The sequence below is a fragment of the Sorex fumeus genome, unplaced genomic scaffold (genome assembly GCF_029834395.1).
Source record: "Sorex fumeus unplaced genomic scaffold, SorFum_2.1 ptg000078l, whole genome shotgun sequence".
Classification (NCBI taxonomy): domain Eukaryota; kingdom Metazoa; phylum Chordata; class Mammalia; order Eulipotyphla; family Soricidae; genus Sorex; species Sorex fumeus.
Window position 1 is genome coordinate 10767161 of NW_026606135.1, and position 499621 is coordinate 11266781.

A 499621-nucleotide genomic window follows, 5' to 3' on the forward strand; every position below is an offset into this window, starting at 1 on the left:
ACTAACTTAGACATTTCCTCAGTAGGTCTTAATATCTGGTCTTGAGGGCATTTCATTTTGTCAGAGCAGTAAAAACTCTATTTTTTTTTTCAGAGAGGAAAGCTTTGTTTAAGTTGGCGATGTTACCAGTTAATAATTGACATACACCTAGCCCACAAATTGGAAAGACTGTGCCTGAGAAAGAGTTTGGTTACTATGGGTAACTTGCTGTTTGGTTTGGTAGTCTGAATTTGCCTCTCTCTATTTAAAGCAAATAATAAGCCACATCTTTCATTTCATGGAAACTGTATTACTCAAAATCCTTTTAAAATACTTTTAAAGTGCATTAAAAATAAAATGTTCTAAATGCAAGTGGAGATTCTAGAAAGATTCTATTTAGTAAAATGTTTGGGATAATAGATATGTAACTGAGAATAGATAACCCTAAACAAGTGTTACCTTGTCATGTCCCCCAATTCCTGGAAAGTCCCAATCCCAGTGAGGACAACAGTACTGGGTTTCCTGTAGCCAACTGGCTTCCTTTCGACATGAAGCAACAAAAGAGTGAATGTATGTATGTGTGTCAGAAGGGAGATGATGATCAAATACTGTCTTCTGAAGCATTCACTAAAAAATAAAATGCAACATATGTTCCAGGATGTTTATTTACTTTAACGCTTCTTTAGAATCTGAAGTTTGCACCCCCAAAATGCTAAAACTTAAAAAAAGGGGCGGGGAGGATTCTATTCTAAATAATCAGGAATGTACAGCTCAAATATTCTAGAAGGCTGTATTTCATCCCCAGTGGTAAGAGGAAATGTATACTCCAGTTCCTGAAGGCAAGATAGGTGGAAGGAACACACTGGATCATCTCAGTGAGTGATGGGAAGGTAGTCAGTGAGGAGTGCTAGATTTAACACAGCTCATCCTTTATTCATCTATTGATTGATTGATTGATTAATTTTAGTTTTTGCACTGCTGGGGATCAATCCCAGGATTTCACACATGCAAGGCAAATGCTCCACCACTGAGCTACGTCCCCATCCATAGTTTGTCTGTAGATGAGAATGCTTATATCGAATGAGTCTCATTGACCAAAATGCAAATTATTCACTAAATCATCTTCAGAATTTAATATCAAAATAAAGGCTCATGGAATGAAATACTCACTGTTTCTGATCTGTATTGACAAGATAATCTGGCCAGCTTTAAATTGTGTATATATTTTTCTGACTACTTTGATCTACTTAAGCTTATCTCTGGGTTTTGGCCACAGTATGAGGCTGAGCCACTGAAATAAAAAAAAAAGGCCCTTGCTGAAAGACACTCACATCCCACTTCTATGAGTATCATCACCAAAAACAAGCAAACAAACAAACAAACAAAATTCCTTAACAGGCCAAGAATGTTCCTTTTGAAAAGCACGAGGAAAAGAAGCAGGTAAATGAAACCAAACAAAAGCAAAAGGCCATAAACTACAGCAACAAAACCTCAACTACATTAGACAGTCAGGAAGATGGGCCAAGGGACTGCTGTGCCTTGGCTAGAGTGACTTCCAATCAAAGTCAGTACCCAGCATTACTAGAGTCACTCAATCATGCACTGTCTATTGATTACTAACCGGTCTGTATTGGCCTTTACAGATGAAGTCAAGAGGACACGTATAAGCAATCAAACTTACCTGTTTGATTAGTTTTTATTTATTTTTATTTAAAAACCTTTTTAATTGAATCACCGTGAGATACAGTGACAAGTTTTTCATGTTTGAGCTACAATTACTCAATGATCTAACACCCATCCCTCCACCAGTGCACATTCCCTACCACCAACCTTCCCAGTATACCCCCCTTTCCCACCCTCCCCCTGCCTCCATGGCAGACAATTTCCCCCATACTCTCTCTCTACTTTTGGGCATTAGGCACATAGTTTTTAAATGTTTCTAATGTCATTGTTGCTAATCAGTGCAATTATCAATACAATTTCAAATACCTTAAAAGAAGGAAAAGTGGGTTTTTGTTGTACATGCTGAAGAGGGGTAAGAGTATTTAACTTAATTTGGGATAAGTAATAGTCTTAGCAGAACTATGGTTCAAATTTGTTATCTTAAACTGTACTGTGTAATCTCCTGGCGGCTAGGGAAAGACCCGGCTCTATCTGGCTGCCTGTGTTCAGTGATCTCCAGCCACTCCCTCACCTGTGACAGCTGATGCATGGGCGGACGAAGGAAAAAACAAGGGCCAAGCTGGTTGGTGATCAGTTGCCGTTTATTCCATTCTTCCCATGTGCCTGTTCCAATCTCACTGAGCCCCTCATTCTAGTCTCACACTGCCCCTCATTCCCATCTCTTTCTCTCTCTCCCACTTATCTCTCCACTCTCCATCTCACAGCCTGGTCTCTCTCTAGTGTTTCCATGCACCTGTTCCTGCATTCTTCCCCTACAGTCTTCTCCCTCTGCCCCCCTTGCTAGTCTCTCTGTGCCCAATCTTGCTGCCCTGGTCTCTCTCTAGTCTCTCTCCAACTCCCTGCATGGGGGGTGGGGTGGGGGTAGACACCACATCCCATCCAGTAGCACAATCAACATATCAAAAGCCCTTCCTGATCAAGGGCAGAAATACCACCTAGGGGTGTTTCTCCTCTCCTAAGTCCAGTAACTTAATTAACATCTTAATTCTACTTCTTAATATTAGTTATTTTGTATGGACACAGAAAGAGATACATTCAGCTTGTAGGGTGGCCCTCCTGGGGACCTCTCGCTATAGATCTTAGACTACAGTCTTATACTCTCCATGTCTATCCACTTATAAGCAAACAACTGGTTAAAGAAACTTTGGTACATCTACACAATTAAAAACTATGCAGCTGTTAGAAGACTACAGTCTTCTTAACCCTAGCAGGGTCCGAATCTAGTTATCACTTTTTGGATCATGACAGAATTTGTCCATGACTATGCTCTTAACTTATCGTTCAGTATTCTGGTACTTTGGCCTGGCCCATTTTGATGCCAGGGTAGCTCACAGCTTGCCCTGGGTCCATCCAGTCCCTCATTGGGACTCTGCTTTTGGGGGTCTAGGAAGTGAGGACAACTGAGGCTTAAGTCAAGAGAACAGATGCCCAGGAGTGAATATTATTCTGTGTCAATTAACTCTCAAGTTACAAAAGCATAGCATTAACTGTCTTCCTGTGTCTATACAAAAAAGGACATTGCCCTGAATTAACTATGCAAAGGACTTAAGGAGAAGAGAAAAGCACTATTTACAAGTTAACAGAGTCTGACTAGGAGATAAATGTGTTTCACCAGTTGGGGAAGTAGAAAGAGGTTACAAGTAAACACAGAGGAATGGGAGCACTGTGATGGGAATAACCCAATAAACCTAAGCTCCCTCTGGCAAGACAGAAAGGACAAACCAATCTTATCCTACACTGTACTTACTGTCATATGTAAACATAATATGTTGTCTTGAATATAGCTCCCATATGACCCCACAAAACCACTTCTGGGAATATATCCTGAGGGTGCAAAAAAGCACAGTAGAAATGACATCTATACCTATATGTTCATTGCAACACTTTTCACAATAAACAACCTGAGTGCCCGAGAACAGACAACTGGTTAAAGAAACTTTGGCACATCTACACAATGAAAAACTATGCAGCTGTTAGAAAAGATGAAGTCATGAAATTTGCTTATAAGTGGATAGACATGGAGAGGAGTATCACGCTAAGTGAAATGAGTCAGAAAGAGAGAGACAGATATAGAAGCACTGCACTCATTTATGGAATATTAAATAACATAACATGAGAGACTGACACCCAAGGATAGTAGACACAAGGGCCAGGAAGATTGCTCCATAGTTGGAAATTGCCTCATGAGCAGTGGGGTGGGGCGGGGAGGGGGGCGGGGAAGCATAGAGAAGGGATCACTAAGCAAATGAAGGTTGGAGGGATCAGTTGGGATGGGAGATATGTCCTGAAAGTAGATAAAAGACCAAACACGATCACCTCTCAGTATCTGTATTACAAACTATAATGCCCAAAAGTAGAGAGAGAGTATGGGGGAAATTATCTGCCATGGAGGCAGGGTAGGGTGGGAAAGGTGGGGTGTACTGGGGAGATTGGTGGTGGGGAATGTACACTGGTGAAGGGATTGGTGTTTGACCATTGTGTGACTGTAACTCAAACATGGAAACTTGTAACTGTATCTCATGGTGATTTAATAAAATTAAATTAAATTAAAAAATAAAAATGCATTACGAGGACAGGAGAAATGCCTCAAATGGCTGGATCATATGCTTTGCATAGAGTCCTGGATTCCATACTTGAATAACCCCCTAAGCACTGAGCTGGGAGTACCCCTAAGTGTGCTCCCAAGCCCCCAAAGTGCATTGTGAGTATTATCATTAATAAAATTATTAATTCCAGTCTTGGAAATAAGAAAAATAGTATAACATTGAATTGAAAGTAATTATTAAAAAATGAGATATGTGAGAAATCACAGATATACCAGTTAGTATGTTAAAAAATTAATGAAATAAGACAGGAAAATATGGTAGCAGAGGAAATTTTTCAGCAAAGAGATTGAAATGATTAGAAAATTCCAGTGATGCTAGATATAAAAAGTACAATTAAAGAACCACAGAAAGCTTAACAAACAGGCTCAACTTCATGGGGGGGGGGGGGTTGGGGGGGTGAAGACATTCAAATGGAAAAGAACAGAAAATGAAAACTTAAGGGAAATGAGGGCTATAAGACTCTACTCGAAGATAAAACAGAAGCATAACAGGCATACCAGAAGGTGAAGAGAGAGAGAAAAGGAAGCAAAGTGTATCCTCAAAGAAATAACAACTGAGAACACAAAATGAAGGAAAGAACTAAACATAAAAATTCAGAAAGCTGACTGAACACCTGAATTTCTGAATGCAGAAAGATATATAAGACACATAAATTATCAAAGGTCAATGGAAATTAAAAAATATTAAAGGCTGTCAGGGTTAAAAGATTGTAACATATAAAGGCACCCCAATAAGGATATCATCTGATTTCTTAGCATGTAGATTATGGTTAGGAGGCATGGAATAATATAGTCACAGTGTTAAAAGGCAAAAGCTTACAACCAATAATACTAAACCTTGAAAAGTTATTATTCAGATGTATTGTAGAATCACAAGCATTCCAAGATAATCAAAAGATAATATATTTTACCACCACCAAACTGCACTACAAAAAATGTTGAACAATTATTTTACAGGAAAAGAAAAAACAAAAGAAAAGGAAACTCTGATATATGCACTACATATGGTAATACTGAATTAGAAAGATTAAACACAAATAAAATGAGACAAGAATGCATCAAGGGAAAGGACAGAACAGAATCTTTTTAGTCGAAAGATTAGGAGTTAATATCATCATAAAAAAAAGACTCTCTTTGAAACAGAAATACTGATTATAAACCATAAACTGAAAATCTGGAACAGAGATAATCAGAAGAAAAATGGAAGAAATTGAACTATCAAGGGAAACTATTGAAGGAAAAAAGAGGTAGAAACTCATTGGGGAAAAGGTACCAAAATTACAAAATAATCACAAGACAAAAGATAGAGTGACAACAATTAAGCCCAATGATATATCAACCATGACCCTAAATATGAATGACCTAAACTCAATAATCAAGTGACATAGAGTAACTGTATGGATAAAATAGCAGGATCCTTCTAACTAAGAAGTCTTATTAGGTTTTAAAATAAACAGCTTCATAGTGAAAAATTGGATTAAGGCATGTAAATCCAGAAATACAGAAAAAGGAAAGAACAATTATAGTGGATAATGTTGTTACCACAAATATTAAGTAAGTTAATTGTGCCCTTTGAGACAGCTTGGATGAAACTTGAGGTACTTATGTTAAACGAAATGTCAAGAAGTGAAAGACAATTAATTGCTAGATGTTTTAAATTATATCTAAATATAACCAAAGCAGATAAACTGATAAAACACAATAAAAATACCTTATAGTGTATAAACAACAGTGGTCATGAGAGAGGAAGTGGAAGGGGGCAGGCAGAATGGATAGAGGTGTCCATTTTGATAGGTGTCCATCGAAACTTTAGTGTTAAGTGCAATGAGCTTTATGCAGATGCATTAAAGCTATATTCCTGAATTCTTATAGGATTTTAAATCAAAAATAAGTTCAATAGCATTTTATTCTAAAAAATAATAACACTTTAAATGTTAATTTTATAAAGCTTTAAAATTCAGCTCTATAATTTAAAAAGACCATGTGAAGCAAAGAGAAACTTAAATCAATACAAATGTGTAAAAAGTGAAACTTCTATCAATCATGATCCTAACAGTGTCAGTAAAACTGCCATGGACAGTGAAACTGCTACCACTTGATAAAAACTCGTGCTGTTTTAAGATTAAGTTGTGCTCCCCAAGAAGTCATGGATATGTATGTGTGCATTTGTGTGTGCATGTGTGTGGATGTGTTTATCTGCTTGTCTGTGAAGCAAAGAATACTTTAAAATTTAATATTGAAATTTTCTTTTCATTGAAACTTTGCTTTTGTCTTCTTTCTTATGAAGATTTTGTATCACTAAAAAATTATTATCTTCCCTTTCTGGCAGAATTAATAGTTGGAAGAACTATTAATGGGCAGTAATGAGCATAGAGAAATGGAGCAGAGAGCAAAACGAGAGAGAGAGAGAGAGAGAGAGAGAGAGAGAAGGAAAACGAGAGTGCCAAAGCAGAAGGGACTACAATCAGGTGTGAATTATTCATGGGCAGTGTTTGGTACCATCTGGTACTTATTTATTCTTTGAAAATTGCCTATGAACTCTTCCTATCTCATGGGTTCTAAGGAAGACCCCAGTTTTGGACAATGGAAGTGACTTAGAAAGAAACGGGACTATGTAACATGATTGCCACTCAATGACTCTTTTGCAAGCCACAGCACCCAAGAGGAGAGAGAGAACAGAGGGGAATGCCCTGCCACAGAGGCAGGGTGGGATGGGGGGGATGGGGATGGGAGGGATACTGGGATCCATGGTGGTGGGAAATGGGCACTGGTGGAGGGATGGGTATTTGATCATTGTATAATTGAAATCCAAGCACAAAATTTGTAAGTCTACAACTGTACCTCATGGTGTCTCACTAATAAAAATTTAAAAAAAAAAAAGAAACTTGACTATGGTCACTAGAAGGGTGTGACTCTTCCCATAGGCTCCTCATAGATGAGAAAATAGGCTGATTTCTATTAATATCATCATAAAAGTTAATTTGATTTTGAAATTCATACTGTTTTCTTTTAAAAAATGTTATGCTATAGAGAGACGTTGTTAGCCTATAAACTATACAGTATACCTATAGTGCAGTTGTGAAGATCACCAGAGTATTGGCTGGAAGACCCAAGCTAGGATATACATTAGAGAAGTGCTCTACCAAGGGTCTCTTAGAAGCAAACAATTTTCATAGTGAAGCCCTATGGATAAGCAGAGCTTTTGTGGCTGGGAATGTGGCTCAATGGTAGAGTCCATGTCTTGTATTGTAAAGCCATAGTTTCATTTCTGTTACAAGAGTGGGTGGGAGTTTGAATTGTACACTTCTGACAGACCTGAGTTCTAATCCTACCTCTGACCTTCCCTAACAGCATGAATTTATTATGTTGTTTAATATCTCTGGGCTTCCATGAATTTTGTGTTTGTTGGGTGCCACACTCGGTGGTACTCAAGGAACTGTATGAGGTGCCAGTTATTAAACTTAGGGGCAGTTGTATACAAGGCACCTTAGTCCTGTGTTAATCTCTCCAGAACAGCTTCTAGATTCTTGTCTATAAAATGAGCAAATAAGTGTGTAATTTTAAAGAGTATTATCTTCTATTTAACATGTGTTATTGAATTTCATTCTCACAACAGTTAGAAACTATCTTAGATGTGGAAACAGAGCTCAGAGAGGGTCAGTCACTTTCCTGAGGTCACAAGGCTGGTAAATAAGGCAGCCAGAAGGGTACCAGACTGTTTAACTCTGGAGTCCTACTTTTACCCCTGTGCTAAACTGTCTGCAAAAATTCATGTGATAGTGAAATGATATAATGCATTTAATAAAGTATTTGACTTGCTTGAGCATTTAAGAGAAAGCGGTTATTAAAATAAGACCTGGGTGGAAATCCAAATCTCAGAAAACAACAAATTGGGGGTTAGGGTGGATTATGTTGAACTTTTATTACCGAGAGCGAAGAGTAAAACTTAGGAATCCTTACTCACAGAGAATCTAGAAGATGGCAAGTTTCCACAGGTTCTTGTGGGTACCAGAAAAATAATTTACAAGGGAGGTATTTTGTAGAAGGTAGGAAGGGTTGAGAACAGGAAAGCAAGGAATCCTAAAAGAAAGTCTTGACCTTGTTAAGGCCCATAGGGCTCTCCTTCTCTCAAGTGGACTAGGAATCCAGCCCGGTGTCTTCTCAGCTGGAGGTGAGAGGGTTGAGCTGATTCATCATGAACTGTATACACACACAGAACCCAGTCTCCTGGCTCCCAGGCCAAGGTTTGGCGTAACACTCTGCTCTGACCTGTTTGAGTCATTTTTCACTCTCCTGCATCCACGCCCAACCCCTGAGGGCTGCAGCCTGATCTTGGTTCCCCGCTCCATCCCTGCTAAGATTTGTACATGGCAGCTTAGTAAGATGGCTCAAAGGGCTGAAAAACATGCAGAGCTCTGTTTGGTTCCTAGCACCCCTTGGAGTGGTGCTGAGCAACTGGGTGTGCCCCCTAAAATGGGAAAAATATATATGATTTAGAATAGTTACACATACAACATTAGTTGATTGAATTACATAAAAGTTATATTAAATTATAAACATATCTTAGGGATATAATAGAATACAACTTTTGTTGTTGTTGTTTTGGTGCTACACACAGCCGTGCTCAGGATTTACTCCTGGCTCTGTGTTTAGGGATCAATCCTGATGGGGTTCAGTGGGATCACTCCTAGTGCTTTACCCACTGTACTATCTCTATAAAGGTAAAGGTAAAGGCCCTCCCGTTGATCGTCGATTTGCTCGAGCGGGCCCAGTAACGTCTCCACTGGAGACTTTGTTGTTACTGTGTTTGGCATATCGAATACTCTCGGTAGCTTGCCGGGCTCTCCGAGAGGGGTGGAGGAATCGAACTCGAGTCGCCCATCTTGGCCGCTTGTAAGGCGAACGCCCTACCCGCTGTGCTATCGCTCCAGCCCTCTATAGCCTTGGAATATGACAAATTTTTAGGATAGGACATGGGACACCCATGAAACTCTCCATAAGGATTCCATAAATTGTCATTCAGAATTTCAAGTCATATCATTTAGCTCCGGAGGAATGGAAAAGTTTCAGAAGTCTGAAACATGCTATGCAATTCTACCTCTTTTCCTCTTCTCTTTTTAAGGCATCATTATCATCATTCATAACTATGAGCCTCATAACTTGAAGAAGATGGTTGGCCAATATTGGGAAGCACAATGCATGCTCCAGTTTATACTCATATTCAAGTTTATTTCAACTTTAGATCTACTAGCTGTTATATTTAGTATCTAATAAACACTCAGAAGAGGTTTATCTATTATTTGAAAAATAAATTGTGAGGGGTATGGTGCCGCCAGCAGGTCAATCTGTGCCTGTGAGGCGAGTGCATCAGCAGCCTGATGGCTCCTTTCAGACTTCCAGATACCCCAAAATTGCTGCTGTGATTTTGGCCAGACCCCAAAATCTTGGGGCAAAATTTACCAAGAAAGTAAACGGCTGAAAGTTAGGTATGTGGGAGACACACCCACAAACCACCTCTGGATCAGCTATATAATTGGAGGCAAGGCCTCTCTGGTTCCTGATTGAACTGCTTAACGGCCATAATCCCTGAGACTCAGAAACAAATCTCGAAACCCAGCGGCTTTTGGCAGAAATGCGTCCAGTCCCTGCAGTAGGTTGCCAGAGCCGGGCAACCCCAGGTGGGAATAGGTTTCGTGCCTTAGTCTGTTCCCCCTGGTGGCCTTGTGGCCGCCATCCTCCAGAGGACACTGGACAGTCAGGTTTGGGCTCACAGTGAGGAGATACGTGGGGCCTCACAGGATGTGGGTGGAGCCGGCCATTTCCTCCCTGTCCCAACAGACCCTGAGTCACCGCCCACGAACGGCCTCTCTGGCACCTGATCAAGCTGCTTAATGGTCATGATCCCAGAGACTCAGGAACAAATCTCGGAACTCAGCAGGTTTTGGCAGAAATCCCTCCAGATTTAAGTGTTAAAATTTCGGAATTTCAAAATCGTGCGGCCACTACTGCAGTTGTGTGACATCATATGTTATTCATAACCAGCAATATAAAACAAATTGTCTACTGTTGCCTTTTCAGCAGATCTGAGTGTCGGGGTAAAATCCTAAATAATAATGGTGGGTCTGGTGTCAAACAATTGAATGTGATCAAAGTAGAGAGAGAGTAATGTGGAAATCATCTGCCCACAGGTAGGGGGATGATGTGGGATGGGGGTATACTGGCTTTTTTAGGTGTGGAGAATGGGCACTGGTGAAGGTATGGGTGTTTCATTGTATGACTGAGACTTAGACCTGAAAGCTTTGTAACTGCTCTCAATAAATAAAATTCAATAAATAAAATTATAAAAAATTCAATAAATAAAATTATAAAAAATGAAAAAAATGATGTAAGGTGGAGTTCATGCCCAATTCAATCAACCTAATCAGTGGCTGAATAAATAGCAGTACTCCTACATTTAAAGAAAGAAAAATAAATTATGGTTATATTTATACACATATTTATGATTCAGCATTTTTTGTGTTCAACAGAATTAAGTGACTTTAGAATGGCATCTAATAGTCACCAATATCAAACCACAGAAACCTTTCATCATCTCACATAGACAATTCACACCCATTGAACAATAACTACCCATAATCTTCTCCTTTCATTTCCTGGCAAATACTGTTCTACTTTGTCCCTATGAATGGAATCACAGTATTTGCCCTTTAGGTTAGGCATATTTTTCTTAGTATAATGTTTTCAAGGTTTATCCTGGTGTATCATGTGTCAGAATTTTTTCCCAAGGGTTACAAAATAGTCGTTTCACATCGTACCCATTCATATGTCAGTGGTTATTTGGACTATTTTCACTTTCGGTTACTACGAATAATGATATGAACATTGCTCTACAATTATGCTTGGCTTCCTGCTTCTAATTCTTTGTGGTATAAACCCAGAAACAGCTGCCTCATAGTATCATACGGTGGAATTTTTGTCTCCTATGGTGATTCTAGAGTTGTTTATATTTTTGAGGAACTAAACCCGACATTTTCCCCCTATTATATTTAGTCATTTCTTACCCATTTGAGCAGTTTGTTTGGTCTTCCTTATGATTATGTGCAAGGACCCTTCTATTGTTCCCTTTCATTTGTCAAGATATTGTCAATAATAACCTTATGTTTCACAGTTACTGAATTTACCCCCAAACACAAATATTGAAATCCTGAGAACAAAAGGCCATTTTTCCAAATGACAAAGTACTTTAAAAGGATGAAAAAACTGAATTTTGGAGGTGGATTGGGGAGAGCGAAGCACTACCAAGATGCAGACCTGGTATGAGTCAGGTAGACCAGGAAAAACACAATTCCTGGTTTACAAGTCTCATGTAGGAATATCACTGACATGCAAACAGTAGTGGAAATTAGGTGTCAATCTCCTTCTGGAGATCTCTGCTGACAATGGACTGATGAGGATACTGTACTTGCTTTTTTAGTGAGACAGATAAACCTATTGTACTTCTACTTTCATCTTCCTTCTTGACATTGAACTTGAAAGTGTCAGCCTCACAGTAGTTGCCTATGTGAGTGCTTCTGCTGTGCCTGCTGAGGGACTGAATTCCTCCAGAAGCAAAAGAATTTCTGTGGGAACACTGTGGGTTTTTTTTTTTTTTTGCCAGTTGACAGAGATCCTCTCCTGCCTCTTCTCCCTTAGATCAGAATGTCATCCAGACCACTGCAATTGGTTCTGAATTGATCTCATCCAACTCATATCATCCAGTCAAGATTTCCATCTTCCCATCCCCCTCGTCCGTCCTGAGGGAAATCCACCTCTCACCAAGTCAGTGGCATTGTCAGCAAGGCTTTGGAATAAATAACAATGAACAAAGAGCTTGACCTTTGCTGGATGAAACTGCAAGAGTCATGTTTGGTCCATAGGTTTCTTACTTGGGTTATACTTTCAGGCTATTTGCTAAGATGAAAGAAGAATCACGACTGACATTAAGACCAGGAGAAGAGAGGAAGGACATTAAAGAGAACACATTCAATTAAATAAGGGAAGACAAAAATCATTTCCTTGCCCTGTAGTCACCTCAATAAGCACCGGCATGGCATTCATCTCCCCCCTCTTTGCTTTTTTCCTCTTTCTTTATTCCTCCCCCACAACACCCATTTGGGGGCCACATGTGGTGGTGACTAGAACTATTTATTCCCAACTTGATGCTAGGAAATTACTCCTGCGGGTCCTCCAGGGACATGCAGATAGTCAAATAAAACAGGATCTCACACAAGCAAGGCAAGTGGTCTTCAACTGAGCCACACCTCCGCATTCTGCTCTCTTTTTAAGAATGGAGTTAAACGTCAAAGTATTCCTTGCTCAAATCTTCCCAGTTCTTTCTTAAACTTCCTAGTCACCATTTTCACCCTTTGAAGCCAGGACTCTTCAAACATGCAGCACATCTAAATCTTATAACGCAGTTGTGAAACTAGATCCTTAGAAAAGCTTTTTGGTTCTTGTTTCATAATCGTGATCTAACGCTCCCTACAATCTCCATAATTTTGGTAATCTGCTTGCTTTTGAACCTCGAATAGTTCAACAGGTTCACCCTCGCCCAGCGACTGTCTTCTCATATTTAACGCCGGTGAAAGATGAAGCAACTCGGTGAACATACACATGCTATTACTGAATCCTGGGGCCCAATGACATGTATGTTTGGGTTTCGCGGGTATAATTACATCAGATCATTGAACTCCGACATCCAGCCAAATTGGGATGCTTCAGTGAGCAACCAGAACAAATCCAAAGCAAAGATCATCCACAAGGAATGCCTATGTGTTACAAGAAACCTCCAAACGAATCATACATCCCGTTGGACAGATCTATTCATTGGACAGATCTATTTCATATGAGCGAACCTGGCCCCTCTTCGCCCCCTTTAAGCCCCCAAGCAGTTAAGACGCTCCTTTCCCTGCATAAGTGGCATCGAGACAACAGAAAGCCGTCATTCTTGAAGCCAGAGCTCGCGGCGAGCCCCCAGGTGCGGAAACACGGGCCCGGCCACGCGCTCTCCCCCTTAGCAGACGGCCTGCCACGGGAGAAGGCCACAGGTCCCACGGGCGTCCTGCCTTCGCGGGGGGAGAAAGGCAGGTCTGGGGTGCCCGGCGCCGCCCGCCGCGACCGCGCGTCCGCCCTCGGTCTGCAGGCCCTCCGCATCCCCGCTGCCCACCGCGGCGAGGGGAGAGGGCAGCGGAGGACAGGCGCTCCCACGGGAGTTGGGGAGCCGGGGTGGGGAGGAGGCGGCCGCGCGCGCATGCGCCCGGCAGGCGCCGGCGGCCGGAAGAGCCCGGGCAGCGGAGCGGCTGCGGCGGGCGCCAGATGCCCGGCGGCCGCGGGGAGGGCGCCGGCCGTGCCATGCGGCCCCTGGACAGCGCCGGGGCCGCCGAGCCCGAGGAGCCCGGGCTGCCGCTGGCCGTCGGGGAGCCGCCGGGCGCGGGCGAGGAGCCGGCGGCCGCCGAGCCGGCGGGGACGGCCGGCCGCGGCAGGTGCGGGCTGTGCCTCCCGGCGCCGTGCAGCTCGTGCGCGCAGCCGGGTGAGTGCGGGGTCCGCGGCCCCGGAGCGGGGGTCCGGGGAGGGTGGGGGTGGTCGGCGCCCGCGGCCGGCGGCGTGTGCCCTGAAGCCGGCGATCGTGCTCGCCTCCGCCCGCCCGGAGCTCGGGGAGACCCTCGAGCTGTCACCTGGGGGCGGGAGGGGGTGCTGCGGAGCCGAAGCCCCCTCCCCGCGGCCGCCCCCCCCACCCCGGCTCCCTTCCACCCTCCTCTCCCCACCCCCCCCTCCCCACGTCCCTGCGTGTCCGCCAGCGCGACAGCGGGTAAAGTTTCTGGTTTTGTCTTGAACCTTTGCTAAAAGGTTCTAAAACGAGTTTTGTGATGAACGTCTTTGCGGGCTGGGAGCGTGGAGTCCGTGGGCTGCTCCAGGGGTCCCGGTCCGAGGGTGCGAGGGGTTGGGGGCGTGTGCGAGAGAGGGAGCACACCCGGGAAACGGAGCCAGCTAGGTGCAAACGGGCCGCAAGCATCACGTCTAGAAAATGTTTGCCTCCGAGGCTCAGCATCTCGTGAAGACAGAATGGAGTGGGGCCGCAGGTATCTTAACCTTTGGGGGGCCACAAGGACTTTTTTGGTTACTCCCATTTGACTTTATTTTATAAAAAAAAAAAAGTATGCAAAATGAGACAGAGACACAGTGATACGCGAAGAGGTTTACAGACTCTGTTTCCCAAAGCCAGGGATTCCACGCCGGGGGAAACCCTGCAGTAGTTTTATTCTGTTGAGGTAACGGTTTACAAAACTACCTGTTTCAGGGTGCAGTGCAACCACCACAGCACGCCCACCACCCGAGAGCCAATATTCCTCCACCACAGCCCCCTTCCACCCTATCAACCCGCTTTCCTCCCCGCTGCCATCCCCCCTTCCCTTTTTTGTGGTCAGAGTCTAAGGGAAAAAATTTCTTTTAAACTATTGCTCAACCCTTTCTTTAGACAGATGAAGAAAGTGAGGCCCAGGAAAGAGAGGACTTGGGGGTCAGGCGTTTTTTTGGTTTTGTTTTGTTTTAAGATCTGACCTGTGTGGGCAAGATAAGCACAGGTCTGGGCAGCATCCACGACAGGTCTTGCCAGTTTACCAGAGAGCTAGCTCAGGGTCCTTTCCAAAGATCACAGCACTGCTCAAAGCTCGTGCCGCCTTGAATTCCACCACCCGCGGTCTTGGAGCAGTTTCCTGGAAGAAATAAGCAGATCTCCTTTCATGAGCAAGTTACACAGTCCATATCACTCCTGGGTCACCACCCTTCAGTGTCATCCAGGATTTCAGTCCTCTTACCTCACCCTACTTTCCCCTCCTCCTCCTCTTCCTTTCCCACAGTTTAGAGAGACAGACCTCGGGAAGATGATTCATGCACAGTTTTTGTCCCTAAATGCCAACAGAAACGATCAGAATTCTCATTGTTTCTGCTTGGCCTGCTTTCTCTAGAGCTGACCTTACCCACTCTGGATTGACCAGATGCCCTCCCTGTTAGCTGGTCAGTTTTATTCTAGTGGGAGAGTGAAATTAGTCCTTGCAAACTCTTAAACAGTAGTGGGGAAGTGGAATTAGTCTTTGCAGACTCTTAAACATTTCCCATTTGTGAACTAAAAAAAGCCTGTACACACAGGTAGCACTTGACAAGTGACACTTGTGACGCTTATATAAGTGATCGAATCTAAGCTGGTAGTGCTGTCTTTTAACTTCAAAGAAATTTGCTAACAATAAAACCTGGTTTGGGAAAGGTGACTAGACAATATTCTGGAGCTGCCATAGAAAAATGTTAAACGACTGTACTGTTGGCCCTGAAATTACATTATTTTAGCTGCCTCTAATTGGTTATCTCAACAGAGCTTATTTTCAAGTGAAGACTGGAACCATTACTCATTTTCTTAAATTGTATAAAGTTTATAGGCCCTGTAAACAGTCCAATCCAGACATCTATTGATTCTTTTCAGGAAAAGTGAAGAATTGATACTGAAAGGAGGAGAAGTTGTCTAAGATCTGTACATTGTATTCCCCTGGTAGGAATTTTCTAGCATAGCCCTGGTTCTCAAACTAGAGGAGATTTTTAAAGTTAGATAGATTCTGTTTCAAAGGGTTTGGTGCAGGACTTGGAAAACAATTTTTACAAGTTACTCAGGTGTTTTTCATTCCCAACCAGGTCTGTGACTAACCCCCCCTTAAGGCAAATGAGAGAAAACCTGAGAAAGTTTTCAGTTTCTTAAGTCACCAAAAAACACTGTGGCTACTTATTTTGAATTAACTGCCAACTTCTGAGATAATTGTAGTTTGTAGTGATATATGAACACGGAAACTCATTACAGAAACAAATATCCCTTTGTACCATGCTATTGTCTTGCTCATTTCCATTTACAGAGAGAACCTTTAGTAAGAGACCAAGATTTGCCTGAGTAGAACAACTTCTGACTCTCAATAAGATATCAAGTTTTGGGCCACAGAAAGAGTAGGGGGTCAGGTATTTGCTTTGCACTTTGCATGTGGCCAACCCGGTTCCATCTCCAGCACTGCATATGGTCCTCCAAGTTGCTCCAGGAGTGACCCCTGAGCACTGGCCAGGTGTAGCTCTAGAACCTCTGAAAAGAAAAAAAATTAATAATAAAACATCCAGATCTGGTAGGCCTTCTAATAGCTGTTCCGCTCTAATCAGAAAGCATGGACATTAAGTATTTATAGGTGGGAAATATGTGTATGTGTGTGTTCTAAGGGAAAAAAATAATTCAAAGGCAAAAGTGTAAAATTAAGTTTTAAAAGAGTTAAAATATCATGTTAAGTTAAAATATCCCTGGAGTTTAGATTGGAAAATATCCTTGAACTAGTTCAGAGAGATGTTTTCTGTCCTTGATCTTCTTGTTCTGTTCTCTTCAAGGGTGTAGGTTCTAAGTATGGGTAGGGTTTCTTTTAAGAAAAATAATTTTATTTGTGCCTGAATTCTGAAATTTCAGAAGCCGAACTAAAACTAACCACAGTCAAGATAATGTATTTAGTGATGCTTAGCTGAGAAGTTTTCTAAGGTTTCCTTCTCATAGACTAAATGGGTGTGTGCAGTTTATTTCTGCAATCACATAGGTGTAGGGAAAAATCTGGAAGATTGAGTCTGAGAACATAAAAACTTTAGGAAGTTTCATGAAATTTACATACAAGTGGTACTACATGGAAAGTATCATGTTAAGCGAAATGAGTCAGAAAGAGCAGGATAGACATAGAAAGATTGCATTCATCTGGGAACATAAAGTAACAAAATGGGAGACTAACACCCAGGAGTGGCCGAGACTAGTACCAGTAATTTTGCTCCATGACTTGGAGGCCAGCCACACGTGCTAGGGGAAAAGGAAGCACAGATAGAGAAGGGAGCACCAAATAAAGGGTGTTGGGAGGATCCTCCCAGAATGGGAGAAGCATGCTGAAAGTAGACTATAGACCAAGCATGATTGCCACTCAATGCCTCTCTTGCAAACCACAGAACCCAAAAGGAGAGAGAGAGAATAAAAGGGAATGCCGTGCCACAGAGGCATGGTGGGATGGGGGGATGAGGGGTGGGAGGGATGCTGGGACCTGTGGTGGTGGAGGATGGGTGCTGGTGGAGGGATGGGTACTTGTATAACTGAAACCCAAGCACAAAAATTTGTAAGTCTATAACTGTACCTCGTGGTGTTTCAAAAATAAATAAATAAATAAAAAGGAAAAAAAAAAACCTTAGGACAACAGTTAGCTCCAGAATCTTCTTTGCAGTTGTGCATCTAAAATAGAAAGAGGTAGTGTCTCTCACCAAAATGACGTTTTACTAGAAAAACTGCTATAAAGTTCAAGCTGCAGAAAGTCCCAGTCATCATTGTTTGGTTCTGATTTGCAAAATATTTGTCATTTAGGAGTACATCTTATGACTTTTCCACTGCTGAGAAACAAATTGTAAATTCCTAGATTGAATGACTGTTCCAGTTTTATGTAAATTGCTTGTGTCCAAACAACTTCAACTCAATTTTCTACCTGATGAGAGAGTCATTGTGTCCATATCAGTCTCTTCTTGTTTGTATGTTAGTTTCAAAGGAAGAAAGAGTATATTTCTCCATAAGTGACCGCTCTTTTGGAGTTCTCTGCTCACCTGTTCAATTTTGCTCTTTAAATTAGATCGGAAGCAGGTTCTACTTGTATCCTAGAGGCAGTAAATAAACATGAATTTAATATTCTTACTGCCATTAATAGATTGAATAGAGCCTGGAGGAAGCAGAAATTTTCTGCTTCGTATAAAACCTTAAGAGTTGGTATTAAATAGCAGTTACAGTTTTTTTTTTAAGTGGAATCGGACCAGAGGGTTACATTAGCAGTCCTTGTCCCCCAAAATTTATGTTCTAAATGGAAGGAAAGTCATGAAACATGAAATGTTTGATTAACTATTCAGAATAACAAACAGAAGGCAGTGGTATAAAACTCCATCTTTCTATGAAATTTTCTCTTTTCACTCAGTATATTTTTATTCAGCGTTTTGTATATGGTAGCCATGAACAAAGCACCCAAGATCCTAACCCTGGAAGAGTTCGTAGGCTTATTAGAGGAATCAGACATTTAAAAGATATTTTAAATATTTAATGGAGGTATATGCTGTTTTTGTAGAAGAGGTATATGTGTTTTTGTAGAAGAGAACACTTGTTTCTAAAGCTCAGTTAACGAATGAGATAGTATAAAATGTTATCCTTTGACGTGTTTTTCTCTAGCCATCTTGACAAGTATTTTTTAGAGGTTTGTCTCTATCTTGCCAAGCTTTTTCCTTCCTTTGACTTGTAAGTGAGGAATCATTCCTTAGTGAGCCAAAGGGAATCCATTTTGTAGAGCGAAACTGAAGTTTTTTAAAGCCAGGTTGAAATTATTGCCTTCTTCTGTGGTTTTTCATTCTTGGTCAAGGGGGGAAAAAAAGCTCAGATTTTGAGAATGGACATGACTAGGAGGTAAGATGTTAGCCATTAACATGGTTTCATTATTTTTTTTCTCGATTTCTAAGTGAAAATGATAAAGCGTGCGCTTGGAAAAAAGGACTAACCAGAATTTAATCTTTTTCAGAAGCCAAGAAGAAACCCTGTCCCGGACTTGGCTTAGTTTACACATTATTGTCTGCCTTCCTTTTCTCAGTGGGCTCTGTGTTTGTTAAAAAAGTACAAGATGTCCATGCTGTAGAAATTAGTGGATTTCGATGTGTGTTCCAAATGCTAGTCATTATTCCTTGCTTAATATACAGAAAGTAAGTATTTCTTAACAAGCTATCAATAAACATTAGTAAATATTTTGACCTGCTTAATTATTTTTTCTATAATATCTGTCTCTCATAGACTTATCAGTTTGTACATCCCTTGACTGATTAGGAAAAAACACAAGGATCCACCCACAGAAGATTCTCTCATAAGCATAAACCACATGCTTAACAAAGGGGGAAAAACAGATTCAGTTATTCACAACCCCTACTTTGGAGAACAAAGTTTTTCCTGTATAATCCCATTTTCTACCACCCTGACCTTTTTTTTGGCATAAGTAGTATTTGGACGAAAAAATAAATAAAGAAGAGAAAGTAGTGGTGTCTCCTAATGTCCTAGATTTCATTGCATAGAACAGACTGCTCTCTTACCAGGGTAGACAGTAGGTTAGAGTATTAATAACTGAATTTTCCCTAGGATAATAGGGGGCATGGAAAGGTAATGCTGAGCAAGACCCTACTTTCATATTCAGGTTCCTCACCTTTGAACTGGAAGAAATTACACTCTCTGTTTTCTGCCTTGCAAGGTGATTGCAGGGGTCAAATAATATTTATTATCGATTAGAGCACTTTATGTGGAATGTAACAATATATGAAACTGCCTTCATTCCCCACCCTTTCTGTTCACCCAACTAGCCCCTCTTTCCAGTCCATATGGATCCTCCACATGGCCTCCCAGGTTTAGATTATGCCTCCTCTCCCTGTGTCATTAGACGCCATGGAAGAGAGACCAATTGGATCCCTAGTAGCTGCCAGGTCTTCCTCTTTCAAAAAAAAAAGATGCTCAAACTCCAAATAAAAAAAACCCTCAGTTGCTTGCCACCCAAATCTCCTGGTGTCTGCAGCAAAGTGCAGATTCACTTAAATTAGTTTTACCCTGAATCCCAGGGATTTTCTGAGGAGTGTCAGAAATTCCTGTGTAAGAATTGATAAACCACAAAACTTTAGAAAATGATGACGAGACTTTAGAAGTTTCTAAGGGTGGCAGCAGACCAATGAGGTTTGGATAATCATCTTCCCCCTCTCAGAATAAATTGTATTGTCAGAGGAAGATTCTGAAAGAATTTTCTTAAATGTCTGATATTAATCTGTTTTGACCTATTTTTGGTTTGACTCTCATAGAAGACTTAGCTTCTCCAAGAATGGACCACACTTTGTTCCAAGATTTTGGGTTCTTCATGCCATGCCTTGATGTGCCCTAAAGATGTCCCACTTTTGCACAGATCCAGCCAGGAGTCTATATTCTGCTTAGTAATTATTCAGCATGGGGGAATGGAGTAGTAGTTATTGTAGTAATTATTATGCTTATGTCCTTTATTAGTTTTTAAAAATTTTTTCCTAATAAAAAGCTATCTCAGATTCAATAACTGAAACAAATTTTGTATCACTTAAACTTCTACAGAAAAACAAATAGAAATGGAGAAAATTCATACTAGTCAGGACGAAGTTTTCTCAAGTAGAGCAACTTAATCTTAAAATTATTTATATTATGAAATGGCATTTTTATTGTAGAAAACAGGAGAAATTAAGGAAAGGAAAACAAATAGAAGAAAAATAGGTATAGCCAGAGTAAGATTTTCAATATATTTTGTCCTGTTTTTTGCAAACTTGTATAGAGGCAGTACCTATGTTTACTGACTTTAAGCAGTTCTCATGCCATTTTTTTGCTCGTATTATGAACACTAATGCCATTTCATATACTTAGAAAAAATAATTTTTAGGTAACATTGCATTATGATCATTTACTATTCCCTTATCTTTTGATACATGGGACCTTGAAAATAGCATTTGCTCTAAAATTACAACTTGAAATAACAAGCGCCAGCTTCCATTAATATTACCTTCCTTCATTTGAATTTATAGAACTGGATTTATAGGCCCTAAGGGTCAGCGGATCTTACTCATTTTCAGAGGCATCCTCGGTTCTACTGCCATGGTCCTTTTCTACTACGCTCTGCAGGCAACATCCCTCGCGGACACCACGGTCATCACGTTCAGCAGCCCTGTGTTCACGTCTCTGTTTGCTTGGATATTCCTCAAGGAGAAGTACAGCCCTTGGGATGCTCTCTTCACCGTATTCGCAATCACGGGCGTGATCCTCATCGTCAGGCCACCGTTTCTGTTTGGGTCCAGCAGCGCAGAGACGGGCCAGCGCTATACAGTCCACCTGAAGGGCACGTTTGCTGCAGTGGGACATGCCGTCTTCGGTGCCGGGACGCTTGTCATCCTCAGGAAGATGGGGGTGTCCGTGGACTACTTCCTGAGCATTTGGTATTACGTGGTCCTTGGGCTCATGGAGTGCATCGCCATCCTCTTCGTCTTGGGAGCGTGGAGTCTGCCAAACTGTGGGCTGGACAGACTGTTTCTTGTCCTCATTGGACTCTTTGGCCTGGGGGGTCAAGTGTTTCTCACCAAAGCCCTTCAGATAGAAAAAGCAGGACTCGTTTCCATAATGAAGACCATGGACGTGGTCTTCGCTTTCATCTTTCAGATTCTGTTCTTTAATGATATACCAACCTGGTGGACAGTGGGTGGTGCTCTGTGCGTGGTAGCCAGCAGCACTGGAGCTGCTATTCGGAAATGGTGCCAGGGTTCCAAGTGAAGCAACAACTGACCCTGTGTGTCAGTATTTTGGGGCGCTCCCACCCGCTTCAGGCACCACGTTTGCACACCAACTTGGAGAATGTGCATTTCCTGCCCCCTTGGTACTGAACAGATTTCATCGGGTACCATTTTGAATCTGGTATGTCTCAAGTCATAGAGTATTCAGTTGGATTGGGATAGCAATTCTTTTTTCCCTCTGTCAGGTTTGTTGTTATTGTTCTTTTTTGATTCTTTCCCCCTTCTTGTTGTTGGGGTGACATTAGAAAAAGGACTAGCTCACTAGGCCTTTTTATAAACAAAATTTATAACTATTATGAATAGGTGTATTTTTTTAAAATTGTATTTTTGGTACTGCAGACCACGTGGAAGGAGGAAATTTCCAGACATTCTTTTAGGAGTGTAGAAGAAAATTATTGATAATGATGCTGCTATAATAAATACGTTTGATAATTCATTTGAAACATAATTCCATTTAGAAGGCCAAAGCTAACACTTGGGCAAGGTGCCTACTTAATGATGTTGACAGTATGACTGAATTGGCCTTATTTTCAAGGCTTTATGATTTATCATTTTTCAATCCATATCTGTGCCTTTTTGTTTCAATGCTGGAATTTTTATATGTAAACTTTTTCAAGTTTTAAAATAACCAAATTTAGCTAATAGTTTTCTGTTTTGTTGGCTTTAGTACTGGCTGTTATCATTCGATGATTTTGTCTTTTTTTTTCTGAAACTGCACAAAATTTTTCTTAACTTTTGAAGATTTCTGGTTTATCAATTACACAGGAGGAAACTTGGCATGGGCCTTGTGCACATTTCCATCCTGGTGTGTTTTCCACACATTAGAAATGTGATTTTTCTAGAGATTCTTTTGAATTTATAGTGTGATGCCAACCAAATAAAATTTTCTCAGGATTTCATTAGGTGGAACCATCTAAAATGGTTGGGATTTTTACCTTTTTAACATTGCAAAAACCATAATTTCCTATGGTTCCCTCTAATAGATACCTCTCTTACCCTCCAAACCAAATATTAGAGGAAGTTGGAATATATATTTTTCAAGTAACTTTTTAAAAGTACATCAACCCTATTAAACTTATTTTTATAGATTTTTTCTTTATGAAATTACATGTAATAGTAATGCTTCATGTTATGTTAAATGTAAAGTCCATGGTTGTTGACTTTTTTGTAATTTTTTGAATGGAAAAAATTACTGTGTCAGTATGATATTAAATGTCAATGCTGCACCATGATACTAACATCATGAACTTGAGCAACACATATTTATATCTGGAACTTCAACAGACTAACACTGTATAGTTAAAAAGAGAACTTAGGGTCTGGAGAGATAGCACAGTGGGTAGGGTGTTTGCCTTGCTGTCCTGGGTTCCATCTCTGGCATCCCATATGGTCCCCCAAGCAGGCCAGGAACGATCCCTTAGTGCAAAGTCAGGAGTAAGCCCTTAGCATCCCTTGTATAGCCCCCAAACAAAACAAAACAAAAAAAGAAAGAAAAGAGAGAGAATTTAGTATCTAGGAAAGCTTGGGATATTAAATGAGGAAGTAGAGAGTACATGCAACAAATTTTTTGAACCCTTTAATGGTTAGGCTGTAACGGCCTCCAACTCTTAAAGTGCAAGACCAGCATCTATTATTTTCCTAAACCTCCACATTTGAAAGATTATAGGTTCTTTCCCATTCTCTAATCACAACTCTTCCAAAGTTAGAAGGAAGTTGGCTTCTAAGAGTTATGCCCTGGTGAGAAAGACGTATTTCCAGTAATATCAGAAAAGAATTTTGGCACTGATTTTTTCAAATGTTTTCAACCTTACAAATCCTAAATGAAGCCTGATTAAGAGAGTCACCTCTATCATTATAATCTTCGCCTAATCTTCAGTACTGGCATTTAGAGTTACAAACACATCATTTGCAAGTACCTTAGATAATTTTAGAATTGGAGCATTTTAGAACTCAGAGGCTGAAATTCTCCAATAGAAGCCTTGCTTCTATATGCTTGGAATGCTAGGGAGGAAAATTACCCGGGATGGGTTTCTGTGGCCTTTTCCCCCTCCCTTCGTCCCATGATAAAATACGGAAAATAAACCGTTATTTGAGCTACCTAAGGTCAATTAACTCTCAGGGAACCTCTCCTAATTCTTTTACTTCGCACAGTAAAAGAATTTATGGGACCTTGAAAGTTAAATCCCTTTGGGCCTATACATCAGAGAAATGTTTTATTTCAGCTGTGTAGGTTAAGTGCTTGAATGTCACAAAATGTTTCTTCTCCCAAATTTTTTTTTTCGCAGGGGGTAATTCTTCAACACTTTTATAATGCCCAAGATACATACATGGACATGTATTATAACAATTATGTATATGTATATTTTGCAGACTGTAGTTTGTGTTGAAAAGGAAAGTATTTTCATAAATTGTTTTTATTTTATAAGCACTAATAAAATTAATATGAAAAGGTATTATGTTGGTTTTTATAATTTTAGCAGATGTATTAGATAACATTTTCATTTTATCCACGTTTTAAAATTTATTTTATAAAGGAGATTGACCTTCAGCCATTCAGCACTAGTATAATCTTAAATTTGAACTACCTTTCCTTCTAATTCTATCTCTTAAATTTCTGGATTACAAATTTCGCTTGCCTCCTCCTTGTTAACAGAGAATTCCTCTATAGGAAGGACAGCTTCCATTTCTAGATCTATCTGCCCATGTAGAACTGCACCAATCTTTTTAAAAAAATCTTATATAGGTGTTGCTTCCTTTCCATTTCTGGCTTTAGCTTTGATTCTTTCTGACTTTGATTCTGACTAGGGGAATGAGCCTGGTTCTCTATTTCCCATACACTATTCTGGACCGATAGCACAGCGGCAGGGCGTTCGCCTTACAAGCGGCCAACATGGCCGACCCGAGTTCGATTCCTCCACCCCCTTGGAGAGCCCGGCAAGCTACTGAGAGTATTCGATATGCCAAACACAGTAACAACAAAGTCTCCAATCGAGACGTTCCTGGGCCCGCTGGAGCAAATCGACGATCAACGGGAGAGCCTTACCTATTCTGTATACTCAACATGGCTCTTCTGGCCTCTTACCTGTTCATATGTTAAGTATATTTAGTCTCTTTTTCTTTTCTTTTTCTTTTTTTGTGGGGGTTCACACCTGGTGATGCACAGGGGTTACTCTTGGCTCTGCACTCAGGAATTACTCCTAGCAGTGCTCAGGGGACCGCATGGGAAGCTGGGAATCGAACCCCGGTCAGCCGCGTGCAAGGCAAACGCCCTACCCACTGTGCTATTGCCCCAATCCCTTAGTCTCTTTAGGATAACCTAGCGCCTAGCTTCTTAAACTGTATAGCATGACTCCATATGGATTATGCAACTGAATATGGTGTTCTCCACCCGCCCCCCCCACCGCCAAATTTGACAAGAGTTAAAGCTTCCTGAATATGCAGTGATTAAAAACTAATTCAATGTCTAATGTGTAATGAATCCAAGGTGATTGGCAGTGTTCACCCATGTTGAACTTCTCGGGTATGACCCTTTAAGTCATGAGTTCATCAATTTGCTGGAGCGGGCCCAGTAATGTCGTCATCATGAGACTTGTTACTGTGTTTGGCATATCAAATACGTCATGGGTAGCTTGCCAGACTCTACCCTGCGGGCGAGATACTCTCAGTAGCTTGCCAGGCTCTCCAAGAGGGGGGGAGGAATCAAACTCGGGTTGGCCATGTTGGCCGCTTGTAAGGCAAATGCCCTACCGCTGTGCTATCGCTCCAGCCCAGTCATGAGTAGAAAAAAAAAATTTAAGAAGCTCTGCTCGAGCGGGCCCAGTAATGTCTCCATTGGAGACTTTGTTGTTACTGTGTTTGGCATATTGAATAAGTCACGGGTGGCTTGCCAGGCTCTCTCTCAGCAGCCTGCTGGGCTCTCTGAGAGGGGCGGAGGAATCGAACTCGGGTGGGCCATGTTGGCTGTGTGCAAGGCAAATGCCCTACCGCTGTGCTATCACTCCAGCCCTGAACTAGTGGGAAAAAAGCCAGATATCCTTGATAACAGAGTGGCTCTGCTTCAAGTATATGAAGCCATGGTTAGTACTTGGCACTAGAACTTGGTTATTAGGATATGGGTTGAACAAGTGAAGTCTGGGTACTAAAAGTCCCAAGAATTCTATTAAATAATTCTTTTAGTCCCTTGAAGAAAATTAAATATTACTACTATAACCTCAGAATTCTATAAGATTTTAGGATTCACAGGGACTGTTTGTGATCCAAGTTTTAACCTATCGAATCCTTGTGGAACAATTCTAATGGTCTGAAATTCAGCTAAGTAATAATTTATAAATTAAAAACATTGATGTGATTTTCCATTTTAAAGCTATGAAGCTTAACTCTAAATTTACATGCAATACAAATTTTCTACCCAAGAAAGTAAAGGAATAAAAAGCAATCCAATTGACTCATGTCATAGTATTACATACATTTCTCAATTAATATGTATGAATGTGCTTTGTTTCTCTTTATGTGTATTTTAAGACTTTGATACTCTGCAATTAAGTACATGCATTTGGTAGAACATGTAAAGGGCAATTTGGCAACCTTTATCAGTTTGCAAATGTACACACTCTGGCTGGGTGGGGGTTGCTGGGGCTTGGGGTGACACCCAGCAGTGCTCAGTGCTTACTCCTGGCTCGACACACAGGGATCATTCCTAAAAGGGCTTGGAGGACTATACAGGGGTGCCTGGGATTAAACTTGGGTTGGCTGCTTGTATTGCAAGTCCTCTACCGTCTGTACCTGTACAATCACTCTGGCCTTGCAGTTGTATACACTTTCTTCACCCTCACTAGTAAAAATGTCCACTATCTCGCTTCACAGACCTTGACCTTTCCAACATCTTTCCCATGTTGTCATTTTAGCAAATGAAATGCAAACTTGGAAGTCACTGTGGAGCCTACCACTCAAGTGAAAGCACAGTTTCTTGATCTTGTGATTTTGAGACATATATGCCCTCATCTTTTCCCTTCCCCCTCATGTAGCATATATTTCATACATTCCATTTCAGGAATTAGTCTTACAGATATACTTGCTCATTGCAAAAATAACATGTATATGAGTATTCATTATGGTATTATTTGTACTTGACAAAAATAGAACTAGCCTTAACATTCCTGAATTGAGTACCAGTTAAATAACATTTTCATATAAAATATAACACAACTTAAGAGCAAGGGAGCTTTCCATGTTAGTATGGAATAATCTTCATTATTATAAGTGAAAAGAGCAAGTTTTAGATAGTAGTACAGTACAATATGTTATTATGTGTGTAAGGAGAGGGGAAGCAAACGAGGAGGGTACACAAGAAATGGTTAACAACAATTGCCTGCCTTTAAGGATAAGATTTTGGCAGTAATAGGTCAGTGTGAAAAGGGAATATTTTCCCTTTAACACCTTTAACATTTTGAGTCACATGTATATATATCCTAGTTCAAAAGTAAACAAAACTAGTGAAACAAAAGCAAGAAGAAAACTTCACACAAAGGAATAGATTAGATAGATAAACTACAGAGAAATATCTACTGCTTTCATCAGAGCTAACAGCCTGTTTCAACATTAATGACTTCTTTTTGTTTTCTCTTTTGGTTTATACAGCACACAAATCAGATTTAATGACCACATGTTTCACAATTAAAGAAAATATAAAAACTTGAATTTCTATTTTATTAAATAAAGATGTCCTCTAAATTCCTTAAAATACATCGCCTAGCCCTGAGTCAAGTGTCTGCCACTGCATAAGGTAAGGTAAGGTAAAGGCCCTCCCGTTGATCATCGATTTGCTCGAGCGGGCCCAGTAACGTCTCCATTGGAGACTTTGTTGTTACTGTGTCTGGCATATCGAATACGTCATGGGGAGCTTGCCAGAGCGATAGCACAGCAGTAGGGCGTTTGCCCGACCCGAGTTCAATTCCTCCGCCCCTCTCGGAGAGCCCGGCAAGCTACCGAGAGTATCTCGCCCGCCACTGCATAAAATACTACCAAAACCCCAGAAAGAGAATTGATATTTATTATGTCCCACTCAGTTCAGTGTTGGATATTAACACTAAGTATTTTATGCTTCATCAGTAAATTAGAATCTTATTATTTTCTTGTTAGCATCTCTAATTTAGTTAAAGTTTATCTTTAACCTTTCCTTTGTAGTTTACCTCTCATTGTCACAGTTCCCCAAGTCAGACTTGATTAGTTACAAGCCAAAACTTTCTCATAATTCTGTGCTTTGTATTTGGGTACTTGCTTTTCTATTTCCCCTATAGCCTTTTTATATTTTACTATAGAGTAATGTTCTTTGGTTAAACACAAAAAGATCATTTAATGCTACGATCTTAATATTTGGGAATTGATTGACTCTGAAATATATCTACTCCTGGGCATAATTACTTGTTCATAATCACTTGACTCGGGCTTCAGCTCCTAACACCCCAAAAGCGAGGTCCCACCGTGGAACTGGGATGGACCCAGGCTGAGTGGCAGAGCTATCCCGGCGTTGAAATGGAACAGTCTAGAAAACGTAAATGCATGGTCTTGATGCAAACTGTTATGACTTAAGAGACAGGACCCCCATGGGGAAGGACAAGCTGAACTTGCCTGAGGACTTAGTCTGGGATTTATGGTAAAAGCTTAGCTTGCTCTTAGAGCACAGAGAACTATGTGTTGGGATCTATGTCTCTTACTGAGTTCATTCAAACAACTGTAAGTATTGATAACTTATCAATATAACAAGAGGGAAAGATAAAAGCAATGTAGATGTCCCTGAGAGACAAAAGTGTCTCGTGTTAATCTTCTCAAAAGAGAATTTCCTACATTTTATCTGTGTAAATGATCTATGTAAATTTGCATAGGTCTTACCTATGTAAATGATCAATCACACCTATGTATGTCCTTACCTCACCCCCCTTAGATGTCTTATAAGTGTGCTAGCAGCTCTGCACTAAACAGGCCATTTTCACCATTAGTCTGTGGTCCCCCTTCTCTCTGTCTCTCTGTCTCTCTGCTGGGAAGCCTGGGGAGTTCTGAAGGCAGCTCTAGACCACCAAACGTGTGTCACAGCAGCTGAAACCACGCATTGTTTTGTGAATTCACAGTCCAGGAGTTTCTTTATTTCTTTATCACAGTCCTTTGCAAACACTACGGGTGAGTTAATAGGAATTTGAGGTTCAAAGAAATTGAATGGGATAAACTGCTTTGAAAATCCCAGTACCCTCGCTAGTAAATGTGAGCACTATCTCACTTCAAAGACCTTGAACTTTTCAATATCTCTCCCATGTTGTTATTTTACCAAGTAAAATGCAAACTTGGAAGTCACTGTGGAGCCTACCAGTCAACTGAAAGCACAGTTTCTTGATCATGTGATTTGGAGACATATGCTCTCATCCTTTTCCTTCCCTCTCATGTAGTTAGATGTAGAAGTATAAAATGTGATATGTAGTTTAGATATTTTTCTTTCTATCTATTAACCATTGTTTTCTTGAGCCTTATACAATGACAATCACTGCAAGAAATCATCATATCATTGTTAAGTCTTCAAAATGGTCGAAACGAGATGTGAACATGACATATGAACAATATAATCAGTATGTACAGGTCATAAGAATATTGCAAAGAGATAATCTATAGAAGTGTCAGATCAGCAAAGAACAGGATAATGCTGTATTGCTAAAATATACATAGATTAATTCAGTCTAAACTTCTCTAGATGTTCCAAGAGCATTTCTAAGTATGTGATTCACCAATTAAAAGAAGGGCTAGCCAACCTCAGAAGCAGGAAAGGAGTATAACTATAGCAGACTTGTTCTCATTGTAGAGGTAGAATATATCAAGATTATGAGTAGCCATATTTTTTCCCTAAAATCTCTCTAATAGTGAGGACTCTACAGGCAAAATCATAGAGGTACAACCATAAGCTAGAGTATAATCATAGAGTATAAGCAACAATAAACCATTACTCTACTGTGTCATCTGCTATCCGGAACTTTTCTTGTGCTCTGGCTCATTGAGTCCTTGCAACTGTTTAATTTATAAGGAAGTCTTCTATTGACTTCATTTCACTGTTGAAGAAATAGAGGCTAAGAGAACTTAAGTGACTCATCCAAGATATTGCAGCCAGAGCCTGTATCTTAAAACACTGGCCTGTCAAATTAGTCTGCACTTTTGACTCTGTTACCCCATTGCTTGCCCAAATCCTGAAGCTACCAATTTCAAGCTTATAAACCTCTTTGAGGGGTATGGTGCTGCCAGCAGGTGAATCTGTACCTGTGAGGCAAGTACATTAGCAGCCTGATGGCACTTTCAGACTTCCAGATACCCCAAAATTGCTGCTGTGCCTTTTGCCATAACCCAAACACTTGGGGCAAAGTTTACCAAGAAAGTAAATGGCCGAAAGTTAGGTATGTGGGAGACAAACCCACAAATCAGCTCCGGCTCAGCTATATACTTGGAGGGATGGCTTCTCTGGTTCCTGAATTAAACTGCTTAACAGCCATGATCCCAGAGACTCAGACAGAAACAAATCTCGAAACCCAACGGCTTTTGACAGAAATGCGTCCAGTTCCTGCAGTAGGTTACCGGCGCTGGGCCACCCCAGGTAAGAATAGGTTTCGTGCCTTGGCCTGTTCCCCCTGGTGGCCCAGTGGCCGAATCCTCCAGAGGCCACTGGACAGTCAGGTTTGGGCCCATAGAGACAAGACACGTGGGGCCTCACGGGATGGGGGTGGAGTCGGCCCTTTCCTTCCTGTCTCAATGAGACCCCGAGTCACCACCCACAAGCAGCCTTTCTGGCTCCTGATCAAGCAGCATAACAGCCATGATCCAAAAGACTCAGGAACAAATCTTGGAACTCAGTGGCTTTGGGCAGAAATCCCTCCAGATTTAAGTGTTAAAATTTCAGAATTTCAAAATCACGCGGCCACTACTGCAGCCACGCGACATCATATGTTATTCATAACCAGCAATAGAAAACAAATTGTCTACTGTTGCCTTTTCAGCAGATCTGAGTGTTGGGGTAAAATCCCAAATAATAATGGTGCGTCTGGTGTCAAAATATTGAATGTAATCAAAGTAGAGAGAGAGCAATGTGGAAATCATCTGCCCCACGGGTAGGGGGAGAGTGTGGGACGGGGGTATACTGGGGTTGTTGGGGGTGGAGAATGGGCACTGGTGAAGGTACGGGTGTTTCATTGTATGACCGAGACTTAAACCTGAAGGCTTTGTAACTGCTCTCACGGTGATTCAATAAAGAAAATTATATAAAAAAAAATGAAAAAAAAGAAACTTCTTCGAGGTTTTATGCTTTTAAAATAATTCTTGCATTTTTATCCTAATTAATAATGTCTGTGTTTTAGTGTAAATATATTATTTTAAATCACTAATTCAGACAGAGAAAAAAGGCCGCGGGGGAGGGGGGCTTCACAGCTCCCGGAGAATGCTCCAGGTCCCAAAGAGAGCCGAGATCACTGGGAAATCCCAGATGGGGTAGGTGCCGCATCCCACCTCCTCCAGATGGAACCCCAGTGACCATGAGCCTCTACAAGCATAGCTCGGTTATGCAGGAACCAGGACTTTTACTTCAAACCGCGCGGCCGCTTATGCGGCCGTGCGACATCTCCTTATACATAAAGTGATCAATGGAAAGTAAATTATCCAACGTTTTTCCCTGAAAATGAGGCTTAACTCTTTTACAAACCACAACACCCAATAGGAAAAAGAGAACAAAAGGGAATGCCCTGCCACAGAGGCAGGGTGGGATGGGGGGGATGGGGGTAGGAGGGTTACTGGGATCCATGGTGGTGGGAAATGGTTACTGGTGGAGGGATGGGTATTCAAAGTAAATAAATTAATTAAAAAATAAAGTAAACAGAAGAGTATTCTGATACCCTCCTACCAAAAAAAAATCACTAATTCAGTTACTTGATTTTTTGTTCCTTAAAACATTGGTTGATAATAGTATATGTCATTGATTATCTTGGGTTTTGTGTACCCCCTTGTATACTGCAGTATATAGCCCAAAGGTCTCTTGAACCCCATTTTAATAAACATGACCTAATAAAATAGTCAAGTCCTCAGGTTATTGAACACTATAGTTATAAAATCAATACCCATTGTTCTTTATTTATCCTTGTTATCAAGTATCTGTGTGATTCTTATTTGGCTTCTTGATATACTTTCATTAAGAAGATAATGGACAAAGCAAAAGATTATGCATGTGGTTCCCTAAGTTATTATATTCATCACTGTCACCGTCACTGTCTCCTGCTATTCATCAATTTGCTCGAGCAGGCCCAGTAACGTATCCATTTTGAGACTTGTTGTTACTGTGTTTGGCAACACATAACGTGTTTGGCAACACATATTGAATACGTTATGGGTAGCTTGCCAGGCTTTTTGCCATGTGGGCGAGATACTCTCGGTAGCTTGCCGGGCTCTCTGAGAGGGGCGGAGGAATCGAACCTGGCTTGGCTGGGCTGGCTGTGCGCAAGGCAAACGCCCTACCGTTGTGCTATCACTCCAGCCCAATTATATTCATCATTGAATATTAATGAAATTGCTATTGTTACACCTATCAGTCTCCATGTATTTGGTTAATGTGAGGTCTCCCAGAGGGATAAATGGTTATCTCAGTGTTTGTCCTTCTAAGATACTCTTCAAATATTACTCAGGACTATTAGTCCAGCTTCTATAAATAACCCCAAATCTCAGGGATCTACCAATATAGTTTTATTATTGATTATATCACATTCTGATTAGGTTTCAAGTTGTGAGCCCTTTGTGACCACTCCCTAAGTGGCGACTTGGATTTCTAGACTCCTTCCATACTATTATCCTGACCTCTTAAACACGTAGCTCCCAACTTGCTACAGATACAGTCTACACAGGCTTTGACATAAAGAACATCACCTATAAAGATATATATATATATATATACACACATATATTATTAACCTTAACTTAACTGAAAGGGATAGAAAAGAATGTTTTCTTTTGTGTCCAGGAAGAGAAAAATAATACAAAGTGAGCCAAACTTTGTTTTTCCATCACTATCTCCTTTTGGAGAATGATGAAACTTAATTTCCTCTGGTTTTGGTTGAACTGGGCTGGAGTGATAGCACAGCAGGTAGGGTGATTGCCTTGCATTGCCGACCTGGCCGACCCGAGTTTAATTCCTCCGCCCCTCTCGGAGAGCCTGGCAAGCTACCGCGAGTATCTCGTCCTCGCAGCAAAGTCTGGCAAGCTCCCCATGACGTATTCGATATGCCAAACACAGTAACAACAAGTCTCACAATGGAGACGCTGCTGGGCCCTCTTGAGCAAATCGATGAACAACGGGAGGATAGTGATAGTGATAGTGCTTGGTAGAACTACCGAAACAGAATCTCATCCCCAGTGGCATAAAGAGTATATCATAACTTCAGCTCAACAAAGTCAAGTTTTTCTCTCAAGGTCATTTGAACAATGAATAGAACTACAGGAACAGAGGACATAATTGAGGGAGAATGTTACTATGTTTTACAGCCTAGTTCTAGAAAGTACTAGATAGGAAAAAGGTTACAATAGCAGCCACTATTTCTTGAGCTCTGCCACATGTCAGCACTTGTCAAAGCTCCTTACACATTGCTCTCTTCTTCCATGTAATAACCTTATGAGACTAAAGTTACTTTCCCCAATGAGAAAGATAAGATATATTTTAAGATGTGTAAAGTCACATAACCGGCAAGGTTCTGAGGAAAGAGCAAGCCATATGTGGGTCTGTTTGACCCCAAGCACTTTCTAATCAGTATCATGCTTCCCAATCACAGATATGAAGAAGTAAACTGTGCTGGACTTCACCCCAAAGGGAAGCAGGGACGGACCCATGCAGAGTTCAGAATATTAGCACTAACTTTACCAGGAAAGTAAGGTGTGCATCTGAACACTTTGTTCCTTATGAAGCAGAAGGCCTCTACTATGGGAATTAGAGAATAAGGAGATAAGTTTCCCCTAGCAGCGGGAGGCATGGGGGACAGGATGAACAAGATGAAAACAAATGGAAAATTGCACTAAGGACAGATAAATGAGTTTGAACATTAACAAAGGGTAGGTGATATAAAATAATAATAATCTTGACGATAAGATGCTATTTCAATAAAGTGGCTGCCATAGGTTCTGCCTGTTCCTGGGGAGAACAGAGACTGGTGCCAAGACAGGAGTTACCTGGATAGACTATGGGGCAAAGAGAAGTGAGTCAGAGGAAGAGCAAAGGTCATGATAGGAGACAGAGGGCTGTGAACCCCTCTGCCAGTTCAGGTGGGTTGTCAGGGCAGGCGCATGTGCCTACCTTTGCTCAGCTGGGACTAACCCCCACAGTTAATATCCATTGAACAAACCTTAATGAAATGAGAACATCATGATAAATGTATTCAAGACTTACATTATGCCTTTTAGATAAAGGCATTAGAGCTTAAGTACCTCCTAGAGGGGAAAATCATGTCATATAGTGAAATTAGAATAACTAGGGATGGGAGAAAAAAAAAACAGGGAAAATTAGAGAGAGAATTTTTTTGTCCTGAGAATAAGGATGAGTAAAATGTGGCCGGACCAGACTGGATAATGGTCAGAGCGAGAGCCCCATCTAAAGAGCCTGCCTGGCTCAATTTAACATTCTCTAGGCCTTTTAACATCCTCTAGGCCGCAAGCACAACAATGAACAAAGTATACCCAGGACATAAAAGGCATGACTGCGGTATGCCTCTTCTCGCTAAAATCATCCTCTAGCATCCAGGCTTACAAGCAAGGTGAAAAGTATGCCTCTTTTCTCTGATTACAAAAATATAAAAGAGAATAGTTGCCCTTCTTCACTGGCAGCTCACTCTGGGACCCTCCTGCTTGCTCGCACGCTTTCTCCTGCTGCTTCCTCCGTTTCTAATCCCTTTGAAATGAAATTGCCTTGGCCTACCTAACTATTGCTCTTCTCATTTCCAATCTTCGCTTCCCAGAAACAAAAACAGCAAACAAACAAACAAACAAAAAACCCTGCTACAACAGTAGTGGATAGGCCTTGTTTGGATGGTTTTGTCTGTCTTTTAAATCTTCCTTAGCAAATAAAGTTCACATCATTATATTGATCATTCAGTTATATTTTTTTTTAAAGTGTGGTATAAGTTGAAAAAAAACAACAACTTCTTAAGTTTCCATCTTTTCTCATACATACTGGATTTTCTTATGTCCAAATTTGGACATATTTTAGAAAAACAGAAACAATGTAAGAATTGAGCAAATCCCTTTTCACCATTTTCACACTATTTGCCTTATTATTCAGAGTTTTCAAGAAAAACAAACAAATCAGGATATGTGTATGCATTTCTTTTGCATATCATATCTACTGCTACCCCCTGAATAACTGGGGGTTAGGCTGGTCAGCCTGTCAACTTCCTTCCATACAGCCAAAAATCTGTATGTAACTTTTTTTTACTTTCCCAACAGCTCACTAAAATCATCCTCTAGCATCCAAAATCCATAGATTTAAAAACTCAAGTTTTTAAGCTTCACCAACTACTTCCACACACAGGGATTCAACCAACCTCAGATACCACTTAGCTGAATCTGAGATATGAAACTTGTAAAGAGAAAAAAGTTCCTCATAGGATGTTCAAAATTTAAAGTCCAGGGGTCAACTGTGTGTGTATCTTCAGAAGTTATTTAAAAAATTGGCTTCAACTGTGGAACTGGTAAATTTCAACTTTGTAGGGCAGGCTAGCAGGCTGAGAGTCAGTTCATCTAGTCATTACCAGATGAACTCAGGTAAAAATTCATCTTATAGTACTGAAACTTATTTTGGTACCTGACATAACAGTTGGCTGGAAATGTAGACGACCTTCTGTGTTGTAGTTTATTTTTTTTTTGGTGTATGTGAGTGGGAGCGGGGCGGGGTGTAGACATTCAGTCGTGCTCAGAGCTTACTCCTGGCTCTGCACTCAGCTATCACCCCTGTGATGCCAGGGTACCACCATTCATGGTGCTGAGAATTCGATCTGGGTTGTCTGTGTGCAATACAAGCACCTTAACCACAGTGCTATCTTTTTTTTGTCCTATATGTTGCATTAATGAAGGGATTTTATTCTTGGGGAAATATTAAATAACTCTTTGCTCTTTGGGCTCTCAACTGACTGGATAACAATCCATCTACACTATGAAGTATAATCTGGTTTACTTAACGCCTACTGACTTAAAATTTAATCACATATTTAAAATAAGTTCATATCAAATAAACGAGTTAATCAAGCAACTAAATACCAAAGTCCAGCCACGCTGGCACACACATTTAACAATCACACCTAACATTTTATGATGTCATGCTACTCTCTAATACACTCATTCAGATCTTTCCAATTTTCTTTCCAAAAAAAAAATTATACAGTTGTACAGAGCCAGAGAAGTGTTTAAAAATCAGAAAATACCATGAAGAAGTTTTTAAATTAAGAGGCAGATGGAGTTTTTAATGATTCTAATTGAGGCAACATAAAGTTGATAATTGTCTGATAAACTTGTCTATTAAAATTATTTTTTTGATCTTCAAAATTCCAAAATCTAAAAATTCCATCATTCTCATATGCATCAAGAAGTTGTTTTCCACCTCCAGAACTTAATCTCTGCCATGCCCTCGGCCACGCTCCACAGGCTCGGATGAGTCTCACCCATGAGTGAATCTATTCCTGGACTGCATGGCCACATTTGCTGCCGTGGAACATCTCATACTTTACACCACTGGTATACCAAGAGTAGCACACCACATTTGATGGTTTTAAGTAGAAGGCAACCAACCTTGGGAGCAAATATATAGATATAGATATAGAGATATAGAGATATAGATATATGTATATACATACATATAGATATATACATATATGTGTTTAAAGACATAAGCACACAAAACTCAACCTCTAACATGTTACTAATCTCTTATAGAAGGGCTTAATGACTCCTGAGTAAAATACATCTATTTTCACACACTTTCTTCTAAGAAAACTCTTTTGGATCATTTTTTAGTGGATTATTCATAACAAGCAATACAAAATAAATTATTTTGGTTCTGCTTTGGGGACAGGTTTTGGGGTTCAGGATAGAAACATTCGAAATATGATGGTGGGAAGGTGTAATGGTAGGACTGGTGTTCAAATATTTAATGTAATCAATTACTGTGAAGAACTTTATAAAAATAAAATAAAATATTTTAAAAAGAAGTTGTTTTCCTTTCTTGAGCGGTGGAGTGTTGGGCCATGTGCTAGGTGTACGGGTAGTCCCCTGAGGCTATTCCTGATGCTGTGTTTAGAAATCATTCTTGGCAGTGTTCAGGGGACCATAGGCAGTGCTAGAAATTGAAGTGGAATCAGCTGTATGCAATGCAAATACCTTAACCCCTGTACAATATCTATAAGAATCTGTTTTCCCTGTTTCTTCCAACTCTCTATGTTCAGGTTTCTCTCAAATTGAAGCAAAATATCACCCCTAAAGAACTGATTTTCCTTCTCTATTTACTCCTCAATTACTGTAGACACTACCAAAATCCATCTGCCTTTTTTTCCTCATTGACTGACTATCCCAAATTTTGTTTAGTTTCTCAGGGAAAATGACCCCAACTTACTCTAATGAGAGGGAATATGTGGGAATTAATTTTAATTATCATGATTCTAATCCAATTGCCAGTGATTGACACAGAAAGGGACAAAGACAATAACTCTAGTTAATGAGATGAAAAGGGAAATCTACAGATAACACTTCTGAGAACAAATTTTCAGGTTCTTACACTGAAGCTTCTTTATTCTCACAAAGGACATTTTTAGCTTTTTAAGGAAGTGATGTTTAGAGCTGCCCTAACTTCTTGTAACCAGGAAGACACCTATCCAAGGCACTCCAGGAGACAGTTAACATTTTGCAAGCTAACAACCATTTATTGGATAACTACACAGTTATTTCTCTACTAGGACTCAAAGAACTTTTTTTAAACAGGGATCGACTATTTTTATTTATATTTTTAAAAATTAGTGAAGAAATTTTGATTTGATAATTAAAGTCACACACAATGTACCATCGTCTAACTAGAAATCAATCACAGAGGAAAATTTAAAAAATTCACAAATATATTAAAATTAAACAATATACAGCTGTAGCCTGTAGCTATAATATAGCCTATGTTATAGCATAATTAAACATATTATGGATAAATGCAGCCTATCACTGAGAGACAAAATCACAAAGAAAATTAGAAAAAAATGTTAAGCAAATGAAAGTGAAACCCCAGAAAATGGCATTTCATGGGATGCAATGAAAGCAGAAGCACAGATATGCATTTAAAAAGAAGAGCCATCTCAAATCAATGAACTGACTTTGAGACATGGCACCAAAACTATAGCTAGAAGAAGGAAGGAATAATGAGGTTGAGAGGGAAAACATGGAGGGGAGGATAAAAAATAAGAGAATCAATTCATGAAGCCAAAACTTGCAGAACTCACAGAACTTAAAAATCCATTATTTAAAAGCTTTGTCTTTCACAGTCTCCATTTTTTCCCCAAAGCATAATTTGTCAATTATGCTGTATAATGTTATTTTTTTAAATTGTTTTTTAGTTGAGTCACTGGGTTGGAGCAATAGCGTAACGAGTAGGGCATTTGCCTTGCACGCGGCGGACCTGGGTTTGATTCCTCTGCCCCTCTCGGAGAGCCCGGCAAGCTATCGAGAGTATTCTGCCTGCACGGCAAAGCCTGGCAAGCTACTGGTGAGTATTCGATATGCCAAAAACAGTAACAAGAAGTCTCACAATGGAGATGTTTCTGGTGCCCACTCGAGCAAATCGATGAACAAGGGGAGCACAGTGACAGTGTTTTCTTGAAAAAACAAATACAAATGACCAAAAGGTATGTGAAAAATGCTCTACATTGCTAATCCTCAGGGAAATGCAAATCAAAACAACCATGATATATCATCTCACACCACAGAGACTGGCATATATCAAAAAGAACAACAACAATGAAAAAAAACAATGCTGGAGTGGATTCAGAGAGAAAGGAACTCTCACTCATTATTGATGTGAATGCCGAGTAGTCTAGCCTTTCTGAAAAACCATATGGGCATTCCCCAAACCCTAGAAATTGAATTTCCATATGACCAAGCAGTACCACTCCTGGAAATATATACCAGGAACATAAAAATACATCATGTTATTATTGAATATTTTGAGAATTTAAATGAATAGGCACCATATGACAAAATTTTATACAAATTTGATTTTAAGTAAGAATTCATTTGTAAGCTGGACTACATAGGTTAATGACAATGCTCTGTTAGTGGTGGCTCCCAGCCTCTCCATTCCACTGAGTTACTTTAATGCAATATTTTTCTATGGTGTTGTGTACTTACAATGTTCTGTTCAAAAGACTGCCTTATAGCTCCAACTAAGATAAGGTAGTATTTCAAACAAAAAGTTTTTAAGATTCATAAATCATTTACAGAAAAGTGATTTTAATGAAGTGGTTTAGTCATTCTCATTGTCAAGTAACACTGATTCGAACATCTGCCTGGCCGATATACTTTAAGGAAAAAAGAACTGTCAAAATACCTTCGAGGTTGTATACATACTATGTATTACATGTACTATATCACACTATATATATACTATATAGAATATATTCTCTCTCTTCTCTCTCTCTCTCTCTCTCTCTCTCTCTCTCTCTCTCTCTCTCTCTCTCACACACACACACACACACACACACATATATTTTCACAATTCCTTTGGCTTGATGGCTCAATTTTACCAGTAGATGTCACTATAGACAAGCATTAGGATAGAACAACTTTAATGGAAGAAGCAAATAGGTTCTTCAATATCTCTAATCATTAAGTCCTCTTCTAAAAAAACCTAATTAAAGGGATGGTCCTGTTCTAAAGAAAACCTAATTTAAGCGATGAGTGTTAGAAGATTTTATGACTGAACCCCTATTGTGAAAGTTTTGTAACTGATTCTCACAGTGATTCAATATATATAAAGAAAACCCAATAGACATCTAATATATTGCTAACAAGTATATTAATAAACAATGCATTTTTGCCTTTAAATCATTGTGACTGAGAATCATTGATATCCCAAAATTCAGGTGGTAGGAACTATCACCCCCTGATCAAGTGGGTGTCAAGTACAGCTTGACAGTTGCCCTCGGGAGACTGGCAGGACTTGAATGCTCATGCCTCGCAGATGCTCCTGCAGACTTTTCTCAGTTCTGATTTTCCCAGGGAAGCATAAATCACATCTCAGCATATAAATAAATCAACCTCATCTCATGCTGGTGATTCCACCTGAAAGCAGTTCTAAGGAGTGGGGGAGGGTGGAATCAGTACAACCTTGACAGTCAGGTTAATAGTAGTTGACATTCGATGCAACAGCAAAAGGGATCTGGGCTGGGTTGCACCAAGCCACAGAGCTCCTGTGAAGACTAAATGAGGTCACTGTAGTAACTTCATGAGGATCAGTAACTTACATTAAAAAAAAAGTTAACTTAATTTTTAAAGACCCCCCTCCCCCATTAAAAAGATATAAATCCGTCTCTTCAAATGGGGATTTGGCTATGGTGCACAAGTTCACCTCAGAAAGTGTCTTCCCTTCTGGACCAATATCAACCAATGTTACTAAAGACTTTGGTCACCTGAAGTCCTTACTGACTGCAAATTAATATAGAATGCCAGGAGTGAGGAAACAGGGATGATGTCTTCCTAACACAGTGAGTAAACAGGGAGGACGCCTACTTACCGGTTTAGTAGTCTCAGTAATTCTGGGTTATATTTTCTTCCTGGTTATGAGTCACTATCACTATCACTATCACCCCATTGTTCATTGATTTGCTTGAGCGGGCGCCAGTAATGTCTCCATTTGTCCCTGTCACGTGCTAGTGTCGCCCGCTGGCATATTGGGGGCTCTTTCAGGGTCAGGGGAATGAGGCCCATCATTGTTACTGTTTTTGAGTATGCCATGGGTAGCTTGCCAGGCTCTGCCGTGCAGGTGGGATACTCTTAGTAGCTTGCCAGGCTCTCTGAGAGGGATGGAGGCTCTTGGGGCAGCCTCTAATCACCTTTACAGGTGTTCCCAGTCAGGCATATATGCAGGCAGGATACTCTCAGTAGAGTGAGAACTAGAGAATAACAGGTCTACAAGCGCTTCTGGGAGCTTGGTTTTATAGTCTCTGGTCCAGGCTGTTGATGGGGTTACAAGGCAGTTGGTGGGTGTAACTGTCTAGCTACTGGAAGATGGGGGATCTGGGTGGAGGAGTCCAGTCCCGAACTGAGCAGGCTTGGAGATCTCAGCCCCGGGTCCCGCACACCTGGGTTCCTCTGCTGGTTCCTTCATGCGTGAGGCTCGTCTCAGCATGTGGAGAGTGATCTCAGCATGCCTGGGTCCCAGAGGTCTTCAGCTGCCAGGGTTCTGCTAGGAGCAGAGAGGGAAACTCAACCCGCCTGGCCCGGCGAAGACAGCCGGGTGCAGGGGTTATGAGTGACTAAACTAAATCAATAAAGGATCTTTGCTCTGGGCTGGAACTCTCCAGAAATTCAGTTAAAATTTCAGCCTCCCATCTAGTTTTTGGCATGAAGTACATAATGTTAGTGAGATTCATTCAAGAGAGGGTGATCCAAGAGAGCTGACTTCTGAATCTCCTTTTGCTTCAGCATTCTACTCGTGTGAGATGAGACAAGTTGAAGGAAGAAATCATGCATTGGATTCTTTGTTCCTGTTTCATAAACATTTTTCTTTAGAAGAATATCTGAACCTGGACCTTTTCTCAATCCTATTAAGATTTATAAAAATTAAAGGCAGGCTTAGAGGAAACACAAATAATTTTAAGATAGCATCTCTGTGCTGTGTATTGGGTATTACCATTACTTTACAGAGGAATTCAGGCTGTGGATTGACTCATTCAGAGTCCAGCTGCACCCCCTAGTGGTTTGGGTCGAGATGGTCGACTTGTAGGTTTTCATGTTCTGGAGAGTGTATTTTAGGTGATTTTTTTTCCTTATAAACGTATAATCTGCTCGCTTTAAAATTTTATACTTAAAAAATTAAACAATACAGAAATGTATAAAGTAGAAATGGAAGACTCGTTTCTCTACATACAGAGAGAATTGTTTGACTTTTAACAAAAATGGAATCACAATAGACAGTTTGTCCTGCAACTTCTGTCAGACATTGTACCATGAGAAATGCCCATGTCAGACTATAAATATGTACCTCATTCATTTTAAAACTATAATGAGTGGGGAGCTCATTGAAGTGGTAAAAGAATGTATCTAGCATGTGTGAGATCCTGAGTTTAACTCAAGCACCACATGCTATCCCCTTCATGGCTGGGTGTGGCCCTTATTTAAAAAGTAACAAACATATATTAAAGACCAATAATATATTAATTTGAAACTTATGGTTAAGTTATTTGTGCAATTGTGTGAATATCATGGAAGTAAAATTCTGTCAAACTTGGAGCAATTTCTAATTTATTATAAACTAGTTTATAGTTTATAAACTAGGCTGGAGCGATAGCACAGCGGGTAGGGCGTTCGCCTTACAAGCGGCCAACATGGCCGACCCGAGTTCGATTCCTCCGCCCCTCTCGGAGAGCCCGGCAAGCTACCGAGAGTATTCGATATGCCAGACACAGTAACAACAAAGTCTCCAATGGAGACGTTACTGGGCCCGCTCGAGCAGTATAAACTAGTTATGTAAACTAGTCTCATCTCACATGATTAGATAATACTGAAATGGAGATTCAGAAGTCAGTTGAAATTATGCATGTTAAAATGTGAAAAACTATTCAGGACTACTCACATGAAATTGCTCAAGTAAGAATACTACATAAGCCCAGAAAGGGCTGTCATTAAATATGAGGCAAGGGCCAGAGAGATAGTACAAGAGGTAGGGCATTTGTTTTGCATGTGGTCAACCCAAAGGCATGCGGGTCCCGGGGCTGAGATCTCCAAGCCTGCTTGGATTGATGCTGAGCATCCTCCACCCAGATCCTCCAAATTTCAGTAGGCAGGAATCACACCCACCAACTGGCCCCCTGGCGCTGTGTAATCCCATCAATGGCCAAGACCCAGAGACTATAAAACCCAGTTCCTGGACATCTTATTATCTCATTCCTACTTTGGACAAACTGGCAGGCTACCGAATGTAACCTGCCCACATGGCAGAGTCTGGAAAACTCCCCGTGGCGTACCCAATATGCCAAATACCAGTAACAATGATGGGTCTCATTCTCCTAACTCTGAGAGAGCCTTGAATATGGCACTTTTTAAAAAAAAATCTCAGGGCTAGGATGAAGGAGACGTTACTGGGGCCTGCTCGAGGCAATCAACAAATAACAGGATGGTCATGATTCGTGGTCAACCCAGGTTCAATCCCCAGTATCACAGGTGGTCCCCTGAGCACCATCAGGAGTGATCTCTGAGTACAGAGCCAAGGGTAAGTCTTGAGTACTGTCCAGGTATGGTCCAAAACCAAAAAAGGACAAAATGTCAGGCAAGTTGCAGTCATATATTTTATATTATAGGTGCTTATCAAATTTAAGTATAAACTGTACAATAATAAGAAAACGTATCAGCTGACTAATCGTGATTATCTTATATACCCTGCCTGTCCAATATATTCTTATGACATTACTTTTTATCTTGGAGATTTGATAACAATACACTGTATCACTGTCATCCTATTAATCACCAATTGCCTCGAGCAGGCCCCAGTAATGTCTCCTTCATCCTAGCCCCAATCCAAGCAGGCTTGGAGATCTCAGCCCCGGGACCCGCATGCCTTTGGGTTGACCACATGCAAGACAAATGCCCTTTAAAAAGTGACACATTGGAGGCTCTTTCAGGGTCAGGAGAATGAGACCCATCCTTGTTACTGGTTTTTGGCATATTGAATACGCCACGGGGAGTTTGCCAGACTCTGTCGTGTGGGCAGGATAGTTTGGGTAGCCTGCCAGGTTCTCCAGAGTAAGACCTAGATAATAAAATGTCCCGCGACCGCAAATGCAGCCCCGTGCTTCCGGGAGCAGGGTTTTATAGTCTCTGGGTGTTGGCTGTTGATGGGATTACACATCGCCAGGGGCAGTTGGTGGGTATAACACCTACAAACTGGAAGATGGGGGCTCTGGGTGGAGGAGGCCCCAGTCCCAATGCGAGCAGGCTTGGAGATCTATGCCCTGGGTCCCGCACACCTGGGTTCCTCTGCCGGTTCCTTCATGCGTTTGGCTCGTCCGAATGTGTGGAGAGTGGTCTTAAGCATGGCTGTGGTTGGAACCGGAGGTCTTCAGCTGCCGGGGCTCTGCTCAGGGTGGGGAGGGAAACTCAACCCACCCTCCTCCAAGGGGCCCTGGTGAGGACAGCCAGGCGCGGAGGCAGGAGAGATAATAGTACAGTGGAGAGATAAAACAGCAGATAAGGTGTGTGCCTGCCTTGTACTTAGAGTTCAGTCCTTATCACCACATACAGTCCCCCCAAGCTCCACTAGGAGTGATCCTTGAGCGCAGAGCCAGGATTAAGCACTGAGCTCTATCATTTGTGCCCTGTGTGCCACCACCCCTCTCCCCACCTCAAAAAAAAAGAGTTTTTTGCCTCATCTTGCCTAATCCTACATAATGTGTTCCTAGCCAGTGTTTTCCTAGGTGGGTGATACACCTGAGCAGAACTAGAACAGTTCTCAGGGTATTTGGACAAATAAGGTTGAGAACTCCCACCTGGACACTTCCACAGCATGGAAATTCCATGCAGACTGGATCTATTTCTAGCAAAGAGATACCTTCCTTCATAAACTGTCACTGTCACTGTCCTCCCGTTGTTCACCGATTTGCTCGAGTGGGCCCAGTAATGTCTCCATTTTGATACTTGTTGTTACTGTGATTGTCATATTGAATACATTACGGAGAGCTTGTCAGGCTTTGCCATGCGGGTGAGATACTCTCGGTAGCTTGCCAGGCTCTCCAAGAGGGGTGGAGGAATTGAACCCGGCTTGGCTGGACTGGCTGCATGCAAGGCAAACACCCTACCACTGTGCTATCACTCCAGCCCCCTTGCTTCATATATATATATAGGAGCGATAGCACAGCGGTAGGGCGTTTGCCTTGCATGCAGCCAACATGGCCAACCCGAGTTCGATTCCTCCGCCCCTCTCGGAGAGCCCGGCAAGCTACCGAGAGTATCTCGCCCGCACGGCAGAGCTTGGCAAGCTCCCCGTGACGTATTCGATATGCCAGACACAGTAACAACAAAAGTCTCCAATGGAGACGTTACTGGGCCCGCTCAACCAAATCGATAAATATATATATAAAGGTAAAGGTAATGGCCCTCCTGTTGATCATCGATTTGCTCGAGCGGGCCTAGTAACGTCTTCATTGGAGACTTTGTTGTTACTGTGTTTGGCATATCGAGTACTTCATGGGTAGCTTGCCAGGCTCTGCCGTGCGGGCGAGATACTCTTGGTAGCTTGCCAGGCTCTCCGAGAGGGGCGGAGGAATCAAACTCAGGTCGGCCATGTTGGCTGCGTGCAAGGCAAACGCCCTACCGCTGTGCTATATATATATATGTAATATATATTACTTCTTTTCTAATATCTACATAGAACAAAGAAAGAAGGCCTTAAAGTCAGGTACAAGAAAGATCAGCAGCAGCAGAGGAAAGGTAGCAGTATCAGGCCTCTAGGAAAGTCTGTCACAGGGGCTTGGATGCTAACCTAAAACTGAATGAAGAGTTTCCTTTCCAGGCTATAATTCAATGGATTTATTTTACCTTTTTTCATGAAATTTATATATTTTATTTGTAAAAAAATATGTACCAGAAAATGGAAGTAAAATATTATGTTTTTTTGTCCCCAAATAACTCCAACCAAGTCCCTCATTCTATTTTAATTTTTTGGTTTAGCGGTCTTTTGGAGTCATATCTAATGAAAATAGATTTGAACAGATCAATCTCATCTAAGTACTTGCAAGAAATTTTGAACCAAAGAGAACAAAGAGTTCCATGACCTTCTGTTTAAAACCAGTGTCAAGACTGGGAATCACCAGACATCATCTAAGCAGAATTTGAAAATAGAATTCTGGTGTTAATGAGAAAAATAACAGGGCCCATAAAATCATTGTGACTGGGGTTGAGTTTTCTCTTTACTTATATATTTTTTGCTTGTTTTTGTTTTTTATCTTTGAATCACTGTGAGATATAGTTACAAAGCTTTCATAATTGAGTTTCAGACATACAATGATCAAACACCCATTCCTGCACCAGTGCACAATTTCCATCACCAAAAACCCCAGTATCCCCTCCATCACATCCCACCCCTCACCTTGCCTTTTTTTTAATAATTTATTTCTTTATTGAATCACTGTGGGAAAAGTTACAGAGCTTTCGGGCTTAGGTCTCAGTCATGTAAGTATCAAACACATTTCCCTTTACCAATACTTAACCATGAACCCCAATAGAACCCCACCTCCCACCCCTCCCAATTCCTGTGAGGCAGATGAGTTCTAGTTAATACTCTATCTACTTTGACTAGATACATTGTTTCGATAGAAGATGCACCATTATTGTTTAGAGTTTACGACCCCCCCCCCCCAAATCAGACATGCTGAAACAGCGTTGTGAAATGATTTGCTTTCTACAGCTGGGTTTAAGAATAAAATGATGTCGCGCGGCCGCGCGGTTTTGGATTTCTGCTATTTTACTTATTAACCCTGGAAGTATTTCTATTGAAAGTTAGATAGTTAAGAGATTGGTTTCTGTGCTCTGGAGTCGTGGCCGTGCCGGAGAGCCGCTCCTGGAGGGCAGCTGGTGACCTCGGTTGGGCGTGAAGGACGGCCCAGAACGCCCCCCTTCCCATGAGGTCCCTGCCGCCCCCACCCCCGGCTCAAATCTGCTGTCCACAAGGCTCCCGTGTGGCTGCCATCTTTCTTTCCAGAGAGGATTGGGCGAATGGGGCAACACCCTTTCCCCTCCAGGCAGGCATGCTGGCGCGGTTTAACACATGGTCCATTTGCTTTTCTGCTCCAAGCTCACCTTGCCTTTAAGGCAGACAATTTCCCCCATACTCTCTCTCTACTTTGGGCATTATGGTTTGGACTTCTGTTTACTTCTTACCTCACCTACCTATGCCCAGAGTGCCTGGGTGATGGGGCCAAGCATAAGACTATCACAAACTAGACAAAGGCCCAGAGCTTACCCAAGGAGCAAGGCTTGGAAAGCATATCTCTTTCATCATAGCCAAGTACCTGGGCTTAGGGATGAATGCCCAAGAACTATCCAGGATTATCCTTTGAGAAGAATGATAGGGGAGAATCCACCAGATGAAAGGTAAGATGCCCCAGCCAGCTAGTCACATAAAACTGGGAATAAATCAAGATTATACTCTTCTTCCCATTGACAAACCAGTCAACTTGTGACCTACCTATAAGGAATTTGGAAGCTTACTAAGGAAATTAAAGAAATCCAAGTTTTTTCTTCACAGAAGTCAGAAAAATAAATCTAGATTATAATTATGCATTTATACCCACAAAGGAAAAAACTTGGCATGAATTGTGAAGTATTTAATTTATAATTTAGACATAGTATGGAATTCAGTGTTTTGTCTCATTATACTTTCATACTGGCATGCCAATATGACCACAGAAAATTCAAGGTCCTTGCCAGTCCTTTATTGACTCCCTATATTGTTAAGAAAAGTAAAAATTAGTTATACAAGAAAAAAAATTCACTTACCTAAGTATCTTACGTGTGAAATTTAAAGAAGAGTGAAACTAGAGAGGAAATGATGTTATCTCCATAAGTACACAAAGCCTAAAATTTATCTTTTCAGTGGCTTGTCTCCCGCTTTAAGCTCCCCTTCCAGGGCCAACCATCTTTCAAGCCGTTCATTTCCCTCTTAGAATGAGTTTCACTCCCTTTTCCTGTATCTGGAATGCTTTATTCTTGCTAGCTTATAATTTAATATACCGTCTCTCCTACTGATCAATGAGATCCCTGGAGAGTAAAAGTTGCCAAGAATTTTTTTTACTTATTATGATGCATCTACCTAGAGAGCTTTCTATTGCCAAATAAGCATTATCAGGAATCAAAGAATATAAAAATCAAAGCCACATTACTACTTTATACCCACTAGGATGTGTATAATAAAAAATGTAAGATAATAACAAGTATTGGCAAGAAAATATGGAGCAAATGAAAACCTCATACATTATTGGTGGGGCTAGAAAATGCTGAGTTACTATGGAAATTTTGATTTAAAAAATTAAACAGAAATTTAATAAGTTAAGCAATTTCACTAGTTAATATTTAGGCAAATTAACTGAAAAGACACTTTTTTATATTAAAATTTGTACCAAGCATTTTCCTAGCCATAAGTAAACACAAGCAAAATGCCCATTATCTATAAAGTGAGGTGATAAAATGTGGCATATTTACACAAATCAGAGTCCCTTAACTGTTTAATTTGATAAAAAGAGTATCAAAATAATTGATCCACAAAGCTGAGTTTGGGATGGAGGTTGAAAGGAAGGAACACTGGGGTCCTTGAGTGGGGTGGGGAGGTGGGTACACTGGTGATGGGTATGGTGTTGGAACTGTGTACATGTGAAACCATCATTAACATTATTGTAAATAATAGTACTCAATCAATAAGATATTATAAAACATGCAAAATACTCTAGGTTCCATTACATTGTGCCATGGAAATATTTACATACTCTACTTAATTTCATGGCAAAGCCTGGCAAGCTACCCGTGACGCATTTGATATGCTAAACACAGTAACAACAAGTCTCACAAGAGAGACGTTACTGGGCCCACTGAGCAAATCGATGAACAATGGGAGGACAGTGCTACAGTGCTACTTAATTAGTATACCAAGTTGAAGATGTATGCTGTGTATGTGTAATCTAAATTTTCTCACTTTCATTCATTTTTTTATTGGTAAGATGCACATTGCTCAGTATCTTTACTTATCAGGCCCCAGAATTCTCTCTTACTTCTTTTTCCCTTTTTCATTTTTTATTAACTCACTGTGAGATACAGTAACAAAAATTTCACGTTTGAACTTTGATCATACAGTTATCAAACACCCATCCCTTCACCATTATACATTTTCCACCACCAAAATCCCCAGTATCCACCCCCCGCCCCACCTCATTCCTCCTCCTGCCTGTGTGGCAGACAATTTGCAAAATAGTCTTTCTCTACTTTAGTTACCTTCAATATTTCGAGACCAGTCCTACCTCCCCTCATACCTGCTGAAAATACAATTGCTAGACAATGTGTTATATACTGCTTGTTATGGATACAATGTAAAGTTGTGTGGCGGCACTAGTGGCCATGCACTCTAGGAATTCTAAGATTTTAATAATTAGGATCTGAAGAAATCCCTGTTGAGGTTGCTCAGGTACGAGATTCCTGTGTGTGTCTCTGGATCGTGGCCACGTGGGAGCTGGTGCTTCTTGTTGGCTTCTAGAACATGGTGACTGCTGGAGCTCTTACAGGGCAGGCGGTGGGATAGTGCCTGACCCCGTCTGGAGTGGCCCAGCAGAGAAGACCTATTGCAAAGTCCCGGGCCATCTCTGCTGCAAGTTGCTCGGGTCCAAGATTTCTGTGTGTGTCCTCATTTTTATTCTTATTAAAATAACAAAATTAAATAGTAGAAGTGCAGACAAAAAAGGAAAAAAATATTTGTGTACCTGCATGCATACAATAATATCAAATTACTAGCAAGAAGTTGAAGTTTTCAAAATTTTAAAAATACTGATCAATGTATCTGCGACTTTTGATCTTCTTTCAATCACATAGGAGAAGAGGAGAGTAAGTTTAGCTCTCAAGGAAAATAGGAGTGCTGTTCTAAAAGATGAGGGACTTCAAGTTGGACCAGAAAATGCACCATGCGACTAAAATGTAAGAAACTAAACACACTTCCTCATCTTCTATACTGTATTGGGCCAGGGCCAAACGCTTCATCAAAAGTGAACAATCCCTGGGGCTGGAGCAATAGCACAGCGGGTAGGGCGTTTGCCTGGCACGCGGCCAACCCAGGTTCAATTCCCAGCATCCCATATGGTCCCCCGAGCACTGCCAGGGGTAATTCCTGAGTAAAGAGCCAGGAGTAACCCCTGTGCATCGCCGGATGTGACCCAACAATCAAAAAAAAAAAAGTGAACAATCCCTAACTTTCAGACCACATCTGCTCTCTATTTCATTCTCAAGGAATCAAGTAAGTCCTAGAGGACAGTGTTCTCAAGTATATGCCTTATTATATGCCTCGTGGAATGAGTAGCCTTTCAAATTTCAAAGACATAAAGAAAAATTGATGAAGAAAATTAGAATACCATTATTATGAGTATCACCACCAGGTTCTCCCTTCTCTCTTGTCTCCTTTGATTTGATTTTCTATTATTCTTCTGGCATAAAATTTACAACCAAAGTCTTCCACATCAATTTCTAAAATCCAAGCCATTTATTCTCTAAGATCAATTGATCTGCACTTTAAATAAAATATTTCTATTTGAAAATCAAATAAAGTTTCCTTATAATCACCTTTTTTTCAAGAACAGTGGTGATTACTATGTTTTACCCACTAATTATGACAAAATCAGCTCAGTTGATCAAACAGATAACACTTTTAGATACTCGGTCAAACATGATCTGGGGACAAATATTAAAAAATTCAAAGAAATAGAAAACGTTCTCTCCTGCTACAAAGCTATAGTTTTAAATTAGTTTTAAACTGATACACTAGAGTCTGATGTCCCTACATTTACAAGCCCACTTAGTGTCCCTTCCTAGACCCCTTTTTTCCAAATTTTTTTTATTGAATCACCATGAGCTACAGTTACATAGCTTTCATGTTCGAGTTTCAGTCATACAATGATCGAACACCCATCCCTCCACCAGTGAACATTTTCCACCACCGATGTCCCCAATATCCCTCCCACCCCACCTCACCCCTCCTTCTACCTCTATGGCAGACAATTTCCCTCTTACTCACTCTACTTATGGGCATTATAATTTGTAATACAGATAATGTCCAGTGGTCATCTCCAAATCGCATTATGTGTCCAGCTCATCTGATTTTTCAATGCCTTGGCAAATGAGGCAGAGCTGGACTAGAGCCATTACTGACTAGATTCCATGGGATGTCAAAAGAATGCTTGGATGCCTACCTATGAGATGGTTGGACTTCTTTCTCAAGACCCTGAATGAACGGTTTGATGCTTTTCATGTTCCTGGAACGAGCAGACACCATTGGGCTACACTAGCACGCTATAGGAACGAATGGAGACATTACTGGCGCTCACTTGAGCAAATCAATGAGCAACAGGATGACTAGTGATACAAGTAAATACACATAATGAGAAGCCATTATGTTTTTTTAATCTATTTTCAGCACACATCTACTATACTGAACGATTGCTCCAACCATCATTGACTTAGTGATCCCTTGTCTATCCCAGCTGCCTTCTCCCCCAGCACGCAAGGCAGGCTTCCAACCGTGGGGCAATCTTCCTGGTCTCTGTCCTTGGGTGTTAGTCTCATATTATAGTATTTTATATTCCACAACCTAGACCCCTCCTGACTGCTTTTCTTGGCTCTTGCACCTTTCTGCATCGCATTCTATTCTCAGCAAAACTGTATACAAAAATTGATTAAAATAAAAACTATAAGAGGCTGGAGCGATACTACAGTAGGTAGGGCATTTATCATGCGTGTGGTCGACCTGGGTTCAATCCCCGACATCCCATATAGTTCCCTGAGCACCGTCAGGAGTAACTCCTGAGTGCAGAGCCAGGAGTGACCCCTGAGCATCACTGGGTGTGACCCTCCCCCACAAAAAAAAATAAAATAAAAAAAAACTATAAAGGACTCCAAAGTTTGAAAAACTAAGCTTATGTTTGTATACTATAAAATAAAAGGAGGGAACATATTTTACCACAATTTTCCCTAAAGAATTCCATAATGCTGCATTAATTAAAGGCTTTAGAAACGAAGATTATCGACTATTCCCACTTCCTTCTCTTTCACTCCTACCCAAAGTATTCTAGAACTATATAGTCTCTTTAAGGACTTTGGTATGAATACTTGTGCCATCTTCCTTCTCTAGTATTTTCAGAAACTTAACACATGCTGGATGTGGCAGGTGTGATTCTAATTTTAATATGGGTGGAAGTCAGCCAGACAACTATTCCAGAAGTGCTTTGGGGATTGTATCAGAGCATCAAGTGAGTTGAAGTGACTGAACAGTAGCCATTTGGGTATAATTCTACTGAGTGTGGACCTCCTCCTTCTAGCCAGTTAAAACCCCGTGAGCTATGAGTGATGAAAAACAACAAAAAAAGTCAGCACCTGTTCCAGCTTTAGCAAGAACCCTAAAATAGTGCAACCATTTCTTATGAAAGCTGAACTCCACCATTAGCAACTGTTGACTTCCTTATCAAACATCAATTTCTGTATATTATATAGCAGACATAAATAGGATGACCTTTCCTCCCCTCTAACTCATCACTTTTCATAACCAATGCAATCTTTTTTAGATCCTTTGTGTAGATTTTGAATAAATAGGGAAGAATTTTTTTCCTATGGAAAAATCCACTGAAATGGAGAAATTACTTAAACATGTAAGTTGCCCATGTTTCAGAAGAGCATAACGATACTGTCCCTTCTTTTGTTTTGTTAGGTGATCTTCAATAGAATAAATAAAAAACTAAATGCTGGGATAAAAATAAATACATCAATAAAAATGATTCATTTTACTATAATAAATATGCCAACAGGCAAAGAAAATTAGATGACAGGAAAAGGGGAAGAGAGAAGAAAGAAGGAATAGAACTAAGTACAGCAAACATAGGGAGAGAAAAGCTTAAGTTGACTTTTTGATCAAACCTCTCCCCAGAATGTTGGTCCCTAAACTCATCTGCACTCTAACTGTGCAAATACCACATCACCATGGGCCTCTAGCACAAGTATCCATCCTGTTTGGTACCTGATGCAGTGGGTACCATTCCCGGGAAACTCTAACTAGACCAGTCACAGAATTTTCTTTCCCTAAACTTATCTTAATTCCTTCAATAACAAAAATTATACCAGATATCTCCTTTACAGTAAATTATTTGTCTTAATTTCAAATATTTTTCTAGAGTGTAAATGATTTTATTGATTGAAATGGTATAGTTCATTTTTAGGAGCAGGGCAAAAGTACACACCCAGTGTTTTATAAATACATGTCATTCACACATATTCACATAATTTCCTGATATTCTTTGAAAATTAATCTGAGATTGTGAAATAATTTGTTTGAAGGACATTTATCACCCCTTACACAGTTTTATAGTATCCAGGCTAACAGTCAATTTCTAAAAATTTCCTCCCTCCCTCCCTCCCTCCCTCCCTCCCTTCCTTCCTTCCTTCCTTCCTTCCTTCCTTCCTTGCATCCTTTCTCTCTCCCAAGCTGTCAATAGTGAAGTTAATTGAATAGATAAAATCTTATGAGTTCAAATGTATTCTTTAAACTTCATCCACAAAACCAGAATGCTCTAAGACATTAGCAATTCTGGAGTTAGGTGGAAGAATATTGATCCCCCATGGACCCCAAAGTACTGCTAAGTGTAGCTCTGTTGGTCCCCCAGCACCACCAGGTCATCACAGTACCACATCACTGGAATTAAGTTTTGACCATCTCCCTGCACAACCCAGCTGAGTTTCACCAGAAGTAGCTCCTGAGACTCCTAAGAACTGAAAGGAAGGGAACCAAAATTTTTATTTGAAATGTAAAAAAGGAATTTTTTTTTCTTTTTGGGTCACACCCAGTGACACACAGGGGCTACTCCTGGCTTTACACTCGGGAATTAGTCCTGTCGGTGCTTGGGGGACCATATGGATGCTGGGAATCAAACCCAGGTTGGCCGCGTGCAAGGCAAATGCCCTATCCACTATACTATCACTCCAGTCCCAAGAAAAAATACTAAATTAATTTTTACAAAACAGTAGGTGATTACATAATCATTAATATCTATAATCCTCATTTGCTTCCTCCCACCATCCCTGCTTGCTCTCAGCAATTGTAGTTCCTCTTGTTTAAAAGTACAGAGAGAGAGCACAGAAGTTAAGGACAAAGAAATGTATCCTAAATTCATCAAGTTATCTTCTCTTCTCCATCCTTTGAATTAGGCAGGGACTCATAAGTGTGTTCTTACTGCCCATCTCTGTCACTGGTCTTCCAGGTACATCAAATAACCCTTTTATGGCCTGATGTTTGTTGCTTTTATATGATGTTTCTAAAACTCAGGTTACATTGTGTCAGAACCTAGTGTCAGAGCTCCAGGCTCCTTCTTATTTAGGGAACAGTCACAGTTCTGCAGGAACTACATGTGCAGGCAACAAATCTCCATCTCACTATCTATCTCATCTCCCTCCTCCTCCCCCTTGCTCCCTGCATCAGCTACATTGTTTTCTTGCTGCTCCATCAAACAAGTTACTGTCTTTCTGAATCTCAGTGCTTCATTTACCACAGGACCATTCTATTTGCATGGCTTGACATTCTGCCTAGAATGCTCTTCCCTCAGATTCACAGGCCCACTCTCTCAAGTCTTTGAGATTTCTGTTCCACGATCACCTTACCAGTGAGACCTTGACGACCCTTTCTAAAGTAGCAGTGGACCCCCATCCCCAAACTCCCTGCCACACTGTAAAACTCCACTTCATGAAGTTGCAATGCACATATCACATATTTCACCCATCTAAAGTATACAAGTCAATGATTTTTAATATATTCATAGTGTTACGTACTCATCACCACTAACAGTCCTAGAGCATCTTTATCACCCCAAAAACAAATTATGTGCTGCTACCCATCCCTTCCCAATCATGCCAACTTCTAAATTCCAGACAACCACTGCCACATTTTCTTTCTCTGTATATTTCTGTCCTTATATATTTTGCTTATATTAAACTTTTCACATAACTGGAATTAGATAATATATAGTGCATCACGACTGGCTTCTTAGTTTATGTCTTCAAGATTCCTTCTCAAAAACTTTATTTCTGATTATCAATACTTCATTCTTCATTATTGTTAAATAATATTCAATTGTATGGTTAGACTACATTTTATTCCTCTACTCGGCAGTTTATGGGTACTCAGTTTTCAGTTCTTCGTTATTATGAGCGATACTATTAAGAACATTTGACCACAGGTCTTTGTTTTGATATACATTATAATTTCTTGGGTACGTTATTCATAGGAGTAGTGCCCCATCATTTTTATACTGCACTATTACCACCTGATAAATTATATATTTACTTACTTTATTATTCCTACACTACTAATTGAATATATATTCCTTGAAGGCAGGGTGTGGGTTATCTTTGTTACTGCTTAGAATGGTGCTGGTACATCACAGTATATAATAAATAGTGCATGAATGAGAGAATGCTAAAATTACTTAGAAAACCCTGGGGGGAACATATTAACTCTATAACTCATTGTGCATGTCTTAAAAGTTAATTCCTGGGGATAGGTTTTGCATAAAATCCTGATGGGTAGCAATAAAACACCAAACTTGACACTGGCCTAAGCTAAAAAAAGTCTCTCTTCACCTCAGTATAATTTCTTCCAGGTTAAACTTACTGATCTGGAGTGGGAGAGCATTCAAAAGTAAAGAAGAAACCAAACTAAAGAAAGATCCTATTGAACAAAGGTCTTGTTTTAGCTGTGCACATACATTTGCAAAATTACTGGCTTTTCCAGGACCAAATATTCCAAATATACATTGTTCAGTATGGATTTGCTTTTATGATTAGGTCCCAGATAAAGCCATACCACTTGTTTACTACATAATTTAAAAAAATATTTTGAAAGAGTAACTTGAACTGGAAAGCAAATGCACAAATATCCCATTCAATAAACATTTGCTCACCTATCATGTGCCAGACTGCCCTAAGAGAAGATTAACACTTTCTGCTTCAACCTCAACTGGTTCTTAATGAAAGAGGTATCACCATTCACTGTTTCATAAAGCAGGAAACTGCATAAAAGAACATAAAATAATGACCTTGGCTAGGAATATATAGGTCATAGGCAAAGTCACTGCCTCTTCCCAAACTTGACCTGCTTTTTCCCTTGCAATAACCACTCCAATTGCACCTTTTACATAATGATGGATCTATTATGTTATCTTGCATATGGAGCATAACATGTACTTAAGATGCACTGCACTGTAGCACTGTCCTCCCATTGTTCATCGATTTGCTCAAGCGGGCCCAGTAGCATTGTGAGACTTGTGTTACTGTGTTTGGCATATTGAATACGCCACAGGGAGCTTGCTAGGCGTTGCCGTGCAGACGAGATACTCTCGGTAGTTTGCCCAGCTCTCCGAGAGGGACGGAGAAATAGAACTCGGGTCAGCCCGGTCAGCTACGTGCAAGGCAAACACCCTAACTGCTGTGTTATCACTCCAGCCCATGCACTAAACATGCTAGTAATAATTACAACAGTTCCTTTAGGGACCAAAAGAGAGGATATTTTATCCCCTTGTAACTAAAGAACTTTGTGGAAAATTTAAAAACCTATCTCAAGGTCCTTTATTTTCAATTACAAATATAAATTAGGAAGCATCCTTTAATAGAAAAAACTAATGAGGTTTAGAAGCTCTGAGATACTGTTTCCAAGAAAATTTGGGTGACTCAATTCACATTTGGTAGGAAATTCTTCATACTCCCCCTTCTTCATTCAGAAGTGATTAATAGACTGTTCTCCTATAAACAAACAAATGACCAGGGTGCTGCATATACCTCAATATCTCAGATCTTAGTTTCCTTCTGCCCACAATGTAAGAGCTGTATGGGAACATCTGCAGCACGGCTCTGCTCTACTGACCTCTATGTGACCCTGAGATATAAATCTCCCTCTCAAAATAATGTTTTAAAACTGTAGGAAAACAACAAAAGATTGCTGCTAACTGGTTGCAACTACTGCTCACAGAGTAGACTCACGAGACCTCACCAGAGACTGCTGTTGTTAAAAAATAAAATAAAATGAACTCTGAGAATTGAAGAATAGGCCACAGAACAAGTTTAGAAAAGAGCAGGAATTAGGGAATTAAGAGGCTATAGACCAAGAATGGGGAATATTTTTTTTTCATGCCAAGGACCATTTGTTTATAATATCATTCACAGGTCATACAAAATGATCAATTTAAGATTATAATTCACTTGCTGGAGCGGGCCCAGTAACGTCTCCATTGGAGACTTTGTTGTTACTGTGTCCGGCATATCGAATATGTCACGGGGAGCTTGCCAGGCTCTGCCGTGCGGGCGAGATACTCTCGGTAGCTTGCCGGGCTCTCCGAGAGGGGCGGAGGAATCGAACTCGGGTCAGCCATGTTGGCTGCGTGCAAGGCAAACCGCCCTACCGCTGTGCTATACATTTATACTGCCATGAAGCAAGCTCCTAAACTGAATTTTGAGTCCCACTTCTGGGCCATATACAGCTCTCAGGCTGACTGTTCCTCACTCCTGCTCTAGATAATAGCAATAAAAAGCATTATATTTAAGTTAAGTTGATTTGACTACTTGGAGTTATCATAAAATTTCTGCAGATCTACTCAGAGAGAGAGAGAGAGAGAGAGAGAGAGAGAGAGCACTTCTACCTGAATAATTTAGTTTAGGATTTATGCTCATTTATTGGCCAATGGAGGTAGATTTCATATGCACATAGATCTGTTATTTCTAACTGAAGGGTCCCCACTCCCTCATCCCTTAACTTCCCCTCCCCCCTCCACACAATACCTCCAAACAAGTTTTAGGTCTTTTTATCAGATGGGAATAGAAGCTCTGCAGGCAAAAGCAACACCTGTCCTTGAACCTGATGTCAAGAATCTGGCCTCTCTATCCCCTTGGACGGGTCTATGACATGAGTTTAAGCTAGAAACAGACACAAACTATGAATAGACATGAAGATAAACCCTGGATCAAAGCAACGGCCCAAACAGAGAAGAGGCAGGCAGGAGCCAGGGAAGGCACTTGGAGCTCTGAGGGGTGAGCAGCTGTATTTCCTTCATCCAGCCGACTGCACGGAGAATGTACCACATGGTCAGTGGAATGGAATGCAGGGCAGACACCAGCCATTTCAGAAGCGCACAGAAACTTGAGACAATGGCTGTAGTCAAATACACATCAGGACATTTTCTCTAATTTAATTCCAGTTCTATGTGATGTCTGACAGATTAAAGATGCTGGCTCAGAGGGGGGCACATCAACTAATTCATAGTCTTGAGCCCAAATCACACATTTAGGTGAGCCCAGGAAAGTTATCTGAGACAGGCAAAAACTGTCTTGTTCCCCTTAGTGAGTTTGGGCTCATCCAGATGGCTCAGAAAGTGTCTGATTTGGCTTGTACCAAGAAAGGTAGAGGAGTGTACTCTGAAGATGCATAGGATGCAGCTGAATTTGGAGCCCAGCACTGGAGTCAAAGGAGCAGTGTTAACTGTCAAATCTAAGATGTCACTTTAAGACTGTGGTCCAGAATTAACATGAGACCAGAAACTGAGTTGAGAAACTGGTCTGGAAACACATTGGGAAGTGGGAGGCTTGAGAAAGCTCAAAAGATAGACTAAACAGACTAAATATTCAAAGCCTCATCCTCACAGAATGCTGGTCCACGTCAAAAACCAAGAATTATGCGCTGGGCTAGAAGAGAGAGAGGCAAATATCAAGCTGACTCTAGATTAGGACAGACAGAATTGACGCCTTGGAAGGGTAGAATTTGAGTCTCAGAGGGAAGAGTAGCAGTCAGGTGAACCTCTTAAATATGAGCTGCTATCTAACTGAGCAGGAACTACTTTTAACAGAAGCACTGTTTCCCCAAGACAGTGGTACCTAATCACAGCAGCACACCGGAACCATGCAGAATCTTGAATAAGTTGACACTGGTTTTTCACCATGGAGACTAATTTCTCTATTGAATTATATCTTTGACACTTCTTGATGATTTATTTATTTTCACCAAGATTTATTTTTAAAATCTAACTGATTGTGGTTGATATGAAACAATACCTTGTTGTGGTTTTTATTTGCATTTCTTTGATGACTAATGAGGACAAGCACCTTTGCATCTGCCTATAAACCATTTATGGTTTTTCTTTTTAAAGTATTTCTGCAAGACTTTTATCTAATCATTTAAATTTTTGCTCTCTTCCTTATTGATATTCCATATTTTTATATTCTATCCAGTCCTTTGTTAGACTACAAATATTTTTGCCCAGTCTAAAATTTTTTCACATTATTGTTTCTTTTATTTTGTTTTTGGGTCATATCTGACTGAGCACAGGCTTGCTCCTGGTTCTGTGCTCAGGGATCACACCCAGTGGGTTGGGAGATCATATGGGGTGTTGTTCTGTGCCAGTTGGATGAGCCCAAACTCACACCCAAGTAAGCTGAGAGCAAGGCCTGAGACCTTGCCTGCTGTACAATCTCTTCAGCCCCTTTTTACTCATTCTTAAGTAATTTTTATTTATTTTTCTTTTTATATTGAGGTTCCATGAATTACAATATTGTTAATAATAGCTTCTCACACATATAGTTCTAACACCCCATCCACATCTAGATTGCTCACTTTCCACCACCAATGTGCCTTGGGACCCCTTCAATTCCCTCCTCCAGTAGATAAGCTCAGTTCTATAGACAGATTTTCCAATCCTATTGCCTTTGGCCATTTGTTGCTTCTTTACTGTTTTTCTTATTTTTTGTTTTTTTTCCTTATAAATTCTACAGATAAGAGAGATCATTCTATTTGTCTCTCTCCTTCTGACTGACTTCACTCAGCAGAATATCCTCTAATTTCTTCTGACTAACTTCACTCTGCATGATATCTCTAGCTCCATCCATGCAGTAGTATGTTGCATGATTTCATCTTTTCTTGTAGTTAAGTCATATTCCATTGTGTATGTATACCACGGATTTTTTTTAATCCAGTCATTTGCTTTTGGGCATATGCATGGGCAATTTTCCAAATATTGGCTACTGTGGATAGTGCTGCAATGAACATATGAACACAAAGGACTTTTCAAAATAATGGTTCTGAATCCTTGAGGTAGATGCTGAGAAGTGAAATTGGTAGGCTATATAAAAGTTCAGTTCTTAGTTTTTTGAGAAGTGTCCATATAGTTTCTCAAAGAGGTTGACTCAGCCAACATTTTTTTTTTTTTGCTTTTTGGGTCACACCCGGCGATGCACAGGAGTTACTCCTGGTTCATGAACTCAGGAATGGCTCCTGGTGGTGCTCGGGGGACCATATGGGATGCTGGGAATCGAACTTAGGTCAGCTGCGTGCAAGGAAAATGCCCTACCCGCTGTGCTATTGCTCCAGCCCCTCAGCCAACATTTTTACCAACAGTGGATAAGGGTTCCTTTTTTGCCACGTCAACACCAGCAATAGTTGTTTCTGTTCTTTTTCTATGATTTCCAATCTCACTGATGTGAGTGTAATTTTTCATTGATATTTTGCTTTGTATTGCCCTGATTATAAGTCACAGAGAGCATCCCTCGCCACTCCACCACACCAATACCTTTGGTTATCTATATGTCTTCTTCAGGGAAGTATCCTTCTTTTACATTTTTTATATATATTTTTGGTCATAAATCTATTTCTATACAAGATAGCTATATATACTCCAAAAATCCAATGTAAAACACAGTGAAAATGGATATTCCACACAGCAATCAGTACAACAAACCAAACTGATGATCATATCTAGATATATCAAATCCATGCCAAACACAGTAACAACAAAGTCTCCAATGGAGATGTTACTGGGCCCGCTCGAGCAAATCGAGGATCAACGGGAGGACCTTTACCTTAGTACAATCAAAGCCAAATAAATATATACAAGACAATAAGTTAAAATATAGTTGCAGTTGACCTGAAGAGGTTGTAAAAGACCTTAACACAGCTGAGATAGAACTTTTAGGACTTTAAATATTCAGTATGTGTGAAAATACTAAATGTCAATTAATCCTCTGCCAATAATCTAGCTTCTGGTCAATAATTCGAATATTCTCTATGTGAGTCTTTGGGGAACTGCCTCATTCATTAATTTTTTCAGCACTTCCAAAATAGTTCTTAATTCATACTGAACTTAATTCAATTAAAATGTGATTTTCTTATAGAGCATACAATTAAAAGTTAAGTTGCTCTTTGGTGACAAGACTAGTTTCATTTTGTCTTCATGTTAAAAAATGTTTTTTTTTTATTTTTCAATTGTGAACATAAACTGCTTTTAAAATAAAAAATAAAACACTTTTAAGTACCTATTGGAAGGAGGAACTATTAAGTCTGTATTAGAAGAGAACTGGGAATGCTTAATCGAGTCATTGCTTAACTATTTCCCAACAAGGTTATTTATTATAACATTAACACAAGGCTGGAAGGTTCTGCTTCAGTTTGAGAGACTAATAATTTATGTTGTTAAGTAGATCAGGATGAGTTGTGTACTTTTTGCAAATGTTTGCTGGCAACAACAGTAATAAGGAAATAAACAACTGAATGCTCTACAAAATGGACCCGAGTTTCAGGGAGTATTTGACCATCTGGTCTCCTGCTTTATATTTAACTTCCCTTTAAATAGCACATACCCAGGTCAAAGTGATAGCACAGTAGATAAGGAATTTGCCTTGCACGCAATTAACCAGGGTTTGATCCCTGGTTTCTCATATGCTCACCCAAGCTGTGCCAGGCGTGATCCTGAGCATAGACCAGGATAAATCCTATAGGCTGCTAGGTGTTTTGACCCAAAAACAAAAAAACAAAAACATCAAGTAGCAAGTACTCAGCTACCAAGTTGATGATTATAGAATATTAATAGAGAGATAACGCTGAGATTATTCTATATCAAAGAATACCTTGAAAATGCTGGGTTATTTTGTTTTTGTCTTTTAATAATCTGTAGAAGCTCTAATTATGGTTAAAAGTCTTGTTTCAGTGCAATCACTTTGTTTAGTCTGTCAGTGAAACAGTTGTATATTTGAAACCAAAAATTTGTTTCCCTTAACACATGGTACACCTGGATCATGTATCAGTCTTATTATAAATATTGATATATATGTGTATTATATTTAACAGTTTTCATTTGTACTTCATTGGTCCATAAAATATTTTCTCTTATTTTCACTGCTCCTCAGGTGTAAAATGGTTGAAAACCATCATTTTGAATGGTCTCAAATACTACTAGTTTTTCATTTGCCTTTTTAAAAAGCCATTTCATACTCATACAACTACAAATCTGCAATTCTAGATGGTAGAATTTAGAGACAGTACCCGTCAGGAAATCTTGATTAATAAGATTGTTACCCTACAGAACAATTCATTTTGACTAATAACAATTATACTGTCATGTTTAAGTTTTTCACTCAGAATAAAAAGCAGTTTTTCCTACTTATTTTCCTATAAACAAAACATTATTTATAACTTTTTTTAAAAAAAACGAGGTGATACAGAATGTTGTGAATTAACCTGCATCTGTTATATTTTTGTAAACTATATTTGGTGTAATTATTGTTAAGAATCTGGGTAGAATCTGGAATCTGGGTAGTTACTGATTTTTTATATGAAAAATGTAGAGGGAAGACTTGTAGATTTGAAAGATGTACTGAAGCCAACATGGACGACCCGAGTTCGATTCGTCCGCCCCTCTCGGAGAGCCTGGCAAGCTACCGAAAGTATCTCGCCCACATGGCAGAGCCTGGCAAGCTCCCCGTGATGTATTTGATATGCCAAACAGAGTAACAACAAAGTCTCCAATGGAGACGTTACTGCGCCCGCTTGAGCAAATCGATGAACAACGGGAGGACAGTGACAGTGACTGTGACTGAAGATGACGGATGTCAGAAATTGCTAATGCAGGCTGAAAATGATTCAGTTGACAGGAAGAATATGGAGTAACCTGACTATTTTGTTCATGAAATTCACTAGACTGGAGGTGAAGTAACTGGGATCTGATTAGAAGAGCAGGAGAATTAAGCTCCTTACTAGCTATGATCCAGAGACACATGAAAGAATCTCGGAAGCGAGCAGCGGGCTGCAGAGATTCCTCCAGACCCTAATTATCAAAAATTTTAGAATTCTAGGAGCATGTGGCCACTCTTGTGGCCATGCAACATCTTATGCTATTCATAACAAGCAATACAAAATAAATTATCTAGCATCTGCCTTTTTGGCAGGATTGAGTGGTGGTGGAAAAATTCAAAATAATGGTAGTGGGAATGTGTAATGGTAATGCGACTAGTGTTGAAATGTTGAATGTAATCCATTGTTGAGAACAACTTTATAAAAATAAATTTAAAACACTTAAATTTTAAAAAATGAGAAATCATGCACACACACATATGCACACACACACGCACACGCACACGCACACAGAGCAGCACTTGGCTGAACTTGGCTTGTGACTTTCGACTAGACACAACAGCCTACACACACCTGGAGTGCCACTGTGGAATCAGACCCTGTCCCTTGGTCAAGGTTATCAGAAAATGTAACTGAAAGTAGTTGCAATATTACTGTCACTGATAAGGAGGAGAACCTCCTAGCCTGGGATTTTGGGTGTAGAGAGACAATAATGTTCTTGTCAAAATCCCAGCTAGGATCCTTTCAAATTTCATTTTTGTTAATGCTCTATATTTAGCCTGAATTTCATACTTCCATCCAGTAGAGTGGGTAATGGAAAGCTGATCAGGAAGAAAACAAACGAAAGACTTGGAGAGGGAAGAGGATTTCATTTCTCTGGATGCCAGATGAGTTTTCAATGGGGTTCAACTAACCTGAGGAATCATATTTTCTTATTTATTATATTCAAATTACGGAAGATTTATGTTTGTAGAAGCTATAGCTACATTTTTAGAAATATCCAAGTCTAATCAAATGGGGCCAAAAATAACTTACTTTTGGATAGTGCGGCACGGAGTTATAACAATGACTTTTTCAAATAATTTTCAGGAACAGCCTGTGGTGTTCTTTTATTCTCGAACTGCAGAGGAGGGAAATGAAGTTACGAGAAATTAAAATAGAGGCAGTTATAAAAGTATTAGATGAGAGGTTGAACTTTATTCCAGATTTTCTGATTTCAAGGAATTACAGTTTTTGTTCTATTCCAGAGGTTCTATTTGTAATTTTAAGCTATGAAGTTATAAAATGGGGTGACCTAAATGATCCATACCTCATAATCTTGTGCTAAAGATAGTTGTGAAAGAATTTAAAAAATGTTTTTGGGGGTATGTTGCCGCCAGCAGGTCAGTCTGTACCTGTGAGGGCGAGTGCATCAGCAGCCTGATGGCATCTTCAGACTTCCACATACCCCAAAATTGCTGCTGTGCCTTTGGCCAGACCCCAAAAACTTGGGGCAAAGTTTGCCAAGAAAGTAAATGGCCAAAAGTTAGGTATGTGGGAGACACACCCACAAGCCACCTCCGGCTCAGCTATATAATTGGAGGCATAGCTCTCTGGTTCCTGATTGAACTGCTTAATGGCCATGATCCCAGAGACTCAGAAACAAATCTCGAAACCCAACGGCTTTTGGCAGAAATGCGTCTGGTCCCTGCAGTAGGTTACCGGTGCTGGGCCACCCCAGATGGGAATAAGTTTTGTGCCTTGGCCTGTTCCCCCTGGCAGCCTGGTGGCCATCATCCTCCAGAGGCCACTGGACAGTCAGGTTTGGGCCCACAGTGATGAGACACGTGGGGCCTCACAGAATGGGGGTGGAGCTGGCCCTTTGCTCCCCACCCCAACGAGATCCCAAGTCACCATCCATGAATGGCCTCTCTGGCTCCTGATCAAACTGCTTAATGGCGATGATCCCAGAAACTCAGAAACGAATCTTGAAGCCAATGCTTTTGGCAGAAATGTGTCCGGATCCCGTAGTAGGTTATTATCACCGGGCCACCCTATGCGGGAAATGGTGTTGTCCTTCCACCTGCTCCCCCTAGGTGGCTTGGTGGCTGCCAGCCTCCAGAGGCCATTGGGCAGTCAGGTTTGGGCCCTCAGAGACGAGACACATGGGTCCTCAAGGATGGGGGGTGGAGCCGGCCCTTTCCTCCCAGTCCCAATGAGACCCCGAGTCATCGCCCATGAACGACCTTTCTGGCTCCTGATCAAGCTTCTTAACGGCCATGATCCAAGAGAGTCAGGAACAAATCTTGGAACCCAGCAGGCTTTGGCAGAAATCCCTCCAGATTTAAGTGTTAAAATTTTGGAATTTCAAAATTGTGTGTTCACTACTGCAGTCACGCAACATCATATGTTGTTCATAACCAGCAATAGAAAACAATTTGTCTACTGTTGCCTTTTCAGCAGATCTGAGTGTTGCATAAAATCCCAAATAATAATGGTGGGTCTGGTGTCAAACTATTGAATGTGATCAAAGTAGAGAGAGAGTAATGTGGAGATCATCTACCCCACAGGTAGGGGTAGGGTGTGGAATGGGGTTATATTGGGGCTTTTGGTGGTGGAGAATGGGCACTGGTGAAGGGACGGGTGTTTCATTGTATGACCAAGACTTAAGCCCAAAAGCTTTGTAACTGCTCTCATGGTAATTCAATAAATAAAATTATAAAAAAAAGAAAAAACATTTTGAGCAATGTTATATCCAGAATAAATGTGTTAAATAATAAATAATAAATGCATAGATTTCATATCTTTCTAACTACATGGTTGGATTTTTAAAATTCCATTTTTATTATTATAAAAATTAATACTACATTAAAACACTACATTAGATTTCATAAAATAATTATGTAGGAAGAAAAATTGGAGAGTTGATTTGTTAAACAGTTGTGAAAGAGAAAAGAGCTTCTAATACACTTAGAACCAAAGGGTTATTTCATTTTATCAGGAAAATTAGTATAATAGCACACTAATTAGTAATAATTAGTATAATAGTATACCTCAAACATACAGAAGACCATTATGATAATTGAAGTTGTATCCTAGAAATTCCAAGAGAGTAAATAGGTATCATATTTTCCTAACAACTTTTCCTTTGATCATTTATATTCCATCATAGCCACTTTTTAAACAGGTATTTGACTATATGTAAGAAATCAGTCTGATGAAATTTATGAATAAAAAGTATCAACTGGTGCCAAAATTAATCACTATAAATATTTCTGTGTATAGGAGTTCAGTGTTTACTGTTAAAAATTTAGTAATTTTCTGGACCATTTTCTAAACTATTGATATTTGAAACCTTCATCCACCATCTGAGAAGATTCTGTACCATGAAAATCATTAAAGTTACAAATTAAAGCAATTTCCTCGAGAGAGAACAAAAGGGAATGCCCTGCCACAGAAGCAGGGTGGGATGAGGGGAAGGGGGGGGGGTGGGAGGGATACTGGGAACCGTGATGGTGGAAAATGGGCACTGGTGGAGGGATGGGTACTTGATCATTGTATAACTGAAACCCAAGCACAAAAATTTGTAAGGCTACAACTGTACCTCATGGTGTTTCACTAATAAAAATTAAAAAAAAAAAGCTATCTCCTCACCACAACCCATAACCAGTAAACCAGCATATTGTTGACCAGAGTTGTAGGGATTAGGAAGAAGGATTGCCACAAATGATGGAAATTACAAACTGAGTCTTTTATATGCCTATAATGAAGAGCAAAGACTCTGTCAACTTGTTCAGTGGCCTTGACTTTAAGTTACAGTAAGTAAGTAAGTAAGTAAAAGCCCTCCCGTTGATCGTCGATTTGCTCGAGCGGGCCCAGTAACGTCTCCATTGGAGACGTTGTTGTTACTGTGTCTGGCATATCGAATACGTCACGGGTAGCTTGCCAGGCTCTGCCGGGCGGGCGAGATACCCTCGGTAGCTTGCCGGGCTAAACCAGTAATATTTAAAGGCTTCGTTTAAGAATTTTTCTCTAATTAAAAACAAATATTTGAAGCTATAAAAGCAATTCAGTGCATTTATGATGAATTAAATGCTTACCAGACACATATCTCAATTATAACACCTTCCTGCCTATGAAAGGCAGGCAGGAAAATCTGAATCAATGATTCTCAACATCAACTACAAATCAGATTATCTGACGAGATTTTGAAAAATAACAGTGACCCGAGACTTTGACAAATAAAATTACAATGTACCTAGGTTGTCCTGGGTTTTGGAATGATAACTAAGTTTGCGAAATTATTCTAATGACCAATAAAATAGTGACCACTATTTTAACTAGTGATTCTCAACTTTACTGCAGAGCAGATATTCTCTCCCACAGTTCAGATAAAGTGATAACATGATGAGGATCTAAGTATGAGAATTTCTTATCTAAGTGATGAAGCCTCAATATTAGAATCACTTCAGAATGCTGAATTACAAATTGAGTTCAGCAGTCTGTCCGATACAATTAAACATTGCAACTGCTGCCAGACGATGGTAAGTGCAAATCTCCAGGCAGTGATAAAGGTCAGCTCACTGAACAGCTCTTATTCGGTACATGTGACCATAATCATCCATTGCTGCTCAGTCTGACTGGACTTTGACACCATATTTGCTATCAGACACTGGCAAAGTGAGCCCTGGATCCGAGCCCACATCTACCAGACCTTAGAGTTATACTGGTTACTTGTGACCACAAATTGGTGTGTTCACACAAACTTTGAACCATAGTCACTGTTTCAAGTTTACACCCATGAACCCCAATTACTCCCAGACCAGTTTGGATTTAGATAATCATCCATAGCATGTGCATATCGCAAAAAAATTAAGATATGGAAACAAAGCCTTGGAAGATCCTATTAAAGCTCATTGAAATGAAGAAATCAATAGACAGGAACTTTAATAAAAACAAAAAAGATTCGAAAGCATGAAGAGAAACTTAAAATAGAAATTACTGCTAAATTATATAGTAATTGAACTTAAAAACACAATTTGGGTTCAACAGCAAAGATGAAAAAGCCAGCTACTGAATCTGTAATCTCTAGAATAAGGTAAAGGAAACTATCTAAAGAAAAGAGAAAACAGAAGTTAATTTAAAGAAAAATATCCAGGGTTCTCCAACCCCTAAAAACTAAATACACATTCTTCTTTGGTATACTTGGAACATTATCCAGTATAGACCACATGCTGTGACAAAAAAGTAAATGCCAATAAAATCACAAAGATTAAAAGCATACCAGGTATCTTTTTGAATAACAATAAACTCCTCAAAATAGACATAAAACAAAACTAGAAAAACTCAAAATTTGTAGACTGCACAACGTATTATTGAATAACTTCTGGATTAATGAGGAAATTAAAAAATTCTTGGACACAAATAAACCTGCTACCAGAACATATGCATTGTAATAAAACTTTTGATACTAGTTACCACATGGGACATAATAAAAGCAATAAAACATCAGGAAACAAAATAAAATACTTAAATGAACAATCTAGACTTCACATCTTAAGGAACTAGAACAAGAACAAATGAAGTCAAAAGTCAGTACAAGGAAAAAAAAACAGAAAAATCAGAGCAGAAGATGAGGCAATGACTACAACAAAAGAAATGGCCAGACCTGCAAGGTGAGGAGAGTCTATATGCAAAAACATTTCACCCACTTTCAGAATGAGTTTGCCTGGCTTCATGAACTGAATAAGACAAAGGGGAGAACCATTCCCTTGCTTACATCCTTGGGTTATATGTATCTGTTATGAAGTATTATTTGTCATCTCATAGTTATATTTTTTATTTTAATTGAGATAATCATTAATGATTTTATCTTACTACTTTATTAATGGCAGTACAATAATACATTCCTATTAATTTCTGGTTATTTTTAATTATGTGTATGATTAATAGTCATATTTATTAAATAGCTACCTTAATGTCCAACTTAATTACTTAGTTACATTTATTTCCAAGTATAATGTTTAAATCTATTAATATTGGATGATGTATTCAAAAACTTTATTTCATGATTAAATTTATAAAACGGGGTAAAAATATTAGAACAGAAATAAAATAAAACTCCAAAAGACAAGACAATGCAAAACTGCATGTCACTAGTTTCGAGAATTTAGAAAAAATTATGGATTATTAAAATCATACTAACTTTGATGACTGAATCAGGAAGAAATAGGTAAATTACAAACCAGGAAATTGAAGCACAATAAAAGTTTCTCCTCTCTGGAAAGAAAGATGGCGGCCGCACGGGAGCCTTGTGGAAAGCAGGTTTGAGCCGGGCTCGGGGGGGGGGGGGAGCGACGGGGACCTCATGGGAAGGGGGGCTCTGTGGGCCGTCCCCCACGCCCCACCGAGGTCGCCAGCTGCCCCCCACGAGCGGCTCTCCGGCACGGCCACGGCCCCGGAGGCACAAGGACTTAGCACAGAGAACCAGCTGCTTGGAGCAGAAAAGCAAATGGACTTGTGTTGATCCGCGCCACCAAGCCTGCCCGGAGGGGGAAGGGCGTTGACCAGCCCGCCCGCTCCTCTCTGGAAAGAAAGATGGCGGCCGCACGGGAGCCTTGTGGAAAGCAGGTTTGAGCCGGGCTCGGGGGGGGGGGGGAGCGACGGGGACCTCATGGGAAGGGGGGCTCTGTGGGCCGTCCCCCACGCCCCACCGAGGTCGCCAGCTGCCCCCCACGAGCGGCTCTCCGGCACGGCCACGGCCCCGGAGGCACAAGGACTTAGCACAGAGAACCAGCTGCTTGGAGCAGAAAAGCAAATGGACTTGTGTTGATCCGCGCCACCAAGCCTGCCCGGAGGGGGAAGGGCGTTGACCAGCCCGCCCGCTCCTCTCTGGAAAGAAAGATGGCGGCCGCACGGGAGCCTTGTGGAAAGCAGGTTTGAGCCGGGCTCGGGGGGGGGGAGCGACGGGGACCTCATGGGATGGGGGGCTCTGTGGGCCGTCCCCCACGCCCCACCGAGGTCGCCAGCTGCCCCCCACGAGCGGCTCTCCGGCACGGCCACGACTCCAGGGCACAGAAACCAATCTCTTAACTAGCTAACTTTTAATAGAAATTCTTCCAGGGTCAATAAGTAAAATAGCAGAAATTCAAAACCGCGCGGCCGCTATTGTGGCCGCGCGACATCATTTTATTCTTAAACCAAGTTGTAGAAAGCAAATCATTTCACAACGCTGTTTCAGCATGTCTGATTGGGGGGTGGGTGGGTCGTAAACTCTAAACAATAATTGTGCATCTTCTATCGAAATAATCTATCTAGTCAAAGTAGATAGAGTATTAACTAGAACTCATCTGCCTCACAAGAATTGGGAGGGGTGGGAGGTGGGGGTCTATTGGGGTTCGGGGTTAAAAATGAGTATTGGTAAAGGGAAATGTGTTCGGTATCTACATGACTGAGACCTAAACCCGAAAGCTCTGTAACTTTTCCCACAGTGATTCAATAAATAAATAAATTATTTAAAAAAAAAAAAAAGTTTCTCCAAAACAAAAGCCCAGGTCTAGATGATTTTACAAGTGAGATTACCAAACCTTCATAGATGACTTAAATTTATCATTCCCAAGATCTTTTTTCCAAAAAATAAAATTAAAAATCTTAAGAAAAGGGTATGCTTCCAACTTTTTATGCAACTATCATTACTTTGATATTATAAGTAGAGACAAAGATATCACATTAAAAAGAAAATTACAGACCAATGAACATAGGTGTAAAAAATTCTGATCAAAATATTAATAAACTAAATTCAACAATACATTAAAATAATCCCATATAAATGATAACTGAGATTTATTTGAGGGGTGTGTGGTTGGTTCAACATACGCAAATCAAATCATTTATTAACACAACATCAACAAAAGGATATAAACTCACATTATAATATTAATAGATGCAGAGAAACTTTGAGATGAGTCAATAGTCATTGTTATTTTTAAAAAAAATCAAAAATTAGGTATAGAAGGAATTTATCTCTGTAGTAAAGACCATATTAAAAAAAAACCCACAGTTAACATCATACAATGAAAATAAACTTAAAGTCATTCCTACATATCAGGAACAAAGAAAGAATGTCCATTCTCATCACTATTATTCAATTGAGTATTATTAATCCTACCCACAGTAATTGGGCAAGATAAAGAAATAAAAGTTATGTGAATTTTAAAAGAAATAAAACTATATTTGCAAGTAAGATAATAACCTAGTGAATAAAACAATGATATACATAGAAAACTAAAAAGCCACCCCAAAATACTAGAAACAATAATCCAGAACACTAAAGTGTCAGGTTATAAAATCTAGATAAAAATTTGCTGCATTTCTGCTGTAAGTAAAAACAAAATCCTGAAGTCTGCAGCATTGTCTATGGAACTAGAGGATACAATATCAAGCAAAATGAATCAGAAGGAGAGGGCAGAGCAATAGTACAGCAGGTAAGGCCTTGCAGATGTCTAGCCTGGAGTTGATCCTTGGGACCATATATGGTCTCCTGAGCCCCAAAAGGAGTGACCCCTGAGCACATTATGAATAAGTCCTTGCACTCTGTGTGTGGCCACAAAGTGAAGAGAGAGAGAGAGAGAGAGAGAGAGAGAGAGAGAGAGAGAGAGAGAGAGAGATCAGAGGGAGAAGGACAAATACCAGATAATTTCACTTATCTGTCTGGTTCGATTCCTTCTCCCCTTTCGGAGAGCACAGCAAGCTACCAAGAGTATCTCGCCCACAAGGCAAAGCCTGGCAAGCTACCTGTGACGTATTAAATATGCCAAAACAGTAACAACGAGTTCCACAATGGAGACATTACTGGGCCTGCTTGAGCAAATCGATGAACAGGAGGACAGTACTACAGTGGAATATAGACAAAAAAGGAGTAGATAGTGTTGTTATTACACAATGACAAATGCTTGACATTGGATTATAAAATTGATTTTCCAAGAACTGAATGCTGAAAGTAGGTTAAGGAATATACATGAAAACCTTTCAGTACCTGTATTACAAACATAATGAGAGAGAGAGAGAGAGAGAGAGAGAGAGAGAGAGAGAGAGAGAGAGAAGAAAAATGTCGGCCACGGAGGCAGGCAGGAGCAGGGGTTGGCAGGAGGGAAACTGGGGACATTGGTGTTGGTGGTGGGAAATGCACACTGGTGATGGGATGGGTGTTGGAACATTGTATGCCTTCCTAGTATCACATATGGTTGGTTCCCTGAACACTACTAGAGGTCACTCTTGAGCACTGAGCCAAGAATAACACCATTTGAGCACTGGGTGTGTCCCAACCACCACCCACGAAATAAAATCAATTTAAAAGACACCCAATAGGGGCTGGAGCAATAGAACAGTGGGTAGCGCATTTGTCTCGCAAGAGGCCAACAAGGGCTCGATTTCCAGCATCCCATATGGTCCCCTGAGCACTGCCAGACATAACCCCTGTGCATTGCCATGTGTGACCCAAAAAGCAAAATAAAATAAAATAAATAAATAAATAAAAGACACCCTATAGAATGGGGGAAGAAATATTTGCACACAATGCAACTAACAAAGGATTAATATCTAGGATATAGAAAGAACTCATAAAAATACAATAATAAGAACAAAAGCAACCTCATCAAGAAATGGAAAGAAAAGCTGAACACTTTGCCAAAGACACACAAACTCCCAAAAGGCATTTGAAAAGGTGTTTGTCATCACCAATTATCCAGAAAATAAATAAAAATGAAAATGAGATATTACCTTCTGTGATAATGACCTACATCAAGGAGGCTATAAAAATGTCCAGTGCTGGTAGGCACTTGGTGAAAAAGAACCCCTGATTCATTCTTGGTTGGACTGAAAATTCTTTCAGACTCCATGGAAAACAGTTGTAGAGACTTTTCCAAAAGTTCAAAATAAAACCACAAATGGTCTAACAATTCCGCTCCTAGGTATCTATCTCAAGGACAAAACAATAACATGAATTTGGAAAGACATATGCACACTTACGTTCACTGCGGTGCCATTGACAATAGCCAAGATGCAGAAACAATGCAAGCTCCTAATGACAGACAACTGGATAAGAAATATGAAATACTGTATTTTGGTACAATAAAAAATGGACCTACTTCGTATGTTTGGCAAAATGAGTCAGAAAAAGAAAGAGAAATATGTTAAAATATTTAAAAAATTGGAGGGCCACACGCAAAGTCTCTCTGTAGTTATTCTTGGCTCTATGTTCTAGAGTGATCCTTGGCAGCTCTTGGGAGACCATAAACAATGCATAGGATCGAACAGGGGTTGACTTCATAAAGGGCAAGCACCTTAATCCCTGTGCCATCTCTCCAGCCCCATGTGCTTCTATGTTTTATATAAAGAAACAAAGCAAGGTACAAGGCAATGTTTCAATGGAATATTGACTTAGATTCTGACAAAATGCAAGTTATCAAGTGGGTCAGGTAAGTCGATGTGAGGGGTCCTATAGGCAGTGGGAGAGGGATATTGACACCTTTGTGGTGGGTGTAGCTAACACTGTACCCCTAAAACATAAATATTTATGCCCTTGTAAGCCACTGTTTCTTCAACTGAAAAGGGGCTGGAGAGATAGTGGGCAGGGCGTTTGCCTCGTATGCAGCTGACCCATGGTTGATCTCCAGCATTCCTTATGATCCCCAAGCCCTGCTAGCAATGTTCCCTGAGCAAAACCAGAAGTAAGCCCTAAGCATCACCATGGCTGACCCAAAAGAAAGCAGAAAGAAATGAATCAGCTGGGGCACTTATGATGAATCTAGACCCACAAGCCTTAGTTCTTTACATCTTGAGAGAGAATCTTGAGTCAGTATTTTTAACAAGCTTCCCATTTTATACTATAGTGTGGATTTGGAATTCACCAAACTATGCTCACAAGATCAGAGATCTAGTCTTGTGTCTGCTAACTAGTTCTCTGAACACCACTCTTTCATTTGTGAAATACGGGTGGACTAAAAGCTCTTTGAACTATCTAAATTCCTCTCTAATTCCAATAGAAGGATATTCAGAATATTAGTTTATGATAGGAAGGTCTGTTTTGTCTGCTTGAAGGCAGCATACTGACAGGTGTTGGCAGTGTTACTTTCATCCATGTGTTACCAATAGAGTTAACCAGTCTTTGTACAGAAGTCACCTCCCATCAGTTCATACCTTAGGCAAACTACATCAACTGGAGTCATTCCACAATAGTTTTGAAGCCAGACAACCAAAGGCCGATCCTTGTCTGATTACAACATGGAAGCTGTTTGTTTGGTGAGCACATCAGGTGATCAGCACACTGTCCCTACTGTCTCTCCACTATAATGTCCATACCTCTCTTCACTGATTTCTGTGAAGAGTTATGAACTTCTTGTCTGACCTATCTAATTCAGCTTGTTCTGCCATGCTTATTCTTCTAACAAAACCGAGGGAAGGAGGTTATATTAAGACAAAACAAAATAAAAAAAACATAAAAGTGTGAGGTGAAGAGAATGTAGCCCAGGTGAAATGTCTAGCTTCAGGGTCCATGGTAACCTGTATTTTTATTATGTGAAATAGTAAAGTCTCATTAGGTTTCTGTCATTTATCCAACCAAAATAAAACAAAAACCTTCCCAGTTAACTGAAAATTATTGCTTGTTCTCAATTAAATTTTTTTCCTTCTTAGGTCACACCTTGCACAGGGGTTACTCCTGTCTCATGCACTCAGGAATTACTCCTGGCGGTGCTCAGGGGGCCGTGTGGTATGCTGGGACTCAAACCCCAGTTGACCACGTGCAAGGCAAATGCCCTACCCACTGTGCTATCACTCCAGCTCCTCAATTAAAAATTATTGTTAAAATTATAGTTTTATAAAAAATATTATGTGTATAATAATCATAGTCCTGTTTAGTAATTCACATATCTTGTTTTAAAATTGATATACAACTCAGTTTACGTATCTTAAAATATACTATTTTGGGTGGAATGAAAAAAAGGACTAGAAGTAACAGAAGGGCAGTAATGGAGGGCCTAGGGCACTTTGGTGGTGCTGAGGTTTAATAACTATAGCAAAACTGTTAATGTTAACAATATTATAACCACTTTACTTAACCTATAATAATAACAAATAATTTCAAACAAAGAATCCACCATTTTAAGGTGTACATTTTTTTTTATATTTACAAAGTGTGCTCAATTTCTCATCTACAGGTGAGAAAAGGAAAAGGAGACTTAGTGTAATGGCTTCTGAAGATGGTTTTCTGAAAGAAACTGAAACTAGGATTAGAACCTGCTAAACCATTCCCTTTATTAACATAGTTACAGTTTCTATTTTTTGCTTCAATATATGGTGGTCAAAAGTAAGGCAACCCAGTTGAAAAATGTTGTACTCATGTGAAAATACTGCTGCTTTATTTGAGAGGTCAGTTTATGTAGATATGGCTAGCTTTCTTTTTGTTAATGGTAAGATTTCTTTTCTTTCCTTTTTCTTTTTCTTGGTGCTGGGATTCAAAACCAAGATCTTACACATGCAAGGAAAGCACTTACTACTGAACTATATTCCATCCCAACATTAAGCTTTCTTAGTAACAAACATCACTTTTGCTTATTTCTCTACCACTGAAATTCACTTAACATACCCAGGTAAAAAGTGTCTGTTTAAAAATGTATATTAAAGCTGCAGATGATTTTCTTATAAATCTAAGGAAGAAAATAAGTCTTAATCCCTTTCAGAATCATCTAATTAAGTTTCTGATCAAGAATAATAAAATGTATACACGTTTCAGACAGTTTAATAGGATTAGAAAAGGAATGTCAGAGAGAAAATGCAGATTTATTTTGAACCATTTGTAGTTCGAGCCAACTTGGAGTCTTTCTTTCTGGGCAGATATTGTTTTAATAAGAGGCATTGCTTACCAGCTGCTTTAATCTAATTCTAGAAACCAATAAATTGTCATCTAATTGTTAAATGATAAAAGACAGTGATTTGGAGGAATTACTTTGTTTTGCAGTTTGGTCCAGTTCAGACTATGAAAGGGAGTCAGAAATATTCCATTTCTACTTAAGGGGTAAAAATGCATCCGAGGGCATACACCCATCTATCTGGGTGTGTGTCTCTATCTGGGTGTGTGTCTCCCTTTGTGAGTCTGGTTTTCCACTCCAAGGACTCTATTTCTGTCAGTGAAGATAATACCAGGCCCTCGCAGTCCCCCTCCAGGGTCCCTCAGGGTAAAAGGCTGGACAACAGTGAGGGCCTAGAACAATTGGGGATCCTGTTCACAGTTTTGGCTGCCTGTGTCGCTGCTCTGCCAGTCTGTCTGAAATATTTGGGAAACACCCAGTTTTTGCTGAAGCTTGAACTTGGCACTAGGGAATAAGAATGAACAAAAAAATAAATAAAATTTCCTTTTTTGAATCTTGCAATTCTTTTTTCTTTCTAATTATCTAAAAATCCATTAAAACATACTCCTCTAAAACAAGTTTTCTTTAATTATTGTACACTAAAAATACATTTATGTATTTGGTGTTCCCCTTCATATTATAAGAATTTTATTTTATTTTTTTTCTTTTCACTTCAGGATTCATTTCATTTTCTAACTTTTTTTTTTGATTGAGGTTCTGTGACTTATGATACTATTGGTGATAGTTTCCCATGCACATATCCAACACTGTATCTATCACCAGGGTCCTGAACTTCCTCCCCAAGTATCCCCCCAAAGACCCCAAGATACTCCCTATTACTTTTTCTTCTTCGCCCCCCCACAACCAACCAACTTAGTTTTGTGGATCAGTTCCCCCATTGTGTTGCCTTTGACCCTTTGTTACTACCCTGCTTTTATTTCTCTGCAGCCGAGAACAGAGGCCTCACGGTCCTGCCACCCAGACAGGTCTGAGCAGAAGAGTCAGCACAGGTCAGCAGTAAGAGGAGGGAGCACTGGACTCCTCATTTGCCTGGGTGTCTGTCTCTAACATCATTCTCTCTTGTGACCAACATCTCTGAAGGCCAAAGTAATCAGCACTTTGTCCCTACTATCTCTCCACTATAAAATCCATGCCTCTCTTTACTTCAAGACAGGTTTCTTGTTGGATCTTCCCAACGCAGCTTGTGCTGTCCTGTTTGAAATACCTTTCTAGTTCCCCTCATCTGTCCCTGTTTGGTGCTCCACATTATCATAATGGATTTGTAGTAGACATTACATTCATTCATAAATTCATTGAGCACCTTCAGCATGCTCAGTACTGAGTAGGGTGATGTAGCTAATCAGCACATAGTCTTGCTAAGTGAGTAGTTTCCCATCCCTTAGAGATTTTTTAAAATATGAAAATTGATAAATATTATTGATTCTGGTGCTCAATTCCCTAAATATAACAAGGTTACTGTTCTCCTTGAACCTCTTTGCATTCATCAGATAAGGTGATGGTATCTTTTCAAACTATTCCATGGTATGTGATATGCAGAAAAATAGTATCCCAAATACATGTCAGTGTAATCTGTAGAACCTATAAATTTGTTAGTTTTCACAGTATAAGAGACTTTGCACATGTGATTAAATGAGGAATTTTACCACAAGGATATACTAGATTACCCAAGTAAGCCCCCCCCCCCCAAAAAAAACCACAAGTGTCCATATTGATAAAGAAGGAGAGAGGAGGGTCATAGAAGCAATGTGAGACAGGATCAGAGAAATAACACTGCCAGCTTTGAGGATGGAAGGAGGGGCCACCTAGAAAACAAAACAGGAGGTTTCTAGGATCTGGAAAGGGTATATATTCTTCCCCAGAAGAATGCAATATGGCCGACACCTACTGTTTTAGCTCAGTGAGACATTTTTTGGACATTTGACCTTTAGAACTATAAATAATAAAAATTATGTTATTTTACACCACTAAATTTGTGACAATTAATAATAAAAACAATGGGAAACTAATATGTGGCAGTAACTAGCTGATTCAGGGTATTGTTACTCACAACAAATAAACACTTTAGCCACATCAGCTCTGAAGTGGAAGAGTCACTGGAAGAAGGACACACCTCAGTGATTCTCCAGTTCTTTATGTGTCTAAGCTGACTTTACTTATATGCCTGGAACTTTAGTAGTGACAGCTGGAAGGACAGGCCTTTCTCATTCTCAACTTAGTCTCAAGGGTTCTTCATATGTTCTTCCTAGTGGATAAGTACACTGTACACATGTCATTTTCAAGCTTCAAGAGAGTGTTTTAAGAGAACAAGGCAAAAGCTGTAAAATTTCTTGTCAGCCGGAGTTAGAAGTCCCGGAAAGCCTTTTCCATAACATTTTATTGAATAAAGAACAGTATATGGAGTAAACTAGAAAAAAAATCACGAGACTTATGGGATCTATTGGGGAAGGAATGATTTACTGAAACCAAGATTGGAGATACTATTACAAGAGGAAGGAGAAAAGATCTATGACTAAACAACAAAATTTTCCTAATGAAGGTATGGAAGTTAGCCAGTTGAGAGATAAAAGAAAAGTAACCCCCACAATCAATATTCTTTAAAGGTCAGACTTTAAAGAGAGGATCTTTAACTTAAGACAAAATATGAGAAGTAGGGGTGTTGAATAGATGATTGTGGGGTCCATTCTTGAAGCTAATGTTTAATATTTACATAATTTACATTCTGATGTCAGAACAGTTTCCAAAAACTAACCCCTATTGTTAGACAGTCAAATCACAAATCACAAATCATCCTGTTAATCGTCGATTGCCTCGAGCAGGCCCCAGTAACGCCTCCTTCATCCTAGCCCTGAGATTATATTCAAAGCTCTTTAGGAGAATGAGACCCAATTAGACAGTCAGATTGTTTTTATTTTCCGTATTTAGTGTGTGTGTGTGTGTGTGTGTGTGTGTGTGTGTGTGTGTGCATTGGGGGTGGGGGGAACTATTTCCTGGTAAAGAATTCTGAGGGTATTGATGGCCTCAACCAGCATGAATCTATTCCTATTTTTGATAAGCCTAGCTGGTTCAGTCCACAGAGGTTGATCCTATGTTTCACCACTGGCATTTCCACTGTAATAGCTTCTAACAATTTTAGAAACACTGGATGTTGGAGTGTTTGAATGGAAGAGTGATGACATTTTGTCACAAAATGTGAGTAGCTCTCACTTTGAATGAGTGACTGTGGCATAGAGAACAGGAGGGGGTAGCATGGTTGGAGGCACAGTAGAAGCAGATACATCAGTTAGAAGGCTGTTGGTATAAGTGTAGGGAAGCCAATGGTGCTGTAGCCAGTGGAGTTTCTAAGAAATGAATGCTGCATTTAAGGCAGATCACAGTTTCACTACTATTTTCCTAGTGGTTCTTGACACCTGCACTGACCAATAAGTGCAATCACCAACTTCCTGAAACCTATCTGCACTCTTCCCAAGTGCCCATGGCCTTCGGTCAGAAACTCGTGGGTTAAGGTAAGAACCCAAACAGAGAAGCAACCCGGTGTTGGCTCACTAAACAGATGCATTCAGCTTACTTTCAATTAAAAAATTAAAAATTTTAATGTACTATGGCATAGTGTCTACCCTTGAGCAAGTCTAAGCATGACTACTCTTTTTTTTAGTCAAAATATTTCCTTTTATTCACAGAAATCAAAGTATGGATATCAGCATATTTTTGTCAATTAATCCCAAGGTTCCCTAGGGTGATACCAGTGGAGCTTTGTTGGTTGCTGTATTCATAGTATACCTGTATTATAACTGAGAAAGGCTGACTTTCAGTATTCTACCACTTGGAAAATAAGCAGAATGCTGCAAAATTTCCTGTGTCAGGACAGGAGTGAGAAATTTACTCTTCAAATAATAGAATGGTGTTCAGAGTTCAAAACAAATTACATTAATTTCCACTGCCATATACTCAATAAAATATAGACGCATGAATCACAGTCCAATTTCAAAAAGTAGTAAAACACACAGGAATATGTATCTCAAGGGTGGACCTCAAGGACTGACTCCATGTGAAGTTACTATTGTAAAGAGCTGCTATACTTGCCTTTGAAGCACCAGATTTTAATTTGGTTGTTGATTCTAAGCTGCTCAGAGACTGAAGGAGGCTCCTGTCCTGATGAAGGTGTTTACGGCTCAAGCAGAGGCCATGTTAGTATACCTCTATGGATACCAGAGTGTGAGGAGAAGATCGTTGGCTTAACTGATTTTCCACACTCAGAACCAGGGAGTTTAGGAGGAAATGAGATCATCAAAGATTAACTTTAGGACCTGGGAGATGGCTCAGCAGTCACAGGACTGGAGTTAAAACCCAGATACCCATGCTGAATGAAATGAGTCAGAGGGAGGGGAGACAGACATAGCATGATCACACTCATTTGCAGGATATTAAAAAATAAACATAATATGAGAATAATACCCAAAACCCACAGAAACAAGGGCCAAGAGGACTGGTCCATGGTAGAAACCTTGCTCCAAGTTGAGTGGGGGAGCGAAGTTAGGACAGAGAAGGGACCATTATGACAATGATAGTTGGAAATGATCACTTTGGATAAGAACTGAGTGCTGAAAGGAGGTAAAAGGCTGTATTTTACCTCCTTTCAGTTACTATATTGAGAACAACAGTGCTTAAAGGAGAGAGAGGTAGAGAGAGAAAGAGAGAAGGAGGGGAGTTAGTGTTTGCTATAAAATCAGGTTGAGGGGTGCAAGAGGAAAACTTGGGACAGAGAAAGTGGGAGAGGGTAGAGTAACACACTCAAGAGAGAGCTCGGGCTTTCCCAAAGAGGGAAATTGATGGAAGAAAATGTACACTGATGAAGAGTTGGGTGTTAGAACATTATGTGGTTGAAACCCTATCATGAACAACTTTGTAACTGTATCTTTTGATGATTTAATTAAAAAAAAACAGATGCCACATGATCTGTGGAGCACTGCCAGTAGTAGCCCTGAAGCCCCCATGTACGCCAAATGTGGCCTTAGTGGCCCCCAAGCACCTCGAGTTTGGTAGGACCTCAACAGGTTCATACCTTGGGATACTAAATTTGAAGTGCCTGGCACAGTTGCATGAATATCACCGGGAATGGTCTGGGGTTTCCTGAGCACCTTTTGGGAGCCACCCCCTTCCCAAAAAGATGGATTTCAGCTCAATGAGATTGAACTTAGACTTCTAACTTCTTGAATTATGATAGCAAATTTGTGCTAAGTCACCAAATGTATTATTCTGGGGCTGGAGCGATAGCACAGTGGTGGGGCATTTGCCTTGCATGCAGCCAACATGGCCGACCCGAGTTCAATTCCTCCGCCCCTCTCGGAGAGCCCGGCAAGCTACCGAGAGTATTCGATATGCCAGACACAGTAACAACAAAGTCTCCAATGGAGACGTTACTGGGCCCGCTCGAGCAAATCGACGATCAACGGGAGGGCCTTTACCTTTACCTTTACTAAATACGATAGCACAGCGGTAGGTAGGGCATTTGCCTTGGACGCAGCCGACCTGGTCAGCCCAGGTTCGATTCCTCCGCCCCTCTCGGAGAGCCCGGCAAGCTACCAAGAGTATCTCGCCCACAGGGCAGAGCCTGGCAAGCCACCCGTGATGTGTTCAATATGCCAAACACAGTAACAAAAAATTCTCCAATGGAGACGTTACTGGGCCCGCTCGAGCAAATCGATGAACAACGGGAGGACAGTGACAGTGACACCAAATGTATGACAATTATTTATACTGGTAATGGGAAGTTAATGCATTCCTCATAACAAAGGGGGTATCAGTGCTTTCATTTATTTTGGGAGGTTATGCCCCTTATAAGAGACAGATCACAAACCTCTCCAGTAATTCCTGTCCAAGAACATGATCCGATGAATCTGTCTTGGAGTTCGCTACAAGTAGCTATTGTAATAACTAGTACATGTCTGGTCCCTTCAATCACTGTAAATGGTGATAATTTTGATTTATGTATGAATTGAATCATAGGGAAAGGGATTTTGATAGAGAAAGGAAGGCAGGCAGGTAGGGAAGGACCCCTTCCAAGGCACTGTAGCACTGTAGTACTGTCCTCCCCTTGTTCATAGATTTTCTCTAGCAGGCACCAGTAATGTCTCCATTGTGAGGCTTGTTACTGTTTTTGGCATATCGAATATGCCACAGGGAGCTTGCCAGGCTCTGCCATGTGAGCAGGATACTCTTGGTAGCTTGCCAGGCTCTCTGAGAGAGATGGAGGAATCAAATTCGGGTCAGCCACGTGCAAGGCAAATACCCTACCCTCTGTGCTATCACTCCAGCCCAAGGCAATGGCAGTAAATTTCCTTGGGAAGTAATAGCCTTGAAATTGCAAAAGCCAACCTTGCAGAAAACAGGAACTGACCAGCAACAGACCCAGAGAAGGGTGGACACCCCCCCCCCAGAAGATCCAGCAGAACAAAAGGCTAGAAAAGGAATTTCAAAGAAGACCATCACCACTTCCGCTTAGCAAAGGGTATTTACCTAGGTAGAAGCCTTCTGTGGAGGGAGGTTGGAAAAACCCTATAAAGCCCACCTTGAAGAAAGGAAGGATGCGCATATGCTGCCAGAGTCCATTAGCAGCGAGCACATGTGGAACCCTCGTCTCCTCTCTTGAGATGTGTACTTTCCTATCTAATGCTGGGAAGAGTATAGGGGCTTCTCCAACTTTGGGGCAGCCCGCACTCTCTCTTGAGTTACTCTACCCTCTTCCACTTTCTCTCCCTCCTCCAGCTTCAAAACCTCCAAATAAAATCTGTTTTACTTCACTGCTTGTCTACTGAATTTTTTTTTCTGCGAGGCGAGATAAGAACCCTGAGACCCTAGGTAAATTCTGAAATTGACTTTTCCTTTCCTGCAAAGAGCAAATCCTCGCCTCAACCCGAGTCCGGGGCTCCCCGAGAAATCGGGTCTTGGAGATCAACTCCCTTGCCTAGAAGACTAAGTGGATGTCAGGTGTGGCTTGACGGGCACCTGGTGGAGCTGGCAGGGCTGGGTGTGTGCCCAGCAGAGGCCCATCACAGACCTTATCAGTCCTAGTTCTTCCCAGCAGATCCTAGGGTAGCAGAAGTGAAAGAGAAAGTGACTCTCCTTCCCGCCTCACCAGGCAGACCCACTGACATTAGTTTGAAGCACTGGTCCAAAAAAAACCCTAATTAAGCAAAGGAGACTACGTTAATAATATACAACAACAATAATGTACAACTACACAACATAATAAAATAGTATTACTGTAGTACTATAGCACTGTCCTCCTGTCATTCATTGATTTGCTCGAGCGGGCACCAGTAACGTCTCCATTGTGAGACTTGTTGTTACTGTTTTTGGCATACTGAATACGTCACGGGTAGCTTGCCAGGCTTTGTAGTGCCGGTGGGATTCTCTTGGTAGCTTGCTGGGCTCTCTGAGAGGCACAGAGGAATCGAACCCGGGTCGGCCGTGCGCAAGGCAAATGCCCTACCCACTATGCTAACGCTATGGCCTAGTATTTTATTATAACTAAAATAAGAAGTAGTTAGATTTCGTGATGAAAACTATATGTCACATTTTATGAAAAGTCATGTTTTTTGCACTTGTCATGTTTTTAGGGCTGGAGCGATAGCAGAGCAGTAGGGCATTTGCCTTACAAGCGGCCAACATGGCTGACCCGAGTTCGATTCTTCCGCCCCTCTCGGAGAGCCCGGCAAGCTACCGAGAGTATCTCGCCCCCACGGCAAAGCCTGGCAAACTACCCATGATGTATTCGATACGCCAAACACAGTAACAACAAGTCTCATGATGAAGACGTTACTGGGCCGCTCGAGCAAATCGATGAACAACGGGAGGGCCTTCTTCTTGTTTTTAGGTATGAGTTTGTTTACAAATATCTAAATCACTATCACTATCACTATCACCACGTTGTTCATCGATTCACTCGAGCGAGCCCAGTAATGTCTCCATTTGTCCCTGTCACGTGCTAGTGTAGCCTGATGACATATTGGGGGCTCCTTCAGGATCAGAGGAATGAGGACCATTCATTGTTACTGTTTTTGGCATATCAAGTATGCCACGGTTAACTTGTCAGGCTCTGCTGAAATATCTAAATAAATCTTTCAAAAATGACTATTCAATTGTGGGAATATATGTACTGAGTTTTATTTTTCTAATGTAGATTTTACTTCTGTTTGCCCTTCATATACACATTATGATGATGATGTGGTAAATGGAAAAGTACAACTTATTACTGATCACCCTGTGATGATCCATGACGGAAAAATATTTTGAGAAATCCCTTTTCATCTATGAGGACTTGGAATAGCTCAGAGACTACAGCTTGAGAATTTGCTCCAGCCATAACTTTACAGTTATGGCTTTATTTATTGATTTTTCTAGGTCGAAAAAGGAGAACAATATGGACAGCTACTACTACTTATTTATCAATGCCCAGTCCATACTGGTATTCTAAGATCACTGGTTAGTGGTGTTACAAATACACAGCAATTACTCACTTTCCATTACAATGTCTGTTCCAAATACTCATGGTTAAACGATGGATAATTGCAAAAGTCATCTAAGTCCTATGTGGAGGCGCACTGAAATGACAAATGTCTGTAGTCCTTTTTCAGTCTTGTCTGGCCTCAGGCTATCTGCTTGGTACCTTTGGGAGTGCAAATCTGCATACTTGACAGATAAGGCAGGAATCAGCAGGAAATCAAATGTTCATTTCAAAAGGTAGAGGAAGCCAGGACTAGTCCCTTGAGCAGATAGGAGTAGCCCCAGAATATTATCCTGTGTGGTCTAAACACACTGAAGGAAAAAAGAAAAAACAGGCATCCCACAGGAAGTGGGCTATCAAAAATGGAACAACTTCAAGTTTTTGCAGTTAGCAGTTCCCTCCTTTAGGTACTCTCCCAAAGTCCTCTTGACTCTAGTATGTCAATTAACAAAACAAAAGAATCCTAACAATCCCTTAGGTTCTCAGGGAAACGTTCAGTCATTTAAGACAAAGAAATAAATTAAGAAGGGCTTCAGACCTTTCTGAAATACTGAACAAATGATTCCAACTACAGTGAAGGCTAAACAGGTGTGAAAGTTCCCTAAGGAAGGCACCTAAGGCTGTGAACATCCCACAGGCAAAGAGCCAAAGAAAGTGACACACCCTCATGGGAAATCCAAAACCCGCAGGCTGCAAGTGCCTCATCGAGTTTGAAAAGTTCTTTGTTGGAGGCAGTGGGAAAACAACCAGTGCTAATCAAACTAAATTATTATAACATCCACCATCAAAGTCAGCCTGGCCATAGTTTTTAAACTTAAAATTTGTGAATCTCAACATTTCTACTTCTAACATTTTATTCTACAGAAATGTTTGTTACATGTGGGTAAATGATGTAAATTCATTGTTGTTCTTTCTGTAATAGAAAAAGGTTGGAAACAATTTAGATGTTCATTCATGGAGAACTGGATATGTGAATTATGGGAGGTTACATACTAGAGTGCAACTGTTAATGGATGTGATAGCATTGTACTATTTGTGTACTATTACAGGAAAATCTACCAAAGACAATACCAAGTGAAAAGGTACATATAACATGGCAGGTTTTTAACATATTTTTTAGAAAAAAGTACAAATAAATGCTTGACTGTGAATAGAATAGACCTGGGAGAACAGTATGGCGCTTAAGTCAGGGAAAAGGGTAATTGAAGAATGAGGAAGAAACTCACATTTTGAATTTTTCACCATGTCTCTTGATCTCAAACTTGAATACAAACAAATTTATGTGGATATTTACTTTTGACATGTAAAGTAAAGGCTCTCCCGTTGATCATCGATTTGCTTGAGCGGGCCCAGTAATGTCTCCATTGGAGACTTTGTTGTTACTGTGTTTGGCATATCGAATACATCACGGGGAGCTTGCCAGGCTCTGTCGTGCAGGTGAGATACTCTCGGTAGCTTGCCGGGTTCTCCGAGAGGGGCGGAGGAATCGAACTCGGGTTGGCCATGTTGGCTGCGTGCAAGGCAAACGCCCTACCGCTGTGCTATCGCTCCAGCCCATGATCCTTATCAAAACCTAGCTGCCACAGAAACTGGTAAGCTAATACTACAATTCATATCAAAATGCAAGGGGCCAAGATAACCTGATAAACAGTCAGAGGATTCATGCTGCCTATGGTAGCCGGTGACTAAATTTGTCTTTAAAATGAGGGGAAAAAACCTTAAAATTGTCAAAAAATAAAATAAAATAGCCCATTTTATCTCTTTTCAAAATTTGTGGTTTGATCATTTTGACAGAACTGTCGTATAGACCATAACTCCTTAGGCCCACTTCCTCTAGCTTAATAGCAAAGACTACAGACTCCAAAATCTAGTCTTTTACAACTTGATCATGAAACTTCCAAAATTACTGAACATCTTTCCCTCTGTTTCCTATTGTAGATAGGCATTACATAGCATTGATTTAATAGCTTTGAGAGGATGAAATGAGTCATTCCAAACTTTAGATCTTAATCTGGAATTATTGCCTTACAATAAATATTTAACTCTAATTTCTATGCTCAATATTTGCCTTTTTTACCTTAATTATTCTTTGTTGAAGTTTTCCTAGTTTGTTAGTCTTTTTAAAAATGTCAACTGGGAGCTAGAGCGATAGCACAGCGGGTTGGGCATTTGCCTTGCATGCCGCAAACCCAGGTTCAATTCCCAGCATCCCATATGGTCCCCTGAGCACTGACTGGAGTAAATCCTGAGCACATGAGCCAGGAGTAACCTCTGTGCAACGCCTGGGTGACCCAAAAAGCAAAAAAAAAAAAAGAAAAAAGAAAAAATTTCAACTTCTTTTTTGTTTTCTACTGAAAGAATTCCTTTGATATCTTATTTTTTCTTGGGGTTTCCGTATTTTCCAAATAGATTCTTGGGCTGACTTTTGTGAGGGGTGGGTTACACTGAGCAATGCTTAGGGGTTACTCCTGGCTCTGCGCCCAGAAATTACTCCTGGAAGTGCTCAGAGGATCATATGAGATACCAGGGATTGAACCCACATCAGCATCTGGGCAAGGCAAAATGTCCTACCTGCCGTATTATCACTCTGGCACCTTGGACTGACTTTTTAAGTACCACATACACCTTTCTCAATGCATTTCAAAGCTATAAATTTGTGTTTAGTGTTGCTTTATTATAGTCAACAAGTTTTGATATGTGATTTGTTGTAGCTTATATTGTCATTTGGTTCTAATTATTTCTGAATTACCTTTAGGATTCTTTGCTTTAACCTATGAATTATTTAGAAATGTGCCTTTTGGGCTCGAGCAATAGCACAGCGGGTTGGGCGTTTGCTTTGCATGTGGCCAACCCGGGTTCAATTCCCAGCATCCCCTATGGTTCCCTGAGCACCGCCAGAAGTAATTCCTGAATGCAGAGTCAGGAGTAACCCAGGTGCATCACTGGGTGTGACCCAAGAAGAAAAAAAAGAGAAATGTGCTTTTTCCTAAACTTTTCCAGTCATGTTTCTTGGTTGCCAAATCAACCCTAGCTAGGCTAAACAGAAAACGAAGGCGTATATCAGAATCACTGGAGAGGCTGATCAACCATGTTCAGAAACCAGGTGAAGCAAAACACAATCAAACTCTAATGACAGAACAGTCAGTTTAGGTCAGGCTACTGAAACTTCTCTACTGGACACACCTGATACTACATAGTCATCACTGCTGGTGCTAGAATGCTACCTCTGGGGCCAGGGAGATAGATCAGCAGGTAGAGCACTTGCCTTGCATGCAGCTGATGTGGATTTGAGCATCAACACCCATATGGTTCCCCAAGTCTGTTAGGAGTGATCCTTGAATACAGCATCAAGAATAAGTCCTGAAGGATGGACCCAAACCAAAAATAAAATAAAATTCTACTTCTGCTCCCACCTATTGCCTTTCTTTTACCATGTTCTTTCAGCTAATCATTAAAACATTTTGTAACATTTTCAAATATTTAAAGATAAAATGGTAGACTCTCATAATAAAATTCAGTGAAAGTATCACTTGTTTCATCCTTTGTTGGCACTTTCTAGCAAGTACCTAATACATCTATCTAGCAATTTGGAATTTGACTGTGTTAAAGTGAACTTGCTAAAAATTATCATTTTCAAATCTTTAAGTCTCTAATGAAGGGCTATTTTGCCTCTCTCTACTTATTCACCACTGTCAAGTTTCTCTAAAACAGTAGTGTACACATGTAAATACATTTATGAATAGCTTATGATTACTCTTAATTTCCATTTCTTTATGTTTCTGTTGCTATAATGAATAAGATCATCACACATATTTCTGAGAGATTATTTTGTAGCTGATTATCTTGGAAAATATAAGTACATAATCATATTTTATGCAGTATCACAATCACAAATCATCCTGTTATTCATCGATTGCCTCGAGCAGGCCCCAGTAACGTCTCTTTCATCCTAGCCCTGAGATTATATTCAAGGCTCTTTAGGAGAATGAGACCCATCATTGATACTGGTATTTGGCATATTAGGTACGACACGGGGAGTTTGCCAGACTCTGCCACGTGGGCAGGCTACATTCGGTAGCCCGCCAGTTTGTCCAAAGTCGGAGTGAGATAATAAGATGTCATAATAAGATGTCGCACGGCCGCAAATGCGGCCGTGCTGTTCCAGGAGCTGGTTTTTATAGTCTCTGAGTCTTGGCCACTGATGGGATTACATGGCGCCAGGGGGCCAGTTGGTGGGTGTGACCCCTGCCTACTGGAATTTGGAGGATCTGGGTGGAGGATGCTCAGCCCCAGTCTGAGTAGGCTTGGAGATCTCGGCCCCGGAACCCACGTGGCTTTGTCCCTCTGCCAGTACCTTCATGTGTGCGGAGAGTGGTCTCAGCATGGTGGTGGCTGGTCCTGGAGGTCTTCGGCTGCCGGAGCCCTGGTCGGGGCGGGGAGGAAAGCTCAACCCGCTCTCCTCCAAGGGGCCCTGGTGAGGACAGCCAGGCGACTGCACTGTTCTCTTCCAGGAGCCGGTTTATGCAGTATATTAAAATTAAAATCATAATTTTAATCTCATCCATTTTTAGGAGGAATAGTTCCATTTTCTGTTTGATATTTTCTCTCTTGACTAGAATATCCAGACTACATTTGTAAGTAGACTTTCTTTAGCTCTTAGCAAAACACGATTTTTATGATTTCTATGATTTTTTTTAAGAGTAGAAACTTTCTTCGTAGTAATCCAGAACTCTAAACAACCAAAATGTCCATCAATCGGTAGAAGGATAAATAAACTATTACATAAACTCACAATGGAATTCTTTTTGTGGGGTGAGCCACACCTGATGGCTGCTCAAGGGAGCCTGCGATGTCCAAGATTGAACCATGGTTGGCCACAGAGCAAGGCAAACACTTTAACCCTTGTACCGTTTCTCAGGCCTCACAATGGAATTCTATTCATTTATACAAGGGAACAACAAACAACCTGAATGAATTTCAAGTTTCCCAAGCCAAAGTTGCCAAACATAAAATATGACATACTTTTGGATTCCATTTATGTGAAGTTCTAGAAAGGACTAGCCCAATCTTGTGATTCTGTTGTTGCTTTTGTTTTGAGGCCACACCCTGCTGTGCCCAGAACTTACTCCTTACTTTGTGCTCAAGGATCACTCCTCACAGTGCTTGGGGGACCATATGTGGTGCTGGGGATCAAACTAAGATTTGAGCATGCAAAACAGTAGCATTAACTCCTGTGCTATCTCTCCAGTCCAAGCCCAATCTGAAGTCTACAGAATACATGAGCGGCTTGGTTGACTGTGGTGAAGAAGGAAGTAACTGACTTTCAAATAATAATAATGAACTTTCATGAGTGATAGAATATATCAAGATATATACAATATAATAATAATTTATATAGATATCTTGTTTGTAATGATGACTGCACAGGTATATATACTTATCAAAATGGAACTATACAATTAAAATGCGTGCATTTTCTAGTCTATAAATTAAACTGAATGTTAAAACTTACATAAAGTAGATGCTTCACACCATTTATGGCACATGACAGTTGTTATTGCTTATCTCTTCAATACCCCTACCCCACCCTCACCCTCCCAGCTTCAATTTCTCTCTCTACTCTTCTCTTTATAACACTCTGACTGTTGCTTTTTATACCCTCTTCTTTCTCTGGATTCCACCTAATAGTCAAGGTATATCTTAAATCCTTACACTCTGAGGGCTAGCATACTGATTATTTTTAAAAAGTTTATTTAAATCAGGAAGAAAGTGGTTTGTAATTTTAAGAACTATCTTTGGTTATTTGTTAAAATGATTTCATTTCTCTGATTTATTGATCTAAATTTTGTAACAAAAGAATAATTAATATGCAAATATCTTAAAAACCTGTAATAAATACTCATTCATCAGAGTAGATAAATTTATAATATACTAAGTAAGTAAGTAAAGGCCCTCCCGTTGATCATCGATTTGCTCGAGCGGGCCCAGTAACGTCTCCATTGGAGACTTTGTTGTTACTGTGTTTGGCATATTGCACACATCACAGGGAGCTTGCCAAGCTCTGTCGTGCGGGCGAGATACTCTCGGAAGCTTGCCAGGCTCTCCGAGAGGGGCGGAGGAATCGAACTCGGGTTGGCCATGTTGGCTGCGTGCAAGGCAAACGCCCTACCGCTGTGCTATTGCTCCAGCCGATAATATACTACTGAATTTTATTATATTATACACAAGGTTTTAATGTTTAGAGTAATAAATAATTATATTATTGCACTTAATTTGGAAAATATTTTCTAAGCAGTGATTTATAGCTATTAAAGAGTTGGATAAAACAAATGGTAAAATTAGGTGGTTAGGCTTAAGCAGAGTTAAATAATTTTTTACTTAAGACTTCCATTGCCTTAAATATACCAATGTGTGCTTCAAACAGTCAACTTTATTTGGCCATAAAATAAATAGTATTGAATGAAAAACACCTTGAAAACATCATATTGCTCCTCCTCCTCCTCCTCCTCCTCCTCTTCTTCCTTCTCCTCTGCCTCTCCCTCCTCTTCCCAAGCAGGGTTCCAGGAGTGTGGTGATCACTCCTGGCAATTCTCATCCAACTGGGCTGGCAGTTCAATGGATAGCCTAGAGATATCAGTGCAGATTGGGTAAGCCCTGTGGTTCAAGGCCTTAGCAGGGTCACCTGGGTGGTGTTCATTGACTTCCAGAGCCATACCCAGTGATGCTCAGCAGTCTGCAAGGACTGCACTAGGTGATGCTCAGGACACCTGGTGCTTTAGGGATCCAATTCTTTGGTGCTAATCAATCTTGTTAGTAAAATTTCTTAGAAAGTTATTTCATCCAGATGTTTAAAACTTGATTAACTTAGACTTCATCATAGTATTTTTTTGGGTTTTTTTATCATAGTATTTTTTTATCAATAAAAATGGTATATACACTTACACACATACATACTTATAGTATTAATTTCCCCCTTTAAAATTATTTTCATATTCCTGAGGAAATTTTCCAGAAGGTACTTTTAAAAATATCCCTCGCATATTAAACGCACAAAAAAAAATCGTATATTTTTGAAAAAGCCTACTTTGGATTTATATTTTAGTTGGGTAAGGCATTTATGCTGTTATCTTTTTTCATTTACTTAACATTATCTTTGTGTCTTTTATTTTAACTTCAATTATTAGTTCATATGTTTTATTATTTTTGTTTGTTCAATAATAGTAAACATTTGAAGACACACACTTGCCTTTATTTATACAAATCACATAAATGTAGATGTTATAATATCATTTACAGAATGTCCAAAATATAGCCACCCTTTTTATTTCTTTGGTGACCTAACTATTGTTTAAGAGATTTTGTTGGTGGTGGTAATTTTAAGTGTGTGTGTGTACTCATGTATGTGTGTGTGTGTGTGCGCGCGTGCACGCGCGCGTGTGTAGCATGATAGTTTTTATTGAATGAAATTTACTTAGAATGATGTGGGACAGAGAAGGACAGGGATTCATGTTTGGGAAAGAAAATGGGCTTCTCCAGAATGAAAAAAGCAGAAAAGAGAGTGAGAGATATTCAACAGAGAGCACGAGCTTGAAAGATCTAGCAAGTTTAAGAGACTTTTTTTTTTTCGCTTTTTGGGTCACACCTGGCAATGCTCAGGGTTTACTCCTGGCTCTGCACTCAGGAATTGCCCCTGGCGGTGCTCAGGGGACCATATGGGATGCTGGGATTCGAACCCGGGTTGGCCGAGTGCAAGGCAAACGCCCTACCCGCTGTGCTATCTCTCCAGTCCCAAGAGATTACTTTTTAACTGCTGAGTGGTAGGTGCTTTTCAGTTAAAAATATTTAACAACCATTTTGTTTTCTTATATTTTTATAAGAACATAAGTTTGAATATTTCCCTGATTTTTTTTAGATTTTCTTGAACTATTTTTGCAATTTTCCAAAGAATTCTGAAGAGAAGTTACCTTCTCTAAGTATAGAATGTAAAATCTGTAGAGTACCTCAGAAATTTTTTTTACTTTTTCTCATATTAGCAAAAGTTTATACAAAATGAATAAAACTAGACTGAGTATTGTCATAAAAACAACTCACATGCACAAACCATATTGTAACAATCTTTTGGCCTAATTCTTTCTCTATTAGCAACACTAGTTAAACGAATTCACTTTTCTTCTCTTATGTACCCACAAAGCTAATCTTTTCTGAAGAATAAATGTACAATCATAAGAACTAGGCTCACTTCATAATTACGAGAAATGAACATCTGATTATTGGCATTATGGGTTTCTATTAACCTGCCCTCCAACTTTCCTAAATGAATATTATTTCATTTCCTGTTTCAAACCTTTTGTACCCTCACACAATCTTTGACTTTTCCTTATTCAGTGCTTACCAGTTCACTGAAAAAACATGAGTAAAAGAAAACTTACACAAGTTTTTACCAATCCATATGTATTGCTGTTATCAAAGTTATATAATAAAGTGCCCCAAAATGTATGACTTAAATGAAAACGTTTATATCACTCATACCCCTGCAATTTGAGCATGACTTGGGAATCATGTTTGTCTTATCTACTTGCTATTGCTGGGAAGGCATTAAGACTATGCCCTCTCTATAATACCAAAAGGAAACAAAGACACCACAAGAAAAGAAAACTACAGGCCGATATCCCTGATGAACACAGATGCGAAGATTCTCAACAAAATACTAGCAAATAGAATTCAACAACTCATTAAAAAAATCATACACCATGACTAAGTGGGATTCATCCCTGGGATGCAAGAATGGTTTAACATTCGGAAATCGCTCAACATAATCCATTATATCAACAAAAGAAAAGATAAAATCATATGATCATATAAATAGATGCAGAGAAAGCATTTGACAAGATCCAGCACCCGTTTAGGATGAAAATCCTTGCCAAAAGGGGTATAGAGGGGACTTTCCTCAACATAGTTAAAGCCATCTACCACAAGCCCACGGCAAGCATCATCCTCAATGGGGAAAAACTAAGAGCCTTCCCTCTAAGATCAGGGACGTGGCAAGGACGCCATCTCTCTCCACTGCTGTTCAGTATAGTACTGGAAGTACTTGCAATAGCGGTTAGGCAAGAAAAAGATATTAAGGGCGTTCAGGTAGGAAAGAAGAAATCAAGCTCCACTATTCGCAGATATATGATACTAAGAGAAACCTAAAACCTCTACCAAGAAACTCCTAGAAACAATAGACTTATATAGTAAAGTTGCAGGCTAAAAAATCAATACCCAAAACTCCATGGCTTTTCTATATGCAAATACTGAGAGAGAAGAAAGTGACTTGGAAAAAAATCCTGTTCACAATTGTGCCCCAGAAAATCAAGTATCTAGGAATCAGATTAACTAAGGACATAAAAGATCTGTAGAAAGAAAACTACAAAACGCTATTTCAGGAAATAAAAGAGGACATGAGAAAATGGAAAGCTATACCCTGCTCATGGATCAGGAGAATTAACATTGTCAAAATGGCAATACTCCCCAAAGCATTGTACAAATTCAATGCGATCCCTATAACAAAACCCATGACGTTCTTCAAAAAAATGGATCAAGCACTCCTGAAATTCATATGGAATAATAAGCACCCATGAATAGCTAAAGCAATTCTTGGGAAAAAGAAAATGGGAGGAATTAACCTCCGCAACTTCAAACTCTACTACAAAGCAGTAATAGTTAAAACAGCATGGTACTGGAACAAAGGCAGAGCTTCAAACCAATGGAACAGGGTTGAATATACTGACATCTCCCTTCAAATATATGATCATCTAATCTTTGATAAGGGAGCAAGAAATGTGAAGTGGAGCAAAAAAAGCCTCTTTAACAAATTTTGCTGGCAAAACTGGACAGTTATATGCAAAAAAGTGGGCTCAGATCTCTACTTAACACCATGTACAAAAGTAAGATCAAAATGGATTAAAAACCTCAACATCAGACCAGAATCCATAAGGTACATTGAAGACAAGGTTGGCAAAACCCACCACGACATTGAAGCGAACAGTATCTTCAAAGATGACACACCACTGGCCAAGCAAGTGAAAACAGAGATAGACAAATGGGACTATCTTAAACTAAGAAGTTTCTGCACCTCAAAAGAAACAGTGACCAAAATGCAAAGACAGTCTACAGAATGGGAAAGGATATTCACCCAATACCCATCTGACAAGGGGTTGATATCAAGGATATACAAAGCACTGGTTGAACTCCACAAGAAGAAAACATCCAAGCCCATCAAAAAATGGGGCCATGAAATGAACAGAAACTTTGCCAAAGAAGAAATCTGAATGGCTAAAAGGCACATAAGAAAATGCTCTACATCAATAATCATCGGGGAATGCAGATCAAAACAACAATGAAATACCATCTCACACCACAGAGACTGGCCCACATCCAAAAGAACAAAAGCAACCAGTGTTGGCATGGATATGGTGAGAAAGGGACCCTCCTTGCTGCACTGTTCACAATAGCCAAAATTTGGGAAAAAACCGAGTTCCCAAGAACAGATGACTAGTTAAAGAAACTTTGGTACATCTACACAATGGAATACTACACAGCTGTTAGAAAAGATGAAGTCATGAAATTTACATACAAGTGGTACTACATGGAAAATATCACGCTGAGTGAAATGAGTCAAAGGAACAGACATAGAAATATTGCATTCATCTGGGGAATATAAAGTAACAAAATAGGAGACTAACATCCAAACATCCAAGAATAGTTGAGATAAGTACCAGGAGGTTCACTCTATTGCTTGAAGACCAGCCGCACATGCTAGAGGTAAATGTAGCTCAGACAGAGAAGGGAACACCAAGTAAACGGTGTTGGGAGAATCTTCCCAGGATGGGAGATGCGTGCTGAAAGTAGACTATAGAACGAACATGATTGCCACTCAGTGCCTCTTTTGCAAACCTCAGCACCCAAAAGGAGAGAGAGAACCAAAGGAGGGAATGCCCTGCCACAGAGGCTGGATGGGATTGGGATGATGGGTGGGGGGAGGGATACTGGGATCAGTGGTGGTGGAAAATGGGCACTGGTGGAAGGATAGGTACTCGATCATTGTATAACTGAAACCTAAGCACAAAAACTTGTAAGTCTACAGCTTTACCTCATGGTGTTTCACTAATAAAAATTTTAAAAAAAGAGTATGTCCTGATAGCCTGTCCAAGGTCAATGTTGGGAATCATCTGAGTCCACAGGTGGGACCAGAGGGCAATAGTACATATGGCCTCTCAATGTGGCCTGAGCTTCCTCACAACATAGAATCTATGTCCCAGGATCAGAGAGTTCTGAAGAGAGATAATTGAGCAGAATCTGTCTCCATGCTCATAATATAGTCACCCCTGAAAAACAATCCATTCACTGCAGTCTCTGAGGCTGCTCCACATTCAGTAGGTGGGGAATTAGAGTCCTCCCCCAACCCTACCTTGGCACCAGTGGCAAAGTTCTGCAAAAGCATGTGGGACCAGAAATATGCTGTGGTCAGATTTGGAAAATACATTCTGTCTTCTCTGTTGTTTAAGTGAACTGTCTGTGCTCCTGTCTCAGGCCAGCCCTTCCACTTGAATACTAGGCTCTACTTTCTCTCGATTTACTCAACAACATTTTTAAGAAACTCATGCCTCTTTCTTCTGCATTATCCATTTTTCTCACTCTATCTGCGTCAGTCCTATCAAAATAACAATATGCTATAATTTCTCCCATCTGGATGGGGAGAACATCTCTCAACTTCCCACTTTATGACAGTCCTTAAGGGAGTGGTTGGAGATTGATTCAACTGCTCTGCTTTCTCTACATGGAGCTTCGCTCTCTCTTTGAGCAAGCTGGGTCTTGCCAATCTCAGATAATTGTAAGGGAGAAGGGAAATCCAAGGCAAGCAATTCAATCTTAAAGACATTACTGGGATGCTGCATACTTGCCAGTTATTTGTATATCATTGGTTGGGATTTAGCCATGTCCAGAAAAATCAGAGACTCAGAAAGGAGTAGGAAATTTCACAGAGGTTCAGTTTTGTAATTTAATGAAACAAAAAGAGGATGGAGAGCAGAGGAAAATAACAGCACTTTAACCTGCCCTCACCGCCTGCAAATCTCTTCTTAAATGTACTTTCTCATTGAAGTCTCATATGACCATTTTACTTAAAACTGTGATTTTCAGCTATAAGAAAAGATGAAATGGGACCAGAGAAAATACAGGGGTTGGGGTTCATGTCTTGTATGCAGCCAACCTGGGTTCGATCTCTAGAATTGGATATTGTCTCCCTCGCATTTTCAGGAGGGATCTCTGACCACAGAGTCAGGAGTAAGTCCTATGTATTATGGTGTGTAGCACCATCCCCCTGGTCAAAAAAGTTGAAATTATGCAATTTACCAGTATAATGAAGGAACCAAAGGGTATCATGGTGAGCGAAATTAGTCAGGAGAGAGGGACAACTGCGTACTGGTGCTCTTAATATGTGTGGAGTATAAAGAAACATAGTAAAGGAATAGCACATGACCCATGGTAACAGATCCTGAGGGATGAGTTTGCCACAGAAGTGGGGTGGCAATGGGAGGAGGCCTTGAGAACATGGCGGAGGCTGCTGCTATTAGCTGAGATCCTAACTGATACAGATGATATTTCTGAGTTTCCCTCAGGGCTCCACCAAATCCCTTCTACTCTCACTCCTAACCACCTCACAGAAGTGCTACCTACTGCTTTAACACACTGACGATTATTCACTAACCTCAAACAGCCTTAAATTCTTCTACCTCCTCCTCCCCCCCCGGATAACTCTGGAAAGCTTATTTTTGGCTCTCTTCCCACTGATGAACACACGTGCCTACTCCAGACAGCTGGCAAACGGGTACAATCTGATGTAGCTACTTGAAATGAGAGGAAATGGCAACTCATAAACTAAGGGGTAGCTTGTTCCTTCCTTGGCTTTCAGGCTACCCAGATGTCTGTTAGCAAATGCTTCTGCTTGGCAATTAACTTATACTGAACAAAGATCAATACATTTGTCAATGATGCTTGTGCCTACTATTCAGTTCCTATCTTTCAGGTCTGTATATAAATAAATAGGTTAACTGATGGCTGGCTTGTTGAGAATGGCAAAGAACCAATTTTTTTCCTGTGATAAGTATACTAGGGGGGTGAGGGACCTTTTGTTGGCTGCTGCCCATGGAGTCAAGGACCATCCCCCATCTGAAAAATTACAGGATAGAAGAGAAAGAAAGTAGAGAGGAAAAAAATCCATTTTTCAATGATTTTACAACTGAAATTTCTTTGTCCCAATATTTATCACTTAAATCAATTTTCATCAAATGGAGAACATACATAATGGAAAATCTCCAGTTTGAAAGGGATGCCAGCTTCTAAAATTTGAAACAGAGATGCCCAGTGTTTAAATAAAGTTTCCATCATATTATATCGTAGGTCTTTTGTTTTTATTTTTATTTAAAATCATTACTATTATTGTGTATAATGGTCTTGTACACAAAGATGCAAAACTTAGCTTATTGATGCTGAATTTTTCCATGAAAATAGTGTAGTGTTCCCTCAATTTGCAACACTTTATCTGAAGGTCTTTCTCCCTCCAGATAATGCCTGGCAGCAACCCACAGCATGGAGTTTATATGCTGCACTTCTGAAAAAGTCTTGAATGGCACCATTGTTTCCCTGTGATGGACTGTGTGTTTCACTGAACAGCAAGCAGGGTGTAAAAAGGCACCTTGTGTGCAACTGTTGGCGAGGTTGGGGAGTGAATTAAAATCTCCAGAAAGTCTGGGCAGTGCTGTTCAGAGGAGCAATGAACCCTCTGGAAGCACTGTTAGCTCAGACATTCCAATGCGGTGAGGCAGTTTCAGGGACATGGCTCCCTTCAGTCTCATTTAGAGGGGGATGAGGGGGGCAAGCAGAGGACATGGACTGGAACCTGCTCTTGCAAAGAATCGAGGAAGGTGCGCTTTTCCTGAGATGGGACAGTGTCGATTATTACACCAATAACTTTCCTGTTGAGCAGACCGACACTTGCCTTGGATACTAGCTCACTGAGGGAATTCAATCAACATTAACTACTTGCACATCTACTAGTTTGCAGCAATCTAATTTTATGTGCCTTATAATAATAGAAAATACAAGTCTATAGGCAGTACCAGGTGATTGATGATATTTGGTATTACAGATTTATTAAACTGATTATAAAACCGTAACACAGAACCAGGTATTAGACAAATGGCTTGTTTATTGTCACTTGAGGTCTCCCTTTTCCTGACTCTTACCTGCTCAGGACATTGCAGTGTCAGAACTACAGTAAATGACCACTGACTCTTGCTCCAGTGCAAAATTTCTGAGTCCTTAATGAATAGTTTTCTCAGAGTCCTCTGCACATACTTTTCCAATATCAGCTCACAAGACAGGAGGTAATGTTGACTTTTCATTAAAATCCTAGCGGTGAGAAAACAGCAAAATCAGTCTAAGAAGCAGACTGGTAGATTTTTTTTCTGTTAGGCAACGTTCTTTGGTGCCCTCCTTTCATTCTTTCTTCAACCTCTCCAGTGACCTGGAGGCTACAAGTTGAAGAGAGAGGTCACTTTCTTTCTTTCTTTCTTTCTTTCTTTCTTTCTTTCTTTCTTTCTTTTTTCTTTTTTGGTAGGAGTGTGGTGGGGCAGACAGTGGGGAGTGGAGTGATGAGGTGAGGGGCACACCTAATTGTTCAGGGCTAAGGGCTTATGCCTGACTTGGTGCTCAGGGAACTCTATGGGGCGCTGGGGATCAAACCTGGGTTGGCTTCTTGCAGGGCACATACACCCTTACCCACCATATTGTCTCTCCAGCTCAGAGAGGTCACTTAGAAGAGGGACTTGAAAGATAGAGTGAAACTCGATTGGACTGGAATGGTGATACTTCATGTTGAAGTTCAGTCTGAAGTACAGATACAGATCTGGAGTGATGAACAACCCTTTAGGTGATCCATATTCATCAGGTCCCACAGTCACGGGGTGGTGGGGTGTGTGGGTGTTGCTTTGCTAGGCAGTAAGAAGTTTCTGAAAATCCCTGCACAGATTCAAGGCAGAGAAGAGAAAGAATGACTGGGCAGTAAGCAAATATTTAGGCCAAGGAGAGGTTAGGTAGGAGAGGATGAGGGCCACAGGAACCCGTCCTTATTGAACATGGGAGGGAGACCCATTGAAAAGTGTCACTTGTCTGTTTAATGGATGAAGAGAAAAGAGGAACGAGATTGGAGCGGGTGGGGATGGGGACTGAAAGGCAAGGAAGAAAGTGATAGAATTTTCTCCAGTTCCCTGGCATGTCAGATTGCCAAGTGGCTTTAGAAACTTCACTCCAGCAATCATGAGCCTCTCCAGTTTGCATCCTCAGAGAAAGCAAGCGCACTGGAGCTGGGACCCGCAAACACCAGATGGAGGTTACTCTTAGCAGCAAGAATGGTGTCCCTCAAGAAAGGCCGAGATGAGTACCAGGAATTTTGCTCCATGGCTTGGAGGTCAGCCACACATGCTAGGAGAAAAGGCAGCTCAGAAAGAGAAGGGAGCTCCAAATAAAGGGTGTTGGGAGGATCCTCCCAAGATGGGAGAAGCGTGCTGAAAGTAGACTACAGACCAAACATGATTGCCACTCAATGCCTCTTTTGCAAACCATAACACCCAAAAGGAGAGAGAGAGAACAGAGGGGAATGCCCTGCCACAGAGGCAGAGTGGGATAGGGGGATGGGGGGGTGGGAGGGATACTGGGACTGGTGGTGGTGGGAAATGGGCACTGGTGGAGGGATGGGTATTTGACCATTGCATAATTGAAACCTAAGCACAAAATCTGTAAGTCTGCAACTGTACCTCATGGTGTCTCACTAATAAAACTTAAAAAAGAAGAAGAAGAAGAAGAAGAAGGTGTCCCTAGCACCTGCAGCTGAATAGTTTTTGGTTCAAAGGAAAAAAATGACTGAAGGGACTTAAGATCCGGTGCTGCCATTTGAACAAGTCTTCCAGCTCCCACAAGCGATGGAATCTCAGTTTCCACATCTGTTAGGGGCCCCGGTCCTTGGGGGTGGGTGGGTGTGAAGTTTTTCCCCTGTGCCCAGCTGGAGGGGGTCGAGAAGTCCGGCCCCCGCCCGAGCCGGGGACGGCAACGCTCTGAGCAGACCCCCAGGCCAGAGAGGAGGCCTGGGGTCGCGCCCCGCCCCCGCTTTCCCCCCGCGCGGCCCGGGCCGGGGGCGGGCCCGGCTCTGGCCGCCTCCCCCGGCGCCCCGCGGCCCGCGGCGGCGCTCGCGGCCTCTCACCGGGGCGGGCGAGTTCTGGGAAAGCCCAGCCCAGGGCGGGGGCCCCGCTGCCGCCCGCGCCGCGCTCCGGGCAGCGCGCAGAGCGCGGCGGGCGCGGACAGAGCGAGCGCGGCCCGCGCGGGCGCAGCGGGCAGGCGGGCAGGCGGGCAGGCGGGCAGGCGGGCAGGCGGGGCCGGCGCCCCTCCCCCGGCTCTGCCGCTTCCCCCGCACTTGCCTGCTCGGGGCGCGCGCCCGGCACCCCGCCCGGTCGGTGGCGGACACCGGGAGCAGGGACGCCCGACGCCACTCGCCACCGGCGCGTCCCCCAGGGACGGTGCCCTTGGGGCCTCGGACGCGACGGGCCGGACGAGCAAAGGTGAGGCAGCGGCTCTGGAACTCGGGCCCCAGGCGTCGAGGACGGGAGATGCGGGCGTAAGTGTCGGGGTGCCCCGCCGCGCCGCCGAGCAGAGGGGCTCCAAGTGCGCCACCCCGGCCGCAGCCGCCCCCCGATTCAGGGGGCGTCGGGGCAGGCGACTCCCGGGAGAAGCAGGCCGGACACCACCCGGGCCGGAGAAGGTCCCAAGCGCTTTCCTCCACTCCCGTTTCCCTGCTCCTTACCGCGCGTGGAGCGGGCCAGTGCAAAGCAGAAAATAGCAGCTCTTTATGTGGCTGGTACCTAGCAACAGAATTTCAAGGAAAGTGCCCCAGCGATTGTTCCTGGAGGAATTTATCTCCCCCGAGTCCTAGTAAATACAGCTTTGGACCTGATCCCAATTGAACTTGTTAACTAGAAGAATGGCTCCGTCCTTTTTTTTTTTTTTCCCCTTAAAGTCCTCGAATGAATAACCTAGCATAGCAAGGCCTCCACTCTGGACACTAGAGCACGTTTATGGGTCCATTTATGGTGGCCCCTCCAACCCGTATGCCTGGTCTTGAAACACTGATATGTATTTTGTGCAACGAATGCAACCAATGAATTCTGCCTAAAAAAAAAAAAGTTATCGTTTAAACATTTATCCTTGTTCTGTTAAAGAGTGAACTCCCTGACTAGATGTTAAAGTAGGGTTTACTTTATGGAAAAGTTTTTTTGTGTGTGTGTCTCATAATTTTACCTGCACTCTCAAAATTTTGCCCATCGGTCAAATATGTCTCTGCAAGATGGGCACATTTCCATATGGTACTTGTAGGAGTTTTTAGTCCCAGTGGCCCCTAGTATGGAATGAGGCAAGGCATAAAAAAGCAAGAGGGAATGAAATTTTAAATTTTTTAACTGGGTCGCCATGAGATACACAATTACAAAGGCGTTTATGATTGAGTTTTAGTCATACAATGTTCCAACACCCATCCTTCCACCAATGTCCATTTCCTACCACCAGTGATCCCTGTTTCCCTCCCACCACCCCTGCTTCCCAGCCTATCTCTGTGACAGCCACTTTTCCTCTCTCTCTCTCTCTCTCTCTCTCTCTCTCTCTCTCTCTCTCTCTCTCTGTGAATTTTTCAGAGCCTGTCTGGGAGATGGGTACAGGTGACCCCACAGACGTCTGTAGAGAGACCCAGCTGTCATTGGTGGAGATGGTCTGTGGGGGTCTGTCTGGTTGCTGTTTGCAACCATGTCTTGGAAAATACTTTCTAAAACATGCTTGTCAACCTTTTCATCTGGAGGACCTTTTCCTCTTTCTGATGGCCTTCCTCCCCAGCTCTTAATACTCTAAAACCTAACTGTCCTTCCATCTGAGTCTTTCGTGAGACTGTCAGTGTGTCCAGCCCCAAATAATCAACTGTCGCTTCCTCTGATTTGATTCCTATATTACCTGTAGGATTTTCTCTCCCTACTTCCTTCTCTGAGAGGTATTTGTCTTCATATCTCATTTCTTGGCACAGTGCTTATATCTAGAAGATCTTCTAGAAATAATGAAGGTTGACTTTGGTTCTTCACAAATCTCTGCTCTGAAAAGGGACATATAATTGCAAAGATTTAGAGAAAAGTACAATATTTACCGTTCCCCTTGTCCTCTATTTATAATCCCACAGGGGAAATTTCCTTTATGCCCAGAAATCAACTTGTTAATCATTTTTGGTCCATGTCTTAGGACCACATAAGAGGTGTCAGCTGAAGGGACTTTCTTCCAGTCCTTCTAGTAACATAAGCTCCTTGGATATGTTCCAAGGTTGACCTGTGTCATTAAAAATTCCATGCTCAAGTGGGTTGTGGTGAAGCTAGATTCCAGTGAAGGTGGTTGGCTTTCTTTTTCTGTTTGCAACTGTTCTTAGTTATTTTCTTCTTTGGGGTTTTATCAAAATTTAAAACCATTCATTTGATGTGCAATTTGTTAGCTACAAATTTCTGGATGTATAAAGGAAGATTTAGAAAAACCTGTGCACAAGGGCTCAATTTTCTCGTGCAGAGACCAGAGAATGTTTCCCATGCCTGGCAGGGGGGTGATGTTAGCATTGAGCCAGGCTTCTCTGTTCAGCTGACAAGTAGTGACTATAGGACACCACCTGCTTCAATTGGGTTCCTTTTTTATCTACCTGGACTACATCTACTGAGCGAGAGGGAAGAGTCAAAAGAACAAAACGGTATCAGACTTTTGGGTACAGAGGAGAACAGTGAAGAAGCTAGAAAATGCAACAATATTTTGCTCGAGCGGGCCCAGTAACGTCTCCATTGGAGACTTTGTTGTTACTGTGTCTGGCATATCGAATACTCTCAGTAGCTTGCCAGGCTCTCCGAGAGGGGCGGAGGAATCGAACTCGGGTCGGCCATGTTGGCCGCGTGTAAGGCAGACGCCCTACCCGCTGTGCTAGCAACAATATTTTAGAGTATGAATATTTGTGACCAAGTTAACTTTCTTCCCAATCTGGTTGAAGTCTTAGCAATAAAGAAGCTAGTGGAACTTTGGTAGAAGAAAGGAAAGGCTGGGAATTGGGGAACCCAGTTCTTCTAGATAAGGACTTGGGGAGTCTTTGTTGAGGCTTAGTGTAGCATGTGACCCAGGACTGTGAAACTACCAAGAGGAGAGTGGCATGGGGCATTGATGAATAAAGAAGAAACCAAAATGCCCTTTGCGAGGGACCAACCACTGTGCCTAGAAACAATGAGAACATTCTCTGGCTTTATGTGGACCTCTCTATTCCCAGGGTGCAGAACTCAGTTCTTTTTTTTCCTTTTGGGTCACACCCAGCCTGGCTCTGCACTCAGGAATTACTCCTGGCGGTGTGATCGGGGAACCATATGGGATGCTGGAAATTGAATGGATTGGTCGCATGCAAGGCAGTCGCCCTACCCACTGTGCTATTGCTCCAGCCCCAGAACTCAGTTTTATTTTTAATAATGCTAAAATCCATCTGTCATCAGTCTACATAGTCCATACATACTCCTACTGGGAACCTACTGTAGCTGTGCTATTCTAATAGCTACAAGCCATGTTTAAATCTACTTCAATTGAAATGGAATCAGTCAGACACATTTTAAGTGCTCAAAACTACATTGGATAGTGACCAATTGCTATCGTACTGAACCATAAAGATGTAGAACATTTCTACTCAGAAATTTACCCTGGAATATTGTTCTAAAGAACTAGTGCCTATGAATCTCTAAGGTATTGCTTTCTAAACCATATTTAGTCATCAATTTAAAATTTCCTGTTTATAGTCTCCTAGAAAGTCTATTTATATAAAAATCATGCTGTAGTTAACCAGTGAACAACTCAGGGGTTGCTGACTCTCAGAGTGGCCAAAAATCTAAGTTGGCTTGTAGTATTCTGGGGTGGAGTGGGTGGGAGGAAGGGGTTTCAAGACCATGCTTCTCTGAGATACCATAATCAGGACTGCTCAGTTCCTTTATATCTGTGGTTAGTTGAGTCCATGAATGCAAAATTGTCAACAGAAAAAAAAAAACTTGTATGTGGATCTGCCAGTTCAAACCCAATGCTGTTCAAGGGTTAACTGTGGCTGTTATTGGTAACACTTATACATTGTGCTTATTACCTGTCAGGTAATATTCTAAGCACTGCGTAATTATGAACTCATTTAATTATTACAATGACATAAGCAGTTAAGTGTTGGAGATTACTTTCCTGCAAGTACAAAATCAAAAAGCTCTGAAAACCGTGATTCTATAAATTTGACGACAGAATTTGGTCTAAGCCTCAGGAGATTATTGTATACTTTATTTCTAGTCCCCTGGTGAGAACCATATTATTCCCATTTTGAAGAGGGGAAAACTGAGGAACAAAAAATTAAGTAACTTTCATAAAGGTACAACAAAGAGGTGCCCATAAGTAAGAAAGAGAAAGTAGAGGGAAAAAAAGAAACAGTGCTAGGGCCAGGATTCAGTCAAAGCAGGTTGGTATAGAGTTCATTTATTGACCTCTGTGCTACATCTGCCTTATGGCTCATCAGCCGAAACAAGTACTCGCAACTTGCTTTTGACTGAATGACAACAAATTTATTTAACTCCATTTATTAGAAATTCAGCTAGAACTCTTGCTAAATTGGATTCAGGTTTTGTCAGATTAGGGTAAAAACATTATTCAGAACGCCAAGGCCTAGCAGAGAGACCCAAGTCTTCATTCATGGAACCTGTAAATATACTAGTTTTTATGGGCAAAGGGAATTTTTAGATATGATTTAAGAAATTTTGACATGAATAAAATTGTCCTGGATTGCCTGGATGGACTTATAGAATCATTTTTCAAGGGAAACAAGTTGATCATCAATTGGAAGTTAGGATAATGTGAAGAAGGACCCAAAAACCAGGAATGCAGGCCACCTCTTAACAGCTAGCAAAGGAAAACAAGAACTTCCAGAAGGCATGCAGCCAGTTTTTTTCAGAATTCTGTATCCCAGACTATAAGATAGCAAGTTTGTATTGGTTAACCCACTGCAATGTATGGTAATTTGTCACTATAGTAATAGGAAACTAATACTTATGGAAGAGAAAAAAAGAAACAAAGAAAAATAAAAGTGGTCTGGAGTGAAACAAGAACTCTAAAAGAAAAAGAGTAGTCAGCAGTAATAGTGAACTTAGCTAGGTAGCATTCTGAGTCTTTGAGTTTCCAAAGTAAGTTTCCAGACAAGTTTCCAAGGTAAGTACTTTAATTATCGACATATCACTGAAGAGGAAAGTTATGTACCAAGAGATTAAATAACTTGTCAAAGTTCACACCACTGGAGTATGTCAAGCTAGGATTTGAACCCAAGCAGTCTGCTCACCTTCCCTGTTACACATTCTAATGCTGGTTTCAGGCACTTCCCTCTGCTTTGTCTGACAGTACCAGTCACTGAATGGGAAGTTAATGGATATAAGAAAAAGATGCAGTCTTCCAGTGGGAGAGAAGTGGGAGAGAAGCGAGGACTTTTGTTGTCTGTAATTTTTGAAGAACTTTTAAAAAGTCCTTGCTAAGATTGTGCTGTTGCTATCGTATAATATGTGTGACAGCTTGAAGACGGGACACTGGCTCCCCTTGCAGTTCCTGTGCGGGCTCCTGTTGATGCCCCACCTCTGTTCCTTTAGCTGGCTCGCTTGCTTACCGCAGACTGCTGGCCCTGGCGCCCACTTGGCTCTGCTTCTTACCTCTGCCTGTTTATTGGATTTGCTTCATTCCTGACTCTGCTTCAGCTCTGATTTCTTCCTCCTTCTGGCCCCTCATGTACTCAAAATTGTCATAATATCAGGACCCAGGTTGCCAGGTACCTCTGAGATGACTGTGCGGGACTCTTGCTTCCTTGCTCTGATTTACCTGCTGCGGTTGCTTTTCTAGCCCTGTTTCTTTTGTCTTTCGGTGCTACGGGTTTGGGGTTTGGATCAGTGGTGTTCAAACTTTGTAACAGGAGAACTTGGGACCTCTTCTGGGTAAGGAAAATAATGGTCAGTGAGGATGCAGTCCTTCACCTGTTTCTGGAGTTCTGCTTTCACTCATTGGCTATGCTGAAGTTCTGCTTTAGATTTGGTATAAAGAGGATGGAGGATCCAGTTGTTGGAGAGATGAAGAGACTTTGAAAGGAACTGATCCTAAAGTTAAGACGCTGTATGTGAGATGTTTAGCCCAAAGATTTAGATGAAAAAGAACTCCAACTGTATTTTCTCTAGTTGTGTTTACAAGTTTGGGTTCTGGAGTCAGGTTGCTTCGCTTTGTTAACATGTGGGCCTCTTTGCTACTACCACAGTCTCACAGTCGGCCTGACCTTTTGCAAACACTTGGCCTCATGGTGTCTAAACTTCCATGTAATAGGATGGGAATTACTAGTATTTGTCTAGTAAGTGAGATAATTCAAGCAAATTATTTAAAATAGTGCATAAAATAGGGCTAGAAAACTAAGATACTAGCTACCCCCAACCCCCCACTCCCCATGGTAGGAATTGAACCCAGGGCTTTATACATGCAAGTGGTACTCTGCCACTGAGTCACATCCCCAACTCTTATGATCTTTGTCTCCCAGTGCAATGGGAAGAACCAAGATGCTTCTTTTTTACTCTATAGGGGTACTGTGTCAGGGAATCTTTTGTTATTCCTCTCTGCCCCACTGCTGGAGATGACTTCAGGTGGGGGAGATGCACTGCTTCTTATACATACAATAGCAGCACCACCCCAGCGGTCTCATCTTTCTGCCAGGAAACAGCCTTAAGGTCCTGCATTCCTCTCCTTTTCTGTCTTGCTCACCAACTGGGGGGACCGGGAAAGGCAGTAAACTGCTGTTTCCTCCCAGATCCTTCTGCAAGATATTTGGCCGACAACACAGACTTAATACTCTTGAATTCTTGTCCCTTTATGCCTAAAAGCTTTACTTTTGGGGGAAAAAGCCAAACATAAACAGAGTGGCTAAATTTGACAGGACTGTCCATCAGACAGTGCTGGCTAGTGTCACTATCACTTAGTGGCATTGCTACTTGCTCTGTGGGATGGACGAGCTGCTATGGGGTGGCCCCAAGGCTGCCTATTCCAGTTAGACTTGAAGGCCTCCTTCAGAGGGACTGATTTTATGTGCAACAAATCAAAAGCTATAACACAGTGTAGCCAGAATTGATAAATTTTGCTGCTCTCTGGATGTAGTTACATAATAATAGTGAAACAGTAAGGCTGTTGTAGTCAGAATTAAGGAAGAGGCTGAAGCAAGGGAGAAATTCTGTTTTGATGACTTCATTTTAGGTTTAAGTTATATAGTATCACTGACTATGGAAAATCCGGGGAATGGAAAAAAATCATTGGGAAAAGCACATGTGACTTGAGTGCTTATATATTATACACATCTGGGATTAAAATATCATATAACACAGTTTAATTTGGACATCACTGGAGTTGGTTCAAGTTACAGTCATTTCCAAAGAAAGTTTCGATTCGTTTGTTGTTATTAATAAAAGGCACTCAGATTTCATTGATGAACCCACCTATTTTCCACCTAGAGAGATTGCCTGAAAGAATCAAGACACTCTCCTCACAAGAGAAGTGTATAAAATTCATAGAAGTTTAATACTCTTGGCATGAAATTGTATTCCTTCCCTCTCCTCTCTCCTCTTAACGGCAGAATGGATTTGGATGAGAAGGCAGAATGAGCTGTGTTCTCACTTAGTCTGCAGCTCTGGTCGGAGTCCATTCTCTTTTTCTGCCACTCAGTTTGTCACCAACTCAGTCAGGCTTCCTGGGCTTCAGCTTTAATGTCCCTCCCTTGATCAGCATGGTTTTCAAATCCGCAGTAAAATGAACTGGTAAAGCTAGAGGCGGTTGTGGAAAAAAAATGCCCAATTTTTATTAGAATTTAAGACAGAAGGCAGAAACTTCTTGAGAGATGCATAGAAGTAATGTTAACTGCAAAATTTTGAGCTCCCGAAAGTGGCTTTCCCGCACTGTCAGCACCGCAGAGCGGCCAGCCAGCCTTGTGTGTTCTCCGGTGTCACCTCTCTCGGATCTTGGTTTCTGATTGCTCTTTGCTGACTGAGAATGGGGCCAGGCTCCACCAATGCCAAGTCATGGGATGGTTGACAACAGGTGAAATGTGCCCCCTGCTCAGGCTGGCAAGCCCAGATCAAATTAGCTACAGGGGATAAGAGGTTATGCTTCTTTCTCGCCAGGCAGTGAATTCTAATGAATTCTCACACTGTAAGATCTAGAGTATGTAAGTCAGATCTAGAGTATTCACCTATTTAGGAGATTGTTAGTTTTACTTAAAAAAAATCTTTAGCCCAAACAATTTTATTTTGATCGTTAAAATTGCCTTTTAAATATTAATAGACATTATATTCATCTAGATCCATTCATGGATTTTTAAAATTAATCTTTTTATTTATTTTATTAAAGACCTGTGATTTCCCAAAAGGAGAGAGAGAACAAACAGGAATGCCCTGCCACAGAGGCAGGGTGGGATGGGGTGGATGGGGGTGGGAGGGATACTGGATCTGTGGTGGTGGAAAATGGGCACTGGTGGAGGGATGGGTATTTGATCATTGAATGATCGAAACCCAAGCACAAAAATTTACAAGTCTACCACTGTACCTCATGGTGTTTCACTAATAAAAATTTTAAAAAAAGATCTGTGATTTACAAAGCTATTGATAATTGAGTTTTAGGCATGTAATATTTATCATCCAGTAATTAAAAGCTGAAGACTTGGGAAAGAGGGAGCCTACCTCCTATACACTGTTAGCCCACTGTTTTTAGAGTTAAGGGAATTTAATGATTTAACCAAAGTCATTGAGCAGCACAACAGGACGGGTTTTTTTTTTTGTTTGATTCAAATAAAATTAAGGTTATACTGTAAATAAGTTATATAAGTTAAAAAACCTGATTCATAGCTTAGCATAAGATGCTATGCTATTGAATGTTTTTATATGCAGACTTCGGTGGAGGGTAGCATTCTATTCTGGGGTCCTGTAAGGTGATTACTCTTTCATCTGCTATTGTGCCTTCATCTTTCCACATTTAAGTCACAATTGTTTAGGCCTCTAATCCAATCTTTAGGACCGAGTGCTAAAAGTGAAATGATTAGGTCAAAGTGGAGAATTTTTTAAAGGTTCCAAATGTATATTATCAAAATGCTCTCTGATAAGGTTGCACCAACTTGCCTTTTTACTAGTGAGGTACTGGCGTGGCGTGTCATTGAGAGAAACAACTTTGTGGTAACTCTCTCTTTTATAGAAATAAAATCTTATTTTACTTTAGACAAGCGCCAAATGTTGATACAATTTTAGAGTTGAAATTGATTAGATAACAAAGCTGCAGTAATGAAATCATGAGGTTTAAAAAACTTGTTTTAAACAAAGTTTAAACAAAATTGTTAAATCTCACCAAAGGGTTGTTAAGTCTGTTTGTTGCTACTTGAGCCTTCTGCGGTTCTGTTTTTGTTTGTTGAGCTTAATTGGTTTCTGTGTTACTTTCCCATCTAATTTGGTGTGCTCTGGAATTTCTGAGTTGAGGAATTTTGAGGTCCCGGGGTCCCGAGACTAAGGGATCAATGGTCTGGTACCCAGGAGTGGCTGTGGGAGGTGGGTGCCACTGCTGGTTTGGAAAATAAAAGGGATAGCGAAAGGCTGCCTGCCTCCATTTCTAGACGACCCCAGAGCTCTCAGCCTGGACACAGGGCACCTGAAAGTTTTCCCAGTTTTGCCTGCCCTCCTTCCCAGCGCGCCCCAGCCAGCTGGACCCTGTGTTCATGAATTTTAACTGCTTGGCTTGCCTCTCCTCAGAGATTTATTACTGTGCTTGTAGAGCAGGGCAGGTGGGTGAGCCAACGTGGCAATGGAGGTCGGCCTTTCTCTTTTATCATTTATACTTTTTGACAGTTTAATAAGCAAAACCAGTTTTGTTTTATTTGTATTATTTCTATGATTTCCTTGAACAATGATTTTGTTGTATAAACCTAGATAATTTGAAATGTTTGAAAACTAGTTTTAGACCTAAAATATCTACCTGTGAAGTTTTGTTTCTTTAGTTTTTGTTTTGGGGCCATACCCAGAGATGCTCTTGGCTTACTCCTGGCTGTGCACTCTGGGATGACTCCTGGTGAGCTCAGTGGATCATATAGTGTACTGGTAATAGAACACGGGTCAGTCACATGCAAGACAAGTGCCCGTGGTGTTGTACTATCTCTCTGGCCCCTATCTGTGAATTTTTGATGAGTACCACATTGTTAGTTATGCTTACCTTATATTAATGCTGCATAGAGCAAGTTCTCACTTACTGTATTTGTTCATATTTTCCTTTTATTATTCTTGAAAATGAAATTTCAGACATTTTGCTAAAAATATCAAGCTCCTTTATCTAGTCATTTGTTCTTGGACACTTGGGTTGTTTTCAGATTTTGGTTATTATGAATAGTGCTACAGTGAACATAGAGTGTGGATATCTTTCTAAATAAAGTTTTTGGACCTTTGGATGAATACCAAGAAGTAGAATTACTAGATAATATAAGAGATCAGTTTCTGGTTTTTAGAAAAGTGTTAATACTGTTTTCCCAAAAGGCTGGACCAGTCATCATTTCCACCAGCAGTCTGTGAGGATTCATTTCCTGCCACATCCTAGGCAACACTAATTATTTTTAATCTTTGTGATGTATTATGGTGTGAGGTGATATCTCATTATCATCAATATTATAAATCATAATGCCTAAAATAATCAATTTTTTAAAATCTCAAAATCATTGAGAGTCTGAGTGGGGGTATCATAAGCCTATATATTATTCAAGGAAGAATTATGCTTATAGGTTTTTGTCTTTTTATAGTGGCATATTTATTAATTATTAAAAATTAAATATATTTGGATTATTTTCTTTTTTGCTTTTTGGGTCACACCTGGCAATGCACAGGGGTTACTCCTGGATCTGCACTCAGGAATTACTCCTGGCAGTGCTCAGAGGACCATATGGAATGCTGGTAATCAAACCTGGGTTGAGTGCGTGCAATGCAAAAGCCCTACCCTCTGTACTATTGCTCCAGTCCCTGGATAAATATTTTTTGGTCTTAATACTAATAATATTTTTTACTAATTAAAAAATTAATTTACTGAGCTTAATTTTAACCCTAACCTCCTGAGCTTTCCAGAAATTTTATGGTCCACAATGAATGATAATCTTTTTACACCAAAGTTCCAAAATATTAATAGCCAAGAATGAGAATAAAATGAAAGTGCTTTTCATGGTCCCTAGTAAAAGTGATGTGGTTTTGATTTTAGAGTAGATTATCACTTTGAGAAGTAGTTTATATCCCTAATTTAAAAAAAACACAAGGGATATTAATTTTATCAACTGAAATTAATTTTGTCAAGTGCTGAAAATGTAATCTTTAATATTATTACATGTGATCCAATGACATGCCAAATTATGTTAGCTTTTTTATATCCTTAGACTATGTTGCAATATTATTACCTTTTTGTTAATGAATTATATCTTAAAATATGTATTGACCTAGAATCCATTGAGAGCTTACTTGGATCTTTTTTAGCCCCGGTCATCAAAGTATGATATGAAATTAGCTCGCTAATTTGAGCTAATTTGAGTAACTAAGTATGATATGAAATTAGTTCTTTGGTATGACATGGATGAAAGTCCCGGAGACCCCGTGTCCCTACCACTATCCCTGTTCCCCTGCTTTCCTGAGAATGATGGGCCAGGAACACTGTTAGTATGATAGACAGCAAGGAGACAAAGTATATACTGTTTGTAACTCTTCTTTTAGTGAAAATGCAATTATCATTATTATTCGTTTCCTTATTTCCTTTCCTAAGGTAGGTAGAACCAGAACTTTCCTATTGGAGAGCTGGATGTCATCCCTTGAGGATTCCAGACACTGAGCATGAACCTCCTTTTCTGGAGTGATGGGATGTTAAATAGCAGGGTAGCAAATCCGAAAGCCAAACTTTGGGCCACATAATAGCCTTAAACTTAATAGTGGTTAAATTCAATGTCAAATCTTAGTTTGAATGAAAAAAAATGTTTTAAAAATTGTTCGTTAGTAATGAATAGAAAGAACTTAAAAGTGATGCAGAATTGTGTGTGTGGATTTAACAGCAATTGGACTCAGAAAGTTTTAGCTTTGTGTGGATATCTTTATAGCTGAAAAGAGGAAAGTCTGAATCTGTGATGTAGGAGGTGGTATGTTGGTTGTCTCTTCACTGCAGCCTTCTTCCAATTCTTGCTACTTATATGCTGCAAGGAGTAGCAATCTCTGTCTCTCCAATTTTACCCTAACTCCCTCTTCTCATCCATTCAACACTCATCCATTTAACAGTGATTTTTAACTTTTTAAAAATCTATTTGGGGGGCTGGAGCGGTAGCACAGCGGGTAGGGCATTTGCCTTGCACGAGGCCAACCTGGGTTCGGTTCCCAGCATTCCATATGGTCCCCCAAGGAGTAATCCCTGTGCATCTCTGGGTGTGACCCCAAAAAAGTAAAAAAAATGTATTTGGAGCCAATTTAGTGTTGCTCAGGGGATAATCCAAATTCTTTGCTCAGGGGGTCTCTCCTCCTGCTGTTTTGATGACCATGTGGCTTAGAATTCAACTCACATCTCCCACATGCAAAGCGTGCACTCTACCCTTTGAGATACCTCTCTAGCTCTCAACTAAGATTTTGAGTTATTCCTTGTACCAGGCACTCTACTTGCTGAAGATACTGATTACCTTTCTGAGCTTCCCTGGGTCAGATGCTAATTCAGTTGAAAACCCGACAAGTTCTGTCATATGTGAAATTAAATGTTACTAACTCTTTCCCCCTCTTTCTTAGAATTTACTTTATTTATTTATTTATTTATGGAAGGGTTATGGAAGGGTAAAGCATCCTAAATGAAACATTATTTTTTAAGTTGTAATATTTAACGGTACTCTGTTTAAGGGGTTTGATTGAAACTGTGATTTGGCCCCTGGAAAAGAAGCTGCTATTGCCTCTACTTGGCATTTTATCAAGTAAAAGTTGGGGGGAGTGGGGCCACGCCCATAGGTTCTCAGGGCTTATTCCTGGCTCAGTGCTCTGGGATCACTCCTGGTGGTGCTCAGGGATTCATATGCAGCATGAGGGATCAAACATCAAACCTGGGTCAACCACATGCAAGGCGAGCAGCATAACTCCTGTACTCTCTCTCCAGCTCTCAAAATATATTTTTAAAATTAACTAAAAAATTTATTTTGACTGTTTCAATAGAATTAATGCTTATAGTATTGATATACAAAGTTACTGCTTCCTATCACCATAGTGCACTGTAGTGCACCATGTTCCTATGTCACCTCTAGTCTCATCTTTTCTTCCCACTCTCGTCCCTCAAGTAAAACATTTTCATCTTTGTTTTCCTTTTTTTAAGGTCTTTCTTTTCAATTTGGGAATTCTGGAAGCATGAGTTGCTGGCACTGGAGGCAGGAAAGGCAGTGAATGCTCACCTTGTGACCAGCTCTATTCAGTCCAGAGGCTCAGGGGGAAACTTGGGAGAAAGCCCAGGACATTGGTTACTGTTGTATTGAGGAAAACTTTCAGGTTCATTTGGAGTAACTAGTTCATAGACTGCTCGGCTCTTGGTTTATCATTTCTGAAACAGGATACTTCTGGTTGCTTCTATAAAGAGGATGTTTACTGAGTTCCTATTGTACATCCGGGATTTGCTACCAAAAATCTTTCTGTCCAGCTAGGAATACAGAACCAAATATCTGACATTTCAGTGTATTAACCAAGAGACAGCTGAGTTTCTAGCCAGCTGTTAAATGGCTTGAGTCCAGGAGAGGGAGCTCTGGGTTTGGGTGTTCTGATGCAGAGAGAGGATGGTGTGGTTTGATGCAAAGGATGAAAAGGTACTCCTGCTTGGGAGAGGTGAGCAACCTGTCTGTGGAAGGCTTGCTCACAGAAGACCACGAGCTGGCCAAGCGGACAGATCTCTTGTGAAGCCTTCTCTTTCCTTATTTTCTTCACAGTTGTGTTACGGCTCTTTAAAGTTTTGATGTTCATCTCCATGGGTTGCTATCGTCTTGGATGGCACAAGATCTTTCCTTCCACAGCTCACTTCTCAGTCCTGACCTCCCGATTTGCAAATCCTATGTGACATTCCTGAAAAAAGTCACCTCTCCCATTGAACTCAGTCTCTTCGCATTATTTCCCTCCTGCGTTCTCCATCACAGGGAACGGAAGCTTGCTTGGCTTGCATGACGTGCTTGCCAAGACCAGAAACCTCAGCACGCCCAGGCCGTCCTTTCTGACTCCAAAGTTCTTAGCACTGGGAACTTCTCCCCCTCAGTTTTCACATCTACTTTCTGTTCCTTTCCATTACAGTGTCTTTCTTCTCCTATGTGCTCCATGAAGTCACTGACAAGGTTTATTTCTGGCATTTATTTCTGTTGTCTCTAGCCCCTGCATGGGCTGGAGCGATAGCACAGTGGGTAGGGCGTTCGCCTTACAAGCGGCCAACATGGCCGACCCGAGTTCGATTCCTCCGCCCCTCTCGGAGAGCCCCACAAGCTACCGAGAGTATTCGATATGCCAGACACAGTAACAACAAGGTCTCCAATGGAGACGTTACTGGGCCCGCTCGAGCAAATCGACGATCAACGGGAGGGCCTAGCGCCTGCACAATAGTGAACCTATAACAAAGATGCTCAATAAATGCATGTTAATTACCTGAATGAATTAAACTTCCCATCTGTGTTGCCTGCTAAAAAACATCTCTAGTTTAGACCCCTATTTTAAAATTTATTTTGAATAGATACTACCACATGCCCCAAAAAAGAGAAAACCAGGGAGATAGCTTCAAGGGCTGTAGTACATGACTTTCATGTGGGCACCCCAATTTTCACCCCCCAGTACTGCATGGCCTTCAAACACTGCTGAGGGTGGTCCCGGTGGCCCCTAACACTGCCAAGGCCCAGCCTCAAACTACCAGGTTTGTATGACCAGGCCAAATGTCACTGAGAATGACCTCTAGTCCCTGAGCACTCCTAGTGATGCCCCCACTGAAAAAAAGTGGAGAAAAATTGTTTTAAGATTATTTTTGATTCATAGATTAAACTGCTTAAAGTTACACTATGCAGCAGTTTCTGGGACTCATAAAAAGAACACAATTACAGCATATATCACGTAGATTTGTAATGAGGAGTAAATGAAATAAAACATGCAAATCACTATTGCTGTGTTTGACATGTGACCCAGTCTCTGCTATTACAAAGGCAGGTTTGAAAGTTTAAAAGGCCTCAGTGTAGACTGAGATATGTGTGCTTTATTTTGTTGGTGAGGGCCTTTAAAAACATTAGCTGAGTGGTGGCAATTCTATGTGCTCTGGAATCAGTTGACATGGATTCAAAGAAAAATTCTATAACTTAACAACTATAAGACATCTCAGTCTCAGTTTTAAAACTTTTAAAATTAGGGTATTTATACCTCCTATCAGTATGGATAAATGAGATGGCATGTGAAAAGCACTGGACACTTATATTTTTCTTATTTTTAAATAATTTTCTTTTGGGAACTTCCCAAGTAGTGCTCAGGAGTCCCAGGGAACCTTACCTGGCTATTTTCAGTGGTACTCAGTAGCCTCCAGGGATCAACTAGCTACCCTGGAGGGACCACGTAGTATGAGGATAGATCTTGCAAGGCTTCAAGGCTTGTACCTTAACCTCCGTAGTGTCTCTCTAGGCCCCTAATACACTTTTTAAACAGAGTTCTATAGCCCAGAAACTTGCCATTGGCTAAATTCAATTGAACATTTTTGTTAGGTACTCTGACAAAGGGTTAAAGTCATATCCCCCAATTTTTCAGATGACTCAAATCTGTAACACAACAGGCTAAAATGTTGGGCCTTGACCAAAGAAAATTGAGGCATCTCTCACGCAGATCAAAGCAAGGCAGTTAGGGGCAAGGAGATCATTTATTAAATGGTCATTACATTGGTTCAGGTGATGGATGTATAGGATCTGATCTGAATGGGAATGCATCAGTAGCAATGAAAGAAAATTGATGCGTAGTATTTTTAGAAAGGTCACTTTTTAGTAGAAGAATATGACAGCCAATGGGGTGATGTGCAGGGAAGAGAGCTAAGGATGACTGGGGAATTTTCTTTCTGGACTCCTGGGGAAAAGGATATATCAGTGAAAGGCAGGCAGAAGTTAGGCAGAAATGCTGAATTAGGGAGAAAAGGGAGGATAGGAGTCTGGCTCTCTACACGGGGGTTGTTGGCTCTGCCCAGCAGGAAATTGGAAAGCCAGAACTGTAGCTTGTGGGAGAGGCTATGTCTGGAAAGAGGCATTTGGGAGTCATCCACAGAGAGGTGATAGTTGAAGCTGTGGGTGGAGGGGATGGGATGGCCAAGGAGTGGCCAGTGCTATTCCGAATCATTAGCATTGTTGGCTCTAACTTGAGATAAGCAGGATAAACAAACCCTTGCCCAAGTGGGAACTAGTTCTGCAGCCTTTCTTGGACTTTTTTGCTCGTTAAAGCAAAGTTTTACAACATGAAAAAAATCTCACATAATTATTTCAGATATTTAAAAATAATTTTGATTTATAAAATTATATAATAATTAAATATATTCTTGGGTATAAAAACTGAAAATAAAATAAAAGCCCTCACAAATCCCCCTTAAATTCTGCTTTCCCCCACCCCCCAGCAATAACGATTGTTACTAGTTTGGTAGGATGTTTACAAATATTTTTCTGTGCATTAATACACTTGCACAAGCATACTCACATAAAGACATTTTTCATTTTGTATTTGTGACTCAGTTTTGTTTTATAAAATGAAATTGTTCTATAGTTTGCTTATTTTTATTTATCTATATCTAAGTCATAGAAACTACTTTCCAGGGTATGACTATCATATTTATTTCTTAACTCTTATGTATTTATTTGCTTGTTTATTTAATTTATGCAGTGCTGAGGATGGAACCCAGGTCCCCTGCATGTATGGCATGTGCTTTCCCAGTGAGCCACATCCCTGGCCATGTTTACATCGCTCTATCTTGCAGATATTCGTTTATTGCCATGTGTAGGAGACTGCCTAGCAAAAACTAGGATAAGTTGATAAATAGTAAGCTAGGAATTTACCAGCTACCGGGGGAAAGGAGAAGCACAGAAGAAGAAAAAAATCAGAGAGAAACTGCTTTGTCTTTCTCTCTGTCATCTCACAGCAAATTTGGGACCAACCCAAGTAATTTTTTATAAAATACTAGAGTTCTTCTAATTTCCTTCTTTTTATTTTATCTACCTTTACAGAGGACGCAGAAGAGGCTGTACTTTGAACATGCAGGGACATGTGTGGGGAGTCATGCTGGTTGCCCCCTGACCCCATCCCACCTCTTGTTTCCTCTGACTCAGCAGCCATCCCGCTTTGCTGACTCCCCATTAGGAAGCTGCACTATCCCAGGGCAAGTTGGCCAGGTGCATGGATGTCCCTCTAGCATGTGTGACATGTATGGGTGAGATAGCTTTTCCTTAAAATGCCTTTTAAGTTCCTTTTGGCCAGTACCTCTCTTCTCAAGCTCTCTGCTTGCTTTGCAGGTCAGTCTGGGTCACTTTTTTCCTTTTGTCTGTTTCCTCTCCCCACCAAGCTACAGTAGGGCTCTTGAACAACTGGACCAAGTTGTGAACTCAGCTCCCCATGGCCCAGGGACAAACATGAAACAGCCACTGGGCCGCTGGGGGAAACAGGCCAAGGCATGAAACTTATTCCCACTTGGGTTGGCCCAGCACCGGTAACCTACTGCAGGGACCGGACGCATTTCTGCCGAAAGCCGTTGGGTTTCGAGATTTGTTTCTGAGTCTCTGGGATCATGGCCATTAAGCAGTTCAATCAGGAACCAGAGAGGCCATGCCTCCAATTATATAGCTGAGCTGGAGGTGGTTTGTGGGTATATTTCCCACATACCTGACTTTTGGCTGTTTACTTTCTTGGTAAACTTTGTCCCAAGTTTTTTGGGTCTGGCCAGAGGCACAGCAACAATTTTGGGGTATCTGGAAGTCTGAAGGTGCCATCAGGCTGCTGATGCACTCGCCTCACAGGTACAGATTTACCTGCTGGCGGCACCATACCCCCAAGCTTTTAATTTTAATTATAAATTTTGATTGGTGTGTAGTACTCTAGAAAGCCCTCCCTAATTACTCCTTCCTGGACGGAATCTTGTTGGATTTGAGATTTTTTCTTTTAATATCTGTCTTGCGTGCTCCCTATGACAGACCCAGTCTCTTTTCTCCTGTAGCCAATCCCAAGACCTGGAATGTCCGAGCCCTCGGTGTGTGCTTATTGAAATAGACTGGCTTGGACAGGGATCATTACTGAGGTTCTCCGAGGTTTGCTGTCCTGGCACATACCTAGTTTCCTATATGGCCTGTTTGTTATTGGAGCCCCATTAGTGAGAATTGCTGAGAGACTGCTCCTTTGGTGGGTACTGCTTGATATGGGTGCTCTGTGGAGTGAAACAGCCACACTGGTAGTTTTGAGGCATGTCTTGGTCTGTGAGGGGCTTTATTTCTGTGCCCAGGTCACAGAGGAGTCCACTGAAGATGCACAGGGTTTCAGGAATCCTTTGACCCCATGAAAGACAATCTCACCGTGTGTGTGCATATGTGTGTGTGCGCGCACGCATGTGCACATGCACATGTGTGAATAGAGTCTTGTATCACAGAACACCTTGGCATTCTCCATCTCATATGACCTTTCCTCCAAATTACTCTAGGACATGGAATGAATTGATCCTATACAACAAAACAAATGCGATTGATTAATTCATTTATGTATTTTGCAGATTTTTTTTGCATTCCTATTATGTCTCTGGTAAACCACGGGAATATATTGATGAGTTTGCACATTCCCACCTCTAGGAAAGTTCCTGTGCTGGCTAGCGCGGCCCACGAGTAACTCATGTACAAGTAACTAAGAAATAAAATGTCTAGTGGTATAAAGACAATCAGATGGGGTCATATTGCTGTGAGTGATGGGTGGGAGGAGAGGAGCAGTTACTTTAGAGGAGGTCTGCCTTTCTGAGATGACATTTGAGCTTAAATTTGAAAGGTGAGAAGAAACTAGGTAAAGCTGAGGGAAATTGGTCGATTTGATGAAGGCCTGAGGGTGGAGCTGACACTGTGGCCTGGGAGCAATCTTTCCTTGGTGTTCCTTGGACATTCTCTTTCTGCTCTGTTATGTTCACTGACATCCATGAGATCTGTCAGGGACAAGCTGTGAGCCAGCACAGGATGAGGCGTGCTGAAGTATGAGGGTAGCTCTCAGTATGGATGGGAACAGTTGGGCCAGAGCTCCAGAACAACCACCTGGGCTCCATTTTCTTTTCACCTTTTGTCTCTTAGTAGTACCTTTCTCAATGGACCTTTTGAGAGGTGTCAGTCAGGGTTGAAACTCTCCCGGAGAAATTAATACTACAGTGTCTTCTTGAGAAAGTCTTTTCAGTGATGAGTTCTGTAGCACTGCTCTGTCCTCCCGTTGTTCATCAATTCGCTAGAGCAGGCACCAGTAACGTCTCCATTGTGAGACTTGTTACTGTTTTGGGCATATTGAGTACACCATGGGGAGCTTGCCAGGCTCTGCTGTGTGGGCTGGATACTCTTGGTAGCTTGCTGGGCTCTCTGAGAGGGATGGAGGAATTGAACCCGGGTTGGCCACTTGCAAGGCAAACGCCCTACCTGCTGTGCTATTGCTCCAGCCCAGTGATGAGTTCTTTATGGATAAATACCTGAGAGGAATGAATAGAAACATAGTCCTTCACTGTGGGGAAATAGTAAAGGAAAAGACTATATTTCCTGTCTGCAGTACTTTACAGTTCGATAATTAGAGCAGTTGGGAATTAGAGCAGTTAGGGCTGTCTAAAGAATGTACTGGATATTTGGTAGTTGTTTAAGAGTAAGACTTCGTAGTTACTGCTTAGAAAAGCTTCCTGAACAGAACAGGGTTCCACAGAAAGAAGGGTAGATTGGGCAGGAGTGGTAAACAGGATCAGGGGAGAATAAACCACCCAATTTAAGGTGGGTGTTAAATTGATGGATTGGAGAGGCTCATTTTGATCAAATCACCTCTAGTGCTATTCCCTTTTGCCTGCTTTGAAGTACCACTTAATCTAGCACATTCACTTAGACCTGGTTGTTTAGACCAAGACATGGACTTCTTATACTCAACAGCCATCACAGTGTCTGACATATAAAAGATGTTATTCAACAAAAATAAAGTTACTGAAAAAGGTGGATGATTGAGTCCTAGGTTTTGGTTGTCAAAGTCTTTGAATAAAGATTGAACAGTTTTAAAGCTGTTATACTACAGGGATGGAGCAGTATTTACAAATACATAAAACAGATGAGATGATGCATGATATATCTTTTTTTTGGTGATTGCTTTCCTTTTGAAATAATACTTAGAAAGTTATAAAAGGTATCACTGATGATTATGTACATTTGTTTTGTTTTGGGGCAACACCTAGAGCTTACTCTTGGTTCTGCTCTCAGAGATCACTCCTGGTGGCCTCGAAAGACCATATGGGATGCTGAGGAGCAAACCCCGACTGGCCACGTGCTAAGTAAATTCCCTTCCCACTGTGCGATCACTCTGTCCCCTGATGCTTATATACATTTTATTATGTCCTGCTGTACTATTGCGCTGTCCCATCACAGTCACAGCCATAGTCACAGTTCTCCCGTTATTCATTGATTTGCTTGAGCGGGCCCAGTAACGTCTCCATCGTGAGACTTGTTGTTACTGTGTTTGCCATATTGAATACGTCATGGGTAGCTTGCCAGGCTTTGCCGAGTGGGCGAGATACTCTCGGTAGCTTGCCGGGCTCTCCGAGAGGGGTGGAGGAATCGAACCCGGCTCGGCTGGGCTGGCTGCATGCAAGGCATATGCCCTACCGCTGTGTTATCACTCCAGCCCACTCTGTCCCCTAATGTTGTTTATAGATTTTATTGTGTCCAACATTTATTTCTACTGATAATGTCATATTACACCAAGAAATAGGATAATAATGAATACACACCTGGGCTGGAACAATAGTACAATGGGTAGGGCACTTGCCTTGCTTGTGGCCAATTTGGGTTTGACCTCTGGCACTACAAATTTTCGAGCCCACCAGGAGTAAGGAGTAAATCCTGAACACTGCCAGGTGCGGTAAAAAAATGAAAACAATAATGAATATACACCATAATTTCAGTTCTGTAGAAGATATACACATGAATGGGGCAAAAATTAAAAATAAATTTAAACAAAACTAGGGCTTACCTAATTATCTTACCTTTTCTATCTTATACTTAGTATTCTTTAAAAAGTGTTCTTTAGTTAATGCATATTGTTTTTATGTAAAAATAATATTTTTAGAATATTGCCTAACACTTCTGCTAAATTTTGTTTTTTAAAGAAAATTCCTGGCATTTATCATAAAAACATAACTGTCATTTAAAATAATACTGAAAAATGAACTACAATAATTATAATTATTGCATGATATAGTTAGCTTATGAAGAACTCTTCATCATCTACATCCTGACATTGGCTATAGTGCGCTTCTGTCTAAGCTGGTTGTGCAAGTCAAAGCCACTCCATTCTTGGATTGATAACTCAGCAAGCCTCAGCAAACTGCTCTGTGACTTTGAGTTACACCACCCTGAAAAAATAGCAAAGGAGCCAAGACATTGACCTACAGATTTAAAAACAACAATAGCAAAATCATGGGAAACTGGCTATTAATTTATTCTGTCACATAAGCCAGTATGAATAATATTGATTATGTGATGAATTCCCAGGGGTAAAATCAGAGATGTAGCTAAAATGAACTTTGAGTTTTAGCTAGGTGTTGAATTTGCGTTTTTAACTCTACCCCAAACATGCTACTCGAATGACATCAGCGGTTTGAGTCAGCTGTTGGTCAGGGCTTCCACCCAGAATTTGATGTCATTGATGGGTAACCATGAGCAACAGGAATACTTTTCTGTAAGCTTGCTGACCAGAGACCTCTGAAAACTCTTATAGGTGCCAGTGTCAAATATAATATAAACATACAGAATTAAATGGCTAGATAAGGGCATTTTAAGGACATTTTATGTATTAGGTATGCGTATTTCAAATGTTTTCCATTGGCATAGCTGGAGAAATAGCACAGTGGGTAGGGTGCTTGCTTTGCAGGTGGCCATCCTGTGTTCTATCCCTGACGTCTGACATCATCCTCAGAGCACTGCCAGAAGTAATTCCTGAGTGCAGAACCAGGTAAACCCCTGAGCATAGTTGGATGTAGCCCAAAATTAAGAAAAAGAGTTTCTCATTGGATAGGAGTATATGAGAATAGAGTTGTTTAGGCAGGAAGATATATTCCTATGTCTAATGATGAAATTAGGTAAACTAGGTGTTAGGTATGGGGAACCACATGGAAAAGAGTGTAAGAAACATGACTGTAAAGGAAAGAATTTTCGGGAGCTGAATCATATCTTATTTTGATTACATCAGCATCATTTTACCAAGAGCCTGTAATACGAGAATGTGTTAGAATAGTAGAGTGGCTCTATTATGTTTATCTCATCCAAAGTGAGTTAGTTTTCATCACATGTATTTTTAATTCTTTGGAAATACAATTACATTAATTGAAGAATGGCTTATAGAATACCAGCTTAAAAAACAAATATTTATTCAGCAAATGGCATTGTTGGTGTTTTCTGTTAATGGAAATTCACTGTAGCTTGAGGTGTGGGTAAATGGCAAGATAAATGGTAGATTTTTGTCTGCTTGGGAATCCCACTGTATTTTTGAGACATATAATGCGTAATACAAGATCTTCTGGATCCTTTCCGATTTTCTTTCCCTTCTTTGATAGACTTTCAAGATGTGTTGCCTTGACCTGGTGTGAGAATTTTCTAGCTATCCATAATGGATATAAAACTTCTGAAAAATTATCCTTAGAATGTTAGTGTAGCCTTCACTTTTTAACTAGCTCAGCTTTAAATAAAAGTATCCAAGTAGCTCTTTCTACTTTATTTTATCCCTGGTCACTTTCCAGAAAAGAATCTTCTTTTATAGACTGTGACTTTCATTGTTGATGGAAGACTTGAGTTCATGCTGATTTCTGCCCTCCCCTTTTATTTTTATAAACCTGCTGCACTGTTAGTACACAATCTGATTGATCTCCCACATTTTACTACTTAGACTATACGTTAAGCATTGTATGGCTCTAATAAGGAGTGATTTCCCTATAAGCAGGAATTGTATTCTCAAGTGGTACCTTGCATATGTGCTTAGTATTCAGCAACCTTGTACTACTTTAGAAATCGCTTAACTACATCTGCTGGGTAAGGTAAGACACATTGTTGCATGCTGATATACAAGTAATATCCTACACAAAGCAATAAATGAAGCGAGTATTTGTTGTCTCCTTAATTATAGTACTGAAAGGTTATTAGAAATACAGACCAAGGGCATGGTCTGTATCAGGAAGATTTTATGATAACTCTGGAGAGATTTTTATAATGAGAATTAAGTATGTTTTTATTGATTATTACTTCATAGGATGATTATGAGAATTACATGGGTGAACTCGTCCCCAATTTTCACCTTGACTCTTAAAGAAAACTTCCAAATATTCTGAATCTCATTCATAAAGTGGGATGATAGCAGTATGTTACCATTCTTAGTTAGGAAGACATTTGAATGCAAGAAAATGTCAAAATCTAAAATAGTTGTCACTATTGATAAGACTGTGTTGTCTTTTCTGCTCCTGCAGGGAGCTTAAGGGTTTTTGAGCCACTCCTACAAAGAGTGCAACTGAGGCACAACTAATAATCCTATATTGGTTTTCTCTTTCCTTTATATCATTTGTATGGTTTATTCAGCAGTATCCTTTTTGTACAGACACAGGAAGACAATGCTATGCTATGTAACATGGGAGTTAATTGACTCCAAAATATTATTTACTGATAGTATTCATATTTATTTGACTTAAGCTTCAGTTGCCCTTAGTTCCTAGCACTCCAAGAGCAGGGTGCAGATGAGGGACAAATGGCCCCAGGGCAAGCTGTGAGCTACCCTGGCATTGAAATGGGCCAGGCCAAGAGCCATTGTACTTAACTATAAGTTTAGAGCACAGTCATGGACAGTAGGCCATATAAAAGTTTGTTTTTTTTCTCCTCCAGATTTGGAAAAGAGTCTCCCTTGGTATCATGTTTCTTTGGCATATAAGGTATCCATTCTCACATTCAACTCATAGTCATTATGCATTTCCTTTAGTTGGTAGACGGAACAAAGGGAAGAGAAGAGCATCCCTCTCCTTTGAGGGACATTTATCAGAAATTACAAACCACTTTGGTGACTTTTTTTGGGGGGGGAGGTCACACTCGGTGATACACAGGGGTTTCTCTTGGCTCTGCACTCAGGAATTACCCCTGGCTGTGCTCAGGGGACCATATGGGATGCTGGGAATTGAACCCGGGTTGGCTGCGTGCAAGGCAAACGCACTACCCACTGTGCTATCGCTCCAGCCCCTGCAAACCACTTTGACTGATAATGCAGTATCAGTAATTTGACGACATCTAGCCAGAAAGAAGATTGATAAAATAGTGCCAGATGCTTGGCTAAAATTCAGAGGTTCTATTATTCAGGAAAATGAGAATGGATTTCAAGGATCAATTGATAGTCTCTGTCACTCTAATATTATTATTATTATACATGTTAACTGAAGTAATAAATTCAGTATGCTTAGAACATATCTGATATATACTCTGTAAGCATTAACTATTCTTTATATAATTAAGAAATATGGGCAACCATTAGTTCACTCTGTTATTTGTTCAATACATATTGAACATCAGCTGTGCTGTTTAAATCCCTTTATCAACAATCAAAAGATTCCCATCCAAGATTGCTTCTCCTTTAAACATCTCAAATGGGAAATTCTTTATCAGATTGAACCAAAACATGCCTCCCTCATTATTCATTTGTCTTGGCTTTGCTCCTACCTTTTAAAACAATTTGAACAAACCTATTTTCTCATTTCAGTTTTTCATATATATGAAGATTACAATTAAGCCTTTCACTTAGATTTTCTGCTCTAAACAATTATTTCACTAACTCATTTATCTAGAATGTTGTTTGGCAACCATTTTTTTTTAACTGAAAAGCCAGATTTTTGGTTTTGTGAACCACATGGTTTCTCTCACAACTTCTCAACTCCACCAAAAGAAGCCCTAGAAATTCCATAAACAAATGGCTGAGTTCCAATAACATTTTTATTTACAAGTATACATAGTAGACCAGCTTTGGACTCTGGGCTATAGTTTATCAGCTCCTGAGTCATCCCATGGAAATTCGTGATTTCTAGTCTCCTCTCCTGAAGCTAAATTTTACTCTGTCATTTCTGGTTCTTTTTATACCTTCATTTCTTTTCCTACCTACTTTATAGGACTTCTCACACCCCATAACTTCTACTTTCTGGTCATATTAACCATCTCAATTTGTCTCTAGTTTAGAAAAGCTACCTTTCTTGCTTTGTCCTAGTCTCAGTCTTCCTATTTTTTTGACCTCTCCCAAGATGAACCTTTCCAATTTTCTCCAAAACTATGTCCACATTTGAAAAAAAGTATAAGTTTTTCCTTCTCTTTCTTGTTCAAATCTATTTGGCTATATTTTTCATTCATAGCTTTAGGCTTTGTTTCAGTCAAACTGTCTCATGCTGACTATAACCAATTTTCCTTAAAGAGAACCTAGGGTTATCTGAAGAGGTAGGTAGGAAATTTTCAGCACTTTCAAATATATCTCATATATAAAATAATTGTGCTTTATCCCCATTTTGTAGATGAATAATTTTTTATCAGTAATTTAGCTCAAGCCCACAAAGCTGAAATTTAAGGAGTTGATTCTACTCATAAAACCAAAATTCAAATTTGAGAGGACCTGATGAGTAGAATATATAATCTGGTAAAACTGAATTCAGCATTCCATCACAGTAGCACCGCATTGTAGCACTGTCCTCCCGTTGTTCATCGATTTGCTAGAGCGGGTCCAGTAATGTCTCCATTGTGAGACTTGTTATTACTGTGTTTGGCATATTGAAAACATCACGGGTAGCTTGCCAGGTTTTGTCGTGTGGGTGAGATACTCTTGGTAGCTTGCTGGGCTCTTCGAGAGGGGCGGAGGAATCGAATCCGTTTCGGCCGGGTCAGTTGCATGCAAGGCAGACACCCTACCCGCTGTGCTATCGCTCCAGACCACCTCAAATAGTGTCTTTTAAAAATAATTATTTATTTATTTATTTTTGTTTTGTTTGTGAGTCACACCCAGTGATGCTCAGAGCTCACTCCTGGCTTTGTGCTCAGTAGTTACTTCTGATGGTACTTGGGGGAACATTTGGGACACCAGAAACTGAATCCAGCTTGGCCACATGCAAGGCAGGCCCCTATCCCCTGTATTATTGCTTCTATCCTGAAAACAACTTTTTAATAAATCAAGAACATAAATAAATAAATGATGGAACAGGTGACATACTAAATACATACTAAATCCCTCTCTGGTGGTCCAGTAAAAGTACTGCAGAATAATTAAATTCTGGTTGTACTTTCTCATTAGGACATTTATAAGGTATAGGAATAGCTAAAGTAGTCCTAGGAATTTTGATTTTCAAAGAATTTTCTTTATATTCTGATGGAGCAGTTAATTTTATGTCTCTTTTATAGGAGAAAAACAAATCAAGGCTTAAAGTGGTGAAATATTTGCCCGAGTTATCAGGTCCCGTGTCTATTTTTCTTGTTTACACTTTGTATTTTCTAAAATTCACCTCATTTATTCTTTTTTTTAATTAAAAAAATTGGTCATGGGCTGGGGCACATCAGGATTAGTCCTGAATTTTTGCATGGAATAACTCCTGGCAGTACTCGGGGGATTATGTGGTATCACATCCAAGTCCATTATGTGCAAGGCAAGTGCCCTACCCACAATATTATCTTCCAGCCCTACCACCACTTCATCTCACTATATTACCCCTTATATTTCAGAAAAAAGATAGATTATCATCTTTTCTGATTAACTCCCTTGGAATCACCCCCATCTGTATCCACCATCTGATTTAGATGCTGTTTCTTTTCCTCTTTATTTACCCAGACATTAGCTCTATCTGCACCTTGACTCATGATTTATTAACTTGTAAAACAGTCAAAGGCAAGATCTCTGCTTCATTTAAATATTTATTGGATAAAGTAATAATATGAGAGAGAGCCGAGTCAGTATTCTAGGGAGCCAGCTTCCAGTGATGTTGCTAATTCCTGATAATAGGTGCAGGCAAAACAAAAACTTCAGTCTTTCAGGGACAAACTCAAAACAGTATCATGCCATCAGGAGTGATTCCTGAGATCCAAGTCAGGAGTAGGTCCTGAGCATCACCTGTGTGGCCCCAAAACCAAGCCAAAAAAATTCCCCCAATAATCCTAGTATCATTTCAGAAATCATAGATCTCTCAGCCAGGGAACATAAAAAACTAGGAGCTCAAACCCATGAAATATCAGACTAGAAAGAAGTAAAGAATGCCGCCTCAACTCTCTCTGGTGAAAAACACAGATTCTCAATTTGGGCATGTATCTTCAGTGTGATCTTTTGGGGTTTGGGGTTTGAATCCTTCACTTTCGAATTGACTTCGCCTTTCTCCTCTTTGATTTCTAATCTCTCAAATGTAGATAAAGATAAAAATGAAAGGGAAAAAAGGCAGCTCAGATAGAGAAGGGAGCTCCAAATAAAGAATGTTGGGAGGATCCTCCCAGGATGGGAGAAGCATGCTGAAAGTAGACTATAGACCAAACATGATTGCCACTCAGTGCCTCTCTTGCAAACCACAGAACCCAAAAGGAGGGAGGGAGGGTGGGAGGGAGAGAGAGAGAGAGAGAGAGAGAGAGAGAGAGAGAGAGAGAGAGAGAGAACAAGAACAAAAGGGAATGCCCTGCCACAGAGGCAGGGTGGGATGGGGGGAGATGGAGGGTGGGAGGGATGCTGGGGTCCGTGGTGGTGGAGGATGGGTGCTGGTGGAGGGATGGGTACTTGATCATTGTATAACTGAAATCCAGACAAAAAATTTGTAAGTCTTTAACTGTACCTCATGGTGTTTCACTAATAATAAATAAATAAATAAATAAGAAAAAAGATATAATATAAAAAATGATCTGCATTAGTATCTATTTCTGTACAACCAATTACCCCAAAACTTAGTACTGCAAACCAAACAAATACACAAAAACAACGTACGGTTTCTGTGTGTCAGGAAATTGGGAGGGAGTAGTGCTTTGGTCTCAGTTGCTCACAAAGTTACTGTTAAGATGAAGACCATCACTGTAGTCATTGGAGACCTTAATTGAAGGTGAAGGATCTGTTTCTGAGATAGCTCCCTCACAGGGATTTTGGCAAAAGGTCTTAGATCTTGCACGAAAAGCTTCTTAAATTATGATAGTTAATTCACATACCCATCACCTCCCTCCACAACAAGTAAGAGAGAAAAAGTAGGAGGAAACCTTAATCACTTTTATGATCTACTCTCATATATTACAGACTGTTATTTCTACTACATCCCATATGTTAGAAGGACATCACCAAGTACAGACCACATTTAAGCGAGGATAAATTAAATTCCATCTTCTGAAAGGAGGAGTGTCAAAGAATTTGTGGTGTATTTAAAATCGTCATTTGATCTTAGAGGGTTGAGTGAGAATATTAGATAATTGTTTTAAATTGCTTAGAATAGGACTTAAGTAGGAGCTATTTTGAATTATATTCTCTGTGTATTGAAGAAAGAATGCGTTGTCAATCAATCTGAAAGCTTGAAATTTCTCGAAAAATAGAATACAGGTATTAAAGCCAATTTAGCCCATTAGCTATTAATGTTGTCTGTATAGTACTTAACAGAAAAAGTTGTCCATAGCATTTCAAAAAGCAAGTCCAAGACAAATATATATAGGCCAGAGATGAACCTCAATGGCAGATCAGTATTCTTATATATGTGAGGCCCTGGAGTCAATCCCCAGCTCTGTCAAAAATACAAGCTGTGGCATTAAAATAATGTTGTATATACAAGCACGGCAGAGCCTGGAAAGCTACGTGTGGCATATTTGATACGCCAAAAACAGTAACAATAATGGGCCTAATTCCCCTGATCCTGAAAGAACCCCCAGTACGCCATTGGGCTATGCTAGCATGTGACAGGAACGAACGAGATATTACTGGCACTCGCTCGAGCAAATTGATGATCAATGGGAAGACAAGTGATACATGTGATACAAGTGATACAAACACATGTACATTGATACATCAGGAATATTCTAGAAGAACTTTCCTCAAAATATTGATAATGATTGCCTCTGGGAAGTAGGATCTATATTTAGTTAAAAGTTTTTTACCCTTTCTATTTTCTGCATTGTTTGTATAGTTTTACACCCAGGCTATATGCTTAAAAACAATAAAGGAATTTTAAAGAAAAGTAAAAGAAAAACCAAGTTGAGAGGAAGACATGAATGGTGAAAAGTATTAGAAAGTTGAACCAAGGAATTGCCATTCGGTGTGGCATATTATTTTTTTGTTGTGGTTGTTAAAGTAAAGTAAATAGGCGGGGGTCACACCCACCAACTGGCCCCCTGGCGTCGTGTAATCCCATCAACGGCCAAGACTCAGAGACTATAAAAACCAGCTCCCGGAAGTGCGCGGCCACATTTGCAGCCGTGCAACATCTTATCATCTCATTCCTACTTTGGACAAACTGGCAGGCTACCGAATATTACCTGCCCACACGGCAGAGTCTGGCAAACTCCCCATGGCGTACCCAATACGCCAAATACCAGTAACAATGAAGGGTCTCATTCTCCTAACTCTGAAAGAGCCTTGAATATGGCACTTTTTTAAAAAAAAAATCTCAGGGCTAGGACGAAGGAGACGTTACTGGGGCCTGCTTGAGGCAATCGAAGAATAACAGGATGGTTGTGATTGTAATTGAGTGATTGTTGTTGTTGAAATAGCTAGAATATTTTATTTTATTTTATTTTTTATTTTTATTAGTGAAACACCATGAGGTACAGTTGTAGACTTACAAATTTTTGTGCTTGGGTTTCAGTTATACAATGATCAAGTACTCATCCCTCCACCAGTGCCCATCCTCCACCACCACAGGTCCCAGTATCCTTCCCACTCCCCATCCCCCCATCCCACCCTGCCTCTGTGGCAGGGCATTCCCTTTTGTTCTCTCTCTCCTTTTGGGTGCTGTGGTTTGCAAAAGAGGCATTGAGTGGCAATCATGTTTGGTCTATAGTCTACTTTCAGTTATTTTTACCAATGAAGTGCCTTAAGTGATAGATCCTTTGATCCTTCCAGGTATTTGTGAAGACCAGACTGTACTGGGTTCATGTAGAAGTCTGTGATTGTGCCTTGAGGGGAATGCATAGGCAGGGGAAGAAGAGGTGGTTGATGACAACCCTTTAGGTAAAGAGGAAAAGGGTGAGGCGAGAGGAAGAGAGGTGTCTGCTTGGGACAAGGAAAAGACAGGGCAAATCTAATCTTTTTTTTTTTAATTAGTGAAACACCATGAGTTACAGTTGTAGACTTACAAATTTTTGTGCTTGGGTTTTGATTATACAATGATCAAATACCCATCCCTCCACCAGTGCCTATTTTCCACCACCATGGATCCCAGTATCCCTCCTACCCCCATCCCACCCATCCCACCCTGCCTCTGTGGCAGGGCATTCCCTTTCGTTTTCTCTCTCCTTTTGGGTGTTGTGGACTGCAAAAGAGGCATTGAGTGGCAATCATATTCGGTCCATAGTCTACTTTCAACATGCATCTCCCATCCTGGGAGGATCCTCCAAACACCCTTTATTTGGTGCTCCCTTCTCTATCTGAGCTCCCTTTTCCTTAGAATGCCCAGCTGGCCTCTAAGCCATGGAGTAATTTTCCTGGTACTGATCTCGGCTATTCTTGGGTATTAATCTCCTATTTTGTTACTTTATGTCCCCCAGATGATTGCAATCTTTCTATGTCTATCCCTCTCTTTCTGACTCATTTCGCTTAGCATGATACTTTCCATATTGTACCACTTGTATGTAAATTTCATGATTTTATCTTTTCTAACAGCTACATAGTACTCTATTATGTAGATGTACCAAAGTTTCTTTAACCAGTCATCTGTTCTTGGGCACTCAGGTTTTTCTAGATTCTGGCTATTGTAAAGAGTGCTGGAATGAATAAACAAGTGCAGATGTCACTTCAACTATACATTTGGCAAATCTAATCTTGATGGCAGAGCTTGTATCTGTGTTTGTTGTCTTGAGACGAATACTTATACTTTCAAAGGAACAATAGCATCTGTTATGCATCTCTTTTTCTCCCTTATTGCTGTATATATACTTTGTAATTACATTATCAGAATTAGATGGAAATTGGTTCCGTTTTCTTTCTCTTGCCAGTATCCTGCTATCTACTCCATGAAACAGTTCTCAAGATAGACCGGGATTCAATAATTTTGAGAATAAGACTAAATTATTATTCTAAAAATTAAGCCTTTTGTAAATTGGATTTTTTGTCTATCATCATTCAAATAAGTATTTTCTTAATAAAATAAAGCACAGTTGAACATTTTATATTTGGAGACATGGAGAGTATGGAAGCACTGCCTGGAGATGGTTTTTGAATGGTGTAAATCTACTGTTTGCTTCCCGGTGGTCACATTTGTTGTTTACCTTTTCCTTATTTTTGTCTTTTATTTTAGCATTTGAGTTTTTATAATTTTAATATCTTGAATTGTTTTCCTCATATTTTAAAAAGTGACTACAAGGGCTTATAGTATGTACCTTTTGCTTATGACTTCTATCCTTAAATAATGCTGTGTCAATTCACATAGAAAAGAATCTCGCAAGAATATTCTTCAGTTTCCCTTCTCTTGACCTTTGGACTTTTGTGCTATAATTGTCATATATTTTGCTACCACATTTCTAATAAAATTTTGTGGTAGAAAAAATTCACTGTCATAAATTTTTCTTTAAAATGGTCACTTACCTAAAGTGATTTTAAAAGAGAGACTACTGATTCACATATTTTCCATGCTTTTTATTTCTTTGTGTTGATACAGAAAATATTTTGGTGGTGGTGAGGGTACAAGCTGCTGTGCTCAGAGCTTACTCTTGGCTCTGTGCTCAGGGATCATTCTGCCCTTTTGCCTAAAGGACTTCCTTTACACAGGATTTTCAGTGATGATTTCTTTCAGTTTTCTAAATTCTAAAAGGTATGCCAACTTAGTTTAAATAAATATTTTTGCTGGGTATAGAGTTCCACACTGGTTATATTTTTTCTTTAGTCCTCCCGTGGCTCATCGATTTGCTCGAGCGGGCCCAGTAACGTCTCCATTTTGAGACTTGTTGTTACTGTGTTTGGCATATTTGAATACTCTTGGTAGCTTTTTGGGCTCACCGAGAGGGGTGGAGGAATCAAACCCCGCTGGCTGGCTGAGTGCAAGGCAAACGCCCTACTGCTGTGCTATCGCTGTGTGTACTTTGATGATTTTACTCCACTCTTATAATTTGAACTGTTTCTAGTGAGAAGTCTTAACCTTAACTCCTTAATGTCTCATTTTTTCTGTATCACCATGGTCTTATTGAACTTTCAGCTTTTCCTCTGAACAGGGAATATCATTGTGTCTTGTCTAGATTCCTTTTTTTCATTTTAGTCTAGAATGTCTCTATGCTATGAACTAGGCCAAAGAGCCTCAAATTTATTTGGCCTACCCCCCTTTTTTTAGAAAAAATATTCACTCAAAACTCCCCTTGAAAGATACTCTTTTTCCTGGTTTGTTTGTTTTGGGGGCTACACCCAGTGGTGCTCAGGGCTTAATCCAGGTTCTGCACTGAGAGATCACTCATGGCTGGCTCAGGGGACAGTATGGGGTGCCAGGGATTGAAAAAGTTGGTCATGTGCAAGGCAAATGCCCTATCTGTTGCACTATTATTCTTTTTTTAATTGAATCACTGTGAAATACAGCTACAAAGCTTTCATAATTGAGTTTTAATCATAGAATTTTCAAACACCTATCCCTCCACCAGTGTACATTTTCAACCACTAATGTCCCCAGTATCCCTCCTGCTCTACCCTCCCAACCCCACTTCTTGCCTCTATGGCAAATAACTTCCTTCTTACTCTCAGAGAGCCTGGCAAGCTACCAAGAGTATCCCACCTGCAAAGCAAAGCCTGGCAAACTCCCCGTGACATATTCGATATGCCAAAAACAGTCACAAGAAGTCTCACAATGGAGACATCACTGGTCCCGCTCAAGCAAATCGATGAACAATGGGAGGACAATGCTACAGTGCTACTCTCTCTCTACTTCTGGGCATTATGGTTTGCAATATAGATCCTGAGAGGTTATCACATTTTCTCCTGTATCTACTTTCAGCACACATCTCCCAGCCTGAGTGATCCCTCCAACAATCATTGACATAGTGATCCCTTCTCTATTCCGGCTGCCTTCTCCTCCGGATCCTGAGGCAGGCTTCCAATATGGAGAAATCATCCTGGCTTTTGTCTTTACTTGGGTGTTAGTCTCATATTATGTTGTTTTTATATTCTACAAATGAGTGCAGTCATTCTATGTCTGTCCCTCTCTGACTCATTTCACTGATCTTGATATTCTTTATGATCATCCACTCATAAGCAAATATCATGACTTCATCTTTCCTAACAGCTGCATAGTATTCCATTTTGTAGACGTACCAAAGTTTCTTTAACCAGCCGTCTGTTCTTGGTCATTCGGGTTGTTTCCAGATTCTGACTATTGTGAACAGTGCTGCAATGAATATACAGGTGCAGATGTCATTTTTACTGTGCTTTTTTGCACCTTCGAGATCTATTCCCAGAAGTGGTATTGCTGGGTCAGATGGAAGCTCAATTTCTAGTGTTTTGATGAATGCCCATATTGTTTTCCAGAAAGTTTTGACCAGTCAGCATTTACACCAACATGAAAGAGAGTCACTTTCTCCTCACATCCGTGTCAGCACTGGTTGTTCTTGTTCTTGTTTTTTTTTTTTTTATGTGTGCCAGTCTCTGTGGTGTAAGATGATATCTCATTATTTTTATTTGCATCTCCCTGATGATTAGTGATGTAGTACATTTTCTCACGTGCTTTTAGCTATTGGTATTTCTTTTTTGAGGAAGTTTCTGTTCATTTCTTCTCCCCATTTTTTGATGGGGTTGGAGGTATTTTTCTTGTACAGTTCTACTAATGTCTTGTATATCCTGAATATTAACCCCTTATTTGAAGGGTATTGGGTAAATGATTTTTTCCATTCAGCGGACTCTCTCTGTATTTTGGTCACTGTTTCTTTTGAGGTGCAGAAGATTCTTAGTTTAATGTAGACCCATTTGTTTATATTTGTTTCCACTTGCTTGGTCAGTGGTGTTTCATCCTAAAAGATGCCTTTAGCTTCAAATATCATCCAGGGTTCTGACTAAATTTTCCTCCATGTATCTTATGGATTCAGGTCTGATATTGAGTCTTTAATCCACTTTGATATGGCTTTTGTGCCTGGTGTTAGATAGAGATCTATTTTTGCAATTAGCTGATCCGTTTTTCCAGCACAACTTGTTGAAGAGGCTTTCTTTGCTCCACTTCACATTTCTTGCTCCTTTATCAAAAATTAAGTGATCATATATTTGAGAGTCTATGACAGAATATTCAACTCTGTTCCATTGATCTGCGAGTCTGTTTCTATTCCAACACCATGTTGTTTTAATTACTACTGCTTTGTAGTACAGTTTGAAGTCAGGGAAGGTGATGCCATCCATCTTGTTTTTCCCAAGAATTGCTTTAGCTATTCGTGGGGGTTTATTGTTGCATGTGAATTTCAGGAGTGTTTTGTCTATTTCTTTGAAGAATGTCATGGGTATCCTTATAAAGACCACGTTGAATCTGTGCAATGCTTTGGGAAATATTGCCATTTTTGACAATGTTAATCCTCCCATCCATGAGCAGGAGATGTGTCTCCATTTTCTAGTGCCTTCTTTTACTTCTCGAAGTAATGTTCTGTAATTTTCTTTGTATTACCTCTTTAGTTGATTCCAAGCTACTTGATTTTCTGAGGCACATTGTGAACGAGATTGTTTTTTTTAAATATCTCTTTCTTTTCTTTTATTATTTGTATATAGCAAAGCCATGAATTTTTGGGTGTTGATTTTGTAGCCTGTCACTTTACTATATAGACCTATTGTTTCTAGGAGCGTTTGTGTAGAGTCTTTAGGATTTTCTAAGTATAATATTATATCATCCACAAATAGTGATAGCTTGACCTCTTCCTTTCTTATCTGGATGCCCTTGATATCTTTTTCTTGCCTAGCTGCTATGGCAAGAACTTCCAATACTATATTGAATAGAAGTGGTGAGTGTGGGTGACCTTGTCTTGTCCCCAATCTTAGGGAAAGGCTTTTAATTTTTCCCCATTGAGAATGATACTTGCTGTGGGCTTGTGTTAGATGGCTTTGACTAAACTGAGGCAAGCTCCTTGAATTCCTAGTTTGTTGAGTTTTTAATCATGCATGGGTGCTGGATCTTGCTTTCTTTGCTTTCTCTGCATCTGCTGATATGATTATATATTTTTTATCTTTTCTTTTATTGGTATGTTGAATTATGCTGATTGACTTGTGAGTGTTAAACCATCCTTGCATCCCAGAATGAATCCCATTTGGTCAGGTGTATGATCTTTTTGATGAGTTGTTAGATTCTGTTTGCTAAGATTTTGTGTTGGATTCTGTTTGCTAGGATCTTGTTGAAGATCTTTACACCTGTGTTCATCAGGGATATTGATCTGTAATTCTCTTTCTTTGTGCTATCTCTCTCTGCTTTTGGTATCAGTGTTTCTGATTCTTCTATTTCCTGGAAAGGCTTGAAAAAGATTGGAGTAAGTCTTCTTTAAAGATTTGGAAGAATTTACTAGTGAATCCATCTGGGCCAGGACTTTTGCTTTTGGGGAGACTTTTGTTTTTATTACCGTTTCAATGTACTATTACTCTTGCCCCTGGAAATTATGTTTTTAAAATGAACAAATAGGAAGTGTCCCCCAATTATACCCAAGAATTCTACTGTACCCATCGTTATACCAGTACCTTTCACAAAGCAGTATTATCCACTTGGGAAACACTACATTAGAATATTTATAACTCACCCAATTTGTTTCTGTTGTTGTTTTTCCAGGATCACTGTTCTGTTTCTTGTTATTCAGTGTTTGAAAAACCATTATTTCTGTTTTATTTCTGTTTTTTTCTTTAACTTTTTAAAGCAGGAGGATAAATCCCTTTCTATGGAAATAGAAGTTCTTAAATATTCAATCAGAAAAATAAGTATCTAAAATTAAAAAATAATTTATCTCAAATCTTTTCTAATCAAAATTAGTTTTATTTTTGTATGTTTAGGAAATTATTTTATTTGAAAATGACTTTTTGTACAGCACTTGACATGATCACTCTCCACCTCTCCCCCTTTTTTCACAGGAAACATTCAAACTGGAATTTTGTCATTGCATGTTAATGATGGATCAGAAGTTGCAGAATGCGATTTGCTTCAGGTAACAGAGATAGGATAATGGATAGACCACCATAAGACTCTGATTTAGAAGAACATATTGCATATGATAAGATATAACTGGAGAAATTTACTTGGCTCTTAATGTACCTGAAGAGAAGAAATTGACTTTTTTTCTCATATATCTGAGATTTATTTTGTCTGTTATTTGAATAAAATCTTGAAATGTTCACAAGTCAAGATAAACTGAGCAAGAACTGAAACCTGTGTGTGGGTCAAGATGACTTCTGAAGAAATGACAGCTTCTGTTCTTATACCTGTGTCTCAGAGAAAAGTGGTATCTTCTCAGTCTGCTGTAGATGAAAATAGTGAAAAGGATTCAGACATTAGGGTTCCAAAGCAACACACTGTCAATCAGAGCAGGCCAACTTCTCATACCATCTTACAGCTGAACAAGCTTAAAAAAGAATCTTCTGGAAGCAACTTGCCCCAAATTCTCTCACTGGCAGAAGAGAAAATAATGAGTGATGAAAACAGTAATGAAAACTGCTGGGATCAAAGCATGCCAGATTCTGTGAAAAACCTTAATATTAACTGCAATAATATATTGAAAAACCATCAGTGTGGCCTTCCTCAGAGCCAGTTTTATGAAAGGTGTGAGCCTATCCCAGAGGAGGGCATGTGTTTAGAAACTGGAATTCCTTCTTCCCTGGAAAGAAAGGTGTTCCCTGGAATTCCACTGGAAATTGATGGACCTCCACTGGGCATTAGTTCCTTAGGAAATCAGTCATCGATTATAAAGTCCAGTAGGACACACCCTGGCAGTGACAGGGCGGTCTTTCACTTTCATTATGAAGTGGACAGAAGAATGTCAGACTCTTTCTGTGCACTTTCAGATAACCTGATTTTGGATGATTGTGGAAACTGTGTCCCACTGCCTGGTGTTACAGGGGAGCAAAAGAATAAGCATATAGCATACACTTGTGAATTGATGGAACTGGAAGATAACTGTGACAATAAAAATGGGCAGCTGCATTGTGACCATTGTGACACCTCGACTGATAAATGTTTGTGCTGTGAAGGTTCCTGTGGCAAGACCCACATCATATGTCCAAATGACAACTTTTGCAGGCAGGACTTCCCTGATGTTCCATCTGCCAAAACCTTTATAAACCATCTTGAGGACTTCCCTGATAATTGCGAAGATACAGAAGAAGACTTTTTTAAAAGCAAAAAGGAGCGTTCCACCTTGTTAGTGAGGAGATTTTGTAAAAATGACAGGGAAGTTAAGAAATCTGTGTATACTGGCACCAGGGCAATTGTAAGGACCCTACCTTCTGGTCACATTGGACTGGAAGCTTGGAGTTACATTGATCAGAAGAGAAAAGGCCTCTTATTGCCTGGTAGGAGAATAATGGAACTTCTATCAGCAGTGCTGATTAGGCAAGATGGAAGCCAGAGTCCATCAGAAGCCCGTTGGTATCCGGTAAGTATTAAAGTTTCTTTTGATGACTCTTTTGAACTTGGACTTTTAAAATACAAATTACCATTGTCTTAATTTATGAAATAAATTGTGTTCTTTCAACTTACAGTTATTGGCGAAGTCAGTTATAGATATTGGAAACTAGTAGATCTAACAGTACTCCACTGAAAGAAGGTTGAGGTAATTCTGAAATGATGCAAGTGACAAAGTACACATACATGCATGTGTTATCAGGAGTAGAGATTAGAATAAATCCCTGGGTGCTAAAGATGACACTACAAGGCAGATATTCCTGATCCATTTTTCTAGTCAATATTTTCAACTCACTTTTTCAGTGTGTCATCTGGATTCCTTTAACAATTTGATGAAGCTTAAAGACCCAAAGGAAGTTTTTGTTCATTTATCTTGACAGTCTTCTCAAGGGATGCTTGGGATGGGGAAGTGGGCGCTACTGGCAATGCTTAGCCAATCGGGTCAATAGTTCATTGTTAAGGCCCAAGGATGCAATGCTGCTCAGACCTTCAGGTGTCAAAGACCACCTGGGTCACCCCAGCAGTGTTCACAGGCCTCCAAGTCCACACTTAGTGATGTTCAGAATGCCATGTGGCGCCAGAGAATTAAAGTGGGTCAGAGACATGTCTAGATGTTCAGATTCCCTGAACCACTTACTTGCCATGTGACTTTAGGAAAGGTCTACCCTCTTAATCCCTAAATTACCTTAAACATATATGAGAATAATGGGGCTCTGGGGAATTAATTTAAATGCCACCAAAAGTTGTGCTTATTGCTTGGTATGAAGTATCACTCTTCACTCAGGCCATTTCTATAATGATTTTTGTCATTAGCACAGCTATTCAGTTTATTAGGTAAAAGGTAAAGGTAAAGGCCCTCCCGTTGATCGTCGATTTGCTCAAGCGGGCCCAGTAACGTCTCCATTGGAGACTTTGTTGTTACTGTGTCTGGCATATCCAATACTCTCGGTAGCTTGCCGGGCTTTCTGAGAGGGGCGGAGGAATCGAACTCGGGTCGGCCATGTTGGCCGCTTGTAAGGCGAACGCCCTACCCGCTGTGCTATCGCTCCACATCAGCAGGGTTTCTCATACTATAAAGTTTAGAGCTGTTCAAATCTGAATGTAGGCCCCTCAACACATGATGTAGCAATTTGTGCAAGCCTTCCCACACGTGTTATTTATCTAGTTAGTTTCTTTGACTCCTTTTTTTTCTTGAATGCCTCTATCAAACCAATCCAATTAATTTATATTTGCACAGCTGCATAGAGAAGAATGGACTTGAATGGGAGGCATTAATGAGGATTAATGCTTGATGACTGATGAACCATATTGGTGTCCTCCTCCACCCTGCATATAAAAAAACTAAAACGTGACCTCTTATCCAGTTACAGCCACACTCCCTTCTCCTGTTTTTAATTTATTTCCTCAACAAGAAGGCATATTTTGGCAAGTGGCCAAGTTCCAGGTTAAATATTGGTTAAGCGTGTTTTTCTTTTCAAAAATTCTCTTTCTGATTGCATTTTGGGGAGTTTAGATACCTGGAATTATTCTGAATATGAAATGCAAGTAGTCCCAGCCTCCGTTGGAACCATTTGAAGGATGGAACATGGAAAAAGTGAGAGGCAAAAGCAGAAAGTTCATCAACTCCTGTGATATTTCTTTATTTGTTTCCCTGACTGCTCCACAAAAGGATTAACTGGGCAAGAATATGTATGATAACATAGAAAAACCAACATTTTATTTTTTTAAAATACAAAAATCATAATTTTAAAAGGAAAGCAATACTAATTTCAAAACTAAAGCAAAGCTTATTTATTGGTGGTTTTGATTGTGTAGTCCATCTTCCTGCTAGAATGCATTGTTCAACTTCACACTTAGTTTTATTTTTTAGCAAGAAATATTAAAACAGATATATAAAAAAGAGAAAATATGGGGCTGAAGCGATAGCACAGTGGGTAGGGTATTTGCCTTGCATGTGGCCGACCCGGGTTCGATTCCCTGCATCTCATGGTCCCTGAGCACTGCCAGGAGTAGTTCCTGAGTGCATGAGCCAGGAGTAACCCCTGTTCAAAGCTATGTGTGACCCAAAATGCAAAAAAACAAAAGAGACAATGGGAAAAAACTACCTTTGATGATGATGATGATGATCTTCTTCCTCCTCCTCCTCTTCTTCTTCTTCTTCTTCTTCTTCTTCTTCTTCTTCTTCTTCTTCTTCTTCTTCTTCTTCTTCTTCCTTCCTCCTTTTCCTCTTCGTCCTCTTCCTCCTCCTCCTCATTCTTCCTTCTTCCTTCTTCTGTCTCCCTGCAGCTTTATACAATTTGGACCTTAAAATAATTTAAATTTCACAAGGTGCTATGATGAAAGCCTGTACTAGTTAATATTCCAGGTTCCTCTTCCCTTATAAGGTGTTATTAGATATAGGGTGATTCCTGTCCCTTCCTAGGCATAGTGAACTGGAGTCAGCTCCAGGTCAGCACCATGCAGTTCAGTGGAAATGTGTTGAGCTGTTATAAGGCCAAGTCTGTGGTAATTGGATCACATTCCTATATTAATTATATTGGAGAGGCTTAGGATAAATATACTTCCACATCTCTGTAGTTACACTAGCATTATGGCTAGGATTTGACAAGAAATACAAAGGGCTTTCATTTAAGACAAATCTATTCCTAATCACTGTTATTCTCTTAGTACCTGTGGGAATATCTCAGAATTAGTATTCCTTCTTCCTCACCCTCACTACAAAATGGCCTACTTAATAGTAATTAGCAGTTGGAAAGACTCCATCCCATGTTAGAATGGAGCCTGGAAAGAATCAGCTCCAGTGAGAAACGATGAAACCATCATCTAAAATCTAATCTAATCCACACCCTGCATCTCCACAGAGAAGGGACTCAGGCTGCCCTTGGAATGACCTCCCCATAACCATGACTGGCAAGAATGTTCCTCTCTCCTTCATTCTCCTTCTCTCTACTTGTTCAAGTTTAGCAATTTACTCTGTCCTGAGTAGTATAGTGATCTCATGATTCAACATCAAGGACTGAAACATTCTTGGAGGAAGGGCAATCACCCCCTGACCTTAACATAACTAGATGAACTCTTCACTGAGGTAGGATTTCCGTACCCCCATTTCTTTTCTTTTTCTTTCTTTCTTTTCTTTTCTTTCTTTCTCTTTTTTTCTTAAATCAAATCCCTATGAGATACAGTTGCATGATCTTTTGTCAAGAGCTGTTCTTAGGGAATAAACACCACTCATTCACACTTTTGGCCCAGAAGAATCCCACGATACAAAAAAAAATGGTGTCACTGCAATATTAGAATATTCTAATCACCTCAGAAGTAATCCCTATACCCTTTAGCTTTTACTCTCCTTACCCCCTCCCCGACCTCTCCATTTCCATACTTCCATACTTCTCAACAAGTATGAGAAATAAATAAGCATCAACTAATCTTTCTAAATTAATAGATAGGCCTGTTTTAAAAACTTTTTTTTGGGGGGGGGGGAAATCACACCAGGTGATGCACAGGTTTTACTCCTGGCTTTGCACTCAGGAATTACTCCTGGTGGTGCTCAGGGGACCATTTGGGATGCTGGGAATCAAGCCCGGGTTGGCGACGTGCAAGGCAAACACCCTACCCGCTCCAGTCCCTGTTCTGGAATCTTGTATTCATGAACTCATACAGTATGTTTTCTTTTGTGACTGGCTTCTTTTAGTGAGAATAACCATTTCCAGGATCAAGGTTCTTCTATTGTAGCATGTATAAGTACTTCAGTATTTCTTTTTCTGCTGCATAAGATTTTACTATTGGAATTACCACATTTTAGTTATCCATCATCTAGTGTTGGACATTGAGTCATTCTCACTTTTTGGCTATTGTGAATAATAGTACTCTCATGAAAATTCATGCAAAAGTTTTTGTCAGACATATGTTTGCAGTTTTCCTGAGGGCAAATAAAGAGAATTACTGGGTCATATATTTCTGTATTTAATTTTAGATGAACTCGCAGTTGGTTTTTCAAAAAAGTTGTTGCATTTTAAATTCCCATGAACAATATTTGAAGGTTCTGAATTTTCATACCCTAATGACCATTTTTTGTCCATCATTTTGGTTATAGCTCTCAAAGTGGTATGAAGTAAAATGTCATTGTAATTTTTATTTGCACTTAACTGATCACCAATATTGTTGAACGTCTTTTCATATGCTTCTTGGCTATCTTCATATACTTAGAGAAAAGGCTATCCAAATCCTTTCCCATTTTATTTTATTTTGTGGAGCGATAGCACAGTGGTAGGGCCTTTGCCTTGTGCGCAGCCAGCCCCGCAGAGCGGGGTTCGATTCCTTTGCCCTTCTTGGAGAGCTCGGCAAGCTACCGAGAGTATTCAGTATGCCAAATATAGTGACAAGAAGTCTCACAATGGAGACGTTACTGAGCCTGCTCGAGCAAATCAATGAACAAAGGGAGGACAGTTTGTTTTGACAGTTTTTGTGCCACACCCAGCAGTGGTTGGGACTTACTCCTGGCTCTGCACTAAAGGATCACTCCTGGTGGGGGCTCAGGGCACAATATGTCTGCTGAGGATGGAACCCAGGTGAGCCATGTGCAAGCCAAGTGTCCTACTTGCTGTACTGTTGCTCTGGTCCTAACTTTGCCCATTTTTTAATTGGGCTGTTGTATTATTAAGATCCTTACCTGTTATAAATGTGTACATTATCAGAAGTATCACTTGGAATATATATATAGGCATAATTACAAAAATAATGAAAGTCAAGGAAGCAAAGAAATATTATAATTTTGATTCACAGTAAAACTTAGGCCTTTTCTTTGGTTATTGATCTTATTCTCTACAAAGTTCAGTTATTTTCTCCTAATCAAGTCTGTATATTTTTCATATTTATCCCTCTACTGGTACCTAAGTTCTTAATTATGTAGCACATTTTTCTTATTATCCAAATTCTGTATCCCAGAGCTTTGGCTTTGTACTATATTGTCATGTGCAAACTTGTGCATTTCAAGAAAATCATCCACACAATGATGTCATGCAGTGGTGGTTGAAGAGGAAGCAAATACTTCCACAGTAATATACTCCTTATGCAGACAGCAAAGAGCAAGGTATAGGGAGAGACAAAGGAGCTGCTAGGATGTAAAATTTAAGGAAGTACTCTAGATGTCTCACAAACGAGAAATCTCTACCTGTTAGTCTATGCAGCATCAAATGATAACCCCTAGGTAGCTCACCTTTCTCATTTAAGTCCAATCTCCTTGGTACCTAGTCAAAGAGAATCTGTGTTTTGAAATGTGTAAAGGCTATATTTTGCTTCTATTTATTTTATTTCATTATTTCATGCAATTAGTTGTAGACTCACCTTCTAATATTCTATATTTTCTCATTTATTCTCTTCTAGAGATTTTCGAATTTGCCTTGTGATTGTGTCTTAAAAGTGTATTGTTTAGTCACAGACTTTAATATCAAATAGGTGCTTATTTCTGAAAGGTTAAAAATAAAAATAGGAATATTATAATTTGAAAATTATGGAAATTTACATATTATTGTTCACAAGTAAAAATGATTGAAACATAGGACGGTGGTAAGGCACTTGACTTGCATGTGGCCAACTCTGGTTCAACCCTCCAGCAGCACATCGGGTCCCCTAAGATTAGCCAGGTGTAAGCCCAGAGCCCAGAGACAGTAGTAGGCTCTGAACACCATTGGGTGTAACCTGACGATCCCCCCTCAAATATTTTTGGAACATAGCCATATCGTTCCTTTTAAATTTTAGACAGCTATTTCTGTTGTGCAAGGATTGTAGAGTAGCTACATATAGAGATGTTCTTTATCCTTTCATTTTTGTTTCACAGCAACTTCTATGGTTCATACTTTGACATCTACATTGCATGTTCATTATATAAGCAATGTAAGAAAAGGTCACACAGTGTTAGGACTTGAACCTGGATCTGGCTTTCTCCAGAATTCATGCTTATTACCACTTCTCAGAAGCTTCTCTGGAAGAGTCTGATGTAATTCACCCCTGTAACTTGGCAGAGGTTGTGTTCTCTTATTAAATGTGCAAACACTGAATTGGATGAATTGTTGAGCTATTTCTTTCTTCAGATATGAGCTGGGTGTGACCACTGGATGAAGTGGGAGACATGGGGAACAATACTAATTCTTAATGTGAGGGGTGTGCTGACTATTGAGATGGCTGAAATTCATTTTTATGACTCAGTTGGCTACGGGGAGGAAACAAGCCCGAAGGTTTGAATTTTTACTGAATTGCTATAATTTAGAAGTGCATTTGAAAAGTTTTATAAGTAACCTAGAACAGGTCCAAAGCAAACTACACACATCTGACTCAAAATCTATAGACTATTCATAATAATGCTGAAATAACCAGAACTCATGGGAACATGATTTAGTATTTTTCCATTTCAATTTAAAGTTTTCTGTGATACTCGAGGCTTCTGACCAGCTGACCTGAGTATGAAAAACATTATTTAGTAATATTTTTTCCATACTCATACCATTAAATGAAGTTTTCACCTACTTCATAAGGCTGTAAGACTGCAGGGAAAAAATTGAGCTGGCTGTGTATTTAAGCACTTGGCAAACATAAAATGTCTCTGTAAATCTGACTTCTAAACTCTTGCTCCTTTCTCCAAGGGATCAGGGTGAGAATTCTGTGGGGGAGGGGGAAGAAGACTCAAAAGATGACTACAGAGGCAGCAAAACAAATCTAGAATCAGTCTGCTTCCTGTCACAAATGTTGCAAGACAGGAGTCAAACTTGCTTACTGAAACCAGACTTGGATTTCCCTTTCATGTTGCTAGTCTAGTTTTAATAACTTCATGTACAATTTGAGATTTGGCTAACTTTTCTTATTTTGTCTTAGCCCTATGTTTTAACAGAATAAGAAATTAATTTGTTGTTATACCATGTTGAATAACTTAGCTTCAGAAAGATTTAACACAAAATTATAGCGGGTGACACTTTAATAGGGAGTGTGGATGTGTCTCGAGAGCCAGTGTGTGGGAGTTTGGCAGCAGGAAAGGCCTGTGGCTTCAATTTTTCCAGATTGTGTGCCCTTCCATCAAATAGTAATTTCTTAGTCTTGAAAAACTCTCTTCTAGAATAAGGGATGAGTTCATTTGAGCTCCAAATTGGTGAATCTAAAACTTGTTTAGTAGCAAATGCATTATTTTCCTCTATCTTAAATTTTTTGGTGTTGTTGTTTGGGGGGGTGGGACATACCCAACAATGCTCAGGGGTATTCCTGGCTTTTCATTCAGCTGTAACTCCTGATAGTAGGAGGATTGGTCCATGATTGGAAGCATGCCTCAAGTGCTGGGAAGAAGGCAGTTGGAATAGAGAAGGACCTCTCTGACAAAGATAGTTGGAATAGCTGGAAGGGATCATCTGGATACGAACCGTGTGCTGAAATAGGTAAAGGAACAAACACGATAACCCTGAAGTGAGAGAGAGAGAGTCAGAGACAGACAGAGACAGACAGAGGCAGACAGAGAGAAGGAAAGTGCCTGCCTTAGAGACATTGGTGGTAGGAAATGTGCCCTGGTGAAGGGATGGGTGTGGGAATATTGCACGACAGAAATCCAACCATGAACAGTTTTGTAACTGTGTATCTGGCTGTGTGCAAGGTAAATGTCCCACCCACTGTACTATGACTCCAGCCCCCTATTTTCCTCTTCAGCGAGACCAAGAAAATGATCTGAGGCTCTGGATTGACAAGCCAGTTCTTATTTTTGATAGCCACTATTTAAGAACAATGTGTTAGAAGGGTAGTGTTGGGATTAGGTACACATCATTAACAGTATTAAAGTCAAAGTGCCTCAATTAATTTTTAAACATATTTTTGAAAACTCTAGAAAGTAGCTTAATAAAAATATTAATACTGTGATGATAGTATGACTGCATTATGACTGAGATTTTGTAAGATTAATGTAATTCTTGTAGTTACTGATCTTTTCACACAAAGCATAGATGACATTTTAATTGAGGGGAGGGAACAGGACATTTGAAATTGAGATGGGCTCACTAAATCCAGAAAGAATAAATCTTGAGGGCTAATGATTTTGACTAAAGAAAAAGGGATGTGGGTGAGGGTATAAATCGAGTTTGTAACTAGAAAAATAAGGAGCCTCAATATGAATGACTCAATAGTGGTGGCAAAGAACCATTGTCTGCATATAAAGAAAACACGTTAGAAGCTCGAGAACTAGGTGAAAGTTTTTCTCAGCGATATTTTTTCTTCGTATTTTTGCTAAACATTTGTAGCTGCTAGGCTTCTATGCTTTGGAAATATGAAGTCAATGAAATACATGTTTCTGAAGTAAAAAATTATTAAAATGGAAAGAAAAGAAAACATGTTTATCAGAGAATTCAGACTTCATAGAAAAGAAAACCTCTTGTGCTAGGATTCTAACCCCCAGTGCCCTATGAATGAAAAGAACCACACATTCCTAAAACAGATTATGTAACTAATTCATTTGGGCTGTGGGGTGGGGGTGGGGAAGTCCTCATAAGCATACTCAAGAGATCCAGGAGCTCTTCTGGTGATTCTTAGCCTATGGGTGCTGGTGGTTCAATGCAAGAACCCAAAGATATGATGCTGCTTGAGCCCTATGGTGCTGGGGAGCGAGCACCAGGGACACACCTCGAAGTGCTTGGGATCTCTATGGCTAGACCCAGTGATTCTCAGAGGACGATGTGGTTTGAGAGGTTGAACTGAGGTGACCCACATGCAAGGCGTGTGCTTTAATTGCTGTACTTCTCTCTGATCCCTGAAATAAATTACTTAAACAACATTTTGCTTGGATAAATAAAGGTTTCCATTTTGAAGGAATCACCTTGAAATACTGTCCCCAGATTTCTGTTTATGTTGCTATTATGCAGAGTTCCTGAATTCTTGGATGAATTCTTGGAACTTGGGCTGGGATTTTAGAAAAAATTTATCCAAGTATCAAGGTGAATTTTGGTTTGGGTCAATACATATAAATATGTGATTATGAGGATCGGATTGTTACTGTTAGTCTTAAACACTGGCTGTAGGAGAGAGAACTTATCTGGAAATGTTTTGAGCTAGGGTAAAAATATTCTGCAAAGAGAATAATTCTGTATCCAACACAAATTGAACCCAAAATAATAATTAACACTTTTACTCAATACTTTTCTTCAATGTCAGTGACTGGTTCAGAGGATCCGTTGGTTTGGAGTCAGCCTTGTACAACCCTCAGCCTTTCAACTCTCCCTCTGTTGGCTCCGAGCTTAATGTTGAAATTTAGCCCCATCATCTCTGTCTATACAGGGCAGAGCATCACTGATTGTTTGTGGTGATTCTAGATAGTACCATGTGGGAAAAAAAACAGAGGACTACTGCTGTATTCTAAAACTGTAACTGATATTTCTCTATGATTAATTTATTGTACATATATATTTGTGTGTATCTGTATATATGTGTGTATATGTATATATTGAGCAATATAGCCCATTGAGTTCCACTGTTCTGACATTTAAACAAATTTGTTTTTATCCACTCCAACATGAGTGATTTTATAGCTCACAATAAAATAAGTGTTTGATAACTTAATGAATTACAGAAATTTTGAGCTGGAAGATCTACTTTTCCATAAGGTTATTCAGACCTTTATTTTATGGATAAAATAGAAAAGTCATTTGATAGATCAGTTATGGCTCACAAAGTTGATGTTGGAAAACATAGAACTAGAATTAGGATCTCTGTAGACTCTGTCTTCATCAATAAAACAAGATTAAAATATATGAAGAAACCTGTTACATAGTAGGTGCTTTGATAATGGCAACTGTTTCTGAATCTTAAAATTTAGGTTCTTGGCAGAGCATCTTCCCTAGAAGATATCCATTGGGGATAATACAGGCAGATATGTCTATTATATCTTGCATGCCTTCTGTTGTTTTCCTACATTGTAAATAACCTTGATTGGTGAATAATTTATTAAGTTATTTCTGTGTTCTTCGGTTCATTCCAGTTTTCACAGCTTTCCTGTCTTTGGTTCTTAAAGAAACTGGCTCATTTTGTTGAAATAACATTGTCAGTTCTTTAAGTACTTAGAGTTGCCCTTTTAGTTTGAATGTAGCCAAGTTTTATGAGTTTATTTCTCCCCTTAATCTAGTTTCTTTCCATCTTTCTCATAGCAGGGAACTATTCTGGTTAATGACTTTAAGTCCTTAAGTCTACAAAGCAACCATGGGGTACCTCCAAGTCCCTCAAGGGGATATTTTTCCTCTTTTCTTCCCCCCCCCACCTTCTTATTTATGGGAAGCAGAGCCAAATGTAAGACATTGAGCCCAGTAGGAGGGGCAGATCTGGCCCAGGAAGAGTCTTTATAGCCTGAGTTCCAAGGAGTTGGGCCAGAAATTTCAGGCTCATAAAACATTGGCACCAGAAGAATATGGAGATGGTCAAGTCCAACACTTCATTTTATGGAGAAGGAAACTGAGGCTCAAAGAAAGGTAGTGTCCTTGCCCAGGATTGTTCAGGATTGCTTACTTCTCTTTGAAGAAGGCTATTAACAATGTGTAGGTGGGAGGATGGTAGAAATGAGGTCCAGGAGGATTGATCCACGGTTAGAAGCTTGCCACAAGTCGGGGGGCGGGGAGAGGACCACTAGGATAGAGAAGTGACCACTATGACAATTATAGTTGGAAATGATCACTCTGGGGAAGAAATGAATGCTGACAGTAGATAAAGGGATATGCATGATGACCTTCCAGTACTGTACTGCAAGCCATAATGCCCAAAAGAGAAGTGGGGGGGGGGGAAGAGAGGGAGAGAGAGACACAGAGAGAGAGAGAGAGAGAGAGAGGAGAGAAGGAGACTGCCTGCTGTAAAGGCAGACTGAGTGTGGGGGTGGAAGGAAGGAAACTGGAAACACTGGTGATGGAATTTGTACACTGGTGAAGGGATAGATGTTGGAACATTGTAAGATGGAAACCCAATCATGAACAACTTTGTAACTCTGTATCTCAATGTGGTTCAATTAAAAAAAAAAGCCCAATATGTTGTTCGGAAACAACAAATTTAATTAGCTTATAATTCTCTGTAATTAAATAAATACCTTAATATTATCATCCCAAATTAAAGAACCTTAAAAAACTCATCATCTTCTGCCCTCCTCCCTCTGGAAAGAAGGATGGCGGCCGCATGGGAGCCTTGTGGACAGCGGGTATGGGCCAGGGGTGTGGGGGCGACTAAAGCCTCATGGGAGGGGGGGCGTTCCAGTCCATCCTTCACGCCCTACCGAGGTCACCGGTTGCCCCTCACGAGCGGCTCTCCAGCACGGCCACAGCCCCAGAAGCACAAGGACTTAATGCAGAACCCAGCAGCTTGGAGCAGAAAAGTGAAAGGACTATGCGTTGATCCAGGCCATCATTTCTGCCCAGAGGGGAAAGGGTGTTGCTCCCTTCCGCCCTCCTCCCTCTGGAAGGAGGGATGGCGGCCACATGGGAGCCTTGTGGACAGCAGGTATGAGCCGGGGGTGTGGGGGCGACTGGGGCCTCATGGGAGGGGGGGCGTTCCGGTCCATCCTTCGCGCCCTACCGGGGTCACCGGTCGCCCCCCACGAGCGGCTCTCCAGCACGGCCACGGCCCCAGGGGCACAAGGACTTAATGCAGAACCCAGCAGCTTGGAGCAGAAAAGTGAACGGACTATGCGTTGATCCAGGCCATCAAGTCTGCCGAGGGGAAAGGGTGTTGCCCCATTCGCCCTCTCCTCTCTGGAAAGAAGGATGGCGGCCGCATGGGAGCCTTGTGGACAGCAGGTGTGAGCCGGGAGTGTGGGGGCAACTAGAACCTCATGGAAAGGGGGGCGTTTCGCTCCGCCCTTCACGCCCTACCGAGGCCACCGGTTGCCCCCCGCGGGCGGCTCTCCAGCACGGCCACGACTCCAGAACACAGAAACCAATTTCTTAACTATCTGACTTTCAGTAGAAATACTTCCAGGGTCAATAGGTAAAATAGCAGAAATCCAAAACCAGCATTTAATTCTTGAACCCAGCTGTAGAAAGCAAATCACTTCACAATGCTTTTTCAGCATGTCTGAGTTGGGGGGGGGGGGTAAACTCTAAATAATAGTGGTGAATCTTTTATTGAAACAATGAATCTAATCAAAGCGGATAGAGTGTTAACTAGAATTCATCTGCCTCACAGGGACGGGGAGGGGTGGGGGGTGGGGTTTTATTGGGGTTCTTCATGGTAAAGGGTAAGTGTTGGTGAAGGGAGATGTGTTTGATATTTGCATGACTGAGACATAAACCTGGAAGCTTTGTAGCCTTTCCCACAATGATTCAATAAAAAAAAAAAAAAACTCATCATCTAACCACATAAACGCCCTCTTTTGGCCATTCCAAAAGAATGGAATGGCCATTCCATTCCATTAACCTACAGTTCCCCTAGATGCCAACCTGAATTGCTCCCATATTTACCTTATTTCCCTTCATGTTGCTACATCTACACATCTACATATGTGTTTACTAAATGTTAATGAATTATACCATTTTAAAATGCTTAATTAATTGTATGTTTTAGGACTTTTTTTTTCAGTCACACCTGGTATTGTTCAATGCTTACTTATGGTTCTATGCTCAGGGAACCACAAGAGATGCCAGGAATTGTGTGAATGCAAGACAAGTATCTTATTGGCTATACTATCTCTTTAACCTCTCTGTTGCATTATATTGTTGTAAATCATTAATGCTCTGATTTTAAACCTTCAAAACATCCTCTGCTTTACATTTTTAAGTTGTTTTGAACTTTACATAAAGACTCTGTGTAATCTTTGGGGACTTTCTTGTACACAGTATATTTTCTCTCTTTTTTAAAAAATTTTATTGAATCACCATGAGATAGTTACAAGCTTTCATATTTGGATTATAGTCACACAATGATCTAACACCCATCCCTCCACCATTGCACATTCCCCACCACCAATATCCCTGGTATACCCCCCTTTTCCCACCCTCCCTCTGCCTCCATGGCAGACATAATTCCCCATAATCTCTCTCTACTTTTGGGCATTATGGTTTGCAGTACAGATCCTGAGAGGTTATCATGTTGGTCCTTTATCTACTTTCTGCACACATCTCCCTTCCCAACCGGTTCTTCCAGCCATCTTTTTCTTAGTGATCCCTTTTCTATTCCAGCTGCCTTCTCCCCTTTGTTCATGAGGCAGGCGTCCAGCCATGGAGCAATGTATCTGTCCCGGTACACAGTATATTTTATAAGCTGTAGTTCTTTTATTTGTATGACAGATAGATTGCTCCATGGCTGGACGCCTGCCTCATGAGCAAAGGGGAGAAGGCAGCTGGAATAGAGAAGGGATCACTAAGAAAAAGATGGCTGGAGGAATCGGTGACAGTATCATGGTTTACTCCAATGTTCATTACTCAATGGAGATTTTGATTGTTTTCATGTGTTTGCTGTTCAAACCATGCTTCTTAACTATTTTTGTATGTGTTGCTTTTGTAAACTAAGGAACTGAGATCTGATCAAGTTATTTATGCAAATGTGTTATAACACAGTTCTTACAGCAATCGTTGTTCTGGGTTTCTGAACTGTTTCAAGACCCAAGAATGTCATGAGCCATGTGTTTTAGTTGTCCTAAGCAGGGATCACCTATAATATACACAGAAAAGCAGGTGTATTACACATGTAGTTCTCCTTTTTAAATTAAAAAAATTTTTAATTGAATCACCATGAGAAATGGTTACAGAGCTTTCATGTTTGAGTTTCAGTCATATAATGATTGAACACCCATCCCTCCACCAATTCATATTTTTCACCAACAATGTCCCCAATATCAACCCCTTCCCCAACCCTCACCCTGCCTCTATGGAAGACATTTCCCCCATACTCTCTCTCTACTTTTGGGCTTTATGGTTTGCAATATAGATACTGAGAGGTTATCATGTTTGGTTATTTATCTACTTTCACCATACATCTCCCATCCCAAACGTTTCCTCCAACCTCATTGTCTTAGTGATCCCCTTTCTCTTCCAGCTGCCTTCTCCTCCAGCTCATGAGGCAGGCTTCCAACTATGGAGAAATCTTCCTAACCCTCGTGCCTACTGTTATTGGGTGTCAGTCTCATATTATGTTGTTTATATTCCACAAATGAGTGCAGTCATTCTATGCCTGTCCCTCTCTTTCTGACTCATTTCACTTAGGATATGCTCTTTATGACCATCCATTTATAAGCAAATTTCATGACTTTATCTTTCCTAACAGCTGCATAGTATTCCATTGTGTAGTTGTACCAAAGTTTCTTTAACCAGTTGTCTGTTCTCAGGCACTCCGGTTGTTTTCAGATTCTGGCTATTGTGAACAGTGCCGCAATGAACATACATATGCAGATGTCATTTCTGCTGTGCTTTTTTGCACCCTCGGGATCTATTTGCAGAAGTGGTATTGCTGGGTCATATGGAAGCTCAATTTATAGTTTTTGAAGTAACGCCCATATTGTTTTCCAAAAAGGCTGGACCAGTCAGCATTTCCACCAACAATCAGAGAGAGTCCCATTCTCCCCACATCCGTGCCAGCATTGGTTGTTCTTGTTCTTTTTAACGTATGCCGGTCAATCTGGTGTGAGGTGATATCTCATTGTTGTTTAGATTTGCATCTCCCTGATGATTAGTGATATAGAGCATTTTTTCATGTGCCTTTTGGTCATTTGTATTTTTTTTTTTGAGGAAGCTTCTGTCCATTTATTCTCCCCATTTTTTGATGGGGTTGGAGGTTTTTTCTTGTACAATTCTATTAGTGTCTTGTATATCCTGGATATTAACCCTTATCAGGTGGGTATTGGGTAAATATTCTTTCCATTCCGTAGACTCTCTCTGTATTTTGATCAGTATTTCTTTTGAGGACACGCAGATTTTCACTGTGGGAAAGAAAGGACCGGGGGATTAAATAATTGCTATTCTGATTTGGTAGGAAATTGTCACATAATTATTGAAAGTTTTCAATGCTGAGAAATCATTAACTTGCCTACATTATTTCATTGTTTTCTTGTTGGACATGTCTGGTAATTCTGTATGTGCTTGGTACTCAATTTGCAACAGTCTCCAACTCTATTTAGTTATTACTCAGATGATTCTCTGGATCAACAGTCTCTATCAATGTTTTTTCTTGTTATTTTTTGCCAGACAAGCCTAAAGTATTTCTCTTTAGTTAATTTGTGTTTTGTTGATAATTAATGGTGTTATATTGTCATAATCATAATCATAATATTATATTGTCATTGACCATGTAATATTCTTTTCATTTTCCATGATATGTCTCAGATTTTTGTGCCCTTTCTATTGGGTTGCTTTTTATTGAATTTATGTTTTCCTGGTAGTATCCTCTTTGGGTATGTGTATGAGTAATATTTTATTATACCTTTAAGTTGTCTCTTAATTTTTGTGAGGTTTCTTACAAAGAGAAATTCTTATTGCCAGCTTTATTGAACTTTTATTTTTTACTTCATTTTCCAACACATTTAAATTCTTGATTTTGTATATGATGTGTGGTAGATATGTTTTTATCTATTCCCATGTTGATATCCATTTTCAGCTCTAATCAGTATGCTACTCTTACCACAAAACAAAATTTTATACATGCATAGGTCTTCTTTGAACCTTGGTTTTTCATTGATTTATTTATCCGTCACTTTATCTGTAACATTAGAAGTGTTGTTATATACAATATACAATGGAATACTATGCAGCAGTTAGGAAAAATGTCACGGTCCTCCCGTTGTTCATTGATTTGCTCGAGCAGGCCCAGTAACGTCTCTATCATCAGACTTGTTGTTACTGTGTTTGGCATATCGAATACATCACGGGGAGCTTGCCAGGCTCTGCCGTGAGGGCGAGATACTCTCAGTAGCTTGCCGGGCTCTCCGAGAGGGGCGGAGGAATCGAACTCGCGTTGGCCATGCTGGCTGCGTGCAAGGCAAATGCCCTACCCTCTGTGCTATCGCTCCAGCCCTAGGAAAAATGAAGTCATGAAATTCACTTATAACAGTATCATACTGAATGAAATGAGTCAGGAGGTGAGGGACAGACATTGAATGATTTCACTCTTTTGTGGTATGTAATAAATAATAAAGGCCCTCCCGTTGATCGTCGATTTGCTCGAGCGGGCCCAGTAACGTCTCCATTGGAGACTTTGGTGTTACTGTGTCTGGCATATCGAATACTCTCGGTAGCTTGCCGGGCTCTCCGAGAGGGGCGGAGGAATCGAACTCGGGTCGGCCATGTTGGCCGCTTGTAAGGCGAATGCCCTACCCGCTGTGCTATCGCTCCAGCCCTGTGTGGTATGTAAATAAACATAATGTGAGACTAATACTGAAGGACAGTAGTAACAAGGACCAGAAGGATTGGTCCACTGTTGGAAGCCTATTTCAAGTGCTTGGGGAAAAGTCATTTGGAATAGAGAAGGAATCACTATGACGAAGATTGTTGGAAATTAGTACTCTGGATAAGAACTGCATGCTGAAAGTAGGTAAAGAAACAAACATGTTAAATAACCCCTCAGTATCTTTATTGCACACCATGACACCCTAAATAGGAGGGAGGGAGGGAGAGAGAGAGAGAGAAAGAGATAGAGAGACAGAGAAAAGAAAAGTGCCTGTCATTTGCCATTGAGGTAGGCTGGGGGAAGTGAGGTGGCGGGAGGTAAACTGGTGTCATTGGTGGTGGAAAATACACGAGTGGAGGCATGGATATTGAAGCATTGAACGACTGAAATCCCGTCATAAACTACTTTGTAACTGTGTGTCTCATGATGACTTAATAAAAAAGAAAAGAAAAGAAAAATTAAAAAGAAGTGTTGTAATAGTTTTCAATAAGTTTTCTTACTAGCCATGTTTATTTACCTCTAACGTTGTATTTTTGTTAAAAAAGTATAATCTGCCTACAGAGAAATACGCGAACTCTACAAAGTGTAGAGTTCAATGTATTTTACAAGATGAGCAGAGTGATATAACCGGAGTGATTCTCAACAGCAGATTAATGGCAGCCCATAAACCTTCCTTGTATTTTCTTTTCTGCTTTTTATCTCTGTCTCTCTGAGCCATACCAATTTTATCTTCTAACACTATAGATTCATTTCACTTGCCTTTTAACTGTCTCTATATAAACTCAGCAGGTAATGTTTTGTCTTCTGTTACGTTTTATCTGTGAGCTTAATCCACATTATTGCTCATAGTTGTAATTTACACATTATCATTACTATTCTAGTTCACAGCGATTCATTTCTACTCTTTCATTCCACTGTTAGCGGTTCATTTGAGCTGTTCTCAGTTTGAAGCGATTGTTAATAGTAATATTCTGATCTCTAACACCCTCTATGCTGGTTCCTGTTTCAGACATGCCTTCATTAACTTTACTCCTTTACTCTTTAAATAAAATTCTGACAATTTTATAAAGACTTGGTGAGTATATTCTCTTTTGTGATCTTTCTAAGGCTGCCCCCAATATGCCAGCTTATTCTATTTCAGGGTACCTAATCTAGGTAGCCCATGGGTTTAACCCTTAGTGCACTACTGGAAAGATATTTTTTGCAAAATAAATAAAATTACAAGACAAATATCACATAGAAAACTGAATAAAATCTTGCTTTGTCAAAAAAAGTAGTTTTCCCTAAAATTGTAAATACTAAGTTCACATGTCATAAGCAAGGAAAACAGAGTATGGGCATCTAAGAATTTGTGTAAGGGATGATTGTGATAACAGACCTTCATTTAAGTTTTCAAGAGGAAGTATAGGTAAGGCTCATACCATGATGTGATGGAGAAAATGATTAGGTTGTTAATTGCAAGCTTGTTCCCTTAGCTAACTGGTTTATGGATGGGATACTTGGAAAAAGTTGAAGCAGAGTATTAATATTCAGTTTATTTTTGTGGTAGACAGTGGAAACTTGTTGAAAAAAATCTCTCAATGTGTTCTTCAGAATGAGAAATTTTGGGGACCAAAAGAATTAGTAGCTGTTTGAAATGCATCATTTCCTTACAAAATATCTGAATACACTGGATTAGATAATGTTAAGATAAAAGCAAAACTCAAATCAATCAAGCAAAAATAATTATAATGCTGACTCACTTAATGAAGTAAAAATATTCAGATTCAAACAAGGTATTACATTTATTAACTAATTCAATAAATATCAAGGACCCACAGTTATCTTCCAGCTACTATTAAGGAGCTATTAAAAAAGTTCTAAACAAAACAGAAATATACTTGCCCACTTGAAGATTTTTTTGTTGGGATATAGGTTCTGTTGTAATAGTGACTGAAATAAAGTGACGTAAGTAATGTATGAATTTATTTCTTTATCACACAGTTTTCTATGATTATTTATAAATTCAACCTTACATCACAACCTCACTTGATATATTGCCCTCATTCATGTAGTTTAAGGTTGATCAATACTATATCCATGTTCTCAAGGACAATATAAAGAAAAGATGGAAAGAAATGGCATGCCCATGCCCATTACTTTAAAAGATATAATCCAGGAATTGTTCCTTCACTTTCTAGAATATTTTATTGACCAGAAAATATTACATAATCAGTACAAATTGCAAGGGAAGCTATGAAATAGAGTCTTAACCTTAAGAGATCATCTGTATAGCTCTTGAACTCAAAAGCTTCATTTCCTTGGGAGGATGAATAGTAGAGGACATCCAATAGTCTTCTGTAATTTATCATTTCATGAATTTTGGAGATAAGAATATGTATTTCAGAATTAGCCAGAAATTTCTGATTATGTTGTCAATTAATTTGCAGTGTTGGAGACCATTATGAAGGTATACCCTTCATCATGAGAGTACTAACATTGAAACTCAAAATTACTATTTGTATAATAAACCTTGATTCAGAATTGAAATGTATTAGTACTGAATGGTCAAGTATGGCAAAAATTGATATTTTTGTGACCTTATGAACATTTGTCTAGCTTACATTATTCATATAAAGAGATACTTAAATGTCAATTTCTCTTTTCTCTTCAGCTCCCAAGTTAAAGATAACCTATTTTGAGAGCACTAAAGAATTTTTTTAAAAAAATGTACATTTAAAAATAAAAAAGTGAACAGTAGCAAACCACCTACCAACATTCATGTAGGCTTAGAGTCGTCTGACCCATGTCTTAGATGCCTTTGAATTTTTATACCTCTAGCTCAAACTAGGGTTTAATTTAAGACATTACGAAAGTAATACGTGTTTCTTGTAATTAAAAAAAGGAGAATAAAGTTTTTATGCATTTGGCAGCAGCCAGAGTGCCAAATAGAAATAGGGTGAACTTGTCTTTATCTCCACTTACAATCAAATTAATCTGTACTAAAACCTGTATTAATCTATAAATACAGAAACCAACCTGAAACCCAATGAACAGTTTGTATAGCAAGGGATAAATAGACAAAACTGAGAAAGATCAGACAAATATCTTTGCCAAAAAGAAACTGAACCATTGCTAAGGAATAGAAATTTAACCTAGGGAATGGGAGAGCCCATGCCAATCCTATAATCTGAATTCTATAACCCTGAATCCTTTATCCCTATAGATACACCAGAACATGAGGGGAAAACCATAGGGCATAAAAAGGGATTGGAGTTACTGGAAAGTTCCATTTTGGGATACCTTTCTTAAGCCTGCTGATAGCAGTGCTGTTGGAAACCATATTGGATCTATTCCTATTAGTCACAGACCTGTAAAGCCAAATTCCTGAGGATAACCCCACCCATCCCTAGAAAATAGGCTGCTGGGATCAGAGAGACAGTTACAAGAGCCTTTACTCCTGAAAACCAGTATAAATTCTTGCTATTGATAAGAAAGTCATTTCCCTTCAGACAGAAAGTGCCCTAGAACTTACCAGACATTAGCAGGTAGTAAGATAGGGAAGGGTACTACACTCTGGTGAGCCTAGGGCCCATCACACTTGCTCCCTGCTAACCCTGGGCTGCCCCTTCTGTCACCATTTGGGACTGAGGCTGCAGCCTTCTTAAACCTGCTCTGACTTGGGTTCCCTAGCTACAGCCCAGCACTGCATGATTGAGGTAGTCTGGTGACTTCTGGGCACTGATGCTGCTACCCAGACTACACCTATGAGTATTCACAGTTGTCCTGGGCACTTACATTCTCAACCTCCTGGTCACTGACCAAGCCCATTCAAACTCAGTGTCACAGCAAGGTCAAGCACCGAAGACTGAATCTCTGCGTTATCCACAAGCACACCGTACCTGGGTGCAAATCAAATGTCTAGGACTCTCTGCCAGAAATTCCTGGTCATCATCCAGGCCCACTCAGTCTAAGAGCCACAGCCACAACCATGTAACTATGACCACAGATTTCCTGGTTGCTACTCAGATCTGATTCCACTCTCAGCCAAGACCCTCATGGAGCATCAGATGTAATAGATTGATAGTGGAACTCACCTCTTATATTAGTGGATTAAGGTGGATGCTGAAAGGAACTTCTAATATGACAGAACTATGTAAACTCTCTTCAAAGCAAGAATTCAAATCCTTCTCAATGAGGTAAAAATCAGTGGAAGAGAAATTTAAGAAAGACAGAGAAAAATATAAAAGAAAGCTTAGGAAAAGTTCAAACAAAAATCATAGAATTAGTAAATATAGTAAACTAAAATTTAATATATAAATAAATAGAAGCAGCAGCAGAATAGAAAGCAAAACTTGAGTCCGTGATCTTGAAGGCAAAGAAGTGAAAGCCATATAAAAAGAACAGCAAAAACAATAAAGAATCAAAACCAATAATGATAAAACATGAGCTGTATGGGACAGTATCAAAAAGAACAGCATTCACATCATAGAGGTCCCAGAAGGAAAAGAGAACACTTCAGATTTTTTATTTGAGGAAATAATAGTTGAGAACTTTGCCAAGCTGAGAAAGAAATTAGACATATATTGAGAAATATTAGAGTTTCAAACAAAATAAACCCAAACAGATGCTCAATAAGACACACTGAATAAACACCACGTTGTAATTAAATTGTCAAAAAAAAGATAAAATCCTAAAAAGGGCAAGATAAAAATAGAAAAAAATTAAGGATCCCTCACAAGACTAGGAGCAGATTTCTCCACAGACACTCTGCAGGCCAAAGGGAATTGTGTGATGTACACAAATCACCAAATAGAAAAGGTCTGCCACAAAGAATAGTCTATCCAGCTAGGTTATTGCTCACATTCAAAAGAAGACTAAAGAACTTTTCAGATAAACAACAGATACAAGAATCATTGCTGCCAAGTCATTAAAAAATCTTCTATAAAGAAACTCCACTTGGAAATAGTAAGATATCTAAATAAACATAAACTATGGGAGACAAGGAGAATAATGGGGACCTATATATGTATTTTCAAGTTTACTGATTTCTTTTTATCTCCATTATTTAATTTTAGGTAATTTTTATTTCAAATATTATCTTTATCAGTTCTAAAATTTTATGTGGCTCTTTTAAAATTGATCTTATTTATTCATTTAAAAAATTAAGGGCCCTCCAGGTTATCTATTTTATTTTTGGTAATTCTTGGTCATTTATAATTTTTAAGGAATGGATTATTTTCTTTCAAGTTTTTTAGTATGCTCAGAGTAGTCCTTATACTTCTGTTATCTGTGCAAGGTCTATAATGAGATCGAATTTCATTTATCATACTGATATCTTGTCTCATTTTTCTTTTTTAATTTTTCAGTTTTTCTTGAGGTCTACCCATTTATTTTCTTTTAAAAAATCTTTTGGTTTCATTGATTTTCCTTGATTTTTTCCTTTTTCCAAATTTAAAATTGCTGCTCTGAAATTTTCAATTTTTTTTTATTAGTGAAACACCATGAGGTACAGTTGTAGATTTACAATTTTTTGTGCTTGGGTTTGATTATATAATGATCAGATACCCATCCCTCCACCAGTGCCCATTTTCCACCACCATGAATAATATTCCCCCCACCCCCATTCCCCCATCCCCCCCCTGCCTCTGTGGCAGGGCAATCCCCTGTGTTCTCTCTCTCCTTTTGGGTGTTGTGGTCTGCAAAAGAGGATTGAGTGGCAAACATGTTCAGTCCATAGTCTACTTTCAACATGCATCTCCCCTCCTGGGAGGATCCTCCAAACACCCTTTATTTGGTGTTCCCTTCTCTATCTGAGCTGCCCTTTCCTCTAGAATGCCCGACTGGCCACTAAGCTATGGAGTAATCCTCCTGGTGCTGATCTCAGCTATTCTTGGGTATTAATCTCATATTTTGTTACTTTATATCCCCCAGATGAATTCAATCTTTCTATGTCTATCCCTTTCTTTCTGACTCATTTCGCTTAGTATGATACTTTCCATGTTGTACCACTTGTATGTAAATTTCATGACTTCATCTTTTCTAACAGCTACGTAGTACTCCATTGTGTAGATGTACCAAAGTTTCTTTAACCAGTCATCTGTTCTTGGGCATTCAGGTTTCTTCCAGTTTCTGGCTATTGCAAAGAGTGCTGCAATGAACAAACAAGTGCAGATGTCACTTCGACTATACATTTTTGCCTCTCTGGGATATATTCCCAGGAGTGGTATTGCTGGGTCAAATGGGAGCTCAATTTCTAATTTTTTGAGAATCGTCCATACTGTTTTCCAGAGGGGCTGAACCAGTCGACATTCCCACCAACAGTGAAGGAGTGTCCCTTTCTTGCCACATCCGCGCCAGCATCGGTTGCTTTTGTTCTTTTGAATGTGGGCCAATCTCTGAGGTGTGATATGGTATCTCATTGTGGTTTTGATCTGCATCTCCCTGATGATTAATGATGTAGAGCATTTTCTCATGTGCTTTTTTGCCATTCGGATTTGTTCTTTGAGAAAGTTTCTGTTCATTTCATTGCCCCATTTTTGGATGGGGTTGGATGTTTTCTTCTTGTGGAGTTTAACCAGTATTTTGTATATCCTGGATATCAACCCCTTGTCAGATGTGTATTCGGCGAATATCCTTTCCCATTCTGTAGACTGTCTTTGTATTTTGGTCACTGTTTCTTGGAGGTGCAGAAGCTTCTTAGTTTAAGATAGTCCCATTTATCTATCTCTGTTTTCACTTGCTCGGCCAGTGGCGTAGCATCTTTGAAGATACCATTAGCTTCAATGTAATGGAGGGTTTTGCCAACTTTGTCTTCAATGTACCTTATGGTTTCTGGTCTGATGTTGAGGTCTTTAATCCATTTTGATCTTACTTTTGTACATGGTGTTAGGCAGAGTTTTGAGCCCATTTATTTTGCATGTAGCCGTCCAGTGATGCCAGCACAATTTGTTAAAGAGGCTTTCCTTACTCCATTCACATTACTTGCACCTTTATCAAAGATTAGATGATCATATGATTGAGGGGAGATGTCAGTGTATTCAACCCTGTTCCATTGGTCTGCAGTGCTGCCTTTGTTCCAGTACCATGCTGTTTTGATTATTACTGCTTTGTAGTACAGTTTGAAGTTCGGGAGGTTGATTCCTCCCATTTTCTTTTTCCCAAGAATTGCTTTAGCTATTCTTGGGGGCTTATTGTTCCATATAAATTTCAGGAGTGTTTGCTCCATTTCTTTGAAGAATGTCATGGGTATCCTTATAGGGATTGCATTGAATTTATACAATGCTTTCGGTAGTATTGCCATTTTGACAATGTTAAGTCTCCCGACCCATGAGCAGGGGATATCTTTCCATTTCCTCATGTCCTCTTTTATTTCCTGAAGTAGCGTTTTGTAGTTTTCTTTGTACAGGTCCTTTACTTCCTTAGTTAAGCTGATTCCTAAGTACTTGATTTTCTGGGGCACAATTGTGAACGGGATTGTTTTTTTCATGTTGCTTTCTTCTCTCTCACTGTTTGCATATAGGAAAGCCATGGACTTTTGGGTATTGATTTTATAGCCTGCAACTTTACTATACGAGTCTATTGTTTCTAGGAGTTTTTTGGTGGAGGTTATTGGGTTCTCTAAGTATAGTATCATATCATCTGCGAATAGTGAGAGCTTGATTTCTTCCTTTCCTACCTGAATGCCCTTAATATCTTTTTCTTGCCTAATCGCTATTGCAAGTACTTCCAGTACTATATTGAACAGCAGTGGAGATAGTGGGCATCCTTGTCTCGTCCCTGATCTTAGAGGTAAGGCTCTCAGTTTTTCCCCATTGAGGATGATGCTTGCTGTAGGCTTGTGGTAGATGGCTTTAATTATGTTGAGGAAGGTCCCCTCTATACCCATTTTGGCTAGGGTTTTCATCATAAAGGGGTGCTGGATCTTGTCAAATGCTTTCTCTGCATCTATTGATATAATCATATGCTTTTTATCTTTTCTTTTGTTGATAAGATGGATTATGTTGATTGATTTCCGAATGTTAAACCATCCTTGCATCCCTGGGATGAATCCACTTGGTCATGGTGTATGATCTTTTTGATGAGTAGTTGGATTCTATTTGCTAGTAGTTTGTTGAGGATCTTTGCATCTGTGTTCATCAGGGATATCGGTCTGTAATTCTCTTTCTTTGTGGTATCTCTGTCTGCTTTTGGTTATCAGTGTGATATTTGCTTCGTAGAAACTGTTCGGAAGTGTTTTTGATATTTCAATTTCGTGGAAAAGCTTACAGAGGATTGGGAGTAAGTCCTCTTTAAAGATTTGGAAGAATTCACTAGTGAATCCATCCGGGCCAGGACTTTTGTGCTTGGGGAGACTTTTTATTACCATTTCAATGAAATTTTCAATTTTTTAAATGTTTAAGCAGACTTACCCTTTTGTAGATTCTTAAGTGGAAATAGTTGTGAATTATCCTTTAAAATATATAAGTATTTAATATAACAAATTTATCACTAAAAATTTCTTCAAATATTTAAAATATATATATTTCCTAATTTTTTTCCTTTATTTGCCTTTTGCTTTTTGGGTCACATCTGGCGATGCATAGGGGTTACTCCTGGCTCCTGCACTCAGAAATTACTCCTGGCGGTGCTCAGGGGACCACATGGGATGCTGGGAATCAAACCCCGGTCAGTCGTATGCAGGGCAAATGCCTACCTTCTGTGCTATCACTCCAACCCCTTCCTAATTCTTAATAAACTCTTTTTCTCTTTTGCCCATGAAAGAGAGGTATGTTGTTTTAATGTGATGGGTATATTCTATAGTATTTTCTGTTTTAAACCTGAGTTTGATTCTATTATAATTTAATTTACTTGGCAGAAAATATATTTCATAACCTTTGGGGATTTCTTCATTTTTCTTTTCTCTTTTTCATCTTTTTTCCTCCTCCCCAATACTAAATCAGGAAGAGATCATTAAACTCTGAGAAAAGGTACATGTGATTCATTCTTTCACCTCACTCTTGAGGTGAAAGGCATGTAAAAGAGAGTGAGGAGAACAGTAAACGACCTAGCAGTAGATAAATCTGTTTACATTGCGTGGCACCAAAATTTACTGCAGAGTATTTGTATATTGATAATTTCTTTTACAGATGTGTTAGGTGAAAGTTGAAATTATGCTGATAAAAATACATCTAGATTCTGCATTGCAATCTAAACATACTGCGTTTTATTTCCTTAAGCACAAAATCACGGAATTTTTATTTTTCTCATTGCTTTTTCTCTCTCCTTTTAATTCTAAAAAGGAAACAAAGAAAGTCCAAAGTGCCCTTTTCTACTTGGACTGAAATCCAATTATTGTTTTGGGAATAAGGATAGTATTATGTCTCATTTCCAGTTAATTTTGCCTTGAAATATAAAGAACGATGACTTTGGGAGACTGAAAAAATCATAGTCTTAAGGTGTGATTCATATTATTCCCTCAAGGTTTCATTTTTATTTTATTATTCTCCAACTCCGTGACTAAAAGTTTATTTGGTGTTTGGAAATTGAAACAGTCTGGGCTGCACAAAACCATTTGGCATTCCCAATTAATTGCCAGGGATACACTTTTAAATCCTCCCAGTGAACCTGAAGTATACTATCCCAAAGAATACTTTCTGAAAGGGAAATTTCTGGAAGGACCCCCATTTTTTTGAGTTTTCATAACAATGGAATGTGTTATATGGGCAAGCTAGCAAGTTGTTAAAAATTGGGCTCTGGAAGGAGTTTTGGCTCCACTATTAACTTGAAATGGAACCTCAGCAATTCACTTGATCTCAGTAAGTCTCCATTTTTCTCACCTGTAAAATGTGAATAATGAAAATAACACCTAATAGAGTCATGAGGATCAAATATCTGAAAAAGCACTAAACATGGCATATAAAGATTATTTCAACTAATTTTAGCCACTGTGGTTGGTATCTCGACGGCTTTTATTACTGATAATAGCAATTTATAAAGTCCTGTAATAGAAGAATGTGCTCTCTCTAAAAAATATTGTACACATCACCAGTATTTTTAGTACACATGGTGTTTTTACTCCGCTCAATGGTAGTTGTCTAATATATTGCCCCTCCTACAAAGCACAACTCCTCATTGTACTCAAACATTAGCCTTTACTTTGACCTCAGGGTGACTGTCGTTTAGCAGGACCTCGAGAAAGGTTTAATGAATTGCATTAGGAAGGTAAGGGGGGAATAACTATTCTAGCTTTTAAAATATCCTCATAGTTTTTGAATGAAAGCTTGGGATAGGGATTTGGGATATCCCATTTCAACCAGGAACTGGAGCTGCCAAGGTGCTAGTCACTGTAGTCAAAGCCAGCCTTCCAGTCTCTGAATGAAATTGAAAATTAGAGTAGATTTGAAAACCAGAAGTCAGTCCATTTTACAGGGTGGCCAGATATTTTTTCCCGAGTACAAACTTTAAATTATAGAAAGTAAATTGTCAGAAGTTGAGATTTGCACATTTTCAGGATTGGAAAAATAGACAATGATAGTGTCAATACAAATATAAATCACCAAGGGAAAAAATTTCAAGTCTGAATGTCTTGGGACACAATTAAGACATTGTTATAGCATGAGGGTGGGGGCAGTCAACCCCCTGAGCTTCAGCTGTCCAACAATCAGAAGTTGGCCTTGCTGATTTTTCCGGCTGAGTATGAAATCAAACCCAAGCAAGCTGCAAAATGCAGCTTCTCTATACAGTTCCAGAAATGAGGTGGTGACAGATGAACTTTAGTAAGCTCTTGGACCTAGAAATGGAAAGGGGAGAGACCGATGTTAGCTCCAACTCCACCACTGTTTCCTTTCTGAAGGATAATGTATTTACCCCATCTCATCTTCGTGAGACCTTCAGTTTCCTTCTTCCATTCTGATTTCCTGGGATTTCAGAGTCTGAAATATCCGTTTTTTTCTTCTTAGCCATAATAGTGTTTGATAGTGGCGCCTAAATACTTTCTTTGTGCCTTTGTGCCTAGGAGGGTTATATGCTCCTTGATGCACAATTTTTATTCACTCTTTCTTGTACCATGTAATATTTTTTGAAAAGTTTTTGGGCCACCGGCAGTGCTTGAAGCTTACTTCTGGCTCTGAACTCAGGAATCACTCCTATTAGATCTAGGGGAAACGTATATGGTGCTGGGCATTGAATGCAGGTCTACCATGTGCAAGGCATATGCCCACCTGCTGTACTGCTCCAGGCCCCCAACTATTAAAAATATAACTACTTGTTGTTTTTAAAGACATTTTGTAATATCAAATTTTTTAAGTGATCAGTTTTTTGTTTTTGTTTTTTGTGATTCCAACTAATATGTTGTTACCTTTGGAGGAAATTTTAATTCTTAATCTTGATATTGTGTTCTTTGATATGTTATACTTAAACCAAAAGATTCTTTAAGATTCTTTATTTGTTTCTTATGTACCCTTAAAATTGTACCTCTGGATGTACTATGAAGCAAAAGAAAACAAAACAGAGTTTCTGTTGTGGACTTTGTGGTCTAAAGTGACTTTCTTATGTCATGAAAATCAAATCACACCAAAAGATCCAGACCAGGGGAATCCCTCATTTCTGCATGGTTCTTAAACTGTTAGATATAGAAAGGTACAAGTGTGGTTGTATGTTTTATAAAGGAGACTCATTTTGATGATTGAAAATATTTTTTTTGAAAAATTTTTTTGAAAATTAATTTTTTCAGATTTTTTCCTTTTTTCAATTTATTTTTAAAATTTATTTATTTATTTTAATTTTATTGAATTACCGTGAGATAGTTACAAGCTTTCATGTTTGGGTTACAGTCACACAATGATCAAACACCATCCCTCCACCAGTGCACATTCTCTACCACCAATCTCCCCAGTATACCCCCCTTTCTCACCCATCCCCTGCCTCCATGGCAGACAATATTCCCCATACTCTCTCTCTACTTTTGTTTTTTTTTCCTAATAAATTTCTTTTTTTTTATTTATTTTTTTATCATTTTTTTTATTAGTGAAACACCATGAAGTACACTTATAGACTTATAAATTTTTGTGCTTGGGTTTCAGTTATACAATGATCAAGTACCCATCCCTCCACCAGTGCCCATCCTCCCCCACCACGGGTCCTAGCATCCCTCCCCCCCATCCCCCCCCCCCCCCGTCCCACCCTGCCGCTGTGGCAGGGCATTCCTCCCTGTTCTCTCTCTCTTCTTTTGGGTACTGTGTTTTGCCAGAGAGGCATTGAGTGGCAGTCATGTTTGGTCTATAGACCACTTTTAGCATGTCTCTCCCACCCTGGGAGGGTCAGCCACATGTGCTAGGTGAGAAGGAAGCTCAGATAGAGAAGAGAGCACCAAATAAAGGGTGTTGTGAAGAGTCTCTCTACTTTTGGGCATTATAGTTTGCAATACAGACCCTGAGAGGTTATCATGTTTGGTCCTTTTATGTCCTTTCAGCACACATCTCCCATCCCAACCGGTTTCTCAAGCTATCATTTTGTTAGTGATCCCTTCTCTATTCCAGCTGCCTTCTCCCTTTGCTCAAGAGGCAGACTTCCAGCTACGGAGCAATCTTCCTGTCCCGTGTATCTGCTAGGAGTAGAGTCAGTCTCATGCTATGTTTTATACTCCACAAATGAGTGCAGTACTTCTTTGTCCCTCTGTTTCTGACTCATTTCATTTAGCATGATACTCTCCATGTCTACCCATTTACAATCAAATTTCATGACTTGTTCTCTTCTAACAGCTGCATAGTATTCTATTGTGTAGATGTACCAAGTTTCTTTAGCCAGTCGTCTGTTCTAGGGTACTTGGGTTGTTTCCACATTTTAGCTATTGTGAACAGTGCTGCAATGAACATATAGGTACAGATATCATTTCTAGTTTTTGAAGGACTGTCCATATTGTTTTACAGAAAGGTTGGACTAGTGGGCATTCAAACCAACAGTGAAATACTGTTCCTTTTTCCCCACATCCACGCCAGCCCTGGTTGCTTTTGTTCTTTTGAATGTGTGCCAGTCTCTGTGGTGTGAGATGATATCTCATTGTTGTTTTGATTTGCATCTCCCTGATGGCTAGCGATGTGGAGCACTTTTTCATGTGTCTTTTGACCATTAGTATTTTGTTTTTGAGGAAACTTCTGTTCATTTATTCTCCCCATTTTTTGATGGGGTTGGAGGTTTTTTTCTTGTACAATTCTACTAGTGTCTTATATATTCTGGATATTAATCCCTTATCAGATGGGTATTGGGTAGATATTCTTTCTCATTCTATGGGCTCTTTCTGTATTTTGGTCACTGTTTCTTTTGAAGTGTAGAAGCTTCTTAGCTTTTTGACATTTTTCAAAGAAATAGACAAAACACTCCTGAAATTCATATGGAACAATAAACCCCCCACAAATAGCTAAAACAATCCTTGGGAAAAAGAAGATGGGTGGCATCGCCCTCCCCAACTTCAAACTGTACTACAAAGCAGTAGTAATTAAAACAGCATGGTACTGGGCTATAAACAGACCTGCAGACCAATGGAACAGAGTTGAATATTCTGTCACAGACCCCCAAGTATATGACCACTTAATCTTTGACAAAGGAGCAAGAAATGTGAAGTGGAAAAAGGAAAGCCTCTTTAACAAGTGGTGCTGGGAAAACTGGATAGCTACCTGCAAAAAAATGAACTCTGACCTCTGTCTGACACCAGGCACAAAGTCAGATCCAAGTGGATTAAAGACCTCAGTATCAGACATGAATCCATAAGGTACATAGAGAAAAATGTAGGCAGAACTCTCCACGACATTGAAGCTAAAAGCATCTTTAAGGATGAAACAGCACTGACCATGTAAGTGGAAGAAAACATAAACAAATGGGATTTTTTCAGATATTTTTAGGAAATATCTAAAAAACTCACTTTGAAAATACCAAATGTATTTTTCTTTCTCCAGCACCCACCTGGACCATGTTCCCAGACACCCTCACAATTAAATGTGTCCATGTGCCTAAGTTTGGAACACTCTAATGTAGTCAGAGGTGAAACACACCCCCATACAGGTGTGACTTATTAATAGAACCTTTAGTCCATCCTCTACTCTTCCTCTTTTCCCATCCATCTGCTGGAGGTGAAGAGCTGGAAGCAGATAGAGGGCAAGATGCAAGGAGACTGACTCCAAAATCACCGTGTAGAAATCTTGTTGAATGCACTTGTTTGAACTCTGTGAATGTGAAATGAGATGCTCTGGAAAGCCTATGAGAATTCAGGTGTATCTCTTACAGTAGACAGAATTACCTTAATCATGAATAACATCCTTATAGTGACTATGAACAGACAAAAGTATCTGACCACAAATATTCGAGTGAAATAAAAATGCTCTCTTAGTCACAGAATATGAGGATAAGCCTAAATAAATTACCCTGATTAAGTTATATCTGAAGAGCCGAAATTTTAAGAGTATATCTGAAGAACTGAAATTTATATCTGTGATCTGAAAGATGAATATGAATCATTTTATTGTAAAAGGAAGAAGTACAGTACTAGTAATGATCATTGATACTATTACAGAGGGTACATGATAGGGATACTCTATGATACCTACTCATAGAGACTTTATTGTAATTTAGGAAGATAGACTTTCACACAAGACTTAATAGCCATTCAAGGCATTCAATAGTTTCATGTTAATATGCATGATTGTGTCATTGTTGCAGCCACGTATCCGTTTGAATGATCAAAATCCACTCTGAGGCATAACTCACCTGAATACTTCATCAGTGATTTCTATAGCTTACTTGACTGTTCTATGGATATTTGTAGAGCAAGATTATATTGTTGAATAATTTTGTCCTACTTCAGTATCTATGAATTTTTTGAAAGCTAAAAACTAATTCCTTTAGTTTTGTTTTGAAAAGTCAGCACAGTGCATTTAAATTTATACTGATGTTTAGATTTTACCAGTATTAAAATGAGAGTGTTGAAAGAAAGTGAAGGAAGCAGTGTTAGACTAGATAAGTTTTTTAAATGTATTTTTAAGATCTCCCAGAATGTATGGTTTACTTTCTCAAACACCACATATATCTGTTTTGTGAAACAAAATAACTAGGAATATTATTTTGTAAAGAAACTTATTTTTTAAATGTTATTTATAGATGTTCTATGAAACTGGGAATATAAAGAAGAGAAAATTATAAATATCTGTAATTCATCCCCCCAAAGTATGACAATTATGAGAATCTGGTGAATTTCCTTCCAATTTTACACATGTTTTAAATTTTTTTTATTGAATCATTGTAAGATAGGCCCTTAAAAAACTGCTTGTGATTAGGTTTCAGTCATACGGTGTTCTAATACTTATCCCTGTACAAGTGTACATTTCCCAACACCAGTGTCCCCAGTTTCTCTCCCATCACCCCCAGCCTGCTTTTCTTCTCTCTCTCTCTCTCTCTCTCTCTCTCTCTCTCTCTCTCTCTCTCTCCTCTCTCTCTCTTTCCTTTTGGGCATTGTGGTTTGCAGTACAGATACTGAAAAGCTATCAGGAATATCCCTTTACCTACTTTTAACACTAATTTTATGCGTTTTTCAGAGTCTTTTAAAAGTTGGGAGGATCCTCCCAGGATGGGAGAAGCATGCTGAAAGTAGACTATAGACAAACATGATTGCCACTCAATGCTTCTTTTGCAAACCACAACACCCTAAAGGAGAGAGAGAACAAAAGGGAATATCCTGCCACAGAGGCAGGGTGGGATGGGAAGATGGGGGGATGGGAGGGATACTGGGATCCGTGGTAGTGGGAAATGGGCACTGGTGGAGGGATGGGTATTTGATGTATAATTGAAACCCAAGCACAAAAATTTGTATGTCTACAACTGTACCTCATGATGTTTCACTAATAAAAATTTAAAAAAAAATTGTAAGTCTACAACTGTACCTCATGGTGCCTCACTAATAAATAAATACATAAATAAAAGCCCTAACTCTCAAAAAAAACTTTTTATATTGCTCATTAAGCTAAATGGCTAATGAAATTATCCAAAAAATACTTCAGTAAAATAAAATTTGTGAAAATTGTTATATCTCACCATGCAGTTATTACGTCTTTGAGGGTTTACTAAGCTGTTTCTTGGTAATTGAGCCACTGATGTTATTGTTTTTGTTTATTGAGCTTAGTTGGCTTCTATGTTACTTTCCTATCTTATTTGGTGTATTCTTACTAGGATGACGGTATTACTGAATTTGGAGGTGTAGCTCTAGGAATTCCAGGATTTGTAAGACTGGGCCAGGGACTTTACATAACAGTGACTGTGGGATGTGGGTTTGGCTTCTGGGGTTTCCAGAAGTATGGGGAATGAGGGGAGGCTGCCTGGCCCCACTCCAAGAAAACCCCAGCGTTTCCAGCCTGAAAAATTGATGTACCTGGGAATTTTCATCAGTTTGGCATCTCTGCAAAGATTAATCATGAAGCAGTGAAGTTGGACCTATAAAACTAGGAAAAATTTGTGTCTTAGGCTGGAGCAATAGCACAGTGGTAGGGTGTTTGCCTTGCACGCAGCCAACATGGCTGACCCGAGTTCGATTCCTCCGCCCCTCTCGGAGAGCCTGGCAAGCTACCGAAAGTATCTCGCCCGCACGGCAGAGCCTGGCAAGCTCCCCGTGACGTATTTGATATGCCAGACACAGTAACAACAAAGTCTCCAATGGAGAGGTTACTGGGCCCGCTCGAGCAAATCAATGATCAACGGGAGGGCCTTTACCTTTACCTTTATATTTCTTCTTAGTTTTTTTGTGTGTATATGTGTTTGTGTGTGTGTTATGACTTTATTTTTCTTTGAATTAAGAAAGAGCCAGCAGTAGCCTCTGCGTACTGCTGAGTGTGGCCCCCAAAAGGCTCCAATATAACTAACTGGAATGACATAAAACTGCCTGCTCAGTACTAATGACATTTTAAAGGAAGAGTTAATGCTTTTTATTTGTTACACTATGTTGAAATGCCTATTAAAATTGTTAAGTTCTACAATATGTACCTGTTATGGCACATGAATTTTGACAGAGCTGGCTGGACACAGTGTCTCAACTCTGTTTAGAATTGTGCCTGTCTCTGGAATCATAAACATAAATGGCAGAGGAGTCAACAACTATAAAAACCCTTTCACAAGTAGGCTGTATGAAACTCAATCTCTGCAAAATATTTTTTCTTAACTTAAGCATTCTATAAAATCCATGTAGAGAAAACATTGCATTTCTTATACCTAACCTTTATTTGCTGTTCTACCAGAGTCATGGTACACATGGATGGTTTTTAAAATTAAAGAACTGTGATTCATAATGTTATTGGTAGTTGAGTTTTAGGCATGTATTTCAACACCAATCCCACCACTAGTGTTCCCATATTCACTCCTTCTTCCCGACCCCTGTCCTATACACATCTGTCAACTTGGCAGGTAGACAAAGATCCAGTGGATGCAGTTGATATCTCAGATTATCAGTGTATTGAATCTGAGGACACATGAACTTTCATACAGTTCTTCAATGAAGAATTTGCTTTAATTAATATATTTTTGCCCCTAGGTTAAAGAATGAGTGTTTTGGGAAATCCTGATTTATGCCTCTCCATTAAGAAGGGCAAGCAGAGTTGAGTGGGCCATCAAAACCGTGGGTGATTGATGACCAGTAAACTGAAGTAAATTTGGGGATCTAGGAAAAATTTCCTAACCCATTTAGGATACTTTTTCCTCCTTGGTAAAATGAGGGTGGGGAATCAATTACACTTTGGAGTCTTAGTTCTAATGTTCTGGGATACTGTCATTTGATTTTATAAAGGAAAGCTTTCTCATAAACATGGAATTACCAAAAGTTAAATAATAGCAGAAGTTTCACCAAAAATATTCAAGTCATCTGTGGGAAGTCTGAGAAATGAGTGGCTCATAGGAAACTTTCCTTGTGAGTTTTTTGGTTTTGGCTTTCTTTTGGGGGGTATCACCTGGCAGTATTCAGGGTTTATTCCTGGTTCTACACTCAGGAATCACTGGCAGGGCTCAGGAACCATATGGGGTGCTGGGAATTTATTCCAGATAGGTGGCCTTCAGGGCAAGCATTATACCCACTCTGTAATTTCTCTAATCCCTTCGTGTGAGTTTTATAATTCCATAGTATGAGCATGTGCACTTATCAATATATAACTTGATATTGTTGCTTTGTCTAAATGGCAGTTTCTAGTGCATGCAGTTTTAAACTTTTTTTAATAGTTACAAAGCTTTCACGATTGAATTTCAGTCGTACAATGATTGAACATCCATCCTTCCACCAGTGTACATTTTCCATCACCAGTGTCCCCGGTATCCTTCCTGCCACCCCACCCCACCCCACCCCACCCCCTGCCTCTATGGCAGACAATATCCTTCTTGCTCTCTCTCTACTTTTGCTTTTATGGAACAGACCCACAGGCCAATGATGATACTGAAGAAAATGGAAGAAAAGAAGTTTGACTAAACAGATACCATCATGAACAAGAAAAGTAGATTGTGAAAAAGAATGTATTGAATAACATGAGGCTGAATGGCTGACCCCAGTTGTTCCTGAAGATAGAGTTAATATGAGAGGTGTGGTTTAGACCAGGAGGCCATGGCAGCAGCGTAGTAGGTAGAGATGGGAATGTGTCAGGTTGATGACTGAGACCATGTAGAAAGGTTTTGGAAAAGTGGGATTTCTAGAGGCCTGATTGTTAAAGGAGAAGGAAGAAACAAACTCCTGGTAGAGATCTCAAGAAAAAGTGGTAATAGGTAGTGGGGGAAGCTGGACATAAATAATTATTTAAAGGCAAAATGATGTTCTTCTAAGGAAGTTGAGATCTGAAGAAGTAGTGAGGTGAGCTAGAGGAGCCAACTGGTATGCAGAGCAGGCCAACACATTAGGAAGTAGGCAAGAGGAAAAATAACTCAATGCTTTACTTATCAGAAATATTTGTTATGTGCTAATCTTATTTACTCATATACTACTGGCCTGGGCAGTAGTACCTTGCTCTCCATTTAAATCTTCTTCTACGAACACCCAAGAATAATTGAGATCAGTACCAGGAGGTCTGCTCCATGGCTTGGAAGCCAGCAGCACATGCTGGGGGAAAAAGCAGCTCAGATAGAGAAGGGAACATCAAATTAAGGGTGTTTGGAGGATTCGCTCGGGATGCGAGATGCATGCTGAAAGTAGACTATAGACCAAACATGATGGCCACTCAATACCTCTATTGCAAACCACAACACCCCAAAGGAAAGAGAGAGCAAAAGCGAATGCCCTGCAACAGAGGTGAGGTGGAGTGGGAGGAGAGGGGTGACAGGGCTACTGGGATCAGTGGTGGTGGAGAATGAGCACTGGTGGAGGGATGGGTACTCGATCATTGTATAACTGAAACCCAAGCATGAAAGTTTGTAAGTCTACAACTCTACCTCATGGTGTTTCACTAATAATAAATAAATAAATAAATAATTTTAAAAAATCATCTTCTACCATGTTTGAAGGTGATTTATGGCAGTGCTTCTAAACATTTGACATTTTAACTGCTTTTCAAAGTCTATTTTTTTTCTTTATGTTTTAGTGAATGTAGTGAGTGGGCCCTGTTTCTACTCAGGCACTCGTTCAGCATTCTCTTTCTGCTCTGAATGGCTTATTTTTTCTGTTTCCATTGTGGCTTTTGAAGAAGTGCCTGGGTTTGATTAAACTTGGCATGCTGTTCAGTTACATCAGGTATAATGGAAGCATTATTTGTGTTTTTTTTGCTTCCTTCCTTAAAACAAAATGGCAGTTAAAAACAATATCCACATGGGCACCTCTTTAATTTTCACGATTTTAATGGCATCTAGTATGTAGGTCAGGGTTCTGGGTGGTGTACAAGGCAGAGTGGCTTAGAATTGAAGGTTAATTATGTGCCCGGTCTTGGACAAGTTATTCTTCCTCTCTAAGCTTCAGCTTTCTTAGCTGTAAAATATAGTGATCGAGTGAGTTCATATGTATAAAGGCTTAAACAAATGCCTAGCACCTAGTAAATAATTAATAGGTATGATTACTATTTATTATTGTTGTTGTTGATGATGTTGATGTTAGCAATGGCACACTGAGGTTTTAGCTGATAGAAGTGGTTAGAAATTTTATTATATAGAAAGAATAAAGGCATGTAAAAATCGTAATATGAGAAATAAGATCAGCTTATACTACATGTCTGTTTCTTAGTTTTCTGTGTTTGGCAAGACTTTGCTTCTCTGTGCCTTGAAGGAATGAGTACTCTTGTGGCTTGCCTACAAGAAAATTACAAGGATTAGTGCTTTTATATTGAACTCCCGGACTCTGATTGCTAAGTAGGAAATATTTTTTGCAGCTGTGATGCATTAGGGTCTGTATGGACCCAAGCAAAAATACTGGACTTTTTGTTTTTTTCTGCCCTTTTTCAACTTTCATAAAATCTTTCTGTGTTTCTCTGTGAAACTCAAGAAATGGCAGGGAGCATGCTTCTTGAAGGGTCAGCAAAGAGCAAGTTGTGGGACAAGGGACTTGGATGCTCAGCATGGCAAGTTTCAAGTTAAACTCGTTTTGTTTTTTCCTGGCCTGAGAAAAATTTCTGCAAAATGTGTTTCTCGCTGAGATAAGCTGGAGAAACCAGTTGTGTAGGAAGATTATAACAGGTTTCTGGTAAAAATGAAGCTCTTTTCTCGAAGATCAAAAGATTGGCTGGAGCAGGTGATCTCTAACTAGTTCCCCAGGAGTTCACAGAAATAGAATAGAGCCTCATAAAGCAGTCTCATATGTCTGTGAATGGGGACTGAAGTGTATCCTTCAGCAAGGCACCCAGGAACAAAGGAAGGACAGTGGCTCACATCTCACAGAATGAAGCTGGACTTCTCAGACTGTACATACCTTTTATACTTATGAGATCAAGAAATATTCTCCAGGATTTTCTGTTTATTCTCTTTTAAAGAAAGTGAGAAAGTGAAGGTTTAACCAGTAATATCTAAATATCTAAATTGTAGTTCCAATGCAAGCTTCAATACAATATATGTGTGTATACATACATATATACATATATACATGGGCCCCTCCCGTTGATCGTCGATTTGCTCGAGCGGGCCCAGTAACGTCTCCATTGGAGACTTTGTTGTTACTGTGTCTGGCATATCGAATACTCTCGGTAGCTTGCCGGGCTCTCCGAGGGGGCGGAGGAATTGAACTCGGGTCGGCCATGTTGGCCGCTTGTAAGGCGAACGCCCTACCCACTGTGCTATCGCTCCAGCCCACATATATACATACATATATATATTTGTTTTGCCATTTGGAGGGAGGAGCTAGTGGAGTGATGGTGAACAAACTCAAGCCAGACTGCCTGAGATTGAATCCAGGTGCCACCTCCAGCTGTGTGCCTTTGGGCAAGTTTCTTGGCCTTTTTGGGGGCCACAGTTTCCTCAAATTTAAAATGGCAGAGTATCAATATCTGACTCAGGATGTAAGGAGTAGTGTAAATGTGTGATGTTAGAACAGTACCTGATGGAGTAAACATTATGTATGGATTAGTAATTATTTTGAGAATTGGTTAATTGTATGGGTCTTGGACTCATATTGCCTGCTTTTGTTCTCAGCTTCTGTACTTGTAAGTTCACCTTCGACAAAATTTCTTAGCTTGCTATAGCTTTTACATTCGTTAAATAATTATACATCCTGCATAAGACTGATGGAGCAATTACATTTACAAAGAACTTTATAATTTTCACAGAGAACACGCTCAGTAAGTGATGGCCATTGGTTCTTTTTTTTTTTTGAGGGAGTCTTAAGATTGCAAAGACAATGTTTTTAACCCTCAGCAGAAAATTGAAAAATCTGATCTTGACAGCAATGGGGGCTCATCTGCACCTCCCATTACTGGAAGATCCTTTCCAAGTTTTGTGTTGGCCCAAAAAACAACATAGTCAATTGCTGTCTTTCTGAATTTACTTTTCAGATCACTTTGTTTTATAGCCAATCTGGCAACACACAAGGTTCCAAGAAAGTACACGAATCACCACGGGACTCTGTACTTCTGAACATCATAAAAACATGTGATTCTTCTGGCAGATCTTCTATGTGTTGTTCTTCCCTGAGATTCTCACTTATATTTATCTAGTCATGTTTCTCATCACTATTTTCTTTCATGTATTTCTCATCCCATATTTCATATAACCACTCCATGCTCTCTTCCATTCTGCTTCCATTGACCAAATCACCAAAACCTACCCAACCCTCTCTTACCTGTACTCTATTCTCTCCTAGTCTATTCCTGTTGTCTTCAGAACACCTGGTCTGCTCTGAGGTAACCCTGACCTCTGCCTTGTTCACCTCTCCTCCTGTTATGTCCTTTTTATCTGTTGTTCTCTCTCTCTCTCTTTTGAATTCTTAGATTTCCCATTTTTTAATTCTTAGATTTACCAATTTTTAAAAAAAAATTTTATTAGTGAATCACCATGAGGTACAGTTACAGTCTTACAAACTTTCGTTCTGGTGTTTCAGTCATACAATGGTCGAACACCCATCCTTCCACCAGTGCCCATTTTCTACCACTAATAGTCCCAGCATCCCTCTCACCACCCCCACCCCATCCCGTCCATCCCACATTGACATATTTACCCTTGAGTTAACATGTGGAAGTCTTACCTGCTTTTGTGTGGAAGGAAAGGATTTGGTTTTCTCATTGCCTTGTGTTGGAAGTAGACAATTGACCTATGAACTCCTTGCAAACTTTCACAGGATGTTCATGCTGTGAGTGAGTTCCTTAGCAAATCTTATATTCATATTTCTAGATTCAGCATTTATAACAGAATCTACTGCATGGTTAGCATTCTACTGAGTGAACCATGGTTAGCATTCTACTGAGTGAACTGAATGAATGAATGATTGATTCTTCCTAAGATAGTTCATCAACTGAAAAGATTTTTTTCTATCCTGATTCAATGTTCTTATCATTATTTATTAAAATAAAATATATTTACAAGAATACTTGGGAAGGTTCATCACCTGGAGTATGATAGTGAACAGGATTTTCTCTTCTTCAAGACATGCCATTTATTTATTTATTTATTTATTTATTTATTTATTTAAATTCTACTGAATCACCGTGAGACAGTTACAAGCTTTCATGTTTGGGTTACAATCACACAATGATCAAACACCCATCCCTCCACCAGTGCATATCCCCCCACCACCAGTATCTCCGGTATGCCCCCCCTTTCCACCCTCCACCTTCTTCCATGGCAGACATGATTCCCCATAATCTCTCTCTACTTTTGGGCATTATGGTTTGCAATACAGACCCTGAGAGGTTATCATGTTTGGTCCTTTATCTACTTTCTGCCCACATCTCCCATCCCGACCAATTCCTCCAGCCATCTTTTTCTTAGTGCACTGTGGCACTGTCCTCCCATTGTTCATGGATTTGCTTGAGCGGGCCCAGTAACATCCCAATTTTGAGACTTGTTGTTACTGTGTTTGGCATATTGAATACGTCATGGGGAGCTTGCCAGGCTTTGCTGTGTGGGCGAGATACTCTCACGAGATACTCTCAGTAGCTTGCAGGGCTCTCGGAGAGGGGTGGAGGAATCGAACTGAGCTAGGCTGGGCTGGCTGCGTGCAAGGCAAATGCCCTACCCCTGTGCTATCACTCTCTTCTCTATTCCAGCTGCCTTCTCCCCTTTGCTCATGCAGCAGGCTTCCAGCTAGAGACATGCCCTTTAGTGAGAGGAGATATGATGTTTAAATAAATTAGGGTGGTTATGTAGAAGAAGATATTTAGGATTAAATGAGAAATAGGGGTGTTGATTGAGGTATTTCATAAGCAATGGGATTCAATTCTGTACAGAGCAGTATAATAGCACTGAATTTAGGTCAGTGTGATATGAAGAGGAGGAGAGTATAGCATCTGCAAATACTCTACAGAAAAAGAAGCACACAGTAATGGAAGTGGAAACTAAAAATTTTAGGTGGTGGTTAAGGGCTAGAGTTGGGATCTTGGCATTCATTTGGGTGAATCTTGCTATTTCTCTCCCCCCACTATCTAGTAGATTTTTTAAAAATTATTTTAGGCATACTCTTAATGATAGGGTTTCATGCACAATACATCTCCACACCATACCATTGAACAGAGTGTCTACTTCCTTCCACCATTGTTTCAGTGTTGCCTCCTCACGTCCTCTGCCCCCACTTTTCCCCCTATGGTAAGCTTTATACTAAATACCAGATCTCAGGTTCTTTTGTCTTTGGGTATTTGGTATATCTCTACACTTTTTTTATATGCCACTTATGAAAAGAGAACACTCTGTGTGTGTCTCTCTCACCTTCTGCCTGACTTTACTCAGTGTGATACTTTCCATATCCATCCACCTCATAGCAAATTTCATGATTTTAAGTTTTTTTTAAAGTTGAGTAGTATTGCATTGTAATTTGCACTGTAGCTTTTTTTTTTTTAATCCAGTCATCTGTTCTGGGCACGTGGGTTGTTTCCAGAGTTTGGCTACTGTGAATAGTGTGGCAGCGAACACAAGAGTGAAGATATCTTTTATGAATAGGGTTTCTGGATCCTTGGGACAGATGTGAAGTTGTGGAATTGCTGGGTCATATGAAAGCTTGAATCCTAGCTTTTTGGGAAGTGTCCATATTGTTTTCCAAAAGTACTGAACAAGTCAGCATTCCCTCTGGCAGTGAATGAGGACAATCCTTTCCCCATATCCAGTCAGGGCTGTTATTCATTTGTTTGTTTTTATGATGTGGGTCAGACTCACTGGTATGAGATGATATACATCATTTAAAAAATTTTAATTTCTCTGATGATAAATTATGTAGAGTGTTTTAGTCATTTGTAGGTCTACTTTTAGGAAGCTTCTGTTCATCTCTTTATGTCATTTTAGCTGGAGTTGGATTTTTTTTTTTTTGTAAAGCTCTACCCGTGCTTTACACATCTTGGTTATTAACCTTTTATCGGATGAGTGGTGAGCAAATACTTTCTCTCCATTTGTAAGTTGTCTTTTTATTCTGGTCATCATATACTTTTAGGTGCAGAAGCTTCTTAATATTATATAATCCTGTTTGTTCATCTTTGCTTCTGTTTTCCTGGCCAATGACATTGAATCCTTGAAGGTACCACTAGATTCATTGTCATGGAGTGTTCTGCGTATGTTTTCTCAGTGTAGCTTACGAATTCAGGCTTGATATTGATATTAAATCTATTGTTATTTGATTTTTTTGTGCATGGTGTTACGAAAGGTCTGAATTTATGGTTTTTTTTGTATGTGATCAACCAGTTATTCCAGTACCACTTGTTGAAGATGCATTTCTTGCAACACTATATTATTGTTCCTTTATCAAAGATTACCTGATTTTCTTAGTTTTATTATAATAAGTTGTATGCTCCCTTGTCTACATGTTTCTACACATCTTACATTGTTATCTCCTTAAAAAACTCCTCCTTTAAATTTTTTTTAAATTATAGAACTGTGATTTACAAAGTTATTGATAATTGAGTTTTAGGCATATAATATTACAATATTTTAATAGAAATCCCACCACCACTGTCAACTTCCCTCTACCAGTGTTCCCATATTCCATTTCCCACCCCAGTCCCTGCCTTATCTCCTCACTGTCAACTTGAACTTGACAGGCACATTACAAAGTCTCCGTGGTTCCGCCAGGAGTAATTCCTGAGTGCAGAACCAGGAGTAAGCCCTGTGCATCACTAAGTGTGACCACCCCCGCCCCCAAAAAAAAAACCGAAGTCCCAGTGGTTGCAGTCAAGGTCTTGGAGTTTTAGTGTTGTCGAGTCTGTGTAAAAATCCCCTTTTTTGCCTGATCTTCAGTTCAGAGTGATCACAGTGACCAGACACAAACAGTCATGATGAAATGGACTAGCTGACTTATTAAAAAGAATCATCTTCACTTAATTATCTTTCTTACCTTCTTTCCTACCATTCTTACCTCACTTTCTTACTAATTAAAAAACATGAGTCTAACTTCTATGCCTTCTAACTGGATGATCTTGGGCAAAGTAAATATCTATGAGCTCCAGTTTCTGCATGTGAAACCATGTGCGTTTGGTTAAGATTCAATAAAAGCAGTAAAATTGCTGAATTACTATAATTTAGATTAGCAGCGAATACACCCTGAGTTGTATTGATTTCTCACTACATAATCGTTCTTAGTAAAGGTGGAGGAACATTTTAGCCCTTTGCACATAGGAAAATAGTAACTCATCCCTGTTTCTGTTGCTCCTTGACCATTATCAGTGGAATCTGAGTAATATTTGGGATGATGACTTGGGATTTCTATTACTTTGTTCTGCAGTTGCTTACCTTCATATGTGAAGATTTTTTTTTTTGCTTTTTCTGGTTTTAGTCCTGGCCTCTGTTTCTTGTTCATCATTCTTCAAGGAAACTACCTGTTATTACATCTTCTATCAGCTTGTCTCTGACTTCCGTTTCCCAAATTTTCATTTTCTTCCCTAACTTTCACTAAATCCCTGCCTCTACCTGTCTGTGGTATGGACCTTTGTCTCTTCTGACAATAAGATCTGGTTGTCTTGGTTTTAAATACCCATTAATCTGGTCTCAGGTTCTTGAATTGCTCTGTACAGGTGATACTGTGTATTTCTTTCCCTCTCTTTGACCCACTGTCTTTGCAGCCAAGACTTGCCACTGATACCTGCTACACAGGGAACTTACACCCTGTTTTCCAGTCCTACCCTCTTCTCACCTGCAGCCTTTTCTTGGCCTTAATTTCAACATATGTAAAACCTCATGATTTGACCTTTATTTATCCTAGATAAGAGACATTATCTTTGAATTCCTACCACTAATTCAGAGTCAGCATACTGAAAACAGAATTCACCCTTAAATAGCTCATTTTCTCTGTGCTTTGATCAGGTTACAGGCATAGAACATATTGCATCATATTTGCCTACATGAACTAAATTAGAAAATCTCTAAGGATAACTATTGATCTTAATTATCTCTAGTTCCATAATTTAGTTTAGGTCTTGGAAAATAAAAGAAGGCTTTTAATTAAATTCAATGAAATTAATTGAAAATTGTTGCCCTCCTAGAAAAGTTAGGGTCAACAAGCACCATATATGAAGAACAGGACCATTGAATGTTAGAAGATAGTAGGAATCTTAGTGTAGTTCAAAACCTGTATTGTTGGCTTCTAATTATTTGGAAGAAGATTCTATACTTAACCTTTAAGTATAGGTGAGGTGGCTTCTGTCTTTGTTCTAAGACTGTCTGATACCAATATAGCACACAATTAGTGTATTGAGGTTTATAACCTTCCCTCCCAGTGTGCTATAAGAAAGACTTTGTTTGCTTTTTCACCCTTTTATTTCCTCTCACTTCCAAAAGTGATCTGGCTGACTGAAAGAAAAACTAAGTTCATATGTAGAATAATAAATATCCAATGAGAAGAAGAAGAGAACAGAAGTCACAAACGCATACAAATATGCACTTTGGGGAGGTCATTTTTGTAGAGAGTACTCTGAATTGCTGAAAGGCAAAAAGGAGCAAGGGAGGATAGGGAAAGTGGGGGTGAATAGGCCTCTCTGATGTTCTTTCAGAAAACAAATTAAAGATTTATCTTGGGGATAAACTTTCTTTGAATTTCTTCATTAATCTAATTCTTTTACTCATGCAATGTCATTCACATGAAAATTCTTCAAAATTCACTTGTTAGATCAAGTCCTTAAGTATTGTTACTGGGTCTCTGACAATAATGGAACCAGAGTATAGATTGCATTCACATCACTAACAATAGTATGGTGTGGAAGTCACAGTCATTTAGATATCAGTGGTCTTGTATGGTAGGCTGTGTTACAGATATCCATGGGAACACTTACCAACTTATCCACACCTATACATCATGGTGATATGACCATGCCCTAGTATATGCATTGCTGGTTCAGGACCAGGGACAGCAACCTTTGACTGCACCCCCTTATAGTTTAGTACTTCTCAAGATTATGTGTGACCTCAGCATCCTAGGTGCCATGGCTTCCAATGTCCACTCTGCAGTCCTCCCAAATGGGATCAGTCTAAGTCCTGCCTTCTCCCTACCTGAGAAAAGAGAGATCCCTAAGAATGGTCCCACGTCCATTTCTAAATGTGGCTTACCAAGTGCTGAAAAGAGAAATCACAAAACTAAGCTCTTGGGTAACACATAGTCATGATCACTTGTCTTGGCTGTACCAGAAAGACCTAAAATATTTCTTGCTGTGCTGGGAGAGAGCTCAAGGTACTGGAGCATATTCTTTTTATGCAGGAGACCTGGATTTTGTATCTTAAACATTTGGGGGAGGGAGTATCCGACCACATCTGGCACTGCTCAGGGCTTACTCCTGACTTTACTCTCAGGGATCTCTCCTGGTGGAGTTCAGGGGACAATATTGGGTGCCAGGGATTGAAGATGGGTCAGCCACTTTCAAGGCAGATGCCCTACCTCCTGTGCTCTCTCTGGACCTGAGATATACATTTTCTTTTTGCTAAATGATCAATACTTTTCCTTTCTCCAATAAATAAATATGTGATGGACTTCAGTGAAAGAGGTACCTAGATGTCTGATGTTTCTCTTCTGAAGCCAAACTCATTGTTAATGTTGAAGAGTGGTTAGATCAATCCCTTTATATCAGTTTTCTTCCTTGTCTATTTATTACTATCTTTTTCCTGCTCCCCACCCCCTTCATCCAAAAGAGAAAGAGCTGGGCTTTCCTTCCTTTCACACAGCTCCACCTTGTTTCCCTCACTTAGGCCATGCCAGTTTGTTCTTCCATTTGCTTTCCATTCCATTCTTACATTGCTTCACAGTCTTCCCCTTCTTTCCCACCTCCCAGAAATTAGTTCAGGCTCCAGTTGCCTAATGACAAAGTTGCTTTCAAGTCTTTTCAAGAGGTTAAAGGCCCTCCTGTTGATCGTCAATTTGCTCGAGCAGGCCCAGTAACGTCTCCATTGGAGACTTTGTTGTTACTGTGTCTGGCATATCAAATACTCTCGGTAGCTTGCCGGGCTCTCCGAGAGGGGTGGAGGAATCGAACTTGGGTCGGCCATGTTGGCCGCTTGTAAGGCGAACGCCCTACCAGCTGTGCTATCTTTACTCCTGGGCAAAACCTCCATGCCTTTCCACAACTCAATGTCACTATCAAACTCCCTTACTATTTCCTTATTATTTCCTTCTACATTTTTGTTGCTATTTGTTTGTTTGGGGGCAACGCATGGTGGTACTCAGGCCTTACTCCTGTCTGTGAGCTGAAATCGAAGTTAGGTCGACTGCATGCAAGGAAAGTGTTATACCATCTCTCTCCAACCTCTCTCTCCTAATTTAACTAGGAATGTCTTAACCCAAACTCTCATAAAGAATCTGTGCTCACTGTTGCTTCCGTATCTTCACGCACTGCTTTCAGAATTCCCATCCATAGCACCCCAACTTCAATTTCCTTTGTTCTCATTTTTCTTTCAATCTTACCCATTTCTTTAAATCACTGTTCTAGAACACCTTCCTTGACTGTATTAGTCCTTTACTTCTGGTAGTGACCTTGTCCATACTGTGTGGCAGGCAATATGCTAAACACTTCACCTAGTGATACAGTTAATCTTGCCTACAAATCTGGGAGGAGACATTTCAGATAGGAACTAAGCAAAGTTCAGGCAGGTTCAGCAGCATGCTAAAGATTAGCCAGCTAGGAAGGACTAGAATTGAAATCCAAGCCCCAGTATTGAGTTTACTTTTGGTTCTGTGAAATTAACTCTGTGAAATTAACATCTCTTCTCCAGGACAAGGTGGAAATATTGGTGACCTCTGTGCCCCCTTGCAAAGATCAAGGGCTCCAGGGTTTCTGGTGCTCATGTCCTGTTTCCCTGCTCTTCTAATAATGTGAGGCCACCCTGGCTTAGGATATATCTCCTCTGTGCCAGTGGTACCACCCTAAACTAGCTCCTGGAGCTCCTTCTTTCTTCCTTCTCTGGGAAAAGATATGCATTACACACTTCTCTCTTACTACCTTCCATTCCACCTCATCAGTCTTTTCCTAGCAATGTAAATATCTTCCTAAACCTTCCCCCTTCTCTCTCTTTGATCATTTGTTTGGTTTTATTACCTCTTTTCATCCCATTATTTCCCTGCCTATCTGTTACCACTTTTCCCCCCTACTCATTTATATTAACAATCATCTTCATAAATATATCAGTGCTAATGAAGTCCTATCCTGGACTTTTCTTCCCCCTGCCCCATCTTCAAATTAAGGAGCTGAAAGATGCCTGGATTATATTAGGTGGGGCATACTCTGGGGCACAGTTTGTAGTAATGGGAGTCTTTCCCCCTGAATTCTCCCAGTTCTCCCAGTTCCCAGTTCTCCTATTTTACATTGGACAAATGATAGAATCTCTTCTTCAATTTCCATCTGTAAAATGGACACACAAAAAGTTTCTGTGACTGCAGTGTGATACTCCTTTAACATTTGGGCATTGCTGTTATTATTATCATCACTATTTTAGTTTGAATTTGAGTGTTCTTACCACAGAGTTATATATTTTGCTTTCCTTTTTTCTATCATTTTGTCCACATTATTCATTTCACTCATCAGCTTGGCTCCTATAGATGTTGGAGTTTGTGACTAATAGAAATCAACATTTGGAAACAACTTACCATGTCTCCCCTTATATATTTATTTCCCATTACTTATTTATTCCAAACTTTTCATGCACATAGATACAAGGATATTTCTCAGCTATAATGTATGTGTGTAATGTTTGTGTAACTTATATGCCTGCAGCCCTGTGTTCAGTCTCTAGAGCCAATAATAAGCAAAATAAACAATAAATTATTCACTTATTTCTAAATTTTATTTAGGCAGTATTTATAATGGCAGGATTTCAAGCATGAAACATTCCAAAATGACACCTCCCACCATTGTCCCAGCATCACTATACTCATCCCCCATCCCTCTTTCAATGATATAATCATGTACTATTTTTTTACTCTCTTACAAATAAACATTCTTTTCCCCTCTAAAAAATCATATGAGACACATAAATAAATCTCAGAAGATCAGCAAGCTTCAGATAAGCCTCCAAACCCTGCTCAATTCTCATATCTGGGACACCCCAGACAGGGACAGGTGAACCCTCCACCTGCCCAAACAGACCCCTGGCAGCTGAAAAACTTCCAGAATCCAATTGCCACCATGCTCTTGGCCACACACCACAGACTCAGACAAGCCTCATCCATGAATGATCCATTGAAAAACTCAGTTATGTGGGTTTTGTGATCAAAATCTCCAGGCTCTCACAGAGTCGAGGATGGGCGACCTCCCCGCATCCCCCTGTTATTTCTGGAGCCTGATAGTCATGCCCATGAACTATCCCTGGCACCATATAAGCTAATTAACTGGCCAAATTCAGAGTCTCATAAATGAGATCAGCAAGCAGCAGAGATATTTCCTGACCCCAAAGTCACCATCAGTTAAAAATTTAACTCTTGCTGTATCACCCCATTTAAAAATTCCTGCATTGATATCTCATACTCTACACCACTGATGTACCAGGAGTAGCATACCACATTGCATCGGACGTAAAGTAGAAGGCAAACAATCTCAATTAAGAAAACATTAACATATAAGGCTTCATCTGTAAGAACAGATTAGTAATCTCATATGCAAGGGTTTAATAATTCCAGTTGAGATACAACAATCTTCACACACTTTCTTCTGGGGAAATATTTTTTGATCATTTTTTGCAAATTAATCATAACACATAATACAAAATAAATCATTTAGGATCTGCTACTGGGGCCGGCTTGGGTGGTTGTTTTGAAAATTGGAAATAACGGTGGAGGTAAGGTGTAATGGTAGTGGGATGGTGTTGAAATACTGAATGTAATAAATCATGGTGAACAACTTTATAAAAATAAAAAACAAGAATCATTTGACACATGATATTTATTTTAATTTTCATTAAAGAACCATGATGTACAAAGTGACTGATAGTTGCATTTTAGGCAAACAATTTAACAATAATCCCTCCACCAGTGTCAACTTCCCTCCACCAGTGTTCTCAGATTCCCTTCACATTCCAACTCCCACTCCACTCCAACCTGTTCCTTTGACAAGCACATTACAAAGTTTCAGTACTTGCCACTTAGATCTCATGTTTTCTGTTCTGTTGAATATGTGTTTTGGGCATATGGCTATATCACTCCATGATCCCAGAGACTCAGAAACGAATACCCCAAAATTGCTGATGTGCCTTTGGCCAGACCCCAAAAACTTGGGGCAAAGTTTACCAAGAAAGTAAACAGCCAAAAGTTAGGTATGTGGGAGACACACCCACAAACCACCTCCGGCTCAGCTATATATTTGGAGGCATGGCCTCTCTGGTTCCTGATTAAACTGCTTAATGGCCATGATCCCAGAGACTCAGAAACGAATCTTGGAACCCAAAGGATTTTGGCAGAATTGCGTCCCGTTCCTGCAGTAGGTTACTGGTGCTGGGCCACTCCAGGTGGGAATAGGTTTCTTGCCTTGGCCTGTTCTCCCTGGCAGCCCAGTGGCCATCATCCCCCAGAGGCCACTGGACAGTCAGGTTTGGGGCTGCAGTGACAAGACACACAGGGCCTCACTGGATGAGAGTGGAACCGGCCTTTCCTCCCCATCCCAACAAGACCCCGAGTTGCCGCCTACAAATGGCCTCTCTGGCTCCTGATCAAGCTGATTAACGGCCATGATCCCAGAGACTCAGAAACAAATCTCGAAACCCAGCGTTTTTTGGCAGAAATACATCTGGACCGCATACAAGGTGGTTGCCGACACAGAGCTTATAGGAAAGCCAGGTATGAGCCGGTGGTGACAGGGCAACTGCAGTCTTATGGGATGGGGGATGGTACCGGCTCGTCCTTCACGCCCTACCGAGGCCACGAGTTGTCCCCCATGAGCGGCTTTCTGGCATGTCCATGGCTCCAGAGGCAAAAAGACTTCATCCAGAGCCCGGCAGTTTGCGGCAAAAAAGTGAATGATCCATGTGTTAAACTACGGAGCCACGTCTCCCCAGGAGGGAAAGGGTGTTGCTTCCTTCCGCCTTTTCCTTCCCCGGCAGCAAAGTGGCTGCAGCCTCAGAGCTTATTGGAAAGCCAGGTATGAGCTGGCAGTGATGGGGCAACTGCAGTCTCATGGGAAGTGGGATGGTACCGGCTCATCCTTCATGCCCTACCGAGGTCACGAGTTGCCCCTCACAAGTGGCTCTCCGGGACGGCCATGGCTCCAGAGGCAAAAGGACTTAATCCAGAGCCTGGCAGCTTGCGGCAGAAAAGTGAATCGACCATGCATTAAACTACGGCGCCATGCCTCCCCGGGAGCAAAAGGGTGTTGCTCCATTCCGCCTCCCCCCCCCCCCAACCCCTGGCAGCAAGGTGGCTGCCACCTCAGAGCTTATTGGAAAGCCAGGTAGGCACTGGCAGTGACGGGGCAACTGCATTCTCGTGGGAAGGGGGCAGTACCAGCTCGTCCTTCACGCCCTACTGAGGTCACGAGTTGCCCCCAACGAGCGGCTCTCCGGCACAACCATAACACTAGATGCACAGAAATCAATCTCTTAATTATCTGGCTCTTTGCAGAAATCCAAAATCGCAGCTGTGTGACATATGATTCTCATAACAAGCTATAGGAAACAAGTATTTCACAATGCCTTTTCAGCAATTCTGATTTTTTTTGGGGGGGGGGAATTCTAAACAATAATGGTGCCTCTTTTGTCACAATCATGAATGTAATCAATGTAGAGAAGAGTTAAGTAGAAATCATCTGCCTCACAGGCATTGGGAGGGGTGAGAGGGGGTATATTGGGGTTCTTGGTGGTGAAAGATGGGTACCGGTGAAGGGAAAGGTGTTTGATCATTGTATGACTGAGACAAACCTGAAAGCTTAGTAACTTTTCCCACAGTGATTCAATAAATAAATATAAAAAGAAAAATAAATAAATAAATAAATAAATGAAATTATGGGAAAAAAAAAGAATGACAAATCCTTGCCTTGAATACAGAACTGACTACAAAATATTGGGATCAGAGGGAGAGGAATGAGGATCAGACCAGAGATGAATAATAATTATGGTGGAGAGACATCGGCAATTCAGTGGTGATAGGATGCAGTGAGGAAAAAAATTGCTGTGGGACTAGGGATTCAGTTGTGAGTCATGTATCTCACATATATAAGACCTTTGTTTTCCAGCACCCAATACTTTTTTTCCACATCATAATATGTTTTTATGAACTGGTCATAATGCAAATCAACATTTATATTATTCTTTTCATGGGTAAACATGTTCTAAATTCTAAATGACTGGCTTACAAACTTATAACTGGCATATCTAAAGTCATATAGAAAGACTTTATGGAAAGTGATTTTAGGATTAGACCTTTGATATGGGTATAGGAAATGTTCAGAGAAGAAGGGATTTTTCCAGAAGGAGGAGGGAAGAAACAGAACCAGAACTGAGATGGAACAGTAAAGGTAAAAGGTAAAGGCCCTCCCGTTGATCGTCGATTTGCTCGAGCGGGCCCAGTAACGTCTCCATTGGAGACTTTGTTGTTACTGTGTTTGGCATATCGAATACTCTCAGTAGCTTGCCAGGCTCTCCGAGAAGGGCGGAGGAATCGAACTCGGGTCAGCCATGTTGGCCGCTTGGAACAGTATTGAGAGTAAAAAGAAGGAAACATATTGGAAGCTCTATATACTCAATAAATAGAAGCCAATCAAATGACTTGATTTGCTATTTCTCTCCTCCAGCTTTCTTTAATGTTTCAAGTCAGGAATGGCAATACTGAAATACTTACATTGCCATCAACCACTGCACACAACAGACATTACTAATCCTCAGGCACTGAAAAATCACATTTTTCTTTGGTGAGCCCAGGTTCGGCCTAAAAATTCTTCCTAATAAACTATTCCAAGCACTTACATAACCAGATTAGAGTTGGTACACATTATTTTATCCATTTCCTAGGATTTTACCTTTTAATAAGACTGTTTTATGAGTAACTTTATTAAATGAGAATCATTAATATCAATTTAGAGTAGTATCAATAGGATTGTTTGAATACAATGTGATGTTGTCTTACTAGGATATAAATTTCATAAAGATATATCAAAGTCCTTTTAACTGAAGCTGAAAAATTCGTTTGATTTCAAAGGTAACATTAGTTCATGCACTGGCACTAATAACTTTACTTTCTTAGACTTCAGCTTTGTACAATTCCATTTTTAGGGCCTGGTGTTGATATTTTTAAGGATAATTGTATAATTCCAGCTGAAGCTGCTGTCTCAATACTCTTATCCAATAGACAACTTATGCCTCAACAATATATGTCTTCACATTTTCAATAAAGACAGTAGGATTCTGAGTGTTGGAATAGACTCTCTGGATTTCCTTTATTACCTGATTTCTTCCTCACTTCTCTCCAGTTGAGATCTTTCCCAAGCTACCACATTAACCATCAGAATCAGCCTCTCTTCTCTATGCTGGAGCAATTTGTTTTGGCATCCTGAGCAGAATGGCTCAGCTATTTTATAGCAGACATGCCTACCTTTCCAGCTGGAAGTAAGGGCAGCTACGAATCTCACATTTCATCTCCCAATCACTTAACACAACCAAGTCGCAGTAGAAAATCATTTGAGAGTACTATGCTAGTATATTTATAAAATGAAAATTCTATATAAATTTATATTTATGCTTATGATCATTTACTTGAGAAAGAAAACAGTATAAAATTAATTGTCAAATGCATAAATAGGGGGGCTGGAGCAATATCACAGCGGGTAGGGCATTTGCCTTGCACGCAGCCGACCCGGGTTTGATTCCCAGCATCCCATATGGTCCCCTGAGCACCGCCAAAAGTAATTCCTGAGTGCAGAGCTAGGAGTAACCCCTGAGCATCGCCGGGTGTTACCCAAAAAGAAAAAAATGCATTAATATGAATTTGTGGAATTTTTCATCTTAGAAGACTGAATACTCTTTCCACTGATTAAATTGTTGCCATTATGCTTTTTACAATAAAAGTGCCACGGGGAAAAGCACTGATATTGGTATTGGACCAACTATCTCAGGCTGAACCCACCTTGGTTTAGTGGAGGGAATGCATTTGGATTATCTGACTGGAAACACCCATCTCATGAGACAAATATGCAAGCATTTCTGTTGTAACAACAGATGATATCCTCTTCCTGAGTGAAATGGGAAAAGCAGGAGAGTCAAGCCTGCAGCATGACCTGAGTAAGGGAGTAACTTTCAGAATGTGTCTGGCTGTCAGAAATCTCTTCCTCCTGAACATCACTCTTAGTTTACCTTAGTTTTCCATATGGGAAATGGGTTCATGGAATTTTCATGTATTAATATACATATTTTAAAAGCTGACATTTATTTCCTGTGAGTGAAATACAAGTACACATTTGATCATAGCAGCAGCTCTGTCAGGGTTACATTAGGACTCCCACCTGACTGGGGAGGAGACAGTGACTTGGAGAGGTGAAGCGATTTTTTCAAAGCTGACTTCTAATAAAATGAAGTCTCTGTCTCAAATCCAGGTTTTTGTGATCATAGAGACTTTTTTTTTTTTGCCCCAAAGAAGTTGCTGTGATGGGAGCTCTGGAAAGCCCCATAAAAGAATGAAATATCTAGAATATCTAGAATGAAAATTTGTTCTGAGTTTGGGGATTCATCATTAGGAAGTTTAATGAAGGTGCCACTCAGTGTTTTATTGAGAGATCTCTTGGACTCTATAGAAATTGTAAGTGGACAGTCCCTTCAGTGGCTCAGTCCTTTGGATCCCCTTACACTTACATCAGGTGACTCTGACACTTTAGTCTTTTGTAGCAGGGGTTTGGAGGACAGGGGTTTCATGAAGACTAGAGGGAATCAATATGCATGTGTGTGTGTGCGCGTGTGTGTGCGTGTGCATGCGTGAGTGTGTGGGGGGGGGGGCGGGGGGGAGTGAGTGAGGGGAAGGCGCGTTGTGCTGCCTTTTCTGAACTAGGCGTTGCTGTCTTTTTTTCTACCAGTAGGTGGAAATAGAACTGAATCTTTCAGCACTTGCCGTGCCTTTTCAGCAGAATCCTGGAAAAGTCCTTTTCATTTCTGTCTGAAACACACACAAACACACACACACACATGCACGCATGCACGCACACACAAGAAAAGAAAAAAAGAAAAGAAAGAAAGAAAAATAAAGAGGGAAGAAAAAAATCTCTTTAATTTCTGCTTCACAAGAACAAGCCCCTGCCCCTTACCTCCCCTACCCCGCCTAAAAGCAAAACAAACAAATAAGAACCCCAGAACCCGCGAGAGCAGTTTGGAGTTTATAAAAGGTTGTTCTTCTGCACTTTCTGTGCCCAGACTGGAATGTGCCCAGTCTGATGGTCAGAAAATGGTTCTCACCTCTGACGGGGTCAGCAGCCAGTAGCAATCATGGGGCTCCTATGAGCCCCACTGGACACCACTTTGACGGGGGGCTTTTCTCTGGCCTAATTCCATGTCCTTTCTCAAGACTTTTATCCCAGATTCTAAACTTTTGTAGTTACGATAGGTAAAGGTAAAAGGTAAAGGCCCTCCCGTTGATCGTCGATTTGCTCGAGCGGGCCCAGTAACGTCTCCATTGGAGACTTTGTTGTTACTGTGTCTGGCATATCGAATACTCTCGGTAGCTTGCCGGGCTCTCCGAGAGGGGCGGAGGAATCGAACTCGGGTCAGCCATGTTGGCCGCTTGTAAGGCGAACGCCCTACCCGCTGTGCTATCGCTCCAGCGATAGTTACGATAGGCTTGACTATTACGATTTCTTTTCAAAAACTATATTTCTAAAGTAAAAATTTACCCAGTTGAAACAGTGTCCAGATGGATAAAGCAGGAAGTTTCTGACTCATGCTGGTTCCTCCACCTCCCCAGTTCTTCATGAGTAGATTGTTACATAGTTACCCAGATATTATAACCATTACATATCGTCATTTCAATAACACTGGAATTGTGTGGTAAGTCTTAGCCTTCATTTTACTTTTTTTTTCACTTTCATTTTCACAAATCCACCCATAAGGTTTGGTTCTCAAACCGGGAAGTCAATTTTTTTTTCACCTAATTGACACCTACCTGACAATGACAAAAGGCATATTCCAGTTGTCACATCTGGAATACGGATCCCTACAATCCTCATGCTTTGGCTTGGACAGATAGTGCTAACCTCAGTGAATTTGCTTCAAACATGTAAACCTTTAATTTTAAAGAGGATTTTGGTACAGTAAAGAAAGTTGCATGGGGGAGGGGGGGGAACGTAACAGAGGTTTTTTTTTAAAAATTTTTTTTATTAGTGAAACACCATGAGGTACAGTTATAGACTTACAAATTTTTGTGTTTGGGTTTCAGTTATACAATGATCAAGTACCCATCCCTCCACCAGTGCCCATCCTCCACCACCACAGGTCCCAGTATCCCTCCAACCCCCATCCACCCCATCCCACCCTGCCTCTGTGGCAGGGCATTCCCCCTTGTTCTCTCTCTCTTCTTTTGGGTCCTGTGTTTTGCAAGAGAGGCATTGAGTGGCAATCATGTGTAGTCTATAGTCTACTTTCAGCATGCTTCTCCCACGCTGGGAGGATCCTCCCAATACCCTTTATTTGGTGCTCTCTTCTCTGTCTGAGCTTTCTTTTCCCCTAGCACGTGTAGCTGGCCTCCAAGTCATGGAGCAAAATTCCTGGTACTAATCTAGGCCACTCCTGGGTGTTATTCTCCCATTTTGTTGCTTTATGTTCCCGTGTGTAAATTTCATGACTTCATGAAAGTTGCATATTTTTAAGCAATAGTTCTTTCCTTGACAGTATCTTGTGCTTTCTCACACAAATTAGCCCCTCAGAAAATACAAAGTATGTCCTTGAGAAACATTTTGCCTCAATAGTTATGAATATAATTGAAAATATTCACAATAGTTACAATAAATGATTATAAACATTACCGAATCTGATTTTTATAACCATATCTCTAGAAACTAAACTTTTTGGAAGGTGGAGGTGGGGCCCTCCTCAGCAGTACTCCGGAGTCTGGAGGCCACTCCCAGTGATACATGACCAACCGGACTTCTGGTTCAGTACTTGGGCCCTGCTGTGCTGGGACCCACTAGGAACCACTGCAGCAATACTCAGTGGTCACTGGAACCACCCCTGACCATGCTGGCGTGGGTATACATAAGGTGCTGGAGACTGAACATTAACCAGGTGCCTGTAGGTCATGCACTCTAACCCCTGTGCTATCTCCCTGGGCTGAAACTGAAACTATCTCTAGTCAGTGTTCAGAGATTGGTTTTTAGAAAGTTGATGACTTGGGCAAAGTAGCAAATTTGGAGGGAAACCCCCCTACCTCCGTGCCTACAGTATGTGTGATTATGTCTTTTCCTAAGTGTTATTTCAGTTTGTTTTTCCACATGTTGACAGAGTATTAATATATCTATGTTGGTTGACTTTAAAATTGTCTGAAGAGGGGGGCTGGAGTGATAGCACAGCAGGTGGGCCAACCTGGGTTCGATTCCCAGGATCCCATATGGTCTCCCCCAGCACCGCCAGGAGTGATTCCTGAGTACAGAGTCAGGAGTAACCCCTGTGCATCGCCAGGTGTGACCCAAAAAGAAAAAACTTTAAAAAATAAAATTGTCTGAAGAGAGAAAAAATATTCCATGTTGTCGTTTTTCCTCATGAACTGCACTTGGACTTGAGGGCAAATATGCAGGTGGCACTCTAGTCAGTGGATATTTTCATTGCAACATCAAGAGAAAGTTGCCAGAGAAAATCCGAGGTCATAAGCTCTCCAACCAAAGATCGCCAGAAAGAGATTTTAAAAGAGTTGTTTTAAATAAGAAGATGTAAGGTCCTTTTTGGAATCTGGTTTTGATATGATATTAAATAAAAGATTTCAGTTATATTTATTTCTTTGGATTTAATCCCAGGAAGATGTCAGTTTCCATTATGAAAATTGCAGGTGTAAAAAATATTATCTTCTGTTCTTTATAGCCGAGCCAATCCTTCAAGCCAACTAAAATTTTTGAGTCCTGATTTTTGTGTAAGATCAGCTTAGGCTGAGGTTGCATCCAAAAAAGAGAATCCTAGTTTGTTTTGTTGATTTGTTTGGTTTTAAACTTTTTTTTCCCTGCCGCCTATGTGATCCACTTTGTTGCTTCCTGGTTCCAGGAGTTTCAAAAATATATATACTTGCAGGAAAGTTTAGAAAGTACCCATTTCTTTTTTTGTTCTAAAATGTCTTATTAGTACTTTTTTAAAAAAAATCACCGTGATAATATTTTTGAATCACACCATTACCAAGTTGTGCATGATTGAGTTTCAGTCATACAGTGTTCCAACATCTATTCCTTCACCAGTGTACATTTCCCACCGCCAATGTCCCCAATTTCCCTTTTACACACCCCCACCTCTGGCAGACTCTCTTTCTCTCTCTCTCTCTCTCTCTCTCTCTCTCTCTCTCTCTCTCTCTCTCTCTCTGTATCTGTGTTTCTGACTCCGTCTGTCTGTGTCTGTGTTTCTCTCTCTCTCTCTCTCTCTCTCTCTCTCTCTCTCTCTCTCTCTCTCTCTCTCCTGGCACTATGGTTCACAATACAAGTATTTAAAGATCATGGTGTCCATCCCTTTACCTCCTTTCAGCACTCAGTTCTTGTCCAGAGTGATGATTTCTAACTAGCATTATCATAGTCGTTACTTTTCTGTCCTAACTTCCCTTTCCCCACCACTTATGGCAAGCCTTGAAACCATGGGCAAATCCACCTGGCCCTCGTTTCTACTGTCCTTGTGTACCCATTTCTTCAGAGAGTCTCCAGTGAGCCTTTCCCATTGTGTTCTCTGCAGCTTAAATAACTGACTTGCTTTAGTTTCAAGTTTATAACTGATTTTTCCTTCAGGGAAGTGGAATATCAGGGTGTGAACTGTAAAAAGACAAGTTAAGAACACCTGTGACTATTCTTCCCAGATTTTGTTCCTTTTTCATGAATCTAAGGACTATACCCCTGGACCTTCATGAGTTCTCTCTGGTTCTTTTCATTCTTAAAGAAGACATAGTCTAACTCCCATTGATCTCTCATTGCAATGCCTTTCCTCTCAGCACCCAAAGCCTTTCACGGAGGATTATTTATAGTCTTCAGTAACACTTCACAAACCCAGACTCTGTCAGGCTGAAGGGCCTTTCCCCTGAGAAGGCCCATGCTGGTCCTTCTCCCCAGGCCACACTCATCCTGCCCTCCCATCTTTGTATCTGATGAATGACTTTATCTCCTCCAAGTAGTCTTCCCAGACCAACACACCTTTTCCCATAGCCTGGATAGTAGTGTGTATAATTATTTCCTGAGAAGCACGTGGTATAAGGGTAGGACTGGGCAAGAAAGTCCAGTGCAATAAATATTTGTGCAGTGAGTGATCATGCAAGATTTTTATGTCCCTGGATCCCCAGAGAAGAACTTTCTCTTCTTTTGGACTTTCTGGACCAACATTTCTCTAAATTGTGTGAAATTCTTTATATCACTCACCGGTCCCTTCATCTTCCCCATCTGATGGTCTTTGCTGTTTCTTCATAAGAATTCTGTGTTCTTATCCTGGGTTCAGACCCTCCACTCACCCCTCAAACTAATTTGCTTTATCACGTTTCTATCTGTTGTTCCTCTTGAGTGTCAGCAGGTTGTTTTGGATATAGGTTGTTTCTTGCTGTTGATTACAGATATTTCAAGTATAGATATTTATCAAGTTTATGATAAATATTTTAAGTATAGCTCTTTCTCAAGAAAACTTGAAAAAAACTTATTAGAAATAACTATGTACCCACCGCCCAGAGTTTCAGGTTGTAAACATTTGTCATATTTGCCTCAGATTTATTTTTGAAAGGGAAATAAAATGTTGCAGAGCCTATTGTGAACCACATTCCATTTGCTCCTCTTCCCTCCAAGATAACCCAGTATGGACAATTACCAAACCAGTAATTGAAAATGTGTAAGTGAAAAAAATTAATAAACCCACATGTTAGCTGGACTAATGAGTAGTGCATATTATCTTGTTCTTATTTTCATTTACATTTTCCTGATCACTACATAAATTGGATATTTTTTATGTTTATTGGCTCTTTAGGATGCTTCTGTGAGCTGCCTGTTTATATATTTTGTCATCTGTGTTTTTAATATTGATTTATAAGCTTCCCTGTAGATTGGGATTATTCCTATGTTGAAAATGCTTCAAATAGTTTAAGGCTCATCTTTTTATTTCATTTTGTGTTCTAAGAAATCTTCAATTTTTATGTTACCCAGTTACCATATGCTCTTATGATTTCTGCTTTTAATACAATCATTAAAAATCTCATCTCTCTAGAGAAGGGAGCACCAAATAAAGGGTGTTGGGAGGATCCTCCCAAGATGGGAGAAGCATGCTGAAAGTAGACTATAGACCAAACATGATTGCCACTCAATGCCTCTCTTGTAAACCGCAGGACCCGAAAGGAGAGAGAGAGAACAAAAGCGAATGCTGTGCCACCGAGGCAGGGAGGGATGGGGGGACGGGCGGTGGGAGGGACGCTGGACCCGTGGTGATGGAGGATGGGCACTGGTGGAGGGATGGGTACGTGATCATTGTGTAACTAAAACCCAAGCACAAAAATTTGTAAGTCTATAACTGTACCTCATGGTGTTTCACTAATAAAAAAAATTTTTTAAAAACTATCTCTTGTGAGAATAAAGATAAAATAAATTTTCAAATATTTTTCACTATTATATTTTATATTAATATTATATATTAATAATATTAGATATTATTTTCACTATTATATTGTTATATTCACTATTATAATATTTTTCAATATTATTTTTTAAATTTTTCATCTCTTTGGAACTTACTTTTTTTTTATTAGGCAAATATCTCATTTGTTGGTGCCAAGGATCTTTCTCAGTGATACCATGTGTGAGACTATGAATTTGAACCTTAGGGCCAAAACAGCAATGATAAATCTAATTCTATTTAGGCTACCAATGCAGTTGGTGATTTTCTTCTTTTAACAGCTTTTTTACTTATTGTTTATTATTTCTATCTTATTACATAAGTGACAGACTTTTGGTACTATATCAAATAGTGTCCATACTGTATCACAAGTCTGATTTAATTTGAATATACTAAAATATAATGCAGGTGTAATGTGAACTTTATAGAAGAAATAACTGAAACTTGGAGAGATAAATAATTTTAGAATCACATTGTTAGTAGATGACAGAATTCAGCATGCAAGTGCAGGTAATTTTAAACTTGATCTGTGTATATAGCCTCTTAATCACAAAGAACTTGAATAAAAGATATTCTTTTACCTTTTAACTTGCTTGCTTTTGACCAGATCCTCTATGTCAAATGAGAAAATAATCTTACTGAAGTGATGCCAGAAAAGCACTTCCAGTGTGCCTGACCAAAACTAATAGGCTTTGTCTAATTTAAATCCACCAAAGTAGATTAAAGAACTTTATAAGTAAGAAATAGCTCTTCTTCCAGATAGTATAAGCATTCACTAAACTAAATTTATAAAGCAATGTCTTGGTGAAAATTTTATTTTTTAGGAATGAGAGAAATCTTCACAGTAAGTTACCATTCTGTAGAAAATTAACAAGTAACTAAAGTTTCCTTCCTTCCAGCTTTTCTACCTATAAAATATCTGAGAGAGACTGCAAAGTTCTATCTAAAACAATAAAAAAAGAATATAAGAAAATCAGGATAAAAAGTAAATATAGGAAAATTAAAATTATTGCCTTAGTGTCATTTTCTGGATTTTGGCCACAACATAGTCCAAAGTTTCCTAGCATTTGAATCAAGGAAAACCTGTCCAGCTACATGATTTGAAGTTGGCGTGGGATGAAAATAAGATCTTTGCTAAAGGGATACACAGCCTTTTCTAATTCAGAGACAGAGAAGTTTATGTCATGGTCTTTGTACATGAAACTGCAGAATCAAGAGGTCAGAGCTCATCACATCTTCTTAGTAGTGAAAGGGCAGCTCCCTTGAACTTGCCTCCCTTACTCCACTTCAAGTTTCTTTAAGGACCCAAGCACCATGTTTATTTTCTTTTTCATCTTGTGCCAGTTCCTGGCATATATTAGGCTCATATATTAAATCACAATGTATTTCTGAATGAATGAATAAATGAATATATTTGTAGCATCCATCTATAAAAGGCAATGGCTCAATACATAATTAACATACAAAACTCAGTCGTTTTTATTTACACTAACAATGAATAATACCAGAGTGAAAATAAGAAACAATTCCATTTAGTTATTATCAAAAAAGAATAAAAACCTTTAGGAACAAAGAGTGGCACAAGACTTATGCACTAAAAACTATAAAATACCTTTTTAAGAAACAACAACATTTATTAAAATCCAATTTGTATGAAGTAAAAATTTTGTTATTTCTGGTTTTCTGACTCTTTGATTTGATCAAATGTAAGGATGAATCACCTGAATCTATTTTTATCTTTTTTACTATTGCAAAGATTTTGGTTCTAGTTAAGAATAAGTAGCATACTGGGCTGGAGTGATAGCACAGCAGGTAGGACATTTGCCTTGCATACAGCCGACCTGGGTTCAATTCCCAGCATTCCATATGGTCCCCCAATCACTACCAGTAGTAATTCCTGAGTGCATGAGCCAGGAGTAACTCCTGTGCGTTGCTGGGTGTGACCCAAAAAAAGCAAAAAAAAAAAGCAGGAGGAGGAGGAGGAAGGAGGAGGAGGAGGAGGAGGAGGAAGGAGGAGGAGGAGGAGAAGAAGAAGAAGAAATAGCATAGAATTAGAGTTGCATTATTGGTCAAGAATCTGAAATGTATGGAGTTTGAGTGATAGTACAGTGGGTGGGATACTTGCCTTGCACACAGCCTACCTGGGTTCAATCCAGATCCCTGGAACACTGCCAAGAATGATCCCTGAGTACAGAGTATTTCCAGGTGTAGCTCAAAAACAAACAAAAAAAAAAGCAAAAAAGGAATCTGAAACATAGATATTATAATTATTGCTAGAAAGAGGAACTGAGATTGCACAGTAAGCATGTTACCATAACTGTTTTGTGAACTGAAAAGGTTATTAGCTAAAACAAAGTCAGGATATAGGTGGGAAATGAAAACTTCCCTAAGTAGGGGCTGGAGAGATAGCACAGTGGGTAGGGCATTTGCCTTGCATGCGGCCGACCCGGGTTCAATTCCCAGAACCCCATATGGTCCCCTGAGCACCACCAGGAGTAAGTCCTGAGTGCAGAGCCAGGAGTAACCCCTGTGCATTGCCAGGTGTGACCCAAAAAGAAAAAAAAACTGCCCTAAGTATTTCTCTGAGTGAATATTTAAGACCTTTGCTGTACTGATTTTTAGTCATTAATCTGTATTCTAGTATCTGTCTTAAAATAATTGTCAAGTGTCATTGATATTTTGTGCTTTGGCACTGAGACTGGAACCCAGGGCTTCAAGCAGGTGATGAATGTGAAGCAGTAAGTCCCATCCTGGCCTTTTATTTTTTAACTGAAACCCCAAGGTGTACCAGCCATATTTCTAAACAATACTACAGATATTATCTTGCATAATTTTCACAACTCTATGGTAGAGATACTGCTTTTATTGGGATTTTTGTAACAGAAGAGAATATCGAGGTCGATAAGGTAAGCCACTTCCCTGGGGGGTCACACCTGAGCATGTGGCGAATTAAGAAATCACACCCAGGCCAGGGAACACTGCAGCCTGTGTACCCAACCAACTTGCTCTGTGACCCTCTAGTGTTTCTAGCCCAATGCTACAAGATTCCAGTTTTCTCTAATTGGCTTACTTCCTCTTAGGGATAGTATACAGATACTCATTGAAGATCTTGATTCTCTGTTGTCCTCAGAACACCACGGGTAGAGAATTATCCTGACTTAAGCCATCCTTTGAGAGATTCTCCTACAGCTGCAGAAACACCAACTACCATTTGCCAGGTGTTGTCCTTGAAAATGTACTGCTTGACAGGGGCTTGGACACAAGCGTGATTGCCAAACTGTTTCTGCCTCCCAGAGATTCTCACTCTGCAAAAGTGGCTGAGAGTTTGTACTTAAGGCCGTGGGCTCTGGAGTCAGTTCTTGGTTAATAATAGAACCTTTCTCATGGTGTTGTTGGAAGAATTAAATGGGGCTATCACTTAGTGTACTAAGCACACCAGGGGACACTTAAGAAACTTTTAAGAATGGTAGCTGCTAATGCACACAACCTTTTAAAACGGGATCTTGGAGTAAGGAATACATCTTGACAACCAGCAGATGCGGCCAACAATTGAGAGCAGCTTTGAATGCTGCAGACTTCTGAGGCTGCCTGGAAGTTCTCCAGCCTGGACTTTGAAAATTCATACTCTTTCAGACTTATTTTTAAGCAAATTTAAAGAGAAGGGATTCTCAGAGGGTAAAGAAGATTCTGCAACTTTGCCATTTCCCACAGGGAGAGGGACTGGGAGAAGTTTCTTTCAGTTGGAGGAAGAAATGAGGGAAAGGACAAGAGTGGGGGCTGAGTGAGGGAGCTTCAGGCTAGAAGCTGTGAGTCTGGGTCCTCTGCCAACTGTCCCTTCAGCTCCCAGGCACTCCATCTACTTCTCTACAACCAGGGGGCATGACAACAGACTCTGCCAGCGCTGACATTCTGTGAAGCCATAAACGCCTCCGTCTAGCTAAAGTTTAATGTGAGCCTTTGCTTTTATGGAGGGGCCCTGTAAGTCCAGGCCCTTGGAAAGATGTCCTTGTAACTTTTATGTCTCCAGAAGGCATTTCCCGGTGCCCCTATATCCCAGTTTATGAATTCCTCTTTAAATGTGGAGCCAGGAAAAAGCTTGTGTCTCAGCTTGACCCTTACGTTTTTTTTTCTCCCTGATGGAACAGCATCTGTAAGACACCCCTCAGTGAGTTTCTCTCATGACCCCACTTGCCAGAAGCTCAGATTACATTCAGTGGTTAGCCAGGGTGACTTCCCTCAGACAATGCAGATCTCTAAATCCTTCTGAGAACTGGATTGTATTGTTTTATCTAATTATTTATTCTTATGATCCCAGATATTGAACACAGAGCCTATGAGCTCTGTTTCTCTGACATCAATGATTGATTGAACTTTTCAAAAATATGCATATATTTTTGTCTTTCTTTGAATTTATTTTAGTGTTCTTTTATTTATACTCAAGAAATATTTGTATTTGAAAGAATTTATTTCAAGAGTCAGTCAAGAAGGAACACAATTATGGGGATTAATATAAAGTCAGACAAAATCCTTTTGTGATATTACGCAAGTATAAATCATGTAGGCAGAGTAACATAAAAAATAGATGCAGAAATGCACAAATACTCTTCTCACTGTTAATTTATCTTTTTCTCCTTCTTTATTCTCAATGAGTCTCAAGTGAGAGCAAATCTGTGGTAAGGACCCAATCTATACCTGACACAGTTCTAAGTATCTTATATGCATTACCTCATTTGACAGCCTTGGCTTGGGGGTGAGGGGTGGTCACGGTTGTGATTTATATTGAAATGAGGAAAGTGGGGCTAGAGAAATAGCACAGCAGGTAGGGTGCTTGCCTTACATGCAGCTGACTCAGGTTCAGTTCCCCAGCACCTCATATGAACCCCTGAGCCCCACAGAAGTCATCTTCGAGTATAGAACCAGGAGTAGGCCCTGAACACTGCCGCATGTGACCCCGAAACAAACACAAACAAAAGATGAACAGAGTGAGACATGAAAGGTCAAGTGGCTTGACAAGATCTCACAGCCAATGAGAGACCACCCATAATTCACCATGAATAAAGTGGTGGACAGGTAGGCCAGGGGAAACCACATTAGACCAAATTTATTCCTTTGGAGTTTTAGATGCAGAGAGCCTTTGGGTCTGTTCATATTGATTGTTTGTGTCAATAACTACTAAGCCAAAGAAACAGAAACTAAGAATAAAATCAGGAGAGGAAGGAAAACTGGTCACTACAAAAGACTGGAGGAACTCTGACTGCCCTCAGATCTATTCTGAACTGGGATTAGTTCTACTGATTTGGCAAACCCGTGGAGTCCATTTTCTGGAATTGGGGATAATTGTTGATGGGCAGGAATTGGGTAAGCCTAGGTTCCCCCAGACTCAGTCTGTTAGGAGAATACTGTGACTTCAGAGTGCTCCACCTGGAGCCTCGCCCACCACCCCTGACAGAGTTGTGGAAGAACTCTTCAGACACTGCCTGGCCTCTGCAGCTGATTGGTTACAAACACCAAGCAGGTCCTGCATGGTGGCATCTCTAGTACTCACTCCACTCCACCCTGAATATAATAACAGCTATAGGGAGCAGCATGGTGGGAAACATCATGGCCATCTGTTTCCGGGCAGATACCCATGATCTGGGCTGGAGCGATAGTACAGCCGGTGGGTGATGGGTGATCACCTTGCATGCAACCAACATGGCCAACCCGAGTTCAATTCCTCTGCCCCTCTCGGAGAGCCCGGCAAACTACCGAGAGTATCTTGCCCGCTTGGCAAAGCTTGGCAAGCTACCTGTGATGTATTCAATATGCCAAACACAGTAACAAGTCTCACAATGTTACTGGGCCCGCTCGAGCAAATTGATGAACAACAGGAGGACAGTGACAGTGACCCATGACCTGGCATTGATGGCAGACTGAAGCAGTTTTTATGAAACCACTTGGGTTCAGCTGGGAATGTGCCTACAGTCTATATGCAATCGAGGTGTCAAAATATAAACAAGTAGTAAGAACAAATAGCCTAGAATTTTCACATTCATTCAACAAGCATTGAGTCTCCTCCATGGTGCTGTGCTTATTGCCATACCAGATGCTAGGGGCTTAGCATCAGGCTGTATGATCACTGCTGGGCCTTCCAGCCATGATCTTATAGTAAAATATTCTCTTAGCAATTGTCTCTGGTGTGGGTAAGCCTTTTCTTCTGGAATCACTTTGGGTGGCTCAGTCTTTAATATGAAGATTGTATCACTGCTCAAAGAGCCCTTGGAATTGCCCTTTAGGAATTGCCTTCAGAGTATGTCTGGGCCACACAGGAAAATCCTTCTCACTATTTTATAGCCATACCTAGACTGTAACCAAAAATGGTATTACCCAGAGCTTGATGACCCGCTTTATTCCCCAGACTTGGCTCTGGTTGACTTGTCTGTAAGCCAAAATCATATCCACCCCCTAAGAATGGATATTAATCACTGAGAATATTAGAAGTAATTTAGATAATTTTGAAATAATTTTTCACTTGCCCAACCTCCCCTCATTCTTTTAATGATGCTTTACCCTTGTAGCAGAATAACTTTCTTCTGCCTCAATTTCCCCTGCCAGGTGGGAGTCTTTGGAAAGCGTAAATCATATGTTGGGGTCCTTCTGAAGTTCACTGTATGGAGCAGATGTAGATTTACTAAAATGTGTATTTACCAAAGTTGAGCATATTGAATAAGAAGGATGGTTCCAAAGAGGCTTTCAGGAATTACTTGGACCCATTTAAGTATCATCAGAACAATATTATCATTGTGTTGACATGTACCTGTGGGCTCTGAAAGCTGTTTGGCCTGGCTCCAGTCCCTACTCATTCCCTTTTCCAGCTGAGTGTCTGGCCTTACACAAATTACTCATTTTCTCTGAGACTCCATTTCCATATCTGTGGAATGGGAATAATAATGCTGCCTCATGCATGATTTTATTTAATTATTTTTGTTGAGATAATGGATTACTCCGCTGTATGTTTTAGAGGTACATTTCAACTCTTCAAATATGTATTATTATACCATATCTACTACCAAACTATCAATATATCTTGAGGTATTTTATAAAGACAAGTGAGAATTTTCAAGTAACACCCTATGCAGAGTGCCTAATTCAAAATACAGTAAACAGAAAGTGGTGATGATGATGCATTTGAGGTGGGGAATTTATAAGCACAATATTCCCACACTTTTGCTTAGTAACACTGTCACTTTGCAAAGTACAGAACATGGTCATGGTGATGTGGTTTGGACAGTTGGCAAAGCAGCAATAGACTGTTATAGAGGAAACCAGGACAGCCTTCTTACTGGTTTACCACAATTTAACATCTCAGTGTTGTTTTCTTTATCTGAGACAACAAACTGTTTAATATTTACAATCTAGGGTCATTGTAAGGATTCAATGAGGCTTGCCAGTAAAGTGCTTAGTATAGTTCCTGGCAAATAGTAAATACCTTTCAAATATTTCTGCTATGAAATTATACATTATAACAGAAACGAAATCTTAGGCTGCTTCTGACATCCCTCAAGTCTTAGCTCAGTGTCTGATTGGTTGTGAAACTTCATCTCTCTCCTGAACAAATGCTACTGACAAGCCCTTTCCCCCACCCCTTCAGGTCCTTCTTATCCAGCAGCAACATGGCTTCCTGGTTTTCTTGTTCCGCTCCAATCAGAACTATGAGACTCTGAAGTAATTAGTAGCAGTTGTCCCTCAGAAACAGTGTGGGAAATCCCTCGGTTTTCTAATTCATCCGAAGTTATAGAAAGGAAATCATTGTTAAGAATTTCCCAGAGTTGAGGAATATAGGCAGCCAAATACAAGAGGCCCGGAGGGTCTCAGCAAAAATAGATTCAACTAGGAAAACCCCAAGACACATTGTGCTGAGAATCACAAAAAACAAAGAAAGAGACAGAACATTGAAGACAGCAAGATCAAAAAAAAAAATTTACAGAGTTACAAAAGTGGTGGGGGGAGGGGGAGGCGGGAAAGATGTTTGGCTTAAAGAAACACAGCTTTTTTTCTGGGAGTTGCCTTTACTCTGAATACATTTGCACCTTTGATGGGATCTGATGTCTTATAACATGGAAGGCGCCATATATTTGGGCTAGTGTCTTCCATCATTATTTGCTTCCTATAGATTCTTTGCACATGATTATACTTTGGGTTCTATTTGCAACACCTCCATCCCCATAGAATATATAATGGTAATTAAAAAGTTCTGAAGTTTTGTTTGGAAATACAATTCTCTGGATGAGACAAGAACAATCCAGATAAGAACAATGCAGATAATGCTTATGGTGACCAGAGTAATAAGACCTAAGGGTGATTTTTTTTCTGTGTATCTAGAAAAGAAGTGTTTCACAGCAGTTCTTTCAAAGCACCGAGTCTGAATCAGGGTCCTCCCTTAATTCTGGATATTACATCATTTCATTTCAGCTAATGTAAACACTCCTCACCCTGCGTGTTGTAGGATTTTTCAGTATGACCGGAGATTGGTCTTTACTCGGTGGATCATAGCTGTGATTAATGGTTTCAGTAGGAAGTGCAGAAGGAAGCAGCTTTGCGGGAATGGAAGAGGTGAGGCAGCTCCATGTGAGAGATTCTGCTAAGGGATTAAGATTTGGCACAGAACTGGGTTTCTGTGCTGCCTCTTAGGCAGAAAGCCTCAGGAGAGGGAAGCAGGCTGTCAGCTGTGGCTTTGCATGATCTCAGCCTGCCTTGAGGAGTGGTTGGCTCTTGCCTTCTCTGCGGTACCCATTTTTACCTTATTACAGGATGGATACGGATGCTGGGGACTCCAAGAAGATCAGGTAAGAGTTCCCATTTGTCCAAGAAGTTTCCTAAGTTCTTAATGCATGGAATCCTGGGGACGGTTCCTTTGCTTACACTGCTATTCAGTGTTAGCCAAAATACAATTCCTCTGAGACTGTGGATCAGGAAAGTTTCTTTCTTTGCTGAAAGTTTTCTAAAATGTTTTAACCCAAAATACTTAATGATGGAAATGCAGATTTTTTTCTCTTTGAACTTATAGCTGTGAAATTATTTCTCTTCATTTTTAATCAAGATTTTGAAAAGAATTCTAAGAATTCTTAGAACCCTAATGTTTGCTTATTAGAATTACTAATTCTAATTAGTAATTCTAAAGAATTACTACTGTTTACTTTCCTTCCTTTTCTAATGACCTGTGTATTATCTGTACACATCTTGTTTAATAAAAACTTCTGTCATATTATTCAGAATAATAGCTTTAAAATAAGTTCATCTTTTATATAGGCTTGATTTGTTCTTTTTTTTGTCTTTGACTTGTACATGTGATACCAGTAAATACACTATTTTAAGTAAAACCAATTTTTTAGAGGAAAAACCCATGCTTAAAATTTTAAGGGAAACTATATTTGATAGCACCCTGATTGATTATGTTTTTGTTGCTCGAATATGTTTTATTAGATAAAATTATCAGTGCAAATGTCCGTGGACTATGGGAAAGTTAATGCAGCTTTTCTCTGTGGTTACACTATTTATTCACAACATTAAAAAGCAAGTGAGTCCTTTGATAAGATTAGCTCAAGAAGAAATAATTGGAAGAGTAGTTTTCTGTTCACCCACTCAATTCTGAATTCTGTTCCTTTTCTTTAAAAAAAATCTGTAGTTAAAAATAACCCTGGATAAAACTTGAAAACTGTTTTGTTTCTCTGTATTTGGCTAACTTCTTTTCAAAGTACTATGTTTAAGGAATTCAAACTATGAAAACTACTCTAGAAGTGGCTTACACAGTTCTATCTGCAAATTTCTATAAGCCTTTTGCAGAACATTTAATGTTTCGTGAGGATTAAGATTAATATTTTCACTCCAGCATTTATTCCCTTTATAATCTTAGGAGATGGATAACAATGCTACGAAAACAACATGGTAAATTATGTGAGATTCTTGAAAAAGCTCTTTTCTCCTTTGTAGTATGAAGAAGTAAAAGTGGTTGTGGGGTAATATCTGGCATAATACATCACAGCAAGATTTGGGTGTCTTGTTTGGAGTAGATGCCCATGAGACAGAGATGTGGCTACGGAGCTCTTGGTTTCTATTGTTCACTAAAATCAGAACATTTTTGTTAAAGGTTGAGGATTCCAGTCCTAGAACTTTGGTTGTGTGAGAGGTCTTTGCATCTAGTGTTCTTACTAATTTTTTGGGTAAGACTTTTTTTTAGTTCATACAGTCCTCTGTTTTTCTTTGAGAAAAAGTGAGAAAAAGACTGCAAATGGGGGGGGGGGTTGCATTTTGATTACATTGATTTAGCATTTTAGTCACTGTTTTCTTTTAGTACAAAAAGGCAGGCTCAGGACTCAGTTTGAGAAGGTATAAGAGCAGCTATGCCCTCCCGTTGATCGTCGATTTGCTCGAGCGGGCCCAGTAACGTCTCCATTGGAGACTTTGTTGTTACTGTGTCTGGCATATCGAATACTCTCGGTAGCTTGCCGGGCTCTCCGAGAGGGGCGGAGGAATCGAACTCGGGTCGGCCATGTTGGCTGCGTGCAAGGCAAACGCCCTACCCACTGTGCTATTGCGCAGCTATAAACTTGGGAAAAGAAAAATCACCTAGAGGGTTAAAGCATGCAAACTCTAAATTATCCCATGTTCATTCCCTTTCAATTATTGAAGAATGTAAACTACACTTTTGTTATAAGTGCTTTCCATAATGTAAAGCCTGTGTATAATGTAGAAATGGTAAATTCTGAGATCCTCACTTTACTCATTGTCATACTGATATCTTCTTTAAAGATGTCTTTAGTCTTCCAATAATTTAGATCTAGGCAAACCTTCTTTGTTTGGTATTACCTTAATTCTTATTTTTACCTTCTTATCTGTCATTTTATAAATGGGGGTGGAACTGTCCAGATAAAAAGTTAACAGCAATTGTCAGAAATAACCAGGAACAAGGGGATGCTTAGATCACCCTTAGCCCCAGAGTATAAGGAAAAGAAGCACAGAAAAAGAAAATAAATTGAGGGGAGAAGAGAAAGATGGAAAGCAGTGGAAAGCAGGGGTCAAAGAGATCTGATTACATTGGTGGTGTAAAGGATGGTATAGCTAAATATCCAAACCACACACAGAGTTTGCAACACTGAAAACAAGCGATTCAAACTTCAACAACTAAATGTTTAAATGTGGGTGGGAGGGAACCTGGGAACCCTGGCGGAGGAAAGAAGACACTGGCGGTGGAATTGGTGCTGAAACATAGTAAGTCTAATACCCAACTATGAATAACTTTGTAAGTCATGGCGCTTTAATGAAGCTTTAAACAAATATCCAGGAACAATGTCCAGAAGTTATTCTTTCCTGGATATACTTAATGTGCTCTTGATAAAGGTTCTATTGACTTGCTTGAATTTATTTTGAAAAAAAAATACCTGTGGGTGCTTGAAAAGAAATATTCTAGCAGTACTAACAGGTACATAATGAAATGCCTCTCTGGGTTCCAGGCCAGCTCTCACTTAGGCGAAAGCTGTGAGAATATTAAAAAGAAATAGACAGTGCTTTATAATTGTGTTTCTCAAACTTCAACATTTATAGAAAACACCTGCCAAGTTAGTTAAAATATAACTTACTGGACTTTATCCCCACTCCCCCCGCAAATTCTTATTTTTAGGGACTAGAGGTGAGTTCTCAAAGTTTTAATTCTAGAAGTTTCTAGAGGGTGTGGGACGTCTGTCAGGAGCACATTCTGAATGGTGCTTGTCTAATTAGAAGATCTCCCTTTTCTGCATCCATTTTTCATTTTACCATCTCCAGTTTTCAATGGCTTTTGTTAAATGAATATCCATAGAAACCCAGTGGGAGAAAACTGTAGCAGCAAATTATTCACATGTCTATAATCAGAATTTGGAGAGAGCGAGCTAGAGGTAATTATAGGGAAAGACATCCCATGCGGAAAATTGTGATGTGTGATGTCCATATACTGAGTGGAGGGGATTGTCTTATGGCTAGTTTACTGTAAGTTTCATCCTAGTTTGTCATCTGAAATAGTGCCATAACTTTTTGTCACACATATTAGTTTTTTTCTGTTGTTGAATCACCATGAAATACAAAGTTACAAGTTACAAAGTTGCTCATGACTGGGTTTCAGTTATGCAATGTTCCAACACCCATCCCTTCACCAATATACATTTACCAACACTAGTGTCCCCAGTTTCCCTCCTGCCATACTCACCAGACTGCCTTTACAGCAGATTCTCTCTCTCTCTCTCTCTCTCTCTCTCTCTCTCTCTCTCTCTCTCTCTCTCTCTCCCCCCCACCCTTTTGGGTATTATTGTTTGCGGTACTGAAAGGTTATCATGTATATTTCTTTACCTACTTTCAGCACTCAGTTCTTGTCCATAGGGATCATTTCTAACCTCCATTGTCTTTGTGGTCCCTTCTCTGTTCTAACTGCCTACTCCTCACTTGTGACAAGCTTCCAACCATGGACCAGTCCACCTTAAAAGATGCCATATTTTTTTTTCCCTTTATTTTATTTTATTTTTTTTAAAGTTGTAGATTTACAATTTTTTGTGCTTTGGTTTCAATTATACAATGATCAGATACCCATCCCTCCACCAGTGCCCATTTTCCACCACCATGGATAATATCCCTCCCACCCCCATCCCCCCATCCCCCCTGTCTCTGTGGCAGGGAAGTCCCCTGTGTTCTCTCTCTCCTTTTGGGTGTTGTGGTCTGCAAAAGAGGCATTGAGTGGCAAACATGTTCAGTCCATAGTCTACTTTCGACATGCATCTCCCCTCCTGGGAGGATCCTCCAAACATCCTTTATTTGGTGCTCCCTTCTCTATCTGAACAGCCCTTTCCTCTAGGATACCCGGCTGGCCTCTAAGTTATGGAGTAATCCTCCTGGTGCTGATCTCAGCTATTCTTGGGTGTTAATCTCATACTTTGTTACTTTATATCCCCCAGATGAATGCAATCTTTCTATGTCTATCCCTCTCTTTCTGACTCATTTCGCTTAGCATGATACTTTCCATATTGTACCACTTGTATGTAAATTTCATGACTTCATCTTTTCTAAGAGCTACATAGTACTCCATTGTGTAGATGTACCAAAGTTTCTTTAACCAGTCATCTGTTCTTGGGCATTCAGGTTTCTTCCAGTTTCTGGCTATTGTAAAGAGTGCTGCAATGAACAAACAAGTGCAGATGTCACTTCGACTATACATTTTTGCCTCTCTGGGATATATTCCCAGGAGTGGTATTGCTGGGTCAAATGGGAGCTCAATTTCTAATTTTTTGAGAATTGTCCATACTGTTTTCCAGAAGGGCTGAACCAGTGGACATTCCCACCAACAGTGAAGGAGTGTCCCTTTCTCGCCACATCCACGCCAGCATCGGTTGCTTTTGTTCTTTTGAATGTGGGCCAGTCTCTGAGGTGTGAGATGGTATCTCATTGTAGTTTTGATCTGCATCTCCCTGATGATTAATGATGTAGAGCATTTTCTCATGTGCTTTTTTGCCATTCGGATTTCTTCTTTGAGAAAGTTTCTGTTCATTTCATTGCCCCATTTTTGGATGGGGTTGGATGTTTTCTTCTTGTGGAGTTTAACCAGTATTTTGTATATCCTGGATATCAACCCCTTGTCAGATGTGTATTCGGTGAATATCCTTTCCCATTCTGTAGACTGTCTTTGTATTTTGGTCACTGTTTCTTTGGAGGTGCAGAAGCTTCTTAGTTTAAGATAGTCCCATTTATCTATCTCTGTTTTCACTTGCTCGGCCAGTGGCATGGCATCTTTGAAGATACCATTAGCTTCAATGTCATGGAGGGTTTTGCCAACTTTATCTTCAATGTACCTTATGGTTTCTGGTCTGATGTTGAGGTCTTTAATCCATTTTGATCTTACTTTTGTACATGGTGTTAGGCAGAGTTCTGAGCCTATTTTTTTGCATGTAGCCGTCCAGTGATACCAACACAATTTATTAAAGAGGCTTTCCTTACTCCACTTCACATTACTTGCACAAAAGATGCCATATTTTTAAAGTGAGCTCAACCTAAAAAAAAATGAATCCTCTTTAAAAAGGTTGTGATTTGGAAAATAATTTACATCAATTACTTATACATATAGAGAGATAGAAAAATGACCCTGTCTCTCTCCGCCTTGCCTCTGTTTCTCCATAAGCATCTTCATATTTGCATGCACCTGCCTGGTACTGGACAACATGTTCTCCAAGGGATGGTCCCAAGTTATAAATGAGTTTGCTCTCATTGATTTTTTTGCTCAATAAATACTTATTGGTTCCTTATATGCCAGACACTTCCAAACCCTGAGATGGGTAGGCATGATCTCAGCCCTTTAAAGGTACATTGAGTATTCCGAAGGAGGCAAGAGATACCCACATGGTGAAGGAGAAGGAAGAGAAGGGGAGGAATCTCTTATAGGACATAGGTGGAAGGTTCCCAGGAAATGGTTGAAGGTTTAGATTCCTCCTAGTTTGTGTTTAGTTAAATTAAAAACTCATTGTGTATCATAATACTGGGAAATATAGGGGATACCCTGGAGAACAAACTGTAAAGCACAGTTCTTTATGTGAATGAGTGTGCCTTTAGAAAGAGAGAATACAGTTGTAACAGTCAGAACTTTGCCATTCACAACTCATTGATTGTCGTATCCCGTCCACTCAGTGACTGTGTGATGTAGCTTACATATTGGCTGCTGGTATCAAGAACCAAAAGATGAAACTGCTACTGTGTATTTTTTTTTCCTTAACATTCACTTCATACTCCTTGACTAGAGGGTGCAAGTTGAATTCAAACTTTTCTAAGACATCAATTATTAGTAATTTCCATGTTATCCCCTGAAACATGGGGACAGAAAAGCAGCAAGGGGAAAGGAGGGGCAGAGAGGCTTTTTTTTCTCAAGGCTTTTTGTGTTTCTCCATTGTGATCAGTTCAGTATAGGGAGCCGATGTGTTCAGAAAATCATACCCTTGAGTATATTAGTGTGTCGACCTCTGTAGAAGGAAGAAGCTGAAGAACACAGGAAAGTCTTAGGTCCAACCAGAGCAGTGGCTCCTTTTTGCGTAGTTGGTAGAGGGATCATCACAGGTACTGATTGGGTAGAGACCATATCTGATAAAGAGAGGTAGGAAATCAATTGTATGGCAGCTCTCAAGTGTACATCTATGGAATTATCACTTGTGGGGGGTTCTGAAAGCTAATTTGAGAGTCTGACAAAGAAGCTGAAGCTCAAAGACCTTTTGTGGTCATTGTTGAGCTTTAGTTCATTTTGGTTTTCTGGCTATAAACCATGAAGGGAGAATGCCGTAGTGAGAACAGAGATGGGACTATAAAGTTTTTTCTAGGAATCTAAAGTTTTCATTTGACAAAGAAATGAGGGACCTGAAGCAAACCATCGGTAGTAAAGAAATCCAAAGAGCTTCAGTGTAAAATTGCCAACAGGCCAGTGCTCAGTGGATGGAAATGCCCCATAGTGAAAATATTGCAGTAGTACGGGGTTAGGGGCCACATGACAAGGATAATGAGATTAAGCTGAAAACTGCAATAGGACTGACAGAGCTAAGAAATTGGGTCAATTAGTAATAATGAGGGTGTTTACTCACTTGAAGATTGGCAAAATACTTTCCTGGTATGAATTAGGACAAATGATCATTTCCTGTGCTAATGTTTTAACAGAAGGAGAGGAAGAGAAGCACCATAGGAGGTGGGGGGGGGGGGGATATCTGTGTGGGATCACTAATATAATGACTCTAATAAGGCTAAAAGTCTTGTGCAACAATAGATACCCAAGATAATGTATATGTAATAGGAAAACTAAGAAAAATTTAAACAGTCATGAAAAAAATTGTCAATAGATCTCAAGTCTTGCCAACTAATATTTAGAAGACATAACCACTTTTCACAAAGTATGACAAGATTCAAAGAACCATTCTGAATGGGTAAGTTTGGGAAATGGGTAGGTTTGCCTTTTAACTTACCCCCCCTTTTTTTTTTACTGAATTGATAAAAGTGTGTAACCACCTGCCAGACACTTTGTACCAAGTATTGGACAGAACCTTCTCTGTACTATATTTCATTGTATACCCCTTGCCTAGATTTTGGGTTAGCAGTCATTGTTTATAGAAGCAGCTGAAAGAGAATTGCCTGGAGCTAAGACATAGGAGCAAGAAATAGACATTTTTGGGAAAAATAGAAAATAGTTGGAAAAACAGAGAAATTCACCTAGGAAGCCCACAGAAGTGATCCACAAATATTTTAAGAGGCACCCTATAACACACTTCTCAAAGAAATGTCACAAGAAAATAGAATAGGACCTTTAAAAGTAATTGGAATGAGAAGACCAGTCAAATAAAAGTAATTGGAATTAGAAGACCAGTCAAAAACTCGTAGAATCTTTGTAGACACTCAGCACATGCCTTTGAATATATGAAAGGGAAATCAGATAGAAAAATTATTTGCCTTGATCTCAGAAAAATATGAAAATAAACCATCTCTCAAATTATCTTTAAAAAGCAAAGGTACTAGATCAACTAATAGTAGATGAACTGAATGTTCTAGACCTAACTGACAAACAAGATATGGATAAATCATGCCAGCGTCTTGGCATTAGGCCGAGTTCTAAAGGAATTTAAAAAGTAAAATTGTGTGACTGTTGGTTAAAGTGACTAAGTTTTAGTTTCAAAAATCCAGCAATTCCTTCAACTTCGGAACTATTTGATTTATGTAAAGTTGCCTGGCACCATCTCTCCACATTCATTATTTTAACATAAATGGTACTATATATGTAAGGCATGAAAGAATAAATCAAATAAGAAATATGTTTTAGACAGCAGTAATTTTGAATTCCCAAGCCATGTTGTGACATGGCTTTGAAAGTCTTTGTAAATGCTTCATTCTTGAAATTGTTAAGTATTATCCAGTTCCTTATGATCATGCAAAATAAACTTATAGTCATGCAAACCCAGTAGCAAAAGCTCGATGGAACAAATGGGCGGTGACGAGAAAATATTCATCACTCAGTGCTGCTGCACTTGATGAGGGAAGATTCCTGCAGCCACGGAAACAGACACTGACTGTCCAGTAATTAAATAAAACACATGGGGGGGATTTGAAAACTAATCAGCTTTCGAGCCCTCACTGCCCAGCCCAGCTGCCCAATTAGCCTGGTGGTCTGGCCCTGCTCCCAGCTGTCTCAGGCCTCCTTCTCTTTCTCAGTCTTGACTTTGGTCACTCTGCTCCCTCTAGGGGTCCAGATGCCCTGTTCCCAGTGTTGCTGCAAGTAACTCTGGTTCGCAAAGCATAGGAAAAGGAGAGTAGGGTCAGAGGCAGAAGAGAATCGGTGTGAGACCCCACAAAGAGGCCAGTTCAGAAAGTTGGTGGTGGTCAAAGTAAACCAGAGTAAAAAAAGAGATGGAAACTTAGGTGACCAGTCCATTGTTTTAACAGATATTAGGGGTTCCTATTACGGCTAGAGCGATAGCACAGCGGGTAGGGCGTTCGCCTTACAAGCAACCAACATGGCCGACCCGAGTTCGATTCCTCCGCCCCTCTCGGAGAGCCCGGCAAGCTACCGAGAGTATTCGATATGCCAGACACAGTAACAACAAAGTCTCCAATGGAGACGTTACTGGGCCCGCTCGAGCAAATCGACGATCAACGGGAGGGCCTTTACTTTACTTTAGGGGTGCCTAGAATGTGCAAGACATTGTACCAGGGATACACATTTGAATAACACAGACACTGAAGTATAATTACACAGGATTAGGATTTTCAGCCCAAGCAAATGATCTTTGAGCTTAATGTTTTGTTGGGGGACTCTCCAATGTATTGCAGTGTGTTTAGCCTCATCCCTGATCTCTACCCAAAAGATTCCAGTGACCTCCTCACAAGGGAGGAAGGGAGGAAAGAGGAAGGGTGGAAAGAGGGAGGGAGGGAGGAAGGGAGGAAAGAAGGAAGGAAGGAAGAAAAGAAGGAAGGAAGGAAGGAAGGAAGGAAGGAAGGAAGGAAGGAAGGAAGGAAGGAAGGAGAAGGGGAAGGGAGAGGGAACTCCCTGTGGGTCTTAACACACATCTGGTAGGGAAGGGAAGCTTCCTGGAGGAAGTGACATTTAGTATCAGAAACACTGACACTACAAAATAAGAGGAAGAGGGAGAAGAAGAAGCAGAAGCAGAGCAGAAGAAGCAGAGGCAAAAGCAGAAGCAGAAGATGAAGAAGAAGAAGTTTAAGGTGAAGGAGGAGGAGGAAAAGAAGCAGAAGCAGGAGCAGAAGATGAAGAAGAAGATGGATAAGGAGAAGGAGAAGAAGCAGAAGCAGAAGCAACAACAGAAGAAAGTACAGGTGTTGGAACATTGTACGACTTAAATCTAATCTTGAACAATTTGGTGACTGTGTATCTCATGGTTAGTCACTTTGATCATTGTATAATTGAAACCCAAGCACAAAAATTTGTAAGTCTACAACTGTCCCTCATGGTGTCTCACTAATAAAAATTAAAAAAGAAAGAAAGAAAGAAAGAAAGAAAGGAAGGAAAGAAAGAAAGAAAGAAAGAAAGAAAAAAAGAAAGAAAGAAAGAAAGAAAGGAGGTCACATTTAAGACCTGCTGGGGAGTATCCCTTCAGTTACAGTTTGGAGGAGGAAAATAGATGAAGGAAGGTCTTAGAGCCCATGGCCAGCAGGGAGGTCGCTTTGGGTAGTGGACATCCTTTATGAGTTTCCAAGAGGCAAACTGGAGTTGCCAGCAGTTAACATCTAGTGGAAATGTGCAAGTCCCTTAGAGAAGGAGTGACCTTGGTTTAGAGATGCCTAATTTTGTGGGCTCAGGGAGAAGAAGTGAGCATGTTATCCTTTTCTTGGCCAATTTTTCATGGAGTTATATTCTTACTGGCCCTTTCTACTCAAATATTTATTTTTTAAATTAATCTAACTAGACTCAAGAAAGATCCAAGACTTGTTAAAAAAATTGTCTCTCATGCAGTCCATAAAATGATGTAGCACTTTTTAAAAGGTATGAGAATTGGCTTTGGGGCCCGAGTGTGCAGTGGGTAGGGCATTTGCCCTGCACAGGGCCAACCTGGGTCAGATTCCAGGCACCCCATATGGTCCCCCAAGAGCCGCTGCCAGTGTGGTCCAAAAAATTCTTTTAAAGGGGGAGGGCAGCTTTTGTTTTACTCTGTAACTGACAAAATCACAATAGACTGTTTTTTACAACCTACTCTCATATCTCTTATAATCATCAAATTAAAATTTATGCTTGGTTCTTTTGTTATAAAAAATTGTCTCTCTTTTAATTTTCACATGACTTCCCAAGAATCACTTCCAATTGATAGTAAGAACAGACTGTTCAGGGAACTAACACAAAGAATAGTCTTCAGTCAGCTTTCCAAAGCCCTTTGCTTTACTCCCTCAATAACTACTCTTTTCTGGAACTTTTATATCTGCTATGGAATGCCTTAGTGGCACATGCCTCAGAACTCAAGCACTGATGTACAACATTTGGAGAAGGCACCTCTGTTAACTCTGCAGTGACGGCAGCCCCTCCACAACACGTTTCCCCCTGTGGTCTTCTCTTGGGTCATCATCATTCTTTAGTAATAATAATCCACACTGGTGCTTGCTATTTGCAGGTTGCTGCAGGAGAGAGGGAGGGAGAGAGAGAGAGATTCAGAGATGGTAGGGAGTGAGGAGTAAGTGGGAGAAAGAGGGAGACAGAGACAGAGATCAGTTCTTTTAGCATTAAGGTGATATCTGCCTAATGTTACAGATGAGTAATATATACCATTTGATTTCACAGTTGCCAAGGAATATAGGCCCACTCTTTTGTGGGCTCACTGCAGACTCCACTCCAGTATCTTCCACTCATGTATCTAGAGTATCCTCCCAAGTGGGTGGAACTTGTGTGTGACCCAGGTCTCAGGCCATTAGAATAGGCTGATCTGGGTCTTCTCTGCCTGAAATGTAGATCTGGACTTGAGTGATGACTTCCAGGTCTAAAAGTGTAAGATACCTTTCTCTTTTTTTAATAATTAAAAAAAAGTATTGAATCACTGTGAGGTAGTTACAAGCTTTCGTGTTTGGGTTACAATCACACAATAATCAAACACCCATCCCTCTACCAGTGCACATTCCCCACCACCAATATCTCACGTATATCCCCCCCTTTCCCACCCTCCCCCTGCCTCCATGACAGATGATATTCTCCATACTCTCTCTCTCTCTCTACTTTTGGGCATTATGGTTTGCAATGCAGATACTGAGAGGTTATTGTGTTTGGTCCATTATCTACTTTCACAGTCATCATTAGGGGATTCTTGTGCCCCATCCTCATCCTTTTAAAAAATATTCTCCCCAGTAATTTTTAGGCTATTACAATAGTATTAAATTTTATGATATATTTGTATAAAATTACTGCACCCACCACTCTGACTTTCTCTGTGTCACCCCCAATAGAGTCTGCACCCTTTTCCCTCTACTGTTTAGGTTTTGAAGGATTTGGGGTTTGGGGCCATCCCTGGTGATACCAGGGGCTACTTCAGGATCGTGGTGTACACTTGATATTCCAGGGATCTAACCTAAATCAGCTGTGTGCAAGGCAAGCACCTTGACAGTGTACTATCACTCCAGCCTCTCTACTGTTTATTCATAGGTTTTGTTCTTCAAGGTCAAGGACTTATCACAACTCAAGATGCCTATTCCGTTGTTTTGTCACTCTGTATTCCACAGATGTGTGAGATCATGTGGTATTTGTTCTTCTCCCTCTGATTTATTTTTTTATAATGTGATGCCCCAATCCAAATTCCATCCATGTTACAGCAAACTGCATCACTGAATCATTTCCTACAGCTGCATAGTATTTTATTGTGTGTGTGTGTTTATATGTATGTGTGTATCAGCCACAGTTTCTTTGTCCATTCACCTGTTGTTGTTGTTGGGTATTTAGGACTTTTATATCCTGCTATTGTACTAATCATAATGAATACAGAAATGCATACATATCTTAGAATTAAATTTTTCTATTTTAAAGATTGATGCCAAGAAGTGAAATCACTTGTTTGGAATTGTTTGGGAATTCTAAACTTTTCTGAGAAGTCTCTGGACTGACTTTCCATAGAGATTTAATCAGATAATGTTCCCACTAGCAGTGAGTGAGGGTTCCTTTTTCATCACACCCCCATCAGCACTAGTTATTTCCTGTCTTTTAGATATATGTCATTCTCATTGGTGTTAGATGATATCTCATTGTTGATTTTATTTGCATTTACCTAATAAGTGATGATGATTCTTTTTTCATATGCCTACCCAGCTTCATGATTAATTGTTCCATCTCTCACTGTATCACTCCTAGACCCTAACATGACTTCATAAAAAGGGTCCCTTGTTCACTTTCTCCTACCCACTGTCCTATTAACTACTCCTATCGGAAGTCCAGAATGATATTGAAGAATGCAGGACCAGGACTTAGGGGACATAGGTTTTAGGTATCCCTGACTCTCTCTTGCCTTGAGAGAGAGTCTTGTTTGGCCTTGAACTTTTTCAACTGACTCATCTGCAAAGTGGTTGCCTCCATTGGTTGCTCTGGGTATGGAATCATAAAATGGTCATAAAAGTATAAAAGATGTGTAACATATCATTGTAAGGAGGCACTGTGTCGGTAATAGAAGGGTCAAATATCATAGAATTAGTTCTTACTGGAAACTTAACACATGTTTGCTAATCAGAGGAATGAAACTAACTATCAGGAGGTGAATTTTAAAGGGAAACTTTAAAACAGCACGTCTAATTTTCTGGTCAGACAAGTATCTATTATTTACTCAGCCAGTGTATTAAGTACTCTGTTATGTGCCAAGCACTGAGCTAAGAGCTGGGATAGAGTAGAAAGATAAGTCCTTGCTTCAGGGAACTCCCAGTCTAGTCTAATACGATTTTTCCAAAAAGTCTTATTCTAAAATAATTGGAGAAGGTTTACAGTGAATTACTAAATGTAATAATATGAAACTCACTTGCAAGAATCTCTGAGAAGGCTCTGTAAGTAAACAGGAATGTGACAGGCTGGATTTCCAAAAAACCATCTTCCAGTGAAGAAAGCATCACACTTGACAGTCTGGAGTTTTTTAAGATTTGAGTGTTTGCACACGAAGGAGAAAGGTCAAAGGGGAAAGACCTGCTGAGAAGCTGCTGCAGCATCCTAGGGTGACGGAGGCTGAGAGCAATAAGACTAATAAGGGAGGGTGTCCACTTGAGTCATGTTCTCAAGTACCATCAGCTACCTGGACTAGAGACTGAAGCTATGGAAAGAGACAAAAGTGCTGATATCCATAAATGCTTCATCATACCGTTTTTAATAGTTTCTTTTGAAAAACCTTAGTATTATTATACCTAAACAAATTATAAATCACTCCAAGTTACTTAACAAACCTATATTCAAATTATTGTTTGTACTCAAAATGACTTTTAATTTTTGGTTTTTAGCATCTAGTTGGAATATTACATTTGACTGCTGTATCTCTTGAATCTTTTCATATCCTTCTATTTTTCAACCAATTCATTTTGAAGAAGCTATGATGCTAATCCTATGTAATACTTGGTCAAATTTTAAAAGGGTCCTTCTGTTTTAGAAGTCTCCATAATTAGGACTGATACAACTCATAGACTCCAAGAGAGAGCCGAGTGCCAGGCTGAGCAAGGTAACACGTATTCTCTTCGCCAATCTGTGTGACACTGTGCTAGGCTCTGTGGGGAAAGTGAACATGGAAAGTAAACATGTTGTCACTTGGCTCTGAGGAGCTCAACACCTGGTTGGGGAAAGGAAAATTATATAAAAACTAGTAGGAATCAAGTTAAAGAAAGCTTCACTTGGCTCAGATGCCACCCTGATACTTGACAGCTTTATGATAGTAAACAAACCTTACCTTTCTGAATCTCATTCACCCTTTAAAAAGGATAATAGACTGTGCCTATGTTGGGATTGCCTTAAAAGCAGGCAGCACTAAGTAAGAAATCGATTTTAAACTCTGCTTCTTCCTAATAACATTATATACTCATAGTCCCTGGGCATTTACCTCTGCAGTTCATTCATACATAGGACCTTGCTTTAATCTCTTGTCAATGCCACTTTAAGATCATAAAAAGGTGATTTTGAGGGGCAGTTTCTGTGCATTTGCTTCCTCAGTAAATGGGGGTTCAATCCAGGTAGACTAATACAAAGCTCACTTGAAATTGCCATTTGCATTACTTTTCTCAGACAGACTCATCAAAGCTAAATGTTCTTGTTTTTAAGGACATTTAATTTTATGGAATTATCATGAAAATTATATCTTAAAAATATAGCCATCATGTAGCAAATGCTAAAAGGTTTATTTTTATTGCTACTCTGGAATATTTCATTGTATTTTATATGGATTATTGATTGGACAGTTCTGTGAAATGTGACTTTCTTAAGAGCTATCCATAACCATCCTAGACATATAGAAAATGGAGGCATTAGCTGGGATTGAAGCTTTTATGGCAGAGAGGAGGCAAGTTTGACAGGAATATTAAACCAGCCCAAAGGTCCACGTGTGTTCCAGGAAGGGAAACTTCCAAAAACAGGGAGATTTTACAGAAAAGAGAGTTTTAAATACCTCATTGTCCATTTAGTACAACTGACCTAGGCAAAGTTGTACTAAAGTATGTGCCCTCCTAGCCTCTTTAAAAAGTCTCTGTGGAAATTTTTTTTAAGGCATTGAATTTAGGGTCCTGGAAAGTCGCAGCTCAACCAGTGGCCTGTTTGTTTGTCAGTGGTCTCAGCATTATTAAACTTTGTGTACTGTTGTTTCTTCCCAGATGAAATGGAGACCCTAAAGAACTCACATCTTAGTGTTGGGTGGAGGATTATATGAGACAATGCAGAGAAAGGATCAGCAGAGCTGAGGCTCAGAGTTCTTTCATTCTTCACTCCTTATCATCCTTTCTTTCTCAGCTGAACTTCAGTCTTGCCCTCCTCTCACTCATCCTGAAATGCATCCAGGCCACTGAATTTATCCGGGTATAAATCCTGGCTCTCAAAGGCTCATTTTACCCCTGCAAAATCAGGATTTAAGGTAATACAATGTGTGAATGAAGATGACAGGACTTGGGTGTGCTCATCTGGGTCTGGTTCACTGCCTTGCCTCTCTTATTTGCTTGAGTAGAACTGCTTGAGTTTAAATTGAGTTAAATTCATTTTTCTCTGAAAGTAATGCTCTTCTCTCCCTGCTTACATCTTTGCTCTTCTTGTTGTTGCCATATCTGGGGGGCACATACTTGACTGGTGATAGTAATAGGTGGAATACTTGGTAGCAGTACTTGCACACACTTGTTTGTGATGCACCAAAGATTACACACTTGTACCATTGGGTATCCCAACAATAGAGCCACCAGGGATCCCACTCAGTAATGTTATGGGTTATGTTCTCACTGTAGGGGAATTAAATTCACAAAACAGATGTTTTACCATTAAACCACATCCCCAGACTCTCTCTCCTCGTAGTTTTTTGTTATTGTGAGATTCATAGTCAGTAGTGCCCAGGGGCCATGGAAACTACAAGCTGTAGTGCCTAAGAAGTGGTGAGGTCCCCTGGTTAGAATCCAGGATCTCACACATGCCAGACATGCACTCTATCTCTTCATCCACAACCCCCGTACCCTATTTCCAATTTATTGAGGGCAACCACTCAGTCTTAAATTGTGAAGTTTTTTGTCCTTGGTTACAGACTTCATTTGGAACTTTTTATTCTTCAAGACCTTAGAGCCTGGGTCTCTATAGGTCAAAGAGATTTTAAAGGCCACTAATACCTAAATAATAAATTGTGTCTTCTCTGCCCTTATACTGCAAACAGACGTCTAGGAAAGTTGTAAACAAATAATAATCTGATAAAGCAATATGTCTCAGAGAAGTATAGATGGCACTGCTAGTAGCCTATGAAAGGTTTTTCAGCCTGGAGTTGGAGGTTTGGATGGTTTCCTGGAGAAAGCACCTGAAGAACAAATGTGGAAGGATTATATTTACCAAGAAGAAGAAGTAGTGTTTATGAAAACCTGGAGTGAAAAACAGAAACAAGTTCTCCACAGACTGAGAATACATTAGGGGAGGTAATTTCTTCAGATGCCAGGCCCCTCACATCTCTTTATAGAGAGAAATACAGACATTGTCAGAGGCCTCACCATGGAGAGCCTGGGCCTGCCCTTGCATGAAAATGGAGTAACTGGTAGGCTGGGGGTTAGAAGGAGCACTTCCGAGGAGTCTGTGGTCTGCTTTCTGTCTGCTGAAAACTTCTTCAGTGTTTGACCACCACAGAGCACAACCTGGTCTCCATTTATTTTTATGAATGAAAACATAACTCCACAAGCCTCCCTCCATTCCACAGCTCTCTGAAATGATTTTTAAAGCTGAAGGGAAAAAAATCAAGTAACTACTGAAAACAGAGTTCAGTCCTTATTAGGTTGCAGAATGGGAACAGAAACAGAACCTGGTATTGAGAAAGAATTCAAAGAAACATTCACGAGGAAACATCTTTGATATTGAATAGATAAAGACCCCATGGCAATTCAAGTCAAAGCTGGACTTACAACACCAAACAGTAAGAGACCAGTCATGGGAGAACTTGAGGAAGAAGAGAAAAACCTTTCTCAGAAGGAAAGGGATATTTGAAAACAAGTGAGTCCCCATGGTAAAGTGACTTACTTGGTGATCATTGTCTTGATATATTCAGGACAATGGTTCAGGGAACATAATGTGTCTGAGAACATAAATACTTTGTTGGGGGAGAGTGAGGGGCTTGTGTCTGCTCGGATGGAGATACAGGAGGCCATGTGGGGCTTCTGGAGATGGGCACTTGCTGCTCTCTGTGCACTCCCTGCAGAGGCCCTGACACTGAGAAATGCTTCGTATGAGGTTCTACAGGTGTGTGTATGTGTTTGTGTGTATGTGTGTGTGTATGTACTTGAAGTAGGAGATGCTTGTACAGGACATGGGTTTGAGATTTGCCTGGGACTCTCAGAGGCCCTGGGTCAGAATGTCTGGGGAAGAAGGGTGAATTGGACCACAGCAAAGAAGTTATCTGCATTGCCTGCCAAGGCATCTGATTCTGCCAAAAAATTCAAAGGAGAGAAGTGTTGGCTTTGTGGTGTTACAGAGCCTGGCAAAAAAAAAAACCATCATCTGCTTCTTTGTTTTTATCTTCATCTTCACAACACCAGTATGCAAGTCTAAATCTTAGGTTAGGTTCATTATCTCGTTTATTTATAAATTCTACAATAAGCCTTCAAGTGGGCATTATTTTTATGATCCCCATTTTACCCATCCTTCTTTCAATAAGAAAGGAAGTCTCAAAATTCTCGAGCCTTGAGGCTAGCAAGTTGCATAGCTGAAGTTTCCTGCCCAGGTTTACCTCCTTGTCTTTCAGGAGACATACTAGAAATTGTTTTCCAGTCCCAAGCAATTGTGTGAATTTGCCATGCATATAAAAATGTAAAATATAAGCTGTATCATTGTAACTTTTTATTTTGAAATGCATAAAAATGTTTTTGTATGCCTGTAATTTGGATGTCCTTGATAACTAATGAAGGAACAGTACATTTACTGCTGGGCATATCTTCCTGGATTTTGTCCATTGCTATCTCTCTTACGCCATTGATGGAGGCAGTGTGGTGAGGTTAGCTTAAGGGACCTGTCTCAGGTCACACAAGCTGGTTATATTGCAAAGACAAAGTCCAGAACTACCCCACCAGCTCTCTGACTCATTCTTACTACCTACTACCCTGAACTGAGGTCAAAGCACCCCAATCCAGCCACACCCACCTAAATGGAAAGTACTAGAATACTATTTGTTTCATGGCTAGTCCAAAGGGAAGAAAAAACAGGACAGACAGTTCCTTGACCACATGAAATTCGCCCACATGAAATTCTTCCAACCAAAAGTCATGGAGGACTGGAGAGATAGTACAACAAGTAGGGTGCTTTTCTTGATTGCGACTGACCCAGTTCATTCCTGGCATCCTATGTGGTCCTCCAAGCACCTCCAGGAGTGATTCCTGAACTCACAGTTAGGAGTTAGTCCTGAGCACTGCCGGCTATGACCACACACACACACACACACACACACACACACACACACACAATCATGGAATCTCTTCTGATGAATAATAGGCAAAAAAATCACACTTTAAAATAACTAGTTTGTTTTAAAATTAAAAAGAAGAATAATCAATGGAGGAGGCAGATGGCATGGTTTAAAAGAGTTTCCACGGGGAACTTTGAAAACTTACATAAAAACCAGCTAATAAACTGTCCATTATACCTACTATCTCACTGGATCAACTGGGGACAAGAACAACTATTTTAAAATTTCCTGCTTAAGGAACACTGTCAGGCAACATCCTAACTACCTCATGAGTAAAGCAATCACTTCTCAGCATTTTACAGACAGATAAACTGAGGCTTAGAAAGGTTAAGATAGTTTTTGAAGGTCACAAGATAATAAATGGAAAAGTTGGGACTTAAATTAGGTCTTGAATACAATGTCGGTGCTCAAAATTATTTTTGCTATCAGCCACCCTGAGGTCAGGTCTTAGACAGCTCAGGGCAGCATCCCTCTGTCTTTCTTGTAGTAAGTCAGTTATTATAAAACCGAACCATTCTAGCCACTTTGAATAAGAGATAGTGGTTCAGAAGAGAGCATTCAAAAAGACCACTTGTCTAGAAATTGTTTTCTAGGCCATTTTTTCCATTATAATTACAAAAATTGAAAAGTTAGGTGCTTTTATCTAGGCAACAAGTCTAAGTATTGAAGTAAAAGACCCAAACTCAAATTTTTCAATGTTCTTGACTCACGGATTACACTCTTTTCTTTGTCAAACTTGTACATGTGTGCACACATACATGCATGCACGTGTGCGCATGTGTGCATCTACACTTGTGCACACACGTGTGCATGCTTGCACACACATCTAATTCAATCACAGGTCAGGACAACTAAGAATAAAATGGATTCAAATAGCTTGAGCAAACAGTTGGTTGAAATTACAGGCTCTGAAGCTGGTGGGCACCATGCCAGGGCATTCCAATTTCATCTCTACCAACAAATTTCTATCTCCTTTTTAAAGAAAACGTTTGTTTTGATTTCAGCAGTCCTAGCAGGAAGTATTTCAGTATAAATTCTTCCTAATACCTTCCTCAATAAAAATGAAAAGCAGATGAACCTTGACTAGTCTAATGTATGAATGTATGGTTTTCTGTAGTACTTCTGGAGTAGGATGAGCAGAAAGGAAGTATCTTTTAAGGGAGTCAGTCCGCAACTGCTTTTAGCTGCATCTGACAATTAAGATATATACAGCCACAGTGCTTACTCTACAGCAGCTATTGTTCAAGTCAGTGTAGAAATACTAATATCAACAACTCAATAACGAGGAAAATGAGACCGAAAAGACCTAAATCACTTGCCTGGGTTCACTTATCCAGGGAATAGCATGTCTAAATTAGGCCTTAGGTAGCCTGGCTTAGTGATTTGATAGCAGAAAGTTACAGTTTCTTCTCACATACAGATCATTGACTTTATTCAGGGTTTTTCTCACAGAGAGTAATCCTGAAGATCAAATATTCCATGACCCTTGAGGGGACAAAGAGCCGTACTCCAATAAGCAATGGGAAATGAGTCAGAGCCTGTTTATTTTGGTGATTTGCTTTGTGAGAGTGATTTGTTAAGCAAAAGAATAAATGAAACGAGCCCTTTTTGCAGCTGCTGTTTGCCACTTGATATTCTATGATTCTTTTGATCTTTTAAGTAATCTAATTTAAATTCCAACAAATTTAGATATTATGATTTGTAATGGCCTACAACCCCTTATCTGCCTCTGGTACAATAGACTCCATTGCATTTCAACCCTGTACATTTGACCCCCTTTTCCAAAAATAAGGGACCATTGAATGCTCATATTCTTGATAGAACGGATGAAGGTTTTACTGGATGGGAGTGGTTAATGCTCTAGAATAGCTTTACATATGGAAAGAAATTATTTGAGTAGCCCATTTTCAGCTAGTTACACAGACTTTGACTTAAAATTCAATATGCACCTTTGCAAAAAGGAAATGAATGTTAGCAGTATTTTCATGTGCTACTTCTGAATGCTGTGTCTTAATGATTTCTCTTTTGACTTCGTTATGTAAAACATTGGTAATGGAAAAGAAATCTTGTCCATTCCTCTCTTTGTGGTGAATCTTAGAGTGTAGAGCCAGCAGGGCTCCTGGAGGTCGTCAAGGGGATGCCTCCCATAATAAGAGAATTCTGAGGCCCAGAGGAGTTCCATTCTTCAGATCCATAGTGGCTAGTTTTGAACTGTGTTGCCTTTGAGATGAACTAAAAAAAATATATAGCCTTGACATTGAGGTAGGAGTGGGGTAGGGAGGGAAAAAGTTAGGGAAGGGAACAGTAGAACAATCAGAGAGGGAACACACCTGCCACAGATGGGGGCAGGAGGGAAACTGAGGACACTGGTGGAGCTAGGGGTCACTCCTAAGTACAGAGCCAGGAATAGCACTTGAGTAATATCAGGGGTGGCCCAAATTCCCTTTAAAAATAAACATTTGTTGAATGAATAACAGGTCCTCATTTTGTACTAACTTCTGACTCCTTAGCCTAAAGTTCAAGGCCCTTGATATCTTGCACTAAACGTTTTCCACTGTTCTCTTTCTGTTCTCTGGTCAATTTTAAGGCTAAAAATTTATTCAGTAAATTTCAGGACTTTTCTAACCTCTCTTATAATTACTCATTTAATTGGCGCAGCAACCCTAAAAGGTTGATATTATTGTTATTAACATTTTTCAGATAAGGAAACTGAGTCATAGAGAGTCCCTGGTGGTCTGGTATTTCTAAGTTACCTATCATTTAAAGGACAAGGTGATGGAATTCAAACTCAAGTAGCGTGGCTCTATAGTATGTATATAACCACTGGTATAGCTAACTTCGAGTACAGCAAGACAATTCTCTTCTTCTCAAAATAAACAGAGGTAATCCCTGTTTATCATTTCAAATTATTTTCCTAAGTTAATGTGAATATTTTCATAGTTTTAAAACTAGAATTGGCTCATAACAAACGTATTACAACTTGTCCTTCTCACTTAATATTTTTTTTAAGGGCATGGGCGTGCACCCCCAGTGGTGCTTAAGGTTATTCCTGAATCTGGACTCAGGAATGGCCATTACCGGTGGACTCAAGAAACCATATTTAATGTATATTTGTTATGATTGAGGTTCTGTGATTGTGCTCAGCAATTTGGGATATTACTGGGAACCCAGAACCCGGAACCTCACATATGCAAGCCATGTGCTCTACAATTGAACCACATGTTCAGGTTCCTATATTTTTTCTATCATTTGGGGGCAGAGGTTTGAGCAAATTATTTCCTTCAATTCTGTCTAGTATTCCATTGTGTGGATACACCATAATTTATTTACTTGGTCTGTGTTAATGAAAACTTAGACTAGTTCCAGTATTTCTCCCTTCAGAAAATTCTGAAATGAATACCATTGCTTTCTTTTTTCTTTTTGGGTTACACCCAGTGATATTCAAGGATTACTCCTGGCTCTGTACTCAGGAATTACTTCTGGTGGTGCTTGGGAGACCATGTGGGATGCTGGAAATCAAACCCAGGTCAGCCACATACAAGGCAAAGGCCCTCCCTTCTGGACTATTTGTCCGGCCCCACCATTGTATATTTATCTGTGTAATGTTAATCTTCCCATTAGTTTAAATTCCAAAGTAGGTGGTTTTGGAATTTTAAAGTTTGCACACTTAAAATTGTGATAGGTGTTGATAAGTAAGGTAAAGGTAAAGGTAAAGGCCCTCCCGCTGTTCATCGATTTGCTCGAACGGGCCCAGTAACATCTCCATCATGAGACTTTGTTGTTACTGTGTCTGGCATATCGAATACGTCACGGGGAGCTTGCCAGGCTCTGCCGTGCAGGCGAGATGCTCTCGGTAGCTTGCCGGGCTCTCCGAGAGGGGTGGAGGAATCGAACTCGGGTCGGCCATGTTGGCTGCGTGCCAGGCAAACGCCCTGCCGCTGTGCTATTGCTCCAGTAGTCATTTAATAACTTGTGCAGATTTCCTCCTCCCATCAGTATATTGGTTCCCTTTCTAGCCCAGGGTTGGTTCCTGCTTTGCACTATGAGCTGCCAGGATAAACCTCAAACATCTCCAACCCTAAACTGGCTAAACTGGAGTAAGGACCAATTGTTTGAGGTCTTCATTGATGATTTTTGTCACCAGAAATAATATATAGGAACTCAGCTTTTGTGTCTGTCAGTTTGCTTATGGTGATAAAATGGGCTTCATTTCATTTAGAGTTGTGGTTTCCAAGAATCTATCAACAGCATTAGGTGAAGATTGACCGTATTCAATTTCCCTGGTCACTCACTTGTATCCCTCTCCCTTTCTCTTTGCTCCCTCTCCTCCCTCCCTCAGGCCCTTGGTCTCACTCAGGCCAAGGCCAAGGTTCCTTTGCTACATTTTTCTGATCAAGGAAACTTCAGGGTCACTTAAATAACAGTGAACTTTGTTCTGACCCTGCAGACATTTTACTTGGTGTTAGGTAAGAATGATGCCGAAGTTTGAAAGTATCTTTATTCTCTGTGTGGGCAATGATAACCTCAAACTCTTGTGTCCTTATATGGCGCACAGCAATGAGGATGATTGAGAAAGACACAGAGAATCACAATGGCCGGCAGAACTAGAGAAGAGCCCTTGAAATGAGGAGAATGAGATGGATCAGGAAGAGGAAAGGCATTGTGCTTGCTGATTCCACCTTGGCCACTTCCCTCATGTGGTGCTTTACATGCATTATTGCATTTGATTTTCTACTGAGAACACATAAACAGATTAGGAATGTTCTGTCTAGGAGAATATGAACAAATTTCCTCAGGTCATGAATAAATTCAGGAATTAGCTACTAGGAAGAAAAGACACTCCTTGAAGCTTAAACACAGCAAGTCTAGGACAAGAGACAGTCAGTCATTCTTCTGTTAGTGACTGGAAAATTGTGGGCTTGTGATACAGATGGGATACCTGTGGTACAGATGGGATACCTTGCTTTTTTTTTCAATGTTTTGTAAAACAGCCTTGTAATGGTTGGCTACTGAGCTTTTGAGGAAGGTTAGAATACCTGAGGTTGTTAGCCATTTATGTTAATGTCAGGAGGTTCAACTCTACTTACAGCACTGGTGTCCAGGAAAGTATTTAGGTTGGTGTGAGTGAGAAGAGGATCTTTATTAACATTAAAATTTATTTATCCCATGTTTGAAGATGGATTTCTTTGTTTCTTTCCTTGGCCACACTTGGTGGTGCTCAGGGCTTACTCTTGACTCTGTGTTCAGAGAGAACAGCTGGCTGGGATCAGAGGACAATATGGCTTACAGGCGCCCTACCCGCTGTACTATCTCTCCAGCCCCATCGTTCATCTTTCTTTAAGCCAATGTATCCCACTTTCTAACTTTCTAAATACAGGAATTTACTTTGAAAATTACTGTTCCTTGAAAGAGAGATAGAGTATGTGAAAGGGTAGGTGGGGAGGGAGGGAGGAAGGGAGTGAAGGAGAGAAGAGGGAGAGAGAGAGAGAGCACCAAGGATATGACTCAAGTGGTGGGACACATGCAGTGCATATGTGAGGCCCTGGATTTCATCCCTGGCACTGCGTGAACCTTCTATTTTTCCTGCCCCCATGATACACCAAATATCTGCCAACACTGCCAGGTATGGCCCTGGTGACACCAACAGCTCCAGATGTGCTGGGACTCCATACTGCCAGGTATGACTCCTACAGCAACAACAACCAAAAAAATAAAATTTAAAGACACCATTGTGTTAGTTGTTCAGTTTCACTGTTGGTACCAAGCCTTGGGCTAAATGACCAGGTCTCATGCCTCGAACCAGAGACCTTTATTACATTCCTCCCTTTCAGAGTACGAATTAGAACCCAGCAGCCTCCAACTCTGTTCCTGAGCCTAGTAGTAGGAGTGTGCAGAGGAAAGAATGCCAAGGATTGCTGCTGGTCCCTACTTCTGGAACAAACATTTGTTCTAGTCTATTTATAAGACCTTCTGACCTTCATCTTACCCTTCCCCCAGCAGGGCTTGGTCCTATCTGTAGCCAAGGGATCTCTAGGAGATTTACCTGTTGTGTCCCCTAGGACCTCAGCCTCAGTCCTAACCTTATGACAGGTCCCAGTTCCTTTTGTACTGTCATCTGTTCTAAATTAATACTTCCCCCTCTTCTACAGGGACTCTAGTCAGAAGACAAGATTTAAATCTCTGCTTGAACATTTTGCAGCTGTAAGATTTTCTTGACTCTGAACGTCTTGTTAAACCTCAGTTTCTGACAAATCCTATCAAGTGATTAGGAGGAGTGACTAATAAAATGGAAGGAAAATAGACTGCCTACAGTAAAATAAGTGGTGGCACCCTTGGCCATTGTTGGTCTGGTATTATGTAATTTTTATGCCTTTCACCATCATTATTAATATTCATGACCTGTGACTTTGAAGAACCTTTTGATACCTTGCACGATGCATGCTGAATCCTGACTTACCCACCCAAATTTCTAATTCTTTCTCAACCATTGGCTCTCATGTTCAGTTCTAATTTTTGGTTCTAGACTTCTTACTTTTTTTCTTCCGTCATCTGAGTTTCCACATCAAGACATATTGTCTTGGGGCTGGAGCGATAGCATAGTGGGGAAGGGTGTTTGTCTTGCACACGGTCAGGCCGGGTTTGATTCCCAGCATCCCATATGCTCCCCCAAACACCTCCAGGTGTAATTCCAGAGTGCAGAGCCAGGAGTAACCCCTGAGCATCACTGGGTGGGACTCATAAAAGCAAAAGCAAAAAAAAAAAAGACATATTGTCTTACTTGATTTACATATACTAATAGTTTCACTCTGGGAACAGGAAGGAAGTGAGAATTTATCTTTGATTTCTTCATACTCGTTTTGGAATCAACTGCCTAAGTTTAGGAAAATTGGGTTTAATAAGAAAAGTTTCTGTCTTTGGTCTATACTTATTTTAGAATGTTTTCAATCAATTCCAACAAATAGCTGTGAAGATGTGTTAAAATTATTGTATTTTCAAGGACCTAAATAAATATGTGATAAAGGGGAAATATAAATAATAATAAAATAGTTACACTACTATGATGAACATAAAATGCCTTTTTTGCTTGTAAGAAAGACATCCTAAATAAAATCATTTTGCAACTCTAGCCAGAAAATCCTGCATATCAAGAATATGTTCATTATGTCTCACTGTGCCAAAAAAATTTCATTTTTGTTCTCATGATCCAGTTCATCCCAGAAAGTTCTGGGATGGAATTTTTCTGACTCCTTTGATGTTTCTCAAATGGAGACACTTTATATTTCAAGTTTGGGGTATATTTTAAAACCAGAGTAGAACTGGGGCCCAGGGGGACATTTTACATAGCTTTTGTTTGGTTTGGTTTTGTTGTTGTTTTTGGTTTCATTTTTTTCCCAGTTGAGTCAATAGTGGTTTACAAAAATGTAAAATGATGAAAGTCTTCACATATTTTTAAGTTATTCTTGTGCAGTGCCCATGCTAATTTTCTCTGTATCATTCTAATTTTAGTATGTGTGCTGCTGAAATGAACACTTTACACAGCTTTTGATATTTGACAAATCCTGTTTTCCTTTCAGAAATAATCTGTCATGAATATGAACCTATTTATAAAGACCAACTGAGAAATAGTCACCTTTGTAGAAAAATATTTAAGCAAAAATATGCATATCATGATTATTTTTAAAGTAGTGAAAACTTGGAAACAAAAATATACTGTAATAGTCACACTAATTAGAAAAAGGTAAATTGCAGTGTGGTTTGATCATGGGGCAGAATTATTAAAAACCAGAATGGAAGTCTTTCAATAATATGGACAAAATTTTACCATGGTAATGCAGTAAAATCAGAATATAAAATCATATGTAATTAACTACAACTATAAGAATATTCAATGATAGTTGTATCACATGCAATGTTTGGCTTTTCTTTGTTTTTCTAACTTGTCTATAGAGCATGGATCATAATAATTGGAGGGAAAATGTTTTTTATTGACAACAGAAACATTATCCTTCTCTTGGTAATTTCCAGTTTGATTTGGTTTACAGTGCTACTGAAGGTTTCTGTGTTTTCTCTGAAACAGTATTTCTTGTCCTCAGCCAGCTTGGGACCGAATAATAATTCTCCATTATGTGAAGAACCTAATGCATCATCAGATATTTTGGTACCGTCATTGACTTCTACACAGTATCTAACAATCAAAAACACTTCCACACATTGCAAGTTTCCTCTAGAAGGCAAAATTGCTGCAGGTTGAAAGTAACTACTATTTTCCTCAGATTCCCCTGTACAGTGTGTGAGAGACCTAGACAAGAGAAGGGAAGAGAAAGAATATCTAACTCTTTGAGTTGAAAGAATTATGTCAGGTCTTGTTGATTACAGTATGGTTACATAGAAGTAAAAGTTAAATTCTCACTTTCCTTTAGGCCCCAGACTCAAAAGAAAAGACAAAATAATGTAATCAAAGCCATGTCTTGATGTATAAACTCAGATAACAGTATGGTAAGATGAAAGGACAGGAAGAGTTATGTGGTAAAAAAAGTGAGAGAGAAGAGAGAAAGTCCTGGGGACCTCTTTAAAAGTGGGCACTGGCTGGGTCCATCTGGAAAGGCTGGGCTGGTATATGATTTTCACAGTCCATGAGAACCAGCAGCCCAAGGGCTGACTGGCTCAGGGAAACCCACCACAAGGTGATAGTAGCTGTTAATTTGTGCACAGTAGTGGAATGATGGAACACTTACTTGACAGAGATGTCTGAAGCAATATATAGCTTATAAAAGTGAAGCAATATATAGCTCTCTCTATATATAAGTATATATATGTGTGTATATATATATATCAATAAACACTTGAAAGATGGAATTCAAGGGGAGGACATCATCCCTTCGTAGGCACAGGTGAGTTTAAAGGGAAATGTGAAGCAGTCAGGCTCAGAAGAACTGAGTTGTGAGTAGTTTTGGTCACAGGAAGAAGGTCAAAGCTCCTCCTCTTAACTGAAATGGTCATGAAAGCAGAAATGCATTTGACTACAGTGTGGAGCCTGCACCAAGAGCTAACGCTCCTTAAATTCCTTCTGGCTGGAAGCAGGTCTGTCCTCAGGAACTGGAGCAGACGGAGCAGCATGCAATGTGAGGGTAGGGGGAATAGTCCCTCAGCTGGTGGACCAGGGGGCTTGTGATTCTAAGGGCATTGTCAGGTCATCACACAGGCTCTCAAATTCAGATTTTATTCTTCATTCTGTAAGGGAAGAAAAAGTTGAAACCAGTTTCTCTATAGTCTAAATCTCTAGAATTGAATCAACTAATGTAAATGTTTTGAATTTTGATAGATAAAATTAAATTACCTTTCCAAAAGACAGTGTAGCTATCAATGGATAAAATAGAATTTTATGGCATTTGAATAATAGTTACTCTTAATTTTTATGGAAGTTTATAACTTTGCAGCTTTTCTTTTATGATCTGTTGTTGTTGAGCATATCTCTGATTTATATGATGTCAGGAGCATAACCCCTAATCATAAAAATTTTTCCTATGGGAAAATATAACTTGCTTTATAACAGCCTGCTTTATGGTATGCTTTCAAGAAATAATATGGGAGCAAAGGTGATGGTGTCTATAAATTTTGTTTTTATCTCTTTGTGAATTGTAATGTTTTTATCTTTCTTACTGGCTAATTTATTTTCCTTCCTTGCTGAAATATACATTTAATAAAGCATGAAATGCTCTTTCTTTTAAAGATGGCAAAGCATAAGAAACATGGTTTATAAAATGGCGAGTCATATTAAGAATAAAATGCATCTTTTATTTAGTGAAATAAATTTCTTCTGTTAGGTTAAATGTAATGAAATTTCTATTTGGGGGGCTCCGCAACATTTCTCAGGGGCCTGGAGTCCACTTTTATGCTATTCATGTTCAGTGACTTTGGAGGCAAAGAGGGTTACCCCAGATGCTCTGAGAAGCCCACCACTGGTCCTTGGGGCCATGCTGCATAGGACCTGACTCAGACCCTTCACATGCAAGCTGCGTACTTCAGCCCCTTTGAGCTATTTCCCTGGCCCAAAAATTCCATTTTATAGTTCAAAAATGTCAGAAATTGATGATTTCATGCAGTTAAGTAATAACTAGCTATGAAGAAAACATTTTTGAAATTATGATTCTGGATTTTATTGCTTTCTTAAAGAATAAATGATTGCATTTCCCTGGTCACAAAGTTGAAGGTCTTGGCCATGTAACATTTGGACATTTTAGAGTTCAGAAAATTATTTTATTTTATTGGGGTGGAAGGCTCTCAAGAAGTGCTTAGGAGATCCAGGGATCCCTCTCTGCAATTCTCAGTCAGCTGGGCCTGCAGTTCAATGCAAGGACTCAAGGACATGGTGCAGCTAAGACCTATAGTGCTGGGGATTAGCAGGATCAGTGGGCAGTGTACAGGGGCCTCCTATATCCATAAGTGCTGGGGGACCTTCAAGGATGCACCAAGTGATGCTTAGGGGGACCTGTGGTGCCAAATATTGAGCAAGGGTCAGCTACTTGCAAGACATACAACCTTAACCCTTAGTATTTCTTTGACCACTAAACAAATTATTCATAAGTTGAATTATTGTTTCCATTGGAACAAAATTTTTTGGATCCTGGCTATTTATAGCGTCGTATTTTAAATTAGGGAACATTTTGAAAAATGTAAGCCCTATCCAGAACTGATAAGTCACAAGTTTGAGGGTGGTGTAGAACAGGAAAAGCCTTCTGCCTCATGAATTTTTCCCTAAGGTGATAGGAAGGTTTGAGAATAGCTGCCTTAGAATTTCAGTTTAAGGAGTATCAAAAAAACTTTTCCATGACTTTGAAAAGCAAAAACACAATTTTGTTCCTGACTGATTTTCTGATTTTGCTTTGTACCAACAAATCTAAAAGAAAAAGTTTTAACACTGCTGAACTCATGTTTTGGGTTTTCGTTCACCAGAACATTATTGGATGCCTGATAAATCCTTGTTTTATGGTGGCATTTTAGAAAAATATGTTAACGACAAGTGAAAGAAAAATTTGGCTCCTTTAAATAGTTGGGGGATTACATTAAATCTTCAGAATAGGCAAATATATGGGAATAAAAAATAGTTTTTTTGTTTTCTAGGCTTGGGAAGGTTGTGGGGAAGTTAGGCATGGCATAGAATGTTTGTGGGAGTAATTATAGTGACCTAATATTAATTGTGATGATGATTGAAAAACCGTGAATATGCCAAAAATCAATTAATTGTATATAATTGAATACTTTGTGCAATATATATTAATTAAGTGCTATTGAAGAAAATAGAGAAGTCAAGGGTATACTCTGGGAGGACATGTAATAACTGAGTTAGAAAGAGCAGTGAGGAAATGTAAGTGCTATATACCTATTCCTTCCACATTGAATGGCTTTAAAATGAGAAACATTGAGTGCAAAATGCATTCAAACCTGCTGGGGAAAATTAGTTGCCTGCTTGTTGTCCTGAGACATAGAATGGGCGAGACAAAGAGCTTTTCTAAAACTCAACATGTCTTCAGCACTGGTCTAAATGCTTTATATGAATTTGTTCATTTAATCCATAAAATAGTGATTCTCATATTACCAGAGTAATTTTGACGCCCAGAGAAGGTAATTGCATCAAAGTCCTGCCATCTCGACTGCCTTCGTGAGAGGGTAAGACTCTGGTAGGTATGTGAAGACAAAGGCATGCAGGTAACCCTCAGGCATGGAAGCTTGGGTTTGCTAAAGGAATCAACAGTAGACAGTTTGGTTTGGCAGAAGCAATGGGCTCATGCAGAGTAAAAGCAGAGAATGGTGCTAGAAGAATGGACAGGGAAAAATAGTGGGGAACTCTCATGCCCATGCGAATGCATCAAGATACATCAGGGTGGACTCCACTGAAGACGATTGGATCAAAGCGAGACTTAAGAAGCCTGTGTTAAGTCTTATGAGAATTCAGATCTATGTGTTTATCTCAACTGGTTTATTGCTGGATCTAAAGTGAGTGATCACAGTATGTCTGGAACAGCACCCGTCCTCCTTGTCTCAACTGGTAGGTAGGTCAAAAACTCCACAGAACCTGTCAATATTACGCAGTCACAAAAAATTAATAATGGCTTGGGGTTCTGAAATGTTTACTGAAGCCCCTTTAAAACTGTAAATTATTTTCTGTGATAATAAAAGCCCAACCCAGAGGGACTCCCCAAACACTGAATACTTAAGACATGTGTCATCAAGTCTCTTGAACTGAAAACTGAACTATCTAAAGGCAAAAGCATTGTTACAATGGAATGCCTCTTTGATTTAAAGATAATGATGATAAAGAGGAAGAAAAAGCCTTTCCTGCATGGGACTCTATCTTTCAACTCACTCTGATCTCTATTCCAAATCTGCACATCATAGTCATAAATATTTTGTCCCCATGAATATCATCCCCTCAACCACCCAATATTTATTTCTTTTTTTTTCTTTGGTTTCTCCATGTTCTCACTTCCTGTCATGCTTGGCTTTTTATGCCATGTTTCATAGCCCTATGCTTACAGGTAGCTTTGCTCTGTATTATCATTTCCACATTGTCTTGATTACCACCGGTTCACAGAGTGGCTGTTTTCTGCTTATTTCTTCATATCCTCCCCATCACCAGACCTTACAATAGACTCACTATGTTATTCCTTGTCTAATTTTTGGCCTTTGCATGATTCTAGGTATATGGTAATTATCTCCTGGTGAAATTAGCTAGTTCCCAGTTGTCTGGCCTAATCCTATCTGTCTCCTGGCTGGACCAATTAGCTAACATGCCCTGATTTCTCAGCCATTGCTGGTCATGTGAAAGACAGTAGATGAAGCAAAAGTGAGTCATTGATTAATCAGCAAGCACTTCCTAGGGTAGGAATAAAGGGTGATAATTGTTCTGATGGATGGATCCAGAGTGAACAGCAGGTGTCTCTGGAGCACACTCATCTCAGACATGCTGTCCTCATTTCTTGTCCTTATGCCTCACCTCCCCATGTCCATCCTTACCTTCCAGTGTTGATGTTACTGTGATTCCTTCCAAATTCTTCTCCTACCCCTGAATATTGCAGTTTCTTAACTATTCATCATGTATATCTCATTTGCTATACATACAGTAGTTCTCCTACTTCCTGTGTATCCTGTGTATTGTGTTTGAATGTGATTTTTACCTTTTTTATGACCTCTGATTGATTAGGAAGTGGGAAAGGATATGTAAGGATATGTGGCTTTGAAACTCAAAGGTTGCCAGATCTGTTTCAAGAATTCCTAGTAATGTGTATAGGGGCATATCTGGGAAGAACTGATAAAGAAACTGGGTGCTGGAAACAGATGAAAACAAAAATGGGCTGAGCCAGGGGAAGCTATCCCCTACTTGAGCGCACATAGTATGTTCTCCCTCCTAAGAGAGATTACCATTGCTCCTCCATGACTGCAAGGTGAAGAACTGAAAAAGATCAATTTGAAAGAGGGCATCTGAAGAAAAGAAAGAGCTCCAGATATCATGCTCTTCCTAGAATCTTATTTTGGCTGCTCTCTCTCTAGCCCCAGTACCCCTGCCTCGAATTACTACTGGATCACAAGTTAAACAAGACTTAAGAGCTTCATCTGTGGTCTATATACCAGACCCCCTAGTGTGATCCTTCCCCTTCCACTGTGAAAGCCCAAAATAGAGCTCCCTTCCTTTTCCCTGTGGGCACTGCAGTAAACAATAATGTTGCCCATGTGTCATAAGGGCACAAGGTTTTGAGAGAAGCACCACAGAGAATACATATCTTTAAAAACAAAAGTTGGCTGACTTTCGGCTACCAATGATAGGACCTTTCAGTGAATCCTTATCTGTTCCTGAAAAGGTGCATGTTGATGTCCAGGCAGCTGCAGAAATGACTGCGGTTTACACAAGAGGTTTGGCCCTATCAGAAGGCCTCTTCTTGTAACTCAGCACCCCCACCACTGTGTCTTTTTTGGTTCTTTTATTATCTACTAGGAATGAACCTGAGTAACCCCATGACTCCCTTCCTCCCCCCCCCCCACCCCCCTCCCCTGCCATGGACTCATATGACACTTGCTGGTTACATAGCACCTGATGGTAGCATCTTTGTCCCCTGGTAATGCTGATGCTAAGGCCAACTGAAATAAATTCAAAGAATAGTTTAGATTCCTGGACCATGGAGGGTACAAGTAAGAAAGAAGACTTGCAACACCCACCAGTGGCTGATCCCAGTGGGGTTGCTTATGGCTGTAGTTAGTATATATAGTTGACATTGCCTTTAATTATATCACATCTGCATAGTGTCTTTTGTAAGCTCATAGAGAATAATGACTGTGCCCCGTTGTTTAAGCTTCCCACAAAGTGAAGAACAACAACAGTATTTTAGATTGTTGCAAGAAAGTCAGGGACTCTGGAGACAGGGAAAGCTCTTAAGTCTACTTTTTGTACAATAGAGCTTCATACAATTATTCTGTATGTAATCTTTTCACCAAAACACTGTCTCCTGTTTCTGTCAACAAAAGACCTCTTTGTTTTGAAAGCCAAGAAAAACCTTAAGCCTGGTAGAGACAACAGAACAGGCTTTTTAAATGATAAAATGTGAATGCTAAAATTTCTTATTTTTGGAATGTAAATTACAAGTTTGTTTCAAATGATTTAGTTGTTTACCTTCAGGGTTCTTTGTGGGGGGAGGGGAGAGGAACACCCTGCAAGACTCCAGGGTTATTCCTGGCTCTCCACTCAGGAATCATTCCTGGCAGTTCCGGGGACACCATTTGTGATGCTAGACTCAAACCCGAGTCAGTGGTATACAAGACAAGCACTGTCCACTCTCTCTCTGGCCCTGGCCTCAGTTTTAATCAACATTGGGGTCATTTAAATTTATATCTATGGAATTTTGTAGTATTATTCAGAATGACTATATCATTCTTTTTTTTAAATTTTTATTAGTGAGACATCATGAGGTAAAGTTCTAGACTTACACATTTTTGTGCTTGGGTTTCAATTATACAATGATCAAATACCCATCCCTCTACCAGAGCCCATTTCCCACTACCACAGATCCCAGTGTCCCTCCTACCCCCCCATCCCTCCCATCCCACCTTGCCTCTGTGGCAGGGCATTCCCTTTTGTTCTCTCTCTCTTATTGGGTGTTGTGCTTTTCAAAAGAGGCAGTGGGTGACAATCATATTTGGTCTATAGTCTACTTTCAGCATGCTTCTCCCATCCTGGGAGGATCCTCCCAACACCCTTTATTTGGTGTTCCCTTCTCTATCTGAGCTCCCTTTTCCCCTAGCATGTGACTATATCATTCTTATCTGACTATAAGGTAGACACAAACGAGACATGATTATCTCTTTTCTGTTGGTGCCTTTAGAGTGGAACGAGCCTTTTTTAAAAAATGTCTTTTATTAGTGAATTACCGTGAGGTACAGTTGCAAACTTATGAACTTTTGTATTTCAATCATACAATAATCATTTACCTATCCCTCCACCAGTGCCCATTCTCCTCCACCAATGTTCCCAATATCCTTCCCACCATCCCCAACCCACTCCCCCACCCCATCCCGCCTCGCCTCTGTGGCAGGGCATTTCTTTTTGTTCTCTCTCCTTTTGGGTGTTGTAGTTTGCAATAGAGGTACTGAGTGGCCATCATGTTCAGTCTATAGTCTACTTTCAGCACGCATCTTTCAACCCTAATGGATCCTCCCAACATCCTTTACTTGGTGTTCCCTTCTCTATCTGAGCTGCCTTTTCCCCCAGCATGTGAGGCCAGTTTCCAAGCTGTAGAGCAGACCTCCTGGTCCTTATCTCTACTACTCTTGGGTGTTGGTCTCCCATTCTATTACTTTATATTCCACAGATGCGTGCAATCTTTCTATGCCTGTCCCTCTCTTTCTGACTCGTTTCACTTAACATGATACTTTTCATGTATATCCACTTGTCTGCAAATTTCATGACTTCATCTTTTCTAACAGCTGCATAGTATTCCATTGTGTAGATGTACCAAAGTTTCTTTAACCAGCCATCTGTTCTCGGGAACTCAGGTTTTTTCCAGATTTTGGCTATTGTAAACAGGGCAGTAATGAACATACATGTGCAGATGTCATTTCTACTTTACTTTTTTGCCGCTCAAGGAATATTCCCAGGAGTGGTATTGATGGGTCAAATGGGAGCTCAATTTCTAATTTTTTGAGAATCGTCCATACTGTTTTCCAAAAGTGAACCCGTCGGCATTCCCACCAGCAGTGAAGGAGAGTCCCTTTCTCTCCACATCCATGCCAACACCAGTTGCTTATGTTCTTTGGATGTGGGCCAGTCTCTGTGGTGTGAGATGATATCTCATTGTTGTTTTGATCTGTATCTCCCTGATGATTAGTGATGTAGAGTATTTTCTCATGTGCCTTTCAGCCATTCGGATTTGTTCTTTGAGAAAGTTTCTGTGGAATGAGTCTTATATGATGTTCCATCTGCAGTGGGTCATGATACTCTGAGAAGGACAGTGGATACCTCCAGGTATAGGAGATGTATACTCCAACTATAAATTGTTCTTGTTGTATGTATATATGTGTGTATTTTTTGTTGCCAATGAAAGAATAGTTCTTTGACAGTTTACTTAAAAAGTATTTCTAAGAGGAAACAGCTCTAAAGGACAGTCACATTCATGAAGACTCAGAGTATCTCCTCCAGATATGTTGCTCCCAGATTCTCTTAGCTCCAACCATATGGGTCACATTGAGATCCTGTTCTATATGTCTAGAACTTGCTCTTCTCTATTTCACTCTATCCTCATTTGCCTGACTCTTACTCTCGTCATTACGTGAAGAGGAACCTCTTCCCAGGCCTGACATAGAGCTCTTTGTCTAAAAGATTATTTTGACAAATCTGAATAAAAATTATTGATTCTCACTTTGCATACTGACAAAGCAAGAGACTTTCTGGGGAAGGGTGTTCTTAGAGTAACAGGACAAGGTAGCCCAGGAGAAAGCCCACTCTCTCCATTATCTGCAACCTTGGGATTTTAGGGGATCAGCTTTTGGATTAGCGCAATTCCAGTCAGCTTGATTTGTACCCATATTTGGTCTTCTTTCTGAGGTGCTCGTATCCTCAGTCAACATCGAACTCTTCGATGGTGTTTCCGGAAGACTCATGGAAACCTTGAACCTCTGCTGGGTCCTTGGGTGTGGAGCAGTGTTGTGGGAATTTCCAGAAACCTGTTGGTCTGTAACCTCTCAATCTCCATGGTCAGGGCACCCTGTCCTGCTGTTAACTCAAAGTCCTCTTCACTCCACAGGCTCTGAAAGGGCAGAAAGGGTGAGTGTGGGGGCATGGACTGCCGGCAGGAAAAGGCCTTACTTTCAGTTAGTGGCCCCATAGTATCTTTAGGTTTATTGTTTTACCTCCTAGGAGAAACTTTCTATGGCCTCCCAAGCCACATTTCTCTGTTTCCAAAGCACTCACCACTGCAGGATCACTAGCTATAAAAACAGCTCATTTTCTTGCTTACTTTCTCTCTTACTTGGTCACTTTCTTTTTTTAAAATTTTTTTTAATTTCATACCTGGCGACGCTCAGAGGTTACTCCTGGCTCTGCACTCAGGAATTAGCCGTGACAGTGCTCAGGGGACCATATGGGATGTGGGGAATCGAACCTGGGTCGGCCGCATGCAAGGCAAACGCCCTACCCGCTGTGCTATCACTCCAGCCCTACTTGGTCACTTTCGTAAGAACAGAAAACTGTATTGTCCTGATTTTGTCTCAAGCTCCTGACAGGCTATTTGACACAAAGTAAATATTTGTTGAACAAATGAAGTTCAAGCAGAGGAAGGCATTTATGAATGTTCTTCATAAATTAAATTGAGGTTGGTGAATGCACAAGATGACAGACAAGACTTCTCTGAGGATTTCCCTGCTCCTGTTGGGGACCTGCCATTACTCAGGCATCCCTGTAATGACAAGGGCAATGATTCCTGTGAACCAGATAATTTTTCACTCACTTCATTCATCATGAACCTCCATCTTTCTTCCAAGTAGATAGGATCAGTGTGCGTATATCCACGTGGCTCTCAGAGAACCCTTTCTGCCCGTGTCATCACTTCTGGACCATTAGTTCCTTTTCTCTCTCTCTCTCTCTCTCTCTCTCTCTCTCTCTCTCTCTCTCTCTCTCTCTCTCTCTTTTGCTTTTTGGGTCACACCCAGCAGTGCACAGGGGATTCTCATCACTCATGGCTCTGCACTCAGGAATCACTCATGGCTGTGCTCGGGGGACCATACATGATGCTGGGAATCGAACCCGGGTCAGCTGCATGCAAGGCACTCTCCCCGCTGTATTATTGCTCCAGCCCCCTCCCTTTTCTCTTAATGTATATTTTGCCTGAAAATGATCTAAGGATAATAGATTAACTTAGAAAGTTAATTATACTCTTATTTTTAAGAGCAATTTTTCAAATTGCTAATGAATGCATTTATTTTTACAGAATCAAGATTTGCCTATTAATTGAGGCTCACTGGATATAGTAATTATTTCCCACCTCCAGCTTTAATGAGGCATAATAGTTTATAGTAGTATTGATATTCTGGTTTTATTTTGCAATGCTGCTACACCATCCTCATCACTAGAGTCAAGTTCCCTCCACCATTCTCCCACAGTCTTTCCCCCTCTATCCTTTCCCCTTAGTACTCTCAATCCACAGTGCTGTTGACCCTCTCTTAGGGTTTCTTTTCATTAGGGGTTGTCTAATTTCTTGTTTTGTTTCTTACATTCTCTGTATGAGCAAGATCACATACTATTTGTCTTTTTCTTTCTGACTCATTCAGTCTGACACCCTCCAGTCCCATCCAAGTTGAAGCAAAGTGCAAGATTTCATCTTTTCTCATAACTGTATGCTCCTTTTCTACAACAACCCTTCCTCAACCCTCTCCTGCCAAGACACTCACTGGCTTTTCTCTGTAAGACTCAGTAGCAGTCCCTCTCCTAGACTCTTTGTCCTCCTAACAGTCTGACCCTGGAAGCTTCCCAAGCTCCTGCAAACATCACTTGATCACTTGGCATCCTGCTACTCATCAGTCTGCTTGAGCGGGTGCCAGTAATGTCCCTGTCGCGTGCTACTGTAAACATAGCAAGCATAATTGTCTATATTTACCCACTGCTCACTATTCCATGCTCTCTGAATTATGTTTTTGAACTGGTTGTTAGGCTGGTTTTACCCTTGTATGAAACTCTGGACTCAGTATTCCTTATTTAAATGACTCTCAAGCCCTGTTCATGGGCATGAGGCACCAAACTGGACGCCTCCTTCATTCCTGCAGCAACTCACATGGTAAAAGTCATAAGCCATCTTGCATTGGGTCCAGTTATACAGTGTCCATTTGGGTGGGTCCAGGGTTGGCTCCATCACTGAGTTCCTATTCCTTGGGGATTAGGGAAGGAATGTTCCTCTTGTGGCCATTCATTTGGCTCCATCAGCGGAGAAACTTTTAAGAATTAAATCATTGTGATTTTCCATAGAAGACATAGCAGTGCCTTAGATAGTGATAAATAACTCTCCAGTAACTATGAGAGAAGGATCCATTATGCAAACCCTACTAGTCAACATTCTTCCCTTATTCCCATCTTTATTCTTAGAATTGAAGCTCAAAATATCCAGGGACTGGGAAATAAAAGGTGCAGGAGAGTGATAGACAACGGTAATAAAGGGAAGGCATGGAAATATAGTAAGGAAGATACTCAATCAGGACAGGTCAAGGAAAAAGTATGAGTAAAATTAAAGGAAAATATGGGAATATAGGAGTAGGGAGGCCTAAAAATTTTTGAGAATGAAAATCCATGATATTAAAAAGAAAATTAGAGGAAACACCTCCAAGAGAATCTAGAGCAGGACTCTTTCATCTTACTTTTAACCCAGGAAATACAGCTTGGATAAGCACTTCCAGAAGCTCCTTGAATTCATTATGCATTTGATTCTGAATTAATTAATTGTGGTTGTGCATTCAGAAGACTCATTGTTGCAAACATTTTCCCAGCCCCTATATTTCATTTAAGAAGTTAGTACTTGAGTGGAAAAAGATAGAGAAATAGGAAAAAGAGGGAAAATCCTGGGTGAGTGAGGATTCATACTTAAGCTCCCATATTAACTAAAAGATAAGAGCTGAAAAGTTCCTATGGATTGAATGCCACAGAGGCACCAGAACCATGGAAAGGCTTTGCATTTGGAGCATAATGAGTACCCTAGTCTCATACTGAATCCAGAGAGCAGCTGTTTGTTGAACTATGGACGAGAAAACACCATGAGTTTATGTATAGGAGGCTGGGAGAGCCGGTCTCCCTCCCATCCCAGTCCTGTAAGCCAGAGCCCGACCAACCACAGAGGCCAATTCAGCCATCACATCTAAGGAAGCTGAGTGGAAGAATAGAAACAAACTTATTCCTGAGCAGAGAGGTTCTACTACCCTAGAAACAAAGACGTACCTGTAAGCAGGCATAACCTTAGAACAAGCTCTAAATAAAGGTTCAGGTACTGTGCTATAATGACTGATTGGATTTTTCTGGGAGGCGAAGAATTCACAGCAATGTTATCTCATCCTGACTTAGAATGGCCTGTGATACTCAGCAGTGATGATACCAGTGACTTCCTGACTGTTGCTGGGTAGCCCAGCAAGATCAGGAACAAAACCAAACACAGATTCTCTCCTTCCCACTGAGAAGCTTTCCTCTGCTGCTCAACAATATATTGTAGAAGATCAACCTCAGGCGGTTGTTAGGCAAATGAAATCTTGAGACTAGAGAAAGGATATTGTCCATAAGTGATGCCTCAGAGAGAAAGAGGCCTCTAAGAGCCACAAATATATAAGGCCACACTGATCCTTTCCAGCTGGGCAGCGGGGAGGAGGTTAGAAGCTGGGATGAAGTGAATGGTGATTCCACCAGCGTACAGACAGCAAATAGCATGTCCTTCCCTATACGTCCTCCACAATGTTATGCACATCCAGCACCCTGGGACCACAGAAATGCTGAAAATTTGTGTTCCCCACAGTTTATATGGGCACAGCTTAGTTAACAAAAATACCACCCTGCTCTCAAAGCTAGGATATCACAGTCCACAGATTGTGAATGCTTCAGTCTAGCCAGGGCTTTGTCCCTCATGTGATTCATTAATTGACCCTCCTCTTAGAACTGCCAGGAGCCTGGTAGTACAGTTTATTAAGTCCTTTCTGTCAGCCTCATTCATGATCTGACCTCACAAGCCTAGCAATGTAATTCATTTGTTCTAATTTGATTTTTTTTCTTTTCAAGAGGCTTCCTTGGCAGTCAGGTTTTCTGGTTATGATAAGATTCATCTGTGAGGTGATTCCTATTAGAATTAGCATCTGAGATGTGATTCATCTTGGCAAATATTAAACTGGTAGTGTCATTAAGAGGAAGGTCTGTTCCACTCACAGAGGCAGGGAATTTCTGTGAGAGATGCCCATCATTCATTAGGATTTGGCGAGGTTGCCCGGTACTAGATTTTAAGTGAAGGGCTTGGGGGTAAAGACAAGGAGGAAGTGGCTTGGTTCGCCCATGGGAGCTCCCACCTAGAAGGAATACACTGGGGACAGCAGTGCTTCTGGAATAGAGAATGGGAGGTAGGAGATGCAATCAGATGAAAAGGAGTACTCGCTCCTTAATGTCTAAGGTGAGAATTTTCAAACTTGAGCAGGAATCAGGGTCACCAGGAAGACATGTCACAACGCAGATTGCTTGGCCCGAACTCCAGCCCAGAGTTTTTGATTTAGTAAGTCTGGGAAGGGGCCCAAGAATTTGCATTGCTAGCAAATTTCTCATGTGATGCGGCTGCTGGTATGGGAACCATATTTTTGCGAATCTGACTCTAAAGCTTCAATCATTTCTGATTCCCCCTTTCTCTGTTGTCTGTAGCATACTGAATAGTGTGCAGTGCTACGCTAGAAACAAAAAGTGAATGAGATATTATCTCTGTTCCCTGGGAACTGTTCATCTAATTAACAGTGACTATCAAACTTCAAAGAAAGTGCCTCTACAATTAGGACAGAGAAGAAACCAGTAAGGCAATGATAGTTGGAAATGATCACTATGGACAATAACACTGTTGAACAATGGTAAAGGGATATATGTGATAATGTTTAAGTACCTGTATTGGTGAAGGATGGGTGTTGGAACATTGTATGACTGAAACCCAGTCATGACCAACTTTATGACTATGTATCTCACAGTGATTCCATTAAAAAATTTTTAAAATGAAAAAAAGTGCCTCTAAAGAGCTTCTTTAGGAGAAGTTGGAACACAGAAAAGATAATGCTTAAAATGAGTCTGGAGGAAGAAAATAATTTTTTTTGGTTGCCGCAGTTGTTTGTTGTTTCATTTTGTTTGCCATGGATTAAACATGGCTTGAAAGAAGTTGTGTGGAAGATATTTCTCATTGTTAAATTCCCAGACTTCCAAATATCCTGGGACATCCTCTCACACTCATTTTTAGATGTTTTCCACAGTAATCAAGTTTCAGCTTACTTCTTACTTTTTACTAAAAGGTAGCTAGCGGCACAATTCTGGTTAACTGGACTAGCATTAGTGAAGCCTTTATTTTTGTCTTTCTGGAGATCAGTTGGTTAATGTTTCGTGCATGATGAGAATAGTCTCAGTAGAATGGAATTCTCAGCACAGGCACATGAATGGAATGTGGAGTTAAGAGTAGGGGAAGCAAGACTAGAAGAATAGCGTAGAGGTTAAAGCACATACCTTGCATGTGGCTCACCCTGGTTTAATCCCCATGAGTTAAGGGGTCTCCAGTTCCCCTGGCGGAAGGAAGGAAGGAAGGAAGGAAGGAAGGAAGGAAGGAAGGAAGGAAGGAAGGAAGGGAGGGAGGGAGGGAGGGAGGGAGGGAGGGAGGGAGGGAGGGAGGAAGGAAGGAAGGGAAGACTGGAGGAAGGGAAAGAAATTAACAAGGAAGGAAAGAAGGGAGGAAAGGAGGGAGGGAGGGAGGGAGGGAAGGAGGATGGGGAAGAAGAAAGAAAAGAGAAAGAAAGAAAGAAAGAAAGAAAGAAAGAAAGAAAGAAAGAAAGAAAGAAAGAAAGAAAGAGGGAACGATCTGATAGGTACCAAAATCCTACTGTCCATCCCTGCTCCTCAGGTCTCTAAGGTACCTTAACAAACACCCCCCTCAACAGACAAACTGTTTTTGTTGACTTCCAGAAATTTAGTAGTTTTTATAGCATTTATTTTTGTTTATACACACACACACACACACACACACACACACACTCACACACACCAATCAGCAGTTAAGCCTTCAATATCTTCCATCTTCTAGGACACCATCTTTATATGCCAGAATTTAGGAAAGGGGCACTTGAGACCTGTAAGAGTAGTTTCCAAATGTAGTTAAAATAAATGTGCTAAATTGTTTTTCTCACTTGAGCGTATTCTAAGAATCTGTTGTGAAAAAGAGAAAGGGACTATTAGAAGTAAATACATAATCACTAGTCATGAATGTAGTATATTAATGAATACTGAGAAAAAGAATGCATTCAGAAGACCCTAACTATGTTCATCCATGTTGATGATAAAATTATCATCAAAATAAATAAAACTGGGATGTGTAAGTCATATCAGTAAAAATAAAAGGAGATAATTTTGGCTGACCCTTCGACATTAAAGATTTTTAAAACATACCTGAGAAACAGGGTGGGTTTCAGTCACAGGGAAAGCTATTGATTTTTTAAAATCATTGCTCTCAAGCATCTACTATATGACTATAGAAGTTATGACTTAGAGTCCTAATGTAGGACCTCGCAATATTTGTTTCTTATTTTTTTAGTATTTGTTCCTTATTTTTAGTGTCAATAGGAAGACCTCTTAAAAAAATGTCCTGAGAATTTCAAGATTTTAGTAAACTCATGTTTCAATGCTCAGTACCTAGCTCATTTTAAATACTGGGCTGGAGCGATAGCACAGCGGGTAGGGCGTTTGCCTTGCACGCAGCCAACATGGCCGACCCGAGTTCGATTCCTCCGCCCCTCTCGGAGAGCCCGGCAAGCTACTGAGAGTATCTCGCCCGCGCGGCAGAGCCTGGCAAGCTCCCCGTATTTGGTATGCCAGACACAGTAACAACAAAGTCTCCAATGGAGACGTTACTGGGCCCGCTCGAGCAAATTGATGATCAACGGGAGGGCCTTTACTTACTTTACTCGAGGAAATTATACAAATATTACAAGTATTAAATTTAATAACGACCTAAATAAGAAATTTTCTTCTTAAAGAAAAATTTCAGAAAATATGTTGTAGGATCTTGGAATATCATAATTTTCTATGACTCTGACCCCCATAAAAATATCTTTTTAAATAGAGGAAGTGAAAAATTGCCTCCCCTTGAAATATACCTCCTTTGACTCCATCAGAAGTCAAGTTAAGGCCCCAAAGCAGAAAGAGAGTATGTGGGAAATTGTCTGCCAGGGAGCAGGGGAAGGGTGGGAAAGGGGAGGTATACTGGGGAGACTGGTGATGGGGAATGTGCACTGGTGGAGGGATGGGTGTTTGAACACAGCAGGTAGGGCGTTCGCCTTACAAGCGGCCAACATGGCCGACCCAAGTTCGATTCCTCCGCCCCTCTCGGAGAGCCCGGCAAGCTACCGAGAGTATTCCATATGCCAGACACAGTAACAACAAAGTCTCCAATGGAGACGTTACTGGGCCCGCTCAAACAAATCGACGATCAACGGGAGGGCCTCGAGCAAATGATTGTAACTCAAACATGAAAGCTTGTAACTGTATCTCAAGGTGATTCAATAAAATAAAATTTTAAAAAAAAAACAGACAGAACTCTTTCTGGTTGTTTAGAGGAAGGAGTTTTTCTCCTGGCTGAGTGCTGTGACCTTGGTATGTCTGGCTGCTCCATGCCTTTCAGCCCACTGAAGTCCCTGGCTTTGTCTCCTCAACATTTTCAGCCTTAATATGTTTATTTTACTTTGTTTTGTATCTGAACTCCCTGTCCCAGAGCAGGTTTCTACAAGGCATCTCTCTTTTGAGTCACCAGAAATGCAAATACTTTCTTAAAAATTGTCTAAGCCTTGTTTGCTTTTCTGCGAGTAATTTCATAGTATCAAGGTCATTTTGTTCAAAGGTAGTACCTGCTGTAAATAGAGCAATAAAGTTCCATGGAGAGGGTTCCTTCACAGTTTACATTGATTGTTAAACACAGCAGCTATGAGGGACACGGTTTGCAACGTTGATCTTAAATCTCTATTAAACTAAAGATGTCCAAATATAAAAACCTTGACTCCTTTCCTCTTCTCAGAAACTAGCAAGTACAGTATATATTAAAAATACATCTTAAATGCGTATAATATTATGTCTCAACAGATTTTATTAACTCGGTCACTGTCTATCTTCTTTTTTAAATTGAGCTTTTCAATTTCTAAAAAAATATGGAATGCTTCACGAATTTGCGTGTCATCCTTATGCAGGGGCCATGCTAATCTTCTCTGTATCGTTCCAATTTTAGTATATGTGCTGCCGAAGCAAGCACGGTCATTATCTATCTTCCTATTAAAATGAAATTCTTGTTCACTATTAGATCCCTAGCCATTGAGCCTGGATCATCATAGCTGCTCAATTAATATGGATCATTTCTTTTTCTGCCTTGTAATTTTCTGTGGTGGGAATATCTAGTGGTACTCAGGAACTACTTCCAGCTCTGTGCCTATGGGTCACTCTGGGTGGTGCTCAGGGAGCCATGAGGTGCTAGTGACTAAACCCAGGCCTCCTGCATACACCCAACCATGAAACTATCTTTCCAGTCCCTCCATTTGTAATTTAGGAAAATAAACCTCATTGTAAAGGAAACCTGCTTTCCCACTCACTACTCATAACTTGACTGTTTTAAAAAGTAATCTCAAATTCCCAGGCAGTCACTTATCATGAATAAAACCTTAACAATAGCACTGCAAACATCATTTAAAACCTTTGCCAAATAGCAGTATTTTCTTGAAGCCCACTCTTTGTACTTTTTTGGAGAAGCTGGACTACAGAGTTGAATAAACCCATATTACAGTCCGGGCTCAGCCTCTTAGTAGTTGTGAAAATAAACTTCAATTCTCTAATTTTCTAGGATCGCCTTACAAGCGGCCAACATGGCCGACCCGAGTTCGATTCCTCCGCCCCTCTCGGAGAGCCCGGCAAGCTACCGAGAGAGAGTATTCGATATGCCAGACACAGTAACAACAAAGTCTCCAATGGAGACGTTACTGGGCCCGCTCGAGCAAATCGACGATCAACGGGAGGGCCACCGTCCGCATCTATAAAATGAATCCGCCTCTGAGGGCTAATGGGTGAATTAAAATATTACTCAGGTACATTCTTATCATTGTGCCAGTGATTCTGGCATCTCATCATTTCATCAATTGAGATTTTCTTTGAAAAGCAAAATAAAGCACTTGAACAAAACACTCCCAAAACTCCAAAACATATTCCTTTTTTTTTTAACAGCAGGTCATTTGTCTAAATCATAATTCTGCAAATTGACTGAATTGTTCTTTGTGTGGATCAACTGATTCCTTCTGCTGGGCTCTATGTATCTGTGGTGGCAGTTGGATTGTAACTAGGTGATCTAATATCTATGATGATATTGTTATTAATCTAGCTGTTGGCAGATATCAGCTCAGATAACAGGGCTATAACCTTTCATTTTCCAGAAAACTAGTACTGGCTTCTCCACATGGTTGTTGTTTCAATTCCCAAAAGCAGCAAGAGAGAGCAAGTTTCCGAACACAAGTTTTGTCTGAGGAAAATATACTTATTGTTATTTTAAAAATGACTCTTTGTATAAAAAGTAATATTTGAGGACTAAAGCTTGCATCATGCTAAATTCTCATTGGTTACGTAAATCACACCCAGAATCAATGAAGAAATAATATATGAACACATTTTTAACTTTACTTAAACACCATGGTTTACAAAATTGTTATTATACAGTTGTTATGGGTTTTTTAATTCTATTTAATTTTTATAAAGTTGTTCACAATAATTACATTCAAAATTCCAACACCTTTGCACCAATATTATCTCAAATTTTCCCACCACTACCCAAGTCTACCCCAAAGCAAGTCCTAAATAATTTATTTTGTATTGTTTGTTATGAATAATCTGCTAAAAATTATCCAAAAATTTTTCCTTAGAGGAAAGTGTATGAAGATTGTAATGACTGTCTACATTTCCCACTCTTTATAGGTGGGATTTCCCAATTTTTTTCTTTTAACACAGATGACCTAATAAGAGATCATGCCTTTAATATATTTAACATATTTTATTTATTTTTTTGACGATTGTAAAATGATTGTTATATATTTTTAAAAATTTTTATTAGTAAAACACTATGAGGTACAGTTGTAGACTTACAAATTTTTGTGCTTGGGTTTCAGTTATACGATGATCAAGTACCCATCCCTCCACCAGCATCCATTCATATTTCCTGAGCACTGCCTTCTCTACCACCACTATATCAACATTTCAGTATTTCTTCAAGCACCTTTAATTCAGCTCTTTCAGCATTGCTGTATCTGGCATGTCTTGTGTTCGAATCTTCAGGGAAACAGTTGATCTCTTCCTACTTCTTTGTAAATATTGTGTTACCAGTGGTAGATGGCAACCCAGAGATTTATTCTTATTCACCTTCCTTCCTTATTTCACCTTATTTCTTCAGAAAATTTTTAAGACTTGGACATAAGTGACTGATAGCAATGCATATGTACATAGCATTTATGTATGTTAGAGATGCACCTCAATATCCTTTACAAATAAATATCATAAAGTAACAAAGTATGAGATTAATACCCAAGAATAGCTGAGATCAGCGCCAGGACGATTACTCCATAACTTAGAGGCCAGCGGGTATCCTAGAGGAAAGGGCAGTTCAGATAGAGAAGGGAGCACCAAATAAAGGATGTTTGGAGGATCCTCCCAGGAGGGGAGATGCATGTCGAAAGTAGACTATGGACTGAACATGTTTGCCACTCAATGCCTCTTTTGCAGACCACAACACCCAAAAGGAGAGAGAGAACACAGGGGATTGCCCTGCCACAGAGGCAGGGGGGGATGGGGGGATAGGGGTGAGGGGGATATTATCCATGGTGGTGGGAAAAGGGCACTGGTGGAGGGATGGGTATCTGATCATTGTATAATTGAAACCAAAGCACAAAAAATTGCAAATCTACAACTGTAAAAAAAAATAAAATAAAATAAAGGGAAAAAAAACAAATAAATATCAGATCTTTCTCTTCGCCACTAGTGTAGAAAAGTGTAGACAGAGTATCTGCTGGAGCAATTTGTATTTTAATGCATGTTTATTGTATATATCTACATTCATTCCATATATCACTAAGGCAAGGATCACAGATATGTATACTTATGGTAACCTCTCTGTTGGTCACTAGAGAGTTGTGTGGATTGGCACCAACTGGAGAATTCATGCCCCATCCAAAAGGAGAAGATTGAACCATTTGGCACCACATACCAATGTTCAGGGTTGTCAGTGTATGCTATTTTTCAGGAGATGATATATCTTTATGTGTGCATGTAAACTTTCCTAATTTTAATTCAGTATCAGATGAAGCTTGTCTTTAAGGGGAGTCTGACCTATTCTGAGTAATTTGGAACTGCTCCTACATTAGATGGTTATTCACAACTATTTTATTGTGATTTTCCTGAGGGCCCCAAGAAGGAAGAAGGGAAGTCACATTATAAAGCAGAAATGAAGTAATAGGAAGATACAAGGGGAAGACTTAAAGATGGGTGATTATTCCAGAGATTCCATAAAGGTCAAGGAAATAATACTAAGAAACTCATTAAATCCATACAAATTATTTGGTACAACACTACATTCACAGGTTGTTTTCCTTTAAAAGAAAAGAAAAAAGGAGTTAGCAATGAAGAGAAAGTGGGAAGGAAGGAAGGAAGGAAGGAAGGAAGGAAGGAAGGAAGGAAGGAAAGAAGGAAGGAGCGATGGATCTATGGTCAGTTGTGTGAAAAAATACTCAGATAATGAAACAAAATGAAAGAGTTACTCACTCCGGTCTTTTAATTGTCTTTAATATTCTAATGTGCAAGGATATCTTTCAAAGGAAAAAATAAGTGCTGCATTTTTCAAACTTTTGTGATCAAGGAGACCTTATTTTATAGGCTCCCTTTAGATTTATTGATTTGTGTAAAATGCTTGGGAAAACTGAATTTAAGAGTAATGAGACATTGGGGATCTCAAGGCATGATATGAAAATCAGAATGCAAAAGGCAATGACTGAAGGTGTGATCACTTGCATTGCTTAGCAGGTAAAGAAAATAGGTCAACCATTAGCAGCTATGAGCTTGCCAGCATATTAATATTTTAAAATAAATGCAGTTTTATCCTTTTCTATTCTGGCAACAATAAACCAACACCACCAACACCACCCAACAAAACAGACCTGGGTTCCTCACCTCTGATAAATTAAATCTCTTCGTAGTGTTCAGTGCTCTCCTTATCAGGTCAGCTAACCTTTATGACTTCTTAGCTATGCCCACACCCACTGTATGCTCTAAGCCACCCTGTCCTACTCACTGTCCTCTATACACATTTACTATTTTGTACCCTCTTCATCTTTTAAGACCATGTGATCTGGCTTACCCCAGCTACTCCAGTTAGAACCAGGCACTCTTTCCAAGGCACAGCTCAAATACACATCCACCCTGAATTTGCCTTTTAGCTATTAAATCTCATCAGAATTTATGTTTTCTGAACTTCTAGGACCTTTACTTCTTAAGGTTGGGACTTCTTGCTTGAGACTTCTTGGTTTATACATTGCCCAAGTGATTTGGAGATTAGAGAAAAGAAAGTGTGTCTGAGCTCTGCAGCTCTCTACCCCCTATTTACCCTCACATACACCCAAATAAGGTTAGGATGATATCTATCAGCACATAATGAAAAGGGTATAACCCCATCATGCCAAATTAAATAGACTCTGGGTTGTTATATGCAACCACATGTTGTTCCTTGAAGATAAAGGAGTTTTTCTTTCTCTTCTACTCTATTTGTAATTGGCACCATTTATTTCTTTTCTTTTTAAAAACTTTTGGTTTGGACAGACAAATAAACAAAAACAATATGAAACTAATACCCAAGGCCAGGGAAAATGTGCCAGGAGGACTGGTCAATGGTGGTTAGTGGTGTGAGAGATGGAGGGTAGTTAAGATAGAAGAGGGTCCATCATGACAATACTAGTTGGAAATGATCACTCTGGACAAGATCTGAGTTTTGAAAACAGGTCAGGGGATCTAGATGATAACCTTTCAGCGTCTGTAATGCAAACCATGATCATAATGCCTAAAATGAGAGAGAGAAAGAGAGAGAGAGAGAGAGAGAGAGAGAGAGAGAGAGAGAGAGGAGAGGTTCTTGCCATAGAGGCAGGCTGGGGTGGGGTAGGAGGTGGTTTGAAGAGGTGAGAGAGAAACTGGGGACACTGATGCTGGGAAATTACACTGGTGGAGGGATGGGTGTTGGAACATTGTATGACTGAGACACAATCATGAACAATTTTGTAATGCTTTATCTCATGGTGATTCAATAAATTAAAAAAAATGGGGGCCCAAACCTAGCTATGCTCAAAGCTGACTCCTGACTCTGCACTCAGGGATTACTCCTGGCAGTGAGCAGGATACTATGTGTAGTGCTGAGAATTAAAACTGGTTGGCTGCATGTAAGGCAAGCTCCCTACCTGCTGTACTCTCTCTCTGGCCCAGTGGACAACATTTTTAGACACTAGACTGAACACTTCATGTGCATTGTCTATGTAAGTTCTTCAGTATTCCTAAGAGGATACACTATCCCCAGGTTTTATGGAAGTAGAAGCTGTGTCTAATGCTGAAGTCAGCTTGCTCATGTCCATGAGCCACTTCCTAACTGCTCAAGGAAAAGCCAGGGACACACCTCACAGCGACTGGGCTCTGTCTTTTCCAGTACAGTGCTATAGCCACATTAGCCATCAGACATTTTAGTAACTGAGAATTACAGTTTAAAATTCACACTCTGCCTTAAAGTAACAAGTATATATAAGAAAACAGAGAAGATAGAGCAGAAATCTAGTTAGAATCAGAATAGTTTGAGTCTTTGGGGCATTCTAGGCTCTTCTAAAGACCTTGAACAGCTTGACAGGGGCCTTTTTGAGTGCCCCCGAGTCCTGGTTCTGGGTGTATATGGCATCATGGAAGTGTATGCATGACCTTGAGGACAGGTGCTCAACTGCCAGTCATTTCTTTGTTCATTCATCACAAGGGATGACCTCCATTTCAACTTCAGTGTGAACTCTTTGCTTATCTATCAACTTACTATATTTAAAAAAAAGCCTTATTTGAGAAACTGCCTTATTTGCCCAGACCTGACACATGACTGATCTAGAAACACATTATAATGATTTGTTGATTGATAAATAACAAGTCAACCAAGATAATTGTTTAACATAGAGACAGCATACATAGAAAACTTTTTTACTGTCAGAAAACTAGACTAGCACCTGGTAATATATCCTTTTATTTTATTTATAGGCTGCCCTGATCTCTGTGTCCTCAGAATACTTGGCAAACCAAAAATCTTCCTGCAGTAATGTCAAACCTCATAATTTTCTGACCCCATCTTCTAAATTACATTGTGAAATCCTGTAGCATGAGAAGCATGTGTTAACCTTGCAAATGCATTGTGTTTTTCAAAGCAGTGTTTTGTGCATAGTAATGTCTATAGAAATCCATGTTGAATAATTGCATCAGAATGGATTGGAGTTACAGCTGGGAACCTGTCCTAAAGAATCCAGTTTTCTTGTGATAAGTTTTGTGAGTTTAGAGAATAAAGCAAGAAGAAATAGGTTTATTGACCAAGACAGAGCAAGATGACTGGTTAATAATAACCTCACTTGATAGTGGTAGTGAGAGAGGAAGAAGGGGTTCTGGGGGGGAGGGGACTGGATTCAAACTGATGGGTAGGATTATGCCCAAGAGAGACATACTTTCTTCTTCTCCCTGATCTACTTATCCTCACATTTGTCTAAGTATGGAGAAAATATTTATCATGATTATCAAACTGGAATGCAATATACTTCACATAGTCACTCAGGATAGTTCAGAACGACTAATAGGAAAGGTTTGTCCTTGTCCCTCCACAGAAGAGCTTCGCTCTGCTGAGGAGGAGGAGAAATTTGAGCTGAATGTATTTTTGGTTGGTACAACTTGTAAGTGCTCTGTTTGATAGCAGGGTTGTTTGAATGGTCCATTTCATAACTATACATAGCTTTTCCAAATAAATGAAGTCTGTAGAATGTTCAGGTTAATGCATGAGTCCTGTGCTCAAGAGTGTTTGTGCTTAGACGACTGAGCCTTCTTTCTTAATAAGTCATCTTGGCATTTTGTCAACAAGTTAATTTGCTTTTCTAAGAAACTAGATTAATACTTCCTGTACTTTGTGCTATTCACAGATCTACAATGCAGTGAGAAGAGGAGAAAAAACAGAAGATACAATAGGATCTCTTCTCCATTTCTTCACAAAGCTTCCAGTCTCTGTGACAGCTTGTGAAAGGATTAGTGTTGGTCCGTGCTTAAAGCAATGTGTCCGGGACACTGTGTGTGAGTATCGTGCTACTCTCCAAAGGACTTCCATCTCTCAGTACATCACCGGCTCTCTCCTAGAAGCGACCACATCTTTAGGAGCAAGAAGTGGCCTTCTCAGTACTTTGGGAGGTTCCACCAGTCGAAAGATGCTAAAAGGTAATGTCTGAAATTTCACTTCTTTTTATCTTTCCATGCAGGAAAAGTAAGTTAATATTGATGCATACCAGTATGGAAAATTGAATTTTCCTATCAGCAACTTGAAATAGGAAAGGCAACTATAAAAGGGTAAAAGAGAATATTAAAAGGTAATCCTTTATGAAAATCCTTTTATGTAGTGATAGTCCAAGAAAGAAGCATTAGAACTTGAAATTTTCTTTTGAAAAGAAGTAAATGGTTAAGAGCTATCTTAATTGAGAAAAATTTAGAGAGTTTCTCTTACTGGTGGTTCATGACAAAGGACAATTACTATTATAAGAACCTGATCAATAACTATGGTCATGTGGTCACAGTGAAAACCAGCAGTGATCAGGAACAGGTTAGAATTTAATTTTATTTCCTACACAGATTCAGAAGGTTCATAATCACCAGAAACATTGTAGGCCATCTTCCAATAGTTTTCACCTTTAAAAAAAAGAAAACTAAACAGTCTAGTCAGGCAGTATACTGAAAAATGAGTCAGTAGAAAATGAGTTCCCTGTGCATCTGAATGTTCCAGTTACTTTTCATGAGTAGACAGGCAGTCAGACAAGGCAATGCCCAAAAGAACTTTGGAGATTTGTGCCCTGCACAGTTGTCACAACCCACCTGGCACTATGCCCTACCAGGAAGCTGAGGACCAGATGGGTTCCCTGCAGAACAGGGACATTCCACTGCCTGGGTGCTGCCAAGATCTTGATCTGAAACAGCCAGAACAATGATCTTCCTTCTTGATCCTCAATCTTCCACTTCCACACACCCTAAGCAGGCCCAGGAGGAAATACACACTACCCAGTATACTATGTGGGCACCATGTTGGTTAGTTTTCTGGAGTCACCTGAACTTTTTGGTTGTAGAGAATACAGATAAATGTAAGAGATGAGAACACTTTTTCAGAGACTATAGGAGAGAAATTTAATTTTGTATATTTTTCATTCATTCAGCATATATCTTTTGAACTCCCATTGGGTGTTTGGTGCTTTACAAGGCACAAATCATAGTTCCTGCCCTCATGGAGCTTTAAGTCTCTAAGTAGTGAACAGCTTCCATTAAGTGTAGAATTGATGATTTCATTCCTCTAATGTGACTACCATGCTTATATTCTCCATCCGTGTTCTTCCTTGGAAAATGAGCTGAGATTGACAAGTAGACTGAATATTGCTTCAATACTTGTAGCTTTTACTTTTAACTATGTAAAAGTTAATCAGCTATCATATACCTACTCTGTGCCCAGAAGTCTATCAGTGTTATGGGAGATCCTAATGAAGTGCACATTGGTTTATTTGCCTTCTAGTTCCCTGTGATTTTAATGGATAAACCAGATTTCCATGTAGCATGTAATCAAAGAGCAATATAAAACTACAGAGACTTATCTGCTAATTCTGAGTGGCAGTGATTCTAAGTGGTCAGAGGGAGTGAAAAAAAGATTAATTCTTTGTATGACAAATTGGTTAGCCTCAAGCAAGCAGATAAAAGTCAATAAGAGGCACTCCTTTATTTTCCATTAATTACAGAGGAACATATTACTAAATTCTTATCAATACAGTTTGCCTCCTGTCTTCCCTTTAGGGATAAAAATTAGGTTTGTAAGTGTATCTGATGCCCTTGATCTTGGTTTCTATTTGGACTTACTCTTTCAGATCAAAACTTTATAAGTCAACATTCCCCCTTCTAAGATTCTTGAGTCATTAGCTAATGTGTCATGCTTACAGCCTCACTTTGCAAGAGCTGGAAGTTTTAAATTTTATTTTATGGAGCTTTTAATTATTTCTGCTCTCCATCTCCCTGTAAATTAACTTTTGCTGAATAATACAGTTAGCCTCTGCACAAGTTTTACTTCTATAACTTCTGGCAATACTCTGAAGACTTTTTCAATTTTAGTGTTCTTTTTGAAAAGTCTCTATGTACCATAATAAAACACATGTTTCTTCAATATGCAGAGAAAGAACATGCATGAAGAGTCATGCGAACATTTGATGTCATGGAGTATTTAAAGTATCTCTGGTTTCAGCATATTGGTCAGTTGGATTTGAGTTATGTTGGCTGTGTGCTCCACAAGAGGGTCTGATTGATCTGAACTAATTGTTTTTTGCTTCTTTTATTGCTCATATGTGTCTTATGGCATCAAGTTGACCAATAACTTTCATCTCTGTATTACTATGAAAATCTTTCATAAGTGTTATGGGACACACTTTGTCCCCAATCTATGAATGGCCCATGTCGAAAAAGTTCATTTCCCAGGAACTATGTGAAACACTTTTCTGGAGGAGCAGGATTAATCTTTGTGATTTGACTCCCAGACTCTATTCCTCAAAAATATTAACAACTCCTAATACAGTTGAGATCTATATACTTCCCAAAACATAAAGATCAGATTATTGAAATATTTAGAATTGGTCTTCAAGAAAATAAGCACTAGAGTTAAAAAAAAACTTGTTGAAGGGAAATCATTTTAATTAATGAGTACAAATTTAAAGTAAACTTGTATCAAAATTTGAATAAATTTTGCCCGTTTCAGTTGTTGGGTGCTGTAGTTCTTTTCTTATGGTTAATTACAACTGAAATTCCTACCTATATGAAAGAATCATGAAATTATTATTCCAGTAACTTTTATGGGTTATTTATAAATGGAATTGAGAAAGGAAGAAGATCAGTATTTTTTACATTTTCCATGATAGAGATCATATCTGAAGTAAATTAAGTAACATTGGGAACACAGAGGGGAAATATGTGGGAATAAAGACAAGTACTATTTGAGTCCATTTATATGAGGCACTTATAATTAGTCACACATGTGGAGAAAAAAGTGGAAAGGTAGTTTTCAGGAGCTAGAGGATGAAGGAGAACACAGAGTTATCATTAAAAGGGCACAGAGTTTCTGTGTTACACATGAAAAAAATCTGGAAATGGATGATTACACTACATTATAAATTTACTTGAAACCACTGAAAGACACATTTAAAATGAGTAAGTTCTTATATTTTATATTATCTTTTATCACCAAAACAAAAGTGAAAAATTCAAAAATATCAAATATGCTGTGTTGGATCTTGGTCCATCTCTATTAAGATGTTAGAAAGAACTTATCTTTTGCAAAAGAAATATGAAGATAAATGACTTTTTATTTGAGCACTAAGTTACCCAAGTCATCTTGTCTTCTGGAATTGGTTCTGATTATAAGAAGTCTGGGGAAATCTGCAAGAAAAGAGTAAAATGTCTCTTACTCACAGAGTATTTAGATATTAGTAATTGGTAACTCAGTAATTGGTAACTCGGGATTGACCATAATTTTGTACCCTGTATCTTTACCATGGCTTATAGGATCTTGCTAACTCTAAAGTATCTTCATGAACATACACATTCCTAATGGTCTAGGTCTCTAGAATGACAACCAATAATGGGAATACACACACTCCTGGGTTTCTGTATGCAGGGTAACCAAGAATACTCTGTTAACTCAGTTATTAGTTTTCCAAATAACGAGAAGCATTTCTGGTATGATGCATTGATTTGGCAAGATATGTTTTTTTAATTACAAGGTCATGTTCACTAAAAACGGGAAAATGGAGCAATCCATATCTTTCTCTTCACATCTGGCTCCTCCCTCTCTCCTTTGATGTTGCTTGAATCTCAACACTAACCCTCACTTAATAGTGGGAGTTACAAGAATTATTGAGTTCAATAACCAGAAATTGTTCTAAGCATATCATCTGCTTTTAACTCTATGTGCTGTCTACTAAAAATTAAAAGTGTAAAACAAAATATGAAATCATGTAAAGTAACTTCTAAAGTAACACTAAGATAGCAAAATTAGAAAAATAAGATAATGATAACGAGAGAATTTTCCATATAAGGTGGTGGAGTATTTCTAAACATGCATGTTAGCCAACATCAATCAATCACTTAACTTCCCGTTAGTCGTCGATTTGCTCGAGCAGACGCCAGTAATGTCTCCATTTGTCCCTGTCACGTGCTAGTGTAGCCCAATGGCATCTGTTCGCTCCGGGAACATGAAGAGCCTCAAACCGATCGTTCATGATCTTGACAAAGAAGTCTGACCATCTGGTAGGTGGGTGGCCACGCGGTCTTTTGACATCCCATGGAATCCAGTTGGTAACAGCTCTAGTCCAGTGGTCGTCTTTAAATCTCATTACGTGACCAGCCCATCTGATTTTCGACACCTTGGCAAATGAGACAGCGTCCCTGATTCTTGATCATCGACGGATGTCAGAACTCCGGATTCTTTCTCTCATTTGAGTGAAACGTGATATTCCAAGCATAGCTCTTTCTATTCTTCTTTGGGAGACCTGAATAGCATTCTCATCTTGTTTGCGTAGGGCCCAGGTCTCTGAGGCATATGTTAATGCAGGAAGAACAGTGGAATCAAAGAGATGTGCCCGGAGCCGGAGGTTCTTCATCCTCTTAGCTATTTCTTCGACGTTCTTGAAGGCGTTCCAAGCCGCTCTCTTCCTCCTGCGCAGCTCGGGTGCCAGGTCATTTGTCATGTTGACCTCTCGATCTAGGTACACATAGCTGTTGCATTCGGAGATGGTCGTTCCGTTGAGAGCGAATGGGGCGTCAGGAACGAGGCTGTTTCTCATAAACATTGTCTTCGTAAGATTCAGCTGTAGTCCTACCTTTCCACACTCACGGTCAAAGTCGGCCAGCAATTGTGCCGCTTGGCTGATGTTTGGTGTTATTAAAACAATGTCATCAGCAAAGCGGAGGTGGTGTAGTTGCCGACCATCTATCTTCACTCCCATTCCTTCCCATTCCAGTCGTCGCATGATGTTCTCGAGGGTGGCACTGAAGAGTTTTGGTGAAATGGTATCACCCTGCCGCACCCCTCTCTTGACATCAGCGATCACTTCTTTGTAGAATGGTGAGATCCTGGTAGTGAATCCGCAATACAGCTCACGGAGGATCCTGATGTATTGGGCTTGAATGCCCTGATTGGCTAGGGCTTCAATGACCGTTTCCATCTCAACAGAATCAAAGGCCTTCTTTAAATCAATGAACGTTAAGCAGAGCGGCATCTTGAACTCCCGAGAAACCTCAATGAGCTTGGTTATCGTGTGGATATGGTCGATGGTGCTGAATCCTTTGCGGAACCCGGCTTGCTTGCATGGTTGTCCTTCATCTAGTGTTCTGCCAATCCTATTTAGGATGACTCGAGTGAACAACTTGTAGATGACAGACAATAGGCAGATCGGGCGATAGTTGCCAATGTCATGGATGTCTCCCTTCTTGAACAGTAGTACGGTCCTGCTGGTTTTCCATTGGGGACGGAACCTTGCATTCAGACAGGTAGCGAGTGAAGAGCCGAGCCAGTGTATTGATGAGTACTGATGGCAGGTTCTTCAGGTGTTCAAGTCTGACCTTGTCTGGGCCGGGTGCTGTTTGTTTCTTTACCGACAAAATGGCGTGTCGGATTTCGGAAGGGAGAACGTTGGGAACGACATATCCATGCTGTGGAATTTGGTATGTCGGCAAGTGGACATGGCTATCGAAGAGATTTGAGTAGAAGTCATGGATAATCTTCTCTATTGCCGTTCTGGAGGATGTGATGGATCCATCAGGACGTCGGAGGGCAGTCATCTTGGTCTTGTAGTTGGCGAAGGACAGGCGGGCGTTACGAATACTTTTCCCAGCTTCTGCCGCATCTACCAGCACTTTTGCTCTTCTCTCTTTGAGGTCTTCCTTGATCGCATCTCTGCACTGCTTTGTGAGCTCGGACGTTAGCTTGCGGTTGCCTGAGGCATGCGCCAAACATAATGCATTTAATACATTAAACTCTGGAGCGATAGCACAGCGGGTAGGGCGTTCGCCTTAACAAGCGGCCAACATGGCCGACCCGAGTTCGATTCCTCCGCCCCTCTCGGAGAGCCCGGCAAGCTACCGAGAGTATTCGATATGCCAGACACAGTAACAACAAAGTCTCCAATGGAGACGTTACTGGGCCCGCTCGAGCAAATCGACGATCAACGGGAGGGCCTTTACTTTACTTTACTTTACTTTTTATCTTCTAAAATTTTTTCTAAGTTAGTAAATTGATTAAATATTTTTCATATTACCAGGACAAAGCTAAGCTGCCCAAAATTTACAGTAGAGAGGAAAACTTCCCAGTTCATGCTAAATCAATTTTAATGTGAATTTATAGAATGGGTATAAACGTACTTGTCATATATAGTCTGTAAATAAAATATTAACATAATAGTAAAGGTACCCTACATATTTAGTGTTCTTAGTTGGAAACAGAAACTATTTTATCTCTAGTTTATAGGTCTAATAAAATTTCAATTTACTTTCCTTTACTACATTTTGTCTTTTTCTAAAGTTAATGCCATTGAGTATAAAAGCTAGGCATTGTAAGAGGAATACACACTCATTTGAAATATGTTACTGTGCCTCTTAAATAATTTGGTTTATAAATACTGTCTTATTTGACTTCCTCGTAGTCAAAACAATTTCTCTTTACATGCTTACCAGGCTTGGAAGAGCAAATGCATAGTTCTAATTCCAGGCTTTAAGTTTATTTATAGAAATCCCCTGACTTATTCATTTTGTGACCTTGAAATTATTTTCTTGGTGGTAAAAAGTACACTTTGATATAATGTGAACCATGTCTCTCTACCAGTTAATCAATACTTTCTCTCTAACAGAGAAGGTATTGATTTGCTGCTCACTGCATGTGTGTACTGTATCACCTTTGGGTAGAATCTGAAAGATCACAACTGGAAATCTCCAACATGGAAATAAAATTTCTATGTCAGTTAAAGTATAATATTTAGTTTCAGATCTACTGACCAGGGAGAACGACTCCATGCCCACCTATGACCCTAGGATGTTACTCCATGCCCAGGTTTGACTGAGAAGTGTGGTTCCAGGCTCCTGTGTTTAACAAGAAGATGCTCTCCAAAGAGCAAAGTCACCTTCTTCAAATGCTACTAGAGACACTATGCTTCTTTTGGGGGAGTTTCCCAGTAGAGCTTGAGGTTCCTACTTCTTTAGAAGTGCGTAAGCCAGCTTGATCTGATGGTGCTGGGGCCAGCTGCACTCAAAGAGGGGGAATCTCACATGAATGACATGTGCTCCATCTCCTTGAGCCATCTCCCCACCCCAGTATGGGCCAGAGGAAAATTCCTAAGGAAGAGACTGACGTGATCATATAGAGTTTTTAGAAAAACCCACCTTCTGCCACACAGTGTGGGGCAGAGTGGTGTCATCTTAGCCCATCTAGATCAGAATTGCCCAGCACGGATATTCAAAATACAGCCTCTGGGCTTCCGGGTTAGAATTCTCTGATGCTTCATATTGTGTGATTGATGCAGAAGGGCAGGAGGAGAAGAAATGAGAACTGGAGGCATTTAAGATGGTGTGTTTATTGTGGTGTTTCTGAAAGGGTGGTACTGGCATATTAGCAATTAGCAATTGGTAAAATTACAAAGAGACCCCTGTGTTCACTCCTGGCAGAAGCCTCTGTATATTACTTAGTGTGAAGCATGTGGACTAGGCTGCAGACCCCTCCTCCACTTGGGTAGGCACTTTTGTGCAGTGCATGAAACATTATGAGAGATTGTAGAAAGAGAGATTGTAGAAAGTGGAGACTGAATGAACCTTGTGGATAGTAAGGCTCTACGTATAAAATGAGACTTGATAATATCTTTTTAAAAAGGAGTTTCAGAATCTTCAATTTGTTTGTTATGGTTGAAAATTTATAAGGTTAACTTGGTACCCATATTGCGAACCATAACACCCAAAAGGGGAGAGAGAGAGAGAGAGAGAGAGAGAGAGAGAGAGAGAGAGAGAGAGAGAGAGAGAGAATGTGCCTGCCATAGAGGCACAGGGGGCTTGGGGGGGTGGGGTTGGCGGGAGGGATACTGGGAACATTGGTGGTGGAGAATGGGCACTGCTGGAGGGATGAGTACTTGATCATTGTATGACTGAAATGTAATCACGGAAGTTTATAAATCTGTAAATGTATTATAGTGTTCATTTAAAAAATTTTAAAAAACTTAATAGGGTTATTGGGTTTTATGCCCATTCTATTTATCCTCTCCCCACCATTACTTTAAAGTTAAATCAGATTAAATCCTTATCATTGTATTTAGAAAGATACAGCATGACAATCCCAGACAGTCAATGGGGCTTCCCATACTTGAGTTGATCATAAAAATGTCAGATCTTAGTACAGAAAATTAAATGGACTGCAGTTCATTTACAAGATAGTTATCTGAAACTCTGTACCCAAAGAGATAGCAGTGATTAGATTCCAAGTTTTTTTCTAAAATATTTTCTGAATATTTATTAACCTCAATTCCTTGATTACTTGATCACTTGACATCTCGTTACTCATCGATTTACTCAAGTGGGCGCCAATAACATCTCCATTCATCCCTGCCGCATGCTAGTGTAGCCCAATGGTGTTTGCTCGATCCAGGAACACCAAGAGCCTCAAACTGATCATTCAGGTTCTTGATGAAGATGTCTGACCATCACATAGGTGGGCAGCCATGCAATCTTTTGACATCCTGTGGAATCCAGCCGATAATGGCTCTAGTCCAGTGGTCGTCTCCAGATCGCATTGCGTGTCCAGCCCATCTGATCTTCAATACCCTGGCAAATGAGACAGCATCTCTGATACTTGACCGTCGAAGGAGGTTGGAACTCCAGATTCTTTTGCTCATTTGAGTGAAGTGTGATACTCCAAGCATAGCTCTTTCGATTCTTCTTTGGGAGACCCCAATAGTGTTCTCATCCTGTTTTCTTAGGGCCCAGGTCTCTGAGGCGTATGTTAATACAGGAAGAACAGTGAAATCGAAGAGATGTGCCCAGAGCCGAGGTTTTTCATCCTCTTAGCTATTTCTTCAATGCTCTCGAAGGCGTTCCAAGCTGCTCTCTTCCTCCTGCACAACTCAGGTGCCAGGTCATTCGTCATGTTGACTTCTCGACCTAGGTATACATAACTGTTGCATTTGGAGATGTTCATCCTGTTGAGAGCAAATGGAATGTCAGGAACGACACCGTTTCTCATAAACATTGTCTTCATGAGATTCAGCTGTAGTCTGACCTTTCCACACTAATGGTCGAAGTCGGCCAGCATTTGTGCTGCTTAGCTAATGTTTGGTGTTATGAGAACAATGTCATCAGTGAAGTGGAGGTGGTGTAGTTGCCGACCATCTATCTTCACTCCCATTCCTTCCCATTCCAGTCGTCGCATGACATTCTTGAGGGTGGCACTGAAGAGTTTTGGTGAAATGGTATCACCCTAGCGAACCCCTCTCTTGACATGGATGATCACTTCCTTGTAGAATGGTGAGATCCTGGTAGTGAATCCGTAATACAGCTCACGAAGGATCCTGATGTATTGAGTTTGAACACCCTGTTTGGCTAGGGCTTCAATGATCGCTTCCATCTCAACAGAATCAAAGGCCTTCTTTAAATCAATGAACGTTAGACAGAGCAGCATCTTGAACTCCCGAGAAACCTCAATGAGCTTGGTTATTGTGTGGATATGGTCGATTGTGCTGAATCCTTTGTGGAACCTGCCTTGCTCGCATGGTTGTCCTTCACCTAGTATTCTGCCAATTCTATTCTCGATGACTGGAGGGGACAGCTCGTAGACGACAGACAACAGGCAGATCGGGTGATAGTTGTCAATGTCGTGGATGTCTCCATTCTTGTACAGTAGTACAGTCCTGCTGGTTTTCTATTGGGATGGAACCTTGCATTCAGACAGGTAGAATGTGAAGAGCTAAGCCAGTTTATTGATGAGTACTGATGGCAGATTCTTCAGGTGTTCGGGTCTTACCTTGTCTGGGTGCTGTTTGCTTCTTTACTGATGAAATGGCGTGTCAGATTTCAGAAGGGAGAATGTTTGGAACAACATATCCATCCTGTGGAATTTGTTATGTGGGCAGGTGGACATGGCTATTGAAGAGATCCAAGTAGAAGTCATGGATAATCTCCATTGTCCTTCTGGAAGATGTGAGAGATCCATCAAGACGTTGGAGGGCAGTCATCTTGGTCTTGTAGTTGGCGAAGGACAGGCGGGCCTTGCTAATGCTTTTCTTGGCTTTTGCTGCATCAGCCAGAAGAAGCATCAGAAGGCACTTCATAAAAGATTACTACACCATATTTGATAGGATTCAAATATGGTTTGAACCATGGGAATACCTGCAAGGGCGATTAGAGGCTGCCCTCAAAACCCCTATCCCTCTTGGAGAGCCTGGCAAGCTACTGAGAATATCCTGCCCACATGGAAAAGCCTGGCAAGTTATCTGTGGTGTATTCGATATGCCAAAACCAGTAAATACAATGGGTTTCATCCCCTGACCCTGAAAGAGCCACCAATATGGCAGCATTAATTCTTCGATATTTTAGATTTTAAAAAAAGTTATAAAAGACAAGTTTTCAACATCAGTAAGATGTTTTCCAAAAGAGAGTGAAACTACTGGATCCCCACATTTTAATTTTACATAGACTTTATAGATTGATACATCTAAAATTACATGTGGAATTGCACAGATATCCCTGCTCTTTCAGGCTACCATCTCCTTTACAATACAAATTGCACTTTATCCATCCATGTGTTCTCAGTGCCTAGGCCACCACATCATCATAAAAATCTTAGAAGAATCTTTGGAAAAACAAATAAATGAATGAACAATCCTGTTTTCTAAAAGCCTCCTACCAGTCATAGCGATAGAACAGTGGGTAGGGTCCTCGCCTTGCATGTAGTCAACCCTGATTCACTCCCAGGCACCACATATGATCTCCCACACACTTCCAAAGTGATCCCTGAGCACAAAGTAAGGAGTAAGCCCTGAACACCACCAGTTGTGGCTACCCTTCAAAAATATTTCTTTTACTGAATTAATAGTGTAGTAGAGTCTCCTGTTGGAAACCCTTATGTGAAATATATACTGATAAATTCATTTTCCACACTAATTACATCTATTACTAAACATATATGTGGTGCTGGGGGAAAAGGCAGCTGGGATAGAGAAGGGACCACTAAGTAAATGATGCTCGGAGGCTTACTGGAAATGGGAAATCCGTTCTGAAAGTATGATATGGACCAAACATGATGGCCACTTTGTACTTGTATTGTAAACCATAACACCCATGAGGAGTGAGTGAGTAAAAGGGAATGTGCCTGTCACAGAGGCAATGGGGGGATGGGATGGGGGTGGTGGGAGGGATACTGGGAACATTGGTGGTGGAGAATGGGCACTGGTGGAGGGATGGGCACTTGATCATTGTATGACTGAAACATAATCATGAAATTTTGTAAGCTGTAACTGAATCTCATGGTGATTCATTAAAAGTAATAGTAATGTAATGGCCCTCCCGTTGATCATCGATTTGCTCAAGCGGGCCCAGTAACGTCTCCATTGGAGACTTTGTTGTTACTGTGTTTGGCATATCAAATACGTCACGGGGAGCTTGCCAGGCTCTGCCGTGCGGGCGAGATACTCTTGGTAGCTTGCCAAGCTCTCCGAGAGGGGCGGAGGAATCGAACTCGGGTCGGCCATGTTGGCTGCGTGCAAGGCAAATGCCCTACTGCTGTGCTAGATTCATTAAAAAATAAAATAAAAAACAGAGTGAAACTAAAACCGCTTATATTTATCAAAAATAGGCATATTTAATTTGAGGATCAAAAGCAATCAAGAAATGCATTTGCATTTTGCCACAGGGCCCAATAAGCACCATGTTCTTGGGTCCTAGCATTGATCCACCTGAGATTGTGCCAGGAATTGCCAGTTTGGTCTCTGAGCAAAAAAGCACAAAAACAGGAGTAATCCCTGAGCACTGCCAATTATAGCCAAACCCCTCCACACACCCCCTTCCCTGCAAAATTTTATAAGCACAGGATGGAGGGGCTCAGAGGGAAAGTCCCAGTGCCCTCTTGAATGAAGTATCACTGTCACTGTCACTGTCCTCCTGTTGTTCATCGATTTGCTCGAGCGGGCCCAGTAACATTGTGAGACTTGTTACTGTGTTTGGCATATCGAATACATCATGGGTAGCTTGCCAGGCTTTGCTGTGCGGGCGAGATATTCTCGGTATCTTGCCGGGCTCTCCGAGAGGGACGGAGGAATCGAATTCAAGGTCAGCCGTGTCGCCCCGTGCAAGGCAAACGCCCTACCCACTGTGCTATCTCTCCAGGCTTCTAAAATCATTTGAGAAACTGGAGAAATGTAAACACCTCCTTAACTAAAGAAAACAAGCCCTCACTCTCTTACCTTTATTATATAATTTCTGTTGCTTCTACCTCATTCTTTCCTCCAGAGTAGAAAAGATACAAAATGTTTATTACTAGAATTAGGATTCATATCTGATAACTTGAGATTGGCATAAAATTTAGTGTCTAAAAACCTCCTAAAATTTAGTTCCTAAAAACCTCCTGCCAGTCATAGAGATAGTACAGTGGGTAGGGTTCTTTACTTGCATGTAGTCAAGGGTCCTTACCTTGCATGTAGTCCTTGCCTTGCATGACAATTAAAATTTGTCAGTTTGTGAAGATATGTTACTCATTACAATAAAATTAAATGATATCTGCCATACATGTAGCTAATATGTCTGAGTATTTCTAAATTGTTTAGACTTTAAAGGAAAAACCCAAAAAACCTAAAACTCATTTAAATGAGCTACGAAAATTCTTGTTCATGAGAACATTTCTAGAACATAATAGAATATTCTTATGATTTGTTTATAATAAACTGTGTGTCAGTAGAGCAATATTTAAGAGAAAAAAGAGAAGATCTTAATATAGTCTCTATCATTATTTAAGCCTCTGATAGAGTTGCATCTCCAAACAAAAAATTACAAAGAAATTAATTTAAAATTACAAAGAAATTAATAGTGTTCAAAATAGAAGGGGCTTAGGAGTGTTTCAATGAATTGAATTCTAACTGAATACATTTTCTCATTTTAAAAGGATTTTTAAATATTTTTGCCTAGTGGAAATACATGTCTGGCAATGTAAGTCTTGAAGCTGTGTATCATTATGTGAATAAACCTAAATAAATATTTTTGTAATATTAATTCTATAGGAGTTAAGAGATGGTAGAATAGTTAGAGTCCATGCTCAGCATGTGCCTGGCACAGGTTCAATCCTCAGTACCAGATGATGCCCAGCATCTCTACGTGTATCCCTGGAGGCCCCCTAGCATCACCAGATGTGGCCCATAAGAAATTTATGATCTTGAGGCTGGAGCGAAAGCAGGTAGGGCATTTGCCTTGCATGCAGCTGACCCAGGTTCAATTCCCAGCATCCCATATGGTCCCTTGAGCACTGCCAGGAGTAATTTCTGAGTGCATGAGCCAGAAGTAACCCCTGTGTATCCCTGGGTGTGACCCGAAGGGCAAAAAAAAAAAAGAAAAAAGAAACAAAGAAATTTATGATCTCTGTCAGATCCCTGTCCCCTGAAGAATCTTGGGTACTATAGTAGTGGTGAGGTGTGGTAACTGTATACATCAATACCATAACTATAAACACTATTTAAAATGTTACCTGAACTGTGATATTAATTTTTAAATGGTTTCAGAGAAAGAAATATAAAATAAATTATTCAGGACCTGCCAGAGGGGCAGCTTGAGGGATGGTTGGGAAAATTGAAAATAATGGTCATGGGAAGGTACAATGGTGGTGGGATTGGTGTTGGAATATTGAATGTCACAAATCATCATGAACAATTTTATGAATTTTTTTAAAAAATAAAATCAAATAGTTTCAGAGACCCTGACAGCTCATCAGACCTAGACCTATGAATTACCAAGTGCAGAGCCAAACTTTATACTGGAGCAGGCTAGCTAGTAGGGCAAAGCCAGCTTTGATCCCAGACTACTTCATCTCCTAGTCAGGTCTCCATTTGTAATCTGTGTGTGTGTGTGTGTGTGTGAGAGAGAGAGAGGGGGGGGGGGAGGTGAGAAAGAGATGGGACCGCACATTTGAATGAAGGTCCTTCCAGTGCAAAACTGACCATTTTCCTTCATCTCAACGCCTCTGAGGACCCCAAGGAAATGCCTGGGAGTGAAGGGGCAGCCCTTTATGTCCATGATTTTCTTTGATGTGGGCACCTGTGAAAGTAGATGAGGAATCATCCTGCCTATTAGTCATGGCACAGCATCAGCCTAATAGGCCTCCTATTAGCTAAGGATCCAAACCAACGCATAAGTCTTCTCTGCCAAACAAGATACACAGTGCCTGGCACATGGAGAGGCTCCAAAAATATTTTCAGAACATGATTACCTGTGCTAAAACAGAAAGGAACATTGTAAAATTATCTGTTTGCTCCTGCGAGCTTCACCAACATCAAAAATTATTTTACTAGCAGTGACTGTTTTTCAAGCATCGTTTACAAAAATCATGTGGGTTAGTGTAGGTTCTGAACAGTGTGTTACGGAGCATAGATGGCAAGAGATAGGTCTTATGAGAGCCAAATAAGGCATTTTTAAAACTTGGGTCTTTGCTGGTCTCTGAGCAAGAGTTGTACCCATTTTAGAGGTGATGAGAGAGTGACCGCCTTAACTTCCCCTTGAAAAATCTAGGAATCTGTAAGTATAGTATCATATCATCTGCGGAGAATTCTCCCAGGATGGGAGATGCGTGCTGAGAGTAGACTATAGACCGAACATGATTGCCACTCAATGCCTCTTTTGAAGCCACAGCACCCAAAAGGAGAGAGAGAACAAAAGGTAATGCCCTGCCACAGAGGCAGGATGGGATAGGGAGGATGGGGGGTGAGAGGGATACTGGGATCAGTGGTGGTGGAACATGGGCACTGGTGGAAGGATAGGTACTCGATCATTGTATAACTGAAACCCAAGCACAAAAATTTGTAAGTCTACAACTGTACCTCATGGTGTTTCACTAATAAAATTTTTTTTTTAAATCTAGGAATCTGGGCCTTTTTTAAATTTATTTAATCTAGGGTTTTCTTTCCTGAGCAGAGAGAGAAGACACCTGTCTAGTCTTTAAGCCAGGAAAGAAATCTTCCTTTCTTTTGTATTTGCGGCCAGTGCCCTCTTCCCTATGGTTTTCATATCCCAACACCCCAGAAGAGGCCACTGGTGTTAGAATTTTATTTATTTTACAAATGTTTGTTAAACACTAACACTGCCAACTTCCAAAAAGAGAAACTGACATGGTCCATACACAGACCTTATAGACCAGATAAGAATCAAGTAATTACCACATGGTAACTATGGTGCAAGAAAGAAGAATGTGGATGTGTGAGACCCTCTAAAAGGGAATTTAGTTCAGGCAGAAAAAGCCTCCCTAAGAAGGACTATAGCTGAAGGCTAAAAATCCAACAGAAATTAAGAGCGACTATGAGAGTGTTCCGGACAGAAGTCGTTATATGTACAAAGGCCTGTGGTAGCAGGGAGAGTGGCAAGTTTGTGGTTTGGGTGGGAAAGCAGAAGTTTATCAAGAAAAGATAGAGAACTCAGAATGACCAGGGTAATGGGCATCAGGCACTTGTATGTGAGGTAGCCCAACAATTTCTCAAGGATTATCTAATTTGAGACCCACAGTTTTACATAGGAAAAAATACTATACTTACAGAGACAAAACTAATCAATACAGGCTCTCATCAAGGGCTCTTTTCTCAATACCTCTCCTGCAAAGCACCCAAAAGGAGAGGGAGAACAAAAGGGAATGCCCTGCCACAGAAGTGGGATGGGATGGGGGGGATAGGGGTGGGTGGGAGGGATACTGGGATCATTGGTGGTGGAGAATGGGTACTGGTGGAGGGATGAGTACTCAAACATTGTATAACTGAGACCTAAGCACAAAAATTTGTAAGTCTACAACTGTACCTCATGGTGTTTCACTAATAAAATTTTTTTTAAATGATGCTAACAAAAAAAAAAAAAAAGAAAAACCAGCAGAGGGTTTTAAGCAGAATAAATGGCATAAAAAGATTTAAGTTTCAGATGGACCGAGTAAGATAAACCAGAAATGTTCCCACCTGCCCTGCTGTGCTCAGAACTCTCTGTACCCAAAATAAAAGTGCTTATACTTAAAGCTGTCAGGGATATTCAATCTGAAAATAAGTGATCATTATAAATAAACCAGATAGTATTAGCTGAAATATACTGATTCACAAGTTGTTCTGAGTAAATGGGAAAATGGGAATGGCCTCGTCATCCAGCTTTTTCTTTTCTGGGAACTGCATTCCAACAAGTTTTTCAAAAATAGCTTACATAGGTATAGACTAGAAATCATGACTGGAGACACTTGCCCTCTAGTCCTAGGGGATCTTATGCAGGTTTTCCCCACCCCGTGCCAAATTCAATAGCACTGTCTGTAGCACTGTCCTCCTGTTGTTCATCGTTTTGCTCGAGCGGGCCCCGTAACATCTTCATTGTGAGACTTTGTTGTTACTGTGTTTGGCATACTGAACATGTCCCGGGTAGCTTGCCAGGCTTTGCTGTGCAGGCAAGATACTCTCGGCAGCTTGCCGGGCTCTCTAAGAGGGGCGCAAGAAGCGAACTCGGGTCGGCCAGGTCTGCCACATGCAAGGCAAACACCCTACCCGCTGTGCTATCGCTCTAGAAATATGGCAGTGTCTAACTTTTACCAAGAGAGCAAATACTCCCCCATAGGACCTGTTTTCTTTGATAACATTTTTTAAAACGTTTGCATTTAATATTTTATTAGCATAAGGACTTCTGACATCCCTGGCAACCTGGACCCCATATTTCATTGGGCTGGTGGATTGGCCCTACCCCATGCGCATCTGTGAACTTCCTCCTCCCGTTGATACCAGCATTTTCCCCTCTCTCAGCTTCAGCTTGTCTGCAGTTGTATTCTCCCCTACCAGTTCTCATCTCTTCACCTGCGTGACAAGTACCTGTGTTTTGTGACCCCTGGATTATCTGAAATTCACATATGCTATTGAAGATTCAGTTCATGGATTTAGAAGCTGGGATGGAAGCGGAAACAAATAGAGGATGGATTCTGAACACACATAGGTCATCTTTTTTTTTCTTTATGCTTTTTTTTGGGGTCATACCTGGCGATGCTCAGGGGTCACTCCTGGCTCTGCACTCAGGAATCACTCCTGGCGGTGCTCAGGGGACTATATGGGATGTTGGGAATTGAACCCAGGTCGGCCATGTGCAAGGCAAATGCCCTACTCGCTTTGCTATCGGTCCAGCCCCAATCAGTTTTGTGGGCCTCAGCTCATATATCACAGCTAGTCGCTTCAGCTCGTCTCCTATGAGCAGAGACTTTTTTTTCTTTTTTGGGCCACACCTGGCAATGCACAGGGGTTATTCCTGGCTCTGAACTCAGGAATTACTCTTGGCAGTGCTCAGGGAACCATATAGGATGCTGGGAATCGAACCCAGGTGGGCCACATGCAAGGCAAATGCCCTACCTGTTGTGCTATTGCTCCAGCCAAAAGGCTTCCAGTTATAGGGAGAGGAGGGGTATCCTTGAGAGACAAAGGAGCTATTCCAGGCAGGCAAAGCATATGAAGTAAAATGACAAGGTGGGAATGAGAGAAACAAAGAGTAAATAAGTCTCCGTATTGATCTCCTGTGTGTCTACAGTGAAAAATAAGGTCAGCTGGTATGGCTAAATTTAGAAAGAAATATCAGGTTAAAACTTTGACCTAAGGCATGAGAAAGCCACCTCAGGGTCTTAATCAGATTGAGTTTTAGGAATATCAGGTCAGTAGTGCCTATTAGTGGGAGCATGGAAGTAGGGACACCCTCTTTAAGAGTTTCAGTTACAAACCTGAGCTGGCATCCTTAGATTAGAAATGATGTAGTCAAAATAAAGGCCTGGCAGCCAGTATGAGCTCATTAACTCTTTTTTGGCCCAGGACAATGATTACAGAAAATGGTTAGTATTGAAAATTTACATCGTAAGGGTAGGGGGTAAGGGATGAAATGAAATGAAAATTACAGTGGGTTAAGAATGGAGGGTTTTTACTACTATGCAGCACCACCGTGAATATCCAGACACTCGTGCCAATGAAGTACTGCTGTACTTGTCCCCAGAGTCAGGGCAGCTGAGTACTCTTAGCACATGCTGCTCAGCCAGAGGGGCTAGCAGCGGGGCCTCCTCGGGCTTCCTTAAAGCATAGATCTTGCCCAAATGTGGAAAACCTTTAGGGACGTGAAAACCATTAGGGATCTCTAGCCCTGATTTGAACCAAGCAGAATAAACAAACCCCTGCCCAAATTGGAACTTGCTGGATGCCTTTTAGAGTTATCCGAGGGGAAAGGCTGGAGTCCTCCAGGGTCTGCTAGTGAGTGGGTGAGTGTCTTGTTTCGGCTGCTTCGCTCCAGTCTGGTGAGAACACCCATCAAGTGTCTTAGTTGCACCTTGGTTGCAAAACCATAAATGGATTGCGTTCGGAACCTATAACGTACACAGTCCTTTTTTTTCATTTTGCTAATGGGATGTCGAAGTCCAAGTTAGGTCTTCTGAATGTGTGTTACATATTCAAGGACTGAGCTGGAAGAGCTCCAGAAGCATTCACATTTTCCATAGACAGGGTCTTGGTAACTTCCCAACCTCGATTTCTATTTTCAATATCCTTTGCCATTCTTTCCAGCCTAATGGTTGAGTTAGTTCTCTATATCATATTGTAGTTCTCTATATCATATTCTTGTATAAGTTTGTGTGTTTCTAATAAGTAACATTTAAAAAATATTGATTGAGATCTGTGGTTTACAATGCTGTTGATATTGGTATCTCATTCACATAATTCCAACATGAAACCCATCACCAATGTACCACCTCCCTCTTGCCATCCCCTAACTCAGTTGTGTGGATCCTATGATGTTGCCTTTGGATTTTTTTTGCTACTTTGCTATATATCTTTAAGTCCCATAAAGGATCTGTTTTTAATCTTTCATCTCAACATTTTTTTTAGTTGGAGAATATATTTATAGAAAACTATAAATGTTCTTTCATTCAAAAAGTAGTCAACTTGGGTCTAGAGAGGTAATATAATACAGTGAGTACAGCCTTGCCCTGCCCATGGCAATCCAATTTCAATCCCCAGCACCACTTGTGGTCCCTCAATCACCACCAGGATTGATCCTTGAGCAAAGAGTCAGGAGTAAACCCTGAACATCACTGGTGTGTCTCCCATCCTCCCCCCGCCCCCAAAAAAATGGAAAGAAAGGAAAAAAGATAGTTAAATTAATGCCTTCTGTGGACTAACCACAATGTCAGCACTTTAGGAGCAATGGAGAGGATGGATTATAAAAGGATAAGTACCCCTCACTGATAATGTTACAGTCTATTCAAAGTAAAGATAGGAAAACCAGACCTAGAGAGCTAAGACTCAAGCCCAAGATGGTAACAGACCCAGAGGTCCAGAAGCATCATGTGAACTACTTGAAGCTAACTGGACTTCATACCCCATCTTTCTAGTTTACCTCTAGGAAATAGGCAATTTAGCACAAAAGGAAAGACATTTACTGACTATTGACCACAACTCTGGTCTCATTAGGGACAAAAACAAAGAGAAAAAGACAAAACAAGCAATTGTTCTTAGTTTCCAGAGGTTAATGATTTATTTGACAAAGAAGCTGCCATGTGAACATGTGGTTATAATGTCCTGTGATACACACCAGGCAGATATTAGTGGCAAGAAGTGTGGCCTCTGAGTGGATAAATCACTTATCAAAAATCAACTCTGATACTGGGATCCGTGGTAGTGGGAAATGGGCACTAGTGGAGGGATGGGTATTTGATCATTGTGTAATTTGAAACCCAAGCACAAAAATTTGTAAGTCTGCAACTGTACCTCATGATGTCTCACTAATAAAAAAAAGAAAGAAAGAAAGAAAGAAAGAAAGAAAGAAAGAAAGAAGAAAAAAATCAACTCTGTTTTCCAGTGTAGCACCCAAGGAAACCAGAGTGCATCTTTATTTCTGAGGTTTCCCTTAATGTTGTAATTTATTATTGGCTGGGAATGTTTTTTCTTTATCAACGTATTAAAAGCCATTATGCCATATGCTGTTGGTTTGTATTGTAGTGAATTATGATTCTGTGAACCTGTGTTTAACCAATTATTGTCCCAAAAAAGTTCTAAAAGTGGTGGTAATGAGATTTCATGATATGCCGACAAAAATTCTAGATCTGTCACATACAAACTGTGTGACCTGAGGCAGAATACTTACCTCCTCTATTCCTACCTATCCTCATATTGCCTATAGGATGGGGACAATGCATGTTCTAACATTACTAGTTCTGATTTTTAATGTAATAAAATCTATAAATGTAGTGAATATGAAGTGATTAGCAAACTTCCAAAAGCTATCTTTAAGGTAGAAATTGAATAAAGAAGGCACTCCAAAAATAGCAAGGACCAAGGGTTAGCTGCAGTCTGGTTCTCACAAGGGGTCAGAGGGAGGGAACATGAGGGGACTGTGGGAAATAGAGCTGGGAAGAGCCTCCCCCGTCTGGAGGACAGGGGTCCAGACAGTGTCTCTTTCTTGCTCTTGCCTTCAAAGTTCATTTCTCACATATTTTGTGGGGACAGCACCTCACCTGTCCAGAATCCCTTTCTTTTTTTTAAATTTTTTTATTAGTGAAACACCATGAGGTACAGTTATAGACTTACAAATTTTTGTGCTTGGTTTTCAGTTATACAATGATCAAGTACCCATCCCTCCAACAGTGCCCATCCTCCACCACCACGGATCCCAGCATCCCTCCCACCCCCCATCTCCTCCATCCCACCATGCCTCTGTGGCAGGGCATTCCCCCTTGTTCTCTCTCTCTTTTTTTTGGATCCTGTGTTTTGCAGGAGAGGCATTGAGTGGCAGTCATGTTTGCTCTATAGTCTACTTTCAGCATGCTTCTCTCACCCTGGGAGGATCTTCACAACATCCTTTATTTGGTGCTCCCTTCTCTATCTGAGCTTCCTTTTCCCCTAGCACGTGTGGCTGGTCTCCAAGTCATGGGGCAAAATTCCTGGTACTAATCTCAGCCACTCCTGGGTGTTAGTCTCCCATTTTGTTGCTTTATGTTCCCCAGATGAATGCAATCTTTCTGTGTCTATCCCGCTCTTTCTGACTCATTTCACTTAACATGATACTTTCCATGTAGTACCACTTGCATGTAAATTTCATGACTTCATCTTTTCTAACAACTACATAGTACTCCATTGTGTAAATGTACCAAAGTTTCTTTAACCAGTCATCTGTTCTCGGGCACTCAGGTGTTTTCCAGATTCTGGCTATTGTAAAGAGTGCTGCAATGAACAAACAATTGCAGTTGTCACTTCGACTATACCTTTTTGCCTCTCTGGGATATATTCCCAGGAGTGGTATTGCTTCGTCAAATGGGAGATCAAGTTAGAATTTTGCTTTTTTTAAAAAAAATTATTTAAGGTGTTGCAATTTACAATATTGTTAATAATAGGGTTTTATGCCCAGCATGTTCTACCTGAATATCCATCTCCCTCCACCATTGTTCCAGTGGCCCCTTCCCCCAGTCCTCTGCCCCCTCCTTAAAGATTTTTAATATATACTTTTCCTTTCAAAAGAAAAGGATAGAAATGAATGGAGGAAAGTAAAAGGGATACTAAAAGGGAAAAGCAGGGATAAGGGAGGTGGACAGAAAATACAGATGCACCAAACCAGACATGTCCAGAAAAGTCCAGACTCGCTCCTTCATTTGTCAAAGTGGATCACGGATCAGCTTTGCCAGTGAATTCCATTGGTAGAACTTCCTGTTCTCTTCCTCTTCTTTGCTTCTGCCCTGAATGTTTGAGTTTGGTGATTACACCAGCTGTCTGAGAGTCTGCTCACATGTCTGTCATGTCCCTTTCTGAATTTTATCATCCCTCCACAGAAGATCTGAGTCTCAGAGCCATTTGACTCTGGGCAGTGTCACATTCTATTGTTTCCCAAACTCCATTTGTTAGTGCAGCACTGATTACTGAGCTGCCTTCTCTGCAGGCATTCCATCAGGTGTTGTAGAGAGCAACATAAGTTGTAGGAGTCCAAACAGTACTTCAGACTCTGAGAAAAGCATGCGAAAAGGGCCCGGGACAAGCATATTGTGTATAACGTATCCAAAGGAAACTCAGTCCTCACATGAACATAAATTCTGGTGTTTTTGTTGGTATTCTAATACCATACATTGATATCCTAAAAGCCTGCGTTGTTTCAAAAATGTTCTTAATGCTGATCTTTTCTGCTGCTTAGTACAAATTAAAAAGAGTCGTGTGGGCTTTCCCCCACCCTGGACAACCTATGTTCTTTCTCTTCCTCCTATTTCTCTAAGTAATATCATTGTACTTCAAAAATACTGAGAAGTCACATTTATGAAGTGAACCCAGGTAAAATAAAATAACTTTTATTTAGGCTTCTATTTTTTTAAATTTAGCCACCATGATTTACAACACTAAATACTATTAATTATAAGGTTTTATGCATACAACATTCCAACACCCCACCCTCCACCAGAGTGTCCCCCCCTTTAACCTCCAACCCTCCTGTCCTCTACTATGGTAAGCTCAGTTCTGTAGATAAGACTCAGGAGTCTCTATTTGCTGTTGAAAATAACAGTTGTTGAGGGCCATATTACTAGCTCAGTGGCCTGAAAGCATACTTTTCATGCAGAAGGACAAGGACCAATCACTGGTACCTCATAGTCTTGTAAGCCCTGCCAGGAGTATCATCCAAGCACAGAATTGATAGTGGCCCAGAGGTCTGCAAACTGTGACCCCCAAAAAAGTAATAATAATTTTGAGATACAGTTTGAAGGAGTCATTCTGGGGAAAACCTTTAAGCCTAAGTGGAGAAATAGACTCTCCTATCAATCAAAGGAATGTAGAGATATTTAGTTTGGATACTGTTGTTAATGGATTAATAAATGACAGTTGTCATCAGGGCTGAGTGATAGTGGGTTAGGGAGCAGGCTAACATTTTCCAACCCAATTTTGTCCCCACAGAACTGTGTGGCCCACAATTATCACTGGTGCACCCCTGGAGATCCTCTGTGCTGCTGAGGTGACCCAAGTGTCCCAGTACCAGCAACCTGAACAGTGCCACATCCCCAGGCCATTAAATTGAACCACTGACCCAGTGGTGAGAATATCCCATAGGGCCCTGGGCCTTCTAGAGTCACTAGGGAGGTCCCCAAATAAAACAGAATGACTGTTGGTCAGTGTGAACTCTCTCTATACCTGAATGTTCCTTTCTCTTTGGTGGACCTAAGAAACTCTTCCAAAGCAGTGCTTCTCAAAGGGTAATGGGCTTGTCGAATCTTGTTGAAATGCAGATTTGGATGTACTAGACCTAGGATGGGAACGAGAGTGTGAATTTCTCAAGGCCCCCTTCTGTGAATTGCAGAAGTAAATCATCTCTGAAATTCTTCTCAAGTGATTTTTCAAGATCTTCTGCCTTCTTTGTCATTTACCTTTGCCCAGGAAGAGCTGACTCTGAGGGCAAAAAGCTTTTGTTCCAGGCCCACGCCTGGTCTTGGAGCAGGAAGCCAATGGATATCACCTAGAACCCCTTTTCCTTCAGGGCCTCCTGGCTGCTGCCACACACAGGGAGCAAAAACTACTGTTTTCTTGTTGGTTTGTTCCCTTCTGAGGCCTAATCTTCTGCTTTGAAGGGATCTTCAAAGCTTGATCCGGTCAGTTCACCCGTCACCCTCCCTTCCTGAAGCAGTCTTTGAGCTCAGAAACCAATCTGAATCAGTTAAGTTCACCGAAAACAGACTTCTAAACTCAGTACATTTTCCCAGTTTCTGAGAGCTACATATGGTTCAGTAGGTGCACATACAAGAAACAACAGCAAAGATAATAACTATCCTTTATTTTATCAGAAATTGCTTGCCATAAAATGTTCCAAGTACTTTACCAGAACTTAGGAATCAGAATCTGCTTTATTTTTTACCTTCTCTTTTGTTATTGTTGTTGCCACTATGATGATCAGGGGTCACACACTTCAGGTTATTGTATCTTTACAGTTGGTTGTGGTGGTCACACACCTTTTAGTAACAAAGTGCATTGCACTGAGTATTGTGGTGCTAGGGATGCCACATTACAGAGCCTCCAGATCTCACTCAGGTATGGGCGGATGGCAGGGATCAAACTCACTGGCAAAGGTTTACAAGTCAGGCACCTTACCACTGAGTTATCTCCAGGTCTTAAAATATAAATTATTTTTAATAACAAAATTCCCAGATAAAACCTGGATTTCACTAATGTGTTAAGCTATGAACTAATTGGGATTCCTCTTTGGTGCCCAGGATTGGTGTTCTACAACTGTGAGACTCAGACTGGCCCAAGGAGGGTTCTAGTTTATGGTTGTCTTGTCCCTTTGGGAAGGAGGATCCAGCAAGTCCTTTCAAGTGAAAACATTACAGAGTAATTCGATATGACCCAACAGCTGTCAAAAATAGAATCTCCTTATATTGGTTATATTTATTTCTGTAATTTTAGACAAAAAGGAAGTCACTCTAAACAAAAGGACAAGCCAGTAAGTAATAGTTAAGAAACCCATATCATAATGTGTATTGTTAAGGAGCCCATGCCTTATGTGTATTAATAACATATTCCTCCCCTTGTTGACCTTATGCTTATAGTAATTAATATTAATATTAATACACTCCCTGTACATACAACAATCTGCCTAAAGTTCGTATGGAAACATGGAGGACTTCCTCTATGCTAAATGTTTTATGAATGTCTCATATCATTCCCAAAGCCACCTGTTGAGGTAAGATCATGAACTCCTTTGCAAAGAAGGAGACTTAAAGACTGTAAGTTGTTTCCCGTACATTAGATTATTTAAGAATGATACTAGAGAATTAATAGCTGGTGGCTATTCATTGTCAGGAGCTATTCACTTTTGACCCCAATTTCACCGGCCCCTCTCAAAAAACTCAAAACCCTGATTTTAAGATCAGTAATTGTAGGGTTGGGAATGTGGCTGAGTGCTAAATTATATGCCTTGCACTTATGAGATCTGGGTTTGATTCCTGACACCAAAAATAAATATGTAAGTGATTTCCCCCTGTATTATAAGGCATTTCTGGGACATCATAGTAAGCCCCACCCCCCTTCTAAAGTATTTGTTTAGCCATGTATATAAAACTCATGAGAAATTCAGAAAAATTAACTCCCCAGCCTCCCATCTTCTCATATCCTCAATGATGTTTTGAACTCTTGCCAACTTCAAGTTCACAGGAAGCTGGGCAGATGGCCTGTTCTGCTCTGGGAGATTAATTCCAGAGTTAAGCAACTACAGAGCGACTGAGCAGGACTGGACCGAATTTGCTCCCATCGCAGTTCAGAGCCTGAGAAGACCTGAACCTTCTCTCACATTGCATATAGGTGCTGGGGCTTTTCCTTCACAGCCTCTGTTAACTGCCATGTTAATGACAGTGCCAAAGCTCTTAGGGAGGGATCCCGGATTTGCAGTGAGGGCTGGCATCAGTTCAGCATAGGGTCACAGATACTGATTCTGGGAATCCCAACAGTCCATGTTCAGCTGTGGACACTGACTCATCTTTGAATGAGCTGCTCAGCTCAGCAAAGAGAAGCCAACAACTATTTTTTCAGGTCCTGTGACTTTTATTTATTTATATATCAAATCAGAGAGGAACCAATCTCAGAAAGTGTGAGGGTTTGGCTCAATGTGTTTAACCATGTGAATTTTCTTTACATGTTTTATTGGACTGGCCTCCACTCTCCTCCCACCTCTGCTAGCCATCCCGGACATTATCTCACAAGGCCAAATAGTAATTTTCTAACTCCCTAGTCTCTGGCTTAAGTGGTTTTCTAAAGAGTCCTCTTAGTCTGTCATAGTAGAAAGTAGTCAGAAGATGTAAGACATTTATGCAAATGAGATTTTAGGAAAAGCAAAGACAATGGAACAGAACCGAACAATTGTTATGAAAAATGGTGCATAAGTGGAAGTGAATTTATCTCAGGAGTAAGAAATGCCTGCATGATTCTGGATCTGGAGTCATGAGATAATACCATAGAAAAAAAGGGAAACGTCAGATCAAATCCAATTTGAATATCTTGACTTTGAGATACTGTTATATTCAAGTAGATTTTCCCATCAAAAAGGTCAATATGGTATCTGAGTGAAAGGTCAGAAATGGAATGTTAAATGTATAAGCCATCTGCTCACCTGTCATGGTTACAGCTCAGAGTGAACTTTTCTAGGACGAAAGAGAAAGATGAACAGAGAACAAAGACCTGTAGAGTTTATCCTGCAGGTTGCAAGACTGAGAAAACAGTAGATAACTGGAGAGGTAAGAGGAAAATCAACATAGTATGGTGTTATGAGCCTGGACTTGAAGAGGGTCGATGGTAGAGGGTTGGGAGTTGAAGATTACCAAGCTCCTTTATAAAACAACTCTATAGTCATTGTCATGCAATAAGTCAGAGTGTCCTCAGACCTATTATTAGTCATTTTAGCATAGCTATATTTTCCCGTTAAAAGTGAGGTTTTTTTGTTCTCCTTAAAGGCCATCAACTTAAACCATCAATCATACTTAAAAAAATATAACTTGGCAATTAAATGCAAAATTTCCTTCATTACTAAATAGTAAATCAGATAGATTGAATTCCTATTGTAATTGCTTAATGAGTCCTTAAAGTAATGTTTTAACAAATGAGTCATTTTGAATTTTATAGTCTTATAAACTCCAGCAGAAAAGGGAAATAATTTTTGGTTTGAGTATAAATTAATCCTTAGTAACCAAATTTTAATAAACGGAGAATAGCATGAAATTTGAATCTAACAGGTCATAGAAAGAATTTTTTATTAAATCAACATTACTTTTTTAATATAATAAATGGTTTCATAATATAAGCAATTTACTTGATGCATATTTTTTCAGATGGAGGACATACCCTGCTACAGTAAAATTCTTCTTAGGAGACAAATTCTGTTGGTTAATTGCATAAAGATGGTATTTGAGAAGAAGCGTCTACTGAGTTTCCTCTCCCACATAATGGGAGTTATCTTCTAATGACTACCTTAAAGCCTCCCTAGCTACTTATAATGTGAATATTAAGGCAAGTTATTTACCCTCTCTGAATTTTCTCAACTCTAAAGTACTTAGGCCAGAGCGTTGCTGGTATTAATTAGTAGACACTTAGGCCAGAGAGTTGCTGGTATTAAACAGTAGACATGTAAGTAAAATGTCAGCAAATAATGCTGATTATCATGATAGTTGGCTTTTATGGGCAAAAATCACTCTTTTCCCAGGTACATATGTGTTTTAATATTTTTTGCTTGGTTGTGTTTTTTTTTCCTGACTTTGGTTGGATTTTGTTTTGTTTTGTTGTAGTGTTAAGGATAAAAAATCCAGGGCCTCCAGCCACACATGCTAGGGGAAAAGGCAGCTCAGATAGAGAAGGGAACACCAAATAAAGGGTGTTGGGAGGATCCTCCCAGGATGGGAGATACATGCTCAAAGTAGACTGTAGACCAAACATGATTGCCACTCAGTGCCTCTTTCGCAAACCACAACACCCAAAAGAAGAGAGAGAACAGAGGGAAATGCCCTGCCACAGAGGCAGGGTGGGATGGGGAGGATGGTGATGGGAGGGATACTGGGATCCGTGATGGTGGGAAATGGGCACTGGTGGAGGGATGGGTATTTGATCATTGTATAATCGAAACTCAAGCACAAAATTTTAAGTCTACAACTGTACCTCATGGTGTCTCACTAATAAAAATTAAAAAATAAAATCCAGGGCCTCATATCTTCAAGGCATAGCCCCTACCACTGGGCTACATCCCTAACCTTCACATGTTTTTTTCTCATTCACTTTGACCTTCTCATAATCTGCTATGGATGATATTTCTGCAATAACATGTTCTAAAATCATATTAACTCACACTTGTTTTCTTTTAAATTACAGAGCTATTTTAATCAATATACACATCATCAAGGGTTAGAAATGTGATTATAATAACAAACAACAGTAAAGAGTACATGTACAGCATGAATTTTTTAAATATATATTTTCTTTCTTTAAAAAAACATAATTCTTAAAAATATCAGAGTGTTTGTGGCTTGAAGTCATGGTTACAGTGACGTCTCAGTCTGCCATCTGTTCTTGTCCAATGTACAGGTCCAAGTTAGGGACAAAAACTGCAAATACAAAATAAATGTCCTGTGTTCTGGTACAAATCTCTTCTCAGACTGTACTTTCACATGTAATATACTAATGTCAAATTAATGTCTGCTTAAATATTGAAATCAATAAGACACATTATTAAATAGAATAATTAGAGATCAGCCACAGGATCATCTCAATAGGTGCAGTAAAGGCTTTCAGCAAAATTGATAATATCATAATAAAAATAGTTTTCAAGCAAAGAATCAAAGAGAACTCCCTTTACCGAATAAAGTGATTCTATGAAAAATTCACAACTAACTTGATGCTTTTGGGGTGTTGTTTTGGTTCGGGTTTTGCTTTTTGGAGGGACCAAACCAAACTGTGCTCAGGACTTGTTCCTGGCTTTGCACTCTGATTTTGTGTGTGTGTGCATGTGTGAGTTCGCTTCTGGTAGGTTCAGGGGACCATAATGTATGCTGAGAATCAAACCCAGGTCAGCCGTGAGCATGACAAGCACTTTACCCACTGTGCAATCTTTCTGGCCCCAATACTTAATGGTAAAAATCCCACTCTTCTAAGATAAGGAATCAAACAAAATTATCCATTCTCACCTTACCACTTCTACTTTTTTTTTATTGCATTTTATTGAGATTGCAGTTAGGACAGGCAAGAAAAGGAGACAAAAGCCATCAGGTTTTAAAAGGAAGAAGTAAAACTTTCTGTTATCATATAGCATTACCTCATATATTGAAAATCCTAAGGAAGACATTAAAACTCTAGAAGAGTTAATAAATTATTTATTAACTCTAATAAATAACTAAATTATTTATTAACACACACATGCACACACACACAAAATTATTTCAACAAGTTTGCAGAATACAAGCACAGTTGCATTTGTATATGCCAGCTGTGAGCAATCCAGAAGTGAAACTAAGAAAACAATTCCATTTACAATAGTAACTAAAACACATCATAAAAATATACCAAAACAAGTACAGGGTTCATTTGCTAAAGACAAAACAACAGGAGCCAGAGTGATAGTTCAGTGGCCCTCCATACAGCAGGCTCAGTTTCAATCCCTAACACCCTGTATTATCCCTGGAGCCTGCCAGGCATGATCCCTGAGTACAGAACCAGGATCTTCTAGCACAGAGCCAGAAATAACCCAGAGCACAGCAGGCTGTGGCCCCCGAACAAAAAACTACCAAAAAAAAAAAAAACCTTGAACACACACATGCACACACACACAAAATCAAACAGCATTGCTAAAAGAAATTCTAAAATACTTATGTAAATGGAAAGCCATCCTGTGTTCATGCATTGCATTAAAAGACTAAGTATTATTAAGATGCTAGTATCTTTTCCAAATGATCAACTGATTCAGTAAAAACCCTGACAAAATTACAGCTGCCTTTTTTTCCTCAGAAACTGCATGCTGATTCTAAGATTCATATGGACTTTCACAAAACCCAGGATAAAACAAAATAATTTTGAAAGGATTAAGTTGGAAGACTCACACTTCTGATTTCTAAACTTATTGCAAAACTATAGTGATCTAAACGTTGACATACATAAAAACAGAGCAATGAAATGGAATAAGAGTTTGGTCAAATAATTTTTGATGAGATGTCAAGTACATTCAATGGTAAGAGGACAAGCCTTTCAACATATGATGCTAAAAAATTGAACACAAAAATTTTAATTTTAACTCTTACCTAATAAAAAATATAAAAATTAACTCAAAATGTACAAGAGACCTCTCAGTATTAAGACATAAAATCATGTAGCATCGTGTTAATCTTTTCTACATGGGATATTTTTCCATCCCTGGTAGGAAAGGATTTATTGGATATAACATCAATGGCACAGACAGACAAAGAAGAAATAAACAATATGAACTTCCATAAAATTAAAACCTTCAGTGCATCAAAGAACACCGTGAATAGAGTAGAAAGGCAGCTCACAGAGATGGATAAAATATTTATGTATCATAGATATTAAGTTTATAACAAATAAATTATAGAATTTATATAAATATATATAAATTCAGAATATATATAAATAAATGCAGAATGTGTATATAAACTTTAACCAAAAAAAATCCAAAAAAAAAAGTATTTGAAAAATAGGCAAGGTCAGAGAGATGGTTCAGAAGGTAAGGTAAGGTGAGGTACCTTGCTTGCAACCAAGCAAGGTTTGATCCCGGGCACCCTATATGGTTGTCAGTGGTGAGCCCTGAGCACATAACCAAGAATAATCCTTGAGCACAATTGGATATGCCCCCTGCCCCCCTCCAAAAGCAAAAACTAAACCAAAACAAGACCGAAAAAGCATCAACTTAGTTACCAGGTGTAACCCTGTAACCTGGAAATAAAATGTAAGCAAAGGACTGAAAGTATTTCTCAAAAGATACTCAAATGACTGATAATCAATTTAAAAGATGTTTATCATCATTAATTATATGCAACTCAAAACCCTAAAATATACCACTTTACCACATACTAATAGGGTGAATGTAAAATGCTTAAGAAAAACAAATGTTGATATAGATATGGAGATGTTAGAACTCTATAAAATGCTGATGGACTGCAATTGTTTGTTCATTGCAGCACTCTTTACAATAGCCAGAATCTGGAAAAAACCTGAGTGCCTGAGAACAGATGACTGGTTAAAGAAACTTTGGTACATCTACACAATGGAGTACTATGTAGCTGTTAGAAAAAATGAAGTCATGAAATTTACATGCAAGTGGTACTACATGGAAAGTATCATGTTAAGCGAAATGAGTCAGAAAGAGCGGGATAGACACAGAAAGATTGCATTCATCTGGGGAACATAAAGCAACAAAATGGGAGACTAATACCCAAGAATAGCCGAGATAAGTACCAGGAGGTTCACTCCATGGCTTGGAGGCCAGTCACATGTGCTAGGTGAAAAGGAAGCTCAGATAGAGAAGAGAGCACCAAATAAAGGGTGTTGTGAGGATCCTCCCAGGGTGGGAGAAGCATGCTGAAAGTAGACTATAGAGCAAACATGACTGCCATTCAATGCCTCTCCTGCAAAACACAGCACCCAAAAGAAGAGAGAGAGAACAAGGGGGAATGCCCTGCCACAGAGGCAGGGTGGGACGGGGGGGGGGGGGCGTGAGAGGGATGCTGGGACCCGTGGTGGTGGAGGATGGGCACTGGTGGAGGGATGGGTACTTGATCATTGTATAACTGAAACCCAAGCACAAAAATTTGTAAGTCTATAACTGTACCTCATGGGGTTTCAAAAATTTTTAAAAAACTAAAAATGCTGATGGAGATATAAATTGGTAGATCCACTGTGAAAAACAATTTGGGAATTCCTAAAAAATAAAAGCCAACCAAAAAGTTAATATATTGTTTAGCAATTCTATTTCTAATATTAATCCAAATGTCAAATAATAAGCAGTTTTGCATATACATAAAATAATAGTAGCACTGTAGCACTGTCCTCCCGTTGTTCATAGATTTGCTCGAGCGGGCACCAATAATGTCTCCATTGTGAGACTTGTTAACGTTTTTGGCATATCGGGGAGCTTGCCAGGCTCTGCCTTGCGGGCGGGATACTCTTGGTAACTTACTGGGCTCTCTGAGAGAGACAAACGGGTCTGCCGTGTGCAAGGCAAACGCCCTACCGCTGTGCTATCACTCCACCCTCATATATACTAAAAAATTAAAATAAAAAACTATAAATTATTTAATATTCATTATTATAAAAATTATATAAAAGTTTAAAAAATAAGTCATAGGAAAAGTTGTAAAGTTCTGCAATTGAGAAAAAAGAATGCCAAGCCACTCAGTCATCCCAGATGGAACAATTTCCAGGCCGAGAATTCTGGGGCCTTCTCAAAATAAGGATGGGGAGATTTTCCCCCACAGCCTACCCCACAACTGAAAGGCCCAGCACGCCCTACCCACATCCGCATCTTCCGTCACAGAAATGGCCTTGCGCCACAACTGAATCTCATCAAGTCACCAAGCCACCAAACTGTCCTAGCTCCATTGCTCCTGGAGCGGGGTGCCAGATGCCTCCAAACTTCACATTACTGAAAACTCAGTAGGAGCACAGCAAATGTGATGGGAAGTTTGCACAAAAGTCCACTAAGTTCAGTGAGCAAATACAGTAACTAACACAGAAGGTTCAATTAGCAACAACCATCTCAGTAAGTCCTCAGATAATTACTTTAGTAACACCATTGTGAGATACAACAATTATCACAGATTGACTTTCATTGATCTATTTTTATCATTTCATTTGCCACGTTGTTATAAGCAATATAAAATAAATTTGTTTGTGCCTGCTGAGGGTTCCAGCTTGGTGTGTGGGTGAGGAACAGAAGGCATGGTGAAGGGAAGGCCACAATGTTGTTGGAATATTGAATGCCTGAAACAACTCTATTAGGGACAGTTTTGTAAATCACAGTATAATTTGTATCACTTGTCACTTGTCATCTCGTTGATCTTCGATTTGCTTGAGCGAGCGCCAGTAACATCTCCATTCATCCCTGTCACGTGCTACATTAGCCCAATGACATCTGCTCGCTCCAGGAACACAAAGAGCCTCAAACCATTTGTTCAGGGTTTTGATGAAGAAGTCTGACCATCTCATAGGTGGGTGGCCACGCGTCTTTTGACATCCCGTGGAATCCAGTCAATAACAGCTCTAGTCCAGCGGTCGTCTCTAAATCGCATTATATGTCCGTAATATGTAAACAAAAGTGAACATACTATATAATTCAGTTATATAAGATATAAAAAATAAATAAGCAAATCCACAGAGACAGAGGGTACATTGGAGTGCAGGGAACAAGGGAAATTTGTTACTAATGTGTAGGAGGGAGACAAAAGTGTTCTAAAACCAATGTGGTAAGAGTTGTACAATTCTGTGAATATACTAAAAACCACTGTTGTATGCTCTCAAAAATGAACTTTTTAGTATGTGAACTATATCTCAATTTTAAAAACAGAAGAGCATAAATCACTCAGAAATATTTCAGCATAAAAATATTTAACTGAGATCTTGTTAGGGTTTGTGGAGAATGCAAAGCTAGAATTTATCTGAGTATTCTGTTCAAAGAAGGGAGAGATACAGAGTTAGGAAGAGAAAGTTGGGGGCTTGGAGCATCACCTGTAAATCTGCACTACAATCTGTGAAAAGATGGTATGGGCATTTCTTTTTGTATGAATAAAGAAGCATCACTGGGGATCTTTAAAATATCTTTTTATTATGGTGAGCACTACACCAAAGGGTACAAATTGCAGGTTATTAAAACAAAGCAAAAGTTTCCAAAGCAAGTTTGATCTATGACTGAAGTTTTCCCATCTGGCTTCTAAGATGAAAGACGACAGGGTTGCTTCTTCTTTCAAATGATATATTGAGGGTCATGATAAAAATGGCTAACTCCTGAGATTTGGTTTTGAACTGAACATTTAACATGAATTTTCACTTAACTCCTCACTACCTCTATGACATAGTTGTAGAGAACTTGATCCAAGACAGTGCCTGAACTGCAACAGCCCCACATTTGTGGCTCCTGAGCACTCAGAGCCAATGGATTACACTGTTGGTTCTCCTGTTTCTTTCCCTAAAGGGAAGATTAGCCTTAAATGTCTGCAGTGCCTGTGATTTTCATTGCACCCAGCGGGTGGGGGTGAGAGGGATGCTGGAGTGAAGAAGGAATGTCTGAACTGGAAGTTGGAGCTCAGGATCTAGTCAGACTTTGTCACACATCAGCTCTGTGGTTTTAGACAAAGTGCATAGTTGAGATGTCTGATTTATAAAATGTGGACATTTGTCCCCAAGTATCCTGTAGTGTCTTTCATTTCCAGCATTCAGTCTTCCTCCAGTCTTACTTGCTATAGCATTGTCCTTCCCTTATTCATCGATTTGCTCAAGTGAACCCAGTAACATCTCCATTGTGAGATTTGTTGTTACTGTGTTTGGCTTATCGAATACGTCACAAGTAGCTTGCCAGGCTTTGCTGTGCGGGTGAGATACTCTTGGTAGCTTGCCGGGCTCTCCGAGAGGGACGCAGGAATCGAACCTGAGTCGCCAAGGTTGGCCGTGTGCAAGGCAAATGCCCTACCCGCTGTGCTATCGCTTCAGTCATCCAGTCTTACTTATCACTAAGAAAACAACTGATTTGAAGTTGTATGGAGAACAAAAGGAATCAAAACCTTCCAGTCACTGTGGGCTGATAATTTGTGGAGTCTGGGCTTTGGTGTCAGAGTGATATAACTCTGGACCCATCCCTCATCCCAGAGCAATGTCAAGCAGTTCTCTAACCCCTGTTAGAGAATAGAAGGTAGAACTGTCTGCCCAGAATGGTTGTGAGGACTGAGTGAGATCTCTATAGGGAGCTCTGTAATTTCTAGAACTTAATAAATGCTGGGTTATTCTATATTATTTAATAATTTAATAGTTATTCTGTTGTACTTAAATTTTACTGTTATTGGTTACTGAGCATAATAAAAGATTACACACAACCTCTTCTTGATAATTAGTCTCTATTTAAGAGGCTCAAACTCTAGGTCAGATTCTAGGGTTCAGGTGGCTTGCTTAAGTTCGGTTCCACAACTATTCACATCTCTTAGGTTGGCCAACCAGAAAGGTACTACTGGATAAAAGAGCATTATATTGTCACCAATGCCCCAAGTTCCCTCCTGTTCACTTTGAATCAGTGATAACATGTTTCTGTAATAGAATGATACATTATTACTATTTACTATATTATGTTGGAAACTTGTTTTGTTTACCTGAAGTAATCAGGAAAGGGTAGTGAGATATACGGATAAAACAGTCATTTATGTGCTATGATAGAAAACAAAGTATGCTCCCGAGAAATTTTTCAGTATGTGTGAAGAGCTTCTCTGTCTTTATTATTAAATGACATAAAGATTTATTTACAATACTCCATCACTGTGTTGTTCCTGATGATTAAAAAAATTGTAAATATAACACTACTAAAGATCCCTAAAAATGATAGAATAGTAGATTTAGAGTTAAATAAATATGCAATAGATAATAAATTTGTAAGTGTTATCTGATCCTAAATTTTTAAACATGTATGTATTTATAGAAAAACTATGAACTACCCCCCTCCCAAATAAATTAGTAAGTTATACTGAGTGCAGGATTATTTCACAGTGAGCTTATCTTCCTTTGGAAATAAGTCTAAAGAAATTATTTTTTATTAATGAGGAGTTGCTCTATTTTTTTATCCTTTGCTGCTTTACAGTGAACTATTTTCTCTGAAATATGGTTTAATTCCCAGCCCAGGACTATTAGTACTTTCTTTTTGTTAAGTACTGGCTTGGAAATAATGTGCTTCATTGATTTTGTGAACTCACCATTTTCATGTAATATTGAGGAGAGGCTAGACATGTTTTTTGCAACATTGATTTGTACTCTGAAAACCAATAGCAGATAATGAGAAAAAATCTCCAATTGAGTGACCTTTCTCTAAACCCATCACCTATGTGTTGAAAACAATTTTCAGCTCTGCCTGAGATTTTGTAAGCCAAACTCTGAGTCTTTTTGTTGTGATTGTGGTTTCCTGGGGGTGCGACGCCACTGTGGAATTGCTTCTGGATCTAGGCTGAGGGATCACTTCTGGCAGGGCTTAAGGAACCATATGCGGAACCATGCAAGTCATGAAAGATAATGCTTCAAGAGAGGAACTATGTGGCAAGTTCTCCTTTTTTTTTTTATAATTTATTTCTTTATTGAATCACTGTGGGAAAAGTTACAGAGCTTTCGGGTTTAGGTCTCAGTCATGTAAATATCAAACACATTTCCCTTTACCAATACTTATTTTTAACCGCAAACCCCAATAGAACCCCACCTCCCACCCCTCCCAATTCCTGTGAGGCAGATGAGTTCTAGTTAATACTCTATCTACTTTGACTAGATACATTGTTTTTTTTTTCAATTTTTTTTTTCTTTTTGAGTCACACCCGGTGATGCTCAGGGGTTACTCCTGGCTTTGCACTCAGGAATCACTCCTGGCAGTGCTCGGGGGACCATATGGGATGCTGGGAATCGAACCTGGGTCGGCCGCGTGCAATGCCCTACCTGCTGTGCTATTGCTCCAGCCCGACTAGATACATTGTTTCGATAAAAGATGCACAATTATTATTTAGAGTTTACGACCCCCCCCCCCCCCCCACCAATCAGACATGCTGAAACAGCGTTGGAAATGATTTGCTTTCTACAACTTGGTTTAAGAATAAAATGATGTCGCGAGGCCGCAATAGCGCCACGCGGTTTTGGATTTCTGCTATTTTACTTATTGACCCTGGAAGAATTTCTATTAAAAGTTGATAGTTAAGAGATTGGTTTCTGTGCCCTGGAGTCGTGGCCGTGCCGGAGAGCCGCTCGTGGGGGGCAGCTGGCGACCTCGGTCGGGTGTGAAGGACGGCCCATTACGCCCCCCTTCCCATGAGGTCCCTGCCGCCCCCACCCGCGGCTCAAACCTGCTGTCCACAAGGCTCCCGTGCGGCCGCCATCTTTCTTTCCAGAGAGCTCTCCTTAAAGTTTTATCTTTGTTAGATAGATGGATCTGTGCTAAGGTGCCATCAAAAATTAATGCAATGTCATGTTCTACTTCTTGTTATAGCCAGATCCCTATTAGGTAGAGTCCTGCATGACTCTCCAATCTGCTCTCACCCTATTCAGAAATAGAGTGAAAATGAAATGGAAAAGATGTTGTGTTGGGTATGTGGGTGTGGATGTGGGTATAAAAAGGAGACAGACTCAGCCAGAAATCAAAGGAATCCATCACCCCGGCAGATAATCCCTCAAAGAATTGACCATAATAGAGAGAAGACCTTTGTGCTCAGTGTAGTAGTTTGAATTATACTCATCTCTTTGTAGGGTGTCTTTAGGCTAATTGTTTGACATTTCTGACATCTGTTTTATCTTCTCTAGACATCACAATTTCCTTTTAAGGTTCTTTGTATGAATTAAAACTTCATGCAAAGGACTAATATATGGTGAGGAGTAAGAGCTCAGTGAGTGGTTATTGATATGTGATATGCCTAAAAAGAATTAGGCTAATGAAACCCAAATACTCCTCTGTAGTTAAGTTTTGAAAATTTTATCAGAAAAACTTGAAAGCACTAGCATTCTGGATAATAAATGCTATGTAATACTGCACCTTCTCCCTCCCATGATTTCCCGTTTCTCTACCCGAATCATAATATTATCTGTCTCCTCCCCTAAGATGTTCTATATGAGTAAGATCTTTGCTTGTTCATTAAATTATAGTGTCAGTATAGCCTGAAACAAAACTGGCATAAGATAGGCATTCAATAACTGGAGAAATTAATTTGAAGTTTGGCTTTCTTAAGCCCATTCTGGTGTAATGGCAACTAATGAACCAGGATTGACTTGAGTATTTAGCAGCACTGGGCTAGGAGCCAGAATCTTCTGTCAGCTCTTGTCAGTTCCAGGCTTAAGCATGCCACCGTTTCTTGGGCAAGTCACTTAGCAATTTAATGCAAACTTTGTAAGAAAAAGCAAACAAAAAATAATAACTTACATTAGCCATGCATATCTGTCATGACTCTCACATTATTCATGATATTAGGTGAGATTATCTGGTAAATTTTAGATTTTCATCGGAAGCACAAGAACATCCATTGACTTTAGTTTTGATAGGGACTGAAAAGTAAAAGGGTATAAGTGGGAAGTGGTGATAAGGAGCCTCTTGATGGAAGAGGGGCGTGGACCTGAACTAGTATTTCTAAATGAGAGCTCCCAAGAGTGTGGTGGGAATTCTGGAGGAAGGAGTTCCAAAAAGGCTCTGTACCCTAGGGCTCCAGGTGAACAATTGTTAAGGAAACATAGTCATCAGTTAGAGGCTATTCTTAGAGACTTTTGGACTACACAGTTGTGGGCAGCCACTGTAGACGACAACTTACAGATAAAATTGGCTTTCTGATCAGTGATAAGGAAAAAGGAACAAAAAATGATAGAAGGAATTTGGAATCATTTTGAGAGAAGAGCCCTTCCACAGCAGCATCCAAGGGAAACTCAGCCTGTATTTCTCTCCCTCAAGGCCAGGCAACCTAGTGTTCCTCCATCCAGATGTGTGTTCCTTTTGAGAACGATTATCTTGCTTATGCTGGGAAACTAGGGCCACTTTGTTTACTAGTGTTATAAGGAACAGGTTTCTTTTTCTTCTTTTATTCCATTTCTTTAGGTCTCCTTTGTTGCCATTTTCACCAGCCATTAGACTCTTCATTCATTGTAAAAGCATGTGATTTATATCTTAGTATAAATTGCAGTTTATAATACTTTATCTGTCTTACTTTATTTATATATTTTATATTCTCTCCTCTCGCATTAGAAGAGCAGTTGTTTCACAGAATTTGGGATTTACTTTAATTTCCTTCACAGAACCCTATAGTTTGAAATCATGTCTTAGTGGTTACTTCTAAGAAGAGTTCCTGTATCTTGTGAGTTCCGTTGTACGAAAGTTGCTATTATTCAGAGCAGTCTGAATCTATATTGAGGTAGCATATTTAATCAATTTTTAGAAAATTCCGTCATGTTTTAAGTTATAAAGTGAGGAAATATAGAACCAGAGCAATATTACAGTGGTAGGATGTTTGCCTTGTACACAGTCAATCTGGGTTCGATCCGGCACCCTATACTGACCCAGTTCCCAAAGCCCTACCAGTAGTGATCCCTGAGTGCAATGGTAGGAGTAAGTCCTGAGCCAGATATATCCCAAAAACGAGCAAAAAAAGTGAAGAAATGCAGGGTAGATTTGAGAATGTATTCTAATTATTTTTAAAAAGCCCAAGAAGAACCAAATACAATTCAGTCATTTTTGGTTTTTGCTTTTCTTGGTAGTCTGATTCAAAAGATAGATTTAAGTGCTTAGGATAAAAAATTGCACCAATTACTAATCTGTTCTAGTTTTAAAATAAAGTGGAAATATTAACTTGGATCACTTGTATCACTTGTATCACTCATCATCCCGTTGATCTTTGATTTTCTCAAGCAGGCACCAGTAATATCTCCATTTGTCCCTGTCATGTACTAGTGTAGCCCAATAGCATCTGCTCACTCCAGGAACATGAAGAGCCTCAAACTGTTTTTTCAGAGTTTTGACGAAGAAGTCTGACATCTCGTAGGTGGGTGGCCACATGTCCTTTTGACGTCCCGTGGAATCCAGTCGGTAACAGCTCTAGTCCAGTGATCATCTCTAAATCGCTTTACGTGTCCGGCCCATCTGATTTTCAGCACGTTGGCAAACTAGACAGCGTCCTTGATTCTTGATCGTCAACGGAGGTCAGATCTCCGGTTTCCTTCTCTCACTTGAGTAAAATGTGATATTCCAAGCATAGTTCTTTCTATTCCTCTCTGGGATACCCGAATAGCATTCTCATCCTGTTTTCGTAGGGCCTAGGTCTCTGAGGCATATGTTAGTGCAGGAAGAATAATGGAGTCAAAAAGATGAGCCCAGAGCCAGAGGTTCTTTGTCTTCTTAACAACTTCTTTGATGCTCTTGAAGGCTGCTCTCTTCCTCCTGTGCAGTTCTGGCGCCAAGTTGTTCATCGTGTTGAGTTCTCGACCCAGGTACACATAACTGTTGCATTTGGAGATGTTTGTTCCATTGAGAGTAAATAGAACATAAGGGACTAGCTCGTTTTTCATGAACATAGTCTTGGTGAGATTCAGCTGCAGTCCGACCTCTCCACACTCACAGTTGAAGTTGGCCAGCATCTGTGCTACTTGGCTAAATGTTTGGCATTATTAGAACGATGTCATCAGTGAAGCAGAGGTCATGTAGTTGCTGACCGTCTATCTTCACTCCCATTTCTTCCCATTCCAGTCGTTGTATGACGTTCTTGAGGGTGGTACTGAAGAGTTTCAGTGAAATGATATCACCCTGCTGAACCCCCCTCCTTATGTCGATGATCGCTTCCTTGTAGAATGGTGAGATTCTGGTGGTGAATCCATAATATAGCTCGCAGAGAATCTTAATGTGTTAAGTTTGAATGCCCTGTTTGGCTAGGGCTTCGATGACCACTTCAGTCTCAAGAAAATCAAACGCCTTCTTTAAATCGATGAACATTAGACAGAGCAGCATCTTGGACTCTCGCAAAACCTCAATGAACTTGGTCACCATGTGGATATTGTCGATCGATTAATTTGGATACTATAAATTTTCATGAGACAAAATGCATTTTTATTGGAGTACATTGAAAACAAGCTTTGATTTTCATCAGTGGAGAAGAATACGGCTTAGACCTTAAAGCTTTCTCTTCATAATTTATTATGAAATGTCACTGAATTTCTTAAAAATAGAGCAATTTAATTAAATAGCAAGTGTCACTTGTAACCTTTTCTGAGCCATGTTTCAAAGGCTATTTAAGAGAAGGTGAATTGAGAAAACATCTGAGCCCAGATCTTCAACAGAGATGCCCAGACAGGCTGGTGATCTAAGAACTAGGTGCTCCCAGGACAGACCTAGTTTGTAGGTTTTTCCTCAGCATCCTTATTGGTTTATTAACTAAAGGAGATTGTGTGACCTGACTTTGTGATCAAGATAATATGCTTGCCATTTTTATAGAGGAAGGAATCAGAGATATAGACTATCTATTAGAAGTGCCTGAAGAAGGCTAAGACTTACAGGATTTAGAATTTAAGGGTAAATAAAGTTTAATTGGGTGTTCTTTGGAGGTGAAATGTTGGCAGAATAGCCCATGATGTTATGAAACCTTGTGTACCTGGTGTTCCCAGGTCTTCCATGTTTCTTCACAGTACACATATATGTACATAACTCCCATTTAACAGCCTTTTTCTCTCTTTTGATTTAATCAGCTATGCTCACACCCACTCTTCCTTCTTTAGACACTCTGAAAGAAAATTAAAAGACAAATGGCACTTTTTACTTCTCTGATACTCTGTAAAATGTCATAGTGAACTAGTTTGAAGATAATGTGCTAAATCAATACTTCTTCAAAAAATGGAAAATTGAATTTTCTTCTCCTTGCCCAAAAAAGTAAGGACTTATATCCAATAGGTTTTATCCCAGAAGAGACTTTGACTAAGAAACTTAAACTTTTTTTGAATGGCTCTCAAGTAATTATCTGTTGTAGGGGTACCAGGAGGTTATCTTTGTATAACTCTGACTTGTTTTATTTCAGAGCACCAGCCAGTCCCCTCTATGGCTAACTCTAGTGCCCTCCCCTCAAGTTCAGCTGGGATCAGCAAGGAACTGATAGATCTGCAGCCCCTCATCCAATTCCCAGAGGAAGTTGCCAGCATCCTGATGGAGCAGGAACAGAATATTTACCGAAGAGTCTTACCTGTTGACTACCTTTGCTTTTTGACCCGGGACTTGAGATCTCCAGAATGCCAGAGGTCCTTGCCCTGCCTCAAAGCGTCCATCTCAGCATCCATTCTTACCTCCCAGAATGGTGAACACAATGCCCTTGAGGATCTTGTCATGCGATTTAATGAGGTAAGAAGCCAGTGGGCAATGATTTTGTAACTGAATCTTCATCAAATGCTTTTGTTTTATTTTCAGAGGGAGTAGAGCTTACCCAGATGTGCTTAGGGTTTACTCATGGCTGTATGCTCGGACATAGTTCCAAGTGGTGTTGGGAGACCATGTGCAGTGCTGGGGATCAAACTGAGGCCAGCCACATGCATGGCAGGTGCCTTAATCTCTGAATATCTCTACAGCCCAGTAAATAGTTCTTGAAGCATAATTTTCCATTTAGATATATCTGTTGCTGATATTTTATCTGCCTGTCTCACCTCTTCTGTTCTATTTCCAGAGCACAACCTAGTACTCAACCATTCATTGTCATTCATTGTCAGTCTCCTTCTCTTCATCCAAAAATCCCTTTATCCTTAGCCTAATTGAATGTCTCAATCCTATCTCACTATCGTCCTTATCCTTCTGGACAAAATATCTGCAAAAAACATTTTCTCAACGCATTTTTAAATATTCTCCATCATTTCTTACAGGTCTTTTTAGACCTTATGTCTCAGTTTGGAGCTCTGACAGCATGATCCCAGGCCATGGAATCCAACTAGATTACCCCTCTTCTTCCCCAAATCCTCCAGATCTTACTCAGACTAGTAACAGAAAGGACAGCTCTGACCAGAGTTCAGGAACACTTAGGGGATCTCTGTAAGAGGTCTAGGGAATCTGGGAGGGAACGAAGGAAAGGATCCAGCTCTGTGACCCTGGGGCAAGAGCAATGGGCAGGAAAGTAGCCGGGCCTCCAGCAGTGCTAGCAGGTCAGGGAGCATTTTCTCTTCATATTACAACTTCATGCTGTAAGTTTCCACATAGTTTCTTCTGTAGCACTGTAGCACTGTCCTCCCGTTTTTCATCGATTTGCTCCAGCAGGCCCAGTAACATCTCCATTGTGAGACTTGTTGTTACTGTGTTTGGCATATCGAATACATCACAGGTAGCTTGCCAGGCTCTGCAGTGCGGGCAAGATACCCTCGGTAGCTTGCCGGGTTCTCCGAGAGGGGCAGAGAAATTGAACCCGGGTCAGCCGGGCTAGCCGCATGCAAGGCAAATGCCCTCCCGCTGTGCTATTGCTCCAGCCCATGGTTTCTTCTATGCTTAATTTATTTTACTACTAATATTAAAACACAAAATTTCAATCTATGTGCTTGTTGGTATAACTCTACAAATACAACAGTCTCCCCTTTTTAAAAATAATTTAGTAAATTACTTAGATGTTAAGAAAGTGTTCTTGGGTGTTAGTCTCCTATTTTGTTACTTTATGTTCCCCAGATGAATGCAGTCTTTCTATGTCTGTCCCTCTCTTTCTGAAACCCAAGCACAAAAATTTGTAAGTCTACATCTGTACCTCATGGTGTTTCACCAATAAAAATTTTTTTTAAAAAGTGTTCTGGTTCCAAGCCATACTTCTCTCTGATTAAAAGAGGATTGATTGGTAGCAGTCATTTTGTTACTTACACACTTTCTATTTCTAGTTGCTCACCTTGAAACCTCCATAGTCTGCCAGTAATGACCCTGATGATGGCAATAGGCAGGTGTGACCATGATAAAACCAAATAGATGCAGAGAGTGTTAGAGGCTGAGTTCTGTATCCAGACATGCCCTGTACAGTATTCCTCAAAGGGAGATACATTGTTTATAGGCATCACTAGTGTCCATCAAATGCTGCCAGGCAAGTCATTTGAAATGTACCAATTTTTGGCTCCCTACAGCATTGGAAATAGAGAGACCATCATTACCCATAAATTGGAAAATCAAAAACATAAGAATAAGCTGCTATTTTCCTAAGGTTACAAAGGCTGCAATAGTGAGGTCTAAGTCCCTATAGTCAGGTCCTAGAACTGATCTTGGATGCAATAGTTACAGTACCCTGCCTTTTTCCTGTATCATCCTCTCATTGAACCTGAAGTCTACTAACAATGAAGATTCCTGTCCAATTCCAAACTGAAAAGGTTACATTCTCTGGGAGTCCACATGAGAGTTTGTGAACCATATTTCCACGGGTTTATTTTAAAAGTAAATCTGATGTTCTTATTTTGCTTAGTGATAAAAATGTGGTAGCACAGCGGGTAGGGCGTTCGCCTTACACGCGGCCAACATGGCCGACCCGAGTTCGATTCCTCCGCCCCTCTCGGAGAGCCCGGCAAGCTACCGAGAGTATTCGATATGCCAGACACAGTAACAACAAAGTCTCCAATGGAGACGTTACTGGGCCTGCTCGAGCAAATCGACGATCAACAGGAGGGCCTTTACCTTTACCTTAATGTCAATTATACCTCAGTTTAAAAAAAATACACTGAACCAGAGGTTTTAACAAGGATCTCTGAGTTTTAAACAAGAAAGAAAGAAAGAAGAAAGAAAGAAAGAAAGAAAGAAAGAAAGAAAGAAAGAAAGAAAGGAAGGAAGGAAGGAAAAAGGGAGGGAAGAAAGAAAGAAAGTGAAAGGGAGAGAAGAAGGGAGGGAGGAAGAGAGAGTGTAGAATATGTTGGAAAAGGAAAGCTCCACTAAAATTGAGTTATTTTGAATTTGGAGGGTGGATTTTACTGTTTCTCATGTACTTTTTTTTGTATTTATTCTTTTATTTATTTATTTATTTATTTTATTTATTTATTTTTAATTTTTATTAGTGAGACACCATGAGGTACAGTTACAGACTTACAAATTTTTGTGCTTGGGTTTCAGTTATACAATGATCAAGTACCCATCCCTCCACCAGTGCCCATTTCCCACCACCACGGGTCCCAGTATCCCTCCCACCCCCCATCCCCCATCCCACCCTGCCTCTGTGGCAGGGCATACCCTTTTGTTCTCTCTCTCCTTTTGGGTGTTGTGATTTGCGAAAGAGGCATTGAGTGGCAATCATGTTTGGTCTATAGTCTACTTTCAGCATGCTTCTCCCATCCTGGGAGGATCCTCCCAACACCCTTTATTTGGTGCTCTTTTCTCTGTCTGAGCTTCCTTTTCCCCTAGCATGTGTAGCTGGCCTCCAAGCCACGGAGCAAAATTCCTGGTACTAATCTCAGCCATTCTTGGGTGTTAGTCTTCTCATGTATTATTTTAACTGCTAGATCTCTACACTCAGATATCCATAGGCTCCTGTCTTTATTTTTGCCTTTTATTTAGTCTTGTCTATTATTGTTGTTAAAATTTTTACCTAAAATTAAGAGTGAAGATTTAAAATAAAATTTAAAATTAATTGTCTAGAAACAAATTTAATTTTTCTTCCATTCACTATTATAACCTTGGGAATCAAAGATGAATTATAGTAATGATATGAACCACAGCTGGGTTAAGACATGCTTTGGATTATCGCTGAAAATAGTTTAGCTAAGCAACTTTAGAACATAAACAAAATTTCTGGGAAAATGCTTGAAGTACTTAAGAGAACAACTTGTTTTCAAGTATTCTCAAGGATCTATTTTCATACAAATTATGGGTAAGAAAATTAAAAATTAAGTCTTATATAGGCTTTACAGAAAGATTCCAAATGACCTCTGTTAAATAACACTGAGATAGCTAAATTTCAGTTGCTTCGTGTACCTGAGGCTAGAAAAGTTATCATCATCACTATTACTATCAATCACTATCACTATCACCCCGTTGTTCATCAATTTGCTCGATCGGGTGCCAGTAACATCTCCATTCGTCCCTGTCACATGCTAGTGTAGCCCGATGGTATATTGAGGCTCTTTTAGGGTCAGGGGAATAAGGACCATCATTGTTACTGTTTTTGGCATATCGAGTACACCACAGGTAGCTTGCCAGGCTCTGCCGTGCAGGTGGGATACTCTCGGTAGCTTGCCGGGCTCTCCGAGAGGGATGGAGGCTTTTGGGGCAACCTCTAATCACCTTTACAGGTATTCCAAGTCAGACATATATGCAAGCAAGATACTCTCGGTAGTAGAAAAGCTATATAAAATTAAATTAAAATTCTTAAATTTAGATTTTTTTCCTATTTGTAATGACTATTTTTTTAATCAATTTTAGAATATGTTCCTTTATTTTTCGCAGTTTCCTTTAAATGTCCTTTTTTTTTCTGAAAGAGTGAGCAAAAGGGAATGCCCTGCCACAAAGGCGGGGTGGGTCGGGGGGATGGGGTGTGGAGGTGGGAGAGCTACTGGGATCATTGGTGGTGGAGAATGGGCACTGGTGGAGGGACAGGTACTCGATCATTGTATAACTGAAACCTATTTGTAATGACTTTGCCTTTAATTAGCCTGGCTTTATTTTATATTTAAAATGAAAAGAAAAACAGGAGGTAGTATTTCTTTACTTGGTACTTTGGACTAGACTTTTTCAAATTTTTTAAACAGTATCTTATCTTTTTGATATTTTTTAAAATGCAATTTTCATTGTCAGTTACTCATAAATTAAGAAAATAAACTTAAGAAAATAAAATTAAAATTAAATACAGATAATAATGGCTTATAGGTCATTGAATAAAAAATTTATGGGTCCATAAATAAATAAATAGACAAATCAGTGGGAGGAGAAGGTAAATCACTTATTTATAGAAGAATTCTCCTTAGTGGAAAGGAGAGATAGTACAGGGGTTAAGCACCGCACTGTTCTCCCATTGTTCATCGATTTGCTCGAGCGGGCCCAGTAACGTCTCCATTTTGAGACTTGTTGTTACTGTGTTTGGCAAATTGAATATGTCACGGGTAGCTTGCCAGGCTCTGCCGTGCAGGTGAGATACTCTCAGTAGCTTGCCGGGCTCTCTGAGAGGGGCGGAGGCCCAGCCGGGCTGGCTGCACGGGCTGGCTGCACGCAAGCCGGGCTGGCTGCACGCAAGGCAAATGCCCTACCACTGTGCTATCGCTCCAGGTTCAGATGTTTGCAATATATGCAGTCAACCCCAGTTCAATCCTTAGCACCATATATATGATCCTCAAGCACTTCTAGGAGTGAATCATGAGCACTGAGCTAAGTATGATCATTAAGTATGACCCAGAAATTTAAAAGAATTTAGAAGAATTCTAATTAGTAAATGTAGAAGGAAGGAGGGAAATACAATGACTACTGGGACACAATATGGACAAAAAACAGTTGTGAATGCTTACATTGCTGGTGCTTCAGTATATGGTGAGAAAAACAATGTTTGCATAGACCCAAACTTGTGTTCCACCAAATATTTGTCAATTGTCAAAAAATAGGATAGTGGAGAAGAAATTCAGTAGATATCACTCTAAATAAGTGTTCTTGGTTAACATGAGTATTGATAAAATTTATTGATGGATATCTCCTAATATGATTCACTAACAAATAAGTACATCATTTCTGTGGAGGTCTTTCCAAAAATAATTTGTACAATTTAATTTGATCATAAGACAAAATTATTTAATTCCTAATTGAGGTATATTCTACTCTTCAAAAATTTCAAGGCATGGAAAGTAAGTAAAACCTAAGGACAAATATAAAACATTAAAAAGAAAGAAAGAAAAGAAAAACCTGAGGTACTATCAAAGACTAGAGGAAATAGGAAAAATAACCACTAAATGCAGTGTGGAATTCAGTTGATCTTGGATATGGGGCCAGAGAGACAGCTCAGTAAGCTGCACACAGGCTCTGCATTCAGGAAGCCCTGGATCAAGCCCTGGTACAGGTCCCAGCACAGTTCAGGGAATAGCCCCTAAGCACAAGAGAGAAGAGGTATGGGGGTAGTGGGAGAGGAAGGGAGAGAGGGAGAGACAGAGAGGAAGAGAGGGAAATTTTTTAAATTGCTGAACCATTACCAAGGCATGTAGTTTAGTAGCATTGTTAATTTCCTGGTTTTGATCATGACTGTGAAAGGTCTTAACATTCAGAGACCTGGGTAAAGGATATACGAGAACTCAGTACTATTTTTGCAACTTTTCTGTAAATCTAAAATTACTTTAAAATAGAAACTTGAAAAAGGAGTTCTAGGAAATTGAGTCACTTGTCCTAGTTCATAACAGTGACTGAGTAAAATATCAGAATCTATATATCAAAATTTAGTCCAGTCTCACCAAATTGCTTGCTTCCTACCTGTCAAATTACCAAATTGAAGTTGAAAGTAAGACCGGAATTGTTGATTGATAATTTTATTAGCTTTGGGTTTCCTTTCCCACTGTCTTCTCTCTTTATACTCTATTGCCTGTGCATCTGTCCTTTTTCTTTTCTGACCCAACTTCCCAGACTTATGCCATTAATCATTTATTCACTCAAAACATTTATTGAGCATAAGCTATGCCAACCAGTGCCTCTTTTTTCTTCAAAATTTTATTTATGAAATCACCATGAATTACAAAGTTTTTCGTAGTTTGTTTTTTGACATACGATATTCCATCATTAATTCCACCACCAGTGTCAATTTCCCTCCACCAGTGTTCCCAGATTTCCTCTCCTACCCAACCCCACCACCCCAGCACCAGCCTGCCGTCTTTACAGGCACTGTTAAAATTTGATTATTAAAATTTAGGTCTCGTGATTTCAGGGTTGTTAACTCTATGATTTGTATATTTAGCTCTTTTATTCCTCAATACTTTCATTGTGCCTGAGTCCTCTTGACCCCTGCCCCCGTTGCTTCTCACCTTTCTCTACTTCACCCTTTGCCTTCATTCTTTCTTTCCTTTTCCTTCCTATACTCGTAAGGCCAAGAGCGATCTAGGCATCTTCCCTTTAAACAATTGTGTTACTTCATCCAGTTATTCTAAATACTACACATAAGTGGTATCATCCTCTTTGTCCTTCTTCTTCTGGCTTACTTCATTTAACCTATCTTCCAGTTCCATCCACGTTGCAGTAAATGGCATGATTTCATTGTTCTTTCAGCTGCTTCGCATTTCATTGTGTATATATACCACATCTTCATGATTCACTGATCTGTTTTTGGGTCCAAATCTTAGCTCTTCTACTGAATTCTGCAAAGTGGTGTACGTATGTCCTTTATTTTTTTTAATTTTTTTATTTTTATTTTTTAGTGAAACACCATGAGGTACAGTTGTAGACTTACAAATTTTTGTGCTTGGGTTTCAGTTATACAATGATCAAGTACCCATCCCTCCTCCAGTGCCCATTTTCCACCACCATGGGTCCCAGTATCCCTCCCACCCCCATCCCTGCCTCTGTGGCTCTGTGGCAGGGCATTCCCTTTTGTTCTCTCTCTCTCTCTCTCTCTCTCTCTCTCTCTCTCTCTCTCTCTCTCTCTCTCTCTCTCCTTTTGGTTTCTGTGGTTTGCATGAGAGACATTGAGTGGCAATCATGTTTGGTCTATAGTCTACTTTCAGCACGTTTCTCCCATCCTGGGAGGATCCTCCCAACACCCTTTATTTGGTGCTCCCTTCTCTATCTGAGCTTCCTTTTCCCCTAGCACGTGTGGCTGGCCTCCAAGTCATGGAGCAAAATTCCTGGTACTAAGCTAGGCCACTCCTGGGTGTTAGTCTCCCATTTTGTTACTTTATGTTCCGCAGATGAATGCAATCTTTCTGTGCGTATGTCCTTTTAAATGAATGTTTTTCTGTCCTAGTGTAGATACTCAAAAGTGGAGTTGATGGGTCCTCTGGTAGTTCATTTTAAGTTTACTGAGAACCCTCCATACATAGAAGTTGAACCAGGCAACGTTTCCCACAAGCATTGAATGAAAGTTTCACCACATCCCTGCCAACACTTATTGTTCCCATTATTTTTTTTATATGTGCTATTCTCACAGGTGTAAGATGGTATCTCATTGTCATCTCTAATTTGGATTTCTGTAATAATAAGTGGTCATAAGCGTTTTCTCATATGCCAGTTGGCTATCTGTTTGTCTTCTTTAGAAAATTTCCTGTTAATTTCCTTTTTTGATGGGGTTTGGGGTCTTTTTGTTTTGTTTATCTTTGAGTATTTTATAGATCCTGGATATCAACACTTTATCTGATTTGATGACTGAAAATATTTTCTTCTTACTCAGATAGCAGGCTTTTATTTTTTAGTCTGTCCATGTTTCTTTTGCCATTCAGAAACTCTTTGATTTGATGTAATCCCATGTTTTTTTTTTTAATCTTTGCCAGTGGCATTGTACCATTGAAGACACCTTTGAAATCCAGATCTTGAAATGTTCTGCCTATATTTTTCTCGATGTATTTTATAGATTCTGGTCTGATCTCAAGAGCTTTGATTCTCTTTGAATTGGCTTTTTGTGCAAGGTGTGAGATATGGATCCGTTTTTTGTTGTTTTTGTTTTGTTTTGTTTTGTTTACACATGGTTATCCACTTTTGCCAGCACCATTTGTTTAAGCGACTGTCTTTACTCCATTTCATACTCTCAGAACCTTTGTAAAAAATTAGCTGACCATGTATGTGGGGATTTATTCTTGGATATTCTATTCTGACCCATTGATCAGAGAGTCTATCCTTACAGAGACCACGACCATGCTGTTCTAATCACTGTGGCTTTGTAGTATAGTTTCAAGTTAGGTAATAAGATACCCCCAGTTTCTTATTTTTTTCAGTACTGTTTTGGCTATTCGAGGTCTTTTATGATTCTATACAAACTTTATTATGGACTGTTCTAAGTCCTTGAAAAATGTTGTCTGAACTTGGATAGGGATTGCATTGAATCTATCTAGTAGTTTAGGTAAGATGGTGATTTTGACGATATTGATTCTTCCAATTCAAGAGCATAGAATAGTTTTCCATTTTCTAAGCCTTCTATTTCTTTCTTAAGTGCATTGACATTTTCATGGCATAGGTCTCCCATCTGTTTTCTTAAGTTGATTCCTACGTATTTGATGTTCTTAGATACTATTTTGAGTAGGATAAATTATTTGATTTCTCCTCTGATTTATTATTTGTTTATAAGAATGTGACCGATTTTGTGTATTGTAATTACCTATTTTTTACTGCTATGTCAGAATTTCTGGTTATATAACATAGTTAACCCTTTGTTAACAAAAGTGGCATACAAAATAAATGCACTTTATTCAAGAGAAAAAAGATACATATTTCGTGGGTCACTAGAGAATCTGAGTTAAGTACTCCATTGTAGGGATGCTCGTTATTTAGGGGAGAAAGGAACACTTTAATTCTTTCATTCACAGTTATTCATTTAACTTTAACTGAGCACTTCTCAGAAATAGAGCACCATAGGAATTCTGGCCTAAAGAAAGTGAGTAATAGAGACTACTAGAAGTTACATTCTTTTTTTCTTTTGGATTTACATTTTTTCTTTTTGGAGTTGCATTTTTTTTCTTTTTGGATCACACAGAGTGATGCTCAGGGGTTACTCCTGGCTCTGCACTCAGGAATTACTCCTGGAGGTGCTGGGGGACCATATGGGATTCCGGGGATTGAACCTGGGTCAACCTCATGCAAGATAAACGCCGTACCTGCTATACTATCGCTCCAGCCCAGAGGTTACTATTCTTAACATGTTGACTTATTCACTCCTGTGCCACAGTTGTTTTTGTATGTTAATTAAACCAAATCAACCCGTTCTTTCCACAAGCAAGATTCATGGTGTAGACAGCAAGCAAGCAAAAAAGGTCTGAAGGCAGCATAATAGGAGGACTGATCCACACAGCTGAATTGGGGTGGGGAGCTGGAAGGGTATAGGGACCCTTGTGGGTGAGAGATGTGTATACTGGTGCTGGGTGTGGTGTTGGAATTATGAGCCTGAGAAACCATAATTAACAGTATTTTAAACCACATAACTCAATCAATAAAAACCAAAAAGGTTCTTGGAGAGAAAGTTTGTTCCTCATTGTACATGAGTATGAGATTGAAACTCTCAAATTCTAATAACACTTTTAACAATGACTTCACTATAACATGGGGAGAGGAAATAACATCCCTGATTCTTCTCAGGCAGTGATGCATCATATTCATTCTTGGGAAAATTGTGATTTAGTTGCAATCCAAAGTACAATCATAAAAATAACTGAAAGAACTTGGCTAAGTAGGACTAGAGATAATAATTTAATATCGATTTGAGGTATCTAAGCAATAGTACAGCAGGTAGTGTCCTCGCATTGCATGAGACCAACCTGGGTTCAGTCCCCAGTATACGTCATGGTCTCGTCAAGCATTGCCAGGAGTGACCGCTGAGTCAAAAACCAGGAATAAGTACTGAGTACCACTGGGTATGAGCCAAAACCAAAACCTTAAAATAAAATCAATTTGAATTGTGAATTACAGAAGTGTTTCTCCCCATTCTCAATTTTCTTGCTGCAAATCAAGAACGTTGCATATCATAGTAACTTCTTAAATGTTGTTAACTCTCTGTCTGCAATTCAGAAGCATGAAGAGTTGCTGAAATTAAGGTCTGTGTTTCTGGGTACACTAAGTCCTTCTCTGCTGATTTGGGAGGCATATCTCTTAAACATTTTCCATCTGAGCGCCAATCTCAAGTCACATTCTTGGTTTTAAGCACTAAGAAACAAGTGTTTTCTCTCTCTTCTTTAAGCCTGAGCAACATCACTTCCAGACCACCCACAAAGTCTTTTGCTTTGACTGTCTCAAATCATGTTGTTGTTCCCTTCCTCCTTTTCTCTTCCTCTATTAGTTGAGTCTTCTAGTCTACCTTTCTTTTGACCTTACTATGTTTTCATTCCACTTTGAGACATTTCTCTTTTCTAGAGAAGAAAGGTGTTTTTTTTTTTTTGGTAAATAACCAAAGAGATCACATATCTTACTATGTGAATTTGAGAAAAAGATAAGAACTGGAAAGGTTAAAGTTCAGTTTACCCTTCACTTCCATGCCTTTTTCTTGCAAAAGACCAGTGGAACGTGCTCAGATGGAAAATGTTTAAGAGATATGCCTCCCAAATCATCAGGGAAGGACTTAGTATCCCTCCTGCCAGCCCCAACCCATCCCAACCCCTGCCTCTGTGACAGGCACCTTCCTTCTTATTCTTTCTCTACTTTGTGGCATCATGGTTTGCAGTACAGATACTGAGAGGCCATCATGTTTGGTCCTTTGTCTACTTTCAGTGCCATCTCCCATCTTAAGTGATACCTCCAACCATCATTGACTTAGTGGTCCCGTCACCATCCCAACTGCCTTCTCCCCCAGCACATGAGCCAGGCCTCCAAACCACAGAGCGATCCTCCTGTAGGCTCCTCTTTCAGACTGGTTAGTCCCAGGATAGGTGACAAGCCTAAGATTCATCCCAGACTTGTACCAAGACCCCAGAAGACACCGGAGGGATTCCACCTGGCCCTTTTCCCCAAATGACCTTCCCATCCTCCTCTGTTTTGTCAGGCTAAGCAGTCATCAATCCACTTTTCTAGCTACACAAACAATGACATTTGCAAATATCATGCTCAGTTGCTGCTTGTCCCTTCCATCTGCTAGATTTCACCAGTTGTCAATTCATGGCTAATCCTCTTTATTTACTTTTTCTATTTTGGGAGGTCCTCAAGGAATTCAGGGAGCACTTTGGGTAGTACTCAGCCATGTGAATTGGGTAGTTAAACACCCAGAGCAGCAGCACAGTTCTCAGGCCTGGTGGCATTAGGGCTCACCAGGGTCATCCCAAATGTGCTTAGGAACCTCCCAGGATATCCCCAGTGGTAATTAGAATGCAATACTCTCCTTTAAAGAAAACTGTTGTGCAGTTTACTTCCCTGGGAAAGAATGGTAAGAATAAATTAACTCTGGCCTGCAAAGAGCTATCTGAGCCTGGGTCCTTTCAGCCTGTCCTTTGTATGTTCCCTGAGTGATGGCAAACATCCAGGATGATCCCATTGAGTGCAAGACTATCTGGTCAAAGCCACAGAAAGACCAGTTCAGCACAATAAGAAAAAGCATGGCATTATGACAATGGAGAGCTGGGGATATGAGGGAGTATCCACCTTCTCTTGAAATGCTTTAGGATAAAAAATGCTTTTACCCTTTTTCCCACTTTCCACCACTATTTTTGAATTTGTACTTTCAACCATGCAACCATGTTAGATTTAAATGTGTTAAATTTTCTGTCAAAGTTTTTTGCACTTTTTTTTTTTATTTATTGAATCACTGTGGGAAAGGTTACAAAGCTTTCAGGTTTATGTCTCAGTCCTGCAAATATCAAACACATTCCCCTTTACCAATACTTATTTTTTACCATGAAGAACCCCAATAAAACCCCACCCCCCACCCCTCCCCGTCCCTGTGAGGCAGATGAATTCTAGTTAACACTGTATCTGCTTTGATTGGATTCATTGTTTCAATAAAAGATTCACCACTATTATTTAGAGTTTACCCCCCCCCCCAAATCAGACATGCTCAAAAAGCATTGTGAAGTGATTTGCTTTCTACAGCTGGGTTCAAGAATTAGATGTTGGTTTTGGATTTCTGCTATTTTACCTATTGGCCCTGGAAGTATTTCTACTGAAAGTCAGATAGTTAAGAAATTGGTTTCTGTGTTCTGGAGTCGTGGCCGTGCTGGAGAGCCGCTCGCGGGGGGCAACCGGTGGCCTCCGTAGGGCGTGAAGGGCGGAGCGAAACGCCCCCCTTCCCATGAGGTTTTAGTCGCCCCCACACTCCCGGCTCATACCTGCTGTCCACAAGGCTCCCATGTGGCCGCCATCTTTCTTTCCAGAGAGGAGAGGGCGAATGGGGCAACACCCTTTCCCCTCCGGCAGACTTGATGGGCTGGATCAACGCATAGTCCGTTCACTTTTCTGCTCCAAGCTGCTGGGTTCTGCATTAAGTCCTTGTGCTTCTGGGGCCATGGCCGTGCTGGAGAGCCGCTCGCGGGGGGCGACTGGTGACCTCGGTAGGGAGTGAAGGACGGACTGGAACGCCCCCCGACCCATGAGGTTTTAGTCGCCCCCACATCCCCGGCTCATACCTGCTGTCCACAAGGCTCCCATGTGGCCGCCATCTTTCTTTCCAGAGGGAGGAGGGCGGAAGGGAGCAACACCCTTTCCCCTCTGGGCAGAAATGATTGCCTGGATTAACGCATAGTCCTTTCACTTTTCTGCTCCAAGCTGCTGGGTTCTGCATTAAGCCCTTGTGCTTCTGGGGCTGTGGCCGTGCTGGAGAGCCGCTCGTGGGGGGCAACTGGTGACCTCGGTAGGGCGTGAAGGACGGACTGGAACGCCCCCCTTCCCATGAGGTTTTAGTCGCCCCCACACCCCCGGCTCATACCTGCTGTCCACAAGGCTCCCATGCGGCCGCCATCCTTCTTTCCAGAGAAGAGAGGGCGAATGGGGCAACACCCTTTCCCCTCCGGCAGACTTGATGGCCTGGATTAACGCATAGTCCTTTCACTTTTCTGCTCCAAGCTGCTGGGTTCTGCATTAAGTCCTTGTGCTTCTGGGACTGTGGCCGTGCTGGGGAGCCGCTCGTGGGGGGCAACTGTTGACCTCGGTAGGGCGTGAAGGACGGACTGGAACGCCCCCCTTCTCATGAGGTTTTAGTCGCCCCCCACACCCCCAGCTCATACCTGCTGTCCACAAGGCTCCCATGCGGCCGCCATCCTTCTTTCCAGAGAAGAGAGGGCGAATGGGGCAACACCCTTTCCCCTCTGGGCAGAAATGATGGCCTGGGTTAACTCATCGTCCGTTCACTTTTCTGCTCTAAGCTGCTGGGTTCTGCATTAAGTCCTTGTGTTTCTGGGGCTGTGGCCGTGCTCCCAACTTAACTCTGACTTTCAGGGAGAAAGATTGGGTGGTTTACTTCTCATTGATCACTTTGTATATAGAGAGATGTCGAGCTGTGTTTGTAGAGGCTTCTGGTCACCGGGGTTCCATCTGGGGGAGGTGGGATGCGGCACCTACTCCATCTGGAACTTGCGGGTGATCTCGGCTCTTTTTGGAACCTGTTTTTTCTTTTTTTTTTTCCTCCGGGATCCCGCACCCTCCATGTGTTCCTTCTCTTATGCTGAACGCTTCAAAGATGGCGCTGGGGGGCGGGCTGTGGGCATGACTTCCGGAATCAGAGGTTACCTGGGAGGTGTAGTCCGGCAGATTTGAGAAAAAGTCCTCGTTCCCGCATACTCGAGCTGTGTTTGTAGAGGCTTCTGGTCACCGGGGTTCCATCTGGGGGAGGTGGGATGCGGCACCTACTCCATCTGGAACTTGCGGGTGATCTCGGCTCTTTTTGGAACCTGTTTTTTCTTTTTTTTTTCCTCCGGGATCCCGCACCCTCCATGTGTTCCTTCTCTTATGCTGAACGCTTCCAAGTTTTTTGCACTTTTTAAGGTTATCTTTTTAAATTTTATTTAGTCACAGTGAAATTACAAAGTTATTTGTGATTGGGCTTCAGGCATACAATGTTTCAATGCCAGTATTTCACTAAATACTGTCTGTTTTTCTCCACTAGTGCATACCCCTCCACCCCCTTAGACTTTGCCATCTATTCACCAGTCTGCCTCTATGAAAAGAGCTTTGTTTTTTATAATTTTTTTCTATAATATGTTATGGATAGGGTCTCATGCATAATACTTTACCTGCTTTTTTATGTACACAGTCAAAAAAAATCAGCTACTTGGGGTTGCTGTACAAGCTTTCTTCCTGCATTCTGAGCTCTCGTGGGGAAAATTATAAATAACTTCCCCCTCCCCAGGATAACAGAAATTTTAGCTAATTTGGAACCTAGAGTTTTCTTTATCAAAGCACATTTCTCCCAAGGCACATCTCTACGAGTAGTTTATTCATTTTCCAAAAATATTCACCAGCATCCCAGGATAAATGAAATTTTAGTTCATAAGTTTGTGAATTGAACAATATAGTAAGCAAGTCTCAGATGCTCAAGGCTGTATTCCAAGACCAGTTATTTGTTGAAACAGTTGATGGAACTGGTGAATGGCAAATTGTGTTTGGTGATTCTTAGCAATCATTACCTTAAGGATTATGCTCTCTCATAGTAATACTCAGGAAGAGCTGTCTCAGAAATGAGGAAGGAGATCACACAGTCTCATTCACTGTGCATCTCTGGGGATGGATTCTAACTTACTGTTCCCAGCAGAGTACTACTGAGCCAACTCTAATCCCTCACCTTTAGATGGAATTTATACTAATCCAATCACAAATGGTTTATGTGTATTCAGGGCACTTAGTGAAGATCCAAGACAATCATTGTTCAGTGTTGATCACAAAGAAAAGGAACTGCTAGATAACTAATAATAATTAGATCCCATTTTTGTATCCCTCCACTTAACACATGAGAAATCAGAGGGCAGAGAAGCTAAGAAAATGACCTATGGTTTCAGAACAGGGATTGAACCCAGGTACTTTGGCTCCAGAGTCACATTTTTGGCTCGTCTTGCTTCTGCTATTATGTCAAAAGCTGAAGGGACTCCTCTCTCTCTCTCTCTCTCTCTCTCTCTCTCTCTCAGAGATCTTAGTTCTCAAACTCTATATAAAGCCATTTTCTTTACACTGTATCCCTATATCACTGTCATCCCATTGTTCATCGATTTTCTCGAGCAGGCACCAGTAATGTCTCCATTCATCCTAGCCCTGAGATTTTAGCAAGTGCCACATTGGAAGCTCGTTCAGGGTCAGGGGAATGAGACCCATCATTGTTACTGGGTTTTGGCATATGGAATACACCATAGGGAGCTTGCCAGACTCTGCCATGTGGGCAGGATACTCTCAGTAGCCTGCCGGGTTCTCCGAGAGTGAGAACTAGACAATAAGAGGTTGCACAGCTGCAAATATGGCTGCTCACTTCCAGGAGATTGTTTTTATAGTCTCTGGATCTTGGCCATTGATGGAATTACATGGCCCGGGGACAGTTGGTGGGTGTAACTGTCTAGCTACTGGAAGATGGGGGATCTGGGTGGAGGAGGCCCAGTCCCGATCTGAGCAGGCTTGGAGATCTCAGCCCTTGGTCCCACATACCTGGGTTCCTCTGCTGCTGCTTTGTAAATCAGGGCCTCCATGCTGATTCCTTCATGCGTGAGGCTCGTCCAAGCGTGTGGAGAGTGGTCTTAAGCATGGCTGTGGCTGGGTTCTGGAGGTCTTTCAGCTGCTGGGGCTCTTCTCAGGGTGGGGAGGGAAACTCAACCCGCCCCCCTCCGAGGGGCCCTGGTGAGGACAGTCAGGCGCGGGGCCAGGAGACTTTGCGTTGTTCTCTTCCAGGAACTTGGTTTTATAGTCTCTGGGTCTTGGCCCTTGATGGAATTACACAGTCCGGGGTCAGTTGTAGGTGTAACTCTCTAGCTATTCTATTCTTTACATAGAATTCAAAATATTCTTTATTATTTCTATTTGTATGACAGTATTGACCTCCTCTTGCCTTTAATACAGGTACTTAGTTTCTATCTAAAAGCATTCATCTTTTTGGAATGGGCTAATGTAGTTTTTGAAATGGGGAAGATGGTGACTTCTCCAGGTGTCTGAAAAAATTATCCCCAAAGAGCGTTTTTATGCCACCAGACAGAGGGCTATCGGAGGTGTTTTGCCTTTAGAGCTCCCTTTTTGCTCTGCGATTTTCATAAATACTGCATGCCTAAATACATAGAAAGTCTTTTGTAAAAATCTAAATGTTACTTCTGTAAAGTTCTTTTTCTTCATTTCTTAACCACATCATCTATGTTATATTTTTGTTTCTTCTATTTCTGTTTTGCATGAAACCTACACACACACACACACACACACACACACACACACACACACACACCAATAAGTGATTTCAAAAGTGGCTTTTAAAATTTATACTCTGAAGTCCCACCCTGGGACTGGGTTGAAGAGAAAAGAGTCTATGCTCAAAGTTGGGGCAGCAGAAAAGAAGTGGTAAATGGCTTCCAAGTACTTTGTAAATCAGGGCCTCCATGCTGGCATGTATTTTCTAACTGGCAGGCACAATTTAACAGTAGTTCTCACTGGTATGCAGAATGAAGCTAATGGGCGTCAGATATTTTTCTAAATATACACTCCAAAGTCCAGCCCCGGAATTATTACTCTGAAGATATTTGGGGGTAGAAATGGGAGAGCTGCAGAGGTAGGCATTTTTTTAAAATCTCAAAAAATAACTCTGATATCACCAGTGGTTGAAAATTGCTGCTCTACATCAACTTTATTTCATAGCTGAATCCCAAAGCAAATCAGGGGGAGGTGACTCTTGTCATTAGGGTCCCTTATAAGTGCATGTGGTTGACAGTTGTCCAAAGTAAATATGAGTGTAGTGTTCTCTATCTTTATCTCTTTCTCTCTCTTCTCTCACTTTTCTCCTCTCTCTCTCTCTTTTTTCTCTCTTCTCTCTGTTCTCTGAAGTTGTTTGTTTTGGGGCCACATCTGGCAGTGCTTAGAATTTACTCCTGGCTCTTCATTCAGAAATCACTCCTGGCAGCGCTCAGGAGATTATATAAGGCTCCAAGGTTAGAACCTGGATCTGCCACGTGCAAGTCAAGTGTACTACCCACTGTACTATCTTTCTGGTCCATTCTCCTTTCAATTTTTTAATCTTGTGCTCTGTTCATTTTTGTAATTATTCATTTTCACATGAAAGTGGGCATAGGGGATATCTTGGAACTTAATTTTTCCTTCTATATATTTTTTAAATTTTTATTAGTGAAACACCATGAGGTACAGTTGTAGACTTACAAATTTTTGTGCTTGGGTTTCATTTATACAATGATCAAATACTCATCCCTCCATCAGTGCCTACCCACCCCAACCCCATCCCACCCTGCCTCTGTGGCAGGGAATTCCATTTTGTTCTCTCTCTCTCCTTTTGGGTGCTATGGTTTGCAAAATTGGCGTTGAGTGGCAATCATGTTTGGTCTATAGTCTACTTTCAGCATACATCTCCCATCCAGGGAGGATCCTCCCAACACCCTTTATTTGATGCTCCCTTCTCTGTCTGAGCTGCCTTTTCCCCTAGCATGTGTGGCTAGCCTCCAAGCCATGGAGTAAACCTCCTGGTACTTATCTCGGCTATTCTTGGGTGTTAGTCTCCCATTTTGTTACTTTATGTTCCCCAGATGAATGCAATCTTTCTCTGCCTGCCCCTCTCTTTCTGAATCATTTCGCTTAGCATGATACTTTCCATGTAGTACCACTTGTATATACCACATTTAAATGAGATCATTTGGTATTTGTATGACAGAATATTTTTATCCTTATACCCTACTTAAAGTTCATATCATGTATCTAGACTTTAGCAAACCCTGAAAGAGTACTACAAAAACTGTTGAACTATTGGAAGCTCATTTTATTTTATTTGGGCCATACCCATCAGTGCTCAGATTTTAGTCCTGGCTCTGTGCTCACAGATCACTTCTGGCAGGACTCAGTTTACCATATGGGGTTCTGAGGATCAAATCCATGTTGACTGAGTGCAAGGCAAGCATTCTGCCTTCTATGCAATCTCTCTAGCTCTGAGACTTGGATTTTGAACCTCAACCCTGGATGGAATTAACTGACCCTATTAGGATGTTTAATTCCACTCTCTAAAGAGTCACTCTGTTAGCGATCTTTACTGTACATGTAGAAGTCAAAAGGAATGTATTTATGCTTTGCCAAGAATCTACATTTGCCCAAGGGATTTAAACATTCATAAATCCAAATGCTTTCTCAATGCCTCCTCTTGGCTTTTTTTTTTCATCCAACAAGGTTTTATTGAATACCAGCTTACATACTAGGTGCTATTGTGAACTAATGATATAACAGACCAAAGACTGACAGAACCTCTGCCTTTTATGAGCTCATGTTCTAATTACAGTTTAATTTTATTCTAACACAATCTAAAAGGCATGCGAAATATGGAGAAAGATAAATATTTCTCTCATGAACCTATCATCTGGTATTTTACCAATTTCCCTTATGCCATCCTCTACCTCTTGGCTTACTCTCTTTCCCCAAGCCCTCAACATACAAACCATCAATTGCCCCCTTGTTTCCTTCCTGTGGGCCCCTTCTTTCTGGTTGGGCCCCCAGTCTTATGCTATGGTCACCCATTTATGCAAGTTTTGTTTATGGCCCCCATGGGATATTTTAGTGGCTCACACGGGGCCATATTGTCCCCAGTTGAGGAACACTGGACATGATATATACTGTCACATGACTCCTTGAGTCATTTACACTGCAATTGTGTACTGGTATTTCTTAGAATGTAACAACTCACAAATACACTTGGCTATTGAGGTGTCTGTAGACCCAGTACCTATTAAAGAATGTGCTTGGGGAAACTGTCATGTAGGGGAACTAAGTGGTCTTCCAGAGAGAGAAGAAAGTCTTAATGCTTCAGTCTCCCGGAAGAGCTTGGTTAAAGATTCCTTCAAGAGCCAGAGAAGGAACAGGGAGGAAATTAGAGTCTCACTCTAGATCAAAGCCAGCACTTGGCAAATGATGAGGTCTACGCCCTCTCTTCCTGCTCTCCAATAGATCTAGACTACATGTGTTTAGAAGGTGAGAACTTAATCTCATCACTTAGATATTTAAGCCTCACATGAGTTTTATTTCTTTATCATTACACTTCATAACTCTACAACTGTACAGATAATAAAATTGTATATAAAACATTATAGTAAAAAACAGACAGAACTGACCAAGACAAAAAAAAAAATGCAACCAAGAAGTTTTTTGGTATTTACAGCTGCTGTACCCATCTTGGCTATTCTTTCTTCTCTTCTCCCTGTTCCTAAGTTCTCACAGCCATCTTGAGACTCCCAGGTTCCCCTCAGTGCCTCCAACTCATGCTCAAATTGTTTTTATCTTGTTACGAGTCATTTTTTTAAGTTTGTGTAATGTTCTTTTCAATGAAAATCTATCACATTTGTGGGACAGATTTTTTTGGATTAATTAAACATATCAATGAGCTGTAAATTATCCCTTAAATTTAAGAGAAAGTAAAATTAGATATCTTTATAGTTCATCAATTTAACAATTTCTAAGCTCTCTGATACTATATTAATGATGGTTTCCTCACCTTTAGCTGGAAAGCCAGAAACTGTTGTAGGACAAAATGTCTAAGGTTTGTTCGATTAAACCCCTTAATCAAATAATGTACATATTTAATATTACCTTTACACTTCTGCTCTTTATACAGCTCTTTACAAGCATCCTCTCTTTTGTCCTTCCTTGGATTACTTTGATTTTTGGATCTGGGGCTCCAGTCTGTCCTTAATACTCCAAGTTCAGTGCTTCTTTTCCATCACAGCTCCCTTCACTCCTTCCAGGTGCCTTAGAGCTGCTGTATCTACAAATTGTTCACAGAGGAGCCCTCATTTCTCAATTTGCTCTGAAGGAGAAAAGGGAGGGTGAAAGGGGGGAATTATTTCTAATTATTAAAGAAAAATAAATCTAGTAGTATAGTGGTTAAGTAGGAAGTGAAGCAGGAGTGAGGATCAAGACTGACTTCAAATTTTCCAGACTTCCAGGCAGAGTGATTAGAATACATAAATCACCGTATGACACTAACTAAGCTGCTGACACAGACTACCCATGCTAGTTAAGAGCATTCATTTGGAAATCCTGTCTTATTACATGGATTTGGCCAAATTATGTTAGTCTTTTCTGAATACTCCCCCAACTATTTAAGAGTAGTAGTAAGCATTAAAAGAGGTTTCCGCATGGGTAATTGTAAAAACTAATTAAGATAGTGCATCTTTAGCTTGGGATATAACAAGTGCCTAGAACGATTTAGGTGGTACTCACTATAACCATCATATGACGAGATAATTATTCAGTTTGGGATGTGCAGGCTTTCGGGTGATTGTAAAGTGGAATGTTTGAGTGTGGGCCACACCTGGCTATGTAAAGGTCTGATTCATAGCTCTATGCTTAGATAACTACTAACTGAACTCAGGAGACCATATGGGGTGCCAGGGATTGAGCGTGGGTCATCTGCATGCAAGGCAAGTTCCTTACATCCTGACTATCTCTCTGGTCCCTAAAGTGGGATCTTTATTGATTGTTCTAGTCAATAGGAAGTAGTAGACTGGAGGTCATGCAAGGTCATGTGAGGTCATGAATGTAGGCTGTAGATGCAATTCGAGAATAAATTCCTATAGAAGGAATAGGTAAACCTTGATAATCTGTTTTCTAAGACATATAATATGAGAAGTATCCGAAACTCCAAATGTTAAGCCTTGTTAATACCCATCATTATGGTGAATGAAAGAATCCAGTGAGGTAAATGTGGGCATCACAAGAGAAGCAGGCACTATCTGGGATAGAAACTGAAAGAGGATAATTTCATATATGAGTATACTTTAGCCTAATTCTGAGGAGTTGAGCATTGCCCTGACAGAATCCAGAATGGCACACAGTCAACCCAGATTTGAACCTCAGCATTCATTTAGTCCCATGAGCGTAGCCACCAGTGATCCCCAAGTGCAAAGACAGGAGTAAGCCCTGAGCAATACCAGGTGTGGCCCAAGAACAACAACAAAACAGAATGAATAGACCACAATACAACATAACTCACCTTTCCCCAAAATCAGACTTCTAAATTCTTGCATTTTAAGCTATGTTTTTGAAAGATTTATATAAATAAAGCTGAGAGGCCTCTAAAATATCAAGCAGTAGTTAAAGATACCTGGTTGTTTTTGAGGGGTTTTTTTTTTTTGGCCAAGTTGGAATCTTCTGAGGTAGTGAAGATAAGTCAGTATTTGCAGGGATATCATAAAGATGAGATTAGATTGTTCTTAGCAACGAGTTATGGAGTTACTCAGCTAGTTGTTACATTCAGCTTTGTCATTACATCTTAGCCTCGGAACAGTCAGTCACTGAGGCAGTGAGCTTTTTATAATTGGAAAATATTTTGTGATTAATGAAAATTCAATGAAATTCATTGTCTATAAATAAAATTGAATTGAACAATAGCCATGTTCATTCATTCCCACAGTGGTCTATGACTTCTTTCGCTAGACAATGGTAGGACTAAGTAGCTGAAACAAAGCTTAAGTACTTCACACAGCCCACAGTATATCACCTGGTCCTTTACTGGACAAAAAATTGCCAAAAATATTTGGAGCATCTGGTGGCTTTTGTTTAACTGGAAGATACTGTGAGATAGAACATTTTTGCCTTGAGATTTGGATAGGAGGTCATGGTTCACTTGGAAATTACCATTGCAAATACGTATAGTGATGGAAAACCAAGGTACACTACAGTGGTGAAAGTGTATAGATAATGAATTAGGAATACTTGTTTGAGAAATCTGGAGGAAAGCAAAGGTGAGAACTTGGATGACAGTTTATCGGACTGGTATTTGCTAGGAATTGGGGTAAGGAGTAGGTAGGTGGAGTGCGGGGAAGGAAGACATACAAGTTCAGTCAAAAGAGAATTATAAAATCTTTTCCTGTGCTTGATGGACCCAATGGTATTCTTAGTATCTGTTTTATTTTATAGCACAGTAAAATAAATCTGTTGTCATATCTCTCAGCAAGAGGGGATTTTCTAAATGTTCTTGTTTATAAATGTGCAGAAAATTTTTGCACAGAGAGTCATGCTTTTGTTGGCCAAAGAAAGTGAGCACTTGCTGGTTTTCTGGCAATGCTAACAAAAATACTGAAGTGTATTTATACTCTGGGGGCCAAAATGAATTTCAAAATGACAGAGCTCAGATACTTAATCAGACTAGCTTTCCTCTTCTGCCTTCACTGATTTAACAACTTTGTCAAATCCTTTCCTCTGAAATCCACTTCTACAACTGGGTTGAAACTAATTCTCTGCTGCCACATAAACAAATAACAGGCTTCCCTGCTGGGATTCTCAATAGCGTGGTCCCCAGTCAGTGAATAAGATAAGCAGTCTAAATGCACTGAAAGTATGGAGTGAAACTGTCTTTGTTTAAAAAGCACCCCTTTTATTGCTTCTTAAAGTGGTATTTTCTTAACATGTAACTAACACAAAAATGTTTACTTCACACTGCTTTGAAGCATAATTGTATTCAAGTTAAATGTCATGCTAGATATTGGAACATTATGTTCTTATTCCAAATAAGGCAAAATACCTGTTTTGTAGCCCAATGTAAGTAACTCTTCATCTGTGCCAATGAGGGAACAAAATATTCTGCTAATAAAAATCCACACAAAACCCAATATCCTACTTTGGCTAATAGCTTTGCAATCATTTCCCTGGGGAATAATGACTACTATTCACAAGCAGATTCTCTCAGCATTTGGTTTTTGCATTTATTCCTTGTTTCTGATTGCAGTGCCAAGAGATAGCTCACTACGTATTCTTTAGTAGTTCCTTATTACCAGCCAGTGTTTGGGCATTTCAGCCACATTTCAGGGGTCTCTACAACATGCCCATCCAGTTTCCTCCCTCATTAACTTATCTGTTCCCCTTTCATATCTGTCAGCCGGGAAGTCTCACCCTTGCATTCTGTGGGCATGGCAACTACTGCACAATCCCAGAGGGCACCATATGCATAGTATATAAAATAATGACTGAAATTTTTAATAAAATGTCAGTTCCACCAGTAACTCACTCTGTACCTCCAGGCAAGTTTCTTTTTTATAATCAAATTTTATTGATTTACATTTCTCTGAAATTTTGTAAATATCTTGACACCTCTTTATGTGCATATAAAGAGCTGTCAGACTGTAACCCCATACTCACCATCAAAGTTCAGGCAAATTTCTTAACTATTCTATACCATAGTCAGATTATCTATTAACATCCCTTTAATGCATGTAACAAGAAATGGAAGAAATAAGTGGAGGATGGGAGAGAGCGAGACTGCAACTGAACTTAATCCAAAAACTCAAGAATTTAATAATCCACAAGTGATGAAGATAATGATGCTGAAGATCATTTTCTGAGTTACATACTTTTAGAATAGAAAACAAATTTTCTTGATTCCTATTCTGTGACATATTAAGATCACCATTTATTGGATTAAAGACCTCAACATCAGACCAGAAACCATAAGGTACATTGAAGATAAAGTTGGCAAAACCCTCCACGACATTGAAGCTAATGGTATCTTCAAAGATGCCACGCCACTGGCCGAGCAAGTGAAAACAGAGATAGATAAATGGGACTATCTTAAACTAAGAAGCTTCTGCACCTCCAAAGAAACAGTGACCAAAATACAAAGACAGTCTACAGAATGGGAAAGGATATTCGCCGAATACACATCTGACAAGGGGTTGATATCCAGGATATACAAAATACTGGTTAAACTCCACAAGAAGAAAACATCCAACCCCATCCAAAAATGGGGCAATGAAATGAACAGAAACTTTCTCAAAGAAGAAATCCGAATGGCAAAAAAGCACATGAGAAAATGCTCTACATCATTAATCATCAGGGAGATGCAGATCAAAACCACAATGAGATACCATCTCACACCTCAGAGACTAGCCCACATTCAAAAGAACAAAAGCAACCGATGCTGGCGTGGATGTGGCGAGAAAGGGACACTCCTTCACTGTTGGTGGGAATGTCCACTGGTTCAGCCCTTCTGGAAAACAGTATGGACGATTCTCAAAAAATTAGAAATTGAGCTCCCATTTGACCCAGCAATACCACTCCTGGGAATATATCCCAGAGAGGCAAAAATGTATAGTCGAAGTGACATCTGCATTTGTTTGTTCATTGCAGCACTCTTTACAATAGCCAGAAACTGGAAGAAACCTGAGTGCCCAAGAACAGATGACTGGTTAAAGAAACTTTGGTACATCTACACAATGGAGTACTATGTAGCTGTTAGAAAAGATGAAGTCATGAAATTTACATACAAGTGGTACAATATGGAAAGTATCATGCTAAGCGAAATGAGTCAGAAAGAGAGGGATAGACATAGAAAGATTGCATTCATCTGGGGGATATAAAGTAACAAAGTAAGAGATTAATACCCAAGAATAGCTGAGATCAGCACCAGGAGGATTACTCCATAACTTAGAGGCCAGCCGGGTATCCTAGAGGAAAGGGCAGTTCAGATAGAGAAGGGAGCACCAAATAAAGGATGTTTGGAGGATCCTCCCAGGAGGGGAGATGCATGTCGAAAGTAGACTATGGACTGAACATGTTTGCCACTCAATGCCTCTTTAGCAGACCACAACACCCAAAAGGAGAGAGAGAACACAGGGGATTGCCCTGCCACAGAGACAGGGGGGATGGGGGGATGGGGGTGGGAGGGATACTATCCATGGTGGTGGAAAATGGGCATTGGTGGAGGGATGGGTATCTGATCATTGTATAATTGAAACCAAAGCACAAAAAATTGTAAATCTACAACTTTAAAAAAAATAAAATACAATAAAGGGAAAAAAATTTTGTAAGTCTAAAAAAAAAAAAAGATCACCATTTATAAGCTATCAAGAGAATTGGATAAATGGAACTCACCACTTTTAACAACTCATCACACCTATGCAGACACTTTGAAGGGTTACAGTGACAATAGATTGTGGTTCTGATGTTAGAGCTAGTTCTGCCATCTACATATTGATCAGATAATAGAAGAACTAGCTCCAAAGTTTTCTGACATTTTCCCCCTTGTTTTCTTTCAAAAGCATATATATCCCCAGCTTACTGTGATGGGAAACTTCTTAGGCTAAGAGGGCTGGATGTATAATATACCTTTTATGTAAGTGATTTAGGGGAGAAACAGCCCCATTGGGGAATAATAAGTAATACTTCCAAGCTCAAAATGACTGATGTCTCTCTCTCTCTCTCTCTTTTTATTTTATTGAGTCACTGTGAGATACAGTTACAAGCTTTCATGTTTGAGTTACAATCACACAATGATCTGATCTAACACCCATCCCTCCACCAGTATACATTCCCCATCACCAATCTCCCCAGTTTACCCCCCTTTCCCACCCTCCCACTGCTTCCATGGTAGACAATTTCCCCCATACTCTCTCTCTACTTTTGGGAATTATGTTTTGCAATACAGATACTGAGAGGTTATCATGTTTGGTCCTTTCAGCACACATGTCCCATCCTGACTGATCCCTATAACCTTCATTTTCTTAGTGATCCCTTCTCTATTTCAGCTGCCTTCTCCCCCCACTCATGAGGTAGGCTTCCAACTATGGAGCAGTCTTCCTGGCCCTTGTGTCTACTGTCCTTGGGTGTCAGTCTCATGTGATTTATTTTATACTCCACAGATGAGTACAATTCTTCTATATCTGTCCCTCTCTTTCTGACTCATTTCACTTAGCATGATACTCTCCATGTCTATCCATGTAAAGCAAATTTCATAACTTCATCTCTTCTAACAGCTTCATAGTATTTCATTGTGTAGATGTACCAAAGTTTCTTTAACCAGTCATCTGTTCTTGGGCACTTGGGTTGTTTCCAGATTTTGGCTAGTTGTGAACAGTGCTGCAGTGAACATATAGGTTACAGATGTCATTTCTACTGTGCTTTTTTGCACCCTTGGGATATAATCCCAGAAGTGGTATTGCGGGATGTCCGATCTCTTTACCCATGTGCTTTCTCTGCTGCAGACAACACTTCTTTTTTATTTTATTGTTTCAGTTTGACTTTTATAACCACTTCACTGAAATATAATTCATATTTAATATAATGTTCACCTTTAGAATATACAGTTCAGTGATTTTTTAGCATATGATGGAATTGACAACAGTCACCACAATTGTTTTAGAGCATGTTTATCACTTCAAACAAGAAACCCTATACCCACTAGTAGTCATTTCCTGTTCCTCCCTAACTCCTGCCTCTAGAAACCATTATGTTTGCCATCTGTATTTTCCTATTCTGAACATTTCACACAGATAGTCTCATACAATATGTGGTCTTTTGTGTATGACCTCTTTCACTTAGCATGATGTTTTGAAGGTTTGTCCACTTTTAAGTAAAACAGATTTTATTTGGAGGTTTTGAAGGGAAGGAAGAGAAAGTGGGAAAGAGTGGAGAGTAATGCGCTCAAGAGAGAAGCCCCCCCCAAAAAAAAGAAAAGAAAAGAAAGGGGCTGGAGCAATAGCACAGCAAGCATCCCATATGGTCCCCCGAGCACTGCCAAGAGTGATTCCTGAGTGCAAAGCCAGGAGGAACCCCTGAGCATCGCCGGGTGTGACCCAAAAAGCAAAACAAAAAGAGAGAGAGAGAGAACCCAGGCTTCTCCAAAGGTGGAGAAAACCCTTACACACATCCCAGAATTAGACATGAAAGCATGGAAGTACACATCTCAAGAGGGGAGATACGGACAACACATGTGCTCGGGTGCCACATGTGCTCGGCCATGTGGGTGCAAGCAGCACATGCACCTCTTTGTTTATTTCTAATGTAGGAATTACTGCTCTTTACTCAGCCACTGATTAAGCTGACTGAAGCGGACATGAACTCCACATTATTTTTATTATTATTATTATTATTATTGAGTATCCATGAGATAGACCACTAAAAAGCTGTTCATGTTTGGGTTTCACTCACACAATGATTCAATACCCATTCCTCCACCAGTGTACATTTCCCACCACCAATGCCAATGTCCCCCATTTCCCTTCCACTATCTCCCAACAACCCCCCCCCACTCTTAGCCTGCCTCTATGGCAGTCACTTTTCATCTCTTGCTCTCTTTCTTTCTCTTTTTCTCTCTCTCCTTTTCCTTTTGTACATTATGATCTGCAATACAGGTAGTAAGAGGTCATTGCATTTGTTCAAAGTGTTTGGTATTTTTATCTGGAAGATAAGGCTGAAGTAACTTTTTAACTGGGTGGCAGCTTTGGGGTGTAGACTACTGAGGCTTTGGAAGTACAGGGAGGTGGGGGGAGGTAGCCCATTCCGACCCTAAGAAAACCAGGAGATTTTAATCAAAAAACCCAAGTACCTGAATTTTCAGCAAATGATCTCTCAGTGAGGTCCATCCTGAGACAGTAGAGTCCAGCCAGGGGCATGGCGGAGCTTTTGGATTGTAGAAGCATGTGGCTTCCAGGGGCTCTGTTTGGGGGTTGGGGCACCAGTCTAACCTGCCCCCTTCCAGTTTACCCCAGTCTTTTCATTCTTGCCTAGGTCTGAGATTAACTCTGACTTTTGATCTCTTTCAAGATTTATTTATGGGTCTCTGAAGAAGGACCAGTAAAAGAACTTACATAGTGGCACTGGACTTGGTCCATGGGTGCTTCCAGGAGTATAGGGAAGTAGGGGGAGGTGGCACACTCCAACTCTGAGAAAGCCTGGAGATTTCTTTTTTGAAATTTATTTATAGGCTTCTGAAGCAAGACTGATAATAAGCTTGTATAACCGAGCCAGAGGTAGTTTGTGGGCATGGCTCCCACATACCTAGATTTTGACAGTTTAATTTCTCGGGAAACTTGGTCTTGAATCGTTGGGGTCCTGCCAGAGGCAAAGCAGCAATTTTGGGGTATCAGGAAGCCTGAAGGCACCATCAGGCTGCTGATGCACTCACCCCACAGGTTCAGGTTGACCTGTTGTTGGTATCGCACCCCCTGGTGCTTAGCACTTTAGAAAAAGTGTTAGAGTATATGCAGAGTGCCTATACCAGTTTGTATTTCCTTCATGAAGATATGTGTATTATGATTTCTCTACGTCCTTGTGAAGATTTTTACTCTGCCCTTTCTATTGCCCTTGGATTCTACTTGATGCAAAGTATTCACTGACTATAGCTTTTACTTGATTTCTCAACATAACTGATATTATCTTTTTAAGAGCTTATATTTGTGTATCTTCTTTAGATAAATCTTCATTAAAACTCATTTTTGCTGCATTTCTGACAATGAAGCATGGTGTTATGATATAGTTGTAGCCTTTATAGATTGACTTTTGTCATTCTGAATCCTTGAGTATGAATGTGTGTTCTTGGTAGGAAAAGTAAGAACTCTACTTCCAAGTGTGAACAAGAAGGCAGAAGTCTGTGTTTAGGAATTAACTACCCCAAGTTGAATTATTGCTGTAATCAGGGAAGACAAGTAAATCATTTGTCTTCTCAGTGTCTTATCATAAAAAAAAACTGGGTTTCATATAAACTTGGGTTCATTTCCATGTTCTGCCTAATCTTTGTGAGCATGTTGCTTGGTAGGGAAATAAGCGTATTTAAATCTTACCTCCCCTCTTCTGCTTTTCAACTGTATACTTTCCTTTCTAATTAAAATAAAATATGCATGTATAGAATACTCCCTTTGATGTGTGGTTTGAGTTTTGACAAATGTTTACAGTTGTGAAGGATAATAGAGATTATTTTCCCTCATGTCAAAAACTTTCCCTATCCCCTTGCAGTCAATCTCCTTCCCTCACAGCAAACCTTTGGGAATTACTGATTTGATTCCTCTATTGTTTTGCTCTTTTTCCATAATGTAATGCAGTTTTTCAATAGATCACCTTTTGAACCCGACTTTTTCATTTAGCATAATTGTTGGTAATCATTCAGGCTCTTGCACATATAATTACTTTTTTCTGAATAACATTCTATTATAGGGCTACAAGTTGGAGGACATTTGCATTACTTGTGTTTTTTTTTCTATTATAAATTTAACCACTAAGAAACATTATCAAATTGACCTGTGTGTTTATTTCTCTTGGGTTACTCTAAACCATTTTGTAAATATCAGTGCAAAGTTGTGGTATCATTTGGCATTTCCAACAACATGTGGTCACACCAGTTGTTCACATCCTAATTAGCTCCTGTTGTCATAAACCTAGGTTACTCCATCTGCAAGTGGAAGAGCAGTCCCTGCCTATTCCTGTCTCAGGGCCATTAGATAGAAACAAAAGTGAAACAGCATCAGTAAAAGTGCTTTGTAAACTGTTAAGTACTATTTCCAAGTAAGAAATGCTGCCACTTATGATTTTGATGACGCCTACTTATCAGTGAGACTTGTTTCCCACATAAACTCATTCTACCACCCCCACCCCCACCCACATCTTGGCAGACAAAGTGAGTTACAAGACTAAAGCAACAAGAGATTTTGCCTTAGATCCATTCTGGAGTTTTCTTTGGCTCCAGTTTTTGAACTTTTCACAGAAGCAGATAAATGACCAAGATTTAAATCATCGAGGCTGAGTCAGTTTTGTAAAGAAAAATGACCCTATGTGATGGCAGTCAGCAAGAGTGGAGTCAGTAGGACAGACAGACTGTGTAACATGCTGTGGGAGAAATAACTTCCAGCTAACTGGACAAGTCCCCCAGCGGGAAGACGTGCTGGACTACTGCAGCATGAAGAGGACCACCATCAGAATGCCCCCTTCTGTGAAGGACAGGAAAACTGGCAATAAAAGTAATAATTTCCTTTTTTCAAATGTTTACTTTCCCAACCATGTTAGAAACAGAAAGACACAAGCAAAAGGTTTTCTCCTTGACATCTGTACAAATGCTGAGTGGAAAATACACATGGCTGTATTTAGTAATACACATAGGCATGTAATGTCTCCTGGCCAGTACATGCATGTATATTTCCTTGCTTTGCCATTAAAAGAGGTTTTAGAAACATCAAACCCTCTGGAAACAAGGAGCCTAGCTCTTCCTAAGGCATTGGTATCTATTCCTGCTCTCCAGGAAAAGGATGTATAGATCCTTGGAGAAAAAAAGGATATTGGGCAGAAACTGAGAAAAAAATAAGATATGGAATTTGTAATAATAAATTAATTTTTTTGATAAATAGTTACAAATGAAGGAAAAATTAGATGCCAGGTATGTGGGAACTCTGAAATATATCTTTGCTATTTTTCTATAAATCTAAAATTATTTCAGATAGAAATATTATTCACTTGAAATTTAAAACAAAATCTGTCCTTTTTTAAAGATTATATGACATGAATTATGTGTGCTCAATGGAAATATTTATTATGATTTTTTAAAAATCATTGCCTATTGAGATACCCAAAAAAGAAAGATACCTAAAGTTTTGGAGGATATTTCCTTTCTGAAACTGAAATATGAATTGGTTTAAAAAAATCAAAATTCAGTCAGAATCTCAAGCACAAAATTGAAGGCAAGCTAAAAATGAAATCCAACTTGGTTTTAGTTCTCTAAAAAGTTATTCAGTTTTGCTTTTCAGATTAACAAATAAGAACAACTTATGAATGAAATAAAACTCATTATGTACATAGTATGATACTACCACTTTTACTTATCTATGTACAATATCTGGACCATCTAGGGTAGTCAATCAAGATGTTTTATACCAAGGGAAACTCACATATTACATTTATCAAAATAATTTTTTCTGCCCACAAGTACCCTTTCTCCCTCCCTAAGATAATAATGACTTTAAAGGCTATGTAGTAATTAAATCTTTCTTGCTTTCTAGTGATCTTCCTGTAACAGAAAGTTTCTGACAAAATGTTTTTACATTAAGATCCAAATTTCCATCTGTGATGAATCTGAGCCAAGAATTTTACCACCACCACCTTCCATGAAAGCTCATATTCTCCAACAGCAGCAACCCACTTCCCCCCCTCCCGACACACACACACACACACACACACACACACACCCCACCACCACCACCACCAGGCTCAACCAGCCAGCCATTCTATATGGAAGGCTTTCTTCTCCTTGGGCTCTGACCTTAGGCCCTCCACACCCATTTGGACTCTCCAGGGACTTCTTTGGCTCATTTTACACTCAGTTGTCATTTTTCACTTGATGACAATGCAAAGAAATCTTAGCCCCTTGGTAACAAGTTATGGAAGCTGGAACAGTAAGAGAGTTATGAGGTATTGAGTGTAGGCTTCGATTTCATATATCCCACCCTAAATCTGGCTCATCACAGTTAACATCTGAAATCTGTTATCTGTGTGTCTAGCTCCACCTCAGGTTGTTAATTCTACCCTCAGCTAAGTGTGCCCAGCTTGTCTTCAGTATATTCTGTGGCTCCTATGTCATATCACACTTTCCTTTATGAGTGGTTAAATTAAATGGTGACTGAGGATTAAAACATGTAAGCTCTACAAGCTTGAAATATATGTTTTTAAAAATGGTTCTTAAACCCTCTGCAGTTCTAGGGTATAGCTATCTTCTTCCCATTTTAGACATCGGGGTTGGGGACGTAAACTCATTGATCGAGCTCATGTGTATAGCCTGAGTTTCAGCATCCCCCATAAGGAAAGAAAAGAAAGATGAAATTCCATCTTATAGAAGGGAACACTTAAGCTCAGAAGACTTAGAAACCACAGCAGAGGTCATACAAATGGGACTCAGGAGAGCTGAGTACCAAATATTCCATTGCCTCCAAAACCCCTCCACGTAGCATCACTCAGACCAGGACTCCATCACATCTCTGCTCCCCAAAATGTGACCCGACTTCCTCTGCAACACTTATGAGAATATATCTGTCTACCCTGAATATATCCAAACTGGTACTTTTTCACCCACCCTTTTTTAAAAAAATTTTTTATTAGTGAAACACCATGAAGTACAGTTGTAGACTTACAAACTTTCATGCTTGGGTTTCAGTTATACAATGATCGAGTACCCATCTCTTCACCAGTGTCCATTCTCCACCACCAATAAACCCAGTAGCTCTCCCCCCCCCAACCTATCCCCCCACCCCGTCCCACCTCTGTGGCAGGGCATTCCCTTTTGCTCTCTTTTCTTTAGGATGCTGTGGTTTGCAACAGAGGTATTGAGTGGCCATAGTGTTCAGTCTATAGTCTACTTTCAGCATGCATCTCGCACCTTGAGCGAGTTCTCCAAACACCCTTTACTTGGTGTTCCCTTCTCTATCTGAGCTGCCTTTCCCCCCAGCATCTGCTGCCAGCTTCCAAGCTGTGCAGCAGACCTCCTGGTACTTATCTCAACTATTCTTGAGTGTTTGTCTCCCCTTCTGTTACTTTATATTCCCAAGATGAGTGTGGACTTTCTACATCTGTCCCTCTCTTTCTGACTCATTTCACTTAACATGATACTTTCCATGTAAAACCGCTTGTATGCAAATTGCATGACTTCATCTTTTCTAACATCTGCATAGTATTCCATTGTGTAGATATACCAAAGTTTCTTTAACCAGTCATCTGTTCTCTGACACTCAGGTTTTTTTCAGATTTTGGGTATTGTTTCACCCACCTTTTATTCACCATAGTTTTCCATAAAGGAAACACAACATGCAAATAGGAATTACTATTTCATATTAATGTTTGAGGATGATACTATTTTCAAGCCAATTAAAAATAAATAAGTCCAAGGACTGGAGAAAGAGTCCAGCAGGCAGAGCACTTGCCTAGTGCATGCCTGACCCAGATTCAATCCCCAGTATATTTCATATGTTCCCTGACCACCACCAGGAGTGATCCCCCAGCACAGAACCAGGAGAAAGCTCTAAGCACTGCAGGGTCCAGCCCAACATACACACACACACACACACACACACGCACGCACGCACGCACGCACGCACGCACACGCACACAAATAAATAAATGAATAATTCCAGCCACACACATATGACCTAGGAGTATAAACTCACACATTCTAAACTTTTAAATGACTGTTCTTTAGTTTGTCTGAAATCCGTAGCATCCTCCTGTCCTTCTAGTGATCCCACATACTCCCTAACAAAATTATTATACTTGAAAACACTTTAATTCCTAGAGAAATTTTGTCCATGTCCCATTGTTGAAATTCTAAATGGATTTGGTAGGTTCTTAGAGGTGGACTTCCACTGCAGAAAAGCTAAGATGTGACAAGCTCTCTGCCACCTTAACTTATCTGCCTTGTTCACGAATGGTGGTGAATGGAGAGAAGATCATACAGCCCACATCCTTGGCCTCTGTCCCCAGTGGATAATGTAAAGGAACTCCAGATGAGTGACTGTCCACAATGTTTGAGGACAGAAGAAATATTAGTCTTTCATTTTAAACATGATGAAGTAGTGGAAAAGATGAAAGCCCTCACATTATAGTTTGAAAGCTTCTACATGCCAGTGTATGTGTCTCTTAGAAAAAGAAAACCTTCTAGGTTTTATTTTCCATACTTTTGAATAGAAAAATGTCGGATTTTGATTATTTATTAATGTGTTATTTAGGAGGGTATGAAGGAGGGATGGAAGGAAAAGATGGAAGAAAGGAAGGAAGGAAGGAAGGAAGGAAGGAAGGAAGGAGGGAGGGAGGGAGGGAGGGAGGGAGGGAGGGAGGGAGGGAAGGAAGGAAGGAAGGAAGGAAGGAAGGAAGGAAGGAAGGAAGGAAGAAAGGAAGGAAGGAAGGAAGGGAGATTTCAGGATAATTTTTAAGTAAAAAAGGTCAGAATCTTGAAAGAGAATCTTGAATGTTATAAGATAGAATGCCCAAAGCAAAAGAAAATAGTGATGTGATTCAAAAGTTGGTCAGAGCTTTCTGATAATTAAGGAAAAAAGGAAAAGAGAACGTGGTTTTATTCTCATCTGAAAAAGAAGTGCAAAGAGAAGGAGCAAGAAGAAGATAGAGAGAAAGGAGCCACAGAAGCAACAACTGGTGGTAATTTTTTTATTAGTCCCCTAAACAGTGGATAGTTTTCAAGAGCAGTTTTAAGGACAAAAATACTAATATAAATAGTCTCCCTTCTGCCGTATTTTATATTCCCCTCAACGAAAGGACATAACTTAGCAGCATTGCTCTCAAAGGATGTGCTTGTGGAGATCTTCAAATAATCTGGTCCAGGTGTTTTGTTCCCTGACAGCGTTAGCTGGCAAAGGAACAACATTTATACAATTTAAGGAAGGAATGACTGGTATGATACTAAGGTTGTCTTTCTGGAGTGCCATTTGTCTCTGCCACGCTTTTGACAGTGTAACATGCTACAAACAATTGAAAATAAGAGCAAATCCCTTTATATTTAAAAATATTGCACTTGGTGCTACTTCCCCTCCCTGTACTATCTTTCTACTCTCCAAAACTCTTTTGCCTCTCTACCTGTAGAGACGGCAAATATGTTTATCATATGGTGACTCAGAATGAGGGAAGGAGAGAGGGAATTTCATTTTCCTTGGTACAGAATGGTATACTATTGAAGTTCCTGTCTACGACATGTATTGCTTAAAATAATGAATATAAAACTGTAATCTGGTGAGGAGGAGAAGGAGGAGAAAGAGAGGGCATGAATATGAAGTACATTTGCGTGCAAATAAACTTAAAAGATCTGATTACCAAAAAGAATGGAGTTGTGTATATGAAGCCTGATGCAGTCCTGTCCCTCAGATAATTGCTCTACAAATATTTGATGAATGAGTCAGTAAGTGGAACATGGAGGAGAGGACCAGTCAGCAGAGGTCAGGACATAAAGTTGCACATTGGCCATCTCAGTGAAGAAACAAATGTGGTTTTCAAACCCTTTGTTGTCAAGAGGGCAGTATCTTGACACCCTTTCTAGGATAAGCATCCCCCAAAAGGCGACCCCCAGATTCCTAAATGGGTTCATGTGTCAACTAGAGTTATTTTTCAGAGGCAGGCTGCCAAAAACGACTCGTCTGGTCCAGAGTAGTTGGAAATGAGTTCCTCCTCCTGGCATCAGTCCTCTAGCACTTTGCTTCTTGAGGCCACTCTTGGATTATCAAACATTTGCTCATGCCGTCACTCATCCAGAAATATTTTTCCGTGAATATTACGAGTTAGGGCACTGGTTTAGGCTCTGAAGAGGCTGGGGTGAAAAGATAGAAAGAAAGAAATCTCTCCGCACAGATAACCTTGGGAAAGACTGTCTTCCCGTGGTTTAGAGTTTGAGGAATTGAGCCAGGCAGGTACTACTGAAATTGAGATTCTGCCCCATTCATTGCCTAGCCTCTCTCTGCTCAGTACAGCGTAGACATTTCTGTACCCCAGGCATCCCCATATCGCCCTAAGATTTCCAAATTTGAAACCGTTTTACCAAGTGACCTTTAAACACCTTACAGTTTGTGCGTGTGCATGCACGCACACACACACACACACACACGCACACACACACACACACACACACACACGCGCTTTAAAATAGAGAAATACTAAGAACATTCAGCAAACAGATAATAGAATTTTAAATACCTTTCTTCACTAACGGGACTTCTTGGATAAATAAATGATAAACCTCAGGATAGTGACAGGGAAAATTGAAGGTATATGTGAAACATTTTGTTATGTGACAACATAGAGGTAAATGCTCAAATGGTAGAGGAGACACACCTAACAACCCAGGAATCTATTTTGGAGAATTGGAGGTTCGTTATGATAGTAATGGATCTGGATTGCAGCTTAGAGGAGGGAAAATCCCTACTGTAATCTAAATAACTTAGTTAATATATATTTCAGCAGCAACAGGGAAACCTATTTCTTACAAAATAATGGAGCTAAGAATTGTAAAAAATAATGGGAGAAATACGGATCACCATTTGCCAGCTATCACAGAGGGAAGCAATATTCTATCTAGTACTCATCAGTGGGAAAAAGGTAGAGAGAGGGTGGGTGAGGCAGGGGTCTTCAGTGTAATCTTCAGGTTATATCACCATAAAACAATAAAGTATCAGGGGCAAATAGTGACTGTGTGGTGGAGAAACCAGGCAAACACCAACCTGACCACAGGATCAAGATTCATATGGTCAGCCGAGATCAGCACCAGGAGGATTACTCCATAGATTAGAGGCCAGCCGGGCATTCTAGGGGAAAGGGCAGCTCAGATAGAGAAGGGAGCACCAAATAAAGGGTGTTTGGAGAATCCTCCCAGGAGGGGAGATGCATGTCAAAAGTAGACTATGGACTGAACATGTTTGCCACTCAATGCCTCTTTTGCAGACCACAACACCCAAAAGAAGAGAGAGAACACAGGGATTGCCCTGCCACAGAGGCAGGGTGGGATGGGGGGGTGGGGGTGGGGGGAATATTATCCATGGTGGTGGAAAATGGGCACTGGTGGAGGGATGGGTATTTGATCATTGTATAATCAAAACCCAAGCACAAAAAATTGTAAATCTACAACTGTACCTCATGGTGTTTCACTAATAATAATTAAAAAAAACCAAATGTGAAAAAAAAAAGATTCATATGGTCAGTATATAAATTGTTAATATTCTGTGCCCTCTGATGAGATGTACCAAGTTATGCCCAGCTTTGTTCTGGGGCATTCTGGCCAAAACATCACGTGCCTGTTTTGGTCATAAGGACATAGTCACTAGAAAGCTGAGGAATTCTCAGAAAAAATCCTAGGAGAGCATCATGCCATAGACTGTGTGAGATCTGCACCCTTTGAGACTACAGATGACAGGAAAGGAAGAGAAGTATGGAGGATTATTCCAGATCAGAAGACTTCTGAAAAGACCTGAGATCAAATTGCAGTGTGTGCTCCCCAGAAAAACACCATTAGCATCACTGAGGAATTTGGAAACACAAAATCTTCTGCCTCCCCTATGTCCAGACCTACTAAGGCAGACCTATGTTATAGTAAAATGATCCAAATGATTCTTATGCACATTTGTTTGAAAATGGCCATAGGCGATATCAGCAGTTTCCAAACATAAATCTGTACCAGAATCACTTAGGAAAACTTTTTTAAACGATGGATTCCAACCTACCCCTACACCCAGGTGTATCAAAATTCAATACTAAATGCTGATGCCTGCAATTCGTTATTTTAAAGAAAATCTCACAGGTGATTCTGATATATTTAGGAACCGCAAATTCTGTATATATAGTTTTAAGCAAGAGTGAGCACAGTGGAGTTTGGTGGCACCTGGGCCTCGACACACAAATTGGAGAATCATCACAACTCTTACTCCAACTGAGATGTGACCCCAAACTAATACTCCAATGTAGGGTGGAATGTAAATAAATGTTGCTAGTTCACATTCACTTTTCCAGAACATTTAAATGCATTTGAAAAGCACTTTTTAAAAGATTGTTTGTAGATATTTTAAAACATCATACTCTTTCCAATCCTTGTTTGGCAGAGAACTTAATCAGATTTAAAATGGTGTGTGTTCTTAGTAAGTTGTATGTTTCTTTTCTTCCAGGGAATGTAAAGCAACACATCTGGATTTTATCATTAAAATGCTAAAACATGTTCAGCATTTTTAAGAAATATAGATCCAAGTTTATATGTTACAGGTGTTGGGTATACTTGATAGAAAAGTGTATTTTGTTTAGAATTAAAAGAAATATATGTACATATATATGTACACACATACCAGTTTGTTTCAGAAAAAATTTTAACTAATTGCTTAAGCTTTTTACTAGAGTAGGAAAAAAATATTCAATCTGTTTTATATGAAAATGAATAGTTCTCAGGCATTCTTTAACTCATCAACTCACAGAAAAATTTGCTTTTGCTTCCTTAGTATCATCTATTAATTTATCTGTAGTATCACTGACACAAAATTATTTTCTCTGTTAATTTCTTCCCAACTACAAAAGGAGTATAACATGCAAGCCTTAAAGAGTCAGATTGGTATCATATAGACATGTTCCAAGCATGGATGTGAGCTCTCCATGAAGCACAGAGGACAGAAAGAGTTATAGAATGGAACAAGGAAGGAAACAGTACCTAATTGTAATTCTGATTTGAAGGAATACTCTGTGTGTGGGGGGTGGGGAGGTGGGGCGGGGATGCTGGGAATGAAACCCAGGGTCTCACATATGCAAGGCCAGTGCTCTCCCACCTAAGTAGCTGGCCCCTTTTCCCAGTTAATGAATGTTAGTGCTGAGGCTTGTTCTAGACCTTCTGACTTCAAAACTGGATATTTCCCCCCTCCCAGGCTCCCCAGATGCATCTAGTATAAAATATTTGCCCAGTCAACATGCCAAAACATGGTCTTGGTTTTCTTTGCTTTACTTGAGGCTGTGGTGCTTTGGATTTGGGTTTGGTTTCATTTGGGGGCCCGGAGGGGTGGGGAGAAAGGGACATGGCATATAGTGTGTCATTTCTATGATTTGAAAGGTGGTTTTAACTTTTGCTTTTTCACCATCTACACCCTAAGCACCTTCCAAGTGCATATTTCTCTTAAGAGTTTTCTAAGCCAGATGGAACAGATCTCTTCTCGTCAGCATGAAAAATGCTCCTCTCTCGCAACCAGAGAAGCTGGACTGGTATTTGCCGCACCCTTTCTTGCCAAGATTCTCTGTAATTTCCAGCCCCTCTTCCCCACCAGTCTCCATACAGGTCTATCACTTTCACAGCACTGTCAACACACTCTTAGAAACTATCAATACCCCGAAACTTCCAAAACTGCTTGCTGAAAACAAGCAGGCTTTAATTTAACTTCAGCCCTGTCAGCAAAGGCTCCAAAACACATCCTCTCCTCCTTTGTCCTGACGCCCTCTTCATCCAGCTCCTGGCCAAAGGCTTGCGTTTCTGCAGCTCCTAACTTTGGAGGTCACTTGCAGTAATGCTTAGGGGACTGTGCACACAGTGCCTGACTTAGAAATTCACCATTTATTTTTACAAGTCAGGTAGATGCTGAGACACACCAAGCAAGGTTATGCTGTGGGGAAATTCCTAGAATTTTTTTTCTTTCCTGTATAGTTCACTTGGTTTTCACTCAGCCCTGGGATCTATACTTTCCCCAGGGAAGATGATCTCCTTTTTACAATGTGAGGAAGATGTTGCAACAGGCAGGCCAAGGCACAAGCTGTCCTTTAGTCCCACTGACACAAATGTAATTGAAGTCTAATGTTTCCTGCATAGAGAGCCTGGGTTCTCAAGGAAGCTGCACTTCTCCTGCCTTTCTATTCTTTTTTAGCTATTTAGAACACACCTGGCAGTGCTCAAGACTTATTCCTGGTTCTTTTCACAGGGATTGCTTCTGGCAGTGCTTAGGAAACCCTGATTCCATCCCCGGCAACACATATGGTCCCCCAAGCCAGCTAGGAGTGAACCCTGAGCACAGAGCCAGGAGTACGTCCTCAGCACTTCTGGATGTGGCCCCTCCCCCCCAAAAAGGACACTTACTCTTGAATATCTTTTAATAATTGATGACAGAAGAAGAGATCCATGCAATTGAGTAGGTAAGATAGGGAAGGAGAGCACCTCTAGCATAGTTATTAGCAATTCCGAACAGCCCATTTGACTAGAAACTGCATTTGCATATCTAAGTGAAAATATTTCCCCTACTTGACTTTAAAACTGTAAGTAACTCTAGTGAGTTTAGAGCCTAATCTTATGTGTGTATATATATATATATACATATATATGTATATAAAATGGTCTATAACCTAAAGAAGTTGATAATCCATAAAAAGTAGACATACATACAAGTGACAATAGCAAGAAAGAGAATGTTATTTTATGTTCTTATACTCGCTCCTGCCTATCATAGCTCCTGGAAGAGTCACAGGCGTGCCCTGTTTGTGGGAAGAATAAACACTGTTCTAGAGATATAAATAAAATGCTTTGAATCAAAGCATAACAGAAAGTCCAAAATTTCCAAAGATAGTAGCATATAAATGAGTTAAGTTGGCCTTGTATTTACCAAATCATAATAACAACCATATCACTATTTAATTACTTATTTATATTATTTTATTCCCTGCAAAGCCCCAAACTCCCAAAGACACCTACCACGTCTGTATTTTTCTTTGTGTCCAGCATGGTGTAGGATATTAGTGTTTACTAAAGGAAAAGAACTCATCGTATATATCTGGCAATATTTTGTTGTTGTTGTTTTGGGTTTTTTAAAAAAAAAAGTTATATTATTATTATGTTTGGGGACCACACCTGGCTGTGCTCAGGGTTTACTTTTGGCTCTACACTCAGGGATCACTCCTGGCTGGCTCAAGGGACCACATGGGATGCAGGGAATTGAAGCTGGGTCAGCCCCGTGCAATGTGTGACTTACCTATTGTGCTATCTCTGCAGTCTGTTTTCAGAAATAATTTAATAGCAGCTCAACTCATACCTGCTTGAAATGAGGGAACTTTTTGTTTTATGCTTATGAAATTTCCTGAGGGTTTTGCTGCCAATAAGGTCCCGAGGTAGCTTATGTGAAGAGGTGAGGAGTAGCAGTCTCGAGAAGGGAATCTGCTGTTTTCTTTCTATCCATCTCTGTTACCCAGGAACAGCAGGGGAAATCTAGGACAGTGAATCTTGCTGCTTGAAGGAAACAAAAATCGGTCCTAGACCTTACCCAGGCCTCTTGGGTTCCTGCCATTCCCTCACAGAAAAGAATTTCCAGAGGAGACAAGCAGTGAAGTATAACAGATTTGAGAAGGGGCAGGGAGGCAGGGAGCGTCTGCTCTTTTGAGCATCTGCTCAAAAGAGAACATGGGCGTCTCCTAAGTGGAAAGAACCCCAATATACATCCCAGCATTATAGTATGGAGGCATGAAAGTACACATCTCAGGATGGGAAATGTGGGCGACTGATGTGTTCAGGCACCACATGTCATCGACAGCAACACCTGGGTACAAGTAGCACATGGGGTCAGACACTATGTATGCAGGCTTCCTTTGTTCAAGTTGGCTTTTATAGGGTTTCTCCCAGCTTTCCCAACTGAGACTTTCTATCTAGGTAAGAGTCGATTGCTAGAGTGGTTGCCAAGGGAGAGAGTTGGGAGTAGTTTATGGTCTTCTTTGATATTCCGTTACTGGTCCTTGTTCCTGCTGGAGCTTTTCTCAGAGGAGGGTCCAGCCTTTTATGAGTTTGTGCTGGCTTCAAAAACTTATCAGGCCTAACTTTCAGTCCACATCGTAGGACCAGACAGCCTTAGGCTTAGTTGGCTTTACTGCTTCCCAGAATTTATTGCCACAGGGGGTCCTTCCCTATTTACCTCTCTGCCTCTTGAGTTTCAAGTATGACTTTATTTGGAATATGAGCTACTCCTTTCCCAATTGTTTTAAGTGAACTTCAGCCTCAGGCAGGCTCTCTTGACATTGAGGCAAAAACAACGCCACTGGTTCCAGAACCTGATCTTTAGAAACAAGAAACTCATATATCTTTTCTTGGTAGTCTCAGCAAAAGACTGAAGGCAGACTGTGGTTGAGCTGGATTGAATTATACATTCATTCATCTTTTAACTAATCACTGAGGCCAGGTCTAAGGCAGGGGAAGCACATCTCCTGTATTTAATCTGCATAGATTAAGAAGGAGGGAAGGCCATTTAACTAAGTTAATCATCCAGAGCAGAGACAAAAAAGCAAACAAAATCCCCTATAACATTTGCAACACAGGAAACAGACTGAACAATATCATAATGATAATAAATAGAGAATGGGAAATAATGTGCAATTTAGTAGGACCACACTGTCGGACAGAGGAGTGGTGAGCCACAGAGAAGTTTAATACAGCAGATGTAAACTTGAATCAGAAAGTGTCAAACTTGAAGACCCCTAAAAAAGAAGTTTAGTTTGTTTGCTATGCAATTGTGATACTATGAGAGAAGGGAAGGATTATAATCCAAGATTTGGTTAAGTCTTGTCCCAAAAGCACCTTATGGCGTCACCCTTTCCCACTCTGTACCCCTCCTGACTGGCCATCAATGAGGCCAGGCCAACGCCGGCCGGAGTTTAGGAGACCTGTGCCCCTACTTCATGCACAGGACCATGCCTGTGTGTGGGTAACTCATATCTTCATATCTGTACCTCACATCATAATTGTTGCAACCTCATAATCTTTGCACCCTGCTTTTTTTAACTCAAAAATTTATCTTCAACCCTTTAAATCTTCACAAAATAGCTTCACTCACATTTCTTTTTTGCAAAAAATAAATAAATAGCAATATAGCACTGTCCTCCCATTGTTCATCGATTTGCTTGAGCAGGCACCAGTAACGTCTCCTTGTGAGACTTGAAATAAAATAATAACATAAAATTCATGATGATTGTGCAATAAGTTACTGAGGTTGGTGAGCCCCCATGGATGGCTTCTGTGAGGCAGAGAGGAAAGACAGTCACTTTCTCACGATCCACCTTTGCCACACCAGTACTGGCCGGGAAGGTTAGGCCTGATAAGTCTTTGATGAGCCCCTGCACAGCATGGGCCAGAGCTTCACCAGCCACCAGGTGGCTGTCAAGCCAGACCTGATGTCTGCGTGGTCTGCTCTGCATGGGACTTAATCCCTACCACCCAATTTCTTGGGAAGCTGTGGACTCAGGCTAGAGCAAGAAATTGCTCTTTGCAGAAAAGGAGAGCCAGTCCTAGGCCTTACCCAGGGTTTCCGGGTCTTTACCCTATCTCACAGAAAGGATTTTCAGGAAGAGGCAAGTACTGAAGGAAAAACAGATTTTCTTTAGAGGCTTTTAGGAAGGGGAAGGAGGGAGATCAAAGAGAGTGATCCATTCAAGAGAAAACGTGGGCTTACTCCAGAGATAGAGTCCCAGTATACATCTCGAGGGGAGATGCAGGCGACACCTGTGCTCGGCTACCACATGGCTCAGCCACTTGTGCACAAGAGCACATGGGCTCGGGCAGCATATGTGGGTACTTTCTTTGTCCAAGATGGCTCTTGTAGGCCTTTCCCAAGCTAAGAGTCCGTTGCTAGGATGATTGCCCCGGGGTAGAGTTGGTACTACTGAAGCTTCTCTCAGAGGGTGGTCCAACCTTCTCCGGATCTTTTGGTGTCAAGTGAAGTCTTATCAGACCCCTGAGCTCACAAGGTGGGCTCTTTGCCTCATGGGTTATGGATTTATTACTTCCCAGGAATTCTGTTGCCGGGTGGAGGTGGGAGTGTTTTCCTATCTGCTTACCTGTCTCAATATTTATTTATTTATTTATTTATTTATTTATTATTTTTGTTTGGGGGTCACACCTAGCGATGCTCAGAATTTACTCCTGGCTCTGCAGTCAGAAGTTATTCCTGGAAGTGCTCAGGGGACCATTTGAGATGCTGAGGATCAAACCTAGATAAACGATGTGCAAGGCAGGTGATCTACCTAATGTTCTGTCTCTCCCGCTCAATGGCTTCTACTTTCAAGGCATTTCTAGTTGAGGGAGATTGACCTAAGACCAGCGATAGCACAGCGGGTAGGGCGTTCGCCTTACAAGCGGCCAACATGGCCGACCCGAGTTCGATTCCTCTGCCCCTCTTGGAGAGCCTGGCAAGCTACCGAGAGTATTCGATATGCCAGACACAGTAACAACAAAGTCTCCAATGGAGACGTTACTGGGCCCGCTCGACCTAAGACCAGGCACTGAAAAAAATACCTAGATATTTTTTGCATGAATATGTACATGTATATATGCATATATATGAAGAATGGAAGTGGGTGATTTAAATAGAGAAAAGGGAAGCGGTTATTTTTCTTAATGAGGGATCACGGGAGACTTTAAAGAGAAAGAGAGGTGTGAGTAACCCTTATGTCAGGAAAGACTTGTGTTCAGGCCACAAATCCTAAGGCAATCACTAACTCTTCAGGTCTGACCTTGGGCTGCTTCCTTCCCTTCAGGTATCCAGGGCATCTCAGACATCACTTCCTTCTGGATATCTTTATTGCTTCCTGAAATACAACTTCTTTACAACCAAAGTAGTAGTGGCAGCAGAGACCAGTCTTGGGTCCTTAACTGTATACACAATGTGGAGAGATCTCAGATGCAATCTCTGGCTTCACCCCACAATTATTTTATGAAGTTATTACTATTTTTACAGTTTAGTGAAGAGGTAGTTGAGGCTTAGAGAGACTAGGTGACTTGCCTTAGGAACATTTACAGGGAAATCATGTAGCTGGGCTGAATTGGGTTCAGTTGGACTCAGACTAAGCCCCAATACCCATGCTCTTCTCCTCTGCTCTTCTGTATTGCCTCCCTCTGGTTTCCCCTTCTGAGTTCCAGTCCAGGACACCTAGTCTCAGGTACACTTAGTTTGATTAAGGTCAAAGGGTTGATGTACAGGATTGGGCTGGCACTATAGATATGATGCTTTTGTAAACTTGAGACTCACATGTACAAAAGGTTGCCAACCCCTGAATAAGATAAATCAGTTGTGGCTGGAGCAATAGTACAATGGAGAAAAAATTTCATTGCACTCGAATGATTGTTGATTTCTTGAGTTCGCTAGGTATGATCTCTGGAGCCAAAAGTAAGCCCTGAGCACAGGCAGCTATGACAGAAGGAAGAAGGACGAAGGAAGGAAAGAAGGAAGGAAGGAAGGAAGGAAGGAAGGAAGGAAGGAAGGAAGGAGGGAGGGAGGGAGGGAGGGAGGGAGGGAGGGAGGGAGGGAGGAAGGGAGGGAGGGAGGGAACAAATGAGGCTGGCTACTAGTTATCTAAAATGCAGAGTCTGAGTCTCATTCTTACAGTCTGGGTCTTACACTATACTTCATGCTCCACATTTGGAGGAGAGGTGTGTGTGTTTGTGTGTGTGTGTGTGTGTGTTTGTCTGTGTGTGTGTCTGTGTGTATTGCCCAAGCGTGCATTCCCACAGATTTCACTGAGAGTTGTTTTAGAAAAGCTCAGATGTCCACTGTGTATAAACTACTTCCCAGTGGCCTGATCTAACTCCCATGGCCTTCTTTAAATTTACCATTTGAACCTAGACTTTGCTGTTCGGATGACCCATTACCAAAAACTCATTTTTCTATAAAAACATTATATTACAAAAAAAAAAAGAAACAAACCAAAAAATAAAAAACCTTTTTGGCAAAACTTATTTGCTCCTTTTTTCTGGACCTGGGAACAGCAGTGGGAAGTGTTTTGGGCCTATCCCCAAATATAATCCTTGATGATTTGGAGGCTGGGAATCCTGTCTGCCCACGGCCTCCTGGGACTCTGGGTGACCTGCCTGTCGGTCAGAGGCACCGAGCATCCCCTCACCAGAGATGTGGGAAAGATGGTCTCTGTCCTTAAGGACTTGAGGTCTGTTGGGGGAGACAGAACAGATTCATGTGAAAAAGTCAGACCCACAAATGCAACAAAAATAAAACAGATGGAAATCCAAGCAGCAGTGAGAATAGACGTGCAGATGTAACTCTGAGCTAAAAGTCTAGTGAGGTCAGAGAAGAACATGAAGAACTTGGGTATGAGGGGTGAGGTGAGCTACCAGAAATGTCTTCCAAGAGGAGGCTAGTCTACATGACTCTCATGAAGCTCCCACCATGTGCACTGTCCCAGGGAACACAACACACCCATTGTCTTCCTTCTGGGGAGCCCAGTGCTAACTGTAAGGAATTTCGGGGAGAGGAAGCATGAGGGCACCATATAATTCATATACTACACATTGACTCAGCCCAGGCCTCAAGAGTGGTTTTCATCACAATCCTGAAGCAGCCCTGCCCATGGTTGTAGGGAAGCCAGACCAAGTACAATGGATGCCCTACAGGTGGCCTGGCCGCCTTCCCTTTCCATCTAGCTTACGTGCCTATGTGTACACCTCATTGGCCTCAAGTACCTTCAAATTGGACATTCAAGCACACACACCCTTACACACACACACACACACACACACACACACACACACATCCTATTTTCATCCTTCAGGTTTAAAGTTACCCTACCCTGGGGCTAGAGTGATAGTACAGTGGGTAGGGCATTCCCCTTGCAAATGGCTGACTTGGGTTTGATCCTCAGCATCCCATATGGTCCCCCCAGTACTGCCAGGAGTAATTCATAAGTGTAGAGTCAGTAGTAACCCCTGAGTATCACCAAGTGTGATCCAAAAAGCCAAAAAAAAAAAAAGTAAAGTGTTACCTTACCCTAAGGATCCTGGTCCAGATAAAAGGCCCTTGCAGGCCCAGAAGTAGACTATGGTTATCTGACAGGGGACTTGGAGTTATGGGTCAACAAGAGCAAACAATCTGGAAGGGAAGACTTGCCCTGTGAGCAGACATGCTCTGTTTATTAGGATGTGGCAGCCCAAAGCAGGGATCCTGACCACAGAGTCTAAAGAGTCTATAGGAAGTCTTCCCGAAAGGAAAAGTAAAAATTAGCAAAGTAAAAGGTTTGGGGCTAGGAGGGATGAGAAAAAAGGCTTTCTTTTGAAGGAACAAACAGTGCAGAAGCAAGAGTGCTGAGGCTAGAACCCTCCCCTGGTGCAGTCGTGTCCAGGAGAAGCAAGACGAGTCTTGAAAACAGAGACCTGTTTTGGGTCAAGGTAACTATTTGACATTACAAAGGACAAGGGAACGGCATAGTGGACCAGGGAAAGGTTATTTTGAATAGACCAAGAACATTCCTTCCCAATCAAGTTTGTGCGATGCCTTTAAGATATTGCATGTGAGAAGCAAGCTATTCCTGTTGTGTAGTGCCGAGAAGGGCAGAAGGAGGAAAACAATTTGGAGAAGGAGCTACTAGAGCAACGGCACACATTCCCCAAGGGGCAAGTGTACACCATGACCCAGGAGTCCCTTACTAGTCTGGCTGGAGGCCAACTACTCTGTATTCTGTGCTGACTGTTGAAGTGAAGCAAACTTATTGGCCACTTTGAACACTTCTGCTCTAGGCAGGTGTAGGTTTGGGAGGTTTGGGGCGGGGTGGGGGCGGGTAGGATGGTGAGGATGATGGGGAGGCTCCTATCCCAAGCTTGATATCTTTTATTTTATAGGTATACTATTTCTGTAATTTTCTTTGTGTTTTCCGTGTCCTAAAATACTTTGTGTATTGGCAGCCCATCCCATTTTCCGTTTAGTAAATATGACCTACTTTATGCTTTGGACACCATTTTAACAATCTTCACCAAGTCCTTATTCCCTTTTTGTATCACTAATTATTTTATAATAATTTGTGATGACACTCATCAGTTAACACCTGTGAAATTATTTATATATTGGGCTATAATTGTTTCTTAAATCTTTAAGCAGCAGATGTTAGTGTATTGTGTGTGTGTGTTTCTGATAACAGTGCTTACATAATCTCAACAACCGGACCCTAGGGACTCACACTTGGAGATGGAACAGTTGGTTTAAATTAAGTTTCCATGTGAAATATGGCATCGCTATTTTTTTCCTAGCTTTGTGGGAAAGTATATGGAAAATGATTTGACTGATATAAAATAAATCTGGATACATAATCAGGATTGAAGCACAAATCAAAGATAGTTTGTACCTGCTCTGTGAAGCAGACCTCTCCAAAGGGAGGTGAGTTAACTCTTTAAGGCCATGGGGCTAATAAATCTTTGCTGTTACCAGAATAACCTAGGATCATGGATCTTGGGGGAGAAACTGGCTTTCCAGCATCCTGGTTTAGGCACCAATCTCAACAGAAAAGGAACTAAAGCCTTAGGAAGAATTTATCTCAACACTTAATTAGGGGGTCTTTGCAGAAACATTTTAATTTTTCAAGGTCTCATTCTTTGTCAGATTATTTTGAACTTCCAGTCCAAAGAGTTGATGATTCTGTGATTCTGAGTGTTTACTGATGAATTTCCATAGGCCTTATCAGAGTAAATAAAGAATTGAACAGAAATGCCAATGGCACTGTCTCTACTGGCAAAATAACTCCTTTTTATGGTTTCACAAAGATGATTATTAACCTGGTGACTAAGAGGTCAGGAATTGAAAGAGGGAGCAAAGGATTGCTCAGAGCTACAGAAGAAGAGTTGTGTATTTTGCCCAGAATGAGCCCCAGGAGATCAACATGAATGGTCTCTACTTCCCAAGGCGATCTAAATTTCTTACAGGATGATCTGGGCCAGGATTTATCCTGGACATGTGATTCCCAATCAGTTCTGGTGCTGCCTGAGGACCCAGCATAGTCCTGAGCAAGGAGAGGGAGGAAGTGTATGTTTGTGCACAGTGCTGTGAGCTGAACTTGAAGTGGCTGGTGGCTTTTGCTTCTGCTGATTTCAGAAGAGAAGAGACGGATGAGTATTTAAGTGTTCTTGCTTGATATCAGAGAATAACCTATTTTGCCACCAAAATAGAGCAGATTCACACACACAAAAAATTAAATACCCGGGGCTGGAGCGATAGCACAGTGAATAGGGTATCTGCCTTGCACATGGCTGACCCGCGTTCGATTTCCAATATCCCATATGGTCCCCTGAGCACTGCCAGGAGTAATTGCTGAGCGCAGAATCAGGAGTAATGCCTGAGCATCGTCAGGTGTGATCCTAAAAGCAAAAATTAATAAATAAAATAATTAAATACCTGAGTGTTAGCACAACTACCCATTGACAACTTTAGAGAACCCTTAACCCTGCATCAGACAAGACAAGTCTCTTCTCATAGAGCTGCAGATTCTGAATCTGGAAGACTGGGTCGGACTGCCCTCTGTGGTTGCTGCCAGCACTAAATGCTTTTCATTCCTTCATTTTAGCATTTATTTATGATGAACATCTTGAACTCTTCCCCCCCCCCCCCCCCCGAGGTTGTCATGAGTCTTGTTGAACGCTCCCTCTCACTGGGGTCAGGAGGATCAGCAACTGTCCAGGTTTCAGCTCTGTCACAGGACCAGATACAGCAAATTGACCGTATGGGGGCACAACCAAGACTTTGGTTTGTTAACAACTCAGTTTAGCAGCCCAGATGTTAGCCAGGATGGAGATGGAGATGGAGAAAGTCTCTTAAATGAACAGTGTCCAAGCATAAAATTTAGATAGTGACAAAATAATCTTAAAGGCTAGGGCTGGAGCAATGGTACAGCGATAGTACAGAGTTTGACAGAGTTTGCCTTGCACATAGCCGACCCGGGTCCAATTCCTGGCATACCATGTGGTCCTCCAAGCACAACCAGGAGTAATTTCTGAGTGCAAAGCGAGGAGTAACCCCTGAGCATTGCTGGGTATGACCCAAAAAGAAAAAAAGAAAAAAAGAAAAAGACTAAGCAGAGATGTTTGAGATTGAATAGCCAAAAGATCTGGGGACTTAGTTGTGAATTTTTATTGAATATTACCCCCTCTAATCTGTCTAATAGGAAAAACTAATCACAGTACAATCTATTTAAACCCAGAGCTGGAGAATATTGGTTTATGTGTTCACATGAGACACACCTTTAAGTTCAAAGTAAGGCCTGCAACCTTTTGGAAGAGGTGGAGGCTCTTCAACAAATGTCATACACCCTTTGTCTCATGCTTTCCTCTTCGTTAATATGTGAATAATGGACAGTGTTGAGATGTAAATGGTAGAACCTAGCATATTGTGAGACCCTGAGTTCAGTAACACACTCAGATCGCTTGCCCACCCCATCCTGCATTGCCAGGTCTGACTCTTTTTAATGCAAATCATGATAGTCCCTGATTCTTAGGATTGTTGTGGGAATTGAATCAGTTAGCATGTATAAAGCACTTATAAACTTTCTTGGCATATAGTAAATGCTATGTGAGTAGCTCTTCATATTATGTAGTCATTTGGGGAGAATAATAGATAATGCAGTTGTAAAAGTCAGCTTAATATGTGTGTATATATTGTGCTTTTTTCATAAATTTCTTTCATTTATGGTCTAAGAGCATTGATTGCACTTTACCATTAGTCAAGTTTATTTTGTATTAATATTATCCTGAGAACTTATTTCTTTTTTTCTGGTAGAATCAAAAATCAGAAGGGATTTTATGAGTTATCTTTAGCCTCTTTGTTTTTTGTTTTGATTCTGGAGAAGGGAAGCTTTGGCTTTGGGCATATACCAGCTAGTCCCCAATATAACAGCTATGGTTGGGGGCTACTTCCAGTAATTCCTGAAGGCTTCTCCTAGCTTTGTGCTTGGAGTCATCTTTAAAATACTCTGGAGACCTTGCAGTGCCAGGGTTTGAGCCCAGGTCTCTCACATGAAAAGCATTAGTTCATTGAGCTTTCTCTGACCCCAGACTCCCTCCTGCTCTATCGACGAATTAATGAATAGATTTTAAACAGTTTATTTGCTCTTGATGTACAATACTGCTGCAAAATTCTGGCATTACAGCTTTAGACACTTCTGTAAAAACATAAAACTCATCATATCTAGCATCAGTGTTCCAGTTCCATCAAAATACCTGCTATCCCCATTCCTCCACCCTTTCCTCTTGTATCCACCACATTGCTCACAGCATTTCAGAGTTATTATTGTTGTGTTTTTCCAGCCTGTTTGCAGCTTCCTTATTTTAAAGATGAGAGTGAGCACTATAGAGGTTAAGTGGCTGTCCCAGAATCCCGTAGCAAAGGCATGGCGGAGCTGCAAATGCACGCCAGCTGTCTCCACTGGGCCTTTCAATTTTCTAGTATGAACTGATTTTTCTCATGGAAAAACAATTTTCTTCTGCAACTGTATTTATCAGGCTTCCAGAGTTTCAGTGAATACCCCCTTTTATTTTCTAGGTGAGTTCCTGGGTTACGTGGCTGATCCTCACAGCGGGCTCCATGGAGGAAAAGAGGGAAGTTTTCTCATATCTGGTGCACGTGGCCAAATGTTGCTGGAATATGGGCAACTATAATGCTGTCATGGAGTTCTTGGCTGGCCTCAGGTATGAGCAACGGGAGTATCTTTATCTCAGCAGTTTCCTCCTGCTGCTGAGTTCAGTGACCAAGTTAGCCAGTTAACCTTAAAAGCATTCATTGGTGGTGATTATTTGGAGGAATATTGTCCTCTTCCAGTGACACTAGTCCTGTCCCTCAAAGGTACTACAGAATGCAGTACCATTTTCATGCCTTGAACAAGCTGAGTAAGTTACCTTTTTACAAAACTCCATCAACACCATCACCCATTCCTGTCCTCCATTTTCTATCCTATAAACGCTCTAATTTTCCTCTTCCCAGCTCTGCTCTATCCATTACTCTAATTCTATAAATTCCGAACCACAGGTGCCCAAATTAACAATAGTGGCTTGTGTGGTTTAGTTTTATTTTACTACATTTTATTTTATTAATTATGTGACATTCCATCGTTAGTGCTCTCTCTCTCTCTCTCTCTCTCTCTCTCTCTCTCTCTCTCTCTCTCTCTCTTTCTCTCTCTCTCTCTGTGCATACACACACCACACCTGCCAATACTCAGAGTTTACCCCTGCTCTTTGCTCAGGGATCATTTCTAGCAGTGTTCTGGGTACCTCATATGCAGTTTTAGGAATCAAACCAGAGTCAACCACACTCAAGGCAAGTACCTTAACCTCAGCCCTAGCTTTCGTTTTTATCGAAAGCTTTCCCCACATAAGTCATTTGGTCAAACTTGTTCCTATGCTATTTTAGATATTATATTCTAAAATTAAATAAAAGAAGAAACTAAAGTTAGGAGAAGTTGGGGCCAAAGCAATAGTGCAGCAGGTAGGGTGCCTTGCATGTGGCCAACCCAGGTTCAGTCGCTGGTATCCCATATGGTTCCCTGAGCACCGCCAGGAATAATTCCTGAGTGCAGAACCAGGACTAACCCCATGCTCATCACTCCAAAAAATAATAATAATAAAAAAATAAAATTTTAAAAAAAGAGAAGTCAAGACATTCATCCAAGTTCATCTAACATGAATGGGACCAAAATGAAGACAACCTTGGTTCAGAGCCCATGTCTTAACATCTGTGGTATTGTGCTCTGGCAGTGTCTCCATCAATACCAAGATCATTTTTCTATCGGTAAATATTGTTTTCTGCCTTATTGTCTTGCTGCCTCAGTTGCCTGGCATAATATTGTCCTTTCCATTTGTGGCAGTATCTGAGTATCTGAGAAAGAAAACTGAGGGCTGGAGTGATAGCGTAGCGGGTAGGATGTTTGCCTTGCACGCGGCCAACTTGGGTTTGATTCTTGACATCCCATAAGGTCAACTGAGCACTGTCAGGAGTAATTCCTGAGTGCAGATCCAGGAGTAACCCTCGTGCATCGCCGGGTGTGACCCAAAAAGCAATAAATAAATAAATAATTAAATAAGAGAAAACTGAGAGGGCAAGTTGCTGGATCTTTCTAAGCCTCTGTTTCTTCATCCGCCCCTCTCGGAGAGCCCGGCAAACTACTGAGAGTATCTCGCCCACACGGCAAAGCCTGGCAAGCTCCCCATGACGTATTCAATATGCCACACACAATAACAACAACTCTCACAATGGAGACGTTACTGGGCCCACTCGAGCAAATCGATGAACAACGGGAGGATAGTGATAGTGATAGTTTCTTCCTCTGCAATATAGATAATGAATTTTTTAGCACTTATCTTTTTACATAGGATTTACAAAAAGATAATACAAGTGACATTGCATTCAGCATGTACATCTGGCTTACAGAATTTATAATAAGGCTCCATCTAAAGAACTCATCTGATAATTTTTGCCTGAAATTTGCCTTCCCAGTTAGGATTCTTACTGTAAAATGTTTTTGCTTCATGATATTATTGAGTTTTTTTTTCTATTTCTAGATCCCTACATAGGAATTCAGGATTGAGGGAAGAGAAGAAAATTCACAGAGTTGGAAAGATTTTGTCCTTTTGAACTTTCTTAATTAATAATAAATTTAAGTGATCATGTCATTGGCATTTAAAATAGTCGCAGAAATGCAGCAGATATGGTTCAAAGTAGGGGAAAATTGTAGAAAAAATATGATAGTTGGAGAACAGGAAGCTATATCCAGACTTGGCTCTTTGTGATACTTTTTGTCAAAAAAAAAAACACCTTGTTACTTTCTTTTTTTAAAGGCTGTAGGAATGTTAGAATGTCTATTATCAAGAAGACATGAACTCAGAAATGTTGGCAAGGTTGTGGAAGGAAGAAAACCCTTGTACAGAGTGCGGAGTGTAAGTTAGTGAACCACTATGCAAAAGACTAAAAAGAGAACTACCATATGATCCCTTTGGGGGAGTTATCTGAGGAAAACAGAAGCAGTCACAAACATCTATGTATATATGAATGTACCTCCTTGCTCTTTGCAGCATTACTTATAATGTCGAGAAATTGAAATATTGGTAACAAGAAATGAAAACAACGAATAAAGAAAATGTGAAATGTACTATAAGCACACATAAGCACACAGTCCACTGAATTTCCCTCTGTTCCTCTGTTATTGTTATTGTTATTGTTGCTAGTATAGCTCAAATGCAAGTTTAGTGCTCATCTTTCAAAAGGAACTCCCCCCGCCCCCCCCCCCATTTTTGCTTAGATCTGTCCTAATTGGCCTTCTGTTTCAATTTATAAAAGTAACATTCACATCATCTGGGATGTTGGTGGATCTATGCACTGTAGCGCTGTCCTCCCATTGTTCATCCATTTGCTCAAGCCAGCACAAGTAACATCTCCATTGTGAGATTTGTTACTGTTTTGGGCATATTGAATACACCACAGGGAGCTTGCCAGGCTCTGTCATGCGGGCGGGATACTCTCGGAGAGGGACAGAGGAATCAAACCCGGGTCGGCAGCATGCAAGGCAAATGCCCTACCCGCTGTGCTATAGCTCCAGCCAGTGGATCTATGAATCCTAAATAAACCTTACAACATAAAGAATACAGGTCTAGGGCCCCAGAGATAGTACAGAGGTTAAGCTGCCTGCTTTGCGTGCCACCAAACCATGTTCAATGCCTGACACTGCATGGTCCCCTGAGTACGACCAGGAGTAACCCTTGGGCACAGAACTGGTCGTAATACACTGTTAAGTGTAGCCCGAACTATATCCTTTTCTCCCCAAAACAGAGCAGACTTTTTTTAATGAATGTGTTTAGAATTTAGGCTACTTACTGTAAACTATTTTATTTCTCCTGCAGTCTAAAAAATGTCCTTTGCTTACAACAGGTCTCGAAAAGTTTTAAAAATGTGGCAGTTTATGGACCAGTCTGACCTGGAGACCATGAGGAGTCTGAAGGACGCCATGGCCCAGCATGAATCCTCCTGCGAGTACAGGAAGGTGGTGACCCGGGCGCTGCACATCCCCGGGTGTAAGGTGGTTCCATTCTGTGGTGTGTTTCTGAAGGAGCTCTGTGAAGTACTTGATGGTGCCTCTGGCCTCATGAAGCTCTGCCCAAGGTACAATTCCCAAGAGGAAGCACTAGAGGTGAGACCTTTGAAAAATCCTCATGACCTGGGGCCCCATTGCTGCTGCCTGAATCATTGCTCAGTAACTCAGAGATCACCTACAAACACAGGGTTATAAGTTGTTACTGTGTTGGTCTACAATTAGGTGCTTGAGGCATTCTCATTCTGGATTCAGCAGCATCTCAATCTGAGATTTGTACTTTTAGCTCTTCCCTCTGGAGGAGCTTGTGTTCCCTCTTGAACACATGTCTCTCTCCCCCTCTCTCCCTCCTCATAGTTCCCCAGATTTTTTACTTAGGAACAAACTATTTTACTGTTTTTTTAATGAGATGCTTGAAAATTCCAGAGAAAAGAAGGCCAGTTGGTACTGTGAGACTAAATCTTAAATTAGGGTTAATGACAGTGTATTAATAATGACAACATGTGGAAATGGTGCCACTTTTGGGTTTTGCTCTTAATGGCTGACAGACCTCTCTTTTATTGGTTGGGGAATGTCTGAATACAGGGGATAAGAGAATTCAGAAGAGAGGATTGACTTGGAATGAAGGATGGAGGGGAGACAGTGCAGCCTTCCTTTCTTCCTTGGTGGAAATCATTGGGGAAACCAGGGTCTCCTGTAAAGCCAAGCCCCAGGCTCTCACCAGAACAGCCTCACTTCTCTCACATCCATTGACTTATGTTCCTGACTCCCAGAAGGAAAACACTGAGTGAGCTTTGGGTTTGGGCATTGAGAAGCAGACACTGAAAAGCCTAAAGGAGGCCATCTCCCCTTTAAAAGAAATGAAGGCGCTTTATGGAGGATTTTGAGGAGTACCACATGTGGAAGTCCCAAGTACAAATCTCGGGACTTTCTCACTCTGGTTGCGTACCCACAACTCACTGTACATGCATGTATACATACACACACCCACACCCACACACACACACACTCACACACAGGCACGTGGCTTATCTCGGTGGCATTGGGAGGACTCTCCTTATAGTTTAGCCTCTTCTGTGTGAGAGAGAACAAAATCATCATAAATAATATCAGGGAGACTTGAGAGCCCCTAATCCCATGATGACCACTAGCATCTTCTCGACTTATTTAAAGTGATAAAAAAGTAAGCTTATAAATACAGGCCCCCAGCTGCACCTACATCAGCTCTCTCCTGTCTGTGACCCATTATGAGAGAGGCTTCCTGATCAAGTCATAATACTCCTGAAGAACAAAATACAAATAATAAGAGCATAGCAACTACCAGACAGCTTCTGCTACCACCCTGTTAGCAGATACAAAACAAAGTGTCTGCTTTTCCTGATATTTTCCTTGAGTCCCAAGATTTTTATCTGCTTCCACAGAATAGTATATTCTTGTTCCAGTTTTTCTTAATTCTCCCTACAAGAATGAAACAAATGCTACCATTCCTCTATAAAGTAGCTAATCTTCTCCTTAGGGAACCTTGGACTAATATTGCTTTTTGCATTTTAAATTCAAAGTGGAGTGTAGATTCCTGGAGGGACTAAAGTTCTCTTAGTGGAAACAAGAGTGGGTTTTGATATTTCACATGGTGAACTGGAAAAAAATGTTTTTCCTGGAGGTTTTTTTTTTCTTCCCAGTGTGGGGGGGGAGCATAATTATTTTCTCTCCCTAGCCAAGTAGGTTACTTAGACACGGTTTGTAAAGTTACAAAAAATAGATTCTTGATATTTTTTTCCTAGTTTGTCGCGGATTATAGTGGACAAGATAATTTCTTACAACGAGTGGGACAAAATGGCTTGAAAAATTCAGAGAAGGAGTCGACAGTCAACAGCATCTTTCAGATCATCCGGAGCTGCACTCGTAGTCTGGAGTCCGAGGAGGAAGACAGCCCCGGGGAGGGCAGTAGCTCTAGGAAGAATTCCTTGAAAGATAAAGCACGCTGGCAGTAAGTTTCACATTTTAAGACAAGGATCCTCATTTCTTCTTTTTGCTGTTTCACTTTGGGAACTGGTAGATCCTAATCAAAACACATCACATTTATAAGTAAACAAGCCAGGCTTTTAAAAAAAAAAAATCTCAAACTTTACCAATTCCAAGGGCTAGAGCGATAGCACAGCAGTAGGGCGTTTGCCTTGCATGTGACTGGCTCGGCAGACCCAGGTTCCTCTTCTCCCTAGATTCCTCTACCCCTCCCCGAGAGCCTGGCAAGCTACCGAGAGTATCTCGCCCTCACGGCAAAGCCTGGCAAGCTACCCATGACGTATTCGATATGCCAAACACAGTAACAACAAATCTCACAACGGAGACGTTACTGGGCCCACTTGAGCAAATCGATGAATGGGAAAACAGCTCTCCAGTGCAGTGCTACCAATTCTGAATTAGGATCTGGCTTCTTTGTCCTAAATTTGCTATTCATATTTTCAAGCCTTACCATCTGTTACCTCTTTAAAAATAAATAAATAAAAACAGAGCTGTCTTGCCATTTCTAAAAATTCAGCAAACTAAATTTTAGAATTTAAAACATGATCTCTTATTTATTTGGTAGCTTCTATAAAAATAGTTTTGCCACAGTGCTCAAAAGAGGAGAGAGAGAGAGAGAGAGAGAGAGAGAGAGAAGAGAAGCGCCTGCCATAGAGGGGGTGAGGGGCGATGAGAGGGAACCTAGGGACACTGGTGCTGGGAAAGGCACTGGTGGAGGGATGGGTGTTGGAATACTGTATGACCCAAATCCAATCATGAACGGCTTTGTAAGGGTCTATCTCACAGTGATTCAATAAAAAAAAATTTAAATAAAAATCATTTTAATTCCTTACTGAAGAGGCACAACAGTTATTATTAACCTATTTTGTAGTCAGTATGCTAATTTAATAAGTCCAGAAAGACATACAGAAATAAGAATATTTGATACCTTCCCAGGTCTTTGTTTGCTTTTATGTCAGGTTTTCAAAATCTCACTTTCAAAAATACTGCTTGGGAAAATATGGTTTAGCCTTGTAAGCACTTATGCATTTGTAATTATTCTTTTTTCCCAAATACTGTTTATTGGTATGCATTGTAGATTAAGCAGACATGCCTACCCACAACCAAATGAAAAATACATATTGAAACAACTCTTCAAGGTTCTTTCCTCAAGGTCAAAGGTAACTCGAATGGAAGAACCTAACTTAGCGGCGGAGTTCTTTGGCCCCATCCAAAACTATTAGTTCAACTGGCTTTGACATCTTTGCCTTGAAAGGTTTAGATTCATGAGTCAGACCTTGCGGGTTGTCTTGGAGTCTGTATACATATAGAATGGTGTTTGCAAGACATTGCTTATTTTCTTGCAAAGTCCTTCCTGGCTGCTTCTTTATGTAAGGTAACACTGTTTCAAGTAATTTTCTTTGAAATGTTAACAGTCCTTAGAATTTGGTTGTAAACATAGAACACTGCTAAGTGTAGCCCCTATTTTTAAAAGAATGAGTGACTGTCTTTCCTCTGAATCTCTAATACCACCATGTTTTAAGGAAATAAACCCATATTCCAGAATTTTCCAGACTTTCAGTCTTTTATCCAAATCCCACTTCTTCTTTCATATAAACGATCCAGATATTCAAAGCTCAATTGTACCTTCTTTTCCTTACAGTGTCTACGTTCTAAAGCTCAAGTGTCTCACATGTCTCCCTAACCAGTCTTTACTTCCAAAGTTTATATCAAATCAGAGATAATTTGAAAGTTTTCTTACTGAGATTTTGCTGAGAGTCATGGTAATCACAGTAATGTTATTTGGAGCGCCACCTGCAAATAAACACCTTCACACAGGAGCATCTCACAGTCATTGAAGTTCTCTAGATATTTCCTTCTCTCTAGCCTCTATATAGGGATCTGCATGTCTCTATTTTTATCTATGACTTTCCCTAAAAAATTTGGTAAATGGTTTTATAAATATAAATAATACAATATAAATAATTTAGAATATTAAAAATAGGACAAGGATGAAAAATACTGTACACTCTGTAATCTGTATAGTGACTAAATTTTGTTTTAAAATTCTCAACGGTCAAAGGAAAGAGGGAAATCACAATTCATTACAAGTTTCATAATATTTGTTAGGAAAATAAGCCAGATGTTTGGGATATGAATGCCTTTTCCTTATCCTGAGATCTGGCAACCTTTCTTCCTTAAATTCTACTATGAAGGATACTGAATAGGTAAAATAATGAATTCCAGATGGATCTTTTTCATAGCAGCCTTCACTGTGTCTGTGTGTGTGTGTGTGTGTGTGTGTGTTATGCCTGTGTTGTCTCTCTATGTATGTGTTACTTAAAATTGTCAAGATTTATAAAATACTTTTAGGAATACACCCTTCAGCTGACCCCAGAAAACTAGTTTCATGCCTTCCCTTTTGTCTTAGGATTCTTTCAAGTGAGGTAGGGGGAAGTTGACACTGGTGGTGGGATTGGTGTTGAGATATTATATGCCTAAAGTGAAACTATCAACTTCTTTGTAAATCACAGTTCTTTAATTAAATTTAAATTTTTAAAAGATTTTTTAAGTGACAACTTTCTTGCATCATTCCATCACCTCTATGAAATTTCAATTTCCCATTTTCTGCTTATTTCCTTGTTCCTTTCCTAATAATCTTATCGTCTATAGGCTAAAAACATTTCTCTTCTCTCTTTCCAGACCCTGCTTATAAGCTCTCCTGGAAGGGGGGAAAATAGAATGATGCAACTATTTCTTTAATAAGCTCATAAACTGAAATATTTGTAGCAGTAGAATTAACAGTCTTGATACGGAGGTTACTACTACTTTTAAAATAACCCGTGAACATGCAAGTTGTTCTAAAACTCACCTGAAACCAGATCAGTAAACTCTGTTGTAGAACCATCTTTTGGAACTTGGGAATCCATGACTAATCCAGGGATCACATTAAAATATCCATAGAGATTTTTATATCCTCAGGACCATCAGACCCACACTTTTTAATTTGGCTAAAACCAAGACTCAAAACAATCACCTTCCGCCTTGTTCATGTAGCAGCCACCGGTCCTGTTAAGAAAATTGCACCAGGGGCTAGAGCGATAGTACAGTGGGTAGGGTGTTTGCCTTGCACGCAGCCGACCTGGGTTTGATTCTCAGCATTCCATATGGTCCTCCGAGCACCACCAGGAGTAATTCCTGAGTGCATGATCCAGGAGTAACCCCTGTGCATCGCCGGGTGTGACCCAAAGAGCAACAAAAAAAAGAAAAAAAAAATTGCACCAAAGAGAGAAGGTACTTTGGTCCACCCATCCTACAGGAAGAATGCTTTTCTATTTTTCTCAAACCCAGAAAATCTGTATTTTTCTCAAAGCTATTTCTGCCAGAAAACCCACCAGAAGCACTCATAGTAACTTTGAAAAAGTGGTTACTAAAAGTTCAAGACCTTACAGGAGCAGAGCAATAGTACAGCGGGTAAGGCATTGGCCTTGCAACAGCCAACCCAAGTTCAGTCCCTGAGCACCACCAGCAATAATTCCTGGGGGAAGAGCCAGAAATAATTCCTGAGGGAAGAGCCAGAAATAATTCCTGAGCATTACCAGCTATGGCCCAAAAACCAATAAAATAAAATAAAATTTTGAGACCTCAGTATAAAAACATTAGAAGAGAATCAACATGTCAGTGGAATCTTAAGAACAACTCATCCAGGTTCTCCTGTACTGATGAGATGGTGCCCAGAGAGGCGAAGTCACATCCCTAAATGATTCCTAAAGCGAAGGTGAACAACAACCTGACCATAGATTCATTTGTATGGTGTGACATTTTGTCCTGCAGTATTTAAGGCATTTCTTTTTACTGAGGAGAGGATATCTGTAAGTCCTTTTTAATTTTCATTGCTTTGATTAGGAACATCTGAATTCCAAAAAAAATCAGTTCTATTTCATGTGATCCATGTAGGTGATTAATAACTTTTATATTTTAACATGAAAAGGAAAAAAATTAATATTGCATGTGTGAGTATGTCTAAATCATGGGGACATAAAAGTAGCACCATCATTGGAAAATGGAAAACAGAATATAAGATGACAGGATAAGAATGTTGGATTACAAAGGAGCTGTAGCTTCTTATTTCCCTCGTTGACCATGTTTAATATCATTGACTTTCTTTTAAATTCTGCAGCATAAGGAATTTATACATTTGATAAATTGGACAATCTTAGAAAACAAGTTTAGATAGAAACTTGTAGGAATTATTTGAACCCATTAATTCTCACACCTTGGTGTCACATTGCCTGAGACTGAATCTTACCAGCACCACTTATTATTTGTGTACCCGGGATATGTGACAACTTTATTAAGCCTCAGTTTTTGTCATCTGTGAAATGGAAATGATCATAACATTTTATAGGGCTCCTCTGGGTAGTATGTGACATGTTATATGTAAAATAATAAATTTTACTTCATAAAAGACGAATGAATGTTGCTATTAATTTGCCATCACAGCCACCTGTTGCTGAGCTGAAAGAATTGAGGCTTTTAATAATGGGCATCCTTGGCATCGAGAACCTCTTTAGGAGCAACCTTCAATCATAACACTTCCTTTCATTATTTTAAAGAGATGTTTTCTGTGCACTTATGCCCACCAACTACTTAGAAACTTGCCTGAAAGAGAATCCAACCCTACAGGGATAGATAATTTAAAAAGCTAAGCATTAGAAAATATAGTGGGTCCGGTGAGCACCGCGGGTTTAGTGTTTGCCTTGGATGTAGTCTACCCACGTTCAATCCCCAGCATCCCAAATAATCCCCCAAGACCCACCAGGATTCCTGAGCAGAGTCAGTAGTAAGTCCTGAGCACTACCAGGTGTGACTGAATAAAAACAAAAACAAAAAGTAGAGTATCTGAGAAAAGATAAAAGCTACCAAGATTTTACACACACACACACACACACACACACACACACACACACACACACACACACACAGAGGCATACACATGCAAAAATAAAACAACAAAAAAAACACTGAATTTGCCATCATAGGATGGTGCCAACGAGTCCCAGCTTCACCAACACCCTCCTCATAACACCTTTTAGATAGAGTTGAATGTTTCAGCACAATTGACGCCTTAACAAGAGGGCCCCAACCTCATTTTCTGGTCCTCTGCTTCTCTCCCCTCCTCTCTTTTTGGTCAGTATTCAAGACCTAGTCCTGCTTTTGTGATCTGTAACAAAGAAAGTCATTTTCTGATTGGCTACACAATGTTCAGTAATATTTATTACTGGAATCCCAACTTCGACCTTGAACAATGCAACATTTCCACAGAGATGCGCTTTACTATTAATCTATTACTAATAAAATCAGTAACATTTAACATGCTATCATTTGGCAGCCCATTTTAAGCCTTGTCCTAAATAATTTATCGTTGATACTTCAATCCTCATAATTGTTCCATTTTATTCAGGATATCACAGTTAACAAAGTCAAGATTTAACCTCTGGCTACCTTGGCAGTTCACTCCCTACCTAGATATAATTTAGAAGAGAAGAAAAGAATGGAGGGAGGAATGAAGGGAGGGAGGGAGAGAGGGAGGGAAGGAATGCAGGCAGGCAGGCAGGCAGGCAGGCAGGCAGGCTGGCTGGCTGGCTGGCTGGCTGGCTGGCTGGCTGGCTGGCTGGCTGTTTTTCATTGGACATCATTACAAAAATGCTTTTCTGTCAATGTATGGTTTTTCGGTAAGAATGGTAAAAAAATTTTTTTCAGGAGCTAAATATAAAACTACCTTTCTTCTCTTTTCATTCCCTGGTTCTTTCCCTAAGACATGTGACCCTAAGTTTGACAAGGTAGTTTCTTTGCTGATAAACCCATCATTTTTTTTTGAATCACTGTGATAAACAGTTACAAGCTTTCATGTTTGAGTTTCAATCATACAATGATCAAACAACCATCCCTCCACCAGGGCACATTCTCCACCACCAATGTCCCAAATATATCCCCCCTTTCTAACCCTCCCCCTGCCTCCATGGCAGACAATTTCCCCCATACTCTCTCTCTACTTTGGGGCATTATGGTTTGCAATACAGATACTGAGAGGTTATCATGTTTGGTCCTTTATCTACTTTCATCATACATCTCCCATCCTGAATCATTACTCCAACCATCATTGTCTTAGTGATCCCTTCTCTATTCCAGCTGCCTTCTCCCCCAGATCATGAAACAGGCTTCCAACTATGAGGGAGTCTTCCTGGCCCTTGTGTCTGCTGTCCTTGGGTGTCAGTCCCATATTATGTTATTTTATACTCCATATAGGAGTGCAGTCCTTCTATGTCTGCCCCTCTCTTTCTGACTCATTTCACTTAGCATGATGCTCTCCATGTCCATCCACTTATAAGCAAATTTCATGACTTAATCTCTCCTAACAGCTGCATGGTATTTCATTGTGTAGATGTACCAAAGTTTCTTTAACCAGTCGTCTGTTCTCAGGCACTCTGTTGTTTCCAGATTCTAAATATTGCTAACAGTGCTGCAATGAACATCTTTTATCTTTGGTTAATGTTATTTGGTCTCTAAATAACCCTTTTAAGTTTCACATTATTCCTTCATGTAATACCTTAGAATTTCCTAAGTTTCCTAGTTTCCTAAGATAAACAGGAATAAAAGTCCACAAAATTCTTTGTGTCATATGAGACAAAACTACAAGTTTTCTTCTTGAAATAATTTTTTTCCTTTTTGGGGGATGAGGGATGAGAGAAGGGGCTTGGGGGCCATACCCAGAAGTGCTCAGGGCTTATTTCAGACTCTGTGCTCAGGGATCACTCCTGGAAATGCTCAAGGAATGATATGCGATGCTGGAGATTGAAACCATCTCTGCCATGTGTATGGCAAACTCTTTATCTTCTGTACAAACTCTTCAGCCCCTTGAAATGAAATCCTTTCTTTGTAAGTTATTTCATATTTGTATTAATTTCTATAAGAATTATTTTTAATGTAATTATTAATGCCAATTACTAATGCTGAGGAACTAGCATTAGTTATTTTTTCTCTTCTAAAATAGTAACTGATGCCAAGAAAGTCAGTGTCTCCTTGCTCCCAACTTACATCATCTCTGAGTAAGAGAAACAAACTCCAGAAGTCTCATACTTTTTCTTTCAGGACACTGTTTTTCATAGTGCCTGTAGTTTTTCACTGGAAAACACTTGATCTAGCTCAGAACTCATATGAAATATGGGAAGCATTCTTCTATTGCTGAGTTAAAGTCAGAAGGACTCTATCAAAATCAAAATTAGCAGATGTTGTATTTTATGACTACTGAGGCTCACCAATGGAATAATTTGGGGGCTTAAAACTATCAGTAGAAGAATCTTGAAATACTGATAGAGGGATTGCTGTAGCACTCTGCAATTATGAAATGACTTGGATACTATTATAAACTAAGATAGCGCAATAAAAAAATAAACTAAAAAAAACCAACAGTATAGGGGTTGTAGACATTTGCATCAATATAATTCTTGTCTTATTCAATAAAGCCACAGTTGACATCATACATGATAGTGAAAAATTGACTTTATATCCAAGATCAGGAACTTGAGTATGGAGTGTCACTACTATTATTTATTATATTTTTGAAAGTTCTATCCATAGCAATTAATCAAGAAAAAGAAGAAGAATTTAAATTGGAAATGAAGAAAGCTATCACTATTTTCAGATTACATGATAATATACAGGTAAAAACCTAAAGAGTCTGCCAAAAAAACCTTGGGAATAGCAAACCAATACAGTGAAGCAGCAGACTACATAAATAAATATGAAAAAATTCAATAGTTTAACGATCACGGTCACGATTACGATCATCCTGTTATTCATCGATTGCCTCGAGCAGGCAACAGTAACGTCTCCTTTGTCCTAACCCTGAGATTTTAAAGTGCCATATTCAAGGCTCTTTCAGGGTTAGGAGAATGAGATCCATCATTGTTACTGGTATTTGGCATATTGGGCACACCAAGGGGAGTTTGCCAGACTCTGTCGTGTGGGCAGGTTACATTCGGTAGACTGCCAGGTTGTCCAAAGTAAGAATGAGATAATAAGATGTCGCTTCTGGGAGCTGCGTTTTGTAGTCTCTGGGTCTTGGCCGTTGATGGGATTACATGGTGCCAGGGGGTCAGTTGGTGGGTGTGATCCCTGCCTCCTGGAGGATGGAGGATCTGCTTGGAGGATGCTCAGCCCTGATCCGAGCAGGCTTGGATATCTCAGCCTCGGGACCCACATGCCTTTGTTCCTCTGCCAGTATCTTCATGTGTGTGGAGAGTGGCCTCAGCATGGTTGTGGCTGGTTCTGGAGGACTTCAGCTGCCAGAGCTCTGGTCGGGGCGGGGAGGGAAACTCAACCCGATTGTTCAATAGTTGAACAATCGACTAAAATAGAAAGAAGGGGAAAGCATTGTCAACAGGTGTTACATGGAGAACACAGAAATAAATAGTCCCAATGAAAGAAATTAAGATAAAATGCTTGAATGTAGCACTGAAGTCCTACTGAAATAACTATGTCAATTTAACCCAAAAAAAGTGAGGAAAGAAAAGTGGCAGGAGTGAAATGACAGTCTTCTAATATATTCAATTATTATGCACCAGATACTGTACTGAAAACTTTACATCTGAATTTTACTCACCCTATGAAACAGGTATAGCCTTTTTGTAATTAATAGATAAATATGGTGAAATTCTGAGAGGTTAATGTCCTGACTAGGCCTTACAACAAATTAGTAGTGAAACTGAGCATTAAACCCAAGATATTCTATGGAGCATGCTCCTAACTACAATGCTGCTTGTATTGACAGAGCATTGTAGAAAAGAAGACATACAAGTATTGGTTTTCAACTTACTGAAAACAATTTCACAAGGATGGATGTTAGTGGGATACAAAGGATTTCTTTTGGGGCCGAAGTGATATACAGTGGATCAGGCTTTGCCTTGCACATGGCCAACCCAGGTTCAATCCCCGGCATCCCATATGGTCCCCAAGCGCCATTAGGAGTAATTACTGAGTGTAGAGTGAGGAGGAACCCCTGAGCATTGCCAGGTATGACCGCCCTCCCCCCCAAAAAAAGAAACACAAAGGATTTCTTTTTCTTTTAGGTGAAATATGACATTAATAAAAGTGTACAAAATAGAATGTACTGGCATCCAGCTCCCAGATCTTGATTGCTAATAACATTCTTCTATTGTTCATTTTTAAGAGCACAGTAATTGTCTGCCTGTGATCAGAAATATTGGTAAATATCAGTTTTTGAACAAAACTATTAAAAATCGCTTGGTGATTTTAAGCGTATTATACTTCCCATGTTAATTTGAATGCATAATGGAATGGAATATGAAATCCAATATTCAGAAAAGCTTTGGATTGTTTTCGTTTGTGACTGCTTATCAGACAGACTAAAGTTTGCACTTCTTTCCATCAGGTTTATAATTGGAGATTTGTTGGATTCTGAAAATGACATCTTTGATCAGCACAAAGATTGGGATCCTCATGGGTCAGAAGAGCCACAGAAAGCCTTTGACCATGGGACAGAGCTCATCCCATGGTATGTGCTGTCCATCCGTGCTGATGTGCACCAATTCCTGCTACAGGGGGCCACGGTCATTCACTATGACCAGGACACACACCTGTCTGCCCGCTGCTTCCTCCAGCTTCAGCCTGACAACAGCACACTAACCTGGATAAAGCCTACCACTGCCTCTTCATTCAATGCTAAACCTAAACTTGGAGCCCTTAGTAATACATCTGAGCCTGGCAAATTCCCTTTACTGGGCAATGCTGGATTAAGCAGCCTCGCAGAGGGAGTCTTGGACCTGTTTTCGGTGAAGGCTGTGTACATGGGGCACCCTGGTATTGATATACACACTGTGTGTGTTCAGAACAAACTGGGAAGCATGGTTCTCTCAGAGACTGGGGTCACACTGCTCTATGGGCTTCAGACCACAGACAACAGATTACTGCACTTTGTGGCACCAAAGCACACAGCTAAAATGCTCTTCAGTGGATTGTTGGAACTTACTAGAGCTGTGAGAAAGATGAGGAAGTTCCCCGACCAACGACAGCAGTGGCTGAGGAAACAGTATGTCAGCCTCTATCAGGTAAGGCTGCAGATTTCCCTCTTTCCAGAGTAGCATATTCTCAAGACCTTCTGGTAATGCCTAACCTTAACAACTACATCATTCAGGTTTTTCCTCCCAGCTTTGTCACTTAGGATGTGATTGATAAAGGAGAAGGGGTTGTTTACATTGCTTCTTTTTTGCTGCATTTTCTTAGAAACTAAGAAAATATGCACAGCATCTCTAATTATTAGGGAACTGCAAATCAAAGCAATAATAGGGTATCACTTTACAACCATAAGACTTTTTGTTTAAAAATAATATAAGGTTGCCAGGATCATGAAAAACTAGGACTTTTATGTTACTATTGGAAATATTAAATTAACTTCTTTTGAAAACCATGGGGCTGGAGTGATAGCACAGCGATAGGGTGTTTGTCTTGCACACGGTTGAGCGGGCCTCCCCAGGTTCGATTCCTCCACCCCTCTTGGAGAGCCCGGCAAGCTACCAAGAGTATCTCGCCTGCACACCAAAGCATGGCAAGCTACCCGTGATGTATTCAATATGTCAAACACAGTAACAACAAGTCTCACAGTGGGGACGTTACTGGGCCTGCTCAAGCAAATCAGTGAACAATGGGAGGACAGTGCTACAGTGCAGTCCTTTCTTAGAAAATAGAAATAAATGAGAGCTGGATATGTGACTCCAAGATAAAGTATGTGCCTCGCATGTATGAGACCTTGTATTTGATTTCTGGCACAGCATTTCCCAGAACAGAGCCAGGAGTAACCCCCAACACCACCAGATGTGGCTCCAAAATAAACAAAAATCAGGGACTGGAGAGGTATCACAGGGTTTAGACACTTCCCTTGCACACAGCCAAAGGAAGTTTGATCCCCAGCACTGTATATGGTTCCTAATGCATCTGCAAGAGTGACACCTAAACACAGAGCCAGGAGCAAGACCTGAGTACAGCCAGATGTGGCCCTCACTGTCCTGTCACTGTCCTCCCGTTGATCATCGATTTGCTCGAGCGGGCCCAGTAACGTCTCCATTGGAGACTTTGTTGTTACTGTGTTTGGCATATCGAATACATCATGGGGAGCTTGCCAGGCTCTGCCGTGTGGGCGAGATACTCTCGGTAGCTTGCCAGGCTCTCCGAGAGGGGTGGAGGAATCGAACTCGGGTCGGCCATGTTGGCTGCGTGCAAGGCAAACGCCCTACCCGCTGTGCTATCGCTCCAGCCCTCAAACCAAACAAGAATAATAGTAGTCATAAATAAAAATAAATGAGGTCACGCAGTGACGAAACTTGTTGGGCCTCACGGGATGGGGTTGGGGGGGGAGCCGGGCCTGTCCTCCCCACCCCAACGAGACCCCAAGTCATCGCCTACGAATGGCCTCTTTGGCTCCTCATCAAGCTGCTCAACGGCCATGATCCCAGAGACTCAGGAGCAGATCTCTAAACCCAGTGGATTTGGGCAGAAATCCCTCCAGATTTAAGTGTTAAAATTTCAGAACTTCAAAACCACATGACCCTACTGCAGCCACACGACATTATATGTTATTCATAACCAGCAATAGAACACAAATTGTCTATTGTTGCCTTTTCAGCAGATCTGAGTGTTGGGGTAAAATCTCAAATAATGGTGGGTCTGGTGTCGAAATAGTGAATGTGATCAAAGTAGAGAGAGAGTCATGTGGAAATCATCTGCCCCACAGGTAGGGGGAGGGTGTGGGATGGGGTATACTGGGGTTTTTGGCGGTGGAGAATGGGCACTGGTGAAGGTATGGGTGTTTCATTGTATGACTGAGACTTAAACCCGAAAGCTTTGTAACTGCTCTCACGGTGATTCAATAAATAAAATTATAAAAAATGGGAAACAAAAAGTAAGGTGGAGTTCATGCACAATTCAATCAGCTAATCAGTGGCTGAATAAATAGCAGTACTCCTACAAAAAAAAAATGAGGCCAGAGGTGTGGCTCAAGTGGTAAAGCACATGTCTATGTTCAGTCCTTGGCCCTGGAAACCTCCCAGCCTCTCCAACACCTCCTCCAATTGTACCTGTGCTGGATCCAGGCCTTGCTGGGCCTGAGCACTGACTGGCCAAGTTCACACCAAAACATAACATACATTGACCCAGGTTCCCTGGAGCTCTACTGGCTTGGACCTCTATGAAAAATACAAAAATAAGGGTTCCAAAGAGATAGTACAGTGAGTAGAGTGCTTGCACACGGCCAACCCATTTCAATTTCTGACACCACAAAAGGTCCCCTGAACACCACCAGGAGTGATCCCTTAGTACCACCAGGTGAGGTCCCAAAACAAAGAAAATAATGATAATAGCACTGCACTGTAGTCCTGTCCTCCTGTTGTTCATCCATTTGCTCAAGCGGGCATCAGTAACGTCTCCATTGTAAGATTTGTTGTTACTGTTTTTGGCATATCGAATACACCACAGGTAGCTTGCCAAGCTCTCCCATGCGGGCGGGATACTCTCGGTAGCTTGCCGGGCTCTCTGAGAGGGACCAAGGAATCGAACCCAGGTTGGCTGCGTGCAAGGCAAACGCCTTACCCATAATGTTAATAATATGAGATTAATAGTAAGAGCACTTTAAAGATGTCTGTGAACTTTAACTGAATTAATATGTGTACCACCATGATACAAATTCCTAGATATATGAAATTAAGCTTCTGTTACATAGCAGAATTATGTAATTATTTTATATGAAAATTTTGGTTGTGGCATTGTTCTATGCTCTGGAAAGAAATCAATTTGCAACCATGTATTTACTGATCCTATGTTTCCATTAAAAGCATTGTAATAAAAATGCTTTTAAGTACTAATTTAGTTCTAAAAGTTACATCTGAAATCTTTGCTTTGGAGGTTGAAATCCTGATTTATCACCTACTGTGCTATATGACTTTTGGAAATTATTTAACCTCTTGTGAATCACTACTTCACTTTACTTTTAAGGTTGAAAACCACTCTCCCAATTGTGGGATAACTCATGATGTTCTTTCTGTTTGTAGTAGCAACAGTCTTTAGTGGGAGCATCTCATGACAGATTGTCTTAAACTGAGTTTTTCCATAGTCCTAAATGAGAAGGTACTTGAACTCTCTAACAGTGGCAGCAGGACTAGGCTAAATGTGATGCTGAGAAGAGAAACAAGCTTAACCAGAATAGCATGCTAATAGGGAAAACAGGGCAGAGATGTATGAAAAATTGAGTGGTATCTCTGCCACAAGCTGACACTATTAGAAATGACATGATCAGACCAGATAGATGATACAATAGGCTGAGCACATGTGCTGTAGAAGAGGGAGGAAGGGAGGAAGGAAGGAAGGAAGGAAGGAAGGAAGGAAGGAAGGAAGGAAGGAAGGAAAGAAGTTCAAAATATACTGTTTTACTTTATCTTTTTTGCCAGTATGTCTTTATTTTCAGTGTGTATGGCACAATGTACATGAAGAAGATACTTTTAACTTTTTTAGTGTCTTTATAAATACAGTTATTCTTTGAAAAATAGAGTTTAGGGATACTGAACTCCTGTACACTCAGAAATGCACATACAACTTTTTAATCCTCTTAAACTTTAAACAACTAATCTACTTTAACCATAATGAATAGATGATTAACAATTTTTTTTTATTTTGGACTGGAGCAACAGCACAATGAGTAAGGGGTTTGCCTTGCACGCGGCCAACCTGGGTTCCATTCCTCTGCCCCTCTCGGAGAGCCCGGCAAGCTACTGAGAGTATCTCGCCCACATGGCAAAGCCTGGCATGCTCCCCATGATGTATTCGATATGCCATAAACAGTAACAACAAGTCTTACAATTTGCTGTGAGACATTACTGGTGCCCACTCAGCAAATCAATGAACAATGGGAGGACAGTGCCGTGCAGTATTTTGTGGTAGCATATCATCATAAAGCCGGCAATACCTCACCATCTTCATATAGAATGAGTTGAAAAGAAGCTTCTTCAAGCAGAGTTACTTTTGTTCTCTCTGAAGTAGTAGAGGTAGAAGAGGTGGACTTGGTGAATGGGAAAACAAACTGGTTTTTGGTTTTTTTTTTTATTATTGCTTTTTTGGTCACATCCAGTGATCCTCAGGGGTTACTCCAGGCTCTTCATTCCTGGCAGTGCTTGGTGAATCATATGGGATGCCGGGGATTGAACCCTTGTGTGTGCAAGGCAAATGCCATATGCCATACCCTCTGTACTATCTCTCCAGCCCCAGAAAACTGTTTCTACACAGTGCTTTTCTATATGGGAGCATCATCATTTTTTTGTATCACAGAACGAATATAAAAAAAAGAGTTAAAATACTCAAATGACTGCTTTCCACAGTTCTAACGTGGTTTTATTACTAACAGGTTTTCCCCTAGGAAATTAGTAAATGCCTATCATCTAATGGCTCTTATTTCTTTTCTCCCATACTCATGTAATACTTATGAACTGAGATCATATCTATCCCTAACTTAATTCATTAATTAATAAGAAAAAATGCCTTTATAGACAGGCTTCTAATTCTTCATAGCATAGAGGCAGATTTAGTTAAATCATCTGAAATGAAACACAAAATATCTGCTTTCTATCTGTTCCATGGGGAGCTTTCAACACAATCAGCTACTTGGAAAAAAAGTCTTCAGGAACTATTAGGAATATTGGTTAATTATAGTCATTCCTAAGCCTTCTATAATCATAAAAATTCACCCAACCTAAACTACACCAAAGTCTGAGCTCAGTTGCTCTCACTGTTGCAGAGTCAATGTTGTTTATTTGTTTCATTTCCTTCCCAAACTCAGAACATAGGTTACTGATTTTGTACCTAGTTGTACCTGTATTCTCATTTACTCTTCAGTTTTTACTGAGGATGACAGCAACATGAAAAAACATGTTGCTGGAACAGAGCTGAAAGAAATTACCTGAAGGGCCAAGGCAATGGATCAAGAAGCTATAGCGTCTGTTCTGTGAGCAGAAGACCCAGATTAGCACCTCTAAATTCATTGCAGCATTGTTCACAATAGCCAGAATCTGGAAATAACCTGAGTGTCCAATAACAGACGACGGGTTAAAGAAACTTTGGTACATCTACACAATGGAATATCCTTGTGGCATATTCTGTGTGCCAAAAACAGTAACAAGGAGTCTCACAATGGAGAGATTACTGGTGCCCGCTTGAGCAAATGGATGAACAGCAGGAGGATAGTGCTACAGTGCTATACTAGTTAAGTTTTATTATTAAATACTTGCAGTGCTGTACACTTTGCCCACCATGAGAGTGCCAGACTCCTCCACCATTCCCAGGATCCCTCCCCAACCCCCAGTCCTAGCATCCTTATGATTGTTCTATTGTCCTTATCCCATGGTTGATTTCACTGGGGTTTATCAGACAAAGGGAAAATATACAAATTGATTAAAGCATTTCAAAGCTCAACCACAACAGATAACTCCATCCAAAAAAAAAACAAAAAATAGGGAAAGAAAATGAACAGACAGATCCTTAAAGAATGCACAGAAATGGACAATAGGCATGTGAAAAACTGTTTAGTATAACTGATTTATAAGTGAAATGCAGACCAAAACAATAAGGTATAATCTCATACCAGTGAGAATTCTCTTTATTGAAAAGTTTGAAAATAATAATTGAAGACAGAGATGTGGTGAGAAGGAAACTCTTATTCACTGCTGGTGAGACTGTTGCTTGGTTTACCCTCTTTACAAAATGGTTTGAGACTTCTCCAAAAAAAATTAGGAATAGAGCTTCCATTTGACTCTACAGTTCAGCATCTCCCAAACTTCTTTTTTTTTTCTTTTTGGGTCACACCCGGCAATGCACAGGGGTTACTCCTGGCTCTGCGCTCAGGAATTACCCCTGGTGGTGCTCATGAGACCATATGGGATGCTGGGAATTGAAACCGGGTCAGCCGCGTGCAAGGCAAACTCCCTACCCACTGTGCTATTGCTCCAGCCCCAAACTTCTTTAACCTCAGTTTAGCTCATATAGAAAAAAATTTTCTGGCATCAGAATCCTCTTCTACAGTGAATGTATGTGAAATTACTTTCAAGTACTACAAGTGGTTTAATACTCAGTGAAAATTTATCTAATGAAAATAGTTACAGGAGATGAAGTAGAAGATAATAAGTAGTAACTTTTTAAAATTAAGACTAGTAAAACAAGAAAATAAAAGAAAGTAAACTGTGCAAAGTATTTGATATAAGGTTTGAATGAAAGACCACAATATGAACCTTGGCTCTAGATTTTCATAGAGAAAGGTGAGCACCCAGTAATCCTGGATATCTGGAAGATCTCTAGGAAATAGTGAAGATAAAATACATAATTATAATGTAAACTTTTTTATTGTAAGCAATAAAAATAGGTTCTGGCCATCTTCAAGGTGGCAGGGGATAATTTATTCAAAGGATTAGATTAGTTCAACAGTCTTCAAGATATCATCTACAAAGATACACCAACAAGATAAAAGTACAGGCTTTTAAAAAAAATCAATTTTATAATCCTCAACTTCCACATGGACTGTTTCTAAAACTCAGAATGAGTCTTTGTTTCTCATCGTCCTTCTCCAAATAAAATAGAAAGTATATCCGACACTATCCCAAAAGACTTATTGATTTGTAAAAAAAAAAAAATGGGGGGAAGGATTCTAACTACAGTTCAACTTCCAGAGAGTTTCCTTTGGAGACATGCTATTAATATTTCCACTGAATAAAGTTGCAGGTCCAAGGAATGTGGCTTAAAGGTAGAGCATGAAACTTGTAGGCATGAGGCCACAAATTCAATCCCTATCTCCACTCTACATGCTGTTGGTATCAAGACCACCACAACAAAGTTCTTTGTACAAAAACTCCAGCACACTGCAAACCAGCAATTTGGCTCCTACCCCAATTGCAGTTTTCAGACCACAAAAGTAAAGAAACAGGAACATGGGGCGGGGCGGGGGGGGGGGGGGACGGAATTTTTAAATCAAGTTGAGCCCGTGTTGGTTTGCTTTGAATTTAAACAATGTAGATTGATGATTGTTTATTCTTTCATGTGTACATGGCAACAGGCTATGAATTTTTTATTAAAGATTTTATTTAGAGAAATTTTAGTGTAAAATTGAGAAGAAGGTACCGAGACTTCCTCCAAACCTACACTTGCATAGCCTCCCTCTTTATCAGCATCACTTACCAGGATGAAGATGGTTTTACTAAGGATGAGCCTACGTTGACAATATAATATCCAGAGTCCACTGTTTACTTTAGTATTAATTTGTATTTTTGCATAATATGTAAAGTTTTTTCAAATTTATTATGACATATCTGTTATTATAAATATCATATGAAATATTTTATTGTCTTGGACTATAGTGATAGCACAGCGAGTAGGGCCTTTGCCTTGCACGTAGCCAACCCAGGTTCAATTTCTAGCATCCCATATGGTCCCCCAAGCACTGCCAGGAGTAATTCCTTAGTGCAGAGCCAGGAGTAACCCCTGAACATTGCCGTGTGACCCCAAAAAATGTATATATATTTCATTGCCTTAAAAACTCTATGCTCTGCCTAATTATATCTTTCTCTCACTTCACAACATCTGCAACCTAATTCCACTACAACTACTGATCTTTTATATAGTCTACATATAAAATTTTAACATTTTCCAGAATGTCATATAGTTGCTGTGTGCCCTTCTCAGTGTTCTTTCACTGATTAATAAGCATTTAAGATTTCTCCATTTCTTCTTATGGCTTGATAACTCATAATAGTCTATTGTATGGGTGTGCCACAGGTTTTATAATTTGTTTCTTTAAAATGTAAAGAAATTTTATTAAAGGGGGAGAGATAAAAGCATTTAAGAGATAATACAGGGGATATGGTGCCACCAGCATGTCAATCTGTACCTGTGAGGCGTGTGCGTCAATAGCCTCATGGCACCTTCAGACTTCTAGATACCCCAAAATTGCTACTGTGCCTTTGGCCAGACCCCAAAACCTTGGGGCAAAGTTTTCCAAGAAAGTAAACGGCCAAGAGTTAGGTGTGTGGGAGACACACCCACAAACTACCTCTGGCTCAGCTATATAATTGGAGGCATAGCTTCTCTGGTTCCTGATTGAACTGCTTAACGACCATGATCCCAGTGACTCAGAAAAAAATATTGAAACCCAATGGCTTTTGGCAGAAATGTGTCCGGTCCTGCAATAGGCTACCGGTGCTGGACCACCCCAGGTGGGAATAAGTTTTGTGCCTTGGCCTGTTCCCCCTGGTCGCCCGGTGGCCATCATCCTCCAGAGGCCACTGGAAAGTCAGGTTTGGGCCTGCAGTGATGAGACACTCAGGGCCTCACGGGATGGGGGTGGAGCCGGTCCTGTCCTCCCCACCCGAACGAGACCCCAAGTCATCGCCCACGAATGGCCTCTCTGGCTCCTAGTCAAGCTGCTTAATGGCCATGATCCCAGAGACTCAGAAACAAATCTCGAAACCCTGTGGCTTTTGGCAGAAATGTGTCTGGACCACGCAGTAGGTTACTGTTGCCGGACCACCCCAGGGGGGAAAGGGTGCAGTCCCTCCGCCTGCTCCCCCTAGGTGGCTCCATGGCCGCCATCTTCCAGAGGCCATTGGACAGTGAGGTTTGGACCCTCAGTGACAAGACACGTGGGGGCCTCACGGGATGGGGGTAGAGCTGGCCCTTTCCTCCCCACCCCAAAGAGACTGTGAGTTGCCGCCCACAAACGGCCTCTCTGGCTTCTGATTAAGCTTCTTAAGAGCCATGATCCCAGAGTCTCAGAAACAAATCTTGAAACCCAACGGCTTCTGGCAGAAATGCGTGTGGGCCACAGAATAGGTTACCGGCTCTGGGCCACCCCAAGTGGGAATAGGTGTTGTGCCTTGGCCTGCTCCCCCTTGACGGCTCGGTGGCCACCATGCGCCAGAGACCATTGGACAGTCAGATTTGGGCCTGCAGTGATGAGACACGCAGGGCCTCATGGGATGGGGGTGGAGCCGGCCCTTTCCTTCCCACTCCAACAAGACCGCGAGTCGCCACCCACGAACGGCCTCTCTGGCTCCTGAGCAAACTGCTTAATGGCCATGATCTCAGAGACTCAGGAACAGATCTAAGTACCTAGCAGGTTTTGGCAGGAAATCTCTTCAGTAAACATGCATAAGGTAAAAATGTTCTTATTCTCTATCTCACCTCACTCAAGATTAATTTCTGTATGGGAGATTCTATTGACCTATTAGATCTCGTGTCAGCTGTGGGTCAAGGGAGAATGTTCTCCCTTGATTGACTGACATAAGACTATATGCAGTGCAAAAAAGATAAAGTGAAACGAGAGTAGAGTTAGAAAAGAGAGAAACAATCACTGGGCAGGAACAAATGACAGACTGACAGACATCTATACTATGAACGAGCAGAAACAGGTTTTACATGTCAGTAAGTTTAATGTATGAAAAATATATAAATTTTCAAGTTACTTAGTATCTAGTATCTAAAATAAAGGAAGAAAGTGGGAGGGCACAACTCCAGTCATAAAATCAGTGGAGACCATGAGTTAGTGTAGCAGTTAGGATGCATGTCTAGCACCCACCTGGCCTGGGTTCAGTTCTCAGTATGACATAGTCCCTCCAAGCATTGCTGGATGCAGCTCTAGAGACCACCCAAGCACAACTGGTTGTGGCTCTGGAGGACCCCAGCACTGCAGGAGTGACCTGGATATCCCCAATACTGCAGAGCCTGAGCAGCATCACATCCTCTGGCCTTTGCACTGTGTCTGTGGTGTGGTCGGCTGATAATTGCGCATAGAACATCACCTGGATGTCCCCAAAATAAAAATAAAATCAATTAGGTATTGAACCCAGAGTGAAGGAACAAAAAAAAAAAACAGGTAAAGCCTCTAACATTTGCATATTATTTACTACAAAGCAAAATATACTTACAAGCTCTTCCTTTAGAATTACAGAGGAGAGAACCAGCCTTAAAATTTGCAGAAAGTATAGAACAAATGAAATTCATTTAAAAAGAGAACTTTTATGCAACGTGTAAAACATTACCAATATTGCCTCTAATACAGATGTGACTTTTTGTAATTTTATTAGCTGAGTTTCCTAACTTAGAGATTTGTTGGCCAGTGCTGAATTAGTAAATTCCTGAGTCAGTTCACTGCATGTTACATGGAGTTGCCTCATGAAGAGCAGCTGTTGTAAACCACCTCCTGCCCCTTGCAGCTCATAACATCATAATGTTCATGGTGTTCCAAAGCCCCTGGGTAATATCAGTCATGGGACCCCAACTATTTTAACTCTTTAAAAGTGAGTTACATGTATGTCATGTGTGTTATATTTCTTTGCTTTTTGGGTCACACCCAGTGATAGCACAGGGCTTACTCCTGGCTCATGCACTCAGGAATTACTCCTGGCAGTACTCGGGGGACCATTTGGGATGCTGGGAATTGAACCCGGGTCGGCTGCATGCAAGGCAAACGCCCTACCCGCTGTGCTATCACTCTAGCCCCCTGTGTTATATTTCAAGTCAGACTTTTCCAAGCATCAAACTTGATGAGAAAACTACCTGTTATCTCTGCAGAGATGTAATAACAAGTGGAACTTTATTTTACTTCAAAAGATTCAGAGAGAGAAAGAGAGAAATAAAGGAAGCAGAGAGAAGGAGAAGATCGAAAAGAAAAGAGAAAGGGGGGAGAAAAGAAGAGAGAAATCCCAAATCCTCCAAAGTCCTTATTTGTGGTGAACAACCTAGTGAATTTTCCCTTGGTGGTAATTCTAGAACACAACTTTGTGACTGGGAAGGTATTTTTTTCATCCCAGTTGAACGTGGCCCTATGAAAGCAAATCACTGGAGCTCAGCAGGGATGTGACAAAGACGAAGGAGGACATGATGAAATCTTCAAAAAGAAGTCGTAGCTTTCAGAAAGTAAAGCCACTTGGGTGGCCAGGACGTTATTATTGTGTCATTGCCTGTGAAATTCTATCTCTGGGAATTTACTGGAAGCTATTAATATATTTGCTTCCACATTGCTTGCTGTTTTCTTATGTGCTCAGCCATGTGGTTCTTTTATAGGAGGATGGACGGTATGAAGGTCCAACTCTGGCTCATGCTGTGGAGTTATTTGGTGGCAGACGATGGAGTACTCGAAACCCCAGCCCTGGGACATCAGCAAAGAGTGCTGAGAAGCCAAACATGCAGAGAAACAACACTTTGGGCATAAGCACCACCAAGAAAAAAAAGAAAATGCTTATGAGGGTAGAGTGTTATTTGTTTATTAAGTATCAAACTTAATCATCCAGCACAATACTGTGACCTCATTGCCATAAACTGTCTTGTGATTTGATGTTGGGACAAAATGAAGTTCCAAACAAATGTAATTTAAATGCACACCAGGCAGCTCCCGGGAATCAGGTCAAGTGCTAAGAAATGAGTCAAACAGGAATGTTTCTGGATCCACAGAGAGATCTATAAGTGTTAGCCATCATGCAAACCAGGTTATCTACAAAGTGTCCCGGGAGCATAAAAAAGGAAAATATAGGGCTGAGAAAACTTCACCGAGTTAGTGGCAGATGGGTACTAGAGGACCAATCTGTTTTCAGTACAGACAACATAAAAGTATCCCTGGTTGGGGAAGCAGGAGTTAGGAATGAAGACTTGTTTGAGACAGCACAGGATCATGCTACCAGGTGAAGCATGGAGTCGGTGGAGAGCGAGAAAGAGGAGAAAGGAAAAGGATCTAACTATGATGATCTGAGAGGGGCAAAATGCAATAGATAGCACATAATTTTAAATATATTATCACTAGCAGTGTTCCAAATGTTGATTCAAGGGTGAAAAGTAAAGAAGATGTGGTTTATACGTACAGTAGAACAAGCACCACTAAGCATAACCTTAAAAAAAAATCTGCCACGTGTATGTGAATAATGGACCTTAATGACATTATCATAAGTGAAATAAGCCAGTCACAAAAAGGACAAATACTGCTTGATTACACTTATAGTTGACATTCTTTATAACAACATTCTAATAGTACCTAGAAGAATCAGACTGTTAGAAAGCAGAATCATAGTTGTTCACAGGCTAAGAGAAGAAGAAATGGAAGTGAAAGAATTAAGTGAATATAGAGAGTTTCTGTTTTACAAGATGAAGTTTTAGAGATTTGTTGACAGAAAAGTACTTACAGTTAACACTGCTGTATACTAACTATACATTGTATAATTACCAATGTATGTGTTTTTACCAAATTAGAAAATAAGCATATAATTACTGTATATTAGATGTTATTTATATATCTATAAATTATCAATACGACATAGTTCATTCATAGTTATCTGGAAAAAGAGTTATCCTACTCTTTACTTGTGAGAGACTATTGATACCAAAATTGAACTTAATCTGCTTCAACATTATGCCTCCATATGGAGGAACCAAGAGTAAAGAATCTGTATAGTGAAGAATTAGTAGGGTCATGTAATACTAGAATGCTTGGCCACTTGTAGGTCTTTGCTCAGTTCACCTGGGGTAGATGGTGCGTCAGGAGATAGATGTCTGCCCAAGCTAAAATAATGATGGAGAGAAATGCAGGAAGAGAAGTAATGTTTGTTTTGTGTTCCCAGGGTGAGAGTGGAGAGGCAACTGATGATGAGACGGCCACCAGAAAGGTCAAAATACACAAAGAGTGTCGGAGCCGCAGTGGTTCTGACCCACAAGACAATAATGAACAAGAGGAAACAGGTAAAGCATATATTCACATGAGAGAGAGGAAGGGTGTGTATGCAAATAAAGCAGACGTTCGGTTTAAGTTGTAGGTTTTAAGGATTATGGGCATTCTTAACAATACTTTTTATCTTGCTAAATCTATCTTCCTTTATTTTTAACTGGAAAATAGAACCAAAAAAATTTCATAAAGAGACTGTATCGTGAACAACTTTGTAACTATATATCTCATGGTAATTCAATTTAAAAAAAAATTTCATGCAAGTATAGTATACTTGGAATAAAACTCCTATTAACAAACTTGCCATTATTAATGGGGAATATTAACTCTGCAAGAGACAATTTGATGAATTAGGCTAGTGATTCTTGACACTGGCAAAATAGTAGAGCTCTCCCCCAGACCACCTGAAACATTCAGAAACTTTCTGGTAGAGACCTCAACAAACTAAACTATTTTTATATAGACAGTCATTTCCAGATGAGTCTGATGTGTCACCAGGCTAAAAATGCCACCAAATTCAGCATAGCCATCCAAATATTTTAATGTGGGGCTGGAGCAATAGCACAGTGGGTAGGGCATTTGCCTTGCATGCAGCCAACCATGGTTCAATTCCCAGCATCCCATATGGTCCCCCGAGCACCGCCAGGAGTAATTTCTGAGTGCATGAGCCAGGAGTAACCCCTGTGCATCTCCAGGTGTGACCCAAAAATCAAATATATATATATATATATATAATTTAATGCTTCATATATAGAAATCGCCTGCACAAGCAGATAGGTGTAGGCATTCGGGCGTTTTGGTTTGTGTTGGTTTCTGAGGATAAGTATGATGGAAATCATTGTGTCTTTTCTGTCTTTCATTCTTACAGAGGCAAATGCCATCACTGCCCCTCCCAACCCTCTCCCTTCCAGACGAGCGCACTCTTTGACCACGGCTGGCTCTCCTAACATGGCTACCGGGACATCATCTCCCATCAGGCCAGTGTCCTCCCCTGTGCTGTCTTCTTCAAACAAGAGTCCGTCCAGGTGGGGCCTTAACATGATAAAAGCAGCAAGAGTCTCTCATCATTCCAGTTGTGTAGAAGGGCTCTATGCAAAGGCTATCCGCTTCTAACAGTCACACTGAAAACTGAAATCATGAAGTGCTGAAATACTTCAGATGTTGCTGATTTGGGATTTTTCTTGTAATATTACTAAACTGCTTCTTAGTATTTGAGAGACCAAGCCTTCAAAAGTCAATGGTGGTAACAAAACCCATGGTATAATTCTCGAAATCTGTGCTAAAATATGGTTGCTATTTTTATTCAACTTTAAACAATTTTAATTTAAATTTTATTGAAAATGCAAGATAATATAGCGATGGTACAATAGGTAAGGCACTTGCTTTTCACCAAATTGAGTTCAATGCCAGACACCCCTTATGGTCCCCCAAGCCCTCCAGGAGTCGTTCCTGTGCCAGGATAAGCCATGAGCACAGCTGGGTGAGGCTCCCAAAAAGAAACCAGCAAAACAAAACAAAAACTCGATTCCTGATCACATTAGCAATATCTAGAGGTATCTCATGAACCCGGTGGCTGGTGGCTACAGTGCTAAACAGAGCAATCGTAAGATACTTCTATCATTTTCTACCAAAAAAACCCCAGTGTATAAACTACTTTTAGTGAGGAATACATTAAGTTTAATGTAAGCTGTTAAATCCTTTGCTAATAAGTGAAATATATCTGATAATATTCTCATCGATAAGCTTTGGAGGAAAGGCTTTATTAGAGGAGGATATAATTTTAAAGACAGTGATGTAAAATATTTCATAAGGTTCATAGAAATTACAGACATGAAATATTTACCCCCTCTGAGAAAAAAAAAACTAAAATGAGTGACCTCCAAAGGCACCAAGAATGTCACAACTTTTTCTCCCCAATACTAAAGTTCCAAACAGAACTAAGATAAAACTAAGGTACTCTCCACTTTCTCAAACAGAAGTCAGGGGAGGAAGGAGGTATGCAGACATTGACTAAGGAAATGTCTCTTTCTCTTCTTTCTTCCTTCCACTCTCATCTCACTCTCATTAAGTAAAGCAACCCTATAGTAAATCACATTTCAAAGGGAATATTTCTTCCACAGTGTGAATAATGAATATCATCCATACCTTCAGATGTCTGCATATTTGAACCATTCTTGCAATTTTTCTCGAGGTTTGTAGCAAAATAAAAAGTTGCAAAATATCAAAATTCTTTCCTTATATTTTCAGCTTACAGTATTCTAGGTAAATAAAATAGTCAGCTTTTATTATCCCTTTCTTTCCCTTTATTTCAGTCATTCATAAACAAGAAAATATAGAACAGGACGCGGAGCAATAGAACAATGAATAGGGCATTTGCCTTGCATGCGGCCCACCAGGATTTGATCCCCAGCATCCCATATGGTTCCCTGAGCACTGCCACGGGTAATTCCTGAGTGCAAAACCAGGAGTAACCCCTGACCATCGTCAAGTGTGACCCAAAAGACAAAGAAAAAAAATTTAATTAAAAAAAAAGAAAAGATAGAACAAAGACAGTAATTTTTTTGTAATTTTTAAAGAGGGTGGAAGTAAAGAACCTAAAATGCCAGATGCAAGATGACAAGATCCCACCAGAGGAGTTCAGGGATCAGTGCCCACCAAACATTTTAAAACAGAAAGAAAAGACAAGCTAAAAGAGTAAAACAAACCTAAATTCCTTTCAAGGAGAACACAAGACAGAGCCTGAAAAGAAGAAACGTTGGCCAAAGGAGTTTCCTAAAATCGAAGGGAGTCAGTTGTCTTCAGATAACAGCTAAAGCTCTAACTGGAAGACAATAATATACTGTGTAAAAGCAAATGATAAAGCCTTTTATTTGTTCCCTTTTCTCTTCTTGAACCCCCCATTTCCAAATCTCTGCTGGGGATCAACAACTTATACCTGCAAAAAACTATAAATCCAGTCTTCTGTAATACTCCTCCATTAACAAAGATGACCTTAGGTGTCAACACAGGATAATTTTCCATGAATAAATATTGTTACCAGGATGGAGGGTAAACTGACTATTCATTATAACATTCTGTAAAATTTTAGGCATTAAAATACTTGGTTTAAAAAATGAAAAATGTTATTTAAAACCATATTGTTCACAGATTTCACTAAAAACTATAATCAAAACACTTTTCATACTGTCCTGTCAGGGAACTATAACAACTAAAAATATTGTGGAGCAAGTAGACTAAGTTTGTAACCAAGTTGAGTTTTTTTTTATTATTGAATAGATATAGCTTAGCTGATGGCAAATATAATCCTACGCAGAGTTGACACCTTACCATTCTTAGTATTTTTGTGACTCACATTTTCCATTAATATTAAAAATCTGTCCCTGTTTTCATCAAAGAACTGGTTAAAAAAACATTGATACGTTCAAGACTTTCATCTGAAATCTATTTCCATAATTGAAAATATAAGGGAAAATACACTTAATTATCCAAACTTTATGACTGAGTAATTTAAGACTCTTTTTTGAAGTCACTTTTCTTGGAAACTCTGGACTCATGTGTTTTATAAAACCCAGTGACCTTAGGGCCTGCTATAGGGGCAGCCTGGTTGAGGAAAACTGGAAATAAAGAGGAGTAATTGGGAACGTTGGAAATAATGGTAGTGGGAAGGTGCAATGGTGTTGGAATTGGTGTTGGAATATTAAATGTAATTATGAACAACTTTATAAAGAAATAAATAAAACATGCCCCAAAAGGGACTGGAGTGATAGCACAGTGGATAGGGCATTTGCCTTGCATGCAGACAGCCCAGGTTCGATTCCCAGCATCCTATATGTCCCCTGAGCTCCTCCAGGAGTAATACCTGAATGTATGAACCAGGAGTAACCCCTGTGCATCACTGGGTGTAACCCAAAAAGCAAAAAAAAAAAAAAGAACAAATGCCCCCAAAATGACCTGTAATTTCAAAGAACTATAATTATTGGCAGAGTATGTTAACCTCAACTTAGTGCCCTCATTAAATAGAATACCAACACCAACTGGCTTTAATGTGTATTTCTATTTCCTGAGACCATATAAACTAGTTTGGAGAGAATTGGAAAAGGAGCCTGGAATATAGCCTCTATCTTAAATGGTTTGCATCACACCTTTTTTTGCTCAGTTTGCTAATCAGAGATCTTATGTTGGTTCAGAAGGACAAAACTGGCCTCCAGTCTTGCCTATTGAAGGCTATCTTTGTTGCAGTGCTTGGAGCAGTAGCAGCTGGCATGGGCGGATCAAAGGAGGAATGAAGGGCTTTCAGAGCTTCATGGTTTCAGACAGCAACATGAGTTTTGTTGAATTTGTTGAGCTGTTCAAATCATTCAGGTACAGCATCTTTCTTCTCACACTTTCTCAGCCTGATATTTTTCTAACACTACTAAATTCAGTTGTTTCTCACCCCTCATCAGTGTAAGAAGCCGCAAGGACCTGAAGGATCTCTTTGACCTCTACGCCGTGCCGTGCAACAGAGCCAGCCCTGAGTCAACCGCACTCTACACCAACCTAACAATTGATGAAAATACCAGTGATCTCCAACCCGACCTCGGTTTGTACAGCAGTTAATATTTTCCTTTGAGACCTTTCTCTGAAAATCACACAAACCCTCAGCATGTTTCCAGAGCATGCTATTGTCTGGTACATGGTGAAAACCTTAGAGAATTATTTCCAGGTGTCTTAGAGACATACTGTTGATATTAGGAACAACTTCTCTCTGTATTTTCATCATCATGAAGTACTATTCATATATTCCAGCATTACTATACTACATTAACTATAGTAAAGCCTCCTGTTGTTCTAACGTCCAAAACCCTTTCCTACCCTTTTCCAAATGCTGCAGATGTGTGTAATCATATATCCCAGTTGAGAACCACCACGTTTTTCCCTGCTTACGGACAAATGGGCACTCAGCCCCAATGTGACAGTTGTCTGCCCTTGACAAAGAGAGTCTGGAGAGATCTTAACGGAGCACTTCTGAGGATCCAGGATATTTCTATAAATATATAAACCGGAAAGTTTGAAGTTTGGTTCTTCATACACTCACTACTACTACCATTACCATCACCAGCCAAGCATTTTTTTCTAGTCATCTGTTTTTTTGTTGTTTGTTTTTGTTTTTGTTTTGTGGAGGGACAGTTATTGAATTGCCTTGAGATAGAGCATTACACAGCTGTTCATGATTGGATTTCAATCATACAATATTCCAACACCCATCTCTCCACCAGTGTAATTTCCCAGCACCAGTGTCCCAAGTTTCCCTCCCACCTCTGCAAGCCACCCCTCATTCCCACCTTCCTCTGTGGCAGGCACCTCTCTTTTCTCTCTCTCTGTTTCTCTTTCTTTCTCTCATTTTAGGCATTATGGTTTGTCTAATACAGTTGCTGAAAGGTTGTCATGTTTACCTTCTTTCAACATTCAGTTCTTGCCCTACTTTCAACATTCAGTTCTTGTCCAAAGTGATCATTTCCAACTAATGTTGTAACAATGAACCCTCCTTTATCTTAACTCCTCTTCTCCCTCAATACCCTTGTAATTTCCAAACATTGACCAGTCCTCCAGCCCATGTCCCCCTAATGTTTTTTGCCTCTTCTGTTCTTGCTAGAAATTATAAATACCAAAAGAAAAGGAAACACGCACATGTTGCTTCTTAACTATTTAAAATCAAATGCAGTCCTTAAGCTAAGAATATTAATCTTGTTCAATTTCATAAGATGTGAATAACTATGGATTAGTTGAGTGAGTTGTTGCACCAAAACCGAGTGGGTGATACGGGAGAGAACCTGGGAATGTTGGTGGAAGGAAACTGATACTGGTCGTGGGATTGGTGCTACAATATTGTTTGCCTAAAACTCAACTCTGAATAACTTTTAAATAATGGTGCTATAATAAAAAATATATAAAATAATAATTAAAAAAGAAATATATCAAAGAATAAGAAAAACTGATAGACTATTTAAAGAGCAATTTTATGTTTACAGAAAAATGAACAGAAAATACAAAGTGTTCCCTTATATTTCCTGCCACACACACACAGGCACACATACACACAGAGTTTCTCCTATTAGTAACATCTTACATTGCGACAATATGTTTGTTACAAATGAGCCAATATTTATTTAATATTAACTGAAGACTGAAGTTCCACATTTATCTTAGAGTGACTTTGTGTTTAAGATCATATTTCTTTTGGCAGATATATAATGACATGTGTCCACCATAATACTATCATACAAAATAGTTTCTCTGATTTAAAATCACCTATGCCTCACCTTTTCATTCCTCTCACATCCCTCTAGAGTCCTGGCAATCACTGATTTTTTTTCTTCTGGTTCCATTGACTTGCCTTTCCCAGAGTGCCATATTGTAGAAATCAAAGTGAATGTAGCATTTTGGGTTGTTCTTTTAGGTAGCAACACCTGTTTAAGGTTCCACCATGTCTTTTCATGGCTTAATAGTTAATTTCTTTTTGGTGCTAAATTATTTACCACTGTTTGAGTGTAGCACAGCTTTTCTAATCCATTCACCTTCCAAAGGATATCTTGGTTACTTCAGAGTTTTGGCAATTATAAATTAAACTGCTGAAAGTATTTGTGTAATGATTTTTGTGAGTATGTAAATTTTCAGCTCATTTGAGTAAATACCACAGAACACAATTACTGGATCAGATAACAAACCTAGTTTTAACTCTGTTAGAAACTGCCAGACAATTTTCCAGAATGTCTTAACTTCAAATAAAAGGCCATACAAAGTTCATGCAAATATGGTGCAGCTGGGGGTAATGTAAGATGAGATTTTGGCAACTTCTTGCAAAAATAAACATACTCTTCCCACAGAATCCAGCAATTATACCCTTAGGTATTTACCCAAATGAGTTGAAAGCAAATATTCATACAGACACCATCACACAAATGTTTTAAACATTTTTTAGTGTATTTTTCAGGCACTATGATTTACAATGCTGTTAATGATAGGGTCATGCATACAAAGTTCTAGCACACACCAGGAGCATTTGGACATGTGTCTTTCCATGTGTCTTTCTTTCATTTTACCCCTCCATGTCCCCCTCCATTTTAAAGTACAGAAATATTGTGGTTTTAAGGGTATATCTACAGTTTCTGAAAATATAAAAATATGGTAGTTTTTTTAAAAAACAAAATACCAAATTTACCTCGGGTTTCCAAATTAATGTACATTTACTCTATTTAGTCTAAACTTGTGGGCTTTCATGTTCATAGACCTAGCGCCCTCGTAGTTTCTTTTATTCATTCATAGTTTCATTTTTTATTGCAGCTGCCCTTTCACTATGTGATGCCAAGAATAACCAGTAAGTTTGATGGCTTGTTTAGACAAATTAATAAAGAATTACTTCAACTTAATAATTCCACCACACCAGAGTCATTCAAATGACCTTTGTGAAAGTTGCTGGCTAGCATGTGCACTCTGTTTCAGATTTGTTGACCAGAAATGTCTCAGATTTGGGATTATTCATCAAGAGCAAACAGCAGCTGTCAGACAACCAGAGGCAGATATCCGATGCCATTGCTGCTGCAAGCATTGTAACAAATGGCACTGGGATTGAGAGCACATCTTTAGGCATCTTTGGAGTTGGCATACTCCAGCTTAATGACTTCCTTGTGAATTGCCAAGGGGAACATTGCACATATGATGAGATCCTCAGCATCATCCAGGTTTGTGTCTGGTGTGTGTGTGTGTGTGTGTGTGTGTGTGTGTGTGTATGTGTGCGCGCACACACGCCTATGTATGTAAAGCCTCTAACTACTCTGATTGTGTTCTGTAACAAATCATTCTTTTTTCCAAAACCTTCATTCTGGGACATAAGTATCATGGTCCTCCCGTTGTTCATCGATTTGCTCGAGCGGGCCCAGTAACGTCTCCATCGTGAGACTTGTTGTTACTGTGTTTGGCATATAGAATATGTCACGGGTAGTTTGCCAGGACATAAGTATAGGCATTTTAAATACAAAATACATGTGTTCTTATTTAACATGTATTTAACATAGACCAAGCCTCCCCCTCCTCAGTAACACTTATAAGTTATCAGAACTTCTTGTTCTTTCACATTCAATTGACTAAGTCTAAGTTTTCAGCCCTTTTGTCATTTATTAGCTCCTTTCAGGGTCTTGCTTTGGTCCACAAGCTGGGAATAGAAAGCATAAATAACAAATTTTGCTTCAAAACAGCTTAAATTCTTTGCTTCTCGGCCTTTTGGTCAAGATCAAGTGCAAAGTAGCTTACATTCTAGTAGGTGAGGCAGATAGTAGACCCCAGAACAACAAAATTTCAGCTAATAATGGACTCTGGAAATAAAACAAAGCTGAGTAGAGAAATGGAGACATGCAAGAGGGCTAGGAGGAGTACACGCAGCCACTGTTGAGAGGAGGAGAAGGATGGAGCCCTGAATGAATAAACCTGAATGAATAAATCTGAGAAAAGAGCATTGCAGACAGGGAGGTGCAAGTTCAAGGATGGAGGCAGGAGCAAGCTCCATATTTTGATGAACAAAAAAGCCACATCAGCCAGGAGACAATGATAGGCATAATTTCAGACCAATAGTCAGGCACATCTAGGCATTTTAGGTCATCAAAAGTTTGACTTTAGTCCGTGGGAAGTGGAAAGCTATTTTTGAGGAAGAGAGTAACAGTGTTTGATTCTATTTCAAGAGGTCACTTTGACCGCTAGGAGGCTGCAGGAGGTGTGGAAGCAGAGAGACTAGGTGGGAAGTTATACAATGGCCCAAGCAAGAAAGATATGGTTGCTGGCAGATGTGAAGCCAGCACGGGAGATGGCACAAGGAGATGGTGCGGGAAGATCATTGATTGTTGTGTCACATGCAACAGATCATCTAGGGTTTTTTTAAATTTTTATTAGTGAGACACCCTGAGGTACAGTTGTAGACTTCAAATTTTTGTGCTTGGGTTTCAATTATACAATGATCAAATACCCATCCCTCCACCAGTGCCCATTTTCCACCATCACGGGTCCCAGTATCCCTCCCACCCCCCATTCCCCCATCCCACCCTGCCTCTGTGGCAGGACATTCCCTTTTGTTCTCTCTCTCCTTTTGGGTGTTGTGGTTTGCAAAAGAGGCAATGGGTGACCATCATGTTTGGTCTATAGTCTACTTTCAGCATGCTTCTCCCATCCTGGGAGGATCCTCCCAACACCCTTTGTTTGGTGCTCCCTTCTCTATCTGAGCTCTCCTTTCCCCTAGCATGTGTGGCTGGTCTCCAAGCCATGGAGCAAAATTCCTGGTACTAATCTCGGCCGTTCTTGGGTGTTAGTCTCCTAGTTTCTTAACCTTCCTTGTAAACTGATGGAGAATCAATGGATTAGCAGTTCAGCAATTGGATTTGATCACTGGAAAGGCTAAAAATGTTAGATTTTTATCTCGGTATGGTTGAGTGCTTGCAACAGGCACTGTGCTTAGTGTTCTCATTTCTCCTCCTGTCAGCTCTGTAGTAGCTCCTATAGTTACTCCCATTTTCAACCACATAAACAGATAGCTTGTTTTTCAATAAATCAACCTTATTATTTTCTCTTGCTCTCTACTTTCTCTTAAGTAAATATGCTTTGTATAATAAACTCACTTAAAGTAAATGTTTTTCTTTTGGACTGAAAAACTGCGTCTTCCCACTACACAGCTAAATTAGTTCAAATATTTGGTTTAGATGTTTCCTGATGAAAAATAACAGCTTTAAAAATGAGGTGGTGGTTGGGTTTTTTTCCCATTAGTTTCCTTTACCTAAATAACACTGTTTTTATATTCTTTGCAGAAGTTTGAGCCAAGCGTTAGCATGTGTCATCAGGGCCTAATGTCATTTGAAGGATTTGCAAGGTAACCTCTAAAATAATTCTTCTCTATTGCATAGACCATATATTTTTTTTCATGAAATCTTAAGAAAAATTGTTTTATTTAGGTTTCTGATGGATAAAGATAATTTTGCCTCAAAAAATGATGAGTCGCAGGAGAACATGAAAGAATTACAGCTGCCCCTCTCCTACTATTACATTGAATCTTCACACAATACCTACCTCACAGGCCATCAGCTGAAAGGAGAATCCTCAGTAGAACTCTACAGCCAGGTACTAAGTTTCCCACTCAGAATGTGGTTTTCATTAACATTTCATTTACATAATGTTCAAAGTCTTGAAAACCTGACCCAAGACTCCTTTGAAGAATTTATAAACTATTCTCTGTGAAACAGGAGGAATGTGAGGTGTGGGGAGACTGCCTTTAAGTTTAGTTGTTTTCTTCTTTTGTTTTCTTTTATACTCCCTTATCTATATTTAACCATTATTCTAGTAGGGGAAATACTTATTTGAGAATCATAACTTTATGATCCAAGTTAGTTTGACCTACTCCAACTCCTACTCCAAGTAAAATTAGATTTTTTTCCCATGGGAAAAATGATCTAATCAGTTTCCTAAATGCTAAATAAATCAATATATTGCAGTGGGAAAACATAGTAGAAAATGCGGTTTACTCCAAAGTTATTCCCAAAATATTGTTTATTTTGCTTTGCAATCAATCCATCTCTATGGCAGCTGACTTTTAAAAATTGCACAGGCTGTAAGCACTGTCCCTACACACTTTAATTCATGGGAATGTTCTTTGAAGCTAATAAGTTGTCGAGACTAGAAAAAGCACATCCTTTTGACCTAAATATCTAGCTCTCAAGGATCTTCATGTAAATTGCCTCTAGCTTAAATTTTCTGCAAATTTCTTGTTTATGCTGCCCATTTTCTGAACGTCTTCAGGAAGAGAAAAGATCATATACAAAGCCAAAAAACTGGAGATTCCTTTCTCTCTGAATGAATTAGTCCACATCTTCCTCAAAGCCTGGACAAAATTTCTGTCTCAAGCTTAGCTGGTATGAAATGTGAAATACACTTACACACATATGCATATGAAATGCACATACACACATGTGCATCTATTTGTTAAACTCTTACATAGAAGAACTGAATTGTATACGTAGAGTAGTAATTTTAGAACTAGGAATCTCCCAAGTGGCCTCGGCTGCTGATAGTAAGGATATAAGCAGCAGAATTGGAGGAGCCCCATACTTAGCCCCCTCAGGTGAAGTCCCCTCCTTTACATAGACCATTTGTAAAGAGAAATCCACCATTAGAGAAAGTTTGAAATTCATTATTCTAGGAAGAAAAAATTAAGTGTGTGTGTGTGTGTGTGTGTGTGTGTGTGTGAGAGATAGAGAGAGAGAGAGAGAGGGAGGGAGGGAGGGAGAGAGAGAGGGAGGGAGAGAGAGAGGGGGAAGAAGGGAGAGAGGGGGGAGGAAGGGAGGGAGGGAGAGAGGGAGTCTTTGTTTCTCAATTAAAATAGGTTTGAATTAATCACTAGCTAGTGGCTTCTAGTTTCCATTATATTGGTATCACATGAAAATAGTTTTATTTGTTTTTAAATCAGTGGGTTGGCCCATTCATAGATATAGTTACCTCCTATTTGGTTTACCCTTCTAATATGTGATAATCTCTTGGGTATTCATAGATTATATGTCGGAAGAGGTATCCAAACATTTGTCAGTGACTCAACTTCTAGTTCTAGATCCAGTATTGCAAATAAATAGTATCTCATTTGAATCATCGATAGTGTGCTTCCTGGAGCACTTTCATGAAGAGATAATGAGATAATAACTTATAGGGATATAAGTTGTAACTGATAACTAACGACTTAAAATGTCTTCATAATGAAAGAGGAAAATTGGGAGATTATATGTCATTTTTTGCCTTTAAAAAAAGGATTAGAAAGCAAGCTGTATCTTTAGATCTCCTTGCTCCTGCTTTATTCCATGTTTCATGTTCATAGCAAAGGTATTAACTACATGACAGAGTTTGAAAATAAGTAGAGGATACTTTTATCTTGATCACATTCATAGAAATGACTAGTTTATTAAGGAATCAGCAACTTGTTTTTCTGAACTTTGATAAGAACACCTTCATCTCCACTGACAGCTGCCCAGATAACAAATGATCCTCTCTAAATTTAGGATGTGCCATCTGGAAGTCTTTTGAGTGACCAAATACATGTTTTGCTATTGAATTTCACCTTCCATTGTTATTCAACTCCAGCAAACATATTTTTACACCTCAATCACTTCTTCCCCTTCCCTACTCTGATTAATTATGAACTTTGACCAAAATGCAGTATTTATTTTAGTACACCCTTTTGCTTTACCGCTGATTGTGAATATAGACAGTTGAAACATGTGCAGGTTTTACTTTGAGACTTTAATCTCAAGTTTCTCATCTTTGGTGGATTTATTCATTGATCATACAGGTCCTCCTGCAAGGCTGTAGGAGCGTAGAGTTGGACTGCTGGGATGGAGATGATGGGATGCCTATTATTTATCATGGACACACACTGACAACAAAAATTCCCTTCAAGGTAAGCTTCAGGGCTATCTTCAAAGAGTCACTATCTTCATGTGTTATTTAAATCAGTGATTCTACTAAATTATACCTTAATCCTGAATTCTTATCCTGAGTTTAAAGATTTCCTGAAATTGTCATGCAGTGTAGAATGTTCACATGTTTATTCTTCTGGAATTGATGTAGAACTTTCATTATATTCACATTGAACCTAAGTTTAGTAACCATTATCTTGCTCGAGCGGGCCCAGTAACATCTCCATTGGAGAGTTTGTTGTTACTGTGTTTGGCATATCGAATACAACACGGGTGGCTTGCCAGGCTCTGCCGTGCAGGCGAGATACTCTCCGTAGCTTGCCGGGCATTCCGAGAGGGACGGAGGAATCGAACTCGGGTCGGCCATGTTGGCTGCGTGCAAGGCAAACGCCCTACCGCTGTGCTATCGCTCCAGCCCTTATCTTAATGGCTCCAGCCATTATCTTAACTATCACATAATACTGTTGCAGTTTTTGCATCATAAAGTGATATATATATATATATATATATATATATATATATATATATATATAAAAGACTTAGGTTATTCCCTTGCTATAGGAAATAAGGTTCATTGGCCTCACTATTCTGCTGATAGCAAGTATTAGAAGATGACTTAATAATTAAAGTTATAGGGGCCATAGAGATATTACAGTAGGTAAGATTCTTGATTTGCATGCATCCAATCCAACCCGGGTTTGATCTTTGATACCCCATAAGGTCCCCCAAGCCTGCTAGGACTTTCTAGAACTGATCTCTAAGTATGGACACAGGAGTCAGCCCTGACTCCTTTAGCCCTGAGCACTGCTGGGTGTAGCCCGCCCCTAAAAAAAAACCAAAATAAAAATAAAAGGAGAATTGATTCCATCCAGATAGATTAATAACTTAGGAAGAATTGTCTCATTGAATAGTTGTTTAAAAGTCTAGGTAGTTTATTATACAATTGCTGTCCTCAGCAGAGGGCCTTTGGTTATGATCCATCATTTTTCTCTGAACCGTGGCTGGACTGAAAAGGAATCTCATTTTATATGTGGAAGTGATGGTTCAAATGTATTTTCACTTTAACTCGTGTTTCTATTCACCTTCTTAAAACTATTGAAGTCTATATTGAGGGGAGTAGGAATTGGTAACTGTATTTACATCTATTTTCACTTTAACTCATGTTCCTATTCACCTTCTTAAAACTATAGAAATCTGTATTGAGAGGAGTAGGAATTAGTAACTGTATTTACACATACACATAAAGAAATATATATCTCTTTTTTCCCAAGTATATTATAAACTTATTGAAGTCAAGGACATATCCTGTGTAGTATCTTTTATCTACAGTATTCTCCAGATAGAAAAAAAGTTATCTTCCTCTCCATTTGGGATATATATAAATATATCCAGAGATAGATTAAATTCAGCCCCCTAGTGACTATTTCTTATAATATATGAACAAAACTCAAAAAGTCTAGTATCTTTATGAAATGACACCTATCGTTTTGCTTAATTTGAATATACAATTGAGCAGATTAAAAAATATTTTTGACCAAAGTCCTGTGTGTACAATTTAGATGTTTTTATTGCAGTAAGTACCTTGTCTACTGTCAGCGTGGAAAGATATCTAGCCTCTAATGAGCTATTTTGACTCTTACAGGAAGTGGTTGAAGCCATTGATCGAAGTGCCTTCATCAACTCTGACCTGCCCATCATCATATCAATTGAGAACCACTGTTCATTGCCTCAGCAACGTAAAATGGCAGAAATTTTTAAGGTAAGCCCTTAGCAAAGAGACAAGACAGTATCTTGGCCTTTGTCTTACAGCAGCTTTTGAGTTTTATCTCTGCAATTGGGCCTCCACTGTTAAGTAGGTATAATCAGGGCTCTCAGACCTGAGAAATAAAGGTGTCTTGAGAGCTTGTGCTTTCTTTCTCTTGATCCATCCATCTTTTCATCTGGAGTGCTATGAGCATTGTTGCGTGGTCTCCTGACACTTTGCAAGAAGCTTGCGGAAATAAGGCAAGATCAACTCTCCACTGCTTCTGTTACCACAATCAATTCAGGGATGCCAGCATGCCATCTCTCAGTTTTTTGTGGAAATACTAAAAATACCTCAGGTCAAATAAGTCAAGTTGTGTCTGGCCCACAGTATTATGGATACGAGTGTCAAAGAGTTCAGACTGAAAGCAAGAGTTACTATGAGCAGTGTGGTTGCCGCTTGCCCCTATACAAAAGAACTACAGTGCAGACCTATATAGTGGCAACCTTGCTAAAGAAGTGCATTGTTCCATTTACTTTGTCCTTCAACGATGGGAGCATCTGTACAACTGTGGCTATCATTGGAAGAAAGAAGCTGAAAGAAATGCTCCCAAATACTGCCCCACAAAATGATTCACTTTTCATTGCTTCCTTTGTCACCATTTGGAATAAAAATCTCTAAACACCTCCTATTACATGCGCCCATTTGTTAAATATTATAGCATGAATTTCACTTGTACATTTGTTGACTTATGTATAAACTTTCTATATATACGACTTAGTAACACATGCTGTATCTCAATTGTAACATAGAAAAATAGGTGAAAGGGAATAAAGACAGAAACAAAGAATAACTTTATGGGGGGAAGATTGTGGTTTAGGCCATACCTGGCAGTGCTCAGGGCGACTCCTGGCTCTGTGCTTAGGCATCACACCTGGCAGTCACAGAGAATCATATGGGATGTTGGGGATTATACCTAGAGTAGCTATGTGCAAGCCCTCTACCCACTGTATTATCACTTTGACTCCAAAAACAATTTTTTAACTTTTTCATTTTTAATGATGCGGGGTCTCATGCAATCTAGTTCTCATGCTGCAAGGGAGATACTTTGTTACTGGGTCACATCATTGACCCAAATACTGTTATTTATTATACAAAAACCCTTTTGCATAGACTCTTTTGCATTTTTATTAAAAATTAAGTATATTTTTCTTATCTAATTTTTAGTAATAAAAGCAATTGAATATTATTATTTTTAAATGGATTAGGTGCCTGGTTTTAAATTAGTTTATTGTATTATTATATGACTGAAACCCAATCATGAACAATTTTGTAACTGTGTATTTCACAGTGATTCAATTCAAAAAAATAATTTAAATTTTTATAATAAATTAATTAATTTTTTTCTCTATGGTTTTAGCACTAACAGTGATTTGACTGATAAAAATACCACACAGGGGCTGGAGAGATAATACAGGGGTTAAGACATTACCTTCTAGTGTTGACCCCACTTTGATCCCTAGCACCACTTACTGTCTCCTAAAAGCACTGCCACAACTGATTCTTGAGTATGCCCTGAGCACTGCCACAATTAGTTCAACCTTCCCCCCTTAAAAGAAACTTACAAAGACCCCTGTATCAGATAGAAATGACTGTCATTATCATCACTTACCAAACCATGGCACTCATTTCTCAATCTCATTAACACAAAGTTCTTGTTAAAATTTGGCTACGGGGCTGGAGCAATAGCACAGCAGGTAGGGTGTTTGCCTTATATACAGCCAACCCGGGTTCGATTCCCAGCATCCCATATGGTCCCCTGAGCACTGCCAGGGGTGATTCCTCAGTGCAGAACCAGGAGTAACCTCTGTGCATCTCCAGGTGTGACCCAAAAAGAAAAATAAATAAATAAATAAATAACAATAATAAAATTTGGCTACATGATTTTCATATTTCCTAATGTTGGATATTTTTAGAGGCTTCATATATATATATATATATATATATATATATATATATAATTGAATCACCGTGAGATATAGTTACAAGTTTTCATGTTTGAGTTACAATCACACAATGATCAAACACCCATCCGTCCACCAGTGCACATTCCCCACCATCAATATCCCCAGTACCTTTCCCACCCTCCCACTGCCTCCATCGCAGACTGTATTCCCCATACTCTCTCTACTTTTGGGCATTATGGTTTGCAATGCAGATACTAAGAGGTTATCATGCTTGCTTCTTTATCTACTGTCAGCACACATCTCCCATCCCGACCGATTCCTCCAACCCTCATTTTCTTAGTGATCCCTTCTCTATTCCAACTGCCTTCTCCACCCCCCACCCTCCCAACCCGCTCATGAGGCAGACTTCTAACTACGGAGCAAGCTCCCTGGCCCTTATATCTACTGTCCTTGGTGTCAGAAGCTTCTTAAAAATATGATGCCTTTTATGTTTTTAAACAAATGAAATGTGCTCAAACCAACAAAAAAACTCTTTGAAAGATTTTTAACTGAGAAAATTTGCTTACAAGTTTCTTGAGTATATATAAAAACTTTATGTTAACACACATTGTTTTCTACAAAAAAATCAATAGATCTATTTTTAGCCAGCTCTTTTATTAACTGTGGAAGCTAAAAATGACAATTTGGGAGTCAGGTGCACATAGTGCTGAGGATTAAATCCAGGGCCTTACACATGCCAGGAATGTGTACTATACTACTTTGAGCCACATTCCTGGCTTAGATGTCTGTTTTTAAATATTCTTTCCAGAACACAAATTTTGTCCAAAAAACCTCACACAGTATCAAAACATTTCTCTTTTTATATAGGGATGGATTAAATACAATTTTCTCTAGTAACATCAAGTACTGAGTCTGGAGTCCAAGGTCACAAAGTATTGCAACCCAGAGTAAACGTAGAAAAAGACAGAAATTTTAGAAAACTCACTCTCTCTCTCTCTCTCTGCTCCCTCTGTCCCATTAACTCAGCAAAAAGAACAGTTGAAGCATAGTTTAAAGAGCTACTTTGCATGTGGGAGCCCCAGTTTCCACACTTGCAGTGCCATTGGGACTCTATATTGCCAAGGATGGATGGTACCTGAATTCCCACGTGCAAAGCAGCTCTTTGAGCTACTGTCTTGTTTGTGTTTCCTCTAATTAAAATATAACTAGAAAAAGGGGTTTCCATAATTCATAATTTCTATTCTCCCTTTTTATGTTGTACACCCTTCACCACCCACCTCCAAGAGGGATGTATGTTTCATTTTGGAGTTTTGTTGTTTTGGTTTTGTTTTGTTTGGTTTGGTTTGGTTTGGTTTGGTTTGGTTTAGGAACCACACCCAGTAATGCTCAGGGATTATACCTGGTTCTGCACTCAGGGATCACTCCTGAGTGCTCAGGGTGCATATGGGATTCTGGGGATCGAACTCTGCTCTGCTGCTTACAAGGCAAGTGCCTACTTGCTGTATTTTCTTCCAGTCTCTTGTTTTGAAAACCATTACTCAGAAAATCTTTGAGAATGTTGCTGCAGTTCTTTATATTGAGTGGTGGCATATTCTCTCCTATCTTGCTTCTTTGCCTCACTCTCTATCTACTTAAAGCTCTCCCTCCTTTTGACTTCTCACTCACATTGGAATGAAGGTTATTTTACAAACAGTGGTGTCTAGTTTACCTAACTTTTCTTCTTTACATCTGAAGACTGTCCCAGACCTTCATCCTGTCCTTCTAAACCCCTCCTACCTTTCAAGAAGAAACTGGTGGAAGGAGGTGGAAGGGACAGATGTGGGGAGAGAACAACTTCTTTCCTCAGTCCTCTCCATAGAATTTTTACAAAAACTCATCTGGGTTCAAATATCTAGTAATTCAAATGCAGACAAAAGCACTAATGTTGTGCTTCTCTTTATTCTTTTCAGACTGTTTTTGGAGAGAAACTGGTGACTAAATTCTTGTTTGAGAGTGATTTCTCAGATGATCCAATGCTTCCCTCACCTGACCAACTTCGGAGGAAAGTGCTTCTTAAAAATAAGAAGCTAAAAGCCCATCAGACGCCTGTGGATATCTTAAAGCAGAAGGTACATCTTCTTTAGTTGAAGAGATTGTAATATGCTATGTTCCCAGAATGACAAATTCCATGTCATGCCAAACTTTCAGATGACCTGCTGGGTAATCAATTTCTAAAGACTGAGTTTCCAAGAATTGTATGTTTGATTTTTGGATTTCCATTTAATTATAGCCCAGTAAATATACTTATTCTACTCCGTCAAAATTTTATTTTGGTGAAATTGATTTCCTATGTAGAATTTACATTATCTAACTTATTCTATGTTGGAGAATGCCTGACTGTGGTCACTAGACCTATGCTCACAACTGCCAGTTCCACTGTTGTTTTGGGTGAGCCCCGTTAGGGAGAACACTCAGACTGGAGTGGAGACTCCTGTGGTTGGTAGTGGGATTCCAAGAGCCACTGCTCTGTGCTCCCAGTGCCAGAATAGATCATCATAACATTAGAACCCTAAGCACTCCCATATCTGCCTCCCCCATATCCTGGGGGTATGGTGCCGCCAGCAAGTCAGCCTGTACCTGCAGAGCAAGTGCATCAGCAGCCTGATGGTGCTTTCAGGCTTCCTGATACCCCAAAATTGCCACTGTGCCTTTGGCTGGGCCCCAACAACTTGGGACCAAGTTTACCAAGAAATTAAACGGCCAAAAGTTAGGTATGTGGGAGTCACACCCAAAACCACCTCCAGCTCAGCTATGCAAGGTTGCTTATTGGCCTTATTTCAAAGACCCATAGATATATCTCAAAAGAGATCAAAAACCTCAGTTAAGCTCGGACCCAAGCATGGTTGAACAGATAGGGGTAAGTCAGAGGGGGACAGGTTGACCTGTTAGCCTGCCCAAGCAGAGCCCCCAGCAGTCACTTTCTTCTACAATCCAAAATCACCGCCATACTCCCGGCCCTAATGCCAGTCTCAGGACGGACCTCACTAAGATATAACACTGTCACTGTTCTGTTGTTCATCGATTTGCTAGAGTGGGCCCACTAACATCTCCATTTTTTGAGACTTGTTGTTACTGTGTTTGGCATATTGAATACGTCACGAGTAGCTTGCCAAGCTTTGCCATGGGGGCGAGATACTCTCTGTAGCTTGCCAGGCTCTCTGAGAGGGGCGGAGGAATCGAACCTGGCTCTGCCGGGCTGGCTGCGCGTAAGGCAAACACCCTGCCGCTGTGCTATTGCTCCTAGGATATAATCTGCTAAAAATTCTGGTATGCAGGTTTTGTGACTGAAATCTCCAGGCTTTCTTGAAATCAGAATGGGCTACCTCCCTACCGCCACCTCCCTGTACTTCCAAAAGTCTCGACAAATACCAAATGCCCTGAACAAACACCATGTCCTCTTAGCACCTGAATTGCAAACTATAATCACAAAAACAAAAGGAGAGAGAGAGAGCAAGAAGGAAATTTCCTCCCATAGAGGGAGGCAGGGTTGGGGGATAGGGATTGGGGGATGGTGGTGGGAAATGTATCCTAGCTGAGGGACGGGTGCCGGATCATTGTATGACTGAAACGCAATTATAAACAGCTTTGTAATGGTAAATCTCATGTATATCCAACTAAAAAAACTTAAAAAAATGTAGAGTTCATGCCCAATTCAATCAGCTTAATCAATGGCTAAATAAATAGCATACTCCTACATTTAAAAAAATATATATATTATATATATATATGGACCCTTTGTCCCGAGTCATCAAGAAAAAAATTTCAGGTCAAATAAGTCAAGTGTCCAGTTTGACTTCGTCAAGTAGACAATTTAAAATAATCAGTAAGCATTCATTTTTTCTTCTTTGGTAGTGCCAGGAATTGAATTTGGGGCTTCACACATGCAAGGCATGCACTATACGAATGAGCCACCTTCCCAACTCCCAATTCCCAATATTCTGAGCATTCTAATTGCTAGAACTCATAAGTAGGATCTGAGTTTAAAACCAAGTAATATATAGTGTGATGTTGAAGGGCACGGTGTTGGGGAGAATTAGGTCTAGTCACTGACCCTATCAAAAACCCGCCCTGGCACATGGACACATCAATCTTCTGGGCTACCAGAGAGATAGTACAGCAAGTAAGGAACTTGCCTTGCATGTGGCTGAACTGGGTTTGATCCCCGGCATCCCTTTTGGTCCCCCCAAGCCTGCCAAGAGTGATTCCTGAGCTCAGAGCATCACCAGGTATGACCCAACCTCACCACCACCCCACCTCCAATCAATCTCTCTGGGTCTTCATTTCTTCATCTGTAAACTGTGAATGCTGAATAATTCAGTCTTCTCCCTTTCTTTCCCTACCCTTTGTTGTTGTTGCACTGTGGAGTGGGTTGGGGAACAGAAAGTTTCACACTTCACTTGAGGAGCAGCAGATATTATATTTGTATTATGGCCTTAGGGGCCCTAACAGCAGTAACAGCAGTATCATCAGAATCATACTCAACAGTGCAGGACAAATTCATAACTCAAACCTATTAGATAAGTGTCCTACCACTTAGCCACATACCAAGATCCCCTAAAGTAATCAGCTTTAAAAGAGCCTGCTGAGACTCAAAGTTCACAAAATCTCTCCCAAGATCAAACACAAGATCTAAGTTCCATGTTTCTTGCCTTTCTGGAACATGACTGCCTCTCTGAATAGCACCTTGGAACGTCCTGTCCTCTGTGTTTCTAGTAAGAACCAAGGAGTTCCCAAAGTTCCCTCCTCACCTACTGACCAGTTTTGCTCTGAGCTTGTTTATGAAACAAGCTTAAACTTGTTTTGCTGAAGTGTTCCTCAAAGGGATTTTTAAGTACTGTGTTAAAATCTTGTACATTCTCTTTCTTTCTTTTTTTTCTTTCTGTCAAGGGTGGCAGAAAGTAGGGGGGGAGGGAATTGGGCCACACCCAGTAATATTTAGAAGTTGCACCTGGCTCTATGATTGGTGGTCATTCCAGCAGTGCTCAGGAGACCAGATGGTACCATGATTGAATTGGGCTTCCTTGCATGCAAGGCATGCAAGCACCTTAACCCCTGTGTTACCTCTTCAGCCACTCTCATACATTTTTAAGGTATATGGGATGCTGGGGATGGAACCGGAGTTGGTAACATGCAAGGCAAATACCCTATCCACTGTACTATCGCTCTAGATTTCTAAAACCACATTTATTCACTCCCCTGACACCCCCTAGGATTTCTCAGAGAGGGCTTATAACCGTATCTAAAAATACTTTCAGTTATCTGTCAGGTTGCAGGTTTGGAACTGGATTCTGTACACATAAGACTGAATGACTGATGGTTGCTTAGAGCTCTGGGATACTCAGTCAGGCCCAACCCCTAACCTGGAAGAACTGGGTCACTTTCATACCGAGAACTTACCCTCACAAGGATGGATTGGCTGAAGAGAAGCATTTCTAAAGCTCTTACTCCCATCTGGTGTTGAAACCCTTACTGAGGACCCCTATCTAAATCATTCCAGAACTCTCCAGAATTCTGACATTGGTCTCTTCAACTCTATAGGGTGCACTAGACTCAAGCAGTTCACACTAGATGATAGGAACCATGTTGAGTACCAGGAATTTTGACAAGGAGTACTTAGCTAGCTGAGTCATCTGAGCCAGCTTTCTCATCTGATCCTTGGTTCTAACCCCTTGACCTATATCTGAATTGCTGTTATTTCAGGCTGAGACCTAAAATGGGATACTTCAGAGAATTAGTATGTCAGCTCCTGGCTATATGTCTGGCCATCGCTGTCCTTCCCAGACTTCTTGCTCTGGTGTTTGAGCATTTAAGAGACTTGGCATACCACTCTCTGGCACTGCTGCCATTTGGGTCTCTGTGGCATCACTCCTGACATGCACTTCTCACCCTTCCTACCAGGCTCCTTGCATCATCGTTCCAGCACTTGGCTCTACCTTGAATGTTAGCTGTTGCGTCAATGTTGCTTTGCTTTTATGCATGACAAATAAACTTGTTTCTGTAGCTCACTTCTGCCTGGAGCAGATTTCCCAAAGTTTTGAACGCTAATCCTATGAGACACTCTGAAAAAAGAAAGAAAGAAAATTCCCTGATTAAATAAGCGTGGGAAATGCTGCATCGGAGCTCTTTGAAGAACCATGATGCCCTTTAGCTTATTAAATGAAGGCTCTGTAAAAATCCCTGTGGCATGAATGAGTTTCAGTCTGTTTGAGCTACAGTGTCCACATTTACGTTGTGTTTTATAGTTACTGTAATTGTCAGTGCTTACATTACAGCCACCAACATGCCTGGATCTGGTCCTCCCTAAAAACCCACCTTGAGAAATACTAGCCCAGGGCCAGAGAGATAGTAAATTGCATTGTTCGTGGTTGTGGTTGGTCCTGGTTAGATCTGCATCACTACATATGGACTCTGAATACTATCAGGAGTTATCTCTGAATAGAGAGAGGGTGAGAGGGAGAGAAAGAGAGAGAGAGAGAGAGAGAGAGAGAGAGAGAGAGAGAGAGAATACCAACCTGGTTAATATTCCATTTTATAGAATGAAAATTTCTGCATTGTTAGATTTTTGTTTGTTTGGTGTTTGGTGCAACACCCAGGGATGCTCATGTCTTACTTTCTTTTATTTATTTATTTATTTATTTTTTAAATTGTATCACAGTGAGGTACACAGGTACAAAGTTTTTCATGATTGGATTTCAGTCAGATCATGTTCCAGCACTCATCTCTTCACCAGCACGTACATTTCCCACTATCCTGGCTTACTCTGGCCCTGTGCTAGAGATCACATCTGATGATGCTGAGGGACAGCATACAGTTCTGGGAATTAAACCTCGGTTGGCTCCATGCATGGCAATGTCTTGATTCCTGTACTGTCTCTCCAGCCCTGTGAAATATTTTATCTATATATAGTCACATGTGGGCTGGAGTGATAGCACAGCGGGTAGGGCGTTTGCCTTGCATGCAGCCAACATGGCCGACCCGAGTTCGATTCCTCCGCCCCACTCGGAGAGCCCAGCAAGCTACCGAGAGTATCTCGCCTGCACGGCAGAGCCTGGCAAGCTCGCCGTGATGTATTTGATTATGCCAAACACAGTAACAACAAAGTCTCCAATGGAGACGTTACTGGGCCCGCTCGAGCAAATCGATGAACAATGGGAGGACAGTGACAGTGACAGTGATTCTATAGTCACATGTATACAATGATCAAATACCCATCCCTCCACCAGTGCCCATTTTCCACCACCACGGATCCCAGTATCCCTCCCACCCCTCATCCCCCCCCTCCATCCCACCCTGCCTCTGTGGCAGGGCATTCCCTTTTGTTCTCTCTCTCCTTTTGGGTGCTATGGTTTGCAAAAGAGGCATTGAGTGGAAATCATGTTTGGTCTATAGTCTACTTTCATCATGTTTCTCCCATCCTGGGAGGATCCTCCCAACACCCTTTATTTGGTGCTCCCTTCTTTATCTGAGCTGCCTTTTCCCCTAGCATGTGTGGCTGGCCTCTAAGCCGTGGACTAAACTTCCTGGTACTTATCTCAGCTATTCTTGGGTGTTAGACTCCTATTTTGTTATTTTATGTTCCCCAGATGAATGCAATCTTTCTATGTCTATCCCTCTCTTTCTGACTCATTTCGCTTAGCATGATACTTTCCACTTAGAAACTTTGGTACATCTAGACAATGGAGTACTATGTAGCTGTTAGAAAAGATGAAGTCATGAAATTTACATCACTTTTAATGGCTGTATTAAGTGATCATTTCAAAGTCTACAAGCGAAAATTAAGTTACTTATCATCTGCGATCTTTATTGATATTTTATAGGCTCATCAGTTAGCGTCTATGCAAGCTCAGGCTTATAATGGCGGGAGTGCCAACCCCCCACCTGCTAATAATGAAGAAGAGGAAGAGGAAGAGGATGAATATGATTATGACTATGAATCTCTCTCTGATGGTAAGAGAAACGAAAGACAAAAACCCAGGCTCCACACAGGAAAATGCTTAGATGATCTTTGTTAAGGGTGTATGTGTGTGTTTGTGTGTGTGTGTGTGTGTGTGTGTGTGTTAAATCTGGCACTCCATAAACCAGTGATACACATCATTGCAATATTGTCCAAGAGCTTCTAACCCCTTGGCAAGAAGACTCAGATGTAAAAAGGGATTCTGTAACTTCTACATTCATCATTCAAGAAAAGAAGAACAGTGGCTGAGAAGTAATACAGGAGTCAGGGTCTCTAGAAGAATGGGTGTAATTACAGCAGAGAAACCTATACTCACCCTCCCCATGTCTGGAGTGACTTACGTGTTTGATGGATTGGATGGCCATGGCTTTATCGTCGCCTTCTCCTAAATCACTTGCAGGGAATAGCATTGCCACTATGTGTTCTCTCTGCCTTCTCTTTCATGGCTTTCGCTCCTGTTTTCTAAGTTTGGAAAAAAGAGGGATTCTATCTCCCCCACCCCTCCTTAGGTTGCCATAGTTCTAAACCAACAAGACATTTCTTCCTGGTCCCACTTGAGGAATAAAACACTAGTGATGACCCATGGCACAATATAAAAAATTCACATGACTCATTTATCTTGCAGATTACAGGGGATGGGTTTTTCTCTTTTTGGGGGGTGGGGCGTCACACCCGGCGATGCACAGGGGTTACTCCTGGCTCTGCACTCAGGAATTACCTCTGGCGGTGCTCAGGGGACCATATGGGATGCTGGGAATCGAACCCAGGTCGGCCGCGTGCAAGGCAAACGCACTACCCGCTGTGCTATTGCTCCAGCCCCCCAAGGGATGGATTTTTCAAGTGAGAAGTAGACTTCAGATGTGTATTTTTTGTTTGCACTGAATTAGAATTATTTGTTAGAGATTGTAAAATGTCTTTGCAGATCCCGTTGTTGACAATGTTTCATTTTAGTGACTCCTGGAAAACAATGTAGTACTTAAAAGCTGTGAAAGTGCTTACTTATATAAAAATTATATATGTATAATGCTACTTCTATAGAAAGTATTTGTTTGCTAATATGCAGATATTGACACTTCCCATTGACATTAAGATAATCAATCCCCATTGCTGGCGTGGATGTGGCGAGAAAGGGACACTCCTTCACTGTTGGTGGGAATGCCGACTGGTTCAGCCCTTTTGGAAAACAGTATGGACGTTCCTCAAAAAATTAGAAATTGAGCTCCCATTTGACCCAGCGATACCACTCCTGGGAATATATCCCAGAGAGGCAAAAATGTGTAGTCGAAGTGACATCTGCACTTGTTTGTTCATTGCAGCACTCTTTACAGTAGCCAGAAACTGGAAGAAATCTGAGTGCCCAAGAACAGATGACTGGTTAAAGAAACTTTGGTATATCTACACAATGGAGTACTATGTAGCTCTTAGAAAAGATGAAGTCATGAACTTTACATACAAGTGGTACAATATGGAAAGTATCATGCTAAGCGAAATGAGTCAGAAAGAGAGGGATAGACATAGAAAGATTGCATTCATCTGGGGGATATAAAATAACAAAATATGAGATTAATACCCAAGAATAGCTGAGATCAACACCAGGAGGATTACTCCATAGCTAAGAGGCCAGCCGGGTATTCTAGGGGAAAGGACAGTTCAGATAGAGAAGGGAGCACCAAATGGAGGGTGTTTGGAGGATCCTCCCAGGAGGGGAGATGCAGGTTGAAAGTAGACTGGACTGAACATGTTTGCCACTCAATGCCTCTTTTGCTGATCACAACACCCAAAAGGAGAGAGAAAACAAAGGGAAATGCCCTGCCACAGTGGCAGGGGGAGATGGGGGAATGGGGGGGGAGGGTTGTTATCCTTGGTGGTGGAAGGTGGACACTGGTGGAGGGATGGGTATTTGATCATGGTATGACCGAGGTCCAAGCACAAAAATTTGTAAGTCGACAACTGTGCCTCATGGTGTTTCACTAATAAAAATTTAAAAAAAAAAAAAGATAATCAATCCCCTCTTTCTCCTGTATCTGTTTTCAAGCTTCAGGACTGTTCTCTGGTCATCTTGGTTCCATGACCCTCCATCATGACCGTCAATTGCAGTCTAGTTTCTCTCTGATCACCAAATATGAATATAATCCATTTCACTTAATATTTGATTTTATTGTTATTTATTGCATCATTCTATCAACTGAAAGCAGATTTATTGGCCCTAGATTCTATCAGATAACCTGAGGGTTGATTCTTTAGTAGGAAGTTAGGAAGAGGAAGAAAATGAAGTCAGGATAATTTCATACAGTCTGTTCTTCCAAAGTATATAAATATTTCAGCTTATTTTATTCTTCATCATGAATTCATGAATCATAAGAAGTTAGTCCAATGGAAGATAAATCCTCTCTATCATAAATTACTCTTCTGATTTTTTCTGTATTTTTGAGAGATGGAAAGGGCATGGCCTTATTCGTGTTATTATTTTAGATGTGTTTGATGTGAAAATAAAATTGGCCCCAAGAAGAGACAGATCTTTCTGATTTACGTTTTGTTATGAGCCTAGGACTTAAACTTTACCCCCACTGAATTTCTGTTAGCTGCCAGCTGTTTTGCAACCTTGCTGTGCCCAAGCGGGGTGTATGTGGAAGGGGCTCTGCTCTAGTGGACTAGGAGACCCGGGGCAATGTCCTTCCATGATTCTAGTCTTGCCTCCCTCCGTGGTATGATGAAAGGGTTTGGGTTGATATCCCTTGTAGCACAGATATATCATCTGTGATGTTAATCCACTACCACCACATGATGACATCATAGCTCTTTGAAAGATTGCTCTGACTTGTTCCTAAACAGGCCTTTCCGTCACCTGTTTAAGGTCATCCTGATACACCTTCCCTTTGCTGCTCTTAAATGCTCTATCAGTCTTACACTGAGGGCTGTGGTTTTTGGTGCCTCACTCAACTCTGCACTCCTCTCAGCATTTTTCTATAGGCAGGACCACATGCAACTTCATTGGAAGTTTTCAAAGGTCTCTGAACTTCTTGTAATAATGGGTCTTGGAGAATGCGATGGAAGCTATTCTCATCTGCTCAGAGTAATGAACATGCTCTCAGAATTCTGTTTGCATTCACAGGAGTTTCACAGGTCTCCAAAGCTCTTGTGAGAATCCCAAGTGTAAGAACCATCTCTAGAGCAGGGGAGATGGCTCAGAGATCTGGGACACATGTTTTGCATGCTAAAACTCTGAGTTCAATCCCCTGTTTTGCGTGGTCCCCAGAGCATCGCTAGGAACAACCCATGAACACCAAGTTGGGAATAGCCCCCAAGCACTGCCAGGTGTATTTATCTCTAGGATATCTCTAACTCCTCAGTTTTGATACATATAAAATGAGAGAATTTGTTCAATACCTCCTTATGTTTCCTATACATAAAATTATTTTTCAGAAAAGGTAAAGGAAGGTGAAGATGAAACATATATTTCAGGAACTCTACATTTTTGGTCAATAGGATCTCAATGAATATTTAAGTAAATGTACATTAATCTTCTGCCAAGTGTGCCTTTTACCTTGACTAGCTTTGAACATGAACTAGCAACTTACTAGGCATATTCTTTGACAATGCATGATTCTAACGAACTAATACATTTCTTTCCATATGACATAGAGTATAATTGGAAGTTTTATGATCGTCACTGAAGATATAGATTGTGAATGTGGCCTTATGATTAATGTTGAAAGCATTTACATTCCTTTCATTGCTACCCATTACATCCTTTAATAGTCAAAGGAATCAATTAATTGAAGATTTCTAATTTCACTTATTCTGTAATCTAAACTGTTGTAATTTATGCTTTGCTTCATACCTTAGTTTAATTTATCTAGCTTTTTGTCTTACTTTTCCTTATTCGTTTCCTCTCTCTGATTCTGTTTTTCTATAGCAGAAGTCCTTACTGCTTCTCCTGCTCCTAACAGTCAGGAAGGTAAAGCCGTTTGACTGAGCATTTTAACTGCATGAATCTCTCTTTTGCTTACACTTTCTTAAGCTTTATTAGCATGAACCTCTAACACTTATGTGAATCAAATGTTGTAAATTATTGAATTGACTTACTTCTTGGCAGGCTACATGGTCCTGATTTTATATAAGAATATTTAACATCAGTATTTGTGGTCTGATAAAATTGTAAATATTGGGTGAGAAGTGAGCCTTTTTCTTTTTCACTTTCAAATAACAAAATCATGATATACATAGAACACATTTAACATTGTTTTAATATCCAAACCATAGTAAGGTAGATCATTTATCATTTGTCATGTTTTACTTTTAGATATATTTTTATTCTTAGCATTAAGATTTTCACTTAATAAGTTACTTTCTAATTGTAACAAAAGCTCATAATTCAAATGACCATTTTTTCTGTTTTTGACATTTTAAGGTAAAATTATTAATAACTGTATTTTAAAGAGAGCTCTTCACTGTCACTGTCACTGTCCTCCCGTTGTTCATCGATTTTCTCGAGCGGGCCCAGTAACATCTCCAGTGTGAGACTTTGTTATTACTGTGTCTGGCATATTGAATACGTCACGGGGAGCTTGCCAGGCTTTGCCATGCGGGCGAGATACTCTCGGTAACTTGCTGGGCTCTCCGAGAGGGGCGGAGGAATCGAACTCGGGTAGGCCATGTTGGCTGCGTGCAAGGCAAATGCCCTACCCGCTGTGCTATCGCTCCAGCCCAAAGAGAGCTCTTAAATCATATAAAAGTGATTCAATAATTAAGTTCTTTTTGAGTCTGTGAACTAAAAGCCTCTTGACATAGGCTATCTTTAACAATTATTGCGCGGTCTATATGAAAAGAAATCATAACTATCTGTATGGAAAAATACTTTTTCATTTAAACTATGGTCTTGCAGATGAACACAAGTATCTGTATATCTTTGCAATGATGTAGAAGTAGACCTTAAGTGAAGCATTTGGTTCTTGCTCACTGAAATCTACCAACTCATTTGCAGACAATATTCTAGAAGACAGACCTGAAAATAAATCATGCAGTGACAAGCTCCAGTTTGAATATAATGAAGAAATACCCAAGAGGATAAAGAAAGCAGATAATTCTGCTTGCAACAAAGGCAAGGTTGGTGATTGGTTTCTGTTAAATTGCATTAATCCTGTAGTACTGTCATTACCTGGTGGGTATTCACTATATCCCTATCCCTTCCTTTCAGTTTCCCCCTTCCTTTTCTCTTACATGACAAAGAGCACACAAAAATGATATAGGTCACCACCTGCAATTTGTAGAAAGTTAGCCATGGATTCACCCAACCAATACTTACTATTGATTGGATGTACTAGGATGTACTAGGTGGCAGAAACTGACTTAGCACAGTAGATAGTTTAATAATAGAGACACACATGTATATAGTGTTTCCAGATGAGTACAAAGGGCATTGTACTTTGGTATCAGAGTCCCTGGGGTGGTATTGGAGAAGTAAGATTTGGCAAAGAAAAAAAAACTGAATTTAGACCAAAAGGACAGCATAGGGGATCAATGCTGAAAGAGGAATTGAGGAAGTTTCAAAGATGTGTAGGAGAAACAAAAAGATAAACAATGTCCAGTTGTCACAGAGGAGTAACAATAGAAAGATAAATTAGACACATAGCTCCTATCTTCATGTACCTCCCAATATAGAATCTGAGAATGTCCATAGACAGTGCAGATGACACAGAGATTATTAAATTGCTATAACAGTAATAAAATATGTTAAAACTTTGAGATATGAGAGATACATGATCAATAATCTACTCATTCGACAAACATACACCGAATGTTCCACACTTAAGACCCACCGGACTAAGCACTGGCAGAACATGGGCAATGAGTTAAATATACCCATTGCTCTCAAAAAAGCTCTGATCTGTGAAGGTGTGAAGACATGTATTTGGATAAATAAAGAGCAAGGTGAAGCATGTTCATGACATAGATAAAGCGTTCTGGGGGTTCAGAATGTAGATGGTGTGTATCATTAAAATGATATCCATTTTTCATTTATAGGTATATGACATGGAACTGGGAGAAGAGTTTTATCTTCCTCAAAATAAAAAGGAAAGCAGACAGATTGCACCAGAGCTTTCTGATCTTGTCATTTACTGCCAAGCAGTAAAATTTCCAGGTAAGAGATGGCAATTTCTCTATAGCATTTGAAGATATCAATATGCCATTTGTTATTTTTTAAAAAGATAACACTGTCTCATTTATTGGTTCATGCATTCTGAATGCTCTCAATGTAATCAAATTGTGTTGTGGAAAATCATTGTTGAAATACTTTATAAATATTGTAGTGACAGTAACAGCTATACCAATGGTAGCAGTAATTATTTTGCTGTCTATTAGGAAAATATAATTCCATTATGTCTTTTCTTAATGGTTAATAATGATAATATGATATTAGCTAATAGCTAAGATTTATTAAACACTTAAGTACCAGAACTTGACTAAGTATTTTACATACATTATCTTATTGACTTCATAATAATCTTATAAGTTAGGTATATTAGGTATAGGACTGGAGCGATAGCACAGCGGGTAGGGCGTTCGCCTTACAAGTGGCCAACATGGCCGACCCGAGTTCGATTCCTCCGCCCCTCTCGGAGAGCCCGGCAAGCTACCGAGAGTATTCGATATGCCAAACACAGTAACAACAAAGTCTCCAATGGAGACGTTACTGGGCCCGCTCGAGCAAATCGACGATCAATGGGAGGGCCTTTACCTTTACCTCTTACCCCCAATTTTAAGTAAAACAAACAAGAGAGATGAAGAAATTGGGCACGGGATGAGAGGGGGAGGTGTAGTTTATCCATCTTGTTTGAAAGAGACAGAATTTGGGACCCGAGAGATAGTCCGTGAGTAAGGCTTGACTTCCAGATAGCCAACGTGGGTTCAGTCCTTGGCATCCCATATGGTGTCCTGAGCACTGCTAGGAGTGATTCTGAGTGCAGAGCCAGGAATAACCCCTGAGCATTTCCTGGTGTGACCAAAATAACCCAAATAGACATAATTTTACTAAAGCAAAGAGGAAATTCATTAGCTCGTGTACTGAAAAATGAAGAATACGTATGTTTCAGGTTTCTCTTGGTCCAAGGCTCTCTCCCCCGCTTCTCATTGTATTGGCCCTGCTGCCTTGTGGTTTCAAAGTCAGCACTGCATGTTTTCATCTGTTTCAATAAAAGAGTCTCATCAAGAATTTTTAGCAGCACCAGTTTTACCATTTTTCATTGGGCTCTTTGTCTATCTCTAAACCAATCACTGTAGTTCAGGGCATTGCAGTGCTCTAACAATATAGGGTCTATGCTTCTTGATTCATACCTGAGCTGGAGACAAAGCTGAATAAAACTCTTCCAGGACAAAGGATGGGGTTTCAGCAGGTAGAAGGTTTCCTAAACTGGCTATTTCTAGAAGTACAGAGAACATAAGCTGTTAAATTCACTTCCACTGAAAATGTGTACTGCAATTAATACATGGTTGAACTATCAATCTGAGTTTTGTCTCCACAGTCCTCCCCTTAACCATTGTGCTACCTTTGTGATAGGTATTCAGTGTTTGTGAGACAAGATGAAATGATCTGAGGCCTTGCCCTGCTCCTTTCAAGCAAGGTTATAGAAATCTCGGATAATAAAAAAAAAAAAAGCAGAAATGTACTAGCAATGACCTCACCCAAGTACATGTCTCACAAATAGTGCTGTAAGAGGTGGAGGATGAACAAAACAGGAAAAATAGTTGGCTCTCTTCAAAGGTGGTGACAGTGGTTGTCATCAGTAAATGAGCCAACAGGATGGATAATGGTTCTTTGCTTCTCTTTCAGTAATCTCTGAGTGCCTTCCCACAATGCAGTCCTTCCCCTTTCTAGATCATCCAAGCCCTCATTTGCTTGCTCTTCCTCTCACACCAAGACAATAACTAGACTCTCCAATAAGGTCCACAGACCTCCAGGGATATTGATTTATGCCAGGAGATGTGTCAGAACCCTAGAATGAACACAGCCCTCATCAGTTCTATTTGGAAGAAAATACACCATTACTTCATTGCATACAAAGCAAAATTTGCCCAGAATTTTAAGATAAAGCACAAAAATTCACTAATCTGAGTTTGTGCATCTTGGTCGCTATGGATACTTCTGAGAAAAATGTAGACCCCCACAATTGTTTTGTGTAATAATCAAAAGCACTCTCCTTGACCGAATAGTCTACTGTATCTGTACATTTACTCAATTGTCATTATTTCACTTAATCCTCGTCACAATCCTGTTGTAGATGAGGAAGAGATGAGGCAGAGAGCTTAAGAGGTTTTATGAGGTTTTGCTACAAAAACAAATTTCAAATCTAAAGTCTACAGTCTTTTGTTGGGTGGGGGGAGGGGTGGCGGAAAGGCAAGGTAAGGGCCACACCCAGAACTCAGGGCTTGCTCCTGGCTCTGCACTCAAGGGTCATTCCTGATGGGACTTAGGAATCCATATGTGGTTCTGGGGCTAGAACCCAGATCGGCTGCAGTCCGGGCAAGGACCTCACCACTATACTCTCTCTCTGCCCTTCTCAAAATCTACAACTCTTAAAGTTCTTTATCCTGTCTCCTCTGTTGATGTTCTTAAAAGATATATTTTCATCTCTAAGAAGATCTGAATGCTGCCTCAGCAGAAGGAATTACTCTCTTATTGTAGATAATGGGAAAAATATGGAGGCAACTCTGCCTTTCCTGGTGCCTTTAAATCCCTCTTCTACATTACAGCCTAGTCTATGTAGTGCATATACATTGCTTTATTCAGCAATGATCACTTTAGTTTTCTCTGTGAACTACCACCATACCAGGCAGGAAAGATGCAGGAAGTGGTCAGACCAAGAGTGAAAATGTAGTAGTACATCTCCCATAGAGTCCTCAGAATAATCCTATAAGTTCCTATCATTTCACCCACTTTATAGATAAGAGAAGGTAGATGTTAGGTCAAAACTCATATTGCGTGATTTGAACCTAGACAACAAAATCTGTTGCTAAATCTTGGCTTCTCAACTATTCTTTCATGCTCCCAAATGAAGTTATTAGATCTTCATAGCTAAATATTGAGAGCAGCAGTTTCTTTTCATGCAGTTTTTCAAAACTGTAGGTTACAATAAAGTGAACATATGTGTGCTTTTATGGTCATTTTGTGATAATTATGTAGTTTTTGTTTCATTGACCTGCAAAGACAAAAGTGTTGATATAATTAACTATAGTGTTCCTATTAACTAGTGCTGATGATGCTAGTAGATCCCCTGTGTTAGGTTAAAAGGATATAGTAGAACTTCAAAATAAACATTAACAGGAATGGAAAATGTTGAGTTCCCTTGCTTGTAGTTTTTGGCTAATTTATTTTCATTTTATGGGAACAGGCCTGTCAACTCTAAATGCATCTGGCTCTAGCAGAGGAAAAGAAAGGAAAAGCAGGAAGTCCATTTTTGGCAACAATCCGGGCAGAATGAGCCCTGGGGAGATAGCATCATTTAACAAAACATCTGGAAAAAGTAAAGTCACTTTCTGACAATATTTTTGCCTGATTCTGCATGCTGGGTGATGCTGATACTTTACTGTCTAAGAATTTCTTTTAACTTGTTCATTCTTTTTAAAATTTTCATGACTGTTCATGAGTGGAGTGTACATATTTTTTAGATTACAAATTTATGCTTTTAACTAAAAATAGCATTGTACTGAAGACATTCTAATAGTGTTTGTGCTTCAAAAGCAAAAAGTGGGGGCCAAGGACATGACTCAAGTGGTAGAGCACATATCCTACATGACCTGGGTTTTATACCCCTATCTCATGGACCACCAGGAGTAACTCCCAATTTGATAGCGACAAAAAGAAAAGTACGGCAAAAATTAGAGGAATTTGGCTGAACTCTACCATTTTATTTTTGTGTTTTATTATAAAAGTAATAAATTCTTTCAATGAAAGACTCAAACAATACAGAGTTAAGGAATTAAAATTCCTTTCTGCTCTCAGTGTCCTCGTTCCACTTCTCCAAGGTAACTACTGTTAGAATTATTTTGCTTTGTTAAAGAAAAAGAAATTTTTTAAAGGTAATCTAAAAGGGATACCACTGCACATACTTTTATGTGTTTAATACTTGCTATAACATACTATCACAGAACTCTCTGTATCTTATTTTTCTTAGTGTTTCTGTGATATTCCATTGTACTGATACACTGCCAATTATGTAACCATTTCCTTACTGGAGTGACTCTTGGTTTACATTCTGGTTTGAGGTTTTGCTTGGTTTTGGTGCTAAGGATGGAATTTAAGGCCTCACACATGCCAGGTTTTGTGAAGCTTTGCCACTAAGCACAGTCACTATGGCTTTTTTTCTGCCCCTGCTCCCGTTCGCCTTTTTCCCCTGTAATAAACAACACAAAAGGGGGGTGCATCTTCTATATGTAGATGGCCTGGATTCAGTCCCTGATATTACAAGGTCCCCTGAGCTCCTCCAGTGGTGCCTCCCCACCACTAGCACAGGGCCAGGAGTAGCCTCAAGCACTGCTAAGCATGCCCCCCCAAAAAAATTGATACCATTGTACAAATATTATTGGTGGTTTTTTTCTTATATTTTTAAATTTGGGGCCACAACTGTGCTCAGGGTTTACTTAGAGTCTGTGCTCAGGGATCACACTTGTCAGTGTTTAAAGGACCGACCATATACAGGACCAGATCAAACTTAGGTCAGCTGCATATAAGGCAAGCACCTTACTCACTGTACCATCACTCCAGCCCATATTGTTGGGTTTTATACAGATATATTCACAGGTCAAGTACGGTATTGAAGAAAAGGATTTGCAAGATTTTAATTCATATCAGTGTGGCAAGACTGTTTTAAAACTCAGCAGCTATAATTTTTTTTCAAGATGATTGATTGACTATCAAATATAATATTTAAGTTGTTTTCTCATGATACTGTGTTATTGTTACTAGGATATTGTTCAGGTTTATCTTTCTGAAGTATTTCAAGTTTCCTGCACTAATCGGAGGCTAATCTCTTGGGGGGTTTAGGTTCCTATGAAGGAATGCGACAGGCCTGGGAGGAATCCACTTCCCCCCTCAACCCAACCACGTCCCTCAGCGCTATCATTAGAACTCCCAAATGTTACCATATCTCATCACTGAATGAAAATGCCGCCAAACGTCTGTGTCGCAGGTATTCTCAGAAACTGATCCAGCACACCGCCTGCCAGCTGCTGAGGACATACCCGGCTGCCACCCGCATCGACTCGTCCAACCCCAACCCCCTCATGTTCTGGCTCCATGGGATACAGCTCGTGGCACTCAACTACCAGACCGATGGTAATGACCGCCGCCCCAGGCAGAGGGCGCAACGTGCCCTCTCTCCTTTGCCCCTCATATTTCATGAAGCAGTGTCATTTTCTGAAGGGACACGATTTTGTGATACTGAGAGTATAAAGACAGAAGGCAGAAAGGAGTGGATTTTTTTATAGGGTGTTGCAGCTGGGGGCAGAGGTCACTCCTGGTAGTGCTGGGCACAGTCACCTGCAAGCCTCACAGTGTTCCGGCCTGGTGATGCTTGTTGGCCTCCAGGGCTCCACCCAGTGGTGCTGGGCAGCAGCATGCTCTGCCTGGGGCCAAACTCAGGCCTCACCTGCGCTGGGCATATGCTCCACCATGAGAGCTTACTTCCCAGTGCCCTGGAACGGAACCTAACTCTGAGTACTGCCCTTGAGGTCTCAGAGTTAAGGTGACAGTAGAGAACCTTGAAGCAACTGCCAATGATCTCCTGTTCCTGCCTTCTAATTTGAAGGCATTTTTTGTTTTTCTCTTTCCTTCTTTCTTTCTTTCTTTCTTTCTTTCTTTCTTTCTTTCTTTCTTCATTGGGGGGGGCATACCCGGCGATGCTCAGGGATACCTCCTGGCTCTGCACTCAGGAGTAACTCCTGGTGGTGCCCAGGGGACCATAGGGGATGCCGGGGATTGAACTTGGGTCAGCCGTGTGCAAGGCAAATGCTCTCCCCGCTGTACTATCGCTCAGGCCCTGAAGGCACTTTTTGAAAAGAATGATATTATTTTTTGTCTTGTTTTACTGTGGGGTGGGCACACCTGATTGTGTTCTTACTCCTTACTCCTGGCAGCACTCGAGGGACCATATGTGGTGCCAGAGATTAAACCTGGGTTAGCCGCATAGGTGCCCTGCCTACTGTACTGTCTCACCAGCCCCTCAAGCATGACACTCTCGATAGAGCCATGTCCAGTTTGTTTTTAAAGATCTCTGAGGGCAGAGATTTTTCTGACACCACATTTTGTAAACTGCCTTGCTCTGGTATGGCCTCTGTAGACAAAAATTAGTTTTGTTCTAAAACTTTGCAAGTTAAAACTATTTTAGCTTCTCTCATCCATTTACGATTGAAATAGACAGTAAAGGTCTCGTTCCAGGAGTAGCTGACACAATGAAAACAAGTGTGTGAATTACACAGATGGGGAAATAGTGTTTGCTTCTCCACCATCAAATGGGTCCTCAGAGCAGATCTCTGCTGAGCTCTCCAGCCCCAGAGAAACTGACTCTGCGTTCACTGTGTGCCAGGCATCGTGCCCAAGTCTTGATCCCTTTGATCTCATCTTCACAACAGCCCTGTGAGGTGGATACCTTTGTGATCCCCATTTCTCTTACAAGCAAACCAAAGCACAGAGCAACTCACGTGTTCTGGGTCACAGGATATCTTGTATTAATAAATATCAGGGTTCCTGGAATTTAAACGATAAAACATTTTGTTTCCACTTGCTCATGGAGGAAGGAAGGGAGCTGCAGATGACAGAGGAGATGGATGCTTCCTAGAAGCACATTTAAAACCACAGCCTTTGCTCTGAAGAGTCAAGCAACAAACCATGCTTCTCACGCCTCTCACGGGGGACTGAATCAGAGCTAGCTAGCCCAGCTTGCCACCTACTGATCTCCAGCAAAGGTCAACCCACAGATTTAGTTCTGAACAGCAAATGTATGATCAGAGATACAGTCATATTTTTGCCCTTATATCTGTTTCCTTCTATTGAAGTTAATAAGATAACGTAGGTGCCTGGCATACAGATAACATTCCATAATGTTAACTATCAAATGCTTTTTAAGTTATATATATATAAAATTTTATAGTTATATATATAAAATTTTAAGTTATATATATAAAATTTTCCTCACAAGTAGAAATGATAGAATATTTTCAAAGTTTTACTAATTTCTTTTTTAATCAATTATAAGTGGCTTGTAGGATCACATCTGTAGCCTTCCTGTAGCCCTGTGTTCACTGGACACTTTTTGTTATTATGATACTAAAATATTTCAAGTAAACTAAAACAACTCACAGAAGTATTTTCTCCAGGAAATGGAAGTGCCTTTGATTTCAGCTGTTTCTTCTCTCTGAGTCTTTGAGACAGCTACATACTGTCCCTATTGATTGTAAAGAGAGCCAAGACCAAACACACAGGCACACACACACACAGCTCCTCTTTGAGCCACCTTGCAGTTTGGAAGGACACATTGTTGCTGGCATAGCCCCTCTAACCCAGAATGCTTTGCCTTGTTCCCAAATCCAGCCAGGAGTGCTGGTTTGGGCTGTCTCAGGGCAGGCAGCAAGACTCTGTTGTATGGTTCATTCTCAGCTTCTCAATCCAACTAGGATGGGAGTTCTGCCATAAAATCTCCCCTGATTCTGTACAGGAAGCAATGATTAAACATCTCCCCGTGCTGGAGAAAACCCGTACTACACACAGCTTCGGTGCATCCATCTGTTAAAGTGGTTTCATTGCTGCCAGGAGAGTGGTCAGTACCTTGCACACAGGACATAGGAATTTTTTAAAAGCCTGCTGCATTGAGTGGAAACAGGATTTTTTTTTCTTTTTTGCTATACCCATAGGTTGTGTTAATTCTTTTTTTTTTTAACTTTTTTAAAAATTGAATCACCGTGAGATACAATTACAAAGTTGTTAGTGATTGGGTTTCAGTCATACAATGTTCCAACACCTGTTCCTTCACCAGTGTACATTTCCCGCTACTGATGTCTCTAGTTTCCCCTCCCACCCACTCCCACCCCAGCCTGCCTCTATGGTCTAAGATGGTAGCAACGTTTCCTCTTTCCCATCCCCACCCCGTACCGTACCCCCCCACACACACACATTCTGCTTTGCACTGCAGGTACTGTAAGATGATCATATTTGTTCCTTTACCTGCTTTCAGCACTCAGTTCTTGGTCCATGGTTGGAAGCTTGCCACAAGTGGGGTTGGCGGCAGTTAGAATGGAGAAGGCACCACTACAACAAAGATAGTTGGAAACGATCATGTTGCCTTAGACATTGCTTGTGAACCTCACCTGTGCTGATTAATTTTTAATCCAGATTTCTTCTAGTTGTTTCTCAGTGACTTTCGATTCAAATACACAGATAAAAATCAACATTGGTTGGGACTAGAAAGAACGGCCAATGTTGGAGCTGGAGCAATAGCACAGAGGGTAGGGCATTTGCCTTGCATGCGGGTTGGATTCCCAGCATCCCTTATGGTCCCCCGAGCACAGCCAGGAGCAATTCCTGAGGGCATGAGCCAGGAGTCACCCCTGTGCATCGCTGGGTGTGACCCCCCCCCCCAAAAAAATAATAATAGAATGGCCAATGCTGGTTTAGTCCTCTGTACTGGATGTGGTACCCTGAGCTTCACCGAAAGTAACCCCTGAGCACACAGCCAAGATTCAGCCTCGAGCACTACAGGTGACCCGAAAACAAACAAAACAGCACTGGAAAGAGGAGGGCAGAGAGTGAGTGTGGTGATCGGGAGTGCAGACGTTGCCTGTGCCAGCAGCTGAGTTCAAATCCTGGCACCCCATGGCTCTGGAAATTTCCCAGCACCACTGGGGTGGCCCTCAAGATCCCTAGCACTGCAAGCCTGAGCAGCTCCACATCCTCAGGCCCATGCACTGAACCACCTGGTCTGGTTGACTGATATCACTGGTAGTACACCCCATTGTCCCCTGAGCACTGTTTTGGTGACACCCAAAATAATATGTATATTTCCAAAATGCAAAGAGGCAAAATTGGGATCACCTTTTCTTCTTAAAATCATTTTCAACTTTGGTTTAGTGGCCACACCCAATGGTGCTTTGGGCTGCTTCCAGCTCTGTGCTTGGGAATTTGTCCTGGTGGTGTTCAGGAGCCCAAATCTGAACCTTCTGCATCCAAAGCACATTCTCTGCTCACTGAGCAATTCCTGTTTTCTGACTATTGAAAGAATGGCTACACTTGTGGTTGAGTTATCTTGCAAAGCATCCCAGGCACATAACAAAGAATCCCTCCCAGTGTCCTTCTGACCTCCAAGCATGTTCCATGAATCACCTGCCTCAGCACTTCCTGTATCTCAGGGGTTCCTGCTTGCACCATCAGCTCAGAGGTGTGCTGCGATCTGGACCACAAGCAGCCCAGGGCTGCGTCTAAAACCAGCTACCGAGTTTGGAAACTGACCAGCACGTATTGTGTAGACCCCTGGTTATTGCTGGCAACAGTCCCTCAAAAGCTCTCTCCTTCTAAGGCGAAGATTCCTGCCTCATTTCTCACCACATGTGAGTGTGGAGGCTTGCAGACCCTATCGAAAGAAATGCTTTGCTGCTATTTATTATACTTTCTTGAATGTCATGCTTTTTTATGATACCTTTCCAATGCAGGGATAATGATTAGAATCATGTCTGCTTACTCCAGGGGAAATTTTTTTTTGGTGTCTTTTGTTTTAATTGAGGTAACTAGTTTGCAACTCTGATTCATGAGCACAGGTGTACACCACACCAAGCCCACCAGCAGAGTTCCAATAATCCTCCACTACAGTCCACGAGGCCCTCCTGCCCTTCACTTCCACTTCCCTTTCCCTCCCTCATAACTTCAGTTCTGCAGTCAGTTTTTTTGCAAGGATTTATTTTGGATTGTGTTTTGTCTTTTCCTTTGTTTTTTTTTTTACTTTGTAGCCCACATATGAGTATAATCTTCTTCTCTCTAATTTTGCTTAGGATAATCCCCCTCACTTTTTCATCTGTATTATCACAAATGACAAGAGCACTTTCTTTCCTTATTTTTTTTTAATTTTTGACCCACACCAAGCAATGCTCAGGGATTACTCCTGGATCTGCAGTCACGAATTACTCCTGGTAGTGTTCAGAGCACTGTATAGGATACCTGAGACGGAATTCAGGTTGGCCGCATGCAAGGCAAATATTCTGACCACTGTACTATCTCTTTGGCCCCACAAATGACAAGATTTCATCCTTACAGCACAGTATTCTGTTGTGTATCTGTACCACATTTTCTTTATTCACTCATCTGGCATTGGTCACATGAGTTGCATCCATATATTGGTTATTATAAATAGTTCTGCAAAAAACATGGAAGTATTTTTTTTGCATTTTCCTTTCTTTGGCTGACTGTGCAAGACAACAACAACACTTTGTGGCATTGTTGTCCAGAGATTGCACATTTGGTCACAAGTACAGCAGGGCTTGCACACTGTGTTGGCGTCAGGAATCACAACTCAGTGCTGGTTATCACATTTGGTGATATAAGACAATGCTGGGGATCAAATTCAGGACCTTGTATACAAGGAGATCCACATCCTTGTACCCTCATACATCTTTTCAAATTAGAGTTTTTCTATTCTTTTGGCAATTACCTTGGAGTGGAATTACTATATCATATGATAATCATATTTGGAGGAAGCTCCCTGCTATTTTTCATAGAAACTAGACCAGTTTACATTTCCACCAATAGTGTTTGAGGAGTCCTTTTTTTCTCCAATTCCTCACCAACACCTATTGTTTTCTTTTTTATATAGGCCAGTGATTTTCAACCACCTATCCACTGGTGCCAGTCCTCAGGTGTTCAAAGCTAAAGTACACAGATACAGCCACTATCACATGTATAGCTGATAAATCACTGTCATTTTGATACTGCAGGACTTTTAAATGATCAAATACTATAAAAGTAATGATATGCTTAATCTACCATCACATGCATGGATAAGGAGGTGCTGGGCCTCCAGGACTTGTGTACTCTTTTATTCAATCATGGGATGGGTGTAATATTGGCTTCTGTGGTGGGATTGGTGTTGGAATATTGAATGCCTGTAACAAATCATCATGAACAACTTTGTAAATGACAGTGTTTATATAAGTGTAAGGGGGTAAAAAAAAGTGTTGTATAAAAATTATATGTCATATATTTTATATAACCACAATTGTATATGCTTATATACAATATATGACATATAATTTTTATACAACACCATATACAATATATTACATATAATTTTGCATATAAATTAAATAATATACATTGTATTATATATTACACATTACACGTGTTATGTGATATATAATATGTGTGATACAGCATATATTACATATGTAATATATCATATTGTTTTATTAATTAATCATATAATTATATATTATATTGTATGTTATAGTATTAGATATATTGGTTTCTGGGCAGAGAGATAGCACAGTGAGTAAGGCACTTATTTGGCACACAGCCGATCTGGGTTCCTGTATCCATTTTACACTTACCAGCCCTCCTGAGCTAGTCAGTCAGCTGTCCAGCCCATGTTTATGTTCCCTGTGCGAGTAGTTTGGAAAGATATGGCAGACAAGTTCATTGGTTTCAGTGAATTGGTCATATCAGGGGTGGGTGGAGCCTGAGAGATGTGGTCTGACTGTCTGACTTTACAGACAAGGAATCTGAAGCCCAAAGAGTTTTCATGTCTGAGACATCTTTCTCCCAGAACCCTGCAGAGTCACATCCAATCGCATATACACAAAATTTTTACCAAAATAGAAATCCTGGTACCAACTTCTCATTGCCCTGCAGTGCTCCCCACACTTTTTTTGATGCTGGTCCATGTAGCAAAGTTCACTCTGTACATGTAAGAGTCTGTCAGAGGGAATATTTGTCAGATGTGTCACACATACAATTCTGCTCCTTTGGGCAACTTTTATATAGTCTTGAGCCTTTAATGAGCATCTAAGAGCACAGGGGCCCCCCAAAAAAGGGCAGGTATCCAATTACTTATGGAAGTTTTGGCATCAAGGATTGGAAACTGTTGTAAGCATTCCCAGAGATTGTGATTGGGGAGATGTTGACATAATGTGAACCACATGTAACACATGATATGAGATTGATTTTCAACTACAAAATGAGAGAAAATTGAGAAAATAAAAGGGGGGATGAAAGTAGTATGTGGCAGCATTGTATGTCCTTGTACCTCAATAAAAATGTTCTTTTAACAGTAGCTTACAAATATCTTTGTACTCAGAGGGATCTCGATCCTGACTGGACAGTATTGGTCAGAGGAGATAGTGTAGTGACACCCTCCTTAATCTCCATCACTTTCTCATCATTCCCATCCTGAAAACTAAACCCCCCTGCTGACATTTCTCCACCAATTTCTGTGGATGTATGCCTGTACATCAATAGCACATACCCACTGTTTTACCTCATGAATATTCATTACCTTTCATGAAAAACTACTAAATATGTATAGATTGTTACATCACTTGAACTCTATGGGCATAAACCAGATGCCCAGTTATTTCTTTGAATCCTGCACTACAGCCTGTGCTAGTTAGAAATGCTTAGGCTGTTTTCTTGCCAACAAAGCTCTCACTTTTCTACCCAGTTGTTTCTGTGTTTGTGGGATGATATTGAAGGTGATATTACCTACAATATTGTCTCTCATCTAGTTAAACAATAAAGGTAAAGGTAAAGGCCCTCCCGTTGATCGTCGATTTGCTCGAGCGGGCCCAGTAACATCTCCATTGGAGACTTTGTTGTTACTGTGTCTGGCATATCGAATACTCTCGGTAGCTTGCCGGGCTCTCCGAGAGGGGCGGAGGAATCGAACTCGGGTCGGCCATGTTGGCCGCGTGTAAGGCAAACGCTTGAAAATTTTTAATGTATGGATTGGAGTGGGAACTTCAAAGAAAAGATGTTTTTGTGGCATATCTCCTCTTCTTTCTCAGATAACTAAAATTTTTTCTTACATTTGAAGAGTATTAATAAACTTGTTAATATTTAGACATTTGAGGATAAGATATCATTACTACTTTTTAAAAAAAATTCAGTATAGAAGGAAGTTTTTCAATGAACGCAAACCCTGGATTCTGACAACAGAACTGAAGTCGTGTTGTGACATGAGGGAAGGACAAGAGGACAATAGGACACGGAAGTGACTTCAGGATAGTGGTGGATGGTCTTGGTGGGGAAGGTGAATATCTCTGTCCACCTAAAGCATAAACATTCGCACTATTGGAACCATGTCACCTCAATGACAATGAAGTATTTCAAATAGATAAATTAGGTATTTTGAAGATTTTTTGATTCATGTTATAAATTTTTATTTGTAAGAAGTTTTTAAATGGCAGAAATTGGGTAGGAGTGGAAACTCAACATATCCTATAGATGTAAGGGTTTATTTCTGACTGTGCATAGGGAACACTACCAGGAGTGTTCTGCACTCAGGCATCACTCCTGGCAGGCCCAAGGGACCATATGTTTATCTTGGTTCCTACTTCCTGAGGGTTGCCATAACCTGGGACCAGAGAGAAGTCAGTCAATCTATGGACTGAGTTTTCTCTTTTTGTTGATGTATGGAACATTGATGCAACTTTGTGTTGGATTTCAGAATAAGTCTCTAAACTGACACTTGTCTTACCAAACCATCCTGACTTTCTTTTGCAGACCTCCCTTTACATTTGAATGCTGCCATGTTTGAGGCCAATGGTGGCTGTGGTTATGTTTTGAAACCCCCAGTTCTGTGGGACAGAAACTGTCCCATGTACCAGAAGTTTTCTCCCTTGGAAAGAGACCTGGACAGCATGGAGCCTGCCATCTATTCTTTAACTGTAAGTGTGGCCCAGGGTACACTAATAAGGATATGAATCAGAACTCATTTTTCATTCAAAGCATTATAGAGCTGTCATGCCATGACTTTGCTCAGATTGTAATTCCTGAAAGTGTCTCTTCCCTTCTCTGAAGACAGGGGCTATGGTGCAGGTATGTTGTCATCGAGCTGTTTTCTAGAGCCCAGTAGGTGGTGGTGTAAGCTCCCTTCTTCTGCCTACTGCTGATCACACTGAGTTGAGCTCCTCCTTAGAGCCACTCATATTTTACTCTTACTATCTGTCGTAAAATCAAAGATGTCACTCTGAAATACATTTACTCTTATAGTTTAACTTTTATCATTCCTGGATGGGTTTTTTGTTCCTTTTTCTTACCTAATTAATTGTCAGAACTCCACAGACTGCCTTTAATAACAGATAACTAACTCATCACACAACTCAACTTTCCTTATGCATGCTCTTCTAGCTGCCAAAGGAAAATAACAATGCCAGTGAATCAGTAATGCCATGGAAGGACAAGGCTATCTCCTTCATGCATTCCATCTGTTTCTCTCTGAAGGAAGAATGTCAAGCAGACTCTGTTCTGAATACCCCAGACCCCTGGGAAAATACCCATTCCCAGATATCTCTCCACAAAACTACTTTTTTCTTTCCTTTTTCTTTTTCCTAAAACAACAGGCACTTGCCCCTTTAATATTTGACCTTGTTGTTTGATTTTGTGTTTGGATAAAACTTTGTTTTGTGTGTGCTCCTGGTGGGGTGCAGGGGGCCATATGTGGTGCTGGGGATTGAATTGGATTCAGCCACAGACAAGGCAAGGGTCTCATCATTATCCTGTCTCTCCAGCCCCTCAGTTTGACCTTTGCAACTAGAGTCAGATAGTTTTACCTGTTAACAGAAGCAATAAAGTTTTGTCTTAGTTTGGGTTGTTTTTTTATTAAGTGCCAGGCATCAAACCCAGGTCCTTCACATCCAAAGCATGCACTCTGCCGCAGAATTATATTACCCAGCCTATGAATCAATGTTTAACAACATCCGATGTCTATTGCATAAAAATTGAATTATTCAAGAAAAAGATTTTGACATTATAAAGTCTGCATCTAAAACATTTAGAATAAAAGAGTTTGTAACAAATTTGTGGTGACATTGCCTAAAGTTCTTTCCCTTTTCTCTGACCTTGAGAAACTTAATTTTATCTTAGTTTCTTGCTTTGAGAAGATATTTAAACACCTAAAAAGTTGTAATCAGGTGAATGCTATTGACAAAACAGACTACTCATGTTTCTAGTCATACCAGTATCCAATTGATTACATTGGTACCTGATTAGACTCACTTCCATTTTTTTATTTTTTAGCAACTTTATCAATCATTTACCTGGTCCTTTGCAAATGTCTTTTTTCTTTCTTTCTCCTCTCTGTGGAGGGAAGTGGTGAGGGGAAGAGATTGCTTTGTTTTGTTTTGTTTTTCCTAATTTTTTATTTTTTTATTGAATCACCATGAGATAAAGCATTACAAAGCTGTTCATGATTGGGTTTCTGTCATACAATGTTCCAACACCCATTCCTCCACCAGTGTAATTTCCTAGCACTAGTGTTCCCAGTTTCCCTCCCACCCCTTCAAGTGACCTCTTACCCCTGCCTGCCTCTATAGCAGACACCTCTCTTCTTTCTCTCTCTCTTTCTCGCTCTCATTTTAGGCATTATGGTTTGCAATACAGATACTGAAAGTTTATCATATATATCTCTTTACCTGCTTTCAATACTCAGTTCTTGTTCAGAGTGATCATTTCCAACTAGTATTGTCATAATGGACCCTCCTCTATTTTAACTACACTCCATCCCCCACACCCTTGTGGTAATTCCCAACCATTGACCAGTCCTCCTGGCCCATATTCCCTGGTCTTGGATATTAGTTTCATACTTTCTTTTTAATATATCCCACAGATAAATGAAGTCATTCTATCTGTCCTCTCCTTCTGACTCATTTCACTCAGCATGATACTCTCCAACTCCATTTATGGGAAAATTTCATGACCTCATTTTTCCTAATAGCTGTTTAATATTCCACTGTGTAGATATACCCTAGTTTCTTTATCCATTCATCTGTTCTCAGGCACTCAGATTGGTTCCAGATTCTGGCTATTGTGAACAGTGCTGCAATGAATGTCCAGATGTTTCTGCTGTGTGTTTTTGGGCCCCAGGGTATATTTCCAGAAATGGTATTACTGGGTCAAATGGGAGCTTAGTTTCTAGTTTTTTGAGGAATGTCCATATTGTTTTCCAAAAAGACTGGACCAACCATTCGACATTCCCACCAACAATAAATGAGGGTCCCTTTCTCCCCATGTTCACGCGAGCATTGGTTGTACTTGTTCATTTGTATGTGTGCCAGTCTCTGTGGTGTGAGATCATATTTCTCCCTACTGATTAGCGATGTAGCTTGAGTGACTTTGATTCTCTTCCCCTCCCCATCAGATTGTTTCTGGTCAGAACGTGTGTCCAAGTAACAGCACGGGAAGCCCCTGCATCGAAGTTGACGTCCTGGGCATGCCTCTGGACAGCTGCCATTTCCGCACCAAGCCCATCCATCGAAACACTCTGAACCCCATGTGGAATGAACAGTTTCTCTTCCGGGTTCACTTTGAAGATCTGTTGTTTCTTCGTTTTGCAGTTGTGGAAAACAACAGCTCAGCAGTTACAGCTCAGAGAATCATCCCTGTCAAGGCTTTAAAACGAGGTAGACTAAAACTGTCGAAACATTCATTAATACTTGTGCTAGTGAGGAGATGAGGACCTGGAGTTTTCTAGTCTCCTCCTTCCGCTTTTGTGTATTTGACATTTGCGTTTCAAATGTTTAAATAGAGACAGGAAGGCTAACTTGCACAATGAGCACATCTCACAGGGTTGTGTTTGGTTTGGGGGGGAATATTTTTCCCGGTTTTCACTTGGCTCTGTGACTTACTGTACTATTAATAACAGAGTTTCAGTCAGTTTCACTCAGTGTTCTAACCCCACACCCACCACCACAGTCAGCACCCCTCCACCAATGTCCAAAGGTCCCCTTCCACACTCCACTCTCAGTCTCTTAGCAAGCTCATTTTTCTTTAATTATTGTAGTTCGGGTCCCATGCTGCCATTATCGTAATGTTGACTCTTACGGTTTTGATGTACACAGTTGCCTCACCTCTCCACCATCAGAGTGTCCAAGACCATTGACAGTGTCCTTGTGTTACCTCCAGGCTACCTTATTATTCCCCGCTGCGTTACTTGATATTCTCAGTTCTATAATCCAGGGCCAAGGATTTGCCATCACATGATACATTTTATTAGCTTATCTTGTTCCTCTGTACTTCACAGATGAGTGAGATCAGGTGGTTTTGTTCTTCTCCTTCTGACTTATTTTGTTCACATGATGCCCTCCTACCCCACCTAAGTTGCTGCATAAGGCATGATTTCATCTTTTCTCTTTCTTTCTTTTTTTTAAATTGAATCACCATGAAATACACAGTTATAAAGCTGTTCATGATCTAGTTTCATTCATAGAGTGTTCCAATACCCAGTCTTCCGCCAATGTACATTTACCACCACAGATGTTCCCAGTTTCCTTTCTGCTACCCTCCCCCAACCTCTTTTTATGGTAGACACTTTTCTTCTTCTTCTTCTTCTTCTTCTTCTTCTTCTTCTTCTTCTTCTTCTTCTTCTTCTTCTTCTTCTTCTTTTTCTTCTTCTCTCTCCCTGTCTCTCTCGCTTGCTCACTTGCTCTGTCTCTGACTCTGTCCCTGTCTCTCTTTGTTCTCTCTCTGTCTCTCTGTGTCTCTTTCTGTCTCTGTCTTTGTCTCTGCCTCTCTCTCACTGTCTCTCTCCCCCTTTTGGGACATTACCGTGTGCTATAAAGATACTGAGGGGTTAGCATGTTTGTTCCTTTACCTACTTTCATCACACAATTTTTTATCTAGAGTGATTATTTCTAACTATCTTTGTCATAGTGGTCCCTTCTCTGTCTCAACTGTCTTATCCCCAAGTTTCCCATTGTGGAGCAGTCTTCCTGGCCCTTTTTACTACTATCCTTAGACATTAGTCTCATATTATATTTTCTTATATCCCACAAATGACTGCAGTCATTCTATGTTTGTCCCTCTCCTTCTGACACATTTAACTCAGCATGATACTTTTCATGTCCATCCATTAGTGAATTTCATGACTTGGATTTTCCTAACAGCTGCATAGTATTCTATTGAGTAAATGTACCATAGTTTCTTTAACAGCCATCTGTTCTCAAGCATTCAGGTTGTTTACAGATTCTGGTTATTGTGAATAGTGCTGCATTGAGCATAGCCATGCAGATGGCATTTCTGCTGTGTGTATTTTGGACCCCTAGGGTATATTCCAAGAAGATTTTGTCTTTTCTTATGGTTACACAGTATTCCATTGCTATCTATCCCACAAGTTCTTTATCCATGCATCTGACACTGAATATTTGGATTATTTTCATATCCTGACTATTGTACTCAGCACTGCATTGAACATAGATATGCATTTGTCTTTTCAAATTAACATTTTTGAGTTTTGAGAATAGAAATAGATACCAAGAAGTGGAATTCCTGGGTCATATGAAAGTGCTATTCGTAGTTTTTGGAGAAATCTACATACTGTTTTCCATAGAAGCTTAACCACTCTTGTCTTTTCTTTGTTTTTGAAATTTGCAGTATTGACAGCATCCCCTGGTGAAGTAAGACCTCTCCCACCCCTTCTGACATTATGAACACAACTAATGAGTTTTTCCCAATTCTGCACAATTTCAGGATACCGGCATCTTCAACTGCGAAACCTCCACAATGAAGTCTTGGAGATCTCTAGCTTATTTATCAATAGCAGAAGGATGGAAGAAAACGCCTCTGGCAGTACTGTGCCTGCCTCTTTGGTAATTCAGTTCTGTTTCGCTCAGCATATTTGCAGGAATTGCTGTGCTGAGTAGGCTTTCTGTGATATGGAAAGTTAATCATTAATTAGGGAGTAACATTTTTACTGGCACTTGATACTTCCTAAGCACACGCACAGAATCACTTAGTCCTCTCATACAATCATGAAAGCGCTATTAGTATCATCTCTATTTTACAAACCAGAAAGGCAAAAGCTGAGTGCTTCTAAGGTGACACAGGTTCATCCTGTCAAAACCTATACCCTTGAGGAACATTTTATGATGTCTAGCAAGCAGTGATCAAAAAAGAAAAAAAAACAAGGGAGAAAGAATAACTAAACAAAACCTGTCAGGAAGCATCTCAATATTTAGAAAGTAAACTTGCTAGAAGTAAAACGAGAAGGGTTATTTTCTAAAAGTACAGGAAAGCCTTTTCTTCTTCAGCCATCCAAAGGCAGGTATCACAAATGAGCAGGGTTGGGGTGTACAAAACAGAACTTGTGCCCTAGATCTTGGTGAGAGAGCATCCACAGGAAAGAAGCACCACAAAAGGCAACCTGTTACAGATTCAGTGTGTTACCAAGTTCCCCAGGGAAGGTTCATTCTCTTTGAAGTTTCAGAACCATTTGACCAGCACTAACTCAAGCAATGTAGGGCTGTTTACTTGAACAATTAATACTGCTGTCATTGGCTGGTTAAATTAATGGTGCTTGTTGTTTTGTTTTTGTTTTGTCTTAGGGGACAACATTTATTCCTTTTCCAAATGTTATAGTGAAAGCAGGTGAAAGAAAAAAAAAGTACAATGGGAAAAGATACTTATTTAAAATAAATCTGGACGTTTTTCCCTCTAGAAAAGCCTGCTTTCTCTTTTGAATATTTATCTCTATTTATCTCCCTTTTTATTTCTTTAGATTTCTCTAAATAATACTATTTTGCTTAATTACAAAATAAATGAATAGATAAAATCTGTATTTTTTTGTGATACACTACTAATTATCCTCGCCAAACTGTTAGTAAGTTTTTATTGCTTCTAATACAAAGAATTGTACCAGGTTATAAGGGAACTGATTCATTTGCATTAGCATCTTCCTATACATACTTCTGATAACTGACTCTTCTTTATTGAATGTATCCTATAAGTGGCATGTTATTTAGTATGAATGAAAAAACCATATTATCTCCCTTGACAGATGTTTAATACAGAAGAAAGAAAGTGTTTGCAGGCTCATAGAGTCACAGTGCATGGGGTCCCAGGTCCAGAGCCTTTCACTGTGTTCTGTATAAATGGAAGCACCAAGGCAAAGCAGCTACTCCAGCAGGTACGTTCCTCCAAGGCTGGGAGGATGCAACATCTAATGTATTTCTCTATGTGTACTGTTGTGGAAATGTGTGTGTATAAACACACACAAGTACATAAACACACAAAAGCCTGTGTTGACAATCCACCTTTTGGATATTTCTATTATTCAGGATGGAGATACCCCCTAAAATGATATACAGGGTCCTAGTACCTAAAGCTATAGAGAAGAATTTTTATCAATCTTTCAACCACATAAAAACAGTGGGCTTGAGACTGGAATGTGGCTGTGTGGTAGAGCATATGCCTCTCATGTGTGACTCCCTGGCTTCAATTCCCAGTACCAGGAAAAACTGCACTGAACTCCAAAATGATAAACACCAAAACAAGTGATTCTCCAGCACATGCTCACTTTCCCTCTCACCCGTAACATGGTCCTCATTGTCCCTCTTAAAACAGGGTTTTAATCAATCAGTAAAATTCAATCAGAATTTGCACATCTGCCGGATGACATGCATTTGCTATCATCGAAGTTGGATCAAATTCTTAGCTCATCAGGATGGACCACTTGGTCCAAAACAACATCTCAGCACCTCCAGCCAGAGCCGTTCATTTGCATATGGAGCAGCTCCTGTGTCTCCCTTCCCCTGGCACTCAGTCTTAGCCTTTGGTGGTCTGGTGTGTGTGGAGGGCTAAACCCTGTTGCAGATTGGCCTAGGTCCCCTCATCGTGTGCAGCTTCCACTCCGGTTTCCCTTTTTCTCCCCCTATGCCCCTGGTTGTGGAGACCTTCTACTGTTAAAGCTGCTCCCACAGAGGGCTCACTCCTAATAGGGAGAAGGCCAGGAAAAAGAGCAGCATGTGGGGAGGGAGTGCAGCTCCTTGAAAGGACAAGGCAGTCCCCTGGGCACAGCCTTAATCCTTATCAATACCTTATCCATACCTTTATCTCTACCCTCACTTTTGCTCTTTCAGTTGTCCAAGCCTCTCAGTGTTTGAAAATGCCACAGAAAACAAGTTATTTCAACAGGTCTTTTTATTAAAAAGACCACATGTACTTAACTCTTATCAGATTATGGGCTGGAGCGATAGCACAGCGCATAGGGCATTTGCCTTGCACACGGCCAACCCGGGTTTGATTCCTCCGTCCCTCTTGGAGAGCCAGCAAGCTACAGAGAGTATCCCGCCCACCCAGCAGAGCCTGGCAAGCTCCCCGTGGCGTATTCGATATGCCAAAAACAGTAACAAGTCTCACAATGGAGGCGTTACTGGTGTCCGCTCAAGCAAATCGATGAACAACGGGAGGACAGTGCTACAGACAGTGCTATCAAATTATATGGCTAGCATTGCTCTAATTAGTTATGATTATTGTTACCCTCCCACTGTGCCTGATGTGTACATTAAACTCTATCATAACACCTGTGGGTCGGCAAGCACAGTTTGATACTGTCAGTGGTTTCAGACACCCTCTGGAGTCTCACACATAGCCCCTGCAGAGGGGGGATGGCTCTGGCTACTTTCCTTGTCACAGGACATACCAGCACTGCTTGTCTCAGTGACCTCGGATCCTTGCAAAAGATTTTATCCCTAATCCATTTCAAGATCCCCTCTCCTCCTTGGGGATAGGACCAAAGGAGTCATCCTCAAATGCTCCCTGAGTTAGGGTCTATGATGAACTGTAACTAGCATCATAGACTTGTCGGGGTGCGGGAGGTTAAATACCAACTGACTGACTGTAAACGGAACTCTGGATAAATAGCTCTGTTCTTTAAACGAAAGTCTCTATGGACAAGAGAGCATTTTATAATTGACCTGGAGTCAGAGGAACAGTGTCAGATTTCATAGCTTTCACAAGAGCTTCTGTGATTTTGTCTTCTCTGTGCATCGATCAGACCAGGAGCCATATTGGGGGAGTGGAAATGGAAATGTGAAGATACAGAGTACAGAATCATTTCCATGGAGCATCATTGCATCCCTGCCAGTTCCTATAGATTAGCAGAGAGCCAGCTCTCACCTGCCGATAATAGAGTCGGTGGCCTTCTCCCAAAACTCTGTGTCCTGAATTCCAGTGTAACAGTTGCCTAGCCACTTAGAACTCAGAGCCCACTGGCAATTTTAAACTGAGGAGTAGGATGAAAGCCATCTTCCTAAGAATCTTTGGGCCCACCACCCATGTTTACTAGATGGTGGCAGCCTTCTCTTGTCACCACTGCAAGCTCAGCACTTTGCCAGGATATGTAGGTGAAGGCTGTGCTCAGGTGAAAGAATGAATACAGAGGCTCAGGATGGGAGATGCATGCTGAAAGTAGACTATAGACCAAACATGATTGCCACTTAATTCCTCTTTTGCGAACCACAGCACCCAAAAGGAGAGAGAGAACAAAAGGGAATGCCCTGCCACAGAGGCAGGGTGGGACGGGGGGGATGGGGGTGGGAGGGATACTGGGACCCATGGTGGTGGAAAATGGGCACTGGAGGAGGGATGGGTACTCGATCATTGTATAACTGAAACCCAAGCACAAAAATTTGTAAGTCTACAACTGTACCTCATGGTGTTTCCCTAATAAAAGTTTTTTAAATAAATAAAATAAATGTCTTAATAAAACAAAAAGAATGAATACATTGGCGAGAGCACCTACAGAGATGGGCAGTGCAGGGGCCAGGGAGATTCCTCGCAGGAACAGAGGTCTTAGCTGGCTTCCCCAGAGTCCAGGTTTGATTTCCAGCATTGCATGGCCTCCAGATCATGCCAAGTTGAGCCCTGGAGCTCCCCCCGCCCCCCAACACTGAGTAGGCTCCCTCAAAAACTTCATTTGTAAAAAAGATGTGAGTGTTTATTGAGTTCTCAGAATATCCTCATGTTAGGTTTTCTGATCAGCCTCAACCATACAACAGAAATAAGAGGTTGTTACTCTTTCCATTTTATAGATGGGGAAGCTAACTCTGTAAGGGGTTAAAATTCTTGCCAACACCTCACAACCCATATTCAAGGCAGCCCCCAGACACAGGTCGGTGCAGAGAGCCCTGCCTAAACCACCGAGTTTCCCCACCCAGAGTCAGTAGCCAACAAAGAAAACAAGTCTCTGGGCATGTTGTCAAGAGTTTATTGAAAGGAAAATTCCCGGGATATTAGCTCAGATGAAATTAGAAGATGATTGAGTACTTCCAACATGAGAAAAAGAGGTTATCTTGGTAGAAGCCAGACTAGATTCTTTGCCTTCAGTCAGAGTCAAAGTTGCAAGACTATAAAGAGCTAAACTCATACATTGAAAAACCTAAAAGTTTTTTATTCAGTAGGAGCTCTCATTCCAGCAATGGGAAAAATAGTTATACTGTCTGGGGATTATAAATTGTTTCGTTGCCCAGAGTGGACATAAACAATTCTTTTTGGACACTGAGCATTCTCAGATCTTCCAGAAAGAGTTATGCAATGCCTCAGAGCTGGTTTCACTTGTAAATTACGCATTAAATCTCTCTGAACGCCATGACAAGAGACTTGTTTTGAGTTCAAGTTTTTTAACCTATGCCTCAAAGGTGTGCCTAAATTTACCTGCTTTTTATTTTTTTAGATTCTAACCACTGAACATGACAGTAGACCTATTGTCACAGACTATTTTTTGATGGAAGAAAAATACTTTATATCTAAAGAAAAGAATGAATGTAGGAAACAGCCATTCCAGAGAGTCATCGGTCCAGAAGAAGAGATCATGCAGATTTTAAGCAGCTGGTTTCCGGAAGAGGGATATGTTGGCAGAATTGTCCTAACCCAGCAAGAAGTAAGTCTATCGGGAACCACCATATACTCACAGCTGTGTTTAACCTGCTCTGCTACTGCCCACCTCACTTAAATTCAGAATGTCATGCAATTGCAACTTGGTTTTTGTTCTTTTTAAATGTGGAGGTTCTGTTTTGTGCTTCTGCACATCTTATAAAATGAAGGAAACAAAAATTCAACAGATCCTTACGTATGTCATCAACTGAGGGCCCAGCACTTTATTTACATGTGTAGAAAGATGTAAATGGTCATGAGGTCCCAACACTGCGTAATGTAAGTCCTGAAAGGCATTTCACATTTGGCAGGTGGTAGGTAGCCTTTCAGTCAGTGCCTATAAAGTTTTTGCTAATGAAATGTTCCGTGCTTATAAATAAAGCATGTGTATTTTTAGGAAAATGTTCCATAACTTTATGCAAAGTATAGATAATCTTTCAGTCTTGGTCAGAATGAGTAAAAGAACACAGTGACCACATTGGAGTCAAATCGGTTGACACCTATTGCCATTCATTGGTGGTGTACTTTTAAAAATTTTTTCTGAATTAATTGACAAAAACCCACACACTTACTGCCACTTTTCAGATTGACCTGGAAGGGTCAGCAAAGACATACCTTCTGATGTGTTGACACCAGGAGAGAGTCAGTTAGTTCAACAGTTGAATCCAATTGTTGAGTTAACTCATTCACTTTTGTCTGTGCTGAATCTATGACTTTATAGGCACTTATGGAGCACCTAATCTGTGGCAGGCCTTGTTTTGGACACCTCATCTGCTCCTTTTGGACAACGACTAGAGCTTGACCAGTACAGTGTCCACTAGTCAATTTCTTGCTTGTCCATTTTAGCATCACATGTTATTTTTCACTTTCAAATATGAGCAAGGCCTGTGGCCTCTAAGGAACTCCTGCATCTCCTCTGGGATCCAGCCTACTGCCTTCCTTCCTTCATTATCAAAGGATGCCTTTAAGCAGAGAAACTGCCTTAGATCATCAAAGAATGCCTTTAAGTAGGAAACATAAACATCTCCCAGCCTTCTCTCCCTGCTGAGCATACAAATTGCTAATATGGAAAACAAGCTGTTCTAATAATAATAGTTTCCTGAGAAAATATCAGATAGCATGGTGGGACTGAAGATGGGAACATTGCATGCCCAAAACCCTATTGTAAACAACTTTGTAAATCACACTAAAATGTAAATTAAAAAAAAGGAAGTATCAGAGGGATTAACTGGGTCTTTGACACCATCTTTAGTTTCTCTCTAATTTTGTCTTATTTCTACATGTTTGGCCTCAGTACTTTGCTCTGTATACCCCCCAAATAAATAAATGCTCTAAGCGACAGTATCAGTGAACAAGTGAAAAATGCCAACTGTATATTTGCAATGTAGCATAGAGATAAGCAAGTGAGATACATGTTCAGGGGTGAACATGGGCTTGAAGAGCAAGCCTTGGAAGATTTTTTAAATAACTGAAGGATAATAAATCCCGTTTTATGTGTCTAGGTTTTATCTGGGTCAGTAATGCTTGATGGTTACTGATTAAATAAATGAATTTGTCAATTATTGAACACAATTGGATGGATACCAGTACACCCATCTATTTGGGCTCTAAGCATTTCCATATATTTTTCTCTATAGAACTGGTAAGATATATAATCAGTGTGCTTGTATATTAGAAGTTCCCGGACTGCTCCCTATGACCTATGTTCTCTCCAACCTGCCTTTTTTCAATTTGCTTGTCTCTGGGCTGACAAGCTGTCGGGCCACATCTTGTGATCAATACACCCTCCTTGGACACTAGCTGGATTGGAAATTAGACAAATCTGGCTCTGCCATCTCTGAGATGACTGGAGAGCTCATCTTGACCTTTGTAGACTCCTGTGTCCTAAATGGTAAAATCTGTCATAGAAATCACTCATTGTGATTATTGTCAGGGTCCTACGATAGTCATAACCTGTGACTTTTAAGGCCCCTGAAAACTCCTTTAATAATTAAGCTCTGAGTGAGGTTCAAAGGAGTTTTTTTAAAAAAAAAATAATGCCGGGGGATCCAGAGAAATAGTAAAGCAGGTAAAGTGCTTCCCTTGCATAACCTAGCCAGTTTGATCCCTGGGGCCCTATAAGATCTCCCAAGCACTGCCAAGAGTAACACCTGAGTACAGTAAGGCTGAGAATAGCGGGTGTTGCCCCCAAACAAACAAAAATAATAAATATAACAGTACTTTGTGCACGTGATATTAAGTAGCAATATTTGTACATGTATTTTAAGTAGCAATTGAGAAGGTTTTTTTCTTTTCCTTTCATGCTTGTTCCCTGGTTTTAAGTAAATTACTATGCAGTGCCTCTCTCTAACTGGTTACATTCATTATAATCAGTGCAGTGAATTTTATGCCATAAAATCTCTAGGAATTGAAGTGAAATGATGAAGAAAAAAGCAGTATACCTAGATTATAACCTCATTTTATATAATAGAACTAGGCAACAACTCTCATGCAAAAATTATATAGTAAAATCAGCCCTGTAAATTGTAGGGACCATTACCACAAGCTTCATGAAATGATCTGGGAGGCCTATGGCAATGTGTCAGATATGCAGCTCCAGCATCGTCAGCATCGTCCTCTCTGGTACTAACTGCGACTTGGCGCCACCTGGTGGCCGTTATTCGGTCTGACTTTAACATCAATGTTGGAATGACTGGGTTCTGTGACTGATGGGAACTTCAGAGAATGCCAGGGAACCTTGGGTCCTTGCAGTTAGCGCCATTTCGATGACCTGCTTAAAGGAGATGAAGTTGGGAGAATTCAGGAATCAGAAGACTTCTGTCCAGATGTTCACTCCCTAATAGATGCCTCACCCCTCTTCCTGCTGCTCCTTGCAGAAGATTTAAAAAAAAAAAAAAAAAACTAAGCCACTCTGAGCTGGAGACAGAACACAGAGGTTTAGGTTCTTGCTGTGCATGCAACTGACCCAGGTTCCATCCCCAACATCACATATGGTCCCCCAAGCATGCCAGGAATAATCCCTGAGCACAGAGCAAGAAATCAGCCCTCAGCACCACAACGTGTGACCCAACTTCAAATAAACAAATAAACTGAATTAAAAACAAAACAAAGGGGGCTGGAGCGATAGCACAGCGGGTAGGGCATTGCCTTGCACGCGGCCGACCCAGGTTCGATTCCCAGCATCCCATATGGTCCCCCGAGCACCGCCAGGAGTAATTCCTGAGTGCATGAGCCAAAAGTAACTCTTGTGCATCACCGGGTGTGACCAAAAAAGCAAAAACAACAACAACAACAAGAGAAAAAAAAAAACTTTCCTTTGAAAATAGGGATAACCAAGGCCAAGAGCCTCTTGATAATCACTTTCTTTCTAGTCTACACAATGCTAGGGTTTCATTTTATATATTTATTCACATACAAAAATACACTTATTTAGCTATAGTAAATGTTTAAAAACACTCATAAACTAACAACACTGAATCTCTCAGGAGAGAAGTGATGAGAAGTGAAAAAGCTTGCCTTTTTATTAGTGTATAGGATACCTATGTGTATAGACACATCCAACAATTTGCCATGTCTGTAGACATATACATAAAGATAACTGAAGGCCAGTTCACCAAAAGCCAGCCAATTTGATGGCCAAATCTGATCATTATAAAAAATTGTCAATATTCCTTTTAATGCAACTTACCTCAAGCATTGTTTCAGCTCACTGTGGGTTTTTATTTCTTAAATCTCACATGTTTCACTTTTCATGCATCCAGTATTTCTTTTCTTTCCTTAATCTTTGGTTTTGAGGCCACACACAGCGATACTTGGCAACTGCTCCCAGTTTGGTGCTCAAGAGTCACTCCCAGAACCACGAGAGGCCAGGGACAGAACCCAGGGTTCCCATGTGCAATACTTTGAGCCTTTGAGCCATCTCCTTGGCCCCACATCTAGTGTTCCTTAAATGCTCCATATTTGTATTGGAATGGGCAGGTTTTCTCATGATGTGTTTTTTACTTGACTTTTGGAAATCATCAAAATAATATATTTTCTCTTATAAAATTGTCTACAGTTTACCGGACTTGAAATCTACCAGCTAACAGGAACAAACTCTTTTCTAGACCAGCCTTTTTATCTGTCTGTCTACATAAGCAGAAATCATTAGAGATCTTTCTTTTTTGTAGGGGCAGGTGGGAGGGAGGAAGTAGATTGGGCCACACCTAGGGATTTTCAGAGCTTACTCCTAGTTCTGTGCTCAGAAATCGTTCCTGGCAGGTTCAGGGAAACATGGGACACCCGGGTCAGCTGTGTGCAAGGCAAGTACTTTCTGGCCCTACCTACAGACCTTTTGTTTCTGTCAGAACAAACACGTACACACACACTCCTACACACATATACACGTGCATGCCTATATATCTTTTAAGAATATTTTATGAAGTATTAACTATTTGAAATATAAACAAGAAGTTGTGAAGCAACACCAAAACCTAATGCAAATTGTTGCTGGATTTCCTTTCTTTTCATCTGATCATTTTTTCTCCTCTTGCTTCTTGATCCTTTTCCTATAGAATGTAGATGAAAGGAGCATCACCCAAGATGACAAGGAGGTGATCTTGAGCTCGGAGGAAGAGAGCTTCTTTGTCCAAGTGCACGATGTTTCTCCAGAGCAACCTCGAACAGTCATCAAAGCCCCTCGAGTCAGTACCGCACAGGATGTCATTCAGCAGGTGAAAAGCTCCCATCCCTTTCCTAGGTGTTGATTATTGCACCGAAACTGATCCCAGCTCCTTTCAGGAATGAGATAATTAATAGGGGGAATGACAGTGTTAGCTGCAACTCTGCAGATGGGAAATGGGAAATGGGGTAACATGATCAGAAGGTCCCTTTTATCTCTTTAAGTCCTTAAAGTTTCATGTAGGAGGAAAGCAAGTGTTGACTTGGAAAGCAAATGACCTTATTCAGTTGCCATGACTTATCTTTCAGACTTTATGCAAAGCTAAATATTCTTATAGCATTCTGAGCAACCCCAACCCAAGTGATTATGTACTTTTGGAAGAGGTGGTGAAAGATGCTACCAGCAAGAAGACTTCTGCCCCAAAGTCCTCCCAGAGGGTCCTTTTGGATCAGGAGTGTGTGTTTCAAGCCCAAAGCAAATGGAAAGGTGCAGGGAAATTCATCCTTAAGCTAAAGGAACAAGTACAGGTAACATTTAAACTTATTTTTCTCTTTACAAATTAATTCTTCCATATTCCTAACCACCTTTTCTCTTTTTTTGTTGGGTTTTGTTTTGTCTTTTTGTTTGGGGGCCACACCCAGTAGTGCTCATGGCTTACTCCTGGCTCTGCATTCAGGCAGGCTTAGGGGACCCCATTGGTTGCTGGGGATCAAATTTGGGTAGGCCATGTGCAAGGCCTCCTCTCACTCCAACTGTACTATCACTCCAGCCCATAACTACCTTTTCATCAAATTGGGAGCTAGTGAAATCTAAGAGAAAGCATCCAAGTCATGGGATTTCACTGGAAGAAATTCGTTAGACTTTTGTTTTTCTGTGTGTGAACAGTGTTCCTCTCTGTAACCGACCCTCAAGAGGAGCCCCTCTGCCCTTCTTTCCAAAGTTCTGCTTTCCTGAAGGAGGGGGACGGTCAGGTGCAGGATTCTGGCCTTCACTTGGTATCAATGACGGACTCTTTCTTTCATAGGCATCCCGAGAGGACAAAAGAAAAGGCATTTCTTTTGCAAGTGAACTCAAGAAGCTCACCAAGTCGACCAAACAGCCCCGTGGACTCCCGCCCCCTTTGCAGGCATCAGCCTCAGAAAGTGGCCAAAATAAGGAGGAGAAACCTGCGGGCAGCTTGTCTCCCACTGACCTGATAGACTCTCGACAGTGACCCGGCAATGCAGGCTTCACCCAGGTACACTAAGTCACCCATGCACACTATTCTGAACCATAGGGCCCCACTTACACCACCTTGTGCGGTATAGTTTATATAGGAGTCCTCTTTTCAATGAGGAGGTCATCACAGCAGGTAAGAATGAGACACCCAAATATTGTCTGCCATGGAGGCAATGGGAGGGTGGGAATGAAAGGGTATACCGGGGATGTTAGTGGTGGACAATGTGCATTGCTGGAGGGATGGGTGATTGATCATTGTGTGATTGTAACTCAAACATGAAAGCTTATAACTATCTCACGGTGATTCAATAAAAAAAAATAATAATAAAATTAAATTAAAGAAACAAAAGAATGATACCCCTAGACAGGAAGAAAACTCTGAAGAGATTGGACTTCAGCCTTTATGATCTTAGACCTCCCCATTATGTGGAGAACTAAAGAGTCACCCCAAGAGGACAACAGATTTGCTGAACTACTCCACCAGCCTAATTTTGTCCAACACAACTGTCTTAATCAGGGGTAGCTCAAACATTCTGGAAGGGCTGTCTTGGGCTGGTCATTCATCTTTTAGTCTTTTGGATTTCTAAGATTTGTTGGTTAGTTTGTTGTTTTGTTCGTTTTTTTGAGGGGGGGTTGCTGAGGGTCTGGTGCCCACACCTTGCAATACTTAACCAACTGGTTTCTTACTCAGTCATGATACAGGGCTGATCAGATCCACTGGTGCTGCAAGGGGGTCTGCAGGAAAATCCCAGTGGTACTGGGGATACTAGAGGTAGCCTGAGCTGATAAGGAGTTAAATCAGAGGCTGTTATCTCCTGATTCCAGATTTCTATTTTTATTCTGTAAAATTTGATTTAGCCTCACACCCTCAATTTCTTTTGCCCCAATTTTTTTTTCCCTCCCATTGTTCATCGATTTGCTCGAGCGGGCCCAGTAACGTCTCCATTGGAGATTTTGCTGTTACTGTGTTTGGCATATCGAAGACATCATGGGCGGGTGGCTTGCCAGGCTCTGCCTTGTGGGTAAGATACTCTCGGTAGCTTGCCGGGCTCTCCGAGAGGGGCGGAGGAATCGAACTCGGGTCGGCCATGTTGGCTGCGTGCAAGGCAAATGCCCTACCGTTGTGCTATCGCTTTGCCCCAATTAAAAAATTAAAATCTAAATAAATAAATAAATATCGGTGCATGCACAGGGATTAAGTATCGCCTTGTATGTAGCCAGTCTCGTTTGAACTCTGCTCTTCAGAGCCTCTGAGCCCTGTGAAGAGTGATCCCTGAGCACAGAGCCAGGAGTAAGCCCTCAGCAAACCCAGATGTGACCCAAAAATGTTAATTAGCTAAAAGAAATTAAATTTGGCTTCTAGGATCTAACAACAAAAAGAAAGCAAAATTACCTAGCAGCCTTCACTTGGAACTGCAGTAAACTAAGCCTCTAGTTGCCAGCTCACTGTTTGGTATTCATATACAAATTAAATTTCATTTTCTTTTAAATCAGATTATTAACATAAAAATAAAAACCCAGATAAAAGTATGAGATAAACCGAACAACTTTCTTCATTTCACCTAGTCTTTTAATCCAAGAGATTATTGAGGTCCACCTTTCCCAATTCAGTTCTAAGATTTGACACTCAGTGAAAGCAGAGGTACGGGAAAGGTAATTATTGCTTGGTATTTCTTCACAGGTAACCCTTTACAGGGTCAAATTTTACTTAGGACAGATCCAAAGAATATGTTGGGCCCACATTTCTGTGTGAAATGGGCAACTCCTAAAACTCCCTACTGCTCTTACAAGCTCATTTGAAACAGCAAACAGGGTCAAATGCAAGAAAACACCTCCTCAGTCCATCTGCAATATCCAGCTACTATGAAAGCAAAGGCCAATCAAGAAGAAATCTCAGGAACTCTGTGATAACAATGCATGTCACACAATGTCAGAAAGTGGTGAATGTATATAGAAAGTGAAACTCGGGTCTGTTTGAGACTCTGAGAAGGATCAGTACCCATTTTCTGCCGAAGAATATCTAGTATTTCTCCCCCCATCTCACTTTTTTTAAGTTCTAGTCTTTCTTCCTTTCCCCTCTGGTGTCTCTGAAACAGCCAGTGCCTTCTCCAAAAGTCATGTGAGCTTTAGGATGAAGCATCAATGTCAGGGAGACTCCAGGTTTTTTGTTTGTTTGTTTCTTTCTTTCTTTCTTTTTGGGTCACACCCGGTGATGCACAGGGATTACACCTGGCTCTGCACTCAGGAATTATCCCTGGCGGTGCTCAGGGGACCATATGGGATCCTGGGAATCGAACCTGGGTCGGCCACGTGCAAGGCAAACGCCCTACCTGCTGTGCTATCACTCCAGCCCCGAGACTCCAGTTTTTAGAAAAATCACTCACCATGGTAGTGAGACTGTGAGCAAAATCCAAAGACAGTGGGAAAAATGTAAAATACTGGGGCTGGAGCAATCATACAGCAGGTAGGGCATTTGCCTTGCATGCGGCCGACCCAGGTTCGATTTCCAGCATCCCAATGGTCCCCTGAGCACCGCCAGGAGTAATTCCTAAATTCATGAACCAGGAGTAATCCCTGTGCATCACCATGTGTGACACAGAAAGAAAAAAAAAAATAAAGTAAAATATCACATTTTTTATGTATAATTTAATGTGGGAATACTACTATTTATTCAGCCACTGATTAAAACTATAACATTTTTTATTGAATGCCTATAATAAATCATCATGAACCCTTTGTAAATTGTGGTGTTTAAATAAAGTGGGGGTTAGGGATTAAGTGGGGAAGGCAGGGACTAAGTATTGCATTCCATTCAAATATCTTTGGTATTTCTTCACAGGTGACCCTTTACAGGGTCATATTCGCATCATATTTGATCGACGTTCTTACACCTCAATAGTGCTTCATAGTACTCACACCTTTATAGTCTCCATGAAGGTGTAAAATTACATTGCCCATAAGAGTCCCCAGTATGCTATAAGATTGCATTATGTACATAAGAATCCAAGATCTTTAGAAATTTGGCTAAAAAGTAATAGACTGGAAATTCTACATAGGAGACCCTTCCATACTATAAAGTTTTCCTGCCCTCTTTCCCTTCCTTCTACCCTTAGAAATAAAAGATCTTCTGAATTTGGTCATGAAAAATAAGGAAAATAGGGAGAGATAGTCTGGCGAGTAGGTCATTTGCCTTGAACACGGCTGACCAGGGTTCCATCCCCAGCATCCCATATGTTCTCCAGGAATAATTCCTGAGTGCAGAGCCAGGAGTAGCCCCTGAGTATTGCTTGTTGTGACACAAAAACTAATAATAGTATTATTATGATATGATTTCTAAAATGACATTACTAATTGCTTATATTTTAGAGGGGGGAAGTGGTAATTTAAATGAATGCCATTGTACTCGATTTTTCTATAGTAAGCAGAAATTCAGAATTGTTCAGTTGACCTTAATTTTGCTTGAACTCAGGGAAGTATCTCTTTAAAATAGTCATTGGGGGATGACTGTACATCAGGAAGCTGCCTTGCATGTGGCTGACGGGGGTTCTATTCCTGGCACCACATATGGCCCCCTGAACACTACCAGAAGTGATCCCTCAGGGCAGAGCCAGGAGTAAGCCCCTAAATTTTAAAAATTCAGCTTAATAAATAAGCATTGGACCAGAGAGATAGTGCAGTGCTTTGGGTGCTTGCCTTGCATGCAGCTGACCCAGGTTCAATCCCTGGCACTACATATGGTCCCCCAAGCACCACCTGGAGTGATAGCTGAGTACAGAGCCAGGAATAAGGCCTGAGCGCACCACCAGCTGTAACCCAAACCACCTTTTCCCTTCAAATTCCTAATAGCCATTGAGGGCCAGCGAACTCAAGACTGAGCACATGTTTTGCATACCTGGGTTTGATCCCCAGTACCACAGGGTGCCCTAGATGTCCTTGAGCACAGAGCTGGGAGTATCCCCTAAGGGCAGCCAGTATCCCCTAAGGGCAACCCCAAAACAAAAAGAGATACATTGATAGTTCTCTGGAAGTATTCCTTATTATGAGCTTTTAAATAGTGTTTCCAAGAAAGTACATCTTGTTAGAGGTGGGCAAGGAGAGGAGTGCTTTCTCTACATGCTCACAAAACAAGTTTAATACTTTACTAGGGTTTTTGGTAACATATTTAGCATTATTTGTTCTAATGTTTTCACCTCTAAAGTTTGAGGTTAACCATTCTGTGATAACCTTCAAATTTCTAAAGTATTTACCTTACTTTTATCCTAATTAATAAATAAAAATACTTGAAGGAATTCCACCTTTAAGTGGTTTTTAAAATTTTCTAAAGAATATAAGGCTAAAATAGCCATTGAGTATGTTTTAACATTTAGTTGAATAAAAACAGTGACTTTAAAATCCAGCCACCAAAGCTGTTTCTGCTTATTGAATTCTGAACTCTTGATACCATGTCAATTTTTTTGAGGGGGGCACACCTGGAGGTTATCAGGGCTTACTCCTAGCTCTGCACTCAGGGGTCACATTTGGTGGGGCTCAGGATACCATATAGGATGCCAGGGATTGAAACTCTGTCAGCTCCAGAAACCAGGTCCGCCCCATGCAAGGCAAGTCCCTACTCACTGTATTCTCTCTCCAGAGCCTACAACATAAATATTTCTGCTTCTTCACTCTAAATGTACTAACAAAACCTATATTTCATCTTTACAGGTGAAGATCTTTTTGCCAAGTCGAAATAACATCAAGAATGAACATGATGGAAACCAGTATCATTTCCATATTTTCTTTGCTTAAACTGGAAACTACATATTTTGGACTGACGCCTTCTTCACACATGATGTAGTTTATGGTGAGAAAAAGCTAACTGGCAATGGACCCCCATCCCACTACTAGTGAAGGAAAAAAAGAAACCCTGGAGACAGCTATTGAGCAAAGTAGCTGTAAAATATCATTGCTAAGCATGCAAAATTGACTTAAAACATGCGTTGACAAAACCTTGTTTGTAAATGGCCAGATAATAATTATTTTAGACTTTCTGGACTTTAGATTATCTGTTGAAGCTACTCAGCACTGTTGTTTTATTGCAAAAGTAGCTATAGGTAATACATGACAGTGTGGCTACATTCCAATACAACCGGTCACCAACACTGAAATTGGAATTTCATGTAATATACACATCACCTATATTCTTTGATTTTTTTTTCTTAATATGAGAATTATTCCTCAAGAACCATCCTAAATACAGGTGGCTGGTGGGATTTGGGTCCAAGGCCCATACTTTGCTGACCCAATTTAGAAAACTGGGAGCAGAACACATAGGCATGGAGCTAGTCCAGGCATACATTTATGGCTGAGAATTGGAAGCCTCTGGCCACTGGGCATTGCGAATGTAAATACTTCCTATGACATGTCATTAAAAAGTAATCAATTTAGTTTCTATACGTGTACCATAGTCTACTCTGCTTTAAATTTTCTTTTTCTATATAGAATATGTGGATTTTTTAAAGTTTATTGCTTATATCTTCACAGATTATTCCACTTTTGGTTTTCACAAAATCAGTTTAGAATGATGTACAATTTAATATATACTGAGTTGGAATGTCTTAACAAGGAATTTAAACTTTTTTTTAAAGCAAACCTCGATTGAGTTGGTGTTTAAATTTATTTATTTTGCAAAGTTTGTACTGACACTGTACTTATATTATTTATTATACATAGCTTTCTTGATTTGCTTGTGGATTAGAAGTATTAGTGATTCTATTTGCAGACTAATCTTCTAAAAAGAAAATTAAGTTCTTAATAAATGAAAGAGCAGAACTTTATGTGAAAAGGCTTCTTTTTTCATTTCTCACTGAAGAGCTATTGATTTAAGCCATACTTGCCATTTAATAAGTTATATGTAAAGTGTTGCTGTATAAAATTATTATGTAAGTGTAAAGGATCCTTATACTTGGCATGAAGCAAATAATGACTTCTAAAATGAATTATGTATTCCTCTGAAGTAAAATGAAAGTTTTATGATACTAAATTTGGGACATTTTTCTTCAATTATAAAACATACTAAAAATCCTGATCTTTGAGAAGTTTTTTCCTATTACAAAAGTGAATAAAACAATCTTCAGAGTTCTTCGTATATTCTGAAAAAAAGTGTTGAAGATTCACCACACAGCTTTTATGTCACTTAAGTTCAAACTCGAAGCTTTAATCACCATTTACCTGTAGACAGAATTCAGGCTATTCATTTGATGTAATGTGTATAGTGCTAATGTTAAATTAACATTAGTTGACTTAATTAGTCGCTAACAAGCACACAGTGCTGCCCCACTCTTTAACAGAAACACTTTATCAAAGTCCTATACTAGCAGAGTCTTCATTTGCCCAACCATGTGTCGAAAACTGAATTGCTGGTCTGAATGGTATCAAAATGAAACTGCACTGAAACTTAATCATGAAAGCTTTGTAACTGTATCTCACGGTGATTTTAAAAAAGGAGAAGAAAGAAACTGCAGAAGTAGCAAGATAAAAAGGAAGGCTGGTACTGAGATAAATCACTTCACCTTGACTCTAAGCTAACCCCACTCAATACCCCAACATACATAGAAGCCCTCATCTGCAACATACATAGAAGCCCTCATCTGGTTGGTCTGTCTACTGCATAAAAAAATCTAACATTTACCACAAACCGAATGTGAGACTTTTTAGTAAGCCCAGTTCATGCCTACATTTTAATTCAGTTTAGTCCTTTATTTCATTCTGAAGTAAAAATGCACTCTAAGTTCACATCACTGAAAGCTTGGGTCTATCAACTACTCTGTTAAAACTAATCAACACAATCTGATGCTTGCCAAAAATAAAACATGGCGGGAGTAATGTGCCGCCAGCAGGTCAATATGTACCTGTGAGGTGAGTGCATCAGCAGCCTGATGGTGCCTTCAGACTTCCAGATACCCCAAAATTGCTGCTGTGCCTTTGCCCAAACCCCAAAAACTTGGGGCAAAATTTACCAAGAAAGTAAACAGCCAAAAGTTAGGTATGTGGGAAGCACACCCACAAACCACCTCCAGCTCAGCTATATAATTGGAGGCATGGCCTCTCTGGTTCCTTATTGAACTGCTTAGTGGCCATGATCCCAGAGACTCAGAAACAAATCTCGAAACCCAGCGGCTTTTGGCAGAAATGCTTCCGGTCCCTGCAGGTTACCGGTGCTGGGCCAACCCAGGTGGCAATAGGTTTCGTGCCTTGGCCTGTTCCCCCTGGCGGCCTAGTGGCCGCCATCCTCCAGAGGCCACTGGACAGTCAGGTTTGGGCCCGCAGTGACGAGACATTTTGGGCCTCACGGGATGGGGGTGGAGCCGGTCCTGTCCTCCCCACCCCAACGAGACCCCAAGTCATCGCCCACGAATGGCCTTTCTGGCTCCTGATCAAGCTGCTTAACCCATGATCCCAGAGACTCAGGAGCAAATCTCGGAACCCAACAGGTTTTGGCAGAAATCCCTCCAGATTTAAGTGTTAAAATTTCGGAATTTCAAAATCGTGTGGCCACTACTGCAGCCACGCAACATCATGTTATTCATAATCAGCAGTAGAAAACAAATTGTCTCCTGTTGCCTTTTCAGCAGATCTGAGTGTTGGGGTAAAATCCCAAATAATAATGGTGGGTCTGATGTCAAAATATTGAATGTGATCAAAGTAGAGAGAGAGTAATGTGGAAATCATCTGCCCCACAGGTAGGGGGAGGGGGTAGGATGGGGGTATACTAGGGTTTTTGGTGGTGGAGAATGGGCACTGGTGAAGGTATGGGTGTTTCATTGTATGACCGAGACTTACACCCAAAAGCTTTGTAACTGCTCTCACGGTAATTCAATAAATAAAATTATAAAAAATGAAAAAAAATAGTAAAATGAAACATGGCTACTTATAGCTTATGTGAATTATATAGCTATTAGCTTAGAAGTGAAAGTAATTACTGTATTATTTAGAATGTATCCAGAGGGCTCAAAGGTGTGGTTCAAGGGGAGCACCTGCCTTGCACGTGTAAGTGCAATTCTCAAAGTCACAAGTGCATCCCTGGCCCACAAATTCTCTAGTTGCAATGAGTGGCTTCCAAGGCTGTCCTTTCTCAAATTTGCATTCAACAGGCCATTCATCGCAATAGCTTTGCAGACATCAGAGCTCCCCAGACTGGTATAATTTGTACTTTTCCTAACTGCGTCTTCCCTTGTTCTCTCCCTACCATTGCAACATCTTTATAGACCTCATGTCCTCTGACACCTATCCACAGGTCCTCTTTAATTCTGAAGAGTAATCAGCTGCTTGCTGGTCTGACTTCACTGAATTAACTGAACTATAAAACTCCACAGCTCAATGCCCTTGCCAATGAAAGGGTCGTCTTTGAGTCTCCCTCATGTGTGGGATATAAAGAAGCATAGTAAGGGAGTAAAAAATACCTAAATGCAACAGATACTTAAAACTGGTCTTCAATCCGAGTTTACCAAAGGGTGGGGACACTGGGACAATGGTGGAGGGAAGCTGACACTCCGGTGGAGGGTGGGTGCTGGAATGTTTTACGCAGGAAACCGTACCATTAACTGTACTGTAAACTACACTGCCAAAAATAGAACATTTTTCTTTTAGATTGGTGCTATCTAGAGGAGGATTCCTTCAATATTTTCCACTTGTGATCTCTTTGTGTGGTAGAAAATGTTTTATGCAAAAATTTTATATTCAATTTGTAAGATACGGTATGCAAATCAGACATTTACTGCTAACATAATAAATTTAAGATAACCCCCACATTCACTTAAATAGTTTAAGAAACTACATCTAGGGACAGAGAGATAGTGCAGTGGGTAGGGTACTTGCCTTGCATGTGGCCAACCCAGGTTTGACCCTCAGCACCATATCTGGTTGCCAAGCAGGGCTAGAAGTGATCCTTGAACATAAAGTCAGGAGTTAACCCAGCCTACCAGGTGTGGTGGAGAGCAGAGGAAAGGGTGTAGGGGAGAAGAGAAGATCTAAGAGAACAAGAGGCAGCTTATAGGAGAAAATAGTCCATGTGCTGTATCTTTCAATCCCCTTCAATGGTTTTTATCATATCATCGACAGAAAGAGGTAACCACATGGGCCCTCTAAGAGTTTTTATAAAAAGTTAACACTTGGATCAACATTTCTATGCTACACGATATTGTTGTTTCTTTTTTGCTTTTTGGGTCACACCTGGCAATACACAGAGGTTACTCCTGGCTCTGCACTCAAGTGTCACCCCTGGCGGTGCTCAGGGGACCATATGGGATGCTGGGAATTGAACCCAGGTTGGCCGTGTGCAACACAAACGCCCAACCCGCTGTGCTATCTCTCCAGCCTGGTACACTGTATTGTTAAACAATGTTTATATTCTCCACCGGCTGTGTGTGTCAACTTCCTAAAAGTAAACCTTTGCTGATGACTAAGGATTTTGACATAAGAATGCCTAAATGATTGTAAAAATATTAAAAACACCAACTATGTTAATTAAGCAAGCTATCATGTGGCCTCCACAACTCTTTCAGATGACACAGGTCTCTGAATTTAAAAAAAAAATATATATATATATATTCTGGGTCAGATTTCTTTGTCAAGACCCTGAACAAACGGTTTGAGGCTCTTCATGTTCCTGGAGCGAGCAGACGCCATTGGGCTACACTAGCACTCGACAGGGATGGATGGAGACGTTACTGGCACCCGCTCGAGCAAATTGATGAGTAACGGGATGTCAAGTGATCAAGTGAGGTGACATATATCTGACACTGAGTTGGATAATATCACATTTTCAAAGTACCACTTGAGTAATTTGACTTCAGCATGCAAGATCACAGAACCTGAGGCTAAGTCTTACACCAGCTAATTTTTAAGTCATGAACACAGTAGTGAGTCCATAGTAAATGTGTACTGCTTACAGTTAATTATATTAAAGCTATAGTTTAGCGTAGCTTTCAAGTGTGTGTGTATGTGCTGCTGCTATATATGAAACACACTATACAAGGCTATACGTTAATGCACAAATCTCACATGCATTTCATCCTCAAATTCACACAGTTACACAAACATTAAGTATATATTTTCATTATAATTATATATGTAATAGTAAAATGCACAATGCAAGGCTGAAATAGTTGAATTCCTATTTTCAAGCTTTTTTAATGGTTTCTGCTGTCAAAGTGTAATTGTATTTACAAATTTAAAAAATGACTCTGTGACATGCATTGTTCAAGCTGACTGGAACAAAATCTTTGATCCTCCATATACCCATTAACAACATTCCTGGACTTCATGTTGTATCTATGGGTGCAGTAAATACATTTATAGGGGCTCAACCTGGCGATGCTCAGGGGTTACTCCAGGCTCTATGCTCAGGAAATACTCCTAGAGGTGCTCAGAGGACCATATGCAGTCCATGATCGGAATGGAACCAAAGGTCAGCTATGTACAAGGCAAGCACCTGAACTGATGTGGCAATCTCTCCAGCCCCCGAGCAAATGCTGAATCATATTTTTTAGCTGAATCATACCTGTCTCAGTACTTAATAAAAAAGCTTTTAAAAAAATCATATTAGAAACACTTTTTAAAGGTTAAGGTCAAGGTCTGGAATGCATGTCTTTGATTTTGACAATAACATAAAAACACTGCTTTATAAATACATTCATAATAGTACGCATTTCATGGATTTTTCCCCCTAGGAAAGAAAACCCTCTATTGCTACTATTTCTTCTTAAAATAGAATGAAAAGTTATTCTTTATTTTTAATCTAGATGCCAACCTTATATAATTTAGCTAATGCAGTAAATGCTATTCATTTTCTTTAAAAGGCCCAATTAGGTTACTTATTGAAGTGTATGACCCATTAAGAACCAATGAAACATTCCATGAACCTTGTAACAAATTTAAAGCTTCTTCTCTTCTCAGAGTCTTTGTAAGAATAAACTCAGGGGTTCAGTGAGACTTTGGAGAGGGTAGGGCACTTGCTTGCCTTGCTGATTCCAGTTCAATCCATGACACTGTAGATGGCCCCCCAAGCACTAGCCCCTAAACACCACCAGGTGTGGTTCAAACCAGTCTAGCTATCACACACGCACACACACCCCCCAAATATACTCCCTCAAATAGAGAATTTTTCTCACTTCAGCCTATGTGTTACATTAAAAATAAATATTTAATTCAATTATAAAGAGTAACAAAATAGTAAAAGGCATGTTCTTTTTATACTGTGCCTTCATTTTAATAATTTTAGTAAGTTCTGTTCCAAAGAACCTTTGGAAAAAGCTATCACTTGATATGTATACTGAATTTTTAATTTAAAAAAATCAGAATAGAGAAGAAATGCATAAACAGAGGTAGGGAGAAGTTTCTTCTTTCTAAACAAAATAATATTTTTCTGAATTGGGATGGAAACCTCCTATACCCAAAGGGTAATTCTTCCTCCTCCATTATTTCTTAAAAATTTTCTCTTGGAATAAAAAGTCCCACATGAACAGTATATCTTCTGTACAAACACACAAATATACAAGAAAGTCCACTTCTTCATTCTTCTACTACTGTAGGGATGTTTTCAAATATTTGGCAAAATCCAGAGGGAAATGAGTATCAACTTCATTGCAATGTCTTTTGATTTGCTGATTTAAATCTTCATTCAGTAATGAATCCCCTGGTAAAGCTTTATCCTAGAAAAGTTGAAAGTATGAGTTAAAAGGTCTTATAGGTTAGGGGACAGAGAGACAGTAAAGCAAGTACGATGCTTGCCTTACATGCAGCCAACCCAGGTTTGATCTCTGGCACCCATGTGGTCCCCTGAGCAGAAAGCCAAAAGTAAGCCAAAAAACAAAACAAAAAAGTTCTTATATATCATAAGCAAGAGCTGAAAGCCATGAGCAAAGTTGAAAAGACAACAACCAGGCCAGGAAGATAGCTCAAAGAGCTGGCGTGCATGCTTTGCAAGTGGAAGGTACAGGTTCAATTCCTAGTATTTCATGGTTACCAAGCACAGTCGGAAGCAGCTCACACACCACCAGGTATGGGTCAAAAAAATAAAAAAGAAAAGAAAACAGCAACAGCTGACCACAAGCTAATATATAATGAGGGAAAAAAAAGTGTGAGGTGCTAAGTGAGGTCTTTGCTGTATCCCATATTAAATGAAAAGGTTTTATAACTATCTCTATAGAATCCCAATACCTAATACTCAAACATCGGGAAAAGCCACTTAAAGCAACGGAGAATTATGGAATAATTTTTTTAAAGAGATAATTTAGCTGTCATTTCATCTTTAACAAAAATAGTGGTAAGTATCACATACCTTCCTTTTGGTGTTTGAAGATTCAACAGGAGGATTGAATGTCATTGCTGCCATACTGTAAGTCTCAAAAAGTTCTACAGCTGATCTACAATCACAAATTTTAGAAACGTGAAAGTGGTATCCATGTAAATTGAAAATAATTAAGTTGGATGTGGAGAATTGTTTATTCTAAGCTCACATATTTCAGCTACATTAAGCTACAACGTAATCCTACTTTTGAAACCGACACATCAACCACACACTCAGGTGAAATAAATCCTAAAATTCCCATGTATTGTCAACACCATCCAACTAAATTCAGAGAGCTCTGGTATTTAGATACAGATTTACACTGAGAGATGGCTGAATAAAGACCTCAAGCGCAACATGACTGAATTCTCAACTTAACCAATTATGTGAGCTACAACTAAATTTAACTTCAGTCAGGGATGTGAAGCATGGCGTTATTTACCCTGGACTGGATCAATCGATCAGATGTTGAAACATGACTATACGGCAGAAAAGGCTACAGAAGACAGAATACATACCTACATCATATAAATACTTAATGTAGTTCACATTCTACCTGAACTTTCTATCTGGGCAAGGGCCTAGAAGACCTGCAAGAAGGCTCATGTCTCTAATTCCAGTCTCCAGAAGATCACCGAGTCTCCTTTCTCACATCGTAAGGATAAATCAATTTCTCTCCTCACCTCAAAAAGGAAATGTCTAGCATAAATGAGGCAAATATTCTATTTCTGAACAACAATAACAACAAAACACCAGAAAAGGATCACGAAAGAGCCAAGTGACAAATATTTTTTTTTCTTTTTTTCCATGAGACAAGTAGGAAGTATGAGGAAAGAAAAAGGCAAATGACCATTTTATTATTTAGTAAGTTCAAAAGCTATCTGTATCTTACCTATCAGGGAAAAGATTTATTAAAAAAAAAAAAACTACAGATACAGTTTTTGCCTCAGGTAGAGGGAGAAGTTGCTAAGAATCACCACGCAAAAATATACACAAAGCTTGCCAAATTTCTCAATATTTCAAAAGAATTTAGAGATGTCTTTTTTGGGGGGTGGGGAGGGGTCAGGAAGTGCTCTCCTGGTGGTATAAAAGACTTATCCTAAGCTCTTCACTCAGGGGTCCTTCCTGGCAGGGCTCAAGGAACCATATGTGCAAGCACCCACCCCCCTATATACTCTGGCCCCTGCAGATGTCATTTTAGCTGAATTCCTTCAAGATTTAAAAGATAGTGGGCCCAGAGCAATGGTACGGGGTTAAGGTGCCTTCTTGCAGTCAACCCCAGTCCAATTACCAACACTGCGTATGATGCCCCTGCACCTCTAGGACTAACTCTTGAGCATGGCTGGGCAAGACTAAACCCCAAACCCCTCAAAAATAAAGATGGTAAACAGGTCAAGGGAAATGGCTCACAGGGCTGGAGCATGTGCGTATGCTGAAGCCCTGAGTTCATTCCCCAGAACCACATGGTCCCCCCAACCACCACCAGGTGCAGCCCACTCTCCTGAGCACCATGCCAGGAGTAGCTTCCAAGATCCCCAAAATAAAGGTAATGAGACACTAAATCAATTTTTGTTCAGACTCAGAAGAAGTCAGAAGAATCAGCCTGCTGGCCCACAGGCTGCATATCTGTGCTCTCTGAGTTAAAGAAACCCGTGGCTTACAGCAAGAAAAACCTATTGCAACATATTGATCCTAAGTGCTGGGAACATGGCAAGGATGTCTCTCAGACCTTTTCTCTGTTGTATAACTGAAGTACTTACTAACTGGTTTTGTTGGAAAATGCATCACCATCATATTTTTTCAACTTGTTAGTAATTATAAGCATTTCCAGAGAAAAAATTAGAAAAGACTCCTGTCCCACCTGGAAGAGAGTGAGGGGGACACTGTCCAAGTGCCCCACACAACAGGAGACCAAGGAAAAATAGCTGCCCTCCTCAGCAGTAAAGAGCGAGAGCAAATCCAGATAACTAAGTGGCACTTTCTCTTTCAGAAAGTCAGCAAAACAGACCTCTCAAGAGGTGATGATTGTAGTTTTATAATAATAAGGCCCTGCTGCTAAGTACTACCTTCGACTCAGCTCTGGCTTGAGTGCTTCAGAGCCCTCAGATGGAGCTCCAGCGATGAGGTGAGCGGCGAATCTCTGCACCACAGGATGGTAATGTCTCTGCAGGAGAAACAGGACAACCTCATCTCACACAGTTTTTCTGTCCTATTTTATAAAACGCCATAGCTAGCCAAAGCTCTTTGGAAAAAAGAAAATGTAGGTGTAATTCATGCGAACATCATTCCTTCAGAAAGATTATCTTTGTTCACAGGATTTAGAACACAAATCTGTCCGATGACTAACTCACCAACAATGTGGCTTAATCTTGCTTTTATAGGACAAAAAGAAAAACCACAAAGCAATTTCTCAAAGAGTAAAAAAAGTTTACAACAGACATTCCGGAAATGTTCTTTCTACAGATCCCACTCTAATCCAATTGCTACCTAAGTCTACGTGGATAGGAACCAATATAAATTGCACTTGGTAATAAAAAACAAAATTAAGGGCAAGAGAAATAGTATAATGAATGGGTGAGGTGTTTCCTGCACATGTGGCTGACCCAGGTTCAATCCCCAGCACCACATATAGTCCCCAGAGCATGATCACTCTGGGAGTGATCCCAGAGACAGGAATTAAGCCCTAAGAACTGCTGGATGTGGCCCAAAACACCAACATTAGCTTAAATTTTTTAAACCGAAATAAATTGAAACATACAAAAAGCAAAATAAATCTTCTATCCCAAATAATGTTAGAAATATTTCATGAAATCTTCCAAACACCACCCTACAATACTGTCATTTTCTGCTTCCTTGGTAAAATCTACCTGGAAGCCAGGGATGTGGCTCAACAGTGAAAAAGCATGTTTTGTGTTTGAGGTATGACATGGGTTAGCCCATGACCCCGCCCCTCAAAAAATGTATCTCAACATCTTAAGTATTAAGAGAGGGGGCGGTAAACACGGAACAGGCTAAGCACATGCCTTGCATTTCAGAGACCTAATTTCGAGCGAATGTACCATATGGTCCCCAAGAACCACCAGGAACAACTCTGAGCCCATAGGCAGCAGTAGCTCCTGCACATCGTCACACATGGTCTCAAAACAAACAAAAAGAACAGTGAGAGCAAAGTGAAATGCAGATCACTAAACAGCAACTTAAGAGGCGGTTCCAGAACAAAATTTACTCAGTACACTAGCAATAACATCTGCTGGGGAGAATACATTAAAACAATCACACACTCGCAAAAAGCAAAGTTAAGGTAGACAGGGCCACTCTTACCCTTAGTGCATGCAATTCCCACAGAGCAGAATTCTGAGCATTACAATACTCAGGTTCGTCCAGTTCAGGGAGGAAAACCCCACTTCCATGTGACTCATTGTCAAGCAAAAGATCTGTTTTCGGAAAAGTCTGCCAAAATGCCACATAAAAAGAATTAGTTATATCAACATTGGTCATTTCAAAGTAATGCCATTGGACTCTGTACTGTTATCCATAAGAACTGAGTATATGGACTTTATACCTAGTAAAATTTTAAAATTTTAAGTTGCTATCGAGAGAAGAGTATTTCCTCTTGCCTTGCTCCAGAAAGAAGTTTACCTTGTAAAAGAAAACCAGATAATTTTTCTAGTGACTTTGAAAATCTAAGTAGAGAATTACAGAGACACAAGTAGAAGTCTACTTACTATAGTATCATTTGTACTTGTAATAGCAAAAAGGAAAACTATCTTTCAAAAGAAAAATTCAGGGAAAGAGCTTTATTTTGGGGCTGGAGTGATAGCACAGCAGATAGGGTATTTGCCTTGCACGCAGCCGACCTGGGTTCGATTCCCAGCATCCCATATGGTCCCCCAAGCACCGCCAGGAGTAATTCCTGAGTGCAGAGCCAGAAGTAACCCCTGAGCATCACTGGGTGTGACTCAAAAAAGAAAAAAAGAGCTTTATTTTTTTTCTTGGAAGTTCCAGTAATCAAACCCAGGTCCTCAACATGTGTAAGGTAACATGTGTAAGGCAAATCCTCAACATATGCTGAACATGTGTGTGTGAGTGTGTGTGTGGGGGAGGGGGGAGGAAGGGGTGCTCAAGCAGTTACTCCTGGTAATGCTCAATAAACCATAAGTGATGCTGTGAATAGAACCAATCATATGTACAGCAAGCACCTTATTTCCTGTTCTATTTCTCCATCTAAAGAAAAACTGTGGTAAATCACCTGCCTTGCATATATGAGGCCTTGGGTTCAAACCCTATTACCTCATGTCAATACTACCCCAACAGCATTGCTGAGTATGTATAGGTCCCACAACACTGATAACATAAACACATAAGAGATCAATGCAAAGAAGCCTATAAGCTATCTTTGGACCCCACCCCGCTGTCACTGACTAGCAGTGCCCATTAGTCAAGTGGTCAATCTTTCTGAACTTCTTTCCCCATCTGTAAAACAGGAGCAATGGTAGCTACCTCACAATATCATAAAAATGGAGATGATTTTTGTAAAGCATTTTTACCACGGCAAGTACATAGAAGAAACTATGTGTTTAGGGCCAAAAAGATGAACAACATGAAAGGGACTTGCCCTGCATGCAGTTGACCTGGGTTGGATACCCAGCACCACATAAGATGCCCTGAGCCCCACCAGAAAATACCTGAACACAGAGCCAAGAATAAACCCAGAGCAAAGCCAGGTGTGGCCCCAAAACAAAAACAAAGAACAACAACAACAACAACAACAACACACACACACATACAAGTGTTCACTACTATTAAATGCTCACAAAAAGTTGCAGATGCCAGGGACAGTGCAAGGGGATGCACCACATGCCTGGCATGCACCAGGCCCTCAGTTTGATTCATGGCACCACACACACCATCCCTTCCCTTCCAATCCACAGGACTCAGTAGTCCTTGAACACGACCCATTTAATCTATAGAGTCAGTGTGATTCTCACCAGAGGTAGCCAGGTTCTTCTCCAAGCACTGTTTGCAAGGCCTTTCTGCCCCTCTCCCATCCCAGGGTTGTAGAACATTAATATTTTTCATAATCCCATTAATTCTCTTACACTAAAAAAAAGTGTTGCTTTATGATACGCTTTTATATATGAATAGTTTTAAAGTCTGGCGCAGGAAAGATAGTGCAAAGGTGAAGTTGCTTGCCTTGCATCCCACCAACCCTGATTTGAATCCCTGATACCACACGTGGTCTCCAAACCCAATCAGGAGTCAGTCACTCCAGAGCTAAGAGGCAGAATCAGCCTCTTAGCACCACTGGGTGTGGCCCCAAGCCCACACCAACCACTTGCTCCAATGCACCCCCCCCCCCAAAAAAAAACAAACAAACTGGAAGAAATAAATCTGTCTACCTCTAGACAGGACAGTATCATTTGGACAGAATGACTTCTGTTATAACTTCCATACTTAGTGCCTGACTCTGATACAAATTTGAATCACAGTTACAGACACGCATCAAAATACCATTAGCACACTACAACAGCGTCGCTTTGTCCACGTGCACACAGTACTTACATGCATCAATATCCTGTTGGTTGCTAAAATGCCAATGCTTGAGTTTGGAAGAACATGAAGAGCAAGCGTACAGAGGCGCTTGATGAAGGCAAGAGCTCGCTGCAAAGAAACCTGCTTTCGGCGCTTGGTTAGCATGACATCAAGGCACTGGAGCACAATCTCAACACCTTCGTTGGTAGCACCTGTAACAGCAGAGAAGGGCTTCAGAGCTGCTCTAAGTACGTTTTCATTACGCAGCTTCACTAGGCACCAGGAAAACGCAAAGAGAACTGCTGTGCCTGAGCTAAATAATTTTGTAATGAATGGAGCATGGCTACACTACTCACAAGAGGAGAAGGGCTAGCCTGCCCTCTCTAGTTAATGCCAAAGACTTATGCTCTCCCAAGTGCTACAAAAAATTAATACAGACATGTGCCACGGGCAAGCCCATTTTATACGCCTATTCCCACTTGTCATTTTCCAATGAGGATGATTCTGATCACAATGTAGTCTTAAAATAGAACTATTTATTAACACAATTCTAGCTATCAGACAAATAGTATAGCAAGTAGTACAGCACTTGCCTTGTACCCAGATAACTCTAGTTTTTTTCCAGGCACTGCATACAGTCCCTGAGCACAGCTAGTAGGAGTAACCCTTAAGCCGGGTGTGAATCCACCCCCCCCACCCCCAAAAAAAACAGTGAAAATAAAATAAATAAAATCACATTATTGGGACTTGAAGAGATTGTACTGGAGTTAACCTTACATGAAGCCAACCTGCAGTCTGACCCCTGGGCTCATGGGAAACACCAGGGGAGAGCCCTAAGCAAAGAGCCAGGAATAAACCCTGAGCACCACTGGGCTCAAAACATCAGAACACTTTTTGCAAAACAGAAAGAAAAATAAAACCACTATCTCAACATACATACCTGCGTGTAGCTTGAACAGTGTTTTATAAAGATGTGTATAGAATTTCATTGGATCGATATTCAGAACATCACCTTGGGAAATGACAACAAACTCCAATTAGGTGTGTTACAGCTTCATAGGTGAAAAACATAAAATTATTTAAGAAAATTCTTACCTTGCCCAGAAAGTATATGAAAAGCAGTCTGGACACAGTGAAAACTTTCTTGATAGCTTAGGTTCTAAAAAATATTATTATATTATTATTATTATTATTATCAACAGTAATGACCATTTTCTCTTTAAAAGCAATTCATGGGGCTGGAGAGATAGTACAGCAGGTAGTGTGCTTCCCTTGCACATGGCTGACCCGGGTTCTATCCTGGCATCCCATATGGTCCCCCAAGTACCACCAGGAGTGATCCCTGACTGCAGAACCAGGAGTAACCCCTGAACAATGCCAGGTGTGGCCCAAACCACCCCCCCAAAATAGAAATTTATTAATTAGCTACTTACACCAGACTCAATGAGAGAATGCAGAACTATTAATAAATCATCAAAGAACTCCACATTGATAAGATGAGCAAACCTAGAATCAAATAAAACTCAATTAAAAGTGACTTTAAAACAGGGAAGGGGCTGGAGAGATAGCACAACGGGTAGGGCATTTGCCTTGCATGCAGCCGACCCGGGTTTGATTCCCAGCATCCCATATGGTTCCCTGAGCACCGCCAGGAGTAACTCCTGAATGCAGAACCAGGAGTAACCCCTGTGTATCGCCGGGTGTGACCCCCCCACCCAAAAAAGGGGAGAGGAAAAAAAAGCACAGAGCTTGATTAAAAAGCTATGTTTCTATGTAATAAACCTTTTTCAAAATGTTATTATGAGGAGATGATGACTGAAACTCTTTGGTGGGGAGATACAAGAGGGTTTTAGGCTATTCCTAGCTCTGTGCTCAGGAGTGAGCCCTGGGGGTGCTTGGAGACCACATAAGGTTCCTGAGATCAAACAGATTGGCTGCATTCCAAGGTAAGCACCTTAAAACCCCTTTTAATCAGCTTTCTGGCCCCAAAGACTGATACTTCTAATTAATTCAAATTGAACTTTTTTAGTGCACTAACATGGAGACTACACTCAACAGGAATCTCTGAGGCACTAAAGGAACTAAAACTGCTTCAAAGATACTTCTGTCCTTACAAAGAAAGACTTTGCTTACAAACAAAACAAGCAACTTCCCCAATGAAAGCTACCAGATGTCACACACTGTTGCAAGTTTTAAAGGAACTAAGAGAATCAGTCTGTTTCTGGGGAAACAGGCAGTAGGAAAAGGGAAAGGAGGAAAGACCTGCTATTTTTAAGATCACAAAGGGGGCAGACGGCTCACAGGGCTGTAGCGCAGACCGTACATGCAGAAGCTGGGATTCACTTCCCAGTAACTGCATGGTTCCTGAGCACTGCTTCGAAGCACCTCTGAACACCAACACTATGGCCCAAAAATCAAAATTAAAAAAAAAAAAAACTTCTAAGAAAGAAAGAACATGAAATTTGTCCAGTGATAACTGAAATCACTCAACTGCTAAAAATGAAGAATTGTAAGAGCTATTAAATGTCAGCACACACTGTAAGCTATTAAATATAAGGTGTTGGCCAGGCATGTAGCTCAGTGGTAGACAGCTATTTATAAAACATACGAAGGCAGGAACAGTAGCTCGAAGGGCTGGAGCGCGTGCTTTGCATGTGGGAGGCCCAAGGTTTCCGCATGGGCATCCTATGGTTCCAAGCACTTGTAAGCAGCCCCAGGGCACTGCCAGATATGGATCCCTTAAATAATGTAGAGTAGAGGCCCTCCCGTTGATCATCGATTTGCTCGAGCGGGCCCAGTAACGTCTCCATTGGAGACTTTGTTGTTACTGTGTCTGGCATATCGAATACTCTCGGTAGCTTGCCGGGCTCCCCTTAAATAATAAAAGTTAAAAATAAATAAACAAGTATACCCTCTGATCTGACAATATGTGCACACGAGTGTTTCAGGATACATCCAATGCAGCATAGGAGACAGAACAGATAAGTCTCCATAAAAATAAAGTACTATACTTTTTAAAAAGCAAACCAAAAAAGCTTAACATGAATGGAAAGATACCCAGAACAACTGCCAATGACAAAATGCAATCCACAAAATATACATTGCATGATTTCATTTGTGAGAAAGAAGGCCGGAAGGCAGAGTTATATACACAGGAGAATCTATGGTTTTTTAGTTTTATATAGTTTTCTTCATCATTTAAGTTTTCTGAATGAGTTTCCCACCCAGCGACCCACATCCCCAACACGTTGGTCATGAGGAAGCAGGACTTCAGCTCAAAGGGCTGGAGCTCATGCTTTGCACAATGCCACTGCAAGTTCAATCCCCAGTATGACAGTCCTCCTCACCTCCAGTATGGCCAGGTGAGGCTTGGCCCACGAGTACTACAGGACCCAAGAACTGAACAGTCAAGTCCCAGCACCAGGCCATGGATCACCATGACTAGCCTCTGAGCACTACTGGGGCGGCCCCTCCAAATAAGATTTACTGGTCAGTGAAAACATAAATATAGTGGTCTCTTATCTGACTAATCTCCCTCTGTGTTTCTGCAATAACAAGGCCACATTACCTTGGAAGAGCATTCCATTGCCAGAGAGCTTCAGGCATTAGGAATTTCTTATAACTGAGCAGAATCTGCCATTTCTGAATTTTCCAACCTCTAATCCTATTCCTAAAGCCCTGCTACCCAACACAGGCAGCCACATGTTAAACCTACCAGACTGTAATATGTGGCAAGTCGATACTGAAACAGCAGGTAAGTGTTAGATAAATGTGTAAGAAAATACACATTTTCAAAGATAGGAAGAAAAGAATGTGAATTATCTTGTTAATGTTTTAATGCTGTCAAAAACAGTATTCTGGGTAAACTGAGTACAAACAGCCTACTAAAAATAATTTCACTTGTTCCTTATTACTTCTTTCATGTGGCTAACAGAAAACTTTCAGTACAGAGATAGTTCCCATAACATTTCCATTGCACAGTGTTGTTCTATAGGCTACCACAACCTGGAATAACCTCTAAGCATCGCCACAGGGGCCCCAAAACAAAAGAGCAACAAATATTAAAAAAATGAATGAGAAGAACCAGGGAGATGGTCGAAGGGCTGGAGCCTGGGTTCTATCCCTGCTCATACACCCTGAGCATTTCTGGGAGTTGCCTGAGCCCCATAGGGTCTAAGAACTAAAAAGAGAACAGAAAAAACACTAGGTCGTCATTTAGTGAGCCCTGTTTGAAATTCAGGTGTCTGTTTAGAATCTAAGAAAGCTGTAACCTACACAGCCCTTACTTGGCAAGACCTTCTAGTACTGCTGGCAGGAGAGGTGACCGCTGGGCCTTCTTCAGTATTCTGAAGTACGTTACAAACACAATGTTCAAAGTCTCTGTGTGCTGACAGAAGAAACAGACAAAAAGATTTCAGTATGACCTGATGTATTTTCTCCTGAGTTACCATAACTGTGACTTCCAAAGCTCCACTCTGCCATCCAACCCCACTCTTAAGTTTCAGGCATTCCAACAAACTGGAATGAAAATACACATCCTCTGGTTTCGTGAAGCTGGCACTAAGCGCACCATGACTTACCTAAGACATGCCTAAGCTTCATTAAGAAAACCAAAACTACATAACTATAAATTGAAATAGTAAATCTCTAAAAATAATTTTAAGCATCACATTTTAAAAGCACAAGAAAGTGAGGCTGCCTACCAGTTTAAGTTTTTTCTCTGTACTCTCTGAAGCTTCTGCCTCCCGAAGTTCTCGTTCCAGTTTCTCTTCTGCTTTCTTCCACTGAAAAAGAATTTTTTTTTAAAGATACCACAAGTGAAGAAAAAAGTTTCAGAGACAAGATACATAATTTTTACAAAAACTCTTTCAATAATACCACAGATTGTGAATACAAATTAGGCAAGATAGAAAAACATGTCTTAGAAGCACAAATCCCCCCCCCACAAAAAAATCTTCATTAGTCTTTTTTGCTAATGAAATGCCAATTATACTTATCTAATAAAACATTCCTTTGCAATACCTGAGATTAAAATTCTCTTAAATTTTCAAATGCTTTTGCAATTTTTACTATACTTCAACTATTTTCATCTAAAGTTAAACAAACAGGAAATAAATCAAACCTTTCTCTGCATTCTTGATAGAGTTTTTCTCTTTTCCTTAAAAGTCATGAATTTTTTTGGTTTATTAATGTCTTCGGTATCTTTTTTCACTTCAATTTCCTTGATTCTTAGACACAAGAATGTTTTTAACATCTAATATTGATGAAAACACAAACATACAGCTTAGTCTTTGATAACTCTTAAAAACTTTATGCTGAAAAATAAGCAGTTGGCAACGTTTACTTTCTTCCATCATGAAAACACTGAAACATCTCTCATCATATTTCACTCAAAATTCTATAATTGTTTTGCTAAATATGATTCATAATTTGTGCATATGAAAGAACACCTGTATTTGGCTAGTACCAAATTAATGTCATTTTGCAGTTTAATGAATATAAGAAAGGGACAAATAGCAGATACACCAGAAAAAGGTCTAGATCAAAATGGGAGACTTTAACATATATTAGATAGTTCTAAACAAGCGTCACTGACAAAACCAGCTTTGGTTTCACAGAATATTAGATGATTAATTTTCATCTTTTTATTCCCAATTTAAACAAAAAAAATGAAAAGAAAAGCTACTCATTTTAAGATAATTTACTTTTCTTTAAGCATTAAGTCAATGGGCCTGAGATTCAGCAAACAACAGAATCACCCAGAGCTCTTGTTAGAAGACAAATAGCTGAGTCCCATTCCCAGAGTGTGAGTCAAAGGTCTGAAATGGTGCACCCAAATCTGTACTTTGGAGGAGGCCAGAGGGAATGCCAAATGGGCTGATCACATGCAGAGCTGGGTCGACTACCAGCACCTCAAAGCCCCCAACACTAGGGAATAATCCTGGCACAGAAGTGACTGTGGGGCCAGAGCAACAGTACAGTGGATGCCGACCCAGGTTCAATTCCCGGCATCCCATATGGTTCTCCAGCACTGCCAGGTGTGATTCCAGAGTGCAGAGCCAGGAGTAACCCTTGAGCATCACCACTGAGACCCAAAAACCAAAACCCCCCCCAAAAAATTGACTGTAAGTCATTCAGAGTATCAATTTGATTATTTTGTAGGTATTCTAAGTGTTTCTCACCTAACAATAACTCAAGGAATTCAATGTATAGTCAACTCATCTTTGTCAAAAAGCGCTTTGTGTCAGATGTACACAGTGGAGAAAGGATAGTCTCTTCAATTAATGATACTAGGAAAACCAGCAAGCTATCTCTATCTTGGAAGAAACACCTCTCACCAGAATCAACTAAAAATGGACGAGAGACTTAAATGTAAGCCTTGAAACTTAAAACTCCTAGGCAAAAAACAAAAGGGAAGCACCTTGGGGCTGGAGCAATAGCATAGCAGGTAGGGCATTTGCCTTGCATACCACCGACCCGGGTTCGATTCCCAGCATCCCATATGGTCCCCTGAGCACCACCAGGGGTAATTCCTGAGTGCAGAGCCAGGAGTAAGCCCTGTGCATCACCGGGTGTGACCCAAAAGGCAAAATAATAAAAAAATAAAAAATAAATAAATAAAAGGGAAGCACCTTAACAAATGATCTTAGCAATTAATTTGGGGGTAAGACATCAAAGTACAGGCAACAAAAGCAAAAGAAGTGGAACTTATATCAAACAAAAAAGCTTCCGCAAAGCAAAGGAGAGATCAACAAAAGGAAAAGGCAAGAAATGGAACAGGAAAAAAATATTTGCAAATCACGTCTGATAAAAGTTAACAGCCAAAAAACAAATGAACTCATACAACTCTATACCAAAACATCAAAGAATCAAAATATTCTCTTTTATACAATTAAAACAGCAAAATATCTACAGATAATTCAGCAGTCCATCAAGCAGAAGGCTAAAGGTTCTATATACATATAATGAACTACTATGGCTAACATTAACAATATTGGAGAGATATATATAAAATCAATATATATTTATATATATAAAATGAAAATACCATCTCTTCAGCTCCAGAATAGCTTCTATAGTATAAAATCATTTTTATTTTAAAACACAAGCAAGTATATATGTCTATATCTGCTTATAAAAATATATACAATACATACCAACCTATTAAGAGGAATTATTTATTTTTGCGGACTTGAATCACTTTCTTTATTATTTCTATAAAAATTCAGTTCCTCATAAAAACTGAAAATTAAGTTTGTTTTTTTTTAAGTTTTATGTTTCGTTTTGTTTTGTTTTTGAGCCACAACATGCAGGATGCTCAGGGATCACTCCTGATGGGGTGATGCAAGTTGAACCTGGGTCAGCTGCTTGCAAGGGAAGTGCCCGAACCCTGAACTACCTAGTCCCCAATTAACTTTGCGACTTTAAAAAAAAAAAGTTGGGGATGTGGCTCAAGTGGATGAGTATGTGCCTTGTATACCACCACCAGATGTGGTTCCCAAATCCCTTTGGGTGCAGCACAATGCCTAAATTAATAAAAAAGGTGAATAGCAAAAAAAAAAAAAAAAAAAAAAAAAGGCTTACCTCTGGTCTAACATCATAATTTCTGCCTTTCACAAATCCAGATATCACTTTGATTACACCGAGGGAAGCTTGGCCTAATTTATCTTGTTTAAAGAGCTTCTTGACTGCCTCACAACACATTTCAGATATCTGAAAAATAAAGTGTTACACGACACTTGAGAAATCGTGTTTTTCCACGTTGGTACTACTAACATTTTGAGTTAGGCAATTCTTCACTGCAGGGAGAGCTATCCTGTCTGTACAAGAGAGTGGTAGAAGTCTTTCCGATCCTGACCCATTAGATACTAGTTGATGCCTCCTACCCCCAAAGTCACAGCAAAACTTCCTACAGACAAAATGTAATGTTTCCTGGGCAAAAAGGCTGATTAATTCCTATATTCAAAACCCACTGGGCTTCTATGTAATTTTTTTAAAGAGACAATGTTTTTCCCAATTAATTGCCCCAAAGGAAATGAGAGGGAAAAATAACATGGTCTGTTAATTTTCTGTTAAGGGTGACAGCCACAACACCTTATTTAGAGCAACATACCGATTTTGACACATCATTCATGAGAGGGACAATCAATACAATGATGTTGTTGTGAAAGTTGAAATGAGGTAACGCCACCAACAGTTCACACAGACTCTTCACAGCCACCTCTGCCAATCCTTTGTATGCCTTTAAGGAAACCACATTACTTTTCTTCAGTTTTCTTTGCTTCCAGTCTAATCAAAAGATAACTGCAGTTATTTACTTTACTCTTGATGAAAACTATAACAAGCTTTTTAAAGGTAATATACAATATGAAAATTCAATGCACTGTTCTTAAAAGAATTGCATCTACATATATTTAAGCAAAAGCACAAATGTTACTTGTAAAAAGTGTCCATATCAATCCACCCTGATTCCTGCCATATAATGACAAGAACATTAACTTTCCATATATTTTTATTTATGAATAGGGTCACAAGGAGTAAAAAAATGAGTGCAAAGAGGTCAAGATAGCTTAAAGAAATCCTTAGTCTGGGTTCTATTAAGGCTATCCCCAAAATACCAAATTCTAAATCAGGAAGTCTGGGTTCAAATCTTATTTAACCAAATTCTCTGAGCTTCATCTCTTTTATATTCTCCAAGTTCTAAGACTCCAAGACTCTATAGCACTGTTTTCCCTGAAACTTCTTATTAGGGTATGTTTACTCAGGAGATCCTAAAACAATTTAAATTCTCCTTCAAAGGAACAGATGGATCACAATACCCCGTTAATAGAAATGTTATTGAAGATAATCTGGTTTTTCTAAGTTTAGACAATAGTACAAAGTCCTCCTTCAACATACACAGCGATGTGAAAAGAGTAGAGATGAGATAGTACCTTTGTTTTAAAATTGCTAATATAAGTTATATATTATATATATGAATATAATTCTTTTCCTCAGACCATGTTCACCATAAGAACATTACCTTCTACTTACATAAATCTGGTAAGACTTCACAATGAACAAATTAACAAATAAGCAAAATGTATACACACAACGGAGCATTATTCAGCCTTACAGAAATTCTGACACAAGTTGTACATTTGGAAAAATGAGATTTGAGGATTAAATCTTGAAGACATTCTAAGTGAAATCAGGCCAACACAAAGAACAAACAGTGCCATTCCACTTCCTGCTACCCCACCCTATCCTACCAAGTGTCCTCCAAGTCTTGTGCTCTGGTTCCCACTTATCTGATTTCACCTACAACATCCCCCCTTCCCCCTCCCCCGAATACCCTGAGGGTCCTCAGGAGGCCAAATGGCCCCCAGTAAAGAAACACTGGAGGAGGTAATTTTAATCTCTTGCCCACACATGCTCAATAAAACATAAAACAAAATGTTTGGTACAAGAATTTATGATTATCAGGGGCTGGAGCAATAGATAGCACAGCGGGTAGGGTGTGCCTTGCACTCAGCCAACCTGGGTTCGATTCCCAGCATTCCACATGGCTCCCCCGAGCAGCTCCAGGAGTGATTCCTAAGTGCAAAAGGAGGAGTAACCCCTGAGCATTGCTGGGTGTGACAGGAAAAAAAAAAGGCAAAAAAAAGAAAAAAGAATTTATGATTCCCAATAAATGATCCTTAAGTACATTTTCAAGGCATTCACTACATTCCAAGTTATCCTTCTTCCCTGACTAGCTCTTCAAACAATGAACAGTAAAATAAAGTTTCAACTATTCATAAATTCAAGAAATTTGCTAGCACTTAATAGGTAAAAGACCATCAAATAATACTAATAAAAATAAAATAGTGTCTAGCACAGGTTATGCATAATTCTAAGTACTTTATATCTATAGATTAGTTACTTCTTAGAGTAAGTAAATACTATTATTCTTCCCATTTTAGAAAAACTGAAACACACGGAGATTAATTTATTTCCTCTTGTAAAAATATTAAGTGATGGCCAAGATTTAAACCCCAGAAGTCTCAACACACCACAACGGAGAAAGAATTCACCTTACTCACCAAAACTATGTATGTTACATGTATGTTCAAGACACATTTAATATACCTTTAACCATTTGTTCCAGGTTCTCCAAATAAAACTTGTATTGGCTAACTAAGCCTTCTTCAAATTCTCTTAGCCTTTGAGTCTCTTTGCGGATCTGAAAAGATCAAAAAAGACCAACCTCTTTTTTAAATCAAAATAATGAAATGCTTAAATTAGCAGAAAATGTGAATGCCTAGTATATACCTAGTCCTATTAAAAAACAAAAAGCCAAAAAGCTATACCATTCTCTCACTCTATCTCTCCAAAATCTTATGTTTCTTTGTGTAGTAATCATTTTGAGTAATTACCTTAATAGATTTTTCTGCTTCTGTTAGGGGTCGTATCTTATATGAAGGAGTAATGTCTTTAAATAACTCCATTAGAGAAACTACTGCCAGCTTTCGAATAGTAACAGCCACATCCGGATCCTGTTCCATGAGCATGGAACGTATTTCTTTCAATTTTTTAATCTGTTTTGAAAAAGAAGTATAAAAGACTAGATTAATCATAGTAAAACACTCGAGAACAAAAGACAGTAACCCCAAATCTAACGGAATTCACACCCTAACTCTTAATTTAGACAAGGCAAACACAACTCTAGCCATTGTGGAAATTATCACAAAAATCACTACAGTTGTGAACTAAATATATTTCTTAAAGGCTAATCATATTTTTTAGGAAAAACAGTAAGACAAAGCCAGCAAAAACACTCCCACAAGAGCTGGGGGTGTGGGGTCATGGAGAACACCCAAATTAATCACATTTTGGTTAAAGAAATTAAAAAACTGATGCCAGCACCTACTTGTATATATAATTTGTATGAAATGTGTATGAGTATCCAGAGTTAATGATAAGCTCAGGTCCAATCTAGTGGCTGGTAAAATCTGGAGAAAGAGCCAAGGAGATGGTACAGGGACCAGGGCCACATGCTTTGCATGCACAGGACCCCAGTTGGGATCCCAGCTCCCTGAGCACTACTGAAGTGACCCTGGTTGTCCCCAGAATGGCCCAAGTCCAAGCACTAAACTGTCTGGCCAAGTATGAATGGCCCCTGGTCCCCTGAGCACTGCTAGGGAGGGAAATTAAAAAAACCGGAACAAATCATCTGAATTTTTTAAAGGTCAATTCTTTATTTATAAGACAATAGCTCATGTCAATATTTTTATAAAAAAAAAAAAGATAAAACAGAAGAGAAATATTTCAATACCCCCTGAAAATGGGGGGGTGAGGAGGGCAGGAGGGAGGGAGGAAGGAAAGACCCTTCCAGGCAGTGCTCAGGCTCATCCAGCCATTCTGAATCCACCAACTGTGCCAGCAATTCAATGCTAGGGTCTGATGATGCAGCGCTGCCCAGGAGGACTATTCTAGTCACCCCTGCAGTGACTCCAGGAACCTCTCAGGAACCTCCAAGGCCAACACAGGTGCACGTGCCAATGCTCAAGGGATCATGCTGTGCATGATCTAGGGGATCATCTAGGGATCACACTAGGGTTTGATCATCTAGGGATCATCTAGGAATCAAGCTAGGGATCATCTAGGATCAAACTAGGGATCATCTAGGGATCAAACTAGGGCGAACGGAATCCCTCGGGCCCCCCACATATAATTTTTTCTAAAATTAAATAGATTTTATTACTCAATATAAATCATTTGTCACTCAGTAGATAAATATTTGCCACAACAGTTGCTAAGAATGCAAAAATAACAAGAATAAATAGTATCTTTATATGACTTCATGTACATTTTACCTTTCACACTGAAGTTTTAAAATAGTACAATCCTCTTTTTAGAGATAAACGTTACTTGAATTCTAACAAACAATATTTAACAAACTCAAGATTAAACCTCAGGTATCATTAGTGTCATAACTGTTAAACCTTCATCACAATAAAACTCATAGATAATTTATTATAATTCTCAGGTCTGTTTCACTTAAAATACTTTCTACTTGCAACTAATCTCACTAACTTTTATATAGCAATTTATCATTAAAAACTCTACAGATCACTCAAGAATATTCACAAGCAGGTTCCTTCTTCCTGATAAAATTAATTTCACACTTAAAACTTTCAGAATCACATTCAGTCTAATATCTTCCTTTAGCGATGAGGAAAAATAAGATCAAAACAGTGATAAGATGACAGAAGAAATTAAGTTTAGACCACAGGATAAGGCTTAGTTTTGTTGTACTCCAATTTTAACAGTAATTATGTTTATTACTGCTTTTCCTTTTTAATGTATATTCATAAAGAAAATCTTCAAATACTATTTATAACCTACCTAGTAAGAGAAGTTTAAAGAAATTCATGCTACTTACATTATTTTCTGGATCTGATAATATTGCAGATGCTAAGGCTGCAATATGCATTTTCTTTTCCTGCAGTTTTTTCTTCCTTTCAATTAAGTGCTCCTCTAGTGTCAGTTCTCTAATGGGTTCTTCAATGATCTCTGAAACAAATGTTTCCCTCTTAAGCAATACACCTTGATGAGGTTTTACAGGCATATTTCTTTGAGTACTGACCATTAAGCTATTACAAAGTATCCTCTCAGAAAACCTAAAAAGTAGGGGCAGAAGAGGCAGCACAGGATTGGCCTTGCACACAGTCAACTCAGATTTGATCCCTGGCACTGGATATGGTCCTGCGAGCCCCTGCCAGGAGCGATTCCTGAGCATGGAACCAGGAGAAAGCCCTGAGCAATGCCGGGTGTCGCCGTCCCCCCACCACCCCCCGCCCCACACCCTCCAGATCCCCAAATAAACCTATGATGCATGTCCTACTATTACCCCACACTGTACAAGGAAACTGAGACTAACAGAAAGTAATCTGTCTACACTCATACATGGCAAAAATGGGATTTCAACCATAGCAGTCTAAACCAGGAGTTCCTACTCTTTTTGTTTGTATGTCCAGGGGTCACTTCCACCAGTAATGGGGATCCAAGTGATGCCAGGGATTAAACCCAAGGTTCCCTAATACAAAGCATGCTCTACCTCTTTTTAAGCCATCTCCCTGGCCAGGGTGGTAATATTCTGAAATATCCTAATCAATCCATTAGTAATTCATATGAATTAAAAAGGGCGAGCTACAGGTTGGTTTTTTTTCTTTTTTGACTTTTAAAAAATAGGGGCTGGAGCAATAGCACAGCGGGTAGGGCATTTGCCTTGCATGCGGCCAACCCAGGTTCGATTCCCAGCATCCCATATGGTCCCCTGAGCACCGCCAGGAGTGATTCCAGAGTGCAAAGCCAGGAGTAAACCCTTAGCATCGCCCGGTGTGACCCAAAAAGCAAAAAAATAAATAAATAAAATAAAAAAATAAAAGATAAAATAAAATAAGAGATAGCAAAATAATATACTTTTATATATTATACACTATTCATCGATTTGCTCGAGCGGGCACCAGTAACATCTCCATTGTGAGACTTGTTGTTACTGTTTTTGGCATATCGAATACACCACGGGGAGCTTGCCAGGCTCTGCTATGAGGGTGGGATACTCTCGGTAGCTTGCCAGGCTTCCAGCCTGCCAGCCATACACCCTATCATTTATTTTATATACTTTAATTTTATTTGAAGCACTGTGATTTGCAATACTGTTAATGATAAGGTTTCATGATACAATGCTCCGACATAACACCCTCCACCAGAGAATTTGCTTCCCTCCACCATTGTCTCAGTGTTCCCCATCCTGAGCCCCCTTCCACTTTTTCCCATCCACATATGTTAAGTTCCATAGCATGGTGAGTTTTGTGATAATCCTATGGGTATTTTTAAAATACGTATTTTATCTTTATTTAGTATAAAGTTCCATATAGCTATACCATTTTTATATCACTATGTTAATCAGGTTCTCGATGCTTTCATTTGTTTTTGGCTACAAAATTTGTCAGATTTTTAAGAACATTTTTAGAGATAATGTACTAAAGTTTATATCCTATTTTTGATTGTGAATTCTATAATCTTGGGGGAGAGGAAAAGCACTATATGAATCTAAATTATGTTATATGTAATCAGTGTCCCTAAATATAAATATAATTAATTTTAAATTAAAAAATGTTTATATACTATCACAAAAGCATCTTGACAGTTTTTTGCCGTTTACTCTCCTTACTTGTATTTTATTTTTTCCTACATAATTTAACTTTTTAATTGAATCACTGTGAGCTATACCCTTACAAATCTGTTCACGATTAGATTTCAGTCATACAGTATTCCAACACCTATCCCCCCACCAGTGTACATTTATTAGCACAAGCGTTCCCCAGGTTCCCGCCCATCAGTCCCCACCTCACACCCCCAACCTAAACATTTTTTAAGTATGAAATACTCTCCTTTCTTCTTAAGACTATCAGTCTTGGCAACAAGAAAAACTGTCCTGTGGGGAGGATCCTCCCAGGATGGGAGATGCGTGCTGAGAGTAGACTTTAGACCGAACATGACTGCCACTCCATGCCTCTTGCAAACCACAGCACCCAAAAGGAAAGAGAGAACAAAGGGGAGTGCCCTGCCACAGAGGCAGGGTGGGATGGGTGGCATGAGGGGTGGGAGAGATACTGGGATCAGTGGTGGTGGAGAATGGCACTGGGGGAGGGATGGGTATTCGATCATTGTATAACTGAAACCCATGCACAAAAATCCGTAAATCTACAACTGTACCTCATGGTGTTTCACTACTAAAAATCTAAAAAAAAAGAAGCCAGATTTGACACCAAAAAAAAAAAAAGAATACAGGTAATAGGGGGCTGGAGCAATAGTACAGCGGATAGGGAGTTTGCCTTTGCCTTGCACGCGGCCGACCCGGGTTCGATTCCCAGCATCGTATATGGTCGCCTGAGCACTGCCAGGAGTAATTCCTGAGTGCAGAATCAGGAGTAACCCCTGTGAATCACCAGGTGTGACCCAAAAAGCAAAAAAAAAATACAAGTAATAAGGGCTGGAGCGATAGCACAGTGGTAGGGCATTTGCCTTGCGCGCAGCCTGCCTAGTCGAGCCGGGTTTGATTCCTCCATCCCTCTCGGAGAGCCTGGCAAGCTACCGAGAATATCTCACCCTCACGGCAAAGCCTGGCAAGCTCCCCATGATGTATTCGATATGCCAAACACAGTAACAACAAGTCTCATAATGGAGATGTTACTGAGCCCACTCGAGCAAATCGATGAACAATGGGAGGACAGTGCAGTACAGATAATAAACTAATTTGTAACTGAAGGATGTAAGATCACTAAAAACAAATGGTTGATTTATAATTTCATTAAAACTGCATTAATAAGATTTGCTAAGTAAAACTAGAATTTAATCAGTTTAAATCCCAAGCCAGTAGTTTCAAATAATAAAGTGTTTTCATTTGAACTTTGATCACAACTATTCTGGTTATCAGAAACCCAGAAACAGTACCTAAAAATATGTAATTACTCCAAAAAAGGAAAATTATTACAAATCACAAAATCATTTTTGTAAATTAAAGCTAAAAACTTATTTGCAGGCAAGTGCTTTACTTACAATTGAAAGAATTCAAGAAAATTTATGACTCTCCAAGAATACCTGGTTATTACCAATATAACTACATAAAATTTTCCATAATCAAAAGGAACAAAAACACTATACAAACTAAGGATTTCAAAATGTGTGAAAATGTTCAAAATAATCTTGAAATGGTCAGTATTCCAAACTCCAATTTTAATATTATCAAAAATTAACTTACTGGTGGAGGGATGGACATTCCATCATTGTATGACTGAAACTCAAACATGAAAGTTCTGTAACTGTATCTCATCACGGTGATTCAACAACAACAATAAAATTTAACTCATATTTAGTATTACAAACTACTATGCAAAAAAAAGAAATTTCGGGGCTGGAGCAATAGCACAGCGGGTAGGGTGTTTGCCTTGCATGCGGCCGACCCGGGTTCGATTCCCAGCATGCCATATGGTCCCCTGAGCACCACCAGGGGTAATTCCTGAGTACATAACCAGGAAGAACCCCTGTGCATTGCCAGGTGTGACCCAAAAAGCAAAAAATAAATTGTTTTTTAAAAAAAATAAAATTTTAATGAACAATTTAGTAACTGCTAATATAAACCCATTACCTTCTTCAAGTTCCATCTCTTCTTTGTCCTCTTCATCTTGATTTTCAATAACTACGAAAGAAATATGCATATTAGAAATGTGACAGTATACTTAAGTGGTAACATTACAGAGAAAAGCAGGAAGTGATCAGTGTAAAACTCCAAAAAGCACTTTTGAGAAGAGGAAGCAATTAGTGATTAAGTGATGAAGCAATTAGTGATTAAGTGATGCAAGCTTTTAAGTTTCTGGTATTACTTGTTTCTTAACAGGATAATAGTTTTATAAATATGTTTATTATAACATTTAATTCTGGACTTTTTTGTGTTGTATTTCACAATAGAGGTAGGAGCAAGAGAACAAGGATTAAGGGTAACTGATTTGTTCTAACTTTAGAAACCACAGAACTTCATGAAACATTCTAGAAAAGTCACCCTAATGCTGTAGCTTGCACTAGACTCACAGTGCAACAAACAACTTAGAAGATCATAGGTTTTTCTGTCCAAAACTATCACGCCTGCTAGGTAATTAACTGTAACTACATCTGTTTTAGAAGTATAGGTATGACTAGGTAGACCTATACAAATTGTATAGGTTATTTTATTTCATTCAAAATACAACTGCCTTTTCGGAGCGATAGCACAGAGGTAGGGCGTTCGCCTTACAAGCGGCCAACATGGCCGACCCGAGTTCGATTCCTCCGCCCCTCTCGGAGAGCCCGGCAAGCTACCGAGAGTATTCGATATGCCAGACACAGTAACAACAAAGTCTCCAATGGAGATGTTACTGGGCCCGCTCGAGCAAATCGACGATCAACGGGAGGGCCTTTACCTTTTAATGTGACACCAACAAAAAAACAGTATTTTTAATTAATGCACAAGCTGTTTAGATTCACCTGGCTTCTCCCTAGTCTGTGGGATTATTCCACTTTTGTCTTTGATAGGAAGTAAGTGAATCAGTTCCTTCTCTGGTGCAGTTTGAAGAGTTCTTGGTATTTTTTCATATTTATCTATAACACTCTCATGCTTTCGTTTCTTGGCATGAACAGGCTCACTGCAGGGAGAAAAAAAAAATCAACAGAAACCCAGAGATCTATCACTATAAAAGTAAAGAGAAATGAATCACAAGCCAAAATATCAACAGGTGTACAGATTATTAACTAACCACATATATAGCAGATATTTGAATTGTAAATGAATAATATATAGCAGAGACTCAAACTATTGTTACATCTAGTTATCCCTTTACATTCAAAACAAAGGTAAAAGCCACACTATTTTTTCCTTAACTTTTCTGTTTAAAAAAAAAAAGTTCTATAACTAGTGTTAATGTTTCTATGCATTAGGTGTACAGTGTGATACCAGACCTACCACCGAACTGCCAATAACCCTCCACTATAAATCACAAGACCCTTCTATTTCACTTCTGTCTGTCCTTAGGTAACCTCAGTTGGTTGTTGTTGTTTTCAAATTTTAGGGCTATACCCAGATGTGCTCAGATTTACTCCTGGCTCTGTCCTCAGGGATGACTCTTCGTGGTGCTCAGGGTCAAACCGAGGTCAGCCATGTGCAGTGCAAGTACCCATTGTTAATAATTCTCCAGCCTGTAATTTAAGTTTTCCTATCAAAGTCTAAGGATTTCATTAGACACTGTCTATAAAGCAGATTCTTTCTGAAGAATATTCCATAGGGCCAAGTGCAATATTTCACTATTTTAATCTTCTAAAAGCATTGGGCCAGAGCAATAGTACAGTGGGTACAGCATTTGCCTTGCACATGGTGAACCTGGGTTTGATCTCCAGCACTCCATATGATACCCCCAAGCACTGTTAGGAGTAACTTCTTCGTACAGATTCAGGAGTAACCCCTGAGCATCGCTGGGTGTGACCCAAAAAGAAAAAGAAATAAATAAACCATTCAGAATACAGCATAGACTATGCAGTCCAAAAGATCTAAGTTTAAATTTCCATTACTTATTATTATAAAAAAGCATCAGTTTATTCTCTGTAGTGGAAATAATAACCACCAATATGGTAACAAGAATTTAAATCCTGGTCCAACAGAACTCAGAACTGTTTTGCCAATTCTGAAACAGGGTCTATTTACTCTATATTTCAATATTCAGACTCAAAAAGCAAATGCTCTCTACATTTTTAAAAAGAGGTCATTTTACTCATGAACTTCCTTTATTTAGATAATAAGGGGGCAAGAATGTACCTCAGGGGCATATATAAGCATACACACCTTATATGCTTGAGACCTGGGTTCAATCATCAACCCAAAATCATAGGGTTTATTCTTTGTATACATGGTTTTCAGAGCTGATCATCTTATAATAAGCACCTAAGAAAAATTTGGGACCAAGTTCTTTTTTTTTTTTTTTTTTTTTGCTTTTTGGGTCACACCTGGCAATGCATAGGGGTTACTCCTGGCTCTGCACTCAGGAATTACTCCTGGCAGTGCTCAGGAGACCATATGGGATGCTGGAAATCTAACTCGGGTCAGCCATGTACAAGGCAAACGCTCCAGCCCCTGGACCAAGTTCTTAACACTGAAAGGATGTACAATAACTTAAGATTTTAAAAAGTATGAACCAGTAAGTCTGAAACAGTGCTTTAAACCAACATGATCTCAATAAAAAATAAACAATAACAAAGCTTTACAAAGGTTTTAAAAAAAGAGGGGGGTGGAGAATAACAAAGGATTATAAGTGAAGTATCACCTAGAAGAAAGATCTCTTGTTAGAAATGATGCTCTTTGTCCTAAATCCTTCATTAACTGTAAGTCATCTTCATCCATCATGTCTAAAGGAAGGGCTTCCTCTTCTTCCTCCTCTTCCCACTGGATCCTTTTGCCTGTGTCACCAAAACAAACCAAAAACTCAGAAACAAATATTATAGATGCCAAACTCTGCATTTTTGTGTCTATAATGAAAAAGGCTTAAATTTTCTGCATCCAGGATTTCAAAATGGAAGCACTCCTGATAGGAAGAGGAGAAAAATTCTTGTTGAACTGATGTGTTCTGAGCCAGGTAAAATTTTGGCATCTCTGACTCCTGAAATCTAAGTATCGGGAGCCTTCCCAGGTTATGCAAGCAATTTATATTGGAGACATATAAGTGTCTCCACAGTTCCTTAGCTCCTTCTGATTTTCAATGACTTTCACTTCCATTCTACTGCCATCCTCTTCAGGGACCACATACCCCCAATCTTACTGCTTAGCCCATTCTGGTCACATTTATTCTTCCAGCTCCCATTTGATTAATTCCACTACATTTCCCTTAGCTTTTACTTTACTTCCCTTAGCAAATACACAAACTTAAATCCTCTGACCATTTAACTTTCTACTGACAATTTGAACTGTCTACATTTCCATGCTTAAGTTGAACAGCAATCATTCAAAATACTTCTTACCAATATCCTCAATTACCTTTCTTTCTACAGTTTAGGTACTTACCTCTAATAAAGTCTCAATTAAACGTCATTCTAACTTAGGGACTGGAGCGATAGTATAGGGCGTTTGCCTCGCACACAGCTGACCCAGATTCAATCCCTGGCATACTATATGGTCATCTGAGCATTACCAGGAGTAATTCCTGAGTGTAGAGCCAGGAGTTACCCCTGAGCATTGGCAAGTGTGACACCTCCCGCAAAAAAAAACAAAACAAAACAAAAAAAAGAATGAAAAAATCATTCTAACATTCTAACTTCTCTGTCCCTCAGTCTCTTCATTTGTCTTTTTTCGGATAGCATGAAGGTACCAAAAAACTGCAGAAGAACTGGTGTCAAAGTGGCCATATTCTTTACCTGTCTTGAATATCTGGGGTAATTTAAAAAAAAAAAAAAGAACCGCCATCACTATAGTTCAATTTCACTCCAAGTTTTCATATTCAAAAAAAGCTCAGACACTTCGAAATCTAGCAAACCTTGGCAGTGCTATGAAGAAAGTGCAAGTGAGTGGGAAAGTGACACTGGAATGAGGCCCATTTATATGTATATGAGCTACTCTGAGTTTGTCTCCCCAACTACACCTTCAAATCTGCTCTCTGGACAAATGATAAGAGTATTCATTCATTCTCCCAATGAATACTGAAGTGTTTTCTCCTGCAAATGAGCCAAAGTATACATAGGACATCTATCCTTAACCTTTCCTATTCTTAGGGTGATCTAAGAACAAGAATGATTATAAGAAAGTTATTTTAAGAAGCTTTGAATTCTGGGCCTTAGTGTCTCCTAAGCAAAGCACATTCTCTACCACTGAGATACATCCCTGGTGATGAAACTTATTTTGGAAAAAATCAACAAAAACATGGGGCTGGAGCGATAGCACAGTGGGTAGGGTGTTTGCCTTGTACGCATCCGACCCAGATTCAATTCCCAGCATCCCATATGGTCCCCCAAGTACCGCCAGGAGTAATTCCTGAGTGCATGAGCCAGGAGTAACCCCTGTGCATCGCCAGGTGTGACCCAAAAAGTCAAAAAAAAGAAGAAAAAAACCAGAAACAAGGGCACTTGGACATAATTACCTGGTCGTTTTTCCTTTGGGTCCTCCAATGGAATGGGTCTTTTAGATACAGCATCTTTTACAGCTTGCCTTAATTTCCTCTGTTCTTTACGGTACTTCTTGAGAGTACTTTGTTGTTTAAACTGCTTGTTTTTTAGCTTGTTTTCAAGTTTGACTTTACTTGTCTTTATCAATTTCCGGAAGCTTGGGACCTGTTTTTTATTTCTTCTCTAGAAAACAACCAAAGTTCACATTATTTTCTAGATGGGCTAAAGAGAACTTAGTATAAAGTTCATTATAGTAATTCCACAGTTCTAATGTCTCCCTGCCATAGATCTTGCATATAAGAGCTAAATTCCACAGATGAGCACTTGAGCTTCAATTCCTAAGCAGATCTTCCTCCCACATAAAGCTGCTAAGAAACCAGGGATCTAGTGATCTAGTGGTGAGCGGTTATCCTCGGCCAACTAGGTACATTCGGAGCACAAACACAACAACGGAGTGTTGCTGAGCACACTCCAGCAAAACATTAACAATTAAACTACTACAGCTTTGGGGCTTGAGCTATAGTACAGCGGGTAGAATGTTTGCCTTGCATTCAGCCAACCTGAGTTCTATCCCCAGCATTCCAGATGGTTTCTCGAGATAATTCCTGAGTACAGAGCCAGGAGAACCCCTGCGTGTGACCACAAAAGCAAAACACAAAATAAACCCTACAGTGTCATGTTGCTTTACTGTTTCTAAGTGCTCCAACATTATCTTCAGCACAAGCCAACTCCGTGATTGCTGGCTGCTACCTTCACGTTACTGATGAGGCTAAGCCTGTGTGACTTGTCAAAAACCATTCAGGAAGGCAAAATCGAACCCAGGCCTCTGGATACCTTTGTTTTTACATCCGGTGACGCCCTCATTCGGTAATCCAAGCACCAAGGCTAGCTCTCACCCTCCCAAAATTAAAAAGACATACTCGTCTCCAATCGGGGCCCTGCTTCTCCTCGAAAAATATGGGGCTTAGGAAAAAAAAAAACTCAGGCAACACTTCAAAGTCCGCAATCCTACGGATATCTGCTCCGTGTCGGCCTCACCTCGGCCCCATGCAGTGGTGTGAGAGCCGCACTGGCCACCAAAACAGAGGCTTGTGTGAAGAGCTCACTGTGTGGGGTCCTGGAAAGTCACAACCTGGAGCGCAGGCCACCGCCCCCACTCGCCCTCGGACAAGAATCCGCCTAAACTCTGCATCGGCAACAGCTTCGGCCAAAAGCATCTTAAAACGCGGGACCCGACTACTGCGGACACTTACCGCCTTCATCCTTGGATCGGAAGCGGGTCCAGAGGACCCGGGAAAGGGGCAGATCAGGAACCCCGAAGGAAGAAACACGTGCGGAAACCGCCAACCTCCGCAGGCGGAAGCCGCTGCTGGCCCCGCCCCTTTCTCCGCTGCCGGAAGTGAGGGCGGGACTTCCGCAGAGAGGCGCGGAGGCGGCATTCCCGGGTGACGGCTGGCGACCGCGACCGGCGGCGCCCCTGGGTGCTCAAGGCGAGTCAGCTGGGAGCACCCAACTCGAGGGCAGACGGTGGGTGGCGCCGGGGGAGCCTCAGAATAGGTGTTTCGAGATCTTAGGGAAATCGTCCTCTTCCTCTCAGAACGGACTAGCCTGTTTCGGGCTCCGGACTGCATTTTGTGCCTTCTGAACTTTGGGTGGTCGTCATTTTTGTCACCGGGGTCCCTTCGTAAAACCGCCGGTTTATAAATGACTCTGGGCTGCTTGTGAGACGGTTTCCATGACACTCAGCGTCCAGAGATTCTTGAAGTTTGAAGCATATTTTGTCTCACATTTCGTCATTGCCTGATAGTGACGACTCTGAGATTCATCTGTGCGTTTCAGTATTTCACAACTCCTGTATATGCTTCCGCGTTTCTGCTTAGTAATCCTACCAGAGCATTAGGGTGTAACTGGAATGACCATGCGAGAATCGGAATACGTCCTTCAAAATGTTCGTATCTCAAAAGACTCCTTTGCTGAGTTGACGTAAGAATTGTACTTAGGACTACTAGACTGTAACCTGAAGAGAGAAGGTAACTTGAACCCATCCTGACCTTGATCCAGGCCTTGCTGAGCTGGGGGGTGGGAGTGGTGGTTGAGGGAGTGGGGGACACGGGATGACACAGCCACCCCGAGACTCAGAAGTGTCTCCCCAGGGTGTGATGGTCGTAAAGAGGATCAAAGGACACCTCCCAATTTCATCATCCCATTTCAAGAACCGAAAGCCCCGTAACATGTGGATCTTCTCTTTCTTTCCTGTATAATTGTCCTCATTTCCCCCCTTGCTCATTCCCTTACACATGCGCACTCTCAGACAGCAAGGCTTTTCCCACTAGAGTATTACTTCATCACACAAATTGAAAACATGAGCCTTTGCCCTTCCCAAATGCCTGAATTCTTTCCCAGACGTAGCAGTTTCTCTGTGGTCACTCCCATCTACATCTTTCTCTCCAGTCTCCAAGGGTGAGATATCCTCATTTCAGTTCAAAACTGATTTCTTTGGACTCATATCATTAATTATCCCCTCTGTGCCCATGTTTTTCTCTCCACAAAGGATGGGTCCTGTCCTCCACCCACTCATATATTTGAATGTTTTCCATCCTTAAAATCATTCTAATGACTCTTCTTTTTATCCCTGCTTTATTTTCTCGGCCCATACTTGATCTTCCTTTTAAACTAGTATTCTCCTAGTTTCTCAACTTCCTTTTCCCTATTAGCTCAAGCCTATTAACTATTTAATATATTAAATAGTAACTATTTTAGGGATGAATACCCTTAGTCCTTTGAAACTGATAATCCACTAAAATATCTAGCTCATTTTGTGTGTTAGGGAGGGAGTTGAAATTGTTTTATTGAAGGAGGATACTAATTCCAAGGCATAAGAAAGAGAAGGGGGAAGACAGGGAGGTGGGGTGCAAAAAATAAAGGAAATTCACACCTTAAAGGACACTGGACTCCAGGGGGGGGTGTTAGAAAGGAGAGATAATGCACACAGAACTGAGATGTGGGTTGACCCCACAGTAAAGTGCAAGTACGTTTAAACAATTATTGTGAAACTAAATATCTTCCATTTTAAATTTGAATAGACTTTTATTTGAACACAATTTCAAAATGGAAGTTTACATACTGTGAACTTAAATCACAAATCACAAACCATCCTGTTATTCGTCGATTGCCTCGAGCAGGCCCCAGTAAGGTCTCCTTTATCCTAGCCCTGAGATTATATTCAGGGCTCTTTAGGAGAATGAGACCCATCATTGTTACTGGTATTTGGCATATTGGGTACGCCACGGGGAGTTTGCCAGACTCTGCCGTGTGGCAGGCTACATTCCATTTTATTCAAATTTAAAATGGAAGATATTTAGTTTCACAATAATTGTTTAAACATGCACTTGCACTTTACTGTGGGGTCAACCCACATCTCAGTTCTGTGTGCATTATCTCTCCTTTATAACACCCCACCCCCGTGAACTTAAATAAGATATCTTAATGAAAGTTAGTCAAGGGCTTTTCTTAGATTATCATAGTTGAGGAATCAGGAACAGATCCAGGGGAAGTTTGACCAACCTTACTCTGGAAAGCCATCTTCACTGTTAAAAGAGTAACATTATGTATCATAGAATGAAAGGAAATAAACAATCTTAACATTACAGTGATAAAAACAGCACAATAAATTTTAAATGGATTTCTGGTTTTCATTTTAGAATTTGAAGTGTCAAACTTTTCCCAGTTCTGATAGATACAGAACTACAATAGTTCTGACTGTTGTGATTATCTGTGCCTCCAAAGAGTCAAAATATCAAGTCAAAATACTTGACAAACTTTTTTCTCACTCTGCTTTCTCTTAGTTGGTTTTATCTTTGATCTTCCAGTTTCTGTTTTTTGTTTGTTTTTTGGGGTTTTTTGTCTGCTTGTTTTTTTCCTTTGTGGTCACATCCGGCGATACACAGGAGTTACTCCTGGTTCATTCACTCAGGAAATACTCCTGGCATTGCTCAGGGGACCATATGGGATGCTGGGAATCGAACCTGGGTCAGCCGCGTACAAAGCAAACGCCCTACTCGCTGTTCTATTGCTCCAGCCCCGATCTTCCAGTTTCTTTGCTTTCTGATCAGCAATAAGAAGCAAGGAATTGTTAGCTTCATTTCCCCACAAGTATATGTATTTTTCTACATGAATTTCACAAATCAGGGCCAGCTTAATTCTGACTCTAGACCTGTGTTTCCCAACCTTTCTCTGTTCTTCAAACCTTGTTCCATTCTTGTGGCAGTCCTGCCTACCAATTTGCTCCTATGCCTTGGCCCCCCGTTTATGCAATTTTCACCTCTGGCCCTCTCAAAATATGACCCTTGTGATCCCCAGGATTATTCCAAGGAGGGCTCAGGTGAAAGTCTTATAAATGAGGGTCATGACACAAAATTAGGGGGTCAGCTGATCAACAGGGAGGTGACAGGAAGGAAAAAAGTTTGAAAGTAGAGCACAGAGAAGGAGAGACACTGGTCTAGGCAATGCAAGCACTATCAGACCAGGGAGAAGGATCCAAAATGAAATTTTCTTTAATCTTACTGATTTCTCAGTCCTGTCGCATCCAGATTTGTGCCATTTGCCATTTACTAAACTCAGGTTTGGATTCTCTTGGATCCTTCAGAACTTTCTTGGGCACTGGGGCCGAAAGGAGTTTACTAGCCTCTCTGAATTAGTTTTATCCGGGCCATACTCAGAAACTCCAGTAGTTTTTTTGGGAGGATTTCTTAAGAACCTAACTGGCTCAGTTTAAACATTCCATTAAACTTCCCTCATTCAGGTGACTTAGAACCTCCAGATTCTGGGTTTTGTCTTTTTTAATTTTGCACTGATTGTATATTTTTCTTTTTAACCTCACCATATTTTACTACCATATTGTATTTGCATTTGAAACTACATGCTTGATTTTTACATGCATGCACGCATGTGCACGTGCAAACACACACACACACACACACAAAAGCTCACCTAATATTGGCTCATGCAGCCTCTCAGTTTTCTTTCTGCTTCCATTTATTTCTTCCCCGTACATCTTTAATGTGAGTGACTTTTGAGGTTCTACTCCTGGACCATTTTCTTCTCTCTTTGCATTTTATTTTTATTTCATCCAGCTACCTCCAAGAAAGAAATTGCCAATCTTCTGTCCCGTTCACACCTCTCCCATGAACTTCAGTCTTGTATTCATTGCCCACTGATTATCTTCACATGGTCACCATGAAGCTTCAAATCACCATAATCTAAACTAAATTTAATTTCTTGTGCCTCTTACAATATTCCATTAATTCTTTCTTTAACCCACAACCCAATATTCCAGAGATCTTTAGAAACAATCCAATGCTTATCTTGTCCAATTATTCAGCATATGACAATTCTTCTATTTTCTATAAACACATGAGTTTTAAAATAGTAAAATAGTATAGTAAGGCTTCTGGCATTCCCGACCTACCACATAATTTATGTGAGATGTAACAAGGGACTTCGAAGATATAAATGCATATATAGACTTAAAGATTTATGTAATTCATACATCCTTAAGAAAATATACTACAGGGGGTATGGTGCCACCAGCAGGTTAATCTATACCTGTGAGGCCTGTGCATCAGCAGCCTGATGGTGCCTTCAGACTTCCAGATACCCCAAAATTGCTGCTGTGCCTTTGGCCAGGCCCCAAAACCTTGGGGCTAAGTTTACCAAGAAAAGTTAGGTATGTGGAAAACACACCCACAAACCACCTCCAGCTCAGCTATGTAATTGGAGGCATGGCCTCTCTGGTTCCTGATTGAACTGCTTAAGGGCCATGATCCCAGAGACTCAGAAACAAATCTCGAAACCCGGCAGCTTTTGGCAGAAATGCATCCGGTCCCTGCAGTAGGTTACCGGTGCTAGGCTAACCCAGGTAGGAATAGGTTTCGTGCCTTGGCCTGTTCCCCCTGACGGCCCAGTGGCCACCATCCTCCAGAGGCCACTGGACAGTCAGGTTTGGGCCCGCAGTGACAAGACACGCAGGGCCTCACGGGATGGGGTGGAGCTGGTCCTGTCCTCCCCACTCCAACGAGACCCCAAGTCATCGCCCACAGACGGCCTCTCTGGCTCCTGATCAAGCTGCTTAACAGCCATGATCCCATAGACTAAGAAAAAAATCTCGAACCCAGTGGTTTTTGGCAGAAATGTGTCCAGACCACGCAGTAGATTACTGTCGCCGGGCCACCCCAGGGGGGAATGGGTGCTGTCCCTCCGCCTGCTCCCCCTTGGTGGCACGGTGGCCACCATCCTCCAGAGGCCATTGGATAGCCAGGTTTGGGCCCGCAGTGACAAAACTTGTTGGGCCTCATGGGATGAGGGTGGAGCCGGTCCTGTCCTCCCCACCCCAACGAGACCCCAAGTTATTGCCCACGAATGGCCTCTCTGGCTCCCGATCAAGCTGCTTAACGGCCATGATCTCAGAGACTCAAAAACAAAACTCGAAACCCAGCGGATTTTGGCAGAAATGCATCCGGACCACACAGTAGGTTACTGTCGCCGGACCACCCCAGGGAGGAAGGGTGTTGTCCCTCCACCTGCTCCCTCTTGGTGGCTCGGTGGCCATCATCCTCCAGAGGCTATTGGACAGTCAGGTTTGGGCCCACATTGACGAGACACACAGTGCCTCACAAGATGGGGGTGGAGCCGGTCCTGTCCTCCCCACCCCAATGAGACCCCAAGTCATCACCCACGAACGGCCTTTCTGGCTTCTGATCAAACTACTTAATGGCCATGATCCAAGAAACTCAGGAGCAAATCTTGGAACCCAACAGGTTTTGGCAGAAATCCCTCCAGACTTAAGTGTTAAAATTTCAAAATTATGTGGCCACTACTGCAGCCATGCGACATCATATGTTATTCATAACCAGCAATAAAAAAGCAATTTGTCTACTGTTGCCTTTTCAGCAGATCTGAGTGTTGGGTTAAAATCTCAAATAATAATGGTGGGTCTGGTATCAAAATATTGAATGTGATCAAAGTAGAGAAAGTAAAGTGGAAATCATCTGCCACACGGGGAGGGTTTGGGATGGGGGTATACTAAGGTTGTTGGGAGTGGAGAATGGGCACTGGTGAAGGTATGAGTGTTTCGTTGTATGAACGATACTTAGACCCAAAAGCTTTGTAACTGCTCTCACGGCGATTCAATAAATAAAATGATAAAAAATGAAAAGGTGGAGTTCATGCACAATTCAATCAGCTAATCAGTGGCTGAATAAATAGCAGTACTCCTACATAAAAAAAAAAATAAACTATAGTACATGTTACCATAATATAGATATGTCTTCAAAACACAAAAATTTGTGGTCATAAGGAATTTGACAATGTATATGGCATGCTCTCTACTTTGTCAGTGTTAAATTGTAATTGGGAAATATAAATAGTTGAGAGATGATTATAAATGACTAAATAGAATGAACAATGGGCTGGAGCGATAGCACAGCGGGTAGGGCATTTGCCTTGCACGCAGCAAACATGGCCGACCCGAGTTCGATTCCTCCATCCCTCTCAAAGAGCCCAGCAAGCTACCGAGAGTATCTCGCCCGCACGGCAAAGCCTGGCAAGCTCCCCGTGACGTATTCGATATGCCAAACACAGTTACAAGTCTCGCAATGTTACTGGGCCCACTCAAGCAAATCGATGAACAACGGGAGGACAGTGACAGTGGAATAGAATGAACAATAGGGATTGCATATTTACTAAAAATAAAAGAAAAAGCTGTTCTGGCAAAAATGACAGAGCAATATATACTTAAAGAGATCTTTGTACAAAGGACAAAGTTAAAATAAATGCAATAATATATTCTAAGCAATATACAGTTAACACAAATAATCTATGTTATGGTCCATCCAGAAATCAAGCTGAAATATCTAATAATGATACATATAATTAAATTTAAAGTATTAGTTTAAAAAATAACAAAAATATTCTACCGAAGTTGTTGGTGTCCAATTGACTTCTCAGCACTTCCTATTTTACCATATTGGTCCTCTGCAAGGTTTTGAAACTTTTCACTTGAGGACATTTTTGCCACCTCTGCAGGGCAAACCAGAAATACCAATTTTTTGCTCCTAAAAGCAGCCTTCAACCAGTGACAGATGGAATTTGAAAAATAAGTATTGCAACTGTGGTAAACACAATAATGTCCTCCAAAGATATCCACCCCAATCCCTGGAAATCTATAAATATTACCTTACATGACCAAAGTGTTGTTAAGTTAAGGTTCTCAGTTTGGGAATATTATTGTACTATCTGGTGAGTCCTAATTGCATTCACATGTGCCCTAATAAAGCAGGAGCAGCAGGATATGACCCAGGGGCAAAAGGCACCTGCCTTGCAGACATGAGGCCATAGTTCAATGGTCATTGCACCCATATGCGCTGAGTACAGTCTAATGGCTCTGCTCTTTGGGAGCCCACAGCCAGGTATTTGAAATCACAGCTGAGAATAAGTGTGCAAGCACCATGGCTACGAGTATGGCCCATCAAGCATGCATGCAAGCATGGCAGCTAAAGTGTGCAAACCCCAGAGAGCAGCACAACCAAGCACATGTGACACCTAGTCGTCACAGCAACTTGAGAGCATAACAGAGAACAGGGACATTTACACAGATGGAAAAGGAGAAGGCACTATAACTATGGGGTAGAAATTGTAGTGATATAGCCACAGATGAAAACAAGTGATCAGTAGAAGAAGGAAGAAAGAAGGAAAAGAGTCCTCTTTTGAACCTCTGGAGGGAGCTTAGCAGAGATGATGGCTTGATTTCAGAGATTTTAATATGAAACTTCAGTCCTCTAGACAAATGGTGGTTTTTTCAACCAGCAAATCTGTGATAATTTGATACAACAGCCATAGAAAATGAATATACCAGTACAAAGTCTAATAAATACAGTTGACTCGTGAACATGGGTTTGAACTGCGTGGGTCCACTTACACAAAAGGAGGTAATGGAAAATGACATAATAGAAATGATTGCTTCTTAATCAGTGCCAGAAGTGGAGGAAAACTTGGAAGAGGCAGTACCAGAAAACAAATTAATGTTAGACATTGACATTCCTCAGAAGGGTGCCAATTATTCAAGACTACTTTGCAGGGGCGGGGGGAGTGGGGAAGTGGGGAGCATAACCAGAGGAACTCAGGGTTCACTCCTGGCTCTACACTCAGGGATCACTCTTGGCAGTGCTCAGGGGACTATGTGGAGTGCCAGGTATAAAACCTTGCTGTGTGCAAGGCCAGCACCCTACCTGCTATATTATCTCTGGTCCTTCAAGTCTACTTTTAATTTCTTTTCTGACATGGACCCTTCTATGAGAAGAACACTGAAACTTAATGGTAGAAGAAGAAATGGTCCCATATTGAAATATCTTAAAACATAAAACAACACAAAAGTCAGACAAAAGTAACTGTATTTCCGTACAGTTATAGTGAGCAGTTCTGCTTTTCTGGCCTCCCTGCCCACCTTCTTTACCCCTTCCTCCTCTGCTTCCTGAATCAGCAACACCACCCTTCATTTCTCAGCGTTCTCAGCCTACTCAGTATGAACGCAATATGGATTAAAAAAAAAAAAACACCTTTATAATGTCCATTAGCACTGTAGCACTGTCTTCCCGTTGTTCATTGATTTGCTCGAGCGGGCCCAGTAACGTCTCCATTTTGAGACTTGCTGTTACTGTGTTTAGCATATTGAATAGTCATGGGTAGCTTGCCAGGCTTTGCCATGTGGGCCAGATACTCTCGGTAGCTTGCTGGGCTCTCTGAGAGGGGTGGAGGAATCAAACCCGGCTCGGCCTGGCCAGCCGCGTGCAAGACATTAATGCATTGTAAATACAAAATATGTGTAACTCAACTGCTGATATTATTAATAAGTCTTTGAACAACAGCAATCTACAGGTAGGTAATTTGGGGAGAGGCTGAAAGTTATACTAGGGTATTTCACTGCATGGGATCAAATCTCCCAAACCGTGAGTTAGATCAAGAGTCAACTGGAGTCAGCTCCTCAGAGGAAGGACAGTTCTGAGGACCCCTTCCTGGAATTCCAGAGAATGAGCCCTCTTTGCAGTGGTAACTTATTTATCAACCTCTCTACTGCTACCCTCTTCTCAGTCTTCCCCACCTGTTATCAGCGGATTCTCTTTAAAAAAAAAAAAAACTTACACTTAAAGACTTATGTATTAGTTTCCTCTGACTGCCATAACAACGTATGACAAAGTTTTATGGGTTACAATAGAAATTAATTCTCATAATTACGTAGGTTTGAAGTGAGAAAGTGTTGGCCCAGTTGGTTCCCTTTCAGGGTTCTGAAAGAGAATCTTTACCATGATTCTCTCCTAGCTTCCTGTTATGATGGTAATTCCAGGCACACTCTGTTTTGTAGATGTGTCACTCTGATCTCTCTGGCCTCATCCTTGAATTTCTTTGTATTTTTAACCAGTGATAAATTAATGTGAATAAATAATAGAATAAAATGCACGTACTACAAAAGAAAAGATATTTATATAGTGAAGTCCTCTGTTCATGTCACCAAGATGCTGGTTCCACTAATGGAAATAATTTTTAGCAATTAATCAAGTACTTTAAGTTCTTTTCTTAATAAGGAGTATTATATATCAGAGGGGGAAAGTTAAAGTGAGATTTTTTCCTCTGGTTGTAATTTATATTTGTACTGAAAACTTATTTGTACTGAAACTGAAAAATGCAAATGGAGTTTGACCATTTAGAGTTATTTACAAGAATGGAGGGCTAGAGCAATAGCACAGCAGATAGGGCATTTGCCTTGCACACACCTGACCTGTGTTTGATTCCTGCGTCCCTCTCAGAGAGCTGACAAGCTACTGAGAGTATCCTAACCTCATGGCAGAGTTTGGCAAGTTTCCTGTAGTGTATTCGATATGCCAAAAACAGTAACAACAAGTCTCACAATAGAGATGTTACTGGTACCTGCTCGAGCAAATCGATGAACAAAAGGAGGACAGTGGACAGTGATACTGAAAGCTTAACAGCTGATTTTCCTCTTTTGCAATGCCATTGACTGAGCCAAGTTCAGTCATTGTCATGGCATACATAGCGAAAAAATGTCTTGCAATCCTAAGAATATTAAGAACTAATAGCAAAGGTTGAGAGGGACACACCAAACAGTTGGTGGTATGAACAGTATTGCATAAATGTTTTTACAGTTACTTGAAAAAAAGTTTTTCACTTCCAACTTGCTTCCTCACATTTAATTCACATGATTAAGCAGTGGAAAAGAAGCACTTCTCACAGTGCTGATGGACTACTCATCATTTGACATCATCTGCAATATCCAGCCTGAGAGGTCATGGCAACGGAAGCAAACCACATTCTCCTGGAACAGTGTGATTCAGGCCATGTGGCATCACGGGATGATGGAAACATTAATTAACAAGTAAAGTGCTAATGGGTTCTACATGCTTCAGGTTGTTAAATAAAATAAAACATCACAATTGAATGAATGAAAATAACTCTGTTTCCCAGAGTTCAAAGTTTAGGGCTGCATCCTAAATATAAAAGTTAAGTGTAGACATGCTAGGGGAAAAGGCAGCTCAGATAGAGAAGGGAGCACCAAATAAAGGGTGTTGGGAGGATCTTCCCAGGATGAGCGATGCATGCTGAAAGTAGACTATAGACAAAACATGATTGCCACTCAGTGCCTCTTTTGCAAACCACAGCACCCAAAAGGAGAGAGAAAACAAAAGGGAATGCCCCGCCACGGGGGTGGGGTGGGATGGGGGGGGATGTTGAGGGGGTGGGAGGAATACTGGGAGCATTGAGGGTGGAGAATGGGCACTGGTGGAGGGATGGGTACTCAATCATTGTATAACTGAAACCCAAGCACAAAAAATTGTAAGTCTACAACTGTACCTCATGGTGTTTCACTAATAAAAATTAAAAAAAAAAAAGTTAAGTGTAGAGATACATGGAGGAAGAAGCTAACAGAGAGTTCGGCTTAGTGACTTCCCCAACCCATATTGCAAACTTCAGTAGTTATACTATTATCCCCCTAATGCAGACTTTACTAGTTATAGCAATACTATGTGGGTCATTTTCAGTAAAGGAAAGAAAACAAGCTATGTTTAATTGTTAAAAGTAGACAAAATATGCCTTTTGACAAGCATATTTTTGTCAAAAGTTCCCAATATCCTGGTTGGACAAAATACATTTGAACTTTGAGATCAGAGGTCTAAAGCAGGAAGCATTGAAGGTGTGAGGAAATGCAAATCAAGGAACAATTTATCATAAGGTATGTTGTTAGGGGATACTGAAAAGATAGCACAATGAGTAGGGTGTTTGCCTTGCAAAAGATCAACCCTGGTTTGATCCCCAGAACTGCATAATGTCTCCCGAGTAGTGCTGGGAGTGATCACTGAGCACAAAACCCAAGAAACAGCCCCAAGTGGAGCCAGGTGTGGTCTAACCTCCATCATCTGTCCCCTGCCCCCACCCAAAAAAGACATGTTGTTAGGAAGATACATGATCTAGTCTCACAGTTTTGTGGTGGACCTATTTTACTATAATGGCATGGGGCTTACATATAGATCTACCGGGCTATTGAAGGGCTTTGATAATAAGCCCTCATTATTCCCAAACCAAACCTCCCAGAAGGCCTCTGTCAATGTTTTATTTCACAAGGCATAGAACAAAGGAAGCTGTCTAGGATACCAAAACTACTTCCAATGCCCAAGGTAAGATTCTAAGTTAAAGGCATGAGAAAAGGTCCTTGAGAGACCGGGTCTCTACCTATGACCACTGTGGACTTGATACTTAGTCTGCATATCCTAACCCAGAAGCAAAAAGAATCTTCAACAGCAGGGCCAGAGAGATATGGAACTGTAGGTAAGGTGCTTGCCTTGCATGCACTGTATATGGCCCCCTTGGATTATCAAAACTGATCCTTGACCCAGAACCAGGAGTATGTATGAGCACAGCTGGGCATGGCCCAAAACAAACCAAAGACTCTGCAACAGTGACAAAGCTGTCACCGAAGGAATATATACCAGAGGCCTATGTTTGTGTTGCCAATATACTCACTACTCTGGTTTTTCTTCTCTGGTGTTAGCATCTTTAAAAACTTAACTCCATACTTTCATAAAAATCCATCAGCAACTTATACACATTGTCTAGTAGATACCATAGATCCTAAACCTTTATACTGTCCCCTGAATGTGTTAGAACAAAGAAACATACCTCAGGAGGTGGCCCAAAGGCCAAAAAGATTGATGGACGATCTATGGGATCTTAGGTGTTTGACTCCTGGGGGACTGTTGCTTAAAAAAAAAAAAAGAAAGATATATAACCACAAAATCACACACAAATTATCCTATTAGTCGTCGATTGCCTCGAGCAGGCCCCAGTAAGGTCTCCTTCATCCTAGCCCTGAGATTATATTCAAGGCTCTTTAGGAGAATGAGACCCATCATTGTTACTGGTATTTGGCATACTGGGTACGCCACGGGGAGTTTGCCAGACTCTGCTGTGTGGGCAGGCTACATTCGATAGCCTGCCAGTTTGTCTAAGTAGGAATGAGATAATAAGATGTCATAATAAGATGTCACGGCTGTGCGGTTCCGGGAGCTGGTTTTTATAGTCTCTGAGTCTTGGCCGCTGATGGGATTACACGGCGCCAGGGGGCCAGTTGGTAGGTGTGACCCCCGTCTACTGGAATTTGAAGGATCTGGGTGGAGGATGCTCTGCCCAAATCCGAGTAGGCTTGGAGATCTCGGCCCCGGAACCCGCATGGCTTTGTCCCTCTGCCAGTACCTTCATGTGTGCGGAGAGTGGTCTCAGCATGGTGGTGGCTGGTCCTGGAGGTCTTCGGCTGCCGGAGCCCTGGTCGGGGTGGGGAGGAAAGCTCAACCCGCTCCCCTCCAAGGGGCCCCAATGAGGACAGCCAGGCGTGGGGGCAGGAGACTGCACTGTTCTCCTCCGGGAGCTGGTTTTTATAGTCTCTGAGTCTTGGCCGCTGATGGGATTACATGGCGCCAGGGGGCCAGTTGGTAGGTGCGACCCCCGCCTACTGGAATTTGGAGGATCTGGGTGGAGGATGCTCGGCCCAAATCTGAGTAGGCTTGGAGATCTATATATCTACTCGGATATATAACCAATGTATCAAGAAATAAAAGACCTTGAAATAAAAAAAATAAAAGACCTTGGAATTTCCCCTCCCAAAGACCCTGTGAGCATATCAAGAAATAGAAATAAATCCTCATCCTTGAGATAGCCTGGAAAAGAAATAAACACTTATGAAGGAGGGAGCTAGATCAATAGGAGAGTGGGTAAGGCAATTACCTCGCACTCTGCCAACCAAGGTTCGATCCCTGGCATCCCATATGGCCCCCCAGCCTGCCAGGAATAATCCTTGAGGACAGAACCAGGAGTTAGCCCTGAGCATTGCCAGGCGTGTTCCAAAAACAAACACAAAGTTCATAGCATTAAAAAAAAAATACTTATGAAGGTTTACAGTGACTTCATTACCAAAATTCTCTGATTACCACACATAAAATTAAAGTAACAGCAAAAATTAAGAAAAAACTAGATTTTGTTTATTTTGTTTGGAGACCACACCGTGGTACTCAGAGACTTCTCCCTTTTCAGTACTCTGGGGACCATGCAGAGCCAGGGATCAAACGTAGGACTTCTACATGGAAAAACGTATCCTCTAGCCCTTTTAAGTATTTCCCCAAGCCTAAATCAAGATTTATTTATTTATTTATTTTTTTGGCTGGGGGGAGAGTTTGGGAGCCATATCCAATGGTGCTCAGAGATCTCTTGTGGCCATTCTTGGGAAATCATATGCGATGCTAGGGATTGAACTAGGGTCAGCTGCATGCAAGGCCAAGTGCCTTACTCTCTGTACTCTCTCTCTCTTTGGTCCATCAACTAAGATTTTTAAAAACTTATGTTAAATGAAAATCAAACTTTTCTTCAATATTTTATAGATTAGTAAGAAGAAAGGGACTCAGTTTGCTATATTCTTTTTTATGATGCACTCTGAATTGTTATATACAGCTGCCAAATGTGTCAGCTGGCAGCATCTCTTAACAACTTAACTCCACACTGTCATCAAAATCCATCAGCATCATATATACGTTGTCTAGTAGACACCATAGATCCTAAGACTTTCTGCTGTCCCCTGAATGTGATAAAGAAACACACCTCAGGAGGTAGCCCAGAGGCCTAGAGGAAAAGCTGGCATGGTCATCAAGGGCTCTAGTGAGGAGAAAAAAAGAGAAAAAGAATAGTCTTCTAGAATCACTGTTCTGTCCCAGCAACTCTTCTATTGCTGGGCACCATGAGGAAATGGAAGAGGAAGCCTATCTCCTGCTGCCTGAAGTTGGCACAATCTAACAAGTATTAACAAACTATTGAGTTTTGAAGTTTATTTTATCTATGGATTTAAAAAAATTATGTAAGGGAACTCTCAAGAGGTGCTCATGGATCCTGGAGGCCTCCCCCTGTGATACTCAGGCAATTGGAACGGTGGTTCCATGCTAAAGCTAAGAATGTAGTGGTGACTGTGTCCTGCAGTGCTTAGGGGGCTCCTGCCCATCTTATTTTCCCTCTGTTTTGCAGGGGGTAGGAGTGCACAAAAGTATTCAGAGGTTACTCCTGGTTCTGCTCTGGTTCTCAGTAACTACTCATGGTGGTGTTTGGGGACCATACGGGATTCTAGGGATCGAACTCAGGTCAGCTGCATTCAAGGCAAGTGCCTTACCCACTGTGTTATCTCTCCAATCCCTCTTGCCCCACGATTTGTGGATTAAAATTTTTACTTTTTATTTTTGGTTCTGTCTTTTTGTAAATGAAGTATCACAGGGTACAATAATATTAAAATTGTTATTTTATAATTGAAGACCCACATCAAGATAAAAATTTAAATGACAGTTACAGGATCTCTCAATCTGCTTGTTTGTGACTATGGATACATTCGTTTGTTTTCTTGACTGCCAGAAGGCATTATTCTAAGTAATTCTAATTTATGGAAGAGTACTATTTAAGTAGATAATTTAAATTAAGTATTCCTAAAACTCAGGACTATAGAAATATCCACACATATATTATGATTTTAGTTTTCGGACATACCCAGAGGTGGTCAAGAGCTACTCTTGGTTCAATGTTGGGAGATCACTCCTGGCTGTATGGTGGGGATCATGTGCTGCCTCGGTCTCATGCAAGGCATATGCCCCAACATGTTGAACTATCTTTCTGGTCCTCCAAATGCTGTTCAAGTTCATGTAATCTGTTTTTTTCCTAGTTGTTCAGAATTGTTACTGAAGTCTATAATTAATTAGTACTTGTTATTCTTTTAAGTTGCCAAGTTTTAGGATAATTTGTTAAGAAGAAATCGGAAACTCATATGCCTACAGAAATTACAATACTATTATATGTACTATATTTAAAACCTACCTGTTTTATAGCTTTTATTTTTAATTTAACTCTTTTCCCTCTTCTACTTCCTATTTTTGCTCCAGAAACCGTTAATTTTCTTTTTAACCAATGTTTAAATTTCATAAATAGACTATGAAGCCCTTTCGCCCATGAAGGGACCAAGAAAGAGATCTTCTACAAATCAGATGTCTTCTTTCTGGTGTGGTAAATGTTGGAGGAGATGTTTGTGTTTTCTAGGCCTTTCTCCTATTTGTAGAAATCCATTTATTTCAGTTACATATTCATTAACTATGCAGTTGAATTTTAATTCCAATCAGCAGTATCAACTAGAAAAATGAGAAAAAAGCACTTGAAGTAAAAATGTCACCTAAGTGGATCTTCAGAGTATGTGTGAATAAATCCATGAGTAGAAGTATTCCCAAACCTTATACAGAGAAAGCATTTGGAGTATCAGTGACAGGTAGAATAAAGACTATTAGAACAAGAGAGAGAGAGCTTTGTAGCAGGTGTGAGAATGATAGGCACTGAGACTTCAGTGTTTTATTCGATAATCTCTTCCCTGCTACACTATATTTCCCAGCAGCTTTGGCATAGTGGACTAGAGACAATGTGTCCTTGTTTTATAGAATATTCTTTCACAGAGCGCTTCTAGCAGCGTCTGGCACAGAGAGGGTAGTGAGGAACAATTGCTTCCAAAGGGACTTTCAAAAACCGTTCGTGACTTTGTGCATGGAATCTACTTCCCTTTCCCTGGAGATTTTGTAAGGCAGTATGTAAATAAAGAACACTCTCAACAGCCCATTCAAGTAAAGAAAGAGGAAGTATTGTCTTAAAACAAAATGAATAAAAATGTTGCATAGAAAGAAACATTATTTTGTGAATCCATCTCAGCCTATTGCCTTTTTGACCAGATCAGCTCTTGAAGTTCTTTCTTAACATTGCAAGATGCAGTGACTGGAATGATAGCACAACAGAGAGGATGCTGCTTTGTATATGGCCCAGCTGGATTTGATCCCTAGCACCCTTTATGGTCCTCTGAGCCCTCCAAGAAAGATCCCTGAACACACAGAGCCAGAAGTAAGCCCTAAGCACTGCAAGATTTGCCCCTCCAAAAAAAAAAAACAATGTAAAATGCTGGTGTTTTAAGTCAATAACAGGTAAAAATGCATATTCCCTTATTTCCTTTTATAGTAAAATTTCCCAGGAAAATAACCAAAGAGATGTATAAATATCAATAGCTCTGTAGCACAGTCCTCCCATTGTTCATCGATTTGCTCAAGTGGGCACCAGTAACGTCTCCATTGTGAGACTTGTTGTTGGTGTTTTTGGCATATTGAATATACACCACGGGGAGCTTACCAGGCTCTGCTGTGTGTGCGGGATACTTTTTGGTAGCTTGCTGGGCTCTTCAAGAGGGATAGAGGAATTGAACCCGGGTTGGCCATGTATAAGGCAAATGCCCTACCCTCTGTAAATACCTTTTATATGACAAAAAAAAAAAACTCAAAAGGTAAATGACCAAAGGGCCTTTAATCCCAATATATGGAGAACTGTTAAGATTCAAGAAAGAAAAGGCCAAACAGCCGATAGAAACTACACAACATAGGTGAACAGACAATACAAAGGATGGAAGATACGCTGCCTCCCCTCAGATGTGATTTATGCAGGATACTTACTCTATACCAATATTATCATATTATCACATATAATTTATCTGATTGTTATTTCACAGACATTCCAGTTTTGGGGACCTGAAATCCATTGACTCAAAGGGAGATGGGGACCCCCATGGAAGAATTTGAAATTGAGGGTTCTGATCTAGAGAGGCAAAAAATCACCCACATGTACTTGGCATTGAAAGAAATTGGAGGAGATCTTAACTGAAGTGGCTATAAATGGAGACAGAGAAAAAAAGCCCAGGAGGCCAGAGAGATAGGATGGAGGTTAAGCCTCTTACCTGAGATACCTTGGTTTGATCCTCTGCACTGCATACAGTTCCCTGAGCACTGTCAGGCATGGCCCAGCTCCCCCACCCTAATCCCTTCCCCCCCAAAAAAAGAAAAAACTGATAGCAAAGTCTTGAGAACAGAGAAAGCAGCGGAGAGCTGTGTACTAGGGTCAGAGGAAGCAGCCAAGGGAAGAGGGAGAAGTTGGGAGATGAGGGATCCCCGTAGGTGAGTGTGGGGCTGAGGGGTTGAGATCAGTGAATCAACACACAGGAAATAATGACAACAAAACATGTAATAGTAAACAAATTAGAAACCATCAAAATATACATTAATTGGATTGGTTAAGTGGTTATGCTTTATTTCATTCAGAATGGGAAACTCTGTAGAAGAGTACTTAATTTGATTAATAATTCAATTATTTTTAATTTTCTCCCTTCCCTTTATTTTGATTACCGGAAGTTTATGTGCTCTGATATCTGGTTCAGATGATTGCATATTTTGGGTGGGCGGGATTACACTCATTTAGTTAAGTTGATTGCATACATTCTGGTTATAGTACTTGCTAGGATTTGCTGAAGTGCTCAGATGCATGCTTTTAATGGGCCTACTCCTGGCTCCCATATTGGCACAGTTTTAGTTGTAGCTCTTGCTAGTACCACTCAGCATATATAAGCAACTCAAGGGATCAAATTCATAGACTTACACTTGCAAGGTAGATTCTGTTAACCACTAACTCCCCAAACCCCAATATTCAATTAATGTTAAACTTATTTCTGTGTGATGGAATTGTGGCTATAATCTTTTTATCTATATTCTATTGTATTTATGATGACTTCTTACTATACTTTTATGATAATTTTTTTTCTGAATTACAGGGATCCAACACAGAACCTACGAGAGGTGAAGCATGTACTTTACCACTGAGATACACCTCTTGAAGTAAAAAAAAAATAAAAATATCTCTGAAAAAAGTATTTAACCTAGTCTAGCTCTGGCTCCAAACTTTTTTTTTTTTTTGCTTTTTTGGGTCACACCCAGCCATGCGATAGCACAGCGGGTAGGGCGTTCGCCTCACAAGCGGCCAACATGGCCGACCCAAGTTCGATTCCTCCGCCCCTCTCGGAGAGCCCGGCAAGCTACCGAGAGTATTCGATATGCCAGACACAGTAACAACAAAGTCTCCAATGGAGACGTTACTGGGCCCGCTCGAGCAAATCGACGATCAACAGGAGGGCCTTTACCTTTACCTTTACCTTTACCCAGCCATGCACAGACGTTACTCCTGGCTCATTCACTCAGGAATTACTCCTAGTGGTGGGGGGGTGGAGGGGAAGGGCATATGGAATGCTGGGAATGGAACCCTGGTTGGCCGCGTGCAAGGCAAATGCCCTACCCGCTGTGCTATCGCTCCAGCCCCCTGTCCTCAAACATTTCTGAAAAAACATTTCACAAACTTTAGTTATCATTATAGTGAACTTATATAAAAATTCTTTCAATTATAACAGTAGTAACTATTTGTAGAACCCAGTCAATGTTTTTGCAAATCTATATAAAAATTCCCACCATCTCCCTAGCTCTCTTATGCCTCGAATCAAGTATGAGAAGCAGACAATCACACAGACAAGGTACACATTCTACCACTGGACCGCATCTGTAGCCCTATCTAAAGTTTTTCCATATAAGTTAATTGATGCCTTTTAATTCAAAATGTAACTTTTTAATTTTTTAATTTTTTTCATTCTCTTAAAAAGAAAATAAAAACAATTGCAACACTTTTTTTTTTGGCTTTTTGGGTCACACCTGGCAATACACAGGGGTTACTCCCAGCTCATGCACTCAGGAATTACACCTGGCAGTGCTGGGGACCACATGGGATGCTGGGTATCAACCCGGGTTGGCTGCATGCAAGGCAAACACCCTACCCACTGTGCTATCGCTCCAACCCCAGCAACACTTTTCTTCACCATTCTTTGGTATGACAACAACATGAAGATGTTTTTCAGAGCATTCTTTTAAAGATTTACCACTTAGTCAATTTTTAAAATATAAAAAGGAAAAGGAAAAAATCTAATAAAAATTATTTTATGTATTTTTTTAGGGTAACCAAGCTAGATGTGCTGTGTTACCATCATTATAATTTGGTGTAGAATTGTGTGTCTAAATATTTTTATCTAATATTACTTTGTTAAATATTCTACATTTTGTCATTTTAATTCAGCGTTTTTTCATCCTATTTCATTGATAAGCCCATTTTTTTCTTACAACTCTTAACTTATTGACAGTCTCTAACTATTCATCATTTTGCTATAAACATTTGGTTTGACAATCTTGGGGATTTTTTTAGCCCTGGCAATGTTCAGGGCTATGCTCTGGGGTTGCACCCGTCAGTGGTGCTTGGGAGAGCATGTGGTACCAGGAATTGAGCCGGAGCTTGCAAAACATGTGTTTCAGCCCTTTGTGCTAGATTCTAGCAGATTATTTTTATTTTTGTACATGATTACCTTATGACAGATTTCCAGACACAAGACCACAGTGTCTCCTTATATGTGGCATTAGTTCGCATCCCCAAAGGATCAGTATTCATTTCTAAAGCATTTCCTCTGTCTCTTGGTTTGTGGCTGTCCCACTGTGGCTTACCAAACACCAGCTGCTTTGTGATCTCACTATTATTCATTTCTCACACATAATTCACTCTGCTGAATGAAACTATAAAATGCATCCTTTAAATACTTGTTATCTAACTATAATCCATAACTTTAGTCCTAGTCCCTTTCTCTTACCAGCTGAGGCTTTGCCTGGCTTGTATAGAATTCAAAACATTCACAGAAGTTGGAAGATGTTTCAGTAACAGTTCAGTTGCCCAGTCTTATAAAAGACCATCCATTCCCAGTGCTTTATAGAAATTCCATTTGATTTTGATATCACATTTGTTTCAATATTTGTCAGCTAACTTTCAAAGGGGCATATTGAACACAATTTTGTTTTAAGCAGTTTGTGATCAAGAGTCAGTATATAATGAAACAATCTATGGTTATTTTAGATTTCACCAGAGCATACTTATACTTATCACTTATCACTTAACTTCCTGTTAGTCGTCGATTTGCTCGAGCGGGCGCCAGTAACGTCTCCATTTGTCCCTGTCGCGTGCTAGTGTAGCCCAATGGCATCTGTTCGCTCCGGGAACATGAAGGGCCTCAAACCGATCGTTCATGATCTTGACGAAGAAGTCTGACCATCTGGAAGGTGGGCGGCCACGCGGTCTTTTGACATCCCGTGGAATCCAGTCGGTAACAGCTCTAGTCCAGCGGTCGTCTTTAAATCTCATTACGTGACCAGCCCATCTGATTTTCGACACCTTGGCATATGAGACAGCGTCCCTGATTCTTGATCGTCGACAGATGTCAGAACTCCGGATTCTCTCTCTCATTTGAGTGAAACGTGATATTCCAAGCATAGCTCTTTCTATTCTTCTTTGGGAGACCTGAATAGCGTTCTCATCTTGTTTGCGTAGGGCCCAGGTCTCTGAGGCATATGTTAATGCAGGAAGAACAGTGGAATCAAAGAGATGTGCCCGGAGCCGGAGGTTCTTCGTCCTCTTAGCTATTTCTTCGACGTTCTTGAAGGCGTTCCAAGCCGCTCTCTTCCTCCTGCGCAGCTCGGGTGCCAGGTCATTTGTCATGTTGACCTCTCGACCTAGGTACACATAGCTGTTGCATTCGGAGATGGTCGTTCCATTGAGAGCGAATGGGGCGTCAGGAACAAGGCTGTTTCTCATAAACATTGTCTTCGTAAGATTCAGCTGTAGTCCGACCTTTCCACACTCACGGTCAAAGTCGGCCAGCATTTGTGCCGCTTGGCTGATGTTTGGTGTTATTAAAACAATGTCATCAGCAAAGCGGAGGTGGTGTAGTTGCCAACCATCTATCTTCACTCCCATTCCTTCCCATTCCAGTCGTCGCATGCTGTTCTCGAGGGTGGCACTGAAGAGTTTCGGTGAAATGGTATCACCCTGCCGCACCCCTCTCTTGACATCAACGATCACTTCTTTGTAGAATGGTGAGATCCTGGTAGTGAATCCGCAATACAGCTCACGGAGGATCCTGATGTATTGGGCTTGAATGCCCTGATTGGCTAGGGCTTCAATGACCGCTTCCGTCTCAACAGAATCAAAGGCCTTCTTTAAATCAATGAACGTTAAACAGAGCGGCATCTTGAACTCCCGAGAAACCTCAATGAGCTTGGTTATCGTGTGGATATGGTCGATGGTGCTGAATCCTTTTTGGAACCCGGCTTGCTCGCATGGTTGTCCTTCATCTAGTGTTCTGCCAATCCTATTTAGGATGACTCGAGTGAACAACTTGTAGATGACAGACAATAGGCAGATCGGGCGATAGTTGCCAATGTCATGGATGTCTCCCTTCTTGAACAGTAGTACGGTCCTGCTGGTTTTCCATTGGGATGGAACCTTGCATTCA

At 40.3% G+C, this 499621-nt stretch overlaps 3 protein-coding genes and 2 non-coding genes across 7 annotated transcripts; 2 read left to right on the forward strand and 3 right to left on the reverse strand.

Annotated features, from left to right (window-relative positions):
- The first annotated feature begins 13599 nt into the window (after positions 1-13599).
- On the forward strand, positions 13600-24157 carry SLC35G1 (solute carrier family 35 member G1). 2 transcript variants are annotated; one of them, XM_056130513.1, is made up of 3 exons: positions 13600-13835; positions 18898-19075; positions 20948-24157. In XM_056130513.1, the coding sequence occupies exons 1-3, from the start codon at positions 13622-13624 to the stop codon at positions 21684-21686; spliced, it is 1131 nt and encodes a 376-aa protein (XP_055986488.1). In that variant the 5' UTR covers positions 13600-13621; the 3' UTR covers positions 21687-24157. The 2 variants fall into 2 exon arrangements, with proteins under 2 accessions (XP_055986488.1, XP_055986489.1); XM_056130514.1 differs by lacking the exon at positions 18898-19075 and having other exon boundaries at positions 13600-13788.
- Positions 24158-100644: 76487 nt separating this feature from the next.
- Positions 100645-444007, forward strand: PLCE1 (phospholipase C epsilon 1). Of its 2 annotated transcripts, none has more exons than XM_056130466.1 (33): positions 100645-100729; positions 136778-138294; positions 257102-257390; positions 298711-299027; positions 349895-350040; positions 353270-353528; positions 355211-355416; positions 364885-365560; positions 376596-376778; positions 378140-378257; positions 379109-379265; positions 382480-382602; positions 382686-382822; positions 385723-385961; positions 388068-388129; positions 388212-388377; positions 390590-390697; positions 392359-392475; positions 396377-396535; positions 402284-402413; positions 407405-407526; positions 408445-408562; positions 411810-411941; positions 413462-413752; positions 422174-422337; positions 424809-425070; positions 427136-427254; positions 428442-428570; positions 432117-432323; positions 436870-437028; positions 437285-437503; positions 438001-438213; positions 442896-444007. In XM_056130466.1, exons 2-32 carry the CDS (start codon positions 137089-137091, stop codon positions 438187-438189), a joined length of 6909 nt encoding a protein of 2302 aa, XP_055986441.1. In that variant the 5' UTR covers positions 100645-100729; positions 136778-137088; the 3' UTR covers positions 438190-438213; positions 442896-444007. The 2 variants fall into 2 exon arrangements, with proteins under 2 accessions (XP_055986441.1, XP_055986442.1); XM_056130467.1 differs by having other exon boundaries at positions 379109-379217.
- On the reverse strand, positions 232032-232138 carry LOC130038694 (U6 spliceosomal RNA). The gene has a single exon (XR_008794760.1). It is a non-coding gene; the product is annotated as a U6 spliceosomal RNA (small nuclear RNA).
- On the reverse strand, positions 250034-250140 carry LOC130038687 (U6 spliceosomal RNA). Its single transcript, XR_008794756.1, has one exon. It is a non-coding gene; the product is annotated as a U6 spliceosomal RNA (small nuclear RNA).
- A 4272-nt stretch (positions 444008-448279) lies between the features above and the next one.
- On the reverse strand, positions 448280-478100 carry NOC3L (NOC3 like DNA replication regulator). The gene is made up of 21 exons (XM_056130464.1): positions 478008-478100; positions 476730-476937; positions 474927-475059; positions 473101-473258; positions 472229-472279; positions 468458-468588; positions 466449-466610; positions 466162-466255; positions 464165-464340; positions 463636-463764; positions 461174-461305; positions 460755-460835; positions 460338-460438; positions 457485-457557; positions 457147-457210; positions 456992-457063; positions 456082-456263; positions 453841-453969; positions 452586-452683; positions 450511-450595; positions 448280-449881 (listed from the first exon to the last, which is right to left on the reverse strand). Exons 1-21 carry the CDS (start codon positions 478014-478016, stop codon positions 449753-449755), a joined length of 2397 nt encoding a protein of 798 aa, XP_055986439.1. The 5' UTR covers positions 478017-478100; the 3' UTR covers positions 448280-449752.
- Between the last annotated feature and the right edge of the window lie 21521 nt (positions 478101-499621).

Coding starts and splice junctions, on each gene's coding strand:
- SLC35G1 (XM_056130513.1), top strand. CDS start 13,622: ATGCCCGGCGGCCGCGGGGAGGGCGCCGGCCGTGCCATGCGGCCCCTG. Junction 13,836..18,897: donor CAGCTCGTGCGCGCAGCCGG/GTGAGTGCGGGG, acceptor AATCTTTTTCAG/AAGCCAAGAAGAAACCCTGT. Junction 19,076..20,947: donor CCTTGCTTAATATACAGAAA/GTAAGTATTTCT, acceptor TTGAATTTATAG/AACTGGATTTATAGGCCCTA.
- PLCE1 (XM_056130466.1), top strand. CDS start 137,089: ATGACTTCTGAAGAAATGACAGCTTCTGTTCTTATACCTGTGTCTCAG. Junction 408,563..411,809: donor CCAAGCAGTAAAATTTCCAG/GTAAGAGATGGC, acceptor TTATGGGAACAG/GCCTGTCAACTCTAAATGCA. Junction 428,571..432,116: donor CAAAGCAGCTACTCCAGCAG/GTACGTTCCTCC, acceptor TTATTTTTTTAG/ATTCTAACCACTGAACATGA.
- NOC3L (XM_056130464.1), bottom strand. Junction 466,611..468,457: donor TATCAGATCCAGAAAATAAT/GTAAGTAGCATG, acceptor TTTTCAAAACAG/ATTAAAAAATTGAAAGAAAT. Junction 456,264..456,991: donor ACTGTTCAAGCTACACGCAG/GTATGTATGTTG, acceptor CTGCTGTTACAG/GTGCTACCAACGAAGGTGTT.